The sequence below is a fragment of the Crocodylus siamensis genome, chromosome 4 (assembly GCF_052110815.1).
Source record: "Crocodylus siamensis isolate JL-2025a chromosome 4, ASM5211081v1, whole genome shotgun sequence".
Taxonomy (NCBI): domain Eukaryota; kingdom Metazoa; phylum Chordata; order Crocodylia; family Crocodylidae; genus Crocodylus; species Crocodylus siamensis.
Window position 1 is genome coordinate 203390204 of NC_143398.1, and position 498957 is coordinate 203889160.

A 498957-nucleotide genomic window follows, 5' to 3' on the forward strand; every position below is an offset into this window, starting at 1 on the left:
TCCTCCCAAGTGCTTAGAAATGGATTCCTTGAGGATCAGCTTCATGATTTTCCCAGGGACTAAAGTGAGGCTGACTGGTCTGTAGTTCTCTGGATCCTCCTTTTTCAATTTCTTAAAGATGGGCACTATGTTTGCCCTTCTCCAATGATCTGGGACTTCTCCTAATAGCTATGAGTTTTCAAAGTTGATGGGCAATTGCTCTGCAATCAGCTAACTCCATCAGTACCTTTGGGTGCATCCCATCTGTTCCCATGCACTTGTATATGGGCAGCTTTTCTAAATAGTCCCTAACCTGTTCTTCCACCAGTTGGCTGCTCACCTCCTTCCCAAACTGTGATGACAGGTGCAGTAGCCTGGGAGCTGACCTTACCTGTAAAGACTGAGGTGAAAAAGGCATAGAGCACTTCAGCCTTTTCTGCATCCTGTCACAAGGTTGCCTGCTCCATTCATTAAGGGACCCACACTTTGCCTGATCTTCCTTTTGTTACTCACATACTTGTAGAAACCCTTCTTGTTACCCTTCACATCCCTTGTGAGCTGCAACTCCAATTGCACTTTGGCCTTCCTTACTTGATCCCTGTGTGCCTGAGCAATAGTCTTATATTCCTCCCTAGTTGTTTGTCCAAGTTTCCACTTACAAGCTTTCTTTTTGTGACTTAGTTTACTGACGTGTTCCATACTAGGCCAAGCTGGTCTTCTGCCACACTTGCTACTTACTAGTCTTCCTGCACATTAGGATGGTTTGTTCCTGCACTCTCAGTAAAGCTTCTTTAAAGTACAGCCAGCTCTCCTTTACTCTTCTCCCCCTCAGTCTGGCTTCCCAGGGGATCCTGCCCACAAGGTCCGTAAGGGACTCTGAAGTCGCTTTTCTGAAATCCAGGGTCCTTACTTCGCTGCTCTCCATCCTTCCTTTCCTCAGGACCCTGAACTCAGTCATCTCATGGTTGCCGCTGCCCAAGTTGCCGTCTACTAGTACGTTCCCCACCAATTCTTCCCTATTTGTGAGCAGCAGGTCAAGAAGAGCATGGCTGCTGGTTGGCTGCTCCAGCACTTGCACCAGGAAGTTGTCCCCAACACTCCAAAAACTACCTAAATTGCCTGCACACTGCTGTATTGCTCTCCCAGCAGATGTCAGTGACAAGTCCCCCATGAGAACCAGGGCCTGTGATCGGGAAACTTCTGCTAGCTGTTTGAAGAAAGAAAGCCTCATCCACCACTTCCTCTGGCCTGGTGGTCTATAGCAGACCCCAGCCACAACATCACCTTTGTTGCTTTCCTCTCTGACCCTAACCTGCACCAGAGACTCTCCACAGGCCTATCTCCAGTTTCTTACCAGAGCACCAACAGCTGTGAAGCAGACTGTTACCCCATAGCAGCCCCATTTAGCATCTTTATAGGCCCACAGTATTTTGCCAGGGAATATGAACTTACCTTTCAAATATGAATTTGGTGTTTCCTCACTACGTTTTTTTCTGGTCCAGACAAGGAGATCAATTCACCTTCTCACAAAGGTGCATGTCTACAAAGTACCAGGGAAGTTCACAATGCTTTGAATTTCCTTTTATGAATTTTATTTTGCTTATTATATTGGCTTCAGCTCACTGTTACTTGCTTTTTAATCTGCTTTCTAGTACCTCACTGTTGCAGCATTATATTTCCTGAGTTTTTCTGCTGCTTTTGCACCATTCCCTGCCTGCTACAACTTTCCATCCACCTTCCTACCACCTCCAATGGAAACAGGCTGTACTTTTCCCAGACAATAGAATCTAGTTGGTCAAGAAGCTTATACATCAAGAAGTCTGGGTTGAAAATGCTAAATGAGAGCCTTATTTTCCTTCCTTACAGAATCTCTTCTTTCTTACCACACAGGATTCCTGTCACAGTAACTGTATTGGAGCTGAGATGGCTTAACTGAGTTCCTTTCAGCACTATATTAATGCTGGTCATGATTGCCCAGCAGTTTCTGCTATGGGCAAAAGCTTTGCCTGCTGAGAGCTGAGTGCCACCTGTGCCGTGCTCCGCAGCCCTGCTGACTCAGGCAGCAAGAGTTTCTCTTTGGAATTTGGGGGGGGGGCAGGAGGGGCTGCAAAATAGCATGTGCTACTTCCCACCAGATCTGATTAATAACTCTTTTAGCTTCAAATACCATAACTTGTTTTTCAGTACAGCATTTAGTTGTGTTCTTGGGGTTACCAGATTTTATAAGATTTTGTAGTAGAAGTCAGCAATAATGATGTATTACCCTCCTTATCAGCTATGGTTAAATGGTGAACATTACTTACACCACATGTAAGTTGTGGCTATAAAATCCTTTTGTAAAGAAGAAACTTGAGTATCTTCAGCCAGGTTTAAATTTTGCAAATGGTAAACATTGTATTGTAGTTCTTCTCATCTGTGAGCTCTGCTTATGCGAGGTGCAGAGAGAGATTCTTTTACAATATTAATACCTGTTTAAAACCCATGCTGGTCTATTTTAATGACACTACTAATACTAATTACATATGTTTGATTATGCTAATCCTATCATTTCACTTCAGTTAAACTAGGAAAACCACTGGATGCTTTGAAAAAAAAATCAAAGTATACCATTCATCATGGTATTCTAATAGAATGGATTGAAATAGTATGCTAGTTTGGCTTTTAAAGTTTTAAAGTAAATGCTTTTGTTTCAAGGCTGTTTTTGATGCAGTTGTTTCTTGGCTTCTGTCTACAAGGTAGGGCCTGTTACTGATCTTCTAGAGCAGACACATATTGCAGCACAGTGTACCTGGTATTCTAATCAGTTACATATGTGCACCTGCCCTGGTAAAAGAGCCAGTTCAACATATCAGACAACAGAATAGCTCTCACTGCATTTACAGAATTCCAGTAACATTTTGTTTTCCATATGCAGAACGTTTGATTCTGTACTGTAAATTACATTGATATCAACATCCACTTCTGACATTGCAAAGACACAAGTAATAGCAAATTAGATTTCTCCTTGTATGAGAAGGGAAGTAAACCTGAAGATGTAGAATGGATGAATAGAGGCACATACATTCCTAGCCCATTAATGCTCCATCTATCCTGTGGAAAGGGAGTGCCTTTATTACCGGAACAGTGTTGTTCAGTGGAATTCCACCTGCAGGGCAGGAAATTTGCACAACAGAAGGAGCTTTGAAGGACAAAGATTATAGATGACTGAGTATGTGCAATCATGGCTACATGTTATGGTGCAGGTTGTTCTGTAAGCTATATAGATGCAAGAGTAGCAATGCAGTTTGGCCTAAATTTTTGATGAAGTGTTTCTAGGAAAGCAGGACCGTGAGTACTAACTGTAATCAGGTGCACTGTGGGTAGACACTAGGTGTTGGTTATTTATGACCTATAATGTGTCTACAGTTCCTGCCCCGAGACTGGCAATTACTGCAAATTTTGGAGCATTGCTCCTTCCAGCTGAGACTATGGAAACATTTTCAGTTTTGACCTAAATCTAATCTGAACCTGGCTTGAAACTGGTAAGTTACACTACTGCACCACTGATGCCTTTATGACTATAGGTAACCCATAGTTTGCCGTTATCTGCAGCCTAGGGGCTAGTTAACCAGGGAATTGATGAAGCTACTTCAGGGGTAATATGTAGGGAAGGGGAGAGACTTTGTGACAGCTGAACGCAGGCTAGACTCTAATTAAATGTTAATTTATGATCCAGTTGGTTTGGCGCTTCATTGGCAGAGGTTTCATCTCTTTTTGACCCCAGAAAGTGTTTGATATCCAAGCAGACAGCACATAAAAGGGTTCTAGGGTACTTGTTTTGCCCACTGTACACGTAAGGCATTAGAAATCAAATGCCCTGCTTAACAACCATGTGCTATAACACAGTTAAGACTGTAGTGTAAGACATCCTGTAGTGAGGTAAGAGTATCCCAGATCAGCGGGGGAATCCACAACACTAAGTGGAAGGAGGCAATCACAGGCATGATTTCAGATACAAGACAAGCTATGTTGAACACAATTCCTTGTCATAAAGTTATTCCATCTCGACCTCCCCAGATTCTTGTTTTCCAGCACAAGAGAAAGCTCATCTGTGACCTGTAAAACCATTAAGATACAAGAGCTTAGTTAAGTGTTTTGATGTTCTCTCTTTCTCTGCTGCAGAAGAGCTGCATCACCAAAAATGAGAGGAAAAGAAACTGCCTTTATTGTCTTTTGAAAATGGAAGAGAAACTCATTGGCTATAAGAGTTAAAACATTCTAAATTGTGGATTGTATGTAAAATATGAGACGTAGGTTATAAATTCTATTTAAGTTTCAAAGCACAGAATTATTGGAGTTAACAGTAGTACCATTAAGCAGCCCTGATAAGATCAACAAATTACTAACTATAATTGTTTCTGCTAGGGTGTGTACAAAGAGGTAAATAGCTCATAAATTAAATGCCGGTGCCTGAGGGTGACTCATTCATGGATGCAGAGCTGTCCTTATACTCTCAAGCAGAAATCATTTTCTTTTAGTTCAATGACTACAATTTTAGCTCTTAGAAACACAATCAGAAGCAAGTATGCTTGCAAAATTAGAGGGAAAATGCAATGAGTGGCTACAGCGGTCTATACCTTTACTAATTATAACATTGTGCTTTGCCTCTACCTATATGTACCAGGGCATAGGCAACTGATAAAGGGGTAGAGGGGATATGGGGTGGGGAGGCATGTGCCCCTTCCCCCCATAGGGCCATCCCTTACCGCTGATGCTGCTGGCAGCTTCTGCAGGTGCTCGCCAGCCCCATCCCTGCTTCCAAAGCCGGCTTCTGTGGGTGCTCCCCCAGACTCAGGAGGCACCAGCCTCCCATGTAATAGAGGAATGTTTTAACTGAAATTCAGTCTTTTAAAATTTTAAACGACATAGAAAAGCAAGGCAGGTTAATGTATTTTTAAAATGGACAAGCTGAAGATTAATTCTCTGCTTGTATATTTGGCAGCACTCTGCTGGTTTCAGCAGGGCCAGGCTAACTCGTACCAGCAGAAACTTTGGTCCAGAATGCTTTCTGAAGCCACAGCCCTGACTTAGCCATCACTGCCAATCACAGAAAGGGCTGCCTCCTGCAAGGCTCCTGCTATGGACAACTTGTGCAGACTTCTGGAAGTTGAGGGGCTCTATGCCTTGCATGGTTTCACCTAAGACAATCAAAGCCCCACATGCAACTTTTCTCAGGAGCCCAGGAGGAGGCTCTCACTCCAGTTGTGTGTTCTAAGAATCAACAGCTGAAACGTCCACCTGAACCAAACATCCTACTGGGCTAGCACAGTTAATTCAAGCCAATTTCTAAGCCAATGATACATGCAGGAATGATGCTGGTAGCATCATGTCTGATTACTAAAGGAGTGAAGGACATTAATACAGCAGTGCTCAAGGTTTTGGCCCTGTGGGCCAAATGAATGGCATGGGGCTAGTCTGCAAGCCAGATCAGGCCTTGTGTCACCCCCACCTAGTCTAAACCCCACCAGCGGGTCCCATGCTGCCCCGAACACCCAATCTAGTGCACAGGACCATGGCCCACAAGAGGATAAACCAGCTGAAAGCTAGATCTGGGCCACGGGCTGAGGTTTGAGCACCCCTGCACTAATGCAATACCCCCCCCCCCCCCCCAAGATGATCTTTCGCCCACTGAAATAAGCTACTTACTGCCTTGGTCTCCATATATTTTCTAATCTTGTGCACTATTAGGTTGCAATACTGAGTTAATGATGATTGAGTTAAGAAATGATTTTTTAGATGAGTAATGTAAATTGCATTCATTATTTAACAGTGGTTGCTACTATGCACATAAAGAAGCAGGTTTTTAGAGAGAATGTGATGTATTCCAGAGGTCTTTTATTGATTTGCTGTTTCTTGAATAATATTTCTTCCTATTTCTAGATGTCTGAGTTACTGAAAAGGAGGTGGAAATGCTTTCAGTGTAGGAAGAAAAATGTGACAGTGATGATTAAAAGTAAAGGTGAACTGTCCACCGTGGTATGCACTGGGTAAAAGGATAGCCTTTCCTGGGATATTTGGTAGTGAAGCATGCTGTGACATTGAGACAGCTAAAACTAGTGCTGTCGCTCTGCGCAAGGGAGCTGCAGACAAAGGCATTAGAAAAATAGTCTGAAAGAGTCATGTCTCGTTGAAATACCTTTTGAGAAATGGGAGTGGTGGGGGCAGCTTTGGTTAGTTTTAATCATAAGTTAGTTGCCTGGCATATCAATGAGACTTTAAAACTATAGATTAGTTAAGACTAGAGGTTGGCAAAACCACAAAAGTAGTTACAGCCTCACACTTCCCCAGAGTTCATGGGTGTTTGTTTGCTTCCTTATTATAAACTTCCCTAGTACACACCACCCACATTCTGATTACCTCAAAGATTTTAAGGCTAAAGATTTCTGGCCTTGTCTTATGTCTTTTATGCCAGTTACCATCTTGCCCTAATCAGTGCTGGCCAGAAAAATCTACTCCTGTTGTGTCCTGAATAAGAAATTTTCTAAAATTAAACAATAAGTAGCCAAATTGGAAAAAGTGGTTCACTCAAAATGTATCAACATGGAAGACATTATTGCACAGAATACTTGTATCCATTGACTTCAGGACTCAGATCCATCAAATTAAATGGTCTGAGATACTTTTCAATCTTGGACCTTCAGTTACAGGATCTTAAATGCCTGTCTTGGAAATGCAGAAACACCTAAGATATAGGAAGTGTTATCTGCTTAATACTTAATGTTGCAGAAATATTTAGTGTTTCACTTCCCTCTTGTACAGCAACAAATGTATTTTTGGACTTTTGAGAGAGATTGTTTTGGGGAGAGGGAGTACATCTAGATCATGTTCAACAATAAGGAAAAAGAACTTATCTTCTCACAATTGTATTGGAACCCAAGCAATTCACAAAGGTATGGGTTGGGTTTTTACCACCAATTCAGGCACAGCATCCAAATCACAGCCCACAGGGGGACTCCCATGTTTTCTCATGAGCAGTTCATGAACAAATAATCAAGAAAACACGCTGCAAATCAGACAGTGGGCCTATCTTATGAGTGATGGAGACAGGAAGTACTGGACTTTTTCTAGAGGGATCAGAGTACAGGCCTCCTTTCATATATATTTTTCATTCCATGGTCCTACCAATTCCACTGACAAACCTACCTTTGCCAGTTGTTATTACTTGTTATTACTTCCTAGAAGGATCCTGAGAAGATGCTCCTTCTGGCAGAGCATTGTTGCAATGTACTGTTAAGAACCCATCTTTCTTACTAGTGTCACCTGATATCTTTTATTAGACCAACTCAAATAGTTGGAAAAATTCTTCTTTGCACACTTTCAGGTATAAATACCCTTCATCAGGCTGAGAAAGCACCTGCAGTTGGTGTGTGCTCTGATGAAGGATATTTATACCCAAAAGCTTGCAAAGAAGAATTTTTCCAACTATTTGAGTTGGTCTAATAAAAGATATCAGATTTACCCAAAGAACCTTGTCTGCCTATGTCCTTAGACCAACGTGGCTACAACCTATACCCCTGTTACTAGTATCACCAAAACTTTAATAAACCCACAGACACCCATCCAAAGAAGAAAGGAACTTTACAGTTACCTGAATTTTTTAAGACATGCTGTTGATATGAGTATTATATGACTGCCCCCTTTCCTTGCCACTGTAGAGTCCTATTTCATATCTGCATACTGTGGTAAAACACTGAGTGGCAGTTGAACCTGCATTACTCTTTATACCAGGGATGGGCAAAATGCGGCCTGCAGGCCAGATGTGGCCCACCAGGCCGTTCTATCTGGCCCACCAAGCCCCTAAAAAAAATGAGTAAATTAATATTAATCTGCCTCTGGCTGCCTGTCATGTGGCCCTCAATGGCTTGCCAAAACTCAGTAAGTGGCCCTCCTTCCGAAATAATTGCCCATCCCTGCTTTATACCCTCAGTGAATGAGCATGAGGAAACATGCATGGCCCCAATGTGAACTACTAGCCAAAGACTACATGTTTGAATGCCTGGAGACTTGTGCAGTAAAAGTGGACTCTGCGTATAGACAACACATCTCAAAGAACATCTGCTACTGTAGAACTGTAGAACTTTTCTCTCTGTATACCAGTCTGTCTAGATACTTACTGTTATGTGACTCCTATTACCACACAACTGAGGACCTCATGAATACCAGTGTACTGAAACATCCATGTGGGGAAGTGGAGGAGTGGAAAACCCAAGAACTGATGGGTAAAGCGATTTACCCAATCTTGCCCAGGCAACCTGCAGTGAGCTGGAAGTTGAAATCTGTTCTGAACTCTAGGTCAGTGCTTGGAGTATCCTTCCTCTGAACCACATGAGCTGAAAGATTCAACCATCTTCTTTCCTGGTTGGTGTATATGAGAGAAACCTAAATTTATATTCAATGGGCACATCTACACATGCAGGCACACATGCTTGCAACAGCTCAAATAGGAGCGGCACAAATTTGAGCTACAGATTTTTGCCTCGGCACACATGCGTAGACATGCACTTTGGTGTGGGGCAAGTTGTGCCACTTGGGGCAAAATAACCATGCCCAGCTCTTTCTTGATCTGCAGCCAGGAGGAGTTAGAGTCTGAAGCCACTGCCTGTGCTGTCCCCAGCAGTATAAAAACCTGCCCTGGTGAGCAGCTCAGGAGCTTCTGGGGCCCAGCCAGTTGGTATCTGGGGACACGACCCCTTGTGCCAGCTGGACTGCTGAAGCAGGCCTGGGAGTTCCCTGCACACTTTACCCACTGCAGCAGTCTGGCAGTGGGGGCTACTGTCCAGCTATGACCTGCTGCCACCTGCCACAGCATGTGGCCCCAAGGTTGCACACCTGCCAGATCTGGACAGGGTCTGCACAGCCACAACAGAAGCATCTGCACTTCTGGGCCAGCTGCCAGTGGGCTGTCGCTGCACAGCTGGCTTGCTATGTGTGCTGCTGCCCTGCCATCTGGGCAGCTTTTGCCCAGAAGATGTTCTCTGTGTGGTAGCCTGCTTTGAACCGTCAGAGAATGTCCTCCTGGCCCCAAGTGGCCAGGACATCATCCACCTCCAGGTGGGTCCTGGATGCCAGCCCTGAGCAGGCTCTCCTGCCTGGGTCCTGCCACCTGGCTCACTAGCAGGAATTCTGGTGGTTCCTATTTAAAAACTGGAAAATCTCTGATAGAAAAATCCAAAATTCACTCTTTAAAATACCCCCAAATCCATGTTCTTCCACAACTAAAGTGAGAGAGAGAGAAAGAAAGAGAGATCAGTTGGGCAAGGTTTTATTGCTATATATACAATGTTAGGGCAGTTTGGAAGTGTCTCTATCTTCATAATAAAATAAATTCTAAATATCTATATATTTTGATGCTTGCTTTTGGTTTTCTTATCATACAATGGGTGTGTGAGGGAATGTGGGGATTGCAAAAGAGGGGTGGGGGATACAGGTGGGGGTGGAGGAACATGGGGGGATGCAGGTGGGTGTGTGGGGATTGTGAGGAGACTGTATGAGGGGGGCTGCTCAGGAGGAGTGGGTCCCCTGCACCCCACAGAATGCAGCCTCCCATACAGTGCATGGACTGCCCCCCCCTGCATGGCCCACAACCCTTCCTCTGCATGGTCCCAGCCTCCTCCCCTCCCTGGCACAGACCCCTGCAGGGCCTATGCAGGCAGGACCTGGCCCAGTGTGACACGTGGTCCCCATGAGTGGCATGGAGCACCGGGTGGCAGCCCGAGTGGCCTGGAGCTGCCTGAAGGTGCATGGTATCATGCCGGGCTGGGCCTGCGCAACATTGGAGCAGCAGTGTTGGGCATCAGGTGGCTGGGGCCAAGTCGTTCTGCCCTGTGCCATGTAGGGGGCTGTGCCAGGAGGGCCCCAAGCCTCAGTTGGCCCCTGCTAATGTGGGGGGGGCTGTGGACTGTGTGGGGGCCAGGTGGGGGACCCACCCCTCCAGAGCAGGCCCCCCCACAGTCCCCCTCCCCCTCAGTCTCTCCCACCCATGCAGCCCCGGCTCTAGCCCCTCCCCACCCCCAGTTTCTACTTACCTGGGGACAGAGCTCAGGTTCAGGTCCAGGTCCCTGCAGCCTGCACTGCTCCTTGTCCAACAAGTGCTGCAGCACCAGGAGAAGAAGTAGGCATAGAGATGCTCTGGCTGGCTACTAGAGTGTCTCTTTGGAGGACCCGAGCCTCTGGTTGCCTCGGCATGGTCCTGGACTGTGCCCTGCCCTGCTTTTTTTCTGCAGGGCTTTTTAAACCTGGATATCCAGGTATCAAATTTTGAGCGCACACTGCAAATATAAAGTGTAGGCAATGTTTTTTTGTTCCCAGCATGCCTCTTGCTGCGTCTCAAACAGCTTTGAGATGCAGCAAGAGGCACATGCAGGCTTGTCTGAATACATCCAATGGTTCCTGTTTTATTTTCCCAATTCTCTCCTCTTCTATACCCTCTTGCTTTTGAAGGCCTTTCTCATAGTTTTCCAACAATTCCTACAGACATCAATAGTGCTGCAGCAGTACAGACACTTAGCTGGTGTTCAAAGATCAAGACAATTCTCCTGTCAGAAATCATTGTTATGCCTTGTTTTAATTAATTTTCTGTGTTGTACATGTTCAAATCTTAAAACTGTCTTATTGGTTTTAGGTAAGTTTTTGGGTTTTTTTAAGCTTTGAGGTCAGCAATGGCTTCACCAGCAGATGCCACTCTGGGAACAGAGCAAAAATGTTTAATTTTTATTTACGGTTTCTAAAAAAGCCCCCTACAAGTCAGCTCTTTTATTCCAAAATAAAAATGCATTAATGACTGGAGCATTTAGCACATAGGGGTTGGCATTGTTTTCAATTATGTGCCATTCTAGAAGGAGAGCAGATTCTTGGGCTGAATTGAGGTTAGTGCTGCTATTTGTGCTTTTTAAAACATTTTCTTTACTACTTTAAGAGAAAACTGTAAAATGGCAATAATGACATATTATTACAAGTAAATTACACTGTGGAATAGCATTAATATTGCTGTTGAAACCTAGAATTTGAAATAAGATGGAAATAATCATTTGCAAATGGCTTTTGTTCTTATCAAAATGATTTGGATTAGGAATGAGATTTACTTCTCTCTCCACAGAGTCAAACTAATATTCAGTCACCTGGTTCTAATGCGGTCTGTCAACCTCATCTGTCATGTGTTGCCACAATAACCCTCAGGTGAGCCACAGTGCACCACAAGTGTGGCATAAAACATTATACAGTCCAGCAAGAATGGAGAAATTCAGACAGACAAACAGGCCTCAGAACCCAAAGTGCAAGTGGTACAGATAGTGAAGGGGAATAGTTCTCGTTCTTTTCAGCTTTATTTTGATAAAAAAGGTCCCTTCATATAGGATATTAAATATACTTTTTTCTCTTGCCCCCTGAAGAAAGGTCAATCTATAGAATATTATACTATTAAGACAAAAATTAGGGGCAGAATAACTAATCAGGGAACTTGCAGTTAGAAGGGCTAGCTGCTTTAATACCCAATATAAGAAAAAATCCACTACCCTCACATATTTTAAGAAGGTTTTTTTCCCACTTTCCTAACAATCTGCCCTCTTATATATGGCAAAAAATCAAAGAAATCCTTTGAAGGGTTAGTTTTTCATCTATAAACTCCACAAGTGGATCCTCAGAGCTGGAGTGACTGTCCACAACTGCATTTGGATTTTCTTCATTGGTGGGCTGTATCACCATTAAAGAGTAGCAAGAGATGCAGATTTTTAGCCTTGGGAATAGATTTCTTCCCTAAATACAATCCACTTGAGGTCCAGATGAAGACTTCTTATTTCTGTATCCCACTATAAACTTTTTGACTGTTCAAGTTACCTATGTAACTTAAGTATTCTTTTAAGTTCAAACTAACTTTCATCTGTCTAGATGCTTAGACATCGGGCTTGTGCATTCTTGTTGCAGTAAGGCCTACATTCCACAGGAGCAACTCCTAACATCTGTTCTTTCTCTGTAAATTACATTTCATTCCAAAATAGTCATAAACAAACACATGAATAAAAACCTTGACCCACTTTTTGGGCAGCCATTTTATCAGGTAAAACATCTATTTGAGACTATATGTAATTCTGCCTCTATATTGGAGCAACCCCAATTCTCAGTAACCAGTGAACATTTCATCATAACTTATTCAAAAAGAAGTGTTACTATCTGCACAAATTCAGTTGCTCCAAGGGTGAGGCCCAGAAGAAAATAACTAGCATTCGTTTAGCACCCCTATACCAATATTTCTCTTACAAACTCCAGAGCTTTTTAATACCCAAAGTCTAAAAGAGTAAATAGGTTGGTTAATTTGAAAAGTTTAACTAAGCCAGTAATTTTGGTGTACAGACATATAAGGATGACACCTGATAATAGATAAGTTGCTAAGAGGTCAGTGAAGTATATTATAAGCAGGGATCCTGGTTTTCTCTGAGAAAAAAAAATTACCAATTCTCTGACAAACCTTCCCAAATGCATTATTAAAATTCAAAGCCCCCTGCAGCATCCCACAACTCTGCTGGTGTCCCTCGCTGCCCCAACAGTTCCCCTGCGCTCCTCATGCCTCTTGCCCCCCACTCACAGCCCCAGGTCTGCCAGAGGGGGCCCCCAGCTGCCAGGGCTATGGGGTCAGGGAACCAAGTCTGCAGCTCCCTGCCCCCAACAGCAGGCAGCTGCAGCAGAAGCAGCATGGAGCCGGCTCTCCCACTGCTGCTGCCTGCTAGGGCAGGGACGGGGCTCCTGACTCCCCTCCTGCCCTGCCGGTGCCCCCAGCTATGACCTGCAATCCCCCACCCTCCATGCCAGAGGGGCCTCCAGCCCTCTGCAAGCCCCACTTACCTCACAGGCTCCTACCCCCTTGAACATGGTACCCCTTGGCGTACTCCCGCCAGTACCCTGTCTACCGATGATTCTGTGCACTCCCCGCCACAGGACTACGCGTGGCTCCTACCACCCCTCATACCATGCCCCAAGCCTTTCAGTTGTCTCGGACGTTGTTGCGTCTATGGTCTTTTCTTAGCGGCCTTCTCCAGGGCCTCTGCCCGTATGCACGGGGCTTCTTATTCCCGTGTGCTCACGCCATCCCTGGGCCTTGCTCGCGTGATTCCCGCCCACACTGGGGCCTATGTACGCCCTCCTGGGCTTCTCACCCTTGGGGTTCAGGTGGCCTCGACCTTACCTGGTCCTTGGACCCCCTTTTCAGGTCCTACGCCCCACTGGGGCATCCCACAATTGGGGCTCAGGCAGCCTCGGCCTTACCTGGCCCCCAGACCCTTTTCTGGGTCTTACACCCCACTGGGCTTCTCCCGATAATGCCCACACTGGGCTCCTCGCCCCGCATGACACTACCCCACTGGGGCCAGGGTCTATACAAACCCCCAAAACACGGCACCCGCTCCGGCGCCAGGAACCCCCACGCTACTGGGGAAGTTCCCATGAGGCCTCCTCCAACCCCTACAGCCTCACTCCGGGGTAACAACAAACAAAAACATCGGCCATTTGGCCCCAACTCAAACTCAGGCCTCCTGGCCAAACATAAACCCTAAACCATCATGCTCTTTATCTTCCCCAAATCCCTACCAGGGCTCCTCTGCCTGGTATCCTCACTCATAAGGTGCTCAGGCTCCTCAACTCAGCCTACTCCCGAAGAGCTCCATCTTCCACAACTGACAGAGAGGAACTGCCTGCTTGGCCTCAGCCTAGGCTGTTTACATAGGCCAGGCCCTGCCCCCTTCCAGTCAGCTGACCCCTGTGGTCACCCTGGCAACCCACACCTGTCCTTCTTTAGGAGCAGGCACTTCAGTGCCCTGCGACACACCTCCCCCCTTAAATTCATAACCTCGCTAGGAGCGGGGCGCGGAAGTGCCCTGTGACACCAATTTTATCTCATAAGCAGGGATCTAGGTTTTCCGCTTCCCATGGACAAACAGAGGAAACCATGGATTTCCCCTTTTTGTCAGAGAAAATGTGGATTTCTCCTTTTAGCAGGGAAACCTATGGATTCCCTGCTTTTACAAACAGCTCAAAGGCTGGTTGAGCTCCAGCCTGTGAGAGCTGTTTGCAAACAGGGCAGGAAACCCCAGCCCTGACTGGAGGTGGAGTGGGAAGGGCGGGGCCTGAGACAGGGTATCGGCGGGAGTACGCCAAGGGGTACCGTGTTCAAGGGGGTAAAAGGCAGCCTCCCTTACAATACTTTTGCTATCAAAGATGTGGCGGGCGAGATAACACTTGGCACGGTAAGGGGCGCCAGGAGAGATCACGGCTGCTCCTGGGTCCCCGCCCTGTGACAATTGGAAAAAACACCTAACAGCTCAATGTATCTAGATTGTGAGAAGCATCTAAAGTAAAGGCCATTTGGCAAGAGACTTACCTTACTATCTCTGATGGTTCTACCTAGGCCAGCTGGTCCAAAGATATAATAAAACAGCAGCCCTAGCCATTCCATTTTCATGTTGTTCTGTGATTCTGCATCATTGAGGTAGTGGTGTGGTATAGAATCAGGTGTCTGGATGTTAATTTTTTTAGAAAGGGACAGGAGCATCTAGAAAATTAGTTCACAAAAGGTACGTGCATAAGAGGAAGCAACTGGTGCTCTTGTCTGCACTCCTTAAGAGGCAGCAGACATTAGTATCTTAACAAGAGATCTCTCTAACCTGTGGAGGCAGTGTGTCACAGAGGAGGCTGGATGTACTTTGGGACTAGATATACCCTGGAAGGGCAAAGAAGCACTTATCTATAATAAGGCAATAAACCTCAAAGCCTCATTTTTAGTCTACATACCAGACTGTGTTACTGCAAGACCAGAAAAATGACAGAACTTGTTGAACCCACTCAGGGGCAGATCTGGGATGGGTGCAGTAGTGCAGTTGCACCAGCCTTTGTTTGAGCAGAGCAGAAATCTTTAAAACCACAGATGCCTGAAAGGGACAGCAGCACTTCTATTCAGCCACTGCTGAGAGAATTAATTGACTTTATGGCTGATTATTGTTTTCTTGATTCCTGCTAATCTCTCTGTACTCCGTAAGTGTTAAAGACTCTCTATCCCTTTTAATAGTCTTGAGGTTCCACTACTCAAACTATCTTTTCTTCTGCAATTTTGCTGTCTGTTAGCCATTCCTGGTAATGACTCTTCTATTTCACATCCCAGCGGACTGTTTTTAGCTCTAGCAAAAAACCTGAACTCAGGCATGGTAATATGAACTCAGATGTAGACTGACAGTGAAGTATTGGAGGCACTGTCAAGGCACTTAAGAAGGCTAGATTTTGTTATATGAATCTTAATAATAGCTATACATTGGACTATAATGACTACAGGACTAGTGGCACAGTATCTTTTAACTATTTTGCCTATTTTTTGCTTAGTTTGTTATATTTTTAACTTGATATACAATCTAGCAAATTAGTCCACATTCTAACAGTTATATTTGTTTTTGCTTTGACCTTAAACTGAATAGTTAGTGCTAGTCCTCTAGTGCAGCGGTATCCAAAGTGGGGTGCGCGCACCGCAGGGACTGCGCAAGACAATCCATTGGGGTGTGGGAAGAAAATGTTAGAACTTCTATTTAGATGTATATTTATATAAATATACATATATTGGGGGTGCATGCTCAAAATTTTTTTATTGATGGGGTGCATGAATATAAATAATACATATATTGGGGGTGCATGCTCAAAATTTTTTTCTGATAGCGGTGTACGATCAAAAAGGTTTGGAGACCAGTACTCTAGTGTATTAGTAAAATATCAGGTTTCCCCTTAACTGGAAAAAAAATGTGTTTTGTTATATGTGATGATGTGGCACACCATCTGTATCCCCTTTTCAAAATTTTAGATCTGCCCATGAACCCACCTGTAGTTTTATAAGGTGCTTTGTGCTATTCTTTCTGAAGGGTCCTTTAGTATATATTTGGAAGACATGCTCATGAAACACAAGCTTTTCTTGATACTGGAAGCCCCATACATTTTTCTGAGAGCCAGTGGGGATGGGGTATATATTATAGAGTCTAAGCTTCAAATATTTGCCCCAAGTTGTTAGCTCTATTTTTTCAAAAGCATGTTGATCTATTTCTACTGCTGTCACATTTTAATTATAGAGCTAACTGCATTTTAAGAGCAATTATATTTACATTTTGAACACCCATCAGAAGCAGACCTTTAATTTTAGAGGGAATAAAATGGGTAGAAGGTAATTATCCTATAGAGCAGTTCTTCTGAGGACCTCTATCTTACAAGCATTGTGAATGATTCTTACAATGCCCCTGTGGACCAAGCAAGCCATGGCAGCTTGCATCCCCAGAGCTGGAGACTAGGTGCATCTATGATGCGCTGAGCGGCCTTGCAGTGAAGTGTGCCAGGCCTACTTGGCAAACACCACACCCTGAAACTGATCTAACGGATGTACTTTTGTGTGGTGCTCACTGTGTGCATCGCTGCAAGCCCAGTACTGCACCACATTTTTTTTATTTCAGGGGTAGAGCTTGTGTAGTAGAAGTGGCATCATTCATTTCAGGGTGCCCTAGCATGGTCCTTGGATGGAACAGACATGCCCTTGAAATGAACTTCTACACTTGTGGTCAGTGAATGAAAGAAGTAGCCTTTTTTTTTTTTCTGATGCACCAAGGCCTAAGTCCTCAAAGTATGTGTGCACCTTAATACCTGAGCATAAGCAGCTACTGCTTTCAGGGGGTGCCTATACAAGGCATGGAGGCTGCTCCAACACACTAGAATTCCAATGCATTGGAGCAGACTTGATTAATCAAGTCAGCTGGAGCGTGGCAATTACCATGCTCCAGCAGCCTCCCACTGACCTCCAGCAGTTGTGGGGTGTATCAGCATTTCTGCACTTCAAAATGGCAGCAGGGGTACTTTATCTTTAGTTGAATGAGCTTTAGATAAAGCACCCCTGCCACCATTTTGAAGCATGGGGACACTGATACATGAGATGCTCTGGTGTTTTAATTAAAGCAGCTCTCAAGGCCACTCTAATTAACATGGGTGACTGCTGCCAACTTAGTTGGGGGGCATGTGCCCCCCCAGTAACCAGTCAGCAACTCAGGGGGTCCCCCCACGGCCAGTCTTACCAACTGGGGGGGTCCCCCATGGCCGATTACACTGACTGGAAAGTGGCCATGGCACTCCCAGAAGTGGCTGCAGTGCTTCATCTGGCACTCCCACTCCTTGGCTGGTGCTCACGGGGGAGGGGGGAGGACGCTAGCATTCCCGCCTGCCTCCCCACCCATTGCTTAAACAGGGAGTGAGGCCTTTCAGGGGGTGCACCAGCGCTCTCACAGGGTGCATGTGCACCCCTTACACGTTGCCACTGCTAATTAAAGTGCCCCTCCTCCCTGGAGCATGTGTATAAATGTCCAGGGATGCCAGCTAGAGTTGCAATTACTAAGCACTGCTAAAAATCAGTATGCTGTCTTGGGTGTCTAACTTTACATGCTCACTTTTCCATTGCAATATGTGATATAATGAATAGAAATAACATACTAATAGTAAATTATTCCTTCACACCAATAACTGGATTACTGTCCTCTGAATATATAAGATAGTATCCAAAAAGCTATTCTGAATCATGAGGTATAAGTGTCCCTATATTTATATCCTTATTAGGAAAAAAGAAATGTTGTAATACAACTGGCTTTGAAAATGTCTCTGAGACGAGGATATTTAAATGCAGCATGACAAAGTTGCCCTATTATAAAAATAAAAAGCTGGCCAAGGTGAGCATGAGAGACTGAATACAAAAGATAGTGTGGTACAAGTTGTTCATGTTACTAGGGAAGTATTAACTCTTCATGTCCAACAAAAAAAACTAAGGCCCTATCACTTGCATGTGATTAGTCCCACTGAATTCATTGGAACTGCTCATGAACTTAAAGAATGAGTAAAAAGAGAATGCATCTCCAGAAGCGTTGGCTTGTAAATGAATTCTGGTTCTAGATAGATCAGTTACTACTGTCAAAATTGGAACAGTGCAGAGGTTTTCTGAAGAAAATCTTTGCCAAATCTTGTTTACCTAATATTTTTATGTTTTAATAAACCTTTGTACACACCAGTTCTCTGTCAACAATAATGATAGAGGGTTATGCAACAATATAGTGAAAGATTAAAAGAAGTCAAAACTTCCCAACAGGTTTTGCATATTCAGAAAGACTCATCTAGATTTTTGGCTATTGCTCCTTGGCAGATTTTAAAGCTCTTGATTATGTGAGGGCCTTTTGTGCTTTCACCTCTTGGTAAGTTCAAGGAAAGTCTTCAAAAATGTCCTAACTACAACACATTGATTAGCAATATAATAGCTTATTCTTGCTAATACTTTCCTTTCCTGAGGTCTCTGCATCAAGTCTCCAATCAGGCACACTGGGTTGGTGCTTTTTGTCTTGCCATTCTTTGAATGAAGCTGAAGAATTCTTATTCCATAAAGAGGAAAATTCAGATGCTGTTAAATGACTTTCTAAAGGCATGTTTATTCATATTCCTTGGGAAGAAAAGCTTAAAGTTTACCATTATGACACTTCTCTTCAGGTCTCTCTTCAATCAAAGTTTCTGTAGGGAATTTAATGGGGAATAGAAATGATTTGACTGTGGTTGGGGGTGCTCAAGACTTTTTTTTTTTAAAGGTTGTACATTGATAAAAAATAGTAAGTAACCTAGACTACTTCATAACAGTTTCTTCTTTAAGTTCATGCAAGTTTAGGGAGCTGTAAGTGACTAAAAAGATGAGTGGCTTAAGATTCACTGAGTGATACTGCAAATACAAGGACTAAAATACCAAAGGAGTAAAGGATACATAGACCTTTGCCCATTACATCAAGAAAATGAAAAAGTTAGAAGGGGGGGGGTATTCCTGTATTATATTTTTCAAGTCCTACTCCAAAAGGGGGAACCAGCCTATTAGTATAGGTGCCAGGAAACTTGCTTTTGTGACATCTTACCAAACACACCTACATTCACTGGACCATAGAAAGATCAATCCTGTCTGAAAACCACCCATTACCTAAGACACCTAATTTATATTAGAAGCTCACTAAAAGGCACTGTCTGGCCCCCAACCTTTACTTCCAATGATAAAGAGGATGTTATACACCGTATGTGACACTTAATCAAAACCGATATTCTTTAACAAACCCTTAACCTCTAGCCCACAGGAGTCACATGAGGCCAAGGGACAAGACACAGATCCATCTCAGGGTGGCATATCCTTTGATTAAGATGATACAGTTTTCCCATTTTTAGCAGGGTTACGAATTCTGGATGTATCCCTTTTTGATTTGTCAGCATTAAATTTCAGTAGAGGTTCAAGCCAAAGAGAGACCAACACTAGTTCTATCTTCAACTGTGTATTAGGAGATAATTTCTCAGAATCCTCTACAGTAATGATCCTCAGATCTTCTGATCTTTCTGTAAGCAAGTTTTTTTTTTCCCTGGGAACCTGGATTTAAACTATGGCACAAATCTTGCTTGCATCTGGGTTCTTTCTTAAGGAGGAGTATCTAAATACACTTATTGTACAAGCCCTGGAGCAGACCTTTTTTCTTTTCTTAGGTCTTTTTCAAAGAGAGAAATCTTCAAGTGAGTTCTTTCACCCTCCCTTGGATTTCTGGGGCAGGAGGTTTTACTTACCAAGTACATAGTACTTTAGACAAGCATTGCAAACTTCAGGGGGTTAGACACTTTTCACTACCTGCAGTATATTGGAATTCTGCTGAGTATAGTCCACTTTACTCCAGTGAGGTATTTTTTATGTAACACATTGTTCTAGATTTTGTACATACCTAATTTTGGGAGGTGAAAGGCTCAGATCTGCCCTGGAAGAAGGAAAAACTTTCTTTTTTGCCTTCAAAGCTATTATCCTCAAGCCACTTTGAGCCCTACAGATAATAATACTAGTTGTTATTTGTGGAAGAAAATTCATGTTGTGTCTTTTATTTTTTTTATAATGTTTACAGAAGAAGTGAAGATGTTTTAAAAATTCTATATGTTTTAAACAATACAAATGCAGATCCATTGTATTCTGTAAAGACTATGGATGACTGAAGAACTGGGTGGGAATATACTATCCATGCGATGGAAGTGAAACATGTTATGTGGGAAGTAATTTTTTTGGACTGTTCAGTGCTCTTCTTTTGTTTTTTGTGGATATCTATACAGCTAACATTCTTGGGATAAAAGCTCTTTTTCTGGTAGAAGCTTAAATAACTTTCTGTATGCAATTGAGTCACCTAAGAATGTATCTAGTAAAAGTAGGAAGGACAAGACTTAACATGCGGAGGTATTCCAAGAAAAAAGATGACAAGCAGGAAACAATGTTTTTTCAAACCTTTCAGGCCTTCTTTATACATTATAAAGAACAAAAGAAGGGCAAAAAGCCATTTTTTCCTTATGTAGATTACTTGTAAGAAAGGGGTGAGAGAACTTCATTCATAAACAGAGACCTGTAATCATGTCAAATTATCTTTAAGGGCAGCTTCTGTTCAGTAAATGCAAAGCTGACAAGCAAAAATCTGGAGGACTGGTTCTAGTTTATGGCATATCACATACATCAAAGGTCAGGCTTTTATTCTTCAATCTCCTTTTAGTTTTTTAAACTTCCCTAATAAGGAGAAGCATTTGCTAGGAGGAGGACAGCTGCTTATTCCCAGTTACCTACCCAAACTGAATTCTTAATCAGAGAATTAATTGAATGCTGAAATCTTAAATTTAGCAAAATCTCCTAGGAAGCCATGAAAGCATTCTGCTGGAAAGAATCTTTCACTTCGTTTCACAGAGATGAAGCTAGAACCACCATGTTATTTCCTGAATAAAGAACATCGAAGTTTGTTTTAATTAAATATGTCCTTTGATTCATTTTTTTTTCACCTCTGCTTCAGAGAGAACACACATTTTATTTCTTATTGCTAGAAGCTGAATTTGCTGCCCTGCAAAGTGCTTTAAAATTAGTACTGAATAAATCAATGCAATCTGCTCTTTGCAATATTTGGAGGACACCAGACAGCATAAAGTGCCAGCTTTATGGTGTCCTAAAGCCACTTTTTCTAACAAGTGTCTTCAGTGCTTTACCCAATACACATTCTCCATCACTATCTGATTAATAGGTAGAACTATTTTTTTTATTTTCTTACTGTGCATTAATCATTGAAAAGAACTCTACCATTTAAGTCTTCTGGTTTTAAGAAGTTATCAATGTATTTCAAATGCAGATGTTTTTCTGGATGTTTCCCTTAAGATTTTGGGGGAAATTTAAAATGTACAAAATGAAAAGTGACCCTTAGAAAGCAGAATTTTGGTGCCACTGAGCCAAGGTTTCATCTGAAATCCAGATGATGACAAGTGGACAGCCTGTTGTAAAGCAAACGGCAAAGCAGAGTGCATTCAAGAAGAGCTGCGCTCCACGGCATAAGAAAGCAGTTTGCAGTATCAGATTCTGGTAAGGGAATGTTAATAAGGAGGCTTGTTTTCGAGGCTTTCCTTGTTAAGCCTTTCAGAGGGGATTGATACCCACCATGTGCTGGACTACTAATTAAGATCATTGATACTTTTTGGTCTGAGTTGAATTATGCTTATTGATAACAAATTTCCAACGTTTTCTTTTTAAAGACATTTCCCTCCCTCAGTATCCACCTCAATATGTTTTAAATTTCATTTTTTTAAGGCCCAGCAAAGTCTTTATTAAACATCATCTTTCCATAGCAAATGTCTATTTAAAACAGTGTTTGACAGGATTCATCATTCCAAGCTGAATGAGCCTCTCCCCAGAATCAGAAATACTCAGTATTTTACCAGCACTCTGCTGGAGGCTGGGAGAGAGAAGTCCATGGCTAAACTCTGGATCTGAACACCCTGCAAACTCTGGGGAAGCTAAGATACAGGATCTAACCTGAAATCTGCGGCTTAGACCTAACTGTCCTTTTATATTCAAAACACTTCAGAGGTCTGCACCTGCAGGAATGAGACTTAAGCCTACCTTGCCCGTGACTTATGTATTTGGTTTCTGTTCATTATGTTGTGGGTGAATAAATACCTTTATTCTTAAACTACATGGGAGACCATTTATTTACTCATTTCAGATTTAAAGCTTTCTTCAGTAGAAATTTGGCTCTGCAGTTCCCAGGAGAAATGTGCCTCTAGGGGGCCTGAAGGACAGGATTAAAGTATCGATAGCTTTCTCAGGTTGACTTTACATACGGGGTCAGTTAAAAGCTGCAGAGTCCCTTGGCAAGATACTGGTTCCATGTTTTGTTTGACATCTTTTAAGGGGATTGGGCAAAGCTTTCTAAGTCCAGCATTTGGCCCTGCTCTTTAAAATGCTATAATGTATGAGAAAATTTATTTTTCATATTCTTTTTATCTATATAAATAAACAAACAAGTCCCCAGCCCAACCACTCCAGAGCTTTGTCTTCTCTCTACCAACTCAAAGGCAGCTAAGGAACAAACTGGATCCCCAGCATTTTGCTAATATGATGACATGGATCTTGAAACCCAGCTGGCAATTTTAAATATGAACCTACTGGACAAAATTAAGGTTAGTGTGCACATGCACACATGTATGTGCCTACTTACTTCCTGCACTTTTAGAAAATGCTTCAGGTAATGGCAAGAAAAGCCCAATGTATGTGATATCAAGCCTAGCGGAGTCCTTTATGGCAACAAAGTCATTATAGGTCATACTTTTATTTGTTGCCACAATTTAAACTTTATGGAACGAGGTAGAGCTAAGATTCCCTAATTACAAGTGAGAACGGAATTAACTCATGCTTATTTTTTAATACATCTGGAAGTTTCTGGTGAAATGTTGTTTCTTAACAAGTATAAATAGTAAGGGCCTAGCACACTTTGGAGTGCTGTAAACATAATCAATTATATAATCAATAGAAGAGCCATAGCTTATCTGCTATGCTACCACATCTTCTGCCTTAAACCTATGGCAGCCTGAGATACCTACTTCGTACCTAGAACCTTATCTATGCTGGCAACATGGAAGCCTTAAGCCAATGTCTTAAACTCTCTTAAACTCTCTCTTGAGGCACAGCACACTATGTGAGCCCTGAGGATTTTCTGCAAGTATCATCCCATTGATTGAGCACTACTGCAGATTTACCAATGCTGGAAACACTGATGGCACTGGATTTGTTACCATCACATTGTTTATGCCAGCACTGTGCATACTAGCTTCAGGTGGGTCTTTTAAGCTGTTTGTTTGTGTGTTTATGTATAAATTTTAGAAGAAAGTACCTGAGTAGCAAAGTGACTGGAAAGAGAACTTTCCTATTTGAATATGGAGCATCTGGTGTGAAAAGCAATTGAACCTAATGTCCCCTTTAAGAGCGCTAGCTCTTGACATAAGGCTACAGCCCGCTGGCTTTCCAATCTATGAAGTACATTTCACAGCTATTTTTGCTAACCCATGGCCTACAAGGATACACAAAATCTTGACTGTGCAGCAACTAAAAGACAGGCTGTCAAGACACAAAAACAGAGAATCAGACACTAGGGAATTAAAAACTAAGGCTATCAGCTATCTGCTGTCTCTATTACAATAGAATAAAGATAAAAAAGCATCCATTACTGCATGCAACATTAGTGTACTGTTGACATTTCCTGTGCTGAGCTGTTGACAAATGTTAATAGCCAAAACTCAATTAAATATTAGCCTGGAAAGTGAGCATAAGGTTAGAATAACTGCAGGCTCTTGGAAAACTTTTAAAATGGGACGTATGACCTGCCTATTAAACTATAACAATGTGTAGTTAGACCTCAGCTGCCAATTTAAAAAACAAAAACAAAAACTGAATAAATGACCAGTTGTGGTACTATGATTAGGCTCCAGTGCGAGCTGCTGACAGTTTGAAGAAATTTCACTGATGGAAAATATCAAATATTATGGCTTGTCAGAGATTAACAGAAAATAAAACAAGAAATTATGTATGTACTCTTAAAGGCTCATCCTCAGCTGATTTTTCTAATTTTACAGATGAAAAACAAAATCAGTTTGTGAGCTGTCATTCTCCACCTTAAATCAATATAATAAAAACACCTTTTCCTTCCTGTGAAAAGTAGTTAAACTGCTATAAACAAAAGGTAATGATAAATAACAAAGTATTGGAACTGGAAGGAGGTGTGTAGTGGGTTACCACAATGGTCAGTGTCAAGATGAGGTGTATTTAATACTATCATTAATGAGTTTCGAGAATGGATTGAGTACATTAATTAGGTTCGTAGATGATACCAAACTGAGATGAGTTATGAATACAAGTGAGAATAGACAATAATACAGATGGACAGAGAAACATTAAAAAGATGGGCAGAACGTATTAATAAGACACTATCACTTTGGAAAAATGCAAACTACGTAGTAAAAATAATTCAGACCGAGGTAACTCACTGAGAGGGTGAATCCTGAGAAGTATCAGCTCTGTGAAAGGGGTTGAGAAGACAGTAGATAAGAAATTTGACATGAGTTTGTAAGTGCAACTGGGCTTTAATATATCACAGCGTGGAACAAGAAACTTGGAGCAGCTGTATCTGGAACGTTCCATTCAATTTGGTGCACTCCATTAACATGGCGATCTTGACAAAGTGAAGGAGTATGGAGAAAACTAAGGGAAATGATATGGGCCAGAAATAAGAGTACAAGGTAAGATTAAAATGGTTAAATGTAGATACAGTTTCTAAGCAACTGATGTCCAGATTTTTAGATATTTAGGTCTTGAACTGCTCAGTGTTGTAGGGTCCAAGGGCAAGCTCTTCAAAAGTATTTAAGTGCCCAGCCATGTATGGCTTCCATGTTTCATCAGTGTCTATTGATTCTGGGTGAATGACAAACAGACCTGGTCATCCCAGCATGCCTAAAAACCTTTGAGAATCTTGGCCAAATTCACTTAAGCCCTATTTTCAAAAATGGCTAAGAACCAAGTATATAGACACCATCCTCCCATTAGTTTCAGTAAATGTCAGTAGTAGGGGCCTAAATACTTCTGAGAACCTGCCTGCAAAACTAAGTAGAGCAACAACTACAATACCTTTAAAAAGTTGGTAGCACCTGGAAAAGCGCAGGCTCAGGGGTGATCTGATGACCACCTATAAGTTTATCAAGGGGTGACCACCAGGATCTGGGGGAACGTCTGTTCACCAGAGCGCCCCAAGGGATGACGAGGTCGAACGGTCACAAACTCCTGCAAGACCGTTTCAGGCTAGACATAAGGAAGAATTTCTTTACTGTCCGAGCCCCCAAGGTCTGGAACAGTCTGCCAGCGGAGGTGGTTCAAGCACCTACGTTGAACACCTTCAAGAGTAAATTGGATGCTTATCTTGCTGGGATCCTATGACCCCAGCTGACTTCCTGCCCTTTGGGCAGGGGGCTGGACTCAATGATCTCCCGAGGTCCCTTCCAGCCCTAATGTCTATGAAATCTATGAGTGCTTATTTGAAGGGTATAGAAAGAAGACAACTTCTTTATGTGATGCAGAGATATAAGAAGGATAGCAGAATGAAATTAGCAGTATCTGGTCAAACTTCCTGGTCCCTGGGATGTTAGATTCTGTAACCTAACCCTCCCAAGACAGGAGGAGGAAGCCCCTTTTGAGTGCATCCGCATGAGCAGGAATGTGCACTTTCCCAAGGAGAAACAGAAATGGCACAATATGTGCCACTGCTAGTTGTCCTTGGGGAATGCCTGTGAACTCATGCTCTGGAATGTGGTATGTTGCCCCAGTGGGGTATGGGAGGCACCTGGGCTGGGCCCAGCAGTCCCACCCCCACTGGAGGCCTGTGGGGGCTGCACCCACAGCAGTCTGGGAGCAGGGAGCCTGGCCAGCAGCCAAAGTGTGGCTCTGGCTGGCCATGTGCATCACCCTGCTTTTTTTAGGCATGGGTTTTTTTGACAGTTCGAGGTCCACCACACTGCAAGTTAGCAGCATGGGGAACATCTGCATGTGTGCAGTGCAGTAGATAGGTGTGCAGTGCATCAGCATTAAATACTGCATGTGTGTGCTCATCTGGTCATGCCCTTTGTTTGCAACTTCTAAAGTTTTAAATAAGATATAATGCATAGAAGGGAATCATTCTACATGAAGAAGCATTGGATGATCTAGCGTGCCTTTTCAACTGCTAATTTCTACATGTTTGTGTGTTTCCTAGTCAGCTGTAAAATTCCTCTGTTAAAGTATATGGAACGTGGTAATAAACTAACAAAGATTTTAGTTAAGAGGTTCTTTTTCAGGAGATCCTCTGTTATTTGATAAAGTTGAAGCTGTTTCTAATAAACTATGCAAATGAATTTGGGACAGGTTTTAAAAAATGTTTAAGAATACAGCTGTTCATGGTGCCAGGAGAATTAGGCACCAAGATGCTTTTTGCAAATACCACTATGGCGAAGATTGCTTGGTGCTAGATTGTCCTCTCCACAGTTTAGCTATTGGGTGGGATGATGTGCATGCTGTCTAGCCTCACACACGTTACCCTAGCACTGACCAGAGAGGCTCTGGATGGGGGAGGATAGTGTGCTGAAGATGTGAGTGACCCCTCTCTCTGCAACAGAAGGCTCTTTCCCACACCTGTCTCAGTGCGATGATACAGGGCATTGTATTAAAATAAGAGAAAATAAATGTTTTGAACATAGATGAAAGGATGGGAGCCTATCTGGGTGGAGAAATTTGCTTTAAGCCCTGACATAGAGAGGAGATCTTTCTGTTATCACTGGCAAAAGACCCCTTAGCCCAAGGACAGAGATTTACATACTGTGCAGTTACAGAGACTGTAACTGTATATTGATGCAAAACAGAACCCCCAGCCAATCAGAATGTGAAGTTTTGCATAATTAAGAAATAAGGATATAGCTGTGGGTCAATTACCATGTTCCATTTCAATGCATTGATTGGCTGGGACAATTCTTTTTCAGTATAATTAAGAGTTATTAAATGGATTTAGAAAACCTTAAAAGTAGTTATTAAGCCATTGACTTATTCTGATGTGTTTAGTATATTAATCTGTGTTTTCATTTTTAACTGTGATGAGGCTACTGTATATGAAAAGGTATTCCAAAGTTAATTACCTAAGTCTTGTGTACTGGATACCCAATCACACAATGAATGCTCATGCCCAGTTTGTAATGCTTTTTAAAAAAAAAACCAGTTGACAACATTAACAAAGTGATTTAAAATTAATAAGGGTCAAAACTCAGCTTTTCTTTTTCATGCCACACATCTCCAGAAGTACCTATTAGTATAGTTAAACTATGAACACCCCTGCCTTGCTTCAGCATGCTTTTTATGTTTATCCAGAGGAAGTGCAGTTTCTAAAATGACAGTTGTGTCCAATAAACTCAAGCGCAATATATGCCTTACCACTATGACCGCTGGTTCAGAAATGCTGCACATACCCCAGAATTATTTTGCTTAAATGCTCGAACTGTAGGTTGCACAATATGTGGAAAACTACTTGACTAGGCATGAAGAAGAATGGAACTGATTATTTCCAGCATGTTGCATTGACTGCTTAATGGTGACTTGCAAAGTTTTATTTTTAAAAAACACAGTTGTGATTTATTTCTTCTCTTCCTATGATGTATAAAGAAGCCCTGGATAGTTACTTAAAAACCAAATCAAACCTTTTTTTGACCTTACTGTCTCCTTTTAAATTTTAGATAGATAAGGAATTTGGTCTTCCCTTCCTTTTGGTAAAAGATGCTGCGTAAGACTGGGGATGTTAATTTGTTAGCACTGATTACAGAATCATAAAATCATAGGAAAAAAGGAGGGCACTTAGTTCAACCCCCTGCTCAGTGCAGAATCACTCTTCTCTAAACTATTTCAGAATTTGTCTAAGCTGCTCTCAAAAATTTCCAGCCTCTCTAGGTAACATCGTCAGGGTGCATCTAGACTCATTACTACTGTGCGGTAGCCTTGTGGGACATGAACAATTATGTGATGCTACAGCTGTGCTGGGACGCTACTTTGCAGTAATGCTGGTTACTGCACAGTCATTTAATACTTGGTTATGCAAGTACTAAAGGACTGAGCAGTAACAACTGTGCAGTGGACGTCTTATGTAGAAATGCCCTCAGAGTTAGAAAGTTCTTAACACCAAAAATTCCCATGTTGCATTTTAACACTATTACTTCTTGTCCTTCCCCTGTGCCCACAGAGAAATCTGTCACCGTGGTGTTTATAACTGCCCTTCATGTATTTGAAGATTGCTATCAAATCCCTCAGTCAAATGTCTTCCCTGGACTAAATAATCCTAGTTCTTCAAACCTTTCCTCATGAATCATCTACCACAACAGGGTCCTACTCATTTTTTCTTGCTCTCTATTTGAATCTTTCCTTTTTGTCTATGTCTGTCTTGAAGTGTGGTCCCCAAAACTTGGTATCCAAGGTAGGTGTCACCTCTGCCGTACAACGTTTCCGCTTCCCTTGACTTGCAGGCAACATTTCTGTTAATACAACCCAGAATGCTGTTGGTCCTTTTTGCAACAAGAGCACACTGTTGGTTTATTCTGTTAGCTAGTACTGCAGCCTAGCTAGTCACTCTGTGTTTGTGCATTTGACTGCTCTGACCTAACACCAAGGTTTTGCACCTGTCCTCCTTGAATTTTATTCTGTTATCTTTGGACAAATTTTCAAGTTTATCAAGGTAATTTTAATTCCTAATTTTATGCTCCTTTAGTTGAAGAAGCAAGGCTGTTGCATATATAACAAAGAGGTTGTTTGGCTCAACTGTCAAAAATTATTATTGAATTTAAATAGCTATTACCTAGGAAGAGAGAATTTAAATGGTCAGATTACAAACTTTCGTTTCAGTTGCTCTGCTTTCACTATTTGTTACTTCACTGCTCTGTCACCCAGAGAAGTATCCATGCTAAACTGAAGCTAAATTAAATACTGGTAATAATTATTAATTACATAGATTCTTTCCCTCTACTGCTCTTATTTTTAAATGAAAAAATATTCAGGCCTATTTTAAGAACTTAAAAATGATCACAACTTCAACCTTTCCCTTTGTAGGTCACCTGTAAGTGTTGCTGTGGTGCAGAAGAGGATTGGAATGCATTTATTTTCCATCCTCTCTCAAAATTGCTGCTTTTGAACAGATGTTTTGCTGTGAATGACTTGCTCCACTGATAGTGTTTATCTTCACTACTAACTAAAAACAAGATACAGAATGGACTGGAGGTTCAGTACCTAGAATTAAATGCTCAGGCCTAGTCATGGATGCATCCCTGTTTCAGGCCTGAGTAAACTCTGTACTATACTGAAAAGTTGCTTGTTCATGGCACTTCTAGAGAAATGAGTAGGTTGTGTGTTATGATTAATTCAGTAAAATAACCATGTTGCTTTTTTTTCCCCACAGTTCCTTGGCTTTTTCCTGTTTGTGTTTCCCCAAGCTCTTGTGTGTACTAGCAAGTAGTATACAATTAACTTGCGTTAGAGACAATAGCAATCATTTGGAAATTTAATACTCATATCTGATTAGTCACAGCTCAATATGTCCTAACTAGTCAGGTGAGTGCCTGCCCCACACTGATTACACTGTCCCAAAATAGCAGTATAGTTTCATCTTTCCAGGACTCCCTAGACTTGCACATGGATCAACCACTTCTGGATTCTGTCGTTTACCACATTATCTAATCATGGCAGGTTGCTGTGAGGCTTCAATTAATTTCCCACCATCTTTAAATGCCCTCCTGCTTGCTACAGGTGCCCGGTTCTTCTAGTTATTGGCCTCTATTGCAGCACAAATTGCTTGCACTATGCTGATGCCTTGCCAGAAGGAATGATACTCAGTAGGCTCATTCACTTTTCTCTTCACAAATGCATTCTTTACATTTGTATAAGAACAGTCTGTGAAAGTCTTTTTCTGTATAGCAATTACTCACACAGTTGAGATGATCCTAGTAATGCACTGAATGGAGCAGTGTCTCCCTCCTTTTTGCCTCAGCTTTTGATTCTGATAATTTGTGCAGTTTCAAGATCCTAAGCAAACTCTTCATGAGATTTCAGCTTGAGTTCTTTCATAATGAAAAGCCATTAAGTCTACATACATTCTCTGTGGAAATTTGCATGCTATCAACAGACATGCCATATTTTAACAGTTGTCCCACTAGCATACCTTTGTGAATCAGGAAACATTTCTGTCGATTTTTATGCTGTGCAATGAAAGCACACATTTCCTCAACCTGTTCCTTTCTATTCTTAGGCATATCCTAGTAGATTGGTAAATATTAAGGGGAAGAAGATATGCTGAAGAAGCTTTCTTTCATAAAATAGATATTTTCTACCTGTCTACACAGCTTTTTCCTCCCTCATTTTTATTGGAGGTCGCACTATTATTTCAACTTGAAGAGCATAGTGTTTCTTTATTTGAAATTATACTACAGTTGGTTTATTGGCTTCACAACAGAAAGAAGTGTTTTCATATTTATGATCCCAATTAAAATGTTCCCAGCCTGTAACAATAAGTAATTTGCTTTCTCTCTCTCTCTTTGTCAAACCATGCACACACACGTGCGCGCACACACGATATATATCTATATAGATATATCTATATATAGATGAATAGTGTATATAGATCTACCATTCAGTGGCTATATATATAAATACACACACACCTATAGCCACTGAATGGTAGAAAGAACAATGGAATAGTTTTTAGTGAAATCAAAAGCCCAAGGAAATCTCTTGAATTAAGAATTACATACATTTCAGCACAATGCAGTGTGGTTTATATTTACCTCCAGACATTTGATGCATCAATGGATATTAGAGCACAAAAAGAGAGTTAGAGATATCTGCAACTGTGGATAGACAAGTGATTCTCAACCTTTTTAGACTCAAGGCACCCCTTAATAGCCTCAAAGCACTTCTCAGAAAATGCCAGCTCTTAGTTTTCATTCTTTTTCTGACAACAGAAAAATAATAGAGTAATTTTTCTGTTGCACAGAACTCAGAAAGACCACAACAGGTCAGAATGTTTCTAACACTGTGGATTCCCATGTAAAAACTCTGGGTTTATCTTGTGGATCATGTTTGCTCGCCAAACAGTGCTAACACTGTGTGGCACCCCATGGCACACCTGAAAGCATCTTAAGGCATCCCAGGGTGCGATGGCACCCTGGTTGACAGTGATTGGTTGACAGTCTTTGTAGGCAGACAAAAAGTGGGAACTATATAGGGAGTAAGAGAAAGGAAGTATAAAACTCTTCAAAAATGGCAGAATGAGGAGAGCAATCATCTTATGAAGTATAGGATCACAGAGGGACAAGTTGCCTGTTGTAAGCATAGTCAAAATGTATTTAGCCATCGTTTACAGTGGCAACCTTTAAAAGTAGTCACTGTTTGCCAAGAACTGCTATAGAGTGACATCTGAGATACTACTTCATATATTCAAGGTTCTTTTATGGCCATCTCTGCCAGAGTATTAGAGACCTCACCATCTTAAATGAAGATAGGGTTGGAAAATATCCTGAGTTTATAGATGGGACCTAGGCCACGGAGAAGCTAAGGGGTAGGCAAGTGGGACTTGGGCAGAATGTAGGTGCCACATTCAGGTTCAAAGAGCAATCCTTTAACCCTATAGGTATTTAAATTTTCACCAGCAAAGTTCCCTGCATACTTTGAACCCAGCTTTTCCTATCCTTAGGAAGATTTTTGTGCTGCCAGTGCCAAGCTGCTCAGTGCCAGTGCCAGTTTTGCTTCTGAGGCCTGTCAGGATCTGATGAAACAAAGCGTTCTCTAACTTGTTCCCTGAGAGGCCTAATCTGGTACATGATCCAAGTAGTTTTGTAGTGGCAGCTGGCTTCATTAAGAAATAGTGATGGTTGTAACCTTTCCCTCTCCATTTATGGAAGGACCAAGTGGTTAGAGCACTTGCCTAGGATGTGAGATTCTCTGTACCATAGAATCAGAGGCCAGATCCAGTCATGCAGGCATGTGCAGTTTGTGGTGCCACAAACTACATGTCTGGGATGTTAAAATGTGCCCTGCACTGCAAATTTGCTACCCGGAAATCCTGGTAGCAAAATAAACACGCTGTGAAAAAAAGCAGCACGGTGCATGCCACAGTAGTGGGCCTTGGCAGGCTTGGTCCTCCCAGGAGATGCTCTGGCTGCTGGCCATGTTTTCACACCTAACAGTGCTGATATTGTATGGCATCCCATGGCACACTTCGATTTGCATGCACAAAGGGAGGCAGGTATCTCCCTAGAGAGGGGTGGGATTCAGTACCTGTGCCTATTAGCATTTCCTACTGACTAGCTTCGTAGCTCCCAGCTCAGTGCACAAGCTGTGACCTCTATGCTGAGGCACCTAACTTTCAGCACGTGCCACATGGAGGCCCCATATAACCACACTCTGGATAATGGAGTCTGCTGAGGGGACCCTGGTGCTTACCATTAAAATGTTGCAACATCAGTTTGCAACATCTAAGTTCCCTTGTGAATCTCCTCGGGAAGTCGCTGGCCCATCTGAAGGTCACTTGGGAAATCCATGATAAAGCAGGACGTTGAACTCCGGTATTCTGAATTCCAGACCAGCACGCTCACCTGTAGGTCTGCATTTGCTGAATAAGGTAACTTGGTTTGTTTAACCAAAGGACTCTGTTTTTACATTGGGAAATGACAGCACTAGTGCACTTGCCACTGTAAAAACAACTAGCATTTTTTTAATGGTGACCATGTTGGATTTATAAATTTTGAGACCATTTTTTTTTTTTTGTGATTGTGAAAACCTTGTGGTTCTAGGCTTGCAGAAGGCTCTGGGAAGGCTGTGTAGATTCAGCAGCAGAATTTCAACTTGAACTCTATAGAGGTTGAAACAACTGAGGGGCTGACCAGGGCATAGCAATTTTCAATAATGTTCAGAATGAGCACTGAATCAGGGTGCAATGAAAATTATGAATAGAGGGCTTTATTAATCACAGAAAAGGAGACAAATATATATAGCAATAGCTGTATAAATATGAATGTATAATCATATTTATGTACTTATTTCTCATTTGAAATGATAAAAAACAAAAATACAATATCATGCAAGAAGCAAAACATATGTGAACAGTATGATATCATATTATTTCTCCAGTAAAGAGAATTTTCATAACTCATTCATACACCATTGAATAAATGCGAAGACTCACTGCTGGCTGTTAATTATCCTCTACAAAAACCTGGTTATTGTGTTCAATCTTAGTAAAGGAACAGTTGTTATTGTAGTGTATGTAGAAAGAATGGTACCTGAGGGAGAGGACAGGAAACATGCCTGTGCAGAATTTTAACAAGGAGACCTTTGTTGTACAGAAGAGATTCTTATGCTGGGATTTGGACATGCCGTGCTTCAGAAAATTAAGGCTTCTTTAAAAAAAACCGTGTCTGTCTAGCCGTATATTTATAGATGGTAAATCTCTGACTGTGTGGGATCTCCCTACATTCTAGATAACTGTCCACTTCAAAATCACTCACTCTTGTTAAAAGGAATACTTAATAATACCATGACTAAAAGAGATTAAAGGAAAGGAACCCATCCCTGTCTTTTTAGTTTGTTTGTGTGCATTTGACAGCTCTTTGTGTATAGTTTGTTTTCCCTCTGAAGTCAGTAAAGCTATGATCCAGTAATCAGACCAAGGCAGGTGTATGTTTGAACTCTTATGCTGTATTCACCTCAGTGGGGCTCCACACAGGTGCAGAGTCTTCCTGTGTGGATCAGACTACAGGATAGGGAAGCTAGTTCTCTGTTCAGTCAATTAAGCTCTGATCTTGCAACTGTATCTGCCCAGGGGAGGAATATACCTGCACAAATGCAACTGGGGTTTCAGTTGGGGTCTTATACTTCAGTATGCCAGCCTAGGGATTTCTAGGGGGTTATGCATGATACATAAAGCAAAGCACATGCATATATCTGTTGAAGTTTTGGAGCCTTAAGTGTGACTAGTAATTTTTTTGTACAGGGAAATCAGAAAGTTTATACATTCTTTTGATGTAGTTTCTTTCATTGCTAAACTAATGCTGAACAAACCATTCTGTGAGAGCTCCTTTTAACTGAAGTTTGTTTTTTATATATTTTGAGATTACCAGATTGGATGAAAAATAGATTAAATTCACAGAATTTGTTATAATTTTAACAGGGTTAATTTAGCATGTTTGATCCTAGGTCATTTTACTTCAGTGGTTGGGCTGGCTGAGCTTCCGTTATGTGGTCAGGGTTAGCAGAGGACATTTTGAGTCATGCTGTGAAGGAGTGATTGAATTTTATGAGTTATCTTTTTTTTTTTAAGTTGCAAGAATATGCATTTCCCCTTGCTACATTATGTATGCATAGTGAGGGCCTGTTGCTCCTCACCACCACCCTGGGGGACCAGTGGGCTTGTCTGATGTCCCAGTAAATGGTGGAACAGACCACCACTAGTATTTTCCTACAAGAAACCAGCAATAGGTATGTGTTATGGAAGGATGTCAGTGAATGGCCTGTTGTAGGACTTCTCGAGTGAACAGAATTGTATAGGAAAGCTTGGATCTAAATACAGGAGTTTAGGCCTACCTCAACTTTATTTGTGTTTTGTGCTTATTTTTAAAGACATACTTACAATGGGTGTTCTTCAATTATTTGTAAGTAGAACTCTATCAGGCAGTTGGATAAATGTCCAGCTGTGATCTCTGCAACGCAACAAACAAAACGTTTTATTCATACTCATTCTGCCAAGTGACCCCAATCAGACAGCCTGTACCTTTGGTGTACTTCATTGTTGCCTCTTCCTGCATCAGTATCTGCATTCCACATTTTCTTTGCCTTGTTACTAACAGCTGCACATTTGTTTGTTATTTATGCAACACTCAAATGTGCAAGGTGTTTATCTTTCTCTCATTCCTCGTACTTGCACAGCAGGGAGAACCACTTGACAAATAACAATGGGGGTCATTTCTAAGGATTATTTATTCTTGTATAGGAGAGGATCTACATAATTTTTTTTGATAGTAGCACCCAGAGGCTTCAACTACCTTAGGACCTGATAGTCTTTGCCCTGAAGAGCTTAAAGTGAATAGTTTGTTCTTGGTACTTGAGTACTAGAAGGGATGAGAGTGAAACATTCAGGGAGCGGTATAATTTCTGCACCAGATTCGCTGTTCTGGTGCATTTACTTTGCACTTAGCCACTCCCAAGATACTTTGAGATACTGGAAGGGTGACTTGGTAGGGCAGAGGTCTTCTTGCCAGTTCCACTTTTTGTATGGTCAGACTATCAGGGGGAAGAGACTGCAAAGTCCACATGATCCTTAGCTGTGGATTTTGCCCTGCTAGAACTAATTTGTAACCAGTCATAAAATAAGAGAGCACCACTCTGTACAGAGATAGCACCATGGGCAAAGGTAATATATAGATAGATGTGTTTGAAGTATGTTTGCACACATACTCTTCTCTCCATGTTTCACGTGGATCAGCCTTGTGCCAAGATCTGGCAAGTAACAGCATCATCTCTGCCTGTTTTGGGAAGCACTATATTCCATGCCTTCTAAACGCACAGGGGGCTGTTCCATATTCTTACAGAAGAAATAAATGATCAGAAATATTAACATTAGCGAAAAAAAAAAAAAAGAAGCCCTCAGCAGCAATTAAAACTCAATTCCCTCCCAATTTCCCATTGTCTCCTTTTCTTCAGCCCTATAGCACCCTTCTCCTTTGTCTGCCCATGGTCTGAAGTGGCAGCTTCCCTATAGGCCCATACAAGCATTTTGTCTTTCCCTGCCTATCGCAGCAGTATGTACAGAAAGAGATTTTTTCAGTGGAAAGGCTGTTAGAAGAGAGTGCAACAGAACCCAAATTAAACAAAAACAAACCAAACTCCTAGACATTTGGAGACCTGGGGCATGTTGCATTGCAAACAGCACAAATGACCAACTCCTCTACTGTGCAACCAAGCAGATTTTTCACTGCATAGAGCAGCCTCTTCCCTACTGGATTTGACACAGGCCCCCACAACAGTCTGCATCCTCCCAGTGGACAAGAATTAGGACTGTAGGAAGATTCATCCTGTCTCTAATGCCCAGTGTAGAGAGATTAATTCTTTCTCCACGCTGAAGGTTGGCGAGTGAGGTAGAATGACTGGAATGTAAAAGGGGGAGGGGAATGTGATGAGGAAGAGAATTAGAGGAACAGGGAGAGGAAAGAAAGGTGCTTATATAGGAAAAAAAAATTCTGTACAGAAAAAGACTGAAGAAAAGAATAATATGGAATAAAGAAAAGAATGAACAACAAAGGAGACCAGATTTTAGTCCTTTGCTGTGCCTGGTATCTGCAGGGTGCACCAGAAGAAAAGGGCCTTCAGGGCTTATTTGCTTAGCTGTAGTCCCAAGGGGGTAGTGTGCTAGCCAGGGCACAGGGAACGCTAGCAGCTCCTCCCCACCTTGCCCCTGGCCCATCCCCTGAGGCTTGGGATCAGGAAGCATGACCCAAGGATTTTCCTATGCCATAGGTGCCTAACCAAGCAGTTGCAGAAAAATCTTGAGGGGAGCAATGTGTCTTTGCCTGCTTGCCTTCTCTTTATAGCTATATGAAATGAAACTTATTCTCTAGGGCTTGGGATAGACGTTAAGTGATCAGAAACTGGTTTAAAACTGTAAGAGAACAGCTGTTCAGTGCACATAAACCAGTTTGAAAATGGCTGAAACTGGTTTGAGATAAACCTGGTTGAATGTAGTATCAGACTTAACTGATTGGGGTCAAACTGGTTTATGCAATGTCTGTCCCAGACCCTGTGCTACTTTAAGATAAACCAGACTCCCTCAGCATCCAGGTGTGCTCCCTGGGCAGGACAGGGCTCCCTGTTCCAAAGCAGGGCTGACCCCTCCTCTCTGCTCCCTGGCTGCAACTCTGGCAGAGACTGTAGGCTGCTGGCTACAGTCTATGCTGTGGGAAACAACAAAGGCAGACAGGCTTTTTGGAGCTAATCAACAGGCAGCTGGTAATGTCCTTCCTTGGAAAATCTGTTTACGAAGAATTTGAACTAATGGAGAGAGGCTTTGTTTTCTTAATGGGTTGATAAACACTGAGTTTAGGGGTAATAAACTTTCCCTGCTGGGCTGCTCAGGAGGGGAGGGGACACCTCATTAATCATAGTGCCCTGCTGGGCCAGCTCAGCTCTATGAAAGGGAAAGGAGGGCTGCTCTAGCACCCCTATCTTCTAGCCTGAGCCACTGCAGGCATGTGCCTGAATTTTTTCTATCCAGAGGGGGAGTCTGTACAGTTACAAACAGGTTTGGCCTAGCCAGGTTAGACTGACCTGTAAAGATTGAATCAATTCAGGCTCAGGTTTTTTGAATGTTTGTCCCTAACCTAGGAGTTCTAGTATAGAAAAGTTTAACCTCTGCCTTTGAAAAGTAATCCCTAATGGGGAAGATCTGCCACCCACTTTGTGCCCCAGAAATGGGTTCTAGATGACATATGTTGTTTAAAATGGGCATGGTACTGAATGTTGCTGCTGGACTACTATATGTAACTGAACAATGCACAGTGACACAATAGCCATGTACATTTTCATTACTTACGGTTTAGGAAATGTCATGAGACTGATATATTTCAGATATTGAATCTCGTTACTCTGTTTGATACCTTCCTGTGTCTAAACTTAGTAGAAGCAATTTTGTCTTATTACCTGTGTGAAAGGTAAGGCTGCAGATACCTTTGCTTATGTTAACTGCTAAAAGCTGCTTATAACAAAAGTTCTTATATTACTTTGGAGTGATTTATAATTGGGTAAAGTATCATGTCTGTAACTTTTAATATCTAACATTAATACTTAACATTAGGTGTTTGAAGGATTCTTCTACACTTATTTTCATGATGAAACAGAAATATTTTTGATGCTGCTACTGTCTCTGATTTTTTTTTCTTTGACCCACAGCTGTTGTTCTCTAGTTGTAACAAACGTATACTGTACCTCCTGCTGTTCTAATAGGAGCACTAGGGGAAAAATAGTTCATAGCAAAGTTTCATGAGAGGCATGCTGTGTTCAGTGTGTGATATCAGTACATCAAAGATGTATAATAAAGATAGGTGGAATTTTTGGTTTGTGCAGGAGGGTAATATCTTAACTAGATACAACTTCTAGGAATAAAGCATCAACTTTCTTCCTACTTCATCAGTTTTCAGGTTACCTATTCTTTTCAAGACGAGAATAATACAATTAATGTGTTAAATGCTATCAAAGAAGTAGACTAATGTCTAAATAAATATTTTGTGTCTCTGTGGTTTATAAATAAGCATGGTGATGTTTAAATGCTAAACAAGAAACTGTTCAGAATTTCAGTGCTCAAACTGTAGAAACATTAATGGTTTGTTTTCCTTCCTCTTTCCTACTCTTTCCTTTATTCACCTAAGCTGCCTAACCACTAGAATGTAAGCGTTCTCTTGCAGAAACATACAGAAGTCAAAGCACAAGTAGGTTCAGTGGTGCATAGTTGTTATTGTGATGCTTTTTAAAAATCTTTTCCCTATTTCTAAGGAGTGAGCCTGTCTCTAAGAACAGCAACCATTTTGTTAGGTGCAATTCATACAGCATGTATATATTCCAAGGGAGATGTATACTGTAGTCGCTTATACAGACTTTACTTTCATTTTGCTGTTTCTTTAATCTTATTTCAGTCAGAATGATTTAAATATGACTATTTTTTATGCCTCAGAAAAACGTAATGTTAAATGCTGTCTTGTGGGTTACTCTTTATGAAGGAAAAACAGGGTGAATATTGTCCTGTGTATATCTGAGAAATACTGAGGTGGACTGATAAGAACTGGTTACTAAGAGATGTGCACATTCAAGTGAATAAGCATAAAAATATGGAATAAACTACACCTGGGTGTGTGCAAGCCTGCATCTCATGCATTGTAGGGATACCATGCATTTTTCAAGGATCATTGTTTTCTATTGAATGTTAACCCTTTACATGAATCATAATGTTGTGGTCTGAAAGCAGTGAAAGAAACCTGACCAGAATTGTAGACTCTGTTGTATTGTCAGGTCTGAGCACCCAGAACAAAATTCTAAGTTGTTTTAGTATTCTGCCTGCACATAAACACATTAACCCCCATCCTTCTCTCCCCACAACATAAAAAAATCCTGTTTACAGGTGGAGACTAGAAAAACACAATGGAAGGGGAGAACAGACGGAAAAGAACCTTGGCTTGGAGGTGGGGGGGGGAGCAAAGATGACTGTGGTTCTGGACACCAGTTGCCTAAAGCATGATTTGGCCGTTGGGTAATGTCAAAACTGTGCTCCAGTTCCCACTAGTGCACAGCTGGGATGTCAACATTAAATCCCAGTGGCTATGTCAAATGGATGGGGGAGGGGAGTTAATAGAGGAGCAAAGATGATAAGAAGGATGTGGGAAACATGTGAAGAGAAGCAGATGGGTGATAAGACTGAGACAGGAATGAGGCAAAAAAAGTGAGATTTCGAGGTCACTGCTCTCCTCCCTTTTCAGTGACAGTTTGTGGGGCTTGAGCATTCTAAAGGGATTGGCAGCTATAAAGACTGCACTGGAAACTGCTCGTTTCTTTTTATAATAGAAATTAAGTTTGCTTCTGGTCCATAAACTGCTGCTAAAAGGGCAGCATAGTTTCTAGTGCATAAGAGGAGGGAAAAGGAACCTAGGAGTTTAGGGAATCTTATAAAAGTGTGTGGGTTAGAAACTGGGAAAAAATTTAATCTTTTCCTACTTTCTTTATAATTGTGGGAGCTATTTATCTTAGTGGAAGGATACAGTGTATACACACTCCACAATTGTTTCTATTTAATAGTTTCACGTTAACGCTTAAAAATGAATGTGCTGTCTTGTAGGAGCACTAAACTATGTTGCCGTGTATAGCATGAGGCTCTTTATGCACTCCTTGGTTGAGAGAGCTCTCCCAGTGCACGCACCAGGAACTTACTAACATTCTTGCTGTAGCTTAGTGCTGTAATAGAAACTAGAGAAAAACAGTAGGGCTGTGCAAAGTGGGCTGTATTTGATTCGGATTCGGCCCGATTTGGGGGACAGTGATTCGATTAATTGATTTGGATCACTGTCCTGATTTGATTTGGCCGCATCCAAATCTGAATATTTGATTCTGATTCAGAGAATCAGAGATTTGGCCCTAGGCACAGCTTTAAATGTTTTTTCTACATACCTCGAGGTACCAAGTGTGGCTCGTGAATGCTGGGATGATGGGGTGGATGGAGTGTCCCACAGGAGCATGGGGGGGTCCCCCTTTGTGTTTGGTGGTGGACCCAGAAGTAGACTGGAAGTAATTCTGGTCCACTTCTGGGTCTACCACCAAGCATGTGGGGGACTCCCCCCACCCTCCCCTGGCTTGGCAATCAGCCTTGGGGGGACCCTGGGCGACCCCCCCCCCCCCCAACCCAGAAAGTACAAGCTGAGCCGGGGGGTGGGTGCGCTGCAGTGGACCCAGAAGTGGACCAGAAGTACTTCTGGTTCACTTCCAGGTCCACCACTGAGTGTGCTGGGGATCTCCCTATGCTCCTGTGGGATGCTCCATCTGCCCCAGAATCTCAGTGTTCACAAGCTGCCTGGTACCTTGAGGTATGTAGAAAAAACATATAAAACTGTGTCTATGGCCGAATTATCAAATTTCTCTGAATTGATTTGGAGGGTTCTGATTCAATTTGGAGAGATTAAAGGGTCTCCTGTTTCCATCCGGATTAGGAGATTTGGCTGCCACATTGGCCACAGTCTCCACCTAATCGAACCAATGACCAAAGCTTTGCACAGCCCTAAAAAACAGCATGGAAAGGAGACGGAATGAAAAGCTGCTTTGTAACAATGTAGAGTGTTTGGGGCCTGGTGGAAGGAGGAGGAGAGGAAGGGAAGCTATGACTGTTTGCTATAGTATAGTGATAATATAGTGGTGCAAAGGAGTTCCATGACGGTTGGCTATGACAATTGTGTGAGTGGCAAGTATGAGGACAGGGTGAAGTCTAGAAGAGGGACTTAAAATCTTTATTTCTATTATTTTTAACAGTTTAAGTTAAAAAATAATTCTGTCCAGTGTATTTTGTGTATGATTTATGTATGGACATAATTGACAACATTTTATGTATTTGTCAACAGTACCTTTCACCATGGTTTTCATGGGGAAAACAGTATGTTTTTGAAAGAAGTTCTATATTTGATAATGACTTGGGGCAAGAACGTGTCTAAAAGAAAAAAGACTTTTCAAGCAGCATGCTGCTGGCTCAGAGATTCCTCAACAAATTCTGTTGTGTTCTGCCTCTGAGACATGTTGCCCTCACCAGCCTGAACAATGATGGATCAGTTGGGGAACTGCTTGGACGTGTGTAGAGAAAACAGGCCCTAAATTAAAGCTGTGGGTTTTAAAAAGCACCGCTTCAACTTGGGGCTGATTAAACCCCCATGTCATGCAAACACCCTGCTGACTTATCTGCCTCTCCAGCAGTGGGGAGGGCGAGCTGCCAGTGAGTGGACTGGGCCCTGGGCTGCGGGGCGGTGGTGGGGGGGGGGGGTGCTTCCCTCCACAGCAGCTGCGGCCCCCACCACAGGTGGGATCTACCCACAGGCATCTGACTTGGGCAGGCCCAGGGGGCACTGCAGCTGTAGAGGGAAGCACTGGGTCCCTGTGCAGCTCAGGCAGGCAGGCAGGCTCCAGGGGAGGAAGAAAATAAAAAGATCAGGCTCGCTGCTTTTCTGGGCTGCTTTCAGGCTGCCTGCACCGGCTTCCTGCAGAGCCATGGAGCTGCACGGAGCCCGGTGCCTTGCTCCGCAGCTGTAGGGACAGCAAACTAAAACTGCTCAAAGGAGTTCTAGTTCGCTGCACCCCAAGTCATTTAAGGTGTGTTATGCTGCCGAATTTCCTACAGTGGCTGGAATTAATGCGGAATATGCTGCCAAGGCATGCAAACACCGACACCATTAAAGCAGTGCATAAGCATTTAGTCCGCTTTAAAGTGTCGTGCAAACGTGCCTTGTTTCATCTACGCTTGACCATATCGAGACTCTGCACGATATGCTTCAATATGCTCTTTCATCTCTTGAAGAAAGATAGAGGAAAATGTCAGAGAGAATTAACAACTTAGATGGGTGGGTGATTTGAACTGAAAACCATAAAGAGATGATTGACAGCAGAGCATTATCCCACAAGGTAATAGTGATAATATTATGAAGGTGGGCTTAACATTTTTTTTAAAGGGCTGTATAGCCTAAAAAGGAGAAACAAGGTCTAAACAAGGTCAAAATAATCTTCATCCACTACCTGGCAATACCACTGGTATCACCAGTTCACAAAAAATCCAATGAAGACTGCTACCAAAAATATGTCATACAGCAAAAACTGCCCACGTCAGCAGTAGATTATCGCAGCACCAATACAGTAGGTAAGAAAGGCCAAAATTAAATCTCTGGGATGGCTGGTGAAAGGGTCGGTGGTGGACTTCACAAGCTTCATCAGCCCACATCCTCTGAACCTGAGATAATTTTTAGTCTCATAGGAAACTTCAAACCATCCTAACTAGTAGTAAGTTCAGGTTCTGAACTGCCCTGTTCTTATGGGTCATCTTCTGAGTAACCCAGAATACAAATGCATGATTTGACACAATCTGAATGAATGGCTCTTCAGTATGATCTGGGAACTGAATTCTTGATGCAGTCCTCTTCATTTTTCTTTTACAGAGAAAACAAAATGCTTTCCCCAAGGTTGCATTACATTTCCTCTTGTGAAAGTATGTTAAAAAATCTATAAGAAGGAGAAATATTTTGCTAAAAATGTAAAGGAAAAGTGGCAACTTGATGCTATACCTATAGTTAGGCTGAACTGAAAAGAAAAAAAATGGAGTGAAGAAACTTTAAGTGTGTTGCCAATTATGAATTTAATTAAATTAGTTGTATTTTAAGTGTTTAATGTGTGTTCTGACTAAATTTATTAGGAGATAATACCTCACTTAGTGATTTTAGTGTGAGCCCAGTGAATTGGATTTAGCAGAAACTCAGTGAAAGGTCAATCGGGGTATTAGGTTACCTCTAAAATGTATGCCTCAAGTGTACAGCTAGAAGGATGGTTTAATGAATGAAGCATTACACTGGAATTTGGGAAACTTGAGTTCAGTTCCTGGCTCTGTCACAAATCTACCTGCATCATCTTGTCCTAGGTCTTTTACGGTATGTCTAACTAATGGAGAGAGCATGTCCCAGCAAGGATATTCCCAAGCTCATCCCACCAACTTCTCCTGCTTGCATGCTTTAGATCTATGAAGATGCTCTTTGGTAGTGGGGACTAACCTGTTTGGCAGGCATGCCACAAATTATCCCTGTATCTTTCCTGAATAGCACTCTGTTCCCTTTCCTCTGCCTGCTCTGCTTTGTTTCCTGCCCTGTTGCCATTCTGTTGCTGGTCCACTCCCCAGTCTGTTCTGTGCCACACACAGAGGACACCCATGCTACTTGTGGCACACATGTTGAAGGATGACCATCCCTGCTCTATGGCTGGCACCCCCACTATAGGTCTCCCATTCTAGAGAGTAAAAATGTTGCTCTGCAGTGAACAATGCTTTGGGCAATAACATGTAGGGAGGCATGTGCAATACTTGTTTTTGCAAAATCTAGATGTTAAAAATATTTTCAAATAGGTTCAGTTGCAGCAATGCAAACACCAGCATGTTTTTAGCAGCTGGAAGTTCACAGACTGTTTCAAACCTGATATAGAGATACATTTTTACATGAACAAAGAAGGGAGTTAGACACTCTACAAGTTTCACCATGTTTCACTAGGAACACTGGAAGGAGTTTAGCATTGAATATCTACTGAAATCTCTGTATTGCATAGGTCTTCAATATAAATATCCAGCTTATTGAATTTGGACAAATGGTTGATGAGAAATAGAGGAAATGAGTACTAATTAGCTCATTATCATGCTGGCTTCCAATTGTTTTTGATGCCTGGTTAGCTGGTAGTAAATGGAATGCTACAGGCATATCCTTTTGCCTGCCTGCAGGAAATAATCAATTAGCATATTTTAATTCTCATTGATTTCTATTTGACCAAAGTACTCTTGAGTCAGATTTTTCACAAGTTAAGAGTGTCTTTATATTTCCTTTAAAAAGTAAGCCACTTCACCAGAAGAAACAGAAAAGCGGTGGAGAAGTATTTGTGGAACATTCAGAAATATTCATCTGACCTTTAGGAAGCTCCTTCTGAGCTCCTCCTTCAGTACTTGCAAATCAGATGAAAAAAGAAAATCATCTCAAACTTGTTTAAAACATGAGATCATTGCCTGGTCACAACTGACAGCATTAGAGTAGATTAGATAATCATAAGAATTTAGGTCCCAATTCAAGAGAGCCCTTAAGCAGGTGTTTAACTTTTAGCATAAACTGATGTCTCATTGACCCAAAGCCCTGGTTCCTTTGGGTACAGTAATTAGGAATAAAGCAGCCCTTTAGAAAATGCATTACACAGGATTAACCTGCAGATTTAATTGGCCTATTTTATTACACATGTTTGTCTTGAATTGTCCTACTATAATGATTATCATTCATCCAAGAATATAATGACTCCAGTGACTAACTTTAGTGTCACTAACAATATTAATACTGCCAAATATCTAAAGGTTTTATGGTACTGTTCCCTTAAAATGGGTTAAAATGAAGGTACATTTGTTAAATATCTACCTATTCAGCAGAAGAAGAGTATATAATTTTTTTCCTATACCCTTAACTATTGAATGACAGAATGGAAAAGTGTTCAAGAGTGTCTAATTTATTTTAGACCTGTTTCAGAAAAACAGAATGACAAGTGTAATGTGCTGAAAAGTATGGATATTTATTTTCCCATAAAATTACAAAATGTGACTGGTTTAGAAGACTGTAGCTCAATTTTACTGCTCTGAGATTTGGAGATTTCTATAACAGTGCCAGATTTTGGTTATTCACGTAGCACGAAAGATTAAAAAATAATAAAAAATTCAAAAAAATCTCAGACTAACAACACGTGTCTAACAGCAAGGAAGATGATAGTGCCACACTATTGTTGCTCTGTCAGAAATGGACCCTTCTGTTTTTCTTATAGCTAACCTTTTTAGGAAGAAGGGGAAAATAGTGAGATTTGGCTGCTGAAATCTTTCATTATGTCTCTCTCTTTTGTGCAGGGTATGAAGGGCTGTGAATCAGAGCAGCACTAGATATGGTACAGGCATCCAAGGGAGTATATGTGCATTGATTTCCTGTGCACCTAAGAACAAGATTGCTGATCTTGAGAGCAAAGTTTCCTTGCTACACAACATTAAGAAGAATAAAAAGTTCATGGATATTTTTAGAGAGGTGAGAGTGCCTAGCAAAGGAGAGTCTGACATGTGCAGTGTAGAGGAGAGTTGCAGATAAAAGATGAGGTACCGCAGAAAGCGGAAGAAAAAAGAAGGCAGTTATCCAGAAAGAATTGTGAATGTTGAAATAAAATAGTTCCTCGTCCTCGATTTTTACAACTGTTTGGGGGTGAGGTTAACTGCTGAAGTGAAGTAAACAAAAACAGTCACCCAGGAAATATGCCTCAACTCCTGAAAAGGGAAAAAATGGGCATGTATGAAAAGCAGATATTACTGTGTAGTCCTGACCCTCTGTTTTGCAGTTTTCCTTCCTGGATCCAATGTTGAGAAGGAGCATCTTGGATGGAAAGACATATTCCTGCAAAGCACCAGGTATTTTTGGTCCACACTGGAATCCGATTGCACAGAAGAAAGTTAATTTTACTTAAAGGTATATGTTTTGTAGCTAAAATATGCTAAAATGGCATTCACCTAATGCTGTTGGACAACTATTGTTAGAAAATATGCTAAGATAAACAGGCCTATCATTTCCCATGGAAAAACTCAAAAGATATAGCACAAATTATCTTGAACTGAAATTAATCCAAGTCTACACTCCTTCATTTGTAAAATCCCATACCACTATTCCCAAATTCCCATTTCTTCAGGAAAAAAAAGAGAGCCATGCCAGACTGCACTGGAGCTGACTCAGATAACCTCCAGAACAGTCATCCAATGCTGGAGACCACCTTTTCCCCTAGTTTCAGTGTTGCACAACTTCCAGATTCCTTGGGGAGGAGCAGTCGCTTCTGACAGAACAGCAGTCCCTAAATGGGACATCCTCACAATCCTAGAGCTTGTAGATGTAGGAAGGACTATACAAAAGTGTAAGGCTGGGATGGTGGTGATCTCTGTCAGCTACCTCAACCTGGCTTTGCTAGTTCTGGTAGTCTTATGTTTTTTCTCTCTGTTGTTACTACTGGGCTTACTGTGTCTGAGGTAGTCTGAACTTTTCCTCTCCCACATCATCGTCTGTATAAGCAGACCACACTCTCCTATGGAAAACTAAGAGTGAACAAACTTTGTGTGCATCTGTACTGAAGTATCTCTTGCAGAAGATGATTAGGTCCTTCCTTGAACATGCATAAGCCATAATATAAATTACATTAGATGCTTTAAGAGCATTGATTCTTGATAACTTAATGCAGATTAATTTGATGCCAGATTTAAAAAAAAAATTAATTTCAAGGGCCAAATCAGTTCCAAATTCTATGGGCAAAGCCCAAGTCAAGTTCCAAATTTCAGCTGAGCAGAGGTCAATTGTTCAAGTCTGTGTGTGTGGCTCTACCACTGGGTAAATATCCTGCTTCCCAGATCCAACAGTCCTGGGCTTCAGACACTTCTCAGATCCATGGCAGGTATCCTACCTGCAAGCCCTGAACTCAGAAGCCTTGGATGCCCTCTAGTCTTGCTTTCTCCTAGTGAAAAGGCCAAGGAGCAAGCCATGGGAGACATGTGAATGCAGTCCACCATTGCCACATAATTATGCAGTCGAGTTTCCCACAGTGAGGACTCACCCTGCCCAGAGTGCAATGGGCAGGGCTTCCCCTGGCTAGTTCTTCCAGGGTGAATCACAAGGGTTAGCCTGCCCAGAGTGCAAGAGACAGGCTTGAGACTAAAAAACTGTCCGCAGTGCCTGAGATATGGGGATGTTTGAATTTTGTTCCTTTTTCCTTTGGACCCCAGGGCAGGGATTATTAGGTAGGATCTGAGATTATTCCACGCTGTTTGCAATCGGCAGTGGATTTAGAGTTGGTGTAGTGGCTTAGCTGCACCCATCTTTTGGACTGAACCACACCTGGTAGCTTCTGGTGACCTTTTTAAATTCCTGCTGCTTTCCTCACTTTTGGGGGAGAGGGGTGGGGAAAGCTTCAAAGCTACTGTGCTTTGCTGTGCTAGCGTCACAGCTGGGCTGGGGGGGGACTGGACTGAGCTGGGAACAGTGACAGCGGTAGTAGCGATGGGTAGGTTTCCCTACCCTGCCTAATCCTTCAAGAGCAGACACAGGGAGAAGGACCCCCTCCCTCACATTGCCATTGTTCCCAGCTGGCTGGAGTAGGCAGGAACAGTTTTGAAGCTTCCCCCCTCCCACAGGACAGAGGGGAAAGAAAGCACAGATGAGTAGGAGCGGAGGAGGTTTGCCTTTGAACATGGAGGGGGGATTCTTATATGCTTTGGAGACTTTAAAATGTCCCCAGACTCTGGCTGCATAGTCTGCCCAGTGATGGTTGTGAGGAAGAGGCTGAGGAAGGGATGCTACCTCTGCAGCACAGGTGGCTGCTCTCACAGGATTTTGCCAAATCTTGGATCCATCCCCGTCTACAACTGAGGGTGATTTTTAACAGGCTTTTGCCCTTCCTCTTCTCCACTGTTTCTGTTGATTTAGATATGAAAAATCAGGGATGATTTCAAAACAGAATCTCATGAATCCATCTGAATTTCGTCAGTGCATAGTAAAAGCTATTTTAAAAAAGGATGCTGACTTCAAGGATAGATTCCCTTGCTCCCCCCATTCTATTGAGAATCAGACAGTTGTGGACTAAAAGTCTGTTGCAAAGAAAAACTAGATGTGTATACACAAAAATACTACAGTAATTTTGGGGTGGAACAGATGAGCAAAGTTAAAGGTCACATCTTTCCACAAGGCAGCCTGTGTATACAATTCCAGATCTGCTTAAACACAATTTGTATTATTGAAAATCTGGCCTTAGTATTATGGAATAAAGTATGTAACAAAAATTACTTGTAGTAATCCTGCACGTTTTTACCTTACTCATACTAATCCTGCACATTTATGCCTATCCTTATGTTTAAGCACTTAGAAGAATATTTAATAATATTTGAACGATTGGAGTTCAGCACATACAAGTTTGTGAGATTTGGTTTTTAAAGTGAAATTTTCATCCCATTGAATCAGTAGTTTTGCCACCAAGGTTAATGGTTATTTACTAGTTATTTAATTTGTAAGTAACTGACATGACAGTTCTAGATCAGGAGAGTCCAAGATACAGCCTGCAGGCTGGATCTGGCCCATGGTGCTTCTCTGGGGTCCAGAGTGGACCTCTACAGCATGCAGTGCATGCTGGACTGGCTCCACATGCAGGGCCTGTGATGTACATGTGGGACCTGTGCTATACATGGTGTGCCTACTCCCCCAACTTGCTCTGGCATAGGCACCATGTGCAGCATGGGTCCCTGAGTGGGTGCTTTGTGGCTGAATGAGTGCCAGATGCGCAAGATCTGATACAGGGGGTGGGGAGGTGGTTCTATGGGCCCAGTTAAGCCTGTGGACCACTTCTGCACCACTCATCCAGCATCCAGCCTATGGGACCAGAAGAACTTGACATTGCTCTAGATAAAATGATGTAGGAGGTTGGTCATTTTCTGAAAAGAAACTTGTAGCAGTGATACACTTGCGTAGTTTAGATACTAATTTACCTATGAGATAAAAAGTGCTGAAAAATAAGTGTGAAAATGACACAAGATTGCTCTAGTTTCTGTTCTTCTTTCAAACTGGTTCTTATCAGGTGGCTCTCATTCTCAAGCTTTTGTCCATCGCATTTCTAAAACATCAAATATATGCACTTGTTTCATATACCTGCACGTCTTTTGGGGTCTTCCCCTTTGCCCTGTTCCTGACTCTCAAGGCCTGAACTTTTTTTCCCTCATGTAATCTTGAGGTGTTCTGGCTATTTTCCCCAAACTTTTCAAGTCTGCTCTTCCTCAGTATTTCTTTATTGATTTCACCTTTGTTGCCACACCCTTGTTTCTTACATGATCTTTCCTGCTGATTCTACAAATCCTTGTTAGCACCTTCATTCTTCATTTCTCTTATCATGGACATGTTTTTTAAAATTTCTGATCTACACAACAATTCAGTCTTTATCACTGTTGTGTAGATTTTCACTTCAAGTATTTTAACTTGTTAATTTTTAGAAATATAAGGAACACATGCAACAAAGTAAATAATATGAGTGATATTAAATAGAGAAGGCAGTTTAATAACACTGAAATAAAAGCAGATTAAAGGGACCAACAATAAATTTTGATTCTTTTCTGATAGGTAGCATTAATATTGTAGTCACTGCAAAGGGGTGGGGAAAAGGTTATTGACTGTTTAAAAAAGATGCATACAGAAGGCCAGGTTATGTTTCTTCCCTCCCTCCCCCCCAGAATTATGGTATTAGTATCAGGGGGTTCAATCTTGTCAAAAACCCTCAAATGCTTTTTAAAAAATTGGTCTTGTGCCATTAGTCTGTTAATGCACATTAAAGCATCACAAAAAACCTGTGCATGTTGACTACAGCACATTAAAATAGGTCAATGCACCTTTTTTCTAATACCACACAACAGAAGTACTAAATTTAATGTGCATTAGCAAAAGTGCATTAATGTGTAGACATGCACACTGAATCTTTTCCCTCTTTTTTAATATCTGCTTAACTTCAACACTATTTTGCAGGGCCAAAAGTGAAATTAGCAGCCTGTCAAGTTTATTTTTCTGAGTAGTTTTGATGACATAATTCCAGTTGTTCAAAGTATTACAGGAAAAATATGGCAGGTGAATTTGTTCACTCTTACAATCCTTACCTTCTCTCTTGTGAAAAAAATCTGAACTATTTTTATAAAGGAAAAACAGCACAAAATGAATGCATCCCCCAATTTGCCTTACATTGTTTGCAAAAGAATAAAGATAACTGAAGACAGCAATAGTTGTCTGTGGTGCTGAGGGCTGTGCTAATTAAAGCGCCCAGAGCATCACATGTATCAGTGTCCCCACACTGAAAAATGGTGGTGGGGTGCTTTGACCTAAAACCCATTGGATGAGCTTTAGTTTAAAGTGCCCCACTACCATTTTTCAGCACGGGGGCACTAATACACGTGATGTTGGAGTCTGCTGGCACGTGGTAATTACCACGTGCCAGCAGACTTGCTTAATTGAGTCTACTCCCATGTGCTGTAATTACAGTGACTTGGTGCAATCTCCCTGCATGTGTACAGGAGTCCAGTGTCCAAAACAACCAGCAGACTGAGTAGGGCGTTTCTGGAAGCTGGAAAGTTCAGCAGTGGTAGCCAACAGGAAAATGCTGAGGACCAGGGTGAGTCTTTATGTAATTCCACCCCTGAAACACCTCACTCAAGGCTGCAGGGTAGGGCCTTCATCCTTTTGGGAGCCACAGACTTGAACTCTCTCCTGTCCCTATAGCTTTTCAAAGGCCTGAGTATGGCTGATATTCCTCCTATGAAAGGGAAGTGTTCTAGATACTGGACGGAAGTGGAGACCCAGGTTCGCTTTCATCTCCTTCCTGAAGGAATTTAACCTACTTATTCAAGCAGAATGTCCTAGGAAGTTTTAGACAATCAATGTCTAGATACGAGCACTCCACTTTTCTGCTGAGGTTGTATGATTGTGCAGAAAGGAAATCGAGATTTTATTCAATCTTCAATTAATGTAGTAGTTTATTTATAACTTTTGCTAAAACAATGAACAATACAAATTATAGATGGAATTAAAAAATATTAATACTTTACAATTTTTGCTAAAAGCATAGAAAGTACAATCTTATTGCATCAGTTTAAGCAACATTCTGCTTTAGTGAAGTTAATTTATTAGATAGAATGAGTTACCAATGAAATAATAACAAATTATTCAATTTTTGGTGGATAACAGCTACTAAACTGTTCATTTACATAGAAACTTATAGATTCAAAAGCCAGACAAGAGCAATAATAAACATTAAAATGTAACCATCTAATTAGACTTTTTCTTTAATACCAATCACAATTTAACCCTAGACAGCAAAGTAGAATGAGTTTGGAATGTCTAATTAAGGCTTGTATCACCAAACAAATTAAGAAACGGCCTTTAGTAATTGAGAATTTGCAGAACATACAACAAAAATGTGTTCATGGGTAAATAGCTATTTTCTTAGTTAAGCAGAAAGAAATTTCCCACTGGCTCAATTTTAAGTAGTGCTAAGGATGAATGAACTAACTGGACAGAAGCAGTGTTCTATATGTAACAGTCAGTCCCTGCATGACTATCTTAGGATCAACTCTGCTCACTGAAATTCATTTACCACAGGACATGCAGCTGTCTTCTGACATCTATGAGGTGCTTCTGCTGAACAGCTATGTCTGACTATTACTACTATCTTTTGAACCTGGTGCCAGGAGAGGAATCATTTCTCAGGTGCTTCCTCAACCAGAAGCTGATACCACACTTATTGTAATCAATGGAAAGATTTTTACTGATTTCAACAGGTTTTGGATTAGGTCCCTAGTATGCTGGTCATGCAACTGCCTCAAAGTACTTGCTGGCCTCTTGAGGCCCTTTGTATCACTCCTGTTTGTTCCTCCCACATTAATTTTATAGCAGTCCTCCAATATTGTTAAGCAAATGATGTCCTCCTCCTGACTGTAGAAGGGAGGGGGAAAACAAATAGCAGATAAATACCTTGTTTGGTACAACCTAAAGTTAATTGCTGGTAGGGAGGGAAGGCTAGAACTGAGCTTTAGTAAGTTTAATGAGCTTGCGTCAGAGCTGTGTTGTTGCTTTTGTTTCTAGTAGCACTTGCAAAGTGTGTGGCACTTGAAAAAAAGAAAGAGGAGAAAGGAGAGGGAAAAGCATTTTGAAGCATTTAAGGTAGGCAGAAAAACGGTGACATACCTCCTGTTAAATGCTGCTCATCTTTCTGAATTAGTACTGATCTGAAGTCCCAACAAAGTACTATCTGCATCCTTATTTAGGTCCTTGTGCTGCTGAAGATACTATCATCTGAATGAAATTTAAATTACTAGAGTTCAGGACATTGATTTAAGATCTACTACAGATCTGTAGAAGTAGAGCTGTGTGTTTTCATGTCCTGTCCAAATTCTTTTACTGGATCTTTCTAAATTTCCCCTTCAGTTTTACTAGAATATGGTAATTACTTCCTTTCCTAAATTATTTTGCTATTCATTGCAAGGGATGTTGCATTTCACTGAGAAAGAGTTGTATTTTAGAAGTTGGTATACTTTTTTTTCTAATTGTAGGGACTCCATTCATTCCTGGGTTTCATCTGCTTTCTTCCATGCTAATGTAATCCAGACTATAAGGCACCATTTATAGAAAACCTATCCAGAATTCACCATGGTACTGGCGGGTTTCACCAACTGGTGGTGGTTAGGTTATTTAGAGCATAAAGAGAGAGATGTTTGCTAGGCAACTTATAAGAGAAGGGAAGTGGTAACAATTCTGTCCTTAGACCCGAGCAGCTACTCCTAGTTCAGAGCGGGCAGTTTACATTTCTTGTGTCTGCAGTGGGTCAGGTTCATAGTCTGAAAAAATACTGGACCCTTTTAGAGTTTTACTCTGTAAATATAAAGGATTATATCATCTCACTGTCAGTTTCTGAGTGAGTTGGACTTTGCTTTGCTATTCAAATGGAATAGAGAGAATTCATCATTTGTATTTTTCCCCCCATTACACTGTAACTTGTTGTCTTCTCCTTTGTGGAACCAACTGAGAAATTCTTGTACCTTGTGATTTCTTATCAATTCTTTTCATGTTTTTTCTCCACCTGCCCTCAGCTGACATTTCCTTGCAACTTTCTTTTTATGCCTCATCTTACTTTCTTTACACTTATGTTTATTGGGCAATAAGAGTTCTCATTTTTACACAATGTTATTATACACTTCAGTGACCCACTGATTTTAGTTGCTGTGCTAAAAAAACGTTTGCTTCTCTCCTAAGCCTAGAACAAAACCTGAGGTAGTTCTGTGTTAGGACTGAACAAGAATGATGGTATTGCTAAAAAAAAAAAAAAAAAAAAAAAAAAGACTGCTAACAAGTTTGACTAGTACCAGATCAAGTAGTCATGTAAATGGGGAAAACAACAACAACAACAAAAAAACAACATAGTTATAATGAATAGGAATAATAACTTTTCTGGAATCAGCTGCCCCACAGCAAGATGGCAACAAATAGCCTAATCCCAAGAACACCTTCATCTAAGATTTTAGTTTGTGGGCTTACTATTTTAAAAAAAGACACGAAAAATGGTAATCTCATGATGTCTCCTGTGTTCTTAAAATAATATTGTGCACATTGTACTGCCCTGTACATCTGGAATGTGCAATATGGAACCCTAAAGCTAGAACGGAGAGATGAGGAAAAGTCAGACTATGATTAAATTGCAGTTAGTTCTGTGGCCTGTGGTAGTTTTTTTTTAAAAGGACTCTAAGTAAGATAGTTCAGCTAAGATCTGTTAGGGAAATAATATTTGGCTCATTAAAAAGGTTCCAAATATCAGAAACCACATTTCAAGATTCTGACCATGTTTCTGGACTATTTGCCTCCAATTTTCAGGTTTTCTGTGCCTAACAAACTAATTGAAAATTCTGGGTCATGGAATTATGTACACTATTTTCAGGGTAATTTTCTAAGGCAGCCTTTTAAGGCTGTGGGCTAGACTGACTTGTTTAGGTCAGAGACCAGTGAGCACGGGGAAGGTGCCCAGCACCAGCACTTCTCCTGCAGTATGGGGAGAGTGCCGGCCAGGCCCACATCCACTGGCTCGATCAAATGACTCTGCAGGCTGGATCCAGCCTGAGCGGTAGAATGCTGCTTCCTGCTCTAAAGCCTCCAAGAGAGCACTTTTAACCACTCTGGAAGATGTCATTGCTATGTCAACCTTCTAGGTTGGTGTTTGTAGGTGGCAAGAGTGTGCTGCAGTACCCAACTTCCACCTCAGATGCTTACAGTGGCTGGTGTGGAAGCAAGTAAGGAAAGTTGTTAATCATCCCGCACAGATGTCAACAGACTTCAGGCTGCGGCTGTAGGTAAAGGTGCTTTCTGCTGCAGTTTCCAATCTGAAATGTATTAAAACAAGTTGAGGCTGTGCTGCCTTGTACCCTGATCCCAGGGTGCCTCTCCAACCTCCGGAGTCTGGACAGAAAAGTTCAGTGGTGTCCTGCTTGCTGGCACCTACTGGTCCCAGCTACTCTGGTTTCTCACTTTGTCACACCACAGAACAGCCTCGCGTTGGTTTTTAAGGCTTTTATTAGGAAGAGGACACGTTTCACATGTCTGCCCCGGGGGCAGCAGGGCCAACGACCCCTTCGTCGCCAGGCACCAGCCGGGCCCGCGCCAAGCGGACTTTGCGCGCGCAGCCGAGGCCAATGCTCTCCGCTACGCGCTTTTTCCGCGTGGGCTCCGCGGGCCCCGGCCCCGCCTGGCAGCGAAGCCCCCGACTCTGAGGGGAGCGCCCAAGTAGGCGCCTGTTAGGCGCCGTGAGTGACGCTCTGGCCGAGGAAAATTTCAAACCGCCGCCGCGGCCCCGGGAGGCCCGGGCGGAGGCGGGGGGGAGGGGCGAGGGAGGCAGGGCCGCTCCAGGCCCCAGGACAGCGCTGCCCCCCTCCCCCCACCCCCGTGGCCGCGGACAAGCGTTCCCCAGGGCCCGGGGCGCAGCCCGGGGCCGGGCCCAGCGGCCGGAGCCGGTCGGCGGAGCCCGCTCATTGTTCCTCGCGCCAGCGCTGGCAAACAGGAAGCCACCTCGGCAGGGGGGGGGCCCCGGCGGGTGAGTGGCGGGCGCGGTGGCCAATGAGCGCAGCGGCGGCAGCACGGCGCGGCCAATGAGCGTACGGGAGCGGGCGGAGGCGGGAGTTCCGGGCTGGCAGGCGGGCGGGCGGGCGGCGGTGTCGGCCGGGCCCCCTCTCCCGCGGCAAGCCCCACCTTCGGCTTTCCCGCACCGTCAATCAAAATAGGAAAAAAACCCCGGAGCGGGCTCGGGCTCGGGCCGCCGCTTCAGCCCCCGAGCGCCCTAAGCATGTCCCCGGCGGCGGCCGCGTAGCCACCGCCGGCAGGGCCTGCGCGCGCGGCGAGCCCGCCAGCCCCGCTCACGTCCGCGCCCGCACCCGCACCATGACCGGTACGTACGCGGTCCCCGGCGGCTCCGGCGCCGGCTCTCCGGGCCCCCCGGCGCGTCCGCGCGCAAGCGAGGCGAGAGCGGCACTGAGAGCAGCAGCAGGAGGAGCAGGGGGAGGAGGGAGAAGAGGGGCAGGGGCAGCAGCGCGGGGAGGAGGAGGAGGAGGAGGAGGAGGGCTCGGCGCGGGAGGGCGGGGGGAGGCCGGGGTTAGCGGGGAGGGAGGAGGGGGCGATCGCTCCCGTCAGTGACGCTCCCCTCCCCCCCTCCCTCCCCTCCCCCTCCCCGCCGTGCCCGCAGCTCCCGAGAAGCCCGTGAAACAAGAGGAAATGGCTGCCTTGGACGTGGACAGCAGCAGCCACAGCGAGTATCTCCAGCACGGCAACGGCGGCGGCGAAAACGGCAACGGCGCCGCTTCGGCCTCGGCCGCAGCAGCCGCCCCCCAGGTGAGCGCAGGCCCCGCCGGGCCCTCTCCCCCCCGCCCTCCCCTTCCTGCCGCCCCCTCCCCCTCCCGCGGGTGACACGTCGCGGGCGGGCGCGGAGCCGGTGCCGCCGCCGCCGCTTCCTGCGCCGAGCCCGGCGGAGCCCGCGCCGCGGCCCGCGCTAACTGCCGCCCCTCTCTCCCCCGGATCCCGCCCCTCGTGGCAGGACACGCAGCCGTCACCGCTCGCGCTGCTGGCTGCCACCTGCAGCAAGATCGGCCCGCCGTCGCCGGAGGAGGACGAGGCCGCCGCTGCCGCTGCCGCCGCCGCCGCCGCCGCTCAGTCTGCCGGAGCGGTGAGTGCCCGCCCCGCCGCGCTCGCACGGCCTGCCGGGGGGAGAGACAGCACAGCCCGCCCGGGGGGAGGGACGGGACACACGGCACTGCCCGCCCGCCCGCCCGGGGGGAGGGACGATCGCGAGGCCGACCTGCTAGGAGAGGGGTCCCCAGGCTCCCCTGCCTCTCCAGGAGGAGCCGGGCGGGCTCCCGGGGGGGAGCCGCCCTCGCGCTCCCCCTCCCCCGCCGCGGCGCCTCCGTTGCTTTTTGAAACGGGGGGAGAGGCGGGAAACCGGCCTCCTCCGCCCCCGAGACCAGCACGATCCCGCCCTGCACCCCGCCAAACGGGGAGGGACCTCGGAGCCGGGCCCGCTCCTCAGCTGTCACCCCTTGCCGTCACCCGAACAATAGCACAAAATGAAGGCTGGCTGAGAGGAAGGATGTAGTTTAAGGGTAAAATGGCTGTTTAGAAAGGCTGATCGCAGCACTGGGAACTCAGTACCTCCGTGAAGGCTGTTTTCCTGCACTCCTTAGATTAGAAGCCAACTTTCCACCTCTCTCTCTCTCTTTCCCTCTCTGTCTTTCCTGCTGTTTCTTCTCAAACGAGCCTGGGTGACCTTGGAACCCCTGGTGAGGGGATGGATCTTGGAGGATGGATGCACATTTCTCACAGAGGCTTTTTCTCTTTAACCATTTAAATAACAAAGGATGTATTTGTGTTTGTGGAGGTTTTATAACTTGGATGTGTTTTTTAATTGGCCAAATTGAACTGATGGATTAAGGCCCTTTAATTGTCACTGAAGTTGCTGGACTCCTGGTTGCTACAACTGATGTAGAACATAGAAGTACTTCTGTCCTCTTAATTTTTACAGAAGAACCTACCGTAGCTGAACAATGACTTCTGCAGAATTTTACTAAATTTGGGTGCCAGTGTATTATACTAGCAGAATGGTACTGCTAGTACTAGCAGAATGGTACAAAAACCAAAACATGAGTGAAACTTTTAGTACTTATTGCTTGGTTCTTCCTAAAATTCAGTACTCTTAGCAGCTGCTCATGGTCATACCATAGATCAGAGCTAGGAACAGATGCGTTAAACCCCCCCCCCCAACCCAACAAAAAACCAAACCCAAAGCATTCTGTCCTGTTTTCTTGTCAGTGGACCATCCTTGTCTCCTTTACCTAATAAGATTGGTTTTTTTGTTAAAGCATACATGTTTATTAAAGCCTCTTAAAGCACATAAATGCCCATTAAAAACTTGATCCACTGTATCAAGTGTACACAGGGCTCTACTACAACAGAAAGAATGCCATATTTATTTTGGATAAAGATGCATATTTGAAACGTGATGGTAACTATAAAGCACACTTCCACTTGTGCATCTTACTTAAGTCTCTCACTACCTGGGGGGCTTAGATTTTGGGGGGACAGATGGAAGGAGGGAAAGTTTTTTTTTTTAGTGTAAATGGTCTTGTGAATTAATATTAAAGTACAAATAGTAACCAAATTAGAAATGCTGTTTTTAAATCTATCTCCTTGTTACATGATTTCTCATTTTGGTCAAGTAGAGAACTTTCTTGATCTTGATTCACCTAGAAACCTAGAACTTGGTCTCAGAAGACTGGACTGTAAATACACACAACAGTTTTTCACCTCTTCAGACACTGTTCCTGCATACTTGTTCTTGATCAATCTGTAGCAGAGTGAAAACTTTCTGAATCTTATCAGACTTCTTTTCAGTGCTTCAGAATATTGTGGGTAGCAATGAAACTGACAAGAACCAGGGCAAGTTCATTCTGCGCCAAAAGCAGCTGTTGGAGTAAATTGAAATGTCTTCATAAAGCTGAGGAAGGATGAAGAACTAGAAACGTTCCCTTTTCTAGCATTTAAATACTGAGAGGGGTCTAATGCAGCAGATTTCTTTTACAGATATATGTATGTTCCTGTTATTGAAAGGATTCAAATTTTAGACACCTATTAGTTGATGTGAAAAGAAGCTCTAGCACCTGATCCAGGCATAATACCCTATTAGGAATGCCAGTATGTTCCCTTTTCCAGAAGTGCAGTGTGTTGTGAGGTGTGCCCTTCCTTGGCTTCTATGATGGGAACCAGATGAGGAAAGGAAGCCATTCCCGTGTCCCTGCCCCCCCATTTACCATACTGGATTATGGTGGTGGCCATGCCTGTATTGGGTAGAATTTTCAAGCCTTATTAATAGGCGGTAGAAGGTAGTTCATGTGATTATTTCCCTGCCTTTGGGCTTTACTGTTACTTTGTATTCAGGTTATAACCACAGGTATAACAACAGTGAAAAATTAATGAAGAAAAGTTGGCTGATGTAAAACTTGGAATATGGCTAAGGGAAGCAACTTAGATAATATAAGTGCCCCCCTTCTTTTTTTTTTATCGCTTGAGGGAACATCCCCATCATTTTTTACAAAACTTTTGAGGGAAAAGAGGAAGTCTAGTTAATTTTTAAAAGAGAGACTAGCTATAGTGATTGGCTGGAGGGAGGAGGGGGGTGGGTAACTATAGAACATCATGTTTTCTTTTTTAATTTTGGCTTAGCCACTGTGGCTCATGCTGATTTTTTTTTTTTCCCCCCATCTCTAGATTAAAAAAAAAAATGTTTTTGCAGTGGGTTCTAAATAACACCCCAGATTCATTCAGAAGCTGAAGCTACGTTAGCATGTTAGGTGCTTGGCAATTAATGCATGCCATCAGTAATTTGTCATTTACCTGATGGCATTTGGTTTTAACATAGGAAGTTCTTACTGGCTTGTGTCTTGTTTGAAAAGTTTATCTCTACCTAAGATGGTGCTACAGCTGTGGTTGGATGATACATTTGACTTGAAATCCCCTTCATGGGAGATTGACAGATACTATCCTGCAGGCACCAAAGCCTCTTTGAAAAGAAATGTACTCTTACTGATCTGAAAGAGTAGCCCTGCTATTTTGACTCTCTTGGCTGTCCCCTTTTTATTTTAGAATCTGACCCTGCAAACACTTAAGCATTTGAGTTGTACCAAAAAAGTCGGTGGAATTACCCAGGTCCTTAAATTTGGGTGGGTGTACAAGTATTTGCGTGATGGAGGACTTGGCTTTAAATATTTACTGTTAAGCAGTGGCTCTAATGATCTTTACTGGTTTTGATTGTTTTAAATTAATGGCAAGTGTGTGTTTTCAGTTTTCAGGTTTTTGTTTTAGGTGTTCATTTAAATAAATATCTGTAGAGAGTTTGGGAAGAGGAGGAAAGATAGGAAAAACAGAAGAAAGATAATGAGAAATGGGGGGAAAGAAGAAATGGAAAATAAACGTTTGAATGCACCAGAGCCTTTTGCAGGAGAAGAGCTGGACCAGTGTAACTAAGTAATTTTAAAATTACCAATTTAAACCAATGTAAACCCAAACATAGATGCCTGTAAATGAGGCTAAGCATATCTTGATTAGGGTTTGTCCTGCTTTAACTAATAACACTAATGCAAGACTTTTAACATGGACAAGGGATGATACTGTATTTTGGAGGAAAGGGAAGCTAGAAAAGGGCTGATCATAGATGTTAGGGTCGGTAGGGACCTCAGTGGATCATTGAGTCCGACCCCCTGCATAGAAGGAAAGAGTGATGGGTTCAGATGACCCCAGCCAGATGCCTATCCAACCTTCTCTTAAAGACCCCAAAGCAGGGGAGAGCACTACCTTCCTTGGGGGAGCTCATTCCAGACCTTGGCCACTTTAACTGTGAAGAAGTTCCTCCTTAATGTCCAGTCTAAATCTGGTCTCTGCTAACTTATGGCCATTATTTCTTGTGACCTCCAGGGGTGCGTTGGTGAATAGAGCCTCACCAATTCCCTTCTGAACCCCCATGATGGATTTGTAGGCAGCCACAAGGTCACCTCTCAACCTTCTCTTGCGGAGGCTGAAGAGATCCAGGTGCCTTAGTCTCTCCTCATAGGGCTTGGCATTCGTTGTCATTCAAGTAATATTGGATGAATGAACTTTGTCAGTAGTAAGATTTTACATTTTCTGCAGTATATGGTCAGTTTTATACCCAAATCAGTATATTATTAAACAATCTCCATTTGTCAATATTAATTTGTTTATGTTTGCATGTCAGCTATGTTACCATTGTCAATCTGTATTATCCTAAAACCATTCTGTTAAATTGCATGGAGATAATGGCTGTTGGGGCCTAATATAACTAATAATAGAATAAAATGTTTTGTTAGTTGCTGTGGGCTAAATTTACAAATTTTAATTTTGACACATTTTAAAGGAGTATTAAGAAATGAACTATTCTCCCTTTTGTGTGGTGGGGGAACATTTTTGTTTCCATATTATAAGGGGAGAATATGAAGTGCAGAGAGGTTTTTTAACTTTGTCTTTGTTTGCAATGTGGATATCAGTGAGTGATGTAATACTTGTGTCTATCATGAGGGTGTCCATATTACCAGTCTTGGATTGCTTAATGTCTGCCCCGGTGTCTAGATCAGCGAGCAACCATATATATAGCTAACTGCCTTTCACTGTTCACTTTAAGCTGCAGACTGGACTACTAGCTTTGCTGCACGAAGTGCATCACCATTCTTCTTCCCCTGCTCCCCTCCCAGAAAAATAGTCCCTTGGTCATCTTTATGGATGGTATTGTGCAGAGCATATCTGAGAGACCCAATGGATAAAGTGGAAAACTGATCGAGGGTGGCCAGGAAAATTATTCAGTTAGTGAAATACGGAAGCTGTGTTTGGGGCAGCTGGAGATTTTGAGAGTGGTCTAAGAATGGTAGCTATTAGACTTCACTGCATCAACTCTGTTAGGGAGTTATACCTACTGCTCTACAGGCTGCACTGTTTTTTTTTTTTCCATCCCCAAAACACTGAGGTAAATTATGCTGATATGTAATCTCAACAGTGTATTTTCAGTATGTTGAATGGTGGAAAATTGGTGCAACTCTTCTGTTGTAAACTAAACCCTTGTTTTTCATGCCTTTGACGAACTGAAGCAAGAGAGTTTCTTAATATAAAAGAAGGATGTGGCATTTCTTAATCTATAGAACTAGTCATTAGGGCTGTGCAAAGCTTTGGTCGCTGATTTGATTCGGCCTAATTCAGTGGCCGAATCGCCGAATCAGAATTGAATCAGGAGACCCATGAATCTCTCTGAATTGGAACCTTCCAGATCAGTGTGGAGAGATTCAATGATTTGGACATAGACGCAGCTTTAAATGCTTTTTCTATATACCTCAAGGTACCAGGTGACTCAAATGCTGAGATGGTGGGGCAGATGGAACATCCCACAGGAGCATGGGGAGGGTCCCCAGTATGCTTGGTGCTGGACCCAGAAACGGACCAGAAGCACTTCTGGTCTACTTCCGGGGCTGCTGTGGAGTGTGTGGGAGCGGCCCCCCCCCTCCGTTTGGCAACTGGTGCCTCCTGGGTCTGGGGGGACACCTGGGGCCCCCCTGCAGTCGATTGCCAAGCCGTCTCCCATGTGCTCGGCAGTGGACTGGAAGTATTTGAGGTATGTAGAAAAAACATTTAAAGCTGTGTCTATGGCTGAATCTCCAATTCTCTGAATTGGTATTGAATTGTCAGATTGAGATTCTGCCAAATTGATTTGGGACAGTGATCTGAATCAACAAGTCGAACCACTGTCCCCCGATTCGGGCCGAATCTGAATCAAATATGGCCTGTTTCGTATACCCCTACTAATTATCTCTTTTTGCTGTCTGAAAATGTGGAATTCTGCTTTCTGAATGTCTTGAAATATTACTTTTAACTGTTTGAGAAAAGACATGCCTAAATACCTATTGGAGTTGAATGGGGAAGAGAGCTGGTAGACTAGGAAAGCAGGGTAGTGATTGGAATGATAAAATTTTTAAGGTTCCATCGTGTGCAAACTGACAAAAATGAAAATGATTGCATCACACCATTGGAGAGTCAAGGGTTCCACCTTTACACTGCTTTAAAGAATTTACTTATCTTAGTGCCTAAAAGATCAGAGCTTAACATTTTCATTGGCTCCTTGTTCTAGTAGTTCTTCCTAGGTTCCCTCATGGAACTAAGTATAGAAGCCCTTTGACTACTGAAACTTCCATTCACATTCTTTAAAGATGACTTGTAAAAGATAGTCTTGTCTTTTTCTGTTTTTCATATATTACAGATGGTCCAGAAATTGATTTTTTTAAAAAAAAAGCTCTGTTTTTGAAGTACAAATCTCAAGAGCATAAAGCCATATCTTGAGCATTCAAGGACCAGTGGAAGGAATCTGGTGCATTTACCAGTCCTTAATGCCTAAATTGAAGGGTTATGAATGTTGAATCTTAAAAAAAAAAAAAATTTAAATTAACTGGGGTTAACAAAACCAAAAGTAACTATTTTAAATCATCTAACTAAATATTCTTTCCTACTTTTCCTACTTCCTTTCTTAACAGCCTTACTTCCTTTTCTTGTTTCTGATGGCACAAGCATCAGATGTTCTTAGTTTAGACAGAATGTGAAATTTTAGTAATAATAAAGTAAATATACTTAGAAGATATCAGCCTGCTCAAAGACACAGAAAAGGACTTGGATATGCTTTTTGCTGTTTTAAAGGTAGCTGCTAAGAGACTGTTAAGTTGAATTACCAGAGTTAATCAAATACAAGACAAAGTTTTGTTGTTTTTTTTCCCTCAGCATGGCTAAAAAAGCTCCTTGTCTTGGATTCGCATACAAGGCACTTCATTAAATATATTGTTTATTCTTAAACTCGGGCCAAAACAGCACATGCCCAGTAATAGAAACCAACTATTAAGTTAATTTAAATGCAGCCAACACTTACCATGGCTATAAAACACATGGCCTATATTGGGCAAACATGCTGATTTTTAATTTTTTTAAAATTTTGTGCCTCAGGCCAAATTAGCTAGATCGATTCTGATTTCTGTCAGCTCAGCGGAGCTTAGTCGTTCAAGTCTGTGTGACACTAACACCAGCAAGTATCCTCCCTCCCAGACTTTTCAGCTTGGGGCTTCAGATACTCCCAAATCCATGGCCGGCATCCTAGGTGCAAGCCCCAATCCTGGATGCCATGGAGTTCAGATGCCCCCTGACCTTGCTTGTCCCTAGCCAAAAGGAAATAGGAGCAAGCTAGAGGGAGAGCCTGAGAACAGTCTCCAATTACCATAGAATGTATAGTTGAGATCCTCCTGTTGGGAGGTGATAGTAGACTGTCATAAGGGTTCCTGCCTGCAGTACAGTGAACAGGTTCCCACCCTCAACTACAGCAGGTTGTTCAAGTCTGGGAAGAAGGAGCTCTCTCCTGCCAGATACAGTAAAACCACCTGGGGCAACACCATCATCATGGTGTTTCCCTTGCCAGGTAAGTAAGAGAACCTACCACAAGGACAGGTTTAGTGTAGCTTGTTTGAATAAGATATATGGTAATGCAGTTTGCTGTAGTGCCAACTCCTTTTTAAGTCATAGTGAGCCACTACATTAAAGACATTTAGACTTTCTCTTCACTCCCACAGCTGAGCTGTGCTTTTTTTTTTTAATTTCCAATGGTTCTTGTTTCTTCACCAGCCTTAAATGTCTGAAAGACATCCCCAGAATGGCCCCAAACAGTTCACCAAGAATCCTTGTTGAGGTGGAGCCATACCAGGTTGCTCTGTGCTTCATATGGATATACATTTTTGGAAGATCCCAGGGCCTGTGACATGAACACCTGGTTCTAGTCGCAAGCTGGGGAGGAGGTTAATTAGCACATGGACCCTTTTTGAAGGGTATCTGGAGTACATGCATATACTGAACTGTGCTGAACTGTGGGGTCACCCTGGCTTGAAATACTGTTGACTCTGCTGGAGCCCAGCCCAGTGAACTATATGGTAAATCATGAGCCTCTTGACTTTGGATTAATATTATGCATAGTTTGTACTATATAGAAATAGATACAAAAGTTCTGCTTAAAAGTATGTTTATGGAGTACCTGTGCTAAAACTTGCAGCCATTTCAGAAATGGCAAAATGCATGAATTCTGGATGAACTAAGTTTATGGGTAGTCATAGTATTTTACTACAGGCATACTTATTTCAAGGTCAGTGTTTTCAAACGTGCCCTTCATTTTCATGTGCTCAGGGAGACAAGGTCTGACAGTAAGGAGGAGGTGGGGGTAATGGGCTATAAGGGGTAAGAGGTTGGTGGCAGCCAAGAGGGCTACCTGATTACCGCCCCCCCCCCGTTTCTTCCCTGCTGTAGCAGTGGAAGGGGTACAAATTCAAGGTCAACTTCCAATAATTAGATTCTGGACCTGGAAAATTATTAAAAATTTTACATTTTCCACATATAGCATCTAATTAGTGGGACATCATAGTACATCCAGGGTTATCTTATATTTGAGTAAATATGGTACATATTGGCCACTTTCAATTAAATTGGGATTGTTTTTAAATCACATTTTAAAAAATTCAAGGTGATATTTTTCAATTAAAATTTGTGTTCTCTTTTCTTCTCAACTAGGCAAACATATCATTAGAGGGGGCAAAAAATATGAAGAGGTTGTAGATGATGAAGTAGTGGTGGAAGGAAGTCTGAGCAAAGGAAGGGATTCCCATGTCATATGATATTCTATATTATTAGGGATGGACATGCTTCACATGCCAGTGGTAGAAGTTAATGTGGAGGAGGGAAAGTTAAGTTGCTCAGAGCAATTAAGGGGGAAACATCACTTCACTGTGTTTCAGAATATCCAGGCTATTGAAGAATCTGGAAGCAACATTTGTGACTCTTCCCTTCTAGGAGTGGGGGCAACCTTGAAATTAGGTGGGAAAACAATGTCAGTTATAGAGTCTGGCCAGGAGTCGTCCTTGTTTCTACCTGACGGAAAGCTTCTGACAGCCCTGCTGTGCTGAATACTTTTCTTCTACAAAGGACTCCCAAGTAGGACAATGTAGAGGGATTGCTGGTGGCTCTGTTAGCAGCAGGGAACTGAATGCTCAGGGTGTTGTGCCCTGAAGTGGTCCCCCCTGGCTTTCTGCAGTGTGTGCAAACAGACATGCATCTATTTTTAAGGATTTTTTTTTCCTCTTCCCCCTCTTCCCAGGGCTCCTGCTTTCATTAATATTTCTTCAACCTCTCCCCACTCCACTTCTGGTCACTCCTTAAGAGTGCGCATCTTTCTCTTTCCCCACCCTTCAGTTTGACTTAGATTGCTGTTGCCTCTTCTAAACAAACTGAGCAAAACTCCATGACTGTCAAAATGGTTTACTCATCAGGACTTTCATTTTCATGAAAACAGAGTGAGTACAGTGACAAGAACCACATCCAGAGGTCAATGTCTCTTTCTGTAGCTTGTTGCAATTCCAGTGCATAAAGGCAGAAACTGTCACCTGCTTCCTATTAACTTTCCCTCCCTTCCTGTTCCTCCCTCCTTGGCAGGGCCAGCCCTTTGCTGCCTTCAGGCTCTCCACCACCCCTGACTGGCACAGATTGCTTGGAACTGAACAGCTCTGGGCCCCAGGTCTTAAAGGGACAGTATCCAAAGCATTTTTTGTGGCTCTGAGTAGCAGTTAATGGGGAGAGACCACTCTGCATACAGTGTTAAATAGAGCTGGGATATGGATGAGAGCTTGCTTTAAAACTGAATTTTTTGAGATCAGTAGTAGTCTTTAGACATCATTCCTTGTAGGTCTTTTGCATGACTAGAGCCTCCGTGGTAGGAACTGTTACCATAGGGATTGCTAGCAAGACCTACCATGCCAATTTTCTAGCCAATTCTTCAGCCTCTGAGAAAAGGGCAAAACAGTAAAAGCGACTTTATTGGAAGAGCAGGATACTAGCTTGGGGTAGACACTGGTATCGAATACCTACTATACAGGGAAATAGTATCTGCTGTTCTGATACCACCAAGAGGTTTGTGAAAGCTTTACCCTCTTTTTGCCCCTCACTATTTGCGATTCATGTGATAAGCCCTAACAGCCAGCTGTAGAAGCAGCGCATGTGACTAGTGGGCATTTCTTGTTCCTGGATATCCCCATTATCTCTATGGAGTGACCAGTGGACCTAGTAAGTGTTGAATCAAAACTATAGAGTGAGGAGAGGAATATTGGGAACTGTACCCAGGTAAGGAGGAGGTGATTCTTTTCTGGAAGGAAGATGTGAGTTCCTGAGTTCCCATGCTGAAAAGGGCAGAAGCCATTGGAAGTGCTATGGGGAAGTAGTACTGAGGATTGGAGTAGTGTAGGAAGGGGGTCCAGCTTGAATAAGGATTGGAGGGGTGGCTTTCATGTAAGGGTACACCACTGCTAGCTATACTCTTCTCAGTTATAGTTTTGGCATCCACTATTTCATTGTGCACAGTAGTATATAATTTCCTACAAATTTTAGGTAGCTTTCTAACACAATTAGTTCTTTTTCTTTTCTGATCACTGTCTCCTTTTTTTAAATAGATATTGCTAAAATCTGTTTATACTTATTTTTTAAAATTTAATACAAGATTACTGTGCTTTTATTTTGGTATTTCTTGACATTTAGTAAATGTTTTTGTAGACCTTTTTTATACTGATGACCACGTCTTCAGTGTAGAATAGATTCTTTATCTACTTGGTCATTTATCTGTTCTTGATAGTGATCGCTGTATTTCCAATGTATTTCAGCAACCAATTCAATAGGAATGAGTTCCTTACAAAACTTAGAGAACTAGCTTGCTAGTTGAGAATAGAGGATATTTTGCCCGTTTCAAAAGAAGGGGATGTGTTTTGGTATTTGACAGAGACTTTCTCATGTGTTAAGTATATGATGATGTAACTCTTAATCTTTCTTCCTGTTGCCTGAGGAAATTGTGTTTAATACAGAAATAACCAGTACACAGTTAAAGATGAATGGTGGAATGGAATCGTCAGACTCCTGTTTTCTCTCAGGTTCCTAAAACATTAACACTGTAAAATGAGCTTGTATTTGATGATACACATAGGACAAGTGCCAAGTAGTTTACTAGTATTTATGAGAGGGGGAAATTTAATTGAGTTTTATACAAACACTAGCCAATTGCCTGTCAAGAATGACAATGGGGGGGGGAACACATGACAGAGGTCTGCGTCCTTCTTCAGCCCCCACCCCCTCATTGCTTTGTGGCAGGGCTGGGGCCTGGGCCGTTCCCTGCCTCTCCCTATTGCTTTGGGTTGGGACCAGGCCTGCTTCCCACCTCTCCCCAGCCACTTCAGGCTGGGGGGCTTGAGCCGTTCCCTGCCTCCCCCACCGCCACTTCCAGGGCTTGAGCCGTTTCCCCTCCCCCGCCCCCCACCCCACTGCCTTGGGTTGGGGCTCACCCCCTCCCCTCTGACCTCTGATTGCTGAGACAGCCAATCAGAGCGTGAATTAAGCATTATGGACAGACAGGCAGACAGACTGACAGACTTAGGCTTTTATAATATTAAAATATATGAATTTAGTGTGTATATAACACAATTCTTCCCTTAAGTGAAACTGAGTCAGTTTAAGCCCAAGAGAGGTGTCATGTTGAGAAGGAAGCTTACCAAACAAAATAAAACTACTTCAGAATATTTAAACAAAAATAATGTTTGCCTGTAGTGAATGTATCCAGACAGTCCCAACATTACTGTTTACATGAGAATCAGAAAGTGAAACTTAGGACAAAGAATCCACTTTTCATTATGCAAGGTAAATGAGCTGGAACACATCAACAGCATAAATAGTGAAAAGTAAACTGATTTCCTTCATCCGTTGTAGTGATAATAGGACAGGTAAAGAAGAATGTTCAAGTAAATGGTTTTTAAGGTGATATAGCATTCAAATGGATGCACAGATACCTGTGCTATTATAGGATATTTTCTGAATTTTTAATATTTCATGTTGAAAAGCTCATTTTGGTGAGGAAAAAAGTCACATGTTTTTTCCTTTCCTGGATAGGGTTAGAACAATATGTATGTATTCCTTATTTCTTCTCTAAATTCCTTAATCTGTAATAGTCTAAAGATTTATTTATTTATCTGAGATGCACCGTTTTTCATTTTCACGTTTTCTGATTATGTTAACAGTTGTTGATAAAAATGTCTGTGGTTAAAGACAGACATTTCAAATGTATGCCACTGATGCAATTAAGGGAGCATCAAAGTGTATGCATACTTTTTGCATTTGTAAAAACCCCAGTGCGTTTGATTTCAGTGAAAAAGTCTTCCGGCTAGGGAATGCATTCCAGTTTTTTCATTTATTTATTTATTTTTGCTAGTCGTATAGTTTTTAAATATGTTGTACTTGATATTGTGTATAATATAAGAACTAGCTCTCTTACAAAAATAGTGTATTTTTGTAGTTTTTAAACATACAGGCTGTGTCGAAGGTAAGCGTAATATGCCAACTTACAGTACAACAGTTACTGAGCTTAGGGGTCATGGTGCTTAGAAAAAGGGTTGGAAGCCTTATGGAAAATTAGTTGTAGCAGCTGAACCTGGGTTGCAAGGTTACAAGCCTGTAAGATGGGTTGCCCATGGAAAAAGATTGAGAATCATTGTTCTAGTACAGTACAGAATTGAATTTAATGTTTGATATTCTAGTGTATTATCTGTGATTTTTTCTTTTAATCCTTTTCTCCTTCTTGTTTTTGTTCAGACAGGGGATTTGGCTTCCGTGCAATTAGCGGGCACTCCAAATAGATGGGAGGTTTTGTCTGCAGCTCCTACCACTATAAAGGATGAAGCTGGTAATATAGTACAGATTCCAGGTGCTGCCACAGTAACTTCAAGTGGACAGTATGTTCTTCCCATTCAGAGTTTGCAGAATCAGCAGATATTTTCTGTTGCACCAGGCTCAGATTCATCAAATGGTACAGTGTCTAATGTACAATATCAAGTAATACCCCAGATCCAGACGGCAGATGGTCAGCAGGTTCAGCTTGGCTTTGCAACCTCATCTGATAATAGTGGTATAAATCAAGAAGCTGGTCAAATTCAGATCATTCCTGGCTCTAATCAAACCATAATTGCTTCTGGAACCCCTTCACCTAATATTCAGAATCTCTTATCACAGACTGGTCAAGTTCAGGTCCAGGGAGTTGCAATTGGTGGTTCATCTTTTCCTGGCCAAGCACAAGTAGTTGCTAATGTCCCTCTTGGTCTGCCAGGAAATATTACTTTTGTACCTATCAATAGCGTTGATCTAGATTCTCTGGGACTCGGCAGTGGTTCTCAAACCATGACTGCAGGCATTAATGCAGATGGACACTTGATAAATACTGGACAGGCAATGGATAGTTCAGATACTTCTGAAAGGACTGGTGAACAAGTTTCTCCGGAAATTACGGAAACCACCACTGATAATGACTTATTTGTGCCAACGTCATCTTCATCACAGTTGCCCGTTACCATAGACAGTACAAGCATATTGGAACAAAATGCAAACAACTTGACCACAACTAGTGGACAAGTTCACAGTTCTGATCTTCAGGGAAATTACATCCAGACATCGGTCTCAGATGAGACACAAGCTCAGAATATTCAGGTCTCCGCAGCACAGCCTATAGTACAACACATACAGCTTCAAGAGTCTCAGCAACCAACCAGTCAAGCCCAAATTGTACAAGGTATCGCGCAGCAGACAATCCATGGTGTGCAAACAAGTCAAGGTATTTCACAGCAGGCTCTACAGAATCTTCAGCTGCAGCTGAATCCTGGAACTTTTTTAATTCAGGCGCAAACAGTGACCCCTTCTGGGCAGATAACTTGGCAGACATTTCAAGTGCAAGGAGTCCAGAACTTGCAGAACTTGCAGATTCAAAATGCACCTGGTCAACAAATAACTCTAACACCTGTGCAGACTCTCACTCTTGGTCAAGTTGCAGCAGGTGGGGCCTTGACTTCAACTCCAGTTAGTCTAAGCACTGCTCAGTTGCCAAATCTGCAGACAGTTACAGTAAACTCTATAGATTCTGCTGGTATTCAGCTGCATCCAGGAGAAAATGCTGACAGTCCTGCAGGTATTTATCTTTAACTCTTTGTGATATATATTTTTTACATTATGTAGTTGGTTTGAACAATTGATAATCATAATCCTTATTTTCCTGAGGAAGTGTACAAAATACCAGTGGTTAAAACAAAGTATGATATTAGAACTTGGGACTGCCGATTTATGGAAGACTTGTAATGACCATATGGTCAGATTAACTCTTTAAAATGTAAGCTACTCTGCCTTCCAACTAGTCACATGAAAATAGGGAACATCAGCACCTTCTAATCTGGCATCTATGTGTGCTTCAGAGCCTCCTGAAGCAGAGAGCTACAATTTTAAATTGAGGGGGAAAAACTTGACCATCAGATTTATAGGGCAGCAGCATCATTGACTTCTTTCCTTTGTAAAAGGACCATTTTCTATAGCCAATCTGTGTGTTCTATGGAGAAAAACCACATACTTTTGTGTATACCACCTTTTCTTACCTGAAAGCATGCATGGATACCTGAGGTGCCATTATTGATCTGCCATTTATAAAACTTGTTTCCTGCTGATTTAAAATCAACATTTAAGTTGTATAGAATTTATATGAGTAGTGGCAAAACAAGTACTCAACATCTATCTGATGGCAGTGCTTTAGAATATGTGTGATTGTCTGTATAATTTATTTACATAGTATTTGTCATTAATGCTTTTTATAATATATTCTGACATTTTCTGTACCTATCTCTATAGTCCAGGTAAGAAATCACGTTTTTTTAAAAGTAGTCTTTTTGGTAATGAAGAGAGAGAAACCTAAACACACTTCTTTACTCAGCTTACGTGAGCTAAGATTTTGAATCTGCAAGATACTTAGGCACATGTGCTTGGGTACTTTTATTGGATGAGTGCAGGTTTATTAAAATCAGTGGGACTTAGTACGCTTAAAGTTCGACGTGTATTTCTGTTCCTTGCTGAATCGAGGCGTTGGTATCAAATGCCTGCCGATAATGCTTTTATATTCATTTCGGTGATGGGTAGTATATTGTGTATCTAGCAATTTTTCTTTCCTTCCAGAATCCAACAGTTGATTCTGAAATACAACCAACGTTTTCCTAATTCTTTTCTTTGTGAAGATGACCTTCTTTATGCATCCATGCTCTCTGACACTGAAATTATCGTTATGGAAGATTTTCTAGACTAGCAATACATAAAGCAAAGTATATGTCTCACCTATGGGTTCATTTCAAAAGCATTTTTGTACCATTTGTAAAAAAAGATGTTGCTTTATAAATTGAAATATAATGGGGATCAGAATAGCTTTATTTCTGTAAGGTGGCAACTTTAGTACAGGATATATACATAGATTAGGTTGCTGTCTCTGGGGTAGTACTAGAACCATGATCCCTGGATAGGAGGAAAATGACAAGAAGATATAGGGAAGACAAACAAGAAGGTATATGTAGAGGGAGTAAAGACTGCCATGGAACAATGGCATTATCTGTTAGTTTGGTTTCTTGCTCTGGGCTACTTTAAAAGGGAAATGTATTCCATCAGTGTCAACTCATGAATTCAGATCCACCAGGCTTTTCTCAGATAATGTTTCTGCCTTAGAGGACCTGTTTAGGGAAGGGAGATAAGTAAAGAAGGAAATGTGGACAAAGATAATGGAAATAATAAGGTACAGAAGTAGAAGGACAAATCCACATAAGCTGGTGGATCAAGTGAGGGATTAGTAAAAATAGATTATATTTGAAACTGGGTATAGATTTATAGTTGAGCCTATGTGTCTAATGATAGTAAATCACAGAAAATTAGTGCTGGAAGGACCTCAGGAAGTCTAGCGCAACACCCTGCTGAAGGCAGGATCATCCCTTTTAGCCATTCCATGCAAGTGTTTGACCTGCTCTTAAGCTTCCAAGGATGGAGATTTCACAGCTTCTCTTGGTAATGTGTTCCAATGCTTAGCTACCCTCAGAGTGAAAGTTCTTGTATCCAAGCTGAATTTCCCTTGTTTATAATTTTAACACTGCTACTTGTCCTGCTTTTTATACTGTATTCTGACATTTTCAGAATATATTCCCTGCAGCCACAGAGAATAGTCTTTTGCTACTGTCTTTTATAACCGTGCTGCTTGTATTTGAAAACTTTTACCAAATCCCAATTCAGTCTTCAGACTAAATAATATTAGTTCTAACCTTTCCTTGAAAATTGTGTTTCATAGACCTTTAGTCATTTCTGTTGCTCTGCTAGACTTCTAACTTGTCCACATCTTCCTTGAAGTGTGGTGCCCAAAACTGGACACAGTACTACAGGTGGATCCTCACCAGTGTTGAACAGAGTGGAAGAATCACATCCCTTGACTTGCAAATGAGAGTTCTGTCAATGCCACCGAGTATTCTATTTCTTTTTTTTGCCAGAGCAATGCACTTTTGACTCATTCAGCTTGCCCTTTAGGTTCTTTACTGCATTACCATAGTATAGCTAGTAATTTCCCAACTTATTCCATTCTAGCTGCTGGACTTTGTGCTTTTCCTTAATGAATTTAATTTAATTTTATACAAGTTTTTTAGTTTATCTAGGTAATTCTGACTTTTAGCCATATCTTCCAAGCAAGCATCTGTAACTCCACCTGATTTGGTGTAATTTGTAAGTGTGCTAATTATGTATTCAGTCCCACCCTCCAAATAATTGTGTATATTAAACAATACCAGATACAGGACAGATTCCTGGGGAGCCTACTCAGTACCTGTTCCCAAGTAGATACGTAATAATTGAAAACTACTGTATGGGCCCCTCTATACGTGAAGGTAAAGATGTGGTGGGATCTAATCCATAATTCACAAAATTGTGCCTCCTGTTGTGCCACATGTGCATAGTGGGAGGTGGGATTGTGGGATTCCAAATTGTATCCCATCATGCCTTATTGCCAGTTAAGAGGGATCTCGATCCTGGTCTCCCACTGACCCTCAAGAAGCAAGTTCCTGCAGCTGGGAAGCCCTTCAGCTGATGGAGCTCCTAGACATGGGTCGGTTCCCCTCCGTGGCTGGGAGACAATCTCCCAGCCACAGGAGTGCACTGCATCAGCTGTGGGGGTGCATGGGGTGCCTCCGCAACTGGGAGCCCTGTCAGCTGATGGGGTTCTCAGCTGTAGGAGCATGTGCTCGTGCTGCTGGCACCTGTCAGTTGATGAGGCTCCAAGCCATGGGGGCACAAGTTACATATGTAAATTAAATCTGCATAGAAACCAGCTATAAAGTTATTGCATATTTTCCAGCAATACCTTTATAGCTGGTTGGACCTTCTTTAAGGTGACTTAGTTAATTTACACATATAGCCAGTCTAATTTTATTGTGTGCTTAACCAGGTAATTGCATAATATGTGGAACATGTAGAGTGAGCCTTTGAGCACAATGATACAGTCAGTTTGTATCCATCTTACAATACTTTCACTTAAATGAAGAATTCCTGAAGTGTGGCCTGTAAGCCTGTTGATGTGGCCTGCCACCCTGGCCCTTCAGGAGCAAAATTTTGGGAGTCTCTGATCTGGACTGTATTTCCCTAACTTATGAATGAGAATTTTGTGGAAGACTGTTGAAGCCTTGCTAAAATCAGTGTATCTCAAATTCACTGCATTATCCCAGTCCACAAAGGCTGTCAACCTTCTTGTCATAGCAGTTAATCAGGTTGGTCATGCATGACTTGCTTTTGAAAAATTCAAGTTGTCTGTTCCTGGTCACCCAGGCTTAGTACACTTTACTGTGGAGTTGACTAATACGCTCTGCAGCAAAGCATCACTGTCTACATGTGTGCTGGTATTAAGGCACAGTAAATTAACTTCACTGTAGGATAGTACTGTTAGGGACAGCGCTGTTCTACAGCAGAATAATTACATGCACTGAAATGTATGCGTTGATGATGATGAGTTGTCTGAGGCAGAAGGGTGATAAAGTACAAGAGCTGCCTGCCACCCAGCTCCGTACTTTAGCATCCTTATGCCTCAGCCAGCCATTCTGCTGCCTGATAATGCCACCCAGAGCCTGGGGCTTCTCCGCCCTAGTTCAGACTGCTGCGGTCCCAGGCGCATGTGCAGAGCCTATGCCCAGGAGCAGCTGACTCTGGTCTGAGCTGTGCTAGAGTTTATTGGGTCGCTTTAATAGCACATATAGATGCATCCATTATCCTCTAGGTACTTTGAAGTAGATTTCTTGATGGCATACCCCAGTATCTTCCTGGTATCAAGGTCAGAATGACTGGTTTGTAATATCTCAGATCCTCCTCCTTCCCTTAAAGATGGGCACGTTTTTTTCCTTTTTCTGCTTGTCTGGGACCTCCCTGACAGTCATGAATTCTCAAAGATAATATAGCCAGTAGCTCTGAAATTACCTCAGCCATAGATGTGAATACTCTAGGGTGAATCTTGTCTATCTCCGCACACTTGAAAACATCTGGTTTTTCCAAGTAACCTCTAACCTATTCTTTCCCTGCACCTAGGATGATTATCTCCTTCATTATCCTTTTTGCCACCTTTGTTCTTCATCTGATAGTGGATTAGTAGTCTTTATTTTACTAATCCTTCATCTAAATTGTTTAGGAAAACCAAAAAAAAAATCTGTCCCTTCCTCACATTTCATACAATTCTTCCCCACCAATTCACAAATAATAATGATTATGATAAAAATTAAATCCTTACTATTTGTTGTCTGTGTCTCTACAGTAACTTTCAAAAAGTAGAATTATAACTAATATTTTTCTCTTTGGTACTTAAAGTTTTTCAGACATACATGCTATTCTATTTAGTATTAAAAAAGAAAATAAAATTAAAACTGTGTATAGAAAAATAAAATCTCTGTTTACTTCTGTTTTCTGTGGCCATGTTTCAGTGTTCTTTCTTGCTTGCTTTTTTACTCATAATTCTCTGTTGCAGCGTGGCACCTTTATTCTATCCTGAAGATTACACAAGTAGAAATGGTTCATAAGGGGAATGAGAATTAGGATTGGAAGGAGAGGGACTGCTTTTTTGGCCTGAAAGATAGAGGCCTGAAGTAGTAGTTTTGTTATTCAAGTTAGCTTGCAGAACAAGTGAGGAAAAGCCTACAGCAAATTTTCGGTAAAGGACAAAAAGATATGCATGTAGTTTACTTACATTCTGGATTTCTGTTTCTGTTAACCTTAATTAGAAATTAAGCTTGAGAAAAACTACTCCTTGTACTAAAATTTAACAATGTAATATTGTATGCCCTGTGAAATAAGGAGAGAGATCTATTTGAAGGCTACCTTTCTGCTTCACAGTTCAGTCGCCCTTAAAACATTCATTTTTGCTCATCTTGTTTTTATAATGTACTGTTGGAGGGAGTTTTATATATAAAATAACTTTGTGTTTACAAAAAAGCACAGGGTACTTAGACATAGTGCAAACTTGGAATTTGTGTGTTAAGCTATTTTTGTAAGGCTTGGAGAATTTTAGAAGAACTCTAGTACCATGGAGTCAGAAAATCTTTATTGACTTCTGTTAAGACTTCTCTTTAACTGGCTAGTGAATTACACAAAATCAAGTCTTTCCTATCAGTTACTGTGTCCTGAACACCAGTTTAGGAATGTTTATTCCCTGAAGTGAATACAATTTGACCAGTTCTGATTTTGAGGTTTTTTGCTCCTTATTAGCTCTTCCTTTATTGTCTAATGGCACTCTGGTGTCTCAAGAAGCCAGAAACCTCTGAAGAAGCCAGTTGGAAAGAAACAGTATTATCTTAACAAAAGTTTTATATATGCTTAGGCTGGTAGTGAGCAACTGTCAGGTTCATCTTACTTTAAAAATGGAGCTATAATATTTGCTAACTAGGTCTTGATATAAAGACAAAAGGTTTTTCCCAATCAACTTAAAACTCAAAGTAAATAAATCTTCAAGGAAGAAGCAAAATACTGCTTTGCTCTTAAATTCTAGCGCCTCCCACTGCTCCTCCCAGTACTTGTTGTAGATTTATATAAACCACTGTTCAGAGATTCAGCTACCTGCTGACATTAATACACCTCATCATTCCTACCTGCTGATCAACTCCTGCTGGTTAGTAGAGTGCAAGAGTGATTGTCCATGCATGGAGGAGACTTAATCCCATCCCTGCTAGGGCCTAGGATCTTATCACATGGACATAAATGTAGGATAGTCTAATGTTTCTTAAAGAAAACTGATCCCAAAAGGGCAGTAGTTCTCTGGGTAAATACTTGATCAAATGAAAAGTGTACCAAGTGCCCTTTTTCCCTTGCCAACCAGGTTACACATTGTGAATATGAAACATTTTGGCATCTTGTTTGTGTACGTTGACAAAAACAAGAGAGCTAATATTATTTACATAAGATGTAGCTTTACAAAACAAAATTAAATGTTTTGGTAATAAGATTGAATAATGGGATACGTACATATACATTTATGACGCTAATGCTCTCAAAACTTAAGAGCCTTTTACAAGAAATGTTGCTTAGAAAGCAGTTTTCTGCTTTCACGATATTCACAGGAGTCCTTAGTTGGACCTTACACCAGTTAACACCAAACATGGTTCATCTTAACCCTTCTCTGTTCTCTCTCTTTTAATCATGTGGATATTTGTTGCCTCATAAATTTCAGTTTAAGTAATTTTCCTAAGACATTTTCCTGGAGGTTCTGGAGGAAAGCACATGCTCTTAATTCAGTATTGGTGAGGAGTGTCTGAGTGTATATAGAGTAAGAATCAATGAATTAAGTGAAAGATAAAATATAATTCTCTTAAACTGTTTATGGTAAGTCATATGATGGTATCCCTCTTTAAATAGACTTCCCACTGAGTGAGTTTGTTATAAAACTGTAGCAGTCTGATCTTGCTTTTTTTTCCTTTTAAACTGAGGGGAAATAATTGTTTAAGATACTATAAGGATTGTAATATAGGATAAACTGTTTTCATCTTATTTGAAGGACATTCTCGACTCTGTATTTATTTTCAAAACTGATGATAAAATGCAGAATTTGAGGGCATATACTTATTGGGTTTCATTGGCCATCCAACTGTAGGTGATGAATCCTTTCATTTAAGATTTAATAAAAAGCTTGCTTAACTAAGTTTTCTGCAGCTAGCTACTATGGAATAGGATTGGATTGTTTCCTTTGAGCAATTGTCCACACAGATTCTGCTTTTGGTACCGGTAAGACCCATGTGTATGAAATCAGATTCTTTTGATTGCTAGTGCCTATTGGGACTATACTCATGCTCCAGGTGTTTTCTTTCCCCTCAGGGCAGGGTTAGTCACAGGTTGAATTTGATTGCTTCTGACGGCCATAGCCAGTCAGAGGAACCTCTTAGTGACTATATTTCTTAAGTCATAGCTGACTGAATTCTACTTTAGTTTTTATGGGGTTGGTTTTTGTTTTTGTTAGTTTTGACATGAATGCTGTAAGTCTGGCCTGTCCATTCTCCGTTTAATTCTCACTTTGGGTTACCACCTGTCCCAGTTTCAGGATTGGATAACCTCAAATCCAGTGAGGAGCAGAGAAAGTGCTCCTCATGTACAGAGGTAAGAGATTTTATTTCTACTCCTTTATTTCACAAAACAAAGGAGGCTGGAGATGCACCCTCTGTCTTTATTCTCAACACCTTAGTTTATTGCTTCAGATTCTATTAGATACTTTTGCTTCTGTAATCCTTTTATTGGATTCTGTGGGCAGGTTCTAAGTTCTTGACCACAAATATACTTGTTTTCATATTTTAATACTTTTGTGACCACAGTGTATCTAAATTTCTAGTTGGGAACATCACTGGTCATTCTGTGGCACTAAGGAGGGTTCCCCAGTGTTCTAGATATGGTGGCTGCTCCTTTGAGAAGACAAGGCATTCAGGCCTCTTAAATGGCTGGATGTAAAGGGACAAATCCCAACCAAAGATTGCTGAACTGCTTCTGAAGATCCTAAGCCTTTTTGCACTGGGACTCAGGGTCAGTAGGGAAAAATCCTATACCGACCTCAGCTTTGGGTATAATTTCCAAGTTGGTGAGAGTATACCTTCCTCAGCAGATGTTTTAGATGAAGTGTGACCTCCTTAGCAATCTCTGGACTCCTACCAGCATACTAGTGAAGACTTCTGGTGTTCAGATCAGCATAAAAGTATGTTGCACACTATGTCGAAACTTTGCAAGGTTGTTGAAATCTGTATATTGGCCAGAGGCACAACAGGGATTGAGAGATCAGACTTCCAACGTCCTAATTCATTAGACTAGCGGATAGAACCCATCCTTGTTCACAGCAGGTTGTCAGTACCTCTACTGACAAAGACTAGACATTGACATTTCCCTCTGGGGTGAGGAATGCATCTCGATCAGCTGATGGTTCAAAAGAAGCAGTCTCCTTGAGGGCTAGCCAGTACATACACAGTGTGGAACTTCTGGGCTTGTATGGGACTCGGTGCAGGGAAGTAAAACACAATTTTTAAAATGTATTTCTTTTACATCTGCAATCAGCCATGTTTTCCCATCTCTTCAGAATTTCACCCATCCTGGATCCTTAATGAGAAAGAAACTGGTGGGTCAGTTTTTGAGCCAGTAGATATACCTTCTCTTTATCACAAGGTGGTGAATATAGCCCTTTTGGAAGCCAGTTACTAGAATAACTTTCTTGCCTTGCCTGAAGTTTCTGCCCACTATGACTTCAGATTTCTGCATCAGTTTACTTATCTTCAAATTCTGTAGACTGGATCCCACCACTTGCAAAAGGTGACTGTACTTTTTGGATGTTTTCAGAACACTGTCATTTTATTTGGATAGGACAAGGCCATTCAAGATGGCCCAATCCTTAAATGAGATCAGGTCATGGATGAAGAACAATCAATTTAGGCTGAATCTAAGCAAAAAAAATGTCCAGAAGAGGCTTTTAGGATGATATCTCTTGATTTCCCACATAATATTCGCTGTAGACTTCGCTGAATTAAGTCTTTGAATTACAGCATGCCACACAGCTTAGAGGGAATGCTGGTTACGTCAAAAGAAAATGTTTTTTGCTGTATCTTAGCCTGTTAGAACCTTAATTAAGTACTAATGTGTCATTTATTAAGATAAGTGTGAACATTACCTACTAAGTCCTGTTAAGACATTTTGATTATAGCTTCCCAACTAGCAATTGGAAAGCTTCAGAAATTTAGGGCATGATTCAAAGCCAACTTGAGTCGATGAGAGTATTTTCACTGAGTTCAATAAGCTCTGGGTCAGGTTCATCAGTACTGCAAGATTATGTTCCCTAGAGTTCCTTCCACCAATTTGGAAGCCTCCCTGCATAGTGATTGCAGAAAAAGCTCTGTCCTGGCCACCACCATCAAAACCTAGGAAGAGCCTATGAGACATCTGCAGGAGTGACAGCTGCTTCCATCTGGGCATACCTATTGCCCACTGGGTGAAACGGATGCCAGAAGAGAACATCCTCAAGGTACGGCAGGATGCCACAAACTCAGCTCCTCCCTGCTGGCCCTTAGATTGATACTTTGAATACCTTCCCCCTCCCTCACATCTTGTTCATCCAGAGAGGCTCTGCAGTCCCCGAGACATCTCTTAAGAAAGTGTAAAGAAGTGGATGAACCTGCCTCTGTGGGCTAGCAACAAGATCCTGTACATCCCTTATTGACAGGTGTCACCATCCCTCACATGGGAGACCTCTGCAACATTACAGTAGTCATCCATGCCTTCTGCTGCCTGACCTTCCCAACAAATTGGTGAGCTGCATCATAGTAGTGCTCTAAAAGAGACTACCAAAGGAGGTCACCAATCAATAAGGACTGGGCCAGATTCCTGAGTGGATCACTGGAGGGTGAGTTTGGGTGAGACAGCAAATACTTTGCCTTGCTGTGGAATCAAGCCTACAATTCCACCTGATATCCTGGGAAGTGTATTGACTAATGCTGGTCCTGGTGTAAAGAGAGTCAGGGGTCTTGCTGCTTCCAGCCAACCAGATCACCATACAGTTTCCCCCCTCTCTCTTCCACTTAGAGTCAGGACCTGCCTAGAAACATTCCTGAAGGATGCTTTTCAGGTCAAGTACATTTAAAATTTGAAGATGAAATCTGACCAGGTACAGTCTTTGAGGTCACTTTGAAGTGGGGCCAGCAGAGCCTTCACAGACTGGCATTTCATCCATTATGCCTGTCTTAACTGTGTCTCACTCAATGGCACTATCTGCTGTAGCCACTGAGACTAGAGATGCCAGAGGTATGGCTATGAGAGTGAGACCCTGGTTCACTTTCTCAGAGCCCCATGTCTGCAAGCCTCATGGCAGTTCTGCCACATCGCCATAGAGAACTGACTGGTGAAGGCCATTTCTGTGTCGGTTAGGACAGTAGCTGTGAAGCACATTGTCCCAGGCTGAGACAGCTATCTGCATTTGGACTTTGTTGTAACGGATGAAGACAATAAAAAGATCCTGTTGATCAATGTTACGGTCCCCTTTGAGTACCAGTGGTAGGCTTTTGCTGAATCCCAGGAGTGAAGGCTCCCCGTGTACAGGCCACTGGTTTATCCCGAGGGAGAAGGGATATGATGTGATCGTGCAGACGCTGATTTTTGGGGCAGTTAAAACCTCAGAGCCCAGCAACGAGAGCATCCTGAGAGCACCTCATTGTTCCTCAAAACTGCTGAAGTGCCTCATGGTACCTAACACCATCATATGGTCAAGGGACATCTACATTGAAACTATTACTGACCTTCACCTGTACGAAGAGAGTTGGCTGAGACCATGTGCTAGAAGTAGGGATCGAGGGATGGCTTGAGTTTTCTCCTTCCACACAGACTCATGACATCTGCTGAGGTCTTTGAATATTTCCCATCCCAGCAATTGTACTCCTTATGCTAAAACCGTTGACTAAGTATTTCTTACAATCTTGCATCTTTGTACCAGTGCAGTTATCATTGGGTCCCATCTCTCTTCTTTCCATGGCATTGAATTGAAAATTTATAGCTGCATTATCCCAGCATAACACAGACTGCATGATATTAACTACACATCTTGGATTGTGTCAGTATACACTAACTATGTGCCTATGTAGCTACCATGCGTGGGGTCCTGAATTGTCTTCCAACTCTACCAAACCATGTAATAACTTGGCCACAATTCTAGCATGATGGATTTACCCTGGCACATGGTATGCTGGATTGGGTGGGCCCCAGTGCGCAGCTCCCACCCTTAGCTCACAGCCCTAAAGACCCCAGCCTGAATTGCTTGCACTCTCCAGCCACCTTGGGCAGCTGCTATAGGGGCTTCCCCACTCAGCCAGATCTGCTGCCTGCAATTCCTAGCATAGTGGTAGCAATTTTCACCTGCCTTATATAACTTAGAAATGCAGTGAAGGTATTATTCTGTTTGGACTTCAATTTTTAGGGTTTTTTTTTATCTTTTGTAAAATCTAAATCTCAAGATAATGCAGTAATTTTATTAGAGATTCTTAAGAATCTTATTTTTCCCTTTTCACATCTACCTCTGCTTCTTCCTGCTTGATGTTATCAGTTCACCAACAATGTTTCTGCCATCAAAAATATGAAACTTATCATGAGGGTCTGTGCTGTTCTGTCATTCTTTTTGATTATGCTGAAAATGGCAAGGAGGACCTTAAAAGGGTTCAGAATGGTCAGGCAAATTGGGAAACAGTAGTGCAGAAGGGGATGAGACAAATTCTGTGAAGATGACCAGGGAGATAGATGAGGAATGGAGGAAAAATATGAGGGGAAAGGCAATGAAAGAATTGTAGGAGGTCAGTGGTAGTATTTTTTTTTTATTATGTAAACCATCTACTGCATTAGCTGACGACTATGGAGGAAGTATCTCTTGTTATATGGTAATGAGCAGAGATCTGGGTTTTCCATTTCCCATGGAAAAAACAGAGAAAACCATGGATTTCCCATTTTTATCAGAAAAGGTGGATTTTACCTTTTTAGCAGACAAACCGGAGAATTTCCTGCTTTTGCAAAGAGCTCTGCAGGCTGGTAGAGTTTCAGCCTGCAAGAGCTGAATGTAAAAAGGGCAGAAAACCCCCAGCCCTGCCTGGAGGGAGAGTGTGAGGGGGGAGGGCAGGGCCTGAGGCTTTTAGTCAGTCCCAGGGCTTGCCTCTGACTCGCGTTCCTTCGGGAGCCTGTAAGGTTAGGTAAGTTGGGCTTGCAGGGGGCTGGGGGATTTTGAGGCAGGGCTGGAGGGGAGGGTGGCTGTGGGAACTGGCTGGGGGCTGAGGGTGTGGGGAGGCGTTGGTTAAGGACATGGAGTGCCTGCCTGGCTGGCAGCATGCAGACTGCGGGCAGTGCTATTGGCCCAGCTGGGCTTGGCACCTCCATGTGCGGGTCCCCTTAAGGGCTGATAGTGCTGTTCTGGTTCCATGTGCTGCTGGCTGGGTGAGTACTCCTGCAGGGAGCTGGCTGGGGGCTCAGGGAGTGGGGAGGTGTTGGTGGAAGACAAGGAGTGGCCGCCCAGCAGCACATGAAACCAGAGATTCCTTATTTCCTTTTTAGGTAGGAAATAAGAGCACTAAAGGAAAGAGAACCCTTAAACAAAACAAAGCAAATAAGTTGCAAGCTGGTGAGGAAGGGGGAGGGGGATGATTGTACAGACACAGGTTGAAGTATGGGTTTTGTGTACACAAAAATTGATCAACACGCCTATAACAGAATGTGCTATGGCTCTGCTAGTCTGTAGTCTTGTAGAAAGGCTCAATAGATGGAGAAAAAGGGCATATAGCACATTGTAGAACCTAATGGAAGAAGAGACAAAAAAAGAAACAAGTTAACTATATGCTTGTAGTGGAAATTGTATTGGATAAGTTTCCTAAAAATCTCAGAAATAAAACTAGCTTCCTAGATTTATAAACATACTATTGAATTTCTGATGATGTAAATAGATAAACAGTACTTTAGGATTGCTTTTTATAAATCAAAAACACTTCAAATCTATAGTGGCTCTGGTATGTGTTTTAGAAGAAACTGAAGTTTCAAAAACATTTTTGAATATAATGTTTTTGTAGATGGTCAGTGTGACTCTTTGAAGTGAAAGTATACATAGAGTAAACCTGGAGTGCAGGAAATTAAGTAAGTGTATCAGTTATCTTAAAAAAATAAAATGTGAAGGATCAAAACAACAAATAGCTTGACAAAAAAAAAAAGAGATCCTAATACAGTCGCTATTAATCTATTTCTCATTAAATCAGTGTTGCTGTAGTTCATTTTATAGTATTTCAGTTTTATTGTGCATGTCGTAAAACATTAAGTACAGTATATTGATTTTATGCCATAACTAGTAATACATGTAGTGCTTGCTGCATTCTGTGGAATGTTTGTGGTGCATATATGTAGCTGAACTGGTTAGTACTGGTTCTTCTAGAAAGTAAATTCACTATATGTAATTTAAAAAAAAAAAAGTATCCAATTGTATAAAAGTACTTGGATATATTGTTATCTTGTGCATAATAAGAAATGTATCTTTGTAGACTAACTGCCTTTTTAGGGGCAGATGCCAGAATGGAGAGGAAAGCATGCAGTATATTTTCTAGATGAGGTCTAACTATTGCCTCTGTTTAAGGCTCAGGAGGTGCATGTAAACTTGGGAACTGTATTCTTGTCCCTTGTGATTAGTGAAGGTAGGTAGGCATTGGGTCTGTTGCTTAAGATTGTTTCCATATAGTAGTAGTATGATGTTTTAATGACCTAGGGTAAATGCATCACTTGTCCTTAGCCAGGAAGTCCTCTTTTTAAACTTGAGCAATTTCAGCAATAGCTTTTTTTTTTTTTCATTTTGTTTTTGGAGAAATATGTAGGAGAGTTGTTTAGTACACTATTATCTTCTGGAATCTTTGGAAATCTAGGGTAGCCCTTGGTGTGGCATTGAAAACAAAAATTTAATTTGTAGTTGATTTGCTCTCAAGTGTATCTTTCGGAATTTCATTCAGTCTTGGTTTGAAAACAGAAGTATAGAGAAAAACCAAGGAGAGGTTGGATTTTTCATGGTCTTTGCTATGTCAAATTCTAGTTTTTGCTTTAATGCATTGTTTTCCTTTTATAAAATCAAAATGAACACTGTGTCCTTCATGTAATGTCCTTAGTTATTTGTATACATTATTGCATTTGCATATTACATAGGTTCACCCAGGAATGTTACCTACTTCTTGTTGAACTTTACTAATTCAGTATCTCTGAAAACCAGTCTTTTTTAAAATAATATTGAGTACGGAGTAGAAGACGCATGAAACTTATTTTATTTCTTCTCACTTTCCTTCCCCCACCTTAAACCTGCAAGCAAAAGATACAGTCTTGGTGGTGATTTTTGCTACCAAGAGCAGTTCAACCTTAAGTTTTAAAATTTGTTCTTGTTTTGTCTTCCTCTTTGAAATTTCTAGTTGGATATGCTTTTAAAATACAGAATAGGCTACAAAGGGCACAGCAGCAATGTCGGTATGCACTAAAATCTGTTGACTTTTGACTGACACACAGCACTCTCAGCAGTGAAAGAGATTTGATCATTATGGTTTCCTTCTCTCTGTTTAATGGGCTACTTACAGATCTATGTTTGTTCTTTGCCTTAGATATTAGGATTAAAGAAGAGGAGCCTGATCCAGAAGAGTGGCAGCTCGGTGGTGATTCTACACTGAATACCAATGATCTAACACATCTGAGAGTACAGGTGGTAGATGAGGAAGGGGACCAACCGCATCAAGAAGGAAAAAGATTACGACGTGTAGCTTGCACCTGTCCCAACTGTAAAGAAGGCGGTGGGAGGTATGCACATATTATTTTCAGCATAATACATATTAGAATGGACACAAATGATGAGGAAAAATTGAAAACTTGGTTATAGTGGGGAAATCTATAGGCATTAAGCTTGTGTAGTAAGTAAAACATTGCCGAGACTTCTGTGTTTGCACATAACCAGTTAATTGCATGATTTTTTAATTGTGCAAATATCTTTTAAGACCAGATATACCTGCAAACTAGCTATCAGACTTACCTTATGACGAATGGCTTGCCTTACGCCAACAGGTTGAGAGCTATGGGGCTCTTTAGCCTGCAAAAGCACAGGCTCGGGTGATCTGATGACCCCCAAAAGTTTATCGGGTGACCACCAGTATCTGAGGGAACGTTTGTTCCCCAGAGCACGCCAAGGGATGACAAGGTCGAATGGTTATAAACTGCTGCAAGACCGTTTCAGGCTGGATATAAGAAATAATTTCTTTACTGTCTGAGCCCCCAAGGTCAGGAATAGCCTGCCATTGGTGGTGGTTCAAGAACCTACATTGAACACCTTCAAGAGAAAATTGGCTGCTTATTTTGCTGGGCTCCTATGATCCCAGCTGACTTCCTGCCGCTCGGGCAGGGGGCTGGACTCGATGATCTTCCTAGGTCTCTTCCAGCCCTAATGTCTGTGAAATCTATGAAATCATGCCATAAAAAGCTCCAACCAGCTATAAAGTTAGACCTCGAAAATGTGTAATAACTGGTTATTGTTGAGCTTTAAGTTGCACATGTAGCAGGGTCTCCCCCTGTAGCTGGGAGTTCTCAGCCACAGGGTTGCATTGTGCCCAGGTCTGAGGGATTGTGGCTGTTGTGATCTACCAGGCTTAGGGGTGAGTTGAACCCCTGAGTCTAGGGGATCGTGGTAGCCATGATCCCCAAGGCTTAGGTGAATGAAACCCCAGGCTTAGGGGATCATGGCTGACACAATCTGCAGCCCAGGTGTTTCACATGCCCGCAAGGCTGGGAGATTGCAACTGTTAGGATCCCCTAACCCCAGGAGTGCATGGCGCTCCCTTTCTGCTGGGAGCCCCTCAACTGAAGACGCTAACAACTGTAGGACTTTGTTTCTTGCCAGTGCAGGGGTAGCCTGGGATCGACTTCTCCCTGCACCAGCAATAAGATGCGATGGGATTTAATGCGTGATCACACAGTCACACTTCCTCAGTCACATGTGTGCCATGTCAGGAGGTGCACTTATGCAGATCATACATTTGATCCCGTTGTGCCTTTAACTGCTCATGTAGAGGGTGCCTAAGGGACAGATCTTGTCATACTAAAAAGGCAAATGCTACTTCACACTTTCCCACTGAAATAAATGGAACTACCCTTGGAGTAAGGTACCCTTCTGTGGGCACATCTACAGAAGACATTTACTGCACAGTAGACTAATTAGCTGCACAGTAAACATTGCACATCTACACATGCACCCCCATCAGCTGGAGTAAACCAATTTACTCCACAGCAGGATAGAATTTTTAAATACGAGTACAATCCTGCTGTGGAGCTTTTTACTCCATAAAAATGGAGCATGCTACAGTGCGGGGGCTGCTTGCCAGGTAGCCCCGTATTGAAGCACCCTCATGCCCCATCCCCTCCGCCACATGTTGAGCCAGGGGGAACAGTCCTGAACTGGAAGGCTGGCCCCTGGGGCTCCCTGCCAGCTGGGGCTGCTGTGACCCGACTCAGCTTGGTGCAGTTCCAAGTGTACGTGAAGAAACGGCATCCAGGAACAATGAACTCTGGAGTTTATTCATACATGTTAATTGCATGTGCAGATGTGCCCAGTGTGAGTGAGGGTGATGTATGCAAGTTTGTTGCTGTATCTGTATGAAGAAATTGCCTATATGTGATTTGCAAGGATTTGACTAAGTCCTGTGTTTCCTGCAATTTCTTACTGATTCCCTGTAGTGCCAGGCATGATATAAAAAATTGATGGTATTAATTTTGCACTTTATTTTTTCTTGTACATAGCTCTTTTGACATTTTGAAATTAAGGCATTAATGTGTGACATTAAGGTCTTAATGTGCATCTTTCTCATGTGGAAATACCTAGAAGAACATTGTATTTAAAACTTGTGCAAAGGCTGTTTTTTAGAATTCTGGAATTTGTCTGTTTTGGCAAGTGTTTGGACATAATCATTGAAAATGGGCATCTTGCTTATTTGAAAGTCTAATGTAAGTTACTTGGTTCCATTTGGAGAGTATGTTGACATCCTGACATTCCTTATAAGGACTGGAGTAAGCTAACTTAACGTGGCTACTTCTGCTGTCAAGTCTTGCTTATTTGTCTTCTGTGTTTGCAAGGAACATATGTTACACAAGATAGCCATAATTATTGAAGACAATGATGTTTAAAGTAAAAAATGATATGGTACAACTTTAATTATGAATAGCAGCAATGTCTATAATTAAAGTTGTCCTACAAAATAAGCTTGTGAAAAATAAAGTGTATGCAGTAGGTATTTGCTAGGGTGTGACAGATAAGTTCCTTGATCACGTGCTTATCGTAGTCTATTGCACCAGCAGCATTTTGTATGCATCATCCCCTTTAGGGTGATAGAGCATGCTTCATCTGAGTGTAGCAGTGTCTGAGAAGAGATTTCCATGCAGAAATCCATGCATCCATTGGGGCTGGTTGTAGCACTAAGTAACTGAAAGTGAAGAAAGGGGAAGAGCTTTCAGTGTCTTATCTTCTGAGGCACTGGTAGTAGAGGTAAAAATAGGGACTTAACCTGGATTGCAGAGCTGAGGTATAGGAAGAATTGAGATGGTAGCTGTGGGAGAAGTAAGAGTAGTTTGTCTGGAATTGTTCTGTGGAAGGCAAGTAGGGAGATCATGACAAGAAAACTGAAATAGGAACAGTAGGAAGAAAGAGTGCATAGGAGGGAAACTAGAAGCAGAAGAGGAGAACAGGGACAGGTTACTGTTGTAAGTGACTGTCATGAAAGGTCAGACTGAGGAATACAGAGGAAGGAATGGACCTAACTATAACCACTCAAGAAAACTCCCCTCCAGACCCTGAGCTTTTAGTATTTATCTTGTTTCATAAACAACTGGTGACATGTCTCTCTTTATAGCTTAATGATTAAGACAGACTACAACAGCCTAGACCTGCTGAGAGCTTCTCATTTAACTCTAGTGATAGAATTCTGTGCTGATGGTATAAAGGTCTTAGCCCTGTTCATGACTTGTGTGAGTGTAATATAGTTTCACACATGGAACTTGTTTGCTTTCATAAAAAGCAACACCCCCCCTTCCACAACCTGGCAGTAATATTTAAGTAAAAAAAAACCCTTGTAAATGCAATGTTATGGTTTCTGCATTGAGAAATGCCAGAATTAAGGTTGTTTCAGTTCCTTGTGCAAATTAATTTTAATCATGTAATAAGCTGTGTTATTACCGCCCCCCCCAAGACCTATGCCCTGAATGAGGAAGAGGATAACTATTGCTCAGGGAATGGTTCAGAGTTATACAGTCATGGACATATGCATCATTTGTTGCATAAGTTAGATGAAGCACTTCAGGAAGAAAAGTCACTTAAACTAGGTGCAGAAGTTGCACATAAACCAGTTTAAGTGATCAGAAACTGATTAAAATCTGAATAGAGCATAAATTCAGTGCACATAAACTAGTTTCAAAATGGCTGAAACTACTTCAAGATAAACCTGGTTAAATGTAGTATCAGACTTAACTGATTTGGCTCAGACTGGTTTATGGAACTTCTGTGCCAAACCCTTTCCTAGTTCACAGTCCCCCAGCATCCCAGTATGCTCTGCAGGCCTGGGGTGGGCTGGGCTGTGCTGTGCTGTGTTGTGCTGTCTGCTGGACCAGAGCAGGGTTGGCCCTGCTCTCTTGCTCTCTAGCTGGAGCAGTGACGGCTGGCTGTGCAGGGGGTGCAGCCCAATCTGCCTGGTGGGGGCGGAGCAGACCCTGCCAGACTTTTCCCCACTGGAGTGCGGAGGTGAGACAGCAGGCTCGGGCAGAGGGGCATTAAACCCTCTGCTGCTTCTTTCACACCAGCAGGGACCCCAGTTGGGGTCTGCCAGGCTTTTCCCTTTGCTCGTGGCTCAGGATGGTTCAGGACCCTCAGAGCCCCCCTCCCAGCCAGGGGGCAATCCTGCTGCACCTTCTCAGTGCAGGGGCCAGAGTTTTCACTTGGGACAGCCCAAGCACAAAGGCCAGATTGGGGGAAAGGAGGGAAACAAAATGGCCCCTATGCCCAGGTGGGGACATGCACAGAGGGATTGCAGCAGTGGTGGGTCCCAGGCTGTTCTGAGTCATGCAGGGAAAAAGCTGAGCAGACCTTAGCTGGGGTCCCTGCAGGCCAGGGTTGGGGTTTAAATCCCACCCCAGTCATACTCAGCCTGCCAGAGCCTGGCCACACTCCCACTCAGCTTAGCTTCCCTCCAGCCTAAAGGGCAGGGAGGGCTTGCTCTAGTGTCCCGTGGCTTCTAGCCTGGCCTACTGCAGGCATGTGGCTGCATTTTTGGAATCAAAAGTGAATGTCTGTTCACTTGTTTGTTGGTTCAGTCTGTACAGGTTAGACTAGCCTGCAAAGGTTGAATCAATTCAGGCTTGGGCTTTTTGGATACCTGTACTTTGCCTTAAAGCCAGATTTTTCACAGATGGCCATGAATTACATGGCCCTCCTTTTCTGGGAACTCACCGTGAGCAAACTGGCACTGGATTTTGTTCAGAAGTGCTGAGCTTTCATCACTTCAGTTGAAGCAAGCTGTGCTGTACTTTCAACATATAAAATGTTCTGAAAAATAAGGTCTTAGACATACTAAACTGGGCACTCTGAATTAATGGATGTTTGACAAGTTTTCTCTTAATCTCTTGTTGCCTCATTTCTGGATTTATAAAATGAGGGTTAAAGTGCCAGTTCACCACACAAGAGTGTTGTAAGATAAACTCGTTAATGTTTGTGAATGGCTTTCATTTTATGGAGACATGCATTTTTTATGAGAAAAGCCAATGGGGAAATTTAATTTTGTGTCTAAAGTAAAGCTTAAATGTTATGCAATGAATAAAAAGGGGCCACACAGTGAATAAGTGTGAGAGAAATGAATAGTTTCTCCTTCAGTAAATACCATCCCTCCCTCGTACTAGAGAAAGAAAAGGTAGCATCTGACTTCATATTTGGAGACTATACTGATACAACTCTTACAGGCTTAAATTTGACATTTCTCTCTTTCCATTTGAGTTCTAATCTGCCCCCCATCAGCATAGTATTTGAGAGCTTTTCAATCTTCAGCATATTTTAACCCCACAATATCCCAGGAGGTAGGGAAGCATAATCAGCTCAATTTTACAAGTAGGGCCCTGCTTTAAACACAGGAAGACTAAAGGCTAGGTCCAAAACAGGACTTCTGTATCTGTGTCCAAAATTTATATACTCAAACCCCCCTGCTGGACTACTGCCTAATCCAAGAGATGCTCAGCATCCTTTAGCATTCAAGTTTCCAACAGATTTATAGGTATATAAATATCTGTTTTTGGGCTTGCCAGTCAGAACCCTGTTGTGCTTCATGAACTAGGAGTTTGTCCATCTAGCTTGTCAGCAGGTTCAGTCCATCAGTCTTTCTTAGAGCATTCCTGCTGGTTGGGCCTTGCACAACAGTTGGTGGTGCCTTTTAAAGCAGCATCTGTTGGGCAGCATGCAGAGTCAGGTGAGGGCACTCATTTCTTATCCCCGGTGCAGCAGTTGTTGGAATATAGACACTTAAAAACTGTGTCTAAAATTAGCTTAATGGGGATTGCCTGAGTGATGAGCATTATTCATCCTGTTTTGGGTGGATGGCTTAAAGGAGATTTAGAAGCCTCACTTCGGATGTGACTCAGGCCTTTGGCAGATGTTACTGTTAGGATGCAGTTAACCTGCTAATTGTGTGATACATTCAGAGAATTAATGGCATGGCAAAATGGGGAAACCAGCTACTAAAATTTTCCACAAATTTACATTATATGGCTACCCTGCCACATATTTAGCCTGACAATGGACTGCATGGTGGGGCTGGGTTGACAGCTCCCCCATGTTGGCAGGCTGATGGCTAGGTGGTGGAGCTGCAGTCTGCTCTTTTCAGGGTACCAACTGTGGGGGAGCTCTTTAACTGGACTGGATACTGGGTTGTGGGGAGCTGTGGGGGCTCACTGTGACCTGGTGTTTCAGGCTAAATCGCTTTGCCCACACCTCCTACAGGGGTTGAAGAGCAATGTAGGTTCTTGTGCCAGGTTGTGGAGAGCCCTGCAGCTCCCCATAACTCAGCAGGTTGACCGTCTTACCCCACAGCTCCTACGCAGTTGGGGAACAAGGCATTTTACACATCCCGACTCTCTCCTGGAATCAGGGAGATGTTTCCTGATCGCAAGGTCCCTGTGCATTGGCACCTTTAAAACCATGAATACAGCTGGGCTGCTCTCACAGTTTTCTGACATCCACAGAGCACTAGGCTCTGGTTCCTGGGGCTGCACCTGAGTCCCAAGCTGGCTTTGGTGTAGTCTTGGTGCCGAGACAGACAATTAGCTGAGCCAGCTCTAGTCTTAACTTGACTCGAGTGTGGTTCCGGGTTGAGACTTGACTGTCAGCTGATTGAGGATCTTGCCTCCAGGACTGCACTGGAGTTATGAATCAACTCCAGCATAGTCTGGAGTTTGGGTTTGATAATCAGCCAAAGTATTGGTCCCTGTCCCAAGACTGTATCAGTTCATGCTGCACTGCAGGCACCCAGCTTTCAACTTGCCAGTGCATGGGGAGCCCAGAATTCTGTTCTTTGGGCTTGCCCTGCACTGACAAATAGAAAATGCACAATCAGGACCTGAACCCTGATCTCAAAATCACATATCCTGCCATGCACATGGGTGTAGCAGGAGATGTGATTTTTTGGGATCAGGGATCAGATCCCATTGCACCATTAAATGCATGTGTGCCAGTGGCCTCGTCTTGATTGGCTATAGGAAGAAAAGGTGAGTTTGAGTCAAAGATAAAACCAAGGCTGCCAGTGAATGGAATGTTTCAGTTGAGATGGAAGGTGAAGGAGATAAGCATGTTTGAATGTTCCTTTTGACCTGCAGGGGTCACTTTTTTTCTTGGCACTTTTGAAAAAAATGAAGATGAAGTAAAATATTTTCTTGGTTGATATTAGTTTTGATGGAAGATGCACACAACTGAGTATCATCACGATGAAACGAATAGGTAAACTGATTTAGGAAGGAAGAGAAAAAAAACAATTTTGTGTGATGCTGTAAATTTGGAGATGGTAGCAGAAAAGATGAGCAGAAACTTGACTGGGAACCAGATAGGACCATATGTTTATATGTTTGATTGATGGAGTTGTCCTCCCCATCTCTTAAAATGAGTCCTGCAGTGAGCTCTATTTAGAACTATGTTTTATTCTGGAGTTTTGTGGCTATTGGATTTGTTGTAGAGTCCAAATCATTTTCACAGAATTGTCCGGAACTGATGCTTTCAGATAAAGATGTCTAGACTTGATTGTTGTGAAGAAAACTTGAAAACATGAGCAAAATATAAAACAATGCAAATTTGTTTTTCTGTGTGTGATGACAGCCTTAAATTATAATTAGATATGAACTGACTTACTCATTTCAATGGGCTTTAAGTCTCAAACCAAATACGACAATTTAAATGGTAGTATCATTAACTATTTCACCACTGTTCATTTTAGCAGAACTGTTCAGCTGTCATGCTTATCCTAAATCCTAAACTGCTTCCTAAGCCTCCCCAAGGTGCCAGAAGGCCCATCTGTCCCCTTCCCAGCTGCCAAAACCTCCAGCTTCTGCCATGTGGTTATCCTTGGCCAGTACGTCAGGCTTTGGAATATTAAAAACCCAAAAAGGTGGGCATTTTAAAATAAACGGACATCCAAGTAGTGCAAGCTACTGTACTGATTCATATTTTTGAACTTCCTATTTCTTTGAATTCAACCTTTCATCCTGTAAATGAACTTGCTGCTAAATTTCCCAGTCTCTTTGTGCTGTAGAATTCAGCAATCTTGTTTAACAATTGAGGTCCAGCTTCCTATGGCATATGTGGACTTGGACCAAACTGAGAACCTTTCAGATTAGCATACAGATCACTTTGGATGCACTTTTTTCTAAATCCTGTAAATAGAACTTACACTATTGAGGAAACTCAAAATAGACATGCTAAATTATTTTATTTTACTTACAGAGGTGCCAATCTGGGGAAGAAGAAGCAACACATCTGTCACATACCTGGGTGTGGAAAAGTATATGGGAAGACTTCACATTTGAGAGCTCATCTCCGTTGGCATTCTGGAGAGCGTCCCTTTATTTGTACTTGGATGTTCTGTGGTAAAAGGTTCACTCGCAGTGATGAATTACAGCGACACAGAAGGACACACACAGGTTATCTATTTGTGATTTTAATGAATTTTATTGCAGGAATATAAGGCTTGGCATCTTACAGACATTTTCTTTTTTGCATAAAAGAATATTCCATTGGCCTCATAGTAAACCCTGGTCTTGTATCAAAGAACAAAATTTAGCCTATAGTCTTTTTCTTCCATAGGAATATTTAGATCTGTGTGGCTAGTTCTTTTTTTTTTGGTTTGCTGGCATTTCCAAAAAAACCCAAACAAACCCCAACTTTTCTGTCATCCTGATATTGAAAGCTTTGGGAATTTTTGGTGAATCATCCTGGTTTCAAAGGGTTGACCCAGAATTAAACTTTTGTTTCAATTTTAGGCAACTTGTTTTTTAATATAAGCAAAGAAAATTTGGAAATAAAAGGCAACTCTAGTTTTTGTGCATTGGACTGTGCTTCCCACATAATAATCTTTCCTGCCTAGTATCTGCATCGGTCTCAAACACTTCTGTTTCACAGTTCACCTGTGCTTTGTTGTACAGACTCTGCAAGAGGGTTTACCAGTAGAGGCAAATGAAACTATAGAGGCAGCACATCAGGTCTGAAGCAGGTTATTGATGATGCTTTATCAGTTGCCAATCAGATACCTTAAAACTCATTACGGAAACTAATTTTTTTTAGTTATTTTTAAAAGGCCTTTTGTGTAATATAAGTTAGTTAAAATTGAAAAAAAAAATAAAAGGTCAGTTTCAAGATATTCAAATTTCTTTTCTATTAAACATTGAGGGTTGCGGAAATTCGAACATTTAAGTCTACTTTTTTGTGATCTATGCACATATTTACTAATGTTAAGAACAATCTCTCTTTGTTATCCTTGTAACAGGTGAGAAGAAGTTTGTCTGTCCAGAATGTTCAAAACGCTTTATGAGAAGCGACCACCTTGCCAAACACATTAAAACACATCAGAATAAAAAAGGTATTCACTCTAGCAGTACAGTGCTGGCATCAGTAGAAGCAACACCTGATGATACTTTGATTACTGCTGGAGGAACAACACTTATCCTTGCAAATATTCAACAAGGTTCTGTTTCAGGAATAGGAACTGTAAATACATCTGGCACCAGCAATCAAGATATTCTTACCAACACTGAAATACCTTTACAGCTTGTCACAGTTTCGGGAAACGAGACGATGGAGTAAATATTACACAAAATACCTATTAATTGTGGTTATTTTTATACAGTAGTGAGAAGAATATTGTTCCTAAGTTCTTAGATATCTTTTTATTGATGTGCAAAAATTTTTGGATTGACAGTAACTTGGTTATACATGACACTGAAATGCCTTACTTTGTATGATATTCCATAGTATATTAAAATGGTAAAATTGCATGGGTTTTGTAGGTACTTTTGGAATCTAGAAGAGATGAAATTTTACCAAGTTATATTAAAAAATGAATTTAACGATGGGAATGGTAGTCTAACCAAATGCATCAATCCTGTGTGGTTTAGTGTAAAAATGAGAACATGTTGGTATTTATCTATTGTAAGATAAAAGAAGTTGATGAGTGAAAAGAAATCATGTTATGATAAAAGAAATTTTGTAATTTTCTTGATGACTGGAATTTTTATTATGCATAACTGACAAATCAAGTTTCCAAGCAAATGTTACATAGTGTAGGCTTTACTTAGCTCATCAACTTGTCATTTTGAAGCTAATTATTTTAATTAGGTTAACTATGTACAATATTTTAAGCATTACTCTTGTAAGATTTTGAAAACTACATTTTAACATGGAACTCTAGGGATAGTCACCTTTTAAATCCTGTTGAAAAGCCATGTTTAAGATTTAATTTGCCAAAATGATGTCTTGTTAATATTCTTTCAATAACCAAGTTGGGCAATATAACCAATGTTTAAAAAAATTAAATTGTTTAAAAATGTATAGGTTGAGGCATTTGGGTGGTAAGGCAAATGTTCTAGTGGAATATATCCCTTTTTCTTGAACATTGGAGGACCAAAAATAAGGTGTATTGCGTCTCAGCAGTGATTTTTTTTTCTTTTTTCTTTTTTAATCAAATCTTGTTTCCAAAACATCTGTCTGCCAGGGCCTTAAAAGCCATCATGTAAATTACCAGTAAAAATATAACATATGCAAATATAACAGAAAATCACTTCCATAGTGACAATACTCCCAACCATATGGATATAGTCATAGTGTACTAGGGGTTTTACAAGGTTTTTTGTTTGTTGTTTAGCTTTTGGTTAGTCAACTTGCATTTAAATATCAGCCATCTTTCCTTTGCTTCTTCCCTTAAAAATTGTATGTATCCAGTACATTTAACTGATAAACATATGTTTTTTATTATGCTGAATTTTTTCTTTTTATTTTTTAATTACTGTTTATATTTTCAATTATAGAAAAATGTACAAAATGAAGTTACATAGCCAGTCTGTAAGTGCTATACCATTTTCCAAAAATGTACAACAATAATTATAGCAGTTCACCTATTTGCAAACATTTGGAAATCTGTTCATTTGTTATTCTTAAAACCACCTCAGATTTAAAGGCTACCTTATTGTACGTTTAAAGTGTATTATAACAGTGTGGTAGTTAATAAAACACTATTTTTTTTTCTTTTGACTTGAAGTTTACTGTATTCCTTTGCATTAATTAACAGGGTATAGTTTGCTAACCTTGAAATAGCCTTAACTTTCTTTCAGCAAAGTTCATAATGAAATTACTTGTTTATCTTTTTTGACTATTTTGCTATACTTGATTCCAGAAATGCCTGCTGACTAAGGCAGGATCAGCAATGGCAATCTAGTCCTTTCCTAACAAGTGGCCTCCCGAAGGGCTTAATGTAACAAATTGGAGCAATGCTAGAAGAGCAGACCTCATTTTAATCTTTTTTTTGCAGCCCTTAACTCAGTGGTTTGGCTATTTTCCGCATACATATTTTGTATTTTTCAGGGGGTAATGTATATGGTAGTTTCCTATCCCAGTGCTCAGCAGGACACAAAAATGTGGTCTCCATCCAAATGAAAGAGAAGGTAACATATTTTAAGAACCATATTAGTTATATGTATCAATATACTTGATAGGGAAGTGTTTCAAGGGATTTGAACAAAAATACCTCAGCCTTTTGGCTGACTGGGAAGCTGACACCTGGGAAAAAGAGATTGAGGAGCACTGAGAAGCTTTTGTTGGAGTGAAGAAAAGTAAGTAATGACAGTGGTTACAGATAATAACCAAGTTGTCCATGGCTCTAAAATGAGTACAGTATAAGAAGGCTGAATTTGTGGAGTAAAAGGGGAAGAAGTCTTGAAAGCACTGAAAGAGAGATCAATGCCAGACCAAAATGTAACTTTGAATATATCGGATGGAGCAAACTAAAGAAATTCAAGGCAGGTGATCAAGGTGTTTTGTGCCTCTGACTGAAAGGTTAGTACTTCCTGTACAGAGAACCAGAATGTGACAGTAGCCTGTAAGAAAAAAGGAATCAATACTGTGTTAGCCCAAACACATGTGAACAGGTGTTCAGTCAACATGGCTGATGAGGAGGGGAAATGATTTTAGAGAAAGGAGCAGTTTTAGCCATATTGGGAGTGTCTGCACATGTGCTTTAATCCATGGTAGCCTATTTTACTGCTCATCAGAGCATAACATCAAAAATCATGCTAATATGCTAATAGCAGTAAAATTAGGCTACTGTGCCTTAAGTATCACTAAAAAAGTGCACTTTCTCTACTGTGTTTTAGGGCAGCCTAATGCACATTTTTAAATACCTCACAGAGGAACTAAATTTTAATGAACAGTAACAAAAGTGCGTTAACAAATGTGTAGATGCACCCACTGTGTGTTGGTGGCAAGACATACAGGAAAATATCTCAGGCAATTGGCTGTTAAGCCTGGAAAAGGAAGAGGTTTGGAATGGAAGTAAGCTGGATTCTGATTCATGAGATGTGCGAGAGGATGAAGAGTGAAGATGGTGATGAAGAAACAGGAAAGAATACTGAGAACAGATGTGAGCAGGTAGCAATGCTGAAGATGGACGATGTAGCAGGAGAGCAAAATGAAGGAAACAAACAGGATGAGGTTCAGTAAAGAAACCATGGTGGTTTCAAATGTCATATAGAAGTCCATGAGGTTGAGAATGAAGGACTCTTAGTTAAGGGCAGGAATAAGTAATTTGTGACAACTTAAGCTTTATAGCAAGAATGGGCAAAAGCTGATTAATTAAACCAAGATTTAATTATTCCACCATTACTTCAGAAGCCTTGGTTTTCTCAGACCCATGAATTGTGGTTCCACATTGAAAATTATGTTGACTTTGTTTTTTATAGTCCAAGCTGATTTTACAGATCTGGCAGCACAATATGTAAATCATGCTAGGTTTTCTTACACTGTAGTATAAGATTGTATAGGATAAGATTTGCACTGTAGTAAAGATTCTGTAATTAGAGCATAATTAGTATTTGTTGATGCCTTGGACCAGCATAGAATCCAGTTTTTTCCAACTATGCTAATCTTTAGGACAAGAACCCCAAATCTGTCTGCATGCCCCCTGCTTTTTTCCTATCTGATTGCATACTACTCAGTTTCTGCAAATGGCATTTTCCATGTGCAATCCTAAAATCCCTCAAACATTTTAGTTTTTCTTGGACTGCAATCAATAATACTTCCCACAGATGTGACCAAGGGCCCCTCCAGAGGTTGTTTTTGTAGTGCTACAAAATTTGTGGTATCACAAAATATAAAGTACTATGGGCAGCCACATAGTCAAACCCCCCTGGCTGGAGAGTGACAGAGTTGCCACAAAGACACATTCTCTAGCCATGGTGCAACAGGTGGTTCTTCCATAGCTCCCCCTGCCCTTGGAGAACTTTAAAGGGCTTGCATGGCAGAGAGGCTCAAAGAAAAGCTTGCGTGTCCTTTAAAATTCCCAGATCCCTGATAGCCCACCAACCAGCTGAAGCCAGTATCAGGCTGCCCAGTAATACTTTAAAGTTCTTGGATTGAAGGCAGCCTTGTCACTATCAGGTGGCAAGGAATGATGGGGCTCCCTGTGAGCCTCGGGGTGAGAAGCGCTGATTGGAGGTCTCTGTCCTGATCCACCTCTGCTTCTATTTGCATAGTGAAGGAAGCGCAGAATCCTTTCATCAGTCTCTGCCACTGTTTGCAAGGGACCTCACTTCTGCCACCTACCTGGGGCTTTTCCCAGGTGCCTTGCATGGTAGGGCACAGCTCTACTTGCTGCCCCTTCCCTACAGGGACTGAGGCTGTTCATGTGTGCAGAATTTTAAAAGGAACATGGGCAGCACCTGGGAGCAAGTCCATAGTGCTGGACTTCTCTTGTATCCAGTGGTTTCCCTGACTGGACAACCCCCCCACTGGGTCACAACAGGTCCAGGGCAATCTGCATGCTTTCCAGAAAGCTCATGCTCAGCTAATTGTCAGGGAGCTAGTTGCTTGCTCTCCCTCTCACCCCTTTGGAAAGGGAGCAAAGGAGAGCAGAGCACTATGGGATTGTGGATGGTAGTAGAGGCCTGGCCAGACATTAAATTTGTCCTGGTACAACAGAAGATGCTGTTTGAATCCACAATTCCTTTGTCATGGACCCAACATTTTTCTTCCTCGGACCAAATTCTTTTAACATCAGATGTGTTACAATTTATTGCAGGAAATTTGCATATATCCTGCAATAAATGTAATGCCTAGAGGAGACCTAAGTGTTCAAACTTCTATACCTCTGGCTTCAGCTCCATAAACTAAAGGATCTTAGTTTTATTACTCGGATCCTTCAGCTAATTCATTCATTAGGAAGATCTGAGTTTTATTACTTTACAATATTAAGTGTCCTTTGCCCTTGGTAACCTGGCTTTCAGCTTGTATTGGTTTTACATCGTCTCCTCTCTGGGTGTACCTGAGGCTTCACACAGCTGGATGCTGTTTTGTTGCAAGTTGATGCTGTCCACAGAAAGTCATTGGGAGACTCTATTAATGCAGAAGCATTCTTCAAAAAATGTTTACTGAGGTTTTGATGTAAAATGAGGTTATACTGAAATAAATGAGCAAAATGTGTCTGCTTTCTAAGGGAAAGTTATTCAATTAAAATGAAATATTTTGACCCAAAATATTTTTAGTTCTCCTTTAGTGACTGACAGACCATAATCCAAGGATTATGATGCACCTTCAGTCCTCATCAAGAGGACATAAAGTAACATACTGTGGAAAAGAGAGAGCAGTCACTAACATAAGATACCAGAAATAAAACTCCTATGGTGCATTGTGCTACCAGTATGAGTCTTAAGTATTTTGATTTGGGGCCAGTCAATTGTTCCTCACTTTCCAAGCAGATCTAATCTGGAAAAAAAGTGTTGGTAAGAGACAGCACTCAAGCAAAGACTCATCTCCACACTTGGATGCTCTTCTGGGCTTCCACCAGAAGGTACTTTGCATCAAAGGTTTCATGAATTTTCAGCCTGTATGAATTAATGAGGGTTTTGGCACCTTCAAGCTTGCCATGTCATAGCTCAGCTTAAGCATTTAGATGGTTGGATGTGTTGGCATTTTGAGGCTTAGCCCAACAGGTGACTCAGCCCTGTCTGCCTCAGCGCGGTGGTGCCTGTATATGAACGCAGAGGCTGCTGTGACTCGCTGTAAACACTGTGCTCCAGCCAACCTCCATGTCTCATGTATCAGCATCCCCGTGCTTCAAAGTGGGGGTGCTTGAACTAAAACTCTTTCCTTTAGTTCAAGTGCCCCTGCCACCATTTTGAAGCGTGGGGATGCTGACGCACGAGATGCTGTGGTGCTTTAATTTAGAGAGTCTTTTGGAGCCATTCTAATTAAAGCCCCCGCCAACCCCTGGAGCACATGTAAAATTACCCAGTATGTCTGAATAACTTCAGGCTTTTTGGAATGTGTGATGGTGGTAAGTGGTACCTACGTAAACAAGTAGTCCAATCCTAGAATGTATAAGCTTTTCTAAATGTTTTAGATTAACAACACATGGATATTTTGCTCAAGTTGTTTCAGTTGGTTGTCACTGCTGCCTCTGGCAGGCAACTAGTTTGGGTTTTACGTGAAAGTCTGCTTAAGATTTGTCTGTCTACAAATGCCAGGTTGTTGACGTGGTTACTGAAGAGTGAAATGGATATTGTTTGGTTCAGCCTACCTCTTGCTGCTACCTACTGGAATTTATTGCAACTTTTTTCACAGTCTTTCTTGTTGGTGTGAGGTCCCAGTAGCGAGGGTGGTGACCACAGAAATTATGATGACTCTGCAGTTCAGGCTCTAGTCTGGCTACAGTAAAGAAAAAATAATTAATTAGAAACTGATACTGCCCTTAAAACTGGCTGTGTTGGAGAATATTTGTGAGATGCAAGACCCATATAACTAAACTTCAGTACCCAAGGGGCTTATTTTCACAAAGTACAAGGCCCTGTGTTACTATCTAGGTATTCCTGAATGCATTAACGACCTTTGGATCTAGGCAAATTATAGGCTACTTCTGACTCGGAGAAAAACCATTGAAAAAGTTTCAACCATTTTTGTTGTTAACCAAGCAGAGACGGAACAAGATCACAAGAACAGGCAATCCTATAACTTCTGCATACAGAAAGATCTGTTTTGAAGGTTTAGTTCTTACCTTACCCAAGGAAGAGACTTGTCTGAACAAACAGCCAGATTTTGATCCCAGCATTTTGAGAAATCTGCATCAGTACAATAACCCTTCCCAGTAGGTTGTGGGGAGATCTTACAAGTTGTTCTGCTAGTAATAATGGCTGTTGGTGGTGAGGGTATAAAGGAGGAAGGCCTCTTACTGTCGATACTTTAAAATAAAAATTAAATGCTAAAGATATAGTGGCCTCATAATTAGCTGCAGTTATTTTTCATATATTTTCATATAATTTTTAGTGTAGGTAAAGTGTCCTAAATTAATAATTATTTAACAGCTTGAAATTGCTCCAAATAAGTTATTAAGTCTTATAATACACCTTTATAAAATGGTATGAATACATATGAGCAGAGTGAGTCATTTTGGTCTTTCTGTTACATTTCCTTTTCATAAAGTACTTAAATATTTGCCAGCAGAATTCAAATTGCTTGCTTTTCAGTTTTGTAATCAATGCTAATTTTATTTTTAAAGACGCCCAACTTATTTATTTACTCATCTGAGATTCAGAACGTGACAACATGTTCTGTAGACTTCACTGATGTGCTAGAACCCTCAGAGCTGAAGGGATGGCTATGAAAAGTATTCAAAATTCAGTTGGAAAATAAGTGCTTACATTTTCATTTTTTCCCATTTTAATTTTATTTAGGGGTTATATATAGCTGTAAGTGCCAATGGTCTAAAACCAGAATAAATGGTAACTATATGAATAAAAATAAACATTTTATGAGTGTTGGCTTTAAAGCTAAGTATAAAGTTGAACTGTAATTTCCATCTCCTTTCCTTTAAATTGTCTCCTTTCCTCCGACATCTAGGACAAGAGGGGCAATGGCCTTGGAGGCTAGAAAATAGCAGAAGACTCCAAAACATAATGAAACCCTCTACAGAACATATCCCTGGGGTTGTGGTCCTCTTGGGGCGGAAGGGGGTCCCAGGTATGATATTTGACCCTTCATAATGTCCTTACCTCTCTAAAGTTGTATATATACTTTTGTCTTTTCTTCAGTATTGTTCTCTCCCAAATCCTTAGAAGTCCCTTGACCATTTCTAGCTCCAGTATCTCTAGGTAATAATAATAAGCCATTCTTTCCTTCACCTTATTTAGTAACTGTAAGAAGGGACTTTTGGTTAGAAATGCTGAGCTGTCTTTGCAACGGAGCTGTGCTCTGTTCTGGACTGCTACTTGAGTTGTGCTTGCTGATTCTCTGTGCCTCAGCTTCCCCATTTGTAAAGTAGGAAGGATAATGCTCTTCCTTTTAAAAGACTCTGAGATTCATGAATACAGAGTGCTAATATAAGAGCTAAGGATAAATAATTCCTAGAGATATTATTTTTGTTACTGTTCTCTATTATATTCTGTATTTAACACTGGTATCAGATCACCTTTCTGGCTAACAGTGTACCTTTACCTACTCTGTAAGCTTTCCTTTCTTGTTCCTTAACAGTAGGAGTGTGGGACACAATGTCTGTCTTGAGTTTGCATTTTCAGGGGGTTTTGCTCATTTTAAAACTACAGCACTGATCTAATTAGCCTGACATTCCTTGTTGTACAAACCCTGTGATAAATGTTTCACACCCTGCCTGGGTTTTCTCTTTAGTGTCTGGAATTAGCATTCAGTAAAATTTGTGAGAGAAGGTTCCCTAGCATTAATTTAATGTGGCTCTTAGTACTTAATAGTGCTCTCTAGGTGGTGTAATTGCCCTCTGGTAAGATGCAACAATTTCATCCCATGTCTTGGCTGTGGACATTGGCAATGATCTTGTCTAACCAGAAAGGGGTTTGCTGGTCCAGCTATACAAAAGTCCTTCTATGGGAGACATAGGTTTGTGTGGTCTGACTTGTACCAATTTGCCCAATGGAATGAAAGGAATTTTGCCAGGATAATTGTACCTGCCCTAAGGCTTTTTAGTGGAATAAAAAAGCCTAACTGGCATTAACATACTGCAAAATTTGAGGCTATGCCTGAAATTTAGAAAGTCTCTCCAATGACTTGCATGCATTTAGAGGTAGCCTGCAGTAATAAGAAAGGCAAATGTAGTGCAACTGAAGGCACCTGCTTCTTCTCAAGTTGCAGGTAGAGACAGGTGTCATGCTGCTCAGGTCCCATTGCGTAGCTCAGGCTGGTAGCTCAGTTTACTGCTATCAGTTCCTGGGAGAGGGTGACACTTATAGGAGAGTTCTTTTGCAAGCAGTTTGAATTGAATAAACAGTAGTAGAGCTGTAGTCACTGCAGTGAAGTACTGCCAAAGAGCAGTCCTGTCTCTGCCACCCTTAGCTTATAGCCTGAGGCTTCCAGGCACTTCTTCCACAACTGCTGCAGGGCAGGGAAGTTAGTGTGTCTGCAGCTTTAGTTGAGCCTGTTGAGGAAGGAAAATGGTTTCTCACTTTTTTGAATTTTGTTAGCTCTCTGACTAGAATTATGCACCATGTTGGGACGAGCAAGGCACAGCAGCTCTGACCCCTTCCTGAATATACCCAGTGCTCCCCAAATCAGTGCAGACTCCACCATGGCTAAGGATGAGCACATGAGCAATTTAAAAAGGAGCAAGCTTGCAAGTCCCTCCAACTGAAGGCTGAGAAATGAAGTTGCTTCGAAAACCAAACACTCTCTTACTGGATTTTCTGGATAAAGGTCAACACCAGTGGCTGATCCTTTTCACTTGTCCTGGAGGCAACCTCTATGCAGGTGATGGGCAGGTGCCAATGTTGCGGGGCAGATGTCTGTGGGAACTGACTAGAGGCAATAACAAAACTTTTGTTGACTTGAAGTGGATGAGGATTTTATTGCATGTGCTTTACAGGTCAGGTGAAGGAAACTGATGTGTGAATTTTAGTGTTCAGTAGGAATAATTAACAACTCTGAGTAGCTAATATTCAGGTTATTTTATTTCTTTTAAGCAGAGAAATTGATGATGGAATCAGGTACCTGATTCAATCCTGCTCATTTATAAACAATGTACAAAGTCTAGTAGCAATCGAGCAATAGGGCAGTATTTTCTTGCTCAGTAATCCAAGCTTCTTTTTTGTTTCAGCTATAACTCTACTAAACATCTCTTTCTCAGGCAAAGCCAACTGTCCTGGGCTTTGTGATGTTTCCAGCTACTTCTGTTTTTTCCCTCTCAACAATATTTAACCCCATCTGACTGTATGCAACTTGAAGTGAAACCCTCCAGCTCAGTTTGTGTTTTGGCTGCTGTATGGGCAGTGCTGTGGGCAGAGGATCTAACTATTTTAGTGTTCTTACTTCAAAAGGAAGTTAATGGTTTCTTACCAGAGCTGTTGTGTCCACCAGCCTGAGTGAGGCTTCATACAGCAGAACAAGAAGAGAATACTACAGTTTGGGTCAGAAAATGGGATCTTATTTTATAATGCCTGTTTTCATTCACTTGTCTTCCTGAAAAAAAGAAGAATCCTTTGGGATGAATCTTTATCATCGTTTTGCCCCCAAAATGTGACTGACTTTCTGGAAGAAGTCTTGCTTTTCTTTTAGGATTGTTCATGCACATGTGTCCAGCTTGTCTGTAGGCTTGGCTTACCATTATTTCCAGTCATCATGATGGTTGGCCAGAGCTAATATTGGAGGAGACGAGAAAGCATGTTGAAAAGTCAAATGTAAAGTTTTTGTCCTGCAAAGGCTAGTAGCAGGAAAAGCTTGCTTATTCTTCTGAACCTGTGCAGAAAACCTTCAAGAAACTCATGTGCATCTTCCGTCTGTGTTGCAATATAGAAAACACACACATACATTGTGTGTGTGTGTGTGTGTGTGTGTGTAGACAGCAAAGTGTAGGACCAGAGCATGGAAATAATCCTTCTTGAGAATTATGATTAAGAGAAAGAAGTTGGGTAATAAACAAAACCATGAAAGCATCATATCATATTGACATGGGCAATGCAAAGTCCAGGAAATCGCTCTACTGAAGCCTGCTGGGCTAGTGAATGCTGCTGTGAAAACATGTCCTGCTCACTTGGTCCTTCTCTGAGTGCACTAATATAAAAAAATGTAATGTAGAAACTGTTGGGAAGCATGCCCAACAGCTCTGTCAAGCATGTTTATCCATGTATGTCTAGTGAAAAGGCAATCACATTCCACTTTTCAGCATTTTACCAGTAGGGGGCAAAGGGACATGATTTTCCTTAGCATGGCAGGACATAGGACTTGCCTGTGCACATATATGTTTCTTTAAAACTGTATGTTTCACTGTATAATAGAGACACCTTCAGCTGAAAATCACATTTCTCTGGTTTCCTTTAATCTTCCATTCACAGAAGGAACACCTGGGATAGCTAGAATTGGAACAGATTAGGGGGAAACAGCTTTCTACTTATGATTGGTTTACACTGTGCAGTTACCAGCATCGTGTGCACAGTCTAATAACAGCTTCCCTTTTTGTTTATGTGAATTTTCCACACAGCCCCAGAGGAGTTTAAAATGTTACTTTAAAGCTGCAGAACTTAACAAGAGAGCTCAGGGGCAAATGCCGCAAAAGGTACCTCATCCAGATACTGCTTCATTGGTCCCAGCTGGGGTTGACTGTGACAAGCTGGCTGTAAACTAGCCTTGAAATCCTAAAAGAGATTAACTATTCTCTCACAAGGCACTTTGAATCTTTTTTAAAATTCTGGTGAAAGCACTTTCAGCTCCTGAAAAAGAAGCAGCCATTTATGCATAAAGGATTGCTATTGTTATTTATCAATAGACTCCCATTTCATGGAACACTAAAGCTTTGTGCAAATTGAAGAAAGTGAAGATAACAGAAGTGTTCTGGAATGGGTACAAGCAGGAGACTGAATTAGGAGAGAGTTGCCATCAGCTTCTTGAGCAAGTCCCAATTCTCATCAGCCAGGTAATGATGAACTTTTGCATGAGAGTGCATCTTCATTCTTTTAATCTGCTTCTTTTTTCCCCTAATATTATTACCTCTACTATCAGGGAGGCTGCAGAAAGCATGTTTTAGATGTTCTGAGATGCCTTCACTATAACTTCATTTTTCTTTTTAAAATAGAGGTGAAATCTTGTCCCTGAATAAAATCAATGTGAGCTTTGTGTTTGGTTTTAATGGGGATAAGATGTTATTCAATGAATTTACTCCAGTTTTAAGCTTGGAGGAAGGCATTCTGATGAAGAAGGGCCAGCTTCACCTGGCCCTCAGGCAGATCTGACATGACCACTCTCATGGGTTTTTGTTTCAAACCCTTAGCATTTTATTCCATGTTTCTTCTGCTCTTTATTTTTCCTTTTCTGTTTTTACTTTCCTTCTGTCTTATTCTTTCTTTTGCCCCTCTGGTTTCTTCCAGGCACTTTACAACGCAAATTGTATTGTATTAAATGTTTCTATGCAAGTTTTAATTTGGAATGCTTATAGAGGTCTTATGTAGTGTATTGAAGACTCATCTACAGGCAGTCTCTGTTACCTTGATACAAACATTCACTGTAAACTGTAATAGTTGTCTATTTAATTTATGACATGATATAGTAGTTCAGAATACTGATCTGACTTGCATCACTATAAATCCGGAGTAAGGTCAATGTAAGATTAGAATCTAGCCCATGGGAAGCTCATCTCACACATTATTCAGCTATGCAAAATACTGATTTCTTTGAATGTTGTGATCCACAAGCAGAGAAAGCTGACTTCAGCTGTCATAAAATTTAATGTTGAAAATGTGACAAAAAGAAATATTGGACAGGAATCCCAGGCTCGCTGTCTGCAGAGGGAATCCAGTGAAGTATGTTTGTACTGAACTATGAGCCTGGCTGTCTGCTAATTAACCCCATATAATGATGGATATTACTAATATCTGAAAAGCATGTTTGCAGGTGTTGCAGACAAATAGTGTACAAGTATCACTGAGTAGAGCAATGGAGAACTGAATCTCTGAAATGGCAGGTACAGTAACTACAGAGAACATCCCAAAGAGAGAAATAAAGAAAATGGGCTGAATGTCAGTATTGGTAGCCATCTTTAAAAGATTTAAAAATAATAATAATTCTAGTCTTCCCTGAAAGACTGAAGGAAGAAAAAATGGATTCTTTTCTAGAAAATAGTATAAAGGTTGGACAGCTTACACTATTGGTTATAGACAGATGCTGAGGGAAAAAAAGGTGTTGCCAGTTCAGACCAAAGTCAATTCTTTGAACCTTTTACCAAGAATAAAACAGTTCTGGAGAGACATTGTAAATCCTCTACTGAACCCACATAACAGAGGTCTGCTGGATCCCCAAGTGATTCCTCACTGTCAGGATTTCAGGGCTATTTTACTACTAGCTTGGGCCAGATTCTGCCTCAGCTGAGGCCCATGAAGCATGAGCTAGATGAACTATCTTTGCAGCTCTGCCTGGGGTTACCCTGGGATTGATTGCGCTAGGGTACTGGGTACTGGAAACAACCAAGCAGGCATTTAGGGCAACACTTGCAGCAGGACTCAGTATCAATCCTCAGTCTTTCCTTTTCCTGATGTTTAACTGATCTCTGGGTTTCTGTTTTTGGCTTCTGAGTGTCAGCTTGCCCCAAGGCTTTTTTTCTTCAGGTATGGACTTGGGGACTGCTCACACACCAGTCCATGACAGCTGATATTGGCTTTCAGCTTACTTTCTGGTTGCAGACTTTGGTAGTGAGCTGGACTGCCAAATACCTGCTCTGTTACAGCCATGCTAAAAGGGAAAGCTAAACTAGTTCTCTCCTATAGAGAACTTGAATCCCTTGTCTTTGGTGACCACTTTTTCATACCATTTCTGTGCCAGATTCAACTGTGTTCTGAATTTCTTAGTTATGGATTGGTTTGGATGGAAATAGGTTAGAGTGGGCTCAGCTCATGCACTTCTCTTAGACTAGACTAGTAGCAAAGTGCCGAACATCTTATGACAAAATAACTGTTCAGACCATATCATACTGGACACTGAAAAATGAGGCTGAGCTAGTTGGAAAATGGTGATTCTATGGATAACACTGTTGGGGAGAGGCTTATAAAAATATAATGAGAGAGAAACTTAGCTGTTTTGTCCCTAGCAGAGAAAGGGAAAGAGAAGCTGATAGAAACAAATCACTAGATGAGAGAAAAAAATTGGCAAAGCAGCAGAGCAACACAGATTCTAAGAGAACCCTCAAGCAGCTTACTACCCTTAGAGGCCAATTAAACATGAATCACACAGGAAAGACAGAAAGAGTCCTCCACAGGCTTAATGAAAATTTATATGAGGGCAGATAAAGCCCCCAGATTATTGGCATATAAACTTGCTTGTTTCTCTTAGCATTCTATCTTGGCTATTAGGGATACCATGGGTGATATTTACATTTAAAACAATATATATTTGTAAGGTCTTTGAAAGCATCTATGTTCATCTGTATATCAACAAAGAAAATCAGCTCCAGCTGACAGAATAATATATGTAATGAAGCAAATATGCCCAAAGGTTCCAGCTGCCCAAATCACAATTTTAAGCCATCTGAGGCAGAAGAAATCAGAGAAGCCATCTAAAAAATTCTACTGAGTAAAACACTTAGCTGAGATGTCATTTCCTTTGTTTACCCGCATATACCATACTTGAAAACTTGCAATGTAATTCTCTAGTTTATTAAAAAGTAAGCAGTTGTCTCCTTAGGAAATCAGTGCTTCAATCATTCATAAGCTTGATGAAGAGAAAGTGGTACAGATACATAGGCAGGGTGACCTGAACATAAAGGTGGATAACATTTTTGAAGCATATGTGTGATTTGGAAATCTAAGTAAGCCTAAAACCCATTTTCAAATGTGACTTGCATTTAGGGCCATAAGTCTTGACTTACTGGGACTATACACGGACGTAAATCCTGGCACAGCTGATCTGCTTCATTGGATGTTACCTGCTGTTCCCCAACATTTCCCCATTTTGCAGAGGTGTGCCCTGAGTTGGGATGTGGCAGTGCCATACATTCACCAGGGAAATCCCTTGCTGACCGATTGTCAGGGTGCACCTCTGCAAGTTATAACCTGGACAACTAACCTGGGGTTTTGGGGGCCTGATCCTGCATGCCTGTGAAGCTCTAGGAGCGTTTGCTTGGGACAGCTGGAGAGCACAGGGAGCTCTGGGTCATAAAGCAAGCAGCTATCCGCCAAAAAAAGTAGCACAAATTTTTACTACCTATTGTCATGGCCACAGTTTTGGGCATTGTCCCGTCCCACTCAGTGGGGTGAAGGAAGAGGTGCTTTTGCAATCCTCTGTGCGGCGTGGTTAGATAACACTCTCAGAGTAAACAATTAACGGTTTTATTTTGGTTAACTCAACAATAACTTTAAAACCCTTGGTCAAGATTCACTACTGGAAACGTTCACATGAGGCAAGGAGAAGGAAGGAGAACTTGAGAGAAAAAGAGAAAAGAAGAGAGAGAGAGAGATATCACCACCCCTGGATCCTGCGTTGTCGGCGCATGTCTCTGTCGCTGGCGCTTCTTTCTTGATCTGTGGGTGATGGGTCGACGAGCGCGCGTTTTCCTGTCCGCCTTTTATCTCCTTCCCTCATGAGGGCTCCGCCTCTGGCTGTCACTCATTCAGACTTGCGCAATTCAGAGTTCTAGAAGCTTCCCCATTTGAGTCAGTGGGCTCATTGGGGGTTTCTGGTGGTAGCTGAGTTGACCGAAATGTGACCTTTGTTTTGCACATGCTCAGATTAGCAAACCACCAACTTACAGAAGCTGCAGCTTAAGGAGGCTGTTACAGTGCACTGATCTGCATTGCTTCCCACTTTCCCCAGCACTTGTTACTACAGAGTCAGCATTTGTGGCAATGTGCTTGCTTACAATGTTTGAGACAAACCTTTTAACTTCAGGCTGTCCCCAGGTCATTCCAAATGTTTAGGCAACTTTTAAAACAATTCAGCTCCGGGTTATCACACCACCCCGTGGCTCAAACATTGTCCTTTAGGTCCTCTTCGAGGGTGGTGATTCTCACATATCGGACAGAAGGAGTGAAAACAGAAGAAACAGTAGAAAGGAGACGAGTGCTATAACAAGACCAATCATCCAAAATAGAAATCCAATTAATACCGTTATTCCAATTTGTATTAACCACTCTCCCCACCCTGTGAGTCCCAATGACTACAGGAAGGAAGTAAACCAAGAATCTGGTGAGAGTCCATCGAACCAGTCTTTTGGTTGAAGGGACTGAAATAGTTCAGCAGTTTGATCGGCGATTTCCTTCATTTTAGCATGAGCTTCCTCAATAGAAGTAGTGGCATTATGGATGGTTATACAACATTCTCCATCAGTCAAATTTAACATACCGCACACACCTTGTTCCTTAAGTAACATCATATCTAAGGCTAACCTGTTTTGTAAAGCCATTTTTGATACTTGTTGGATTTGCAAATTTAATTCCCCAAAGGCGTATCTAGTCCAATTAGACAGCACATGGACCTGCCAGGTTATATTCTCTAAAGCCCACTGATGCACTTCCAATAGTCCTGATGGGGCCAAAAAAGCTTCCAATTCAAAAGCCAGTTTCATCCCAAAAGTCCAATAATCAGGTTTTCTTATGCTTAATATCCAATGTCTAGCATGGGAAGGAGCATCTAGAGATCGCCTCTTCAATTGATGGAGTTTACTAAAATTAAATATCCAATTTGGACAGAGGGAGGGTAAAACAACTCCACATTGCAATCCTGCATGTTGAACCAAATTTAATGATGAGTAAAACTTCCCATCAGAGCAGCCCCAAGCTGGATTAAAAGGAGCAGGGTAGAAACTAGTCTGGCAAGTCCATGTGTCGGTATAGTTCAAGAGGATAAGATCAGGAGTTGATGGGAGAGGTGAGCTTTTTAAGGGGTAATGGGTACGGGGTACACCACAGTACCAAGCTCGGTTATAGCGTGTGTCATAAGATGCATTACAATGAGGGTCTCAGTTCATATATCCTCACGAGGAGTATCCCCAACATATACACATATCCCGTATTAAAACTCTTATCCCTTCTATAAACCATGTTTCAGGGGGATTTCCAGGTCCTGTACTACAATTGAGGACTTGATTACATACAAAGTGTACAGATCGATCATGTAGTATGGGGTTGACATATTTTAGAGGTTTAAGAAGGGGGCTAGTTGTTGACCACATCCGCTGTATGTGAGAGAGGTTCTGGTGCTCCATACTGGTATTATTAGGGAGCTGTATACACCATGGGAGGGTTAGATTTTGCGAAAATTCGGCTTCATAGTAATCTGGTTGTTTTAAGGGATGAAAAAGAGGGTCAAAAGGAAAATTGCTACAAGAAAGAGGATAGGGTCCAGCATGAGTCATACTATAGGTTCCTGGAAGAACTGCTTGATTCCCCCCCGTGATACTAGGAGAAATTCCAATTTGGTGTGAGTGTAGGGTGAACCTCATGTCTGGGTGAGATGCATTACAAATGTTTCGCTGTATGAATTTTTTACTGGATGGATTATAAAAAATGAAGTAAGTATCAGTCTGTCCCAGAGAACGGTTATTCCAAGAGAGGCGGAAAGTAATCTCCCTGCGAGCATTCGTAAGAAGGTGGTGAGCATTCCATTTAACATAGGAGTTGTTTTCAAACCTCCATGTAATGGGTAGCAGGACATAGGTTCGTTTTATAGTCTGACTTTTATTTAGGTTTAAGGTTATGTTAACAGGTGTAACAAAGAACCTTAATCCTTGTTCAGCTGATTGGGGAAGGGCTATGCATATTCCTTGATCAGTTTGGTTCCACACTTTTACAAAACCTTGAATTAATTCCCACGCAAGATTTGGAGAACTATGCTTTCTATCCCTCCCCTCTCCTCCAGATCTGGAGAAGAGGGTGAGGACCACCCACAATGAAAAGCACAAATGCATAGCAAACATACAATTAAAGCCACAAGCAAAACTATTAGAGACAAACTAAAAAACAGTATGGGATTCCACCGAGGTAGGGTCCTCAGGTTGGCAACGTCCAATGTTCCCTTTTACCTAGAAGAGAAAAGAAAAAAGACCTCGGTTCTGTCTGGAACCGGTATCAGAAAGAAGGCACAATCCAACGGGTGTTAATTTTGTGCTTTTTCCCATGAGCATCTATAGCAACCCATACAAAGATATTAATGGGCGTCTCTAAAACTAATGGTACTTTTTCCACCATGGGCAGGTCGACAAGGACAGGTTGCCCCGGGTAATGGAGAGGAGTCCTTGTGTCCCTTTTTTCTCGACTCCCAGAGATGAGAGAGGGAGGCTTTGGACAGAAAGCAGTAAGTCGAGGGCATCCATTTACTCCCCATCGATCATTCACCCTGGTCACTGCTTCCCAGAGACGGTTGGACCAGTCTGGTTCATGGGGCTTAAGAAAACGTTTCAAGAGTCCATTTGTTCTCTCAACTATTCCATTAGCTTGGGGATAGTAGGGCGTATGAAATACCCATCGTATTCTTTCTGTTTTTGCCCATTCTTGAACCACCCCAGCAGCAAAGTGGCTCCCATTATGCTGTATGGTTTTGGGTTTGGGAAGGTAACTAAACCAGGACTGTAGGCTCTCTACTGTGTTATTTCCTGTTGCTCGCGATACTGCTTTTGCTTGGGTCAGACCCGAAATTACTTCAACCCCTACTAACACATAGCGTTTACCCCCTGAAAGTCGGAAAGGACCTACATAGTCTACCTGCCAAGTGTCTCATAAACCTTTTCCCTCTCTTAAATGAAGTGGGGAATCTTGTAAAGCGTGTCTTTCTAATTTTGTGCGACATATACCACAAGCAGAAATTATGGTGCTGCACATTTCTCGGGTTACAGGCCATCCTCGGCTTCCTGCCTCTCTAAAGAGATCCTTAACTCCTGAGTGACCACGCTTGACATGTAACCATTCTAATAAATGCTCCCATTTTTCCCCTTCTGCTGTAGCTAATGCTGCTAAGCGTGTAAGAAAATCAACTTGATTGTTTAAAACCTGAGCTGACTGGGTCCCCTTTTGGTGGGCAGCTACCCATCCTACCAATATGGGTTTTTTCTTGGCTCTATCCAATATTTCTATCCATTTTTCCTTTTGCCATACTGGTACTCGGTTCACCTCCCACTGATTTTGTTCTCAAAAGGGGAGCCATTCTGTGCACCCCTTGAATACTGCATAAAAGTCAGTGTAAACATATATGGGATCGGTATTGTCTTTCTCTTGCATGATTGCACTCTATTAACTCCCCCACTTGGGCACTGCCTTCACCCTCAGTAATTACTTGTTTTCCTGAATCAATGTATAGAGCAACTGCCCTATATTTCCATATTTTTCCTTCTCTATGGGAAGAAGCATCTGTGAACCAAACATTCTTTAGCTCCGAGCTATATGGAGGTGCTTCCTTAATATAAGAGGTTGTGACATCCTTTTCAGGGCAAATGGAAGACTGCTCTTGTATTTGTAGCAGCTTAGGTGCGCCCTCCTCTATTTTATAAGTATGATAATAATGATCTAATTGACCATACCATTTTCTAACTGTCTCTCGCTGTGCCACCCCAACAGGAGGTGGTGTGCCAGCTATTACAGGTTTTAAAACTTTGAAGGGCCCCCGTAAAATGAGTGACTGTTGGTGAATAGTCCGTTCTGCTTCCTGCAGGGCTAAGTAGACTACAAAAAGGCCTTTTTCCCAAGTGGAATATCGCTTTTCAGCATCTCTGAAACTACGCGAATAAAATCCAATAGGGCGTGTTGGACCTTCTGGCCCTCGCTGCCACATATGTACTGAGGCTCCATGAATTGCAAAACCCCATTCAATGTGGAGCGGGTCACTTGGATGTATTGGACCCAGAGCCTGATATGCTCCTGCTTCAAAAATCAATAACTTCAGAGCTTCCTCATGCAAAGGGGTCCAGTCCCAGATAACCCTTTTCTTTGTTAGGTCATATAAAGGATGAGCTATAATTGAAAAATCAGGGATATGCTTTCTCCAAAATATCAGCAGGCCAAGAGCATGCTGCAGTTCCTTTTTATTTGCAGGGATTTTAATCTGTTCTAAGACAGTTAAGGTTTCCGGGGGAATACACGCTGTTCCTCCCTTCCACCATATGCCTAAAAATTTTACCTCTGTGGAGGGGGCTTGCCTTTTTTCTAATGGGATTTTGAGTCCTAATTTCTCTAAGTGATTGATTATTTTAATTTGGGTCTTTTTTACGGCATCAACATTGTGACCGCTGATCAGCACGTCATCAATGTACTGATAGATTTTTACCCCATTCTCAGGAGTAATTTTATCAAGTTCCTGAGCTAATGCATGATGAGTTAAAGTAGGGGAATGACGGTACCCTTGGGCCAGTCAGGTAAAGGTGTATTGGATTCCTTTCCATGTAAAGGCAAATTTGCTTTGATCACTTTCTTGCAGGGGTACCATGAAAAACATATCCTTCACATCTATAGTGGCTAAAACCAGGTGCGCCTGTTCCTGTGTGACGGCAACTAGCTCAGCTATGTTTGGCACTGCCGCTGTTAAAGGGCCAGTGTTAGTGTTCAGGCGTTGGTAATCTATAGTTAATCGCCATTTACCATTTGGTTTTCGTACTGGCCATACAGGGGAATTATATGGAGAGTGAATCTGTATAATCACTCCATCCTTTAATAATTCTTTAATGACTGGAGTAATCCCTTCCTTCACCCCGAGTGGTAAGGAATAAGGTTTTACATTTACTATTTTGGAGGGGGGGAGTGGTGGCGCAGTCTGCAAAAGTCTAATTAGAGGGGTTGGGGAGCCAAACTTCCACTCCTGTCCCTGAGAATCTGTCCAGGCCTTTCCCTTTAATAGATCTAATCCTAAAATGTTGGTGGGAAGGGTGCCTACAATCATAATGGTATTTGTTGGAGTTGCATCACCAGGCAACCAACATTTTACTCGGGCAGTGGGTTGGGGCTTTGAATTCCCAAAAACATCTGTAACCTGTATGTATTTTTTATCTAGTATAATTCCACTTTGATCTGCCGTATCTTTGCTTAATGCTGACATTTGAGCTCCTGTATCCACGAGAAAGGTAACTGGGGTTTTGTAAGGACCCAAGGGGAAGGTTACTAAGAGGTCCCCTTTTTTATTTTCTGTGAGCCTTCTAAGGTATACCCACGAGCCATCCCCCGGCTCACCTATTGGGGATGGCGGAAAAGGTTTCCCTGGTGGGAAAGGGGATGACTGCCCGGAGTGGCTTTTTTGGGAGGGGCTGAGGGAGCAACCACTACTTCAAAATTAGGTCTGGTAAGAGGTAATCCTTCTCTAGCGGGGGGCTTTTTTCCTACTTGCCACATTTTCACTAATAACTGTAAATTTGGGAGCGGCAACCCATCCATTAACTGTTTAGGAATCCCTTTCGCCATCCCTTTTCTCCATAATTGGTTACGTGAAATCTTTAAAGGGAAGCGAGGGAGAGGGGGTTGAGCATGAAGCTCAGCCCTACGAAGGACTGTCTGGCTTTTTGATTCCTTATCCATTATTCCCATTCTCCGACCATAATTAATCAATTCTTGGGCCACCTCTCCCCAGGTGAGGCGAGGTCCCGCTTTATGACCCCCTGGTTCTACTACTCTAAGATGGTCCTGGAGCTGTACAGCATACAATTTTAAAGAATCAGGCAGTCCCCTGATCAAAGGGGTTAATCGATCAGTCAGCAAACATCAACACAGGTGAAGGATGTCGGGGTATCAAGCTCCGATTGTGCATTAATTGAAGGCATGCAGCCTTTTGAATACTTTCAGTAAGCTGATTAATTCCAGGTGTGGGAATGGCAAGGGGGTCCCCTCGCTCTAGGGGATCAAGACCACCAGCCCAATATGCTGCCCTTTGGGTCAAGGACCATGGTTCACGTCCGTCACTGACTGTTAAAAACACTCCAGGTCCCCAGTATCCCTGAGCCTCTTCCTCTGACAGTCTAATCCTATCTCCCCCCGTTAAAGAAACCCTCCATACATATTCTGTCTCAGATTGTTTAGCCAATCCACTATATTTCTCCTGCAGCTTAGCTAATTCTGTTGCACTATAAGGAATTTGTTTAGTAGTGACAGCAGGTGGTATCTCCTCGTCCCCTTCCTCATATTCAATCTCCGTCTTTATGAGGGGACGAAGTTTTTTATCCATATCTGATTCAACCCTAGTCTCATCCATTTCGTCCCAAGGATAAAGAGGGATTACTTCACTCGCTACTGGATATTCTTTGCATTGTCGGGTTAATGACACTCTCAGTTCTTTTTCCCTTTCAAAAGTTTCTTTAAGATTGCACTGTAACTTTCCAACTGTCAGTCTCTCATTTGCTAAGGCTAGCCTCTCATTTGCTAAAACCACCTCAGCTTGGCTACGTTTCTCCTTCTCTGCTGCCAACTCAGCTTGCAGGTTTCTCACTAACTCCTGCAAGGATTCAGTCACCTCCCTTTCTGCTTGTTTTACAACAAGCCTGTCCTTCTGGGCGGCTAACAAAGCTGCTCCCAGCACCCCACAAACTAAAGCCTTTCCTTTTCCTCGCTTCTGTTTCTGTTCCTTGGCCAAGGTTTTTATTCGTTCAGCCACGGTGTCTGGGGATTGCCAATTCTCCTCAGCCCACCGATGCCCGGCTGGAGCTGGACATACTTATATTCTTTCAATAGTTCCAGAAGAGGGGAGCAGTTCAGGTCGGGCTTTTCCCGGGTTGCCATGACCTTCCTGCCAGAGGTTTCGAACTCAGTCGAAAAACAGTCCTCCTTTCTTAGCACTCAGGCTAATATCCCCTGATTACTAACCACCAGCCGCTGCACACAGAGGATCCTGTTCGTGACGTCAATTAAATGTCCAGTCCCACTCCGTGGGGTGAAGGGAGAGGTGCTTTTGCAATCCTCTGTGCGGCGTGGTTAGATAACACTCTCAGAGTAAACAATTAACGGTTTTATTTTGGTTAACTCAACAATAACTTTAAAACCCTTGGTCAAGATTCACTACTGGAAACATTCACATGAGGCAAGGAGAAGGAAGGAGAACTTGAGAGAAAAAGAGAAAAGAAGAGAGAGAGAGAGAGATCACCACCCCTGGATCCTGCGTTGTCGGCGCATGTCTCTGTCGCTGGCGCTTCTTTCTTGATCTGTGGGTGATGGGTCGACGAGCGCGCGTTTTCCTGTCCGCCTTTTATCTCCTTCCCTCATGAGGGCTCCGCCTCTGGCTGTCACTCATTCAGACTTGCGCAATTCAGAGTTCTAGAAGCTTCCCCATTTGAGTCAGTGGGCTCATTGGGGGTTTCTGGTGGTAGCTGAGTTGACCGAAATGTGACCTTTGTTTTGCACATGCTCAGATTAGCAAACCACCAACTTACAGAAGCTGCAGCTTAAGGAGGCTGTTACAGTGCACTGATCTGCATTGCTTCCCACTTTCCCCAGCACTTATTACTACAGAGTCAGCATTTGCAGCAATGTGCTTGCTTACAATGTTTGAGACAAACCTTTTAACTTCAGGCTGTCCCCAGGTCATTCCAAATGTTTAGGCAACTTTTAAAACAATTCAACTCCGGGTTATCACAGGCATTTATAGCTCAACAAGAGGTGTAGACATCTGTGTGCTTGGGCTTTGTGTTATCATAACAAGTTTTATGGCAGCATAAAGGCAACATCTGTTTTCCGCCTGAGACAATCCAGTCTTTCTGTAGATCCAGTTCCAACTATGCCAGATTTTTCATTTTTAATCATATGCCTGGTGATCTTGAAAAATTATTTTTAGCTTAAGAAATGGAAGCGGGATCCATTGAATAAGACTAACTTTAGATTTCAGACTAATGTTAGAATTAAGGCTACAGTTTTGTTATGGAAGTAATGGAAAGCACAAATTTGAAGAAACTTCACAAACTATCACATACATTTGTAAAATAAATCTTATTCTATGGCTTCTTTATTTCAAATATTTAAATAAATACCCAATATCTGTCATAAGGCAGTAAGCCATGTGCTCATCACTTATTGCACTCTGCCACTCCATCAGAAGTGAGAATATTCTGGATCATGGGATATGGAGTTCAGATGGGGATGTTGGCTTGCGAGCAAGAATTGTGTCATTACCCTACAACTCCCGTGAATCAGTGTGCGTAACAAAGTGAGTGTTTGGCCATTGTGTATGTTGCTAGTGTAAAAACTACATATAACAGTAACCTTGTCAGGAATATTTCTTTTGTTTTTCTTCTGTATCTCTGCCATGACATTTATTAAAAAAATAGCTGTGCCAAAAGTGTAATCTTTTCTTCTGTAGGAGTGAAATCAGCAGGTTTAAGGTCACTTATGCAAAATTCTGGAAAATCCTCCTCCTTAAACAGGTCTCCAAGTTGTAACTTTTGTCTCTTACAATAAAAAAACTAGAAAATAAACCAAGATCCAAAAAAAGGCAATATTCTAGGCTTCCCTTTTGTGCCTCTGAAGCCATGTTTCCAAGAGGGTCTTGTTAAGTCTGTGGCATGCGGAAGGCATCCTTGCTTAACTTTGAGATGTCTAGCACTGATTGTAGTAGCACTGTTACTGTACTGCAGACTGGTATTCTGGGAGCACTTCTGAATTCTTCAGCTCTACAAGAGTGGATGGACACAGGGTCCCAGTGCCTATAGCACACACTGTCCTCATCCTGTTTATCTAGCTCTGTCAGTAAGAATTTGAAAATTGTGTGACTGCTGTTTCATTGGGGTAAAATGTTCAACAGAAGAAAAATGTCCTGAAGTGAATTTTTAACAGAAGACAGTCATTTTTACTATCCCTAAAACTCTGAAGAGTCACCCAGAATAATTTGAAGGGTTGCTAGCTTGGGGTTGGAAAAAAAGCTCCCTACCCTAGTTCCAAATTTTATTCTACTTGAATTTAATGGTAGCTATGAAGAGCACAGAAATTTCAGGTTTGGGGGCCAAATCTTCCTATTATTGAAAACCTTGGTAATCCTAGCAGGACTTGGGCCTATCACCCTTATTACACCTAAAAATTGAAGGTTTTCTTCAAAGAGGTCAGTATAAAGAATGTCAAATCAGCAATCTAATTTTACTGGCTACCATGACAAAATGAACTGCATCTGACCATAAACAAATGGATATTCTTACTTAGCATGTACTGATGGTACAAATTGACTTAACTTTTTTCAGAAACTTGAGACGGTAAAATACTTTCAGGGTCAGTTGCAGCAGCAATTTGTAAAGCATTCAGCATCTAGTGTTCAGCCTGCTGTCACAGAACAATTAGAACACTTAAATTAGGAATTTTCTGAAATACATATATTCTAAGTGAATAGCTAGATCAGAGGGCTTTAAAATACTATTTTATTTTGTTTATATCCAATTTATTGCATGGGCTTTTTCTTGTTGAAAAAATATTACAGTTTTCTCTGCCTCCCTCAGATTTTAGTTGCAGAGCCTCACCATTAATATTTATTCAATTGGCCAACAGATTCTAGTTACCACTTTTTCCAGTGCAAGCAATAACAGTGTTGCCAACAGTCATTTAAGAAAGCATGTTGAGAAGCTGAAAAATACTGTTTTAGTTCTAGAATGACTCATTGCAAGAAGAATGTACCTACCTCTCCTTTCATACATGGACACCCTTGATAAAAGTGGTATGTGAGTATCTGCTGTGTATAGCAAGTAATCAGTACAAACTGCAATTTCACAAGCATATGACAAGAATATACTTATGAAAGGCTTATGTTACTAAACTTTCTTAAAGAAACCAAAGTGGGATATATTTTTATAAAGAAACTATAACTCTTTTTCCTCCCCATAATTCTTCTTTTTCCTGCGTTTATTCTCATGATGAACCCTCATCCATGGCAGTGATAATGAGGATGATTATATTTTGGTATAAAGAGGTATTATAATTATTCCGGAGAGTAATTTTACTATAAAGAATCATAATGAGATGGTGATTTTGTATTTTGGGTAATGAATGCAAATCTCCTCCCCAAAAGGTACATATAAAGTCAACATTAAAAAATTGTTTATGGTTAGGTTTTATGTTACAACTGGAATTAAAATACCAGCTGGTTATTAAATATTTAAACCAAAAGCAGCACTCATTATACTTTTATCTTAGTTCCCTCTCCAGAATTCCCATATGTAAGCTAAAGGAGCAGAGCCCCAGTTTAGACCCAGTTGGGGTTGTTCATTTTATTTTTAAATTGTGGCTGTGTCATTTGTATATTAACTCTCTGAATCCCAAAGGATGTGGGCAGGAGAGTACATGCCCATAAAAATTCCAGGTATGGATTCCCTTTGGGAAAGCCAAGGTTAACTTATGGGGCCATGAAACAGCTGGAATATGTTAGCCTTACAGAAAGGTAACCTGGAGCAAGAGTGGTGGGAGCTGCTGCATAAGCCAGTTGTGGTCCTGAAAAAGCTCTGCTCCTCATTGTGATAACTCTATCAGTTTTATTATATAAGCCTTTTTTCTTTTAAAATGGGACCTAATTCAAAGTCTATAGAAGTCGGTTGGAATCTTTCCATTGACTCTAAGGGATTCTAGACCAGGTCCTGTGTTTGTTTTAAGACAGTTTGTTTGCTAGACTGTTTAAAAAGTGTTACTTTCTCCTTGTCCTGGAAAAGACGGGGAATTTGCATGTTTTAGGCTCATTTGAAGGCTTTGGGTTTCAAAGAGTGAGTAAAGCAGATGTTTTGTTTTGCTGAGGAAGTTGTCTCAGGCAGGCAGGCCAGTGTGAAGAGCATGGGTCTGCTGGGATACCTTTCTCTTTAAAACTGAAGTCCTGCTGGGTGACTACCCTGGGGCAAGCTATTATTTATTAATTATTATTACTGCAGTATCTAGGAGTGCTTGTCATAGATAGGACCCTGTTGTGCTGTACAAATATGGAATTATAGGCAGTTCCTGTACCAAAAAGCTTATAGTCTAAGCCTAAGACAAAGACACAATAGAGGCTTAGACAGATGGGGAAATGCAGAGGAATAATGAAATAATATTAGTCAGTATAAACAATGGTAACCATAGTACATAGACAGCATAATTATTTTCAAGTTTCTTTATAGTTATTGCAGGAAAAACAGTTTTAAGGAGAGCTTTAAAGGGAAATCAGGAGGTAGCTTTGCAGTGAGGGCCAATATAATATGAAGCATGAAGGTACTTGTTAAATATCTATCAATGCCAGGTGGATGCTTAAAAGTTGAGCTGAGTGCAAGCAGGAGTCAACCTTTTGATGCTGAATCAAAGATGGTAGCTGAAGTGCAACTTGATTGGAAAGGTCTTTGAATGTGAAGAAAAGGTGTCAGTGGTTAATGCAATAGGAAAGGGGAGGGAGTTTAGGGATGTGTAGAGAGAAGTTTGATGCAATGGGCTAGGACAGGGCTGTCCATCTTCTAAGCCCCTGAGGGCCCTGTGCCCCAGGGTTGCACTACTGGGGACTGTACGTTGAATAGGCTGGACCAGGTGAGGCATAGGCTACTGGGCTATGTGTTGCAGAGATACTGTCCCCACCCCTGGCTGCTCCATGTGCCCACATAGGCACTCCCCCCATTGCTGCATGTCCCCCCCGCCCACTGCTGTGCCACACATCCATGGTGGTGGACCCTGGCCCTCCTCCCTACTGCTACACCATACGGGCATGATCCTCCTGATGTTCCTGCTGTGTCCTGGTACCCAACTCCTCCTGTGAGGCTGCTTCACCTGGGCTCTTGTGGCTGGGGAGGTACTTGATGTGACAAAGATGTAACAAAAAGAGTGCTCACCCCATGCCAATGCCCCTGGCCTTTCCTCCCCGTTTTACCCAGGGGACCAAAATGTACAGTTATGCCTCTGGTTTATGAAAATATTTAATATAAAATATGGTCAAATTTTTACTTGTTTCCTTTACAAATAATCAAAGTCTTCCACCTGTGTTCCAGGACACATTCCACCAAACCTGTGACACTATCGTCTATAGAAACAAGAAGTCCACAATCCAGGAGACTTATCATGTGTCAGATGTTTTAAAACAAGATTCTGCACAAAATGGTTTTGCAGGGAGAAAATGCTAGACCTGTATAAATACAGTTTGGCAAATGCAAAAGGGAAATTTACTTGGTATTTATGATCAGGTAAAATAGACTTTTAAGGCCATACATGGGTAGTAAACAAAGTATTTTTTGGAACTGTCATGCTAGTAACATAATAAAGAGAGACATGAATGAACTGGCTTGATTCAAATAGGAAACCTGTCAAATTGCCAATTTGATGAGGGTATTTCATTTGGTCATAATTAAAATATATAGACTACTAACTTCTAGCAGCAGTATCTTTATTTTCCAGGATTATAAAGTTAGTACTGTTACTTTTTAATTGTTTTAACCATGTATAAATGGCAAGTGAGTAATTTGGACAACAAAGACTGTATTAGATGATCTTTATAGTTTTATTTTGGGGGCACAAATGGAAACAGATATATAATATAAGTAATTTTGGTCCTGGAATTTCATATTGGGATCTAAGTCATCAGTGTGTCCAAGCTGAAATGAGGGAAAATCCTTCAACCATTTATGCATATGTATGACCTTGCTCACATGTTTATATGTTTTGCAGACGAAGGCCCTGACAGAGTTAGGTATAAGTTCCAGAAGCTCTGCATGAAATAATTGATTTGACTGATATCAGTTATCTCTCCTGCTGTTTACCTGTGGCATGCTGTAAGGTAGGCGTGTGTCTGTGTGTGGCAGTGATGTGCAAGAGGTGTCGGAGTAGGCATTCTTGCATACCCTTTGGAACAGGTTGCCTATGAATGTAGGGGATGGGACATAATAGCCTTGAAGGCTGAAACTAAGCCAAGTTTCTAGTTTCTACCATTCTCCTATGTTTCCCACTTCCTGCTCTCTCCCCTCCTCCCCCCAGTGTTGGCTCCCTCTGGAAGTTTTTAAAGTAATAGAAATCCTAAAAAATAGCAAGAAGCAGCTATTATTCCAGTTTCAAGAACTTATCTTGAATGTAGAAGGTATGAGATTTTGATTGTATATGCTTTATATTTGCAAAGTATACAGAAGGGGGCTTTGGAATTACGTATTCCAGTAGTTTATATGTTTGATATTTAGTCTCAGTCAATATTCCTTGAGAGACTTTAAAAATAAGTTTAGAAAAATGTTTTTATTCAGAATATTCCTTTCTGCATATTTTAGCTGTCTTTAAAGCTAAGGAAATTGACTAGTATCTTCATCGTTTAAAATATTACTTTTCCTACTTGGAAGAATCAAACTTCCCAGGCATTGAACATATCACTGAACCCCTTTTCTGTACCATCTGTCTGATCTGGACCCATTCCAAACACTACAGCTTTCCTAACAGAACGGTTGCCCTGCTACAAGAATTTTGCAGTCTTTTAATTGACAGGATAAGGAAAATGCACTTTGTTTCAGCTAACAGGTCATGTGTTTCTTTGATAGTGGATTTAAATAAAGACATGTGCCGTACAAATTTTGCAGTTTATGGCTTCCAAGTTGTTCACACAAAAAATATTTAATCTCTTGCTGTTCATCAGGAAGTCCAAATTGTTCTTGCCTCATTGAAAAGTTGATATTCATTGTTAAAATATATGTTTGCTTCTTTTTCCTTTCAGTGTGTTACTTAATACTTAGCTTGTTTATTATTACAATGACTTCATGGTATCTGTTTATTTTTATAGAACAGATGTTTTGAAATCTGTTTGATTGATTAAAGAAATTTCAAGTTTCAGATTATATACAATATTGCAAAAGTGTTAATTAAAAACAAAAGCTCATGGCCAAGATTTTTAAAGTAAACTGGTGATTCTGTGAGCCCAGCTTGGGATGTTTTAAAGTGGAGTTTGATATTTGTCATTAATGACTACGAAGTACCTTCTGCATACTGCAGCCCTTTAAAAGTTTGTCAAGACAGGCACCAAAAATCACTAGTCACTTTTGAAAATTTTGGTCAATATCTCAACAATTTTAATCTTATTAACTTCATACTACTTATAACTTAGACCATATACTCTCAATTTATGTGCAGTCCTTCCAAGGACTTCAGTGGAACTTGCATGAACAGGGAAAAGGGAAAACAAAACTCTAAGACACTGGAGTGTACCACTTCAAACCCATGTAAAAGGCACTCATATCTGAAGCAACCCATTATATGTTTATATGGGTAACCACATTAATTGTTCAAAACATGGCAATGTCATACTTACAACCTCTGTCTATACTGGTATCTCATTCATGTTCTTTAGACTAGGATTGCTTCCATGCTACTAAAACTATTAATATGAATAATTAAATAAAATTAAATTATGCAATGGTAATGGGCTACTGAAATGCATAATGATGAAATATTTGAAATTAAAATTTTAATTCAAGCATATTATGTTACTGTTGAGAACTACATAGATTGCCTCTGGATTATGTTAGGATCACTTGGCAAACAATAAACTCTGTGTAGCCCAGTCATACCATGGAGAAGAAACTCTTCCTCTTCCTCTTATCTTCCATCAAGTTTGAAAGGAAATGTATCTTTTTTTTTCTGGCTGCAATCCACAAGAGAACATAAGTATTGTAGGTTGCTTGCTCTATTAATTTCCAGTAGAGTGTTTCAAAAAGTGTTTTGCAAAGATGAGTAGTATGAAGTGGGCAATGTTATTTCTTATTATTATACCAGCGGGCAAATACTAGCATAGAATAGGGTTGTCTATACTCAGGATCGGAACCAGGATTTCCCAAGACAGGGTATGAAAGCAGCAGCCTGCACTGCAGGGACAACTGTGTTCCCTGCTCCCAACCTCCTCTACCTCCACCAGTGCAGGCAGATCTTGCTGCAGGAGGCTCTGGGGACTTTTAAAAATCCACAGGGGACTTTTGAAAATCCCCCCTCCTGTCCCTTGCCTGCTGCTGCTGCTTTCTTCATTGTTTGGAGGTGGGTGGCAGGGGGAGGGGGCTGGAGCTCTGGATCCAGCCAGGCTGAGTGGAGGCTGGGCTCAGCTAGGGTGGGGACGGTAGCAACCGGGCAGCTAGAGGATTGTTACCCCTGCCCTGCCTGGTCCTGGAGCAGACACAGGGAAGGGGAACCCCCTGCTATGTCTGCATCTCCAGCTGAGCCCAGCCCCCATGCAGCAGGCAGGAAAGGCTTTGGTACTTCCCTGCCCCCAGAGACAGAGGGGAAAAGGCAGGTAGGAGAAATGGGAAGGAATGGGACATGCCTTTGAGCAGGAAGGGGAAGGGAGACAGGAGTTTCACATGCTTTGGGGATTTTAAAAAGTAACAGGAGGCTCCCATGGTGTGGTCCAATCCAAAAGCAGGGTACAGCTGCACCACTTCACCCCCTCTGGATCTGCCCCCTCTATACTGATATCTCGCATCAGCTCTCAAGATTTCCCTCAATCAGTGCAAAACGACATGCAAGCTGTCCTCCCCATCTCTATTTTATCTTACATATTGCACTTCCTGTTGTTCAAGTAGGGCCCTTGTAGGAATTGGTCTTCTCTCCCCTTTTGTGTTTGGTTCTAGTTATGGGTAGGGGTCTACCCAATTGGAGGCAGTGGCCAGTCAATTTTGAGGGCAGATCATGGGGTAGGGTGTCATTTTCATGGGCTTATAGTAGTGCCCCCCATGCCTTTGAGTGGTTGAGGGGCTTCAGTGCTCCTCTCCACCCCTTGCCCACTGACTGGTGGAGGGGGCTGTCTGTCATATGGCCCTGCCACTCACCTATGATATGTGGAAAGGGGCAGTGCCACAAAACAGGCAGCCCTCTCAGCTGATCAGTTTGAGGGGTGTGGATGCTCACCTTTGTGCCGGCAGCCTCCTTCATGCTGGGCTGCATGGCCGGGAGGACTACTGGCTCCCACTGGGGAGTCAGCATTTTATTTTTGATAAGTTTTTTTTTGTTTTTCTTTTCTGCAGATTTTCCACAAAATCTGTGAAATCACAATTTGAGTAGTCCCTCATGGGCAGTAGAGACAGGAAGTGGGGTGCTGAGTGAAAGTTGGGATCATGGCGTTTTGTGATTGCTGGTGGCAGTCTGCAGCACCCAGGGTGCGTTTCAAATGGAGTGCAGGAAGGAGTGGACTAAAAGGTGCTTGAACTTTTGAAAGGTCTGAGCAGTGGCATACTGTGGGTCTCTGGCACCTGGGGGTCAATGCTTACACTTGGTTCCCCCCCGCCCCGCCCCGGGATGATCCGACCAGGGTGTGGGGCCTGAGGCAAATCAGCCTGTGTGGAGCCCCACCTCCCACCCCCCGGCATGTCTGTGGGGGAATTAGCAGCATGGCATGCTGGCCATGCGGGGAGGGGCAGTGGCCAGAATTTCCAGCTGGAACGGCAAAAGACAGCCACAATCTGCTAGGCAGGAGGGTGGCTACACAAAATGCAGGAGGCACCCTGGCCTCTCCGGCCAGCAGCACCCTCCCAGGCTGGCACGCAGGGGTCATGGCCCCCTTCTGCCCCCTGTTGCTACAGTACTGGGTTTAAGGTTCAGCCAAGCTCCTAGGGTCAGACTGGAAGGACTGCTGCCAGGGTTTGATCTTAGAGATTTTTAGTGAAGATGGTCAGAGGACTTGAATATGGCCTTGAGTTTGACCCTAATTAGCAGTGTTGATACATGGTGAGTCAGTGCTGACAACAGCACAGGCCTCTGTTGGGTTCTATCTATTAGTTCATGTTGTTTTATTAGAAATAATTCAAAATGATGCTTTGAAATAACTAAAGAAAAGATAAGATTATTCTCAGAAAATGAATCCAAGGTTTTGTACCAAGTCCACTGCATTTGGGAGTTTAGCCAGTGCTGTGTAAGTATATATGCAGGGTGAAATTCATCCCTTTGCAGGGGGGCACTACAAGGTTTATGCACCAATTAAGGATCACTTAAGTTTTGTTTTGAGGACCTGGTTTTCATATACATAAGAGCTACTTCATAGTTTCATAGTTTCTAGGGTCAGAAGGGACCTGAATAGATCATCTAGTCTGACCTCCCGCCATGGCAGGAAACAATACTGGGGTCATACAACCCCAGCAAGATGTTCATCCAACTTCCTCTTAAAAACCCCCAGGGTAGGAGCCTGCACCACCTCTCTTGGAAGTTGGTTCCAGATCCTAGCCGCCCTGACCGTGAAGTAGTGCTAGTGCTTCTTGATATCTAGCCTAAACCTGCCCTCTGCCAGCTTGTGACCGTTATTCCTGGTCACTCCTGGCGGTGCTCGGGGGAACAGTGACTCCCCCAATGCCTGCTGATCCCCCCAGCAAGTTTATAACAGGCCGCTAGATCCCCCCTCAGCCTTCTCTTTTGGAGGCTGAACAGGTTCAGGTCCTGTAGCCTCTCCTCATAGGGCCTGCCCTGCTGCCCCCTGATCATGCAAGTGGCCCTCCTCTGGACCCTCTCGATGCTGTCCACATCCCTCTTGAAGTGCGGTGCCCAGAACTGGACGCAGTACTCCAGCTGCCGCATATAGGGGGAGGATCACCTCTTTGGACCTGCTCGAGATGCATCTGTGGATGCATGAGAAGGTACGGTTGGCCTTCCTGACTGCCTCCCACACTGCCGGCCCATGTTCATCTTGGAGTCAATTATGATTCCAAGATCCTTTTCTGCCTCCGTGCTGGCAAGAGGGGAGTTCCCCAACCTGTAGGTATGGTGCCAGTTGTTCCTCCCCAGGTGCATCACCTTGCACTTGTCTGTGTTGAAACCCATCCTATTCACATCTGCCCACCCTTGTAGCCTGTCTAGGTCTGATTGAAGCCTGATGCTACCTTCCAGTGTGCCCACATCCCCCCACATCTTAGTGTCATCAGCAAATTTGAACAGGGTGCTTTTTACCCCCTCATCCAAATCACTGATGAAGATGTTGAACAGTGCGGGCCCGAGGACCGAGCCCTGCAGAACCCCACTGCCCACATCCTTCCAGGCTGAGAAGGACCCATCCACTACCACCCTCTGGGTGCGGCCCTCCAGCCAGTTGGCGACCCAATTGACTGTGTGGGTGTCGAGAATAGAGTCCCCCAGTTTCTTAATGAGAACAGGGTGAGAGACAGTGTCAAAAGCCTTCTGGAAGTCCAGGAAGACGATGTCCACTGCTACCCCTGCATCTAACGATCTGGTAATCTGATCATAGAAGGCCACCAGGTTGGTCTGGCAGGACCTGCCACTGATGAACCTGTGTTGGTTGCCCCTAAGCATGCAGTCCCCAGCTGGCCCCTCATGGATGTGTGCCAGCATAATTTTCTCAAACAGCTTGCCTAGGATCGAGGTAAGACTAACTGGCCTACAGTTTCCTGGGTCCTCCTTCCTCCCCTTTTTGAAGATGGGAACCACGTTGGCCCTCTTCCAGTCCTCTGGGACCACACCAGAGCACCATGAGTGCTCATAGAGCCGTGCCAGGGGTCCCGCAATGACCTCGGCCAATTCCTTAAAGACTCTAGGGTGGAGATCGTCCGGGCCGGCTGACTTAAACACGTCCAGCCCCTCCAGAAGCCCCCTAACTCATTCCACATTAACCTTTGGCCCAGGTGTGCCTCCCCTGGGGCCCAAGGGGGGCCCAGCAGGGAAGTGGCTGTTCTGGTCCCTACTTAGGAAGACGGACGCAAAGAAATTGTTAAACATGTTAGCTTTGTTGTCTGGTGTGACGACCAAATTTCCCAACGCGTCCTGCAAGGGCCCCACGTTACCCGGGACCTTCTTTTTGCCCCCTATGTATTTAAAAAAGGACTTCTTATTGTCCTTAATCTGAGAAGCTAGTCCTAATTCCGCCTTTGCCTTGGCCTTCCTAACTGCCCCACTACAACCCCGAGTGACTGCAGAATAGTCATCCCTGGTGATGACCCCTTCCTTCCATTGGGTATACGCCTCCTTTTTAGCAAGGAAACATTCTCGGATGCTTTTGGTGAGCCATGGAGGCTTGTGTGCTCTCCTGCTCCCTTTGATCCATGTTGGGATTACCTTCCTTTGTGCTTGGAGGATCGCCCCCTTAAGGAGCAACCACTCTCCTTGGACATCTGGCTCCCCTCCCCTCTGGGACCTCAGCGCATCCCCAACTATCCTCCTTAGCTTGCTGAAGTTTGCCCTTCTAAATTTTAGGGCTGCTGCCTTACTGCATGCCCTAGCCACCTTGCACTGGATGGTAAATTCCAAGAGGTGATGATCGCTGTCGCCCAGGTGGTCGAGCACCCGCAGCCCCCTCACCAGGTCATCACCCATGGCCAGCACTAGGTCCAACAAGGCGTCTCCCCTGGTGGGGCTGTGCACCTTCTGGGTTAAATGGAGGTCCTGCACTCTGTCTAAGAACATACGTGAGCGGTCAGACTTGGCTGACTGCTCCTCCCAGCAGATATCTGGGAAGTTCAGGTCCCCCATGACTACCACATCTTTACCCTTCACTACCTCTGTGAGCTGACCTAAGAATTCCTGGTCAAGGTCTTCTCCCTGGTTGGGAGATCTGCAGTAGACCCCCACCGTTAAATCTCTCACCCCTTGACTGCCTTGTACTCTAACCCAAAGCACCTCAGAGTGCCCCTCCTCTGACACCTTGCTAATTAACGAGGATGTGTATTCCTCCTTGATATATTTGCCTCTGATCTGCTAGTATAAAAGTTCCACAGAGTGAATGAAAATCCTCTTTGTGTACATTTTCAGGCTTTCCTGGAATGGAGGAAAGTGGTTTTAATATAAATGAGAATCAGGCTCTTGTGAGTGTAACCCGGGCGGTACTCCAAGAGGTACTCCAATTGAAGGGATCAAAGCAGGTGCAAAAGCACTGTGGGAGGTGTGGGGACTCTCCTCCCCTATAGAGCAGAGCCAGACCACCAATGGGGACTTAACCATATACCTTTTAATACTGGGGACATAACAGGCATAAATCAGAGGGTATAGTGGACAATACAATGCCCCAAGGGGGCAGGATTCAACAAAGGTTAGATGCTTACAATCATTGACAAAAAAACAGGGTTAACAAAATATAAAACACAAAGAGTAGAACAAACAATACGGGTTGGTGAAATATAAAAAAAGGCACAAAATGCAAAATGTCAAATGACAAGGAAATATAGGGCCCTGGTACCTGGAGGGGGAGAAAGGGGGAAAACACAATGGCCCCTTTCCACTGCAAGAAGATTTGCTTCTTGTTATGTCACTCACCCCAAGTCACCTCAGCTGGGATCCAGATGTCCCACATGGTAGGTAGGAACACTGCCACACAGCCACCACTGGTGGCACTGCTTCAGCGTGCTAGGGGTCTTGACCTTCCTGGAGCCCCAGCCTCACATTGAGCTGCCTGGCCTCTGATTGGAGGAGCTGGAAGCAGAGCTGGGAACCCCTCAGGTCAGTGCTCAGATCCTTGTTGGAGTGGAGGGGAGCCTCTCCTGCTGTCTGCAGCCTCTCATAGGGGATCCTGGAGGCCAGCGGCGAGCCTCTCCTGCCGGCCACATGCTGTGCTGCTGAGGGCCCCACTGCTGCCTGCAGGTCCTGCTCTTTCAGGCTCTTCTGGAGCAACTGCTCCCACCACACTGGCTCAGCTCTTGCCAGTTCTGAGAAGCTCCTTCCTTGTTGTCCCTCGCTGGTCTCTCCTGAGTCAGCCCACATTACCCCCTTTTATCTGCCTCCAGGTGGCCCAAGGGGCCAATCAGGGAACACAGGGGGCGGGGGGAAGGGGGTGAGTCTCTGGTGCGTGATTGCTGCAGAAAGGGAATCTCAAGTCCTCCAATCATCTTTTGCCCTTTCAAAACCCCTGGGCCAGGTCACTGCCAACCAGCCTGTCACATGTGTCACATAAAAAGCACATATATATTTGTGCTATCCTTTTTCACGAGGTCGGTGCACTGAAATAATCGGGAAATAACAGGAAGACCAGACATTTCTGAAGTCATGGAAGTCAAAGGGAGACTAATTTTACTCAAAATGCTGTTATGGTCAATACAAGTCATACACTTAAATACCTCACTACTGTGCTTCTCTGCCGTGGTGACTTAAAAAACATTATGGTGCCATGCGAAATAATGTTAATTTTCTGATCTCCAGCTGGAGTTACAGTAGGGCATATTTCCAGCATTAGTGTAGGTTAAAGAAAGAGCTAGTTCTGTTGTTAGATTAATATATTAATTTAAAAAACAATTTACAGTTGTCTCAAGTTTATTCATTTTCCATATGTCACTATGTGTTAATAATACAGTATCTGCAAGACATTTTTAAATGATTGGCACTTGGTATAAACTGATGGAATCCATTTGGTACAATTATGATATTGGTTTACTCTATTTTCTTTACTAAACAGACATTCAACACCTAACTCACAGTACAGGATATTAGGTTACAGCCAGATGATACTTATTATTCTGAAAAGCCATTTAGAAAAAAACAGATACTTGCTTGTATGAAAATGAATACATTCTCATGCAAATTCCACCAAAGGAAATTTGCAGAATTAACAAGCATGAAAATAAGGAAAGCCTGCCTTTGCTCTTTATGTTCACTTTACCAAAGTTTGTCCTCAATCTGGGAAACACATGAGTTGAGGGATAATATTTTGTTTTTACTCTGAAACAGCTATATATTGCTTGACCTGGTCTCTGACAAAAAGCCTAATGTAGTATATATTATGTATAAAGTGAACGGGATCAGGTCTCCCCAGATAATCACCATAGGGATTCAGCCATTTGGTCTGTATGAGAGCAGAATCAAGCCTTGTATTTCTATGAGAAACTGTTTAACTTGTTGACATGACTGTGACCAAAAAAGTACAAATACTTTACATTGTATACCAAGCAATGGTCAAGATGGAATGATGTAGTGATTTTAACTGTACTGCTTTATAGAGTAGTCAGTAAGGCTTGGGACAGACATTCAAAAAGTCAGAGCCTGAACTGACTCACTCTTTGCAGGTTAGTCTAAGTTGCACAGCTTAAATGATTAATAACTGGACAGACATTCTCTGTTAAATCAGGAAATGGAGGCACGTGCCTGCAGTGGCTCAAGCCAGAAGCTGAGGGGTGCCAGAGCATGCTTGGTAGCCACTGTCAAAGGGGAGGGAAGAGAGACTTCCTCCAAGGTTCTCACCCCTTCCTGCTGGAGCGGAGGGGGGCATAGCTAGGGCTAGCAGGAACACAAGGTGCCAACCACCAGTCTCTGGGGGGTTGGGGGTGGGATGCGGCTGCTGCTGCTAGACTGAGGAGTGGGGATAGGAAAAAAGTCCTTTCTCTGAAGCCAAGCATGTATTGAACACCGCAATTTGCAAAGCATACAACAGGGAACTGCCAACAATCTTAGCCTAAGCTAAGATACTGGCAAGTAAAACACAGCTTACACAATTTAGTCTAACTTAAAACGTAAAGCAGGAAGATGAGAGAAAGTCTTGCATAAGTCTTACTGATCCTGAAGGCAGAGTTCCTCCTTATAGCCAGGCATTCAGAAAGGCTTTGTTTAGGTTTTACAAGTTTTGCTTTATAATGTAAATGTAGGTCTCTGCATTATTTGGTCTACAACTTCCCTTAACACCATCTCTAGCACATATGTGTGACGATAGTCAAGTCTTTGCCAACACTTCTCAGCTCTCAGTCTGGTCCTGCAGGTCTTAGCTCTGGGCTCACAGGTGCAGGTCTTGGATCTGCACACAGGGGACTAGCTTGCCTTTCTCCCCTGCTCCGGGACCACTGTGGAATTAATCTCCTCCCTGGATGCATGCAAGCTGGACAGAGGGAGAAATTAACTCCATCTCTGCCTGGCTGCAGGAAAGCCGTGGAGGTGTGGCTGAGGCTGACAAATCCCAGCCATGGTCTGCAGGGTTTACCAGCAGAGGGGAGAGGAGATGGAGGGAGCAATTTGTCTCAGGGGTCATAGCAGGCCAGTGTCTGGCCATGCCCCACTCCTGGCTAGAGAGCAGAGTGGAGGGGCCAGCCCACCTCTCTGGAGCAGAGCCCAGCCCAGCGAGCATGCCAGGATGCTGGGAGTCTCTGATTTAATTTAAACCAGCAAGGAGTCTAGGACAAACATTGCATGAACCAGTTTAAGCCACATCAGTGAAGTCTGATACTACATTCAACCAGGTTTATCTCAAACGGGTTTCGGCCATTTTCAGACTGGTTTATGTGCACTGAATATCTGTTCTCTTACAGGTTTAAACCAGTTTCTGATCACTGGTTTATGTGTAATGACTGTCCCTAGACTAAGTGGTGTTCTTACAGCAGCTGGCATTTACAACTAAAGGTCTGAACTGTATTTTCATAGGCTTACAACTTATCCAGCTGAAAAGGTATTTCAAGTATATAATAATTTTATTTTTATTTTTGGGTAGGTGGCAAAGAAACACTGGGGGAAACGTTACTTTAGTGAATTATCTCTTTCTAACAAGTGGGGATATTTGCCAGTGATTTTTTTATACTTCAAACCTCAAATGAAATTTGACCAGTAATTAATCCATAGCATGCTTGCACTCTCCATTTTTGATCATCATTGGGTCTCCAGTCCCATGTTTCAGGGAGATTATGGTCTTGCTTTGTAAAATAAATAAATAAATAAATTCCAAGTTGATGAGATATAGACGTGCCACAGAGATTTTTATAACACTTTTATTGTTGAATTTTTAGGTCTTCAGCTCTATGCACAGCCTGAGAAAATGTGCTTGTGTGTTTGGAGGGGGAAAGGGAGGAGGATACTATGTGGGGACTTAATTCCTCAGTCACAGATTGTGTGGAGGTGGTGGACCCACTACATGTAAGGATACTGGCCCCTTAAGAGTCTTGTATGAACGTAACCATATTGGCTGTGGGCAATTCTATATAAAGTTGTCTCCCAGTTGCATCTTTTAGTTTCTTTATGAATAAAGTTAATCTGTTCCTGGAAGGTAGCTACAGCTCCTGTACTGAACCTGCAGACAACAGACTACTTGGCAAGCTATCATTACAGCCCTAAAGATGTACTCCTGTACCCTGAAGGAAAATGCTGGGGAATTTAGCCTGTATATGCATGGTTCCACTGTTGATTTCTCCCTAACCCAAATAACACCCCTCCACTGCAATAATTGAAGCCTCTGAAGCATGACTCCACAGCATGCCCAGGAAACAACACCCCTCCTCCTGCTTTCTGAGTTCCTCCTCCGTAGCAGAATATTAGACTGCTTGCAGCTGTATGTACCTGGGGCAGGGGTTTTCCTTAAGGGTTCAGACATAGCCAGGCATGCCTGACTGTGTCGGCACTCAGGTCTCAATCCAACAAATACTTAGACATATTTTAAGCATGCGAGTTATCCCTTTGAACTAAGCTCATAGAAAATAGGAGAGAGATGTTGAGAGGTCATTTAGTCCCTCCATTACCCCAAGGCTGGATGGTGATCCCACAGGATCCCTCAGGAATCTGTTTCTGCAGTTAACTATCCACGTGAGCAAATATTTTCAGGATCATGGCTTTACCTTGTAATAACATCCATGCTTATATTTGGTTTGGGTTTAAACAAGTTCTGTGAGAGATTTCACACAGCTAGAGCCACCATCATCAATCTCTTGAGAAGCAAGGACAACATAAGTCAGTCATGTTACTCTTGTGATGCTCACATCTGTGAAAATGTCACGCTTATGTGAAGAGATCTTCAAAAGGGCAGAATCTGGCCATGTTACTCTTACAAACCACACTTTCCTTTTCCTCCCTTGCTTTTTCTATCTGCCTTTAATTGTCTTTGGTGAAATAGTATATAAGCTAAATAGAATTTATAAACAACAGGAGGGGGCAGGCTTAAACTGACAAAAAGCAGGAAAATCAGACTAGCTCTAAGTCTGAAAACTCAATTCTTAACTCATGGTGTGTGCAGGAAATGCAGCACATATGACATATGTGCTCACCTGGTGCTAGAGATCCCTGCACTTTGGCATAATGGAGGACTACAAGGACAGAGATTCAGATTTTAACCCTTAGTTACCTGGTATAGATCCTTTTAAAGTGAGCCATTAAAGCTGACTTATATTTCACAATTAGGAGACATTCAGGATATCTACCACTTGCTATTATTTTAATAAAAATAATACATTTTACTTAATAAATATTACAGTAATGTAGTAGTGATGATGTATCTGTGATGGTCCAGAGAGTATGTAAGGGGTATGTGAGGAATGCTGTGCTTGCTCAGACTTGAGGAAGGCCATTTTATGTCCAAAATTTGAATTACGGTTATGTTTGACTAGCATTTTCTGCAAAAATAAAAGTAAAATTTTCATTATATAAAGCCCTTCACTTAAAGGATTTATAATAAAATTCCTGGGGTTAATCACTTTTTCAATGATCCTGAGACATATGAATGAGTTAAATCTCAATAAACTCATGGAAGAATGAGTTTATGGAAGAATGAAAGGAAGATTTGGATAGCTAGTGGACTTAAACAATATTTTTGGATTAAATGAAATAGTCTGTTTGAGGCAAAACATTTTTTTCCTCATTTTACAGACCTCCATCCCCACAAAAATTTCTGTTTTGCTTTGATCTGAGTTACATTTCTTTTCTTTTCTTTTTAAATAAAAATTTTGGTCACTGAACTAAAAAATCCATTATTTGTCCAGTTCTATGTGCAAGTTCTTGTAATTTTGTTCAGGCCTCAAAACACACTTCCTCAGAACCTTTAACATTTACTCACATTTCCAATCATTTTTATTGAATTTTTTCTCTATTTCATGTATTTTCGGGACAAAATATGTGTTGCTGTAAGTTATTGTAAACCAAGCTCTGAGGGGCAGAGCAATATTTTTGCTGCTGCTGCTTCTCATGTCCTTGTCATAAACCTAGATGTTTTCCCAGAATTGTGCAAAAGCGATGGCTCTTTCCATTGCTGCTGTGGGGTTCTCCTTCATACAGGTCTCACCAAAGAGTCAGTGGATGAGCAGGTGCTATATAGTCTGCACTTCACCTCATTCGTATATATTTGTGTCATTAGAGTAGCCTCATTTGATCATGTTTGTTTAATGTCTTCTAGTTTGTGTGCATTGGTGATTCAGGCATAGTCATGTTGGCCAGTCTAGATCAGCACCTCTTGGAAGGTCCTCCTAGGGTTCTAGGTGCGTTTCAGAGCACCTGACTGAGTGTAATCTGTCTTTCCATAACCTCAGTTGCACCATCAGCTATTATCTTTTTCTTTTTTTGCAAAGTCTTTATATTAAAAGTCACAACTGCAAATTTCACATTTCAAATTTCACTAAATAATGAAGTCACCCCTTAAAAAAAAATATATATATATATATATAAATATATATCTATAAAAATTATGCTAAATGTACCATTTCTGAATATGGCTTCAGGAACAATTCAGGTTTTGTTTTAATAAAACAGGCTTTCATGTTTCTAAACCCCACCCCCATTTAGAAACTTTAAGAAGGTTTTCTTTGTTTATAAGGAGAAAATTGCTCAGGATCAAAACAATGGGGAGGATATAAAACCGTGGGACTTTCCTTCTCAACTGGTATTTTCTCGGTTTGACAAAATCTTTGAAAGGCTGCTACATATTGAGGTAATGTGTCTTAATTGGGATGACTAATTTAGATGCAAGTGTGACACAACATTTTATTTCTTATTTTTGAAAAAATAAAATTGCAATGCATGGGAAGTTTGGTGTAGCTTCAGACATGTAGTGGGGAGCATTTCAGATTACTGAGAATTTGGAAATAGATGGAATTTTATGCTAATTAGATGATATTGGGAGGCCACCACTCTTGTCTGTATGAAAGGCCTGTTTAGAATACTTCAAAATTGATTAAGCAAACTTTTGCTGTAATCAGATTGGCTGCTAGCAATCTGTTTAAGTGTAGTTTCAGTTCAGAGCTCATCGATTCAAGAGTCTGAGAACAAAGGCTCAGTTTCAACAAAGCAAACTATTTGTGCCTATGTTTAATTGTAAGCATATGAGCAGTTCCATTGACTTCAAGATAAACTGTAAAACTGTTGATTTCAGTGGGATTACCTACCTGCATAAACACCAATTCAAGCACTGTGCTTATGTTCTGGAAAAGAGCAAGCAGCAAAATGGTTCAGACTTGTAAGCAATAATATTTTCTGTAAATGTAAGAGGATTGTATAAATGCACTAATTTATTAATAGGGGTCTATTGAGGATCTGGTCAGCCAGTTTTGCAGGTAGATCCTGGAGCCAGCTGGCATTTTTGTGGGTTGAGCACCACTCCTTTGATTAGCTGAGGTGCTCCGGTAGTCCCACCCCTCCCCACGGATTACCACATGGACCAAAACTGTGGTTTAGTCACCCTGATTAAGCCTGAGAAAACCATTAATCCACATGTTATTAAGCATGGATTATTGGCTTCCCTGGATTTAATCAGGGTAATTAAGTTGTGGTTTTGGGCCATCCCCAAGCATCTCCCTTTCCCTCTTGAAAAGGACTCTGATGTTCATTATGTCCCATTCTCTTTCCCTTATTCTCTGAGACTGTTCTCCAAAACCAAGTCCTCTGGTTTTCCCTTCCCAGTTTTACAGTTTCTCTATCCACTCTATTCCAGGGGATATTTGTGCCTGCCGCTATTCCTGCCGCAGTCTTCTCCGTACCAGGACCACCAGCTGGATTCTGTTGCAAAGAACTCTACACCGGAGCCTCTGTGTGCCCTCTTTTCTCCTTTGGCAGGGACTCTGTGTGCCTCCCCATTCTGCACATCTCTCACGTCTCTCTCCCCCTAGTCCTTTTCTCCTCCCCTATTCCATAGGCTTTTAGTATTTCATTACCCTTTATGTTCCTTTCCCTCCTTGCCATTCGAGATAAGTTGTTCAGGGTGTCACTATTTTAACAGTTCTGGAATAAGAGGCACAGCCAAAATGAGGGTATTTTTATGCTGCAAGGTGATTGCCATCAACTGGTTCTTTGATCTGTAGTGAGTTACGGAGGTGGTTGAAACTGCTGGGTCTGCTAACCAGATGCAAGGAACTGTGTCTTTCTCCCAACTCTCCCTCCATTTTTTTTTTAGTTATTACCAACATCAATAAGGTTATGTCTGTTGATATCTAAAATATTTCTGGAAGTTTTGAAATTGATCACATACAGGACACAAAAGTTATCTTATTACGTGCAGACAGAGACCAGCAAAGAAATGTAATCAAGTTGAACATTTGTTTTCCGCCAATCAGCCAGTGAAAGATTATTAGTATACTTTCCTGTCCAATATTTCTATAACTGATTGTCCTGCACTGATATTTGATCACCTAGACACTTGACACTGTACAATCCATAACATACAAGACATAAAAATATTTAATTTTTTAAACACAGAAAACAGTAGAAGGATTTTTTTTATTCTTTGACTAAAGCTAGTTTTTAAATTTTTTTTTTTAGGGAAGAATCTTTATTTTGTAGAAATGAGCAGCTTTCCTGTTTTTGCTAAAATGTTTTATATTTTTGCCCAAAATTGATTTTTTTTCTAAGCAATGAAAACTTGGAAAATGTTAAATTGTTCGGTAAATTTTTTGGCTTGCTGAAAACTAACTTTTTCCATGGCCATTTTTCAATACTTTTGAAGAAGCACACTGATGAAAGCAAGTACATTTAAATTTCATTTCTGCCCTTTTGTTAGGTGGGGTTAAAGTGGAAAACTGTCTTGATCAGCTATAACTATGTTATATGGTATAAGAGCTATTACTGATATATAAAAGTTTAGCACCTACTTTTGAAGTGGCCAAACTTCCTAATTCTTCTAGCCCTAAACCAAAAACTTGACATAACAGAGAGCTGTAGACAAAAAACTTTTGAAACACATGCTCCAGAGTAAGAAATCTGCACACAGGAGTTGCCAAGAGGCTTTAGTCTGGACACAACAATCTACTGCATATGTAGCTAAGAAATTACATGCATTATTATATAATTGTATTTGGATAAATTCAGTTAAATCCCAAAGATGTGAATATGCAAGATGAAAGATGAGGAAAGAGTTCTGGAATCCTTGGTTTAAAATCATCCATCAACATGAATAAGAGCTCTTATTAATCTGCATTGGGTTGTGCTTTTACCTTGGATTCTAGGATTAATTCCAACCGGGACAAACCCCCGCCCACCCTGTGCCCAAATAGAGCAAATTATTTGTAGATAACAACCCTGAAAATGCTGGTTTGTCCCTGACACTGTTTATAGTAAATCATAACTATTTGTGTACCAAACTATAACACCATGTTAACTAGAATGGGAGAACTAGGTGAAATTCTTTGGCCTATGTTTATTTATGAGAACCCGTTATATTATTGTTTATCAACCTTGTTAGACTTAGGATGCCTGTCATTAGACTCCGAGCACCCCTCAGAAAATACCAGCTTTGAGTTTTCATTCATTTTTTTGACCATGGAAAAAGAATAGAGCAATTGCAAAGAACCCAGAAAGACCATAGCAGTCTAGAAATGTTTTTGACTTACAGATTCCTGTTTGAAATCCCTGGGTTTATTTTGTGAATCATGTGCAGGTGTTTGCACACCTAACAATACTAATATTGAGCTATGGTACCCTGGTTGAGAATCACTGGACTAGATGATGTAGTGGCCTCTTCTGGCCTTAAAAGTTATTAATCTTGTTTTGGTGAGGTTAAAAAAAATCAGTCAGTATGACAGAAATTAAGAAGTATTGATTCAGACTCTTCTTATTTAAAGGAGCTGTTGATATCAGCCACTGACTTTCTCAAGTTAGAGAAAATAGAGATTGGGGGGCTGCAAGGAAAGATTCTCAGTGCAGAAATGCATTGCAAGCATTAAAAATTTAAGGAGAACTGGAGAATCCTGCAAGAAAGTAAATACAACACTCTGGATTACAACCACATAATAAATGCAACTTTTTAATGCACTCAAAAATGTTTTATGTAATGGCATTGTTGGAATTATAAATTTGTTATAATTTTTCATGTATGGAATCCATTGAAGGTTGTCTTAAATTAATCCCCCCTTAAATTTGTTAAATGGAAAACAGTGTGTGTGTGGGGGGGACTAGACCCCTGCTTCTTGCCCCCACCACTTCACGCCTCCTTGTGCTCCCCATGCCTGTGCCTGCCTCCTGGTCACCTGTCCCCTGACCACTTGCCACCACTGCTGTCTGCCCCCCTGCCACTTGCCCTGCCACTGGTACTCTAATCTAGATGAGGCTCCCTACCCCCATGTTGACTGGGGGAAAATATCCTTGTCTTGGATTCAAGTAAATACAGTAATGTCTTGGGGTATCTGTCTTCATTTTCTATTTATTTTATAAAGATTTATGAAGATGTGTTGAGTTACATGATTATGATTCTTAAGAAAGCCTAGGATTAATTAATATTTCAGAAGGTCTGAAACGGATGTTATGTCTTACTCGAGACCAGCAAAACAAGTCATTTATTGCTGTAGGTGGAATTAAAACTTGGGAGTTCCTGGCTTTTAGTCTGTTCCCAAAACACTAGCACATAACCATATTCTTTTGTTAATAACAATGCTTATAGTTAACTTCCCACTTTGCCTCAAAGCGATATTGAGACTTAAGAGACCCCTTCAAACTCCCAGTGAACTTGGTCGCAAAACTCGCATTGAATTAATGGGAGTTATGATAAGAGCTAATTTGCTAGCTTTTGTCAAGTATTATGGGATTCTCTGATGAAAGCCCTATATAAGAGTACTAGTAAATAGCCCATCATGAATGACCGGGGGGAGAGGGTTGTTGGGGACAGAATGCCACCACCCAGCGCCCCATGGTGCTGTTGCTTCACCTCCCGCCCCAGTTACCATCTCCACCCGCTTCAACTGGCCCTGTGGGCCACCACTCCTGGTGTGGCTCTGTGCGCCTCCCCACACCCTGCCACTCTACACTGCTCTGCTGCCAGCTCCCAGGAAGAGGGGGGAGGGGAGTTTGCATGCAGTAGCAGCTGCCGACACGCAGTGCCCTGTGCTGCCACTGGTCTGTGTCCAGCCTCATGCAACATCCCTGCCCCCCCTTCTCCCTTCCCTGTCTCCTCTCTCCCTCCTCACCACCTCACCTTCTCTGCCAGCTGTTGTGGGGGCTGGGCGGCAGCAGTGGCAATGGTGGGGTGCAGCAGTGGTGGGGCGCTGCCACTGGAAACCCCCCATTCCCCATCCCACTCCCCTCTCTCCTTCCCTTCCTCCCCTCTTCCCCGCCGCCTCTCCCTCCCTGTCGGGGACGGAGTGCTGATACCCACCATCCTGTGCTGCCACTGCCTGCCACGAGTGGGGGTGGAGGGCGGGGGAAGCTTGCCCTACTATCCCTCCTGCCAGCACCCCATGCTGCCACCTCATCTAAGGGGTGGCCTGGACCCCTTTTCCCCTGGCCCTGCTCCTTGGAGCCGGCAGCAGTGTAGGGTGCTGGCCTTGCCCCCCCTGCTCTGTCCCCTCTGTCTCTGCCATCATGGTGGTGCTCTGCCATGCCAGTCTGTCTCTGCTGTCCCCTTTTGCCTCCAAGGAACAGCACGGAGGGGGAAGAGGTGAGGCCAGCACTGCTGGCCTCGCCCCCCTGCTCCAGTCCCTCAGTCTCTGCTGTCATGGTGCTGCTCTACTGCGTGTCTGTCCATGCAGAGCACTCTGGTTGTTTCGGTCACCATTCTGGTTGGCTGCCAAGACAATGAGAGTGCTCGTAAAGCATTAGGGACAAACAGACAGACAGACCAAAGCTTTGATTATATTAGAATACTGCTATTGTTAGTTGTACATGGGTGATGTCTCTGCACTGAGCATGAATATAACTCAAATATTTCTTCAAACTCTTGATGCCAGGATTTAGATTTTCTTGGCTTGCTACCTGTTGCAGCTAAAAAAAAATTGGTCCTGTCAATAGGATGTTAAAACACCATTTTTTTTCTTGGCATGTATAACTTTTTTTGCTGCTTTTTGCAGCTACACAAAATCATAAAATTTTGGCTGTAACTTGTCAAGGAATACAGCAAATATTGACATGAAAGAATAAGCTGCTGTGGTGAGCACTTTTTGAGATATTCTAATTATTTCTTTTCTCACAAATTCAAGGGAGATTGGTTGAAAGAAAAATACCAAAGCCAGTAAACTCTTTCAGATGGCAAATTTTCAGTTCTATTAATTAGAGATAGGAGAAGAGGACTGTATTATATGCTCTGCTCTCTCTATCATTGAAGCAATAATACTGGAAACATCTTATTTGAAGGGAGATCAGAATAGGTACAAATAGTAAAATGTTTGCTTGACATCACAGCTGTGCCCCTAAAATGGAATTAGTACAGTTATCCAGGCAATTTTAAACATTTTGTAACATTGTCATATCTAGCAAACCTTTTGTGAACTTGACCAACTAGGTATGGCATTAACTAAGGACATACAGGTGCACATTCAAGAAGACTATGAAATAAAGCATCACAATGGAATATAATACCAGTATTCTGCCTTTTCACTTCAACTATGACACCTATTTAAACCTAACAGTAACAGTCCTTACCCATAAATCTCTATTATTGAAGAGTCCAAACTCTTTTGTACTAAGTGCTACATTGGCAAATTACACACCTGGTGCAAGAATTGACCCTTGCTTATTGCTAAGGCTCTAAGGACCAAAACTTAAGAACATGAATGTAATATTTGTACTCAAATATTTCTTGAAAGAATGGAAAATGTTTGTTCTTCAGCAACAAAATCCTGGATTTTAGAAAAGTTGATTTTCTTTCCCCACCCTTTCATTAAAAGGGAGTCCTTTTTAGGATTCTGCAGGATGTTACGTTTTAGATATCATTGGACTTTTGTACCATTAGTATCTCTTTTTTCAAGTACACAAGTATATAAACCAAAAGCCAGCCTAGAAAGGTGAATTTCTACTTGTATTAGGGGCAGTTTGATCTCACTCTTGAATAAAAATTACTTGAAAGAATTGACCCTTGCTTATTTTGAATGTCATTACTGTGCAGATTTTTGCCGATGCAACTTGTAACAACTCCTATAAAGCTGTCACAGTCTATTGTATCAAAACTTATGTGCAGAGGCTGTTTTTCAGGGATCATCGAAATGATGGATTACTATGGTCTTTTGTATTAGCGTGTGCTCAGGGAGTCCTTAATTTACATGATAGACTTATTCAATTTTTGGTGAAAAGTAGTTATTAGTCTTCGAAGGAAGACACACTTTCAATTTAGATGAGACTTTTAAATGTTTTAAAACAGGTTGCTTAAAAAGGACTTACCTATCTGAAAAGTTGCAGTATGCAGTAGAGTCCATCCATAAAAACTTGCCAGTTGTTTTAACACTTTAGGCAATTAATTACTTTTACCACAGTTATTGTGCTACTGAAAGCACTTCCCATAGGACAGGACTGTAGAGATGCCATGAGCCACAAATTGGAGATAGCAGGAGGCTGTGGTGCACCAGAAGCAGACCAGGGATTGGATTGTGATCCAGAGTCATCACTTGGTCTCTGCTTTCCCCTAGTTTCTGTGCAGAGCAGTACACTGTGCCAGGTCTATTCTTGGTGCAGGTTGCTTTCTGCTATTGACCTCCCACTTCACTGTGGCTGGATCATTCTACTCCACTGGTGCAGAAGAAGGTTATTGGCCTCCACGCTGTATTGACCTGGTGGGGGTGGGGAGAGAGTATTATTGCTTTATGAGCCCCTTTGTTTCCCTGTTTGGGAAGGTAACATGGATTATGATAAAGTGAATATAGGAATATCCCAGAACAAAATCTAACCATGGTCTGTATCCTGGGTGGCAGTAGCTTTAGAGGTATTGGCAGGAGCTAGGCTGTATGCAGTAGGGTGTAGGCAATTCTTGCCTCAGATGTACGTTCTAGGGTTGGCTCCTACTGCTAATTATTGCCTTTAATTAAAGATTTCCAATAACTTTGTTAACAGATATAGCATCTCTTATTTAACCCAATTTAGAGGGGGCACAAGACTGGTGGCTTCTGTAGTTCTAACTGCCATCGCTGCCAAGGGAGCAGGCATAGTCTGCTATGCCTATTTGGGACCATAACTACCCTGGATTTACTTTGAATTCATTTCTTATAAAAATGTCATGTGGGGGTTAAACCTAAGTATAACCAAAGAAAACATTTTCCTCTAAGCTCACAGTCAAAATGTACTGCTGGGCAGAGATTGTATATATGCTAGACTCAAAATAGACTTTGTATTAGACTTTCAACTGCTTATAGTTTAAAGATTTAAAAGTAGCAGGATTTGCAGATGTTCAGGATACAAAGAGAAAATGAATAGAAATCTGTATCCCTGACCAAATAGCCACAATTTAGCACTAATTGAGAGGAGGTGCAAGATTTCATCAGTGCAATTAGGCCACTGGTATGCCTTTGTTTAAAAGCATCACAGGATGTGATCCCTGATCCTAGCAATCGTGCCTCCTGTCAGCCACACATATATGGCAGAAGGTACAGTTTTGAGATCAGGGATCAGATCCCAATCGTGCCCTTTCTGTAGAGAAGACCTTATACAGAGCAATCCAGATGGGATAAATTCATGAAGAGGATCTGTCTAGGCAGTGCCATGATGGGAAGAGGGTAGGAGTCTATTGCCTCAAACTACCCCTGCCTCTTCCCAGTAGAGGTTTGAATTCAAACTCTCTAAGTCTTTAAGGCACAACAATCGCATCTTCACAGAGGCTCATGGAAGTCTATGTACATTGGGACCTTCCAGAACTGGCTTTGGCTACTGCCCAGGAAATACCACCAAGCCTTGGGAAAGTGCTTGGACATCCCTGTGAATCCAACCTTCTCTTCCATTTTGATGAAAGCCATTCATATCTACATTGCAATTGCTTGCATAGTTTGCTTACCTCAGACTCTTTGTCCCTGGAGCTACCAGTTATGAATCGCTCTTAGAGAAAGGAAAGTTTACAACTCCATTGCCACCACCTAATGTTGCAAAGCTGTGAGATGCTAAACATATAACAATGCCCAGCCCCTTCCCTGACTGACCAAATTCATATACCATGTCCAAATGTCTTAGCATGTATTGATGGAACCAGGCAATCAAACTTGGGCTGAATTCCACAGAACTCACATGCTAACTTTAATTCAACACCACTGATCTCATTTTGGGGATTGAACCTTTGGGGATTTAATGGGAGGGGATTGGATAGATGCTATTTTATTAACTCATCAACTTGTATCATGGCAGCCCACTCTGCATACTTTTCTTATATCAGTAAACCTTACTTACACGAAAATTCCTGTATAATTTTGATGGGACTATTTGCATACTGAGTGCCATGAAAATAAAAATTGCAGGACTGGTTCAGTGGTGTCTGCAGTCACAGAACTTGCAATATTTAAACACACTTCCAATTATAATCTGAAATTAATAACCTTGTTTTGGATAGAAAGTATTGATATTTTAATTGAATTAAAATTTAACTGAAGAAAGCAGTTTATTGAAAATTCAGTGCAGGACTTTCTTTTCAACTATGTGAGATTGATTCATCAGAGGAATGACTTCAATCACCATTAAGGAACAATATTAAACCTTTCATTTCAAGAGTCAAAAGGACTGGAATCTGCTGTTAAGGTAAAATATTGAATACATTTTATTTTTCAAATATCAGAACAATGTGGAAGGGTGATAAATTGCCCCTCAGCCAAACTGATTTCCAGTCTGAAAATATTTTTGTACATACAAAACTGGAATTTTTCTTTGGACTTGGTTCATTTTCAGATTTAGCTTTCATATACTTGAATATAAAACCAGGAAAAATGAACAATAATTTAACCAAGCTGCTATATAGGAGGGGAACCATGATACAGCATGTTTCTAGGTCCATTGTTTCTTGGTGGTAATATCTAGGGCCCAGTATCAGAGATACAAATTTGTCCAGTCAAATAGCTGTCATAAGGGCACAAATCCTTCCTAGTTCCTTTCTTTTCCTGGGCAGCCACATAACAGGCATGAATGACACATGCCGCCCGGCGGCTGGTGGGGCATGGCTGCACCGGAGGCAGCAGGAGCACAGTGGTGGGGAGCTCTCGCAGATGCTGCTGGCACTGTCAGTGATGGGGGAGAGTGGGTGGGGTGGCAAGTGCTGACCATAGGTCAGAGACCACCCGCAGGCTGGTGGTGGCCAGGGGGGATCAGGGACTGCCATGTGCAGGGGGTCCACATGCATCACCCCTGATAACAGGGAATCACAGTCTTATCCTAAATAGGATCTTAGTGTTCTGATAGATGTGGAACCTGCCCCCCCGGAAACAGTGCTTTAACAGAAGAGAAAGTATGTTAGTTTGACCCAGCTCCCCAGCATCTATATAGATCGGGCACGTTAGTGGGGGGTTTTGGCATTTTTATCTAATAGCTGATTCAATCAGCTTTTATAAAAGCATCAAAAAGTCCCACTGAAGTGCATGATCTATATAGACATTGGGCAAGCTAGGTCAAAATAACACGATGCCTTTTTTGGGCATACACCATGGTTGGTGTATGGACATGCTGAACTGAAAGTGAAGTGCTAGGTTGAGTTTTTTCCCACATCTGTAAGCAGCCAGTGTGTCTAATTCCCAGTGACTATGACATTTCATATCAGAAGTATTCAATAATCAATCAGATATATTGGTTTAAAAACAAATATGGCAAATGGCTTCAATTCCATTCTTCTTCAATTACATTGACAAGGGCTTACTGTGTATAATGAGTAACGGATACTAAATATATCTAGGTTTGGAGAGGAAATCTTTCTGGAGTCACACTATGCCAACTTATAGCTTATAATCACTACTAGGAGATAGCACATTGTTTAGGTAATTAAAATATACCAATGGATTCTAGTCTTGGTGTAAAAGAAAAAAAAATAAACAGAATTAAGACATAGAAATGTGTGTGGAAAATTAAGGAAATAATGTTTGACAGTTTGCAGGAGAAATGGGAATTTCTCCTGAATGAATTATAAACAGTCTGGTAGTGTTAGATAATAGTCTTAGCATCATTAATAATTTCTATCAGAAGGGAGAATTTAGAAAATTGAAATTGATATGTCCAAATATTGAAATGAAGAGCTAGATTTACATATTTTTGATAGCAGAGTCATGCATTATTCAAGATATGTGCTCAGCTGCAACAGAAGGCAGAAGACCACCAGAGAAAGTAAAGATAAAAGCAGGGATAGAATTTGGCCATGACTCAAGGGAGGGAGATGACTAATCTTTCTCAATTTGTTACATGGCTAGAAACATGGGGTTGAAACAAGCTAGCTTACATTAAAATGTCTTCAGTCCCACTGGATACTGAAAATCATAATGGTGTGAGATCATTAAAGAAATAATTTAGCTTTGAAGAGATCTTTCTTTTAAAGAAGTGACTCTAGACTCTGGTAAAGAGAAGGAACAAAACACAAAAGATAGCACCAGACTCCGTGTTTTTAGAGTTGCTTGGCATTTAGTTACCAATTCCCATTAAAGTCAATAAGAGATATTAAAATCAGTGGGAGCTATGTAACCAGATCTTGTGGCAACTCTGATAATTTAGAGAAAAATGATGATCCAAAAAAGGGAAAAATATGAAGTAGTAGATAAGATATTACATGAGAAAATGAGCAAAGTATCTAACAAAATGAGAAAGAAGAGGGCAAAGAGTAGGTGGATAGAAAAGAAATGGTTGAATACATTGAGTTATGTAAGATTCTGAGAGAATTCATATGGTTTCAGAAAATACAATTTCATCAGAAACTGAAGGAAAATAAAAAGGAAGACAGCAGGTGTAATTGCTATGAGGACAGCTTCCTGCTGAGACAGGACAGTTTTACCATCAGCTCTGTAAGACTATCTCTAAGCAAGTACAACAAACATATAAATGTATCATAATATCAAGAGGGTAGGACCAAAAAGGTATACAAAGACATACCATAAGCTGTAGAGAAGAGAGTGAATAAGATGACAGTAGGAAAGGAAAAATGATAAAATAACTTTGTGATGTGATATAGTAGCGGTGGAAGAAGACAAGTAGAATATAAAAGCCTTAATATGAAGAACTATGTAATGTATCTGTAAAAGAATTATGTTGTTGGAAGGACTAATAAGCATGTCCTTTGCAGTTCTTAATTATCCACCTAAGCATGAAGCATTTGACTCATTGCAGCACTGCATTTCAACTCACAGAAGCTTTTAGTAAGAATGCTCTAAAACCTTACTGATTCCATAAAGTGAATGAAATATTTGAATATAGGAGATTGTCTGATAAAAACGTTGCATAGCCAAAGCATGATGACTATAACCTTCAGCTAGCTTCTATTACATACATTTAAAAACTGAACCTGGGATTTTCAGGAGTGTCAAAACCTCTCCCAAACTAGCTTCCCAATATTCTTTCACACAAGAACAACAAAGACATAAAGGATAAGACAAGATAATACCATCTCCTGAAAAAAGCTGCTTATCTGGAAATTATCTTCTGAAGTCTAAAGTGAAACAAATTAAATAGAAAGAAAAGTTGTTGGATAACAGTGCACTGAAAAGGAATATTAGAAAGAGAACAAGGCTTTGCTGTAGATAAGGAGATGTATATAAACAGTTAGCAGCCACAGAACCAAGTTCACAGGTAGTATACAATTCCATTGAAATGAATTGCATTTCTACTGTTTTATACCTGCAGCGAATTTTGCCTACTACTTAAACTGTAAAGTAAGAAACAGAGACTAAATTTAAGAGAATTAACACTCATAAAAGTGATGTGATATAATACGCTGTAAAGGTAAATTTGTAGAACGATCCACAATGGTATCCAAAGGCAGACAGCACATTCAGTATTGAAGGTAGTTGTGGAATAATGACATTGTAATGGCAAGTAGTGAACTAGATGATTTATGCAAGGGTCCATTCCAACCCCAGGGATTCCAGTATTTTAGATGTTTGTGAAGAGATTTGAAGAACTAGGAATCAAAGGTGTGACATGATAAAGAGAGAGCTGCCGAATCATGTGTCAATTGAATTTTGTATTGCTTTTAGGCAGTCTGTGTATTAACTGTGACATATTATTGAATAACTTAACCTTCAAATTAATGTGTTTTATGCCATACAGAGCAAATTTACAAATGGTATTTTACAAGTAGCAGAAAATGGTTAGTTGTTTACTATAGTTATCACTGGAAGTTGTCAGATATTTCAGAGACATGGTCTCATGTCACCCAAAAAACAGAAAATGATTATTATATAATGGCCTAACACTTCAAACTAATGAACTTTGTAGTAAATGAAAATAACAGATATTGCTAAAAATATAAGGCAAAACAAACTACAAAAGACAGAAGAGTTTGCCAGAAGGACAAACAGCAGGGGGACACAGGTAAAGATTTTGAATAGATGCCAAAAACTAGAAGGCACAACTGAGATAAATAAAATACACAGTGAAGAGGCAATATAATAAAATACTGTAATTTGGGTTGTCAGCATGAGCATAGAAAGCTCAATAAAAGAAGGTGAGTTAGCTGTTATAGGATATTTAACTACAAGCTCCCAGAAGCAGAAACTGCTGCTGGTAATACATATTCAAATAAAGCAAACATGTTATTGGGGAAAATGATATAAAATCACCTTATAAACTTTTTGGTTGCCTTTGTTGAGTTTGTCCACAAGACATCTGCAATTTCTCTTTTGGAGACTGCATTTATTGGCATCTGAAGAAGTGGTAGTTGTAGTGCTGTGCCCCGCAGTATCCTAGACAAAACAGTAACTGTTCTTGCATATTAATGGTAGTCTGCACAATGTTAGATGGTTTAGGGAGTGCTGTTGCGATAGCAAAGCAAACCCTGCCTACTTCCTTCTGCCCTGCCCATGGTGAAAAAAATGTCATATGGTTGCTTTCTGGCATGCACCTAATGTCATTCTCAGCTTTGGGGGTGTTCATGAGTGGTGCTGGATGTATAAACGCTCTAACAGTAGCTATGTGACATTTTTTTGGAACATGGCATATATCTCGAGGGGAAGTGAATAGGTGGGGCTTGCTTCCATTATCTAACCATATAGGGTCAAACCATAGGTCCATCTTGTCCAGTATCATGTTTCACACAGTGGCAGAGAGTGGATGCTGAAAGGGAGTGTAACCAAGGTTTTTTCCCCCACTGTTCCTCTCTCACTTGCAGCCTCCAGCATTTAAGATCTAGGAAGTTCCAATTCAGAGGTTGTATCCCTAATACCGATTCTCAATAGCTACTGATGCCCCTTTCCTCCAAGAATTTGTCCAGTTTCTTTTTGAATCTGGCTAAACTGCCAACTTCCACAACATCTGGTGACAATGAATTCCACACTTTAAATACATGCTGGGTGCATCGACATGTCATTAAGGCAATGTGATAAACTCTGGCACACTTTGCACAGGAATCAGCTGCTCCTGGGCACAGTGCCTGGGTGCCCAGGACCGCATCTCTTCTGGGCATGCATTAAACTTTGCGCAGGAGTGTGCCAAGTTTAAAATAAAGCACCATTTTAAGTAAAGCTACATGGGCACCCAGGACTGCAGAAGTTTGAGCCAGGGCAGAGCAGGCCTGGGCTGGCAGGGGACCTGGAACAGGGGCATCAGCCCCAGGCTCTGGGTGGCAGCCTCTCTGGCTGGCTGGGGCACCAGAGTGCTAAAGTGCAGGGCTAGGCGGTAGAGAGCCCCCAGATTTTAGCACCGTCATGCCCCAGCCAGCCCGTCACCATCTATACATGTGTTTTGGCAGAGATAAGAACTCTGTTCTAAGATAACACTATCTACATCTATATCATGTAGATGATAAAGCCTTACTGCAGATTTAATTACTCAACTCAGCAGTAAAATGCACATGAAGATGCACTTGCTGTGTGAAAAAGAACTTCCTTTTGTTACTTTTACACTTACTACCAGGGCTGTGCGAGGCTTTGGACAGAACTTCAGATCCGGACAAGCTTCGGACGCTTCAGCTTCCATTTGGTTTCCCAAAGCACTTCGGCGCCGCCTTGGAGATCTGGCCATAGGGTATAATGGGGAAACAATAAAATATCTATAACTTTGTTGTTTTTTGTTTGATTTGGATGAATTTTTCAGGGGCATTAGACTCTGCAGAGAGCATAAAGTCTACCAAGTTTGCAGAACATCAGTGTAGGGGTTTTGGGGGAACTGCACCTCAAATTCTTGAAAGCAAAACTCCTGTCACGTCTACGTGTTATAACATAAAGGGGTGAAAACTGCAAGCATGGTAGCCTCTGCTGAGGCAACAAAGTCTGCCAAGTTTCAAGAAGATTGGTGTAGGGGTTTGGGGGGAACTGTACCCCAAGCTGTGGACAAGCAAAACTCGTGCCATGGGTGACCCCTATATGTGTTAGGGTGCAGCGGGGTGAAAGCTGCAGGCGTGCTAGCCCCTGCTGCGGCCACAAAGCCTGCCAGCTGTTGAGGAGATCAGTGCAGGGGTTCTGGGGCCCTGCACCCCTAGCTGCTGACAGATAAAACTTGTGCCATGGGTGCTTGTGGGACTGACTGTGTCTTTCTTTGGGCATGGGAGACACTAATTCAGGCCTGGCTGCTAAGCTACTGTGTTACTAGTTACCAATCAATCATGATTCACTCAGGGACCAGCTCAATACACAGTACCTAGCTAATGTAGCCAGTTAATTACCATCAATTAGCACTGACAAAACCAGACCAAGGAGAGGAAATAATCAATACAGACAATCAACTGCCCCAAGACAGAGACAGTCAGTCCCACAAGCACCCACGGCACACGTTTTGCCCATGAGCAGCTAGGGTTGCAGGGCCCCAGAGCCCCCCTACACTGATCTCCTTGACAGCTGGCAGGCATCACAGCAGGGGCCACCATCCCTGCAGCTGTCACCCTGCTGCGCCTTAATACACACAGTACCACCCATGTCATGAGTTTTGCTTGTCTGCAGCTTGAGGTTCAGTTTCCTGCAAACTCCTGTACTGATCTTCTTGAAACTTAGCAGGCTTTGTGGCCTCAGTAAGAGCTACCAACTCTGCAGTTTTGACCCCCTGTGTTGTAACATGTAGACATGACAGGAGTTTTGCTTTCAAGAATTTGGGGTACAGTTCTCCCAAAACCCTTGCACTGATCTTGAAACTTGGCAGGCTTTGTGACCTCACCAGGGGCCACCACCTCTGCAGTTTTCACCCCCTGTGGTGTAACACACAGCTGTGACATGAGTTTGGCTTTCAAGAATTTGGGGTACATTTTCACCCAAACCCCTGCACTGATCTTCGTGAAACTTGGCAGGCTTCATGCTCTCAGCAGAGGCTACCATCCCTGCATGTTTCATTCAAATTGAACAAAGAACAACAAAGTTATAGATATTTCATTCTTTCCCCATTATACCCTATGGCCGGATCTCCGAGGTGGCTCTGAAGCTTTGGAGCCGCTTTGGCCGGATTCAAGCAGAAACCCGGTTCAGAGCGCCGGATCGGATCGCTGCCAACTCACACAGCCCTACTTGCTACCTACTCATTTCATTTTGTGACCCCTAGTTCTTGTATTTTGTGAGGGAGTAAATAATAAATCCCTATTTACTGTCTCTTCATCATGTAGCATTTTGTAAACCTGTAGCATTTACCCCCTCAAGTATCTGTTTTCTAAATTGAATAGGCCTAGCCTCTTTAGTCATTCCTCATATGGAAGCCCCTCCATACCTCTTATCATCCTTGTTACCCTTCTCTGGACCTTTTCTAGTTCTTCTATATTCTTTTTCATAGTTGCATAGATGTTAGGGTCGGAAGAGACCTAGTAGATCATCGAGTCTGACACCCTGCCCTGGGCAGGAATGAGTGCTGGGGGTTAGATGACCCCAGCCAGGTGTCTGTCCAATTTCCTCTTAAATACCTCCAAGGAAGGGGACAGCACCACCTCCCTTGGAAGCGTATTCCATATCTTGGCAACCCTCACTGTAAAGAATTTTTCCTGATGTCCATTCTGAATTTGCTCTCTTCCAGTTTGTGGCCATTATTTCTAGTTACTCCAACAGGCGCTCTGGTAAACGTTGTATCCCCTGTTTCTTGCTGGCTCCCCCGATGAGTTTGTAGGCAGCCAAGAGTTCACCTCTCAGCCTCGTCTTGCAGAGGCTGAAGAGGTTCAGGTCCCCCAATCGCTCCACATAGGGTTTTTTTCTGTAGGCCTTTAACCAGGTGAGCGACCCTCCTCTGAACCCTCTCCAGGCCATCCACATCCCTTCTGAAGTGTGGTGCCCAAAATTAGATGCAGTACTCCAGCTGCGGCCTGACCAATGCTGAATAGAGGTGAAATATCACCTCTCTAGACCTGTCTGTGATGTAGCTACTTATGCAAGAACAGGTGCAGATAGTTTTACTTATTACCTCATCACACTGGTGACTCATGCTCATTTTGGAGTTGACTACGACTCCGAGATCCCTTTCCGCAGGTGTGCTACTTAGAATGGTACCTCCCAGGCTATAAGAGTGTTGATGATTCTTCCTCCCCAGGTGCAACACATGACACTTATCCTTGTTAAACTGCATCCTAGTCCGTTCAGCCCATTTCCCCAGCCTGTCCAAATCAGCCTGGATTCGCTCCCTACCATCTAGTTTGCGTACCTCCCCCCAGAGTTTGGTGTCATCAGAAAACGTGGACAGGATGCTTGCTACCCCCTTGTCCAAGTCACTAATGAAGATATTGAATAGTACTGGTCTGAGGACAGGGCCTTGGGGGACTCCGCTGCCTACATTTTTCCAGGTAGAAACTGACCCATCCACCACCACTCTCTGGGTGCATCCCATAAGCCAATTTTCTATCCACCAGACTGTGTAATAATCTACATAGCAATTGTTTACTTTATTTATAAGAATTGGGTGAGACCCTGTGTCAGAGGCCTTCTTAAAATATAAGTAAATCTAAGTAAATAACATTTATTTCTATTCCTTCATCCAAGCATTTTGTGACCCGGTCATACAATGAAACCAGGTTAATCAGGCAGGATCTGCATGATCTGGACCCATGCTGATTGCCTCTTAGCAAATGTGATTCTTAACAATTTTCTCAAAGGTTTTGCCAAGGATAGAGGTGAGACTAACTGGCCTATAGTTACCTGGTTCATCCTTCCTCCCCTTCCTGAAAATAGGGACCACACTGGCCCTTTTCCAGTCCTCCAGGACCTGTCCTGAGTGCCATGAGTGCTCAAATAGTTGTGCCAGCAGCTCCGCTATGACTCCAGCTAATTCCCTAAGTACCCTAGGATGAAGATCATTAGGTCCTGTTGACTTAAATACATTCAACCCCCCCAGGTGCCCCTTTACTAGGTCAGCACAAACAGTTTGTGGGTTGGTATCTATACTGGGCTTACCTAAAGACCCAATGGGATTCATGTTTGCATTCATGTCCAGGAACACGGATGTAAAGAAATCATGTAGAAGCTCTGCTTTGGCCATCCTATCTGTTACCAGTTGCCTTAGTTACTCCTGAAGGAGCCCTAAGTTACCCTGCACCTTCTTTTCGCTTCCTATGTACTTAAAGTATGACTTGTTGTTATCCTTAACTTTTGCTGCCAGCCTCAGCTCCATTTCTGCTTTGGCTCTCCTCACCATCAATAGGTGGTCACTATCCCCTAGGTTACTTTGCACCTGCAGATCCTCCACCAAGTTGTCCCCTGTGGCCAGTACCAAGTCTAGTAAGGCATTTCACCTAGTGGGAATGTGTACCTCCTGTGATAGGTAAAGGTCCTGTAAGAAGGTTAGAAATTTCTGTGAATGGGCAGACCTGGCTGCTTGTTTCTCCCAGCAGCTGTCTGGGAAGTCACCCATCATGACCAGGTCCTTCGAGCATGCTGCCTCTGAGAGCTGTCTCGAGAATTCTAGGTGGAGCTAATCCCCATGATGTGGCGGTCTGTAGTAGACCCCCACTACCCCAAATCCTCTGTAACCTGACCCATAGTACCTCAATTTGCCCTTTTTCTTGGCCCAATTTAACTATGGCAGATGTATATTGTTCCTTAACATAGAGAGCAATGTCCCCCAGCCTTTTCCCTACTCTGTCCTGTCTGTACAGACTGTAGCCCTCAATGTCCACTGCCCAGTTGTGTGTAGGATCCCACCAAGTTTCTGTTAGCCTAACTAGGTCAAATTCTTTATTTGTAAGCAGGAGTGCAAGTTCCTTTTGCTTGTTGCCCATGTTCCTAGTAATAGTATAGAGGCATCTAAGCCCCCCAATAGGTGCCCTTGCTATTTCCCCATTCTGATGCTTAGCAGGGCCCTTGGTACTTACCTGGACTGTTCCAGCACCTGACTTGAAGTTCGTCGTTCCTGGCCTCTCCCTGTCATCAGTATCCCTGTCCTCCGACAAACCTAGTTTAAAGCCTGATGTAAGAGATCAGCCATTTTTGAGGTACAGAGACCAGAACAGGGTTCAGTATTCAAGGTGTGGACGCACCTTGGATTTATAAAGGAGGACTGTGACACTTTCTATTTTGTTTACAATTCTCTTCTTATTAATTCCTAATGTCTTGTTTGCCTTTTTGATGGCTGCTGAGCACTGAGCCAATGTTTTTAGTGAACTATCTACTAGGGCTAAGGAAAGCTTTGGTTGCTGATTTGATTCAGTGGAGATTTGGCCTGATTTGGTGGCTGAATCTCTGAATCTGAATTAAATCAGGAGACCCTTTAATCTCTCTGAATCTAGTTGGAAGCATCTGAGTCAATTCGGAGAGATTCAATGATTCGGACATAGACACAGCTTTAAATGTTTTTTCTACGTACCTCAAGCTACCGGGCAGTTTGTGAATGCTGAGACGGTGGTGCAGATGGAGCATCCCATGGGAGCATGGGGGAGAGGGGGATTCTCCAGCACACATGGTGGTGGACCTGGAAGTGAACCAGAAGCACCCCTTCCCCCCCGGATCGGTAACTGGTGCCTCCTGGGTCTGGTGGGGGGGCACATGGGGTCCCCCTATGGCTTATCGTCGAGCTGGGGGGTGTCCCCTGCATGCTTAGGGAAGTGCTTCTGGTCCACTTCTGGGTCCACCACCGAGTGCATGGGGGGTGGGACGCTCCATCTGCTCCAGTATCTCAGTGTTCACGAGCAGTGCCTGGTACCTTGAGGTATGTAGAAAAAACATTTAAATCTGTGTCTATGTCTAAATCGCTGATTCTCTGAATCGGCACTGAATCTTTAGATTCACCTGAATCGAATTGGGACAGTGATCAGAATCCACGTATTGAATCACTGTCCCGCAATTTGGGCTGAATCTGAATCCAAATTGAATATGGCCTGTTTCGCACACCCCTACTGTCTACAAAAACTCCCAGATCTCTTTCCTGTGTGGTAACAGTTAAAGTAGAGCTCATCATAGTGTAGGTAACAGTTGGGGTTATTTTTGCCCAGGTGCATCCCTTTACATTTATCTACATTGAATTGCATCTGCCATTTAGTTGCCCATTTGCTCAATCATGCCTGTTCCTTCTGCAGTGCCTCAGAGTCTGCTCTGGTCTTTACCACTTTGAATAAAATTTTGTGACATCAGCAAATTTGGCTACTTTACTACTTATCCCCTTCTCCAGATAAAAAGTGACAGTTTTCAGAATGGAATTCTAGTAACATTTCTTCCAAATTGTCTTCTCTGGTGTGGGGCTAAAGTCTTTAGTCTCTCCTGAACAACAGGTGGGATTCTGGTCTCTGAGCCCATCTCGGTCTCTGCAGATGTGTGTGGATCATCAGGGAAGGTAGATAACTTCTGCCTTTGTTTCACTGCCCCACTGCCCTATTCTTCCCTTGCTGGAACAGTTTTTGAGGAGCCTTCATGTCATTGGCTGCCTGGGTCCATGCTTGTGGAATAGCAGTCAGTGAGAGGCCTAGTGAATATTAATAGTATCTGAAATAGTTTGGGTTTTCGATTGGATATCTAATTAGCCAGTTATGGGACAAGCAAAAAAGGTTTTACTGCAAAGTATTTTCCCCACATCTTTCTGTAGAGATGCAAGCTGATACTCTAGGGTCTTTGTACACACCACAAAATTGGCCTATAAAGAAGCTTAAATGCCCTTTTGCACTGCTTTAATGGCACAGCTGTTTATACTGTCAGCGGCATATTGTGTGTTAAATGACTTTGGGACATAGCAAAATAAAACACCTCCAAGGTGTTTTAGTTTGCTACCTAACAAAGTGCAACAGCTGTGGAGGGAAGCAGTGGCCCCATGCAGCTCAGGGCTGTGCAGGCAGCTCGGTGGCAGCCCATGCAGACAGGCTCCACTGAAAAAAAAAAAAAGTGGCGAGCTTGATCTTTTTTTTTTTTCCCCTGCCTGCCTGTCTGAGCTGTGTGGGGGTCTGCTACTTCCCTCCATGGCTGCAGGGGGGCTGGTGTTTCCTTCTGTGGCTGCAGTGTCCCCCAGGACTACCCATGCTGGGTGCCTGCAGGTGGGTCCCACCTGCAGGGCACTGCCACCACTGTGGAGGGAAGCACTGGCCCCCCTGCAGCTCAGGAACTGCTTGACCCACTGGCAGATTGCCTCTGCCTCCCCCCTGCCGCTGGAGAGTCAGGAAAGGATCGGGCACGACCCTTGTGTACATGCCATGGGAGTTTACTTTAGTTAAATTCTTCCTAAATTGAAGTGTTGTTTTTAAAAACCCACTGCTTCAATTTAGGGAGAGTTAAACCGAAGTAAACCCCTGTGGTGTGTACAAGCAGTCCTATAGTCTAGTGCACACCTGAGATCTTTACCTTAATGTACATTAGACATGGGTAATGTGCCTTTTTGCCTATTTCCACCACTGTAAACTTTTTCTCTGCTTTTGAATATTTTGTCCGCTCTCTAGCTTTGAATGATAAACCTGATGGAACTTTTACAAATGTCTCTAGGAAACTGTTCCATCTGCCTTTTGCAGAGGACCACACAAAGTTAGCCAAGAAATATTTTGGCTGGTTTAAACTGAGGTCCTCAATAATTGGTCAACCTTTTTCCTGTGCTTATTTTACTTGTTTTAAATCTATTGTTTTTCTTCGAGAACACTTGATTTTAAATAGCTTACCTTAATTATTTTAAACCATGGTTAAGCTCTTATGAAAGAAATCAGGCCATTAATGCGGTCTATAAAGAGACAATGAAACCAGCTAAAAAATAAGTTTCCTTTTAAAATCTACAATATACTCCTTATCTTGCTTTTCAAAGTTAAATGTCAAAATACTTTTCAAGGCTAACCAATAAAAAAAATTCAGAATAAAGGTAAGAGATTATTTTTTGGTTTAATTTTTTATAAAGCAGTTTTAATTTGTGAACTTTTTTTCTCCCGAAGGAGACTGCAGCTGATAAAATTGAGGTAGTGGTTCTTGTGCAGGGATGGATCTAGGATTTTACAAAGGAGGGTGCAGGAGCCACAGTCAGTGTGCAGGCATGATTGCGTCTTCCATTCCCAACCTCTTCCCTATTCTCCTGCCCACTTTGGTGGGCAAACTGCACCATGTGAGTGGCAGCTGGGAACTTCTTTAAATTCTTCTTTAAATTCCCTCTCCTCCTTCCCTTCTATTCTCCTCCCTGCCACAGACATGTCCTCTCTCCTCCCACCTCCCACCCCCTGCTTGCTGCTGCTGGTGCCCTAGGGGTGAAGAGAGCTTATGTCATAGTCCAATGAGGCTGTTCATGGGCTGGGCTCAGCCTGGGACAGTTCCCCCTTCCTGCCTACTCCCTCAGGAGCAGGCACAGGATGGGGGAACCTGCTTATCTCCTGCTGCTGCCACTGCCCGGGGCTGAACCCTGCTTCAGCACAGCTTAGCTGGAGTGGGACACCAGCTCTCTTTGCATTCAGGACACTGATGACACCAGAAGTGGCAGGTGGGGGTGGGGGAGGAAGGGAAGGGGTGGACACAGGAAGGGGAAGGGATGAGATGCATCTCTGACAACAGAGGGAAAAGGAGGAGGGAATTCTTACCTTCTTCAGCACGGAAGTCTCCCGACTGCTGCACCTGCCATGCAGTCAAAAAGAGGAGTAAGGCCGCTGTTCATTTATATGTTTCTTAATAATTCCTTTACGGGTTTTGTAGATACTTGGAACACTTCTGGAAAGGCCTGTCATCAGTTTCCACTTTTACCTCAACTTTGCTCTTCTTCTTTAATGAGGAAATTACCTGCTGCAAACAAATCTTTGACAAAGACCAAAAGTAACCTATTCTGTCTCTGTGCTCTGTTGTTTTTGTATATATTTTCTCTCTGTGTGTGCATGCACATATACATACATGTAATTCTGGTTTGGGCTTGGAGATGTGTATGACATATTTTGTTCTAATTAATGTTTTACAGAGGTGTTGGGTCATTAATGAGATCTGCTATTTTTAAAAAATAATTCTTATCCTCTTTATAGTTTTGCATGCAGTCTTGGAAATGGATCATTTTCTTTCCTTGCTGAGTTTTTTGTTTACTAGTTAGTTTCTTCTCTTTTCCCACATACTTATTTTCAGCAGTGTAGAAGTCTAAAAGACTTCCTTTGGTTTATATCATTATCATGTTTAATAGCACCCTAGCTGTGAGACTATTTGATTGTGATTTGTTTTTTTACAGATCATCATGGATAAGAAGAAACTTGTCTAATTTCAAACCATGATGATAAGAATTATTTAAAAATGTTTAAAGATTGGATATTTTTTCCCTTAAAAGTAGAGCTATTTAGAATGAGGCACAGATTTGCTATCCAAATTACATCATATTTAAGGTAGGACAGATGTTGTACCCTGAGCGATTAATGGAGTCCCTTGTTAAAAATAATAAGAAAGTTGAGATGCCACCTGGATGTGATGAAACCACCCAGAAATAAAACCAGCTTTAAACTGAAGTATTCTTTTAGAGGGTCTAAAATGTTCAAATGACTTTTGAAAATGCTTTTCACTTTTATGCACCTCCATGTTTCCTGTTTCTGTTCAGCTGCAGCACTTTAGTCCCATAACCAAGTTATGGCTATTATGCCTTTTTAACAGTTGTTCATCAACTCTTAGAATACCTAAACTATGGCAAAACGTCCATGTAATAGCTCTATTGATCCAAAGGTAATTCAGTGGTAAAGTCAGGGATTGATGCCTCTGGCCCAGAGAACTTCAGGCCAGTGTCACTCCTGTGCCATCCTTATAAGCTTTATGAAAGTTTTATTCTGAGTTGCCTCTCACTTCATATCGAATAACATCTAATACCAGAACAAACCGAATTCAGGCCAGGCAAGTCCTGACTAGCTAAATACTAAACATCACCCAGCATATAGAAGATGGAGTTGAGAAAGGAATGATAACAGGTGCGGTGTTTGTAGACCTATCAGCAGCATAACACACAGCCACCAAAACCTGCTTTCCAAAGTCTATGATATGTGACACACCACTATCATCTAGAGCTACTCATCCAATCTGTTTTGGAGAATAGGCATTTTTATGTAGAACTTTGCAAGAAACAGAGCCACTGGAGATGACAATGAAATGGCTTTTCACAGGGCAGTGTGCTAGCACTAATCCTCTTTAACATATATACCAATGATAAATCCACACAGAGTAATCATCATATATACTGATGATCTATGCATCATATTGCAAGAGAAGGACTTCACTGTCAAGAACAGACTGATGTGTACTTAGCAACCTCTCAGATTATTACATTAAGAGCCAGCTTTGTGCCAACTTCCAACCAAGACACAGGCCACACAGCCTTTCACTTGCACCATGGAGAAGCCAAGCAGAAATTAAACATCACCTGGGATGGAATCCCACTGACTAATCATCCACTGACATCTTGGAGTCATTATCGATTCCAAAATGAACATGGGCTGCCAATGTGAGGATGCAGTCAGGAAGGCCAACCACACCTTGTCATGCATCCACAGATGCATCACAAGCAGGCCAAAGAGGTGATCCTTCTCCTCTATGTGACCCTGGTCAGGCCACAGTTGGAGTACTGCATCTAGTTCTGGGTATCACACTTTAGGAGAGATGTAGCCAGCATTGAGAGGGTCCAGAGGAGGGCCACTCACATGATATGGGGTCAGCAGGGCAGACCCTATGAGGAGAGGCTATGGGACCTGAAACTGTTCAACCTTCACAAGAGAAGGCTGAGAGGGGACCTGGTGGCCATCTATAAACTTACCGGGGGGGACCAGCGGGGAATGGGAGAGACCTTGTTCCCCAGAGCACCTCCCGGAGTAACAAGGAATAACAGCCATAAGGTGTTTGAGAGTAGGTTCAGACTGGACATTAGAAGGCACTACTTCATAGCCAGGGCAGCTAGGATCTGGAACCAACTTCCAAGGGAAGAGGTGCTGGCTCCTACCTTGGGGGTCTTTAAGAGGAGGCTTGATAATTACCTAGCTGGGGTCATATGAGCCCAGTATTCTCTCCTGCCAATGGCAGGGGATTGGACTTGAAGATCTACTTAGGTACCTTCCGACCCTACATCTATAAATCTATGGATCAAACCCTGTGTACTTGGGGATTACATTGGACCAAACACTTACCTTCAAAGCACGTGTAAAGATGAAAGGGCAAGTCAGTACCTGTAACAACATACTTTGAAAGTTGGTCACCTCAAAATGGGGAACAAACCCAGCTACATTACGAACCACTGCTTTTGCCTTGTGTTACTTCACTGGAGAATATGCATGTCCAGTTATGGGAATGATCAGTTCATGCCAAGAAACTAGATCCAATTCTAAAAGACAGCTTTCATAAAATAACAGGGGGCGCTGACAGACATGGGGAGAAAAAATCTGCTTTACCAGAAGAAGCAGTGTGTTAGTTAAATCCAACTCTGCAGTGTCTGTATAGATTGGATGCTTCAGAGGGGCTTTTTGGAGGCTGTAGCTAAAGGTAATTCAATTGACTGTTAGATAAACACATCATAAAAGCCCCACTGAAGTGCCTGATCTATACAGACATTGGGCAAGTGGGGTGCAACTAATGTACTGCTTCTTCTGGGCATGCACTGGACCTGGTGTGTGGGTGCATGGAGTTTAAAGTAAAGTACTGTTCTGGCTTTCTTTTTCTTTTTTTTTACATCTGTAAGCAGCCAACACTAAACAATAGCTTATACTAACTGGCTGGCATCACACCACCTGATATTAGAAGAAAGGTAGCAAGCCAAAAAGAAAGATCATGGCAGATGGAAGACCCTAGGCATCCACTCTATGATAGAAGCAGGTAACTAAATGTTTTAAAATATGAAAGGGTTTTGGCTGCTTGCAGATGTTAAAAAATAAAAAAATGGTGCCTTACTTTAAATTCAGCATGCTCCCATGCTGAGCCCAACACATGCCCAGAAGAGGTGTTGTGCTAGTTAGACCCAGCTTGTCCAACATCTGTATAGATCGGAAACTGGGCTTTTTTGGTGCTTTTATCTAATAGCTGATTGAATCAGCTATTGGATAAAAGCATCAAAAAGCCCAGCTGAAGTGCCCAATCTATATAGACTTTGCAGAGCCCAGTTGAAGTAATGTGCTGCTGCTTCTGGTAAAGCATGTTGTGGTTTTTTAAATTTACTTTAATGTCTGCAAGCATCCCTTTTGACCAGTGTTGTGCCCTTGGACATGATGGCTGATAAGGCATGACTGAGGTTATGGAAGGAAAGATTGCGTGTAACCAGATGCCCTGAAATGGACCTGGAACCCAGGAGGACATTCCTAGAGGGGCTGATACAGATTCTTTAACGTGGTGATGCCTGGACTGCCTGTACATGCAAACTGGAAGTTCAAAAACAAGCATGATCAAATGGGGTTACTTAGCGATATGGATACATGTGAGTATGGTGAAGTGCAGACCATGAAGCATCTACTTGTTTGCCAACTCCTTGGGGAGACCTGTATGCAGCACAGCAAGAGCCATCACTTGTGCTCAATTCTGGAAAAACATCTATTTTATGACAAGGACACAACAAGAAGAAAAAGCAGGAGAAAGATGGTTTTTTATAGTATTTCTGGTTTAAGTGAAAGCAGAGATAGTGAAAATGTTATGAGGGAGTATGCTTTAATGAGATTTCTTGCTCAGTTTACATTTTTGGGACATTTAGCTAACTCTCCACATTTGTAAGTTTTTGTAACTTGAGGATTTTCAAATTCACCTTTGTCTAGTCAGTGATCTAATGATGCCTAATGACTATGTAGAAATAAGATATTGGTACTTAAGAAATCCTAGCAAAGAAGGAGTGGGTATCAGGTCCGTTGGTGATATCACTTTTTCCCTTATCCTAAGATTCGGAAAGAAAGAGCTAATTGAGCCATAAGGAGCTAATGTGAAAAGATAATGACAGCTGCAAGGAGTTAGGAAGATTTAAAAAAGCCTTCACTCTGGTACAAGCAGATACAGAGCAGTGGAAAATGCAGCAGATAATTCAAAAAAGCTAGAAATCTGAGCATTTTCTACATTTCATTGTGCATTTCCAATATTTAAATTTTGTTAAACTTCCATTATAACCTAATCCATTTTAGTGATACTTTTTCATTGTAGGAGTATAAAACGATTCAAAATTACTTACTGCTTTCATGTCAAATTACCATATCTATGAAATTTTGTGGAAAAATAAAGACAATTTAAAGGGCAGAAAATGGATAACATGAATGTATGTGAAAATTTGTCAGAACTGTTACACAATTCTTCGTGGTCGGTCTTAACCATTATTACAACAGTTGTGTGAAAGCTTGTCAACCCAGTTTTTTACAAGTAGCTGGTAAATTAAGATTTCTTTTTTTGTTTTTGTGTGCTCAAATCCTCTCTGTAAGCAGTTACATTCATGAGCCAGTCCTGAGTGACTAGAATGTGGAATTTCACCCCTGTGTTGAAAAATCACACCTTCAACTCTGTAGGCTCTTTCATGAAATAGCATAACTAGGGGTGGGTAAGTGGGGCGCAAATTTACAGGGGCTGGTTCTGGCATCAGGGGATCATATGCAGTGGCTGTAGCACCTTGGCATCCTTCTCCCCTGATCTCATGCCCAGGGTGCCAAAAATACTAGTTTCACCTCTGCTTACACACACATACACCCCCACACCTCCCCCACTGAACCCTTGGCATGAAGTTGCATCTTTAAGAATTCTTCTTGTGAAATTTGAGGAAGAAATCCTTAAAAAGAAAAAACCAAGTTTCCAAAATCAGGCCTTATCTTAAGATAAAGGTTGCTGGTCCTCTTGGTGGCAAGTGCAGTACCACCTGTAGAGCTGTCCTTTCCCCAGCTCCTCAGCAGCTAGTTATGACCTCATTTTTGTTTGCTCCCCCTCCCCTCTGACATTGGTCATAAATATGTGCACAGTTGGATTTAGCTGCAGGAACATCTAACAAAGACTTGAAATAGCTATCTAGGGATCAGAGTAGGTTTTCTTTTACTTTGGTTAGGTGGAAAAGCTTGTGGGAGTCCTAAGGGAATACTGGACTGGCCTATAGCCAGCAGAAAGCTTCATTCCTTGTAAAATGACAGATGCTTCACCGGAGTGACAAAAGCAGCTGTCTGAACCACCTGAAGTGCTTCTGTAGGCCACAATGTAAGAAGCATTAAAGGCAAAGATCTGGTTCTGTTGAAGCCAATGGGAATTTTCCCCTATGTTATAGTGGTTTGGGCTTGAGCCTGTTCCCACATTAGTCAGTGGGAGGTTTTATATTAACTTCAGGAGGGGCAGATTTGGTGCTTTATTTGCAGTTATATTGATGGTAAAATTGGCAGTTTATCACCATAAATGCTCCTGTTTATTTAAGTTAAGGAATGAATGTGATGCATTTCATAAAAATATGCTGGTGACTGCAGGCAATTTAAAATGGTCTTGGGAGTTATGAGAGGCTGCTCAAGCACAGAACACATTTTAGACACATCAATCATCTGTAAGTATTGCTGTAAAACATTGTACAGTGGGGCTTAAAACACTTCAGGTGCTTTCTGAGGTTGTAGCCATGCCATGCACTTAGAAATGACATTGAGGTGAAATCTCTTCTGTCTCTAGAATTTGCCGATGGAGGAGGCAAATGTAGTTTTCCAAAAGTATAAAAGAATGTTGGAAGTTCTGGATAGAGATGAGGAAGAAATATATACCTCCTGGGCACAAGATATAAACCGTCTTTGTGTATCATATCTTAATCAACCCATTCTCAAATGTGGTGATGATTCTGGATTATAGGAAGCAAATTTTGATCCAAAGGTAATTCAGTGGTAAATCTAATTGTGCAAATATGTATTTAATACTTATTTGGATTATATCAGAAACTCTTGTTTCTTTTATGACAAAAATTCCCTTTGCAAACAGATACAGGGTTCACTTGATTTATGCTGTACATGTGTTCCCAGAGAACGGGGTTGCTGCAGCCAGGGCTGGGGTGAGTGCTTCACCCCATGCCACCTGGGGCTCCGCTTGTCCGCACTCACCCCAGCCTGTGCTGGAGCAGTCTAGACCAGCTGCCTGCACCAGGGCATGGTATAGCCCAGGAGCTGGGGTGAACCCAGGCGTGGGGAGACAGGTGGAGCACGGTGCAGCCCAGCAGCTGCAGGCAGCTGGTGTTGGCCTCTCTCGGGGCCACTGCAGCTAGGGCTGGGGTGAGTGGGACCATGGCCCTTTCCCCTCCCCATACAGACTTACCTGCTGGGGCTGGGGGGCATCTATGCTGATTGCATAAGAGTGAATTTACCTCTTGTATAACAAATTATAGGTCTAAATATGCTCATCACTTAACAGTGAATTCTCATATAAAGAACTTGCATAAATCAAGGGAAGCCTGTAGATGGACAGTATGGATCAGATCTAAGAATTTTGTCCAGAATTTACTAACTGTATACATATCAATTAAAAATTTGCAAGAATGTTTTCTAATATAGTTGCCCTCGTGTATTTGTGATTTAAACTTCAAGAATACTTTTCAGGTTTTTTAAAAACTGCATACAAATATGAAACGTGACCAGATTTAAAGTACATTGAGAACCAAGTCTTGCATTCTTTACCATGGGAAAACTTCTGTTGAAGTCTATGAAAATTTTCTTCAAGCAAATTCTGCAGGATTTTCCCCATTGTATGATCATTTGAAACAGCTTCATTTTTTAAATCAAAAATACCAACAGCTATATTTTGTATAAAATAATACTCAAATCTCATATGTATATTTTGGTGTCTGCTGTCCTCTGAAAGGTCCCCCTTGAGTAAGTAACTTGAGATTCTGAAATATCCCAACATACCAGAAGTTGCAATCTACTTATATTCCAGGAGAGTTTTTTCAAGGTAAATACAGAAGCTCTCTTATGACAGATATGTGTGAATATAAACACATGAAAGAAAATTGACATAACTGTAGTAATCTGTTCACATCTTCAAGTACCTTAAACTAAAACCAAACTATGCTCCACTATTTTTCCCAATTATCTTGTCTCCTGGATGGTGGTTACCCTGTAGTTTGTAGTTAATCTTATATTTTGGTCTTACTGAATATATATATTTGTTCCTTTGAATGCAAAAGGGCCCATTCCCCATGGTGTATTAGTTTGTAAGTGTATTGATGGCATCAGTTCCTCAAATTGGGAAGTTACAAAGTTGTGGAACTTGTAATGAGCAAAGCAGCCCAGTTCATCATTAACTATTTAAATACTTGGCAGGATCATCCCTGTCTAAACCACTCAAGGTATTTGTTTGTCAGATATGCTCTTACAAACTTCCAGAGGTGGAGATCCTACAAGATTTCTGGGTAATTTGTCCCAAAGCTTAGCTACTGGCAGTGTGAAAAAGTTCTTCCTAAGATCCAACCTACATGTCCCTTGTTACAATTTAATATTGTTACTTTCTTGTCCTGTCCCCTGCAGCCACAAAGAATAGGTTATCACCAGTCTCTTGATATCACTTCTAAGGTATTTGTTATCAAATCCCACCTCAGTCTTCTCTTCTCCCAACTCAGTAATCTCATTTTTCCCAAACTTCTCAAAAGTCACCTAGGTCAGTGAGAGCCTACTATTATTATTATTTTTGCTTTCTGCTGGACTCTTTCCAATTTGTCTATGTCTTCCCTGAAGTGCAGGTGCCCCAAACTGGGCACCACTCCAGGTGAGGGCTCATCATTGCTGAAAAGAGTAGAAGCTTTCTTTTTCATGTAAGTGACTCTTCTATTTTTGACTTGTTTTGCAATAAGAGCACACAGTTGGCTCATATTCAGCTTGCAGTCCACCATAACTCTCAGGTCTCTTTTGACAGTATTTCAGCATAACTAGTTTTTTCCCTGGTTTGTATTTGTGATTCATCCATCCAAAGTGCAAGACTTTGTACTTGCCCTGATTGAATTTAATTTGATTAACTGAAGGCCATTCTTCAAGTATATCAAAGTTATTTTGAATCCTAGTCCTATCCTCCAAAGTGTCTGCAGCTCCATGCACCTTGGTGGAGTTTTATGGTTTTAGTCCATTTCCTAGATCGTAGGAAAGTAGGGACCTCACAAAGGGACCTCACAAAGTCATCTAGTCCAGTCCCCTGCTCAAGGCAAGATTATCCCTGACTAAACCAAGTGTTGAAAACAAAATAGAAGTAGAATGTATTAAATCTTTCCAATTTTATACTTTAGAATGATTCAAACAAGCAATAGAGTTAAATATGACAAACAAGCCTATATTTTGGTTCTAGTTTGTTGAGCATCTTTGAAGTAAACAGCAACCCCAGAGAAGGAAAAATCTATGGTAAATTTTTTTTCTGATAAATGTGTAAAGAATAATGTGATTTTTTTATTCTCCAATCAGTATATCAGAAATTTAATTATGAAATGCTACAATAGACTGTGGCAGACCATATTGTGAGTGGAAGTAGAGCTCACAGCTCACAAGAGTATTGACTAGCTGCTGAAACCTTCTTTAGCTATCCTGACCTGGCAGAATAAAGACCCATGGAATTATATTGAACAGACCAGGGAACTTGTTCACCATGTGCATAGTACAATCCAGAAGATCAAATGTAATGTGGAATTAATACAGTGGCGTTTGCATAGACTGAGTGAAGCCTCCTTCTTTGTAAGGAAAAATGGTCAAAATTGTTCCCTTCTGTGCCTTGATGATAAGGTAAAATTGTCTAAACTGTACTGCATGGTCCAAGAGACAGGAGAGAGAATTCATCAGTTAGTTCAGTGATAAACTTCATAAATCCAGCACACATTTGGAGCTGGGAGTTGCTATTGTCATTAAGTATGTTGAATGGGAAAGCTGGAATTAAATAGTTTACAAAACCTAAAAAAATGTTTTCAAATATTTGCAATTGCTAATGCAAATCCAGCTCTAAAGAGAAATAGCTTTCAGCAATTAGTTCCAGATGTACTTGTAAAAGTTACAATGAAAAGGTAATTATGTTGTAAATGGTGGGAAAGCTTTTCTTCATCAAAGTGAGAGTTCCTTTACTCCTAAACTTATCAATTAGCAGGGATAAGAATTCCACATAGAGAAGAGCAATTCTAAACCCTGTTGCCCATTCTCTAAATTACCCTTTCCAGGACAATCAGAACTTGCTCCAGGCAGATCCTCTCTCTGATGAATGGAAAGCCTACACTGAGTACATAGACCACATGATTTTAGATGGGCTGTTCAAAGCTATCAAGTGTTCTCTCCAGTATCTGATTGAAAACACTGAGACAACATTTAAATCCTCTCCTTTATTTGAAGTGCAGCTGCTTGTTCTTAATGGCAATGAAATGATTTTTAAACCTTCTTTGGACCCTAATGTTAATAGCAATTTTTCTGACATTGTGGGAGGACTAATCAGAAACATTTACAGAATCAAATCATTTGTAAACAGAGTTGTCAAACATCTTGGAAAAAAACATTGATTAGGTAATATTAAAAAATATATGATAGTTGACCCTTCCATAAGGCTTTCTCCACCCAAATCACCCCCATGCAATAGCTTATGCCAAGAAGGCTAAGGAGGAGCTGTAAGACTTTTAACCATCTGTTCCTGGTGGGCTGTCATTTTCTGCACTCCCTAACCTTTATCTCTCTCCTTCTTGTATTAATGCCTCTAGTCATTTCCTTCAAGCAACTAGGATTCTTACAATTACATTGCCTGTCCTTTTTTAACTCTTTCTGTTTCAGTTGCCCAATTTAGAATGCCATCTTCAATACTCAGTGAGGTCTAGAGCATTCTGTTTGCAGAGAATAAGCTATTTGATGAATGTAGCTTCTGATGTTTGTGAATTATTCTCCAACAGTTTTTTTGTGTTTGCAGTGGGTTCATTACTTAGAATGTTATTGCAAATGATTTATGCAATCATATTTCCTGAGAACCATTTGCTTTGCTGTGGTGATTGGTTTGAGTGCTCTCTGTGCTGTGTAATTGCATGCACAGGTCACCTGACATTGTTTCTGCTCTCTGATCCCCATAATACTACTTAGCATGTGTATTCACATTTCTTCGCCTACAGCAACTTCATGTGAATGTTCACAGGAAATAAAAATGGTTTATGAATAATGTTAAAACATTCTTGTAGTTTTGCTGTTACTGGAATACTCAAGAATAGCTTGAGTTTTTTTAGCAAGTGTTACCCAACTCCAGTCTACTAGGTGAGAGCTTTGTTGTGATTTCATTTCCTTTTCCCAGATGTATTTATTGAAGTCAAAAGTGAATTCTAAAATCAAAATCTCTCAAATATATAAGCTATCAGTTAAAAACCCAGGTAAATATAAGTGGCTCACAGCCATACAAAGAATACATACAGAGCAATATTGTGAAATATGCAGTAAGGGATACACCAGAGAAAAGCAATGCTGAAGAGATGGGAAGTGAGGAAGATAGCATGGGGAAAAAGGAAGAAGAGAGGCATCTTGAGTTAATTTTAGGGGAAGAGGTGGTGAGGGAGGAGGTAGAATGGGATTGGAGCAAACTGCTAATCAATACATGGCAGAGACTGTTTAGACAAGGGTGAAGCAAATAGAAAAAGCAGGCCGATTGCATCATCATTGTCCAACAGCTCCTTTTCACCAGGAAAAGGGGGAGGTGATGATTCTTGTCAGCTTGAGTTTCTCTGGGTTGGCTTCTACTTGGAATGTCCAGTTCTAAGGTCACAGTCCCAGGGGTGCACAGATCCTAATCACTGTTCCCTACAGACATGGAGGTCTATTTTGTACCTTTCTTGAGCCTGGGAGTGTTGGGAGAAGGGATAATCTCAGCTTTCTTCCTCCCCTGTCAGATGGTGCAATACCTGCTAAATCCACCTGCGCAGTTTTGTGATATTTTTTGAAACTGGCAACAGTTAATATTGAATTCAAGTCTCCTAAAGCTAGAAAAAAGCTTCTATGATCAGACTGTGAGCTTATAGTATCTATTGCATCTGCTAGATTTCAGACAAAATTCTGTCTTACCCAAATGTTGGGAGGTGGGCAGAGAGTGTCTTACTACGTTTTCCCTGTCATAATTGAACGAGACATCATTTTTCTGTCTGTCTGTAAGGTTCAAGCCCAATGCTTGGACAACAGGGACTATTTTGTGAAGGGACTTTGCCTATAGGATTCAGTCCTGGGTGGTTTTAGTAAGACTTGATTCAAGAATCATCTGCTTAGTATAGCCTTCTACACCTTATTTAGATTAATACCTTGCTGGGTATTTTGTCAGCGCATGTGGAAGATAACAGTAGTAATCTTTTGTGGCCATTGATAACTAGATACGGAAGGTATGAATTTTTGTATAAACTCTCAGATGCTGGCAAGGCAGGTACAAGTAAAACTATCAAATTAAAAAAAAAATCTGGGCAGTTCAGTTAATTCATTCAGACAGGCAATTTGATTGATTTTGTTGGTAACTGGCAGGTTAGGTTACATGCTTGCCATTGATGTAACTTCTTGGATCCTGGCAAGTAGTTTGTGGTTTGGCTTTCAGCCCACCTTTTCTTAATTTAAGTCAAATTAAAGCATTGGCTCCAGTCACTTTTCCATTTTCCCATTTAACAAGATGTGGGTCAGATGGATATACTGGAAGAAATGTGTCAGGTAGTCATGAGCAAGATGGAGTCAGTAAGTGTTAATGTTCAGGAGTATCAAAGTCATTTTAGCAAATACAGCTACCTATGGATGGATGGTAAAACTAAATAGCTGAAGCAGTTCCTCCTATATGGGGAATTTCTTATTACTAAGCAGCTTGAATTGTCCACAGACTATGAGCCTCAGAAATGCTTCCCAAAGCTAGCACACTTTAAAGCACAGGTATTTCAGTTTTTGCAGTTTGTATTTCTCTGTCTTGTGCCTATAGAACAGGTATTATACCATTACATTCTTTTTTAGATTTGGTTAAAAATCCAAGGTGTTAATGACATTTTCCCCCTTGAAAATCGATGTTTATGAAACACTGTTCAAGGAAGTTAGTAAATTTGAAAATCAGAAGATATTTAATAGCTGGTTCCAAGATGACATTAAGCCTTTTAAAATGCCTTTAATAAATATTAATAAAAGTGGAGCTGGATGTTTAAGGAGCATCTGTGCAACCATGTAATTCACAGGTGAGCCACTTAGAATACTCTTAAATGATTGTGTTGGAAATTCAGATCCTTGGGTTTAAAGAGGGACAGAAGGACTGGGAAGATAAAGCCTAGGAATGAGAGACAATTTTGCTCCCGGTTCTCTCACAGACTTAGATGTGACTTGGGGCAATAGATATAACCTCTCTCTCCTTGACTTCCTCCATCTATGAATGATGGATAGTGATATCTGTGTAGATCATAAAACTCTTCAGTCTAAATTCATAACTGCTTGTAAAGAGCTTGGAGGCCATCAAGTAGGCCATCGGGTGGGGGGGCTGGGCTTGATGGTCTTCCGAGGTTCCTTCCAGCTCTAATGTCTATGAAATCTATGAAATCTAAGTAGAAGGTGCCATCAAAGCAAGCATATACTTTCTTTATTTTTCTAATATATTTTGAACTTGCCACAAGTAATTTGTATTTCTAATACTTCAACCCTGTCAGCTGCAGCGTCTGGATTACAGGTAGGATATGATGGATTAAGAGTAATGAATGTCTAGTCATTCTAAGAGGTGAATAACCAGAGAAGAATAACCTGGTTGCACTTTTAAATTGTGTAGTTTGCACTTCCACTGTTTAACCATCCTGGTTCTGTGATAGGGTATGGATTATGATGTAACAGCTACCCCACTTAGACCACTCTCTGGGCCTTCCAGTGCTATTGGCTGTGCTAATCATCCCCTTTTTCCACTACTTCTCTTACTTTGGAACATTGAGGGCCAGATTATGGCTACCCCCTCAGCAAATGTACTGGAAAAGGAAAGGCAAATCAGGGCCTGAAGGGAATCAGCTCATTGCACCCCATACTGTCTATCCATGGAGTTGCTGTCATACATGCAAATTTCAATTGTCAACTTCTGAGAAACTTGACACAGTGCTTTGAGATGTGATTTGATTGCATTTACTTGTTTATTAATATAATTGGTGTGTACAGCTTGCTTTAAGTTTTCACATGCTCTATGCTAATTAACTGTTGACTTTTTCTAATACTACATATATTAGTGTTACTGAGTTAGAGAAATTCATCCATGAAACTGAAAAAGGGTTAGCTAAGAAAGTGAAAGGAGGAGATGACATGGTTCTGGTTGAAATTCTGGGACACCTGATGGCTGCAAGGGATCGCCTATCCATAGATGACATTTTCAAGTCTTTGCAATCAACTGTGGAGCTACTGAGAACCTATAGGCAGCAGTTACCAGCACACTTCTACACAGAACTACAGGTAAGGATTCAATAGCACCTGTATAACAACACTTTGTAGTACTTTGAAAGCAGGAAAGTTTCATAAAACCATTTTTTTTGCATTGAGAAATGTTTAACCTAGATATAGTGGTATAGGTTGTAGGTTGTCTAACCTGGATATATATATATATATTTTCAAATAAACAAAGGATGAGTGAACACCTTTTTCATTATGCAGGCAAAACTGCCATTATCTTAAATGGGGCACTTAGGTAAAGACCTTTAGGATTGTGCTCAATGTTCTTAATTCCATCAAAGGATTTAGCGATGACCTGTTTTCCAGTGTAGCATTAGCTATGTTCTCAAAAGGGGCAAGTGGAAAGACTGTACGAAGCAGAGACTTAACTAACAATATTTGTGCCCTGGGTAGAGATCAAGGTAGGAGGGGATGGGGGGTGTTGTGCCAAACACCTGAGAACAAGGTTTCAGAGTTGGGGAGGAGGAGAGGGGAATTCAGGCAAATGGCTTATCTGACTGCTACTGTTGGGACCTGGAGGCTGCCTTCCTGCGGTTGTTGGGGTGTGGGCTCCCCAGGGGCTGGCATTCTGGGGACCATCTAAATTGGCAGCCAGGGCTGGTGCCCCCCTTGCCCCATCCTAGTTACACTGGCGGGAAGCAGGTGGTTTATCACCCACAGCAGATGTAAATGAAAAGGTCACTAATGAATCAATAGCTAAATATAGAAGGGGCTTATCTATAGCACTCTAAGCCATAGAAACTCAAGGGATTTGAAAATGTAGTGGACTTTTTGCCAATTATGCTTCTTGTTTACAATAGCCATTTAACTCTGGATAACTAAACAAACCAGTTAATAAATACATACATTTAAGACCAGAAAGGTCCTCCAGTCTTGCCTCTCATACAACACAGATCATACAGTTTCACCCAAATGCTCATTGTTTGGTTCTAGTTCTCATACCAGGCAGCACTGTGTTTCCACTTCTAGGGTGAAAGGGAATGTTTTACTAAAATAATGGAAGTCAAAACGTCATTCCAAATCCTGTGTTAAAAATTTAGAATAATATTTCACTCATGTAACATTTTGCAAGCCCATCTGACCCTAGTTCTGTGGCTTGAGTTACTCGCCAGCTTCCCTTAGAAATGCTGTAGGCCAGGGCTGTCCAGCTTCCAAGCAGCCAGGAGCAACATGCTGCATAGGCAGCTCCAGCAAGGGTCCCATACCCTGTGGAAGGCACTAGTGTGAGCCAAGGACCCTCTGGCTGCGCTCACTGTTCCCTCCTCCCCATGCACTTTTGTTGTATTGCACATGAGTGTAGAACCCTTCCCCCTTCCCTGCATCGCGTGTGTGGGTCATTAGTTGGACAGTAATTTTGTAGTTCTTGGAGCTGTTCTTGGAGCTGTAGAGCCTTTATTCTGCTGCTATGCAGGACTGTTGGCACGTTCACTATTCATGGGAATTAGGTGGTTTTCATCGTTGTGCTGGAATAGATCAACATACAAGGCGTTGGGGGTGTGCAAAATGGGCCGTATTCGATTCAGATTTGGCTCAAACTGGGGACAGTGATTTGATTAGTTGATTTGGATCATAGTCCCTGATTTGATTTGGCCAAATCAGAATCTGAAGTTTTGATGCTGATTTGGAGAATCAGTGATTTGGCCATAGACACAGCTTTTTCTACATACCTCAAGGTACTAGTGCAGCTTGTGAATGCTGGGGTGGATGGAGCGTCCCACAGGAGCACAGGGGCCCCCCCATGTGCTTGGCGTCGAACCTGGAAGTGGACTGGAAGTACTTTTGGCCCACTTCCGGGTCTGCTGGGGAGCATGCCAGGGCCCCCCCCGTATCCTCCTGGCTCAGCGATCAGCTGCAGGGTGACCCTGGGTGCCCCCCCCCAGACCCAGGAGGCATCAGTCACTAAGCCAGGAGTGGCGCAGAGAGGCCCCTCAGCGCATTCTCCAATGGACCTGGAAGTGGACAGGAAGTGTTTCTGGTCCACTTCTGGGTCTGCTGCTGAGCACGCTGGGGACCCCCCCACACTCTTGTGGGACACTCCATGCCCCCCAGGATCGCAGCATTCATGAACTGCCCGCTACCTAGAGGTATATAGAAAAAACATTTAAAGCTGTGTCTATGTCTGAATCTCTGCATCTTCCTGAATCTCTCCGAATCGATTTGGGAGAGTTTAAAGGGTCTCCTGATTTGATTTGGATTCGGCGATTCAGCCATTGAATCGGGCCAATCTCCGTTGAATTGGATCAAGGATTGAAGCTTTGCACAGCCCTACAAGGCATTATTACATCCTCTACAAACATAAGGGGTCAAGCTTTAAATACCTGCAAAAGGGAGCAAGACCAATCCTTACTCCCTGAAAAAGCTTATGAATATCATATGTCAATGAATGCGGGAGAACAGCAACCTCCTCCTTCCTCTGCAGTATAGGTGAGTGTAACGTGAGGGGACTGAGGTTCTGTACAAAGCAATCCATCCCCTATAACTAAGTAGCAAGTGGTATGAGATGGGAGGAATCTGCTGGTGCAGACCACTTTCCTTTTCGAAGTAAAAGGTGTCTGTGTCACACAATTTCAGAGAAGTGCTTGAAAAAAATAAACTTCCATTCTGTATTTAGATTTTCATTAGGTCAGGAGGAATAAAACTGTGTAATCATTCAAAAGAATTCTCCAAGGCTAAAACTAAAGCTGGCAGAGAGAAGAAAAGAGGCTTCAAAACCTGATGGTCAGAGCATATATGCCTGGGATATGGGAGGCAAATTCAAGTGTCTTCCCTCCTGGATTCAGGGCAGGGGCTTGACTCAAGATTTCCCACATCCCAGCCAAATGCCTTGAACTACTAGTCTACTCTGGGGATGTGTCTGTTTTTTCATGAACATGTTTTAAAATTGAATTTTAAACTTGGGTTTTTTTTGGTGAAATCAAATTCCTGTTTCCCACACTGAATCAGTTAAGACCTTGTAGGTTAAATTTAATCTCAGTGTCAATTCTTATGAATAAGATTCTTCAGAAAGTGGATTCTTCAAATTTTCTATTCTGCTTTGTTTTCACAATAGGGAGGTTTCTGTGCTGAACTGTTTCTGCATAGAATTGGATTATTCTAACTTAAAAAGCACAAACTGATAGGTTTTTCTCCCTATCATGATTTCTCAGAAGTTTTCAGTCATACACAGGGCGTGAAAATGATGAATCTTTCATAAAGGTGGTTTTACGTTCAATTCTCATCTTTCATGAAGTCTGATTACTTTTTTGGAAAACATAGTTTTGCTATGGAAATATCATCTTTAAGGTGCAATTTATAGATGGAGATTTCTTTGTGTCCTTATTTATGATGCAGTATCAATGACTTGCTCACGTCTATTAAACTTGTAGCCCAAGTTAATGGCAAATACTATGTCAAATCAGAATAAAAAATCTGGGTTATTTGGGTTTTTTAAGCAATAGGAGTATGAAGTGGCAATATGATCTACTTAAGTCAAACTATTGAATTCAGCAGGGTACTTTGAGGTTCAAGACCAAGCCAGGTTACTTACAATCCTTGTCTGTGCTGCTTTTGTGTAGCTCTCTCTCACTGCAGGATTTAACCATCTCCACTGAAAGGACATTGGACGGGGCTTGTCTTTGTATTCAACAATAGTTCAGGTGCCCTGGTTGCTGACACCTATTGTCAGCAACAAGTATTTTCTGTAGAGTAGTTAGGGCTTGGTGATGTGTGAAACCAGGGTCCTCATTGGCACACAGCTGGATGTGAAACACATCCTTGCTGCTACACAGCTGAGTTCCTGGGAAAATGAGGTCCAAACTGATACGTAAAGCTATGGGTTATTGGATATAATACTAAGAAAGTCACAAGAGGTAAACTTTATTTAATAGCAAATGTTTGCATTATTGAGTCAAATAAGTAAAATATGTATTGTCTTAAGGCTCACATGATGTATAATGTGTAGCATAATTGAATTGCTGGGGTATATTTTCAAAGTCAAGTTAGAGAAATATGTTTTAAGTGGAAAACACAAACTGTTATAAACAAAGTTTAGTCTTTTGCATTAATTACAGTTTGCAAATTAACATGAGTAATGAGTCCATGTTTAGCATTAAATAAAGAAGTTGAGAGTGAATGAAACAAAGTCAACTGGCATAGAAAAATAAGAAGTGGTGATGGGGGGGGGCGTGTATGTGTTTCTGTATGGAGAGGGTTGTTTGAGGTGCGACTGACAAACAATATCTGTTTGTAATGTTGTTAGGAATTACCTGAAAAGTGGAAGAACCTTAAAAAGATTGCCTTCACTGTAAAGCATGAAGTGGCACCTCTGCAGTCCAATGAAGTGTCTGTTATCAGAAGAAAATGTGTACTTTTGAGGTGAGATCAGTTCTGTGCTCTGAACCGAATGATTTTTCGTTTTTTGTTCTGATAACAAGCTGGTGGTAAGCTTCACTGAACTGAGAAATTGTAAACTCTTAGAAAAGGCTGTCTAAAGATAACAATTCAATGTTTCTTGGTAATGTATTCTGGATGAATCTGATAATTTAAAGCCCACTTCACCAAAATGGGAGTGATGCTTGCGTCCTCTTTATCTTCAATTATGTCTAATCTGTTTCTAATTCAAACACGCTGCTGCTGTTGTCAGATCAAATATAGATTTTAAATGTTTTATGCTTCTCCACTGGGAATGTCTTAAATGTATGCGGCCTGTCTGTCAGGGCTGTATGGGCCGAATCTAATAAAGTTTTAGGTAAATTTAAAGGAAATAAAAGAGTACTTAAAATGAAATGATTCATGGTTCATGAGATGGAACATATTTAATGAATGGCAGCTACGGAAAAGTTATGGTATAGTCTCCATGGATCACCTATTTAACCTCTATGGAGCCCTCCTTCAGTAAATATATTGTATCTTTTAGGTTAAACAGCACGAGTTTAGAAACAGATTTAAAAATGAAATCATTTTTAGGTTTGATGCTGAGGATATTTACAAGCTTATGGATAAAGTAAATATATCCATTGCTTTTATGAATTATTATGACACTTTTGTCACTGTAAATAGTTTGGGAAAGCATTGTCACAGCTTACAGTCACTCTACAGAATACATTAATATTATTTACTGATGTATGTAGCTCATTCTGTCAAAAACCAGAGTGCTTTATAATGTGAAACTGAGTAATATGAGACAGAAATGGGTCTTGCTCTTTAAACTAGATCTTAAATCAGAGTATTTCAGCTGAGTGTGTCTGACTGTTCCAAACACCTGAGTGAGAAATACTGTCTTGAGAAATACTATCTTGAGGAGGAAGGCTTCCAAATCTTTTTCTAAACTTGACTGTAAGTGAATTACTGAGCTGTGAATCTCCTTTTTAAAGTGAGTAAAATGCCTTGTTGTTAAAGTATATTCCTAATTTTTAAGGAATATATGTTTTTTATTGCAGCCGGTTGTGTGATAAAGCCTGGATCTGGCAGTCTGTTTCCATGTCAGCATTTTCCCCTGCAATTGATTTGTTGTGGCAGGATTGCTTGGGAATAGTGGGCTGGTGGCCTTTCATTGTTAAAAATTAAATGGGTGGGGCATTTAATTTAGAAAAGCAAAATCCCCATGTAAATCCATGAGATAATCCCGGTCTGAGTAGGTAAGAAGTAGGGCTGTGTGAAGCTTTGGTTGCTGATTTGATTTGGTGGAGATTTGGCTTGATTTGGCAGCTGAATCTCTGATCCAAATCGAATCAGAGGACCCTTTAATCTCTCCGAGTTGATTTGGAAAGCTTCAATGATTCAGACATAGACACAGCTTTAAATGTTTTTTCTACATACCTCAAGGTACCAGGTAGGTCATGAATGCTGCAATGGTGGAGCAGATGGAGTGTGCCACGGGAACGCGGTGGGGTCCCCAGTGTGCTTGGCAGCGGACCTGGAAGTGGACCACAAGCACTTCTGGTCCACTTCCGGGTCCGCTGCAGAGCTTGCCCCCCTCACCTCCCTGCTTGGCAACAGGTGCCCCCTGGGTCTGTGGGGGGCACCCCCCAGGAGTACTTGTAGTCACGTGGACAAATATGATTTGTTGGGGAAGAGTCAGCATGGTTTGTGTAAAGTGAAATCCTGCCTTTCCAGTTTGGAGATTGGGTTCTTTGAGGATGGAGACATAGACATGAGGAATCCAGTTGACATAATGTATCTGGACTTTCAAAAAGCTTCCAACAAGGTCCTTCATGATAGGCTTTTAAAAATACCTGAGTTGCCACAAGATTGGAGGAAAGTTCTTTGGCTACTTGGTGCCAGGGACACTCCCTGTGGCCATTTCTCTGAGGGGAATGACTGCCTTTGTAAAAGTTTTAACCACAACTGATGAGTGACAGAGATGTAAAATAACCCCTGGCAAGTGACTGTCACCAGGAGGTAAATAGCAACTTCTTACAGAGATTCTCAGCGTTAGCCTGTTTGTGAATCTCAGACATGTGCTTCTTCCTAAGAGGTCAAGGAGGTGGGTGAACCTTCCTCCTTTTCTCATGTTTGTGCAGAGTAGGCCTGCTGTGGTGAGGAAGTTGCTGCACTGTCTTGTTAATCTCTCTCCTAGTGGCTGGCTGGCACTGAACGTGTTGGAAAAAGAAAGCATTCTCCTGAACAAACAACGCAGTGTAGCTTCCTTGTTTTAAACAAAATGATTTTTCCAGTTACCATGTCTTCATGATATCTGCTCATGAAAGAAAGGGGTGGAGGGGTGGAGTAAATAAAAGAAAATTCAGGGCAAACAAAGCTATCCTTAACAAGTATGTGCAAAATATTGCTCCATCAGGTAGATAAAAAATTATAAAATGATGCCCAGGCAGACCCATAAAGATACTGCAGTCTCCGAAGGGAGATGAAAAGACATCAGGAAACTCCAGACCTTTTGAAGTGAGAGTACCAGAATTTAAGCAGCTAAAACAGTGCTGCACTGATGTTAGTTTACTGAAGTCTTATGGGACCTGGTGTTCTTTGTGCAGGTAAGGCCTCATATCTTTATTCAGTGTTTGCCGTGGGGACTACAGGTGTTAGTCTTACTTCTAACTTCACTTAAAAGGAGGAGAGAATTGCATAATGTGAGTTGTGGTTTGATTTAGCTGGAATTAGGGGGCCCTTAAACAATTGGTTTAAGAAAAGAATAAAAGAAAAAAACCCTTGAAAATTAATTCCATTCTATTTGTGTTCAGTACCATGTGGTCACTGCATGGTTTTTTTTTTAAAGCCAGATTTTCTCATTTGAATAACAGTATATTTTAAAATGACAATACTAAATTATTTATGAACATGTAACCAAAAATGATTAAAGAACAGAGAGAGAAGGAAAAAAAATAAGGAAAAACAGATGCTGGAGAAACACATCAATACACTGTTTGATGGTGATCTGTCTCTAATTATCCTATCATTTTCAAGTCCTTTTCTCTCACTGACCTTTAGAAAAACTGGAATTCTGAACGTCAATGGTAAACTTTAAGAAGGAATTGAAAGAGAAGCTTTCCTTCCCTTCTGTCCCTGCCTCACATGTGTGTGTACATATTAATGGACTGTGCATGAATATGTATGTACCTAATAATAAAATGTAAAAATTTATTGGCAGTCAGGGTATCTGCATTTAGGACAAAGCCCTCACATACTTTGCCTCAGTTATTGCCCACCATAGGTTTGATACAACGAGAAGCAGGAAGAACTGTGTGAAGAAAGCATGCGTAGTGGCTTGCTGCAGCTTGTAGCATCCTATTTTCATGGGCTCTAAGAAAACCTCCAACTCCTTCCACATCTAACATTGAAAAAAATTACTGTTGCTTCCAAAGGGGGAGTATTATTCTGAGGAAGACTAAGGTTTTGTTCCTTTTCCTTGATCTCTGCTCTTTCCAAGAGAAAGCAGGAATGCTGAATTGGAAAAATAATTATCTTAAATGTTGAAGTGGCTAGTGATCCAGAAGCCTAATCTTTCAGCTACAGGATACAAATCGTGCTGTTAGAATTCAGTGGGACTTGCTCATGTTTTATCACTGGAGAACAGGACTTCAGATGATGGCATACCATTGTGACAGAAAGGTGTCATAATATTGAGCTGCCCAGAGCTGGTTTGGGCTTCTACTTCAATTAATCTATAAGGTACAAATCTACCCTGCCTTCTAAACTTGGGTGACCCTGGCTGCAGGTCTCCAGAACATGGGCCCAATCCAGCTCTATGTAACTGTAAGGGTGGTGTTACAGGTTACCTTTAAATCATTCTAAATCTTTGGAATTGTATGCAGTGTTACAGTTAGAAAAGTTTCAGAGCAGTCACAGGTTAAGGCTTAATGCCATCTCTTACCTGCACAACTCTGACTTGCTACTAGAGGGCCTAGCGAGCAGGGGCATGGCCAGGAGCCAGGGCTTTATCCCTCCCTTGGGAGTGCGGCCCTGGGGGTTAAGTGTAGTGATAGCATGGACCCCTGGGAAGCATGCCTCCCTGGGCTCCATGCTCTTGTCACTGGGTGGCTCTTCTCTCAGTGTGGAGCTGCTGGGGGTCAACTACAATAACAGTATAGACCCCAGGAAAGCACACCTTCCTGGGCTCCATGCTTGGCACTAGATAGCTCTCCCCCCATCCCTCTGCCCCCTTCCAGGAACGTGGGAGGATGAGGGGGAAAACCACGGCCCCCTACCCCCAAAGTTTCCTGGCAGGCAGTAGAGCTTGGCAGGATGGAAAGTTTGTTAGGGGTAGAGGGGCTGAGAACCATGCATCCTGGGATGTTGGATGATTGCAAATCAGTCATTTTATCTGCATGGAGCAGATGAACAACTATCTCAAGCTAGATAGAATGGCTCAAAGGTGACCCTTGCCTGAAGTGGCATAACTTTAAGACACTTAGGGTGCATCCAGATGAGCGCACATGTGTTTGAGATGCTGCAAGAGGCACACTGAGTGAAAAAATGTTCGTGTTGAGCCAGAGCATCTCTATGGTGCCCTCTGCTGTGGAGCTGTCCCCAGTAAGTAGGGACTGAAGGGTAGGGGGAATTGCGGGGGAGGGGGAGTCCTGTTTGGGGGTTGTGTGGGGGTGAGGAGGCTGGTCAGGAGGCATGGGTCTCCTGCTGGGTCCCAGCCCCACCCCCATGCAGTGACCACAACTCACCCCTTCCTCCGCAGCAGCTGTGGGGCACTCAGGGCCCACTGCGGCCAGAGCATCCAGTGGCACAGCACATCCCTGGTGCCTCAGAGCCAGTGCTACCTCTGCCACTTGTCTTGGGACCAGGCTGGCTCACCACAGTGCCATGTGGGGCTGTGTCACTTCAGACAACACTGGGCTGCTCAGGCTGTCACCTGAGGTCTGGCACTGTGTGTGGGGACGATGTGTCACACCAAGCTACGTCTTGCTGCCATGGGCCCTGCACACTGTCAGGCTGCAGTGAGCCAGCTTGGCCCTGGGATGAGTGGCAGAAGCAGTGCTGGCTCTGAGGCACCAAGGATGCACCATGCAGCTGGAGGCTCTGGCTGCAGTGGGCTCTGAGCACCCCACAGCCACTGCTGTGGAGGAGGTGAGCTGAGTGCCTTGCAGGAGGTGGGGTGGGCCATGGGGGGGGGTGTAGCCCCAGCAGGGGTGCATGTGAGCTATGTAGGGTGGCATGTGGGTGCTATGGGGGGGCTGGGGCCCCGCAGGGGGGAGCTGTAGCCCTGCAAGTGGGGCTGTGACCCTGCGGAGGGGCATCTATGTGCTGTGGGGGGGCCTGTACCCTGCTGTGAGGTGCAGAGGGCCCATCCCTCCTGAGCAGCCCCACTCATACAGTCTCCCACACCCACAGTCCCCCCACAATCCCCCTACACACCCACTTGCTTACGCCCACATCCCCCAAACACCCACCCACCCACATCCCCCCACACCCCTTTCCAATCCCCTCCTGCAAACTCCACATCCCCCATCACACACCCAGTATGCCCAGCTGCCAGACAGAAGGAGACCTGCTGGAAGGAACTGTGGCTGAATGGATGTCTCCATATCTTAGTTAGTGAAGGGGTAAGGGGGAGCTCAATGATAAGTAAACCAAAAGAAAACATCAAACATAAATATTTAGAATTTATTTTATTATGATGATAGAGACACTGGTAGGCTTCCAAAATGCTTTAACATTGTAAGTATATCAATAAAACATTGCCCAACTGATCTCTCTCTCGCTCGCTCTCTGTGTGTATATATATAGTGGGTTTTTTTGTTTTAATTGTGGAAGAATATGGATTTGGGCATATTTTAAGGGTGAATTTGGGATTTTTTTATCTGATATTTTTCAGTTTTTAAATAGGGACCCCCAGTATAACTGCTAGTGAGGCAGATGACAGGACCCAGGCAGAGGAGCCTGCAGAAGGCTTGCACCCAGGACCCAGCAGGAGGTGGCTGACCTCCTGGCCACTTGGGCCCAGGAGGACATGCTTTGACAGTTCAAAGCAGGCCACCACACTTGGAACATCTTCTGGGCGATAGCTGCCCATATGCCAGGGCAGTGGCACACATGGCAGTAGTGCCACATAGAGACTAACTGCACAGGCACAGCTTTTTGACAGAATTATCCTGGCACATGTCCATGAGGGGCCAGTGGGGGAGGTTATGCTTAGGGGCAACCAACACAGGTTCATTAGAGGCAGGTCCAGTCAGACCAACCTGGTGGCCTTCTATGAGCAGGTCACAAAATCTTTGGATGCAGGTGTAGCAGTGAACGTAGTCTTTCTGAACTTTAGAATGGCCTTCGACACTGTCTCTCACCCCATTCTCATTAAAAAACTAGGAGACTGTGGTGTTGACACCTACACAGTCAAATGGGTCACTAACTGGCTAGAGGGATGCACCCACAGAGTGGTGGTGCATTTTCGACCTGGAGGGATGTGGGCAGTGGGATCCCTCAGAGCTCGGTCCTTGGGCCCGCACTGTTTAACATCTTCATTAGTGACTTGGACGAGGGAGTAAAAAGCTCCCTGTTAAAATTTGTTGAAGACACTAAGATGTGGGGGGATGTGGGCATGCTAGAAGGGAGGAATAGGCTGCAATCAGACCTAGACAGGTTACAGGGGTGGGCGGATGAGAACAGGTCAGGTTTCAACACTGACAAGTGCAAGGTGATGTACCTGGGGAGGAAGAACCAGCAGCTTACCTACAGGTTGGGGAACTCCCTTCTAGTCAGTGCAGAGGCAGAAAAGGATCTTGGAATCACTTTTGATGCCAAATTGAACATGCGTCGGCAGTGTGGGGATATGGTCAGGAAGGCCAACCATACCTTGTCATGCATCCACAGATGCTTCTTGAGCAGGTCCAAGGAGGTGATCCTCCTCCTCTGTGTGGCACTGGTCAGGCCGCAGCTGGAGTGCTGCATCCAATTCTGGGCTCTGCACTTCAAGAGGGATGTGGACAACATGGAGAGGGTCCAGAGGAAGGCCACTCGCATAATCAGGGGGCAGCAGGGCAGGACCTACGAGGAGAGGCTAAGGGACCTGAACCTGTTCAGCCTCCACAAGAGAAGGCTGAGGGGGGATCTAGTGGCCTGTTACAAACTAGTCAGAGGGGACCAGCAGGTATTGGGGGAGTCCCTGCTCTGCCGAGCACTACTAGGAGTGACTAGAAATAACGGTCACAAGCTGGGAGAGGGTAGATTCAGACTAGACATCTGGAGGTGCTACTTCACAGTCAGGGCAGCTAGGATCTGGAACCAACTTCCAAGAGAAGCGGTGCTGGCTCCTACCCTGGGGGTCTTTAAGAGGAGGCTAGACGAACACCTTGCTGGGGTTGTTTGACCCCAGTACTTTTTCCTGCCATGGCAGGGGGTTGGACTTGATGATCTGCTCAGGTCCTTTCCGACCCTACCAACTATGAAACTATGAAACCCCACTGGCAGCTGGCCCAGAGGTGTGCAGATGCATCTGCGGCAGCCCTGCAGTCCCCATGCAGGTCTGGCAGCCTTGGGGCCACATGCTGTCGCAGGTGACAGCAGGTCACGGCCAGGGATCAGCCCCCACTGCCAGACTGCTGTAGTAGGTAGAGGGGGCAGGGGCCTCTCCAGGTTAGGGCTGCTTCAGCAGTCCAGCTGGTACAAAGGGTAGTGTTCCCAGATACCAAGTGGCTGGGCCTCAGAAGGGGCAAATATTCCTGAGCTGCTCGCCAGGTCAGGTTTTTATACTGCTGGAGCCAGCACAGGGGAGCTATTTATTAGGGCTGTGCAAAATGGAAGTGTTCTTTTTCAACCAGCATTTTGATGTTTTGATGGAACAGTGTTCTGTTTCAACTTTTGTTTTGAGTCGAAACAGCTGTTCCATTCTGTCAAAACGTTTAGCCGTTTTGACCCCCTTTCGACGTTTCGCTCAGAGGATATGATGGGGAAGGCCAAAACAGGCTACAACTTTGTCATTTCTGGCCTGAGTTGGATGAAACTTGCAGAAATGGTAGCCTCTTCTGAGGGCATGAAGCATGCCAAGCTTCAAGAAGATAGGTGCAGGGGGTTCAGAGAAATTGCACCTGAAAATCTTGAGAGCAAAACTTATGTCACATGTATGTGTTAAGCCACAGTGGGGTGAAAACTACAGGAAAGATAGCCCCTGCTGAGACAACAAACTCCTGGAAGATCGTTTCAGGCTCATTTGAGGCTCAACATTAGGAGAAGTTACTTCACAACTAGGGTATCCAGACTGGGACCATTACTGCTAGTTTTCCCCAAGGGTGCCCTGTTGAGCAGTTGTTCACTGAGTCCTAGATGTACGCTTCTGATGTAGCTGTAAGCTACTACCAACTCCCCTTTCAGCCTTCTTTTTTTCAGGCTGAAGAGTCCCAGGTCCCTCAGTTTTTCCTCATATGGCTTGCCATGCAAGTCTCTGATGATATGGGTAACCCTTCTCTGGACTCTCTTAAGCTTTACCATGTCCTTGTTAAGGTACGGAGCCCAGAACTCCAGCTGCAGTCTCACCAGTGCTGAGTAGAGCAGGATAATCACTTCTTTGCAATGATTTTGCTGGAGATGCATCAATTGATGCATGCCAGCATATTGTTGGCCCTGCTGGCTACAGCATTGCACTGCCAGCTCATGTTCATACTGTGGTCAATTATTACCCCCAGGTCTATGGTGGCAAGTGATGGGGGATCTTCAGTTCTGCTGCCTGATGAGAGGCAGCAGTTGCACAAGCACCCATGTCATGAGTTTTGCCTGTCAGCAGCCAGGGATGCAGGGCCCCAGAACCCACATTCCCCCTGCACCTATCTCTTGATAGCTGGCAGGCTTTGTGGCCGCAGCAAGGCCTAGCAGCCAGGCCTGCAGTAGTTTCTCATCCCTTGTGCCCCAAGACAGACACAGTTGCGTAAGTACCCATGACATGAGTTTTGCCTGTTAGCAGCCAGAGGTGCAGGGCCCCAGAACCCCTGCATCTATCTCCTCGACAGCTGGCAGGCTTTGTGGCCTCAGCAGGAGTGCCATCCCTGCAGCTTTCACCCTGCTGTGCCTTAACACACACAGTGTTGCCCATGTCATGAGTTTTGCTTGTCTGCAGCTTGAGGTGCAGTTTCCCCAAACCCCTACACCTATCTTCTTGAAACTTGGCAGGCTTTGTGACCTCTGCAGGGGCTACCATCTCTGTAGTTTTGACCGCACTGTGGATTAACACATACACATGACATAAGTTTGGCTCTCATGACTTTGGGGTGAAGTTCCTCCGAACCCCCCATATCTACCTTCCTGAAATGTGGCATGCTTCATGCCCTCAGAAGTGGCTACCATTTCTAAAAGTTTCATTTGAATCTGGACAGAAATGACAAAGTTATAGGCTGTTTCAACCTTCCCCATTATAGCCTATGGGCGAAACGTCAAAACAGAGTTGAAATGGTGAAAAGTTTTGGCTTGCCTCGTTTTGTTTCAAGGCTGTTTCAACCACATCTGTTTCATTTTGATTTGCTGTTTTGACCTTAAAACAGGTCGAAACAGAGTTAAAACAAAACTGACGGCGAAATTTTGCACAGCCCTACTATTTATACTGCTGGGGCCAGCACAGGTGCTGGCCCCAGGTTCTAGCTCCCCTTGGTTGCAGATCTGAGAGGAGCTGGGCAGGGTTATTTTGCCCCAATTGGTACAACTTGTCCCACATGGAAGGCATGTGTGCTGAAGCAAAAATCCCTGGCTCAAATTTCTGCCGCTCCTATTTGAGCTGCTCCAAGTGCACATGCCTGCCTGTGTGAACACACCCTAGAGGGTACTTAGCACATTTTAATACCCTTTAATGTGTGAACTTTCCCTTTTTAAGTGCCTTAGCTTGTAACAACACCCTGAGATTGGCTGATATCAGGAGCTATTCCTAACCAACAGCAGAGTGACCACTTGGCTATAATGCCTAATTGCAAAGGTGAATCACTGGTGAATCACTCAGGGGAGTGTAGGGCTATGCTTGTGGTATGTCAAATGAGATTGGTCAGAAGCTAGGCCATATTCCTGGGCTCCCTCTGGACCCACCAATGACACAAGCATCTGACAACCTCCTGGAGCCATCTAAAAGGATTGTGCAACTTGTAAAATTCCTCTGGGGAACTTGGGGAGGGAGGCATGAGCTATAATCCTTCCTAAAATTCTCTTGAAATACCTCGGCTCCAAACCTAGTTATGGTTTGCTATAGTGGTCTACCTGAAATACCTAAACAATTTAGGGTTGCCTTCAAATCAAAACCTTTACACCTCAGCCATGGGCAAGTTGAGATCTAGATCTGAACCTCTGGCTTGGGGCTCTCTTGATTACAACCTGCACTACAACTTCCCTTCTTAAGAAGGCAAGACATTTGCAACCTCTGCCTTCCTATCAATATCAGGGCTAATTTTTCACAGGAACTGCATGTCTGTGTTGTCACTAGGAAAAAAGTTGTTCATATGCCAAACTAGCTAGGTGGAGGTAAAATACTAGTGGAGAAAAGCAGGCTGTGGTTTTTATGAGTTAGTAGCTGAGTTAAAGATTAAACTCCTCCATAGCCTGTAACTTGGCCTCCCAATTTGTATGAGAACTACAAGTGTGTTTTCTTTGCACAGATTTTATTTTGAATGAGTTTAGTCTATTTAGCCAGCTTGAACTAAGAAACATGTTTTATACAGAGACTTAGTGCTATCACTTAGGAATGCAGGTTCTTGATTCTTCATGTGCTGAGCCTGTTTGTACCCATCTGCACACCCATGTAGTGCCTTTATGCAAACAAGCACTGAACCTTGCTAACCTCATCACCAGAAGCAAACTTCCTGTGGCCCAAAACTCACCAAATGGATCTAGACCATGCCATGACAAGAAATATAAAACCTGCTAATATATCTCTACCACCCCTACAATTACTATACCCTACAACAGAACCATCATCATTCCTGCATCTTACAGCTGCACCTCCAGAAATGTAACGTATCTCAGTCAATGCACCAAATTTCCTGATGGAAAGCACATAGGAGAGACCAAACAACAACTGCACATCAGAATGAACACGCACTAGAAATCTATTAAAGATAAGAATACTAGGGGTATGTGAAATGGGCCATATTCGATTCGGATTTGGATTTAGCCTGAATTGGGGACAGTGATTTGATTAGTTGATTCGGATCACTGTCCCTATTTCAATTCAGCCAGATCCAAATCTGAAGATTCAATGATTATTTGGAAAATCAGCTATTCTGAAATAGATACAGCTTTACAGGATTTTTCTACATACCTCAAGGTACCAGGCATGGCTCATGAATGCTGTGATGGTAGGGCAGATGGAGCATCCCATAGGAGCATGGGGGGCCCCCCCCAGCTCAGTGATTGGCCACAGGGGACCCCAGGTGCCCCCCACAGACCCAGGAGGCACCAGTCACTGGGGTGGGGCACGAGGGGGGGCCCTAGTACACTGCCAAGTGGGCCCAGAAATGGACTAGTCCTCTTCTGGGTCTGTTGCTGAGCGCAACCCCCCCATGTTCCATCTGCCCCACCTTTGGAGCATTCACAAGCTGCCTGCTACCTTGAGGTATGTAGAAAAAACATTTAAAGCTGTGCCTATGTCCAGATCTCCAAATCTTTCCAAATCTCTCTGAATCAATTTGGAGGGTTCCAATTCAATTTGGAGAAATTAAAAAGTCTCTTGATTTGATTTGGATTCAGAGATTCGGCCACTGAATTGAGCCGAATCTCTGCAGAATTGAATCAGGGACCAAAGCTTCGTACAGCTCTAAAGAATACCCAATTACCTGCTGAGACACATTTCTCACAAGAAAACCACTCTCTCTCCAATCTCTCAGTTATAATTCTTAAAGGGAATTTACAAAAATCATGGACTAAATGTAGACATTAGATTTATGACACATAACCTGCCTAACATCTGACTCCCCAGGTACCTCTCCACTATTTACTAGCTACATTAATTTCTCTTTCCTCCCCAACCCCCCAGCCTGTCTCCCACCCACTGATTCCCCAGTTTAGATCTTCACTGACTGCCTTCCTTGCATGCATACCAGTCTCTGGCTTCCTTACTATTTATTCCATCCAGGAAGTGCACACACCAACTGCAGGTGCTTCCTCAGCCTGATGAAGGGTATTTATACCCAAAAGCTTGCTAAGAAAAATTTCCAACTATTTGAGTTGGTCTAATAAAAGATATAAGATTTACCCAAAGAACCTTGTTTGTCTATGTCCTTAGACCAACATGGCTACAACCTATACCCCTGTTTAATTCATGCATGTTATGAACACTCATGGAGCTACTTAACCCTCTCTGCCAGACAGCAGCAGCTGCTGGAGAAGACCACATGGAGGTGGGGGGCAAGGGGTTAATCATACCCATCTGGTCTCTCCTATTCAAACAAACATCTAAGGAGCCATGCAAACAGGGCCCACCCAGCAACATGGTGATGGGCATGCGCTGCACCCCAAGGATTCCTGACCTGGACGGACCTCCCCCTCCTGGTACCTCTGGGGCCTCTACTCAGATGGGGTCCATGGTCCTGGCCTTCATGCAGACAGAACCCTTGACTCCAGGCTGTAGAAACTGACTGGCATGCCTGCTGGAGGCTGGGACCTGGGGTACAGGCACTCCCACTTGTGGGATGTGCTCACTGGTGGAGGCTCTGGAAGGCCAGGTGAGGGAGGAGGTGAGCAGACTGTGAAACATCAGGAAGCACTTGGAGGACATCGATGCTTACTGCCAGACACTGTACCTGGAAAAGGATGACATGGAGACCAGAAAGAAGAGTGAGCTCCTTCGAGATGCCATGGAGACCAGAAAGAAGGGTGAGATTCAGCAAGATGCCCTAATGATGGAGAGTGGAGATTCATCATATTGGACCCAAAGCCACGATGTGCATCAGTTGCTCTACCAATAGCCCTAAACAACAACTATGCAGCCCTCATACCATCAACAGAAGAGGCATCCGCTGCACTGAGGAAAAGACAGGAACAGCTGCTACCACCAAAGAAGCAACATAAATTGATTGTTGTGGGAGACTCCCTGCTGTGAGGAACAGAAGGTGCTATCTGTCATCCAGACCCCTTTGCTTGAGAGGTGTGCTGCCTTCCAGGAGCCAGAATCCGAGATTTAACAGCAAGGATCCCAAAACTGGTCCACCCCACAGACCTGTGCCCCATGCTCCTCATCCATGGGGGCATCAATGACATGGCAAGAAACAACCTTGGGAGAATCCTGAGTGATTACAAGGCATTGAGGTGAAGCTCAAGGAACTAGGAGCACAAGTGGTCTTCTCCTCAATCCTCCCAGCTACAGGCTGTGGCCGTTGGAGGGAAGAATGCATTGAAGAAGTCAACCAAAGGCTTGGAGTTGGTGTTACTGTGTTGGCTTTGGATTCTTTGACCTTGGTATGCAGTTCAATGGCACCATTCTGCATGCAAGAGATGGTATCCACCTCATGGGTAGAGGGAAGAAACTCTTCTCCATGAGAATTGCAAACTTGCTGAGGAGGGCTTTAAACTAGACAAGACTGGGGAAGTGGGGGAAGATTCCACTGCTGAGCATAAATCCTTGCACCAAGAGGACCCAAAGGAGGGTATTTATGTAGGGGCCATCCAGATAACTACCAAAACCCAGAGACATTTGCAGAGGGACAGAAAACCTGAGGTGACTAAGGGGTGAGCTCGGCTGTCTTTATGGGAATGCCAGAAGCATGGGCAACAAACAGGACAAACTGGCACTCCTTCTGGCAAAGAAGGAGTTTGATTTCATTGGATTGACGGAGACTTGGTGGTGGGATGATACATATGACCGGGCAGTGGATATTGAGGGCTACAGGCTCTATAGGAAGGACAGGGTTGGGAAGAAGGGTGGAGGGGTGGCCCTCTATGTGAAAGAACAGTATCCCTCCCTGCAGATTACATTTGATGGCAGAGGGAAGTCCCTTGAGACCGTCTGGGTCAAGATACAAGGTGGCTCGGGAGAAGGGGACCTGATGGTGGGAGTCTAATATAGGCCTCCCTACCAAGAAGAGGAGAGTGACCAGGCATTGGGAACTGACCAAAGCAGCCAGTACTAAAGACTTGATTGTCATGGGTGATTTCAACTACCTTAACATCAGTTGGGAAGACCATTCATCCAGCTCCAGCAGATCAACCAACTTCTTGACAACTATAGATGACCTATTCTTGACACAGGCTGTGGAGAAGGCAACTAGGAGTAAAGCCACTCTGGACTTTGTGCTGACCAAAGGGGAAGACGTGGTAGGCAACATGAAGATTGGAGGTGCTCTGGCTGACAGTGATCACAATTTGATTAGATTCACCATCCCACAAAAGGCTGGGAATTCTATAAGCAGAACAGAAGCCCTAGACTTCAGACAAGCGGACTTTGGAAAACTCAGGAGTCTAGCTGGAAAGGCCCTTCGCAACCAGTGATTGGATGATTTGGGAGCTCATGAAGGTTGGCGCTTCTTTAAGGAGGCTATTCTCACTGCCCAAAAAAGAGGCCATCCCCGTGCAGTCAAAAAGAGGGAAAGGAGCCAAGAGACCTGTCTGGCTTAACAAGGACATTAGGGAACTTCTCAGAAAGAAAAAAGAAGCGTACATGTAATGGAAAAATGGTTCAGCGTTCAGAGAAGAGTATGCTCATGCAGGCATGAGACAAGGAAAGTCAGGGCATGCATGGAAATCAAGCTGGCACCCAAAATTAAAGACAACAAATAATTTTGCAGATAGATAGGAAGCAAGAAAAACATCAAGCTCCACTATGGCACCCCTACTGAATACAGAGGGGAAGCCCATAGTTGATCCCTGTGAAAAGGCAGAGCTCCTTAATACTTACTTTGCATCAGTATTTCTGAAGCCAGGTGAGAACTCGTCACCTGTCAAGAGGTGCAGAGAATACGGCAATGACAGTAGTCCACATAAAATCAGTCCCTAACAGGTGAATATACTCCTAGATCATATGGACGTTTTCAAGTTGGCTGGGCCAGATGACCTACACCTGAGAGCGCTGAAGAAACTGGCCAAGTTCATAGCGGAGCCTCTGGTGAGGCTGTTCAAAGAGTCATGGAACTCAGGAGTAGCCTGAATGACTGGAAGAAGGCTAAAGTGGTACCCATCTTTATGAAAGCAAAGTGGGATGACCTGCTAAATTTAGACTGGTCAGTCTGATTTTGGAAAAAATTGAAAAAATTCTCAAGGAGGCCATCAACCACAAGCTCGCAACTGGTGAGGTACTGAGAAACAACCAGCATGGCTTTGTCGAGGGGAGGTCATGCCTAACAAACCTGGTGTCCTTTTATGACCAGGTAACTAACCAGCTGGGCATGGGACAGGAGGCGTACGTCATCTACCTAAGTTTCAGCAAGGCCTTTGATACTATTTCCCATTAAATCCTCTCAGTTAATTTGGAGAGGACTGGCCTAGACTGGACTGCGGTGAGGTGGGTTTGCAACTGGCTCAGCAGCCAATCCCTGTGAGTGGTAATTCAAGGGGTTGGACTCATCCTGGAGGGTCGTCTCCAGTGGTGTCCCCCAGGGATCAGTGCTTGGGCCCACACTCTTTAACATCGTTATCAGTACCTGGATGAGGGATTGAAAAGCATAATGATTAAGTTTGCGGATGATACCAAGCTGTGGGGATAAGAGGGAACAGGACAAAGATCCAGGATGATCTTGATCCTGTGGACTGAATGCAATCAGATGAGGTTCAACAGGGACAAATGCTGGGTCCTTCATTTGGGTAGGAAGAGCTCTCACCATATCTATACGATGGGTGGTGGTCCATTGGCTGGCACTGCATCTGAAAGGGACCTGGGGTGACAGTTGACCAGATGATAAATATGAGCCACCAGTGTGGTGAAGTTGCAAACAGAGCAAATAGAACCGTGGTGTGCATCAGCAGATGTGTCACCAATAGATTTTGTAGATTTTATAGACATTAGGGCTGGAAGGGACTTCATAAGATCATTGGGTCTAGGCCCCTGCCCAAGGGGCAGGAAGTCAGCTAGGGCAAGATAAACATCCAAATGTTTCTTGTAAGAGTCCAGAGTAGGTGTTTGCACCACCTCTGGGGGGAGTTTGTTCCAGGCCTTGGGGGCTCGGACAGTAAAGACATTTTTTCTTATGTCCAGCCTAAAATGGTCTTGCAGGAAACTGTGACTGTTGGACCTTGTTGTCTCCTGGGGTGCTCTGGTGAACAGGTGTTCACCCAGATCCTGATGAACACCCTTTATGTACTTATTGGCTGCCACCAAATCACCCCTGAGCCTGTGCTTCTCCAGGCTGAAGTATCCCATAGCTCGCAGCCTCTCTTCATAAGCCCTGTTCTCTTGCACTTTGATCATGTGCGTGGTGGACTCTTTCAAGTTTCTCCACATCCTTCTTAAATTGTGGAGCCCAGACTTGGATGCAGTACTCCAGCTGCAGCCTCACCAAGGCCGAGTACAGTGGGAGGATGAGATTTTGGGTCTTGCTTGAGATGCATCGGTAGATGCAAGCCAGAGTTTTGTTCACTTTGCCAGCTGCGGTATTGCATTGGTGGCTCATATTCATCTTCTGGTCAATAATGACCCCCAAGTCTCTTTCAGTCATGGAGGCCACAGCTGGAGCACTGCATCCAGTTCTGGGCACTGCACTTCAAGAAGGATGTGGACAAGCTCAAAAGGGTGCAGAGAAGGGCCACCCATATGATCAAGGGCCTGGGGGATAGGTCTTATAAGGAGAGACGTCAGCTTCTGGGTTTGTTCAGACTGAGTAAAAGAAGGCTGAGGGGTGACTTGATAGCCACCTACAAATATGTCAAGGGAGCACACCAGGATCTAGGAGAACAACTTTTTCAGAAAAGCACCCCCTGGGAGGATGAGGTCCAATGGGCACAAGTTAGTCGAGGAAAAATTTAGACATAAGGAAAAACTTCTTTTCCATACAGATAACTAGAAGTTGGAACACACTTCCACCAGAGCTGGTGCAGTTGCCATCCCTGGTGGTGTTCAAGAGGAGGCTGAACAAGCATCTCGTTGAGCAAATTTGAGCCCATTTACCTTCCTGCCTGTGGCAGAGGACCAGACTTGATGATCTTATAGGTCCCTTTCAGTGCTTCTTACTATGATTCTATGTTTTATTCATTTGTGTGCATACATGATAGCAAACACAAAAAGTGTGTGCAGAGCTGCTCATGTAAAAATCTTACCACCTAAAATTAACTTTTTTATGTTTAGGACTCAAGAAATAAAGTAATATATATTTGGAAGCCAAAAATTTCATACAATCTTTATTTATAATAAAACTTAACAAAGTGTATGTTTATTTCTATTTGGCTGTAGCATAGTTAGGGCATTGACTTAGAGTGGAAGCCAAATTTCCACCTCTTACCCCAGAAGCCTTTGCTATGGCAAACACAGCCCCACTCTGCCCAGCCATAGAAACCAAGTAGCCTTGCACTCCATATGGGGCTGTAGCTAGGCTGCAGCAGCTGGGGGTCAGGCTCTCCACACACTAGCTGCACTGGCCTCATGGCATAGGCTCCCTGGGGACTGTCCCTAATGTCCTTTTCACACCCCCTACTACAGATACTCTGCCTGTGGCAAGTGTGGAAAGAGCCAGGGAAGATGATTCTTTGCTCCCCACTTCTGCTTCCTTGTTGGCACTCTGCCCACTGCAGGACCTCAGTACACCTCCATCACTGAGTGAAGGTAGACCAGAGGCATCTGACAAGGTAAGTTGATGCCTATGAAAGTTCATGCCTCTGAAACAGGGAGCCTCTAAGGGCACTTACACAAGTTATATTTTTCATGCACTCAGGCCCCTGAAAGCACTCTATAACCATGACATAACACACATGCACAGCTTCAGAGTGCTTTCACAATGACCTATTGCACGAAAAAATAATCCTAAGTAAATCAGCTATTAGCTGAAGGTGCTATAGAAGAGAGTACCTTTGGGAACTTGTCTTCCCTTGAGGGTTAATTTGTAGTGCCTCTGTGGGGCTGTCAGTGGGGGGAGGAAGGGGAAGAGAGCATCATCCACATAGTTGCCAGCTGGATTTTGCCTGGCTGGAGCTGGAGTCGGGAGTGGGGCAGGGTAGAATGAAGCCCCGTCACCTCATGGGCCTCCCAAGAGGCCTGGGCTGGGCACTGGGGGAGGGAGTCCCCCCTTGCCACATGGGCCTGGCCTGGCTCCCCCCCATACCTCAGCCAGATTCCCTCACCAACATCCAAGCCTCTTGACAGGAGCAGCAGCCGCCACCACAGCCAGCTTGGCTTTGCTGTGGCTGGAACTATGGAGGAGGGCAGGGAGGGATGTTGACCTGGTGACAGAATGTAGCTGGTAAAATGCAGAGCAGTTATCTGGGGTTATCGGATGGCAGGCAGGTTATAATGTACCAGAAATCCAATATTTAGTTCATGATTTTTTGTATGCAGTAGATTTATGAATTGAAGTATGTAGGCTTATCTATAAAAAGTGTCTTGTAAATTCCCTTTAAGGATTAGAACTGAGAAATTGGAGAGACAGTGGTTGTCTTTTGATCAGCGTGACCCCACAGGTAGTTGGGTATTCTTGTATTTGATAGATTTTCAGTGTTCGTTCATTCTGGTACACAGTTGTTGTTTGGTTTCTCCAACATATTTTCCATCTGGCCATTTAGTGCACTGGATGAGATCTATTACATTTCTGGAGGTGCAGGTATAAGATCTGGGAATGATGATGGTTCTGTTGTGGGGTTTAGTTATTGTGGGAGTGGTGGAGATGTGTTGGCAGGTTTTACATTTCTTGTCCTGGCATGATCTGGATCCATTCAGCTGTGTTTTGGGCCATAGGAAGTTTGCTTCTGGTGATGAGATTGGCAAGCTTCTGTGCTTGTTTAAAGGCTAGGATGGGTAGTTCTTGGAAGATCTCTTTAAGAATTGGGCCTTCTTCTAAAATGGGTTGCAACTGTTTGAGGATTTTCCATATAGGTTTCAGGGAGGGATGGTATGTCATAACTAATGGTGTGTGATTCATGGGGATTTTCTTTTTGAACTGCAGCAATTTTTCACGTGTTCTTTCAACAGTATGATCTAATGCAAAACCATTCCTGGATCTTATACCTGCACTTCCAGAACTGTAATATATCTCATCCAGTGCACTAAATGCCTGATGGAAAATAGGTAGGAGAAACCAAACAACAACTGTGTACCAGAATGCATGCAGACTGAAAATCTATCAAACACAAAAACACCCAATTACCTGTATGTGTGCACTTCTCACAAGACAGCCAGTTTCTCCAGTCTCTCAGTTCTAATCCTCAGAGGGAATTTACAAAACACCTTTTGTAGATGAGCCTATGAACTTCCTACTGGATACAAAAAATCATGGACTACATATAGACATTGGATTTATGGCACATTATAACCTGCCTGCCATCCAATAACCCTAGGTAACTTCTCTACATTTTACCAGCTACATAGCCATTTTAGCAGCTATCACTGGGTCAACATTTCCCCCTCCCTCTCCCCGCCTACCTGTCTCACACCTATTGCCTCCCATAGTCTCTGATCCTCACTGCCAGGCATTTGCATTTTTGCAGACCTGCATTTTGCATATTGGCTTCTGTTCCATCCAGGAGAACACAAAGCAACAGCATAGGACTCTCCCTATGCCTTATGAAGGGTTTTTGTGCCTGAAAGCTTGTGAAGAACAATTTTTCCAACTATTTAGTTTGTCTAATAAAAGATAGCACATTTACCCAAAGAACCTTGTCTGCCTATATCCTTAGACCAACACATCTACAACCAACACAGCTGACCTCTATGGGTATTTTAGGTGAATATATAGAATGAAAGATGGTGAAGCACATCAACACAGAAAGTAGAAGTCCTTGTTTTGACCAGCAGTATGGGCCTCTGTGTCATCCTTATTTTATGCCATTCGCAGAATAAGGCTCGGCTGCTGCTCTTGTGAGGATTTTCTTTCCTCTTGAATTGTTGGTTTTTGTGGATCTTAACTTTACTATTATCATGGGCAATGATGAGCAGGGCACTGGGGTACTCTGTAGGTCTTACTACATTGCTTTACACTTAAGTAAACTGCAGATCCAGGGAACTGCTATGACCTTCTAAAATATGTGAAGCCACATCAGAGTTACAGGATAGAAGCAACAGTTTTTCTTGGATAAACTAACCTGTTAAAATAATGCTGCTGCTGTTAATGACATGTAGCATGTATATTGTGCTTGTGACTCATTGGTTTCAATGTATTTTTTCAAAGGGAGATAGCATTATTCTTTTTACAAAGTGGATTATTGAGATTTTGTCTGTATTGCAATAACAGAAGTGACTACAATATAATATAGAGATACCTGAGTTAGCTTTTAATTAGTTGTTGTTGATACCTTTGTGCTGGCTCATTGTGAGCAAACTTATCCTTCTTCTTAGAAGTGACTGCAGCATAGATGTACCCTACGGTACAAAGAGGAGAAGTAATTTGCTGATGGTTACACTTGAAGACAGCAGAAGAGCTTTATTATAAGTCACATCTAACAGGATGCAAGGTTGGCATTCTGTGCTCCCACAAAAAAGAACTGAATTCCAGGTGGGCCGTCTCACTTCTTGGATAGAAGCTGGGAATAGTAAATGTGGCAGACATGAATACACGCAGAAGACTTTGGAATACCTGGTATAGGTGAAGAGTGAGGCAACTAGGCAGGTGACAATAGTTTGTAAAGCAATGTGTGGCAAACCAGACATTTCAAGTGGATCAGCTAGAGTTAAAATATCAGATAATAAAATGCTGATACAGGTGAAGAAGGAACTGGGAATTATGCAGTTCAGGTTTTACTCCAACATTCTGAATCTGTGAATTTAATTCTGAACTAGTCTAAGAAGCAATCATAGATTATTCCATCTGTGAACTGCAGCATATTACAAGTGAAGAGTTCAGACTTGGTTTAACTCACCTTGCAAAGTAAGTGCTACTAGTTCATTATCATAGCCATGCTTCAGATGAAAATGCATTAGCGGTGTCTGCACGAATAAGCAATATAGAGCACTGAAAAGAAAAAGCCTAGTACAGTACCGTATGCCCCCACTGTGTCATACTGTCTGCCTCAATTTGTGCCTTTTTAGTACCTGACAGTGAATGATAACATTATTGCAATGGTATTCACAGGCATTGCAAGAGTTTGGGACCTGTCATTTTATCTATTCTGAATCACTGCTGAAAAAAAAAGTGCCTTTGGCTGAAATGTGTTGCCCAGCTGGTCAGGGAGGAAGTAAATTCTTTTCACCAATTTTTAAGCAACTGGATGAATTATTTTGATGTTAAAGAAATTCTGAAAATACATGTGCATTGTTACAATTCAGACAGATAGCACAATTCCTATTGGGGCCAAATTTATAGTATCTTTAATGATATTATTAGTCACTACCTTGTTCTATCTAGCCAGAAGAGAGAAGGCTTTGAAAGTGGCCACTCATAATCCTCTGGAAGAATAGCCTTTGTTTATACCATTCAGTAGGACAAGAACAATGAAGTTGGGGTCTCAGACCTGTCAGAGTAGAGGCTCTACTGCAGCGGCAGGCAATTATTTTGGGCAGAGTTTTGGCAAGCCATCGAGGGTCACATGACAGGCAGCCACAGGCAGATAAATGTTAATTTTCTAAATTTTTTAGGGGCCCTGCGGGCTGGATAGAATGACCTGGCAGGCTGCATTTTGCCCACCCCTGCTCTACTGTGTCACATGCCTGGCTTGCAACTTCACTTGTATTTATCCAGTGTTAGGAGAGTTCCTGTCAGTAGGGATTGCAGTAATAGTCAGTATCAGCAGTATCAGTAATAACCTGCAGGAATCTCTTTTTCCCCCTGTTTTATTCCTTATACAATGTCCTGGTTATCCTGGAATGGGCCAAACTGAGTTCCTGCCGGTCTGAACATGAAAAAAATGCGTGTTCTGAGTAACAGAGAAAATTCATTCTCCTGATTCCTCTTTCCTGATGAAATAAAGCACACCAAACAGGTTCATTTAAATACAAGCTTGTCTCATTTTCAACCACCTCTCTAAACTTTCTTAAGATTTAGTTCTCAAATACATTTTAAAATAGGTTTTTTGTATCATTCACACACATTTATAATAATATTGCCATTGTGAGAACAGTTGTACAGAATGACAGTCACAAGCTAGCAAAACTGTTGTATAGAATTGTAGGGTGGGAAGGGACCTCAGGAGGTCATCTAGTCTATTCCTGCCTTTTCAAGGCAAGAACATTCCTGTCTAAACCATCCCAGACAAAAGCTTGTCAAATTTGCAGTTAAAAACTTTCAATGATGGAGACCCTAACACCTTTCTGGGTAATCTTTTCCAGTACTTCACTACTGTTATAGCTTGATAGCTGTTCTTAATATCCAACTACATTTCCCTTTTTGCAGTTTAAGCCCATTCCTTCCTGTCATGCTCCCCGTGGGCATGGAGAAAAGTTGATTGCCATCCTTTTTACAGTATTTTATGTTGATGATTGTTACTGCCCCCCCCCCATTTTACCTACCCCAAACTAAATAACCCCAGTTTTTCCTCCTTACAGAGAAGCCTAGTATGGGGCCTCTACTGTACAAGGGCTTACTAGTGATGCTGGTAAGAAATGTTTCTGAAGAAACAATTACAGCCTATCCTGTCAAGAATCCATATAAGGAATGTTCTTATAGGCCTTGAAAAAATGGAGAGTATTAGTGTTAATACTAATTAAGACTAACTAGTGTAAAGTCTAAAATTATTATGTTCCGTTACGCTAGTAATCTTCATGCTAAAGAGTAGATTCATAGTCAATAAAATAAAAAGTATAGATGCAGAATCATTGCAATGAATTATTTCAATAAGATATCCTAAACTTGAGTTCCTAAATGTTTATTTGCATCACTCTATAAGTTGCTATGAGTCCTAAGAGTTGTTACCCACTTTTTGTGTGATTTGAATTTTAGGAAATCTGTTGCTATGTAGGCATGCCCATTTTTACCTTAAGTTTGTTATGCTTTATAAATTATTGGGACAAATTCAGCCCCATTGCAAAAAGGAGTGTGGCATTATGCCGGCTAACATCAGGTTTAATTTGGGTTTATTCTATCTGTTGCCCTCAAGACGCCTTCACTACTAATACTACTGAAAAGGCATCTGGTTGGAAGTGATGTGGGTCATAGATTTGCAAGTGTAATACATTTGAAATACTTTATAAAGTCAAACATTAAAATAAAAAACAATAAACCTACTGAAATTTTATTTTTTAAAGCAATGTACTGCAGCACACACAAGGGAAAATGTAGATATTTTTAGATTAAATTTCAGCCTCAGTAGGTTTAAAATTTTGAAAATGATTTTGTTGCGTTTTTAGAGCTGCCAAACAATTAAAAAATTTGATCGTGATTAGTTACGTGATTAAAAAAAATGTTGTAATTCCAATTTTAATTGCACAGCTAAAAACTCAAAAATACATGCAGAAAAACTCAGTTACGTAAAATTATGCAGGTTCTTTGTATGGTTGCGGGATGGGTGTGGGGTTTGTGTGTGTGTGGGGGGGAATTTGTGAAGGTGTTGGAGGCTGTGGGTATGTCTGTAGGGTTTAGATCCTGGGGAGGGGGGTTCCTGCATACCCTGGCAGGATGTTAGGTACTGTGGGTTAGGAGTGAGGGGCAGCAGCAGGGCTGGGGGCGGTGCTGTGGCTTGGGAGTGAGGGACAGATGCATAGACACAGACACAGACACCACCCAGCAGGTCAGTGTGTGTGTGTGTGTGTGAGAAGGGGTGTCAAGGAGGGAAGAAGTGGAAGAGAGCAGATCAAGGGCCCCATGGTGAGGGAGGGAGTGGGGCAAGAGCAGGGGCTGGGGTGAATGAGGTCTTGGAGCAGGTCCTGAGATGGAGCTGTGGGCAGCTTGTCCAGGGGCATGGGGGAGGGAGGACTCCCACTGCTGTGTGTACCCATGGGGGGGCACAGGGGACATGTTCCCCCTGAATTTGTGTACAGGGCAGAGGTGGGTTGCTGCTGCATGCTGGGTTCTGCATCCCACTATTGTTGAACAGGGAGCTGCATGACACTATGCTTGGCCTCCTGCTGCTGGGGGGACAGGTGATGAGGTGCAGCCAGCGTGTGGCTTCTGGGGAAAAGGAAGTGGGGTGCAGAGCCCCAGCCTGCAGTGGCAGCCTGCTTCCACCCTGTAAACAAATCTGGAGGGCATGTGGCCCCCGTGTCTCCCCTGGGGTGCAAACAGTAGCAGGACCCCCCCCCCATGCCCTTGGAGAGCCACCTGTGGCTTCATCCCATGACCTGCCCCAGCTCTGGTGCCCTATTCAGCCCAGCCCATGCCCCACTCCCCCCCTCACTGTGGGGGCCTCAATCTGCAGAGCTACCCAGAGGTGGCAGTGACCAGGCACAGGCTCCAAAACCATGGGCATAATTAATGCATTAAAAAAATAACATGAAAAATGATTAACACGTTAATTGTGCATGTTAAGCAGGATTGATTTACAGCCCTAATTTTTACATTATATATATATTTATACACAGATATACTGGTGAGTTGGAAGTCTTCCTTTCATCTTGAGCTGTTAATTTAGCTTGTGCTTATAGCTATTTTTGTGTTTTGGTGGGGATTTGTTTATTTTAAATTTTTTTTTTTAGACAAGTATTAAAGACTGGATGAAAACTCCATGGAAACATATAAATGTTGAACAAATGGATATGGAGCTTAGAATATTTGTGAAGGCAACCAGTTTCCTAATTATTGCATTGTATTGCTACTCATGGGTGACTGGTGCCTCTTGAATGTGGGGGGGAACCTGCAAAAGCTGGCGTCGGCCATGGGGTTGGCCCTATTGGTGGGGGGGGCATGTGCCCCCCAGTGTTCCTCCTACCAGTCACCTATGTTGCTAGTTGAAGTAATCTCTCATGTTCTAAGGATCTTACACTGTGCAAGAGCCCATACCTGCCTAACGAGTGGTCTCTAAGAAGAAGATATTTGAAGTACCTAAGGGGGTTAAGAGAATAAATTTCATGAAGAGTCTCAGTATTCCCCAAGCCCACATTTTTTACAGGTCATCAGGAAAAGTGCATGATTGGTGACTTATACAGACAATTCAGATGATATTCTCCAAGATATACACATGGATTCCAAACCAGCAACACAGGGCATCTCTGAAAAAAATCCACATCAACTCAGTGGGCATGTCTGTATGAGATGTTTACTGTGGAGTTGCCTAACTAGCTCAGCAGTAAATGTCTCAGCATCTACATGTGTGACCCTGTTAGGCCACAGGAAACTAATACACTTTGCAGCAGGATAGTACTTGTAAATACAACAATGCACCTGTAGATGCTGATATGGCTGGCTGGGCCATGAGGGTGCTTCAGTGCAGGTGCTGCCTGCCAGCTAGTCCCACACTGGAGCATGCTTGTGTCCCAGCCCAGCCCCTCTGCAGCCAGCCCCTCTTTATATATAAATGAGGTTCAGGGCACCCTCATGGAGGGTGGGGCCACACTAAACAAATGTGGCAGGCTAGTAAAGGAGACCTCTGGGTGAGCCATTTGGTCCCTGTTTGCTGATATTTGCCAGACATTTAAGGCTACTAAAGAAATAGGAAATAAAGGCTCAGCTCAACTCAGCTGTGGGAGAGAAGAAGTTGAAATGTATTCAATGTTTGAGTCGTCATGGCTTGAAAAAATTGGCACCGAGAAGGACTGAGCATAATGGGCACTATCGTACATCTTATTCAGATGGGCTGCATTAAATTATCATTGTGGTAGGTTCCCATCAATATACTTGCCCAATGCGGGCCATGTGTTTTATAGCCATGCTCAGGTTGGCTGCATTTAATCAACTTTATAGTTAGTTTCCATTAAGGAGCACATGCTGCTTTTGGCAGCAGTTTAACGATAGACAATGTATTTAATGAGATTTTTTGTATGTGAATATAAGACAAGGGGCTTTTTCGCCATGATGACTGGGAAGAAAGCCCCTCATCTTATAGTCAGGTAAATATGGTACATTCAGACAGCTGAAAACTTAGGAGCTTGTTCTGTAAAAAAAAGATTGACTTTCCTTGAACTTGCTTTCAGGAAAATTCAAACAAAACATTTCATTTTAGGTTGATGTTAATCTTTTCTGCTTCAGTTATGACAGAGCCCAAAACTAATAGTTTCTTATGCTCTAATAGTTTCAGTGGGCCATGCTCTACACCCAGCCTGGGTTTGCCATAACAAACTGTGCCCTGTCTGTCTAGCTGAGCTGTTGTGGTATGCCATGGGAGTTTCTGCTGTTGATGTACATAGCACATGATGGGTAATATAAGCTTGATACAGAATCAGAGAAAATGAGGCATGAAGGACTTTCAACTGTCATAAGGCCTGAGGGCAGTTCAGGTGAGCATGGAGATTAATATCAGCCTGTGATTGAAATTTTTGACATTTTCAAATTTAGTTTTTTGGAACATTTTTTGAAGAAGTGTTAATGTTTTGCATTAATGTCCTTATTTGGGAAAAAAGAATAATTGGAATTCATGTGTAGTGGATATTCTGTAATTTGATCTGCTCTAAATTGGGATGGGAAAAGAAAATGAAAGTTTAGGTAGGAGACCTGGCCTTTTACTTCCCTGAGAAAAGAGCATTTTATGGGGACAGAGGTAGGGGAGCAGGGAATATATCCCTAGCCCTATACCTGGCTTCCTTTCTATTGGATACCTGCCTGTCAACCCTATCCTTTCTCCTTAGCAGGCTTAATTTATAATAAATTCCAAATGGGAACCAAACAGGGTACTAGCTTCCTGTGCTTCCATTCCTGTCTCAGCAATGCAAATCACTTAGTCGCACTGGAATCTCAGACTTTTGTCTGAAAATATGCAGTGAAAATACAAGTTAAAAGGTGGATAGATTGATTTTCTTAATATAATTTGTGGTCAATTTTATTGTATTATTTTAACAAAAGCAGTAAATAAACTACTAGTAAATGGTTAATTTAATGTTTTCAGTGAAATCCACGTTGGCTGAGAAAATAAAGCTTATCCGTAAGTTACTGTAGGTCAGTAAGCTACAATGTCTGCTTTCTCATGCTGCTCAACTACTGATTTTGACCTTGGTGTGAATGGATCACTCACTCAAGTGATGAGAGTTAATTTAGTCTTCATAATAACCCAGAGCTAACCTTTTCAGAACAGAGATTGTTTCAATGATGCCAAATTATATAGAATCATTTAGTAATGTGAACAGTGATCCAGTGCTGTGTCATTGGATGCGGTCTACCAAAATCATTTTCTTAATACTAGTAAGGCATTTCAAGCTCCAGGCTATAACTCAACTTGGTACTATGCTTGCAAAATGTGTGACTTATGTTTGAAGAACATATTGAGGGAAAGTCAAGCCTAAGGAGCTCTGTATTTTTAAACTTAGTTCTGAAATTAGTTAATTTTGTGGTTGTTTTTTTTCCTTTGGGACTGAGTTCCCGTGTAGGCTGAGCTTCCTTGACAATTTTGTCTTCCCTATTCACAAGCTCCTCCAACAGTCAACAGTGTCATTATTAACCAGTGGCGTGTACTTGTTGGAGGTCATGGGAGAAGACATGATCTCTCAAGTACCTAGATCTGATCCAATAGAAGGTTTTTAATGTAGGAAAGAAACATAGAATTGATTTTTAATTCACAGAGATCCAATATGGGGAGTGAATCTGAGACTAAATTCATAGCAACTTATGGGCATTTATAAACATGCTCCAGGAGGGTTGGGGGGAAGGAAAGTGCCTTGATTAGAGCAGATCTGAGAGCTGTTCTAATTAAAGAGCCTGGAGCATCTTGTGAATCAGAGTCCTCACACCTCAAAATGGCGGCAGGGGCACTTTATCTAAAGCTCATCAAATGAACCTCCCTGCTCATGTATAGGCACCTTATGCTCCTAAGAAGACAGACTGATGTGTTGCAAGTTTTTTCAGGGGATTGGGAATTTATTCCTAGCTGGCAAACCTAAAAGCTGTAACTATTGCCATTGTAGTTGGGTTTGAGACATATAGGACGTGATGAATCTTTTAGCTAGTCAAATATGAAAATGGGCATTGTGCCCATTTTGGCCATATGTCTTCCTTTCTGCTGGCAAATATGTCTGAAGAGGTATGGCGAAAGAGACATATCCTGAATACATGATGAAAGTAACAGTAAATGGAATTTTATAATGATTTTCCTACAAATCCATCATGGGAAAAATAATATTTCTTTTAGGCTGAAAGCTGGTTAAACCATTTAGAAGAAACTGTGTGCGCAACAGTTCAGCAAGAAATCATGGAAGCTGTTGCAGCATATGAGAACAAACCATGAGACCAGTGGTTATTTGATTATCCTGCCCAAGTAGCTTTGATGAGCAGTCAGATCTGGTATGCTGCTGATGTGGAAATTGCCTTTGAGAGACTAGAAGAAGGGTTTGAATCTGCTCTGAAAGATTACCTTCACAAACAGGTATGTGAAAGTAACATGCAAAAATAGTGAAGATAAAGATGATTAGTAATAGTGTCAACAGTAATATTTTGACACCCTTTACCATGGTGTTAGTGCTTTGTCAGGTTTCAGTTGAAACTTTTGAGATCTCTGTAAGAGACTTGCAATTTTATCAGTCAGCAGGGAACCTAGGATTTGGTTCTTATTCTTGCTGTGGGTCCCAATTTGAAGTCTCCTGGATCTGCATATATTCCCATTGACTTCACTGGAGCTCTGTCTGTGCAGCCCTCATTGCAGGAAATTGCAGTTAGGAAGGTTGGGCTAAAATTTCCTTTGAGCATTTGAAAAGGAAACAATTTAGTGCTTTCTTTAGAAAGTGAATTAAAGATGTAAATTCTTTGGGCTCAGTCCTTAGCCTCACAAAGTTTGGAGTGGCCCCACCTGTTAAATTTTTTGGAAAAAGCATTGTGTTAAAGTTGTGACTACTTTACTTGTGCTCAGGCTGATAGGGCTGACTGTTTTGCTGGCTGTTTCATTTTGACGCTGTTTTGACTCATTTCGAGGTCGAAACAGCAAAATCTAAATGAAACAAAGGAGGTTGAAACAGTCTCAAAGCAAAACAAGACTAGTCAAAATGTTTCTACCATAGTGCTGGGGATGGGAAGTCAGTCCATCTGGGCTGACTTCCCATCCCTGACGCAAGATCTGGCCTGATCTAGCACGGGGGATGGGGAGTCAGCCCAGCTGATCCCCGGCTAATCTAGTGAAACGTCAAAACAGCCTTACTGTTTCGATGAAGCAAAATGGAACAGCTGTTTCAAATCTAAATGAAATTTGATACGAAATGCTGTTCAGTTGAAATCTCGAAACTCAAGGTGAAACGGAATGGTGCCATTTCACGCAGCCCTACAGGCTAGCATGTTCGGACAGTAGACCCAAATGCTAGGTTGTCGCAGGGCATTAAGGTGCTCTGCTCCTAGAAGTGCAGAAACTGCCTGTGAGAAGGCCCAAAGACAGAGACAGAAGCCCAGGTGCAGGTTACCAGGGCAACAAGCCAGAGGGCAAATTAGCCTGCACTGCATATGGTCAGCTGACCAGAAGAGGGAGGGCCCTGAGCCCATATAAAACCCAGGCTGGAGCTAGGGAAGGCAGTTCTCCACTGGTGGCCAAGGAGGAAGGAGCCCTCGTAGAGTAAGTGAAGGGAAGAGGCCTAAGTTCTGCTCCCAGTAATAGAAAGGGGCAGAGCATACCTTACGCAGTTGGTGTTATGTTATAGCCCAGGGGCTTATGTTTTGTTGTAGTTTTATAAGACTGGTGGTTTGGGTGAGGCTATTTGGGGAAGGAGGAGGCCTCACTGGGGGCCCACTGCAGCCTGGGGACCCTGGCGCCAGAGAGGGCATGGCATTTGGGGCGGCGCCAGAGAAGGTGCAGCAACTGGGGGCACAGACCCTGGTGCCAAAGAGAGTGTGGCATTTGGGGGGCATAGACCCTGGCACCAGAGAGAGCGTGGCATTTGGGGGAGGGAACAGACCCCAGAGCCAGAAAGGGCATGACACTAGAGCTGCAGAGAGGCCAGGCACCAGTGAGGCGCAGAGACAGGGCTACGGAGAGCCCAGAGAGGACAAGGGGGCCAATTCATACCAAGGCCCAGGACAACGTCAATGTTATTGAGCAACGTCAATGCCATTTGTGAGGCTTGGGGCATGGTAAAGGGGTGGTTGGAGCCACACATATAGCCCATAAGGCTAGGGTGCCCCCAAAACACCCATTGTGAAATGGGACCCACAAGGCATCCAGGAACCCACAGGGTTCAGAGAGTTCATCAAACTGTGTCCAAGAGGACTTAAAGGCAGCCTCTCTATTTTTATTTTCATCAAAGATGTGGCGGATGAGAACTGAGGGTGCCCATCGAGCCAAATTGAAATGGTTGAGAGGCCTTAGGAGATCACAGCCATCCTTAGGGACCCCATCCCATGACCGGCTGCTCAGTGCACTTCAGGAGAGGATGAATGTCCTTGTGGTGCTGAGGTACGCAAGGTTCTTTGAGTAGATGTGATATCTTTTATTAGACCAACTAAGTAGTTGGAAAAAAGTTCTTGGCAAGCTTTCAAAAGCAGTCACCCTTCTTCAAGCATAAGGATTTTCATAGAATCATAGAAGTAGGGTTGGAAGGGACCATGTAGATATTCAAGGCCGACCACCAAGTTTCTGTTGGTCTGAGATTCCAAGTTCTCATTCTTGTCTGTTTTCTTGGAAAAAAAATAGAAAAACCTAAACGCCAGTTGCTATGCCAATTTTCAGTGGCTGTCAGGGGCTGTTACAATAGCTAGGGATCTCCGGGAAACAGGAATAACTCATTACAGGCATACCTCGGAGATATTGTGGGTTTGGTTCCAGACCACCACAATAAAGCGAATATCTCAATAAAGCCAGTCACACAAATTTTTTGGTTTCCCAGTGCATATAAAAGTTATGTTTACACTATACTGTAGTCTATTAAGTGTGCAATAGCATTATGTCTAAAAAAAGATGTACATACCTTAATTAAAAAATACTTTATTGCTAAAAAATGCTAACCATCATCTGAGCCTTCAGTGAGTCGTAATCTTTTTGCTGGTGGAGGGTCTTGCCTTGATGTTGATGGCTGCTGACTGATCAGGGTGGTGGTTGCTGAAGGTTGGGGTGGCTGTGGCAATTTCTTAAAATAAGACAACAATGAAGTTTGCCGCATCAATTGACTCTTCCTTTCATGAAAGCTTTCTCTGTAGCATGCAATGCTGTTTGATAGCATTTTACCCACAGTAGAACTTCTTTCAAAATTGGAGTCAATCCTCTCAAGCCCTGCCGCTGATTCATCAACTAAGTTTATGTAATATTCTAAATCCTTTGTTGTCATTTCAACAATGTTCACGGCATCTTCACCAGGAGTAGATTCCATCTCAATAAACCACTTTCTTTGCTCATCCATAAGAAGCAACTCCTCATCCGTTAAAGTTTTATCATGAGATTGCAGCAATTCAGTCACATCTTCAGGCTCCACTTCTAATTCTAGTTCTCTTGCTATTTCCACCACATCTGCAGTTACTTCCTCCACTGAAGTCTTGAACCCCTCAAAGTCATCCATGAGGGTTGGAATCAACTTCTTCCAAACTCCTGTTAATGTTGATATTTTGACCTCCTCCCATGAATCACGAATGTTCTTAATGGCATCTAGAATGGTGAATCCTTTCGAGAAGGTTTTCAATTTACTTTGCCCAGATCCATCAGAGGAATCACTATCTATGGCAGCTATAGCCTTATGAAATGTATTTCTTAAATAATAAGACTTGCAAGTCGAAATTACTCCTTGATCCATGGGCTGCAGAATGGATGTTATGTTAGCAGGCATGAAAACAACATTAATCTTGTTGTACATCTCCATCAGAGCTCTTGGGTGACCAGGTGCATTGTCAATGAGCAGTAATATTTTGAAAGGAATCTTTTTTTCTGAGCAGTAGGTCTCAACAGTGGGCTTAAAATATTCAGTAAACCATGTTGTAAACAGATGTGCTGTCATCCAGGCTTTGTTGTTCCATTTATAGAGCACAGGCAGAGTAGATTTAGCATAATTCTTAAAGGCCCTAGGATTTTCAGAATGGTAAATGAGCATTGGCTTCAACTTAAAGTCACCAGCTGCATTAGCCCCTAACAAGAGAGTCAGCCTGTCCTTTGAAGCTTTGAAGCCAGGCATTGACTTCTCCTCTCTAGCTGTGAAAGTCCTAGATGGTATCTTCTTCCAATATAAGGCTGTTTCATCTACATTGAAAATCTGTTGTTTAGTGTAGCCACCTTCATCAGTTATCTTAGCTAGATCTTCTGGATAACTTGCTGCAGCTTCTACATCAGCACTTGCTGCTTCACCTTGCACTTTTATGTTATGGAGACGGCTTCTTTCCTTAAACCTCATGAACCAACCTCTGGTAGCTTCAAACTTTTCTTCTGCAGCTTCCTCACCTCTCTCAGCCTTTACAGAATTGAAGAGAGTAAGGGCCTTGCTCTGGATTAGGCTTTGGCTTAAGGGAATGTTGTGGCTGGTTTGATCTTCTATCCAGACCACTAAAACTTTCTCCATAATCAGCAATAAGGCTGTTTCACTTTCTTATCATTCGTGTGTTCACTGGAGTAGCAGTTTTAATTTCCTTCAAGAACTTCTCCTTTGCATTCACAGCTTAGCTAACTGTTTGGTGCAAGAGGCCTAGCTTTTGGCTATCTTGGCTTTCGACATGCCTTCCTCACTAAGCTTAATCATTTCTAGCTTTTGATTTAAAGTGAGAGACGTGCGACTCTTCCTTTTACTTGAACACTTAGAGGCCATTGTAGGGTTATTAATTGGCCTAATTTCAATATTGTTGTGTCTCGGGGAATAGGGAGGCCCGAGGAGAGGGAGAGAGACGGGGGAACAGCTGGTTGGTGGAGCAGTCAGAACACACACAACATTTATCGATTAAGTTCGCCGTCTTATATGGGTGCGGTTCGTGGCGCCCCAAAACAATTACAATAGTAACATCAAAGATCACAGATCACCATAACAAATATAATAATAATGAAAAAGTTTGAAATATTGCGAGAATTACCAAAATGTGACACAGAGACACGAAGTGAGCAAATGCTGATGGAAAAATGGCGCCGATAGACTTGCTTGACGTAGGGTTGCCACAAACTTTCAATTTGTAAAAAACGCAATATCTGCGAAGCGCAATAAAGCGAAGCGCAATAAAACGAGGTATGCCGGTATACCCTGTACGCCAATATCCAGGGAATGGCAGAAGACACATTGTGGATGTGGATGTCCATATATACAAGAGGGATCTTCCTGTGGCCAGATCAGCTACCTTTTCCACATTCCTCTGGCACACAGCCAACATCCCAGGCAATCAAGGTCAAAAACACTTAATGTTTTATATCAACTGTAATAAAAAAATGTATATTACTCACTTGGGAATGAACATCCATATCCTGTATATTGTTTGTGTTGTACTTTAAACACCTAATAACTTCATTTTCAAAGTGCATTATTATATTTTAAAATGAAATTGTAAACCCATGTTATCTGTTTGGAATTGAAGTAGGGGCCACTAGCTGAAAAATGTATTTTTGTTATTAAAGAAGCAAATTAAAATAGTAAGAAAACAATACCATTGCAAAGTTATTTGCCTTGATTAAAAGCACCAATAAATGTGTCTTGGTACTAAAACTGCTCCATTTTGCACTTGACATATAATAGTTTTTCCCTGCAATGTAATATCTCCATTGAAATATAATTATTTTGTAGATTGCTCAGCTTAATGCCCTTATAAACATGCTGTTAGGGGAACTCACCCCTGGTGATCATCAGAACATCATGACAATATGCACAATTGATGTACATGCTAGGGATGTTGTAGCCAAGCTTATAGCACAGAAGGTAATTTGTTGCAGTGCAATTACACTAATGCATTTTTAAAAGCATAAAATAAAGAATAATTTCATTTGTTGAAAAGATATTTCTGGTTGCTTATGTATGCCGATGACAGAATATTTTGATTCAATCCATTTTTGCCCTTTTATATTTTTTGCTTAAGAGTTAGATAATTACATTTACCAGTTAAATAATTACCATTTAAAAATATATGGATATTTTGTCAAAATGTTTAAAGATGTCTGTTAAAAATGTATGCTGTAACATGACAGCAGGTTTCTCATTAATTTTCCTCCCATTACTGGTCTGTTCTCAATTAAGTATAAAAATGTACATTTATTACCAATAACTTGAAAGTTTGGATGCATAGAATAAAATATACTGGTTGTATTATATTTTCAGATAGTATTTTATTGTTGTGCACAAGCAGCTTTTATTTTCCTACCTATTCTGTGGTGGAGTGGATAACTCTTAGCACGCCGGATTCTAAATGTTTGGGGCCCCCTTGTGTACAATAATATGGAACTCCATCTTCAAACAAGAGAATCTGTTTGGCTAGGAACAGAAGTTACACATAAAGTGGTTTAAGTCATCCAAAACTGGTTTAAATCTGTAACAGAACAGAAGTTCAGTGTACATAAAGCAGTTTCAAAATGACTGAAACTAGTTTAAGGTAAACCTGGGTAGTTTGGGGTCAAACTGATTTGGGTCAAACTAGTTTATGAAGCTTCTATCCCAGACCCCTTCCTGGTTTAAGTTAAATCAGAGTTCCCCAGCACCCCAGCATGCTTTCCAGCCCTGGGATGGGCTGCGCTGTCTGCTTCAGCAGAGAAAGGTTGGGACAGGAGCAATCCCTGGCTGGGGTTTGGGGCCAGGGAGGGAAGTTAAACCCCCTTTCCCCACTTCCCCTGAGTAGAGAGCTGCCTTGCTGTACTAAACATACTGAAAGGTACTGCTGGCTGTGACTGTGGACTACAAATCTCAAAGTCTCCTGGAGGCAGGAAGAGAAAATGATGAGCAACCCTGCAGAATCCTGCTTCTGGACTGCAAATCCCAGAACACACAGCTATGTGCCAGAGATCTGTGCTTTAGTGCTCCCCTGGATGCTGGCCTGAGCCACTACAAGCATGTGGCTACATTTTCTGAATCAACAGTAAATGTGTGTCCAGTTGTTTGCCAATTAAATCTCTGCATCTTAGACTAGCCTCCAAAGACTGAATCAATTCAGTCTTGGCATTTTTGACTGTCTGTACTTAGCCCTAACGTGGAAATTCCCATTGTGGGATGTGGAGGGACTGCTCCCTGGTCCATGGCTTGCTACAGTGGATATGTGGAATCTGACCTATCTTTCCCCTCTCTCCCATGCCTTCCCCTCACTTAATGGATTACAGAGAGTTTCTGTACAGTCTGCTAATCTTCTAGGTAGAGCACCTGATGAGAATAGTGTGAACCTGCAGCAACCTCTACTTAGGCTGATGGCTTGGTTCTGGTTTGGCTCACAATGCTAATAAGCAATTATTTAAATTAACCATTTTATGCTGCTTTAAGGCAGTAATGAGTTTACAATCTTGTCATGAAATCAGGCAACCCTAAGAAGATGTGCTTTTCAGAGCATATGATGTGGAGCACAGAATTTCATCCTGACATCACTGAGGTTGCTGATGGCATAGGCTAGGCAGAATTTGACCCAGTTGCTATCCTACTAGCAGAATAAGGCCAGCTGAAACAGGTGGCACAAAGACTTCATGGGAATACTGTAGTCTTTCTCTGGAAATGCAAAAAGTGATTCAACTGAACAATTGATATAAGCTATTATCCAAGAATTTTCATGGACATCAGCTGCAAGAAAGTATTTGGCTTGATCATATGAGGCACAGAGAATTCTGGGCTAGAATGAAGGCTTGAGCCTGTATTCTCCACAAATGGCCAAATAGTTGAGAGCTCTTTTTTAGAAGTAGCACTCTCTCTGACTTATGTCAATAGAAGACATTGCAAATGGGATGTAAAGAAAGCCATCTCCTGTGAAATGATGTTAAGAAGGACAGGGTCATCATATTTAGCAGCATCTTAAACCAACCTATGTACTACATGGGATATGTATGTAGGGGGTCTACCTGACTCAAGGAGGAGACTGATTAATTTTGCAGGCAGATTCTGGGATCAGCTGCCATCTCTGTCGGCTGAGTGCAGCTCCCACCTCCCATGCCTTGGATTGATCTATTCTGTGGTTCCATCCTTTGTTGCTGATTTGTTGCAAGGGCAGTCAGTCATGCAGCCCTACTCCTTGCCACTTAATTGGCAGAGAGGGGTGGTGCTGCATAACAGGCAGCCATCTCAGCCAATCAGTGGCAAAGGGCAGCAGGTATCATGCTAGTAGCCCTTCATGCCAGGAGAAATTCATGCTGGCTAACCCCCTCTACTTCTCCCCACCTACCCCCCCAATGGGCTGCATGACTAGACTGCAACACCATGAAGACTGCTGGCTCCCTCTGGGGAGCCAGCCAGCATTTTAATTTTCAGTAAGTTGTTTTTTTAATGCAGTGAACCCACCAAAATTGTCGAGCCCATGTTTTTTGCGGAAGCCATTATTTTGCAGAGCCCACTCAGGTTTGCAGTTTCCATGAAAACCACACAATCATGAATTTGGTAGGTTCCTAGACGTATGTGGATAGTTGAATCCAATAGATTTGTGTAAGAAGAAGGAACAAAAAATTCTGCAACACCTTCCTAATCAGGCTTAAGGCTTGGAAAGGGAGAAGCCCCTGAGATAACTCATTATGGAAAAAGGACTGCTACATGGCTATGTGGTTTATTTAAACCTTTTGTTTACCGTCAAGATCTCCAGTGCACAAGCATTCACCTGGGTGACACAGCTACACCACAGATGGGATACAGACCAGAGGAAATGATCTGTAAATATCTGTGATGCTCAATTTCAATATTCCTGTGAATATCTTGGAAACATTCCTTGGCTTGTTATTACTCCACTTATAGACAGGTAAGGAGAGTCTTAAATATAACCACTCAGCCTTAACTAAAGGCTCAGTTGAACCCTATATGCTAGAAAAAAATCTGTCCGTGTCTGTTTTTATTTTAAAAAGTAGTGGCCAAATCAGATACTAAATACTGTAACGAGAAACTTCCAAATTGCAATGAACGCTAAATGTCTTTGTATTTTTAATACTTCTAAGTTTAAATTTAAAAAATGTAAAGTAAAATCCAATGTTTTCTCTCTTGCCAAAATCTTTCCTAATTCACTCCATGCATTGCACTCTAACAATGTGTTGATCTGTTCTCTATGATATGAATGAAAATCACCCTCTGGCCAACGGCTGGTGTCCCGTACCAAATGCTGGGGAATACAACTGGTACTGCCAGGTCACATTTCACCCTCCAAACACCACTCCTTACATTCAAAGTGCCTCTGGATGGCTAATTATATATGAATTTTATTAGTCAGTTTTAGACTATTGGGATAAAAAGGTGGCATTTCTTGAACAAATTATTCATTGAAATTGATATGTTCACACTCAACAGTTTTGACATAGACAGTGCTTTTTAGTATTTGAGATTTGCTTGGGAATCCTGCTCTTCCACAAATTACCTGAATAAGAAGTGTAGAATATAGTTCAAGTAACTCAGTTATGAGAGTGAAAAAAGCCCCTTTTTTACTTAAAATACATCAAATGGAATAAAAGACTTCAGTAATTATTTTAGTATGCACTGACAGCTCTTTGTCCAGGACAATGGTCTTTTAGCCTTGTTAACTGGTATTCTGTAAAACTGTGTAAAACTGTTACAGTTGCTGAACAAAATCCATTCTATTGAGTATAATCACTTTGTTGTGGTGTGATGCATAATAGCAGTTGCAGTGAAAATTTGCTGCAATTTTAAATATTCTTTTCACTGAAATTGTTTATCCACATTGCCAAAGGCTTTAAGGAAGTACTGATGCTTTTCACATTGTCAGGAGCAGCTGTTTCTGTCTACTGTGGCTGTCTACCCACTAACTAGGCAGATGGCAGACAGTGGCTGAGGTGTGTCTGTTGTATACAGGACTAACTTTTCTGGCTTGTAGGAAGCACAGCTGTCGTGCTATTATGATGATGATGATGATCCTTATGTATTTCAGACATTGGAGGCCTTATATAGAGTCATGTGCTTTGAAGGGGTGATTAGGGTCTTTAGTACATTGTGAATAAGCACTTAAATAATCAAACTGCCAAGCTGTGTGAAAATATGGAATCCCTATTAATTAGAATTTGGGTAGGGAACAGGGCAGGAGTTGTGTAAGAAATGAGACCTTGCTACAGATACAAACATCATACATCCTAATATATTCTAATCTGTACAGTAAAGATCATGTCAGCAAACACTAGATACAAATGAATTTACTAAATCTAAAGGAATTTTTCCCAAACTCTATACATATTTTCTATTTAAAGGCCCTGGTAAAGAAAACTAGAGCTAACTAGTTAGATAGCTTTCGAGATGGCAAATTTAAAAAACAATACCTGTATCACCTCTGGTCACAAATGCATGGCCTGTAAGATTATAAAACATTTATACTACCCTAATTTCTCCTGCTCACTTGCAATAGATTTAAAATAAATGAAATGAATAATATCATTTTCCCCTTTAATTATTTTCCTCATTTTCCTTCTGTAGCACGTGGTAGCCCGGAAGAACTTCAGAACTAGTGGGAGTTGGATATGGCTGAGGCCTTAGTAAGTAATGACATGTCATTTAGATCAGGGCTGCCCAATTGGTGGCCTGCAGACTGCTTGCAGCCCATGCGGGGTTAAGTTATGGCCTCCAGGGCTGTGTCCAGACAAGAAGAGCCGTGCAGTATGTGGTGCTGCAGACTCATCTGTGGTTCCACATACTGTACATTCAAGCATTTCCTGTGCTGCTGCCTTGCAGCATGGGTTGTTCTAATTACCCCAGGTGGTCCCGAGGTCAAAAAAACCCTGTGCAGAAAAAAAGTGAGGTGGTTGCAGTGTGCACCGCCCAGAACTGGAGCCTGGCCCACTGGAGCCATGCTCCAGCTGCTGGCCAGGCTCCCAGCTGCAGGAGTGCCATGGCTGCAGCTTCCCCGGTCCCCAGAACCTCAGGTAAGGCTGCTGGGGCCAGCATAGTTGCTGGCCCCAGCCTCCCCTATGCCACCTGGGGTAACCTGCTGTGTGCCAGTGGGTGCATGGCATGGCTATTCCCTGAGGACAAGTAGCAGCAGAACAAGGTGTGCCACTGCTTCGTGTCCCCAGGGAACAAAACATCTGCATTCATCTGGATGTGGCCCAGGGTTCCATCCAGTCGCTCCTCTCCTTATTGCTCTGGCTGCAACAGCAGCTGGAGTCTGTGGGCACCCCCTCCCTCTTCTGACTTCTGTGTTTTGTGCTTGCCTTAGGGGACAGTGTGGTGCAGCACACCATTGTGTGCAGCGCTCAGGGTGAGGCTGGGGCTGTGCAGCGCATGGTACAGCAGTCAAGTTGGAGGGAGTGTCCATGTAGGACCATTGCAGGGATGGAGGAAGGATACACATGCTGTTACAATCTTAGCTACTTGGGAACCACTGGAGCAGTTTTGTAGCAAGTGCAAACTACAGAAAGAAGACCCAATGACCTTAACGAAGGCAAAATGCAGGAGGTGGTCTGGAAACAGGATGTGGTATCAACTGTGGACCTCCTCCCTGAAGATGGCTGCCAGGCAGTGTGGGAGGGGATCTTCCACAAGGACCTGCAGAAAGTGCACAGAGATGTGAACTGGGAAGTAGCCCACTGCATGCTCTTGGTGTAGGCAAAGCATTACACAGAGGGACAGAGAAACCAACCATACTGCCCCAGGGAGACCTGCCAACGGAAAGCAGAGGCGATCGACTACCTCCTGTGATACTCTTCTTTTGCCAAAGGGGTGTGGAGGAAAATGTTTATATTCCTCAAGATGGTGATAGGAATCACAACCCTGACCAGAGAAGTGGCACTGTTTGTCTGCCTATTCAAGCAAAAGGGGACCCCGATGGCCTATTTCAACCAATTCATTTCCTGCCTTAGAAATACCTTGTGGAAGACTAGGAACCTGCCCGTATATGGGCACACAGTCCTTTCAATAGATGCCTGTGTTAAAATAGGACTGAATGAGATACAAGGGTACTACAAGAGGTGGTCGATATCAGAGAGGAGATGGTGGGGGTCATCTGGAAAAGGACGGACTGGCATAGACTGTTCAGGGGTGGCCCTCCTGAAGAGAGCGACTATCATGAAGGCAGCAGAGATGATGAGAAAAGAAAGCAATGATGATGACGGTGACAACTGAAAAAACTGGGAAAGAAATAGACAGGGGTAGGGGGTGGAGGAACAGGGAGGGAGAACTGGGTAAAGTTGGGGTATAGGGAAAGGTTGCTTGTCTTTGTAACAGGCAAGGACGATGGTGATGGTCACATGGGTGCATGGACACATGGGTGTGCAGGTGCTTGATGTGGAAATTATGATGGGAATGTGTATGATGTAATATCAATAATGTGTTTAGGACTCTCAAGTGAGCCATAGCAGCCACAGGACAGTTTTGGTAGATATATATATATTATATTTGCAAATAAAAAATGTACAAGCGCACAAACCTCTTAGTTGAGGATGGTGTCAAAATGGGACTGAGATGCAGAGGTACTACAAGAAGTTGGCAGAAGATCTTGGGAATCATATGGAAAACATCAAGATTGGCACAGACTGTTCAGGAATAAGATCCCCAGAGAGGACAATGATGATGATGATGACAATGAGGAGGAAGCAGATGAGAGCAGCGATGAAGAGAGGGTGAGTGACAAGGATGATGGGAAAAGAAGAGGATGACGAAGAGGACACAGACTAAGGACTAAAGACTGGGAAAGGGAGTGGAGGGCACGGGGGTGTGAAGGGGAAGGGGGAGATAGAGGGTTTGGAGGCAGTTTGGCATGATTGTAATGGAGAAAAGAGATGGTGACAGAAGCATGGGTATGGTTATTGTAATGGGAAGTTGATGGTGTAACAGTGTATGTGTGATAGGGACTGTCACATGAACTAAACCGCTCACAAGACAGGGCTGTTAAAGTAGAGGGGTATCTTTCTGTCTGTCTGTCTCTCTCTCTTTCTCTACATTGCTGGGACAGTGTGGGGAATCCTGCATAGCTGGTGTCATGCTGTATCTCTTCTGTGCACAAACGGAACTTTTCTCTTTCCAAAGCTGCCAACATGGAATGTTCTCCCTGGCAGTCAACAAATGGAAAGAAATAATAAGCTGAAATTATTTCCAAGTAGCTAGATTTCTCAATGTATTAACAGAAGTAAAATGAACTCAGAAATGCTATTGTAAAATACCTTTCCCTTTTTCATTATCTGTAAGGAATTTCAGGTGACCTTGAATAGGAAGCTGTGGTGGGTGAATTTATTTCTTAAATGCTAGGCAATGTACTCAGTGTATAAGGCAATTTAACACAACACTACCATTCTCTATATGTCATTTGGTGACTTGAAAAGTAATTACAAGAACAATAGCTTACCTGCACACGGCAAAAACAACTGGTAAGAAAAGGCAGGAAAGGCTGGCCACTAAGATATGAACAAATAGGAAGAGAGAAATATGATCAATTCTATCTTAGTAAAGCTCTGGGATCAATGTGCCAGAGAGGGTGTACAAGAACAAACAAAGGAGAATGCCTCATGGAGCTGAAGGAAAAAAGATAGAACATCTTGATCAGGAGACGACAAAAGAAATAGCCTGATCCTTCAGAAGCTGATGGAGGCAGATCTGCAAGCAAAGTACAAGGTGAACAGGTTTACAGCAATAACAAGAAGTACAGTAGGGTTAGAGGATCATGTAGAGATGGTCACAGAAGAAAGCAAAAGTACTGTAGCGCTAAGGGAAAAGGTTTTCTGGAAGTCAGAGATATCAGAAAACACACAAAAGACGATCACAAAGGTGAAAGAGATGAAGATCAAGGGCGGAGAGGAGGACTAATGAGGCTGGAAGAAGATTTAGAGCAAGTAAGAAGACCCACTGGAGCCAGCTAGCATGCGAGATGAAAGAACACAGGGTGGTAAATAGGAGAAGAGATTTTCTTCAAGCTGGTGAACAATATCAGAGGTAAGAAGTGAAGAAATCTGCCTCAGCTGAGGCAGCAAAAAAGGGCAGGGGGCAAAGATATCACCTTGGAAGGTACAGAAATTGGTAAAGGTTCTTGTAAGAATACTGACATGTTAAAAGAAAGAAATTCTGGTTATCCTAGCTTTGGAGGAAATGATGGCAGATATAATTCCAGGAAACGCAAATAGAAAAACAACACAGAAAAATGTGTATATGGAAATGTACTTACAAGCGAAGAGAAACTTAGTGGTGTTGCTTCCTATTTTCCTTACCACAATGCTAATTTCATTTAGATTTGGTAATTGGATTTTGGGATCTGGTTAGTTCTGAAATATTTTTACTTTGTAAGTTAATTCACCTTTCCTATAATTACAATTATCCTATACTCCTCAGTGTATTAGGTACCATTTAGTGGATTTTGAAAATTGCTCTTTTTTGTGCCATCTGGTAGGTGTACCAAATGTTAGCAAAAGGCACAATCTCTTCATAGCGTTGGCCTGTACTCCAAAAGACATGGATTATATATATATATAAAGTGAAGTATTTTACAGTTAAGGAGAGATTTCAAATGAGTCTTCCAATTCCAGGGAAAATGTAAATTAGCAGCAAAATAAAAATTCCAGGTGCAGGTATTGACACCAAGTTTTATTATCCTTAGGCATCTAAATTATGATGCAGAACTTTCCAGGTGTTGTCTGTCCTAGAATCAGTTCTTAAAGTAGATCAAACTGCGGAGGGCCCAATCCAAGGTACCACATCATCTAGTGGTACAGAATGGCAACCTCCTGGGGTGATGGGACTCAGTGAGAAAAGATGTTTCTAAAGACAATTTGGCTTCCAGGTTGGCCCACAGCTATCCAATAAAATGTGGGTGCTAGTAAAAGGACTTCTCCCTGCTGAGGAGGAAGTGGCGATGGTGGAGAGGGAGACAAGTCAGTAGGTGATAATCACACTTATTGGTGGGATACTTCTTTCCTGTCTCTTGATGGTCTTCGTAGCAGTTCCTCACAGGAGCATAAACTTTTCCTGCTCACACATCAAAATTTCCTGCTTACTGGAGCCTTTGTGAACCAGGGAGAGGAGGAATAACTCTCCCTCTCCCCTTAACAGTGGAGAAGAGCTGCATTTCTCCACACTCTAATTTACTGAAGTCACTAGACGATCTTTGCACCGTCTTTGATATTACAGATATTGGGAGGGGAAATAAAAAGCAATCTCCAAGGTTAAGTTCTTCAAGTATTGTGAATAGGCATGCTTTTGACTTCAGTGGAGTCATGGTGATTTATAGCAGCTGAGGGTCTTACCTTAAACTTTGTTTTTTGAGGATTCTTTTCTTGGAATCTGTGACTATTCTCAAAAGTTAAATAAACAGCCATGTTACATGTGTGACATATTTGAAGTGGCACAGAATACTTTCCTAGTGAATTCTATCTTTGGCCTAAACATATGCAGCTCTAATTCACTCTATTTTGATATTACAATAGATAGATACCTGCATATGGAAATACTCATTACTAGCTAAGAAGCATCCACATTTTGGTGGACTTTGTGATCAATAATGATAAAAATGATGGCTCAGCACATATTAGCCAAGGAGGGACTGAGCACTCTGTAAAGTGCTGGTCCCTCTGGGATTGCATCTAGTAAAGCATGTGAGCACATGCTTGATTTTTAGCACTCAAGTAGTCTTACTGATTTCCAAAAATAGTCAGCAGCACCCGTTTATCCTTTCACTAAGGGATGGTTTGTGTTGTGGGAATAGCTGCTGTGTTTTCTTTGGGTTCAGAATACCCTATATAGTAAGGCATTTTCTCAGGGAGTCTTCAGGCTTTCTTCTGGGCTTCGGGCTTCATGATGTAATAGATCAAAGGTGTTAGATAAATAGGCCTTCAAAATTTTGTTTTGTCCTTTTAGGTAGTCCTTATAGGCATTTGGGAGTCTAGTAGAGTATGAGTGCATTAGAACTTTTAACTGCAAGACTTGCTGGAGAACATACACTGTGCCTGGAGTTTCATTTTATTTTAGCTGTAATGATAGTTATTCCCTATTGGCATTATCTGCCATTATATATATATATATATATATATATATATATAAAATTTTTAAAGAGAAACTCTGAACAATTGCCCATCCCTGTGAGAAATTGTCTTTGGAAAAAATTCCATGGAAATAGTAACTGCATGTCAGTTCTCTTGCTCCTGCAGTTGTGATGTTCTTAATTATATTTATTATTAGTATCCAGTGAACCCCCACTTTGAATATAACACAAGAGACAAGCAAAAAGAAAGAGAATGGAATAGAGCATACAGGTAATGTACCAGAGTGATGATGACAATAACTCTTGTTAGTCCTGTTTCCTTCACACCTGCTTTCTCAAAATGAGGGGCAAGGAGAAAGCAGCAATCAAAATATGTGACATTTCAAGATGATGCACAGTTTTAACATTTATTTGCTCTTACTGTGCATTATAAGAAAACCTGATTCTATGTTAGAAGCCATCTTATGAAATGTGTCAAATTGATAGCACTCAAGTCAGATTGTAGTAGTGTTCACTTCTCCACTTGCCTTTTGAGATGAGAAGGCAGTCTATTAAAAAGACATAATCAACCTCAAAATCATATTCACAAGTCACACAAATTAGTAACCACCAAGATGAATACAACTGACACAGATTAAAGAAAAAATATATTTCCCTTTTTAATGTATTTATGTTTTACATTTGACAGCACGTCATTCTGTTTAGTCATTTTTATCATTTCTTTTGTAAATATTTATGGATGAGGCTATACTGAAGTCAATGGGGCCACTTGTGTGGGCAGTCTTACTCATGCAGATAAATATTTCAGGATCTGATATTTAGTTTGTTTCCCTGGCTTTTCATACATCAGCATGGGAAGGAGAAACATGATTTAAATAGGAAAAAGTAAAACCATACCTGATACAAATTGGCTCTGGCACTTACAGGCCTGCACAGCACCTCAAACGAATAACAAGTGGGCAATAAATTCCAGGGTAACATACTTTCGGCTCTGTTTGTCTTAATAGAACTCTCTAGCTGAGGACACTGGTGATAAAATAACTTTTCATCCATAGACCTCTCACTTTGATAATCACCATAATCAGCTCATGATGAAAATTATTGCCATCCAATAGGCTTTGAAATATCTTGATGGATACAGTCAAATTCTTAATGGGTAGCCACATCACCAGATATGACTCCTGACACTCACCTTTTTATTCAAGGAGGCTGAATGGGAAATTACAAGTCAATTAAAAAGAGTTAAATGCAGTTTCTGTTTTCGATGTTTGGTGAGGGAACCTTTTCCTGGCCTATATGGCTGGAATTTGGTTGCATTTGAGCTCATTTTCCTGTTAGAATATACCAGATACAGTGATGGTTTCACATTCTGTATCATTCAATGTAGGAAAATCTGTAGTGATGCAACCAGATGGACTTTGAGCTCAGATGCATCAGTGTTTTGCCAGTTATATCAGATATATAGGAAAATAAAGTGTGAAGGTGTTTGACAGTACTGGGGGAGCAAGAAAGTTTCTGAGTCCTTCAGATATGATAGTTCATATGGATTGATTAATTCCATAATTATCTATTAACCTGTCTCTTGCATCTTCTTCTGAAGCTTCTGGTAGTGGTCCATGTTGGAGGCCAAATGTTCAGCTCATTTTCCTGTTAGACTGTACCAGACTGGAGGGAGCACTAGTGTGGCAGTTACTTTATTGCTACTTGCTAATTTGCAAAATCCAGTCATTTGCAAAGCTCTGATGCTCTTCAGTGTTCTGCTGTACTTCTTACACATGATTTATAGTCTGTGCACGTGATGTTTCCATTTCTGCAGATGTTATATAGCACTGACCCAGGCTCCACATTTAACACAGAGTGGAGCAGTTTTGGACCCTGCTGGAACAGGAAAAACTGAAACAATCATTCTTTAGATACTATGGTGTACGTTTTCAACTGTTCAGAACAAATGGACTACAAAGTAATGCATTTGGCTAAAATCATAAAATCTTACATGCTGCTAGCAATTAATGAATTGCTAACCCAGATGGTATTATTAAAACCTGCAAATACCCAGCATTTCTGAAGAATAAAGTAGAAAGCAAATTTTTTGAAAGATTGTGAATATTTTGGGAAAGATTATCGCTCTTGGTCTGTTTTTCATTAGTAGTAAAATAACTCAGTAATATAGTCTTGGAGCCTTGCTCCACCTTTTCTGTTGGTACAAAAGGGAATAAACAGAAGAAGAATTTCTGGCTGATATCTCTGCACCACCTGCTTCTGGCCTACCATGGCACACGAACAGGCAAAACATGCACTCCACAGCAAAAGGAAAGGCATGCATTCTGAAACAGACATTTCCTTTGGCTCAAGTAATCTTCTGTGCAGGGACTTGTAGTAGGAAACACTAATTTGGAGCAGGATATAGGTCAACCTAGTAGGATATTCTGTCTTCTGTAGTGTGCTGTGCCTGAAACTTCAGAGGAAGGTTTAAAATTCCACCTGTACAATAGTGCCTATCTGCTTGTACAAAGCTGTCATTGGGCTTTTGGTGGTTGTGCATTTCCTTCTCAGTTTGCCAAAGGCAGAGAGTTTGTACCCTGAAACATGAGGACTCGTGGTCTGTAAGTCTTTATTTAACTTTGCTGCAAAAGTAGCAGCCATAGAATGGACTTCTGAATATCTTCAGAGAAGTGTGGATATGCTAGAAAATAAGCCAATGGCTAATGCAGAGAAATAAATTGAAATCTACATGACTAGTTAGACCAATCCCAGACTAATACCATGATAAGGTAAAGATGGTTTTGCTACAGATAAATCTGAAGGATATAGCAGTGGTCCAGTATAAGAGATCAATGCAAAGTTAAGTTCATTAATATTGAGTAAAGGAAATGCTAGTTATTTGCTTTTAATATGAGATCAGATTTAAATGAATCAAATGGATTTTTATGAGAAAGAATAAGTATAGTATTAGATAAAATCCTTTCCTTGCTTTCTGATTTTTCCCTCACATAAATTAATTCAGGAATAGTCTGATTGACTGATTGTAAACTCTTAATTTATATATCCACTATTGCTGATAAAAGTATGTATGGTCTATTATTATAAGCAAGAAATCATAGTGATATAATGCATGTGTTTGATTTACTGAGTTTAAGCTGAACCATTACACAATTAGAACTGCCATGATGTATTGCTGTAAACATTGACCTTATTTTACTAACTGTCCTGATTTTATCAGGTTTTCAAAAATATGAAATGACTTTATTAGATTATTTCATATTCTTTTTTACTCTAGGGAATATAAGGAATTGTCCCCTTAGTGTCTTATGATAGGTACACCATCCACTCTATTAAATAAAATTACAGCTGTGGTTTAAACTATGAATGTGTGGATGTCTAGGTAAAAATATGAGTATGTTCTTTGATAGTGGAGTGGACATTCTTTTAGCACTAGAAATATGTGAGAGTCTCAAATTGATGAGAAATGCAAAGATTATGAACAAGCATATTATATGCATCTTATAACACAGTTCATCTTGTACACAGGGGCTACTTACAGACATTAACCCCCACCCCCAATGGCACTTTAAACTCGGCGTGCCTCTGCACTGAGCTGAGCACATGCCCAGAAGAGGCATTGTGTTAATTGTACCTGGCTCCCCTAACGTCTGTATACATTGGTTGCTTTATTGGGGTTTTTTGGGCATTTTTATTTAATAGCTGATTGAGAGTGTCAAAAAGTCTCACTGAAGTGCCCCGTCTATACATATGTGGCAGAGCTGGGTTGAACACACTGCTTCTTTTGGTAAAGCACTTTTTTTTCATGCCTGTCAGCAGCCAGGGATATGAACTGCGTTAATACAGTTAACAGCTCACAATATATTGAAGCTGCCAGTGATGTCAAAGAATATAATATTAGATTAGCTTTGTCTCCATGAAATATATGCTCTCAGTAGACTGGAACCTTGAGGAAGATATCTGAAAATATCAGGGTAGACAATGTACTGACAAGCAAAAAAAAAAATCCATAAATTAGTTTGTTGGTCAATCATAAGAATTATAGAAATTAAGGCCTGGAAGGGACCTCAAAAGATCATCGAGTCCATGCTACCTTTTTTTGCCCTTGCTTTCATTGCTTCAGATTGTCATGCTGTTCCATGTAAGGGGGGTGGGGGTGGAAAGGGCCATGTTCTTGTTCTTCTGTGCACTCACAGGCACAGCGCCTGTATGCTTCAAATTACAAAGACTGGCCATGTTGCATACTTCCTTAGCATGCAGCACCTCTAAGGCCAGGTACAGACATGACACATAAACCAGTCTACACCCAAAACAGAAGAGAAGTTCAGTGCACACAGACATAGACTGGCTTAAAAATGGTGGAACCTGTTCTGAAACAGACCCCAATCCATGTACACTCAAAGGCTAGGTACAGACATTCAAAAAACCTGAGGTGGATTCAGACTAACTTACCTGGGTTTCTCTAAGTGATTATATTAGTTTGGGAACAAACAGAATGCAAGTTCATCCTTTCATGGGGTGGGGGAAAGGCACAATGGCTGCCTGCACTGGCCAAGGCCAGCACACTGGGGGTGCTCCTGATCTCCTCCCCATGTGCCGGAGACTGCTGATAGCTGCCAAATGGAGCCAAGTGGTGGGCCACCTGTGGTTGACTGCCAGGCACTTGACCCTGATCTTCTTCCAGAGTAGGTCACTGGGGAATGTCGGGCAGCCCAGCTGGCAACAACCAGAAGGGCATGCCATGGTGACCCACTATGGGGCTCTCCTGGAAGGGGGATGAGAGCCAATCGGGGGTGGCCCAGCCACTCAGCAGAAGGAAGGATCAGGTCCTTCAGAGCTCCAATGAGTAGCAGGCACTCGGCAGCAGGCACCTGGCATGATTGCAGGTATCACATCACGTGGCTGCTGCTGCTGGTGTCTGCAGTTCACCAGAGCTCTAAGGGGTCTGATCCTTCCTTCTGCAGAGTACCTCCCCCACTCACCCAACCTAGGGACCAGTCTGACCTAAACTGATTAAGTCTGATACCTCGTTGATCCAGATCTGTCTTAGACTGGGTTCTGTCATTTTTAGAACAGTCTCTGTACCCTGGTATTCTGTTCTGTTACAGGTATGGACTGGTTTCCAATCACTTGTATTAGTTTATGTATAATGTCTGTACCTGGCCCAGCTTAATCAATTTAAGTTAGACTAGTGCATCAAACTTCTGTACCAGATCCTCTATCGATTCATGGTACATCACTGCCTGCCAGCATCCCAGGTGCCTTTGCAGCTGCCTGCTAGCCCTCCCTTGCAGGGAAGCCCACTGGAACTCCATCAGGCTTGGCTGTTTCAGCCAAGTACCCAGCGAGCCCTGCCCTTGGACTGTCACAGAGTTGAGCCAGCACAGACTTTCTCCCCAGCCCTGTCTCCTGACTCCAGCCAGCTATGAGTGGAAAACAGTGAATTGATTCTAACACTTACATGCATTTCCATGTTGTGTTACATGTTCATATGTTAGAAATTAAAAAGTGATACATATTTGTCTGAGTTTTTGTGAACAAACTGTATTTATATTTTATTTAGCAGAATGCCTTAAAACATGCTCAGTTACTGCTGGAAGGCAGCAGGGGAAGGGATTCTGCCAAGGGAAGGACTAGGCCCCTTGGAGCTCTGGCACCAGTGGCAGCTGCCCGTACCAGAGCTCCAAGGGGCCTGATCCTTCCTTCTATGGAGTGCCCAGACCACGCCTAATTGGCTGCTGGGCATGGGCAAGCATGTCGCTAACCCCCTGCCGTCATCACAGATCCTTCCCTGCTTCCAGGAGAGGCCCAGAATGGGTCACCATGGCACACCTGGCGGCCTGGCTTTTGGCAGCAGAAGTAGGGAAAACATGCTGTAGGTCCTGCTCTGGGGCTCTCCTGGAAACCTAGGAGAGGATCTGTGGTGACAGCAGGAGGTTGGGGGTGTGCTTGCTCATGCCCAGCAGCCAGTCGGTGCTGCCTGGGGTCTTGGTTGTGCCTGGCAGTCTCTGGCAGCCCAGGGAGTCTGTGGAGCCTGCTGGGAAGTATGGAGGAGTGCCAGGCAGCCTGCATACCCCTACCTTTTTCTGCTCCCCTCCATGAAAGGATAGACTTGCATTATGTTTGCTCCTGATCTAACCTACACCACTTAACAGAAACCCATGTTGGCTTGATCAATTCTGCCTCAGAGTTTTTGAATGTCTGTACCTAGCCTAAAGGGAGCAAAAGGGAGCCGCATAGTCTTAGGGATTATGCTGCCCCTACAGATGGAACGTGGCACTGGATTCTCCCTCATTGCCTGCGGAGAAGCTGTGTTAAGATTTCTGCCTCCTGAAGGCAGAGTTCTTCCCCAATTTTTCCACAGACCATTACATTCGAAATGTGAGGCTGTGTCTTAAAAGGTAGCTGAGTCCTGTTTTTGTGAGCTGATAGAGATCCTGAACTGTTCTAGCTGCTTAGCTGGTAGCTCCTCACAGCTAATTGAAAATGGCTCTTAAGTCCGCTGGCAGACTGTTCCAGACCTTGGGGGCTCGAACAGTAAAGAAATTCTTCCTTATGTCCAGCCTGAAACGGTCTTGCAGGAGTTTGTGACCGTTCGATCTCGTCATCCCTTGGGGCACTCTGGTGAACAGACGTTCCCCCAGATCCTGGTGGTCACCCCTGATAAACTTATAGGTGGCCATCAGATCACCCCTGAGCCTGCGCTTTTCCAGGCTAAAGAGTCCCGTGGCTCTCAGCCTGTCATTGTAAGATCTGTTTTCCTGACCTCTGATCATGCGCGTGGCTCTCCTCTGGACTCTCTCAAGCTTCTCCACATCCTTTTTGAATTGTGGAGCCCAAAACTGGACGCAGTACTCCAGCTGCGGCCTCACCAAGGCCGAGTACAAGGGGAGAATGACGTCCCGGGATTTGCTCGAGAAGCATCTATGGATGCACGCCAGCATTTTGGTCGCTTTACTAGCTGCAGCATTGCACTGGAGGCTCATGTTCATCTTGTGGTCGGTGATGACCCCCAAGTCTTTTTCTTCTGTAGTGCTAACCAACGTAGCACTGCCGAGCCTATAAGGGTGCTGCAGGTTTTTCCTCCCAAGGTGGAGAACCTTGCATTTTTCGGTGTTAAACGCCATGAGGTTCTCGTCTGCCCATTTGCTGAGCTTGTCCAGGTCATCCTGGATCACCCGCCTATCTTCTGGCGTGGATGCTTTGCCCCAAAGTTTGGTGTCATCGGCGAACTTGGCCAGTCCACTCCTGACTCCAATGTCCACATCGTTAATGAAGATGTTGAACAGTATGGGTCCCAGGACAGAGCCTTGAGGGACCCCACTGGTCACAGGGCACCACGATGAGTGACTGCCATCAATCACAACCCTCTGGGTCTGACCACGAAGCCAATTTCCCAGCCAGCGGATCATGGTGGAGCCAAAGCCACAACTGGGCAGTTTGGCCAAGAGGTGATCATGGGATACCAGATCAAAAGCTTTTTTGAAATCAAGATATATGACATCAATCTCTTCTCCCTTGTCCAGGTGATAGGTCACCTGGTCATAGAAGGAAATGAGATTGGTCAAACAAGACCTACCGCAACAAACCCGTGCTGGCTGTCCCTTAGGATGTTAGCCTGGGCCAGTCCCTCAAGGATGGCCTCCTTAATAAACTTTTCTAAGGTCTTCCCCAGGATAGAAGTCAGGCTAATGGGCCTGTAGTTAGCCGGATCCACTCTCCTCCCTTTCTTGAAGATCGGCACCACATTGGCCTTCTTCCAGTCTTCGGGCACTACACCAGAGTGCCAGGAGTTTTCAAAGACCCGTGCCAGGGGCTGGGCTATGACGCTCGCCAGCTCCTTGAGTACCCTGGGGTGCAGGTTGTCAGGGCCAGCTGACTTGAAGGTATCCAGCTTCTCAAGGTGTTCCTTCACGAGGTCAGCATTGATGGAGGGTAGGGGATCCCCCTCACCCAGATTTCCCTGTCCTATAGCAGGCATGGGCATCCCGTGTGACTGATGAAAGACTGACGCAAAGTACCTATTTAATAGGTTGGCTTTTTCCTGGGCGTCAGTTGTCAGTTGCCCCATCTGGTTTAGCAGGGGTCCAACATTGTCCTTGCTTTTTCTCTGGCTCCCCACATATCTGAAAAAGGACTTTTTGTTGTCCTTGATGCCTGAAGCTAGTTGGAGTTCAGATGCAGCCTTGGCTTTCCTGGTTTGCTCCCTGCAGGACCGGACCAGCGTGGAGTAATCCTCCTTGGAGGTGAATCCCGTCTTCCATCCTTTGTAGGCTTTCCTTTTTAGCCACAGTAGGTCCGCTAGGTCTCTGGAGAGCCACGGGGGCTGCTGTGCCTTCTTTCTGCCTTTCCTCCATGTTGGAATAGATTTAGCTTGTGCACTGAGGATAGCTTCCTTGAGAAGCAACCACTCTTCTTGAACTCCCAACTCCCTGGGGTCATGGTCCCTGAGGGCCTGACTGACTAGCCTCTTGAGCTTGTCAAAGTTGGCTTTTCTGAAGTCAAGGACTTCTGTGTTGCTGACTGACTTGCCAGCTTTACGGCGGATGGTGAAGGTGATCAGCTCGTGCTCGCTGTCACCCAACTTCCCATCAATCACTAGATCGCCGATTAGGTCGTCCCCCGTAGCCAGTACCAGGTCAAGCAGCACTTTGCCTCTCGTTGGCCCATAGACTTCTTGAGTCAGGTAGAGGTCATCCACGCACGAGAGAAAGCTTTGCGTCTGCTCAGATTTAGCTGAGTGATCTTCCCACGAGATGTCTGGTAATTGAAGTCACCCATGACAACCAAGGTCCTGGAGCAAGCAGCCTCAGTCAGTTCCTGGGCGAACTCCTGGTCAAGCTCGGGACTTTGAGTGGGAGGTCTGTAGTAGACTCCCACCGTTGTGTCCCCTGTGCCGAATTCCCCACGAATTTTTACCCAGAGGGTCTCTAGCTGTCCATGCCGGTCGCCAACATCAGCTTGCAGGGACATGTAGCTTTCCTTCACATAGAGAGCTACACCCCCACCCCTTTTGTCAACACGATCCCTCCTGTACAGGGTATAGCCCTCTATACCCGTGGTCCAGTCATGGGTGGAGTCCCACCAGGTCTCCGTTATCCCAATGACATCATATTTCTTTGCACTGAGCAGGAGGACGAGCTCCTCCTGGTTGTTGCCCAGGCTCCTGGCATTAGTGTACAGGCAGGCAAGTGTGCCCTTGGGGGCTCTTGCCTTGCCCACAGATTGTGCCAGGGCTGGGGCAGGGGTGGGCTCCCTTAAGTGCCTTGGTCTGCTGGCTTTGCAAGGGCCGTTCAGCGGGCCAGCAGGGGCAATAGTCCCCCCATCCCCCAGCGGGCTTAGTTTAAAGCCCGGTGGAGCAGGTCAGCCAGCCTGGCTGAGAAGAGCCTCCTCCCCAGGGGAGAGAGGTGGAGGCCATCTCTTCCCAGCAGCTCACTGCCTCTCTCTCCAAAGAGCGGGCTGTGGTCATCAGTTATTTAAACTGACCTGTTTTTAAGACTAAAGTAAACTAATTATACTTCAAACTTTCTATTAAATACTAGCTTAGTATTCTGAGGCCAGTTGACAGCAATTATATTTCTCCTTTTCTTTTTCATTAGTCAATTGATAATATCCACAAAGGTTCGTGCCAAGAGTGTGGGAGTGCTTTGATGAATTCAATCATATTTTTGTGGATATGCTTTCTGTAGAGCATCCAGGATGCTCTTTGGCACAACGAGAAAAGGTAGATCAGAAACAAAAGTTTTCTTTAAAGTAAAAAAGTTGTTATCATTTTATGGCACAATAACCTATTTCCACAGGTTTATTTTTTTAGGTGAAACCATTGAATTGAAAACAACAGTTGGGATTTTCATAACACTTAATCCAAGATATGCAGGAAGAACAGAACTTCCCAAAAGTCTTAAAGCTCTTTTTGGTAAGTATAAAATAATTTTTTTTTCTTTAATTAAATTAGTGGCACTATACAGCTCTTTAAGGAAAGCTTCCATGAATATAAAAGCAAATTAGTGGAACTAGAAAGAAGATTTAGGAACCGACACAGAAAAATTGAAGGCTAAAACATGAACAAATGTCATTATTTAGCTTAATGCTATAATATATCAGAAAACAGAGATTATTAAAAAGCCATGCAGAGGTTATTAATGTTAGAATTCTGGGTTTTCATGAGATATATGGAAGGAAGGAAATACTTTATTTAATTACCACTTTAAAAAAAATCTGTGTTGTATCATTCTCTGTGGATATCTCAAGTATTTGGATTGTCTAATAAATTTCTGGATAATATATTCCAGTGGCTTTTTCCTATTTTCTCCTAGAGAAAACCCAGGCTGTTAAATACTAACAACATAAAAAATACTAAAAATGTTATATTATGTTTACTGTGACACAGGAGTTAAATTCTTATAGAATTATTAAAGAATTTTTGTCTGAAAGTTCCAAGAGATATTCAGTCCCAGAAGTTGCTGACTCAATATGCACCAATTTGGATTTCGGTATGTGTTTATCATTTGTATTATTATTCCTAAGAGGTATATATGTTATACCTTTGGAACTGACTTGGTATAAAATTGATTTCTTCTGTTTATCAAATTCGAATATGGTTTGTGGTCTTTTATTATCAGATGAGAATATTTTCAATTATTTACAAAGTTCTGGTGGGATTTTCTTTATTTAGTCCTTTTTCATTGTTATTGTTAACGATTTTTATATAACATTTTTTTTTAAACCCCCTGAAAAGTCCTAGAATATATATTATTTTAAAATATTCTTGGCACTGTAGTTATGCTTTTAATGCTACTTTTTATTGATTCATTACTTCAACTTACAGGTGCTTATTGTTAGCATCAGCAGTGTAGACAGTAACGTAACAATGAACTATTAAATCACCTGTCACATATATTCTACCCACTGGACAGGCCATGTGCAATGATGATTCCAGATTTCGAACTTATCTGTGAAATAATGGTGGTGGCAGAAGGATTTGTGGTGCCAGGTTGATTGTCAGAAAGTTTATCTGTTGCTACAGACTGTCATGAACTACTCTCCAAACAGGTGCTGGAGGATAAGTCTGAACTTTTATACAGTCATTAAGGAGTGTACCGAAGAAGTTGGAGGGCAGGGCATTACCCATTAGTAATTGACTATAGAGGATTTCCAGCATATTCAGTAGCAGAAGTGTGAAAAATACTCTTGGCATTGTACTTAAATATCAGCAGCAGTAGGAGAGAAAGCAGGCAAGTCATTATTATATACTCTTGTATGAGCTCAGGTCTTGATTATCTCTTTGCAATGCATTCAGAGAGGAGAGGAAAGAAGTCTGCTTAAAAGCCTGTCCTTTTAAGAAAGCATAGACTGGGCGCATAATTACATAGGTTTATCTGGCTTTTCCAGGAGGGACAAATGACACCACTTCTTCCACCCCTCTCCTTGCCTGCTTCTCTGCTCTTCCATCAACACCTCTTTTTCTTAATCCTATCTCAATCTTTGCAGGTTGGGTGCATTTAAACTGAGCCCCTCCTTTTACAGAGTCAGGCATACCTCTGTTACTGTTCAGGGGCTTTCTTGCTTCATGATTCTGTTATCCTAGAATATGGATTAGCTGCAGAGGAAGAATCTAGTCAGTTGGCTATGCCGCGTAAGACTTTCTCAGTCCTGAGAGCCACAGTATTAAAAAATAGCAGACCAGATTTGGTGCAGTCCTGATGGAGGATTTTGTGCCCAGAAATTAAGAGCCAAAATAAGAAATTGCTAGAGCTGGACATGCTTGTGGCACATGAGAATTTGGCGCTCAAGTTATGGGGTGTGATCTGTTGAACATTTCTTGGATCTAGCTTTGGATTGGCCACTTGTATTCATTTCCTTTTTCTTCCTCCTACAAGTATGCAACCTCTATTCACTCCTTTTCCAAACTCAAGTAACAGAAGAGTTACTTTTCTTGCTTAGTGGACTGTGAATGTTTACAAGTTCATGCTTCCAGTGCATGTAGAGTTGTCTAATAGATGGGTAAGAGCACTGCGTCAAACACGTTTAATCATAACAGTATTTATTACCTTTACTCAGAGTATATTCCCTTCATGACAAATGTATGTAAATGTTGAGATAAAAATAGCATCTGACAAGATAGTTGGATGTGTTTCATTTTATTAACACATTAGTCATCTTGTCCTGTGTAGAGTAATATGTGAATACTAGATACATATATGATTAGCATAATCTTTTCAGTCAGCATTTGTTGTCTGAGGTTTTTGATTACATTATTTTAATTAAGCAATAAGACATGACAAGCGTGGGATTTCATGGTGAGTGTAACACTCCTCAGATGGTGTTATAAAACATGAAGCTGAAGACTGACTGATTTTTAACCATTCAAGACGTGCATTTGTAATTACCCTGAAATGCACTGGCTGGAATGCCATTTCTAAAATGGCTTTTATACCTTAAATAATACCATATTCTAAAATGGCATATCCTAAAATGGCATTTATACCTTAAATAAGTGAAACAAACATGTATATTTACTTGTCATAATAGCCAGGGGTAGCATAGTTACGTTAGGTTGTCAGAAAGCTCCAATTGTGTGTAGATTGGCTTGCTTATGGCAACACAGTGAAACTTTTAAATATATTCAGGTCATGTACTTTCCATAAAGGAAAGTGCTTGCTTCTGTCCTCTGTTGAATTATATGATGTAGTTGGTATTATATGCCTGGAATAATTAAGATGGGCATATGGATTCCAAAGAGAAATAAATATTTTGTAAATGATGGAGAGGCAGCATGGCAGTTAGTGTTCATTGTATTTGAATCTGTTCACTTGAAAAAGATGAACATATCCTCATTTGAGTATAAGTCCTTGCAGTGTTTTGTGACTGATTGAATAGTTCTTGATGTATTAATTGTCAAAATGCTTATGATAGCATGTTCCTTATTTTAAACAATTTTTTGTCACTTTCATTAAATATGCAAAATAAAGAGCTTATGTGATACTACTTGTTTTTATTTATATATATATATTTTATATCTTTGTGTGTGTATAGTTATAATGTATATTTTAAAATAGAATTTAAAAACCCTTTTTAGTGGAGGTTAAAAATTACCCAAGGTTAAACCAGCAATAAGCAACCCTAGTCTCCCTTCTCCATTTTAGTTTTCCATCACCTTGATCTCAGGACATCTTTGGTTGGTGGGAAAGCTGTCCCAACCATCCTCTGGCATGCAGGCTATCTTTGGAAACTTGTAAGTGTGTCTAGAGCATGTTCTGGCCACTTTCTCCTCTTGAACTAGAAGACTTATGGGATAGCTGTAAGAGCCCCACCAGGTGGCAGGTCATATTCCTCATGGTGAATGTGTGTAGTTTATGATTTATAGTTTTGGGTGGTTGGGGTTTTTTGTTTTTTTGTTTGTTTGTTTGTTTGTTTGTTTGTTTTGGAACCATAGCACATTCTGGGTCAGATTCTGGTCAGGGAGGAGACAAAAACCAAACAGACAATCAGTTGTGCAGATATTCTGTCCAATTATTTGCCTGTCTTTTGTTTAAATGGCTAGTAGAACAATTTGAACTTGAAGACTTGGAGAGTGAAAGATCCTTAATCTGGAATTCCTTGGTAAGAAGCTGACTTGGCTCTTTATTGGGAATTTGTTATCATGGTATGTAGACATGACAATAACATGGGACAAGGAATGCTGTTTGTTCCAGGGAGCAGCATGAACCAGAACCTCTAGTCCAAAAAACCTGAGGGTGTGCAAGAAAGAATGAGATCCTCACATCCCAAATCAGACTGGAGACAAAACTGGAAAGGGGTCAGTTTCAGGATCCAGTTTGGAAATGACTTCAGAAATCCTAGGAGAACTGTTGTCTTAATTAATTTATGGCATTAATGGGAACCAAAGCCTGAAGGAGTACAATCTGCAAAATTAAGACGCTACTGCGGCCACAGCCTTGTTTGAACCTAATACAGATTTGATACGAACAGTGCCTCTCCATCCATCTCATATGAATCTTGGTGTGAGTAAATGTGAAGGGAATGTTTATGCATATCTAAAGGTAACACTGACGCCATGGAAAAGGATTAAATATGTCACAAGATTTGACAGGCAGCCATGCATTTGATCTAACCTGGAACACTAAAGAGAAGAATAAGCCATGAAAATATTGGCTTTTACATGTAATTTTCTCATTCACAAAATTAAGTAATTATATCCTGGGAAAAATGCGCTGGTATTGAATATACAGTATCCAGTCTATGTCACTACAGGTAGCAGATTGAGTTTAACTAGCCATATGGGTTGTAATTGTCTAAGTATGATTAATTCATAATGTTTGTTAATTTTATGCCTTATATTATGGTTTGTTATTATTTCATTTAATTATAGTGTCAGTCTTTTTTTTTAAGGTTTTGATGAGAGCCCTCAGGGATTTTAATCTTCCTAAGATAGTAACTAATGATATCCCTATATTCTTGGGTCTCATCAATGACTTGCTCCCATTGCTGGAAGTTCCACAGAAAAGGGATCTAAAGTTGGAACAGATGGTGCATCAGTCCATTGCAGGACTCCGTTTGCAGCCTGAGGAAAACTTTATGCTGAAGGTGGAAATAATGGCTTTCTGCTTAGCTTATTGTAAATTCTAAATGGGGTGATTGAAGGCTATAATGATCACTGTTGTTTGATGCATTTAAGTTTCAACATCTGGCTAATGCCTTTTCTAGCTATGGCAATAAGCAATGGCATGTTAGTGCTTCCTGCTTCTTTGTTTTAAATAGATTATAACATGTTATATATACATGTACATTAATTTCAGTTTTAACCTAACTGATTTACTCAACGATAAAATGTTACATTATGAAATATTGCTACATATTTCAGCACTTGTTTTCCCTCTTTAGTTACCTGGATTTCATTGTATGTTGTAATAAATGTATTATGACCTATTTTGCCTCTGTTACACAAAAATGCAAGTCAGAAACATACAAGTTTTAAATTTAGCAAAAGTGCTTGTAGCAGGGCACTAAGATGTGCCTGTCCTTTAAGGGCAGAAGCAGCCTGGGCAGGGTGCCCTGCAGGTGAGGCAGAACTCCACAGCGGCTGGTTGCCTCAGCAATAGCCTAATGGGGTAATTGGCCAGCACCTGCAGGCAGTCAGATGACTGAAAGGAAGCAGGACCCTGGAGACATGTAAGCTCAAGGCTGGAGCCAGCAGGGCACTCTCTCCGGCAACTGCCAAGGACAGGAGCTTTTGCACAAGAGAGCTTCCTGAGACCTCATGCTGCCTACAAGAACAGTAAGGCTCCAGGAGCCCCAAGGTACCCAGAGCTAAGAGATATGTTGTTTGTGACCGTTGGGCTTCGATTATCTGCTCTCGAGAGGCCTTCGCCCAGGTGGTGGGCATTGGGCGTTCTCTGGGTTTGTGTCTTTGGTTGTGCAGGTGCCTCCTCCATGACTCGCCTTCCTCACTCTTTCCTGCAATGACTTTTTAGTTCCTCAGTGGATGGGATCAGTCGTCTGGTTTACTCGGTGGCCCATGGTTCACCCGGCGGTGATTCATGGGGCTCCGCCACCCCTACACCCCAGCTTCACTCCACCTCATGTGCATTGTTCCCTGTTGGCCTCAGCCGCTTTTGTGGAGTTGCGCCTTTCTGCCAGCCACCCGTTATGACTACTTGGTAATGGGGCCCTGTTTTCTCAGCCCTGTCCCTACCCCGTCTTCCTTCCTTCTTTCCTTCTTCCAGCCCCTTCTCCCAGGGAAACAAAAACAAAAATCTCTGAGGCTCTCCCCTCGGCCCAAGTACTTGGGGAAACTCAAAGGGCTATCACCTCTTCAACCCCTTCATACTGGGAAACAAAAAGACAAATTATCAAAGAAACCTTAGATGCAGGGCTGCTCCTTGGCATACCTATGCCCCACTTCTACCCTTTCCTTTCCCCCTATTCTAACTTGGAGTGCTCTTCCTAACATCAGTCATCCCTGGGACTTCTTCCCTCTCTGCTGCTGACCCAACCAAAAATGGCGGTGATGCCTGCCCCTATTGTGACCACCCTGGGACTCCTCTTGGGGTCCTTCCCTCTGGCGTTGTTCCCTGCTCACCCTGGTTGCTCCAACACTCCCACCTGGGATCCTGCTGAGCCTCCAGTCCATCACTGGGTCCTTGTCTGGGTCCGCGGTCCGGGGTCCCTGCCACCTGACAGCTTCCCATCTCTGGCTCTTGGTGGCTCACTGGATTCTGTGAGACCCATGGTAGAGGTATCCTCCCTTCCCTGGGCTGGCTGGGGTCCTTATCTCCCATCTCTCTCTCTCCTCTCTTCCTCCGCGGCATTGGCAGCCATTTTTATTCCTGCCAGCTGGCGCTTGTGGCTGATGTCAACAGCTGGTCTTAATTGAATAAACAAGTGACTGATGAGCCGCGTGGGCTCTTCCTTCCACCCCTGCTGTGCTGTGCCTCCTGCTGTGGGTGAGTGTTTACTTTTATCTTTTGTGTGTCCCTTCCTGGGACATTGTTCTAGGGATGTAAGTTTTGCCTCCTTAAAGGGGCCAAGTGCTGACTTCATTGTGGGATTTATGTTGTAACCTGGGTGTCTGTGTTTGTGTTGATATTTACCCAGTGGTTTGGGAAGAGGATGTAGGGAAGGTGGGGCCCTCATTAGTGCCTAGAGAAGGAGGCACATGATTTGGGCAGAGCCAGAAGTTGCCAGAAGGAAGCACAGGGAGACAGGCACCAGAGAGTCTGGTGCCAGAGGGGAGCAGAGATATAGGGGCTGGAGGGCCCAGTGCCAGAGGGGCTCACAGAGTTGACAATAGCAGTGTAGCACCTGCAAGGCATGGGACACAGTAAAGGAAATGTTGGAGCTGTGTAATACTCCCTGGGTATTAGGGCATAAAAGGCAGCCTCTCACCTAGAAACAACTTTTTCATTACAACAAAGGCATGGTGGGAGAGTCAGGTGAGCAGACTGCCCTAGACAGGTGGGCGGGCTGATGTTGTGACTGGCCTCGAGACAACCCCTACCATAGTGCCTTTTTGTCTTTATGCAAGGTTAAAGGATGAATTACTGGGGAGACTGACATCACTGCTCTCAATAAGGAGAATCAGAATGCCAGGTGACAAGGTTTTCATTGTACCAACCCTGGTTATATCCAGCTCTTGACCTGATAATACATTTACGTCACCAAACTGACTGACAGGTTTGAACCTATTAGCATTCTACTATAAATGATTTTAGAGGGATGCTGTTAAGACACATCTCACGCTTTGCTGATTAGAGAAAATTAAAAATGATTCATTTTACTTTCCTTATTTTGGTTCTTTGTTTTTCCCACTTCATTCTGATTAAACAATGAAAACAGGGTGATGGAATTCATTTCAGAATATGAATGCGCTGCTATGCTTTGTTGACCTATTCAGCAGTCTGACACACTTTCCTTACCTGGGAGTGCCAGAATGTCTACCAGCCAGAGACATCTAAGCTTCCATTCAACAGTCCATCCATTTCAGCAAACACCTGAAGCACATTCTTACTTTAAACTTGTATTTAAGCCCCTTTCATTTCAATAATATTTGTGCCTGTTCTTAAATATTATATTGAATTGGAACCAAATCACCTAATCTAAGGTAGAATAGGAAAACTTATTGGAGCCTTAAATTTTGTCAACTGTTTTTTGTAACTTTTTCTAATGATAAAACCTAGATCGGCCATTTTAAACCTAGACTTTGGGCTTTTAAAATCAGGGGCGGCATCTTTTTACCTCCCTGATTGTACAGGGAGGTATGTTAACTTTTTGTATTAGTTGAATAATGGGTCACATTTGGGTATCCTTACTTTTTTTTGGTTCTTACTCAAGCAAACTCCTGAGTAAATGTTGATCAAAGACATCAAGTTTAGTTATGTTACTTATGGTGTCTGTAGACAGCATCACTTTTATAGGCAGTATCACTTATGCTTTAGCATGGTCATGTTTAAAGTAGAAAAAAATTTCATGAAATATCTATTCAGAGTGAGATTTTTTTAGTTTAAAAATGTTAAATATTGGGTGTAAAATTAGATGACAGAATCTCTTCATTTTATTATGGAAATTTATTATTTCAAAAAAGCTGGTATTACTCCTGGTATTCATGAACAAACATGGCCTTGTCTTACAAAAGACTTAAGAGGAATAGCTGTAACAGGAACAGATATGAACAAGAACATAAAGCATCCACGTAACTAAAAGAGTAGGTATGTTCCCAGTGCCAGTGAAATAAATCAAAATCTTTGTTTCTTCTTTATATTGTCAGCTTAACACTACATCTGTGAGAGTTGGTGGAGGCACATGCCCATTTAGACCAGCTCCCCACTCCCCCCATAGCTCTTAACTTTCTAAATGACAACTCTGTTGTGGAAAAAACAAATAATTTGATTTAATCTGAGCCACACCTATTTATACCAGCTAGGGATCTCTCACAGCCATGCCCTCTTTGAGGAGTGGTGCATGATGGAAACCATTTTCTTGAATATCTCAAGCCCAGTTAGGCGGTGACCAATGAGTTGCAGTTCAGTTTGGTCAGTCTTAATGTTAGAGTGTTGGTTACCTTCCCCTACTTTTCCCACTATCATTCTGAATTTTTTCCCTCACTGGTGTTGAAATAGATAGATTGTGAAACCAGATTTTACTTGATTTGTGCTGTTTTCCTTTGCAGGCACATAAGAATAACACAATCTGAAATGGCCAAGTGAGGAACTTCACATACTCACACATTAATAAAATAAAAATGTCCTGCAAATGTCATGGCAACTTTTTGCCACAACAGACCTTACCTTGAAATAAGGTATTGCTATAGGGATCTCAAAATTATAGACATTTGCCCCCCCCCACAAAAAAAAGAAAAGGTAAAGTGGGTCTTTAACAGCATAGTTAGTGGCAAAATATGTCTGGTTTTCCTGGTCCATTTTTGTGTCTACAGAGTTAGCTACTCAACCCCCTGTGCCTTCCCTCAAACTCTGCTATTTTGTATCATGTGGTGACAGCAGCAGTTAAGACAATTAGCAGAGCTGCTAACATTTCAAATGACTTCATATCAGGTCAGTGAATCCAGAACATGTGGCAAGTTGGAACTGGTTAGCTGAGCAGCTCAGTGGGATGCAAAGTAACAAAGAAGAGGAGTGTCAGAAGTGTTGGGGGAGGGATGTCTGATGCTGGGAGTGTGAGCAGAGCAGCAGCCTGTATGGCTGTGAATGGCTAAACCAGCTGATTGTCCATTTACATATAGTGCTTTAAAACTGAACTGAATTGAAATCAAGAATAGGGTCAAAATAAGCTTGGAATTGTCCTTCTCACTCATGATCCAGTAACACATTGCGAGATGGGAAGAGAGGACGAAGATGATAATTTTTGACATGAACAAGGCTTTGTTAGGGTTTTCACACTGTTTGCCCTTTTGACTGTTTCCCCTCCCTCTGTCCTTCCTTCCTTCCCTTGTATTGTCTTTAAATCATTGTTCCTTAGTTTCTTGAGGAAGGGCTCGATTCCTCTACCTGAAATGTAGATTAGCTGCAGTTTTCCAACATTCATTCCCATATGTGTGCTGGACTGCTCTGGAAATTCAGAGTAATTCCAAGTGATTTAAGTGGAGGTATGTCAAATAAGCTATATTGTTGATTTAATGGTCTAGGATCAGAAATCTCTAAAGTGCATCTGCAGTCAGAGGCATGCTCAAGTTCAGGGAACATTTATCAGTTCTGGTATCCTTTGGCAATATGATATATGTTCTCACATAAATGTACATGGACATCCTGAGAACAAGTATGGCAATTACCTTGAGGCTGGCCTTGACTAGGTCCCAGGGCCACCCACTATAGAACAGCATTTGTTTTATGCAACTGATCATCCTTTCTGCAGGAAAAACAGTTAATAGGGGCCTGTCTTCTCTGTCTCACTCTCATCTCTGGCATGATCTGGGGGAGAAAAACATATTAAGTTGTTTGTATATGGAGTAACATGCCCAGCCATTAGGAAGCCCTATGCTGAACCTAGTGGGATTAGTCCAGTTTCAAAGAGGAGAAAGGGTGGGGGAGAAACTTCTCTTGCTTGTGGGAAGAAGATAAGAACTCTCCATCTGCATATCCACCAAGAACATCAACTTGGGAGAAGACCCTTGCTGCCTTTTACTCTGCCTCAAATAAACACGGACCTGTGGGCTCTACAAAGATAAGAATCTGCCATAAAATGGAGGTGACAAGGAGATTTGCTGGTGGGAAGAGAGAGAGAGAGAGGCTGCTGGGTAATAATATTCCTCAAATATATAGGGAGGATAAAGAAGGCACCGGGAAATGTGAGGCCCCTGCAAGATTCTCTGGGAAATCTGGTGGTTGCACCAGAGGAGAAAGCAGACCTCTTTAACCGATTCTTCACCTCCGTTTTCTTGGGCAGGGACCGGGACTACCCCACCATGATACAAGACAGACTCAAGGGGGATGCCTCCAGACCTCAGGTTGGAGAGGACTGGGTTAGAGAGCTTCTGGAGGGGCTGGACGTGTTCAAATCAGTGGGTCCAGATGCTCTCCACCCCAGGGTGTTGAGGGAGCTAGCAGGGGTTATTGCAGGGCCTTTGGCATGGCTTTACGAGTGCTCATGGTGCTCGGGCCAGATGCCAGATGATTGGAAGATAGCCAACGAGGTCCATATCTTTAAAAAAGGGAGGAGGGAGGACCCAAGCAACTATAAGCCCATCAGTCTTACCTCAATCCTAGGGAAACTCTTTGAGAAGATCATCAAGGAGCACATCTGTGATGGGCTGGCTTCAGGGACGATGCTCAAGGGCAACCAGCACGGTTTCATTAGGGGCAGGTCATGTCAGACCAACCTGATTGCCTTTTATGATCAGGTCAAAAAAGCATTGGATGCAGGTGTCGCCGTGGATGTAGTCTTTCTGGACTTCAGCAAGGCCTTTGACACCGTCTCCCACCCCATCCTCATTAAAAAACTAGGTGACGGTGGCATTGATGCCTACACAGTGAGATGGATTGCAGATTGGCTCAAGGGTCGTACTCAGAGGGTGGTGGTGGATGGGTCATATTCAACCTGGGGAGAAGTGGGCAGCGGAGTCCCCCAGGGCTCAGTCCTTGGGCCCGCGCTGTTCAATTGCTTTATCAGCGATTTGGACAATGGGGTGAAAAGCAACCTGTTTAAATTCGCTGATGATACCAAAATTTGGGGTGAGATGAGCATGCTAGTAGGGAGGGAAAGACTTCAGCAAGACCTGGATAGGTTACAGGGGTGGGCTAACAAAAACAGGATGCGTTTCAATACTGACAAGTGCAGGGTGCTGCACTGGGGCAGCAGTAACCAGCAGCACACTTCTAAGATGAGAAACTCCCTTCTTGAGAGCACAGAGGCGGAAAGGGATCTTGGAGTCATTATTGACTCCAAGATGAACATGGGCCAACATGGCGAGGTCACGGTTGGCAGGGCTAACCGGACCTTGTCATGCATCCACAGGTGCAGCTCAAGCAGGGCCAAGGAGGTGATCCTTCCCCTCTATGCAGCACTGGTCAGGCCACAGCTGGAGTACTGTGACCAGTTCTGTGCGCCCCACTTCAGGAAGGAGGAGGGATGTGGACAACATTGAGAGGGTCCAGAGGAGGGCCACACGCAAGATCCGGGGACAACAGGGCAGACCCTACAATGAGAGACTGCAGGACCTGAACCTGTTCAGCCTTCACAAGAGAAGGCTGAGGAGAGACCTGGTGACCGTCTATAAACTCACTAGGGGGGACCAGAAGGGTTTGGGAGAGACCTTGTTTCCCTTAGTGCCCCCTGGCATAACAAGGAATAACGCCACAAGTTGTTGGAGAGTAGGTTTAGATTAGACATCTGTAAGAACTACTTCACGGTCAGGGTGGCTAGGATCTGGAACCAACTTCCAAGGGAAGTGGTGCTGGCTCCTACCCTGGGGGTCTTTAAGAAGAGGCTTGATGCCTACCTGGCTGGAGTCATTTGAGCCCAGTTTTTCTCCTGCCGAGGCTGGGGGTCAGACTTGAAGATCTACAAGGTCCCTTCCAACCCTACTTCTTTGATTCTATGATGTGGAAGAAGGAGACTGACTGGGACTGGGGGATTGGTAGATGACTGGTAGATCAGAGAATATGTTTTTCATTGCTTAGATTTGTTAAGGATAGGATTGTAAATCTTGAGTTTACTGTATAATTCAATCAGATCTACCACCATAATTGTAAACTTAATTTAGGAATTGAGAGAGGAAGGGAAATAACATGCACCTCAGTGGTGTTCTGTGCCTATGATTATTTTTCTCAAGTTGGCAGCCAGCAGTGTTACTATGGCATAACTAAAGATAGGATTTATGGATGGAGATCACCCCAGTAGCACTTGACAAAGTTGTAATGGCAGCAGAGCATGGCCACCTGTGTCAGGTGTGCTTGATGAAGCAAAGAAATCTCCCTGGACTATGAGAGTACCATTTCTGAGAGAGGCTGTTTTCCTTTGGGGCTGAGTAAGTATTGTGGCAGATTAGTTGAAAACTATAGTTTCGTTGTGATACAGAATAGAACTGCTTAAGTGCTGCTGCTAACATATAATTTCAACAATATCCATTACATTTATTTAAGTTAAATGTGCCTAAAATGTTAAATAGAGTTTCCAAAAATATTCACCAAGGTGGTTTTTAATATCTGTATGTATTGAAAAACATGGATTTTTGACTGAAAAGAATCACTGTAAATTTAGTGGTTTGCTATAACTGGAACTGTAGTCTTCACACTTTTAAAACAACAACAATGGTGCATATTATTACATTATTTAATTTATATAGCTTCTCTTTCCTACCAAAATTATCATGGTTATGTTAATCAGAATTAAAACACATTCAGTATGTCAGAAGATAGCAGATTATCTCCCTCATAAGCTACAGTCACATCAATGGGTAAATGAAGCAAGTTCATCTTTAAAAAGTTAATAGCTATGGGCATTCATAGATGACACATTGAAGTGGGTTAAATGCCCTTTTGCACTTCTTTAATGATGTTGCTGTTTGCAAATTCAGCGTCGTATTGTGTGTTATGTTCTATATAAATGGAGTGACTGTGACGTAGATGATTACATGGTCAGATGGGTGGCAACTTGGCTTAGAGGTTGCACTCAGAGAGTGGTGGTAGATGGGTTGGTATCGACTTGGAAAGGTGTGAGCAGTGGAGTCCCACAAGGCTCGGTCTTTGGACTGGTGCTGCTCAATGTCTTCATCGGTGACTTGGATGAGGGCATGGAAAGCACTCTGTCCAAATTCACAGATGATACCAAATTATGGGGTAAAGTTAACACTCCAAAGGGTAGGGAATGAATCCAGGTGGATCTATCTGGACAGGTTGGAAAAGTGAGAATAGGATGCAGTTCAATAAACACAAATGCAAGGTGCTGCACCTAGGGAGAAGGAACATGCCAACATGCTTACAGGCTGGGGGAGGACCTTCTCAGCAGCACAGCAGCAGAAAGGGATCTTGGAGTCACTGTTGACTCCAAGATGAACATGAGTCATCAATGTGACAAAGTGATCAGTAAAGCTAATAGCACTTTAACATACAATAACAGGTGCATGACAAACAGATCCAAGGAGGTGATACTTTGCCTTCATGCAGCATGAGTCAGGCTGCAGTTGGAGTACTGTGTTCAGTTTTGGGTGCCATATTTCAAGAGGGATGTGGACAAGCTTGAGAAGGTTCAGAGGAAAGCCACTCATATGGTTAGGGGCCTGCAGGCAAAGACAAGGAGAGATTGAGGGCCCTGGATCTCTTCAGCCTCCTCAAGAGAAGGCTGAGAGGTGATCTTGTGGCTGCCTACAAATTCATCGGTGGTGGGGGATAGCAAGGAATAAGAGATGCTCTGTTTACCAGGGTACCGCTTGAGGTAACTAGGAACAATGGCCACAAACTGATGCAGAGCAGATTTAGGTTAGACATCAGGAAGAACTACTTTACAGTAAGGATTGCCAAAATCTGGAATGGGCTTCCAAGGGAGGTGGTGCTGTCCCCTACCTTGGGGGTCTTTAAGAGGAGGCTAGATATACACCTGGCTGGGGTCATCTGACCCCAGTGCTTTTTCTTGCCCAGGGCAGGGGGTCAGACTCCATGATCTGCACAGGTCCCTTCTGACCCAAACATCGAGGAATCTACGAATTCCAGCTGCAGTAGCAAATTCAGCTATGTAATGTGCCTTAAATGACTTTGTGGCACAGCAAACTAAAATACCTCTGAGGAATTTTAGTTTGCTACCCTACAGCCATGGAGGGCTCTGTGTGGCTCAGGAGCTATGCAGACAGCCCCAGCAGGCAGCCTGGCAGCAGCCCAGGAAGGCAGGCTGTACTGAAGGAAAAAGAAAAAGAAGAAAGCCTGATATTTTTTTCTTCTCTGGAGCCTGCCTGCCTGTCTGAGCAGTGCTGGAGCCCAGTGCTTTCCTTCACAGCTGCGGTGCCCCCTGGGACCACCTGAGCTGGGTCCCTGCGGGCGGGTGCTGCCTGGTGGGGAGGGGGTGCCACTGCCACAGAGGGAAGCACAAACCCCCACAACAGCCCAGGGACTGCTTGGCCTGCTGGCAGCTCACTCTCCCCTCCCTGCTACCAGAGAAGCAGGTAAGGATAGAGTGTACATGACATGGTGGTTTATTTTGCCCTAAATTGAAGTGTAAGGGTGGCCAGAGCCTGGAATAGGCTTTCCAGAGAGGTGGTGCTCTCACCTTCCCTGGAAATCTTCAAGAGGAGACTGGATAGGCACCTGGCTGGGGTCTTATGACCCCTGCCACCCCCAGTGCTCCTTCCTCCCCATGGCAGGGGTTTGGACTAGATGATCTGTCTAGGTCCCTTCTGACTCATTGATTCTATGATTCTATGATTTATACCCTTGTGTCATCTACAAATGCCCTATAGTATCAACAATGATGCTAAACTCAGCTTAAAAAATCTAATAGTAAAAGTATTGTAACAATTAGGACTTTCTGTTTCACCGTGATCCAAATGGAGTTTTGCTACACGTCATTACAGTAGCATATGCTATAAATATGTTCCACTACTTTTTATTTTGAGACCACAAGATTTTGATGTAAATATAATTGTGACATATGCTTTACTTGAAAGCCATTGCAAGACTATTTGTTTGCCTTTCCATGTATTTAGAATGATACTAGGATTCCTTTTTGTTTGCCACTGGTAAATAAAGAATGGAGTATGAAATACATGTTTCTGCAAAGTGCAGGGAAAGAATATAGGCAGGGCTGCACAATTGCTGCTTTGTGCTATTGTGTGCACATTGTGAACTGACTCTCAAAGCCAGAAATGCCTTAAGCTTTAGTGTAAATGCCATCCCTACCCTGCACATTTAAACAAATCCAAACTTTTCCACAGTTTGAGAATGTACAACTCTCCTTGTTCATCTTTTCTCTAGAGCATCTCACCAGGTTAGGTGAAAACTACTGGCGGAGATATTCCTTTTCTACCCACACATTTTTGCACCCTCCAATGGAGTAAACATTTAAGAAAAACCTCTGAAAGAGATAAAAACAACTATAAAATTCCTGAATGTGCATTTTTCTTACCATCTCCTAATTACCTACTGATACCCATAAAATGCGTCAGTCAGAGTATCAAGTTATCACTAATCTCAGTGCTCATTCATAGGTCACAGTTAGAACAGCTATGGCTGTGGGATGCACTGTCTTTGAGGTAGGGAATGCTGGAACAGAGAAAAGTCAGGTAAAGTAAACTTTGCTTTCAAATACTTTCCAAAATCACCCATATTTCTTGCTAATTACATGTTTTAAAATGAAGTAGAAATATTTTGGTGATACATTATGTGTAGCAAATTCACTTTTTAAAACGCATTAACAACATGAGAGCAGAGTCTGACAGCAGAGTCATGGTAAGGTAAATGAAATCAACTGGTGTGTTATGCATATCTGATTCTGTAACGTGTTCTATAAATGTGACTACATTGAAGTTAGCTCATTTTCTAATTCATTTTGAGCCATTCTTTTTAGATACCATTTTTCAATTTTTTTGTTCTTTCTTTGCATCATATTTCTCACTGTATATTCCATCACATTTATTGCCCTGTTACTTCTTAGCTGTCCAGTTGAAGCTAAACAGAAGCACTTTATTTTTCATTAACATGCTTATGGTATGCAAGGTTTATAATAAAAATAGCTTTCACTTCTATATCATCTTTAAGCCTGAAAATTTGCTTTATTTATCTGTTGAAATCAACCCTTACTTAAATAAAAATTGTATCAAATGCCTGCTTTAATGCCACAGACAAAGTAATTGTCTACCACCACTCTCTGAGTGCAACCTCTAAGCCAAGTTGCCACCCATCTGACCATGTAATCATCTATGTCACAGTCACTCCATTTATATAGAACATAACACACAATACGACACTGAATTTGCAAACAAAGAAATAGACAAAGTAATCATAAATGGACTAAGCCCATACCAAAAAGCCTAAGATCAAGCCTTAATGACATCTTCCAAGAATAACCAGAGCCTGATTTATAGGATCTCTGATTCTGTTAAATACATTCCATAGAACAGTTTCAGGAAAGTAGATCCATGGGACCTTTGAACTGAGTATTTTTTTTCTGTCCCAATCCACATGAAATCTAAGGATTAAGGCCTAGAACAACTTGGGTGACCTTAAAAGACTTAGAGAGACATGGCAGGAAGGGGAGGAGAAGACTGCCACTTCACATACTTTAGTCTTAGATTAAATAATGAGGGGTAATTCATCCTCAAAACACCTGTATTTTTCTGTACTTTATAGATGTATGTACCAAGGCACAGAAATCCCAAAAGAGTTTTTAATTTCACACAAATGGTGCATTGTTGATTCAGGAACAGAACTCAGGAATCTTCATTTCCAGTCTCGTGTTTGATGTTTCATGACCAGGCTAATATCAAAATTTGTTTTAATTTTTGTAAAATTTTGTTTATGTACCTACAGCCTCTTAAACAAATACCAGTGAAATGCAAAACTTGGATATGGGAGCTTGGTCTTACGGGAGCTTGGTCTTACAAAGTTCACTTGTGGTGCCAATTGCCTCCTTTTAGATTTGTTTCATATGGGTGGCTCTGAAGTTGATGAACTTTCTCCCAAATCAGAGACAGGGAAAACATAACTTTGTTGGCTGCATTGTGTCTTTTAGATACAAAAGGTATTGCACAAGACCTACTCCAACATGCAGTTAAGGCCATTATGGAGTGATATCAACCCTAAGGCTGTCACTACAGATGAACATTCTGGGTTTCTTCATCCAGCAGCAAGGGAGTGGAAAGATGATATTCCCAAGAATATGCTCAAATTACATTAGCCAAATTTAATATCTGAACCTAGTGTGGTTATGTCTAATGGGAATTTACTTTCTGATTTCAATTGAAAGGCTTGTTTTCATCTACTATGAGAGAACTTTCTGTCATAGCATGTGATGACTCCAAATGGATTGTGCTTGATGGGGATATTGAGCTTATGTGGATCGAATCATTGAACACACTTATGAATGACAATGAGGTTTGTGTGAATCAAACTAACTAATAATCTGCTTCTGTGGAATGTTTTCAATACATTTTTGTATCACAAAACCCCTTCCTTTAAATCAATATCAACAAATATACAATGGACAAGGCTTTTTATGAGAATCTACTTATGTACTTAGTTTAATTATTGGAGGGAAATTAATGTAAATGTACACATGTGAGCAAATGTGTGTTTTATCATGATGAAATAATTAGACAGTGAGAGCCAAAATCTCTTCCCCTACAATGACTTTCAAACTGAATATTGTGGTCTCTCTGAATAAGTTTGGTGTTTTCTGAAAGGTGCCTGTCACTTTAACAAAAGTGAAATGCAAAGCAAAAGTGGAAGGGTCAGAGTTCAACCTGGGAAGAGGGTGTGGCAGAAAGCTGAATTGTTCTGTATTTTCTGTATAATCTTAATTGATTAGAATATCACCTTTATTCACTACAGAGACACTACCTTTCTTTATGATGGATACAACAGCAGGAGAGCAAACTGTTGAAATTGATACACTTTGTGCAGACCTGAAAGGAGATTTTTGCCCTAATTTCACACAATAGTAGAAACTTCCTTTAAATTTTCCTAACCAGCTGCTAGAATAGCTCTTGTTGTTAGATTGTAAGGGCTCTATTGTGGCTTTTAAGCCAGAGCCCGCAGTAGGGGATGTGTAGAGATGCACCGTCCCTGAGAAGCTCCTGGAGGAATTGTGCTTGAGGACAAGTATGATTATTGAAGTCTAAAAATGGAACAGGGCCATTTGTAATCACCCAGCCGTTCTCTCTGCCAATGCAGGATAGTTCCCTCCCAGACATTCCTAGTTCTTTGTCCAGTCTAATTTTTAAAGTCCCAAGTGTTGGGGTTTCCAACACTTCCCTTGGGAATTTATTACCTCTTTTTTCTGTTGTGGGAGATCACATAGCAGCAGCCATGATGACACCTCTCAGTACAATGTAGCGTGAACACCTTTTGCACTGACATCTGCTTACTAGTCAGTTGGTGAGGAAGGAGAGGTGGGGCAAGGGCCGCAGGGTCTTAAGATATGCTAGAGTGTTTGGTGTTCCACTTGCCCTGAGACAGCAAGAAGTAGTTTTTTGATGTTTTCACCTTTTAAACAGTGTTTCATTTTGTTCAGTGTATGATACGATGTAGAATTGTTAAGCTATATAATTCAGTGAGTTTAATTTATGGTTCATTCCAAAAAGTTACCTCATTTTCTGGGTGGCAACAACTCTGCCAACCAGTTAAACTGGTGAGAAAATTCTAGTGTGTTTTGTTCTCTTTTTAAAGGCTGATAAAACCTTCCCTGTATTATTTTTCATTCAGTGAATGATAATTTTGCATTAGTTTATCCTGATAACTTTTGATATTGCAACTGTACTTGGGCTTCAATGATCAAATAAATTATAGTAAAATTTTAATTATTTGTAAAGCAGCCATAGAACTTTCTCAAGTAATTTTCATCTGTAGTGTAGACTTGACCTCAGTCCTGCAAAGATTCACTCATACTTAATTTTAAGCATGATCCTATGGATCTAGTGTAAGCAATCCTGTGGATCTTGAATAAGCAATATAATGCACATGTATAATGGTAAACTCAGAGCTTACAAGGTCCACAGGATAAGCTTTGACAGAGAGACCTAAGATGTGACAGGATAGGCTTGTGGACTTCTAAAGTACTGTGAACGTTGTAATCCCTATGGATATTGGTCTTCTCACGTGAATAGTGCAAATGGGATTTGCCCCCATGCTAAGAAGTATGTAATTTACTACAATGCACAAATCCTTAAATAATGATTTATAATAGTCATGCAAAAAGAACTAATCCATAAGGATTAAACTACTGCTGGCATATTTACTAGATTTTTTAGAAGCACCGTATAAAACAAGCTATAAGTTTTAATGTATTCTGTGAACAAAATATAGTTTAAAAATTGGCATCTTTTCATTTTGAAAACTGTTTTATTTCCATAATGAAATGTAGCTTGTTGTCTTAACCTCAATTTAAGAGAGAAAAAAATATTCTAGCCTACGATTAGCAGAGGAAATTTCAGGCCAAGCAAGACCTTACTGTGTAAGTTTCGTAGGAGAAAAAAACAAGTTTGCTTAGAAGGGGAAATTCCTCAGACTTGTTATGATTTCCATAGCTACATGAAAAATGGAAAAATCATCAAAACGCTTGCAGTTTTTTTAATATCTGTGGTACTGGAAATCCTTGGTGGAAAGATAGATTTGTTCAAGTGACCACAGTAGTGTTTCATGAAAAAGTTTTATAACATTAGTTGTATTTGAAATGGCAAAGTATTTGGGTATGACATAAGCTTTGGTTACATACAAACATGGAACTGTGAAAGTGAGTTCTTAAAATGATTTTGTATTTAGGTTCTAAATCTAGCAAGTAATGAACATATTTTATTAACATCATCCATGTGATTAGTATTTAAAATCAGTCATCTTCAGGCAGCAACTCCAACCACAGTATCGAGAGATGGTATCCTCTGTGTGAATGCACAATACTTAGGCTGGAGTCTGAGAGTATGATTAGCAGATTAGCCTACTAAAAAAGGATGGCAATTTATAAAAACCAGAATGAAGGCAGAAGGATTTTGTATAGCTTTTTACCAGATTTACACAAGTATAACTGATGATTATCTGACAATGTAACTAAAATGCTTGTTTCTGACAATGTACCTGAGATCAGAGTCTGGTACCACATACTTCAGTTTAATAGGGCTAGATTGTATGAAGCTGCAGTGTCTTAGGAAGGAACACTGAAGAGATTTTCCCTCTGAGAGATGCACAAAATCTCCAATGCTGCTCTTGGCATATGGTGGTGAGGTAGCCCATCTTTTCCATTTATCAGACTGCTCTTCCTTTATCTTTTGCCATTGCCAAATCTACTTTGCAGTTTGATGTGGAACTGAGGGAGTAAGCATAATCCCTGTGCACAGTCCTACCCAGTATGACTCCCTCTTCCTCCTTCTGTGAACCAAAGACTAAAGCATTCATACACACACACAAATATAGGTATATATACACTATGAATGACATAGGCCAGCATTTATTCATCACAATGGATTTTTAATAGGGTTATTTTGTAATCTACACATTCCCCATTTGCTGTTCTGTATTACTTCTGTAAAACATTTTTGTATATACTGTTCAAAAATGTTTGTGCATCATCAGACAAAACTCTTGGGGTAGAAGTGATATCTTTTATTAGACCAACTAACAATAGCAAAAAAACCCCCAAAATTCTTTGCAAGTTTTGGGCCCAAACATCCTTCCTCAGACATAGGAGAATTCAAAGATAGTAAAAGTTCTACCAAGTAGAAATGAAACTTCATCTTGCAGAGGAGAGGTAAAAGATGGTAGCATTCCCTTGAGTATAACAGTCCATTTTAAAAAAGGTTGCTCTGTCAGTATGCAAAGTAGGCACAGGCAATAAGTTGAAGCCATCTCGTTATCTAATGAGGTCCATTACAGGCAGGGTGTTGAATTGTGCTTCTATCTTGTTCAGCTGTGAAGTTTTCATTTCAAAATGGCTAATTACAATATCTTCCATGTTTTAGGGACATTGGTGTTAGCTGTGTTGGTCTAAAAGCGTAGGCAGAAAAAACTCTTGGGGTAGAAGCAATATCATTTATTGGATCAACTTTTGTAGGAGTTACTCAGGGCTAAATTTTTCACTCCTGTAGTGACTTTATAACCATTTTGCCACCCCTCACTATCCCTTTATTTAAATATGGATCTTAGCCATGTATTATTTATAGCTGTTTCTAATATTTGCTAGATGGACAGTTATGGTCCATAGTTGGGCATGGTTCACAGCCTCATTGTGGCGTTAACAGAGCATTATTTATGTCACCATATGATTTCTATTGCAAGCTGATTTGAAAAAGGAATTTCTGTTAATAAGTTAAAATGAATTAGGAACTTTGGTCAAATTGATACTGAGAACACGTGTGTACAATTCCATTCACATCAGTTAGGTTGCACCTGTTTGTGCCAGTTCTGAATATGGCCTGCTGAATTCTTCTTCAAAAATAAATAAAATAAATGAGAGCACTGCAGTGCAAACATGCATCTGCAAATATTGCCAGTCACAAAGTTAAACCTTTGGAGCAGAGACAATGGAGAAGATTTGTCAAGTTGTACAGTTGTTACCGATAGATGACATTGTCTGCCAGCTTTACATATTCTCGGCTTCTTTTTATGGGCCACAAGAGTCATATTTTCTGTCATTTGCAGTGTGAGGCTTGGAACATTTTTTGGCAAAGTCAGGGAGACTGGAGTGTTGAAAGTGAGCCAGCACAGTCAGGCAGCTGCTTTTTTATTTGAATTTCAGACTAGTTTTTGCAGCTGATAGGTTGTGAAAATTGCATTGTATCCTGTTGATATCTACATGCTTTGGTTTGTGGTTGAATTAGTGGCTACTGCTCAGGGAGTAGCCACAGTCCCAAGCAGAATCCATCTGGACCATTCCATGGAAGATGTTGATAAAATTGCCTGTGTGGTAAGCGCATTGCATGCCTCATCCTGCAAGGTGCTGTGCCTCTGTATATTCTATTGGGAAAGCAGTAGCAGCATTATGCCATCATTCAATAATACTACATTAAGTGAAACAAATTAAATGAGTGGAAATGCTAAATTAATACTCTTAGTTAAATTCTACAATCAGATGTAAGAGCAGAGTTTCCAGCAATAAGGATTAATCATTACAGCAGTATAAATTCTCAGTATCTGACATTATTCTCTCATTGTTACTTGTTCTATATATCTAGATATGTGATTCTTGGACTGACACTCACAAAGTGCAGTCTGAAAAAGCAAATCTTACCATCCTGTTTGATAAGTATGTTCCATATTGTCTTGAGCAATTCCAGTGCAACCTCAAAACTGTCATTCCCATTCCTAAAAACAGTATGGTCCAGGTAACAATAACAGAACCTCCACTATGCTACTTCCCATTAGATCTGATTTATTTAAAAGAACATCTCCAATTTGGTGTGATAAAACATCCTGATAAGGACTGTCTGATTTTATCTGTGACATTTTCTAGCAAGTTTTTTTTTATTTTGCAATTTCATCCTAGCCTGAAAACATCTTTAAATAGTAGCTGCCACCCAGTTACAGTGCTCAGGCTAGCAAACAGTCCTAGAGTACTAATGACACTACTCACACTAATAGCTAGATAAACACTCTCATTGCCTTGCCAGGTCTAGGAGTACTAATATTGGCTAAATTCATCATTTATTTTTATTTCATATAAACTAGGGGTACACTCTTTCTCACACTCACATCCCCACACCCTCTTCAACTGCTACAGAGTGAAATGGCAGCCAATAGTAAGTTACCTTAGTATATATTATATATGAGTAAGTACCATGTTTCCTTCCATCCACTTCCAGAGCACTCATTTTTATTCATATCGACTTTTGTCAATTCACTCAGCCTCTGACTGGTTTGCTATTGTTACCCCAAATTAACCAGATCTACTTTTGGCCAAAGGTCTGTCTCCCCAACATCAATTTAATGCACTTTGTCCACTTGCCTGAGCACAAAGGGAAACATTTAATAAATGATAAAAAGAACACATTCTGCCCTCCAGAGCAAAGAAAGGAGTTGTGGCGTAAGAAATAAGGTGAAAACGTATTACTAATCCTTCTTTTTATGCAGTGTTTATGAGAGCAACCCTAAATGATGTAACTTGATGTGAACTCAATTTCAAGTCAGATATCCACATTATGACTCCCTGGTAGATTCAGCTCTGAGTACAGCTGAATCCCTCTAGACTACTTATGGCTTTATCCTTCTTGACTACGACAGGACCTGCACTAACTCCACTAGGAACTACTCTTTTCAGCACTGACTTTTCATAAAGTTTCATTTATCCAAAATAAACCAATATCTTAGCTGATGTATGGTTTATTTATACAAGGAGCCAAGCAGTACACAATCGGCCCATGTCCTTGGATTCCTGTGCCCACTAACATTCATCTATTATCGCTTGTCAGTGCCGAGAGAGTGAATTCTTTGGTGAATTCTTTTTCTTTTGTGTGAGTCACTGTTTTAAGAATCAGTATTCACCTCAGAAAACCCAACAGGGCTGGAAAATATAATCCTTTGTAAGCAAGAAGTATAACAAGTGATTAGGATGTTGTTGTTTCAGAGCAATACAGTGTCTTTATTCATATGCATGTCTCTCTTTCAAAGGTTTTTTCTCTCCATGAAATATCCCTATTTCTTTTCAGATTCCAGTTTTTTAATTTGCTTTAGTTCTGTTATAACGTAAATTGGCCCTCTTAAAATTCAAAAATTCCTCTGCCAAATATTTCAGTTTCTCCAACTAATTTTACTAAAATGTTTTGTTGCTTAATCTGAGACAGTTTCACAACACATCATGAAAATCTTTCTGCACACTGTTCGAGTGTTTTGCAAATAGACCTAAATCCAAGTAAATATTCAGGGTCAAACCTGAATTAATAACTGGGACAGCTTAGAGCAAAGAAAACAAACAGCCCTAGCCGTGTTTACAGGATGGGACGTTTTTCTTGTCAGTGCAAGGTAGGATACTTCAGGAGGATTAGTGGAATAACGTGGGGAAAGCACTGTGCTCTGCCTCTCCTACTGACAGGAGCCGTGACTGCTAGAAGGCCTGATCTCACCCTAGCTAGCAGATCATGTTTCCTTGGGACTAGTGTTACAGACAGGTGTCTGTGCTGTCCAAAGCAATATGTCCTTTTCCTTCCCTCTCCTACCTCCATTTCTCAAGCCAAGCTGTAAATCATGCATCTTTAAGAACTCATTGTCAAATATCCTTTTGACATATACTGGGAGATTCTGAATATTTACACAAAACTGCAATATTCCTTTTCCAAATTAAAGCCTGCTGTTCTTCTCTAGAATTCATGAGAACTTGTTACAGTATGCATGTACTGCCTTTTAATGTATGAATGGTAAAGAAAAGAACCCAGTGATTTTTGTGATTTCATGAGGCAATTTGTCAGATGATTCTCTATGCCTCAGAAGCACAGTTCGCTTGCTGCCATCTTTTATACGGGCAGCAATTTGTTCTTCGTGTTGAGCAACCGCACGTTCTGGTGGAGGGAAGGGAGTTCTCAAGGTAAAAAAATTAAGAGAATTATTAAATTCTCACTGAATGAAAAAAAAGCCTGCTGGAGTTATAAGTGACTTGCTGGCACCGTTCAGAAGCAAGGAAGCCCGCAGTTGGTCAGTTCTACTTCGATCAGTAATGATCATGTCAAACAGTAGGAATTACTGTAGAGAGGGCTTCCAGGACATATGGATAATTAGACCAAATCCCCCATAAATTTAAAAAAAACCCACCCCTATTTCGCAGACTTTTTTGTATGAAAGTGTAGTTGTTATACTCTTTAGTGAGTTTCAGAGTAAGTCACTGAGGATATATATTTTATTTAACTATCTGGATCAAATGGTTCCACTGTGAAAAAGAACGGGCAGAAGTTAAAAACAAAACTTTTTTAATAATAGACTAGAGATAGGGTCAAACTGCAACATTCAAATTGGACTTGGGCTTTTGAACACTGAAAAAGTTCTGTTGTGTTTGTTCCAGGGCTTTGTTTCAGGAAGATTTCTCACATGTATAATAAAATTACATTTATTTACACCCATGCATCAATAGGCAGATGTACTTTTCTTTGGAAGAAAAATATTAATTTAATTTTATTTCTAATTTTTAAATCATTTTCTAGTTTTCTTCACAGCGGTGCTATAAGACTTAATGTTTGGTAAATCTCTCTTCTACCTTTATTAAAGGTGCTATAGAACTGGAAACTGCTATTGGTATCATATTAATAACATACAAAATTGGCGAGGACTTTAATAAAACCTTTTTCTTCTGTTTTCCTTTATTAAAGACTTTGTGCTTATTACTGAATCATCTTCTAATACCAGAGAACACTTCCCCGACTCTCTTTGTGAGCTCTGAGATATAGTTTCATCTGGGCCTTTGGGGGAGTGCTCTCCTCCAAGATCAGGTGAGTGTCTGAATTCAGAGAAGGATATCTGAATATGCCATCCACTTTCCACATATGTACTTGTTGTGATTCTCATGTAACTTAGTGCATTCTGGGTTTTGTTTGAAACTGGAAATGATGAAATATTATGAAAGCAGCTATTATTGTGAAGTACAGTAGATGCAAAATATGAAGTCCTATCATGAATTTTAGACCAATTTTTAGATGCAAGTTGGTTCAGTTAAGTTTGAGGTAGACCTTAACATACATGTAAAACATACGTGCTCGTTGACATGCAACCCATGAACTGTTCAAGACTGCTTGCCTATCTCTAGTGTTGTGTACCGTATAAATGATAACAGAGACTAGCCACATTTCTTGATTTTTTTCTTACTTGGAATTGGTTATCCCATAGAATTTAGTAAGTGGTGGATCAAAGAAATGAGAACAATAAAATTTCTTTCCCAAAGGACAATTTTTGATTACTTCATTGACCCTAAAACAAAGAAATGTATTCCATGGGCATAAAAAATTCCAGACAGAAATGGAACCAGATGTCCCTCTCCAGGTATGATCTAGCATAATAAAGTAATAAGAAAAGCAGCATAGTTATGGATATTATTGTACGATTCTGGGAGGCCTGCAAGGCAGAATGTTGACGTTCAAGTGACATTAATCACCAAAGCTGTTCTGTAATTACTAGAAATGGAGTACCAATGGAGAAGTGTTACTATTATGAAACAGAATTTACAAATGCACACTGTGTTTATTGGACATCACTGAGTGATGAATGACATCGCAGGCAATCTGAGACTACCCCTCTAAAAATTCGTATTAATATTATATATAATGAATTTGCCACTTTCACGTGGAAGGATCCTAGTGAGCTTTCAGTCAGACCTGAAATGCAGCTATTTCTGAGGATGAGAGCAGCAGCCTTTCTGCATGAACACCACAATACAGGCATTATTTGAGATGGGAAATTAAAGATAATTCCTCCAATTGGCACTGAGGGAGTGTTAAAATAGGGAATGTGCAGTTATTCAACTTACTGTTTGGACCATAATGACCACAAATAGAAAGAACTAACTTCCATTGTGAAAATAGGCACGTCAGCAATGCAACATGCTGCTGCACCAAGCTGGAGCATTGGGTTAGTAGCATCTTGGGAGGACTATTAAATCAGCAATTTTAAATCAGCAGTATTACTTTGAGAAGATCCTAGGTTTAACCTGGGTTGTCTTCTGTTTAAATACTAACTTTATCCACCTTTCCTTAGTCTGATAATCTCAGATCTGTATGTGGTTTGGGATGCCATGTCCATAAGGGTGTAATACAGGGAACAAATGCTATTTTGTGCACAGTCAACAGGTGAAGCTTGGAAATGTTTGTTAGTGTTAGAGTGATGTTGTAGCCAGGATTCACACATTTCTATGAATTTTCTAATTGTATAACTTTGTTATTCCTAGCCCTTATATGTGTATGCATGAGTAGAGAGATTGATAGGAAAAGAGCGCAGTGAAAGAATACCTTATGTACAAGACTGGGTGCAATTGTAGTCTATAGGTTTAGTGAACCATTTATACCTGTAGTGATGCTTGGATGATGAACATTCTTGTGCAAAGAAAGAACTGAATGAGAAGATCAGGGGAGTTTTAATCATGTAGTAGGTAGGTATGTTTTGGTCTAAAGACTGCCCAGGGATGGGCACAGTAACTCACTGTGACAAGGTCTACAATTTCTTAGCCAAGGAATCTCTCCTCACACCTGTAGTTCATTAGTTATTTTATCTAACAGTGCCTTTTTGATTAAGTATCAGCCAGATTGGGTCCAAAAGGCAAATCAGTATGTCTAGGCTTTTCCTCAACATATGTGCAGAGATGGAGCAAGAGCCATTGGTTTTTTGACCTTTCCTTGGCTGAAATTACTGTCCTTTTCCCCTGCATGTGGTCTCCTCTTTGGACAAATTCTTTCTTTCCTATTCTCAAAGTGTATGTTTTTCCCACTGATATTGATCTGTGGATTTCATTTTATAGAGCCTTTCCTGATGGGTGTATTCAAGTTCATGAAGCATGGTCTAAGCACCCTACTCGTGTAATCTGTGTTATTATGAATAATGCCTGTCTTAAACACAGCCTGGTCATGATACCAGCACGTGTCTGGTAATGGGTGAGGATGTTTACAATAGATTTGGTATGTTTGAATCTTACCTTAGTTTGGTAAATCATGATGTTCTCTATGGAAGTTAGTCAACTCTCCTCTGTGTCAAACTGCCATGAGATTGAGCTTGGGTCCTATGTAGTTTCCTAGTATAACAAAATAGACCTTGAAATGTTTTGTATCTTTTTTCGTTCCCCTAGAACTTCCATTTCTTTCTGCGCTCATCTTTCAACCATCCTGAAAGACTGTATAACAAAGTTAGTGACTTTCCCTCTGGCCCTTGAGGGCTGCATGCAACTCCCCATGGAATCCAAAAGTTCTGTTCCAAGCATTAGGTATAACAGATACTAGGGTGTGATTTCTCTTTTTCTCTCCCCTCTCCATGAGCTACTGAAATGAACTGTTGGTAGACTCCCTGTCCTACCTATATTTTAAATTTAGCTTTGGCATAAGCAGGCACTGTTTTTGGTGGAGTTTACCAGAGCTGAATCTAAGCATAATATTTATCTATTCCAGATTGAACAGGTCTATTTAGGAATCTGTTCATTATTTACTTGTCTGCACAAATTGTCTGTTCAGCATCCACCTGGAGTCTCTTTTTAAAAATTATTATTTTTGCATTCTCAAATTGGGCTAAAAGAAAACCCTCAAGGTTGACAAGGACTGAGATTGACAGAACTATGGCTCTTTGAACTCCCTGTTGTCCATTTAAATTTTAATGTTTCTATCATTTGTTCCTCAGTGTAAATTAACAGCCATGGCAGTGCGTTGGGTTTCTTTTCTGAAGTCAAGACTTTAAATTTAATTCAATAGCCTAGATTTACAGCTATTCTATATTTCACAAGGCAGAATCAATAATGTGACTGAAGTGAAGAAGATAAAAATTTATGGTATCTTGCAATTTAATGGTTGAAAAGATGCAATTGGAGAGATCATAAATTGTGAAGGAGTTTATGCTTCATTGCTCCTGATTCAGTGCTTGCTGTTAGAACTTGATTTGTGACTATTCACAAGGTGTGATTAATGGTGTGATCGATGCTTGCTTCAGTGCAGTAAAGCAGTTGTAATGCTCTTCATTAGAATAAATAAAATAAATTGACTGAAGCTTTATAAAAACTGTGTAACATTTAAAATCTAAAATGTCAATTTTTTTTCCTGTTACAATTTAGGTTTCTTCAGGCAGTTTCCACCTACATCACATCACTCATTGTCATTCTTTTTGGATATTATAGAAATCCATGTGGGTTTGGGTTAGCTTTATGTAAAGCTCACTGAAGAGGAAAAAAAAGAGAGAGGTTGAATAGGACTGACTGGAGCCTAGGATATGCTGGTGGCTGTGTTTTGCCATTCTGTAAATGTACATTTATTCTCCTTTAACATGTGCAAGTTCAAAGGAATCAAGGCAGAAAACGACCCTTCCATACACAGTTCTGTTAAAAAAACAATACATATTAATAATTTTCATTGTTTTTAAATAGGGTGGATGTACAATCTGCAGCACAGCAGAGACAATGAGGATAAAGGGGCATTTTTAGTCAGTTTTTTTTGTTTAAGAATGTATATTGCATAACCCATAAAACAGGCAGAGGGATATAAGAAAACCACAACAGCTATGAAAGGCAGTGAGATGCAATGATTTTGATATACTTATAAGAAGAACTGGGCTCCAGAAGGTGCAAACAAGGAATAGGCAAACTAAGATGCCTTGTACATGCCATTTAAACACCTTCTCAATATATGCATCAATTTGATGTTTAAAAACTTCTCAGTTTATATAAGCTGTATAAAATCTGGGGATGATGAAGCCATATTGTGAAATTTAGGGAAAATTCTAGAGTGGCTCAAATCCAGGGCTCCTCTCTCTACTTCAGTCCTGTTTGCTTGTGACAGTCTCATTGAGAGATGAACCTTTTAATTACCGGGAGAGATTCATGAGGTTTTCCCAGTGCTCCCTTGTTTTCACTGATCCCATGGATAAAAACTGTCTGTCTCCCAAACCCTTTGTTGTGACTCATTTTATGATCTCAGGTTTGCCACTGCTTTTAATAGGAGCTAGAAGTAAATATAAACATGCTGGTAAGAAAAGTGATGCTAGTTTTAAGAGAATCTTTTTCTTTGGCTATCCCTCAATATGAGGATGGTGTCTGCTGTGCCGGGGGAGGGGTATACATTCAATACCCAGCCCCATTCCAGGAAGAAGGCAGTCACAGATGAGAATCAAAATCACAGCAAGATAGATGGAGAAAAGGGTTGGGGTGATGACAGAGCCCTGCTTGACACCAGTATGGGTGGTAAATGGGTCTGTCTTTGATCCATTGGAAAGGACTATGGTGGTCATCACATCATGAAGCAGCCTGAGGACACTGATGAATACTCATAATGCAGTGAACTAAAAAGTTCCTGTAATTCATAGATCTTAATAAAAGCTGGAGGAGAAGCATCAGTGAGCCATGCACTTGGCCGGTTTGAATTGCACAGAAAATACATTTGGAGAAACTTTCAGTATCTTTGAGATGTGGCTACATTAGAGATAGAGTTTCTACTGTTGTGCACACCAGTTACAGTGTAGCTGTTGTAATCTCAATAGAGTACCATATACTCTGCCATCTCAGGATGAGAGTTTATTTTACCTTTTACAAATAGCATCAAAATTCAAGTGTTAGGCATTAGGGCTGTGAGAAACTTTGGTTGCTGATTCAATTTGGAGGAGATTCAGCCTGATTCAGTGGCCAAATCTCCAAATCAGAATCGAATCAAGAGACCCATTAATCTCTCCAAATTGAATTGGAAGCTTCTGAATTGATTCAGAGAGATTCGGAGAGGTTTGATGATTCGTCCATAGATGCAACTTTATATGGTTTTTCTACCTACCTTGAGGTACCAGGCGTGGCTTGTGAACGCTGAGATGGTGGGGGAGTGTTCCCCGTGCACTCGATGGTGGACCCAGAAGTGGACCAGAACTACTTCTGGTCCACTTCTGGGTCCACCGCAGAGCGCGCGGGGGACCTCCAAACCCACTAGCTCTGTGACTGGTGCCTTCTGGATCAGAGAGGGCACCCAGGGTCCCCCTGTGGCCAATTGCTGGGCCAGAGGGTATGGGGGGGGTCCCCCAAATGCTTGCTGGTGGACCCGGAAGTGAACCAGGTCTGTCGCCAAGCACATAGGGGACCCATGGGATGCTCCATCCACCCCAGCATCTCAACATTCATGAGCTGCACCTAGTACCTCAAGGTATGTAGAATAAACCATATAAAGCTGTGTCTATGGCCAAATCGCTGATTCTCTGAATCAGAATCTTACCAGGACAGTGATCTGAATCAGCAAATTGAATCACTGTCCTCTGAATCAGGCCAAATCCGAACTGAATACTGCCCACTTCACACACCCCTATTAGTCATAGTTTAAATCTTTCTGATGAAGAAGATACTCCCATCTCAGACATTTATCTTAGAATGAAATCCCAGTCACTCACATAAATAGACAGCCTTTGTATATAACCCCTGCGTAGACGCTTCATAACTGCAATAACAGCCATGGGCGACTGGTGCAACCATAGTTGGGGGGGACACATGCCCCTCCAGTGACCAGTCAATGACTGGGGAGGATTCCCCTGCGGCCAATCTCACTGACTGGGAGGCGTCCTGACACAGCCAATCTCGCTGACCGGGGAGGGGGTCCCCCACAGCAGATTTCACCAATAGTGGGGGTTCCTGGCACTCTTACCCCTGTGCAACCCATACATGTCACCACTGACTACAGCCACTGGAAAATTGTTGTGTCCGAGTAGCTCCCACCATATGGTGTTTTAGCTTGTCAATAGTTGTACTTACTGGATCTGCTAGCCTTGCCTCTAATCATTCCCACCACTGCAGAAAGGCCAGAAAGCTTTGCTGAATGGAAAAGATATAGAGCAAGGCCCTTTCACAACCTCCCTGCTGCCCCAGGGCAGTGTAACCATGGATTTATTGAGTTTTGAGCTTTCCATGAGCTTTCTATGTTCTTAAAAGACAGGGAAGGGCAGGATAGTCTGTTTTTGAACTAGGAGTTTTCTCTTGAATGTATTTATGTCTTTATCTTGGAGGCCTGCAATACCTATACATTTTTGAGTAGGGAAAACTTAGAAAAAACTGTCCTGAGTAGCCAGTAGACAGAGGTATAGTATGGGTATAGTATCGTGCTTGAGCAAAGAGATCTGTATAGAGGCTGTACAGTGAGGAGCTTATTACATGACAGAGAAAGCAAACTGCCCTCACAGATGGATTGTTGTCTTGGCATCTTGGACAACTGCTCAGCCATCAGTGTCCTGAGCCTTTCCTTTCCAGTTGCTAAAGGCTTCTGTAGCAGTATATGTACGTACCAGTGTATTATTATATCTATTGTACCACAACACACAAAGTCACCTGGCTACTAACTAAACATTGTTTTCTTCTCTCCCAATTCCGTAAAATTTGTCTTGAAAGAAGTGTATGAGAAATAGCAAGGGACCTTCCATAATCAATTGTCATCTTACTTTACCTTAGGTGTTTGTACTACCACTCGCTCATCACCATAGTATCTGCGTACTTTCCACATAAAATCAATAGCAATAGAAAAGCCCTTAAGAGATTTCATGGAGTGTCTGGCACATCTCCCTTCAGGGGTATAATCTGTGTTTGGGGGAGGGATTTTGGTGTTGATTTTTTTTTTAACTTTGCTTAATTTCCTATTACTTACCTACGTGCATGCAGACACATACATGAATGCACGTACACACAGACATATGCGCTCACACACTATATTAATAGAATGCTGTCATTATATTGATGAGAGATATTTTTAACTGAGAGCTTTACCAGGAGAGTAGAGCTCTGTTTGTTCAAACACTGCATGCAGTAAGTTTCAATGCTAAGGAATTGTCTACATGGGAAAGATTTTGCAAAATAAGTCAGGGTTTGAACTTAAAATGCAATAGCCATTTCACAATCCTAAGTTTGGTGCCTATACTTTAAAAGGGAGAGTTGTTCAAGGATTCAGAGAAGTTCAGAACTGTCAGAATTGAGCAGGGGGGCCAGGAAAGGGAGAGAGGGGTTGGGGGCCAGCCAGTAGGAAGTGTCAAAGAATTTTTACCTGAAATCCTGCCATTTTCCCAGGATGAGGCTGCACTGATGTGCCTACTCAAAGCACCAAGTTGGATATATATGCCAAGTTGGCCCTTGTTAGGCTAACTTTTTTTTTCTTTTAAAATGTACGTGGAGGAGAAGGAGCTGTCTACCTTTTATCTTATAGTCTAATGGTTGGAGCACTTGCCCAGAAACCCAGGACACTTTTATACATGCTCCAGGGGTAGTGGAGGCAGCACTTGGATTAGAGCAACTCCAAGAGCTGCTCTAATTAAAGCACGTCAGTGCCTTGAGTATCAGCATCCTTGTGCTTCAAAATGGTGGCAAGGGAGCTTGAACTAAGGCTCGTTTGATGAACTTTAGTTCAAGCACCCCTGCTGCCATTTTGAAGTGCAGGGACACTGATACATGAGATGTGGGAGGAAGCTGGAGTGTGGTAATTACCATGCTCCAAGAGACTTGATTAATTGTCTGCTCCAGTGCACTGTAATTACAGCACATCAGAACAGCCTCCATGCTCAGATACAGGCACCCCAAGGTTCTAGATCATCATCGGCTATGAAGGCAGTTCAAACCCTCTTCCCTTATCTCCTAACCAACAAAATATTGACAAGGCTGAGCTTAGTGCACTTAACTTCCCTTCTTTTGAAGCTGTGCATCTGAGAGTAGAAAACTCAGGGACCAGAAGAAGGGAGGGTAAGCAAGAAGGATCATGACTCTGTAGCCTGGTGATGGAGGCAGTGCCCTGAAAAGGAAGGGAAAGTCCTAGGTTCCAGTCCTTGATCCTACTCTGTTTATGTATTTTACATCAAATGCCTATTAGATAAGAGACACTAATAGTAAATAATGTGAAGATGTTTAGTGATTCAGAGAGGAAAGGCATTCTCATGTATTGGACTTGTTTTCCTTCCTGAGAAGCATTTTTTTCTGTATAGACTCAACCTAGAAGCAAATTAATATTTATCTTTGTGAAGAGAAGGCAGGTCAACAGGCACTGACCAGCTGGGGTGGGATGTGGGACAGAGCCATGAACAGCCCTGGAGGGGGGCCGTAGGAACAGGGGAAGGGTGGCTCCCAGCACTGCATGCACTCCTGGGCAAGCATGGGGGCAGGGGCGTGTGCTCCCCAGATCTGTGTGCAGGGCGTGGGCATTCTGCCAATGCAGGCCTTGTCCTGGGCACCAAACTTTGTTGCTACAGCACTGGTGCTAGCATTCAAATAGCACTGTTCCTTAGAGGTGCTCAAAGACCTCAGAGTGCCACTATTTCCATTTTTAAGATGGAGAAATGGAGAGACAGAATGACCCACCCAATGCTATGCAGACCCTCATTTTTTTTCTTGTAGTCCTAAGTCCTGTTCACTGAACTCTGTTACTTCTCTTACCGATGGAGAAAGCGCACAACTTTCTCAGGGTTAGTCCCTTATGCTTCATTTAATAGGCAAGTTAGTGCAACATTACCTATGCTGGCAGTAACTAACATAAAATGTGTTGAAAAACTGTCATAACTGAATCAGCTCTTGTGGTTTTTATGGTGGCTGTTGCTGTTTAAGAGATGCCATTTATTTCTCTGCTGATGATGCAAGCTTGCGGTTTACAGCCAGAGTCTGTCTTTGTTTCCTAAGAGCTAGCACAGTTTCAGTCAAGTGCAGGTGTGGTTATTCATTAGGTTTTTGCAGTACCTGTTTGATATCCACAGCTTTCATGAGAGCTCCTGCTATTGCAACTAGTATACAATCCTGCTGTTATCTTTTGATGAAGTGTTTCTTTCCTGAGAGAGCAAATTATTGTAGAATCATATATTGTGTTGTAGGGTTTTTAAATTCTTTTTCCTATGAAACCCATCTTCCATGGCTATGTTTTCAGTGGCAGAGGCAGAGTCTGTCAGTCCTTGACACATAGGTAACACAAAAAGGAATTATGTTTAGGGATGGACAAAGGCATTCACAAAGACATCGGGAGCATCCTGAGATGTATAAGCATGGTTATACTGCAGCACACCATCAGAGCAACTCAAGTCTAGTTTTACCTCATTAGGTTGTACTTACCTCATTGGGTTGTACTTATATGCACAAGGAAAACAACCAATCTAAGTAATAATTCTGATGTGAAGTGAGGTCTTTCAAGGAGTGGAGCCTGATGTCTTTCTAGAACAAAAAATGTAGAACACTTCTTTGACATAGCTTTCCCCCAGTAATTATTTAAAAATTCCTAAACACCCCTCAACTACTAACTCTCCACTCAGTGAGGTACAATACTGCAAGAGAACAGAGACTCCTTTTACAATTTAACTCCTGAAAGGTATTTGGATGCCCTGGTGCAGTAAGTATACTGCAAAGAGATAAGATAGGAGTTAAAAGGGGGAAAACTGGAGATGCTCCAAAAGAGTTCCTCTCCCCATAAATGTGTTTTTACAACTCCAAATATACTTCAAAACATGATATACAATTGTTATTGTATTATTGTCCTTAATATTGTTTCTGTTTTCAGAAATAACTTCTTACTGATCTTGGCAACAAGATATGCCTAGATGACCAAAACATAAACTGTATATAACTCTGAAACTTCAGATATTTGAAGATGAAATTCACAGTGTCCTTCATAGCTATAGTACCTTTGCTATGGCATGATACTTGGTTCTGATCTCTGTGTGTGCAGAGGGTCAAAAAGGTGATGCCAGTATTCACTGAAAATGCCGGCAGGGGTAAACTCTGCATTTCATTTATCTTGGTGTTATCTCTCAGGGCAAGCTGACAATAGACAAAAATGTGTAGTCATTTTAGGATGCTAGGATTAAAGATTATAGGGGCAAATGGAGGAAGGAAGTAAAGGAAATAAACCTCAATACAATAGTTGAGATGGTACATTTCAGAATAAAACATCATAATGTCTCTGTCATTGATCTGTGACACAGAATAATAGAATAGAGAGAAGGGGAAAAATCTATACTAATTCATTATTGTTTTCTATATCCTAAGAAGCAAGTTATACTAGTCAGGTGGAGCACTGCACAGAGGCAAGTATTGCTGTTTCCGACACTTGGATTAGCACTGCAGCGGGCCATGCAAACATACCCTATTATATTTACTAGTGATTTAGTTTTTAATTTTCCCATGTTGACAATTCCAGGGGGAGGAATTCTTCAGCCTAATATATCTCACTGCCAAGAACATTTTCTTAATATTCAATCTGCCCCTGCCTTAATCTGAACTCATTACTCCTAATTATATGCCTCTTTACCACACATGGTAATTTTTCTTTTTCCTTAGTGTCAACCTCTTTCAAAAAGCTGTGCAATTTGATCTCATCCTCTATTAGTTGTTACTTAGATAACTTCTACATATCTCATCTTTCCTCATAAGTTAGTCTCATCAGGCCCCTGATTATCTTTGTTGCTTTTCTCTCCACTAGTTTTGGTATAACAATCCCTTTCTAGTAATGCAGTGGTTGGAAGTGAACAAAATAGTTCCAGGATAAGTGAACCAGAGAGAAGACTTTCGCCTCCCTGCACCAGACATGAGATATTTGAGTAGGATAGTTCACGTCATATCAATCAGATTAGTCAGTGCTTGTGTTATTCACATACAGCTTCAACCAACATCTACTCAGCCCACTCCCCTACCCAGATTCCTAATAATTTATCTGTTCTTGATTCTGCCCACCCTCCTGCTCAATATTGTCAAGTGAGCAATGAGTTATAACATCTTGAGATGTACATATGGAAATCTACTAGAAAGACTGTCTTCCCCTCCCTGTTATCTCTTTTTGTCAGTTCTCTGTGTCTGTCTAATATCTACTGGTTTCTTCTAGATACCTCACAGTTCATCAGGGGTTGCTCATTTATTAGGAACCAATCATGCATTCATACCTCCTTCCATCTGAAGTGCACTTTTAAATGTTAGACTACACACTAATCAAGTTGAACATGATAATGAGAACACGTTCACATTGTTAAGGTAAATGACCCAATGCACTCATAGTGAAGACATATTTGAACTACAGTTTGTGCTTTGCATTGCAATATTGAACATTCTGGAGACTCTGAGTGCATTGTTTTGTGGCTTCCTTCAAATTTGTGATTATCATTACACTGCTGGTAGAATATTGGCTGTTGCATTGCTGCTTTGGGATACATTTCTAGGTGCCATTAGGTGGGGAGGATTTTATCATAAATTTGTGTTTAAATTAGATTATACAGGCATGAAAAATACCTTTAGCCACTTTTACATCTATGTAGAAGAACAAAAACTGCACTACTGAATGGCATCATCGTCTGAGATCAGATGTCATTGGTCTGCACCTGTGGAAGTAAGCAGGTGTTAATTTCATTGCAAACAGAATTGGGCTCCAGGGCTGTGGTGCAGGTGTTACAAAACAAAAGGGTGAGAAATGAAATCTTGTTTGGAGGGACAGAGTTAGTTTGTCAAAGGTTTCTCTTCTGCATTTTGAATGGGGGATATCCTGTCCAGAGCAGCAGAGAAATTCCGGAGGTAGGTATTTCAAATTCAAGTGAAATCCTAAAATCAATTTGTAGTAGGTGAGGAATTTTATGCTGGGATAGTCACACATGAAAAAAATGAGCTTTTTACGTTAGTAATGGGCTTGGTTCTGCAGCTAATGGATTGCTTATGTGAGCTAAAGAGACACAATTAGGTCTAAGGTCTGAAATCTTGTGCCAGAAAGCTCTGGCTATGTTTACAGGGCAAAATGAAGTTGTGATTGTAGCAGGTGCAGGCATACCTGTGAAGCCATAGAGAGCAGGGCCTTTACTGAAGACTAGCAACCTGAGTGCATATCCAGGATCCCTGGAGGGTTTGCTCTTTAGTGTCTAGCACATATAAAAGCCTATGTTTTCTGTATGTTACCTGTGCTAGATAGATTAATTTTATAAGGTATGCTACCATTACACCTTCATTTTGTTTCATTTAAAGGCATCCTGAGAGTCACAGAACTTATTTAGCTTGCTCTGTGCCTAAGGGGCAGTTTATTATAGAATATTTTTCACCTAGAACAATCCCAGGTGAACCTCTTGGCAGAAGCTGATAGTTTAGGGTGTCTGTACATGTGCTCCAGGGTTGGGGGGAGGTGGGAAGGCACTTTAATTAGAGCTGCTGTTAGAGCCAATTCAATTAAAGAGTGCCCGCAGTGTCAAGTATATTCAGTGTCCTGCCCTTCAAAATGGTATCAGGGGCGCTTTAACTGAAGCTTGTTCAACAAACTTTAGGCGAAGACCGAGCTTTAGTTAAAGCGCTCCTGCCAACATCTTGAAACATGGGGACGCTGAATACACATGATGCGGAAGCTGCTGGAGCATGTTACTTAGCACACTCAGTAGACTCATAGCAGATTCAATTAATCTAGTCTGTTCCAATGCATGCTAATTAGCATGTGTCAGAGCAGAGGACTGTCATTTGTATAAGGGCCCTTAGTATCAGTAAATTCTAGTTAGCCCCTTAGCAGCCTGCAGTATTTCTAAACAATGTAGAAAGGTGTGAATTAGCACTCACCCGTCTTTCTGTGACAGCTGCCAGAAGACGTGGGCAGTGCATCCCCTTATTTTAATCTTTAAAAAGTTCCAGTTCCAATTACTTAGCAATCAATATCTAAGAGCTTTTGGCTATCATTGCCTGTATTAGAAATTCTTATTTATGAGGGCAATTCTTTGTTCAAAATAGCATAAAGCTGAGATGTAGTTCCAAGCCATTTTTTGTTTTATTTATATTTTTTTCATTTGATTAAAATGTAAATGCTAAAATTTACAATTAGCAAAAAGTTCACATCCACCTTGAACACTGCAGACAAAATTCAAGCCTGACTTATCAGTATAGTGCAGGGTAAGAGAGGAGATGGTGGAAAAAGGAACAAGAAAGGAGACTCTATTGTTAGTTTTTCTCTCAAATGAAGTAATAGGAAATTAGGGTTGGAAAGAACCTCAGGAGGTCATCTAGTCTAACCTCCTGCTCAAAGCAGGACCATCTCCAACTACATCAACCTAGCCAAGGCTGTGTCTAGCTGGATTTTAAAAATGTCCAAGGATGGAGAGTCCACAGCCTCTTTGAATAACCTGTTCCAGTGCTTTACTACCCTCCTAGTGAAAGAGTTTTTCCTAACGTCTAACCTAAACTGAGACCATTGCTCCTTGTTCTGTCATCTGCCACCACTGAGAACAGTTTAGCTCCATGCTCTTTTGAACCCCCCCTTCAGGTAGTTGAAGGCACCTATTAAAGCCCCCTCAGTCTTCTCTTTTCTAGACTAAATAAGCCCAGTTCCCTCAGCCCCTCCTTAGAAGTCCTGTGCCCCAGCCCCTGAACCATTTTTGTTGCCCTCTGCTGGACTCTCTCCATCCTTTCTGTAGTGGGGGGGCCCAGAACTGAACATAATACTTTAGATATGGCCTGAATGAGGGAAATAGAGGGGAATAATCACTAGGAGTGTGTGAAATAGGCCATATTCAAATTCGGCTTGAATTGGGGGACAGTGATTTGATTCATTGATTCAGATCACTCTTCTGATTCGATTCGGCCAAATCCGAATCTGAAGATTTAATGCTGATTCAGAGAATAGTGATTCGGCCATAGACACAGCTTTGAATGTTTTTTCTACATACCTCAAAGTACCAGGTGTGGCTTGTGAACACTGTGCTGGTGGGGCAGCTGGAGTATTCCACAGGAGCACGGGGGGGGGAGAGGGGGGCAGAGAGGGGCCCACATGCTTGGTGGCGAACCCAGAAGTGGACCAGAAGTTCTTCTGGTCCACTTCCAGGTCCACTGCTGAGTGCGCAGGGGCCTCCCCTGTGCCCTTCTGGCTCAGTGATCAGCTGCAGGGGGACCCAGGAGGCACCAGTTGCCTAGCTGGAGGGGTGTGGGGGGTGCCCCACGCACTCTGCAGCAGATCCAGAAGTGGACTGGAAGTGCTTCTGGTTCACTTCCCGGTCCACCGCCAAATGGACTGGGGACCCCCCTGCATTCCCGTGGGACTCTCCATCTGCCCCAGAATCTCAGCGTTCACAAGCTGCCTTGTACCTTGAGGTATATAGAAAAAGCATTTAAAGCTGTATCTATGTCCAAATCATTTAATCTCTCTGAATTGGTTTGAAGGGTTCTGATTCAATTCGGAGAGATTAAAGGGTCTCCTGATTCAGTTCAGATTTGGAGATTCAACTGTCGAATTGAGCTGAATCTCCACCGAATTGAATCAGCAACCAAAACTTCGCACAGCCCTAAAAATCACTTTCCTTGATCTGCTGGCAATGCCTCTCTTCTTGCTCCCGGATGTGCTTCCCTCATGCTGGGCATGCAGCTCCTTTTATAAGCTCCAGGACTCTGCCCCTGAAGTCTTCTGGACCTGAGTGTTGCAGTCTTCAATCAGGTCCATGGTGGGGGGAAGGACTCCTCTCCCCCTCCCCTCAGGAAAGGGGCGACTGACCTCCTCTTGCTGCCTCCTGATTGGGGGATGAGCACCACCAATCAAAACAGCAAGATTGCAAGCCTGGGACTCAACCCAAGCTCTAAAAGGCAAGCCTGCTACACTTTTTTTGCATCAACGGCACACTATTGGCTCATATTCAGCTTATTGTCCACTGTAACCTCCAGCTCTTTTCTGCAGAACTGCTACTTAGCCAGTTGGTCTCAAGCCTGTACTGGTGCATGGAATTGTTCCATACTAAGTGCAGGACTTTACATTTCCTCTTATTGAACCTCATGAGATTTCTTTTGGTCAAAAGCTTTGCTAAAGTCAAGGCATGTCATGTCCTCTGAGTCAGTCATCTAATCACAGAAGGCAATCAGATTGGTCAGGCATGACTTTTCCTTGGTGAATCCATGCTGACTGTTCCCAATCACCTTCTTCTCCTCCAAGTGCTTAGAAATGGATTACTTGAGAATCCACTCTATGACTTTTCCAGATACTGAGGTGAGGCTGACTGGTCTTTAGTTCCCTGCATCCTCCTTCTTCCCTTTCTTAAAGAAGGACAGTATATTTGCTCTTTTTCAATTGACCAGGACTTCCCCTGATCACCAAGAGTTTTCAGAGATAATAGCCAGAGGCTCTGCAGCCAGAGCAACCAACTTCCTTAGCAACCTGGGGTTAATCGCATCTGGCCCTATGGACCTGTATGCATATAGTTTTTCTAAATAGTCCTAGTCTGTTCTTTCACTACTGTTGGCTGCTTACCTTTTCCCCCAACAGTGCTGCCAGCTGACCTTGCCAGTGAAGATGGAGGTAAAACATCAGTTTTGATGCCTAGACCTTGATATCATTAGTAGTCTTTGGCCCCACAGGACATAGTGAAGTGTTGTGGAGGTTTACACACTGACTTTCTGAAACAACAGCAAGATGTTGGACTCGAAGTTCCATATGCCAGATGTGTCCACCTTGCACCATGCATGTCACAAGTAGTATGGGCAGTCTCTGTGTGTGGCATTTTATAGAACAGGGAAGGAGCAGGCAACACAATGACAGGTACTTCGGAGCATGGAAAGCAGAGCAGCAGGTCAGACAAGGGAAGGGGATCAGACAGACACCTGGAGAGGGTGTGGGGCTCAATATGTGGCACACCTGCCAAAAATGTTGTCCCCCCACTGCCCTAAGCTATGGTACATTGCTTAGCCCAGGGATGCAGGTACCTTCAGCCTAAGCAATATTCCTTTGTTCACACATTGATACCATTGGTAGTTCAGAAAGGCTAGAATTTTAACCCTTGGCTTTTAAGGAAAAAAATTACGACGAGCTGATTTTAGACTCAGCTTTTTTGTATTTTTGAACACAATGGTCAAAATGTTTTAAGTTTGGCTACTTCTGAGTTTTTTGTACCTCTGGGTTTGAGTCTGGTTCCTAATACTACTTCTTTGTGAGTGCTATAATTTAAAAGATGATATATTTGGTTAATTTTTTGGTGTTGGTTTTGTGGCTTGTATTCCTAACATATAATGAACTGCAAAAAAATGGGCATTATGCCCAAAGTCTCAGAGAGATTTATAATATGCCTGTGAAATATAAACACAAGGAGGCAAACAGGATATCTGAATTTTCTGTAATCTCAGAGTTTAACAGCCTGATGGAAGTGCTAGGAACCCAGCCTTCAGTGAGTGAGAGGAAGAGTAGCATAGAAGCTTGGATGTGGACTATGCGCCAGTATACTGATATATTAAGATGCTTGGTTGAAGTGAAAGAAATTGCAGTGAAAAAAAATAACTTCCTTTGTGATATTTCCAAGAAATGTACAGTTGGCAATGGCTACTTTCAGAGAAGTCAACAGTAGCCATTGAGTGAGACACTGTAGTGCCGTCAGTGATGAAGTACATGCAGACTGGCTGGACTAACGAACAGTTTTCCCTATGGGGTTTCATTGTTTTCACTTATCTGCTTGCAATTCTATTTCCATGGAAATTATATCTAAAGAAGAATTATTAGGCTATCTGCTTCCCCTGCCTGCTAATACTAGGTTGTTCCTTGTCACATTTTAGTGTTTCTAAATTTCAGCATCTTGAGGAACAGGTCTTCCTTGCTTTCTTTGGAGACTATTGCATAGTAAGATAGATCTAATTATCAAGATATTCCCCTTGATATTTTATCTAAATTTCCTTCCCTTAATTAGCTACCTCCTTTTTGTTTACATCATTCCAATATTATTAGACTATTATGCCCTGACAGCCATTGCTTAGCAAGAATCACATATTTAGCTGTGGAATAAGACTTTTTTTTTAAAAGCAAAATAAACTGTCAGTCAGTACAACAGGAGAAGTCCAACTGTCATATAGATTGTGGTGTATAACCTTACACTGTATAGCCATGATGCAGTCAGTCTTTCAAATGTATGTTCCAATCTAGTCACAACTTTTCTACCAGAACTGGTTCTGAATGAAAAATTAGGTTGTGACTATGGGTGCTGACAGACATGTACCTCCCCACTCTAACCCATGGCACTTCACAGAAAGCACCATGAATAAGAGCAAACCCCCAACCCAACAGACATTCACTGATGGGTTGGGGAGGGTGTGGGGGTCAAGCTCCACTTTGGAGCTGATCCAGCAGAGGAACTGTCTGCCCACAGCCTCTGTCCCCAGCTGCCCTCCCTCCAGCTCTGTCTGCAGGAAGAGAGGAGGGGGAGGGAGCTGCTGGCTGCACTTTAGAGCTCCTTCATCTGATCCCTTATTAGATGAGCGTTAATTTTTTGCATGATCGACCACTTCTAAAGCACTCTGAAGCCATGCATGTGTGTCACAGCACAGCTGTACAGTAGAGGTGTGCGAAACAGGCCCTATTTGATTCTGATTTGGATGTGGCCCGAGTCAGGGACAATTATTCCATTCATTGATTTGGATCACTGTCATTGATTCAATTCAGCTGAATCGAAATCTGAAGATTTGATGCTGATTCAGAGAACCAGTGATTGGAACTTTGACACAGCTTTAAAAGTTTTTTCTACATACCTTGAGGTAACAAGTGTGGCTCATGATTGCTGTGATGCTGGGGTGCATGGAGCATCCTGCAGGAGAAGTATTTTCGGTCCATTTCTGGGTCTCCCTGGGAGTGTGCTGGGGGCTTCTCCTGCACCCCTTCCCTGGCTCACCCTCAGAGGGACCTTGGGTGCCCCCCCAGACCCTGGAGGCACCAGTCACTGAGCCAGGGGGGCCCAGCAGACCAGTGCTTCTGGTCTACTTCTGGGTCTGCTGCCAAGCACACTGGGGAACCCCCCATGCTTCTGTAGTACACTCCATGTGCCCCAGCATTGCAGCACTCACGAGACCCTGCTACCTAGAGGTATGTAGAAAAAACATCTAAAGCTGCCTCTATGTCGGAATTGCTGAATCTTTCTGAATCTCTCAGAATCAATTCAGAGGGTTCTGATTTGATTCAGAGAGATTAAAGGGTTTCATAGATTTCATAGATTTCATAGACATTAGGGCTGGAAGGGACCTCGGGAGATCATCGAGTCCAGCCCCCTGCCCAAAGGGCAGGAAGTCAGCTGGGGTCATAGGATCCCAGCAAGATAAGCATCCAATTTACTCTTGAAGGTGTTCAATGTAGGTGCTTGAACCACCTCCGCTGGCAGACTGTTCCAGACCTTGGGGGCTCGGACAGTAAAGAAATTCTTCCGTATGTCCAGCCTGAAACGGTCTTGCAGGAGATTGTGACCGTTCGACCTCGTCATCCCTTGGGGCGCTCTGGTGAACAGATGTTCCCCTAGATCCTGGTGGTCACCCCTGATAAACTTATAGGTGGCCATCAGATCACCCCTGAGCCTGCGCTTTTCCAGGCTAAAGAGTCCCATGGCTCTCAGCCTGTCATCGTAAGATCTGTTTTCCTGACCTCTGATCATGCGCGTGGCTCTCCTCTGGACTATCTCAAGCTTCTCCACATCCTTTTTGAATTGTGGAGCCCAAAACTGGATGCAGTACTCCAGCTGCGGCCTCACCAAGGCCGAGTACAAGGGGAGAATGACGTCCTGGGATTTGCTCGAGAAGCATCTATGGATGCACGCCAGCATTTTGGTCGCTTTACTAGCCGCAGCATCGCATTGCAGGCTCATGTTCATCTTGTGGTCAATGATGACCCCCAAGTCTTTTTCTTCTGTAGTGCTAACCAACGTAGCACTGCCGAGCCTATAAGGGTGCTGCAGGTTTTTCCTCCCAAGGTGGAGAACCTTGCATTTTTTGGTGTTAAACACCATGAGGTTCTCGTCTGCCCATTTGCTGAGCTTGTCCAGGTCAGCCTGGATCATCCGCCTATCTTCTGGCATGGATGCTTTGCCCCAAAGTTTGGTGTCATCGGCGAACTTGGCCAGTCCACTCCTGACTCCAATGTCCACATCGTTAATGAATATGTTGAACAGTATGGGTCCCAGGACAGAGCCTTAAGGGACCCCACTGGTCACAGGGCACCACGATGAGTGACTGCCATCAATCACAACCCTCTGGGTCCGACCACGAAGCCAATTTCCCAGCCAGCAGATCGTGGTGGAGCCAAGGCCACAACTGGGCAGTTTGGCCAAGAGGTGATCATGGGATTTGATTCAGATTTAGATTTGATTTGATTCAGATTTGATTCAGATTTAGAGATTTGGCCACCAAATCAGACCTAATATCTACTAAATCAAATCAGAGACCAAAGCTTTGCACAGCCCTACTGTACAGTGCTTTCATGGGGGCCAATTGTGTGATAAATGTCACTTCTGTAAGCACCCTTAATGACATTTTTCAGAAAAAGCCTACTTTCCATGATGTTTCTTTTGGAATATTGAACGTCTAAGAAACAAATTATCTTGGCTGAAAAATGAGATATTTGGATTTTAAAATGTTACCTATGGGGAGTTGTATTTATATTGTCTCACATCTCCATTCCCTGCTATGGGCTAGAGTATCTCTGATGATGAAGCATGGCCAAACTACTGCCATGGTGCACTGCTTCCCCACTCTAAGACTGGAGACTGTGGTGTGTGATAGAAGATGTAGTCCACACAGGAATCCAGTTCACAGACAACACTGAAAGCATGAGGCACCCAGATCCCCATTCCTATGACCTTTCACTCCAAATCCCAATCCAAATTTAAGTCTAATATTCTGTTTTGTATCTTCAGTAGGTGTCTTTCGATGTTACCACTTCATGCCTTATTCTCTCCCACTGATTGCATGGTTCAGCAATGTACCATTTTCGCCCAGAAAGAGTAGCTTGCTTTTTCTGAGTATATATTTACATTGGGTTCCTTGATTTCTTGTGTCAGTTACTGTTATTTACCAGCGGGTTTTGATGATGTTTTCTTCTCATTCTTACCCTGTAATGGGATTTGTTTCTTTGGGAGAGGTGGTGAGTTCCATCATAAATGATAGGATCTGTGATCATGGAATTAGAAGCTCCTGTTGCCTTGTCCCTGTATTTCCTTAGAGACTACGAACAGCATCAGTTGTGTTGGGTCGCTTAGCACTACTATAGGAAAACACTCTGTATGTTGGATTATTCTTTGTGCTACAGCTGCTATTATTATTTCCTTGTGCTCACCAAATCTTGATACAGAAGAAACAGTGTCAAATTCTGATAAGGATTAATATCAGTTGTAAGGCTTTCTTGCTGAGGGTGTGTATTCCCTTTCCTGCTCCTTGTCTGGGTTTCCTCTCTTCCTTTTTTATCTTATGAAAACATGTTTTTTGACATGAGCTATGATTTACCCAGCCCTATCCCTGCAGTGGAATGCAGAACTCTGAATTAGTACAGGATGTGAAAGTCTGGACAAACTGGAAGTAGCCAAGGACAGGTAGTGAGTGAAGATAATCCACCATCCATGGAGCTGCAGGAAACATTTTCCACAGCCAGGTTTGTAACTGATGGAGTCTACCATTACTGAATCTACAGAGAATATGGATCTCTCCTATCCTGCTTCCTATAGTCTCAGTCTATTTGGACCCAGCATGTTGTTCTCTGCTTTGCATACAATGACTGTAGAGCTCTGGTCAAGCCCATGCCACATTCCCCCTTCATAGAAATTGCCACTGGAGTCAATGACTAGGGATCTGTGCAACGTAGCCATAAACTTTTTCAACCCTGACCCATGTCATGTAAGTGGTACCAGACAATAAAGCTTAAGTCTCCCTTGCCAGACCTCCTGTGTGTGCCACAGCTTTATGACAGACCTATTGCAAGTTCAACTTCTGGACAGACCTTATATTGGGTGTCAGCAGAGATTGAATTTTACCTTGGACAAAATTGTTTTGTTCTTATATCTTTCCATATTTGTTTTAAACCATTCCCTTTTCTTTTACTTTGTTCTATTTTTGTGCTTTTTCACTTCTTTCCTCTTCCTCTTCTCTTTATTGGCTTCATCTAGAAATAATGGAATAAAAATAATTTTATTTGAGCAGAATCAAAATCCAAGCCCTGGATCTAAAGCATCTCTGCAGTTTAGAGACTGCTGAAAACTCAGAGCAGAATTTTGCAGTTTAAGCCCATCTTTCTCTTGTGTCTGCCCCTCTTGGTCTTTGTTCACCATTTAAAAAAATGTTTAACTTCAGAACAGGCTTTAAGTTTTATCACCTTCTATTTGGAAGGGTTTTTCCATCTACTTCCTACTTAAGCTTATAACAAAGCATTCTAAGTTTCCCACCCTCTTCTTCCTTTGCTTTTTCTTAGCAATGAGGAACTGAAGAAGAGCTCAGCTTGAGCTCGGCCAGTTGAAGAAAAATGGCAATACAGCAGGGCATGATAAGGGCAGAGTTCTATTGCAATGAGAATAGGGCTTTAACATTACATTAGTCTTCTTGCTTGTTGAATAGAGTACACTTCTTACTGGACAGGAGCTTTGTTCTAAATGATCAGGCCAGCCATAGCCTCCAGTTAAGTGTTTTGTGTTGTGATGAAATATGGCTTTTTAAATTGCAATAAATATAATTTAGTAAGCAGCATGATATCCATACTTATGTATTTAAACAATGGAAATAAATGAGTTTTGAAAATGCTGATGGGTAAGAAACCTGTATCTCTTAGTAGCTTTTTCTTGTATTTGAAATCAAGGCATTTGGTTTTGTGATTTGATATCACTTTAAGCATCTCTAAGGTTCAGTAAGATAAGAAGCAGCTGATAGTGAGGTCAAAGCTCCATTCAAAGCTGCTTCATAAACTTCCTATTATGTATAAGCTTTGGCAAGTCATTTCACTGTGTGTTTCTCAGTTGCTCCATCTGAAAAAATGGGTGTACCTGTTTTGGTTGCAGGGAGGAGTAATTTTACCAGATCCTCAGATTTCTTTTTTTATTGTTGACCAGTAACTCTGGCCAAAGCTGAGACTGTAATAATGAAAATAGTCTTATGCATGTCATCTTATATTTTTCCTCCCTCAGTCAGTTTCACTGACAGAAAGAGATCTATTGCCTTTTGTATTATGAGGCAACCTGGCAAATTTTCAGACCGGGCCAAATTCTCGAGCTAAAGTTATAAGGGGAAAATGCTTTGTATCATAAAGCTTAACCGCAGCCTTAACTAAGAAGAGACTACCACTTTTCTCTATGCTGAATACATTGTGATTACATATCAGCTTGTGCCCACCACTTTCAAAGTTCAAACTTATTAAACTTCCCAACATCCTAGTCATGAACTAAATAGCATCATTCTGTTGTGCAGGTGAATAAAAATAAGTCACATGAAGTTAACTGCCTTGCTCAAGAATGCACTTGTTTTTAATATCAGGACAAAGGCAATAACTCATGGACCTCTCTCTTGCTGTCCTGTTTTAACCCCTCATTGGGCTGCTGTATCTCTTATAACCTTGCCATTCACTACTGGTATTAATGTATTGCATATTCACAGCAATACTTTTGACTGCATCTGAAGGAATGGACTTACTCAGTATGAAAAACACATCTTACACATTCAACAATATCCTTTTTCTATCCGACTCCCCTAGTTAATAGTTTTGTATAAATGATGATGCATTACAAGTCCTATATTTTATTTTTCATTTGGAACCTTGTAGGTAGCAATCTTTTTTCCCCCCAATACCTCTCCAGATTCTAATTTTCTCAACTATAGAATCTAACTTCATACTTCATTTCTGCCATTGATATGGCTATTTTCTACAGTGTGAATGAAGTACCTGGTGTGATAAATATTAAAGTATATTGGCAATTTCATTTTCACATGAAATTGGTGCTTTTCTGAGAATAAAACTATTGCTACAGTATTTACTCAGTTTCCCAATTTTAATTCTCATCTTCTTCGACAATATTTCAATCGAACTAGCTGGTAAGGCAATTGAACATCATTTTTCTTCATTTATGACCACGTTATATTATTTCAACATAATCATACAGTAGTAGAATGAGTTATGTTTATAGCATGTCATTTATATTTGAAAATGTGCATATAGATATTGCAATAATTTTAATATTACATTTCACTATCTTTTCATTGACAGGAAAATTCAGTATTCTACCACACTGAGTTACAAATGCTATATAATCTAATCTTACAAGAGTATCTGTCTAGCTTTTGATCCTCACAGCAGTAAAAATCTTTCACTGTTGTTATGAAACTAATATTCTGATAAATATCAAAGTTGTATGTATGTAACTGTTATAGATTTCTACTTGTTTAATTTTGCATATTAATTTACGTTCTGTCACTGAAACTGAAGTATTAAAAACATACAATTACAGTGATTTACGTTAGTATTTAAGCTCTCTTTACAGCATAGCATACTTTTCTTTTTTCTGTCTTTTCTTTGAGAATAGACTGTTTTCATTCATACAGCTGAGACAGTCTGCCTACAGTACTTTGTGGATTTTTGGAAAAGGGGAAGCCAATTATGATGATTGAAAATGCTGGAGTTTGAAAAACAGGCCATGTGTCTGACAAGATTGCCAAGCTATCAGACGATTACATGGTGGCCAAAATGCCTTTCAATTACTATACAACTTCAGCTATGCTTCAGCATATGTAATTGTAATATTTCTTAACTCTTCTAAGCCCTAATTCTCTCATTTAGCCTGTCATTACACCATCCTAGCTTCATTATTTCTGTGTAGTTCCTTCTGACTGACATCAGCCTAGGCAAGAGAAGAATGAAGCCCTAAAATCATAAACATTGTGCTATCTCCTTGAATAAGGGCACACATACAATCAACTTGTGCCTTAACCTAAATAGTGCAATTAATCATTGGCAGTAGCTGTCCCAAAGAAACTTTTCCATGGATGACTGGTGCCTCCTGAGTTGGGGGGCACTTGCCCCCCTACCGGCCAGTTGGTGACCAGGCCACTTGTGCCGACCCAGAAGTGCCAGGGGCACGCCCAGAAGTGCCTGTGGCACTTCTCCTGGCACCCTCACTCCCTGGCTGGCTTTCTCAGGGGGGGCACCACTCCTGCCTGCCCCCTCTGCCTGTTGCCTAAGCAGGGAATGCTGGCTGTCAAGAGGTGCACCGCCGCTCTCAGGGGATGCATGTGTACCTCTGTGCACCCCCTACGCATTGCCACTGGTCTTTTCAGATGGAATTGTTCATACATTATTTGCTATTTCCTGCTCAGGGTTAGAAATACTGTCAGTAAGCAAATCACTAATTTAGTGATGTATAATTATCTTTTATTATAATACTTACTAAAAGTAAAAGGATTAGTTTCTTGGACACGACTTCTTTGGGTGGGAATTGCTGTGAGGAGGAAGAAGGGAGACTATTGTAATTGAGTGTTTAGGCTCCATATTTGACTTTAAGTTGTTATGTACTGATTACAAATACTGGGTTTTTGGTTGTAGCTGCATTGATTTATGGACATATGCAGGCAAGGTTCTTTGAGTAGATGTAATTTCTTTTATTAGACCAATTGAGTAGCTGGAAAAAAATGTCTTGGCAAGTTTCCAGGCAGTCACCCTTCTTCAGGCATGTGGAGTCTCTGCGGTTCTGAGACTACAAGAAATGAAAGAAGCTAAAAGTGTGGCAGGATGTTAGTGAAAATGTAAATATGTATAATTAGAAAGACAAAAAGTAAGGCAGAGAGGTGAAGCAGAGGGGGAGTGGGAAGACAGCAGGGTTAAAAAAGGCTGAAGGGAGACAGTGCAGTGATAGAGTACAAGGTAGAAAAGAGGCTGTCAGGCAGGTACGTGGTGAATCAGATGTCAGGCAGGTTGTAATGTGTCATAAAACCAATGTCTATATTGAGTCCATGATTTTTAGTATCCAGTAGATTTATGAAGTCAAGTTTGTAGGCTCATCTACAGAAGGTGTTTTGTAAGTTCACTTTGAGGATTAGAACTGAAAGATTGGAGAGGGATTGATTGTCCTGTGAGAAGTGTGCATCCACAGGTAGTTGGGTATTTTTGTCTTTGATAGATTTTTGGTGTGCATTCATTCTGGTGTGCATTTGTTGTTTGGTTTTCCTTACATATTTTCCCTCAGGGCATTTTGTGCGCTGGATGAGATGCATTATATTTCTGGAGGTGCAGCTGTAACATCCAAGAATGGTGATAGTTCTGTTGTAGGATAGTGGGCGTGGTAGAGATATTTTGATAGGTTTTGCATTTCTTGCTTTGGTATGGTCTGGATCCATTTGTTGATGTGGTTTGGGTCACAAGGAGTTTGCTTCTGGTGATAAAATTAGCGAGCTTCATTCAGTGCTTGTTTGAAGGCTAGGATGGGTGGTTCTGGAAAGACCTCTTTAAGAATTGGGTCATCTTCTAGTATGGGTTGCAATTGCTTGAGGATTTTCCGTGTAGGTTCCAGGGAAGGGTGGTATGTCATAACTAATGTTGTGTGATTTGTGGGGATTTTCTTTTTATACTGCAGTAAATCTTCATGTGGTATCTGGGTGGCTCTTTCAAAAGTGCGATCTATCTCTCTGGGGGAGTGTCCTTGTTTGCTGAATGCCCTTTTGAGATTAGTGAGGTGGTGGTCATGGATATTCTCCTTGCTGCAAATTTGGTGCTATCGGAGAGCTTGGCTGTATATTACAGCTTTCTTGGTGTGTTTGGGGTGATTGCTGGTTCTGTGTATATACGTATGTTGGTCTGTGGGTTTCTTATATACAGTGGTTTGAATTTTACCATCTTGGATATTGATCGTGGTGTCTAAAAAGGACATGCTGGTGCTGGAGTATTTAAGTGATAGAATTAAGAATACTATAATTATAGTATATAGTTAGTATATACAGTAAAAGCTGTGCTATCCGGCATCTGACAAGCTAGCATGCTTCACTAACTGACATGCTGGCTTGTAAGATAAAGTGAAACTGGAAGTGCCCACTTCTGGTTTCTCTGAACCTCCACCACCCAGGGCAAAGAAGCCTGTGCTTCTGAGCCCCCACGACCTGGGGGCATAGTAGGCTGCATGGGGCCATGCGGGGCCCACCTCCCTGTCCCACGGGGGCCCACAGGGTCTTCAGGAGGGGAGGTGATGCCATAGGAGAGGCAGAGGGATGCTCCAGATGCAGTGGGAGAAGACGGATCCAGGGCCGCTCAATTAACAGGCATATTTTGTTATCCAGCATCCCCCATTCCTGGGGGATGCTGGATAACAGAGCTTTTACTGTAGTTATAGTATATACTATATACTATACTGTATAATTATATAGTATAATTACAGTAATATAATTGTAGAATTAAGACTACTATATTTCTACAAGTTTATTTCTGCAATCTCTTTGTAATAGAAAAATGTAGCTGCTATTTATATAGGCCCTACAATATATTATGCTGTGTTACTTTGCAGTCAGCAGAAAGTGCATGTTAATGGAATGCTTTTCTATACATAGCATACTGCTGTTGTAGATGATAAATTGAAGAATTAACCAAGGGAAACTAGGGAGCTCAGAGATTGGCTGTGAATAAGGAACATCTAACTTATAGATCATTGGTTCAAATTCAGAATAAACAAATCACTGTCTTATATATGTCACACTGATGATGAGAGATGAGTTGAAGACCTCTGTTAAGTTTCTAAGATATCTATCTTTATCACAGAAGTTTCACTCTCCATACAAGAAGACTCAGAAGAGAAGGCAAAAGCCCATATCCAGGTGGAGCTAGTTCTTAGCCCTAATGGATCTGGTTCCACATTACTGGGAGAGGCGCTGGGGTTCTTGAGAGCAGGGGAGCTCAGTGCTCAAGATGAATGGTCTTTCCTTAAGGAGACGATACTCAGGGGGCAAGAGGTGACCATCCCAACAAAAAGCAAGGGGGGCAGAGGTGTCCGAAAGCCCCCCTGGCTCACCAAGGGTGTATGGGAATGCCTGATTGCCAAAAAGGTGGCATACAACCAGTGGAAGGGGGGTGCTATCTCCAAAGAGGAGTATACCTCCTCTGCTCGGGCCTGTAGGGGGGCTGTCAGGAAAGCTAAGGTAGACATAGAACTAGGACTTGTGTCGAAAATCAAAGATAATAAAAAGTCCTTTTTCAAATATATAGGGAGGATGAAGAAAGCACTGGGAAATGTGGGGCCCCTGCAAGATCCTCTGGGCAATCTGGTGGTTGCACCAGAGGAGAAAGCAGACCTCTTTAACCAAACTTCACCTCCATTTTCTTGGGCAGGGACCGGGACTTCCCCATTGTGATGCAAGACAGACTCAAGGGGAATGCCTCCAGACCTCAAGTTAGAGAGCTTCTGGAGGGGCTGAATGTGTTCAAATCAGTGGGTCCAGATGCTCTCCACCCTAGGGTGTTGAGGGAGCTAGCTGGGGTTATTGCAGGGCTCTTTGCACGGCTTTACGAGCACTTGTGGTGCTCGGGCCAGGTTCCAGATGATTGGAAGATAGCCAACGTGCTCCCCATATTTAAAAAAGGGAGGAGGGAGGACCCAAGCAACTATAGGCCCATCAGTCTTACCTCAATCCTAGGGAAACTCTTTGAGAAGATCATCATGGAGCACATCTGCGATAGGCCAGCCTCAGAGATGATGCTCAAGGGCAACCAGCACGGTTTCATTAGAGGCAGGTCATGTCAGACCATAGGTTCATAGTTTCATAGTTAGTAGGGTTGGAAGGGACCTGAGCAGATCATCAAGTCCGACCCCCTGCCATGGCAGGAAAGAGTACTGGGGTCAAACGACCCCAGCAAGGTGATTGTCTAGCCTTGTCTTGAAGACCCCCAGGGAAGGAGCCAGCACCACTTCTCTTGGAAGCTGGCTCCAGATCCTAGCTGCCCGGACAGTGCAGTAGCGCCTCCTGATGTCTAGCCTAAATCTACCCTCTGCCAGCTTGTGACCGTTATTTCTAGTCACTCCTGGTAGTGCTTGGGAGAACACGGACTACCCAAATGTCTGCTGGTCCCCTCTGACTAGTTTGTAAATGGCCCCAAGATCCCCCCTCATCCTTCACTTGTGGAGGCTGAACAGGTTCAGGTCCTGTAGCCTCTCCTTGTAGGACCTGCCCTGCTGCCCCCGATCATGTGGGTGGCCCTCCTCTGGACCCTCTCCATGTTGTCCACATCCTTCCTGAAGTGTGGCACCCAGAACTGGACACAGTACTCCAGCTGTTGCCTGACCAGTGCTGCATAGAGGGGGAGGATCACCTCCTTGGACCTGCTTGAGATGCATCTGTGGATGCATGACAAGGTGCGGTTGGCCTTCCTGACTGTTCTTGTGGTATCCAGCTGCCTGGGCCAAGCAAATTCTTGTTCAGTTCTGTCTAGTCAAGGACTCTTAAATTTTCAACAGATTTTTCCTGCCTCCTTCCCTGCCCCAAGAGCACTCCTGTATTCTTCTTCCACCCACACTGCTTTCCTTCCTTCACATCTGGGCAGTTTCAGAGAGACTAGCACAAGTCACCCGCTACTGCTCTCCACATCTGCTACACGTCACTAGCTGCCTCTTTCTCACTTCTTTCTCAACTGGGGCTACATCCCAAATATTCAAGTGATTTGTCATCATGTCTGAACATCACACAGCCAACACCAGGATGGGGACAGAGAAAAAGAGGAGATCCTTTTAAATGAGGTTTCATTATCTGACCTAGTGCACTTAGAAATGAAGCAGTGAGTTAAAACATTTAGCTCGGGTTAGGTGGCTTATTGAGCCTTTGTATCTCTTGAAGTGGGCCAGTCTGGGATGCACTTGTTTATCACAGTTCTTTCAGTTCATTGGGTAGAGGCTGGATCTTGCCAGCTTAACTGTGACTGCTTTGTATAACTCCTCTCTTAAGCAGAGGTCTGGAACAAACAGATCCATGACTGACAGGTGGGATGTATTAGCAGTGATGCTGGGGATTACTGAGGGGGAGGGGCTGTTACTAGCAGGAAGACTGTGGAGCAGGGGTGGGCAAATGGCAGATCTAGCCAGTGGCCAGACTCCATTTCCCAACAGCCCCTGCCCAGGTCCTTTTTGTTCATAGTGCCAGCATAGCACTGCCAAGCCTATAAGCCTGCTGCGGTTTTTCTTCCCAAGGTGGAGAACCTTGCTTTTTTTGGTGTTAAACACCATCAGGTTCTTGTCCACCCATTTCTTGAGCCTATCAAGGTCAGCCTGAATTGCCCTCTTGTCCTTTACCCCAGAGTTTGGTGTCATCAGTGAATTTGGCCAGTTCACTTCTGATACCAATGTCCACATCATTAATGAAGATGTTAAATAGTGTTGGCCCAAGCTCAGAGCCTTGAGGGACGCCACGGGCCACCGCGCATCATGACAATTGACTTCCATCAACCACCACCCTCTGGGTTTGACCATGGAGCCAATTCCTCAGCCAGCTGATCATGTTGAAGCCAAGGCCGCAGTTGGCCAGTTTTGTTAAGAGATGATCATGGGATACTAGATCGAAGGCTTTTTTAAAGTCAAGATACACGACATCATTCTCTTCTCCCTTGTCCAGGTGATAGGTCACCTGGTCGTAAAAGGAAATAAGATTAATCAAGTAAGACCTACCCACAACAAACCCCTGCTGGCCTCAGGATGCTGCCATCAGCCAGTCTGTTAAGAATGGTTTCTTTGATAATCTTTTCTAAGACCTTCCCTGGGATAGAGGTCAGGCTGATGGGCCTGTAGTTTGTTGGATCCACTTTCCTCCCTTTCTTGAAGATAGGCACCACCTTGGTCTTCTTCCAGTCTTCGCGCACTTCACCAGAGTGCCAGCAGTTCTCAAAGATCCATGCCAGGTGCTGAGCTATGGTGCTTGCCAGCTCCTTGAGTACCCTGGGGTATAAACTGTCAGGACCAGCTGACTTGAAGGTATCCAGCCTCTCAAGGTGTTCCTTCACAAGGTCATCATTGATGGAGGGTAAGGAATCATCCTCATCCAGGCGTTCCCATCCTATAATGGGCAGGGGCGCCCTTTGGGACCGGCGAAAAACCAGTGCAAAGTACCCATTTAGCAAGTTGGCTTTTTCCTGGGCATTGGTTGTCAGTTGTCCCATCTGGTTTAGCAGGGGTTCAATGTTACCCTTGCTTTTCCTCTTGCTCCCCACATATTTAAAAAAGGACTTTTTATTGTCCTTGATACCTGTAGCTAATTTGAGTTCAGTTGCAGCCTTGGCTTTTCTGGTTTGCTCCCTGCAGGTCCAGACCAGTGCAGAATATTCCTCCTTGGAGGTGGATCCTGTCCTCTATCCTTTGTAGATCTTTCTTTTTAGATGCAAGAGGTCCACTACTTCCCTGTAGAGCCAAGGGGACTATTGTGCCCTTTTGCTGCCTTTCCTCTGAGATGGAATAGACTTAGCTTGTGCATCCAGGATTGCTCCCTTGAGGAGAAACCACTCATCCTGAACTCCCCTCCCCTTTGGGTCATGGTCCCTTAGGGCTTCACTGACAAGCCTCCTGAGCTTGTCAAAGTCAGCTTTCCTGAAGATGAGGACTTCTGTATTGATGACTGACTTGCCAGCTTTACGGAGGATGGTGAAGGTGATCAGCTCGTAGTCACTGTCACCTAGCTTCCCTTTGATCATTAGGTCACAGATTAGGCTGTCCCCCATTGCCAGTACCAGGTTGAGCAGCGCTTTACCTCTTGTCGGCCCATAGACTTCTTGCATCAGATAGAGCTTATTCATGCACGAGAGAAAGCTTTGTGACTGTTTGGATTTGGCTGAGCACTCTTCCCATGAGATGTCTGGGTAGTTGAAGTCTCCCATAGCAACCATTCCCCAGGAGCATGAAGCTTCAGTCAATTCGCTGGTGAGCTCCTGGTCAAGCTCCTGATCCTGGGTAGGAGGTCTGTAATAGACTTCCACCATTGTGTCCCCTGTGCCATGTTTGCCACAGATTTTAACCCAGAGGGTCTCCAGTTGTCCACCCTGGGCGCCAATGCTGGCTTGCAGGGATGCATAGCTTTCCTTGACATAGAGAGCTACATCCCTGCCCCTTTTGTTCACTTGATCTCTCCTGTACAGAGTATAGCCACCCATACCTGCGGTCCAGTCATGGGTGGAGTCCCACCAGGTCTCCATTATCCCTATGATGTCATAATTATTTGTGTTTAGTAGGAGGACAAGTTCCTTCTGCTTATTTCCCAAGCTCTTGGCATCTGTGTACAGGCAGGCAAGTGCCCCTTTAGGGGCCCTTGCCTTGCCTACAGCTCATTCCAGGGCTAGGGCAGGGGTGGGCTCCCTTAAGTGCCTTGACCTGCTGTCTTTGCAAGGGTTGCTCAGTGGGCCAGCAGTAGCAGCCTCCATCCCCTGATGGGCTTAGTTTGAGCAGGCGGAGCAGGTCAGCCAGCCTGGCTGAGAAGAACCTCCTCCCAGCAGCTCACTGCCTCTCTTACCAAAGAGCGGACTGTGGTCATGGAAGCCAAAGCCTTCCCAATGACACCAGCACAGCAGTCTTTGGTTCACTACCTCAATCCTCCTCTCCCTCTTCAGCCCATAGCCTGAGACTGGGAGGATCGAAGAAAACACTACCTGTGCCCCCAACCCCTTTAGCTCCGCTCCCAAATCCTTGTAGTGCTTCATGATCTGCCTGGGATTGCTCTGAGCCATGCCATTTGTGCCCACATGGATAAGGAGCATAGGATACTGGTCAGTGGGCTGGAGGATTTCGGGGATTTTCTCCATAATCACCACCTGAAGCTTCACACAGCCCTACTGGCCAGGCCTAGAACGGGAAGAGGGAATAAATTTAAGACATCTTTAATAGGAGAGACTGAAAGCACCCTTCCCATGCACATATCTGAAAATTCTAAATAGCCCAAAAGGGTGCTTTCAGGGGAGTTATGGGATCAGATTCCCTCAAGAGGAAATAGAGATCTAACTCTGGGGAAATCCTGCATTTTTGCCCCAATGACTGAGATGCAAGTAAAAAGGCATATTGGTTTCTCTAGTAGTTTTGTTATTCTAGCCTTTTATTTCTTTTGCTATTTTACAAATGCTGGAAAAATGTAATGCTTTTTTTTCCTACATAAAATGTAATGTTTGGGGGTTTTTTGCTTGTGGGGATTTGATTAAAACATAAATGTGTTATCAACCAGCAGCCAAACCAAAAAGACATTTTCATTTCACATATACTGCTACAAAGGATTTCAGCCCTCCAGTATAAAGTGAGAATGTCAGAGTTGACAGGCCTGGCACATGAAGCCACTTCTCCTTATAGGGGAAGAAAGCCAGTGATTTTCAAACTGTTACTGGGTTGACAAGTAGGGTGATAGAGGGGAGGGCATAATACATATGAACTCATATTTTGTGCACCCTTAGCTGTGATTAACATACAACACAAGGGACTAATTGTTGCTGGATCTCTGCTCTGCCCTGGAGTTTGGATTTGAACACAGGTGTAGTCCTTGTTTTGGAGAAATTGACAGCTGGGATTTTTTCCTGCATGGAGGATACTTTAAATCTACCAATATAATTTGGTGAAAGGAGGCCAAATTTGGGCTTGTCAACCTCGACATGTCCCTTAAAAGATTCCAGATGATAGAAATGGTGTGTGAGAGTGTTGTAACAAAGGAGAGGTTTTCAGCTCTTTTGAGAGAGAGCTACATAATCAGACTTTCTTGTAGAAGCATTCAGTGTGAAGATCTGTCAATAGAAATCTCAAACTGTGAATATACAATTGAGCTTTATTATCCCTTTGTTATTTTGTAACTACATAGGTATGACAGACAGAAACTGACTTTAAAAGAAATTCACAATTGTCAGTATGTCACATGCATGAATCCCACTGCTGGAAGTTTTTCAGTAAATCAGCGTCTTCAGGTAGGTGTTTTAAGTGCCACATTTTAACAAAATGTTTTTCCTTCCAGTACCACTCAAGCTCTTTTAATTTAAGGAGAGTGAACGTCTATCTTTTTATTACAGCCTGGTACAGCAGTCACGTAGGGCTTGATCTTGCACATTGTAGGTGAGAAGTGACGCACTTAGCTCCAGGTAGAAGGTGCTGAGTGGGTTTGGGAACAAACGGAAACATGATCCTTCTTTAATGAGAGCAGCTTCCAGTTACCTCTGTCTAGGTGGCAAAATAAGTTTCTAAGGGCTAAGCATTCATTAGAACATCAGAAACATGTTTAAGGTGTATCAGCTATCTCCTAGAGTTGTTGGTTGTAGCTGTTTTGGTCTAAGGACATTGGCAGACAAAGTTGTTTGGGTAGCTATGATATCTTTTATTAGACCAACTAAATAGTTGGAAACATTGTTCTTCGCAAGCTTTCAGGGACAAACACCCTTCTTCAGGCATAAGGAGAGAGGTTGTAGAGAGAGCCAGTGGGTACTTGTGAGAGAGAGAATCAAGAATGAATGGAGTTAGAAGGAAGCATTTGCACAGATGAATTACAGACTGACTGCACGTGATCCCTGACCTACAGACCTGCACAGAGCGACTTTAGAGTAAAGGGTGGTGTGTGGGGAAACCTCCAGAGGTGGGAAGGGGACTGTATGTGTTGAATGCATGTACTCCAGTGATTTTGGATTTTAAATTTCATTGCAGAACAAGGAAGGGTTTTTTTGTTTTTTTGTTTTTGTTTTTACCTCCCTGCCTGGCATCTGACACCTCCAGGAAAGGAATTCTCCTGATAAACACATCGAAGAGCTACTCAACACAGCTCACAAAGACACTCTCATGGAGCCAGAGGGACAGCCTTCCATCCTCAGATCCCTCTGTGGAAAAATGAAGTTTATTACCTACCTATGGGGACTTTTTACCATCTTGTACCATCTACACTTTTCCCAGAGCCTGACAATTATCTTGCCATTTTCCAGTTGGTCTAATAAAAGGTATAATTTTGGAACCAAGAGTTCTAGTTTTTTGTATATCTTTACAACTCTCTTTCACATTACACCAGCAAACTCTCCCTATGATTGAAGAAGGGTGTTTGTGCTTAAAGCATGCAAAGAACAATTTTTTCCAACTATTTAGTTTGTCTAATAAAAAATATCACATCTACCCAAAGAACCTTGTCAACTATCCTCTCAGGCTCTGCCCTTTCCCCCCTGTTGTGAATAAGAGAGAGAGAATGCAGAGAGGTCCTCGAAGATTTGCTTAGTGTGGTGGCCTGTCTTCTGCCAGCCACCCATTGCTGTGGCACTCCATGTAATATCAGTAGCATTAGAGAGATCCTGTTGACCTTCATTGTCTTTTGACATGCCTCCCTTTTCAGAGTAGGGGCCTTGCACATTGCTTCCCTTTTCAGAGTAGGGGTCTTTCGGGCAAAGCAAAAACTTTTAAGGTTATTAATTTACTTTATTGGACATTGCATGTTTGTTTTGTGGTTAATTTGAGGTAAATGTTGGGTGGTAGGGGATTTATTGGGCCAGTGTAGCTGTTGTATTGTGATAATCATTCTTACAGTGGAAACATCTCTATGTGTCAGGCCTTACCTTGCCTCTGGGAGGAGCCTCCACTCCCTCTTGAGCTGAAGCATAACTCTTGATATTCACCAGGATGGGATTTTCATACTCAAAGCCTTTTTAAAGAAAGGGAAGAGATGGGGAGCAGTAACTTTGGGCTTTTTGAAAAAAAATAGTTTCTTTCTGAATTTAAACAAAATTGCCACATGAATTTCTTAGAAACCTAAGTTCTAAGACTGGGCCAGCTCTAGTTGAGCTACATCTGAAAAATTCTACTACAAATCCTTGTAATTTATCTGGACATTTCATGGCTACTAGGTAGTTATTAAAAAAGAGCATAATTATATTGATAATAGAGCTATCATTGTATTCACAGTAGGATAAAGGGTCAATATAATGACCTTCCTCTGAATTTTAACAGCTCCTTCTCCCTTCCCCCGCACATTGTTCTGCTAAGGTGAAGTTGGCTGCCTTAAGGCCGGAGATTTACCATTTTTAACACCATTCAGTCCCTCAAATATCCCATCTCTATTAAATATACATAGATTAGCAGGCATTTTGGAGAGAAAACAGAGCTCCAAAGGAGTGTGCTGCCCTGAGGTCAGGCTCATTTGGTAGATTTAGTACTAACTTGATAGTAATTATGATCTCCATAGAGTGAAACAGGGAGTGAATAAGATACTTAACACCATGTGCTTTGGCTGTGAAAACCCTTTCAACTTCTGCTTAACCCTGAAGAGTTCAATGTTATTAAAATATATATGGTATATTTTAAAAGAAATAATTATCCTTTTCGCCACACATTTTTTTTTCTTTCAGAGACATTTCTCTGTGTTTGCTGCCTACTTCCCAGGAATGGATGCTTTAAATGCCACCTATAGCAGCATCATAAATACCCATTTTCAGTACTGGAGCTTCAGTTACCATTTAGTGAAACCTGTCAGCATGCTTTTACAAGTTGCAATTTGTCTGCACCAGAAAATGACCCAGAATTTTCTGCCCACAGCTATTAGATTCCGTTATGGTTTTAATTTAAGTGATTTGATGAACGTATTCCAGGTAACACTACCTTTTCTGCTTATCTCTGTATAGGATGAGATGGATCAGCCCTTTTTCACAGTGCGCATTATAAATGTTTACATAACTTTTATTTGTTAAGTTCCATAGTCAACCTGAATGGGGGAAATGCTGTCTCTTATAGCCCCATTGGCAACCAAAGAACTTCATATACATGCTTCAACGAGTCTCCTAAATGTTTTGCAATATGATTCTTTTATGTTAACACAAAACCCTTTGAAATATAATTCAGCACCCTGAGGTCCTGAATAGCCATTTCGGTTGAAAGATATGTATATTTTCTTCTTCTGAGGTAAAGAGACTATCCCCGCAGCTAGTTATGAGCAGAGCTTGGCAACCTGCTACCGCTAGGCTCAAACTTGTAACACAACCCCCTGCTACAGGCCACAAATCTCTGTTTGTCCCATCCCCTGCCCCCATCCTTCTGTTTGTCCCATCCCCAACAAGTACCCAGGCTGCCTGAACTTACCTTTGCTGTAGATACTTGACCCCTCTGGAGAGAAAGTAAGCAGAGGCACCAGAGAACAGCAGGGAGAGGATGGGGTTGCTCAGTACTGCTGTCTTCTACCCAGTACCCCATGCTACCTTGGGCTGGGTTGGACCTTTGTAGGCTGGATCAGGCCCACAAGTCATAGACTTCTGACTTCTGTTTATGGGGATATAGAAATACACTATAGGACTTGTCCGTGTTCTGCAGACCACTTGATCCCATTCAGACAGGCTTTCAACTCCTTATGAAATCACAGAAGCTTAATTTTTTATTTTGTTATATTGCAATGTATCCCAGAGCTTGGTTAATAACAGATATATCCTTATTCATAGGTTTAGAATTTTACTCTTAGTTTCATAGCTTCATAGTTAGTAGGGTCGGAAGGGACCTGAGCAGATCATCAAGTCCAACCCCCTGCCATGGCAGGAAAGAGTACTGGGGTCAAACAACCCCAGCAAGGTGATTGTCTAGCCTTGTCTTAAAAACCCCCAGGGTAGGAGCCAGCACCACTTCTCTTGGAAGTTGGTTCCAGACCCTAGCCGCCCTGACCGTGAAGTAGCGCCTCCTGATATCTAACCTAAACCTACCCTCCGCCAGCTTGTGACCGTTATTTCTAGTCACTCCCAGTAGTGCTCGGGGGAGCAGGGGCTCCCCCAATACCTGCTGGTCCCCTCTGACTAGTTGCTAACAGGCCACTAGATCCCCCCTCAGCCTTCTCTTGTGGAGGCTGAACAGGTTCAGGTCCCGTAGCCTATCCTTATAGGGTCTGCCCTACTGCCCCCTGATCATGCAAGTGGCCCTCCTCTGGACCCTCTCCATGTTGTCCACATCCCTCCTGAAGTGTGGCGCCCAGAACTGGACACAGTACTCCAGCTGTGGCCTGAACAGTGCTGCATAGAGGGGGAGGATCAACTCCTTGGACCTGCTTGAGATGCATCTGTGGATGCATGACAAGGTACAGTTAGTCTTCCTGACTGCATCCCCACACTGCCGGCCCATGTTCATCTTGGCATCAATGATGACTCCAAGATCCTTTTCTGCCTCTGCACTGATGAGAAGGGAGTTCCCCAGCCTGTAGGTATGCTGCTGGTTCTTCCTTCCCAGGTGCATCACCTTGCATTTGTCAGTGTTGAATCCCATCCTGTTCTTGTCCACCCACCCCTGTAACCTGTCTAGGTCTGATTGTAGCCTATTCCTTCCAGCATGCCCCACATCGCCCCACATCTTAGTGTCATCAGAAAATTTGAACAGGGTACTTTATCGTCCAAGTTACTGATGAAGATGTTGAACAATGTGGAGCCGAGGACCAAGCCCTGAGGAACCCCACTGCCCACATCCCTCCACGTGGAAAAAGACCCATCCACCAGCACTCTCTGGGTGCGGCCCTCCAGCCAGTTAGAGACCCATTTGACTGTGTAGGTGTCAACACCACAGTCCCCCAGTTTTTTAATGAGAACGGGGTGAAAGGCAGTGTCGAAGGCCTTCCAAAAGTCCAGAAAGACTATATCCACTGCTGGTCCTGCATCTAAGGATTTGGTGACCTGGTCGTAGAAGGCACCAGGTTGGTCTGACAGGACCTGCCTCTAGTGAACCCGTGTTGGTTGCCCCTAAGCATAATCTCCCCCATTGGCCCCTTGTGGACATGTGCCAAAATAATTCTCTCAAAAAGCTTACCCAGGATTGAGGTAAGACTAACTGGCCTATAGTTCCCCGGGTCCTCCTTCCTCCCTTTTTTGAAGACGGGAACCACATTGGCCCTCTTCCAGTCCTCTGGCACCACACCAGAGCACCAGGAGTGCTCCTAAAGCCATGCCAGGGGTCCCGCAATGACCTCAGCTAATTTCCTCAGTACTCTGGGGTGGAGATCGTCCGGACCGGCAGATTTAAATACATCCAGTCCCTCCAGAAGTTCCCTGACTAGGTCCTCACTGACCCTTGGCCTAGGTGTGCCGCCCCTGGGGCCTGAGGGGGGCGCAGTGGGGGGGGGCTGATCTGGTCTCTGCTCAGGAAAATGGAGGCAAAGAAGTCGTTAAATAGGTTAGCTTTGGCGTCTGGTGTGACGACCAAATTTCCTAGCATGTCTTGCAGGGGCCCCACGTTACCAGATACCTTCTTTTCGCCCCCTGTGTATTTAAAAATCTTCTTGTTGTCCTTGATCCAGGAAGCTAGTCCCAGTTCCATCTCCGCCTTGGCCTTCCTGACTGCCCGCCTACATCCCTGAGCAACTGCGGTACAGTCCTCCCTGGTGATGGCCCCTCCCTTCCACTGGGTGTACACCTCCCTTTTAGCTAGGAGACATTCCCGGATGCTTTTGGCAAGACTTGGGGCCTTTTGTGCCCTCTTGCTCCTTTTGATCTGTGTTGGGATTACCTCCCTTTGGGCTTGGAGGATTGTCTCCTTAAGGAGCGACCACTCTTCTTGGACACCTGGCTCCCCTCCCCTCCAGGACCTCCGTGTTTCCTCGACTATTCTCCTTAGCTCATTGAAATCTGCCGTCCTGAAATCTAGGGCTGCTGGCCTTTGCCACCTTGCACTGGATGGTGAATTCCAGCAGGCAATAAATCCCTGAGAAAAGGATGGGATTCAACACTGACAAGTACAAGGTGATGCACCTGGGGAGGAACAATCAGCACCATACCTACAGGCTGGGGAACGCCCTTCTCGTTAGTGCAGAGGCAGAAAAGGATCTTGGAGTCATCATTGATGCCAAGATGAACATGGGCCAGCAGTGTGAGGATGCAGTCAGGAAAGCCAACCACACCTTGTCATGCATCCACAGATGCATCTCAAGCAGGTCCAAGGAGGTGATCCTCCCCCGCTACGTGGCACTGGTCAGGCTGCAGCTGGAGTATTATGTCCAGTTCTGGGCGCCACACTTCAAGAGGGATGTGGACAACATGGAGAGGGTCCAGAGGAGGGCCACACACATGATCAGGGGGCAGCAGGGCAGACCCTATGAGGACAGGCTACGGGACCTGAACCTGTTCAGCCTCCAAAAGAGAAGGCTGAGGGGGGATCTAGTGGCCTGTTACAAACTAGTGAGAGGGGACCAGCAGGCACTGAGGAAGTCCCTGTTCCCCCGTGCACTACCAGGAGTGACCAGGAATAACAGTCACAAGCTGGCAGAGAGTATATTTAAGCTAGATATCAGGAGGTGCTACTTCACTGTCAGGATGGCTAGGATCTGGAACCAACTTCCAAGAGAAGTGGTGTTGGCTCCTACCCTGGGGATCTTTAAGAGGAGGCTAGAGGTACACCTTGCTGGGGTTGCTTGACCCCAGTACTCTTTCCTGCCATGGCAGGGGGTCGGACTCGATGATCTGCTCAGGTTCCTTCCAACCCTAGAAACTATGAAACTATGATCACTGTTGCCTAGGTGGTTGAGCGCCCGCAGCCCCCTCACCAGGTCATCACCCATGGCAAGTACCAGGTCCAACAAGGCGTCTCCCCTGGTGGGGCTGTGCATCTCTTGGGTTAGATGGAGGTCCTGCATTTTGGCTAGGAAGCTACGTGAGCAGTCAGACCTGGCTGCCTGCTCTTCCCAGCAGATGTCTGGAAAGTTCAGGTCACCCATGATGACCACGTCCTTTGACCTAACTACCTTTGTGAGCTGACTTAAGAATTCCTGGTCTAGCTCTTCCCCTTGGTTGGGTGGTCTGTAGTAGACCCCCACCATTAAGTCTCTTTCCCCTCGACTGCCTTGTATTCTAACCCAGAGCACTTCAGTGGAGGTCTTAAAGGTCTAAAAGTAGATATTAATTGAAGGGGTATGCAATGCGCAACACACTTTTGGCAGCTTTGACAACTGCTGCACAATGAAGAGAACAGACCTCCTCCAAAACAAATTTAAAATAATTATTATGGATGGTAGCACTGCTCAGTGGATCCATGGGTATCTTTGTACTATAAACTGCAGTGTAATGTCAAGATAGCTCTAAATGAAATAGCCAGATATTTGAAGCAGTATGACCCACATGAATTAATTTACCTGAAATGGTGTAGATAGGCCTGTGCTAAACTCTCACCCGGCTGCTTCTGGTACACAAGCTAACTTTTTAAAAGCTAGCTGGAGTATCACTATACTGCTCTGCAGTCTGCTACTCTAACAAAGCCCAGCATCTGAAAGCATGGAATCTTCATTCTGTATGGAGGCTGCCAAAATACAGAAACAAGAAAAACAACACTTCTGTCCCCACAATCCTGCCCCACCCCAAAAATACTTCTGCTTCTGTGTCTTCTGTTTGTAACTGTGGTATATGGCTATAGGCTATGCTTGCTCGTCCTTGAGAGTTCACGGAAAATATTCCTCTGCACTTATCTTGATGGTGAACTTCAGGAGGAATGATCTTGCAACACTGAGCATGCCCTATAGTTCCTAACAGTGGCAGCGGAACATGCATCCTCTCAGATCCTCTTGAAGGGATCTCAACACCTTGCAAGACTTCTGGCTCAGAAGTTGAACAACCAGTTAACTCCCCCAAATTTGATGTTTATCCCAATTTTAGGCAGCCCTCTTATGTCTACAAAACTCTGCTGGTATTTTCAAAAGAACAGAGTTTTCCATGAGGTATGCAATGCTTTCTGCAATGGCATGGAAGCAGACAGAAAAAGGACCATGATAATAGAAATTAATGGGAATGAAATAAATCCAGCATTTCAGAACTGACCAGAAAATCTTTTGAGTAAAAAATGGGAATGAGTTTGACAAGTAGGAAAAAGTATGCTCTTAATTTGCCATCACATTAATTTATTCTTATACTCTACTTACTCTGACTGGCTTTTAGCAAATTCAACTGCCTGGTTCTATTTAAATGAGAACCTTTTTAACAATGTTGGTCAAGTCTGAGAATCTAGTAGCAGTGTGAGGCAGCTAGGAGGTATGCAAAAAACATTTTAGGGAATCCATAGGAATGCAAGTGATTTCAGAAATTTTGGAATCGGAATATTAATAAAAGGATAGTAAAAGCCATTGCAGTAAAAAGAGGCATTGTATACCCTATGCTGTTGATTGGGTACATCAGCAATTTCTGATTTTTTATATTCTGTCTGCAAAGCTATTTCACATTTGCAAAGCCATCTGAAATATTCATATCTGGATAGAATTCAGGGTTTACTTATGATCCCTGACAACTGTCTTTTCCTACATCTGTTTATATGCTAGGAGAGTTGGATGTCAGTTTTTAAAATCTCAGGGTGCTTATACATGTGTATCAAGGCTGCTCTGATGCACTGCAATTGCAGTACATCAGAGCAGACTCCATTAATTGAGTTTACTGCAGCACAGTAATTACTGTGCTCCAGCAGACTCCAGCGTCGTGTGTATCAGCACCCCATGCTGAAAAATGGAGGCAGGGACACTTTAACTAAAGCTCACTTAACTGGGTCCAAAGGTCACTGCAGAAAGAAAATATCTTCCCATGATGATAAAAATTATCATTAGATCTCTAATGGGTGTAGAATTCTGAAATTAAATTAATTCCAAACCACTTGTTTATTACTGAAGATGTGGTTACATAAACCCACTGGGCACGTCCAGATGCGTGTGCATGTGCGGGAATGAAAAAATGTTCCGCAGAAAAAATTCCGCACAGAGAAAATTAGAAATCCAGGGGTCTAAAAAAACCAAAGTTTAAAGAACTGGAGCAGGGAACTGGAGGCTGGGTCCTCCAGGGAGACGCTCTGGCTGCCAGAACCGGTAAGTAAGTGATCGGGGAGGGGGCTGGAGGAGGGGACTATGGGGGAAATTCCTACAGTGCCTGGCCCCACCCCACAAGCCCCCAAGCCCCCCCAGCCCCTGGCCTGCCCATCCCCATCCCCCCCAGCTCCCCAAGGCCCCTGCTTCCTGCCCCCCCCAGCATGCTCACACTAAAAAACAAACAAACAAAAAACCCTGGCACTTTCCAACAGCTCTGTCTGCAGTCAGGATTATTTGGGGCCCCACCCACACAGCAGGGGGCAGAGGGACAGCCACAGTGGCCCCAGCCTGGGCCCTCCTGCCCTGTGCTGCCTGGGGGGGGGGCGCTCTCCTGGGGTAAGTAGAGGCTTTTTTTCTGTTTTTTTTTCTGGCTTTTTTTTTTAAGTACCGGTGCCTGGGATTGGGGGGCAGCCATGGGGGCCTGGGGGTGCAAGTGGGGGCTGGGGCTGGGCAGGGCAGCCATTGGAGGTCTGGGGGAGTGGGGGGGTTGGGCTGCATGGGGCAGCCATTGTGGGGGCTGCAGCAGCTGGGAGGGGAAGGGGCCAGGTGAGGCAACAATTGCAGGGCTGGGGTGGGGTATGTGGGCCTTGTGGGGGGATTGTAGCCCCTGTGGGGACCATTTGGCCCCTGTTGGGGGGCTATAACCCCTGTGTGGCTGTAGCCCCCCCAACAGCCAGTGCTTTAACACTGTAAATATATCAATAAAACATTGTCCAACTGATCACTGTCTCTCACTCTCTTTCTCTCTCTTTACAGTGGTCTTTTGTTTTAATTGTGGATTAAATTAAATTTAATTTGTTTTAAAACATGGATTTGGGGGTGTTTTACAGAGTAACTTTGGGATTTTTTTTATCAGGTATTTTTCTGTTTTCCAATAGGGAACACCAGAATTCCTGCTAGGGAGGCCAGTGGCAGGACCCTGCCTGCTCAGAGCTGGCACCTTGGACCCAGCTGGCTATGGCTGACCTCCTGGCCAACTGGGGCCAGGGGAACATGCTTTGACAGTTCAAAGCAGGCCACCACACCTGGAACATCTTCTGAGCTATAGTTGCCCAGGTGGCCAGGAAGGGGGCACACATGGCAGTAGTGCCACACAGAGGCCAGCCCTGCAGCCACAGCCAGGCAGCAGCCCAGAGGGGCAGATACCTCATTCCAGTCTGGCAGGTGGGCAGCAGGTCACAGCCAGGCAGCAGCCCCCACTGCCAGACTGCTGCAGTGGGTAGACAGTGCAGGAAACTCTCAGGGCTGCTTCAGCAGTCCAGCTGGCACAAGAGGTAGTGTTCTCAGGTACCAGATGGCTGGGCCCCAGAAGCTCCTGAGAGCAAGTAGCCCTGAGCTATTTGCCAGGGCAGCTTTTTGTACTGCTGGGGCCAGGACAGAGCAGCTTTTTATCTTGCTGGGGACAACACAGGTGCTGGCCCTGGGCACTAGCCACCCCTGGCTGCAGATCCAAGAGGAGCCAGGCAGGGTTATTTTGCCCCAAATGGCACAATTTGATTCTCAACAAAGTGCATGTCCAGGCACATGCACTGAGGCAAAAACCCCTGACTCAAATTTGCACCACTTCTATTTGAGCTGTTTCAAGCTTATGTGCTTGCATGTTGCATGTGTGGACGTGCCCACTGAGTCATCACAGATCTGTTATGTACTCTCAGGGCACATCAGGATAACACTAAGTTGTTAGCAATCCAAAGGTAATGCATACTGCATTAGCACTTTGTGTTAGGAAATTTTAGCTGCTGACACCTAGAGATTAATGACCTAATAAATCTGGAAACAAATAGGTATTATAGATGAAATCCTAGCCTCATTGAAATTAATGGGAGATTTGCCATTGACTTCACTGGATCCAGGAATTCATCCCATATATTGTAAAACAACAATGAACAGGCAGGAAAAATGGAGGATTGGAGGTGGAAGTGTTGGCCAATAAACAGCATTGGGGGTAGAAGTGCTGGCTAATAAGCAACACCCAGAAGGAGCCAGTCAGACTGAATGATGAATCAGAAACAAATATATGTAAGGTTCTGACATATTATTCATAAAGCCCTAAGGAGTACCATAATCTCTCAGTGTGTTAGCCAATTGTGTCTGATCTGAAGTGAGCATGGGAGAAAGTGAGAGAAACTTACAACTCATAAAATGGAATTCTTAAGAAAACATAATGGGGCATGGCAAAAGATAGCAAGGCTAAACTGAAGTGATGAGAAAAGCATGTCAGAGGGAAATAAAGTGGGAAGGATTATTTCAAGAAAAATGAAAATCATAGTAAATGGGAGGAGAAAAACAATTCACTGTTCCTGGAGCAACCAAACAACTTCCTCTGCTTTAACAAAAAGGCATTAATTGCCTATTAAACATGAATGCTGTGGACAAGAAATATTCATATGTTAGTGACCCACCAATGCATCTAACCGAAAGGAACATTTTAGTTCCTAATTAGAAGTTGATAGTATAATGATTTTTTAAAAAGTTCAGCATTGTGAATCAAAATATTTTTGCAGGGAATACTTTTTGCATCTCCAGCATGTGTGCGGTATCCCATTGAGTTGGCTCATTTATGGCTCCATGAATCATCCCGAGTCTACTCAGACAAGCTTATGGAAGAAAAGGATATTGAACGTTTTAACAAAGTTCTCATTGATACTGCAAAAAGATGCTTTGAGGTATGATTTTTAAATGAATTAACTCTGAATAATATGTGTGGGTGCATCTGCTCTGTTTTATGCCAAATTGCTTCCCATTTATCCAAAGTTTAGGGTAATAAAATGGATTTCATGATTTAAATAGGAAGAGCACACCTGACAGCTGTATGGATTATTGTGTAAAAAGTTCTTTTTTACTATTTCTATGCATTCATGCATCTAAACTGACATAATTTGAGTATTAGCAGTATTAATGCACTATAGATTACTTGGGAAATGTAGCTGTTCCAATTTCATATTTACCTTTGGTTCTGATTGGTTGTTCATGTGCTACAATGTCATGGTGTAGGCTGAAATGAAGATCATTAGGAACCAATGGGAGCATTCAGTAGATGAACAGGTGCTGTAAAAAGCTAATAGTAAAACTGTATTATATTATGTATGTAATAGAATTTATACAGAATTTATAAATATAGATCAAAATTTCATCTGTTTTACTAGCAGCCTCCATGAACTGACACAGCTGTATTAATACATTTCTTTCTGGAGAAGTTACAGCGTGGCAAAACTGTTACCACAATTGCATTCATTGGGCCCCTGGATGGCAGTTACATCAGAGAAGACAAAGACCAAAGGGCCATGAAAAGTAAACTGTTAGAAGTTACTATTGTGATGCCATAGTCATGATGGGGAAATTTAAAATGCCACTGCCCACATGGGCATCTTTTGTGTTTGTAAATAAAAGATTTCAGCTTTTGGGATGTAACAGCTTCCAGAAGCAGTAAAAATTAATTCAAAAACTTAAAATTAGGAAAAATGTGTTAAAGGGTTAATACGCTGGATGAACGCTTGTTTATATCTCTATATTGTTACCATCAGGGTGTTGATGAGCACGTATTTATCCATAAGCCACTAATTTACTGCCACTTTGCCCATGGTGTTGGAGAACCTCGTTACTTTCCAGCATCTGATTGGGAGAAGCTGACCAGAATTTTAACAGATTCATTAGAGCACTACAATGAGCTTCATGCTGCAATGAATCTTGTTCTTTTTGAGGATGCTATACAGCACATGTAAGATTCCTTACTTTCAGTAGGTATAATGTGTGCTCTAGCAAAGATAATCATTGAAGTGCAAATTCATTTAAGGGTGACCTGTAAGGGTATTAAAAATAACCTCACTCAGCTTTAGAGCTATGTGCCAAGTGCCCCAAATGACCAGGCTAAGCCAAGCATTTAACACAGTTTTAATACAAAATGTTCTGATTTTTACTTTAACGGTTCCAAGTCTGGACCCAGTGTGAATTATTGGCTTCTTCTCAATGTGACCCACTGCCATGCTAGTCATGTCAAATCCACTTCAGAGCCCTGAAGCGAACTATAATTTGACCCAACAGGGCATTTTAAGATTCATTATAATAATGTTACATTGGTTTCAACATTTTACATTTTTACACAAGTATGAAAGCATATCTTTTAAAAAAGCATTAAAAATCTGCACAGTACTCCAAAAAAAGGACTTGCACGATGCATGTGACAGGAGTAGTTTAAAACTAGCTGTAGATCCAATGTGTCTAGACTTTTTAAGGAAAATAAAATAAAAAAGTGCATGTGTATGGTATTTTTGGGGGGTTGGGGGAGGAGAAGGAGAAGTGAAGAAGGATAGAAAAGTGCAAGATTTAGTTTTAAATGTGGTAAATCTTTCTTTGGAGTAACTTACTGAGATATCTGCATGTTTTTTAAACAGATTTTTTGAAGGAAAAAAACACATTTTGCATGTCATTTTTTAAACAAACATAATATCTTGCCCAGAGGAAGCCAAATTCAGCTTTAGTTGGGCTCCATTGTCTTCTGCTATATTAAATTAAATCAATTCTTTATTACATTTATTTTAGCCCCCAAATAAGGGCAAGCAGCTGGACTTTTCAGCCCCAAGCAGCACTGCAAGTGCATGCAGGTGTTCAAGAGATTGGGTAAACCCAAACTTCATCTAAGTTAGTGCACCTATTCAACTGAAGTAACTTAGATTGTGCTTGCCATTTTTTGGCCAATTTAAGTCCTCTGAATGCCTGCATGATTAGGCGTTTAGATCAACCTAACCTCGGTTAGATCAATCTAAACATAATGGCTGTATGTACTCTAAGTTGATAACATTCACTGGCATAGTGAAGTCTGACAAAGTAAAAGGGCAAAGATACACGTCCTATTTTGGGGAATGTCATTAGATTTTTCAACACTGAACTAGAAATGCAAGTAACTGGTACGGAATTCCCAAAATATGTGTACAGTATTCTTCCAATGGGACCCAGAGCAGAAAGCAAATTAGGTCTTCATCTTGTTTGGATTTTTGTTAATCAAGGAAAAATGTACTTTATTACTCTGACAGGAAGCAGTGCATGTAGAGACTGAACTGAGCCTGAGGCCAGATGTCAGGTAGTCCAAGATAGTATAAGTTCCTAGTGATACTTCTCTGTTAATAGAGTAGAACCTCATCAGTTATAATAGCTAAAAGAACTCCATATTATATTCGAATGGTATGCTGTGAAATTCAGACAGAGAATAATCCTTTCACTGTTGTATATAGTTTGGATTGCAACAATAATTTTAAATTACATTGCTCTTTAAGTGACATTTCATCTAACATTTTAAGGTCATACATTACAGGAAAAGGGAATTGGGACAGTGAAACCCTTTTTATAGCCATTCATCCAACATCAGTAGTGACCACAAGTTACTGTCATCTGTTGGTTATATTTGAAGATGGCTTCACTGCAGTTTCTGGTATGGTGTGTAAAAAAAATTATCACTAGCTGTAATCAGCAGCTACAGAGGAGAAGCCAGAGACTAAACAATCATAAACAGAGACACGAGTGCCTTGTCACCCTTTGAGGTATTCTTTCCAGCATGATGGTAACGCTTTGTGGTGATGCTACAGATGATGACATTACACATTCTATTTGTGAATTAAAAGAAGATTCACTTAGCATGAGTTATTCACAGGGGTTATGTTTTTTAGGAAAAATGAGTAGAGAGATCTCAAACCAAACCAAAAACTCAAATTTAACCCCAATCGCACTGTCAGGATGATACGGATTTGCAGTTTGGACCAATCTCTGAAAACTACCCTCATATTTTATATCCCATTATTTCTGATAGGTTCAATATTGTGGAAATATCTGTTACCAATAAAAATAAAACATATTATATACAATTTAATCGTGTTTTTGTAGTTGTTGCCTCAGCTGCATTCTTGAGGCCCCATACAGCAATACTCTTTTAATTGGAGCTGGAGGTAGTGGTAAGCAAAGTTTATGTAATTTCAGAGCCTTTCTCAGTTTACTGGAAGTTTATCAAATAACTTCATAAAGGATATGCTATTTGTGATCTCAAGGTAAGAATTTCAGTTTGCATTGACATTCTGTTTTTATTTTCTAGTAGTTCATGGTACCAGAGTTTGCATGTGCACACATGATTGTGCAGGTGTATAGTGGGATTACCGTAGTTCTCAGTGCCTGACTGTAGGTTTTGTCTCTCCCCAGCATCACGCCAAATCTATAAATTCTGAGTCCTACGCAGTATTTTCTGTATTGACTGGTTTCCTCATTATACCAGTGTAAGTATCTGGTAAGCAGTCAAGTTAGTTTTCTGACTGCTTTGCACTTAAAAACTGTTGCATGTTTATTTCTTAATTTGAATTTTTCTTTCTTCCCTTTCTTGTCTCCTTTGTCACACTATTTCTGCTATGAAAATGCATTTAATTTGGAGGTGAACTTTAAGGTCACAGTAATTGGAAGGGTTAGAAATTTGGCAAACTGAGTTAACCAATCCTTAATCTCAATAAATTCACCAATGTACACATAATATCTATGACCAGCTTTCATTTGTGAGCTAAATATGAAGCTGTTCATACTGTAATCCCTTGACTAAAAGCCAAATTCACTAACTAGAAGTCTCTGGAATTGCATTATGAGGAATTTAGCCTCACAAATGTAATATTTCATATATCTTCATATATATATATATATATATATATTTCATTTAGTCTCAAGAATGTAGGAGTTTATTGAAAGTAAAGGGAGATTTACCCCAACATGGATGACAGATTAAAAGATAAAAAGTACAACCTTTAAGTGGTCAATATAAATGTAATGTTAATAATTTCCTAAATGCTTATAGAAATAAGTGTAGAACAACTCCAAAGAAGGCTTTCAATTATTAAGAATATGTCCATAATTATAAAAACTAGAATAAATATTTTACATTTATTGTTCAGGATAAAATATAGTAAGCAATGAAAGAACATTATTTCATTGAGTCCAGAGATCAGAAACTCAAACTGGAGAAGAAGAATTTGTTACTGTTCTCCTCAGTGAAGCTCTGGGATTAAGAAATGTATTACTGTCTCCCAAAGAGGGAAAGGGTACAAGTGGTGTTATCTTTGAATGCCTCATCCATTTTGTCTTTTACTTCTATATTCTTTGAGCCAGATTAGCTTCTGAGATACACTCATGGTTCTTCCATTGGCTCATTTTCATCTAAAAATCAGTCAATAAAGAATTGAAACCCCCATCCCCCACCCCCCCAAACAAGTTTTCATGAGGAAATGCAGATTCATTGAGCCCAAAACATTTGCCAGAATTGTGTTAGTTATGAGGAATTTCCAATGAAACACAAGCCATAGTTCCCAGGAATGGCAGGCCTCTTCCCATGAAATGGAGAGCTCCTGTGTTTTCTGGGCTCCTTCGGTTTGGGGTTTTGTTGTTTTCATTTTTTTTTAATTTTCAAAACATTTCTGTATTTGCAAAACAGAAAATGCATGGGGTTTTCCACTCCTTGGGAAGTCTCCAAGTGAATACTTTTCATTCCAAAAAAATATCTTTTCCAAAATGTTAGAATCTTCACTGGAAGGGACCTTCCAACCTTCCAGCTTTGATGAGAGTACAAAGCAATGTCTAACATAGAGGACTACTGTTGGGTTTGAACTACTAAGTTCAGATTTGAGTTTTTCCAGGGTTTGGTCAAGTAGGTAGAGGTGTTGGTTGAGGAGAACTTTGATTCTCACTCACTTCTGTTTATTTTTACAACTCTCTTACATATTTTATGAATCTTTATATTTCTTTTGGGAGACCCAGGGAAGACCTTTAAGCAGTGGTCTTCATGGTAGACAGCACTTTTCATTAAGAGCCCGGGCCATTTAAGCAGCATTAAAAAGACAAGACTCAGAGGCATAACTGGGCAGTTCTGTGCCCTAGATGGTGGCAGCATACAGGGCAGCAGCTGGCAGTGGCAGTGAATGGGCCAGTAGTCATGGTGGTTGCCATTTTTGGTCTCACCCCCTGCCATCCTTAGTCATGCTACTGACAAAACTGATGGCTTTTTCTCTGAAAATGTGAGATGCCAATTGTCCCTTGGCACTACCAAAATGGTAACAAAGAAGTGAATATCCACATATGTAAAACCTTTAGAAGTTTAAAAATTAATGTTTTTCATTCCAATACAGAAAGAAAATCTTCACAAAAGGGTAGAATTGCTATCATTATTTTCATGTGAAAAATTAGACAATAGTATAAAAATATCTTGACAATATTTACAAACTGGAACTTATTGCTAGGAAAAAAAATTCTGTACCTCAAAAATACAGATGAATGGCAGGGCACAGAACTGCCAAGTTATAGCTAGATTTTGTCTTCAAAGTTTGCTTAGATGTCCCTGGGCTCTCAGCAAGTAAAATTACACTATATGATATGTGAGAGAGACTTTGAGAATGACTGTAATTTCAAAATTTTCTGTAGCCTGAAACGTAAACATTTATGATCAATACAGCTGCTCTGCCATGCTTTCCTTATACCACCTATTAAATGTGTCCCATGTAATGGTTTCTGTACAGTCTATAGAATTGCAGGTTATGCAGGTGCACATTTATGACATATGGCCCATGATATATCATTGAAATCAATGGACCTCCAAGTGGCTGCATCCCTGCACCTCTGTGGTTCTTAGGGCAAGATTAAGGATTTGCTGAATGATGCTACCCTATAGCATGTTTATCTGCCCTGCTTTGATTTGTGTGCCTCAGTTTAGAACTGCACATGTTAAAATATTTGGTGGTTTCAGCAAACACATAGAGATCTTAAGTATATTATTTGTCTCGGAAAAAGTATTGCAAAACAGTCTGCCTGATTTCTCCCTATTTCATGAACATCCCATTGGCCTCAGAGAGGTGGGTCCCAGAGTTTATAATGGCTTGGTAGCTTTGATTCATGATCTACATAACAGCACGTTCACTTTTCACAAAAGCTCAAACCTTCAAGTTCACTTTTATTTTTATAAACTGGCTAAAATGTGTCTTGCTGATATTGATGCTGCTTTTATTCACTACTCATTTTTGCCTGCAAAAATTATTTTTCCACTGCTTTTCTTTTACCAGGCATATTCGTTGTATCCCCTCCAGAATTCTTGCATTTTACCAGAAAACTAAATAGTGACAGAAGACATTTGTAATGGAAACTAGTTAAACAGGTATACAGGGAACAAAGAGTATGGTTTTATGGTATAATCAGCAAGCTGATCCAAAAGCAGATAGCTTGCTCACTTTTTGGGTAGTCTTTCCGGTCTTCCTTTGTAACAATGACTACATCTTCAAATTGTTAATTATGTACTGCCCCCTATGGATTTGCATTTTGCTTGTGGTAGCCTGTTTACAGGTCCCAAGGGATCTATTTATCAACATTATATTCTGGATTTCTGATATGGAATGCTTCTCTCCTCTTCACCTTTTTCTGACCTTGTTAGGAACTTAGAATACCTCTTGCTCCAAATAGCATTTATATTTTATTGGTTTAAAATGTCCTCCTGTTTAATATTGTTATTCAGGCTGTGAGTACTTTACCTGTCCTGTTGTGTGTTATCAGTCAGTGTACTGAATGTATGTACTGTGTGTGTAGGGGTGTCTCCATGCATGAGGATGGATGGAGGAATGGAGAGAGAGGTATCATTTCCTTCACATTTTTTACTTTCTTCTTCTTTTTTGATATTTCTTAAGAGATTGTTTTTTTCAGTGTTGAAATAGATAATATTCAGATCAGGTAAATGACTTGTATTATTTATTTCTTCAGAGTGATATTTTCATGCTTTATTTGAAAGTTGGGGTGAAGAACATTGGCACTGTGTTTCTTCATACCAATGCTCAGATATTTGATGAGTGTTTTCCTGTTTTAATTAATGACATGCTGACATCAGGTAAAAAAGAATAATAACAATAACAATGATAAAAAAAATAATCCTTTTGCACTATGTTCATATACCATAGGCTTAGGAGATCACAGAATAAGTCTTTACAGATTAAAAAAAAAACTTTAACAAATATATTCATGATCCAAAACAGTTCAGAAATATAAGATCTTAAAATGAGTAAAGGGCAGCCGGTTTTGAATAAGCTTCATCAGCAGAGGGGAGAGGTCAGCTGTGAAGATTAGTTATAGGAGCTATTAAGTCACCTTTGTGACACCCGTAGAACAAGCTGCTTAACATAATCATGTGCAATCAGTAAAAATGCTGTTTATCACAAAACGTTTTTCCATTTTAATATTTGGTATTGTTAGGGAAAATGGTGTAATATAAGGCCACACACATTTCACCAGTACAAATTGTCAGCATTAATGATTTGTGGTACTTTCCATGACATCTTTCAAAGTAAAAAATTGTTGGGAGATACCTCTCCAAACCTATTTTCACTGAAGTAGTTAAAGGCTTGCATAGAAGCTGATGCTTACTCTTTATATTGTAGTTATCCACACTTGCAAGCAGTAAAATGTTTAATGATCCTGTATCAATTATGCTAACCTGCAGTCTTGTATTATGCACCTGTGTTTGGGTTTGTTTGTCCTTCTTAACAACTTGATACCAACCATCTCTTTGAACAGATCTCACTGAATGTTAAGGACCCACAGAAGGGTGTGGCGGGGTTGTGGAATAAAATTAGCTGAGATTTACAATATCTTACACATATTTTCTCATGCATTAAGCAAACAAGTGTATCTGTGCTACTGTTTTTTCATGAATTTATGAATGGTCTGAAAAAGCAGTGTTTGAATCTGCAGTGGTTGTCTGCTGGGATTTAGAATTTGGGCTTCACAGTGTAAAGGGTTTGTATTGCGCCTTGTCAGTGGTGAATCTCACCAGCCTTTCCTATGAGATTTTGATGTCTTACAAGTCCAGCTTCTATTTTTTTTGTGAATTTCCTTCGTCAAGAGCCAAAGTCTTGTGGCCCAAACCACATACAAATCAGATTAGGAAAATGTGCCTCTTTTGGTTTTGAGTGACTTAGAATTTTAAACGGTTTGGGGCTAGATTTCTCAGTGGAAGTGGCTGGATGCTTACCCTTTAGGAAATCTTTGAAATCGACAAAATTTAGTCAGAGATGTGAAGAAAGGATCTATGACTCTGGGCTGAGCATATCTCAGCTTTATACAGGAAGGACCTCAGCAGAAAAGCAAACATTTATAGTGTGACAAATTTACCACTCCAAAATACCAGAAGTTAGAAATGCAAGGGAAGATATATTGTTGTGTTTTTCCAGTTTTATGTCGACATTGATTTCAGTGGAATTATGTCAGCTTAAACCTGGAATACAGTTGTGGGACCAAGTCTTTAAAAAAATAATATTCTTATATATAATTTGTACCTATATCTTTTAGCACAGAGCCAGTGTTACCCAGCATTGCCTTCTACATTTCTAGAATGTCAAACATAGGTGTACTTAAAACCAAGATACGTTAAAGTAAAAGTTAAACAAAATTATACCTTTGAAACCTAAGCAACTATAGGATACATATCGGCCCCTCTTACATTTTACCCCTCTTAACTCTGCCCACTTCCAGAGAGCAGATACAATAGCAGAGTGCCCTGCTCTAAGCAAACCTGAGGAATAGTTAAGTAACTATGTCATTTCATGTCGTGGTGATGGGCTGCACCCAGGTATCTTTATGCTCAAACTGCCGTTCCCTTTGTTGGTGAATACAGCTGTTCCAAACAGGATTTATTTTATAGCGGGTTACTTGCACTAAAATATGAAGATGAGCATCTGTATTCAAAAGGATCATGGACTCCTTGTTTGTGCTGTTTGTGTTGTCCAATGAGAGGAGCAGAATAGTTGTTATTGTTATGGGAATTTGCAGCAGTAAAATGTCAAGCATGACAGAGCTCTACAGGAAAGTGGTAAATACTAGTGATGTTCCAGGGGGAACCCTTAGAATAGGTGTCATGGGGTGTCAACACGTGACAACTCTGGTTTGGTTTGTGCTGAGTAAGTTATGGAGCTCAGTATATGCCATATTCACTAAGTCTGCCCTAATATGACTCTTTTGTATTGGGGACCTAGTCTGACAGTTTATCTTACTTTACATATCCGCCGCATCTGCAGTGCCCCAGGTTATCTGGAAAGATAGAATGCTAAAATATCCCGCGAAGGGCAGAGTTAAGGCTATAAGATAGGATAAGTGTATTTCATAACTCATTTTTTCCTCTTTTTTTAGTTGCCTGGCTTGCAGCAAAACCCCTTTGCTGCTGCACATTCCCAAGTGACTTTCTCTGACACATCAGCTTGATTAAATACATGCTGTAGATTCAACTTTTATCTCAATTAACTTTACAAATATTTTTTGCTCAAAAAAAATGGGTTTTGGGCATGAGCTCAGATAAATCCAAAGTCACTGATACTAGTACGGGAGAATCAGAACCACATTTAAGTCCCAGGTGTACACAAAAGAGAAGGAAGTTGCAAGATTTCTTAAGAGAAGATGTATTTTAGGATCTCTCTTGTTCAGACAACCTCAGATTTGGTTTACAAATTGTATCAAAGATATGCAGGAAATACAGTTAATTTAAAGATAATTGGAGCCAGCCTATGAGCCTGAGCTAATTTAGAAAAATTAGCTGTTAAACAGGGAGCTTGTCTCAATGTTAACTACAGTAGTGCTGCTGACCTACTATATAACACAAGCTGGGACCATAACTATGCTCTAAAACTATGGAGTTGGAGGAGATTTCAGCTCCAAGATTCCTACATCTAGGCCAAGGGTATCAAACTCACGTAAGTTGTTGGGCCAGATTCAGATTGTCGGGCTTCTCTTGGGCCGGATGACCCTCGTTTGGATCCAGTCCATGAGGAAATGGCTGCCAGAGCCTCTACGATAGCACAGCACTCCCCTCCACCCTTCCCCCTGCATTAATGTGGCCAAAGACAAAATGGATAGAAAGAGCTTGGCCAGTTCTGGTATACTACCTATCTCTGAGAAGTGTTCTTAAATCCTGTGTAACAAATCCTTGTTTACCAGGAAAATGTTCAACCATGTCAGGAAATTATCTGTGACAAATAAGCACTTTCCTCCCCCTTTCCCAATTTGCGTTGGTTGGAGGGGGAGAGGAAAAATGGCACAGATGCATTCAGTATTGTACAAAGAGTATATATGGGCATTTCAGTCGCTGATATTTCACTATTTTCTGATGCTAATGTAAGATATGTTGGTTTTGCATTTATAATTAAGATGAACAGATGGTGAAGACTTTGTTTAAAGTAGTACTGTACATCCATTAAAATAATCTCTGCTGACAGTGATTCTTCACTATAACAGGAATTTAATTGCATGTATAACACATATACATTAGAAAGAACTCAGTCTTTAGCCATTTGCTCTATTAGGACAATAGTAAGACAGACTTCACCAGAATAGGATTTGTACTAGAGACTCCACAGAATAACAGATGCAGCTCTGCAGACTGTATTGAACTGCATTAATTAATGAACACTTTATGAAGATAAAAGAGAAAGCAATTTGTTAAAATATGGGATTTTTTTTAAATCTTTTTTTTTTTCGAAAGGGAACAGAGATTCAGGAACCTGTCAATAAATATTTTTCATGGGTCTAAATTCTGATGTTACTTATACTGTTTCTGCTGTGGAATGATGTCATCAACTTTTTGAGTTCAGCTTTTTTTAAGCTCTGGTCCAACAAGTTACTTAAGCAGCTTAAGTCTATTTTAAGCACAAGTATATCAGTGAGACCACATATATGCTTAAAGTTAGACATGTTCTTAAGTACCTTAGACATGTTCTTAGGTACCTTACTGCATTAGGGCCTTAAACTGGTATAAGTAGGAACAGAAAAAAAAGCCCTTTGTCTACATGCTTATGCTATAATGTGGAAGCTTATAAATAATGGCATCTGGCAGTTCATTATTAATATGGATTATGTAATAATCACATTTTGTGCTTCTCATTTGAGGCTCGGTACTTCATGAACTTCAGTTAGTAAATAGAGATTCACAATGCCCATTTCAAGTTGGTACCCATTGCTTATGGGTGTGGACACACAAATGCTCGGAGTCCTTTCAAAAGGAGAAAAGGAAGCAGCTGGTACTTTCTAATTGTTACATGAGAAGAAGCTGAAAATGATTCATACACAGCAAACCTGCTCCAACTTTAACCCTCCCTCATACATGGTTAAAGTTGGAGTGGGTTTGCTACATTTGAAGGGCTCCAAAGCTAAAAAGAGACTAGCTGGTTTAATCCAGGGCTGATTATCCCAAATTTAACTTGCATTAAAATAGACCAGGCAATTATTTTACACATGCATCTTGAATGACAGTTAGCTCAAATTAGCCTTTGCCCCCCAACCCCTATCCCCCACATCTGTTTTTAGCCCAAGTGTTTGCCCAAGGCATGTGTCCACATGCAAAAGTAATGCACCATGACAAATAGTGGGCTCCTATACTCATGCAGGAAACTGGCTCCAATGCGCTGGAAATCCAGTGTGTCAGAGCAGATATGATTAATCACAAAAGACTCTGGCATGATGTATATTAGCATCTCCATGCCAAAAAATGGCTGTGAAGCACGTTGAACTAAAGCTTGTTTGATGAGCTTTAGTTCAAAATGCCCTGCCACCATTTTTCAGCATGGGGGAAGCTGGTCCATGTGACCCTTGAGCACTATTAATTAAAAGCACTCGCTAGTTAAATCACCTCCCTCCACCCCTGCACCTCCCTGAGCATGTGTAAAAATGCCCAGAGAGATTATAACATATTTATAACTCTGTTTTTTCTTTTTCCTCTCTAATCCTCACCTTAATTTCTGTGCCATATTTTCACTGTTTCTTTCTGTGTCTCAGTGGGTGTGTCTATACATGAGCATTTAATGTGCATTAGCCCAACTTAGTGTGCGTTAAAGGTGCACATCTACACATGTGTGCCCTTAATGCACCTTAAAAGGGAGATTTTAGGCATAAAGCAGGTATCAAATTTATGCACAAATAGCTATGTTGCAAATGTATAGATGTGCTAATGTGCATTGAAGTGGTGTGCGTCAATGGATAGACACCGTATTAATGTATATTAGTGCATCTGCATGTGTACTAATGTGACTTAGCTGTTGGTGCCTAAATTTAACATACCTTAATGCACATGAGCACATCCACATATAGACATGCAGCAAAATCACCTTAAGCAATGGCGCATTAAGTTTAGGTGTGCATAAATAGATGTGTAGACACGCCTAGTGAATATATAAGTACATTCTACAAGATGGAACAACAGCAACAGGAGATAGTAAATGAGTCCCTTCCCTAGAATATCCTGTAATAGGGTTGTTGTCCTCAACTGTTGTCCTCAATTATATGCATTGAAATCCCCTCAGAAAGAAGGGGAAATTTTGGCTGAGTGGTGTAACAATTGAACTAGTGGATATGGAAAGGGAGAGCTGAACCATTTCTTTTTCCTAACCCCCACATTGTATTCTCTTCCTTAAAAATGCTTGAAATGGAATAGAAATGAAAAATGTTCTGGGGTGAGAAAATAAATTGATTTGAATTAAATCAAAATTTGTGGGGTGGAAGGGGTTCTGTTTTGTAGTCAAACTGAAAAATCTAATATTTCCACATTCCTAATTATGATGGAAATAATCAGAAGGCCAAAATATACCCACAAACGTTAGTTGATGTAATTGGGTACTGCTTGCAAATAAAGGAAATAAAAAAGGGGTGGAAGAAAAAGACAGTCTGGGAGCCCAGGGACCTAAATTGGCAGGAATTTTTAGAAAACATTAATTTGATCATTTGCCTAACATAATAAAGGAATGATGGTTTTATTTAGAGATGTAGAAGTATAATGATTGATTATGTGGGTATTATATTTGCTGTAAGTGGGCTGAATAATCTGGATGTGAATGGATATAGAAAATGTCTCACCGAGAGCGGAATAATCCATAAGTCACTGGAGGCAGAGCACAAATACCAACACACTAACATACTGAGAAAGCGTTTAAATAATAACCAGGCAAATCTTGGAAGAGGTCCAAAGAAACAGGGAACAGAAAAAGAAACAACATGTAAAATAACAGTTTTTAGACGAGAGAGAGCACGAGAAAGAGCTGCAGATGCTTGTGATTCCTTGAGAACTTTTAAATTATAATAATTACCTAAAGTTAAGGTCAAGGCACCTGTGCATTGCTGTCTGTGAGAAATTGATTTTAAAAACTTAGAAATAGCATTTAATTTCTGTGATATTGTTTTAAAAGTTCTCTAAGACATGTTGAGATTACCAAGCAACTCTTATTATTATTGCTTATTATTTGTGTAACCCTGAGACCCTGATTGGCACCCATGCTACCCCAATGAAAACCATGACATCTTATCCTTTAAAATAAAATGTAAAATGAAAATACAGTAATCTCCACAGGGAAAAGAAATGAATTACCAACCAAAACCTATTTTATCTTAATTTATTCCTGATGCTCCATTTATTGTGACCAGGGTAATATAAAGCTTCATATTTTGCCTTTTTGTAATTCAGATAAATGCTACTGATAACTCTTTTCTGAGAACTTTTTAGCTAATTAAGAAATATAACCTCAGATTTGTTTCTGAGATACCTTACTTAAAGAAGTATTGGGGTAGACTGTTGTTCCCTAGATTGGGAAACAAATAACAGTGGTAATACAAGGTATCGCTAACAGTGCTGCTTACATTGTTCTGGTTAATTTCAGAACTGCCCAAGACCTTCAGATGACTTCTGGATGCAGGACTATGCTGATAAATTCACAGCTGGAACTGAGGCTTTGTATACAACAGTCTGTATACAGCTCATTCAACTGTCATGCCTTATCTAGCTGACAATGTTGTACCAGTGCATACTGGCACTTTCCAGCATGCACTGGTACAACAGCGCATACTGGCACTGGAACCTTTTGTTCTTGCTTGGCTGCTCCTACAGTCATGCTAGGTTCGAGCTGGAGAAAGTGCAGGAATAATCCAGTGAATTGTAGGTTATACCAAGGAGAGAACCCAGAAAGAGAGGAAACCCCAAGAAAATAATCACTCTTATTAGGAATGAAGCTAGTAGGGGAATTTTGTTGCAAAAGCAAAGGCAGTAGAAATGTCTTTTACTGAACGTATTTTAGAGGGAACCCAAAAAATGGAAGGGTACTGGGTCGGGGAGGACCTAGGAAATGTATCTGAGGGTAAAAAAGTGCAAAAGATATGGTGGGGGAAGATCTCAGAAAAAGAAAGGCTATGAGAGGTCAAAGGAGCAGCTGAGGAAGGGGGAACATGGGTATGAACTAAGGAAGAAAGGAGGGCATAAAACTAGGGGAGATATGAAGCTGCTGCGAAGAGCAGTGACAGATACCATGGAGAAGAGAAATAAAATAGGAGGGAAAAAGAACAGGAGCTTTATTCTTTAAATAAGAAATAGAGGAAGAAAAACAAAGTGGAAAACTTTGAAGTCAGGGTTGCTCAGTTCTTTTTGACAGGAAAATGCATCCACCTAAAATGTGATTTTGTAATTTTCAGTGATATTTTTCAATGAGTTAATGCTAAGCAAATGTTTTAGTTATTTTCATATTGACATTTATGGTATGGTTTTAAAAGCTACCCAAAATTTCAGATTCATCTTTTTTTTTTCTTCCATCTCTTTTTCCCATTGAATCAGTAGAATGAATAATTTCTTAGTGTTTTGTTACTTCCAACTGTTTCCTTTTACTCCTTGTAATTTTTTTCCTCTTGGTAGCTTTCCAAGAATACTCCAACTTTGGGAGGAGTACAGACTGCTAAAAGAAAAAAATATTATAAATTTGTCAATAGGAATTTTTTCCCCAAAACTGAGGTAATTATGAATGTTATGTATTAACAGAATTATGGGCACACACAAAAATTGAAAATAAAATAAATTGAAATATAAGTCATTTAAATGTAATTGAAGTATTGTACATATATAATTGAAAATAAATAGAAAACTTGAAATTAAAGAATTGAAAATTGAATTTTCCCCATGAAATTAAAAAATGGGACCTTAGTTTAAAATATATATATATGTGTGTGTATATATATATTTAACTACTTCTAGTCTATGTTTTATTGTATTTCCAATCAGAAAAGAGGAATCTGAAGGGAAGTTCATATTTAAACAATGGCAATCTGAGCCCCATATGACCCTGAAGTGAGGGCCAGTCATAACTATGGGTATTGATAGAGATGTTCCATCCAACTATGACTCTTGAGACATATTGACCAGACCTTTTATGTTTTGGTTACCTGTAGTCAATATTGCACATACTCAGCCTTGTTAATTCTTGGATCAGCGCTTATACTGGCATTTGAGGTAAAGTGTGCTAGTAATGGTCTTCTCCAAGTGGATTTACTGATAAAATGAGAGAGGTTTTCATGATGAAATTCTAGATAAAAGCAAGAAAATTCACTGCCATCCTACCAAAGAGGCTGAGTCACTTTATATCAGCACCATTATTATGTTGATTGAAATGGTAAAGAAACAGCGTAAGAGCCTGTTATACATGAGTACAAGCACAACTCTGGAAAGAAAGATGGGGTGGTTGAGGTGGGGGAAGCTATTAGTGTACCAAATGCACTTACCAAACAAATATAAATAAATAAGAGGAAAGGTAGGATTTATACTTTGTTTTCCATAACCTTGTTGCAATAAAGGAAAAGCTTAAGACAGTTTAGAAGTGTGGCTTGATGTATTTGAAAGAAATATTTGAGGAATAAACAGTAAATGCCTAATATAATAGAACTTAGATAAAAGTATAAGCAAAGAAATGTTTATTTAGGGTAATTTAAACAATCTTTTACTTATAATATGATTATAAGAGACAAAGGCATGTTGGCTGGAGCAGGAAATGGAGAACCAGTAATCCTGGGTTTAGTTCCTGCCATTTGCTTTATTATTAATTATTATTTGCATTATAGTTGTTTCTGGAGGTTCCAAATGAGGATTTGGCTCCATTGTGGGAGGCACTGTGCAAACATATAATGACAATCAGGCCTGGCTCCAAAAAACTTACCATCTTAACTGAACAGGGCATGTAAGTGGTGACAGGGGAAGCAGGGGTATAGACAGATTAAAGACTTTCCCAAGATTACATAATAAATCAATGACAAAAGTGAAAGGGACCTGATAACAGCCTTCCCTAGTGTAAAAGCATGTTCCTTTAAGAGAGGACAGTGATCAATTGTTTTCTTTCTCCAATGGGAGGAGGACAAAAAGAAATCAGATGCCTTTTGCAAGAAAGATGATTTAGGTTGGATATTAAGAAAAACTTTCCAACTATTAGAGTACAAGTAGGTACTGGAACAGATTGCCTGAGGAGATACAGACTCTTCATCACTAAAAGTTTTTAAAAACAGGTTAGACAAATATCTGTCTAGTTTAGATATACTTGATCCTGCTCCAGTACAGTGGTTTGGTCTGGTGGTCTCTTTGAACTGTCCATATTCATGAATGTCATTAGAATCCTGATTTTTTTGACTCCAGGACAGAGTCCTGCTGTCCAACACTCTTTAATTAAAATTATTTGTGCCAGACTGGAAGTAATAGTCCCATACATTTCAGTATGACTGTTTGTGGAGATTACTGCTCACAAATGTCATTTGGCCATTATGTTTTCCTGTAGTAGTTTTCCCATCTGTTATATATATAAAAAATCTATCTCACAGGATGTTCTGAAGCTTACATACATAATTCATTTTTCTAAAGTGCTTGGAGATGCTTGAGAGGTGCTAAAATATTGCAAAATGTTTTTATCATTATTCATTAATTATTATTACTGTAAGCAGTGGATTGTGTTTTATAAACAGAGATATGAATTTTACAAAATGGCCACGTATTGCTAACTAGAATGCTTATATTTGAAGGTGATATCCCTGATTTATTTAGTGAAGACAAAGTTGAGAGCATCATTTCTTCTATAAAAATGGAATTACAAGGGCTCGGTCAGGCAGACTCAAGAGGAACTGCTGGCCTTTTTTTATTGACAGAATTTGTCAACAATTAAACATGAGGAAGGTCAATAAATAAGAATGATGAGAACTTTTTTTTCTTTTTCAATCAAAAAATAACTCCTTCTGGCTGAAGTACAACAAAATGAATTCTAATAAACACAGTGTTTGTGGTAAATGATCTTTGTTAGTAGGGAAAAATGAATGTATCAATGATTTTCTTCTATGCACAGCATCCAGTTATAGAATTCCTCAAAACATTAGCCTTCTAGTCCTCAGATTTCTTGTAAAAGGGAAACTCTTCAGAGGATATTTGTGTTTCTATTTTTACTGATGGATAAAGAATTTAGAATCTGACAAGATGTTAGCTTTGATTTTAAGGAATAATTAACAACATCATCCACAGTTTCAATGAGATAAAAAAGTATGAGAACAATTACTGGATCAAATCCTCCAATCATACCCACAAATAACTTTATTTCATAAGTTGGCTTCATAGGACTATTCACATGAACAAAGTTACTAATGTGTTTAGGTGTTTGCAGCAGCATCTTGTATAATATTCAAAAGAGTAAGTGAAGAAATTAGAGTTCTTCAGCCTAAATTCATCATCCTGAACTTCACATCTGCTGTGGTCTTAGGACAGGTCTACACAATATCACATAGTGCTCAGGAGTACTGCAATCAAACTGCACCCTGACCACCCAGTGCCACTCTGAGTTGGTCATATGCTTAAAATATGTCCTGTAGCTGATTTTTAATCAGCCTGTTCAAGGTGTGCCTAGTGCTGCTCTGCAGCCCTGAATCTGGAGCCTGCTCCTGAGAACAGTTCTGGGAGTGTCCAATATCATTTTAATGCCAGGTACCCAATATTTTTCCATGGCATGTGAGGAATTGTAAGATGTATACACGGCATGTTTTGATGGTGACAGTTACCAGCATTAGTGACATGGTATATGTAGACATGCCCCACAAGCAGGGCCGGCCCGTCTTATCCTGCGGAACCTGTGGCCAAAGGGGCCCTGCAGTCACGGGGCTGCCTGTGGCCGTAAACGCTCCAAATCAGTGCCATAGCGGGGGGGGGGGGGGGGGGGGGGGGGGGGGAGAGGGTTGCCATCACTCTGCGTTGTCACCACTGCCACCAGTGGCTTCACATCCAGCAGCTTTTTTGGCTGCTTGCCACCCCCCCTCACCCCTTCCCACCACTGCTGGCTTCTTCAGCTTCTTGTCACCCCCCCTTACCGCTGGTGCTGGCTTCTTCGCATCAGGGACCCCCAAAACTATATCTTGCAGGGGACCCCAAAAACTTGTGGGCCAGTGTGAGGTATCCTGTCTAGTCTTATGATGTATGTAACTCACAGGCTACCTGCTTAGATCTCAGATAACAAGATTATTCCCTGTTTGTCTCAGCAGTGATCCTGAATCTTCCCTACCACATCTTGTTGTTAAAGGGCTTATACTGGAAGGGTACAAATTAAGCAGCACTGGACAATGGGATACTGATTAATTCCCTTGTAGTTTCAAACATTCTCATAAAAACGATCTGGTTGACTATAAAAGATGGAGACTCACAGCATGTGTTCTTTATGATAAGGATCTTTTATTAGGTATCTATCTCTCTCTCCACATTTTTTTCTCTGGTTTCTTAGGTATCACTGGATCCTGAAGGACATGACCAAAGCCTGAGTGACGACTTCTCCAGGGATGGCAAGTATTATGTCCAATTTCTCTCTCTAAGCATCACAAACATAAAATCAAGTACAATAAACAAGGATGAGCTTCAGTCCTTTGGGCTCTATGAACCTAATTCCCCTTTTTTTCTCTCAAGGGGTACAGGTCCAAAAAAAAAAAGGTGTCTTCCCCATTAAGCACACTAAAAGACATCAAAGGTACTTTCTTTATGTTTAGTCCTTCTCCTGGGCTCCCACTCAGCCCAACCTTGTTGTGATAACTAAAAAAGTAAGAATTTTTTTACTTGTTCCAGAAAGGCTCAGTCTCCTTTTCCTGGCTGACTCTCTGTTTTTCTGAAGTCGTGCCGGCTTCTGGATCGCTCTCCTGGCCGTGATACTTCAGCTGGTATCTCCCAGCTCAGCACTGTTCTCCATCTTGCCCAGCCAGTGGACATACAGATCCTCTTCACCGCAGCTGTCCCACTCGGCTCCTCCCATGTCCCAACGCGCTGTGCCTCCTTTCTTGTTTTCATCAGGGTCTCCACTCTCCTCCTTCTCTCTCTGGGGCCACTCTATCCTCACTGAACAACTGCTCTGGAAATGCACCTTCTTCTTTTCTTTTGCTGTCTCCTGCTGGTTTTCAGTTCCTGCCATTGCCGGCTCTTTCTCCTCATGACAGCTGGCTCTGCCCACAAGACTAGTGGGCATAGATGGAAGTGACAAGTTTCACCTGATTTGTCCATAGAAAGCCATAGCCCTGACCAAACACTAGTGCATGGCTGCAAACAGCTTCTAAAATGGCTGATCCGGTGAAGATCTGAACAGTCATTGCAGGAGGGGTGAGATGAAGACATTTCAAAACAGAGCATCTGTAACTTCTGTCTGCCTGCCTGCCAGCCTGTCTCTGTTTTCAGAATGGGAGTGGAGGGAGTTTGGTCTGGAGGCTTTTCAGCCTCTGCTGGAGGGTAGGACAGGTGAATTGGAGCCCCCCCAAGGTGAGTGGGCTCCAATTCACCAATCCCACCCCCCAGCGCTGGCTGAGGAACCCCTAGGACGATCTCTCTCTGCTCCCTTTCCCCCCTCCCATTCTGAAAAATTTGCAGCTTGGCAGGGAGAAGGGGCCATTGCTAGGGGAAACTTGCTGCAGACTGGCAGCCAGCAACTAGATTCCCCTTCCCCCTAGAACAAACAGTGAACTTCTGTTTGTTCCAGGGGATCGTTGTAATTCAGAATGCTTCCTGCAAAGTGTTCTCAGTTACAGCAGGGAGCTGCACTTCTGTCTGCACCCACTATTCTAACTATACTGCTGCTTTCCAGCTCTCTGACTATGCATGCCAGTGCTGCTATGACAGTCTTTGAAATGATACTTCTTCTACCATCTCTCAGACTTCTTAAAGGTCAACACTTAGAGGGTTACATTCTTAAAATCACAGGGTTTAATTGAACAAAACGTGTGGAAAAAAAGGCAATATTAAACAGAATTTGATGACTCCCTCTCTTCTCTAATTATATTGGCTCTGTATTGTTGGAAAGAAAAAAATCTTGCTTTTATCAATGACATAAACAGTTCTATTGGACTGTTTCTGTTTTTACTGGTGGCAGTGCAAATCAGGATTAAATTCATTATGGTCACATTAATTAGACAAATGTTAAACCCAAGCTTATGGAACTCTGAAAACTATAAAGCCAGACTCTCATTTTATTTGTACTACTATGGTATTGGAAACAATCCAAGCCTTTTTGGCACTGCTAAGTACATGTACATTCCTGTTTTCTGTCTGTTCTTCTCTCTTTTCCATGGGCTTTTAGAATAGGGCAAGCATAAAACATTTTTTAAACTTAAAATACAACAAAAGAGCCGCTACCTTGATTTTAACTGGCTTTATGTCCACCAACAAGGTTTACGTAGAAAATTAGAATCTTGGTGCGAGTCAGTGTGTGAAGGGGTTTAGGAGACTGTTCAGTGGAAATGCTTAACCTATTTGTTTCAATTCTCTCAGTAGGTGTGCAGTTATAAAGTAGTAATTTAACATACTGAGTAACCTAGAATCTGAGCCAAAAACTGATTTACTTTCATTGATGGGGTTAGAGAAGATAAATATGACTGGACGAAGCTTGACAACTGAGATGTCATTGTTCATTGAAACAAATGGGACCCTTCTTAATTTATTTTCCATTAAAAGTAAAGGCAGGAAGAGTTAAACTTATTGGCTTGTTTTAGAAATGTATTATAGTTTTTTAAAGCATTTCACATTTTAAATACTTCAGGCTTTTGAGTAACATTCTCTCTTCATGATAATCTTTAATTACAGGAGGATATAAATATAGCTTATTTCATGCAGTTCTAAGCATAACCTTCCTCTTTCTGACATTAGAGACAGTTGTTTAAGATTATTTTAAAATTAGGCTTGTTTAGGCCTTCTTTGGAGTACTTGTTTATTAGTTAGTATGTCTTCCTTAAACTTTGTAATCCAGAACATAGGCCCCAACTTCTGTTTTTGCTGGGGAGTGGGTAAAATGATGGCTTTGTGGAAAATTTCATGTATTTCAGGTAACAGTGCCCTTCTTAAGAGGGCCCAGGGCCCTCAGGCCCCTGTATACTTAGCACCTCTGATCCAGAGGTTTTTATTAGTGATTCTCAACTTTTTAGACTAAATGTCATCAGCATCAGCAACCTCTTGATTCAAGGATGACCTCTACCATGGCTCATTGATGGGTATTAAGATGACTTAAAAGTCCAATCCTTGAGCCACAGATTCACCTGCAGAAGTTACAGGTCTTTGCTCAGGGGAGAGTAGGTTACAGGCTGGGATTTCTTTCCTTTTCCTTCCTCTGCTCTCTTTCCCTGTTTTGAGGGCAAGAAGCCTTACCTTCAAATGGGCTGCTGCTTGATTGAGGTTGCAGTGTGATTGGAGCTGGTCAGCAGCCAGCTCCTCCCAGCTCTTTATGTTGGCATCGATTTTCTTGAGGTATGCCTTCGGTGGGTCTTTGTATTATTTTCTCTAGCCACCGTTGGATCTCAGGCCATTACTACGTTGGAAATAGAGCACTTGTTTTGGGAGTTGAGTCGGGCATCTGTGCACTATGTCCAGTCCAGCAACGTTGGTGTTTAAGGATCATTAGCTTAGTACTGGTAACATTGGCTTCAGCAAAGATGCTGGTGTTTGTGCAGTGATCTTCCCATTTGATGTGGAGGATATTCTGGAGCCCTTGTTGGTGATATCTCTCCAAGATCTTGAGATGACAACAGTAGATGACCCATATTTCACCCACCTTCTTAGATTCAAGCCACCACTTAGAAAATGCCATGTCTTAGGTGTCACCTGTTTTTTACTATGGAAAATTGATAGACTAATTCTTCTGTTGCAAAGAACTCATAAACACCAAAACAGATAAGAATATTTTTTACACTGTGTGCTCATATTTAAATTCTCTGAGTGTATCTTTTGAATCATGTGTAGGTATGCAACACTCTTAAAAGGATCTTGTGACGCCCTGGTTGAGAATTACTGTGTTATGCCATTTATCTCATGTTGCAGAATATGCTATCCTAAAAGGCAATGCAACATGCGTCTTCCTAGGATGTGGCAAACTGAGTGGAGGTAACTGGAACCAAATTCCAGTCTCAGTGAGGTTAGTTCTGTCATGTTTGATAAAAAAGCAATGTCTTTAGTAACATATCCCTAACAGAAAAATATTGTATTAATTCAAATCCAAGATAAGTTTTTCCCCCTGTTTAACACGATGGGGGAAACACTTCTAATTTTGGATTCAAGTACAAGCAGGAGACAGGAGGCTACTGCAGGCTGGAGCTGCAGCTGCAACCTCTGCCCTCCACAGCCTCTTCTCCCTGCCTTTTCCTTTCCTCCTCTGCCTCCCATAGCCTGTGTCCCTTGCTGACTTTCTCCCTCGTCCCTCCCCTGCTGCATACTCTCTGCCTCTGGCTCTAGCCCCAGCCCCCCTCTGCCTTTGGGCACAGAGCCCATGATGACTCTAGCTCCTGCCTGGCCACTCAGTGGCAGATCTGGCTCTGGCTCTGGCTCTGGCTCTGGCTCCAGCTCTGGCTTTGGCTCCAGGGCAGGAGGGAGAGCAAGTGAGCAAGCAATGGGTAGAGCAGGTGCCAGATGGTACAGGCACCATGGGCAGTGGCAGGAGACAGGAGGTGCAAGCAGAGGGGGGGCATGCAGGAGTTGTGGCAATTGGTGGGGGAGGGCAGGTGGCAGGGGGTCTGCCACTGCCTGCCCCCTACTTGTGCTTGCCCTGCTGCAGTGGTGGTGGTGGGGAGGAACAGATTTAAGATGACCTTCCAATGATTAAATTTTATACATGGAAAATTATAACAAATTTATAAATTTTCCATGTATAGAATCTAATTATTCTAGGGGTGACTTAAATTCAAAATCATCTTGGATTTGGGTAGTTATGGTATTTCCTGAGGTCAAAAATTAAATTGAGAGTGTAATAAAGAGAACCCTTCCATATATTCATCAGATGTTATATGTTCCTTCTATGCCACTATATATATTCTTTCAAGAAGGTAGGGGCTTGCTGTCCAATAAAGCTATGAGAAACAGCATTGTTTCATTTCAAGTTCTGTTTCACCATTTCGAAGGGACAGTGTTTTGTTTCAATGTTTCGTTTCATTTCGAAACATGGTTGTTTCATTTCACTGAAACTGTTTCGACATATTTTGCCCATAGGCTGTAATGGGGAACCACAAAACTGCCTATAACTTTTTCATTTCTTGCCTGATTCAAATGAAAACATCACGGAGGGTAGCCCCTGCTGAGGCCACAAATACAGTCAAGTTTCAAGAAGATAGGTGTAGGAGTTTCTGGCAAACTGCACCTCAAGCTGCTGACAAGCAAAACTCTTGACATGTCTGACTTTGTGTGTGTGTTAAGGCACACCCTCACTGGTGCTGGAACCTCTACACAACACGGTAGTGTGCCCCAATGAGGTCTCCTCCTCCCCTACAGCCTCCATCCGGTCCACCACTTTAAATAGCAACAGGTAGTAATAATTTAGTAAGCATCACAGTAGCATTAGCAGTATCTCAGGCAGCCAAACTGTCACAGAGCCTTTCTTTCCTTTCCTGTAGGAGCTTCTTCTCCAGAAGCTGCCAGAAAAATCTCCCTGCCAGCCCCAGCCCTGGGACTTAGATGTGCCCTGGGCTCTGCCTCCTTCTGGTCACCTGACTGGGAACAGGTGCTGAGGGTGTTGGTTTAAGGACATGGCACTGGCAGACAAGGTTCTTTGTGTCAATCTGGGATCTTTTAGTAGACCAACTGAATAGTTAGAGAACTATATCTTAGCAAGGTTTCAGGTTGAAAAATCCTTCGTCAGGCTGAAGAAGCACCTGCATTTGGTGTGTGTGCTGTTCCTGGATGGAAGGAATGGTAAAGAAGCCAGAGGCTGGCATGTAGTGCAGGTATCTGGTGATGAGGTTAGCAAGGTTCAGTGCTTGTTTGAATTTACAAAACATTTTTCACAGACAAGCCTATGAACTGCACTTCATTAACCTCCTAGGTACAGAAACTCATGGATTCAATATAGACATTGGATTTATGACACACTACAACCTGCCACGCCACTGGTAGTCCCACCAGGCTTCCTGACCCTGGCAGAGTACAGTTTTAGTGATCATGCCCAGGTCCTAGGGCCTCCTTTTTCCCCATAGCCCCAGCTCATACCTCCAAGTTCATCCTGGCACAGGAGTTCATCAAAGACACGTTCTTCCCCTGCTGGCTGGTGATGCAGTGAGTGCCACCTCCAGCTCTGAGAGCAGGGCATTAAATGGTTTTCAGTTTTAAAAAAATGAAAAAAGGATATATGTGTGGATGTAGTGAGGAGAGTGGCACTCACTTGGAGTGTACCTGGAGCTTGTATAACCCAGCAGTGGCAGGTTTACCTTAAGGAACACCACCTGCTCCACCAAACCAGGATCCAAGGAGGTGTGGTGCGGTGTCACTACATCACCAGCAATCCTGAACACCCTATCACTTGGAACACTGGTTGGTGCACAGGACAGGTGTTCCCAGGCAATCATGGCCAGATCTGGCCACATCTGGCTGCAGCTTGCCAAGTAGGCCTAGGGGGTCAAACAGCAGTGGCTCCATGTCCTTGGCTAGATAGGCAGCCACCAAGGCCTGAGAACTACCTGCCTGATGGTGGGGTCTGGTGCCTCTGGACCCTGGTATGGAAGCCATGCCCTTGGCCCACATTGGCAGTGCCTGTGGTGGAGGAGGGGACTGGCTGGTGGATGGCATGCTGACACAGGACAGTGGATTCCCCTCTTCCACATCCCCCTGCCTCCAACATTCTGCCTCCCTGACTTTCTTCAGCAGTTCCTCTGTCCACTAATCCGTGCTTTGGCTGCTGTATATGTTCCCCTTCACCCTCAGATCACACATGGAGGCCAGCACATGGACCATACTGGACTGCAAGGGATCAAGCCATTTCCCGATGCCCTTCTTCAGCTGCCTCACCAGTGCCTGCATGTCTGGTGACAGCAGCTTGCCCCAGCCAGGAATATTGATCCCCTGGAACATTTTCATTTTGTTCTGAAGTTCCCTTACTATAGGGATCACCTGGCTAAGGAAGGCATCACCAGCACCGAGGGTCTCAGTGGCCTTGAGGAAGGACTTGAGGACCACTTATGTCTGGGAGATGGTATCCCACTTAGCTCTGTTAAGGTGGCCACAAATCTCAATCTCCCCAAGCACGGCCATCTCATTGATGGCCGTTTATTGCTCCACCAGCCTCTTGAGCATCACATATGTGGAGTTTCACTGAGTCTCCACATCCTGCATGATTTTTTGCTGCAGGATGTTAAGATCTGCTTGTTTGTCCCACAACGTCTTGTCCACCTCGATGCTCCGGTGGAAGTAGCCTGCCACCTTCCTGCATTTGGAAATGAGCTTGCTGCTGGTGCTGGCACCATCACCAGCAGCCCTGTCCCCCTCCAAGGCATCCCTGACAGTGAGGTGCAACTTGGGTGCCACACAGCAGATGCCAACAAATTTGGCATCATAGGCCACCTTGACCATATTGGCTCCACTGTCAGTGACCATGAACCCGCAGGTTAGCTCACCCTGCCCAATGAGCCACCCCTGCACCAAGCAGCTCATGGCCCCCATGATCTCAGTTGCTGTGTGGGACTTATCCATCATCTTGGCTTGAAAGAGAGACCACTGATGGCCTGACTGGTTGCACCAGTGCCCTGTGAGGGAGAGGTGTACATGATCTCCACTCCAGCTGCTCCAGATAACTGAGGTGAAGTGTAGGGCCACCTGCGGACCTGCCTTGCACAGCTCCTCCCTCAAGCATGCCTCATACAGGGGGGGCACCACCGTCCTGCTGAAGGTGGTGCATGTAGGCACTTGGTACAATGGGGCCATGAGTGCCATGAGCCACCTGAAACCTGGCTGGTCAACTAAGGAGAAGGTCTGGCCATCAAAAGCAAGCATCTCCCCAATGCTCTGGGTGATCTCGCTCACCTTTGCAACATGACCCCTTTTCTGTCTGCCTTTTCCCTACTGTTCCAGGGTGGCCTGCCTCTACTTCATTGGGGGACAGGACAGGGGCTTTAGAGTGAGAAGGAGACTTCTTTTTGGGCATGGTCTCACTGATGCCAGACTGAGGAGGAGCAAGGGCAAGGGGGTGGTGCCTGCGGAGATGCATCAGCATCCCCATGGTGTTTATGTGTTTTGTTCCCTTGCCCCAGCTGGTTTTGGCTCAGCAGTGCAGGCAAATAGCATATGTGGGATCATCTGCCAGCTCAAAATGATCCCAGGCCAGAATACCCGCTCACTTCTGGGGTGCGGGTGCATGTGTGGATGCTGTCTTTTCCACCTCCTCAGCAGGCAGAGGTGCAGCAACAGGAGGAGTGGACTCAGTTGAGCCACTTGACTCTGCACCCTCTACCTCAACCTTGTCCAAAGTGCTTTCTGGGGAAGGAGGCTCTAGAAGATACTTTGAGGGGTGTGGAGCACAAATACAAATGATTCCCCCTCCTTCCCTAGAATTTCCCTTGCTATGGCACTCGCATCCCGATCCAGATCCAGCTCTTCCTTTGGCATACCATGGGAAGTGAAATGGGGGTGAAGGATACTTTCATACTGGTGCTGCTGCGTGTTGTCCTGTTGGTGGGGGATGGGGGTGATGGCTCGTGCTCTTGGAGGAAATGCAGACTCAGGCACAGACAGTGGCACTGCTTCCCCTCCTTGCTGCCTGTAGAACTAGAAGCCTCATGCCTGCTTGTTGTAGGAAAGCGGCTATGTCTCAGTTTGGGTGCGGAACTTATAGCTCTCCCTCTACCTGCTCTTTGGCCTCTCTCTGAAGGCTTGCCAGCTGCCTTTCCAGAATGCTTTATGGTGTGTTTCATAGTGTCTTTGCCTTCATGTGCTGGAAAATCTGTGTGTTAGTATCATAGTATCATAGTATCATAGTAGCTAGAGTCGGAAGGGACCTAGGTAGATCATCTAGTCCGACCCCCTGCCTTGGCAGGAAAGAGCACCGGGGTCAGATGACCCCGGCAAGGTGCTTATCTAACTTCCTTTTAAAAATCCCCAGGCTAGGAGCCTGCACCACTTCCCCTGGAAGCCGGTTCCAGGCCCTAGCCGCCCTGACTGTGAAGTAGCGCCTCCTAATATCTAATCTAAACTTACCCTCCGCCAGCTTGTGACCGTTATTCCTGGTCACTCCTGGCAGCGCACGGGGGAACAGGGACTCCCCCAATACCCGCTGATCCCCCCTGACCAGTTTGTAGCAGGCCACAAGGTCCCCCCTTAACCTTCTCTTGTGGAGGCTAAACAGGTTCAGGTCCCGTAGCCTCTCCTCATAAGGCCTGCCCTGCTGACCCCTGATCATACGAGTGGCCCTCCTCTGGACTCTTTCCATATCGTCCACGTCCCTCTTGAAGTGTGGCGCCCAGAACTGGACGCAGTACTCCAGCTGCGGCCTGACCAGTGCCGCATAGAGGGGGAGGATCACCTCCCTGGACCTGCTCGAGATGCATCTGTGGATGCATGACAGGGTACGGTTGGCCTTCTTGACTGCCTCCCCACACTGCCAGCCCATGTTCATCGTGGAGTCAATGATTTATGATTTATGAAATATATGTAGATAATTGTATATGTATGTGTATTTATGTAATGTATGTATGTATGTACTTATGTAATAAATAAAATATATAAATGTATGTAGCATATATTCCCAAATAAATTCTGTACTATAATATGGAATATATGCTGTGCTTCTGTGCACAGTGAATGGAATGCACACTGTGAGAGAAAGCACAGATTTCTTTTCTGGAGGAAAAGAATCAAAATAGACTAACAAAAACAAGAAGAGGATTTTTTGGGGAGAAATAAATTGAAAGGAATGAATGAATATAATAATGAAATAAAAGGTAGAAAGCAAAAGGTATTGATGAACCCCACTTGCTATGAGGAGGCTAGCAAGTAGGAGATGATAGTTTTTGTTGTTTGATGCTGCTGAGCTGCTGGAAGACACAGCTCAGTAACTGACCCCAAGGCAGAAAGCAGCTCAGTTCAAACAATGCTGCTTTTTATGCAGTTTTTCCATCCCTCTCCCAGAGCACTGGGATTGGAAGGGACCTAGGGGAAGGATCACGGTTACTAGCCAGCTACACAGTCAATATCAGAGCAGTCTTTCCCCCTCTTCCCTCTCCCTTTTGAAACGTTTGAAATATTTCAACTGCACTTGTTTCATTTCGAGGCTGTTTCAAAGCCTTTCATTTTGTTTTGAATTCACTGTTTTGAGCTTGAAACAAGTCGAAACAGTGTCAAAACAAAACAGCCAGCAAAATTTCACACAGCCCTATTGTCCAATGCTTCTGTACATTACAGACAAATCTGAAAGTGGTCACCATGGTACATTAGGGATATGTCTACACATGTGCTTTAATGTGCATTAGCCTATTTTAGTGCACATTTAAGTGTTACTAAAAACAGTGCTATTAGTTAGTAAGCGTTAAAACAGGCTAATATGCATTAAATATCACTTAAAAACTGTACCCTTTAGTTACTGTGCATTAAAACAGACTAAAGTGCATTTTCCTAGTATCTCACAATGGAGGTACTAGATTTAATCCATGTTAACTAAAGCACGTTAATGCATGTGTAGACATGTCCTAGAATATCAATCACTATTGTGTTTTATATCCAGTTCTATTAATTGATTCTGGCTCCCACAGGACATTTCTTCAGTTACCAAGTTCAAGTTAACTGCTTGTCTGGTTTGCATTAAGATAATTCTGTAAAAAAAACAAGGGCTGTATTGTGGTTTTCCTTTGCCATGTTGCTGTGCTATTTTTTTCATATCACTCTGCCTTATCTTTGGGCCACATGGCATATTTCCTTTCATGCTTCTTTCAGCTCATGAAACTGCCCTTCAGCAATGCCATAGCATGGATGCTGTATATCGTACATTGATTACTTTCTTTCATGATTCTATCACTTGATCTTGATTCTGCTCATCTGTAACCTCTATGTAATGACCTTACCTACCTCCTTTCAACCTTTCTCCAAAGAGGTGATCAATACCTGCTGTTTTGCCTTTATTCAAATGATGGATAGCTTTAGTAACTCTTTGATCTTTTTTTGGGCTCCTAGTCACCATCAGCTTCTTCAAGCACTGACCTTCAGCTTTGAACTCTTTCACACACTTTCTGAGATGTGGTCATTTCAAAGGTTTAAAGAACACTCTGAAACATTCTTTTCTTCATGGCTGGTTTTATTAGATTTTTAACTCTCCAAAAATAAAAAATAAATCATTTTTATTTTGTGTTTTGACATTTTGGAAGTTCAACAGCTACTGGTTGGCGTGCTGGATCTGGTACTGACTGTGTACTTGTCCCAGTTTTGAGGGTCATCCAACCCTTTTCACGAGGTTAGATCCACCCTCAGCAGACTACTCAGAGCTCATCCACTTCGAAGTGGTAAAATAAAGTAAGTTCTGATCAAAAGATAGCAGGCTGGCCTCAAAGCTCCCTTCTGGTGCTACAAATGAATCTAGACAGGTGTAGCATATACAAAGTCAGAGATGGGAGAGTTTTTAGAAGGAAGTTTTAATTATCAAAACAAAGCTTCAAGATTTCTTCTTTCACTTCAAAGGGAAGATAACAATGCAAACACATCCTCTTCCTGTCACATAGCTAAGCAAAGCTTCATATTGAAATGAAGGGCAAAGTTTACTTCCTCCAGCTAATGGAAAAAAAAGAGGCAGAAATAATTATTTTTATTTTTCAAAATAGAGTAAATGCTTCAAACCACAACCAATCTGAATGCAACTGTATTCAGCCTCCAAGACAGAGACTTCCTTGTGTCTTGGGCTGGTAATAAAGATAGAGCTGGAATTTGTGATGAAGTAAACAAGTCTGGAAAAGGGTGAATAATTTTGTATAATGACCAACAATACAGCTCCAAAATGTTTGGAGATTCACTGCTTTTAAATTATTATTGTAATTGTCATTCAGATTTTTTTTAACTTCAGACAAATTTATCCATTTCTATTTATCCATTTTTATTATGTTGCTCTACCATGGGCATTGTGTATGTTGGCATCCAGCTGTGCACTTGGTTGGGTGCACCATAGATTGGTCTGCGTAGTTGAATCATGATGTTTTTATGACTAGATCTTAGTCTCACCTGAACCTACAATGAAAAGACAATAACGTTCAGGAAGCCAAGGCAGTGGAGCATAAATACAACTGCATCCTGCTGAAACTCTGAGCACTGGTATCCTTGTCAACGGGGCCTGCTTTATTATAATATAATATATCCTTGTTATAATATACTGATATTGAAATGAAAGAGCCAACTTATTTTCTGTTAATTTTCTAATTATTTTAAATTTCTGATGGAACACTCTTAACAGTGTGTCCTGGGTTTTGGGGTTGTTTTTAGTTTTTAAATTTACTTTTAAAATATTATAATTTGTTTCCTCTTCTGTTAGCATTTTTAAAAGTTTTGGGGAGGCAGGGTTGGTTTGGTTTGTTTTTTCCCAGCAAGACCAGAACTCACTCTTCAAAGGCAATGAAGAAACTGACTGACAAATACAGAAAGCCAACAAACTGGGAAAATAGAATATTTTTTGCAATAACTTCTTTTAGTTTTAATGGATCACAAGTGTTGTTAGACAGCTACATCAAACACTAAATTTACATAGACAAATAGGATTTTATCCAAGCTTGACCTTCTTTGAAATATCACTAAAGCATGTATGAAAATTAAAATATGACACTCTAATTCTAATAGTGTTTAAGTGATATTGTAGCCATGATGGTCCAGATAATATCTGAGGGGCAAAGATTTCTGTGGGTGATATCTTTAATCAGACCAACTGTCTGGTTGGGGATAGCCTAGCTTTTGAACAATGCGTTGCATCTGAAAGTTTGTCTAAGTCTATACCAACCATGCTGTTGGTTCAATAAAAGATATCTCCCACAAAAATCCTTGCCACACTTCAATTTTGAAAGATTTTATTGTCATGCTAACTATTGGTTTCTGTAAGCTGTACATGTTGGGATTAATTTATCCCTGATGTAACTGCACTGAAATCACGGGTATTTCTGTCCTGCATCAATACAAAACTGAGCTATTTCAATGTACATCATGAAAAATGGAAAGGAGAGACCCAACTACCCCAGAACAGCCAAGATCCTAGGAATTAGCCTGCTCACCTGGAATGTGGGTAACCCAGGCTCAAGTCCCTGCATTGTTTGCTTCAATCATTCAGCCTCAAGGAGCTGGGACCATGAACCTCTTTTTTCCATATTTAACATGAGTATCTACCTGCAGGCCACTGGCTGTTCAGGGCTGGGTTTCTCTTGCTGAAGTCGGTCCACTTTGCATCAATATTTAAATTAGCTGGAGCAGGAATGTGAATCTCATTTCCCGTATCATAGGTGAATGCCATAACCACAGAGCAGGGGTGGGTAATTATTAGGGCTGGAGGGCCACTTAAGGAGTTTTGGTGAGCTGTTGTGGGTGTAGGGGGGTGCTGACCTGGCCTCCTGGTGTGGGGAGGCCACTTAATTTTATCTTTCTGAATCTCTCTGAATCGATTTGGAGGGTTCCAATTCGATTTGGAGAGATTAAAAGATCCTCTGATTTGATTTGGATTCAAAGATTTGGCCACTAAATAGTGCCGAATCTCTGCTGAATCGAATCAGGGACCAAAGTTTCACAGAGCCCCAATATTTAATCAAGGAGTTTGAAGAGCAGCACCAAACTCCCCTGCAGGATGAGGGACTCATCTGAGAGTTAGGAAGAATCTTGGTTTCCCTCACCCCTGGTTAGTGCCTTAAGTACTAGGCTATTGAGTTAATTTCTCTGGAGTCCAATTAGATCATATTATTATGTGATTACATGTAAATGTATAATTATTTCAAGGATCACTGTCATTGTAAATTTTTAATAGGGTATTGAATCCTTTGGAGGAATACTTAGAAGAACTCTAAGACTTTCATTGAGAAGTTGCACTTTGAGTAAGCACCTTGAGTCATCTTCATCTCTTCTTATTCATATCTATGACAAATCTAACCATTTTTTCAATTATCTGTGCACATTGTTCCCATTTGTGAGCACCCAAAATGAACAATTGAAAGTCAGGAGCATGACTGTGGTGGCACTTAGAGGCTGAATGATTGTCCGCTGATCTCTCTTACTGATGGTAGAAAGGATACAAATGCCAACTATAGTTCATGATACAATTCTCCAAGAGAAGAAATGTCACAGTGAGTTTTGGGATGTAGGAGAATACTGAAAGCATGGATTCGGAGAAACAAACTGAAAGGGTTTTTTTGGAATGGAGGGTGGAATCCACAAATCATTATGCTCTTGTTCTAATGTAATTTGAAGTTTGAAACACATTTATTTTCATAGGCACTTTCACACAATGTGTGTTAACATTTTTATTTTATTTTATTTGTTGCTCTCCAGGTTGTCTCAAGCTTTTCACCTGTAGCAGCCCTCAGAGATGAAAGAACAGGTTAGAAGTACTTAGAAAAGCTGGATGTGTACAAGTCCATGGGGCCAGATGCAGTGCATCCAAGGGTGCTGAGGGAGCTGGCTGATGTGATTGCAGAGCTGCTGGTCATTATCTTTGAAAACTTGTGGCAATTGGGGGAGGTCCTGGACAAGTGAAAAAGGGCAAATATACTGCCCATCTCTAATAAAGATGAAGGATCCAGGGAAGTACAGGATGGAGGATCTAAAGGAGGATCCAGGGAAGTACAGACCAGTCAGCCTCACCTCAGTTCCCTGAAAAATCATGGAGCAGGTCCTCAAGGAATCCATTTCTAAGTACTCTGAGGAGAAGAAAGTGTTCAGGAACAGTCAGCATGGATTCACCAAGGGCAAGTCATGCCTGACCAACCTGATTGCCTTCTATAATGAAATGACTAAGTGTGGGTGTGGGGAAAGCAGTGGACATGACATACTTTGACTTTAACCAAGAAGGCTAATGGTATACATTAGTAGGAGACTGAGGGAAGTGATTCACCCCTCTATTCAGCACTGCTGAGGCCATATCTACTGTCTCCAGTTTTGGGCCCCATCTACGGAAGGATGTGGACAAATTGGAGAGAGTTGAGCAGAGAGCAACAAAAGCAGGGGGCTGGGGCACATAACTTATGAGGAGAGGCTGAGGGAACTGGGCGTATTTAGTCTGCAGAAGTGAAGATTGAGAGCCTTCAGCTACCTGATGGGGGGTTCCAAAGAGGATCGAGCTGGACTGTTCTCAGTGGTGGCAAATGACAGAACAAGATGCAATGGTATCAAGTTGCAGCAAGGGAAGTTTAGGTTAGATATTAGGAAAAACTTTCTCACTAGGAGCGTGGTGAAGCACAGGAACAGGTTACTTAGAAAGATAGTGGAATCTACATCCCTGGTGGTTTTTAAAGCCCAGCTAAACAAAGCCCCAGCTGGAATGATCTACTTGGGGATGGTCCTGCTTTGAGCAGGATGCAGGGGGTTAGACTAGATGACTTCCTCAGGTCCTTTCCAACCCTAATTTTCTATGATTCTATATACACTGAGAGAAAGAGCAAGGACATTTCCAGCTCTGGTGAGCTGCACAGCCATTGACTGGTTTCACTCCAGGCCCCCAGCAGCATTGCAGTCTGTCAGTAGCAGTTTCATTGAAAAGATGGATTTACTTAATGTAAGTATATATTGCTTTACTTTTCATAAGATTTTATTATTTATAGGGTTTTTTTGGACTATTAGTAAATGTACAGTAGAAGAGCTTTAACAAATGTTGAATTACTTTGTGTCTTGTCATTAAATATAATGCTGTTTAGGAATAAAAAGCAATTTGTGGGACATATTTTCAGTTTTACAGGATTTTCTTTGGGGTGCCTGAATTTTTATGCCTGTCTAACATACAGATCAACAACAATGGAGAATGAAGGAAAATCCAAAAATTATGTATAGCTCAGGAAACAAAGTGTAAGTTTCTACATCCTCATGTAAAAAAAGGGGTCAGTATTGCTGATTTTAGCTCATCCTGCTAATTTAATGGTGAATTCTACAATATTTAGTGTTTTTCTTAAATTCCTAATTCATAGAATCAAGACACTGCATGGAAATCCTCCCCCTCTCCTCCCCACCTTATATTTTTAAAACAAAATTATGTTCTTGCTGTTATAGTTGCTAAGAAAAATGTGAAAACATTACCTGAATACGCCTCAGACTTAGAAGAGAGAAGAGAAAAAAGAGGTCAACACATATTATTTGTTTTTAAATCATGATTTTTAAGCCAGTCATGCTTTTTGCTGGATTGATTCATGAATTTTGAAAACTCTGTTTTGAAGTGCTATCTGCAAAGGCACACAATTTATTCACTCTACATGTGGGATCTGCTTGCAGGAAGAAAGTCTGTTCCAGGTGGGTTGCTGAAAGTTAAGTGCCTGGGATTCTTTGACTGTCATTGTCAGCCCAGCTGAGGCCCTCCACTGTCCATTTAGCGGCAATTTTGAATTTAATTGTCTTTCTGCACATAAGCAAGGAGCCATAGTTTTGGTTTTTCTGATAGAAATGGAAATTTTCTGGTGAGACTGAAATCTTTTCACATAAAATTTAGAATAAAAAAACTAGAATTTTGCATCAGGTTCCTGACAAACTGTAATAAAAATGCCCTTGCCTCATATAAATGACATATGTAAGCATACTCTGGAGAGTCTACAGTTATGATAACTTGTTCATGTGTTTTTGTAAACTCTCATTTGAGTGGCTTGCTACTGGCCTAAAAATAGGCCCCTACCTTTTAGGATGTAAATGCAAAGTAATACTTGGGTTATAAAGGCAAACTGCCTGAACTAAAGATGCAGCACCATCTATTTTCTATCTCTTAATGTCTTGTATCATACCTACTTATTTCAAGGGGTTTCCAAAAAGAATACCTGCTTGTTGAATATATGACATAGATGTAGCCACCAATGCAATGAAACATAGAGACATCACTGAGGATTACATGTGGAGGCCACTGCTCATGTTATTAATTAGCTGTTGATGTAACATGCAATAGTTGTGCCCTATCCATTCCTGGGGTAGAATCCAGGTGTGAATTTCAAGCTGCCCTCGGTGACTTCATGTGTGTCATTTCCCTTCTTTACATTACCATCTACAAGCAAATTGTCCTGTGAATTGCCAGAGTACTTATTCTCTCATATTGGTATTAACATAAGGTAGCCTCAAGCTGTGCAGGACCTAAAGATAGAATCCCCACTAAGGCAAAACGCTGCTCAGGACCAGTGCCTGACTGCCCTCTGCTGGTGTTAAGGTTGCAGACTTGACCCAGGTCACCTGCAGTCCGTGTCAGAAACCTACCAAAAGTTTCCAGCTGGAGTGCACTTCACTGGGTGAGAACAGGAAAGTTAGAAAGGCCACAAGCCTTTCTGTAAATCTTGTCTTGTTACAATACATTTCTCCTTGACTCTGTAATCAGCTGATTCCCTGACATTAAAGGAGATTTTTGCATCTATCTCAAGAGGAGGTGAAGAATGAGATGGCATCAAAATTGTGCTGTTCATGCCCAGGGATTTCCAGTAGAGCCACATATTATGTCTGGGAGCCAACTAGGCTTCCTTCAGCCACCAGTAAATTCAGCATAGCAGAGGCTTGAACACTTACCACATTACCAGCAGATACCCCGCCACTGCCAATAGAAAGGGAACAGTAGGTTCCACCTAAGCTGGGGAAAAAACGAGTACGAAGTAGTAGAAGGGATGAAGACGTCATGATTGGGAAGGGAGAGGGAGAGAATTCTGGGCCTTCTGTCCTTGCAGTAGGATCTGTTACTGCCTGATAGTATCAAATTCTCACCCCAACTACTGAAGTGATCCTTATGAGCAATGACCCTTGGTGCTTAGATGGCTGGGGGTTAATGGATGCAGTTCCCTGCTCTGAGTCAGCTTGAAAAGACTATTTAAACCCAGAGTGTATTGTGAGCATTGTAGAGTTTGGGTTAAATTCCAGCATTTTAGTCAGGATGTGGCTGCAAAGCATCATGCCTTCATAGGGAGAAGCATGGAATATGAAAAATGTTGACTTCTGGGAAATGTTGCCAGTGAAACAGGTGACAGGATCACTTTTTAATGGCCACTTCATAAAATAGGAAAAAAAGATATTCTTTGTAAAATGACACACCGGTTTTAAGGAAAGACTGCCAAATCACTGAAAAAATAGCAGGTTTTAATGGAAAAAAGATGTAGAGTTCCTTACTGGAAATGGCAATATGACTACCACTGTGAGGTTCCTGTATAAGGAATTGGGTATAAGGTTTTGATCATGAAAAGCTAGTTCCTAGTAAGAACCAGGGCATTTTATACTGGCAGGAACCAGGACATTTTACAATTAGCACCAAGCCAAAATGTCTTTTTTTCCCTCTGTGATTACTCTGAAAATGGGAAACAGGTATTTCCACACAGCATGGAAGCTGCCACAATCAAACTGTGATCCTCATAAGCCCATATTTATTATCTGTTAAGCATGGTTAAAGCATGCTAAATTGTAATATTAAAAATATTAGACCACAAAATAATTGAAATGTTAGCATACCTAAATCTGCCATTGTAAATAGAAGCATTTGTTTTCAATTTAGAATATGAAATGAGTAAGTGACAGCTTTCTTTTTTTTATAAACAATTACTTTACCTTCATAAGGGAGAATTTACTTATTCCATGTAAGCTACATTTATCAATAGTGCTAACATTGTAAAAATAGAGCAATTATACTTAAATGACAGAGCTAAATATTGTGTCACTGGTATGAAGCAAATGGTATTGTTACTCATTTCTTCAAGAATAATTTGCTTCATAAAAGCTAACTTTCCAGGTTGTGAAACCCAGCAGGGTCTCTTTGTCAACAAGCTACCATTTTCAGCTAAATTAAGTAATCCTGTACCTACCGTGTTTCTGTATTTAGAGTGTGTATGTGTACATATATATATTTCTGTTTTAAAAAGTTGTTTAGAGTTAAGCCTCATAAACCATATAAAGCATGTAAGTGAGAAGTTAAGGTATTCAATAATCTGTCTAAACATTGTTAATCATTTCACCCTCTCCCACTCCACTCCTTTCCTTTTCCCCGCCACTTGTTCACTCTTGTCCTGGATGACCAACAGAGGTACCTTTGAACTCCAGCCATGTTTATAATAAACATTAGTGATGTGTGAAATGGCACTGTTCTGTTTTGATGGAACAGTGTTTTGTTTTGAATTTCATTCTGATTTGAAACAGATGTTCCATGTCACACTGTTGAAACAGTGAAGCTGTTTCAATATTTCGCCCATTTGCTATAATGGGGAAGCTCAAAACAGCCTCTCTTATCTGGCAGACAGATCAGGGCCAAACCCTGAGAGGGCTGTGGGGGCTGTGCCAGTCCTCCTGGACCTGCAGGTCCCCAATCTGCCTGCCAGATGAGTGGGGGAAGCCGGTACTGCCACCTGGGACTGGGACTGGGGAAGGAACTGAGCCCAATTGCTCATTTCCCCTCCCCAGAGCAAGATCAGGCTGGGGAAAGGAAGTCAGCCCAGCTGGGCTAAGTTTCCATCACCAGTACTAGATCAGGCTGGGGCTGGGGAGTCAGCCCAGCTGAGATGAGTTCCCCTCCCCAGCATGACCACGAGGCTGGGGCTGGGAACTCAGCCCAGCTAGGCTGAGTTCATTTCCCCTCCCCAGCCCAATCTGAGTTGCCTTCCCCAGCCTGATCATAGGGCTGGGTAGGGAAACTGAGTCATCTGGCTCAGTTCCCTTCTCCAGTCCTACTGCAGCGCTGGGAAAGGGAACTAAGATAGGGCTCAGTTCCCTTCCCCTGCACTGTGATTGGCTTTCCGCACCCCAGCCATGGGAGGCAGGGACAGCCAGGGCTCAACTCCCTGCCTGGCTGAGCCTGGAGCCCTGGTTCTTCCCTGTCTCCCACCACTTGGCTGCTGGCTGCTTCAAAACACAAAACATTTCCACTAGCATCGTTTCATTTCAATTTCACTGTTTTGAGCTCGAAATGACTTGAAACCGTGTCAAAATGAAATGGCCAGTGAAATTTCACACAGCCCTAATAAACATGGCTGGTGGCATCACCTACTCATATCAAGTAGGTCAAAACTTCCCATTATAAGACCCTGTTTTCAGTTTTAGTTATCCTTTCAAGATGTATTTTTATTTATTGGGTGTCTTTCCCATGCTGAAATTTTATGGAAGATTACAACCAAAGGACTTCAGCAGTTTCCAAGAATGGAGCTATGAAGAAATTTGTTGTTTTGCCCAAGTTAAAGTAACAATTATGTTGATATTGTATTTGAAAAACTTTACTGCCTGTACTCAAGTGATGGTACTTGAAATACTTTGGCTAGGCCAGACTTTTGGGCTAGAGACAGACATTCAAAAAAGCCTGAGCCTGAATTGATTCAATCTTTGCAGGTTAGTCTAACCTGCCTAGGTGGAACCAGTTTGCAACCTCACAGACATCCTCTCTGGACTGAAGAAATGGAAGCACATGCCTGCAGTGACTCAGGCTAGAAGCCATGCAGTGCTAGAGCAGCCTTCCCTTCCCTTCAGTGCTGAGCTGAGGAGGGACATGGCTGGGCCCTAGCAGGATGCTCTGATTAGGGAGGGGTGTAAGTCCCCACCCTGGCCTGCATTGTCCCAGGCTTTTCCCTGCTCACTGCTCAAGGGGTGGAAGTGTTGCCAGCCCCCCAGCCCCCAGCTAGCACTCTGAGGCAAAGGGGGGGGGTATATGCAGTGCATGCATCTGTTGAGGATACTGAGTTTTTCCATCTCCCTGTCCCTGCTTCTTCATACTGTCTGCAAACCTGACAGGTGAGGGAGCCAGCAGGTGGCTGATAAACACTGTGTTATCAGCCCATCAACAAAACAAAAGCCTCTTTCATTAGTTCAAGCTCTTCTTAAACAGCTTTTTCCAAGGAAGGAATGGACGACATTACCAGCTGACCTGCTGATTGTCTCCAAAAAGCCCTAAGAGGACACTGTCCTATCTGCCTTTGTCCTGTGTCAGTGAAATCGGATACACACATACACAGACAACTCTCAGCATTGGCTAGCATACCACATGCCTAGGGTCCATGGGGCTGGGGTACATGCTGCGGGAAATCCCTGCTTGAGCAGTGAGCAGCTGTGGGGGTGGGGCAGGAGGGAAGCCAGGCAGACACTGCCTGCAGTCTCTGCTGGAGCTCTGGTTACAGAGCAGAAGGGTGGGGCCAGCCCTGCTCTGTGGAGCAGACAGTCCAGCCCAGGGCTGCAAAGCATCTGGAATCCTGGGGGACTCTGGTTTACCTTAAACCAGGAAGGGGTCTGGGCCAGACAATGCATAAACTGGTTTGACCCAAATCAGTTAAGTCTGATGCCACATTCAACCGGGTTTATCTTAAACCAATTTCAGCCATTTTGAAACTGGTTTATGTGCATTGAACGTATATTCTGTTATGGGTTTAAACCAGTTTCTGATCACTTAAGCCAGTTTATGTGTAATGTCTGTCCCTAGCTTGTTGTTGCTGTGCAAACCAGCTGATTAGCCTTTGAAATATCAGGTCCCTACATGCTCAGTAGAAATTTGTTAGAGCTTCTCCACTTATTACTCCAAAGATTTCATACACATTGCACATACTCTGTAGTAAGGCTGCAAGGCATTTTTCAGTTGCAGTTCCTGGTTGCTGCAGGCTACCCTGGTTTCAGGTCTGGGCATTGAAACGGAGAGTCAGGAGCCTGTTCCATTTTCACTTCTGTGCTTTTATCCCAGAATCCAACTGGCACTATACAAACACCAGAACCAAAAGACGGTCACTTTCTTGGAGCTGATAATCTAAAACTACAGAGACTGGAGAGTACACATGGCATCCTCTTGATCAGAACGACAGATGATGATGTCATCACACTGGCAAACTAACCGTTTTCAAGGTATCTGAAAGTATTAGGGTGAAAGAAGCTTCAAAAAGGGATTTAAAGGAGAATGGTGAGTTGGCTTTCCAAGTGTTTACAAAAAACTCTTCATGAATGTGAGGCAGTATGGAGAAAAATCAGGAAAATGCTTGTTTAAAAATGTAATAATATGGGCAATGGAGGCAGGTATCACAGGACAATCAAAGGGAGTAGACAGAAATGCCATTTGTTATGTGATCAGTCCTTGAAATCACTCTAAAGCCTTGCCCAAACAGAAAAACATGCTCACTGATTGCATGACAAATTAACCTTTATTGTATGAGGGTTTAAATGAAGCCACTCCTAAGCAGACAGACTTCATTAAATTCTGTCTGCAAGAGCAGCCTGACTCAGCTGCTGTCTCTGGATGTAAGGGGGAGAAGGCAGGGGAGAGAGGTCCCTTCTGGGGTTTTGTCAGCTTTACTGGAGTGGGGGTGTAGGTGGATTGGACCCCCTCACTCAGACCCCACCTCCAGCAGGGCTGAGAAAAGCCCAGAAGACCTCTCTTCCCTGCCTTCTCCTCCCTCCCATCCAGAGACAACAATGGAGTCCCAAGAGTGGAGGTGGAGCCAGGGGAAGAGATGCAAAGGAAAGCAGGGGAAGATAGCCTCTCTTCCTGGATCGGCTCTGACCCTCCACCTCCCAATCCAACAGCTAACATCTGGTGGATCTGCAGAATCAGCCTAAATCATGGCAATTTCTATGAATTGCCATGAGTCAGACCCAGGAGCTGAACATCTGTATGTACCCAAAGGTGTGAGTTGATATTTTGAAAAGTATTGAATGAGAAAAGACAGATAAAGGTGGAAATAGAAAACAAAAGGATTCAAAGATAAAATATACCCAAAACCCAGTGCTAAAAGCACGTTATTAAGGTTTCAAAGTCACACACTCAGAATTCAGATAGCCTATTTAATGTTGATTCAGCCCACTGTGCAAAGATATTATGCGTAATATTTTTTTCCAGTGCACTCATGTCTCATTCAGTGCAGAAGATGGACCTACTCTGACGATGAAATCAGAGTTGTGCTGCCGGCACAAGGTGCCCGAGGGAGGCAACAATTGGGTTCGTTGCCCGGTGTGCGTCACGCCAATAAACACACTGGGGGGAGAAGTAGACAGAGTTTATTTGAGCTCAAGTAAAAGGTGCAGGGAGACTGTATTGTCTCAAATCCTGCGCCCCCTAGCCCTGCAACAGTGTATATTTATACCCTGGTCACTTTCTGCAGTAGTTTTCCACTAGTTGGCTTCCACCCCCCCCTCACCCCCTTCCCTCCTCCCTTCTCTCTCTGAGCGGTACCCTTGCATTCCACAGATAACAGTTTTAGGGAGTTTCAGCTTGCCTGCTACTCATCCTGTTTTTCCAGTATTACAGGAGGTTACAAAAAGTTCAAAGAAAGGGTTACAAAGGTTCGGGGGGGGGGGACCCTGGCTTGCCTGGGCCTAGAGCAGAGGGGCTTCATCAACACTCTTGGTCTTCCATCCCTCTTAGTTACCTAGGGTTATGCCCAGTGACACCAACAGTTGCATAATAAAGGAAGGTTTCTGTAGAATCTTTGCCTCACTTGTTGTTGTGGAAGTGATGAATGCATAGTGAATCATTTAGGGGTCTGCAGGATGAAAAAGGATATAATGGCTAAGACAGCTGAATGCTGTCTCTGAAAACTGGATTCTATTGCTGCCTTTGCCACAGTGTTCCTAGTTAGTGCTAGGCCCAAACCAGACTTTTCATGGGTGGTCTGCAATCATGTTCCTTTCTCTCTGGCTGCCTGGCTTGAGACCCTGGGATCTGACCTGCAGAACGTGTTGGTGCAGCTGGAGTCATTGGGAAAATTAAGTCCTAGGTATCTCAATGTGCACAGCCAGAATTAGTGAATATTGTTGACCTTGATCTTTGACATCCTAAGTTTCTGTAAGAACAGTCTCCCCTCCTCACACAGGAGTGTTGTGAAAATAAGTAATTAATGTTTACGAAATGATCGGATGAGATGGATACTAGGGCTGTGCAAAATTTCTCTGGCTGTTTCATTTCAATGATGTTTTGACTCATTTTGAACTCAAAACATGAAATTGAAACAAAATGAAGGGCTTCAAAACAGACTTGAAACAAAATGAGGGCAGTCAAAATGTTTTGGAAGTTTTGAAACATTTTAAGTTTCGAAGCTGAAGCTGGGCTTGCCTGCAGGGAAACAGAAAATAAGGAGAAGAGGGGGGAAGGACACAGTGGGGGCGCGCCTTAACACACACGCTAGAGAAAAAGCTCCTGCAGGAGAGGAAAGAAAGACTCTGTCACAGTTTGGCTCCCTGAGATGCTGCTGGTGCTACTGTGCTAGTGCTCACTAAGTTATTATTTTATCTGTTGCTATTTAAAGTGGTGGACCAGACTGTGGCTGTAGGGGAGAAGGAGTCCTCCTTGGGGCACACTACCATGTTCTGTAGGGGCCCCAGTGATAGTGAGGGTGCACCTTAACATACACACACACACACACGTCAGAGTTTTGCTTGTCAGCAGCTTGAGCTGCAATTTCCCAGAAACCCCTGCACTTATCTCCTTGAAAGCTTGCAGGCATCATGGCCTCAGAAGGGGCTACCATTCCTCCTGTTTTCATCCAAATCTACCAAAAAACAACAAATTTATAGGCAGTTTCATGCTTCCCCATTATAGCCTATGGGCGAAACATCGAAACACCAAAACAGTTTTGATAAAACAAAATGGAACAGTGGTTTTGAAACTAAACGAAACTAGAAATGAAACACTGTCCCACTGAAACTGTGAAATAGCATTGTTTTGTTTCGACTTCCATTTCACACAGCCCTATTGGATTCAAGCACCCTGGAAATACCTAAGGAGAAAAAAGCATAACAATTCTTTCTGCAGAGCAGGTTTTGAATACCGTGCAGTAAATAAGCCACAGGGCTGCTCACTGAACAACAAGGAGAAATCAAATTATTGAATAGCAGCTTAATAAAGGAACACTATTCCATTTTGTGCACTGAATGGGACAGAAAGCTTTGGAAAAAATGCTTTGTCATCAGATAATTTAAGATCATATTAAAATGTATGCATATAAGGAAGCTGAATTAAAGTTGCACAATCAAATCTGAGCATTACCACTTCTTGAATCTTGACTTTATAAGCTTCAAAATATTCTTTTAACATAGTTGGTTAAATGTGATCTCTTCTGATGGTTAATAAAGGGTTGATGTGTTTTTCCTAAATTATGTTGTGCTTAGTTCTGCTTCTGGTTTTGCATTGCAGGATGATGCCAGTTTTTTAATATTAGCTGTGAAAATCTTTTTACCTTAATGCTCAAGAAACTTGATTGATCTAAGTTGTTACTGATGGTTCTAAATCTGTTGTTTTCCAGATGAAGTGACAGAACTGAATTTGTATTTGTATAAACAATGAGGTTCCTCTCATGTTGTCAGAGCTATGTATTGGTCATTCAGGACAAGCATACAAGAAATACGTGTGGACAGTGGAGGAAGAGAAGTAGATGCAGTAGTGTAAGTAATTAGAGGTGTGTGAGCAGGCCACTAGCCCCAGATGCCAAATTAGTAGGGGCAACAGAATTGCCTCCCACCACTGTGGGGTCAATGCCACAGCAGCAGAAGCAGCCAGGTGCATGGGCGTTGTGCTGCTGCTGTAAAAGCAACAGCCAGTGGGCAGACCATGCTGCAGCAACTGGGAACTAGTTTTGAGCCTGAGCATAAGCAAGACTCTTGCCCCACCTCCATTCAGTGAAACCCCTCCCTATGGCATTCAATGGCATCTCTCTGTGCTTCTCTCCCCCTGCCCAGGGCACAAACCCTGTCTCTAAGAAGATGAGGTTTTAAAGGAGACCTGGTAAGTCGGATGCAGATAGATAAAGAGATTGCTTCTTTTTTGAGTTAGTTGAAATTAAATTTGGTGTTTTTTTAATAGAATATTTCTGCTTCTGGCCCCAAATCTGAGAACTTCAAACAACTTGGGCTCTAGTTTTTTCTCCTTCCATTTTCTATGCTAAATTCATAGATTAAATTCAGTTGTTAAAGTGAGAAACAGAAGAATTTCTATTCGGTTTTAAGTGTAAATCTCAACTCAACCTTCAGTATAAAGTTGGCTCCATGCCTCCATTATTATTACTGGCAGCACATAGGAAGGCCTATATTTAAGGATGTTTGATGCTTTCTATTATAGGACCCTGTTTCTTTAGCAATGGACTTTTGCCACACTTGAAGTATTTAAGCTGAAATTGTCTATGCTAGTTATCTCCTTTAGGCTGATTTCTTTCTGGCAGTCTTTGAAAATTTCAGATCAGGTGATCCAGCTGTTTCTGAGACAAGGTTTGGGGAAAATACATTGCTTTTGCTATGTTTAAAAAAAATCATATAACCATATCATTGAGAATGTGCAACACACCCAATTTTTTGTGATTTTGAATTCGAATGGAAAGATGCAGGTATTGCTGTTCTTGGTACCCTGGAAGAGAAAAGATACAGGAACTGAAAGAAAACAGTTCCTGGAATGACCTATGGTCATCTATTCAAAGTACTTATTGCATGCCTAACCTCTAAATCTCCTCTGGGATATATCAGGGTATGTACAGGAGTTTTTGTCACAAAACATTAATATTTCCAAAGTTATGGTTCTTGTAAATTATTAAACTAAAGGAATAAGTCATTTGGACAATTTACTTCTGGAGAGGTTAAATGCCATTCTAATAATAATATAATATATCCCCTACAAGTTCTTTATATTACATTTTCAAGCCACTGATCCAGTTTCATAGTTGAACATGTGTCAAACTACCTTGATCAATTTCTCACAGTATTTTGAACCTCCTACAAGCTTTAGTAAGCTCAAGAAGAGTGAGGAAATGTACTATTTAGGCCCTCATTTAGGGTGACCACCCATCCCTGATTTGGCAAGACAGTCCCAAAACGGGAACATCAAGTCCTGGTCCTGGGCTGCATGACTCTGGGACAGCATTTGCCCTGTACTCCCAGTATCATGCAGGGATCCAGGTTTTCCATTTACCATGGAAAAAATGCAGGAAATGGCTAGTTTCCCCTTGCAGGCTAGTAAAGTTCCAGCCTGCAAGGGGCTGCTTGGGGCTGGGGGGAGTGGGATACAAGGGGCACCACATACATGTGTGCGCATGCATACATACACACGGGCAGGAAAACAGCCCAAGGCTGCAGTGGAGAGCAGTTCCCCCAGCTGCCTGCAGATAAGTCTATGTGTGTGGGAGGTGGAGATTGAGGACCCCACGGTGAAGGAGAAGAGGGCAGGGTTGGCAGCTAGGGCTTTGGCTGGGGGTGCTGCCCAGCCAGGGTGGTACATGGGGCCCTTGGCAGGAATGTGTGGCCACTGGGCCTGGCCAGGGAGCAGGACAGTGGCTCATCCAGGGGACAGTGAGGTATGAGGGGTGGCTCCTGCTGCTGCATGTACTCCTGAGGAGGGGAGCACTGGGGTCACATACCTCCCACTAGATTTGTGCATTGGGGGGGAGCATGCAGGTTCAGGGTTCCTCACCTGCCCCTGGGAGCTCTGTGCGGACTGCACTGCTATGGCAAGGCACCCCCTGCCCACCTGGCAGCAATGATGGCAGCAGTGGCATGGAGTTGTGCTCCCCACTGCTGGATGTGCAGGGGGCACCTCGCCATGGCAGCACTACTGGCACAGGGCTCCCAGGGCAGGGAGCCCCAAGCCCACAGTGGGCAGCCTGCGCCCTCCTCTACCCCCACAGGCTCTACTCAGCTCTGTTCTGGCTGTGCCCTGGTGAGGGGAGGGAGAGGTGGGCCGTGTGTCCTGCCTTCCAATTTGGAAAAGGTGGTCATCCTACTCTTAATGCATATGGATTATTCTGTAAAATAATCCACATGCATAATTAGCAGGGTGCAGTGGTGTTTTAATCATTAGTTAAAAATCTGGATTATTCCACAACAATTGTGTGATAGATAGGAGTTACTCTAGGCATTAAGAATTAGTGCCTACAGTGCTGTGACTCCAGGGAAAGAACTCCACAGGAAGCAGTAGTCACATGGCCAGAAAAGACCCTTGCATTGCAGGCTACAGGAGAAGGTAATTTTACTAGAGCTGGCCCTGCAACTGCCAGAATTGCACTAGAATTGTGGGGCAGAAGAGCAATGCAACCACTGTGCCTTGTGGCCAGGTCCTTTTCCTCACAGCAGGGTTTGCAGGACTGGAAGCATTTGGGTTGGGTACATACTAGTGTTAGGTGGAACCCCATTCCATTTTGACCCCTTACTTTTTACTCCACAAACAAGGTGATAGAAATTCCCTCCCTAAATATGGTGGTTTTCTGTACTAGTGTAAAGACACTGATACAAACGATGGAACAAATTTCATTAGCTGCTAGAACTGCCCAGACCAGAGCAGGTTTTCTTGTTTTCATTTCTATGACCCAATCTCAACCACCTTGCAGGTTTCCTTCAGCACCTGGGGATCAGTAACCGCTCAACTTAAGTAATTATTTGTCTTCTCTGCTTTTTGTTCCTTTCTGTCCTTTGCATGTGATTTTTCCCAGACCCCTCATGCTAAGAGATCCCTGTTCTTTTAGCATCTCAGAATAACCTGTCTTCTGGTTCTGCTCCACTACTTTAGCATCCCACACAATCATTCAGCCCAACCCTGTGCAAACTTTTAATGCTTCTATGACCGTGTCATGTATTTCTTTCCTCTCTATGCAAATGTATCTTCTGAAGCTTCCTTTGTTCTTCAGTATGTCAGTGATGAAGATTTTAAAAACAAAAATCTTTTTAAATCTATGCAGGAGTTTTAGTCCCACTGTGCTTTATTTCAAAATCCAGCGTTCTCCTCTGCGATAAATGCACAACTATATGCTCTTTTAGCTTGTCTCAACAGTGATTTTAGTCACAGAGGTTTTCTACTCTAGCAAACTTGTTTTCTTTTCACACCTTCTTTCCATCATGTTCTTAGAATTCCTGATCTTTCATCATGTTTTAGTATAATTCTACATGTTCATGAACATTGTACTAAATTGTTTTACAATGTACTTATCATGGCATCTCCTATTGTTTTGGGCGTTCTTTAGCCTGTTATACAATGGCAGATGTTCCTAAACTTTTTCTTAGTGTGTAACCCCTTCCAGATTTACCAGCTGCCCATGTACCCCTACCAGCTTATGTTTTATATTTGAAACCCTTAAATGCCAGTTATTATTATAATGAAAATTAAATCTGCCCTTACACAGCTTTTCCTGTGTACTGCCCAGAGATGTCTTGATTACCCCCAGGAGTATGTGTACTATAGTTTAAGAACTCCTGTACTAGGGTTTTGGTGCTTCTGGACTTCCTCTGTTGCCTTTATTTGTTCTCCTGCTTCTCTCTCTTCCTCCAGCTAAATCATGCAGCATCTATTCATTGCCATTTTTTAAATTGCACTAGTAACAATAAGATAGCTCTAATACTATCTATTTTTCTATGTTTTTCTTCTGCCAAGTTTCTTAAATAAACAGTAACTTCTAAAAATAAATATACAGAGGAATACTTTGTGGATGACCTGGCTGACACCTTTTTGTCAAAATCTTGTGATATCAAATCCTTTAAGTACAGCTCAGGAGCTCTCTCAATTAAGGCTATACACATCTCATGGTTCTAATGATAATACCAGCAAATTGGTGTTACCATGCATTAGAATTCTTTGATGTGTGCCAGCATAGGCTTACTGCATAGTGCTCTCTTTCTGGTATTTCAGTGATGACTTCACTGATAAGGAAGGCTTAGTATAATGTTGCAGTGTTGCTTACAACTAGGTACAGACAGTCAAAAAGCCTGAGGGCAGAATCAGTTCAGTCTTTGCAGGTTAGTCTAAACTGCACAGATTATATCGAAACAGAAGTGAACAGGCATTTATCTTTAATTCACACAATGTAGCCACATGCCTGCAGTGGGCCAGGCCAGAAGCTGGGGGGCACTAGAGCATAGCTCTCTGGCTGTGTGTTCACTTCCTCTTCCTGCTGCCCCTGAGGTCTCTGGGATTTGCAGTCCAGACTCACAGCAGAAGGACTCTGCAGGGTTGCTCATCATTCCTCTTCCTGCTTCCAGGTCCCTCTGGGATTTATAGTCCACAGTTTGAGCAGGGGAGGGGGTGTTTAACCCAGATACTCCCTCTTCCTGCTCCCAGAGCCCATCTGGGGTTTGCCTCAGGGGGGGCAACCCCACTCCTCCCCCCCCGCCTGTGCTCCCATGCACCCTTGTCAGCCAGCCCTCACTGCTCCAGCTAGGGAGCAGAGGGCTGGGGCCAGCCCTGCTCTTTGGTGCAGACAGCACAGCCCAGCCCAGGGCTGGAAAGCATGCTGGGATTCTGTCAGACTGTGATTTAACTTGAACCAGGAGGGGGTCTGGGACATAACTTTCATAAACCAGTTTGATCCAAATCAGTTAAGCCTGATACTACATTCAGCCAGGTTTATCTTAAACAAGTTTCAGCCCTTTTGAAACTGGTTTATGTGGACTAGGTTTCTATTCTGTTACAGGTTTAAACCAGTTTCTGATCACTTAAACTGGTTTATGTGTAACTTCTGTCCCTAGCCCAAATGACAGAATGCAGTCCCAGAACACATTTTTTCCCCTAAAAAATACAATTCAAAGGTGTGTTAACTGGGTTTACTCATCATTCCCTAGTGAGCTGTAAATTAAGATTATGGGATTAGATGTCTTGTGTGTAGTTTGTACAGCAGCTTGTAGGGAAATATACTTTCATCTATATCAGGAGGAGAAAGTTGGTAGGTAAAGCAGAGGATTGTGTTGCAGGCCATCTGCTTTCTGTTCCTGACTCTAGCTACACACTGCTGACTTGATCCCGTACCTGTCATTATTACCATGGAGGTCAACAAGACAAATCCCTCTGAATATGTTGGTGCAGGATTAGACCCTTTATCATGTTGTGCAGATGACTTATACCTCTGTATTACTCAATAGTCCCTATCTGGGAAATGGGGATAGTATCTTCATCAGAAAGTACTTGTGATGAAAATGCTATAAAATGGTATGAGGTTGTCAATGGAAGGCACCATAGAAGACCTTTTATGGAGTTGCATCAGCAGTTATTTGAAATCGTTTGTACAACTGGCCAGGAATTGTATACACATAATGAGAAAGCCATGACTGACATCTCTTTTGCTTAAGATGGACCTTTAACAAGAAAAACAGAGAACCTGGAGGGAGAGTTGGGAACTTGGAAGAGGTGGGGAAGGAAATGAGAGATTTATTTTATTTTCATTAAACTAAAGGTTGGATGCATGTGTTCATTCAACTTAGAAAAACAGGGTTATAATGCCATCTTGGGGTTTCTGGTGACATCTCAATCCAATAAAACTGCTGTTTTGGTTTATGGTGTCAACAGAAATCCCTCAATGCCATTGAAGTACAGTTGTCTGTCACTGATTCTGTATTATTTCAACTGTAGAAAAATAGCACCTTTATTTTCACAGCAAAAGTATCCTATGCTGTGGCCATACACTTACTGAATATAAAGGCCCTAGCCATTTTAACCAAACTTATGTGCTATCAAGAATTATATGTATTTTTGTGGTTACCCTGTTTGCAATGGTCTGTCAGATATACTGTACTTCAGACTTTTTATGAATCAAGAAATGGCAATTATCCAGCTGTAGTGATTTTTCTATACAAATTTTGTCAATACAAAAATGGCTCTTGATTTCCTGTAGGCATTTTAACAATATTTATACACAAGATAATCAAACAACAATGAAACTTACTTTGTGACTGACTTGTTAAGGTGAAAGAGGAAGTAGCTGCATTTAAGTGACCCTACCTATGGTATATGTTCAATTTCAAATTATCAACCCAATTCAGAAACATGCCAAGTGCCTTGTTAGAGATGCAAAGTGCCCAAGGCTCATGCTGATGTACAAGAGCCAGGAGTGCCTCTCACCTCTCAGGATAGACATAGCACCTTGTAGGATTGGTCCGTACATTGGTTTGGTCCCTACATAAGACTGGTCCCTACATTGTGAAGCCAAATAGAAAACGATGCCCTTGACTATACGTGTACTGTACTATCTTTCCATGACTTATTAAATCCCCATAAATGAACTGTGTCAGAAGTGTGGTGGTAAGCTAAAACACCATCAGTAACTTTGGTTAAATTGAAAGGTTGTACAGTTATAAAATTGAGAATTAATGAAGCACCTTAAGAATAAACTTCATCTTTTCAGAAAACATTGAGTTTAATTTTTAAACAATAAGTTATAGCAAAGTAAAAGGGGATTGTATAACAGCAACTGAGGTGCAATTTTTTTTCATTTCAGCAAATCATTTAACAATTAAGGCAACTTCCAATATACCTAGCTTAGACCATCCAGGCTGTTATTAAAACCTTCCAAAGGTGGTATTCTGTAACCTCCCTAGTTAGCCTATTCTAGTGCTTAATTAACCTTATAGATAGAAAGTTTTTCCTCAGATCTAACTTAAATCTTTCTTGGCTGCAAATTAGGCTGATTACAACTTTCCTAAGTTTAGTGAAAGTGGATTTCTCTGCCTTCTTTGTAAGTTGAAGACTGTTATCATAGCCCTTCAGTTCATATCATATCCCTTCGCTTTTCTCTAGACTAAGCAAATCCACCTCTTTCAATGTTGCCTCATTGGTCATGTTTTCTCAATCTCTTGTCAGTCGTGTTACTCTCCTTTGGACTCTCTCCAATTTGTCTACATTGTTCTTAAAATGTGGTGCCCAGAACTCGACACAGTGCTCCAGCTGAGGTCCACCAGTGTTGAGTAGAGTGGAATAATTACCTCCTGTGTCTTACATACAACCCTTCTATAATACATACTGAAATAACTTTTTTTTTCAACATCATATACAGTGTATAATCCTCTATAATCACCTGCTCCTTTATCTGCTGCACTGTTACCTAGTCAGTTCTTCCCCACTTCTTTATTTGTGCATTTGATTTTTTTTCTTTCCTAAGAATAGTACTTAGTTTTGATACTAAGACCCAGAATTCTATCACTCAGTGGAAGCTTTGGATGTGCAACCACTGCAGACCCTGACTATGAGTGTGGGCTCAATTCTGCAAAATACCTGGAAGTCCTACCAATGTCACTGGGAGTTGTGGGTCAGTATCTCACAGGATTGAACTCTATAACATGTATTACCACATCATTTGGGAAAAAGCTATCATGGTTTCAGAACGTAAAAACATTATGCAATTTTGTTTCTTATTTTGCTTTGTTACTTCAACTTGCTAAAAAAAACTTTGTTGAAAATGTCAAGAGTCATACTAAGATACACTTGACCTGGAGTAAAGTAGCAGGAGTTTTTAAACATTTAACGTATAGTGTATATTAGTATGAAACTAAGTTGAGCAGAACCCATTAATGTCACAGTGATCAGTTACCAATGGAAATAAATAATTCATGATGAAGGGAATTAGTCTAATTAGCAGGCAGTTTGAGTCCTTTGATAAAACCCAGCTCTAATTCCGTGAAGGGCAGGAAGTGCTGTCATCAGTCAGCCCTGAAAAGATTAGCATCTATTATGAATGAGGTTAGACACCCTAGTGAAGTCATGTGTGTCCTGGAGACAAACTTAATATGTTCCAGAATGGGACACAGTTTGTCTCACCAACACATCATGATTCCTACTGGGCTATTGTATGTAATAACAAGCAAAGATCAGTGCTCCTTCCTATCATTCTCCCCCTGTCCATCATTCTGACAACTGTGCAAATACATTTTCCATGCAAAGTGGGGAATGTGCCCTGAATGCTTGTAAAATTGCACAAGATGTCAAAGAAATTGCATTACCTTTTTCAGGAACTAAAAACAAACAGACCAAAATAATGAGTGAGGAAATGGAGGATTTAGAAATACAGCTGACAAATGTGAGATGTACTGCAAGATGTATTGTTTGCATGTATGCAGATTCCATTTGAAAAAATTGTCATTCATGGCATGTTCTTTATGTAGTGATGGAGCCATACATACACGATATTGAAGTTATAAGAGCAGTTGGGAGACTGTAACCTTGTGAGAGATTTAGAGGTTTAGGGTTTAGCTATATATATACCTAAACCTCTAAATCAAAGCCATCCTTGAGTGCAATCAAATATAAAATTTATATATGAAATATGCAATAACTTTTAATATATACATTTTATACAGAATATCCTACATAACACATGTATTTGTTTGATCAGGCACACATATACAACTATACGTGATCTATATTGAGATGGCTGAGATCTTAAGGATTTTTGTTTAGAAATTTTGGCTGAACTGATTCATCTGAGGAGAGTGGCTGAGAGCTTTGCAAGCCTCACATTTTTGTAGCCTACATGCTGACGCAACATCAGCTGTGTTTCCATTTTTACTTATGAGCCTTTTGAAATTATATGTTTCCGTTTTGCAATTTGATGCAATAATGAAGAAACTCCACATTTGTACTTTATTGTATTGCCTGTTTTTATTGTAGGAAATTAATTGCTCCTTTTATTTATGTTATTAAGGGGGGAGAAACAATTTTGCAGTATTTTATCATTTGCTGTAATAATTAACATACTAGTAATACAAAGAAGCCTTAGAAACGGGTTATATTATGTTGAAATGTCTGAACAGCACTTAATATGCTGACACTCATGACTGAGGAATGCTGATATTCAAAAGTGCATTGAAAAAGGTAACAATAAGTTACTAATAATATCCCTGATGATCTTAAGTTGATTTATAATATAGAAATGAAGTGGAAAAGAATAAGTGTAGTCAACACAAGAGGAGATTTTCATAGAAACAGAACAATATAGTGCTCCAGAATTGTATCTCAGCTGTCCAAATACTAAGTAACAATGGAGCACTGATATTACATAGAGTGCCAGTTTTAAGTGCTACGTTAGCTTCAAATAGATTCCTAAATTAGATTTTGTGAAGTAGTGAACTTTTCCTCAGGCAGGATAAGGAAATATAAGGTAAAGTCTGCCCTGATTTGCAGTTAGCACTGTAACTAACTACACAGTGGTGAAAGTCAGGCAGAACACAGCTAAGAGATTTAACATGTTTTCACCTATTTGTGGTTTGACTCTACCTTCTATTATCCAGTGTGCCTCAGAACCTATCTTGGATATGATATACTTCACTAGCAAGGAAGTGTGCAATGCACTAGTGAGTTGGGACTACTGTACTATTAATCTTATTAGTACCTGGTTTCTATGACATATATCAAAATACACACACATTCATGTGCACTATGCTAGAGCACAGTTTTAGTTTGTTCTTTTTAAGGTCCTGCTCTGAGAAGCCTATTGTCAAATGCTCTTATTTAAATTCTTCAGCACATGCCCAAATTTAAGCATGTTAGTAGTACAATTGAGGTCAAACAACATGAACGATATCTCTCTCCATTTTAAGGTTTTATACCTATGTTAACCACCTTACTATCTAAGCACTTTTCTTATAAAATCAGCAGCAGCTGCAGTGTGCTTAGACTTCATGGAGAGCCTGACACTAGTCCCTTTTCAGGATAAAGATGTGCTAGGGGTAAACAAAACAATTTAACATTGTTACATAAACACAAGTTATTACTCGTATTACAATAGCACCTAAATGCTCTAATCACAGACCCTGGACCATGTTGTACTAAGACTATCTTTGTCTAGGAGAACTCATGTTGTATGTTATGTCCCTTCCTTCCTTGATGTGTCTTCCTCAAGTAAGACCATACACCTTTTGGGTCCAAAATGATATCAGTTGCACATCTCTTACATACCATATGCTTGTTGATTATGCCAGATATTCTAGATTAAATGTTTGTGGCATGACAGAAGTTACACATAAAGCAGTTTAAGTGATCAGAAACTGGTTTAAACCTGTAACAGAACAGAAGTTCTGTGTACATAAACCAGTTTCAAAATGGCCGAAACTGGTTTAAGATAAACCTGGTTGAATCAGACTTCACTGATTTGGGTTTAGGAAACTTCTGTCCCAGACCCCTTCCTGGTTCAAGTTAAATCACAGTCTCCCATTATCCTAGCATGCTTTCCAGCCCTGGGCTGGCCTGTGCTCTCCAGAGAGCAGGGCTGGCCCCACCCCTCTGCTCCCTAGCTGAAACAGTGAGGGCTGGTTGATAAGGGGATGGGGGGGAGCAAGCCCGGCAAAGGCTACAGCCCAGTCTAAGGGGTGGGGAGAGGGCTGTCCCCCCAGGCAAAACCTGGCTGGTGTCTGGGACCAGGGAGGGGGGTTAAATACCCTTTCCCTCACTCAAACTTACTGCTGGCTGCAATTGTGGGCTACAAATCCCAGAGGCATGTGGAAGCGGAAAAAGGAAGCGATGAGCAGCCCTGCAGTCCTTCTGCTGTGAATCTGAAATGTAAATCCCAGAGACCTCAGGGGCAGCAGGAAGAGGAAGTGAACACACAGCCAGAGAGCTATGCTCTAGTGCCCCCCAGCTTCTGGCCTGGCCCACTGCAGGCATGTGGCTGCATTGTGTGAATTAAAGATAAATGCCTGTTCACTTCTGTTTCAATTTAATCTGTGCAGCTTAGATTAAGCTGCAAAGACTGAATCCATTCACCCTTAGGCTTTTTGACTGTTTGTACCCAGCCTTTATGTTGTAATGTGAACTGCTGTATATATGAAATATAACATAAAGTCTGGGGCAATACTTTGTTGTGGAAGGCACAGCAAACTACTTTTCGAATGCGCAAAGCTCCCACTGAGTGCAGCTCAACTTGAAGTTATTGGCAGGTCTAGTCTTGTATCTAGGGGCAAAATTTGTGCCTAGAAATGAATAAACCACAAGCTGCCACATTGTTAACACACATGGAGACTGAGCTGAGGCCTCCAATGGCTTCTATATGTACTTTGAAAGCAACAGCAATAGAAATCCTTTCTAACTACTACTTTTCCTTTGAATAATGTGGTTAAGCTGCACTATATTTTCAGTACCCTGAAAATAGATCTGGGAAGGAGCCAGCTGCATAGTACACATAACTATACAGCAGCGTTAGCCTTGTCATGCTCTCGTAACAAAATCACAGCAAGCTATTTGGACAAGAAATATGGACAAGAAAAAACTGGTAAAAATAAAACAGACTGTAGACTGCAATGAAGAGATTAATTTTACAGAATTGTGATGTCCTTAAAAATGAGAGTGTGAAAGAACATTTCTAAGTACACATTTACGAGTAATACTTCTGTATTTGTCTCCCATATATGTTCCTTATACTTTTTCCTCTTTTACCCCATTCTGCATGCTACAGGTATCACACAATTAACTGATAATTGATTGTGGAATTAGCTTGAGATCAGCTACATGTGCAAAATACCTATCATGCCATAAGAAGTTCTAACCAGCTATGAAGTTAGACCTTGAAAATGTGTACTAACTTTATAGCAGGTTGCTGTTGAGCTTTAACTTGCACATGTAGCTGGGTCTCCTCTGTGACTGGAAACCCTATCAGATGATGGGGCTACCAGCTGCAGGGGTGCATCAAGCCCATCTGGTCCCACAGCTGTGGAGACTCTCAGCCCCAGTAGCTGTGGGACCCCCTGGAGCTGAGGGATCATGGCTGCCATGATCCCCCAGCCTTGACGGTCTGTGTACTCACTAAGGCTGGGGGATTGCAGCAGCTACACCCCGAAGCCCTGGTGGTGCACCCCAAAGCTGCATCCCAAAGCGCTGGGGGTGTGGGACGCCCTTACAGCTGGGAGCCCCTCCCAGTTGTGGGAGCTTGCTCCTTGCCAGTTCAGGGAAGCCTGGGTTCGCGTCCCCCCTGCATCATCAACAAGGTGTGATGGGATGTAATGTGCGATTCCACAATCATGCCTCTTGTTATATATGTATGACATGGCAAGAGGTAAGATTGTGTCAGTCATCAGTATTGTGGTTTTCTTATATACCAAGCCAACGCTCCATTGTTCTTAACCCTCAAAGACTGTTATAGCCCTCAAAATCAATAAAAAAATATAGCATGGCAGCGAAGAACACATGTCTGTCTTCAAGTCTCAATCAATATTAAACTGAATCAATTTACATTTAATGGAAGTGGCTATAAGGGCCTGGATGAGTTAGTTCTTATAAGCTACTAATAATATACTACTAAAGATATTATTTGTCTGTTCTTCTGGAATGCTTTAGATGGGGCTTCTTGTCATGTATATCAATGTGAGTGGCATCTTTCAGAAACATAGACTGTTTATATCTCCTTTGAATAAAACAGCAAATCTTTAAACTTACTAGAAGATATAAGACATTTCTGAAATGGCCACTTCCATTTACAACTTTGAGTCACATAGTTTTGTATTACTATTAATTATACTTTTGTGGAACAACAGTGTTGACTAGTGTTCCAACATGTGGCTGATAGCTTGTGTTCTTGAAAGAAGATCACTAAATAATATCGACTCTCTTCTCCTTCTGTTGAACAGGAAGATTATGGATCATCATCCACTTTTCCTATTCACCAAAAATTTAATCCACAGTTTATCTTTCAGAGAAACCAGAGCAGAAGACATTGTTAGCTGTCAGCAGAAGGAGGCAACAAAAGTTGCAAATGGGAGTTTTTACATGTTAATAGCATTTCAAAGCCACTTTGCCCAACTGTAAATGAATGCACAAGATACTACAGAATATGACAATTCCATGTGCCTTTTTCAAACAGTCAAGGAATCCTAAAGCTATGAGTTTTATCACATTTATTTCAGTGAAGGGTTTACCTTGGAATGGAATGGAGGGCTTGGTTTAGTACATTTATCATGATGCTCTTCCCCTTTGAGGGAACTATGCTGATATTTGAAATAGTAGGGACCTGAAAATGACAGAAATGGTGACGGTATAATATCACTCAACCCTGTCAATACCTGTCAATGTTGGACTTTGTTATTCAGACCACAGCTACCAACCAAGTGCTTTCATTTCCATTCTGCTTCACACTGGTTTCAATGTGAAGTCCTTTCAGGTGCTACTCCTAAATCCAGTACATGTCACTATGATGTAGTTTCAATCAATGCCTTTTCTGTTTAAGGTGTCACAATACTTGGATGCTTTTTCTAACAAGTTATTAAGTACTGGAATTGAGCATAAACTGATATATTGCTATTTATTTCTTATATGGCTAAAAATGTGCAGATTACACCCTTATGTGTGTAGAAAAATGCTGCCTAGAAGCCATGACAAGTGGTTAGGTAAGCAGCCAGATACGACATGAGTTACAATGATACAGTTTTTGACATATTTGTAAGTGGAGGTTCTGTAGCAAATTATCACATTCTATATTGTAATAATAACTTCAAGGGAGTGAGATAAGTGAACTCATAAACTCTGATTAGCAGGATGTTCCAAGCCTAAGGGCAGACTTCAAGAAAGGACACTGTAGGGCATCACTGTTGAAGGGAGGGGAGCAATGCAACACGAGATGAAGTCAGAAACGTAGGCTGGGAAAAGGCCATGCAGAGTCCTGAGAACAAGTAATGTGAACTTAATATGCGGTGGGGAACAATGACAAGCTAGTGGAGGGATTCAAAGGGTGCAGAGAAAAGTGACAGTATCTGCCCAATCTGGCCACAGAAAATAGTTGATAGCCCTGACCAACCACAAGTGCACAGCTGCAGACAGCTTCAAAAATGACTGATCAGATGAAGACATTTCAAAACAGCATCTTCTGTAACTTCTGTCTGCACTGCCTGCCAGCCTGTCACTGTTTTCAGAATGGGAGGTGGGAAAGGGAATGGAGGGAATTTGGTCTGAGGGTGTTTCAGCCCCTGCTAGAGGTGGGGCAGATGTATTCCTGGGGGAGGTGTTCCAATACACCCACCCCACTCTCCAGGGCTGGGTGGGGAACCCCTGGAAGGAGCTTCCTCTGCTTCCTTTCCTGCCTCCCATTCTGAAACAGAGACAGACTGGGAGGAGGAACTAGATTCTCCCCCTCCCCACCCTTTGGAACCAAGAGTGAACTTCTGTTTGGTCTGGGAGATTATTGTAATTAAGAACTCTGCCTGCAGTTACAGAAGGGAGCTGCACTTCTGTCTGCACCCATAGATAAAAATTCTGATTGTGAAATGATGTATATTAGCGACCATCTTAGCAATTAAAAGATGGAAGGAGTCAGCTGATGCCACAGTTGTAATGGTCAGCATCTTCAGAAGTTACAGCACTGAAGATACCTGCATCCCTGACCTGCCTGGCAGTATGAGAGCCTTTCCCAACTCTAGATTGCAGGTGAAATACACTAATCAGTGTTCTGTTTATTTGTCTGCATTCAGAGACTACATTCAATATATATATACTTTGCATGTGTATATTGCCCATAGGTCAAACAGAATCAAAAGCATTGAATAAATAGGTCAAGTGATGTGGGCAGGAGGAACTAATACAATCTCCTTTCCTCTGTTCAGAAACAACTCAGCCAGCTTATTTTGTCACCTGAGAGAATGAGACAGTATTGGGCTAGAGAGCATCTAGGGCTTGCAGAATGAGAGAGTCTGTAGAAGATGATAGTGAAGGACTTCAAAAGCAGCTTAGGGGCTGCAGTGGAAAATGATATGTTAGCATTTTGTCTTCATACCTCAGTCCTAAGGTGCCTGAGGGACCCAGTGCTGAAAACAGCCCTTGTCAGAGTCCTTTGTATCCATTATCAATCCATCTTCTTCCTGAGTGAGAATTGCATGTATTCCTTACATGGCATTGTGTCCTGCCACACCCTTTTCAGGTGAAAAAACCCATCAAACTTAGTTTTCCTCCAGTCACAGTTATGAAATGACTCACTGGAAATCTTGCAGGTCAAATGTATTAAATCATGTGGGAGCAGGATTCCAAGGCAGTGAGAAACTCCTATGCACATCCAAGGTCAGAAAGGCTCTTTACAAACTGTCTCTAAATTCCTATTCTGATACACAATACATGTGGCAGCCTCTTGTTGTGATGGCAGTTCTAGTTGTTGTGATATTTGTCTCCAACTGAGTAATTACAGTTACAATATGACCTTCTCTTGTAATATAATCTGTATTAATGCAAATTGTATTTTACTAATGCACACAATTTTGAAGCTAAAAAACCTCCTTCTCTTAGCAGCATACTGTATCTTCTGTTCCATAATTAAACTAGAACCCTTCTTTTGGACAGATTCACTCAGTAACGCCATCTTTTGAGTAATACACCTTCAGACCAATGCCTTGCTTTGATATATTACAATGATAGACTGAAGTGTTCATGTAATACATCATCACACTGAGCTGTTGCTGAATGCCAAGGATTGAGAGACTGAGCCAGCTGTTTTTCTGATTCATTCATGTAATGCATCACCAGAGTAGGGTAACCAATGATGTATTACTCCAAAATGACAACAGCCAGAAAAGAAAGGGTCCGGGGGTATAATGAGGAATGCAAAGTGCCACACTGGGCTACAAACTCCTGGAACAAGGTGCTGGTAATAAATCAGGCTCCATAGTATTACATTAGCAGTTCTACCAAGGAAGTATGCACATACATTGTTACTGCTAATTGGACTTTGTCTCAGTGATGCTATTTTTCTGTGAAATCAAATATTTTTTTATTTCCAGTTTCATTTAGGAATTAATAGCACAAAATGTAAACTGCCCAGAGTAATGGGCATGACATTCAGGGAGAGAGCATTACTTCTCAAGTTACAGCATTGATAGCACTCTGTTGGATATGACATAGTTCCCCCAGTGCACTGCTCCTGTTCTGCAGGCAGGGCCAGAACTCTCTCTCCTGCCATTAATGGTGGATTGCAGCAAGCAGTCTCTATGTTACTCCAGAAAAGCATGGAAGTTATGGCTGACCCCTCTGCAGGCTTTGTAGGTGGTTCATTACAACCTTTCAGCTCCACGCTCCCTAAAGAAAAGATAGCCATAAAGTGCCCCTTTCATCTTGAAAGACAGACATTAAATCAACTGGTGCTGCTGCATATTATTACTTGCAAAACACTGTCACCTTGATTGAAGCCACAAATAGAAGACAAATGTGTGTGTATCTATATATAGATATCGATAGATATCTATATATCTATAAATTGATAAGATAGATAAAAAGATATATAGATTTCTACATATAGATACACACACATACATCTATAAATATATATATATATCTCAATAAGTCATATCAATGCTCCAACTTGAGAAGAAATGCTATATATTGAGAAGTAATAGATGTATATATGTATGTATACACACATGTATATATGGGTATGTATGTATGTATATGTGTGTGTATGTACATATATGTATACTATATATATGGAAACTATTTTAAAATAATCTTTATTGTGAATCTGCTTTTTAGCCCCAGGTGAGACCTTCTATCAGCCACCTCATTGCTTTTGCAAATATAAATGTTAATGAAGTAAGTGTCAAGTATCAGTAGAATGAAAAACATTATTGAGCTTCCTGGGATTAATCAAAGAGTATCAGAATCTGCTTGGGAAAAAGAGAAAAGAGTTGTTTAAAAAACAGAGAGATTGGAAAATGGTTTACAACGGCTTCACAGGTAGCTCTTCCAAATATTTGTCTTACAATAATAATAATTAATAATAACAGCTCAGTATGTGCAAATGTATAAATTATACAGTCGCAAACTGCAGTGAGTAAATAGATCCTTGGCCCAAAAACCTTACAATCTAGCTACAAATGATTAGCACTGGAAACAAAACTTTAATGTAGGAAACCGCAACAAGCCTGCTCTGTAGTCCTACAGCTTTTAAAAAAATGTTACTAAATGGCAGCATTTAAGATCCTGAATGATAAACTTGTAATACTGTATAGATTTATACACATAAAAAATGTCATACACCCAGGGAGTAGGGCCTCTAAGTGGGAGGGGAAGAGGAGAGGAAGTTGTGCTCTTGGTACCATGTCCAGAAACTGAGCATCTTCGTCTCCCTCTTTCATCTTGCAGGAAATCCCTAGTAATTTGCAAGGATGAGCCCCTTGGAATCTGCACTATTATTCATTTGATTGTGGGTGCAAATTCACAGGTGCAATCATTCTCAGTAATCATTGCCCAAACCTTTACTCATTATAACATCTTAACACATCTGTGCTTTGTTTTTTAGGCAAACCTAATTTTCCCCCAAATTATATAAATTGCCACATTTTAGTCAGTCCTTTAATTTAACAGAAATGTTTTGCTCAGTCCAGTTCTCTTTGAAAATTCTTTTTACCTTTCCTTAAAACATTCTGATAAGAGAGAATATAGGTCAAAAGATCACATTTAAGGAGTTATGCTGCCAGAAACAGGTGGAGAGTGTCAGGTATACATTCCCCCTAACACTGGTGTGTCATGGCTAAATAATGGCCATTAATATGTCCTTGAATGAGAGGGACTTCATGGAAATTGTAGTTGTGAACATGCAATCAGCTCATTTATAGAGTAACAAGTGTTGCCCTGTGCCTGCTCTTCAGAATTTGAATAAAATTCACTATCTGCTAGTATTAGACACTGAGTTATTGTTTTCTCAATTATTTTTGACACGTAAAATATATATTGGGCTCTACTCTGTGTGTAAACTCACTAAATTCCTACTTAGGTCTTTTTATAAACTTAGACAATAAACTACATATCAAATTAAAATCCAAGTAAACAGTTTATTATTGCTGCAGCCAAAATAATAATATTACATTGTATTACTTTAGTAAGCAATATAATACTTCAAGGCCAAAGGGTTCATTTGGATAAGAAAAATTGATTACCATTAAATAGGAGGAGAGGGGAGTCTAAATTTGCAGTTCATGTACAGGAAATTTGCCCGTTGTTTTCACTTTCTTTGAATGTCAGTGAGAGTTTTGTCTTCATATGGATTTCAAGATTGTCCCCCAAATTAATATGATGTGGCTATCATTGTTATTATACTACTATTGCTTAAAGTATATATTTCAAGGGGGGGATCAAATAGATGAATTACAGGCATCCAGCTTTTCTGCAGTAGTTGGAATTTCTACTGTTGAAAATAAAAAGAAATAATTTAAAAGTAACTTGGACAAAACTAATCAGGAACGCGAGAAAAATGGTTGGGCACATCTTTTTCTATCCCAACCATGCAGTTGGTCCTATAAAAGATATAATGGACAGCAATTCTTGCCTTGGGCACATTTTGACATTTTAAAGAGCAGACATCCCAACAGGAGCACTTGGGAACACAGTTTTTCCCGTAACTGCAATCTCTTGGGTCTCATCATGTAAACAGCACAGGTAGGCTAGATATATTCACATGGATCCAAGATTTGATTACACCACTTCTGTGATAGAACCAACTTCTCTGCCTTTTGTGGTGCAAACCGAAGAGTGGTGAAGGGCTTCCACTCATAGTTCTAAATTGCAGGGCTGCGCAAAATTTCACCAGCTGTTTTGTTTTGATGATGTTTTGACTTATTTCAAGCTTGAAACAGCAAAATGGAAACAAAATGAAAGGCTTTGAAACAGCCTTGAAATGAAACAAGCACAGTCAAAACATTGAAAAAGTTCCGAAATGTTTTGAGTTTCAAAGTTGAGCTTGCTTGCAGCTAAAGAGAAACTAAGGAGAGGGAGGGAGAGGAGCAGGGAAAGACTGCTCTGATATTGACTGTGTAGCTGGCCAGTGACTGCGATTCTTGCCTGAGGTCCCTTCCAATCCCAGTGCTCTGGGGGAGGGATGGAAAAACAGCATAAAAAGCATAGCTTTCTCTATGGCTTCACACTTACAAGTGACACAAGTTCTGCTTGGAGCAGTTTGAGGTGCAGTTTCCCAGAAACCTCTGCACCTATCTCCTTGAAACCTGGCAGGCTTTGTGGCCTCAGCAGGGGCTACCATCCCTGCAGTTTTCACCCCACTGTACCTTAACATGTCATGAGTTTTGCTTTTCAACAGTTTGAGGTGCAGTTTCCCAGAAAACCCTGTACCTATCTCCTTGAAGCTTGGTAGGCTTCATGGCCTAAGAAGGGGCTACTATCTCTGCAAGTTTAATTAGAATCAGGCAAGAAATGACAAAGTTATAGGCAGTTTCATGCTTCCCTTTTATAGCTTACAGGCAAAACATTGAAACAGCGTCAAAACAGTTTCAAAGAAACAAAACAGAACTGTGCTTTGAAATGAAACAAAACTTGAAATAAAACACTGTCTGCTGAAACATCGAATGGAAGTTGAAATGGAATGGTGCTGTTTCGCACAGCGCTACTAAATTGCAGAGGTGATTTTGGATCAGTGGCAAATAAAATCACTTCCCCTTTAGTTTCTGTGCTCTTCTTCAGGTAAGAAGTGAGAAATGTTAATGATATTAAAATGTGCATAGAAGCTGTGCCTTGGAAGATGATATTAAAGAAATGGGTTATTCAGAAATTTCAAGCCATTAACTTTAGTTTACTTTGGATCAGGCACTAAATTCATCCAAAGTTATACAAAATTATAAAGTGAACCAAAAAGACTAAAGTATTAAATTAAATGACACTATGACAGACCCATGTTCTGTCCCGTTGTGCTGCTTCATGAATCTCTCCAAGTTTTTGTACAATTACAATGTGTTATTCTTCCTTCTTTTTTTCACAGCTAATAAAATGCATGGCAGGCATGGCATACATTTCTTTGGACACTTTGAAAAGTGCTGTGAACATTTAATTGTTAGGAAAATATTTGACACCATGAGAGTAACATTAATATGCAAATAGACAGACTATAAAATTCCTTTAGGTGCCTCCAGGGCAGTATCTTTATAAATACAGAAACGTAATTATGCATCCTCTAGAGGACTAAAAATAATTATACAAATTTACAACAAAGCCCAAGGCTGTGTCTTCTTTTAAGTGTCTATTTTTAATATCATTTAAATCTTGTTAAAACTTAATTACTAATTCTCTCTTGTAATAATTTAGGTGGAAGATCTGATGTCTAAACTTGGTGTTCAAGAGATAGAACTTCATCAGAGAAATGAAGACACTGAAGCACCGATTACCAAAATAGGACAACAAACGGAAAAACTTAGCCAAGAAAAAGTCACAGTGGATGATAAGAAGCAAATTAGGTAGATACATACCTAATAAAAGCAGAACTGAAATAATAGCCCATAAAAACTCATGTAAAAATACATTAGTGAACACATGCACATATGCAGAGCTTGATTCACCACCTGGCAAAACTGAGGCTGTGGGCCCAAAGAAGGGAAAGTCTACAGTGTGGGAGAGAAGAGGATCCAGTGCTCCTAAGCACTCACCAGGTGTGTCCTGCCAGGTGCCTAAAGCAGGTCAAGAGTTTTTTGTTGTAGCCGTGTTGGTCTAAGGACATAGGTAGGCTAGGTTCTTTGGGTAGATGTGATATTTTTTATTAGACCAACTGAGTAGTTGGAACAAAGTTCTTTCCAAGCTTTCCGACACAAGTGCCCTTCTTCAGGCATAGGGAGGCTCTGCTTTTGTTGTGAGATCGCCAAGGAATGAAAGAAGCTAAAAGTGTGTAAGGAGGTCAGTGAGAATGTAAATAGGTGGAAATTAGGAAAACAATGGGTAGAGAAGGGAGGGAAGTGGGGGAATGAGGAGGAAAAATGGGTGAAGGAATGCCAAAGGGAGACTGCTGTAGTGATGAGTTCCCCAAGGTAAAAAAGAGGCAGTCTGTGAAAAAGTAAATAGCTGGAAATTAGGAAAACCAAGGGTAGGGAAGGAGGGGAGGGGAAAGAGAGGGGAAAAAATGTAAATGGTAAATTCAGGCAGATACCTGGTGAATCAGATGTAAGGTAGGTTGCAATGTGGTCATAAATCGTCTGTCTAGATTGAGTCCATGATTTTTTGTATCCAGTAGACTTATGAAGTGAAGTATGTAGGTTTGTCTATGAAAGGTGTTTTGTAGGTTCCCTTTGAGGATTAGAACTGAAATGTCAGAGTGGGAGTGATTTTCTTGTTAGAAAATGTGCCCCCACAAGTAATTGGATATTTTTGCCTTCGATGGACTTTTGGTGTGCATTCATTCTGGTACACAGTTGTTGTTTGGTTTCTTCTACATATTTTCCATCAGGGCATTTGGTGCACTGGATGAGACGTATAACATATCTGGAGGTGAAGATGTAAGATCCAGGAATGGTGATGGTTCTGTTGTGGGGTGTGATTATTGTAGGAGTGGTGGAGATGTGTTGGCAGGTTTTGCAATTCTTATCCTGGCCTGGTCTGGATCCATTTGGCATGGTTTGGGTCATAGGGAGTTTGCTTCTGGTGATGAGGTTAGCAAGGTTTGGTGCTTGTTTAAAGGCTTGGATGGGTGGTTCTGGAAAGATCTCTTTAATAACGGGGTCTTTTTCTGGTATAGGTTGCAATTGTTTGAGGATTTTCTGTATAGGTTCCAGGGAAGGGTGGTATGTCATAACTAATGGTGTGCAGCTCCAAAAGTAGGTTTCTCTAAGCTGGGTAGTGGCATGGTCAGGGTATTCAGTCCATTGCCCTAGGAATCTCTGCTGGTGGGGATCCTATGGAGCCCTGACCATACTTCAGAACTGCATCCTACAATCAGAATGTCGGCTGCCTTTCTCCATTGTGAGGGATCTTGGACCCCTGCTGCCCCACATTCATGGCTATGGGTTCACTTCCAACCCCATTTCCGTAACAAAGGGGAAGGTCAGTTTCACAGATTTGCTTTCAATGTGTGACTGCTTCCCTCCCCCTCCCCCTCTCCCTCCCCCTCCCCATTACCCTATCTCCAAAAACAAGAGTTAACAAATTCAGAATCACTGTCAAATAGAAAAAACAATCTTACCTTGTTATTTTACTAAGTCTAAATCATCTGATAAGAGTTTTAACCAGTTACAATCACATGTAAGCCCATACTGGATTTTTATTCTTCTTGTCAAAAAAGTTTCTAGCAAGACCCTTTGCTTTATAGACATGTCTATAGAGCAAATGTTAAACCCTGAAGTACAATTGATTTCCTAGCTCTAAGCAGTAGAATTTTATCCAGTTTTGTGTTTTTTGGCCCAGCTGGGGACTCTGGGAAGCATATCTACTTCACATATCCCTCACTGATGTAAGTTCCAGGAAGACAAAGTTCATTGCTTCATGTCAGGACTGACATTGTTCTTATCCCATCTGCATGTTGCATCTGCCAGCTGATGTTTAGCAACAAATATTATTTGTCCTACTTCTGTTCTTTGAACTTTAACTCATTGTGGCTGCCTTTACATCCAAGCAGAAAAAAAACAACAACTATCCATTGATTTAATTCAGCATTTTAGTGAGACTGTATTCATGTCCAAACTTCCAGCAACTGCACAATTGGCTTTGGGCATAAATTCAAGTGATTTGGCATAACATCTTGTGGAGAACCAATTCGGATTCATTTTAGCAAAATACTTGTCTTTCTATTGATTGATATGCTAGGCACTTGTTAAAATCATTGATGCTGGTGACAGTTGTCATCCTAGTTCTTTTCTGTGCATTCATAGACATGTTTGAAGATTTCCAAAGAAAATACTCATTAAAAGCAATCTAATATTGTATTTACCTGAATCCAGGATGATTCTGAATTTAAGATGACCACTCAATAATGAGATTCTAGACATGGAAAGTGTATAAATTTGTTATCGTTTTCCATGTCTAGAATCTAATTATTGGAGAGTCATCTTAAATTTGTCCTCACCACCAGTACCACCACTGCAGCAGTGAAAGCAATGGCAGTACAGGAAGTGGTAAGGAGGCAGTGAGGGAGCAGACAGTGGTGGAGTTTAGCAGCTTGACCCCTACCCATTGTCCTCCACATCTTGCCTCCTACTACCTGTACCTCCCACCATTTGCTTCCCCTGCTGCCTGCCCCTTGGCACCTGCCCTCCTGACCTCCTGCTATTTGCATCTACCTTCCTCCTGATGCCTGATCGCCTACCTCTGCAGCCTCTCCTCCCTTTCCCCCCTGCCACCTCTATCCTGTCTGTCCTGCTGTCATCTCCCTCCCTGTAGGCTGCCTCTGGCCCTCTTCCCTCCCGCCCACTGCTTACTTTTACTCTGGCTTTGGCATGGAGCTGGCCCTCTTCCATCCTGGGGCATGGAGCATATGGTCGCTCTGACCCCAGCCTACCCCAGTAGCAGTGGCAGTAGCTACGGCCCAGGCTCTGGGCCCCAACCGCAACAGCTGTTACTGAGTCAGGCTACAGCCAGGCTGCTGCAGCTCCAACACAAACCCTGAGTTGGGGCCAGAGCTGTAGGAGCTCTCTGGCCCTCCTTTTGGTTTGTACTCAAATCCAAGATGAGGGGCTTCCCACCCGCCACCCCATGTTAAATGGAGAAAAGATCTTTGTATTGGATTCAAGGAAATATGTTTTTTAGTGAACACAAAGCCTCCAATATACAAATTTTAAGTTCACATTCTACAATAGAAATTTTTTTTTTCTCTAAAACAGCCTACTGTGGAAGAGCCCTGACCCCAGAGAGCCCCAGGGCTGACCAGGCCGGTCGGAGCACGCCCGGCCGGGGCCGGCAGCGTGGGAGCGCGGGGCGTGAGAGTGGTGGCGCGGCCACAGCAGGGATGAGAGCCCCAGAGGCAAACCCCATGCGGTGCTTGGTGGCCCGCACCTTAATTAACTTCCCCAGGTGTGGCAAAGAGCCGGGCAGCTCAAAAGCGGTGCTGGCGCACAGCTTAAGGGGACCAGAAGAGCCGGAGGAGGAGGAGGAGCTTCCCGGCGGGGAAGTGGCATGAGGGAGGACGGCAGATCGGCACCCGGCAAGGGTCTTCTGGAGCTGGGTAGGGCCCCGTAGGGGCAGGACACGAGGGACAGAGGTCCCTGTGGGCCATTGACCAGATTGTGAAGGCCGGGGTGGGGGAGCTCCCCATCCCAGCCCCAAGCAGCGAGGCCCGTAGCCAGAAGCGGCGGAGGCGGGCCGGCCCGTGTGGTACTGGGCAGAAAACACAGCCCAGGCAGGAGCAGCGTGCTCTCGCCGCCCAGAGGGAACCCCGATCGGGGAACACAGGCCTCCAGCAGGAGGCGGACGGGACTCACCAAGAAACCTGAGCCAGCCCCGGCGGGGAGCTGGTGGAGCGGCTCGTGTGTCGCTAACGGGACAATTTTCTTTCGAGGAACTACCCCACCTCAGCTGAGGAGAGGGGGGGCCCCCCCTTTCGACTCAGTACGGAGGCCTGGGCGAGGGTGTAGGGGAGGCAGGAGCCCTCAAGGACCCCGGACCGGACTGGACAGGAGGTACTGCTTTTGGACATGCGCACACCAGGGAATTCACTGGACCTAATAACAGCAAAGTCGTGGCAGGAGGACTTGGCAAGAGCATACCAGGAGCGGGAGCCACCCCTGGATCAGGAGGGCAAGCCCCACAGCGATCTGCGGGCACCCAAACTCGCACCATTGCGGGCAGGCCCGCGGACACCTACCAAACTTTTAGCTTAACACATGCTATTACTATTGTTCTGTGACAACTCTAGCAAGTGCTATTATTATTAAACCAGTTCATACTAGACTAGTCCAGGCAACTGCAACCTTATAACTTTGAGTCTTTCAACCTTGCTTGCACATGTTTATTTCAGACAAGTAAAGCCATTAGGAGTGGTATTGGGGTTATGTACCCCACCATGTACAAGATATTCTAACTTTCTTTTGTTTGTATGTAATTCCCCAAATAATGTGCCTGGGCCAAAAGGAAAACAACCTCTATTCACTTTTTCTGTGGTTTGGAAAATGTTAGTTCCCCCCTGCACTTCATTTTGCTGAGCAGGCATGATGGTAACATTGCTGATGTCCCAGATACACTGGTGATATTCTTAATCACTTTGTTTTGTTACCTGTATGGCAGATTCCCTATTCCAGCTTCCACTATTGCCCATCCTATCAATTTGTCAACAATACTAGTGAAATAAGATATAGTGGCTGCAAAAAAGTTGCTGCAAGTAAAGGATTAATTTCATTCAGTATAAGAAAGATGGCATTGTATAAGAGCAACACTTATCATACTGATGAATTTCAGGTAGTTGATGGTGTCAGGCAACAAAGGTTCATTTTCAGCAGTACATCCTAAAGCCCAGTCAAGCACTGATGCAGGACAAAAGTGGAAGTCAGGGGGCAGCAGGGCAGGCCCTATGAGGAGAGTCTATGGATCTAAACCTGTTCAGCCTCCACAAGAGAAGGCTGAGAAGGGATCTGGTGGCCATCTATAAACTTACCAGGGGGGAACAGCAGGGAATGGGAGAGTCCCTGTTCCCCCAAGCTCTACCAGGAGTAACTAAGAATAATGGCCACAAGTTGACTGAGAGTAGGTTCAGGATCTGGAACTAACCTCCAAGGGAAGTGGTCACTAGATAATCACCTAGCCGGGGTCGTTTGACCCCAGCAGTCTCTCTTGCCCATGGCAGGGGGTCAGACTTGATGATTTGCTCAGGTCCCTTCCGATCCTACGAACTATGAAACTTTAAGACTGAGTGTATAGATTCACTACTGTTTATGAGCCCAAACCTTTTTCAGTCCATAGCAGTTGTGATTAAGCAAAGAGTGCAGGAAACATCCCCCTACTCCTTAAAACTACTCAGGTGTGACATGTAGGGAGTGCACACAGGTGTACATGTACCCCATGAGTGTGGTGATGCACCCCCTACAAAAAGACACCACCACTCGCCACCCTGCCACTGACACCACCAGCAGCATCTGCTGGGAGTCTGCAATCCCCACTGGCTGCTGTCAACACTGCCAGTGGTGTCTGTGGGTGGTCACTGATCTCTGGTTGGTGCTCGCCACCCCACCACCCCACCACCGACAGCACCAGTGGTGTCTGTGGGAGCTCCCCCGCTTACCACCACTATGCTCCTGCCACTCCTGCTGCCACCACTGCACTCCTGCTGCCACCGCCACGCTTCCACCGCTACTGTGCCCCCCCCAGCCACCAGGGGCACGCATCTTTCATTAAACTACTTTTTCCAACAGTTGTCTGAAGTCTTTTTGTTGATAGTGCTTTAGGAAGAAGGGGGACTTTCATTGATGTTACTCATATTTTTAAATGATATGTACTATTTTTTGCATAGATGTGAGAAGTAATTCTATTTGTGCTCAACACCTATGTAAGAGATGGGACAAAGCTCCTAAGGAAGCAATGACAAAATTCATGAAATGACACCTTAATTTCTAATCTAATTCTCGCAAATGTGGATGCACAGCTTTAACCTATGGGTTAAACTTAGCGTTGTCTGGAAATGGGACTAGATGAAACATTGGATACCTGTGGGTGGATAAAGGAACTGCAGTTGAGAAGGATGTTGTGACAGTCCCCTGTAGCAATACTACAATCAGTGTGGCAGATTAACATAGTGTCAAGACTGTGTTCCGACTTCCACTCTTTGCCAGTTGTGCATGCCAGTTGTGCATGCCTTTGCCGTATTAATTCCACATTATCTTAATCAAAAGGGGAATGATTCTGGAAAGTTTACTTTGAAGCTGTGCAAGTGCTTTTGCAATTTATGCATATGTGCATGTGTGAAATAATCTTCCTGGTGCACTAATCAGAAATTGTATGAAGAGTCAGAAAGTAGAAATGCCAAATATGACTTGTTTTAAATGTGTGGGGTGAAAAGAAGCAAAGTAACTCTGAAAAGAAGGGTTCACTATTTGAGACCAAGAATGCTTGCATCAAAATGTTATACACGTTCAAAGTGAATTTTGCTGTCTGGAGCTTGGGTTTCAGCCTCCTCTAGTGCGCCCTCCAAAATATTACCAAACTCCTGTGATAAAAAGACCCAAAGGAGAAGACTGTTTTTAGGCTAAGTCACACTCTGCTGGAATGAAAAGATAGACTAACCTATGGATCCGATCATTTCATCCTAAAATTGCTGGAAATCTTGAATACGGTGGACTTAACTGAATAATTCCATACTCAGTCTTCAGTAGCTCATAAGCAGATTCCTCTTTCAGTAACATGTCTTAGAGTCCAGTGTTGTGCATCTCCTTGGGTGAGAGCGGAGGACATTAAGCCCTTGGGTGAGAGCGGAGGACATTAAGCCCCATGCAGGTTAGTCCCAGGTAAGAAGGCCATATCATTAGACCACTACATAGAGCTTTATTCTGTCTTGAATTATTAATTATTAATCACTGTGCAATCAGCTCTATCCCTTTAGTTATTCATCTTACTACTAGGAAGATCCAGTTTGTTTTGCTACGAAGTCATTGATCAACTGTGAGAATAAATTGAGTCACATTGTTAAATAAAATCTAGTTAATGATTGACCATTGCAGTTAATAGCTCATTTAGATTAATCATTTATAAGTTACATTTTTGCAAAGTAATGAACTTTAAATATTTTGTTACTTTGGTGTCTTACTGATCCATTTCAAAACAACAACAATCCCTGGTGAATAAAAGGAAAATAAATTATTACATGTATCAAATGGGGACCATGTTAGTAAATCAGTCATTACTCCAATTAAATAATGATCTTCTCCAGAGATGAATTATCTTCCCTTATTCTGAAACAGCTAGAATATCCCCAGGTTCATAGGCATTTAAAACTGTGATTATGAAACACATTATTGAGATATACAATATTTGCATAGCCTGAACATAGAATGAAAGCTTTGTGTCATGTCCTTTTATAAGGCTGTTGTTAGCAAATTGGTAGATTACCCAAAAGACCCGTAGAGATCAAAGAACAAGCCAGCACAAAAAGGTCACATCTAATACCAAAGATGCTCAGTAATATGAGTTTAACGAAACCATCACTATCCCTTTGCGCAAATAGTAATAGGAGCCATGGGAAAACAGTATCCTTGCAGTCCTCTTGAATTACACCTTCCCCCTATTGAGAAAGGGAATTCCTCATTTAGAGCGAGTGACAGGAAGACTGGGTATTATGGGCCATATATTGCCAGCCATCTAAACCTCTCATTTGCTTCAGTGGGAGGTGTATTATTCTACTTTTATATAGTTTTTTTCTTTTCCATGATGCACAAAAATACAAAATTGTTAAAAAATTTTTGTCAACATGTGATGTTGTTTTGTCTAGTTTCTCTTTATTAATTTACTGTATTCCTTTGAATATGACACACTCTTTAGAAGCAAATATTTACCATGTTTACTCAAATATAATATGAGGCTCTCCCCCAATCAGTATGTGGGCAGGGGGAGCTGCCTTGTCTTACATTCACATATAAAGTAACTGCATTAAATACATTGTTTATCATTGAACTGCTGCTAAAAGTGGCACATGTTCAGTAATGGAAACCAGCTATAAAGTTGACTAAATGCAGCGAACACTGTGCATGGCTATAAAACATTGGGCCCATATTTGGCAAACATGCTGATGGGAACTTTTTTATGCACAGGCAGTCCTCAATTTACAACGTTTTGAGTTTCAATACTTCGCACTTACAACATTTATAAATTGACACCCTGTTTCAACTTTCTGATGTCAGTTTCAACTTTACAACGCTTGATCCAACGCAACACCAGTGAACAACATCGCCCATCTCCCTGGAGAACATCTGTCCAAACTTCCTTGGACACTTTCTTTAAGAAAGCAGACAAGACTTCAGAAAAACCTGCAGGCACAACTCTGGAGAAGACTCCAGCCTAGAACCTTTCAAAAAGTCCTTCCAAATCAATATGATTGCTGTTTACAATGTAAATACATTAACGTAGCTATGTTACTCATCTATAATTGACTGAATACAAAATTCTGGGTTATTTTTCCTGAAAATAGGGTATTGGACCTTGGTTCAGGAACCAAGCCCCCATTTATAACATTGTTTCCTATGGGAAAATTGGTTCTGAGTTACGTTTTGACTGAAGATGTGTATGTCAGGAACCAAATGTGTCGTAAGTCCAAGGATTGCCTGTATTGTAAAACGAGGCAGTTGCTCCCCCAGGATGAGCATCAGGCATGGATGTACTATAATACTCAGAGAAGCTGAAGGAAGCTGCAACAGCCTCCGTTGGTGCAAAAAAACTGATGGGAACCTTTTTTTGTGTGTGATCCTTAAAAACCATGGGTGGGTGTTCCTTCTGCAGGGCACTGACACTGGGACTCAATGTAGCACAATACTAGGCCGGCACTAGGAGGGCCAGAGCCAGCCCTGACACCTTCCCCTTGGCACCAAAAATGCTTCATTTGCTCTTAGCTAAAAGGGCTGAGATTTTTTTCTTTAAGCAAATTTTTTGTATTCCAAGACAAATCAGCCAAATCAATTCCTAATAGTTTCATAGTTTCTAGGGTCAGAAGGGACCTGAGCAGATCTTCTAGTCCGACCCCCTGCCATGGCAGGAAAGAGTGCTGGGGTCAAATGACCCCAGCTAGATGTGCATCTAACCTCCTCTTAAACACCCCCAGGGTAGAAACCTGCACCACTTCTCTTGGAAGTTGGTTCCAGACCCTAGCCATCCTGACCGTGAAGTAGTGCCTCCTGATATCTAACCTAAACCTGCCCTCTGCCAGCTTGTGACCGTTATTCCTGGTCACTCCTGGTGGTGCTCGGGGGAACAGGGACTCCCCCAATGCCTGCTGATCCCCCCTGACTAGTTTATAACAGGCCACAAGATCCCTTCTCAGCCTTCTCTTTTGGAGGCTGAACAGGTTCAGGTCCCGCAGCCTCTCCTCATAGGGCCTGCCCTGTTGTTCCCTGATCATACGAGTGGCCCTCCTCTGGACCCTCTCCATGCTGTTGATATCCCTCTTGAAGTGTGACGCCCAGAACTGGACACAGTACTCCAGCTGTGGCCTGACCAGTGCCGCATAGAGGGGGAGGATCACCTCTTTGGACCTGCTCGAGATGCATCTGTGGATGCATGACAAGGTGTGGTTGGCCTTCCTAACTGCCTCTCCACACTGCCGGCCCATGTTCATCTTGGAGTCAATGATGACCCCCAGATCCTTTTCTGCCTCCGTGCTGACAAGAGGGGAGTTCCCTAACCTGTAGGTATGGTGCCGGTTGTTCCTTCCGAGGTGCATCACCTTGCACTTGTCTGTGTTGAAACCCATCCTATTCTCGTCCGCCCACCCTTATAACCTGTCTAGGTCTGATTGTAGCCCGTTGCATCCTTCCAGTGTGCCCACGTCCCCCCACATCTTAGTGTCATCAGCAAATTTGAACAGGGTGCTTTTTACCCCCTCCTCCAAATCACTGATGAAGATGTTGAACAGCGCGGGCCCAAGGACCAAGCCCTGTGGAACCCCACTGCCCACGTCCTTCCAGGTTGAGAGGGACCCATCCACTACCACCCTCTGGGTGCGGCCCTCCAGCCAGTTGGCAACCCATTTGACTGTGTGGGTGTCTACACCACAGCCCCCAGTTTCTTAATGAGAACAGGGTGAGAGACAGTGTCGAAAGTCTTCTGGAAGTCCAGGAAGACTATATCCACTGCTACCCCTGCATCTAATGATTTGGTGATCTGATCATAAAAGGCCACCAGGTTGGTCTGACAGGACCTGCCACTGATGAACCCATGATGGTTGCCTTTAAGCATGCAGTCCCCTGCTGTCCCCTCCTGGATGTGTGCCAGCATAATTTTCTCGAACAGCTTGCCTAGGATCGAGGTAAGACTAACCGGCCTATAGTTTCCCAGGTCCTCCTTCCTCCCTTTTTTGAAAATGGGGACCATCTTGGCCCTCTTCCAGTCCTCCGGTACCTCACCAGAGCACCACGAGCGCTCATAAAGTTATGCCAGGGGACTTGCAATGACCTCGGCCAGTTCCTTTAGAACTCTAGGGTGGAGATCATCCGGACCGGCTGACTTGAATACATCCAACCCCTCCAGAAGCTCCCTAACTAAATCCTCGCTAACCCGTGGCCCAGGTGTGCCTCCCCTGGGGCCCAAGGGGGGCCCAGCAGGGAGGTGGCTGTCCTGGTCCCTACTTAGGAAGATGGAGGCAAAGAAATCGTTAAACATGTTAGCTTTGCCATCTGGTGTGACGACCAAGTTTCCCATGGCATCCTGCAAGGGCCCCACATTACCCGGGACCTTCTTTTTACCCGCTATGTATTTAAAAAAGGACTTCTTATTGTCCTTAATCTGGGAAGCTAGTCCCAGTTCCATCTCTGCCTTGGCCTTCCTAACTACCACCCTACATCTGAGCAACTACAGAATAGTCCTAATCTGTGAGTCAGTCAAGAACCATATGTGGCCCTACTACGAACAAACATCCTCCACCCCTACCTGGGGCTTCTGGTGCTTCCAAATGTTTTGGCAGGCATCCTATGTGCAGTCCCAGGCCTGGAGGCTTGGGTTTTGGATGCCACCAAGTTTTGTTTCCCCTCAGCCGTACAGCCACAGGAGCAAGCTAGAGAAGTCTCCCATTTCCATGAAGTTGAAGTATAGCCAAGATCTTCTCACTGGAAGTGAAAGTGTGAGGTTAACTATGCATTACCTTGGCCAAGGTACTACTTCCTGCCAAGAAAGTGATTTTTCACTGCCAGTAGGAAAATTGCCTTAGTGGTTATGATGTTTCTCCTGCCAGGTACAACATGTACGTATTAGTCCAGAGACAAAAATAAAAGACCAAAATGATGATGGATAGGTTAGTGCAGCCTATCTGAATAAGTCATATGGTAGCACCTATTGAGTGAAGTTCCCTGTAGTCCCAACTCTTTTACAAGTCATGGTGAGCCACTACATTGCATGCATTTAGAATTCCTTTTCACTCCCACAGCTGAGCTGTGCCTTTCTTTCCCATTTCCAATTATTCCTGTTTTTTCACTAGTCTTAAATGTCTGGCAAATGTCACCAAATGGGGCCCCAAGCAAGTTACTCAGAATCCTTCTGTTGGCTCCTCTCTGAGCCTGTTGCATATGATTAGTGTAGCCCCACCCTCCATAAGTGAAGCTGGAGCAGGGTGCCCTATGCCTCATCTGCATATAATTTTTGGAGGATCCCAGGACTCGTGACAAGTATATCTGGTTCTAGTCATGAGTGAGGGGTTAATTAGCACATGGATCCTTTTGGGAGGGGGGGGTTCTGGGGTACACGCACATACTGAATAGTGTCAAGTGAACCACAGTGGTCCAAGGCAAGTTGTTAGAGGTACTGGTATGTGTGTATACACACATGCAGAGAAACATTTTTCCAAAAAAACCCCCAGCATAGTTTAGACCCAGAGCTGACTGGACAGAGAGCGTAGGGAAAAAACTGAAGCTAAAGTCAAACAGAGACTGGGACTGTGGCACATATGCCACCTGTCAGTGGTGGGGCACTGGGCACTTATGAAAGCAGTGTTGCTACTAGTACTTCTGTACACTGTACTGGTTTTCCCCCCACTCTCAGAGCAAGTCATCCACAGAATCGAAGATCCACATGAATTTCTTTTGGGGCTCCAGATGGAAGAAGGTGGCAAGGACTACTGTACAAAACAAAATGGTCTAGGAACAGAGGAATGCAAGAAGTCCTACTGTTCCTCTAGCTAAGTACAGGAGCCAGATTTGCAAACTGGTTACAGGGCAAAACCCAAAATAGCCTTCTTTGTAAAGTATTTTGCAGAGCACCTGCTGCAACAATGGTCGGTGCATACAGTGACCAATTCAAGCCCATGGACCATGGAATCACTGTAGTTCAACAAGATACTGGAATGCTTCCAGAACAAATACAAGCTGCACAATGAGGCCCCCCAAAGATCCGGATGAACCACCATAAGATGTAGGGGTAGTAAGGGCAAGAAGACAGTGCAACTTGTGGACATACTACCCGGCAATAGCTACTAAGCTTTGTGGAAGTGAATCTTGCACAAGGACCTGCAGAAGGAGCACAGAGACTTGAACTGGCAAATAGCCCACTGGGTATTCCCAGTGCAGGCATGGATAAATAGTGAGGGGCAGAGAAGCACATCAAACTGCCCCAGGCAAACCTGATGGGAGAAGAAACTAGAAACTATCAACCACCTCCTTTGGTATTGTCCACAAGCCAAGGAAGTACAGAGATGAGTAAATTTACTCATGATGGTGACACGAGTCAAGACCATGAACAGAGATGCAGTATTGTTCGGTCACATGACCAAGCAGTGGGGGACCCCAAAAGCCAGCTTCGACCAATTTGGCTCCTGCTTCAGAAATGGTCTGTGGAAGACCAGGTACCTGCTCAGGTACAATCACACAAGCTTCTCATTTGAAGACTGTGGCAAAATGGGACTAAGCTAGATGCAGGGATGCTACAGGAAGTCTATGGAAGATGTTGGAAAGGAAATGGTAGTGATCATATGGAAAAGAAAAGACAGACACAGACTGTTCAGAGGTGGGCCAACCAAAGCCCGTGATTACACCAAAAAAAAAAAGAGTTTGTGTTCTCTCTAAATGTGTGCTAAAGTGCTGCTTAAAGGTATGTTTATGGAATACCTCTGCTAAAACTTGCAGACTTCAAAAAAAAGGTAAAAATCCATCATTTCTGAGTGAACTAAAACTATGGGTACCATATGCAAATTCCTACAGCTATGTTTTCTTCAAGGTCAGTTTTTTTAAAATTCTTCTCCACTTCCACATGCTCAGGGGTGGCTGGGTCTGAGAGTAAGGAGGGAGAAAGGGGCTGCAGGGAAAAAGGTTGCAGTGGGGCAGAGGGCAAAAGGGCTACCTGACCCACCCCAAATTTATTTTTCCTGCTGTAGGAGTGGCAAACCTCCAATAATTAGATTCTGTGCCTGGAAAATTATATCAAATTTATAAATGTTCCATGTATAGATTCTAACTAGGGGGGGGGAGGGCATCTTATAATTAGGGTTGTCTTATATTCGAGTAAATATGGTATTCTAAAAATGGCCCGCATCTTAAATTTGAGTTTAAAATGAAATGTTAAAAGCTCTTATATGTACCATATAACGGCTATATCCTTTAAATATGTCTTTTATTTGATGCTTCATTATTTTCTTAAGTCAGAAATGAGTCAGAAATGTCAGAAAAAAACTTAAATTCAAGCGGGTCTTGTATCTGAAGGAATACAATATTTGTTAGTTTCCTCTACTTAGTTGTCAAATGCATGAGCAACTCATATTAAGCCTTAGTGAAGAGAATGTTTAGAAAGAAAAACAAGTTTCCAGAAATAACAAATACTTATCTAGGTTAACGTTCAAAATGATTAATGAAGATAGACTCAAGCTGTTTTTCTTATCAATCTCTAGCATACAAATATTTCAGGTGTTGTAAAAAAGGTTTCCACTAAGTGCACTTCTGTATTTTTGGAAATATTTATAATTTATATCTCTTTGCCTTATCTCTCATAGCTGTACATGTGACGCTGTCCTTTGGCTCCCTCCAAGTATTAGATGCAAATGATAAAATACAGTTTACAGGCTTCCTCTAATATACTATGCCAGTTATTTGCAGCAAGTGGTAAAGTGTTTCAAATTTTACCACACAATTCTTAAATACCTTCAATTTTTTTTCTCTTTATTTTTGAGGTGGGTGATTTCCTCCAAAATCTTATTAATTTTGATAGAGAAAATATCTGAAGCCATTGTTAAATTTATAAAAGAAGATTGTCTCAGTGACCCAGAGTTCAACCCAGAATTTGTGAAGACAAAATCTTCAGTGGCTGCTGTATTCTGTGCTTAGATTATTAATGTCATTAGATCCTATGATGTAGGAGTTAAAAATTGTGTAAATATGTTTGGTTCAAAATTTTAAAATGTTGTGCTGCTCTCCTGTAAATGCAAAAATTCAATTCATGCTAAGAGCTGTTAATAAGTAAATGGGAAAAAATATTTTAAAATGTTACTGATAATCTTTAAATCATGAAAATAGACCATGTACAGTAGAAACTTACTCTATCAACATATTTCATTTGTGAACGTTTGGCCTTGTAAATCAGGTCAGCTGATATGTCACCACTGAGGGACTGAGGAGACCTAGGGCTCCTATACACATGTAGGGAGGTTGCTGCTGGTAATTACTGCATGGTAATTACACGGTGTGGTAATGACCGCACTCCAGTGCCATGTGTATCAGCATCCCCATGCTGAAAAATGGCAGCGGGGCACGTTAAAGCTTGTTCGATGAGTTCAAAGCTCCTCGCTGCCATTTTTCAGCGTGGGGACACTGATACATGTGATTCTCCAGGTGCTTTTTAATTAGCATGGCTCTTGGATCTGCGCTAATTAAAGCGCCTCCCCCTGCCTCCTGGAGTAAGTCTGTAAACACCCCTAGTTTCTATTCCTGGCTCTGCTTGGTGACCTTGGGCCCGTCACCTCAGAGCTCCGTACCTATTTACCCATTGCTAAAATGGGACTAATGATACCTCCTTTCTTTATTAAGGCACTTTCAGATCTGTAGGTAGGAATCAATAAAGTCTTAAGTATATGAAATAGCAGATACAAAAATCACAGTAAAACCTACACAAATGCATTAGTCCACATCTAACATTTAGAAAGCTGAAAATACAGATTGTGGGGTTTTTCAGAACGATTCCCCTTAACCAATATATTACCATCCAGAAGGCAACAAAGTTGTAGTGCTAATTTGATCTAGAGTAAAAAATATTTATTGTATTGTATTGTAATCAATAATAAAATACATGTTTATGACAGTAACCACTGATACAATTATACTATATTATAGTGACTAGCTTGCTTGTATTGTAATATGGTAATTTTTACCACTTTTGAACAGCATGAAAGGCCTAAATTAATTTCCCAAGCATCCAAAATCCTTCTGAAATATTATTGTCCCTGAGAAACTGAAATGAATTGATTTACCCAAAATTATACAATGAATTGTACCAGAGCCAGAGTTCAGGAGTTTTGAGGATCTAGTTCTGTACTGAGATTGTCAGATGATGTTCATGCCCCTCTAATCTCTTTTAATGATATCATGAACATACCCTGTGCAAATCTGAGGCGAACAGCCATGATAGTGGGAAGGCATGATCCTCCATTCATTTCCAGTAGTGTTTTTCTGCAGCTTTGTAGTCCTGTCAGAAATCCTGTATGAATCTTCTCCTTCCTGATCAGAGCAGATCCTAATCTGATTACTTGTCTCCAGATGACTGTACCATGCCATCCCTGCTTAAGAAAAAAAATGCAGCTTTTTGAACAAGTGTCCTAATCAGACAAAGGCTAGAACAGCTCCAAATTAGCAATGTTTAACTAATGTATTATACCTATATTTTGTATGGGTTTTCTCTTCCTTAGATATTGCCTTTGTCAGATTGGTAAGAGGCTACTTGTGACTATCAATGAGTGCTGTAAGTATCATATTCTGCATATCACAACTGGAAATTTAGTCATAACATTTAAAACTTTTGAAGTAATCATTGGGAAAGGGGATTTAGACATATAGGTGAGGTTTGTATTAACAAGTTTTCTTCTTTGAGTGCTTGTGCACTTGTATATTCCACTTAACGTATGCTTGATTTTGAGGATTTTGGTAGTTATCCCTGTAGTGGCTGATGCAGTTAGTTCTGCTAGTTTAATGACTGGACAAGGGCATAAAGGGAGTGACATGGGCTTTGGGATTTTGAAAAGAGGGGTGCAGATAGTCTGATGCATCATCACATATAACACAACACATTTTTCTCCGGTTAAAGAAAAACTAGATACTTTGTTAACATTCTAGGGACCTAGCATTGTATTCTCAGTTCAAGATCAAATCAAAAAGTGAATATATATATATTCATAAAAATATATGAATATATTTATATATATTTATGAATATATATGTATTCATAAAAACCTGTGTGTGTATATATATGGGTTTTTTTAAAAATGCAACAAACTAGAAAAAATAGTCAAAAGATATTGCAAGTCCTGTAGTCATTTTAGTTAACTGTATACACATTCATAAAACAAAATCTAGCCTTCTTGGGTGTCTTGATAGTGCATCTGCCAATCATTTCTACACCTGAGTTAATATTACCACACCTGAGTTAAGGTTTTTAGCTAGAGCTAAAACCAGTATGCAGAGCTGTGAAAAAGAAGCGAAACATTGCCAGGAATGGCTAACAAACAGCAAAATTGAAGGAGAAAGGATAGTCTGAATAGTGAAACATCAGGACCATTAAAAATGATAGTCATTAACACCTGTGGAGAGAAGAGACATTAGCAAATATCTTATTATTTTTTTTGCAAAAATATTTATTTCTCTCTCTGTAAATAATATATATAACTGTACCTCTACCAACCTGTCAAGTGACCACTGTGGTTCACTTGACAGACTAAAACACTGTTTAAAAGTTAAACTATTTTAGTCCCATTACAAAGTTTGCACCATGCACCCACGCACCCGTCACCATTTCAGTGCGTTCACTCATTGTCATCGTTTTTGTCATCATTGCTGTCCTCACAGTTCTCCACCTTGTTGTTCTCTTTGCAAGGTTTCCTCCGAAGAGTCTATGCCAGTCCCCACTCTTCAATATGAGGTCTGCCATCTCTTTCCCATCATCCTCTTCTGTCTTCCTGTAGTATCAGTACATTTCACTCAGTCTGATTTTAATACAGTCCTCAACTGTGGGGTCTGAGTGCCTGTTTATGAGCAGGTTCATGGTCTTCCACAGGGCATACCTGAAGCAGAAGATGAACTGTTTGAAGCAGGCTGCTGGGGGCTCCTGGCTGTTTGGTCAAGTGCACATAGAGGACCATTTCTATGGTCAGGATTTGGAAACCTGTCACCACCAAGAGAAGTGGACGTACTTCCTTCACACCTCTCTGACATATAGGCAGTTCCGGAAGAGGTGGTCAATTGTTTCTGCCTACCACCAGCAGGTTTGCCGTGGGCAGTTTGATGGATCTCTCTGCCCTGCGCTGTTTCTCCATGCCCGTACGGGGGAGTGCCCAGTGGGCTGCCTGCCAGTTCAGGTCTCTGTTTACTCCCACACAACCTGGCACCTGGCACCAGGTAGTAAGTCCATGGGCGATTAGCAGAGATTAGCAGGTCTCAGGGAGATGACAATTGACTCAACACTTCTATGAATAGAAATGCTGCTGCCCCTCCCAGGCAATTGGTTTTAAAGTTTGGGTGGAGCAGGAATCAAAGAGTTATGGAACTGCACCACTGTGCCCCTGTGGATCTCTCCTTGCAGAGTTGTGCCAACCTTGCTAAATTTCTTTTCACTGTTTGTAGTTGTAGTTTGGCTTCCCAAATTACCTCAAAGAGTCCTTAGCTGCGTTAGTCTGAAGTCAGACAGAAGGTAGGGCAGGATGGCACCTTAGAGAATAACTGGTTCAAAAAGACATGAGTTTTTGTAGCCCACAATTTACTTCATCACGTGCTATGATGGATTCATAGTATCTGATGAGGTAGGTTGTTACCTATGAAAGCTTATGCCTCTCTGAACCATGTAAATAATTTGTTAGTTAATTTTAGTGTGAACCTTATTTCAGTGTAAATAATTAACAGCCCTGATATCTCTGTTGGACATTTTTTTTCCTTTCTTGAATCCCTGAAGTGTTTCCCCTGCCACCCTGATTATGGTACAGAAATCCCTAGACTTTGAACACTGCCCTTCATGTGAAGCTGTTATGTGAGGGGCAGACTCAAGGTTTGTCAGCACTACACCATTTACAAAGGAGAGTTATCCAGGTAGCTCAAACAAGCTGAATTGGGTAGTGGAAGCAGTCAGTGTAGCCACAGCAGCATAGAGTTCCACACAGGGTACTTTGCCCCAGTAAGTAAATTAGGTCAGGTGGAGCACGGTAGCTATGCTGCTTCTGATACCTGAGTAAACTGTGTTGTAGACACAAATGTCTTATTTGCCTCAGCGAAGGACAGTGAACAAGAAATGCAGCAAGAATCTTGGGAAGCATGGCAGAATCAAAAATCTCTATACTGAGCCTCCAACCTGGAGCACATAGGAGATGAAAGACCAGACTTCACTTCATCTAGGAAGGCCCCTTCAGCTGCTTGTGCCTCTCTAAAAGGAACATGTTCTCACAAGATCACACTCTGAGAAAAGGCATCATTTCCTGTTACTCCTTCACCTGAATCTTACTCTAAGGCATTCAAGCCCTCCAGTTCTTTGGACGTTAAGTTTGTCTCCAGGGAAGAGATATACCCCAGTGAACATAAGAATTGTAGTTGAAATATTCCTTCCTGCCACCATGGGCTCTCTAATGCCAGGGTGAGTTCAGTTTGATACTCCCATAGATGGTATGATCTGTATGGAGCGCTCCAAGTACCACTGGCTTTGATGCCAGTCTCTTTGGAACCACTGAGACTGGCACTGACCAGACTGATAATGCAAGTGCCTATAACTATGGCACTGTTTTTGCTGATAACAATGATTTTGGCACTGACCATACCTGAAGCCTGTGTAGCGATCTAAGGATTTGCCATGTCTTTCACTACCACACTTCCCCCTGCTTTACATGGGGCCTACCTTTCTGCCTGTGGTACTGTGCTATCTATTTCAATCCTACATCTGGGATCAACCTTGACACATTCTCTGATAATAGCCCCTATACATCAGCAATGAATCTCATATAAATAGCAGTGTCAATTTTGGTACCATTCTTGGTACTGAGTGCAGCTCTCCTCAGTGACATACCAGTCATTCTAGACTTCCCTCCAAACCCCAAAGTATTGCTTCTCTGGTGCCTGAAGGATTCTGATACTCTTCAAAGTTAGACTCTAGCAATGAGACCTCTCCACCTAGGCTCTAGGCTTCAAAATTTTCACTGTCCATAATCCAAGGCATTGCTGTGTGATGCCAGAGGGCCACCCCGACCTTAGAACTAGGGCTTAAGGTCTGGCAATGCCTTGTGAATACCTCCCATCCCTATTGGTTTCCTTTGGGGATTTTTCACTTTTTACTTTATTCTGCACCTTTGGCTAGGAAAGCTTCTGTTCTAGCTGGGCATTTCTAGTACTCTCCACCAGGTGCTTTTCAGATCTTGGCAGCAAGGTTTCTACCGAGAACTAGAGCTATGCAGTTGACAGAGGGACCAGCATGCAACAGAGAGGAGGTTGCTGAAAGTAGAGACCTGGGAGATGAACCTGTATACTCTGTGGCCAAAAAAAGTCATTTACTGGATCGGTAGATTAAGATTTGGAGACACAGGAGTGGAGCTTGGAAAGCAGAGACTTAAATGGGAAACACTTAAATGGGAATTGAATCACAGTGGGCTTGATCAAACTTCAACTAACATCAATAAAACAACTCACACTGACTTTAATAGGAGTTGAATCAGGCCTAGTGCCAGGACTGTCTAAGTATTCCATCCCTGTCATGTGAGTAACAATCAATTGGTAGTTTTCTATTGAGTGCAAGGCTAACCCTTTCTAGGCAGAGATTGCCATCGCTGTACCTTTAAAATTGCCTGGATCTCTCTTAAATTATACTCTGTAGAAGTATCTAATAATCTGGATTATATTATGCAGTGTGGTGGCAACAATATGAGATTATTTTAACCTAAACTAAAATAAGTGTTTATCTAGTTTGTTTTTTATATGCATAAAAGAAAAATTGCTATTAGGTGTGGTAGCATATTTATGATTAAATGCTTTATTCATACTCATATGTCAATCTATTAGTGTGCTGTTAATTCAAATGTTACTATGATGTATTTTATCAGCATTAGCACATTTATCACAGGTAGATGTGAAACTTAGACAAAGGTGTACATTCTCATTAATGATGAGTAGCCTATTCATCTTCCTAGAGTGTAATTAATGTTAGTTACAATACTTAATTTTTCACTGTTCCTCATGGTGCATATTTAGCATTTTTTCTGTCCTTTATCAATCTGCTCTCCTATCACATGGACACTTCAAAGAAGATATATGAAAGTATTCAGCTTGGTTTGATGCCTTGTTTTTACAGTATTTTTAAGACTTGAAATTTTTATTCCTGTATTGTAGCCAGCACAGTTTGTTGAAACCTAGATTTGGTAGCATTACCTCCTCTAAAGTTCTTGGATCTGAGTTTGTATGCTTTTAGCACATTTCTAATATAATAACCAGTTAACTGAAGCAGATACTGAAAACATTCATACTCTCTGGAATTGATGTGCTGAGCTTGTATAAGGTTTTTTAATATTCCCAGTTCTCTTGGCTTTTCAATTACATTTTTTTCTGTTTTTAAGTGTGTTAACAGTAGACAAAGAAATGTATGCATAATATGGTTCTGTAAACAATACAACTATTGAGTATTTGAAAACACATTAGTGGGTGAGTACTTTTACAATAAGCTTGTTGTTATATATTGTGGAGCATTAGTTTTTAAAACGATGTTAGCTGTGAGATCCAAATTGTGGCCCAGTTAGCTTAGTGAAGCAGGCATAGAAAAAAGCTAAGGTGTGGACAAGATGGACAGAAAGCAATCTGTGATGGACCATTGTATGCATTATATTCCCCTTTGGACAGGTGGGTGGAAGAAGGCAGTGACTGGGAAGAACTTGCATCCATGCTCCAGTGCATCAGTTAACATAGTTGTTGCAAAAAGTACAATACAATAGACTTGGTGTAGCTTGTTCCCTCTGTGGAGCAACAAAATAACTTTCTCCTGTCTGGGCTGATACTGTGGCAATGTTAAAACGATGCTTTTTTGATAAACAAAATGCCCTATTTTTGATACACTTTTCTGTCTACACAGTATAAAAAACGTAGAAAAATGCATCAGACTCTGAACTGGCAGAGAGTTATGTTCTCTATTTTTGTTGTCAAGTGATCAACTTACATGGGCCAAATTTTTCATAGGTTTTACCGGTGGAACTTTCTTATGTCCATGGCATGATGTATATGTAAGTGGGTGTGTCTATGTGTGCAATTAATGTGAAGCAATAAACTCTGGAACAGCTTGAGCCAGAATAAACTACTCCTGGGTGCAGTGCCTACACATGAGCTTGGGACAGCAGCAGTTTGAGCCAGGGCAGAGCAGGCCTGGACTGGCAGGGGCACTGGAGGTTAGCCCTAGACTCTGGGTGGCAGAGGGGCTGACTGTGGCATATGGGTGCTGAAAGTATGCAACGGTGTAGCCAGGCAGCAGGTAGGATTTTGGACCCCACTGCTGGGCTGGCTGGGCACAATTTATGCCCATGTTCAGCATCTGCTTGTGCATTTAATCTCAGTAAATTTCCCTAGTGTAAAGCAGTACTGTCCCTGGTAGTACTATTTTACTCCAGCGTAAAGTATTTTACTGAGGCCTAGTACTGTCAGATGTGTATACAATGATGCTTTAATCCACAGCTAATTAGTCTACTTTGCAGTAGAGTGCATGTGTAGATACAGCCAGTAAATGGAAGACTAAGCCCATTATATATAAAATAAATAAGTTTTGGACGAGTGATGCATTGTGTAGTCAGAAGAAATTCCCACTGAAACAAATAAGTGCTGGAATTGTTTTTTAAAGGTTTAATCCTACAACATTCTGGGTGTGTCCAGATGTGTGTTAGATCTGGACGCAGTTTACTCATGAGTAAACTACTTGTGAGTAAAGACTTCTGGGCAGGTATCTACCCATTCAGGGAAGAAAGAGCAGATTTGCTGCAAATGGCAAGCAACTTCCTCGGGGCCCTGACGTGGGCCCCTGCCATCACCACAGCTGTCTCCTAGCCTGGGCTAGGACATTGCTCCCTGCCTCCAGGGAGCTGCCTGCTGCTGCGGCAGGGACAATGTCCCTCTGCCCCAGCAGCAGGGATCTCCTAGCCCTGGCTCCTCAGTCAGGGCAGGGGACTTGGAAAGAGCTTCAGGGGAAGGGCAGGTCCCAGTGCTCTGCACTGATCTGCCAGTGGGGCAGCTAGCAGTCTGCCCCTGGCTGGGCAGGGATTTCCCACCCTGTTGCAGGCTTGCTACTAGCTCCCCCACCGGCAGCTCTTTCCAAGCCCCACAACTTGATCACCTGATCAAGGCATGGAGCTGGGACCTGTCCCTTACCAAGATAGTTCCCAGTCCCAGCTCCATGATCACAGGACTGGGGCTGAAGAGCCTGTTCTCTGCCCAGCTCCACAATCATGGAGCTTGGTGGGGAACAAACTCCCCAGCCCCCACTAACAGAGAGTTCCCACTATCAGCTCTGCAGTCATGAGGCATGGGAGAGAAGGATCTCCCAGCACTGGGCCCACAACCGCAGAGCTGGTGCATGGAGATAAAGATATCCCAGCCCCACACTCCCTTATCATGATGGTGAAGTGGGGGGCTGGGAGATGAGGATTTCCCAGCCCCTGCTTCCTGATCAAGATCTCAGAGCAGGGGAGTTGGAGTTCCCTGCTACCAGGGCAGAGGGACATAATCCCTGCCCAGGCTCCCGTGGCAGGCAGCTCTTGGGGACAGAGAGCTATCTCCTGTCCCCTACTGGCCTGCTGACCAGGAGCAGATTTCATAGATTTCATAGACATTAGGGCTGGAAGGGACCTCGGGAGATCATTGAGCCCAGCCCCCTGCCCAAAGGGCAGGAAGTCAGCTGGGGTCATAGGATCCCAGCAAGATAAGCATCCAATTTGCTCTTGAAGGTGTTCAATGTAGGTGCTTGAACCACCTCCGCTGGCAGACTGTTCCAGACCTTGGGGGCTCGGACAGTAAAGAAATTCTTCTGTATGTCCAGCCTGAAACGGTCTTGCAGGAGTTTGTGACCGTTCGACCTCGTCATCCCTTGGGGCACTCTGGTGAACAGACGTTCCCCCAGATCCTGGTGGTCACCCCTGATAAACTTCTAGGTGGCCATCAGATCACCCCTGAGCCTGCGCTTTTCCAGGCTAAAGAGTCCCATGGCTCTCAGCCTGTCATTGTAAGATCTGTTTTCCTGACCTCTGATCATGCGCGTGGCTCTCCTCTGGACTCTCTCAAGCTTCTCCACATCCTTTTTGAATTGTGGAGCCCAAAACTGGACGCAGTACTCCAGCTGCGGCCTCACCAAGGCCGAGTACAAGGGGAGAATGACGTCCCGGGATTTGCTCGAGAAGCATCTATGGATGCACGCCAGCATTTTGGTCGCTTTACTAGCTGCAGCATCGCATTGGAGGCTCATGTTCATCTTGTGGTCAATGATGACCCCCAAGTCTTTTTCTTCTGTAGTGCTAACCAACGTAGCACTGCCGAGCCTATAAGGATGCTGCAGGTTTTTCCTCCCAAGGTGGAGAACCTTGCATTTTTCGGTGTTAAACACCATCAGGTTCTCGTCTGCCCATTTGCTGAGCTTGTCCAGGTCAGCCTGGATCACCCGCCTGTCTTCTGGCGTGGATGCTTTGCCCCAAAGTTTGGTGTCATCGGCGAACTTGGCCAGTCCACTCCTGACTCCAGTGTCCACATCGTTAATGAAGATGTTGAACAGTATGGGTCCCAGAGCCTTGAGGGACCCCACTGGTTACAGGGCACCATGATGAGTGACTGCCATCAATCACAACCCTCCAGTCAGGTGTCTACATGAGTGGTACTGTGCAGTAACTAAATTTATTTGTGATTAGTGAAGTTTACTGCACAGTAAACATGTGCTTGTATAAAGGCATATGCTTACTGCATGGTAAACTATGCTTCTGTGCAGTAAAGCATCTCGTGTAGATGCACATGCTGAGTATCCTCAGCTACCACTGAACTAACTCAAGAGTACCCAGCACTTTACAACACTAAATTCACAACCATTGAAAATAAAGGGTCAATCCTTCATTCCCTGAGCTTCCAAAAGGCCCCTTAATTTTGGGTGAAGGAGGATTGGCCCTTACAGTTTCATATAGTTTCATAGTTGTTAGGGGCTGGAAGGGAACTTACAGATCATCAGGTCCAGCTCTCCTGCACTTGGGCAGGAACGACTGCTGGGATCAGATGTCCCCAGCAAGATGGCTATCAAGAAATATTTGAAGATTGCCAGGGTGGATGACTGTACCTCCTCTGTGGGGAGCCTGTTCCAAACTCTTGGCACTCAACTTGTTTTTCCTTATGTCTAGCCTGAAGTGATCCTCAATCAGCTTGTGCCCATTATTTCTTGTCCTCTCCTGGGGGGCCTTGATGAACAGATGCTCCCTCAGGCCCAGATGCATGCCCTTGACATACTTATAGGATGCTACCAAGTCCTCTCTGAGTCTTCTTTTCTCCAGGCTGAACAGTCCCAAGTCTTTCAGCCTCTCCTCATATGATCTGGTCTCTAATCATGCATGTGGCCTTCCTTTGGACTCTCTCAAGCTTCTCCACATCCTTCCTGAAGTGCAGCACCCAGAACTGGATGCAGAACTCCAGCTGCAGTCCCACCAAGGCTGAGTAGAGAGGGAGGATGACATTCTCAGCCATGCTTGAGATGCCTTGATAGATGTGTGACAGTGTTTGATTAGCTCCACCAGCTACAGCGTTGCATTGGTGGCTCATGTTCATTTTGTTATCTATCACAAAACCCAGACCTCATTCAGATGTAATACTAGCAAGCGTAGCACTGCCGATCCTGTAAGTGTGTTGTGGATTTTTTCTCCCCAGATGGAGCACTTTACATGTCTTTGTATTAAACAACATCTGGTTGACGTCCACCCACCTTGTGAGCTTGTCCAAGCCCAATATTTAAAGTCCAGGGTTCTGTGAGTATTGAATCTATTTGAGGTTGTTTATTCCATAAACACTAACAAATTGTCTCTAAGAATGAAGACATTTCAATTTCCTTATTTTCCCTCATTAGGAATTTTAGTGGGCTCATCTACATGAGCCACTTAATGGTGAATTAGCATAGTTTACTGTGAACTAAGCATGTGTGTTTACAGGCATACATGCTTACTTCATAGTAAATCTCCCTAATGCCAAGTAAATTTTCTATGTGCAAATGCAAGTAGCAAATTTACACCGCATTAGTAATGGCACTGTAGTGCTCGTGTAGATGCCTGACTGGTAGCCAGATCTATTCCCAGTCAGGCATCCACAAGGGTTGGGAGATGGCTCCCTGACCCTGTGAGCTGCCTGCTGCTGGGGCAGGCTCTGCCACAGAAGCCTGAGTGAGGGCTATGTCCACCTGCCCCAGCAGCAGAGAGCTCCTGACCTCCCAGCTTCTGCTCTGCCATCATGATCAGGGAGCAGGGGGCTGGGAGACCCTTATCTCCCAGTCTAAGCCCCATAGGACTTGGGCTCGGAGATAAGGGTCACCCAGCCCAAGCCCCATGACCATGGAGTTCAGGCTAGAAAATAAGCATGTCCCAGGAGCAGCCTTGTGATTGTGAAGCCAGCACTGGGAGCTCCCTGCTGGTAGGGGCTGGGGACCTGTTCCATGAGCATGGAGCTGGCAGGCAACACACTGGGGAGCTTGTTACCCCCCAGCTCTGCAAGCTCAAAGCTGGAAGAGCAACAAGCTCCCCAGCTTTCCCTCCCCACTACCACCAGCTCCATGCTTACAGAGCTGGGTGGGGAACAAGCTCCCCAGCCCCCACTCTGTAATCACAATTTTGATCACAGAGCAGGGGCTGGGAGCAACCTGAATGGGGACAGTTCTCCACCCAGCCTGGAGCTGGCTGGAACCTGCCCCTGACTGGGACAGTTCCCAGGCTGCCCAGGGAAGCAGTACAGTCTGGTGATGGCTGGAGACTGTCAAGTTTCGGGCAGTCCCCAGCCAGCTCTGGGCTGCACATGTGACTTCCCCGTGGAGCCTGGGGCTGGCTGGGAACTGTCCCAGTCAGGGGCAGGTCCCAGCCTCATGTCCTGATCAAGGTACAGGCCTTGAAAAGAGCTGCAGAGATGGGGCAGGTTCTAGCCCCCTGCCCTCATCCCCTGCAGCTCTTTCCAAGCCCATGCCCCTGATTAGGAAGTCAGGGCCAGGAGCTCTCTGCTGTCGGGGCAGAGGGACATTGTCCCCTCCCCAACAGCAGGCAGCCCCCAGGGCCAGGAGATAGTTGTCTTCTAGCTTGCTGCTAGCACCCAGGGGGAGTCTGGAGCTCCCCCTGGTGGCAATAGTGTTCATTGCAGGGCTGCAGGGAACTGGGAGCAAATCTGCTCCTTAATCCCTGCATGTGTACACACCTACCCAAAAACCCTTATGGTACAGTAGCTTACTGTGCAATAAATCTGGGGTAAATGCAGTAAAGGCTGGGGTAAATGCATGTGTAAATATGCCCAGTGCATTAGTGTCTTGGTATCATCATCAATATATATGCCACTTCTCCCTGATTTTTTGTTGCAGAAGTGAGGGCATTAGAATGTCTTCTTTCAGAACTGCTTTTGAAATGCTCAATCTTTTTCACTGTGCAGGAATATTGTGAAGTGGATCTAAAACATCAATCCTTGGCTCAAGCCAGTGCAAACCTTGCCACTGCAGCAGAGAAACTTGAAATTATTAAACAGAAGCTTAAAGTAGGTTATTTCATAATTTGAATTGATCTTGGGTTTTTTTGTTCTTGTCCATCATACATCAAATGTGATGCAATCCATATGGATATTTAACTTGTATTACGAATAAAAAAATTAAAATTGGAGCTTGACCATAACAGTGTCATTAAAGAAGAATGTTAGATTTACTGTATAAATTCTGCTGGTTGGTTCTCTAAACTAGTTGAAAATACAGTATATTCTACTGTCATTGATGCCGAGTCACAAGTGATATACAAATATACACACAACATACTGATGGGAACTTTCCTTTCCTTTTTTCTTTCTTTCTTTTTTCCCCCACAAATGTTATTAAAAACACACTTGTCACCCTACCCTTACAAAACTTCATACATTAACCATCTTTGTTTTACCAAAATTTTGTATTGCAAAAACAACTGCATATCCAAAAACATTTAACTACATATATTAAACCCTTAACTTATATCAACTTCCCACAAAAGAACCCCTTATAGAATTCTTTTTCTTCATACAGAAATCCATGAAAAACAATTACCTCAGCAACCACCTGAAACTCCCCACCCCTCCCATCAATCCTCTCTGTTGGTTTAGTGAAATGTGTGTCCAGTCCTTTTTCCTTCGCTTCTTCTCTGCCTCTCCTCCAGTCTCTTCTTCATCCTGAACAATGTAGTATTTCAATTCATGCAGACCCAGCTTTAGACACTATTTTTCAGTGAAAGCTAACCCCTTAATAACCCAGAGGTTTCTTACTTTGTGTAAACTAGTTTTAAAACATGCTAATAAAGTCCTTAATAACATTTCCTCCTGTCCCTTTGGTATGAGTCCATATAATACCATCTCCCCTGCTAACAGCAGGTTTATTTGGGTGACATTCAGAAAGTGGCAGACCCTTTCCCACACTCCCTTTGCATACGTGCACTCCCAAAACGCACGTCTCACTGTTTCTTCTTCCCTGCATCTCTCCCTTGAGTAGTTCAGTGAGCTCGTCAACCCCACCTGTGTTGCATCTCTCTCGCCAGCAAGATATTTCTTATGACCGTCCATGCTAGGTCAGCATATTTGCCTTTTAGTCATTTACCCACCACCACTCCTCACACCTTCTTCGCTTGTCCTTCTGTGAAGTTTTCTACTGGCAACATTCTGTCTTTCTCCTTTACCCCTTTCATCGATTTCTTATTCTTATTCCTTCAAGACCTTTAGCCCTATCTTCCCTATTTTATACTTTTGCATGAAACCTTCCATCCTGATGTAATGAATTGGTGGTTGCCACACGCATTGACTCTTCAAAGAGGTCTGATATACTCCATATTTCCTCAAAGTGCAAGGGACTTGGTTGTCATGGGTGACTTCAATTACCCGGACATAGATTATGAGGAACACTTGGCTAGGTCAGATCATTCATGCAGTTTTCTGACTGTGATTGAGGAGCTCTCTGTGACCTAGGACGTGCAAGAGACAACCAGAGTTAATACTCTCCTAGGCTTGGTCTTAGCCAGGGGAGATGATCTGGTGTGTGGCTTCAGCATTGCGGGTGACCTGCATGACAGTGACCATGAAATTATCAGATTCACCACCTGCTGCAAAGTTGACAAAGCCAGCAGGATTGAAGTCCTGGACTTCAAAAATGCTAACTTTGACAGGCTCAGAGCATTAGTAGGGGAGGCAATGCAGGACCAGGAAGACAAGGCAAATTGGGTGCACAAAGAGTGGTCATTGCTCAAGGATATGATCCCTGAAGCACAAAAGAAAACTGTTCCTGCAAAGAGGAAAGGCAGCAGGAGGGCTGGTAAGCCCTCCTGGCTTAACAGGGACACTGTGGTCCTCTTAAAAAAGAAAAAAGAGGTGTACACACAGCAGAAGCTAGGAATGGTCCTCAAGGAGGACTATCCAATAGTGGCCAGCACTTGTAGGGAAATAATCAGGAAAGCCAAGGCAGCGACAGAGTTTAGGTTAGCTACGGGAGTCAAGGACAATAAAAAGTCCTTCTTTAGGTATGTAGGCAGAAGAAGGAAAACAAATGGAAGTGTGGAACCCCTGCTTAACACCTCGGGACAGTTGGTGACCAACATTCAGGAAAAAACTGAACTCCTGAATGCCCACTTTGCTTCAGTATTTCACGAGACCAAGGAAAAGTCAAGCGAGATAAGGCTCACAGGGGACATGCCAGGACTGACAGCCTCCCTGCTGTGGATGCTGAGTGGGTACAATGCCAACTAGAAAAACTAGACATTTATAAGTCAGCAGGATCAGATGAACTTCCTCTGAGAGTGCTGAAGTAGCTGGCTGAGGTCATTGTGGAACCCCTGACAAAGCCCTTCCAGGATTCCCTGAGGATTGGAAGAGGGACAACATTGTGCCCATCTTCAAGAAGGGGAAGAAGGAGGACCTGGGCAACTATAGGCCAGTCAGCCTAACCTCCATCCCAGGGAAAATCCTGGAAAAGCTCATTAAAGGATCTGTGTATGATACGCTCACAGAAGGTAAGGTTCTGAATGACAGCCAGCATGGCTTTGTCATGAGTAGGTCTTCTTTTACCAATCTGATCTCCTTCTGTGACCAGGTCTCTCACCACCTGGACATGGGAGATGTAGTGGACATTATATATCTAGACTTCCAAAAGGCTTTTGATCTAGTATACCATGATATCCTTGCAGGAAAACTGGAAGATTGTGGGCTCACCTGCTCGACGGTTCAGTGGGTAGGAAACTGGCTACAGAGTAGGACCCAGACAGTTCTCATTAATGGATCTGTGTTGTCCTGGTGCAAAGTGGCCAATGGTGGCCCTCCGGGGTCTGTGCTTGGACTGGTGCTTTCCAACATCTTTATCAATGATTTAGATTGGGGAGTGAAAAAATCGCTGGCCAAGTTCACAGCCAACACCAAGTTACGGGGCAGTATGGTCACGTCAGAAGACAGGTTGCAGATACAGGAGGACCTGGACAGGGCTGAGAGCTGGGCAGACCGGAACCAGATGAAGTTTGACACTTCTAAGTGTAAGGTGCTCCATCTAGGGGCAAGCAGCCCTGCACATACATAGAGTCTTGGTGGTGACAGCCTGACTTTCACCATGGCTGAAAGGGACTTAGGGGTAATGATTGACTATCGCATGAATATGAGCCATCAGTGTGAGGCAGTGGTCAGCAGGACAAACAACACACTGGCATGCAGCAACCGATGCATCTCGTGTACAACTAAGGAAGTGATACTCTCGCTGTACTCAGCACTGGTGAGACTGCAGTTGGAGTACTGCATCCAGTTCTGGGCACCAGACTTCAGTGAAGATGTGGAAAAACTTGAGCGGGTCCAGAAAAGACCCACCTGTATGATCAGGGACTCGCAAGGCAAGCCATACAAGGAAAGTCTGAGGGACCAGGGGAGGACTAGAAATAATGGACACAAGCTGATTGAAGATCACTTTAGACGAGACATAAGAAAACACTTCTTTACAAGTCAAGTACCAAGGTTTTGGAACAAGCTCCCCCAGAGATGGTACAGTCACCCAGCCTGGCAATTTTCAAAAAGAAGAGGTCCTGAACTCCCGGCGCTCTGCTGCTCTGTGCTCCATCCCTTCACATCTGTAACACACTAAGGGGACAGCACGCAGCGAGGTGCATTTCCATCCCACATCTGCTACACTTGCATCAGTTCCAAAGAAGGTAAATTGCACCAGTTCTGATGATCTAAGTCTATGGATATCCATCATAATTTGGTCTATATGCAAATTACTATGCATATAAGCAAATCACTATAGGCATGCTTATTTCAAAGTCAGCGTGTTCAAGCTTGCTCCTCACTTCCATGTACTTAGGGAAATCAGTATCTGAGAGAAAGGGGGGAAGGGGCTGCAGGGGGAAGATGTTGTGGGGGCAGAGGTCAAGGAAGCCACCTGACCCCTTCTTGCCCCCCAGATTTATTTTCCCTGCTGTAGCAGTGGAAGGGGGACAAATTCAAGGCAAGCCTCCAATAATTAGATTCTATACCTGTAAAACTATAACAAATGTATAAATTTTCCATATATAGAATCCAATTACTGGGGGGTACTCTCATTCAGGGTCATCTTATATTTGACTAAATACAATAATTCCTTCTATCAAAGAACTATGATTTTTTTCTGGCTTCTTCCCCCTGAAAATTAAATCTACAAGTTAGCTTCCCCCAGCCCCCCTTCCCCCGCAAACAAATCCAATAAAAATAAAGCAAGCAGAACCCTCCCCAGCCTCCTCACGTTAATATGACCAGGCGCCCATGTGAGACATTCCATTTAAAGAATTACTACGGCATCAGTATTGAAGCTTGGACCTATTTGGACTGATAAAGAATAGAGAAGTACAAAGTAGCCTTTGACCTTGTGACATTTCCAAGTTCCAAAACTAGTTATAAAATCAAGCTATAAAATGCACCAATAGGTCAACATTTCACTCTATTTTCATTTGACCATTTTGCTTTCAAAAACACCCAGGAACAATGAACATTTGAACTTGAAGTGATCCAGGTTTATTTTTACTCCAAAAGAAGTGGCTTCAGTAGAAATATTGATTTTGTAGCATTTGTCCAATCATCTGCAGAAAATGGAGCTGATCATGCAATCCCTTCTGAAGGCAAAGGAAACAGTCATTGTTCACAAAGTAGCTCCCATTGATTTCAGTGAGATTACTCACATGAATAAGAATTGGAGGGTGAGGGATTTGACCCATTATCCTGTTTACAGTGATTATGTCCAATTATGTGCTGATCTGCTTGTATACGGTTTTCATTGATGCTGATCCAGTTTAGTCTAAAACAATATGGTTGTCTTCCATGTTTTTCCATTGTTGTAAAGAAAAACTCCAATCCATTGTCTAAATTGCAGAGTTTTTCTACTGTACCTTCATATATTATTCTGAGATCTGAATTAGCAATCATTAGTATCCAAGTTGCATTGTTTAGGTCTGCCTCCCACGGTCTACTGAAAAGTCAACACTTAAAAACATTTTCTTATGTTCATTTATTATTGTTCATTATAGTTAATATGCTAGTCCCTAGGAGACAACTGAGAATGGAACTCAGTGCTAGGCACTATATAAACATAAATTAGAAAACACTCCCTGTTCCAAAGTGCTTGTACTCTCAAAGCAGAGGAAACCTGGGACTGGAAGGGACCTAGTGGGTCAAGTCTAGTCCCCTGCTGTTGTAAGCAGCCACTTCATAAACTGCTCAGGCTTTATCTTAAAACCAATTAAGTTTCATGTTCCAAATGCTCCTTTTTGGAAAGCCATTCCAGAACCTTCCTGCCTAAATTTATTCAGGGCCAATTTCTTTTCATTTGTTCCTGTGCCAACTTAATTCTTTAGTGTTTTCCACTCTCTTTTTCTTGGTGTGTCATATATGCATCTTTTTTGATGTGTTAGACTACACTAATAGTGCCTTCCTGCCTTCATTTTGCTAAATTAAATATGCCAACTAATCCAAATAAGGCCAACAAGAGGGAGAGGAAAGGATATAATATACCAGCATTATTAGGTGATTGTAAAGTGCCTTGAACAATTCACTATGATATTGGTTAGGAATTATGTTTACTATACAAAATATTAACCATCATCATCCTCAAAGCCTATGGCTCATTTTATTCTGGACTGACACCATTTATGCTTTTCTGACTTTTGAGTTGTAAAGCTGTAGTTCAAGAACAGTAACAATTGATTATTTTTGCCAGTGATACTTTCAAAGAAAATAAGTGATGAAATGTACAGTATATTTCAGTGTGCAAGGATCACTTTGATGCACAATTTGCAATGGAAATTAACATATCGCATATTCATGTCTACCGATAAGGAAAATGACAAACGCTCACAATCCTTGTTCAATTCACTTATTCAGTAAAAATATTCCTTCCATTCAAATCTGTCATGAATTTTGTTTCCTTTTTAGAGGAAAAACATGAAAACAAATAATACTGAACTAATAGATAAAAATGACTTACTAGCTTTATAGCTAGGGACCTACTTAATTTGCAGTTTCGTGGATTTTGTGGAAATGGCAAAATCTGGGCTTGTATGCAAAAATCAACAAAAAAATCCCTTAATAAAAATGAAATGCAGTCCCTTGCTGCCTGGAAGGGAAGGTGTCACCTGGCAGGATGGCATGCCTTCTGCCAGGACCTCTTCCCCAATTAATACCAAGGGGCAGGGCTGCATAAAGGACAGCCAGCCATCAAGATGGCAGATGTCCCCTTGTCCCTCCTCCTCCTTGGGCTTCTCAACCAATCAGTGCTGAGGGGTGGGCCCTCTCCACCAATCAGGGCCACCACAAAATGCCAATGTCTTTTCCTCCTGGTTGTGGGTCATGGGCTGAGGAGGGAGAGATAGGTTGAAGTAGTAAAACAAAGACTGTGGTGCTGGTGTCATTGTGAAGGCTTCAGCTTCCACAATCTCAGTCTGCTTTTTGGTGAGAGAGGCGGTGGTCTGCTGGGGAGAAATGGCCTCCATTGCAAAGCTGGCAAATCAGTCAGCAATACTGAAGTCCTCAACGTCAGGAAAACTGACTTTGACAAACTCAGGAGGCTTGTTGTCGAGGCCCTAAGGGACCACAACTCAACAGGAAGAGGAGTCCAAGAGGAGTGGTTGCTCAAGGGAGTGATCCTGACAGCACAAGGGATGGCCATCTCATCTTGGAGGAAGGGTAAGAAAAGGGTGTAACAACCCCCTTGGCTTAGCAGGGAACTCGAGGACTTCCTATGCCTCAAAAGAGAGACTTATAAAGGATGAAAGGTTGGAATTACTACCAAGGAGGATTACTCAGCACTGGTCCATACCTGCAGGGCGTGGATCAGGAAAGCTAAGGCTGCAACCGAGCTCCATCTCTATATTAAGGATAACAAAAAGTCCTTTTTCAGATATGTAGGGAGTCAGAAAAAAAGCAAGGGTAACATTGGACCCCTGCTGAACCAAACAGGACAACTGATAACCGACACCCAGGAAAAGGGAAACCTGCTTAATGGATACTTCATGCTAGTCTTTCATTAGTCCAAAGGGACCCCCCTGCCTAGCAAAACACAGGATGGCCAGGGTGAGGGTGTATTTATACCCAGCATCGGTGTTGATCTAGTAAAGGATCACCTTGAAAGGCTAGACACCTTCAAGTCAGCTGGTCCTGACAGATTACACCCTAGGGTACTCTAGGTGCTGGCAGGTGTCATAGCCCAACCATTGGCAAAAATATTCAAAAATTTGTGGTGCTCAGGTGAAGTACCTGAAGCATGGAAGAAGGCCAATGTGGTACCCATCTTCAAGAAAGGGCAGAAAGTAGACCCCGGGAATTACAGGCCAGTCAGCTTGACCTCAATCCCTGGTAAGATTCTGGAAAAAATTATCAAGGAGACCCTTCTGGATAAGCTGGCTGAGGGCAATATCCTGAGGGATAGCCAGAAAGGGTTTTTTGCAAGTAGGTTTTGCCTGACCAATCTCATCTTCTTCTATGACCAGGTGACACATCACCTGGACAAGGGAGAAGAGATTAATGTGATATACCTGGTGTCGCAGGGCACTTCCGTGCCCCGCTCCTAGTGAGGCTTGAACTTAAGGGGGGAGGTGTGTCGCAGGACCCTGAAGCGCCCTGCTCCTAGAAAGAGGGACATGTGCCAGTTGCCGGGGCAACTGCAGTTTGGTCAGCTGACCAGAAGGGGGCAGGGCCTGGCCTATATAAACAAGGCAGGCTGAGGCCACAGTCAGTTCCCCTCTAGCAGCCGAGGAAGTTGGAGCTCTGTTGAAGCAGGCAGAATAAAGAAGCCCGATGGCCTGAACAGCTTCCGTGGAAGAAGACCAGGTGGAGGAAGCCCTGGTAGGGATTTGGGAGAATAAATTGCCTGATGGATTAGAGTTTACGTTTTAGCCAGGAGGCTTAGCTTTGAGTTGTAGCCGATTGGCTCATGTTATTATATTCTGTAGTTTGTTGTTACACCGGAGGACCAGGTGAGGCTAATAAGGCTTGGACGAGGCCTCAGTGGGGCTCCACAGTGGTGTGGGGACCCCGGTGCCAGAGAGGGCACAGCATTGAGGGGGCATTGACCCCAGCCCTGCAAAGGGGCACAGTGGATTGAGGGCCAGGTAAGGCTGGGGCCGCCTGAGCCCCAGGAGTTGTAGATCCATGAAGGGGATTTAGGGGCCAGGCACAGCTACAGCCACCGGAGCCCCAAGCGTGAAGAAAGGCTCCAGTGCGGGCGTGAGCATGGGAAAAGACCCCATTGCAGATGTGAGCATGGGGAAAGGCCCCAGGGTGGGCAGCAGCCACGGAAGAAGCCAGGGAGTGCCCGTGAGGGCGCACTGGTGAGGAGCCCCAGGGAGGGCACACTGGCGAGGACTTTTTATGGCAACTAGGACTTAATTCCAAGGTTAGACCCCAGGGCAGACAGGGTCGTAAGCAAAAGCCCAATCGCGAGAGAAGGCCCGGTGTGGGCTCAGCTGCGAGAGAGGCCTGGGAGCATCCGTGAGGACCGTGGGTGACTGTAACGAAGGAGAGGCCAGAGAGCGTCTGTGAGGATGCAGGCCATCTGAGAAATTGACTAGAAAATGTCCGGGACATCCACAAGGCTTGGAGCGTGGTACGAACCACGTGTAGCCCTTAAGGCATGAGGGCACCGAGTCACCTCAGATGGGGCACAAACTGGAGTACGTCAGGGGTACCATGTCAAGGAGGACTAAAGGCAGCCTCCCTTAATACTTTTAACATCAAAGACGTGGCAGGCGAGAACGAGGGTGCATTGACACCAACTTGGCATGGTAGGGTGCGCCAGGAGAGATCACAGCCGCTCTTAGAACCCTGCTTTGTGACACCTGGACTTTAAAAAAAGCCTTTGAACTGGTGTTCCATGACCTCCTCATGGAAAAATTGGCCAACTGTGGCCTCAGCTACACCACAGTCTGGTGACTGGGAGATAGACTCCAAGGTCAGACCTAGAGAGTAGTGGTTGATGGCAGCAAGTCATTATGGTGCACTGTAACCAATGGCATCCCCCAAGGCTGTGTCCTTGGACCGGTTCTCTTCAACATCTTTATCAACAATGTGGACATTGCTGTCAGAAGCGCACTGGCTAAGTTCGCCAATGACACTGAACTTTGGGGCATAGCATCCACACCTAAGGACAGGCTAGTGGTCCAGGCTGACTCGGATAAGCTTAGTAAGTGGGCGGATACAAACCTGATGACATTCAATACTGATAAATGCAAGTTACTCCACCTTGGGGGGGAAAAACCCCACAGCATGCTTATAGGCTCAGCAGTGCTACGCTTGCTAGCACCACTGCTGAAAGAGACTTGGGGGTCATGATTGATTGACCACAAAATGAACATGAGCCAGCAATGCGATGTTACAGCTGGTAAAGCAAACAAAACCCTGGCTTGCATCTATAGATGGTTTTCAAGTAAATCTCAGGATGTTATCCTCCCACTGTACTCAGCCTCAGTGAGGTCGCAGCTGGAGTACTGCATCCAATTCTGGGCTCCACAACTCAAGAAGGATGTCGAGAGACTTGAGAGAGTCCAGAGAAGAGCAACACACATGATGAGAGGGCAATAGAATAGGCCTTATGAAGAGAGGCTAAGAGCCATGGGACTCTTCAGTCTGGAGAAGTGCAGGCTCAGGGGTGACCTGGTGGTTGCCTATAAGTACGTAAGGGGTGTTCATCAGGATCTGGGAGAATGTCTGTTCACCAGAGCGCCCAAAGGAAAACAAGGACCAAGGGTTATAAACTCCTACAAGGCCATTTTAGGCTGGGCATAAGAAAACATTTGATGCTAGCTGACTTCCTGCCCCTGGGGCAGGGGGCTGGACTTGATGATCTTTGATGTCCCTTCCAGCCCTAACATCTACTAAATCTATGAAATCAGCTTTGCATGCCATAAGCAGGCTGTGAAAAACTCTTTGTCTCACCATGATTTAGGTAGGTCTATGTTTATAGCTAACAGGTAAGAATTTAGCTAAACAACTCCAAGTCTAAAGCAGATTATCCTTCTGGATTTTTCAAGGAATTTCTGGTGGAAATCTTATTACTAAGATGCCCTTCAATCTAAAATAATATTTTTATATGAGTATATTAAACCAAGAGATAAATTTGCTTATGTAAGCAGGCAAACTTGTGTACATGTATATATTCTTAAGGCTGCATTCTGATGAAGTGAGCTTCAGCTCACAAAAGCTTATGCTATATATATTACATCCACCCCCGGCCTTGGTGGTCTATAAGATGCAAATCAACCCTGCTCTGTGTGTGTGTGTGTGTGTGTGTGTGTGTGTGTATGCGCATGTGCTGGGGTAGGGACTGCCAGTTAGCTCAGTTTCTGCACAACTTAGTCTGCCATTAAAAGCTTTCCCTAGCTCTTATGACTGCTGAAATACTAAACCAAGTAAAAATTGATGTTTGTCTTCCTTAGAATTTTAGACCCATTCTGAAACAGCATATTTAAAAGATGGATGGACTTTTATTGTCTTTCATCTTAGTGATGTATTAACCATGAACGCTAACCACAGAGGTTTAAATAGTATGGTGACTCTTCTGTTGTAGGTTATTTGAGAAGAAATATCTAGAAGAAGTACTGTGGCAAAGGAACATCTCATGCCCAGTCTAATTGTTGGCCTGCCCACCTGTCTAGGGCAGTCTGCCCACCTGCCTTGCCTGCCATACCTTTGATGTTACTTAATAATTGCTATTTAGAAGGTGGGAGGCTGCCCATTTAATGCCCAATGCCAAGGCCATAATATACAGCTCTGACCTCCCCTTTACCATGTCCCATGCCTCGCAGATGGCATCCAAATTACTCGTAACTCCCCTGGGCCTACTGCTGAGCCACACTCAAACTTCACCTCAGGTGTCCGGAGACTTACCTGGGTCACACGCCCCCCATCACTGGGGCCTCAACTCATGCCCCGTCAGTAGGGCTCGCTCTGTCAAACTACCAGGGCCAGCCTACGTGCAGCCCTTCAGACCCCTTTTACAGACCCTACTCTACATAGCCCTCCCTGGGACTTCTGGACTTTACACCCCTTGGGCCTTGAGTCCATCAACCTACCTGGGCCCCAACTCAGCCTACGGCCCACTCAGGCCTCAGGAGTCTTTCAGCATGCCTGGATCCTGCCTGTCCCTGCTGTGGGGTTACCCACTGTGTTGGGGCTAAAGATAAAAGGTGCTCCATGCTCACCTTTCATTATGCAGGCAACTGGTATGACATTTCCTGGGGCCCACTCCACCACAGGCAGCCCCACCACACCATCTATCCCTAACAGGGTGTAGTTTCAGGTCATTCCCTAGGACCAGGAACCTCCTCCATCCCCACAGTTCCTACCCTTGACCTTCAGGTATTTTGGGAGCAGCAGCTCCAGCCAGGCAATGTTATCCCTCTGACTCCCTGCAGCAACCACCAGCTTAGCCTTTAGGGTCTGGGTTTGTGTTGAGGCTGCTCAGCCCCATCCTCCAATCCTGGAGCCCTCCCACAGTCATGTGACCACCCTACTAGGCCACACTGAATTTGCCGGTTGCACCTCAGTCTGATCAAACCTCTTAAAGTGGCAGCCATCAAAGGTGCCCAGCCACAAGTATCTATCTAATGTTGTTGTGTATGGTAACCATTAGAGTGGAAAAGTTGTGTTGGATCTGTGGTATGAAGCCTACAATTCCTGGTTTCCAGAGGAGTGGAGTATTACTTAGAAGGGGTCAAGGGAGAATGACAGAGGACTCTGTATAGGGGAAAGTAGCAGGAAGCTGGTTTACATACTAGATGGCCCAAGCAAAGCGAATAGCTTTAGCAACAACTAACTTACTTGGAAGTATGTGAAAGGCTTATTCTCCAGTAGACTCCAAAATGTATCATTTTCCTCTGCAAGGCTGCAGTAGGATTTAGGTTTTTTGTGAGCATGAAGGTACTCTTTTACTCTTAACAGCTGCTGGTATTATTTTTACATACCTAAAAATATTGAACTTTGGTGCGGAGTGACCATTTTGTTTATACCTGCCAAAAAGAGAAAGGGAGCAGTGTTTTTTTCTTATGGCTGGCAAGGGAATAAAGTACATCATTTGCAGTTGATAACAGAGTAGTAAAAGAGGAACGGGTCTTTGTTTGCAGCTTTCTGTAACTGAAAGGATGACTTTCCTTTTAACTGTTAAGGGAGTGGACAAAATGAGGCCTTGTTTTAGAGCTCCAAGTTTTTTTTCCAGGGAAGATTTTCAAGAAATGACTATTCTCATTTTTCAGAGGCTGGAAGGCTCAGGAAATGTGTGTATGAAAGTCACCTCTCAGTATACCATTCGATAGATCAAGATGTTTTGGAAACTTTTCAAAGGCAAGCCTTTTTTGGGGGCAAGGGGGAGTTGTTTTTTGTTTTGGAGGGAGGATTGTTTGTTTTGTTTTTTAGTGGTACCTCAGACATATCACTAGACTCGCTTGTGTTACCAACCTATCCTGATAAAAGATTTGTGCAGAAAACTTGCCAAATGTGTAAAAAAAAAATATGTGCTGAGTGACATAGTGCCACGATTTGGAAGTATTTAGTAAATAAATATTTTCTTTTATGACCTGAAACACATTATTTACACAAATCACCTTAAAGTTACAAACCAGCTTTGTATAATTTCTGTGGCCCTTCAAAGCTTCATCTGGACATCGAAAGATGGTTTCATAGAACCTATACCAGGCCTTCCATTGGACTCCTTATCTGCCACACTCAAAACTTATTTTATCTGAGTTTTTAAAAAACATGTTCTATGAATAAAAATTATACTGTAATGCCCTACAAGTAGAAAATTACTGTGTGCATTTATCTTCAATAAAAACCTGTGCATATTTATAGTGTTAGTTTAGTACAGTATGCTATACTAGTTTATCTGCTGGCCTGATTTAAATATTATTCATTAGTATTCATTGAAGTGGCATAGCATATTTTTAATTTTTATTGTTTGTTACAAGGATTCTTAATACATTCATAATGAAAAGGACTAAATGGCCACCAGGAGTATTTAAGATCATAGAAATAATTTCCCTTTGTAAGAGCATACTGTCTCACCTTAGGTTTCAAAATGAATGTTTCATATGTTCTTGCTTTGTAGTGATCATTGTACATGTTTGTATCTTGGTTTTACATTGCAAGGACTATTTAAATCCTGGCTGTATTGTATTTTAAAATTGTAAATCTGTAATACTTGCCCCTAATTACAGCAAGACTTTTGAGGTACAGTAAATGACTTAGTGTCAGCTGGACACAGCACGTAGCCAGAATTAATAGAATAAAATGTGCATGAAGAGTGAGCAGGAAGATGAGAGCCAGATCTTCTACACTGGTAGAGCTCAGCAGAGTTCTTTTTAAGGCTAAAGTTGTCTCTGTAGCTGCTCTATTTTTCTTAATAGTTTTGACTGGTGCATCCCCTGGCCCTCTTTTCAAGGAAATCTTTGTCTGATATGCCAAAGCTACAGCTATTCTTCTTGTGCTCCCTTATCCTGTCACCACTGCACAGTGAGACTGTCCTGATTTTGCCTTCCATTCTTAGTTGGGTTGAGGAAGCAGAATTGGGCCTGTTGCTGTTAGATTCATGCTAATTTTGTAGCATTGCTTCTTACTATTTGTGAAAGTTGGCTGATATGCAGCACAAGTCCCAGGTAGGTACAGAGAATGAGAAAATGACCGACAGCAACAACACAAGGGATTCCTATCACAGCCGCTCAGAATTATACAACACAACACAAATAGATTTTTTGCATAATGACTAAAAAAACTGTTAATAATGGCCATCTTCAGTAACATAGCAACAGCCAAATCCTTGAAAAGAGGAAGTTTTCATTGATAAAGCATTTCATTTAAACATTGAAATTTGGTATAATGTGGAGTATGAAATAAGTTTTGAAAGGGAGCTGATGATTAAGAAGAAATGCAGTGGGCATTTAATAAATGGAGGAACCGCAAGATAATTAACTGGCATGCATAAAGATTCATGCTTTATACCAAAATTTTAATTTTGCACATAAATGTGCCTGATGTAGGCAGCATTTAATCACCTAGCTGACAGGAGTAACTACTTTCATTTAACCTTGACTGAAGATCATGAATTCTAACAGGTTTAATTGGATACATCATTTAACAGAATGAACAGAGCAAATTTTTCTCAATTCATAGGTTCTGATTGACATGCACCAGCAATAAGGCGTTGCACAATTAAAGCTGATCTGTATTCCTGGCCTGGGCAGCAATTGCCATAGTGATGTGACACTGTTTGATCACTGTGGCACTGAAACTATACTGAATTTCCCCTTGTTTTGAAAAGGGCAATGCTTTAAAAAAGAGCGAGAGAAAGAGAGATTTTGGCACTTTATTATTTTTTAACATTAATCACATTGATATGCACAAACTGTAAGGGAAGGGGCTTGTCTTGTTATCCGTAACTCAGGGGAAAGAAGGAAAAATGGTATCATGTTTTATCCATTTGGCATATTACTTACAGAAAGTCAAAAATGAGGGGAGTCAAGTGAAATATAACACATTCAGAGCCCTCACTGTCTTGGATTTCTTTTTGGATGGGAAATAGATCTGAATGGCATGATTTTCACCTACAATCCATTCTCCCCACACACTCCCCCCCAGATTTCACTGCACAGTCTGGTAGGTCAGAGACAGCCTACTAGGTATATTGGGGGGAATAGAGAAGGGGTTAATATTGCAAAAGGAGAAGGGAAAAGTGAAATTGTACCCAAAGTATTTTCTTGTATGTAATATTTAATGTGATGAAATCTTGAAAAAAATGCTTAAGTTTATGCTGCCTCCAGGCAACTTCCAGTTCCCCAAACAGTTTGCATTCACGAACTCTCCAGAGGTTTGCTGTCTCTGGCAGCACTCCCCTGGTCATATTTTAACCCGCATGAGCTGGAGCTATTCTTGCCCCAGATTAATCACACACAAGATTTTTTATCTTTTCACAGGCCAAAATCATAGCTGCCTTTTGTTAAAAGCATTTGCCCAAAATGACATGCATCTGAATCAGTGACAGCTCTCAGGTCCCATTGTGGCTAGAAATGGGAGTATACTACCACTGGAAAAAGAGGGCTCCTGGCTATTCCTTTGGACATGCCTTGCTTGATTCTAATCCCAGAGAGCCCAGAAATATTAAAATTTTAAATTGTGACATTATTGTATCTAAAAATATATTTTAGATTGTTTTAGAGATCTCCAAAATTCAGTTAGTTATAATAGATTTCTCCCTCTGAGGCGTTTAGAGTTTGGCTCATGGTAGGTACTAAGGGGGCAAAGGGAAACAAAGATGTTTAAATTCACTCTAATGTTTTTAAATAGTTTCTATTAAATACTTAAGATAAACATGAGCCATCTCCAGCAGCATTAGGGATGCCTTAAGGTAAGGCCTGATATTTTTCTTTGCATATGGGGAATTTCTAGCTGGTAGAGAGTTGGTTTCTTGGAACAGAAGGTAGAGACAGGGCTCCATGTGCCTGGGAAAGCCAAGCTGACAGAGAAGCTCTCTGAGTCTTAGACATCTCTCTTCCTTGTGCTGGGTGACGGTATAAATTTATACCCTCACCCCACGCAAAGGAGACAGAAGTGCAGCAGAAAACCATTTATATTGCCAAGCTCCTCCCCTTCACTTTGATATGTGTTCAGAGCTGCTGTGTAACATCCACACAGAAAGCCCTAACTATAATGGTCTGGAATAGTATGGAGGTTTTTATTGGCAGACAAGAAGCTTATCTACCTATGTCCTTAGACCAACATGGCTACAACCAACACCCCCAAGGTTTTTATTGTCCACTTATTTAAAATATATTTATTGTCTCAGAAATGTTGTGCCATGTAATTCATTTTATCATTCCTATTGATAATATGTCTGTATACCTCAACCAACACATTTGTGGATTCCATGTTGCACATTATATCCATATGGTGCCTCTGTACAAGATTTTAGGTGACCAATAGCAAGCAAGTTTTACAATTAGCAAAGCAATTAACAATTAGCCATTGACCATTAACAAAATAACTCTTATAACTCTCTGATGAGGTAGCCAATACTGTTGTACTCATTTGCAGGTGGGCAAACTAAGTCACGTGGTGATTTTAGGGATTTTTCCTACAATCTGCAAAGCCAAATCAGTGGCAGAACTGGGGATGGAATTGGGATCTGTTACCTAGTTTAACAATTAGATCTGTGGCAGGCTGGCCAGTGGGCTCACCACCAGCCCAGACTGTTAGCTTGCGCCTGAAGGGCTCAGGCTTCATTGGTGGAGACAGGTTTTCCTTCCTTACCAATCAGGAAGACAGCCCCGCCCTGATCCAGGGGCAAGGTGAAAGAGAGGACCTGAGAGGGAACTAACCCCTCGGGCTTCCTCATTGGTCCATTCCCAATTTGGGGCAGACACAAATGGCTTTTGGTGAGGGACAACGAAGACAGGGCTTGAGAAGAGCTGGTAGAGCTGACCAGCGGGGCAGAGCAGTTGCCCCAGAAGTGCCCAGAAGATGCCTTCACCTAGTGTGAAGCAGCAAGCAGCTGCATCCCAGCCATGCCGTGGAGGGAGCTACATTGTCAGTGAACGAGGGTCCAGGAGCAGACAGGACCTCAGTAGCTGTATGCAACAGCATGGGTCCCCAACCCTGCATGAGGCTGGAGCCTTCAGTGCATGGATTGATGCACCAGGCCTGTGGAGCTGAAGCAACTGCCACGGCTGCACAAGGCAAGTGTGGGTCCCTGACTCTGCAAGTGGCAGAGGTCCCATGATGCATGGATCAATGCACGGGGCTGGTTGAACTGAAAGGGACCACAGCAGCTGCACGAGGCAGCGTGAGTCCCCAACCCTGCATGAGGCAGGAGCCAGGCCCTCAGTGCACAGAGCAGTGCACAGGGCCCTACAGCTGGCAGGACACCATGGCTGCATGGAGCAGCATGGGTCCCTAACCCTGCATGAGGCAAGAGCTGGGCCACCAGTGTACAGATTGGTGCACAAGGCTGTAGAGCTGATGGGCCACCACAGCTGTATGAGGTGGTGCCAGGTCACCATTTCTGCAGGCACCCCTTCAGTGTACAGGGCAGTACATGGGGCTGAGATCTCAGTGGAGCTGATGGGGTGCCAAGGGCTAAATGAGGCAGTGTGGGTCCCCATCCCTGCATGAGGCAGGCACCCTTTTGGTGCACAGGGCAAGAGAGGGCCGACATGCCCCGGTGGTTGCAGAAGGCAACTCAGGCCTTCCTGCCACAAGCAGCAACTGGAGAGATGACCACCCCAGTGAGGCAGGATGCCCCGCCTCCAATCCAGTGGTAGAGACAAGCCCAACCCTCCAAAAGCTGCTGAGAGTCATGAATTACCCAGGAAGGGGACTCCCACAGGGGAGGAGGAGGGAACTTCCCCCACTGTGGGTGATCAATGGGAAGCCCCTGATGGGGGGGTTTCAATTTGCCCTTGGACATAGAGAGGAGTCTAGGGCCCCTGTTTATTAAGGATGGTTTCCTGGTTACGGGCCCTTCCTAGGTGAGTAACCTGGGAGGGGGAAATAATGTTCTGTTAGGTAATGGGATCCTTTCCTGGGTGTCATTTCTTCTTTGGGCACAGCTGATGTGCTACTGTTGTGGTCTGTTTCCTTATGCTGTTAGGATTCTTTTTGTGAACCATGCATCCTTATTGTTGTATTAGGAGAGGATTGTAAGCTGTTTTATATCTGAACCCATTGTTTGGGTTATATGTGTATATTTGTGACTCATTGATGTAACCTGATTGTGTATGTTCAATTATTGTCCCATCACTGCCAGATATTTCTGTCACTGTTTTGATAACTAACATTCAATGTGGAATGGATGTTGCAAAACTCAACTTCCTCACCAATGGGATCTTGTGTTTTATCATTAAGTGCTCCTTCACCTGCTGCCTGGAGGGCCCTGTTGAGGGGGCAGAGGCTGCAAACTAATTGGAAAGCCATAGAGGACTAGGCTTGTGCCTGAGTTCAGGGTTGAAAAGAGCTATTGCCTGTGTAAACGTATATCTGTAAATAACATAGATAGATAGATAGATAGATACTAGGGGGTGTGCAAAATGGTCCATATAAGATTCGGATTCAGCTCAAATCAGGGACAGTGATTCGATTGATTGATTTCGATCATTGTCCCAATTCAAATCAGCTGAATCTGAAGATTTGATACTGATTCAGAGAATCAGTGATTCAGCCACAGACACAGCATTAAATATTTTTTCTGCATACCTCAAGGTACCAGGTGCAGCTCGTGAATGCTTGGATGGTGGGGCAGATGGAGCATCCTACAGGAGGGTGGGCCTCCCCCCCCGCCCCCATATGCTTGGCGGCAGATCTCCCCCGTGCTCAGCAATTGGACATGGGGGGACCCCAGGTGCCCCCCCGGACCCAGGAGGCACCAGTCATCAAGCCAGTGGGTGTGGGGAGGGTCCATCTGCCCCAGCATCTCAGCATTGAGCCACATGGTACCTTAAGGTATGCAGAAAAAACATTTAAAGCTGTGTCTATGTCTGAATCATCAAATCTCTCCAAATTGATTTGGAGGGTTCCAATTTGATTCAGAGAAATTAAAGGGTCTCCTGATTCAGTCTGGATTTGGAGATTTAGCTGCCGAATCTCCACTGAATTGAATCAGTGACCAAAGCTTTGCATAGCTCTAATAGATAGATAGATGGGTGGATGGGTGTACATAAGTTCATGGTTATAAGTTTTATATTATGCTGTATCATTAAACCTGTAAATAGTTAACTATCACTGGGTGTCCTTGGTCTCTGCTGTGCTCTGTAGGAAAAGGAGGTGAGCTGACCTACAGCTAGGCAGCCACACTCCTCACAGTGTACACACACCCACTGCCACCTTTCAATTGGAGAGGGGATACCTTCTGCATACCACCCAGGTTACAAATCTAAATGATCACATCTGGCTTTGTGAAACACCAGTGATGTCAATAGTTTGACTTACAGCTTATATTGCTTTCCTGCACATTTATGAAGCCATTCTGGATGATTGCAACATGTTCAAGTCCTAGCTCCCAGCCAAAGATGCTATTCATCTGCTGAAAATTACACTTCTGATTAAGTACTTCACTAGACAGTAAAATACCAGATTGCTCTCTTGGATTTCAAAATTCTCCGTATTTTTACTGATGCTGCAAAACTCAACTTCCTCACCAATGGGATCTGCCCTCCCCTGAGCCATTTCTGTTCTTTCACTGTTACCCTCTTGAGTTGGATGTCATTGTTTTGCCTGGTGCTCTTGTTCTGCCTTTTATGTCAATCTGTCACTTCCTTCTCTATATGAGAACAACCAAGGTTCTGCTGTAGTGTACATGCTTAAAGTTAAGAGCCTGCTTAAGGGCTCAACTGGACTAGGGCCTGAGTCCCTCCCTTTTTCTAAATCTAAGGTAGAATATTCAAAAGAACCTGAGTGATTTAGGAGCTCAAATTCCATTTTCCAATATTGACTTAAGCACTTGGGAGCCTAAATGATATTGAAAGTCAGTGATGCTTTTGTTTATAAGTTACTTGGGTACTTCTGAAAATTTCTATCCCTCATTTTGTACCTTTCTAGTTTCTTTAGCTTCTGAATGGAGATCTCTGCAGAATGTTTCTAACATCTCATATGAAGCACGCAACCTTAATAAGAAATATATTGTATTAAATCTTGCTAAGTTTCAGATACCTTTCTGGAAAAAAATGGCATTGTTCTTTTCACCAGGAAAAGTGAAATGTGTGATTGTGTTTTGAATGTTTTGAACAAATGGGAAAAATTACAAGAACTTATCTCCCCCCACCCTACCATTTTCTGACTGTAGCTTCTGATTTTGCAAACTGGGGACAGATTCTAAGAGCAGTCATGTTTACAATGTTCTCGCTCTGTATAATTTAACTTTTAGAAATATAAAATAAGCAGAAATATTTTTACTTATTCTTACAATGTCCAAAGTTGTTTCTTACTGTTTTTATTTAAAGGAACTAGACACAAATCTGGCTGCCTTAACCACTGCCTTTTTGAGAGAGCTACAGCTGAGAAAATCCGCTGCCAGGAAGAAGTGAATAGAACTAACAAGACTATTGAGCTGGCCAACAGATTAGTGAAAGGTCTGGAGGTGAGGTCCTACAGGGCAGGCTAATGAAGCAGCCTACAGAAAGCACTTCTTTGTTATACACTACTGATCTGGCAATAACAGAGGCACTTAGCAAAGAACCTGATGAGCTGAAAAAATTATGTCATTATCATTCATTTTTTTATAATAGAAACATGTTTTTGACCTTTACAATTTCTTACATTTTTCCTTGCTGTAGTATATATTAACTGTAAGATTACCTAGTAACTAACATATCTAAGAACATTTAAAAAAATAGTCAGTCTTGGGTATTGACAATGAAGATGATTTATTAAAATGCAATGACTGTATTTGCAACAATTAAACAATGCTAATGATACTGCCCTGAGTTGGGTTACATAGAGTATAATAGAATTTGCAGTACTTAGTTAAGTAATATGATAATTCTCTAATTATCTCTCTGAGATGTGCAGTGGGTATTACATGAGAGAATACATAATGGCAAAGCCCGGAATTATCAAAAAATCCATATTGTCTGTTGATCCAAGTTGGCTCAAGGGAATCAATTTTCACTGATGGATTTTTCATTATCATTCATCTATCATTGATGTAATCCTTTATATATATTTTGAGATATTTTACTCTATCTTAAGATTCATCTGGGACTGGGAATTCTCTTGTGATGGCTCACTGGCATTATAGGTGTTATGGTGTTCTAACCAGTGCTTTTGAGCTGATTTTGTTGCCCAGATCTGTAGTGGACAGCAAAAATTAAGATCCATTTATTATGAAGTAAAGTCATATGGTTGAGTGTGGCTAGTAGAACTTAAACTATAAAATGGTGTTTATAGTTATGGTATTTACAGAATCAATGGAAAGGATTTATTGACCGATAGATGGAGTGTAGTGGGAAAGGCCTATTATCTCCGTTTAAAGAAGTAAGATGAATGAATTTAAAATGTTAATGGCCAAGTTGAAAGTATTGCATATTTTAGCAAGGAACTCATGCTTCCAAAATGAAGCCATATAAATAAAATAAGATAGTATTTTTTAAGTACACCAATAAATGGTTATTCTGGAGCATCTGATGATAATATTTTCTTCTGTCTAATATATCACATTGTTTGGTTCTACCAAGACTGCCTGCTGTGGTTGACAAGCTCTGGAATAGCATCCATATAGAGATGAAAAGGATGACCATGTTGCGGGGGAAGGAGGGGCATAATGGAGAAAAAATCTAAAGGAGAAGGTAGCGATAAAAGGAAAGAAAAGTTGAGTCATTCACTATATGAAGATGATAATGTGAATTTTAACGGAAAGCCCTCCACCAGGCACCTTCCAAAGTACCAGTTCTCTGAAGAAACTGGGCAGCTCTGTTATAGGAAATTGAAGCTATCATTCATACTTAACTGGGTCAAATTCATCCAAGCTTAATAATAACCCAAAGCTGTGGCTATTAGGTGGCCTATGTTAATTTGAATAGTTTGACTGCAGTTCATGCTAAGCAGGTAGATTGACTATTTTGCATCTTAATTTTTGCTGAGAAAATACTCTCATTGTTTTCAATGAAATAATGCAATTGTTATTATGCTAAAGCTACTGCTGCAATGAGTAGCAATGAGTGTTGCGTAAAGAGGGTTCACAAAATTCCTCAAGAGCAAGTAGTATGTAAATGGATCCTTGCCACCTTAATCTATTGTTAAACATAGTTTCACCCTGAAAATTATCACTTATATTATAAATAGTACTGGCAATCTCTCCTCTAATTCCTGAGATAAAATATTGAATGAACCACCTCATAAGCTGAAGTTCTCTAGCTACAAGAAAAGGAATGCGGGCAAAATCTTCAGCCAGTTGGATGTCATGGCAAATCTAATATTGTTTTTACTGGAGGAAAATCATGTCTTAATATAGTGAATGGCATCTCTTGCCCATCCACTCTTGTTCCTGAGCCCCCACACAAATAGTCTTACCCTAGGGCAGGAGAGTCTAATTGCTACTTGGTGCCCATTCAGTCTCCAATTGGTGCTAGCTATACTCTGGAAATCTGCCTGCTGAACATTCATTTCTTATAAATCACCAAGCAGCCATTTTCAATACCATCTCCAGCCTGAATTGAAATTGAACTAGTGATTTAGTTATTTTTCAAAGACATTAGCAGTTCTCACAGTCATTCAAACCCATGACTAAGGTAATACACCTGTGCAGAAACTCTGGATCCTGTCACAAATGGCTACTCCTTTGTGACTATAGAAGAGGATGATATTGACTAGATTTTGTCTTTCTCCACAGTAGGAGCATGAATTTGAAGACAGAATATTTTGTGCAAAATACCTGCTTTGGATTTGCTGTGCAATGTCCACATTATTTCTCTTGCTTCTGGCAAATCTGAGTAACACAAGACAAAACCACAGCAATAACTACTTGCTTTTTGCAATTTATTTTTTAAAAATAGATGAATTTTATATGCTTTTTAATCCTTGTACTCTAGTCAGAAAATGTTAGATGGGCCCAGTCTGTAGCTCAATATCATGAACAAGAGAAAACCCTCTTGTTCATGATAATGTAAGAGATGTGCTGCTAACTGCAACTTTCATTTCTGATGCTGGCTCATTTTCAAAAAACTTATTGGCATGAACTAGTTCAAAATGTGTGGTTGCCTTATCTGAAATGCCAAAAGGTAAGTCAGGACTTGCAATGATGGCTGCTCATTAAAATATACAAGCTTCTTTCTTCTAAAGATTGACAGTACATCAGAAAAATTCAGCACCTGCCCTATTTTCTTTCTGACCTGTTGACTTACAGCATAGATTAGTTGTTTTGTTGTTTTTTTAGCAAATACCTCATTGGATAGGATGGCATATTTGGAAATGACAAATTGGCAAAATGCATTCCTGAACAAGAACAAAATTTAACACTGGGTAAAGCTGCATCTTTGAACCATGTTCATTATCTGGTTAGAACTAGACATGCTGATTAACCCATAGACATAGGGGCCACCATGCCCTACCCTCTTATACATTTAGGGGAAATGTTTTGTAGCCAGGTCCATCTTCTAATATTCTGGTGAGTGGCATGCCATGCTGTTTGCATGAGGAAACAGCTTTTTATTACTCTATTGTCTCCCCTCCCTTGTTCACCAGTGCATCACAAAGAAAGATTTAGTACTTGGTTATAGCATTTGACTGGTAGTGAATATTATAGTTAGGGTTACCTTGAGACTTGCACCTCAACCTGCTGTTTTCACATGCTCATAACTTTCTATGAATAAGAAATTCTTTTCATCTGATTTTTTTTCGGGCTTGCTCTTAGTTGAAATATGAAGTCTTTGGTAAGCATGACTTAAAATCCATTTTTTTTCATTCATTGTTTATTCATGCAAGGATAGAAGAAAAGGTATTTTTAGTTGGAAAAAAACCCAACCCACCAATTATATATCTTTGCACATTTACAACTTTAAAAAACTGCATATTCCAAGAGTCAGGGTGTAGGTTGTAAACATATTGGTCTAAGGAAATAGGCACACAAGGTTCTTTGGGTAAATCTGATATCGTTTATTAGACCAACTCAAATAGTTGGAAAAATTCTCCTTAGCAAGCAAAGGGTGTTTGCGCCAAAAGCCTGCTTAGATGAATTTTTCCAGCTATATGAGTTGGTCTAATAAAAGATCTCAGATTTACCCAAAGAACCTTATCTGCATATTCCAAGATGAAACTTCCCAGGTAGTGAGTTTTGACTTAGGGCTAGTCTTCTAATTAGTTACAAAGAAAGTAAATTCCATATAGAAGCTACATCAGCTTCTTTGTATGCAAATATGGCATCACTCAGAGGAATCAGCTCAGTGATTAGAGTCTTGTGAATCATGAGCTTTGGTCAAAAAGATTGCTCAGTGAAGCTCAGGGGGACAAAGGACCAAAAAGTTGTCTCTTAAGAGCTTTTAGCCTTTCCTCCTCCTAGGGCTGTCTGAGTCCCAGGCCAGTCATTAGAATAAATTAAAACAGTCTGAACAGTTTGAGCAGCCTGAAGACTGCTCTAAGTTATTATGCCAGCTGCCAAAGGGCTATTTTAACAACTAATCATATAGTATAAAAAAATAAGTATATGGTGTAGCATAAATAAAATAGGCCTCTGCTTTCCCAGCTACCTTTCCTCTCCCCCAGCCCAACACCAGAGGATGTTATATGGCATGTGAAAGGATCACAGCAGTAGTTCAGTACTACCAAAGATTCCCTTATGCTGCCTGGTTATTAGAGCAAGCTAGTGCTAACATAGGGCAAAAAACAGAAATAAAATACAATGTAATGTTAAGACTATAATTTCAAACACTCAGAAGTTAGGTAATATTGGAAGTAAAGAGTTTTCTTGTAATTTTTGCATATTCACCTATGTTCTGATATGAATTAGAATAGCCCAAGACATCAATAACTTCTCTGAAAACAAAGGATTTCCTATAGATTTGTAGCTGAGAGTAGAATTTGGCCCACAGGATACTGGCTATACTGCTAGATATAAATGATTAATATACAGTGAACCCAGTTCCACCCTTCAGTCCATGCTAAATTCCAAATTACTTCAATGAATGCTTATGAAAAGGACTTTATGATGTGGATGCCTCTGACAGCAGGAGCCTGGATTCAGTGATCTATATCCTGTATTCCTATGAACATTCCACAGAGGGACAAAATGTTTCCTGTTTTTTCAACTTTGCAGGGTTATGTCTTCTATGAGAATCTTAGTTTATCGATTCCCTGGCTTTTGAATGTTTAAAATAAAAAAACACTTTTTTTTCACAAAAAGTGAAGTGCAATGATTTTTTCCTGTGGATGTTGATCGTTCTTCACAAATACATGTGAGGAGATACTGTGACACACAAGCTTTTGAAACTAGGAATTTAAAAGTTAACCTTTATTATTTTAGGTCCTCATTCCAATGACGGAAGGTCTTGATCCAGTCTCCATGCTGACGGATGATACGACAATTGCTAAATGGAACAATGAAGGCTTGCCTAGTGATACCATGTCCACACAAAATGCCACTATTCTTACAAACTGTGAATGCTGGCCTCTATTGATTGACCCCCAGCTCCAGGGGATCAAATGGATAAAAAGCAGATATGGCTCAGATTTGAAAGTCATCCATTTGAGTCAAAAAGGGTAAGCGCTAGTTGGCAGCTACCAATATTAGTAGGAATAAAAACATTTGTTTAGCTGTTGAAGAGATGCAGTAGCTAGTTCTATGCTGTTGTGTCATGTTGTTTTCTCTGGATTTCAGGAAGCATTAAAAACATAAATAAAATATTTTCTCACTTTATATCTATCAAAGTATCCAGTAATTTAACATGGCCTTTGACACTTGTGCTAGTACAGCAGCATCAAATTTAAATGGACCAATGACAATTTGGATTTTTACAGGTACATTAATATTATACAGGAAGCAGTTCTTGCTGGACATCCTGTTTTGATAGGGAACTTGGAGGAGACCATTGATCCTGTACTTGACCTGCTCTTGGAAGGCAAATGCTCAATAAAGGAAGGTATCTCTTTTTACTATCTATTTATTCTATCAGTTGTCTCTCCATTATATTTTAGATTTGTTTAATGTATCTTCCAACCAAAAGTCTCTTTCTACATCTGTGGAAAGTCTTGACTAATCTGTAATCTTGCAAGGCCTCTGATCTGTTGGACCCAGCTGTGTCTTTTCCCAGCCACTTACACCTGTCGCTATTAAGTGTCACATCCCTCAGACCCATTATAGAACAGACTTCCATTTTCCCTGGCTTTATCTCTTTGATCTTTACTCCATCACCCATGTCTGTTGTAGGACTCAGAAGGATGGTATTATTTATCACACTGTCACAGGATATCCCAGTGTGGAATTTTCCTCATTCCCCTGCTATACCAGAGGGCCACATCCAGACAAACACGGATGTTTGGTTCGGCACGTGGCAGGTTACCCTGGGTGGAGTAGGGAAAGCTGGGGCCAGCACAGTTGCTGGCCCCAGAAGCCTATCCTGGGTGTTGGGGAAGCTGCAGCCACATTGCTCCTCCAGCTTGGAGCCTGGCCAACAGCTGGAGTATAGCTCCAGCAGGCTAGGATCCAGTTTTGGTAGCATGCAGTATCCCCATGTGTCCTGCCCTGCTTTTTTTTTCTGCGCAGGTGTTTTTGACCCCTGGATCTTCAGGGGTCAAAACCCCCCCACTGAGCTGCAAGGTAGCAGCACAGGAAACACCTGAATGTGCAGTATGTGGCACCCCATACAGGTCTGCAGTGCCACATGTGACACAGCCACACTCGCCTGGAGGTGCTCTCATTATGGGACATAAATGATTAACATTTAAGAAAAAGAATTCTACTGCTGGTTCTCTTTCCCTAAGAGATGTAGGTGGATGGGATGCTTTTCTCCAATCTGCTTCTTCTGTGATTTATTCATTTTATTTTAAATATTTTGTCAAGGGAAACTGCATGCCTTTCAATTCAGGTCTTGTACTCAGCCATTTATTCTGGTATTGTTTCCCCCACTTCCGCATTGTAATACTGAATCACCTCCTCTTCTTCCTCGTTCACCTGCCTTTCTGCAGCTCCCAGAGATTCTGCTTTCCATGCCATGTCCCTCCAAGGGACTGAAAATGCCCCATCTCTGTTGGTCACAGCTGCTATTGCCCAGATTATGTGTGAACATAGAAATCCTTCATTCTAGCCTGTTATATTACCTGGTTTATCTAATCTCTCCAAAGCACTTAACCCCAAGAAGGTTGCCACAGCACAGTACTTACCTACAGTCTAGGCTAGAGAGGAATCTATTAATGGAATAGCACAGAATTCCTCTAATTCTCTTTCTCCACTATTTACTTCTATTTGAGGGAAGTAGTAAGTGAGCCACGGCACTGAATTTCCTACTCCTGAAGCTTAGTTTAAATTATTACAGATATAAAAATCCCTGATCAGATAGTTAAATGAAGACGCAAAATGTACCTAAGTTCAGCCATCACAATCTCTAAATTCCAATACTAATCCTTTCTCCTCTTTTTCTCTTGCCAACCATACTTTCCTCACTTGACCTTCGCTCTTATTATGAGTATTCTTCCTCGGTGAGTACCCATGCTTTATCTACCAGCAAAATCCTTCTTATGTTGACTATTGATCCACTCCTGCATGCCAACTTGGAACTTGGGGGAAGGAAGTGGGGGAGACATCTTTAATTTCTCACACCCCTGGACCATTTGAATCAAGAAGGGATTTCACGGTGAGCTGAGACTCAGAAAGAGACTGTTACTACTATTTTGGTTGCAATTCTGATTCGACTAAAGGCAGAAGTCATGTGCTTTCTGTTCAGTAGGCTCTATCATCTCTTTCTCACTTGTATAACTCATCTAGGCACCCCTTTTACATTTACTGTCATACTGTTTTCCTCATACTTATGGGATTTTATTTGAGAAGTACAGTTATTTCCTACTACTGTGTATTTTTGTTTGCCTTTGTAGATTCATAAGAGTAGGAGACAAGGGATGTAAGTTTCACCCAAAATTTCAGCTGATCCTCCACACCAAGTTTGCAAGACCCTATTACAAACCAAATATCCAGACGCAGACCATTTTAATCAATTTCACTGTAATTCAAGAGGCTTTAGAAGATCAGTTGCTGGCACATGTTGTCCATATGGAAAGACCAGACTTAGAACACTTAATGTGAGTTTGCTTACTCTCATACCTGTTATATTAGTTTTTGCACTTTAGAATGACGCTTCTAGTTGCAGAAGGGACCACAAGCCATACAGCCTTTCCACCATTTTTGCTTTCATCAGTTGATTTGTATAACTCTTGTGCATGTCCCTTGTGTCCATATTGAATAATTTTCATTAGATGGATGCAACTGAACCAAAGCCTTAGATCCAAATGTTAGTGGGATTCAAACTCCAAACATTTGCATTTACAAATAGCCTCTATAACTGATCAGAGCAAAACTCCAGATCTGAACTCCTGGGCTTTGTCCAGACACGCAGGGACATGTGCTTGCAGTGGCACAAACTGCCTCAGCGCACGCCCCGAATGTGCACTTTGTTGCAGGGCAAATGATCCGTCAGTGGGCAAACTGCCCTTGCCCAGCTCCTGCTGGCTCTTTAGCCAGAGAGAACTGGAGCCTGGGGCCAGCATCAGTGCTAGCTTCAGCAGCCTTACCTGGCAGCCTGGAGCAGCAGGGGAACAGGTAGGGCAGCACAGCGGCCTGGCTGACAGCCAGAACATTGCTCTAGATGACCTGGCCTCTGTGTCAGCACACACTTGTTATGCATGCATTGCACCAATTCAGTTGCTGGGTGGGGGGTTGCTACCAGAAACTCTTGGTAGGAAATTTCGGCCCCACATTGCAAATTTGTAGCACAGAGCATGTTTTAACATTCACTGCATGTGATTTGTGGTGCTACAGACTGCATGCCCTAGCATGTCTGGATGTGTCCCTGGGGTTCTGAAGGTGTTTGAAATGCTAGGAAAAGTAACCTCTTCTAACAGTGAAAACCAGACTGTGGGCATTCTACACTAGATGTGGCAGTGGGGTGGGGGGTAGATGGGCAACATTGCTAGGCAAATATAGTTTATTGTCTTCTGTGGGTTTGTGAAGATGCTGACTGTCACAGTAGTGCCAGTGGGGGAAACATCAGGATTAAATGAATATCTTTAGGTCCTATGTGTCTATACCTTTTTCAGACTGGGACTGGGGTTCATAAGTTACATGGGTACACTGGGAAATTTTACCTCAGGTTTCATTCCTCAGAGGGAGGACATGGAGAGGTACCATTGCCCCTGGAATAAATTTGACTCTGATTTTTTGCCAGCTGAGCAGGGTAGCAGTAAGACTATAGTTATGTTTGAGATGGTTATGGCATTCGGTACTTAAATTTCAGCCATGTGAATGTTTTGTTTGGGCTGAATATCTTATGCTTGTTTTTAGCCAAAAGGTTTGGATGTTGATTTGGCTTTGTTCTTTGTCCTTTTTTTCTTTGTTTCTAGTGATGGAATTGATACACACAGCAAATTTTTTTTGGTCTTAAGTTTCATAGTTTCATAGTTAGCAGGACTGGAAGGGACCTGAGAAGATCATCAAGTCCGACCCCCTGCCATGGCAAGAAAGAATGCTGGGGTAAGATGACCCCAGGAAGGTGTTTATTTAGCCTCCTCTTAAAGACCCCCAGGGTAGGAGTGAGGACCACTTCCCTTGGAAGTTCGTTCCAGATCCTAGCCACCCTGACTGTGAAGTAATGCCTCCTGATATCCAGTCTGAATCTGCTGTCTGACAGCTTATGGCCGCTGTTCCTTGTTACTCCTGGTAGTGCTCGGGGGGAACAAGGACTCTACCATTGCTTGCTAGTTTCCCTTGGCCAGTTTATAGATGGCCACCAGATCCCCTCTCAGCTTCCTCTTTTGGAGGCTGAACAGATTCAGATCCTGTAGCCTATCCCCATAGGACCCGCCCTGCTTCCCCCGATCATGCCAATGCCCTCCTCTGAACCCTCTCGATGTTATCGACATCCCTCCTGAAGAGCAGTGCCCAGAACTGGATGTAGTACTCCAACTGCGACCTGACCAAGGTTGCATGGGGGGGAGGATCACCTCCTTGGACCTGCTCATGATGCATCTGTGGATGCATGACAAGGTATGGTTAGACTTTCTGACTGCATCCCCACGTTGGGGGGCCCATGTTCATCTTTGAGTCAGTAATGACTCCAAGATCCTTTTCTGCCTCTGTGCTGGTGAGAGGGGAGGTCCCCAACCTGTAGGTATGCTGCTGGTTCTTCCTCCCCAGGCGCAGTACCGTGCACTTGTCAGTGTTGAAATCCATCCTATTCTTATCTGTCCACCTCTGTAACCTGTCCAGATCTAATTGCAGCTTGTCCCTCCCCTCTAGCATGCCCACCTCCCCCCACATCTTAGTGTCATCTGGGAATTTGAACAAGGTGCTATTCATCCCCTTGTCCAAGTCACTGATGAAAATGTTGAACAGTGCAGACCCGAGGATTGAGCCCTACGGAACCCCACTGCCCACATCCTTCCAAGTCGAAAATGACCCGTCCACCACCGCTCTCTGGGTGTGGCCCCCCAGCCAATTGGTGACCCATCTGACCATTTAGGGATCGACACCACAGTTGCCTAATTATTTAATGAGAATGGGGTGAGAGACAGTTTCAAAGGCTTTTCTAAAGTCCAGAAAGACTATCTCCACCGTGATGCCTGCGTCCAAGGCTTTAGTGACCTGATCATAGAAGGCCACCAGGTTGGTCTGACAGGTGAACCCATGTTGGTTGCCCCTAAGCATACACTCTCCTGCTGGTCCCTCACAGATGTGCTCCTGGATAATTTTCTTGAAGAGCTTCCCCAGGACCAAGGTAAGACTAACAGGCTTATAGTTTCCTGGGTCCTCCTTCCTCCCTTTTTTGAAAATACGGACCACATTGGCCCTCTTCCAGTCCTCTGGCACCTTGCTAATTCTCTCAGCACTCTGGGGTGGAGATCGTCAGGACCTGCTGATTTGGATGTGTCCAGTCGCACCAGGAGGTCCCTGACTAAGTCCACTCTGACCCTGGGCCTGGCTGCGTCTCCCCTGGGACCGTCAGGGATCATGATGAGGGGATGACCTGGTCCCTGCTCAGAAAAATGGAGGAAAAGAAATTGTTAAATACATTAGTTTTGACGTTTGGTGTGACCACCAGATTTCCCAGTGTGTCCTGCAGAGGCCCCACATTACTCAGAACCTTCTTTTTACCCCCTATGTATTTAAAAAAGGACTTCTTATTGTCCTTGATCAGGGTTGCTAGTCCCAGTTTCATCTTTGCCTTACCCTTCCTAAATTAATATAAATAAGTAAATATAACAGCTTTGGTTTAGACTTAGCATGAACATGGTCTCATTTTAAATGTGAAAAAATCTGAGACATAATGAAAGGAGAAAAGAAGATAAAGCGCTGTATTGTGACAGTTGAGCACATTGTGTGAAGTTGGACCTGGAAAATGCCAAAACAGAATCCATGATCAGATCTCACTCAATCCTTTTCCCAAGACCCCAACAATTTTTCCTCAGCTGGTCTACAAGTATAAGGTTCTGCAGGTTTGGGGGTGGGAGATACCATAAATTGTAAAGAACAATGCCTGCCTGAAGGTAGCAATTACATCCTGAGAAGTTAATGCAAATGATCCTTACCTCAAAGGGCATTGTCTAGTGGACAGCTGGAGACCAGGGACTGATGTCAGCAAGGTCACAGAACTAGTTTTTTGAACTAGTTGTAGAGCTATTGGCAGAATCAGGAATACCACATGGGTGCCCATAGAGAGAAAAGTTTGGGGGACATGATTGTTTGCAAATCATCAAGGCACTGCATTTTTAGGCCACAATTTTTGCAAGCTCTGCTCAGCCTCTAACGCTTTTAACCAAAGGGCTACTGCCTCAGACATTCCATTGCTTTTCAGCTACTAATAGTTTGTATGAGCTTTTCCTTGCAAGAGGCTGGCATGACTTGTAGGCTGTGCCTTCAGAACTATGGTAGGAAGCGGTCAGAAGTAAATCTGGATGTTCAGCTTTCATTTTTTAGGATGGAATCCATAGGAAGTAATTAGCTAAGTTTTCTGATTTAAATCTCCTTAGTTAAGTTCAGAATAAAGGTTACAATTCATACCTCTCCCACCTTTTCATATTCATCCAAATATAAGTACTAAAGCCTAGATTTATAGTGAAGTTTTAAGAGATTGGGGTATCTGAAGCAAAAAGGGCACGTATTTCTGCTATTAACATGGAGTGATTTATGGATTTGCAAACTAGCCATTTTCATTTCAGCCTGAACTCACAAAGCAGCAAAATTATTTTAAAATTGAGTTGAAAATGCTTGAGGATGAATTACTGACACGCCTTTCAGCTGCTGAGAGTAATTTCCTTGGGGATACTCTTCTGGTTGAAAAGCTGGAAACAACAAAACACACAGAACCAGAAATAGAAATAAAGGTAAACTATGAAAAGATTCAGATTAGCAAAATAATGATCACTTGGATAGGATGAATGTGTTTTGGTTTTTTTATCTAAAAGAAAGATGTTTTCTTTCAGAATTACACATATTGTGCAACCACTTCTTTTTCAACCTATTAATTTAGGGGACCTCAGGACATATCAGGGATTCTCTTTAATAGCAATTTTTCCATGAGAAACAACCTCGATTATTTGAGTAAGATAAACTGCACTGGTATGTGCTCTTGAAGATATTACCATGCAATTTGTGCCTTGAAAATTATAAAATGAAAGTGTTTTATATACAATGAAATCCTTTTATCTGTTCAAAATAAATGCTATATTAAAGTTATTTTACATTTTTATATATGACCTTTGATTGAAAATTAGTTTTTTTATACTTCCAGTTTCTTATAACTTCAGCTCTTTTATTTATTTTTTCCTATATTAGCTAGTTTAAAATTAAGATGAGACCATTCTAGATTGAGTTATTGGTTGTTTGGCATTCCTAAACGTTATATTTAGGGGACTACATAAAATACTATTTGGAAAAAGGCAAGGATTAATTTAGTGAAATGCAACCTGTTCATTTGATCAGGCTTTTCTAGCTCTGAAAAATCAGGACTGTTTGCAATATATGTCCAGTAGGGTAAAACCTGTCACTGAGGAACTGAGAAGTTAACACAAAAAGAAAAAAGAGCTCAGTACTAATTTTAGTTATGCTGACTCACAGTATTGCATATCTTGTGCATGCAGTTACCAAGCACACAAATGAAGAAGCTAACATTAAAAATCATTGCTTTTTGCAGTCACAAATTGTGTTCACTTATTTATAAATGTCTTGTGATATCAATAGTAAATACATAGCGCACCCATATCATTTTCATGTTCAGACTACTTTGTAAACAGCATTTACTAATTCAAGCTCAGTACTTCCCTCTTAGTAGGAAAATGAGTAGTAGCATCCCTATATTACAGATGAGAAAACTGTCTTAGTGTAAGGGAATTTTTCAGAGAATCTATTCAGTGTCTAAGACAAATCAGACCTGAGAGATCTAGTCATTATACCACATTTGCCTGCATAAAAGTGATGACATCAGCAAAACAACTAGAGAAACATCTCTCAGAACATGAATCACAGTATATCTCTTATCTCATGGTCTCTTAAGTGGGAGACTTATGCTTCCCTAGCTCCTTCTCAGGTTGAGAAGATTCAGTTACTGTGCAGGACAGTACAATGCTGAAAGATATGTGGGGAGCCGGAGGAAAAGCAAGGGCAATGTTGGCCCCCTGCTAAACCAGATGGGGCAACTGACAACTGACGCCCAGGAAAAAGCCAGCCTATTAAATAGGTACTTTGCGTCAGTCTTTCATCAGTCACACGGGATGCCCATGCCTGCTATGGGACAGGGAAATCTGGGTGAGGGAGATCCCCTACCCTCCATAAATGCTGACCTCGTGAAGGAACACCTTGAGAAGCTGGATACCTTCAAGTCAGCTGGCCCTGACAACCTGCACCCCAGGGTACTCAAGGAGCTGGCGAGCGTCATAGCCCAGCCCCTGGCACAGATCTTTGAAAACTCCTGGTGCTCTAGTGTAGTGCCCAAAGACTTCAAGAAAGGGAGGAGAGTGGATCCGGCTAACTACAGGCCCATTAGCCTGACTTCTATCCTGGGGAAGATCTTAGAAAAGTTTATTAAGGAGGCCATTCTTGAGGGACTGGCCCAGGCTAACATCCTAAGGGACAGCCAGCACGGGTTTGTTGCGGTAGGTCTTGTTTGACCAATCTCATTTCCTTCTATGACCAGGTGACCTATCACCTGGACAAGGGAGAAGAGATTGATGTCATATATCTTGACTTCAAAAAAGCTTTTGATCTGGTATCCCATGATCACCTCTTGGCCAAACTGGCCGGTTGCGGCTTTGGCTCCACCACGATCTGCTGGCTGGGAAATTGGCTTCATGGTCGGACCCAGAGGGTTGTGATTGATGGCAGTCACTCATCGTGGTGCCCTGTGACCAGTGGGGTCCCTCAAGGCTCTGTCCTGGGACCCATACTGTTCAACATCTTCATTATGATGTGGACACTGGAGTCAGGAGTGGGCTGGCCAAGTTCGCCGATGACACCAAACTTTGGGGCAAAGCATCCACGCCAGAAGATAGGCGGGTGATCCAGGCTGACCTTGACAAGCTCAGCAAATGGGCAGACGAGAACCTCATGGTGTTTAACACCAAAAAATGCAAGGTTCTCCACCTTGGGAGGAAAAACCTGCAGCACCCTTATAGGCTCGGCAGTGCTACGTTGGCTAGCACTACAGAAGAAAAAGACTTGGGGGTCATCATTGACCACAAGATGAACATGAGCCTGCAATGCGATGCTGCGGCTAGTAAAGCGACCAAAATGCTGGCGTGCATCCATAGATGCTTCTCGAGCAAATCCCGGGACGTCATTCTCCCCTTGTACTCGGCCTTAGTGAGGCCGCAGCTGGAGTACTGCATCCAGTTTTGGGCTCCACAATTCAAAAAGGATGTGGAGAAGCTTGAGAGAGTCCAGAGGAGAGCCACGCGCATGATCAGAGGTCAGGAAAACAGAACTTACGATGACAGGCTGAGAGACATGGGACTCTTTAGCCTGGAAAAGCGCAGGCTCAGGGGTGATCTGATGGCCACCCACAAGTTTATCAGGGGTGACCACCAGGATCTGGGGGAACGTCTGTTCACCAGAGCGCCCCAAGGGATGACGAGGTCGAATGGTCACAAACTCCTGCAAGACTGTTTCAGGCTGGACATAAGGAAGAATTTCTTTACTGTCCGAGCCCCCAAGGTCTGGAACAGTCTGCCAGCGGAGGTGGTTCAAGCGCCTACATTGAACACCTTCAAGAGTAAACTGGATGCTTATCTTGCTGGGATCCTATGACCCCAGCTGACTTCCTGCCCTTTGGGCAGGGGGCTGGACTCGATGATCTCCCGAAGTCCCTTCCAGCCCTAATGTCTATGAAATCTATGCTGTGCAGAAGAGGACATGCTTGGGCCTGATTCCCTATGTGTATGTATCATGCCCAAGCTATCCTAAAGACATTCAAAAAAGCCTAAGCCTGAATCAGTTCAATCTTTGTAGATTAGTCTAATCTGACTAAGCTGAACTGGTTTGAAACTGGACAGACATTCTCTCTAGACTGAGGAAGTTCAGGCACATGCCTGCAGTGGCTCAGGCTAGAAACCAAGGCGTGCTAGAGCAGCCCTGCTTTCCCTTCTACAGGGAGCTGAGCAGGACTCTCTCATTAGGGAAGTCTGCCTGCACAGCCCCAGGCTTTTCCCCGCTGGCTGTTCAAGGGAAGGGAGTGTTGCCAGCCCCTAGCCCCAGGCTAGTACTCTGAGGCAAGGGGAGGTGGGGGGAGCTTTTCACTCTCCCTCCCTGCTTCATCATACTGTCTGCAGCAAAATTATAGGCGAGTAAACCAGAAGGGTGGGGGGGGCAGTGATAACATGATAACAATTTTTATCACCCAATTAGCAAAACTAGCCTCTTTCCACATTACTTCAGACTTCTTAAACAGCTTACTGGCTGACCTGAGGTTAGCTTCAAAAGCACTAAGCAGTCACTATTCTGTCTGCCTATCCCAGTGAAATTGGAGAGAGACACACATAAAGACACCTCTTGGCATTAGCTAGCATACCACATGCAGGCTATGGTCTGTGCTGTAGCAGAGAGGAGGAAGGGATCTCTGCTTAAGGAGTGAGTGGTGGGTGGGGAAGAGGGAGAGGTGATCACAGGGAAGCCAGCAGACCCCACTATACCTGCAATTCTGTGCCAAGCTCCAGCCACGGAGCAGAGGGGAAGGGCCATCCCTGCTGTGGAGCAGAGAGCCCTGCTCAGCCCAGAGAGCAGGCCAGGATGTTTTTAACTTAAACCAGCAAGGCGTCTGGGACAGACATTGCATAAACCAGTTTGAGCCAAATCAGTTAAGTCTGATGCTACAGTCAACCAGGTTTATCTCAAACTGATTTCTGCCATTTTCAAACTGGTTTATGTACATTGAACATCTGTTCTGTTACACGTTTAAACCAATTTCTGATCACTTAGCAGGTTTATGTGTAGTATCTGTCCCTAGCCAAAGTGACTGCAAGCAAGATATTTCCAAAGAACCTGGGAATAGGTGAATCTGCATATTAACAGCCAGTTTGTCCTGTGTTTGTCCTGTTGTGGTGACAATGTGATGTATATCAATATTCCCTAAATAATCTTATTTACATAAAACAAATGCTATATTTTCCCCTGTCAGTCCCTATTTTAATAAAACTGTAGGTAACAAAAAAGAACCTGTATGGATAAAGTAGCAGCAGGCTTTAAACAACACTGCAAAAACTAAGTTAAGGACTTCTTGAAAAAGAAGCCAACAAATAGCCTAAAGTAGTAAAGCTCTTTGTATTAGCAGTTTGTTGCGACAGTGTGGAGTTTAAAAGAACTATTTAGAATTCCCAAATGGTTATGCTTGAATGCAAAGCTGATAATTTAGCTAGGACTAGTAAGGAAGAAAAGAGGAGTTGCCCCTTTTCCACAAAATGTCACATTTGGGGCCTCATTCTCTAGTCTACGGTGGTCATTTACAACAGTGGAAAAATTGGAATGGTGGCATTCCTATTGATTGCTTTGCATTGTCACGAGCAGAGGAATGGAAATTCAGACCCTTAGTACTGTGTACAGTTCTTTTGGTAGCTTCATGCTCCGGTAGAGATACAACTGCATACTAGATATTAATACAAAAAAGGACCAAATCCTGAATTAATTAATTATTTTTTACCCTGACCTTACAACCTTTACTACAAGGAAAAACAGTAGGCTTTGGTAAAAATGACATCAAGAGAGGAAGAGAAAGGGGTTGGGGAAAGCTTTTATAACATGGATGTATGTTGCTTTCATAACTAAGCTGCTTTCCATCTAAAGTCACATTTCTAATGTGTATAATTCTGCATAAGTGTTGTGTTCCTGCAGATGTTCTAGCATACCACAAGCAGCTGCATTTGCCATGGGCTTATTTAAGTAGCTGGATACTTTCTGTGTGTTCTGTCTATTCTACATTCACATGAAACCATTGAGGGGAAGTAATCGCTGACATCTTTTCTTGCCTGCTGGCTTGGTTTTTGTGCTTCTTTAAAATGTTTGAGCATTAAAAAACAAAATGTTTGAAATGAAATATTTTGGACCCAATCCTATGTCTGCACTCAGAGTTCTACTGCCCCTCCTAGGCAGGCTGCCTGTCAAACATTTTTAGGACTGGCTTCTTTGAATGCCTAATTTCACACACAATTTTAATATTCCAGGTAATTGAAAAAGAGAAAAAAATTAATGTCTTCAATCTTGTGGGCTCTTCAACATGCTGGTTCTTCTAAATGCTAACATCTGCTTAGGGTCCTGAGTGCTTTCCAATCTCATTGACAGCAGTGGGAATTGAGAATACCTAGCATCTACCACTTCGCAAAATTACAACCAAAAGCCATTGCTACCTCCACTATTTTCAAGTCTTCTGGCTTTTTCCAATGCTTCCATTCCCTTGCTGCTTGCTGAATCATGTTCAGCCCAGGTCTAGCTGTTAACACAGAGTTTTTGTTCCTCTGATATACTGCAGGTTTTGGAAGCAAAAGTCAACCAAGTAAAGATCAATGAGAGTTGTAAGCATTATCGCCCAGTAGCAGCCAGAGCTTCCTTGCTCTACTTCCTCATGGATGAGCTGAATAAAATCAATCCAATGTATCAGTTCTCACTCAAGGTTACTATTCAGGAAGAGATCAATATGTTTGTGTGCTGCTGTTTTAATCTAGTGTTACTATTGGCTTATACGCTTGTCTCCCTCCTGTTGCAGGCTTTTAATATTGTATTTCACAAAGCAGTTCAGCAGGCAGAACCCTCTGACAATGTGAAGGAGAGGGTAAACAACCTGATCGACTGTGTAACATACTCCACTTTCATTTACATCAGTCGTGGTCTGTTTGAAAGAGACAAGCTTACTTTCACAGCCTGGTTAGCTTTCCAGGTATCATCCTGAAAAGCATTTGTGTGTGTGAATGTGTACATGCTCAGTCACCATCCTTTCCTCCCTCCTCCCCTCAAATATATTTTTAAATCACTGGTTAGAAGAGGTAGTGTTGACCTAATGATTTGCCTTCCCCCAATCTTCTGTGAGCTGCCCTTGAGATGTATCCAGGCCTAGTTACACATTAAACTTAGCATATGTAATTACACTTACCCTGATAGCATCTGAGCATTCAAGCAGTAAAGCACATGCTAAGTGCCATCCGAGTGCAGTAAAATTAAGCCTTTTCCAGGGAGGAGTATCTCCAGATCATATTACCTAACACGTGTTGCGCTAATGTTGGAATGCTCCACGGAGGTAATATGATCAGGACACTGCAGTGAAGTCGGGGGAGAAGGGGGTGGGAGGGAGCCCAACAAAGCTGCTCCTAGTCTCCTTATCACATTGGAACTTTGAACTGCAAGGCCGGGGGAGCCTAACAAACATCCCCCCACCACATTAAAGCCTTGATAGTTCAAGGCTCTGGTGCCATGTGGGGACTGGGAGTGACATCGGCAGACTACGGGAGCTGGTCTTAGCCCCCACAGAGCACAGGAGAGCCAGCTCTGGGGCAGTACAGGAGCTGGGACCAACTCCCATGCCATGCAGGTGTTGCTCCCAGTCCCCACACCACAGCAGAATGTATAATCCCAGGACTAAAATAAAAAATCAGCTTGATTTTAGTCCTGGGGACACAACAGAGCCAGCTCAAGACTCCAATATCTATATTTAGATTGTAGTTGGCATTAACATATGACTGCTCAGAAAATGTTCTAAGTCATGTTAATGCTGACTACAATCCAAATATAACACATGCTAAGTGTAATGTTCAACAAGGTCCTCCTCCCTTCCCAGTGGGGGAGGGAGAAATTGGGCTGGGATCAAACCCTGGGAGCCAGGCTTATTTTAAAATATATACTGAGCCCCTATGGCAATTATCTGTTAACCCAAAGTGAGAAGAGAGGGAAAGGCACTGTGTAACAATCTCTAATTAAGTATACAGCACTTTAAAAAATATATTTAACTTACACATACACACATACATACAAAAAGTCGTGTTTTCTCTGAGGATGTTTTTATTCACCATCCTTCTTCTTGGCTCAGAGTTGACAGTATAAGCAGGCCACAGGGTATCACCCTTCCCACAAGCTCCAAGTTCCCTTTGAACAATAAAATGGGTACAGAAGAAAGGAGTCCAGGATCTTCTAGAGTGCGAGCTGCCAGATCCTGGAGTGATCAGGTCACTTTAGGAAGGAGTTAGTTTGGCTTTTTGCACCTGTGTTGTAGAGAGGAAAGCTGAGCCCATATAGCAATGGGGAAGAAGGGCATAAGAAGCTGCTATTCAGAAGCCAAAATATGGTGGTGATTTAGCATGAGTGATGTTCAGGTGGTCTGAACACCATTCACACTAAACCAGTCCTTCAGGTGGTCCCCAACTTCTTCCAGGTCCTTTGTGGGTCACCTTTAATCTCACACATTGGGACTAAATCCCAATCTCACACATTGGGAGATACATTAGGGTTTTATTTAGCAAGGTGCAGAGTATGTTCTATTCTCTGTGAAAGGCAGTGCAAGTTTAGTATGGTCAAGCACCTTGTAAGACTGAGCTCTGCATTTGTTTGTTATGTTGCTAATTGAAGTGCAAAAGCAATGAGCACTCCTGGCTTGTATGGAAAACAACATTTATTATCTCAGAACGAACTGAAGCAGAACCAAATTTCATTGTCAGAAATGCCAACTGCTAGAACAGATCTAGCGTTAAATCATGGCTGTCTATTGGGAGTTCCTTTGGATCATTTGATCAAATTAAGCTCCTAAAATGTGCTTCAAAATGTCATCGTGGTGTAGGATAAAAGGGAATAGAATGGGACAAGGAATTAATGGAAATTTGGGAAAATGAAATGTTGTCTCACATGTTTTGACAATGTAGAGCTCAGTAGGCTTCCCAGACAGATCAGTGTCAGACTCTTGCCTATATACTATTGTACTTGAATAAAATAATCATAGTTGAAATCAAACATGGCTTTCTTGAGTTCTGCATTCAATGCCATAGCCGGCCCAATTTTAAGCATTTTTCTAGCTGTGCATGATGGACTTACCATAGCGCAAGCTAGTTTCACTGTAGGGGCATGCAGCTTCTGTATTTTCCATTCTCTTTTGTCCAGCCTCCTCCCTGCTCTGTTCCTCTGTTCCATTGGGAAAAAGCAAGTATCTGATGAAGTAGACATTCCCTAGTCATATAGGAGCTGCTTTATTTGGTAAAGGGGTCAGCAGAAAAAGATACTGGGAGGAGGGTGAGGCACTGAAGAGAGATGGGCAGAGTGATCATGGATATAGAGGGAGAGGGATGGGGAGGGGCCAAAAATAAGAGTAAGGAATGAGGCAGGCATCAGAAAACTAAGAAGGCTGAAGTCAGTAAGTAAAATTGATGCCACCTGTCCCAGTAGATCTTTGTCATGTCTGTTTATCTGGGTTACAAAATGCATTTTTCTCCTTTTTTTTCTTTTTACCACTGCTGCACAAAGACCTCCAACAAAACTTCATTCTAGCTTGCAGGTCCTCAACAGAATCATCATGTTTGTTTCCAACACAAAACAAAATCAAACCCTAAGTGATACTTGGTGCCACACTCCATTATAGCCAATGGGTGGCACTAGGTATAACCAAGGTTGTAAACAGCCATTGTCCTTGGAGTGGGATCAGCTGTGTCAGGATATGTCCCAGCACAGATGATTTGCTACACTGAGTAACACAAAGTTACCTATTGTCATGAGTTGGGGTGTGGCAGCATGATATGTGTGAGCCAGGACTCCTGGGCAGGTGCTGCCAGGGCTTCAGGGATCCAATCCTGCAGGGGAATTCCCATGATTCACAGGACTGGGTCCCTGGAGCCCTGGGAGTGCCTGTTCTGGACGGTTGGAGCATGCAGGCAGCTCCAAGCTGCCTGCACTCAACCACCATAAGGCAAGCAGATGTTCACTGAAAAAAGCAGGAGATATTTATATCATCTAGTGTCATGGCCACAGTTTTGGACATTTGTGGCGGGATATGGGGCGTGAATGTTCATTAGCCTTGGGCTTTGTGCCACCATGAAAATGTTTATAGTGGCACAAAGATGATGCCAGTTTCCAACCTGAGGAACATTCCCAATAGCAAGACTGGAATAAGGAAACCAGCTTGACTTTCAGATCTCCAGTTGAGTTCCCTGAGCTGGCACTTAGAAAAAAATCTTTTAAACTGAACCAATTTTAGCTGGACTCATTGACTGAGATATACTTGTAACATTTTTACAGAACTGGTTTTTGGAATAGTCTTGCTTTAATATTGACAAACAAGCCTAAAGACATGCAGATGTTTGCACCATTGCAAGGTGACCTTGCATCACAATACATACCTGCTAGGTAATGACATGTTCTAATGTAGCATCTTGATACTGCAGCACTAAACAATACCATTTTGTTACATGAATGCAGGCTAGGCTGTATAAGCTGAACACCAATGCTCTCATTTGAATTTCCTAAATTTTTCTAACCTCAGAGCCCCATATTTTCTTACTCTAGCCATATTCTTTACCTTTGAACATATGGTCTTCTACCAGAGAGAAGGATAATTCTAAGCAATTACAGCACTTGTCTGCCTCCATTTTATCTATAAATCTTCGGAGGTGCAAACAAAATACATTGGATGGGAGAGACTGCTAATGCTGATGGGTGCTTTAGATCACTTGATAATCTTTTTCCTCAGCTAGCTATTACTGAATAGAAATCAAATACATGCATGTTAGGGCTAGGAACAGATGGCACTTCTGTTCTGTGAGGAAGAAATGGGGGCAAAGGGACAGCAAAGTTGAAAAAACACTCCCTCCGTGGCTTACCAGGATTCATTGTGTTGCCCTCCTGTTACAGTTGGCTGTGACTCTTTATTGTCATAAAAAGATGTCAGAAGTTAGAGAGAGACAGACGATAACCTTAAATCCTTTAGTGCATTTTACCAGGTTGCTCAAAAAAAAAAAAAAAAAGCTGGCTGAGAGAGAGGTGGAAAATGTCAGTGAGGCATTACACAAAGAGCTCGACACATTTGTTGACCTCTTTCCCCCCTTTAAGATGGATTTAGCTGTAGTCATCATAATGCTGTGGGTGCTTTCTTAAAAATAATTTAGATGCTATTGTCTGTCTGCCACTTGGAAAATGTAGCCGTTTCAATAAGCCCCTGCTGAAACTGAAAAAAGAAGGTTTTTGAAATGCCTCAAAAATCCATCCAAATTTTAGTGCATATCTCAGCCGCTGAACCGCTCCTTATTTCTTCCTCTGAAACTCTTCACTTGATTTTTTTAGACACATTCTTTAATTTTTTTTTGGAGTGGGGGGGTGTTCTTTTTCTTCCTATCCCCCATTTTACAAATGGTATATGCAGTGGTAGATTTGAGGACTGAGAGGACCAGTTTTTTTTTTTAACTGACTAATTTGCACACAAGAAATAAAACCCTTGTAAGGTGATCCCCAGAGTATCTTCCCCATGAACACCTTTTGAAGCTACATGTAATCTGGTGTGTTTCAAAGGCAAAACATTTCCTATTCTAAAGTATATTCATGAGCCAGGGTTGGTGTACCAGTTTCTAGAGAATAATGAATTCCACCAGGGGCAGGGAATCCTCCCCTCCCCTCTCAGAATTCCCATTCCATTTCAAAAGGGGCAATTGCAGTCAACCTTATTTTTGTCCAGTTTTCTGGCTGGTTGCTTTGCAGTGACTACTAATAACTAGCTGGGCAAGTTTACTAAGTAAATATCAATGCTGGTATATGACATGCTTCCATGAGACAATAAATAGTAGTTTTGTGCTTTCTTTTAATTTCCATGCAACAGTTGCTTAAAGCTGACAATGAATTAATCTTAATGGTTCATATTCAACTTTAATAACCCTCCAAAAATGTAGTTAGGTATTTATGCTGCTTTGATCTGAAATGTTAACATGATGTTCCAATACTATCTGGTTTTGACTGACACAGACACATCTATAAGAACACACTTTTTGCTACATTTTCATTTTTCTACATCTGGCATCATGTGCAAAAGAAGCATAGATGAAGTAAAAAATCTAGCAGGAGCAGTTAAATATTTTGAATTTGAGAAAAGTTTTATGTTTAGAATTGGATTAAAAAATTAAGGGAAGGTTCAAGTTGATATCAGTTCAGTTTAAATAGGTTAGTATGCATTTTGTTCACTTTTCAACTGTGAGTTGAGGTCGCGTGTAGTAAAGAATATTTTTGTAAAAAAGTTGCATATATTTTGATGCCAAAAGTCTAAATCTTGTATTTATAAAAAACTTCTAGACCTGCGGATTTGGCCATGAATAGGCTCCTAAAGCCCCCCAAAACTTAAAGAGTTATAGGCAATATAAAGAGATTTGTTCAGTTAATTATGTAGTTGTTTTGTTTTGCAGCTTTTACTTATGAATAAAGAATTTGATCCTCGTGAATATACTATTTTAAAAGACAATTTTTTGCAAATACTTTGGAGTTTTCTGCTGTTCAGAATGCATAGTGCTACAAGACAAATGTGGAAGGTATGCGTATATTTGTTTGTTTCTCCATCTTTAGACAATGAGTTTTATGGATGAATTACATGGCTTGGGTGATGGAAAAAAGTGGTAGAGTCAGAATGCCCACAGAAAGAGAAATTTCCACAAGAATAGAAAGCAAAAAGTTCCTTCCAGAAGCTAATAATGATGTGAACCATGAAAGATTAGATAACTTATGCTGTCAGGTTGGATTATTTGGTTTAACACTTTGAAGAACAGATTTTACCTCTGAGTGATTCTTAAGCACATTCTGTTTGGATTGCCACTAAATATAAGTCATAATAAAAATTACATAACAGATGTATTTTTTCTATCAATCTGAAATGTTAGTTTCCCTGATAATTTATAATCTATCACTCCTACTTCATAGGAACTTTGTGGAAGAAACTTGGAACACAGTATGTAAAGAGGTATAGTACATAATTCATTAAATCCTTTCGAGACAGCAGTTCTGCTTCCTTACTATTTTTCTTTTTACCTCCAGGAACTGACCCACTGAAAGATGTAGAATCATTAGGTAAGTCCAGACCTGACATATTTGTTAAAATTACACCGAAAGAAAATGCTTATAAGCTAACACACTTGCTGCTGAAGAGCAGAACTCCTATTGAATTATTATATTAACATACCAGAAGAATCCCTCCTAATTAATACCATTACAATTGATGCCTCCAGAAAAATAAAGGAGGAATTTCAACTATTGTTGAATTCTGTCACATGTGAATGCATAAAAAAATAAATTTGGAATATATACTGTATTATGATACTTGTAGTTCTTGACACATTCACCTTACAAGGTATTTGTATAATGAACATAGTAAACTGAGTGAGTCAGGAACTACAAGTTTCATGAAAGAGTATGCATTCCAATTCTTTTTTATTGCATTAACATGTCAGAATGTAAGCTAAGTGGTGAAATGAGCTTCGCTTCTCACTTACAGGAATGCAAGTCAACAGTTTCACATTGTTATAACTAAGAAACAGTATGACCCAATTACTTTGATGGGGGTTGGATATGCTAAATTCAGTTTATCTATCCTTTTAACAAAACCCTCCACAGTTTCAATGGAATTACTTCTGGCTAACTCCTTGCACTGCATGCAAGATAGACTGTGCAGCCACCTCAGCCAGTATACATTGTTTATGTCAGAATTTGCTTTTCTATTTTCCTTAGATTAATCTACCTTACAGTATGAGCAAATGCATTTTAGTGCATGCTTACATGTATGATGAAGTTGTGGTTCTGCTGCCTATTTTATCTGCAAATGTTACTAATACATTATATCTAACACAAAAGCAATAGAATGCACTAATAAATAAGATGCAATAATATCTCATATTTTGGAGGGATTTGTTTAATTGGTGACTCCTATGATGCGTGCAATTACAGTGCCACATGTAGAACCCATACATGTTAGAACACTTATCTGTATTTGGCTTGAAGTCTTACAGTATATTGTTCTGTTTAGGGTACAAGCTTGAATTTACCATTGACTCAGGAAACTTCACAATGTATCTTTGGGTCAAGGACAGGAAGCCATAGCAGAAATAGCTATGGAGAAAGCATCAAAAGGAGGCCGTTGGGTTATACTTCAAGTAAGTCAAAGCTCTTCATTACATCACTGCTGCATTGCAGTGTTAAAAACTGAAGTATTTGAAAGTAATGTTTGTCTAGGTAAAGCAGTTTTAAGTCATGATTAAAAATGTCCTTTGTCTTGGGCAGAAGGGAAGTGCATAACTTCATAGTAAGATATTGTATCATTGAATATCACATAAAATATGAATTGCAACTACCCTGTGCGGTTGGGAGTTGACTATAGTATTTTCCCAAACACATGCTATCTGATTTACTAATTTATTATCCATTAAAAAAAATCCTTTAGTAAATAAGTGTGTAGCAAAAAGAATTGTTACTTTGTATAATCAGATGAATAGATACAAACAGGGAAGATTGCTGTCATTATGCAGTATATTGTACTAAACAGATGCACATGATTTTTTTCAAATATTGTGCAGTATTAAACTGCTTACTTATATCTGGGTTTTGCCTGTATCAATAAAACGTTTCATATTTCAAATCAATAGCTCACTGGGAAGCCTATTTTTCCTTCCCTTCAGAATATTTATCTTGTAGCAAAGTGGCTTGATACATTAGAAAAATTACTGGAGAAACACAGTGAAGGAAGTCACCCAGACTATCGGGCTTTTATGAGTGCTGAACCTGCCCCTACTCCTAAAGAACATCTCATTCCACAAGGGATTTTGGAAAACTCTGTTAAAATAACCAATGAGCCACCAACTGGAATGCTGGCTAATCTTCATGCTGCACTGGATAATTTTGACCAGGCAAGTAAAACATTGCAGTAGTAATAAAATACAAAATTAGGATTGTTATACTTATTGCTTTAAAGCCATTTTTAATGGCCAAGTCACTAGTGGCTGCAGCAGGATATGAGAAAGTAAAACAGAATATGTTTTTATTTTCCAAAGATTCACAAAATATCCAACTGTGATGTAACTGTATCTCAAGCACAAAAAGAACATCAAACACGAATTAAGTTCTTCTAATTCTAAAGCATCAGATATAGCTTCGGGTTAAATGAATGCCTGTGTTCACTAAGGATTTGCACTCGTTGAAGGTAATTGGTGTAGTAGAGAATTCAGATTTATTTTGGTTTGGTTTAATTTAGTTTAGTTTGCTTTTCCTTGCAATGTGAGAACATGGATTTTTTTTCCTCAGGACACTGGAATATTTTATGCGTTGACTACATTGTGTACTCAGATCGGACTCTCAGCTACTATACATCAATGAACATTTTTTAAATCAAAGGAACTATGTCAGTTAATATCTGCCATGTATCTTGTTCAAAATGTTTTAGTCATATATAATATGAAACATCCCTTTGGCTGCTAAGTTATCATATTTTTCTCTCTACTTTTTACCTTGTTATTATCAATATGTTTCAGTGAAAATATTTTTTCTTAAAGGTATTTATTAGATGCCTATAAATATAGATAGTAATAACTGTCGGATATGTTACACAGTAGTCATAGAAATTGATTAGCTCTTTAATATGAGTAATCACATTAAAGAAAGACCATCAACTATGATTTTTTTTAAAATTGAACAGTAGCAAAAAATCTATTTTTGGTGGTTAGTGTTTTAGGTTGTATGTTCTGACATTTTCTCTTATTTTTACTAAAAATTGCAAAGGTTTTTCTTATTGTCTACTGATGTTCATAAAAGTCTTTTTAAGCAACAAAAATGGCTAGCTGACTATACAGATGAAAAAAGATTCAGTAACTGCTAACAAATTCCCAAGTAAACATGCTGGCAAATATTATGAAAATATTTTCGTCACTAACTTCTGCCAGTCCTTTCCAGTGTTACTGATAACTCTAGGAGGTGCAGTCTTCTTACAGAAGTGCGATTTTCAAATTGACGGTGTCTCTTTAACAATTCCAGTCTCTCTGATCTTTCAGAATATTCTTCATCAGAGCACCCGAGAACAAGAATTCAAGACTATTCTGTTTTCATGTTGCTACTTTCATGCCTGTGTGGCTGAGCAGCACAAATTTGGACCTCAGGGCTGGAACAGAAAGTACCCATTTTGCAATGGGGACCTCACAATTTCTGCCAGTGTTCTCTACAACTACCTAGAAGCAAATTCTCAGGCATTTTTGCGTTTCCTTAAACCCATTTAAGGAGGCATGTGCCTACTTTGATAATCCTTTGATAAATGTGCTGTACCTAATCCCGTTGTTTCCTATGTGTGCAACACTGAGCCTGTATTTGTAATACAAATTTTAAAGATGATTAACACATTCTGTGAAGGGTGACTTTGTGTGACCTCTCTAGTGTGACATATAGAATGTTGGAAATTTTCTGCCCCATCAACTGTTCTGAACCTGACTGGCAGACAGATTTGAATCCTTCTTCACTGAGGATAACAAGCCCTGTATACTAACTAGCCTCTGCTATTTGGATACATAATTATTTCGTTTCTTTTAGAGTTAAATCTTGCATTAAAAAAAAATACCTTTCTTGTTTTAGGTACCCTGGGAAGATCTCTGTTACTTGTTTGGTGAAATTATGTATAGTGGTCATATTACAGACAACTGGGATAGAAGAGTTTGTCACACATAGGTGGAAGAGTATATGCAACGGTTCACTCAGGTAATAAAAGCTTCAGCAAGTATGGAAGTGTTTCCAGAGTTAGAGCTCCCCCTACTGGAAGAAGACATATTTTATATGTAATTGTAGTAAATTACATTTTAGGGTAGAATTTTTCTTAATTTTGTATAAATGATGAAAAATGCATTATATAATTATGATGTGCTATTTCACCTTCTAGTTTGCCATTTCATCTTTTTCTATACCACCAGTAAAATTGCATCTTGTTATAACACTATTTACCTGACATAATTTCATTTTGTAATAGAAGACTTTTCTCCCTTATGAAAGATCAATTAATGCAATATTCTTCAGTAAGGAGCCAAAAGACTATACTTAATAATTGCAACAGTGCTGTGTTTTGGGCTGTTGAGTAATATTTTCATAAGGATATTGCTTAGTTGCTTGCAGTTTAGTAATTACTTATGGGCAAATCTCAATGAGCTAGTTTTGGATTAGCACTACAGACAAATATGGATGTTCAGCCCTAAAAGCATTTCAATTAATAAAACTGGATTTGAGCAGACTTTCTTATGGGCTATTTATTGTTTCCTGCTCCGAACAGGAAAGAAACATTCTCAGGATAGTTTGAACTTCCTTCCTATCCGTGTTGGCTGGAAAAACAGGAATTTAGGGAACACATGAAACTATAGGATAATTTGTTAAATAAATAATATTCCTAATCTGCCTTCTGTTCCTGAGCATTTGACATAGAAAATGTAGGAATCACAACTCCTTTGTCCTGTCTCTGATAGTAGACCACATCAGATGTTTCAGAGGAAGGTTCAAGAAAGCACTTAATAGGATCCACCACTGTGGTGTAACCTGTTCTCTCATTATGCTTTTACCCTAAACTCCTAGTTAGATATCAGTTTAAACTTTAAAGGTTTTTTTGAGTGAAGTCAGTGAGACCAGATAAATCACTGCAGTTCTCTTTATCTAGGTTTCATGCAACTGTGTGTGATACCACAAAAACAGAAATCAGCCACAGAAGAAAAGGAGACTTTCAGAGTGGAAATTCAGAGAGGATATAAGAACCATCCACTGAAAAAATCAGTGCCATATCTTCATAGAAAGTGGTTAAGTAACATTATTTTTTCTCTATTTAAACAGCCTCAAGTCCTCCTCCTTTACTCTCATAAGAATTGCAGCTTAAACTTAAGGTTATTTTAATTTTAATCTTAAAGTTATTTTAATTTTTCTTGTAAATCAAGTCTTCCAGATCTCTGAACATTTTTGCTGGTAATCTCTGATCGCCCTTTCTGAGGGCCAAGTCTTCTGTTAATGTAGTATGAAGTGTGGTCCCATGAAATGAAGACCATTGCAGTATTTATTAAACTCCTTCACACTGTAAAAAGTAGTAGTCAAAGTCAGTCGGTGGCAGAAAAAAAGCCCTCTTGCTTTGGGCTGTACAAGGACGTTCAGGAATTATTATTGTTTGTTGTTCAGATGGCAGGAGAAATAAGTAGGAGAACTGTCTGAATTATGGTATACAGAACCAGACTAATGAGAACATCTAGTTTTTCCACTAGCTCCCTTTTTTTTTTTCTGCCACTGCTTCCAGATTGGTGGATACCAACCTCCACTACAATTTTCCCCTCTCTTGTAAGCACTATACCAGCATCCTTGTATATCTCATACTCTCCTTCTCAGAATCCTCCTCAACAAGCTATCTACAGGAAGTACATACCGAATGTTGCCAAATCAGAATAGCTGTATTATTCCAGCATCTTGTGCATATGAATGACTATACAACATGGGAGGCAAGTGGGAGAGAATCAGTTTCCTTATATACAGGGTTGTGGACTGAGGCAGCAGCCTGCTGGTTCCAGTTTCTTTTTTTTTTTCTGTCCCATGCTACTCAACCCAGCAATAAGAACACATGCATGTCAGACCTACAGAGCCTCCAGTGGCCATTCCTTTCCTATCCACAGCAGCGTGTAACCTCCTACTGAGTGTGGGAGCATGGGAAACAGGAATAAAAGAAGAAGAGCAGAAAAAGATTTTTAAAAAGTCATGCAGTAAATAATAAAAATGAAATGAGGAAATTAAGGGAAATATGTGCTATTTATGGGAATACACACAGGTACAGGTCCCTTCTTATAAGGTTCATATCTTTGGTTTAGATGCAAATGTATCTTTGTTCCATGCAAAGTTGCTGTGGTTTTAGTATCCTTGGAGAACTATGCTAAGCTTAGAGAAAATAATATTTATCTTACAAAAATGGGCTCCCACATGATAGTAAGGGTTTTTGTACCATTGCTATCATCATCATCATCACCATGTCTCTTGGCAGGTTGAAAGGTATCTTAAAACTAAAAGAATTCAGTAATAATTTAACATCCCACAGTAGTATTTCAAATGCATCAAAGAACATCTTGAATTTAAGCCAGTACAAATGTAAATAAAAGAAGGTACTCCTATGTGTCTATTGTTTTTAAACTTGTGATGATCCTAAAATATTTGCCTAGCAGTTTTGCGATATAAAAGAATTACAGCTGATGGGTATGTAATATTGAATGAAACTATTTGTCATTCTGTTCCGTAATGGACATAACTTGGCTCTCAGAAACCATTTGAAATAGAAATTATAATGATGATGCCATAGCTCCATTTTATTTTATGGTGGGGTATTGATTGTCAAATAGACAATACATGTAGTTTTGTAATGGTCTAAAAGAAAAAATTCTGCATTTTATTTTACAGCCTTAAGCTATTATTCACTTTCATTTCAATAAAGGATGGCATTTTTCAGAGATGCTACTATAAATTGCTTCATTTAATAAATAGCTGTATGAAATACTAATGTTACACCAGAGAGCAGCACTTTGTAATTTGAAGGCAATAACATTTTTCTTTGAAAACATGTCTGTCCTTGTATTTTTTAAATTAAAATGATCTGTCTGTTGTTTGCTAATTGAAGAATAACCTGATGTCAGTGACTTTGTGTGGTTTTTGTCTTTCTAACATCTGTACCTGTGTGTCATATAAAGCAACTAATTAAAATAGGGGACAAGTGAGATTCATTTTTGTGGACATAAAAATGCTATAAAAGTCTTGTTCCCAACAATAACTGTATAGCAGAAGAATAAGATTGATAGCCAAGCAAGTTTCTTATTCTGTGTACCAAGAATTATCATGGGTAGCTTGGGCTTGGGGGGAGGTTTGACAGTTTGATATGACACCAGTTCCTGTTCCTGGGTTTGTAGTCCATGAAAATCTGGATTATCTAGGTTATCATAAGCACATTGATGAAGTGCTACCTCTCAAAAGTGAAGTCCATTATGGCCCGCATTCCAGTGCTGAGACTGAATTTTTGACAACAGCTTCAGACAACCTGTTCTGTATGCTGCTGGAACTGCAGTCCAGAGATGTCACCACTGGGGGAGGGATGTCTCAGTCGGCAGAAGAAAAGGTTAGTAAAACCCTAAGGCAGGCTAGAAAGTCTTCACAAAATGGTGTAACCTGTTTGCTTTTTCTGCGTGGGAATAGATATTTCTAGTACAAGCTATTAAGGCTTCTTAATTTTTTTTAAGTACTTTGGTTTGAAATCTATATGGCAGGACAATTACATTTCAGACATAAATACAATCTGAACAAACTGCAAGCTGATAATCACACAGAAAAAAACCTGAATCTTTCTATACAGTGATAGGACTTAGACATTTAGATTCCTTTTCCAAACTGCAGAATACTGGTATGGGTGAACTGTAACCCAGAACTTGCCTTCCTTCAGGAAAACCCTGTGAAGTGCTCTTGCATAATTTCTTCCAAATTTTTGTAGGGAAGGGCAAAGCAGAACTTGTTTCCACTCCCTTCCCATTCCCCACCCTCTTCCCCTGAACAAAATAACAGTGATGGCTCTCCAAGACAGAACTGAGAGGGTCCAGAGGAGGCTAAATACAACTGCCTGAGTCGCCTGATTCCATCAAACAGTTCCAACCTTTTCAGCAGTAATTCCCCCTGATATTTTATGGAGGTCCTTTTCTAATGACCACCTGTGTTCAGTGTAAGGGAGGAAGAACTCCTGGGCAGATTCCTAGTGGGGTGGTTTTTCTGCCTTCTCTACCAGTTCCTAGATAATGCTAAGAGGTCTCTGAGGTCAGCAACAGAGGAAGACAGTGTATAGAGGGAGCTATAACTCCTCACCCCACACCCACCCTCACCCCAACAAACACAACCATGTGAACAGCATTAGAGTACATAGCAGAAGCACTCGGAGTGCAGAGGTGACCAGATGTCCTAACTCTTCTAGCTGCACACTTAAAACATTGACACAGCCAGGAACAGCAGGACGCAAAATTTCCGAGGTGTATGTGACCCAGAGTCAATGATCTGCACACAGAGCCTCGGCTCAAATAACGGTCTGTTGTTAAGTAACTTTCTTCAGGGGTCTCATTCAAATAGTCAGGGAGTTGTAGGAGGCTTGTAAGCTGTGGTTTCACCACCCCGAGCTAGTACTACAACATGAAGTGATTTTTTTTCTTTTAAAGCAATGTACAATTCTCTTGGCCACTGTTTCCTCTTTATAGATCGTGTATCAATCATTAGTTTCAATCCTAGTAACTACATGGTTCTCCAACCTTTGCAAGACATGGTAGAAATATATTTTTTGCCTATTTTGTTTTTTTTACAGAAACTCTGTAAAATGAGGTTTTAATTTGGTTAAGCAAAGTTAAAGTCACTTGTCAGATGTCACTTGCCTTGATGTTGCATTCCAATCTTTCCAATAAATTTAAAAACAGGTTTCCCTCGCCAACCACAGGGGTTAGGTTCCTGAAAGTTCCTGTGGTTGGCAAAACTGACAGAGCTGGGGGAGCATGGCACCAGCAAGGCTGGGGGGGGCAGGAGTGAGAAGTATGAGCAAAGCCAGGGAGGTAGTGGGGGGTATTTTCAGACTGTACCCCCCCTCCCCTTCTCTGAAGTGTGGATACTCAAAACTGTGGTTGGCAAGGGGAACCTGTATGCACATTTAGATACCTTATTTTCTATCTAGCATGATGGAGAATTTGCTTAGATAGTTACACAAAGGTGGCTACAGTCCCAGTGCTATTAAGACTTGTGCATGTATTTATGTATTGTGAGTGCTCTCACTAAAGTCGGTGGGCTTACTCAGTGTATAAGCTTATGCATGCACAAATATATGTTTGTACCTTTGCCTTTAGCCCCCTAAATTCTTCACTCATCAAATTGGGTATACAAGCAGCTTTCAAAATTAAAAACATGTGGGCTTTTGTAGGTGAAGGCAATACTAAATGACAAGTGGGAGAAACTTCCAGAAGAATACAGTATATCTGATATTACCTCAAAAACAACAGAGCACTCTTCAGATACACGGGCTTGTTTTCCAGACTATGAGAGAATGAATATGTTAATGCAGGGGATGTGGTGTTGTCTTAAAGAACTGGATTTAGGTCTGAAGGTAGGTATACTTTGCTTACCTATCATGTGGAAGGACTGAGTCTAAATAAAGTATGAACTAGATATAAAGGTAGGCACTATTTATGGATTAATCTTTTGGCATCTTTTTTGTCACTTTGTATTTACCAGGAAAACATCCTGGCATAAGCTGCCAATTCTAGACACCAAAGCCATTTGTTTTTACAAATAAAATAGGGTGTTTTGTTTAAAACTGAAAATAGAGTGCATGATGAGGACGGACTGCCTGTGTAGGAAACAGAAATCCTCTATCCGCAAGTTAGGAAGCAATGGTACCTTTTCCTTGTCTCACCCCACATCTAAAGGTGGTTGAGTCCCTCCACCAGGTTTTTAGCCTCTCTTTTTCAACTGCCAAAAGGGTGGTTGCTAACTGTGGTGCTTGACTTGGCAGCCAATGCACAAGACAGAAAGGCAGCTGCCCAGCACAAGATTTTGGGACCTCTCTGAGGGGAAGAAATGGACCCACTCCAGTCTATATCATGATGAATGTGAGGAAAATTTCTTTTCATTTAGAATATGTGAAGCAGGTGACCAGCTTAGAGGAATGCGCCTGGACCTTTGACTATGACTGGTCATAGCCCATTAGGTAAGACTCAGGTTCAGTGCCACAAACAGGCTGAAAATGAGGCTGATACATGCTGCCCTACACAGGTTTGTATTTAATATTTAATAAATGTTCCAGATGTAAAGGAATGGGGCAATAACTCACAGCTTATCTGTATGGGGTTCCGGTTAGATCCCTTGTCTTTATGTGTATTTATGTTGCTCTCTAAATGTGTTGAACAACAATATGCAGAAATCATGAACATTTAGGGCCAAATTTTCAGAAAATAAGGCCTGAGATTTGAATACAGTAATTTTGATGCAGTGATGGGCCTGCTGCACTTGAACTTAATGCACATTCAGATTAGATGATTGTGCATCCAAGTGGCTTTCTAGGTGCCTAAGTACCAATTTACATGAATGATCAAATGATTTGCATGTGGTTGTAGGACTAGCTTTTGAAAAAAATGTTCCTTGCTGCTGAGTTTTTAAAGGAGAAGGGGCCTTCAGTTTAGCTAGCCAGATTTACCCATACATATCTCTAGTTTCAATGTACAGTTACAGAATATCAGCAGTCAAATATCTGTGAGACTATGGTACAAGCAAATTTGCCCTGAAAAGTCTAATTAGATTTAATATTGTAATTAGAGTTAAGAAATGCAAATAAACAAAAGCATTCACTCCTGTATTTTCTGACCACTTCACCTTATTTTTAATAAACGGCTCACCCCAATTGCAAGAGCCAAGATATTCTTTACACTTGACGAGTTAGCAACCTTATGTGTTTTTACTAGGGAAAAAAAAGCCCTCTATCATTTATCATGTCATCTTATCACAGTCTCTTTGTGAGACGCAAATAGCACACTAATGTTTTCTTTTGTTAGGGTGAGTTGGCAATCTCCTCAGAGATGGAACAACTACAGACAGCTCTTTTTTTTGATAATCTTCCTGACACTTGGATGAGACGGGCTTATCCATCAACATACAGTGTAGCTCAGTGGTAAGTCACATGCCAGCAGTCAATCAGTACGGATGATGCTTCATGTCCATCACAAAAACAGAATACATACTACAGGATTTTTTTCCTGGATAATATCTTCCCTCCCTGCATGTTCAAAATAGCTTTGCATAACCTGATATTAATAGTATTATGAAAAGCAAAAACACATTCCCATTTATCTTGCTAATGGTTGAAGACTTTATAAATCTAACACACTCTCTTCTTTTCTTTTCTTCTTTTTCTTCCAAGTTAATCTGTGAATGTTTTTTTTTAAAGCTGTAATGCAGTATCTGCCATTTAAAAGCCTAATCTCGTACTCATGGGCTACATCTACACAAGATACTACTGCGCAGATGTCAGCAGTAAGCAGGTTGGTGGCAAGTGGTGACCACCTACAGGCACTGCCAGCAGCATTGGTGGCACCTTTTCACAGGGGGTGCACCGCCATGCTCAGGGAGCACCTGTTATGCGTCGCCAATGATAGTACCAGAAGCTTTCTGTAGAAGAGAATGAAGTGCTGCTGGTCCACACCATTACCAGCCAAAACAGCCACTAGCTGGCAACCTAAATATTCTGGACACAGCTGGACTACCTTGATGCCTTCCTTGCAGAGCCACCAAAAGGACTGCAGATTAGCAGAGGCGTGTACAGAAGTTGCTTTTTCGGAATTAAAGTACTTTTGCCATTGCTTGACAGAAGTGCACAGCTTTACAGCACTTGGAAAATGGGTACAGTGCTTTAAATTAATGCTTGTTAAATGAGGTATTAAATTTGAAGAGCTGTATTTTACATAACTTTAGCAACCTACAGTCCTTTAAGTAACTTCTGTATGCTGGTTAAATTTCTGACCAGTGCAGGAGCCTGAGGAGGCTGAAGAGTACCTCCTGCCTCAGCCTGGAGAGTGCAGGCAGGCTCAGAGGGCCCCCTCCCTACTAAACACTGCACTTCTGTCATGTTTAGGAGTGTTGTAACCCTATAGTGCTACAAAAAGTAAATTACAGCACTGTAAAATATGCATGCAGCACTTCTGTACACCCCCCAGTAGCATAACTAGAGCAGGGCACCAGCCTTGGGTGTCGACTATTGAAGGGACATCAGTCTTCCCTTCCCTCTCACCCTCCCATCCTGAGAATCTTTGCTGTGCTGCTCCTGTCGAGCCCTAGGAGCTAGGCAGAGCAATGATGCACCCAGCAGTGTATCTAAGGGGCAAGGGATGAACAGGTTCTCCCCTGATCCCAAGGAGTCTGCCACAGCAGGTACAACCCTACAGCCAGTAACTTATTTGGAGCATGAGAGTGAATGAATGGGCATCAGAGAGCCCAGCCCATTGTCTAAGCCAATGCTGCTATGGCAGCAGAAGCAGTGGCAGCAGCAGCAACAGCAATTTTCATTCTGCAAAGAGCAGTGGCAGGTAAGATTTTGCTTCCCCTCCCTCCCCCTTCCCCTCACTGCTCTCCAGTGGTTGCCATATCCTGTGGCCCCACTCTTCATCCTAGGAGCTCATTATGTCTGTGCCAGACCCCTCAAGACCTGCCAAAGTGATGAGAAAGAGGTGCCAAAAACTATAGTAAATCCAATCCAAACAAATTCTTTGGAAACCCATTCAGACTTCTAGGAAATCAAGACAGAGAGCAGAGAAGTAAGAAGTGACTGACACACCAGAGGCAGAATTTGAACAGATCTATCAGAGCTGTGCAGATTTAAAAGTGGTTTGGTGTCTCATGATGGAAAACTGAAGTACCATAGAGATACTGTGGACTCCTGACAGCTGAAAGCATTACCTAAGGAAAATGCTGTAGTGCTAAATTACAAGCTGTTCTCATGAATGCCACTACAGCTACTTTCTTTAAAAAAAAAAAAAAACAGGGGGAAGTCAAGCTGGTGTCAATACTGATGTCTGGAGAAAATGGTGAAGGTACCTGTTGACTGTTCAAAACATGTTTGACAGAAGTATTAAGATCCATGGAGAGAAGATTTATCCTTTGCATAAGGGGAAAAATACCTTGAATCACTAGAAGAGGAAAGGCAGTGAAAAGCTAGGCAGCCTGGCAGCTTCATCTTTGAGAGCACAGTGTGGGAGGGAGGCGGGGAAGGAATGTCATTAAGGCATGTGCAGGGTTGTAGGTATTGGATGGCAAACTGTGCTGATCCATTGATCATAAATCTCAGGTCAGGGAGACCAGCAGCCCACTGTAAGGACCCGTAAATAAAACCTGGTTTATGGTTATGTAGGAAAATCCTTTTAGTAATCATTTTTACTAGGGGAGCTTCCCGCAGGGAAGGATGGCCTCTCTCTGTCCCTCCCTGTCACACACACTGCAAGGGAAGAGGGGTCCCCACTCATCCTGATAATCTTATCCTCCCTATTTTTTAAATCTCTCTGTCTCTCTCCAATTCTTGCCTGACATGCCACCAGCTGAGACTTCAGATAAAAACCTTTGATTTTTAACCAGATGCTCTTTCAAAGTGGGGTGAGGTGGGGTGAGGAGGCAAAGGAAAATCTGAATAAATTCATAGTTTCAGCTTTGTGGGGTCAGCAAATGTGTTACAGAAGTCATGAATATGGAGATTAAATTAAGGAGATCAGTGTCAAACCACCTAATTCCATATCATCAGTATGCTCTTGGGATCTTTTATAACTATCTGAAAGTAACACAAATTCTATCAAATGCTTTCTTTTATTGGCTGCCCTTGTTAGCCTATTGCTAGTGTTTTCACTGCCATGAAGAGATCTGGATTCATTGTCTTGTCCATGAAGCAGCAGTCTCTAGCTCTGTGGGTGATAAATGTTCCTTGCTTTACTTAATAGTGATCTATTAGGAAGCAACACGGAATGTCTCCCAGAAGAGAAGACCACTATTGGAAAAGTGGAGCTTCTGTGTTAAGGGACAATTAAGAGAAGAAATGTGTTGATACACGGAGTCTCAAGTCACATAGATTCAGCAAACCCCAAGAGCATGAATAAAACCCTAATCTCATATGCCTCCTGGCTTTCTAGAAATCCAGCAAAACTCCATGAAGGCTGCTGTATAATCCATCAGTCTGCATCTTTGGAGATCTAGCTATACTGTGCATGATAAACAGATGGAGGAAACTATCCCAGGAGCACTCAGGCTATTTACATTGTCTCCCACACTGACTGAGGAGAAAAGCATGCTTGAGAAGAAAAGGCCCTTTTCATTAGTGAATAACAAAATCATCTGATTTGAAAGGTGTGGTAGGTATTACTCACCTAAAAGCAAGTTAAAAGGGAGGAATGGCAATCCCTAGTAAAAAGCAAGGAGCACAGCAAAAAAGATTCTGGGTGGCCTAAAGGCAAAGATTATAATTATTCCTAGAATAGTCCGGGATGAAATGCTCTATGTGCTTGTGCTCATGAAGGTACTGTCAGAAAGTGTGACATTGCAACAACCTCTTACATGGACCACCAGAGGTACAGGTTTCTTCCTGTGAAGCCAGCCAAGAAAGGACTGAGATGCTAGTCTAATTTTAATAAACAAGTGATACCTGGGAAAAAAACTAATTAAAAAAAAAACAGGATCTGTGCTTCTAGACCTACACTACATATCACTACATATAGTGGTGTAACTGATTTAAGGTGCAGTGAAATGAATGAAACTTGCATGCAAGCTATTATCTCTTAAATAAGTAAAAGTTGTATGTAGCAGAAGAGCCCCTTTATTTTTTCACCATCTCAAAGTGAAGCTGCTGCCCTGGATCTCTGCTAGAGATAAAAACCATCAAAAAAGAATCACCACAGTTTCACCAGGCCTCAAAAACATACAGTATTTTCTGCTATTGCTGCTGTCTGCTCATCAGTAGTTAATTAACAAATACAATTGCAGAGCTATGCTGAAATCAAAAAGATACTTTGATATGATAACATAATGTGAGGAAGTTGCTTGTTAAACAGAGAAGGATTTGTTGTTCAGCTGCATTCACAAGAATAGAAAAAAACATAAATGTGTGCCAGGGCAAAAGTACCACTATCTTGGCAAGAAACAGAAACATTTGCAAGCTTCTGAGTCTGCATTAAAACAATAAGGAAGAAAATGAACAAGAAAAACTGCTTGATGGGCTGTCAGAGAAAAAAATGCTGATTTAGTGTTACCTCATACTGGAGTAAGATGGTTTAAGAGTGAAAAAATAATGATATAGATGTCTGACCCAAGGGTTATAAATAAGGAGATACCAACAAAAGAACTAGGAATTGGCTAAACTTGAATAGAATTCCTCCAACTCAAAGACCATTAGAAAAGAAGAAAAATATAATCAATAATCAACCAATTACACCATCCATTTCCCATCTCTACAACACATACAGTGATGAAGATGGAGAACAAATCTAAGCTTTTCCAACCTTTATTTCTATGTGCATGTGTGTTTAAAGAGAGAGGGCACATGAACATGGTTAAAAAAACAAAACAAAGAGGAACCAGCCAAATCTATTGTAGAGTTTCTTCAAGTCCTTAAAATACTGCAACAAGAGACAAGATTGTGATCAGTTAATCCTCTTTGGTTATCTTCTATAAATACTTTTAAAATGTTGACTCTGGACAATGCTTCTATTGGCTCTAAAGGAGGGCTGACACCAAGGGTGAACCCTTGGGGCCAAAAGCATCTACCCTCGCTTTGTATGCTTTTCAAATGGCTATTGTTAAAAATGGGAAAAAAACCCTAATTTCAGCCAGGAAGTCCACCTCTGTCAATGTGGTGGTGTGCATTTTTCTTACGATTAATATTTAACAGTTATATTGAGGTGGCAATAGTCCTCAGCAAAGGTAACACCCTGTTGGACAAGTATACAGGCATGAAGAAGTATACAGAAAATGACAGCTTTCCCCCAGCCCAAGGAGCTCACATTCTAAAAGCCAAGCCATTACAGGCAGATGAAAGAAACCAATCCTAAATCAGTCAGGTCAGCAACCACAGCTCACTGCCTGCCTAGCCAAATTGTACTCTGTAGTATTCATTGGAGAGGCCAAGAATTTTTTACTAGGTGTTTTTTTTCTTTTTCTTCTCTCCTGAAGAGTGTTATAGAATCAGAAAATCAGACAATCTCAGATGGCATCGCTGGTGGAATTTTGAGTTCCACAGTCCGGTTTTAAAACTTTCAAGTAATAGGTTTTACACCACTTCCTTTGGAAAATTAGAAAATTATTATAATTACTAATAGAAAATAGACCTATGTGTTAGTAAATGTTTCCTAATTCTCTTTACAAATTGCCCCTTCTTAATTTCATTTTAATCTTCATAGTTGTACCTCTTGAACTGCTTGTAACAGGTTTGCTCCCTTCTTCAGAAACCTACAGACCTTACGATCTCTTAGCCAAGCTATAGAAGCATGCAGTTCCTCTTATTTCGTGCATTTCAATCATTCTTCTCAGTGAGGTAAGTATTTAATTATCACCTGTGCTTAGGCAGATATTTTAAGACATATATGAAGCTTATTTTGCAATTGAAAGAGATTCACTCCTTACTATATCATTTTAAAATGGCTTGTGCGAGGAGAAAGAGAGAGAGCATAGATGCATGTATTTCATTTGTGCATGTTTTCCAGGACCCACGTTTCATGACTTTGTGATTCCATGGTGCTATTAAGCACTTTTAAAGTGATGGCACTCTCTGAAACCCCAGATATTCAAATATATGCCAAATATAGTCCAGCCCATTAGGAAATGCTCTCACCAGAGATCAAAATTCTTAGACACAGCTCATATAATCTGTGAAAGATATTGGCAAGAAAAAAAAGTCTGTCATATATAGGACTGCTGATAATGTACAGTTTATTATGCTCAATCTAAAGTAACTAATAACAAAGCTAAATGGGTAGTTGAGACAAGTGGAATAAAACGTGTTTTAACTAAATCATTTTTTAAGAATACCAGGCACAGGTTAATCCTTTATAAATATGTTCACAGAATATATTAGACACCAGCCCGCCTACACAAAATGAATGCAGCCCACACTCTGATGCGTTTCAGAGGAGGATAAATGAGGGAAGTCTTCTGTATTTGATCTAGTTCTGCTCTGTAATTCAGAGATACTGGAGATGGGTGGTGATTTTCAGACTGATCCGAAAAGACCCCAAACTGTTGTGAATTGTGAGAGGTAAGATTTATAGAAGTTTGGAGGACGTACATGAAGGACACTGTAGCTGTACGGGCACATTCTCTTTTCAGGGATGTGTGTAATTCACTGGAGTTATATGCATCTGGAGAAATTAGAACACAGTGTCCACAGTAAAAAGTATGTCTATCTCTGTATGCCGTTCTACCATTTTCATTCCAGTTTTTAAAAGGCTTGAGATCCTTGAAAATATGTGACATTTAGCATACTCAATCTTTTTAGATGCAAGAAAATTAGAGCATAGGACAGGGATTTCTGCAAGCTAACTGTATGGGAGGCAGGAAACAGTGTGGACTTGGGAGTCAGAACCTCTGGGGCCTTTGCTCTCTTTTTCTCATTTTCTAAATTACTTCCAAAGTGACAACTGTTTTGAGCCTCTCATGTAAACATGGAAATAAAAATGTATGGGCTTGTCTACACCAAAAAAACCCCACTGTATGATCAGCTCTGGCACCCTCATAAAATGCCATTTGAGGCAAGTTGCTTCGAACAAGCAATGGTGTAGGTGCATGTTAACAACATCTGGGAGGGCTAATGTGGCTGGGTTAATTAGTTCTGTTGTACAGTAATGCTAATTACCCCATCTGCAGTAGTGAGACATATCTGAGAGTACTGCACTGGGCATGGGAGGTTTGTGTTGCAGATATGGCCTTTGTTTTTGAAAACACTCTGAGTTTCTTGGATGCAAATACTAGAGCAGTGCCAAGTATTACTACGCTCAAGAGGTTTTTGAACATTTTTTAAGTGCATGAACATAAATATACATCCTGGATGAAACTCCCTGCACAGGCTGAGTACCACTCACAAGTCAACCAAAGGGAAATGTTCAAGGTTTCTCCATATTATTGCCATCCCAAACCTCCTCCAGGCAGCAGGAAAAAGATAGGAGCCATTCTGATATATTATCAGTTGAACAGGCTATAGGTAACGTTGCTTCTAAAGTTTACAAGTATAAAAATGCCATAAATATTATTGCAGTTAAATGCTCCATCTTAGTGTATGCTAAATGTTGAATATTGTACCTATGGACATTTTTACACATGCTTTGGGGGTCAGGGCAGGCGGGGCAGGATGGGAGGGGGAGAGCCTTTAATTCGAGTGGCTTCAAGAGCCGGTCTAATTAAAGCACTTGCAGCATCTCATGTATCAGCATCTCCTCACTTCAAAATGGTGGTGGGGATGCTTTAACTAACGCTTATCAAACTTTAGTTAAAGTGCCCCTGGTGCCATTTTGAAGCATGGGGATGCTGGTACATGAGACGTGGAGGCTGCTAGAGGTGTGCTAATTAGCATGCTACAGCAGAGTCTGCTCTGACGTGCTATAATTACAGAGTGTCGGAGCAGCTTCCCTGCACATCTACAAGCACCCTATGTGTCTGTGTGCATGTGATGGCAATAGAAGATGCAGTTCAGAGGACAGAGTTCTGGTTGTTTTTTGCAGTAGTTGAAAATGGTGTTTTAGTTGTGCTTGTCACTCATAAGGCCTGAATTCTAAGGAAATACTTAAGGCACCTTAACTTGCCCCACATCTTGCAGGAGTGGGAAAAGGATGGCTATCAGACCACCAGTGGAAGTGTAATGCTGCAATGTATGCAATGGTTTGATTTGCAAGCATGGAACACCAGACCACCACCTAGCACATTCACAAAAACCCACTGGGCTATGGCTACAAGCAGCCACGAAGATGGTCATGTATGTCGTGATGGGCACAGAATCCAGGGAGATATTTGGGATAATAGTATTCTGCTGTCTGTAGGTAACTTTGTTCTAGTGAATAAGCCTTGTAGGCTAGCTGGTGTAGTCATCAGTCTATCATGGCTTGGTTGATCTGTCGCCTAGTTACAATAGGCTTCTTTTTCTAGCTCTGTTCTGAGAAATTATTACAGTTCCATTTCAGTTATTGTTTGCATGTTTTTCTTAACAGCCTTCCCTGAGCAGCTTCTAATTTAATCTTACATGTTCGCAAGTTCTCATGAAAGGAGGTCTTTAGATTGGTACCTTATGTTTTCAAAGAAGTAAAACTAGCTGCCTCACACACACACACACAGCCCTGTGGTGAATGTATTCTGGCAGTCTCACCTTACCTCCTTTAAAAGGACTGGCAGGTTGAACCAGATGGCCTTTTTCTGTTGCTAAAGCTTTTCATGTTATATTCTGCTGATCCAATTTTTGTATTTTCCTGCATTTCACACTGCAGAATGCAAAAGTTTAAAGGCTTTTAATGTTTACGTGACAAAATCTCACTGCTAAGTACAGTATTACTGACGGATTAGTTTAATGTAATAGTTTAATGTAATTTAATTATAGTAATAATGCACAGCAACAATCTGACTACTTATTTAGGATTGTGAGACATTCTCTCTTAAAAGCTTCAGCATTATTGTTTAGTTTTTATGCTCCAACACCATGGTACTCAGCTCCCATTAAAATAATGTCATAAGGTGTAGAAAGAGAAGCCTGAAGCAGTGTGCTCCATTTCAGCAACCTGAGCAAATTATAAGAACTCACAAAGTTAACAGAAATCTGTTTTGTATCATAAGAGAATAGACATGCAGTTTGAATTGAAAGCTTGTGGTTCTTTGAGTGGCTTTAAAGGCCAAAGACTTGCACTTCACAGTTTTCTAAAAAACACAGAAAAGCCCACCTGATCTACACTTTGTATTTACCCAAGAGCATGTACTGTCCATTTGTTTTAATTTCTATCCCACCCATGAGCAGTCTCCTAACCCACATTAACTATTTTTGTGTTGAGCTTTGTCTGTTGTAGCCTGCAGCTTGCATTGTCTTCAGTAAGAGTTGTAGGTACTCAGCAGTTCTGAAAATCCAGCACATAATACTGGGGGGTTTTGTTGTTCTATCTACAGATCTTATTGTCTAGCAAACCTTAATTTAGCCTCAAAACAGCCCAGAAAGAAGAGGGACAAATTCTGCCTTACTTGTGAATTTTTATCTAGGACAAGCCCACATGGAAGAAAGTCTTCACAATAGGGTGTTCCTCATCTCCATGGCAACAGGATCTTGCCCAGATCTTTGTTCTGATCCTGGGCTGATGTAGGGACTGCCTGAGATGAAGCACTATGGATTTTAACTCAACCTGCTAATTTATGTGAAAACTACAATTCCCCAGTGTGTTCACCAGGATTCTACCTAGTGCTTGTTAATTCAAGTTACTTACCTTGAGCTAAAAACATATGGTTCAATCAATCTAAGCTTTAACTTGTCCACGTTTCATGCGGACATAGCAATGCCAGCAGTGCCCCCCGTGCAGGCAGAAAAGCTTTGTCTGCTGACCCAGCTACACCATCTGCCTGACCAATTTCAGCTAAGCCCTCTGCTATCAGCATAGCTACATCCAGATAGGGAGGTTACAAGAATAGTCAGTTGGTGTTGCTGGGGATTTCAGTCAAGTTACACTAACTCAAATGAAAAAGCTGCCTATGCTTTTGGGCTGCCTATGTTTTAACTTAACCTATTTAGCAATTGTTTGTCTTGAGTACAATTTCAGGTATCAAGCTACATAATGGCACCTAATTGCCATTTGTGCTGTTGAAAATCTGCCCACCTTAATTTAATGTCACACATTTTAAAGACTAAGCTAGACAAAACCGCTAAAAAGATGTCAAATGGTGTCTATGTAGTGTTAGAGGAGAAGAGAGGATTCAATCAAGTGTAGCTAACTTTTGCCCTTGTAAACAAGGACAAAAAGGAAAGTGTGGAAGGGATGACTGTAAGTATAAATTCTACATAATAGCTGAGGAAAGTAGTGTTACAGAGACAGAATGGTTTACCCATGTTCAGAAAAGCTGAGATATGAATAGAAACAAAAACGTATTGGTCATAAGACCAATTTGTCATGGAATAAAAGAGGAGGACAGAGCATTACTACATTAGCTGCTTCACAGACACTTTCCAGGTCCATAATTTTATCCCACAATAAAATGGAGATAAAACCCAGCTAAAAACATAGTAGCTTAGCTCTTGAAAGCTGACTTACTTTAAGAGGTCCTTTATACCCGCCTCTCCCCCACCACCCATGGCATAGCTCCATACTTTTAAGATATAATCACTATCAAGAAAGATATATCTATAACAGCTATTGTGCTTCACCTGTAGCATCATCGTGGACACAAGGCTCTGTAATTGTCACTGTGCTGTGGGTAGGTCAGATTAATCTCTGGTTGGCAGTAAAATCTTGGTTTTGCCTAGCTACCTTGGGGTTTTAAAAACTCCCTCTCAACTCCATTAGGATGTAACTGTGAACTAGTTAATAGCCTTTAGTTCCCTCACTGCATAAAACCCCTTTTTGACAATGAGGACACATTTCCAGTTTTGCAATTCTGTCATGCCAGTTTATCTACCCTATTTCCAATCCAGGTGACAGCATTTATGGAACCATGAGCATGCTGCTGCTAGGCCTAGTGCTTTTACAGAATAGCCATGGCTTGATTTTCAGACACATACAGACAAAAACAGAAGAAGAATTTAGAATACCCCAAAAAGCCAAGAAGTCTTGATTCTAGAATTATGGATGTGGATCAGGTGGATGCTGAACCTGCTGACACACATCCAGTGTCCTACAGCTGATTTTTATCAATGTGATGCTGCATAGCCGAGAAATGACTCATATCACAAAACTAAAATAGTGAGATACTTGAGGCCAGCAGGCTCTCTCTCTCCACTATTGATTGGCATTGTACCCTTTATCCTACTCATGTTAAAATAGCTGGTTTAAAAAAAAAAATCCTCTCCTTCTGAGTGAGAAAGGTCAGTGTAACATTGAGTCTGTTGGGTCATTTTGCTTATCTATTAAGTGTATTAATTATGCTGTCCCCGTAATGTTATTTTCTTGCATATATATCATTGTTCAGAAACTCCCAGACAGTTAATGCCTATTTAAAGTGACCCTATGAAACTACTTGTTTGTGACCCTTCTTTTCTTCTTTATTTTGCCTTTAAGGTATAGTGATCTTCTGTGCTGCCGTGAACTTGACTCATGGGCTCAGGATCTCTCCCTCCCTAGTGCTGTCTGGATATCAGGCTTTTTCAACCCCCAGTCCTTCCTCACAGGTAGGAAGCACATCACAACTCATTAGTAATTTACTGCTACAGTAATTTTTATAATTACTGCCAGGAGGCCTCATTAAATTTGATCTAATGAATAAATATTGTATTTTTCAACGTGATTACCAGAACAGCTTAAGCTGAGTGCCATAAACAATTATTTTCTTCAATACGCAGTATGTCAGTGACTATTGATTTTTATTTTGTAAAGAATTTGCTGTATTCATATCAACGGCTATTCAGTAACAGCTTGGCCTCTGAAGTATCAATTGTCAAGGAACAGATGGTTGAAATAGAAATTGGGGTATCTGTTGCAAAAAGTAAAATAATGCACATTAGAGAAAATGAATGGCTCATAACAGTATATTTTGAGGTCATGAAAGGGTATTCTAGTACAGTTGCACTCTCTTCATACTTAAAGCTGATTATTTTATTTGCTTTGTTTTTGTCAATCAGTGGTATGAAATGGTTTAGAAGTACTTATAAGATACAAAAATACAGGTAGAGATGAACACTTGTGTGCAAACAGTAACGGAGTATATTTAGTTTGCTTTTACATGTAATTTGATTTGATTAAATGTTCCTTAGTAACAGGTTTAGAAGTAGAGAGTTATGAAGTAGACTCTAATGTGAGGCAAAGCAACTAATTAATCTCTTTTACTTTCTGGCATCACCCATTTAAAAAAAAAATCCTTTTATTAGCCATTTTTAACATACAAAAATTATATAGGCCCACAAAATTGGTAATAATATATAGGGCAAAAGAGTTTGGCATGAAGAGCAAAACTTAAAATCTTATAGTGTTTATTATAACTGAAGAACTACTTAAAGACTATTTTCCTGGGTGTTTTTAAGCAATACATTTCTCACTCCATTTTTAAACAAAGCATTGCCTACTGCACAATTTCACTGTATCACTATGCAGTTTTTGGTGCTTGCATAAATCTGTCATACAGCAAAAAAGCAAACATACAAATATTTAAAGTAAGAAAATATGTTGTTAATTCCACAAAAATTGCCAGGGTGACTCAGGGCAATTTACATATCCGGAAGTACTTTTTATAAATTGACCATTTAAAATTGATAGTATCTATTTCACTCGTGCATTTAAGTAACACTGAGGGAGTCTTCTTTTCTTTATCATGATGTAATGTGATGCTTTCTACCAATCCTTTTACTGTGGGTCAATTTCTCATCTACCTTACGCCAACTTTACGTGAATTGCCTTGAGTGCAGGTCCTGATTTGTAATCGTGTGATTGATAAGTGGTCAGCAAAGTCCTGTCCTACTAGGATCATGAAGGCATTCTATTGTGCCTGTATGGACATCCTCTGCTGTCAGTGAGAAGCTAATACATGGTTCATGCAGCCCTGATGGTGAATACTTGCCCTACTTTGCTACACTTTGCTGCAGAGGGCATGTGTATCACAGTGCAGCTCTATGCCACTGATCTCCAGTGTTGAATTAGACTCCTTTGTGGGCTGCTTCCAGCCCATGAGCCACCAAACCCTAGCATAAACGATATAGGTCTTAGGAGGACTTCTGAACCAAGTAGATAGCTCGGTATGTGAACAGCAGTACAAAGCTCCTCTTCCTTCATTGTAAACATAGTGGTTAGAGGAATTGCCAAGGACATGGGAAGCTGTGTTCTAGGCCCCTCTTAACTTCAGGGACTTTGAATCCATGCCTGTCATGTCCCAGCAGCATGCCTAATGACCAAACCAGGGGCCAAACTGTTGCAATTTTTTAAGCTGGCTCACTGGTGAAGATGGGAAGCATAAGGCCAGACCAAGAGGAAACGAAAGGGAGCCTAACACTATGGCCAAAGGAGGTGTGGACACTGCTGCTGAAGAGGGAACCCTGATTCCCAAAGCTGTTTCTGCATTTTACCCAATGCTTCTAATGCTCAATACACCACATACACAGATGTCTCCGGAGAAATGCTGTTGTAAGCCACAGCATTACACTGGATTACATTTATAGGTAAAATGGGATGGAAACCTGACTCAGTGGAATTGATCTGTGTGAGAGATGGGGCCTGCTCTGTACCACACAGAAGATCTGAAAAAAAAATGGTGGCTCACCAGTCACTAGCATCTCCCACTCCACTCTGTTTTAGCTGACTAGGTGACGAAGTGTCCAGGACAAGTATAATTTCAGGAAATATTTGACAGTGGAGAGAATCATTTGATGTTCCATAAGGCAGAGTTGGCTAATGAGCAAGGGATGGCACATGTATTGAACACTTGTGAGTTTTATTTTCCCACAATGCCAGTCAAGATATTCTAAAGTTTGCTGGGACCTATCCCTTAGGTTTCTGATGCCTCAGTGTAAATACATGCACACTCCTGTACAAAGTGCTACCTAATAGTGTAGGCTTGGCTTCTCTTCCAGGTACCTAGGCTGGACTTTTGAACAGATGGAACGTCACATAAAAAAAAAATCTGTTCTCTACCCCCCCAGTACTGTTTGCATTTTTCCCAGTGACATTGTAATACAAAAAATGAACAACACTGGAAGTAAGAGCTCACTGCCCATCCTCTCAGGGCAACAGCCACCTTGCTGAGTCAGGTTTCCTCTAGTTTGTTCTTCCCTCTGTTTTCAGGAGGCTTTCCCCCTTGACTGTCCATTGACCTATCTTCAACCCTGGCCTAGTGATTGACTGCTGCCCTGTGATGTGGGAGGTTAACGTTCAAGGCTCCCTCTTCCCTCCCAGGGAGATGGATCTAAGAGCTGGGTCTTTCTGGTCTCCCGTCTCAGCTTCTGGGCAAAAGCTTTGTTTCACTTCCCAGCAACTGGGAGCCCTCAGAGGGACCAGGCCTCCCACTCCCTAGTCCAGTGACACAAGCAGGAGACTATTACACCAAATGCATCCCACTGCCTTCCAAGCTGCAAGGCCAAATTCATCTTGGGAATTCATAGTGGCAGCTCAGGCAGATTCCTGCTCAATCTAGACTTTGATAATCATTATTTGGCACCTACCTCTCCCCATTTGTTGTATATAGAACAGAGGTACCCAACCACCATGGCCCAGTACTGGGCTGCAAAGGGGTGGCTGCCAGGTCATGGCATGAGCCCCCTGCTTGGACCCCCTACCTGTCTGCCTGGGCAAGCAGCTTCCGCTGCCAGCAGTCACATGTGGGGTTAAAAGCTGGGCAGCCCAGGGAGGGAGGCAGCCAGCTCCATGCACCCCATCCCACTCCCGTGCCTGTCCACAGTATAAAACAGGTTGGGAACTGCTGATATAGAACATGTGCGTCAGCTTAGGACTAAAGCTACTGGATGGGAAGACAATGACTTAGCTCCTACATGGATCTAGTTTTTAGTTTGCAGTTTGACCACCTATAAGTATTACCTGATCTCTGCAATAGGAAAAAGAAGGTTGAATTGTGATCAGGCTTAATAACGTGCGTCACCCAGGCCTGATAGAAGCTTGGCCACTGTTTTTGGCTTTTCCCCTCATACTTACAGTTGAAAGCTGACACTGAGAAATGCTTTCTATCTTCCTCGAAGGAAAACTGGCATGATGGATGAGTTTAGAAGAATGGTAGATGTGGTAGGAAGAAAAACTCCTATACTGCCTGCAGTGTAATGCAGTTCAAAAATCTTGTTTCAGCTCTGATGCAGAGCATACCCAGTAAGAACTAATGGCCTTTAGATATACAGTTAACAGTGGATATCACAAAAAAGACCAAAGAGTTTACTCAAGTTGCTAGAGAAGGGGTACACACACCCCCATACTTGGAACACAAGTAGAACAATATAGGCATAACTTCTGATTGTGGTTGGCATGGAGTAAAGGGGCCAAGGTAAAGTGTGGGTAAGTTTTAGTCTCAATAAAAATATGTAATAAATATGAAATCTTAGCAGGGTATTAGTATTTTTTTTTGTTTAAGAGATCTTTAACTTTGCAGCTATTTCTGTTCCCAAGCTCCTGCTACAACTGATTATCAATCTCACTAGAAGAAGTACAAGCATGTAGTTGTGGGTTTTTTGAAGCTGAACCTGATCCTGTCAGACTAACCTGATTGCCTTTTATGATCAGGTCACAAAGGCAATGGATGCAGGTGTTGCCGTGGACGTAGTCTTTCTAGACTTCAGCAAGGCCTTTGACACCGTCTCCCACCCCATCCTCATTACAAAACTAGGCGACTGTGGTATTGATGCCTACACAGTGAGATGGATTGCAGATTGGCTCAAGGGTCGTACTCAGAGGGTGGTGGATGGGTCATATTCGACCTGGGGGGAAGTGGGCAGCGGAGTCCCCCAGGGCTTGGTCCTGGGGCCTGCGCTGTTCAATTTCTTCATCAGCGATTTGGACGACGGGGTGAAATGCAACCTGTTTAAATTTGCTGATGATACCAAAATTTGGGGTGAGGTGAGCATGCTAGTAGGGAGGGAAAGACTGCAACAAGACCTGGATAGGTTACAGGAGTGGGCTGACATAAACAAGATGCGTTTCAATACTGACAAGTGCAGGGTGCTGTACTTAGGCAGTAGAAACCAGCAGCACGCTTATAGAATGGGAAACTCCCTTCTTGAGAGCACGGAGGCAGAAAGGGATCTTGGAGTCATTATTGACTCCAAGATGAACATGGGCCGACAATGCGAGGTCACGGTTGGCAGGGCTAACCGGACCTTGTCGTGCATCCACAGGTGCATCTCAAGTAGAGCCAGGGAGGTGATCCTCCCCATCTATGCGATGCTGGTCAGGCCACAGCTGGAGTACTGTGTCCAGTTCTGTGTGTCCCATTTCAGGAGGGATGTGGACAACACTGAAAGGGTCCAGAGGAGGGCCACACGCATGATCCGGGGATTACAGGGCAGACCCTACATTGAAAGACTGCGGGACCTAAACCTGTTCAGCCTTCACAAGAGAAGGCTGAGAGGGGACCTGGTGACTGTCTATAAACTCACTAGGGGGGACCAGAAGGGTTTAGGGGAGACACTGTTTCCCCTAGCGCCCCCTGGCATGACAAGGAACAATGGACACAAATTATTAGAGAGTAGATTTAGATTAGACATCCGCAAGAACTACTTCACAGTTAGGGGGGCTAGGAGTTGGAACCAACTTCCAAGGGAAGTGGTGCTGGCTCCTACCCTGGGGATCTTTAAGAAGAGGCTTGATGACTTCCTGGCTGGACTCATTTGAGTCCAGTCTTTTTCTCCCGCCCAGGTGGGGGGGTCGGGCTTGAAGATCTGACCCCACTTCTATGATTCTATGATCTCTAGATCACCTAAGCTAGGTATAAATACAGGCCATGGACTTTCACCAAATTACCTTCCTTCACCAGCCTAGTAAAGTGTGTTTGGCTAAAACTGATTTTATAAAGCACTAAATCTACAGAGCTTTACAGATAAATGATCCCTTAAAATATGTACCATAAATAAAACTATACAACTGTCTTTGTGTAACATCTGAACACATCAGTCTTTTAATATATTTATTTTCAACAGCTGTGGGAGAGGTCAGTGCTAACTCCCATTTGAAGGATGGGAAGGCCTAAAGACTTTCTATTAAAACCTGAAGCCTTTCTACCATCTTCCTCTTTAGGGATCAGCCTAAGGGCCACCCATTGAACTTCCTTCAGTGTACATTTCTATCAGAACACTACACGCATCTAGGTATTCTGATGACTCATCTTAAAAGAAAGTAGTAGGACCCTGAAACCTCTGCTTGTTAAGATAGGTGTATACTAGCAGGGTTTAAGCCTACAGGTATGCTCTGGTGTGGGTTGTTTTTTTCCCTACAGCTCTTTCAACTCTTCCTGGTGGAGCTGTTCCGCATATGCTGAATTCATATCTTTACGGCTGTGAGATGGCCAGTGTTAAGAGCCTACACAGGGAATGTGGGAAACTGAGGTTCAAGTTCCTGCTGTATTGACTTTGCAGTTTTTTATGCAAAATGGTACAGCCAACAGTAGTGGTAACATTAGTACACTTTGTTAAAAGGTAGATTAGGAATTGAGTGACTGATCTGAATCAGGCAGCTATTGGATATTTGAGTAGGGGAAAAAGAGGCACCATTTCCTTGCCTATTTAGAGCTTAAGAGCTAGATCCAGCCTGGTCACATTCAAGCATTCTAAAAAAACCCCAAACCCTAAAAACTTAAGCACCTTGGCCCAGGAGAGCAACCTCAATTCTTTTCATCTGGAAAGGCCTCTAAATTTGTAGTTGCAGTGTTATATTCATAATGAAAGTCTACCCCCTTCTCCACCAAACCCCGCCCCCCCCATAACCACCACACGGCTAATCAGTTATTAGTTAACGCAGTGGGGTTGTACCAGGAATCTTGGTCTCTTACAACTCACCTCTATGCTTTGCACATAATGCTGAAATAGTATATTGCAATCATTTCCATAAAAATGATGTTGGGGCCAAGAGACCCCACAGTATTAGAAGTCCTCACTAGATTAAGTCTTCATTACAGACAAATGCCATAGCAGGCATTGATCTGGTAGGGATAGGGGAAGGATACACATGCTTTCCTTTCCTTAGTTTCAAAAGGGACACAAAAGAGAACACTGGCTAAGCAATTATTTTTCTTCCAATGTGGAAGTTTCCATTTAAATAGGATGCAGATTAAGCAGAGTTCAAGAGGAGATCTTGGCTTTGGCATTTTTCCAAAGCATTTTTTGCCTGGTGATTCAGTGTTATCACTGGTATTCACATCACCAAAAAAGCAAGAGCAATAGGAAGTGTAATTTTTTCTCACTGCTAAATTCAGCTAATAAGCTATATAGAAGGTAAAAATATATATTATATATCAAGCAAGATTACAGTAAGAGCACTTAAATACCACTAGAACCGGCAGTGTGTCTTAAACTGGAATTTTCAAAAGATTGCCCGCTGCAAGATGGGAATATTGTCAACAGCTAAATAAAAATGGAAGATACTCTATTTGTACTTTCACTTCAGCGGGTTGTATATTCAACTTGAGGATTGTTTTCAAAATAAACTTACCTATCTTCAAATTCTGTTCTCAAGCCAGAAAAGCATCCCTCACCCTTTTTTAAACATTTACAAGAGCTTGCTGGGATGTTCCTGGGGGACACTTAACTGAAGCTCATCCAAAAGCAGTTATGTTTGTTACAGCCATCCCCAGTGACAGACAAGAGACAAGAAACACATACGAGTGCCCAGTTTATAAAACAAAAACTAGTAAGTGACACTGACATATGGGCATTCCACCTAAAACACTTAGAAGGTCAGTAAAATGGGTTCTGGCAGGTGTTACTTTGTTGTTGAATGCATGATGTATGTGATGAACTAAATTTGCTTAGCATGGACTTTTATTAATAAAAGCCTTTACACCATCAGAAAGCTGGTTGGCTGCAGACATTCCACTGCAGATACCACTTTAAAAAAGTAACAAGAACAAACTGTGTTACTGACATAAGAAACATTTGCAATAGGTATATTTACTGATATCAGAGTGGCTGCAAGGTTTACCCCCAGGTATATTCTAGTAGGAGTATTTGAGTGTAAAGGTTACTCATGTGATTAAAGCTAACACACTATGACTTACAATATGTTTTTAAAACTAGGGTGGGGGTGTATGTGCATGCAAGCACGCATGCGCGTGCGCACACACACACAAATTGGCAGTTAGGCATGTGCTAATAGCAATATGACGACAAAAAATCAGTATTACAAGCTTTGAGAATAGAATTTAATAAAAAAGTAGCTAGTATAATCAACATCCTTACCTATTACAGTTCTTTTCATTCACATCTACTATATAGAGCCCCATACTATACATTCCCATGAAAAAGCAGATTCTTTTAACTGTAATATAATCAGTAGTATACAACTTTTTTCAGTATTATGCTCATATCCTTACATATTTGTTTGTTAGATTTGTTATCACTTAAATCCTAAAGCTTTGCAGTTACATTTATACACTTAAAATGTCCAGCAATAGATTTGTTAAGACAGCACCCCCCACCTTGAAATTTAATATGACATCTTCTGCTACTATAAGCAAAGCCATATTTTATCAAGTTCTCACCCTGTGAATTATAAGCCTTGCAGATCAGTCATAAGAGAAGCTACATCTTTAGGAAGGAGAAAAGGAACAGTCCAGAGCCCATCTGAAATAATTAAGAAGATTTCTCTTCACTGAATGGCTCAAAGAAAACTGAAAGCAGTGAAGGTTAGATGGCAATGTATATACATTTTTAAAACATCCTTTGATGTTAACACTAACCAAGCTAGCATAACACAAGAGTGGCTAACAATCTGCAAGAAAGTCACCCTGCATTAAATTAAAATATTTAAGAGGCAGAAACTCAAGCCAAAACTTTTATTATCAAAATAAAAAACTTTGTACAAAAGAGCTTCATAAAATCACACAGGATCTCTATACAGCATTTGTTCATGCAACGTAACATGGGTTACTAATATGGCATACAATTCTTTCAGACATTCTTGTACAGCTTAGCAATCAGGAGGCAGATATGGCAAATTAGAAATCAATAAACAGTCATAGCATACAGTCATCTCCAAAGTTCCCTCTTCATGAAACAGAGTAAGAAAATCTAAGATTTGACAAAAAGAAAATATTCACTCTACATAAATTTCTGCTAAATCTAGCCTTAAATTGTATGTTCTCAGCTATGGCAATTACAAGAAAATACTAGAAGCAGGTAGAGGAAACATGATTTTCAGGAAAAAAAACCGATCCATTTATAAAGAAAGTCTACTGGGGTAAGGATCCCAACTGCTGTTTGCCTTGAGGTGGGGGTAGGGGGCTGGGGGATGGAAATCTAGCTTAATACAATTCCTCCTGCAGGAAGATCTACAGAATTGAGAGACTGCATATGGCCAATGAAAACAACTATGCAAAACACTACTGCAGTAGAAAGGTCTAAGATCGCATCTTCTAAATAATTGTACTTAGAATTTAACAGCACCTTTGGAGTATTACATTCTAAATCCTTAAACTAATATGATAATATCATTGTAATCAAAAGAACAAGAATTTTTAAACATCTTCTGTGGCTTCTCAGATGTAGCTGATAGCACATTTCTTTCAACCATTTTCAGTACACAACAGTCTCTCCCAAGCAGAATACTAGAGATTTCCAGTTTAAGTCTTTGCCTTTAGCTATACATGTGGTTTCTTCACAAGGTCAGGCAAAATAGTTATTTGTTCAGAATCAGGCTATAGCACCCTATGAATGCATGCAGAATATATGAAACCCATTACACCTCCACTGCCACAATATTTTTAAGGCCATAAAGAAACAGCTGCCCTTTCTGGTACCATCCAGCTAAGTTACATGTATGCAAGTTAAAAATTCAAAGTTAGAGCTACACTACATAACTAGCAAAGTGTTTAATTCAAGATGGACCCCAGTCTAACTGGGCTTAGGAACAATAGCTTCCTCAAAAGAAAATTCAGACTCCAGTTCTGGAAACCATTTGAACTGATCTTCTCAATAGAACTGCCACATCTCTGTCTAATGCAGGGCTTTAAATCAGCCCTGTCTTAATCACTAGCTATGCACCGATGCAGCATGAAACAACTGATATGATCAGCTCCCTGTACGTGGTAACTAGCATTTCCATCAGCATAGTTATCAGTAGAGCTACACCAGTCTAGTTCCATTGTAGAGCAAAACATATAGGTGAACTGAAAGTTTTCAGCAATATTTCTTTCTTTTTGACAAGGGAGTTATAAGAGAACCAAAGCCATTTAGTTGGATTTCTACTCATTTTAATAACTCTGGAACCTGAAAAGTTCATGGCAGTCTGAGCACTTCATAAAGGCAAATGCTGGAACTTAATCCACTGCATGGGTTATTGTAAAAACCTCTTTTATTTGCTTTCCGTCTTTAAACTTGAGGGCAAATTGTGATATTAAAGATAAAGTTCTAGCTTCTATTTATTACTTTCATTTGAAAAAATTAATAGCTATTGCAGTCCAATCCAAATTAGCTACTTTAAACATGCTCACGGTTGATATGTACATTACTTTTTAAAATTTTTTAATGGAAAAGCCATTTAAAAAAAATATTCATTTAAAAACTGTAACTAAGACAGCTATAAGAACAGTTCTAACCTCTTGAAGCCCATTCCCTTTTAAGGGAGGGAAGAGGGGGATGCATCAGAGTGATGTCTACACTGGCACTGTCCACATAATGTAACTAGGAAGAGAAAGGCATCTATCCAACCACATATAAAAGGGAACATCAAACGCCAGTACAGTACTCCATTACAACTTTTCCGTATACAGCACAATTTACTAAAAACCATCATTCTTTTCTTTACCTGGAACCAGTGATCATCCAGAGGTTAAAACAATTAAGTACATACAAAAGTTTTAAAATGTACACAACTAAAAATGCTACCAAGAAGTTGGTCACAGCATCAGTCTTCCATTTCAAGTTCTTGTTTCAGGCTGTAAGACATAAGGATAACCCAGTTTTAGTAAACTGATCTGCTTTGCTTTAACAAGATTTGGTTCCCATCTAATTTAAATACATTAAATGGAACCTGGGGACTGTGCATTAACAGAAGCTCAGAGCAAGGTAAACAAGTACTTATACTACTTTTCATGTTAGCAAGAACAAACAAATTCTATTTCAAAGGTGACAAGATTGAGGACTAAGAGATTTACTCAGTACTTCAGAATAAATCAGTGGAAACATCAGGATTTCACCATTTCTTTTTTTGGTCTTTCACTGAATCCACAAAACTGGACCATGCCACCTATAAAAAATAGCTATTACCTTTTTAAGTAGGCATGAACGTTGTCGTAGCCATGGTACTTGGCCAGGTAAACTAGCACACCTGTAGCACAATGACCTTCCCGTTGTCTACAGAAGCTACAATTGCAGATTCCACGACAAGGTGGGCAGTGCCAGTTCTAAAGAAAAATAGAGAGTTTTTAAAGAAACAAATCCCAGAAATTCAGATATTCTTCTCACTGAATGTGATCACTACTCACTTCCCTTCTTTGGCCATTGACCCAAATAGTTTTGCATTAATATTTAATGCAGTAGAGAGGTATCTACAGTTCTTACTGAATCTACAAGAAGCACCCCAATTTCTTATCCTTCCCTTCCAGGACTAATTATCTCACTAAGCAGCATTCTTCTCCCTACAGCACCAGCACTGAAGTCAACCAAAATGAAGGCACTTTATTTTGCAGTTTCAATAACTTGAATATAAATCCAAAGGGCTTTGGATGATCACTCAGCTTCTATAACTGACCATTTTAGTTGTAGTTACAATGGTAACTACAGAAGTTCTGCAATACCCATTATGACAAACTATGTGACTGAGCCCTATAGCATGTGCTGCAGTATTAAAGGACATTAAAATTAGCTTCTCTACTGGAATACCTAACTATAGAGCAGTGATGCACTTCTGCAAATAGGCTTCCTGCTAAAATTAAGTACAATAAAGTGAAGTTAAAATTAACTTACAGGGTCCAGCAATGCAGTCCTGACATCTTCACCATATCTATTGCGAAGGCAAGGCCCACAGAACTGACCACGCACCCCTGTACACTCTGGGTTACGACAGTTTGTCTTAGTGTCTATGGTTTTTTGCCGACATTGATGACAGGTGGAGCCCTACAAACACAAATAGGAGACCTGAATAGTAAACAAGGCAGCACATTTAATTGCAATTAACCTTTTGACCACTTGGCTTTTGCGGTTAGTCATTTTACCAAGTAATTGTGTGTATGCTAGTGAATCTAAGAAGAAAAGTTTAACTGGGATAGCTGCCAATACCAATTTTAACATTACACATTAAGTTTATTATATTATTTGAAAGTCACTGGTTCCAATCTTCAGCACCTGTGATGAGTGCAAGTATTTGAACAGTTTTCGTGAGAAGACTGAAAAAGAACTTTGTTAGAGACCATCAAGAAAAAGAAAGGCACAAGAATAATTACAATCCCCAGTTCATATTCCTCTACTATGGGAGTAGCTCCATCTATCCTCAAAAGCAGCGTGTTGTTTTGAGACAAGCCATTCTTAACACACAGAAATCTGGAATTGCTTAATGCAATCCAAGAGGGTCTAAAAACAGTTATTTTATTGCACATAGTCCATATTTTACAGAATTGCTATATGCCTACCGATGCCTGGTTATACACTTTCTCTCGAGCAGACTGACATATGCTATTCAACTCCTCCTCTGTTATTTCTTCCACTGGACGTATAATATGTGGAAGAGCCATGGTACCACGACGGCCTCTCCTGGGACTTCTCATTTCCTGTTGGATGGAAAGGAATAAAAAAAGTTCAAGCAATTTTTCAAAACTTTGTTGTTGGTAAAATTACTGTAAATCCCCACCCAAGAGGTAGAGATTTTTGGAGCAGTCTAAGGAGTTTAGGATCAGTGGAAGTTGTGGGCTCAGTGAGATAATGCTTTTGAAAAAAAATCGCAACTGCAGTCTCCAGCTTTAGTGTCTGAACTGCAACAAACTAAGACTGTTGATAGATGCTGCATGTGTAGCACTACAAATGCCTGGAGGCACAGCACAATGACGGCTGCTGTCCCCTGCAGCGCTCAACTCACAATGAGAGCCCACCATGAGGTGGGGGTGGGGGAAACAGAGCTGTGAAATCCCCTATGCCTCCTTGGTGGTAAAGCATGCTGCTGAACATCTTTCTGGCAACACTGCAGCACTCCACCCACGGAAACAGGGAGGGAGGCTCTGCACATCTGTCCACCCCTCTTAGAGCTACATATTTGTAGCACTTCAAAGGTGCTGCAGCACATCTAGCATTACACATACACATCTGTCCATGGCCTAAGAGTCTATTTTTGGGGGGGTCCTGTTGCAGTGGAAAAAAAAAGGCAGTACCTCCAAAAGCAAGGGGAGAAAAAATGCTGTATAACCACAACCTCTGAATTTTTGTCCTTTATTAAGCTGTCTGTAGGCTGAATACCAACTCATTTTGCATGAGCTCCTGTTTTTCTGAATGAACCAAAAGCACTTAACCTGCATTTATTTGAGAAACAAAATAATATCTTAAAAAGTTTTTTCCAACTAATATTGTACTGAAAGAGATTAACCACCCCTGCCTTGCAGATTACACCTACCTCCAAGAATTCATCAGATAGCCTTCTCCTTCTCACTAACATGTACTTATCATCTTCTTCCTCCTCTGGTAATGGAGAAGGAGGACCTTCAATCAAGGACCTAGATCTTGTGTAAGGCCGAGAACTTCGGTCCGGGTTCCTTCTTAACATGCTTCTGGGAAATGGGTTTTTTGGAGTCCGCTTTGGTCGCTGAAAGAAAAAAAATTAAAGGTAAACAAAACCCTATCATCAAGAAACCAAACAAAAGCAGAAACCTAGTTTACTGAAGGGGAAAATAAGCACGACTACTTTATTTGGAGTTAATTTGCTTTTATCATTTGACAAAGTCTAGAAAACAGATCCTTTTTGCAATTCTGCCTACGAGATATGAATAACAATAATTCACTTGGTAAACAAAGTGTCTATGAGAGACTGTTCATATTTACACGCTTTATGGAATAAGCACAGATTTCACTGCTGCCCCCATTTCCAATGCAAGGTCACATACCCTGATCCTCAAATAAGGAAGTAGTACTTTTCAACACATTTTATTCAGAAAGACAGTAAGTATCCTCATTTCACAGTTGTGAAACTACAACATGCCAAGTATAAAGTACTTTCTCAAGGTCATACAAATCACTGAGCTAGGAGCAGAATCCAGAAGTCATGATTCCTAATCCTTTAACTTAAGCCCTGGGCTATGCTAGTTCATTAAGGAAACTGCTATTGCAGTCCTGATACACAAGGGGAGATGGACCCAAAATAGAATCCTGATTTTCAAAATGCTTAATAACACTAAGATCTAGCCTATGAAGTTGACCCCACACTCGTTAGCTCCGTATTTGTATAAACGTATTTACGCTGCATTGTATTTTACTGGCTTTTTATTTGCTTTTGCTTACTGGCACTTTCAGGTAATGATTTAACACATTCAGTTTTATAGAATGGCACATCAAAAGGGAATGGCAGAAATAAGGATGTTTGTTTTAACAGGTAATTCTGGACTTTGATTTACATGGTCTATTATGGTTTTTACTTGAAAAGGTCTTTTGTTTTCTTTCAAATGTTAGAATTAGACTTGTTCAGATGTCTACAGTGTAAGCCAAATACATGAATTTGTACTTACCGGACTGATTGTTGACAACATTTTTCCTCCAGTGAAGATACCAGAGACATTTTGTAACTCAGCCATTAGTTTTGCAAGCTAAAGGCAGGTACGAAGACAAGAGAAGAGAAGTAAGATACAGGAGTTTGTGTGCTATTACAGACTATTAGATTACAGCAACTGTCTGGAAACACAACTGTCCTATAGATAATGCAAACATATTCTTTTAATTTTAAATGTCTTATTTCACGTCCAAGTGACTTAAACTAGTCTGAAAATTATTAGGATTGCAGCCTAGTAATCCTAAAACACAGAATAAGGCTTCAGAATACACAGACATTTGATGAAGAATCTGTTTCGGTGCATGGATTTTCACACGCCAGTAAGAGTATTAGTGCTTGAAATTCCTGTTAATGTATTCCCATACAAATTCTCAATACATTTAATCTGTAAAGAAAGAAGAACTGCTTGGAAACTAAATATCAAAAAGAAACGGAAAAAAAGGAGAAAGATGTACCAAAGAACTTTTCTAGATACTTACCATTGCTTTGTTTTCCTTTATGTTTAAAGCTCTTTTCTCTAAAAATGTGGAGCCCTTTTCTTCAGAGTCAGAATCTAAGTCTAGAGAAGTTTGTGTTTCAGGAGCAGATTCAACCTCTTTCTTTCCCCTTTTAGACCTTCGAAGTGGAAACTTCATAACTACTTTTAGAGGGCCTGGGGGTCTTCCTCGCCTCCTACGTGGCCGTTCATCTTCAGCGCTCAAATCATTTTCCTCCGACGCAGATTCCAGTTTCTATTAAAAACCAAAACTCTAGTTTATGAATCACAGTGTGCTGCTCTACAATTATTTACAGTTTGGCAGGCATGTTTGAAAGAGGATGCCAATCTGCAATCCTGGGGTGGGGGAGGTCGTTTATTTGTTTGTTTGTTTTAGAGTTTCAGGTCCTGCTGCCTGGGAATCTGTCTAACAGCTTTTGTGTTTTTTTGCAGTGCTGTCAAATACATAATCTAAACACACCAAAGAAATGAGCTTCTCAGTTGCTGTAGTTATCTGCTAATCTAGCAAATAAGGTGAGTCACAGAGAGAGAGATGCATTTTGAGCAGAGGGCCTTGAGGACTTGATCTTACAAGTGATTATACAGTTACAGAAGCACCATTACCTGGTTCTCAGTGCAGGATCAGGTCCTGCATTTGACAACTGTCAAAGGATTCATTGCAAGTAGGAACTTTTTTCCAGGACTAGACATTAATGTCATTGTCATCTCAAATCTAATGGGATACATTTAATAAATATTTTTTCAGGTCAGTGTTCCTACGCTTATTACTGTAAAACTTTCTTTTGATATCAGTGAAAATGATTTTATTTATTTAATCACATTGTGACCTTCTTTTCAATTCTATTTTAGCCAAAATAAAGTTGATGCTCCACCAATATAATCCATCCAACAGGCTATGTGACAGTATAGTTCTTTGTCTTCCTGTATATACCTCTTGCTCACCCATTTTCATGTGCTTCTCCCTCTTTTTTTGGCGCTCTGTGCTGTTATGTTATTTATTTTGGATATATGCTCTCTTTCCATAAGAAAAGCACCTACTCCTTTTCTTAGGCTAGTTCTTGAGGCATTGTAAAAATAAATACCTTCAGTAACCCAAACTGTTACAGGCAATAAGGATATAATGCTCTATGATGTGCTCAAACACGTTTTTGTAAGTATTTTGCAAAAATACACTTGCTCTTGCATTTTGTAGTCAAGTAAAAGCAGAAAGGGGGATTAACCAGCTATTGCTATTTCTACATTGCCTACAAAGAATGTAGAATTTCCTGTGCTGTTTCCTGTTAACAGTACAAACTGCAGGTATGATTAAATGTCAGTATGCAGACAAGGTTCTCTATCAGCTTATTTGAAGCTTGGATTCCAAATACCATCCATACTTTCTGATAAAAAATTACAAATAAAAAGATAAAGTGCTCGATTACAGAACAGGCATTAAAAACAAAAAACAAACAAAAATCCATAAACAATTCTAATAAGTAAAGTGTCAAGCTGCACCATATTTCAAACCTAGAAAACAACAATCTTATGAATGAACATTACATGCATACTCTTTTTCTTCTTTTAATCGTTAAAAAATAAAAAACAAAAGCTGTTTAACAGCATCCTATTTCAACATTGAAGTTTAACAATACTGCAATACTGCTTCTTTATAGCAATATTTGAAACTTGTATTTAAGATAGATGTATTGCTCCCCCCATTAAATACATATGAATATATAAACGACTAAAGGTTTTAATATTAAGATGTTTGGATAAATTGTCTCAGATGCTGTAAGGTTTCAACACATTCTTAAAACTTTAAATCTAGCAAATTAAATCAGGGATCTCACCAACACATCTTGAATCTCGTTTTCTGAAAAACCACAGAATGATTCCTCATCAGAGTCCTCATAAAAAATTTTAGCCAGTTCTTTCTTGATATCTGACCTAAACTTGGGTTTCTGCAAGAATAAAAATAATAAAAAATACAACATTTTTTAAAAGAGCCAATTTTCTCCAAGCAGACAGCAAATCACATTTACAAGTGCACTACAAGAGAATAGCTTTTGTAACAAAGAAAAAATAGTTTGGGGATTTACAAATGGTTTCAGAATTGTTATGGCAAATCATCAGGCATGTTAGGTTAGGCGACATTTCAAAGGATAGAATAAATAGCTAATCTCCAACAATTACTACCTAGAAGCACAAGCAAAGAGTGAAATGAAATTACAGTGTATACTGTAGGTTTATAATAACTATGATACAAAAATGTAAGCAAAAAAAGCAGTTTTAATCATGCACAAAGCATATGGGACATTTTCAACATTTCACATTCAATTTTTGTTTATTCTTGCACTGTACTTACAGTGTTTGCAAAATTATCAGAACCAAAACTGTCACAACTGTCATCAGAGGAAGATGAGGTTTCCATGGGGATCAATTTCATATTTCGAAATGCTCTGAAGTTCTTTCCTGAAAGATTTCTTTGCTGCTGCAAAAGGAACATGACAATACCTTTAGTATATAAAATTACCTGGAGTTATAATAGCTTTTTAAAAATGTACCTGCGAGGCCAAAGCCTCATCAAATTTACCTCCGAGACCACACGATGGATATACTTTCAGTTACCGTGCAATACACTACAACCTATTTTATACGGACAATGACACGTAGGGACTTTCTTATGCAATTATTTCTTAACTATTTATGTGTGAAAAAAGCTACCAAAGTAAAAATCACATTTCCCCACTCAAAACTCTTTAAGCTCTACATATTTAATACCCTGTTTGAAATTTTGGATTATGATGGGCGTCTAGGAAAAAAATTTTTTAAAAATTTCTGAGGTTAAATACAGCTAAGTTTGAGCAAGCATGAAATAGCACGATAAGGAACACCAAAACAAATCATTGTTTCTGTAATAGCTGTTATTTTATTAGGTACGTTACTGGTATGTAACATCTGTCATCTCCTGCTTAGTTTTAAATATATACTTTCCCTAGTACTCTTAAGTATTTTTAGTTAACTCTGACAAAGTTTTGCTACATACAGAGATTTAAGTCCACATCCATTTTTATGTTACAGAACTCAGAAGTTCTTGCAACAAGAGTGACTGATGTGGCTGGTGCCAAACTGAATATACTCCTATGGTTCCTAGCATTTCTCAAACCAGTCTCACCAAGGTAAAACACAGAAGGAACCTGCTTAAAATTTAACAAGAGTGCAGAGATTTAAAAGATGGCTGTGCCATTTGTTGAGCCTGGGTACTGTACACCCCTGTACGAGTCATAAAAAGACAATATAATTTTAATAATCCTACAAGAACGTTGGCCTCTCCCCCTTTCTTCCGTAGGCTTGGACTACACAAGTTCTGCCAATTAACGAATGTCGGTTAGGAGGGTAAAAGGGAAACTCTTGCCAGTATAATCTGCATCTCCACTAAGGGCTTTGCTTTTGCAGCAGCCCAGCCAACCTTCTTAAGCAAGAGGGCAAGCCAAGAACTGGTTATTTGCATTAACGCCCTCCCCCCGCCCAAAGCAGTCTCTCCTCCTGAGGAAGCACACCATTTGTTCCCACCCTGGTCCTAAAGAAGACTGCCCCTAGAGAAAGGGAGACCATTTTCTTTAGCAATCTATCAGTCATCAGCAAATACTCCACACTTCCACCCTCCTTGACCTTTCCCGCTTCTCTGATTCCAATGCAACCCCACCCATTTGATTCCTTACAACGCTCTCTCCCACATCCAACTTCTGGTAAAGGCAGAGATAGCTTTATAGAGGAAAAAAGTTGGTAGTAGGCATATTGCCTTTGGTACAGTAATTTGGGCTCTTAACCCAAGCTCCCCCTCCCATGCCACTAAAGCCAAGCAGCCTGAAAGATAGAAACAAGCCCATCCCACAGGCAGCCAGGTTTGTTTCTACCTTACAATAGCCCATACCATTCCCCGACCTCTCACCCCCAGCACGGACAGTTTGTGGGAATCCCAATTTTGTTTGTATTTGCAGGCACCACGGAAAACAATTTGGGGACACAGACCAGCTAGATCCTCCATGTCACTGAATCTCAACCAAGCTGCTGTGGCACCCTTGAGAGCCTCTCAAGGGTGCCGCGGGGGCGCCACGCGTTAGTGCTGTTAGGTGTGCAGGCAGGATTCACAGGATAAACCCAGAGATTTCTAATACAAGGCTGTGGCATTTAAAACGGTCTGACCTATTGTGGTCTTCCCAGTCCTCTGCAACAGAAAACTTGCTCCATTAACTTTCTGGAGCCAAAAGCAGAGTGCAAACTGAAAATATTTTCCAAAGGCTGCCTGGAGGCTTACGAGGGGTGCCTCCAGCCTAACAAGGGGTACCTCCAGCCCAAGATGTGTTGAGAACCAGTGCTGTGGACCACTTCGCACAGCTCCAACCCCAGACAACCAGGCCACAACAGCATGGCTGATTCAGCTGCAGAGACAGACCCAGGATGTCACTAACCCAACGATGGGATGGGTTGGGTTGGGTAACCTTTGTTACACTCGAGGCACCCTTCAGAAAGTGCCGGTTCTTAGTTTTCACCTCCTTTTTGACTGTGGAAAAGCAGTAAGAGCAGCGTTTCTGCTGCAGAAGGCGACACCAGCTTTCGACCCCCTGGATTCCTACTTGAAAGCGCTGGGTTCACCTGGCACACCGGGGGGGGGGGCGGGGGGGGCAGTCTGAGAGGATCTCCAGGCAGCCTCGGGGGCCGCACCGCCGGGCCGAGGATCAGTGCCGTGCGGAGCGCGGAGGCTGGTCCAAGGCGCCGGCAGAAGCCTGCACGTGGCGGAGCGCAGCCCTGAGCTGAGGCTGCCGCGGAGGCAGGAGGAGCGCGCCAGGGAAAGAGCCAGCGGCACAAGGATGATGCCCAGCCAGCTCCAAAGGACAAGCAGGACCCCCACTTCCCCGTTCAAGCCGCTGTCCCCCGCCGAAGGAAGGTGAACCCAGCGGTTGCAGGCTCCAGCCCCAGGGCTCGGCTCCGGCGGGGTCCGATGCGGGGGCGGCCAGCCCAGGACCCTCGTCCACCCGGGATCGCTGCAAACCCGGCGGCGACGGCGGATCCCCGCGCTAGTCTCCACAGAGCCCCGCCGACGCCCGCAGCCCCCCTGCACCCGCCCCCCGGTACCTGCAGGCCGAAGGACTTCATGACGGCGGCGGCGGCCCCTGCTGCGGTGCTGGCGGCGCACGCCGGGCTGGGGCGGGGGCTGCAGACTCGCGCCAAAGCAGCGCGGGGCGGGGCGGGGCCTGGGGGCCCTTTTCCCGCGCTGGAGCCCGAGTCCTGGCAGATGCACCCACCACGCGGGTGGCGGGGAGCCCCCGGCGGCGCCCCCGGCCCGCGCCCGCCTGCCTGCCGCGCCCACAGCCGTGCGGGGCTGCGGCGTGTGCGTGGCGGGGGCCGCGGCCGGGCTGGTGCCGCGCGCGGGCGGGCGGGCGGCCGCGTGGTGCTGCCAGGGCCTTTCCCTGTGGCGCGAAACGCGCCCCGCGGGGGAGCGGGAGTATTTGCATGAGGGGAGGGAGCGGCGCGGAGCCGCGACAGGGGCTGGCGACGAGACTGCCGCCCCCCGCCCCTGGTCTGCCAGCGGGGCCGGCCCGACCCCAGGCCCCGGCCGCGCTCGGGCAGTCTGGCCGTGCGGACCTCGGCTCCGGCTGGGCGCCCCGAGCCGCTCCGAAAGCGGGGAGCCCGGCCTAAGCAGCCGCGGGCACTTCAGGGTTTTGCCCAAAACCAAGATACGTTTTGGGACGCTGTCCGGGATTTCAAGCCGCCTCCCCTGTAATTTGAAGGGGTTTGAAGTAAAGACCAACACAAGGGACCTTTTTTAGCGCTGTATTTGGACCTCGCATTCCCAAGGATCCCTCTTTTCTAGAGCTGCTGGGGGGGGGGCGGTGTAAAATAAGCAATGGAGAAATTCATAGATTGGAAGGGGCCTGGGAAGATGATCTGATCCAGCCCCCTGCACCAAGCAGTAAAGACAAAGGGAGTGAGGTCATCATCCAGTCTCCTTTTGAAGATCTCCAAGATAGGCGATTGCTTGAAGATCTCCAAGACAGGCGATTGCACCAGCCCTAGAGGTGCGCTTTGATTTAGAAATTGAAGTGCTAGGATCAAGACCTACTTTAAAAAAACAAACAAACCATCTTTTTTGCTTTAGTGAATGAAGCAGTATTTGAGGGTCAAGCCAGAGTTGTCAGTCCCTTTGCAGCCTGGTTTGGGAGCAAGGTGCCAAATAAGTTTGCGTCCCTTGACAGGGAAAGGGTGGAAACAGGGCATTTTTGTGTCTTCAGACATTAAATAGGACACAGTTTTAGGACTTTACAATAATTCAGAGAAGGACTCCGAGGAAATGGAGTCTCTGCTCTAGTGTGTGGTTTTATGTAACATTTGTAGTATCTTGTTAAAGCAAACAGCTAAAAAAAAGAGTTCCACAAACTACTAACTTTGGACAGGTGTAGTAAGGAGACTATAAGAAGCTCCATTAACTTCTTCCCCCAGCAGAAGATGCATACCCTCCATGTCTCCTGAAATGCTTAGTTTACGCAAACGGTTTGGGAGATGATTGCAATGCTGCAGCTACAGTTAGCATTTCCATTACAAATTCCTAAACCTTTACTTCAGGCTGAAACTTGGCAAACTCCCAATGGCATCAGTAGTGCAGAACTAGGCCTTACTGCACGTGTGCAGCACACACTCAAACCTGCTACAGTGTAATATGAACCAAGAATGATCTCTAAGCCAAATCCTTAAGTAGGCCACAGTACAATAGAATACAACAACACTAAAGAAGTTTTTATGCTTTCTCTGGTCATTATTCCTTTGGAGCATGCTGGCGTCTGACATGTAAAAGAATCTCCATTTTATATAAGCCCTTAATTACATACTTACCTGCACCACTGGCTTCTAAGAGTAAACAGAAAACCAGATGAACTAAAAACATTCTCTAGAAAGCAGATTGCACTTGATACTCCTAAATCCGCATTAGTGAAGGATTGCCACCCAGACAGGTATTTTTTTTCTTAGAATTTAAATTAATTTTTTAACTTTTCCAAAAAACAGAACAAAAAGGAAAAATCTACATAATGCAAGTGTTGGCACAGAAAAAAAAATCTACCAATAAGAGCATTTATTAACATCCAGAATCTTGAATATCATCAATTGACACTGGAAAAATAAGGTCACTCGCTTTTTTTTTACCTAGAGAAAGAGAAAAAGCTATTAAAACTATTTTACCAGGTTTGCGCCAAATATTCTTAATGACAGATGACTTGAAGGCTTTCTAGCCTCATAGTGGATTGCACCTGATATTCTGTTTAAAGGTAAAGTCTAAAACAACATATTTAGTCAGATTGGCTTGAAAAATAGTAGCCAGGATCAGGGACTTGGGTGTGTCAGGATAATTTTGAAACACTTTAAACAAATATACTCAGATTTTTTTTCAAAGTTGTAAACAATGTGAAACTTTTCAAAGCTGTCTAAGTCTTTTAAAGCAGGTGGCAGAAAGTTGGAAAAAACAGGAGCAAGAAGGGAAAGAACTGGAGGTACAAGAAACTTGACATCCAGTGCACTGTTTCAAAACAAAAATCTAAAACTTAATATACATAAAATGGCTATGGAACTGCAGAGACAGGCAGTCAGTGGTTGGATGACAGGCATAATGTTCAGGCTCAGACCGAGGGAATTCTGATCATGGAGTCCAAGAAACTAGGACATATGAGTGCAGCTGAGAAACAAAGATAGACTATTTCTTTGCCACAATCTTAGTTTAGTTTTCCAGAGACCACCCAAACCTGTAATGTACTTTGGCAAGCAAAGCTTAGCCTGGAGTTGGCTAGTAGTGCTGTGCAAAACAGCACCATTTTGTTTTGACTTCTCTTTCACCATTTTGATGGGTCAGTGTTTTGTTTTGAGTTTCATTTAGTTTCAAAGCACCGTTCTGTTTCATTTCATTGAAACTGTTTTGCTGTTTCAATGCTGTTTTGATGTTTTCCCCATAGGCTATAATGGGGAAGCATGAAACTGCCTATAAATTTGTAATTTTTTGGCAGGTTTGGATGAAAAGAGCAGGGATTGTAGCCCCTTCTGAGGGCATGAAGCCTGCCAAATTTCAAGGAGATAGGTGGAAAGCTTTCTGGGAAACTGCACCTCACAGTCCTGAAAGCAAAACTTGGGTCACTTGTAAGTGTGAAGGCACAGGGGGGTGAAAACACCAGGCATGGTACACCTGCTGAGGCCATGAAGCCTGCCAGCTTTCAAGGAGATAGGTGCAGGGGTTTCTGGGAAGCTGCATCTCAAGCTGCTGACAAGCAAAACCTGTGACGTGTGATTGTGTTTATGTGTGTGTGAAGGCGTGTACTCACTGGCACTGGGGCCGCTACATGACACGGTAGTGTGCCCCAATCCGGTCTCCTCCTCCCCTACAGCCTCAGTCTGGTCCACCACTTTAAATAGCAACAGGTAAAATAATAACTTAGCACTAGCACAGTAGCACCAGTAGCATCTCAGGCAGCCAAAATTGACAGAGCCTTTCTTCCTCTCCTGCAGGAGCTTCTTCAACAACATGTGTGTTAAGGTACGTCCTCATTATGTCCTTCCCTCCTCTTCCCCCTTCCTTTCCTTACATTCTGTTTCCCTGCAGGCAAGCCCAGCATTGGCTTTGAAACTCAAAATGTTTTGAAACTTTCAAAATGTTTCGACTGCCCTCGTTTCGTTTCAAGGTTGGTTTGAAGCCCTTTGTTTCGTTTTGATTTCACTGTATCGATCTCAAAACGAGTTGAAACAGCATCGGAACGAAACAGCTGCCTAAATTTTGCACAGTCCTATTGACTAGAAATCCGTAAAGCTCTGTGAACCCACTAAGCAAAACAACTTATCCATGTATTGACTTCAGTCACGCACAACAGATGGGGACACCTTGGTGCTGATCTTCCATTCTATTAAAGCCCTTGTATGACCTTATAAAAGTATAAAGGGGCAGAAATGGGACACACAGTATATCCCATCGTGTAAGAGGGTCCTCCTTTCCTCACAGAGCTTCCAGAGTAATTCTACCCTGGCCTTAGGCAGTAGGGAGCAGAGTACTATGGGACAGAGGGGACAGGCTGGGTATATAGATGTGAGGGATGTAGCTAAAAATGAATTTGTTGTTCCTTGCCACCAAAAGTTCATAAGGCCGCAGAGTATAGGTTAAAGCTTGAAGCTGCCATAATTGACACTGGGAGACAAGTCAGCAAAGATTACACCAGTGCAAGAATAGTCTAGAGCAGTGGTTTTCAACCCTTTTTTTTCATTTGCTCCTTTGGAAATTTCAAGTGGAGGTGCAGACCCCCCTGAATTGTAAGTGTGGGTATGCACATACTTTTCATTGATCATGGTCATCTTTTGCGGACCCCTTAGACATTGTCTGTGTACTCCCAGGGGTCTGCAGACCACAGGCTGAAAAACAGTGGTCTCAAGTCTTCTTAGCAGATCTTTTGTTGCAGTACAAAGCCCTGGGATGAAGTAACTGAGAAATTATTCTGGCAGTGTGTAGCACATTTTGAACTGGTCTATGAGCATCAAAGAAGTTACCATATTTGTAGCTTCCAGCAATGGTCAAAACATACAGCCACAACAACAATAGCCCCATTGTCAGAAACCATAAATGCAACCTTTAGTCTTTTCGAGACTTACCAGGAAGTAGTCTGCTCCATAAATTACCCCATCAGATTTCAGCTGTCTGGAGTGTAACAAAGATCAGTTCAAATGGATCAGGGAAGTTTATCGATCAGAATTCTCAGCCCAATAGTGAAGTTTAGCAAATACTGTACTGTAGATCTTTAGGAAAGAATAAGGTTGCCAGTGCTCTGTGCAATGATTAAGAAATTAGTGGAATGGTTGTCTGAGTATCCTTGCCTTTCAGCAAATTATGTTTCAGCAAAATATTACACAAATTTTAGGAGTGCTATGAAATTTGGCAGGGAAGATTTCATATTCAAATAGCCAAATGCTGATTTACATGTAACTCAGTTTCCTTTAACATATTATTGGCTTTGTTCCTTCCTTGTACAGCACATATGTATAACTCAGCCTTCTACTAAATAGATGTCAAATTCTCAGGCATTTGTGTGCTTGGTCACAGAATCATAGGAAAGCAGGGCTGGAAGGGACCCGAGGTCATTTAGTCCAAGGCAGCAGCATCCTTATATAAACCTTGACAAATGTTTGTTTAACCTGTTCTTAAGAACAGTGGTAAATCTTTGGTGGCTAGTAGTGCTATACAGAATGTAGAGCTAACCAGTGCGTACTGTCCTGAAACCTATATTCTTGCAACTAATGTTCAGTAGACATTAGTTCAAATGCAGCAGCACAGCTCTCATTGTTGCAGTATAATAGAACTCTATTCTTTTGCTCAAAGTTTGTTTTTGGACAGCTGCCCAAAACTGTAATAAATATTATCTTGCAGAAAAAATATACACAAATAAGCAGGGCACAGTTAATTTATAAAACAAGGGAAATATAAAAATAAGCATTTTCTATAATATATAGCATTACTTAACAGCAAGAGTCAAAAGATCCAACATTTACTATACCAACTGAGGAAAGCACCACATAATGCAGCAAGCCAAGTGATTACTTTGTCTTGTTTGTGGTAATTTCTTCCTTCTCTCTTTCCCTCTTTCCTCTTCCCCCCAGGAAAAAATGACATGTGAAGTTTTAAATTTTAAAATATGTGCCTGCAGGCTTTCCCATATATTACTTAAGAGTAAGGGGAGCTAAAAGCTCACCTTGCATTGAGAACTGGAAATGGTGATGTCTGATCCTGTATCTAATAGCACTGGCTTAGGCATGAAAAAGAGATACTGCAAATCCATTAGAGAAGCTAGAAGAGGAGAAAGACCACCCAAGGAATATATACAGCCCAGAGGGACAAAAAAAATACTGATTGATACTGATGCTGTTAGTGGCTTGTACTCACTGGACAATTGAAGGATTAGCCAAGATATAGACAAGTTTGATGCAAATCTTAATATTTATTCAAATAATGCACCATAACAGGTCATTCAGAGCATTAGGTCATTATGCTGTGGATGTATAATTATAATGCTCATTTGAGCAGCCTGCCTGCATAACAACAAACACATAGTGAAAAATCCTGAACAAAAGTAACCACAAAAAGTAAAATTGCTTGTCAAACCTTACTACTTTAGCACTTTTTACTCCTTTCCATGAGGCTTTTCATTTTGCTTTACATTTGCTTTTGAAAATAACAAAACAGAGTGTCCACATTGTGAACAAGTTGCTTGCAAATGCTTAGGTTTTTGGTTATAATTGTGTTGGTCTAAGGCAGTGGTTCCCAACCTTTTGTTGCCATGACCCACTGCTGGGAGTGGAGCACAGCAGCAACAGTCTGGGGGCGGGGGAGCTCTCAGCACGTGGCGCTGCTCATGTTTTGTGTGTGGCGCTGGCAACGTTGCCCCCGTGACCCTCATTTTGGTCATGACTCAAGGTTGGTAACTGCAGATCTAAGGACCCGGGCAGGCAATGTTCTTTGGGTAGATATGCCATCTTTTATTAGACCAACTCAGTAGTTGTAAAGAAGTTCTTTGCAAGCTTTTGGGTGCACTCACCCTTCTTCAGGCATAGGAAGTCTCTCCTGTTCTGAGACTTCTTGGAGGTTTCTTGGAGTCTCAAAAGAGCAGAGACATCCTATGACTGAAGAAGGGTGATTGTGCCCAAAAGCTTGAAAAGAACTTTTTTCCAAATTCTTAGTTGGTCTATTAAAAGATATTACATCTACCCAAAGAACCTTGCCTTGCAAATGCCTATATACTTATAGCTCCTGACAACAAGGTATCAGGGGAGATACATATACTTAATTACTGTTAAACACTCTAATCTGAAATGAGAGCAAACCACTTATTAACAACAACCTTTTTTTTTAATGGACCAAAAATCCGTTGGGTGCAAATGACAAGGTCGAATGGTCACAAAGTCCTTTATGACCATTTCAGGCTGGACATAAGGAAGAACTTCTTTACTGTCCAAGCCCCCAAGGTTTGGAATAGACTGCCGCCGTAGGTGGTTCAAGCACCCACTTTGAACACCTTCAAGAGACATTTGGATGTTTATCTCGCTGGGATCCTGTGACCCCTGCTGACTTCTTGCCCCTGGGACAGGGTGCTGGACTCGAAGATCTTCCAAGGTCCCTTCCAGCCCTAATGTCTATGAAATCTATGAAATACTCACATCTGAACTTTAATGCTCAGATTACTGTCATGTGTATGTGACCTGCTAAGACTTTGCACTTCTTGCTATGCTGGACCCCAAAGGCATTAGAAATTTCAGAGCAACAGGGCATGTCTACATGTGAAATTAATGCAATACAATAAACTCTGGTGTATATCGTGCTGGAGTAGAGTTTAGTACTTCCAGGCACCACGTTTACATGTGTGCCCTTGACTGCAGCATGTTGAGCCGGGTTGGAGCAGCTCTGGCTGGCAGAGTCCTGGGAGGGAGGCGCAACCTGCCAGCCTAGGGCTGCTCCAACCCAGCTCAACATGCTGCAGAGAGGCTGGCTTGGGCAGGAGGGTGTTCAAGTGTAGAGCTAGCCGACAGGCATCCCCTGCATTGAAGCACCATCATGCCCCAACCAGCCCTGTCAGCATCTACGCATTCATCCCTGCACGCTAAATAATGCCACTGTAGGATAGTACTTGCGTTTATTAGTTTACTACGGCCCAATAGGGCCACACATGTAGGTGCTGGGATGTTACTGTGGAGCTAATTAGGCAGCTCCACAGTAAACAAACTGTGTAGATGCACCCACTGTGAAGCAATAACTTGTTCTGCTCTGTTATAACAAACTATGCACATTTGAACTGAAAGAGACTTTCCATTAGCTGTAAATAGTTAAGATCCCACTGTTGAACAGCTCTGAGTGAGCCAGTAGGCAGCCATAATACACATGCACCTCAGACAGCTTGTGACATTATATCAAAGGGAAATGGCCATAGACTATACTAGCAGTACAGGCTTGTCAACACCACCCTAACAGTGCTATCTTTTGAAATAAGGTTAAATACAATATTCTGAAGTAACACAAATGTTCCATTCTTCTACCACCACCATCAGCTCTCAGCCCCCATTGTTTTTATTCAATGGACGGGTATTGGAATGTCCATTACCTCACAGACTACTGTGGAACCTGCCCCCCCCCAAGTTTTTTGGGGCTTTTTTGTTGTTGTTTTTAACAGACAAATTATATTTTTGTTCCTAGATATATCTACATAATTTACTTTTATAAATAAATACTTAATGTTTGCAGTTAACATATTAACATTTCTGAGTTCTGTTCCATAGTATATAACTGTGGGGGGAGCCTTGTGGGTTGTGTATTATATTAGCAGGTTTCATAATAATATTTATGAGAGGCAAGGAGCTTTTGTGATAGCTTTTATTGGACCAACTGTATAGTTGGGAGAGAAATTTACAAGCTTTCAAGTACAAAGCACTTCATGACTGCACCCCAGACCTGAAGAAGAGTTCTTTGTGCCCGAAAGCTTTTCAAATATTTCACCCAGCTTCCAATTCGTCCAATATAAAAATGATCACAAACTCTTGCCTCTTGTGCATTTCCTGGACCATCAGGGTTACAGCAACACTCCAACCCTATTTATAATTTATTATTTTGGAAACTATTGTATAGAGCAGGTGCCAGTGATTTTATCGCCATCTTGACTCAGTCTTTGCTGGGTTGTGTTGACTTTTAGCAATGTTCCTATCCGTTATAACATCAATCTCAAACTGGTTTTATTTACAGAGGACCTGACAGACCTTTATTGCTGTTGTGGCCTAATAGACTCCTCCTACATAACCTCTAACATCTCCCAACAAACTGACTTGAGCGGTTAAGCTTTGGCAGTTCATTAGATAAGGAAATTATGTAAAACTACTTTCACTGCGGACACATACACAGAAAATAATTCTGCCAAATGCAATTTCCAGTGGTAGCACAGTTATTTTGTTCCATTTTAGTGATGTGAAATGTCAAAAGGTCGCTCAGTTTGCGGTTTCTCCACAATTACAAAAGCAGCAGCCTGCCTTTTCTGGTCTAAAGTAGTAATACAAATAATAATTAGGTCAAAGTGTATTCACCAGCACAATCCAAAAATTCAGATGTGCATCTTTGAAGCATATCCCAGTATTCTCGGGACAGAGTTTATAGAATGAATTTGTCTTTAAAAGGCTTATGGTTTGATCCTCAGCAGCATCAACTGAGTTAGAGAACAGAATTATTATAAGTGGTGCAACACACAGAGGTCATTGTTTTGAGTGATTGCTCACAGGAGGAAGGGGAGGAACAAAGTGTGTTTGAGCAACTTCATCTCATTAAATCAGCTCAGCAAGTTGCCAGATAATGGTCAGTGTATGGGGGTTTTGATGTGTGCCCATGTAGGGTAGTGTTCCTGTCAATGGTTGTAAAATAGGGCCGATTGCTTGGAAATATTCAGTGGGAGCAGGTTAGGCAGAAAAAAAATTAAAGTACTGAATATTCTCCTTAAGAAGTAAACTATGTAACATTCACACACACTGAATGTGAATGAAGCTGACTGGTCAGAATACATGCAAACTATCCACTGTGGGCAATAACGTTTAGTCAAACAAGCAGCCTCCAGTAATCTGTGGTCAGATTTTGCTAAAGGAATTGGACATGTGTAATATTTTCCTGAATACATTTAGTCCAAAATGAGAGCACCGTATATATTTGAATGACTTCCTAGAAGAGGTCCTCTGAGACGACAACAATTAATGTTGAGGAGAGAAAAAAAAATAGGTCATTGTGATCGTTCTGTCTAACTGATGGTGTGAACATTTTATGGTACATCCAGGTTAAATTTGATTTCAGGCTCTTGTGGTGAATCACTTACGGTTAAACACAGCTTCCACTTCAATTAGATATCCTTACTAGCACTCCTGAAAATAAACCCTTTTGCTAACCTGGCTACTTTCATAAGCAATAGTGCTATGAAATGTTCCTTCTCTCTGCATTATGGTCTTACTCCTGAATGAAGCTGTAGGAGAGCACATTCCAGTGATTCATGGTAGGTAATCACTAAGTCAGTGATTCTCAACCGGAGTGGCATGGCGCTGTGTGGTGCTTTGAGATCCTTTCAGGGGTGCCACTGGGTGCCACAGTATTATCACTGTTAGGTGTACAAACATGATTCCCAAGATAAACCCAGGGATTTCAAATAGGAATCCATAGGTCAGAATGTTTTAAACACTGGATTCCTATTTCACAGCACGATTGCTTATGAAAGTAGCCAGGTTAGCAAAAGGGTTTATTTTCAGGAGTGCCAGTAAGGATGTATAATTGAAGTGGAAGCTGTGTTTAACAATAAGTGATTCACCACAAGAGCCTGAAATCAGGTTTAACTTGAATGTACCATAAAATGTTAACACCATCAGTTAGGCAGAGAGATCATAATGACCTATTGTTTTCTTTCTGTGGTTTTTCTGAGTTCTTTGCAACAGAAAAAATATTCTGTTATTCTGTGGTCAAAAAAATCAGTGAAAACTAAAAGCTGGCATTTTCGGAGAGCTGCCTTGAGTCTAAAAAGGATGAAAATCACTGCTCTAATCTAAAAATGTACCATTTCCCCCTTTCCAGTTGAGCTACTTATTGTTTTTTCACTATTCACTGTTTTTTTTCTTACAGATAGGAAAAATGAAGCTATATGTGACAACCATATGTACTAATAGTATTTTCTTCTCTAGGAAAAATTAACTTACAGTGCAAATAAGCCAGTAGAAGGCACTTGACTCTGTATGTACCGGGAGGTGGCACTGTACAGGGAGCAATAAATGAAGAAATCATAGCAGAATCCTCTACAGTGCCTACTGAACAAGCTAGGGAAGTTATCTATATAGATACACTAATAGTAACACCTTGTACAAATGGCACGCAAAGTCTGTGGTTACAGTTTTAAATGCTGAAATCCTGCAAAACAACCTTCACTTAATTTCCTTAGTAAAATAATGTCCATGTTTCATTTAATATCCTTCCTCTGACCGTTTTCTCAAAAGGGTCAATCCCTGTTCTTGGTACAGGAGTCAAGGAAGTAAGATGACAAAAACTAGAAGTATTCAAAACAGGCACTGAAATCAGTCTGGCACCAGAGTAGCATTTACTTGGTAGTGCAATGAGAAGGAGTTACAGTCTTAACTCCAGCCCTGTGATGAGAAAACATCACACACAGCTTATAACTTTGTCTTGTTAAGTTTTGCTCTCCTTCAGGTCAGTAAATCAAGAGAAGCAGAGGTACTCTTGTCACGAGGGTTACAGTAAAAGGCCTGGAATATTTGTGGTTCTGGTTCATTTGGATTGGTCAGTAAGATGTTGCAAGGGCCCTGTTGTCTTAAAGACATCCAGCTCTGTGGAGTGGGCCATGAGGTTGTAAGGAATGAGAGTCTGGGAGGAGAGTGCTATTTAAGGGCCATTGTTCTTTTCTGTACTCCCCTATGGCAGTACTGCTCAAGCTATGGGTCCAGAAATTTGGTAGTGGGGGAGTGAAGGTAGCATTAATTGCCATGGCTCTGTGAGGGGAAGGTATGGGGCCAGTCCATGTGCTGAATCAGGCCTGTGTACTGGCCCCACATGCCAGATCTGTCTGTGGACAGATCCTGCGTTCTAAACCTGTGCACCAGAACTGGGCGGCAGACTGGTGCTACACCATTCATCCAGCCCCACCACCTGGGTGTTTTGGGCACCACTGTGCTATGGGATTAATTGTGGGGAGGGGGCGCGGGGGGAGGAAGGGTGGGAGTTAGAGAAATTGTGGAAATGTTTCATATGCTGGTGACAGATATTATACTTAAAACATGATTAACTGATCACATCTTAAGTAGTGACATGCCCACATGTTCACTCAGTTAATGGTGTGATAAAATGAGGAACAAACCGCAAATTATTGCACAAAATGTACAATACCATATTTACTTGAGTCTAAGATGACACTGAATTTAAGACAGCCCCCCCCCCAATTAGATTATATATGAACAATTTATAAATTTGTTCTAATTTTCCAGGTATAGAACCTAAGTTTTGGAGAGTTGACCTGCATTTGTCCCTCCCATTGCTACAGCAGGGAAAGCAATAACTGCCCCTATGCACCCCCACCCCAGCTCCCCACAGCCTTTGCCTCCTCCCACACCACTCCCCAGTCTCTGCCTCTTCTCCACTGCCTCTCCAGTCTCTCTCTCTCTTCTTCCCCACCCCATCCCATGTTACTGCAGACACTGCTGTGGTTCTGTTCTCTCCCCTGAGCCCGCAGGTGGAAGCACAGCTCCTGCTGGCCATGCAGCAGTGTTGGTGCAGCTCATTGCCCAGGCAGGGGACAGTTTCTACATGCTCCATGCCTGGGAGGGAATCCAGCCACAGCCACAGCTGAGATGTGCTTGACAGTAAGGGGATAGGGATAGAGGTGGGGACGGAAGCTGCAGAGAGCAAAGGAAGGGGAGTGGGGTGGGGAGGTGTGCAGGTGGTTGCTGTGGATCTGATTCTGGCTTCCACCTGGGCTCACAGCCAGAATCAGAGCTGCAGCAGCTTCCTGACCTTCCCCCTCCCTCCAGCTTTGTATGCAAATCTAAGACAAGGGGCTTCCCCCACCCCCCATGCTGACTGGGGGAACCTCCCCCCAGCTTAGATTCAAGTAAATATGATAACTTTATGGGTGGTTCCTATCATGCCTTTATTTGAACATGTGGCCAGTTTCAGGATTCCCATGTGCTCCAGAGACAGGGAGCACCTGGCAGCTGCTTGGAGCTCCCAGTTGGGGGAGCACACCATGCTCAGCTGATAGGTGCTCCCAAAGCTTGATACTTGCCAATACAGGGGGAGCCTGGGATCATGATCCTTGGCTTGCCCAGCACTGGCAATATGGCATGATGGGATCCGATTCCCAATCCCACAATTACGCCTCCTGCCATGAGCACGTCTGTTAGCAGCCTAAGTCTTACTCCCTGTCCCATACCTGATCAGTATTTGGATGAAGCTTAACCTAGATAAAAGTCAAATGATGCTAGTGGGAAGAAAATGTGCTTTAAAGAACACATGCTGACCCTGACTACCCAATCCATCCAACTGCAACTATCCACAGATTATTTGTGTGGTCTGCAGCCTAAAGCTTCCACTGCACCTCCCTATCCAACCAGTTAAAATGTGCTGGGAGGAGGATCTTGGTTGATCCTACTGGACCCTGAACTAGCCACAGGAATCCTCGATTTTTAATACTGATGCTCAAAAACTACCGTTGAGCTCTATAATTAGAAACAAAGCTCCCAGCCCCAAGATACATCCAGCTGATACAGAACACAGCAGCCTGAACACAGGCTGCTAGCAACAGCTACTAACCACGGCTGTCTGGGTTGGTTGCTCATTTTAACAGAGGCTCCGAGCCAAATTCATTGTACTTACTGTCAAAGCCCTGTATGGAATTGAACTATGTTTGCTTTACCTTCTCTCACTTGGATGAAAAAAACTTCGAGGCAATAAAAGGAGGTTTGTGAGACCCAAGAAAGCAAAACTTCATGAGTGTCAAACCCAGACTATAGCTTCATCTACACTGCCGAGTTTCACTGACAAAACTCAAGTATGGCTAACAAAGTACATTCACACCCAAAGCCCCTCTGAAGTGGCAGAACCCTTCTTTCTGCCAGTGTTACTTTGCCTCTGCCAAGTGGAGTCAGGATTCTGCTACTACTCAGCAGCTCACTGAAGGTATGTGTAAACGCACCTGCCCCTTCAGTCTACTGCCATGGCCATGCAGCAGCTGGTGCCCTCCCATTGTGGCAGCACACAAGCTACAGTCAATGTGTAAGGAGCCATCAGAAACATGCAGGGGCACTTGCTTTTCTCTGGTGCCTTTGTGGTGATAGAATTCTTGGTGGCAGAGGCAGCTTAGTGCAGACATAGGCTGTACAATATAATAACACTGACTGCTATTCTCCTCCTGTTTTATAGTCAGCCTTTCCTGAAATATAAGCATTTATTTTATTTATGTGTGCGAGTGAACCCATATGTGTACGTATATGTGTGTGTGGGAATGTGTATATACCTTTCTTCAGTAGAGGAAGAAAGAAGTCTGATGGATGTTTCTTTTCTTTTCTGTACGATGGATGTTTTCTTTTCTGTGAGGAGCTGATACACTACTGCAGTGTGATGCTTTGGCCCAAAATCCACTTTCCCTTTGCCTTGCAGTGTTTCACTTTCCTCGGTCTTCTGAGTGGCAGGTTCAGGAAGTGAGCAGAAGCCAATAGAAACCTATGCAGTTCATGAAGAAGACCTGTAGCCATGTTGAGCTCAGATAAAATAATTAGTCCTAAGAGAAGAAAATCATCAGCATTCTGTGTAGCTTTGTATGTAGAGGGTAGCAATGATGAAGTTTTTTTCTAAGAATTAAGTAAAGCAGGCCTGGGCAACACCCCGTAGCTAGTAACCTTCCCAGCACTTCATAAAAATGCAAATCCAAATCAGGATCTGGATTTTGCAAATGTCTTCTGAGGACTATGTGAATATTCTCTTGCAGCTCATGCTGTGCAGCTTGGATCCAGCCCTAAATTTCCCTCTTCAGCTCTTCATTGTTATTTAGGCAAGCAGATCTAGACCCCAGTATCGTTTTGTTTTCTTATGTAGCTTTAATAAAACAGACCACAGTAAAATTAAAGGGAAAATGTTATAATTACATCTCTCTTGGCACAATAAGATGTTTTGCTTTCTGATGCTCTTAGAAATCACAAACATTTTCCTAGTCTTATGAACAGTTTAAGTCACAAGAATAAAAGTCACTGTACCTCAAAGTGCAATGAATATCTATTTAATACAGGAATCTTAGGATAGTGACTGGAACAAGTAGCATCTAATAATTCCTTACTTAGTTGTTGTCCTAAGAAGTTTCCTCATGTGCCACAAATCCACCTCAAGACCTCCTTTGCCATCACCGATCTCCAAGCTCATCTCTAGCCCCATAATTTCTCTAGTAACATTAGCTCTTCTTGATTCCATACTTCCATTGTCCTTATGCTCATTACATTTTTTGCCCTTTCACCCTTCTCAGCCTTTCACCATCCTTCTTCTCACAATGAAAGTCTGTTCTAGCCAGCTCCTTAAATCTGCATGCTCAAAGCTTTTGTTTTTTGTAGGGTGGCAGATACAGAAGTCGTCAAACAATTTGGGGCATGTATCCTTTCTCAGCCTTACTCAAGAAATGGCTGTTTCTGTCCTTATTTGCTAGATTTTATTTTTATGTGATTTCCACTGGTTTGACTGGAGTTACTTCTGATTTATACCACCCTAAGAAAAAAATAGGTCACAGTACTTTTTGCTTTCATTGCAATGGGAATGCATGGAAGACTAATGGCATCAGTTTGGACAAAAATATTCTTTGTTCTAAAGGGAGTTTTCTGCTTGTTTTTAGGATTTCTTCTCTTTGAATGCTGACATTGTAAATATAAATATAAGCTATATAATAGCTATATAATATAATAAGCTATATATAAGGTGTAGTTCTTGAAGGCTTGCAAAGTAGTTATAATCACACACAGAGATGTGGAATCTAGCAGACAGAAAAGTAAGCAGAGACTGTATATAAACATTCAAATGATCTCGGAGAGTTCTTCCAGGTTTGCTTTCCTGGTAGAAAAGTTTACTCAGAGACACTTGAATAGATATTTAAATGCTGAGCCCCTGAACAGCAGAGAGCTTACAGTACTGACACTGCACAGCCCCAGGGCCCCTGTGCACACATCTCAGTGTGCTCTACAGACTCCATCAGTCTACCTGGAAACAGATTGCTGCAGTGCACAGGGCAGCCCTGATTGGCTGACCCAGACTGCTTAGGGTCAGACTGTGTCTCCTTGCAGCACAACTTGGAATTGTGAAAGGGTTTGTTCTGTTCCCGGCTCAGCTGAAACAGCAGAGTCTAATGAGTAACACATGTCTTGAGGGGCATGAGTTCCCAAGTAACACGTCTTGAGAGATGGGGCAAAGCACCATGGGATACTGGAGGACTGCACCATGGCTTCTCTTAGAATGTGTACAGATATTCACTCTCTCAGAAAAAACTTTCCTGGGAGTGATTTTAACCCTGGTTGTTCCTGTTTTTCTTTCCCCTGGAGTGGTCATTTTTGCTCTGGAAGAAAAATCCTGGACTTATGAACACTCATGGTTTCTCCTGGGAAAGCAGCAACACCCCCAGGAGAAACTAAATGCTTGTACATGGCTAAAGAATGCTGCATAGTCTGAGGCCTTGTCTGCATTACAAAAAGGTGCCAACAAAACTCAGGTTTTGCCATCAAAACAGTGAATGCATCCACACCTAAACTTCTTTTGTGGTGGCAGAGCCCTTATTTCCGCTGGTGCTATATCACTTCTGTTGAACAGAGTAAGGCTTCTGCTGCTGTCTGTGTGTAGCTACTCCCATGCCTTCTGCTGGTATTAGCTGGCTCTTCAGTAGCTGCTGCCTTTACAGGGTATACTTCACATGCTGGTTGCACAGCTGCTGCAGTAAAGCTAATGGAGCTGCCTGAAGTTCATGGACATGCATGTACTCTAGTGTTAGTTGGTAGCAGCTGCTGTCTACTGCCAGAACTTCTGCCAAGAAAAACAAGTGACTGTAGATGAGGCCTAAGTATCAGGTCTGAAATGACAGGAAATTCAGGGCTTCCGTCTAACAAGCATATCTCAAGACTTCTGTTCCTTTGAGGCAGATCAGCTGAGCTCCATACAGGTTTAGACAAAGATAGCTTTTAAAGGAAACATTTAATGCCAAAATCCTGGCTTCTCTATGTGTATATCCATCTTACGGGAGTTGTATAAGACCCAAAGGCTCACAACACCTACAAGCTAGGCTTGCAAATACAGTTGTTCCTAGTGGGATTCTAAAACAGTTTGAACATGCACAATTCAGTGACCAAAGCTTAATAATCTCAGGAGATTTCAAAAGAGCAGTAGCTTGCTTCAGTATCCTTTGACCAGAAAGAATGTCCCATCCTCCCATACTGTTGAGTATAATGCTGTACAATGTCATGTGCTAGTGGCACAACTAGGGTGGTATGACAGGGGAAAGTGCCTTGGGCCATTTGTACACAACACCGGGGTATAATTCTCCCTCAATTGAAGCAGTGTCTTTTGGCACCTGGTTTGGGCAGTCTTGGGGCGGGGGCATCGTAGCTGCAGTGGGAAGTACTGTGCCCCTGCACAGCTCATGCAGGCTGGCAGGTGCTGGGCAGGGCAAAAAAAAGATCAGGCTCGATGCTTTTTTCTTTTTTCCTTCTGTGGAGCCTGCCTTCCTGGGTTGCTGCCAGGCTGTCTGCACAGTCTGCCTGCAAAGCCCGAGCCACACGGAGCCTGGCACTTCCCTCTGAGGCTGTAGGGTAGGAAACTAAAACTTCTCAGAGGTGTTTTACTTTGTAGCGCCCGAAATTCATTTGCTGCATCCCAAAGTCATTTAAGGCACATTACGCCATGGAATGTGCTACAGCAGCTGGAATTAACACACAATATGCTGCTGAATGTGCAAACAGCAAGTCGTGCAAAAGGCATTTAACCCATTTTAAACCAGCTTTAAAGCGTCATCTACAAATGCCCTTGGGCGCCAATGTGTGGGAAGCAGAGGCAGGGACGGGGCAGGGGCAAAAAACGCATTTTTTTCTATAGCTGCATGACCACAAATATGGTGGTAGCAGCAGTGGCAATTGCAAGTCACCACTGCCCCTGTGTATGGCATCTACCCACAGCTGCATACTTACACTGCTGCTGTATGCTCTCTTCCATGCCAGATGCAGCTACATTTCAGTGTTAGATGATGAAAGTCTTTAGTGTGTAGAGCACTTGGGGACAAAGGAGCCTTTGTGAATGTACTATAACATTTTAAATTATTATAGCATTGGAAGTTGTATAGCCTAACACAAGTGTACCTTGCTGAACCTTTCCACTTGGATAGTGTTAGGTGAAACAAATGAGACTATGCAAGGGCACCTTTCATGATTTTTAAAATAATATCTTGTACATTTATATAGGATTTGAATGAAAATGGTTTTTAATGTGATCGTTCTTTTCTGTCTCTTAATAATGGTCTGCCACTCTGCAATGCATTTCGTGCTATACTAATCCAAGGGCAATTATAATGTCTTACATTTGAAGCACACTTTGAGTGCACAGGGCCTAGACAAGTTCACTCACTGTTGCTTTAACAGCCCTGCTTGCAAGGGAGAGCATTTCTAGTCAGTCCCTGAAGCATGATTATTTAGTTTTAATAAGAGTGATCAATACCATCAGCTTCTCCTTTAAATGCTAATGAACACTTTAAAACAGCAGATGTGGACACACAGTAGATTGCAGATTAAAATTAGGCACAGAATTAAATTGCTTACAAACAGCAGAGGAATCAGTTTGGACATCTTGATAATCAACCACAGGCAGCTGACAAATCTTGGATTACCACCATCAGCCAGCAGCCTAGGAAAAGCTGTCAGGTCGGGGGTGGTCTAAGGCTAGTACAATGACCTTGTTGTTCTCTAAGGTAAACACCCATTGCAACAGTCCCAAAATCTTTCTGAGAAAGATTCTGAGTGCAGAATCAATCAGTGACACTAGGTCAAACCCCTCTCAACTTAATTGTTGGATGCCTAAATTTGACCACACAGGTCCACTGAAAGCACGTACTTTCAGGTAAAAAAAATCAATGCCAGGTGTTACTAAAATCAATACTAATTATACTGATAACTCTGAATAAGGCTCAAATCTTGTTTTGAATTGTGGAAGGGGAAATGTGATTGTCCATGTTCCCAAAATAGGGCAATAGCCACTCTGTGTTCCAGCTAACGAGGCTTAATAATTTTAACCCTGTTTTCTCGGACCTCTACGCTGATACCCAGCAAGTGGATGATTAGACAGCTTTTACCATTTTAAAATACAAGCAGCTTTGTTATCCCTTATCCATACATACAGACTATTTCTCCCTAACTCCATCTGTTTATTATCCTGCTCCCTGTTAAGTGATATTATAATCAAAGGGAAAATTGATTGAATGTCTAAGTTTCAGATTTTGTACAAAAAAAGCTTCCCAGGAATAACTACTGTTTCTCTGGCTTAGCTTTGGGTAAATATATTCTGAACACAGGGAGCACATAACCCAATTTAGTCTCCACCTCTCCCAGATTCCCCTGAGCAAAGTTCTGTGGTGGAGAGACAAGAACAAAAGTAGCCTTTTGAGGTGATCCAAGGGCTTGCTGATCTGAGGGCCTGAGAGCACCAGTCTAGTCCCTAGTGCAAGAGGGTGATTTTGGATTATCTATTCCAATAGAGGGTGTAGGTTTGAGTTTCAAAGTTGAGCATCTATGTTACTCTTCTCTCTCATTATTCCATCCCTGTTCTTTTGACAGGCAGATCATCTCTTTCCTTCACCCTAACCTTGCCAGTAAAAATGATATGTATGTTCAACAGAGTTCAAAATATAATTTAACACATACTTTAACTGGAGCACATAGCATTGGCACCAGATTTCACAGAAATCTGAAATGGAAAATATCCACTAGACGATCAGTTTCCAAACTCTTGACAGACTGCACACCACCGATTTAAAATGATACAACTTCAAGTACCACCAGGTGGAGTGTGGGAGGGGTGTGTGTGTGTGTGTGTATGGTAGGGTGTGTGGGGGTGTGTCTGTATGTGTGGGGGAGCATAGGGTATGTTGGGGGGTTGTGGGGGCAGGATGTGTGGGGCTTGAGGGAGCCTGGGGGTATATGGGGACCCCCTCACAATCCCCCCCATGGTGCAGCATCATGCAGAGGTGCTCGGGGCACCCAGTTGGACGCAGCTCCAGCCAGCACTGCACATCACAACAAGGGGTGCATCCTCCACTGGGCAGTCTGTATCCACAGCACTCCCTGCACTCACCAGGCACAGGAGGGAAGCCCCATGTGCTGGAGCTGGCTGCCTTCCTGACCCCCAGGGGAAGGCACCTGGGGCTTCCCTCCCATGCTGCACAGCTCTAGCGAAGAAGGCAGTGGGCTCCAGTGTACAGGGCTACCCTCTTGTGCCTGGCGAATGTAAGAGCTACACGTACGCGTGGGGAGCACTGGCGATATGGATGGCCCAGCAGAGGCTGTGCCCATTGCTGTGTTGTGCAGCGCTGGCCGGAGCCGCACCCTGCTGGGCACCTGAGCCAGGCATGAATGCTCCAAGTGCCTTCACCTGCTGCTGCCATGTACCACTGACAGATTGTCTGCATACCACTGGTGTACATGTACCACAGATTGGGAACTGCTCCACTAGACCATTCAATCTTCTCTCCCAAAGAAGTTTGCTCCCTAAAATGTATCCTTGTATTTTTATCCAGTTTTAAACTTCCCCTGTGTCCTCACTGGTACACACATTCCTTCATTTGTTCTTCTTCAAATTCTTTTGATTCAAAATAAAAGGATATATGGTACTTTGAATCAATGAATATTAAACTGAATCTAACAAAACCTAGGAATCTACAACCCCTTGTGTGATAACTACCAAGTTGGATTGTTGTCATCTATCTTGCTTCAGGTGGTAAAGTATCAGTGGGCTCTTTATAACGTACTGTAGTTGCATACCAGAAAGTCCAAGACACTGTCTTCCTAGAGCCTGACTGCTCACAGGCATTACCAGCATTAGTATATAGGGCCCTGGCAGACATTGCATGTATGGTACAATTTTATATATACAGGTTTCCCTCACTTTATGCGGGTTCTGTATGTGTGAATTTGCTCTTATGTGATGACCCTCTTTATATAAAAAATTCATCATATGCAAGGTAAATTCACTCTTATGTGATAGTGTGGTGGATGCCCACAGTCAGCTGCTTTGTGCAGCACATTGTGGGAGCGACACGCAACAACATATAGTCTTCTGTGTCATATAGGATCTGTGCTCCTTGCTCATTGTTTGCAACATGTTTCTGTAGTTGCCATGGATGGCAACATTCACTGCCACCCTGTGCTTGTGTGTACTGTCTGTTGTGGGTGAATACCAAAATTGTCTTGTAAAAGTGATAGAAATGGATCTGGGGGTCAGTACAGTCGAGGTCTTGGAACATATCCCTATTTGTTAAATTGTAAAGTGGGTTCCCTTTATGTGAATTGAGTTATGTGCTGTTTTCCAGAATGCAGAAAGCAAGGGAAACATATATATTGGCAATCCCTCACAGTTTGGTTGACCTTCCCACCATCTGTTCTTCATATAACAGGTTTTCCTGTGGACCTCTGCCTTGGCTTGTTGGCGATTCAATTTCTTTTGCTTGGAAATGATGTTGTTCTGCTAAGCACAAAAGGCTTGTGGTCAATCAATTCTTGCATCTTCTGGTCATTCTCATCAAAC

At 42.1% G+C, this 498957-nt stretch overlaps 2 protein-coding genes, 2 long non-coding RNA genes and 1 pseudogene across 5 annotated transcripts; 3 read left to right on the top strand and 2 right to left on the bottom strand.

The window, feature by feature from the left end:
- Window positions 1–53155: 53155 nt before the first annotated feature.
- On the bottom strand, window positions 53156–55546 carry LOC149867456 (uncharacterized). The gene is made up of 2 exons (XR_016442057.1): window positions 55282–55546; window positions 53156–54215 (listed from the first exon to the last, which is right to left on the bottom strand). It is a non-coding gene; the product is annotated as an uncharacterized LOC149867456 (long non-coding RNA).
- On the top strand, window positions 54209–95695 carry SP3 (Sp3 transcription factor). Its single transcript, XM_090045452.1, has 7 exons — window positions 54209–55273; window positions 55568–55713; window positions 55916–56044; window positions 68623–69985; window positions 84498–84690; window positions 92897–93093; window positions 93936–95695. The coding sequence occupies exons 1-7, from the start codon at window positions 55267–55269 to the stop codon at window positions 94250–94252; spliced, it is 2352 nt and encodes a 783-aa protein (XP_089901578.1). The 5' UTR covers window positions 54209–55266; the 3' UTR covers window positions 94253–95695.
- A 74235-nt stretch (window positions 95696–169930) lies between these two features.
- On the top strand, window positions 169931–461631 carry LOC149867458 (dynein axonemal heavy chain 11-like; annotated as a pseudogene).
- Window positions 344172–370760, top strand: LOC149867459 (uncharacterized). The gene is made up of 3 exons (XR_016442058.1): window positions 344172–344296; window positions 364635–364783; window positions 368129–370760. It is a non-coding gene; the product is annotated as an uncharacterized LOC149867459 (long non-coding RNA).
- A 4535-nt stretch (window positions 461632–466166) lies between the features above and the next one.
- Window positions 466167–477904, bottom strand: CDCA7 (cell division cycle associated 7). Of its 2 annotated transcripts, none has more exons than XM_090045455.1 (10): window positions 477702–477904; window positions 474931–475053; window positions 474416–474526; window positions 472570–472821; window positions 472050–472127; window positions 470945–471133; window positions 469974–470111; window positions 469312–469461; window positions 468613–468749; window positions 466167–468281 (listed from the first exon to the last, which is right to left on the bottom strand). In XM_090045455.1, exons 1-10 carry the CDS (start codon window positions 477720–477722, stop codon window positions 468251–468253), a joined length of 1230 nt encoding a protein of 409 aa, XP_089901581.1. In that variant the 5' UTR covers window positions 477723–477904; the 3' UTR covers window positions 466167–468250. The 2 variants fall into 2 exon arrangements, with proteins under 2 accessions (XP_089901581.1, XP_089901580.1); XM_090045454.1 differs by having other exon boundaries at window positions 474931–475056; window positions 477702–477903.
- Window positions 477905–498957: the final 21053 nt, after the last annotated feature.

What these genes read in the sequence shown, in the direction of transcription:
- CDCA7 (XM_090045454.1), bottom strand. Translation starts at nt 477,722, where the DNA reads ATGAAGTCCTTCGGCCTGCAG. An exon ending in TAAAGGAAAACAAAGCAATG is followed by an intron (nt 472,128 to 472,569) that starts GTAAGTATCTAG and finishes ACCTGCCTTTAG; the next exon opens with CTTGCAAAACTAATGGCTGA. An exon ending in TGTTGTCAACAATCAGTCCG is followed by an intron (nt 471,134 to 472,049) that starts GTAAGTACAAAT and finishes TTTTTCTTTCAG; the next exon opens with CGACCAAAGCGGACTCCAAA.
- SP3 (XM_090045452.1), top strand. An exon ending in CCGCAGCAGCCGCCCCCCAG is followed by an intron (nt 55,714 to 55,915) that starts GTGAGCGCAGGC and finishes CCCTCGTGGCAG; the next exon opens with GACACGCAGCCGTCACCGCT. An exon ending in ACACAGAAGGACACACACAG is followed by an intron (nt 93,094 to 93,935) that starts GTTATCTATTTG and finishes TCCTTGTAACAG; the next exon opens with GTGAGAAGAAGTTTGTCTGT.